The following is a 576716-nucleotide window of genomic DNA, read 5'->3' as shown; positions in this document are numbered from 1 at the left end:
GGAGCGGGATTTCCGATAATTGTTGCAGAGAATCTTTATTTCAGCACTCATAGCAGTTTTCAGTAATAATAACCAATGATATCACATTAATGATTTTACTGTTAGCGGCGAGTTTTTCCGACTTTTAAGATCTTTCTCTAAATTTATTTTGCGATAAAGATTAAACAAATAAACGAAAAAAGAGATGAAACACAAAAACTTTTTTGACTTAACAGAGGGCAATTTAATGTATTTGTGGCGACATTGGTGCGTTGAAAGCATAAGAAGTTTAGATATATTATCAATGATTGCCTACCTCCTTCTGCTTTTTCCTTTTTCTAGAGATATACGTAACTTTAATATAGCTATCACTCTCAAGAACTGGACTGATTTTGCTAATTTTATTCGTCAATTCAGATAATTTATTCTGTTAGCCAATCAGAATTCAGAATTATCCGTTTGTTGTGCAAACAGAATTTAAAATAATACTTAACAGTGAATGTAATAAAATGTAATTAATTGATTAAATTTGTTTGATGTAACTAACTGATACTATTAATATCATGATGAACAGCTGGTGGCCGAAAGCGGTTAGTAAATGTTTTATTTTTTGCCTCTTTGCAGAAAATGACGCCCTTACCCGTGTATTGGATAACAGAAGTTTTTTTAAACAGAATTAATTTTATTTAATGAAAAAAACAGACATTCTAAATAGGATTCCACCTAATTAGGAGGTAAAATGAATTCTTTGATCAGAAGTTTAATTGTCTCATTTGGTAAGTGAGTCATGCATTGTTTTTTCAATCTGAATACTGCTTTAAGATTTTCCTTGTTTAACAGACTGAAACACTTAACGAACTTTTGATACTGATGAGAATTTTCCAATGAAGAAAACAAAGGAATGTTGTTTTCTTGTTTTTGCGATGGCATAAATTGTACTTACTGCCGATGTTAGTATAATAGTTAGGCATATATACAGACAGAATTAAAAAAATGTTTCAAAAAATATTCAGAACGAAATACAAAAGAATGCTTTGTTAAATGCAGCTTTCAAATGCAGACTTATTTTGCACCATAGTGTTGTTTGTTAGTTTTCATCTTATTTCTGTGTTTTGATTGCGGTGAAGTTCTTTTTTTTTTCTATTTAAATAATTCTCTTTCAAAGTATAAGGGGTCACTCATTTTCAAGAGAAATGACTTCTTACTTAAGAGCAGTTTCGAACTGACCTGAAAATCACTGGACCGTGTTCTTACATCAAACTAAATAATATGAAAAGTTTAAGTGGTAGCAAGCTTTAATGCACTATTATTTTTCATTAGCGATTCAAATATATGTGAGTTATAAAATATTAGCGAATTAGGCAGAAATGCACCCAATTTTAAAAAAAGTTGCCTTCTATAAACAGAAGGCTAATTATGTTTGAGATGTATAACTATTAATTTTTAAAAACTGTTAAATTATATATATTTTTAAATTTTCTGGTATGCGAATTATGCAAAGAAAAAGCCACTGACATGGGAGAAAAGGACCTCGAGATTTTCATGCATTTATATTCATTATTATAACATTGTTGCTAATTATATCTGCCTGTTCTTCCCACCTGGAAGCCCCCCAAAAATGGGGGTGAAAAGCTTCCGGAACGGCAGTTGGTTCTCGCTTGCTAGTTAAGTAATAAGGGCTGTATAGGATAGAGTTAAATCCACTTTTATGGCGTAACGAGCTTCTTATGGAAGGGGAAATACTTTATTCAGGTACTCCACATTTTTAGGTAGATTTGAGGTATATCACTTAAATTTATCATAGGTTTGTCTGCCAATCTTTACTTTCTCGTATAAATTCAAATTCGGAATTTTGACGAATCTCCCTGTTTTAGTCCTCCCTGAATTCGAAAAATACATTTTTGAAAATGTCCGTCCATCTGTCTGTCTGTGACAAAGATAACTCAAAAACGCTTTGGTTGAAATTTGGCATAGATTTTTACACCAAATTTGCAGATTTCTATAAAATTTTGAGTAAAATCTGTTCAGAGAAAATCCGTCTATCCGACTGTTTGATATAAGTTCACACGTTTATTATAAAACGAAGAGTCCTAGATAGATGAAATTCGGTAGACAGATTTAACATTTGTAATGTAGATACTTGTTAGATTTTGAGCCAAATCCAACAAGGGATTGTCTATCTGTCGGTCTATACTTTCAGAAACATGTAAACACGATAATTCAAAAACGCAATGACTTAAATATATATCAAATTCGGTATGCGATTTAGTCACTACAAATGCAGTTTTATGTCAAATCTACATTCCAATCGGTTGAGAAAAACGTGTGTCATAAATTCGATTTTTCGGATATTATTAATGGCACGCAAGGGAATAATAGCCAAGTAACTCGCCAAAGATGGCACGATAGATTCAGTAAAAATGTTAAATTCACGCCAAAAGTTAATATTTCGTAACTTTTGTACGCCAAAGCCATGCAAGGCGTTATCTGGCGTGGGAGACCACTCCCTCTGGTTAAATATGGTAGCTTAAAATTCTAACAAACTAGATGGATGAAATTTGGCACTCGAAATTTATGCAAAACACGTACATTTCTATAAACTTTAAAAGAAATTTGTCGAAGAGAAATTTCAACATCCATCTGAATGCAAATAAGCATAAATTGAGTATCAGCAAACAATAAGCTCGATCGATGAAATTTCACATAGGATTTTATCACCAAGATCTTATATTCGTATAAAATTTTAAACTAGTTCCATCCACGGATTGAAGACCTGTCTGTCTGTCTCTTGGTATATTTATAAAAGAGATGACTAAAACATGCAACAAGTTTCATATATTCACATGTTCTATAGATCTGTATCTAATTTTGAAATAAATCTGTCAAAGGATATAATGTCTATTTGCTCTCAAAAACAAAAAGGAAAATATAAAGGAAATTTTTTATATTGTTTTGATGCCAAAAATGTCGCTCAGTTCTGTAGTGCTTTGAGATTTAAACTCGCTATTCGGCCGCTTAATCCACTTTTTTCTCAACACCTAATAAGAAATGTTGTGTTGAAATGTCCCTCATTTGAATAAAGATTAAATATTATCATTTGAATTCTAAAGAATTGCTAAATCAGTAGATTAAATGAGAGGACAACTAACTTTAGATGATTAAAGTTACAGCTATAAGATTTTAAGGCATCCGAAAATATTCATATTAATATAGAAATATATATAAAAGATTTAGTTTAATGAAAACAGTTAAAAAAATTTTGGGGGAAAGGCAACGACCAGAATTAATATGTGAAATATATTTATTAAGATTACAAAGACAAAACATTACTAAACTAACATAAAACACATAAAAAGATACATGAGCGTGAGCGGTACGTCTTACCGTCTCACTGTCAAGCTCTCGCCTGCCACTTATGGCGGGAAAGCATAGTGTGATCAATGACACAACATGGCGCCATACAGGATATGAGATCAGTTGGCAGCTCTCATACTATATTGACGAAGAAATGAAAAAATTTTTGGTTCTCTGTAACCAAAATCTATTCTCCCCCCCCCTTTCAAAACAAAACTTTCTTGTAAATTTAATCGGAACACCAACCGCCAATATTAAAAATGTAATCAATAATGAAATAACTTTTATAATCAGTTTTGAAAAAAATTGAAGTCAAGTAATTTTGTTTTATCATATACTTTAATTATTAAACATGATTAAGTATCAGAAATTTTAAAAAATAATGCATCGTTTTAATCGAACTTAGACAGAATCTATCTCTTTAAAAATGCAAGTGACTTTCCATGCTTTCTGGTAGATTTTTGTTTGAAAATTTGAAATCACCGATGGTAAATTTCGAACATTCACGGCGTTTTATAACTTCTGCAATATTTTTGTGGAACCTCCTTATTATTTAGAGAACTGAATGTACATGAAGTGTTTCATGCATGTTTTAGAACATATTAATTCATAAGGAGATTAATTTAAAAATTAATTGAGCATGAAAGAAATCCGCTAATTTCATAAATATATTACAATGGACGATAACTTTGAAAGATACAATGCTTCATAGTGTATTTTCAGTCCCTTTCAAAATCACGTATCAACTACCAACTAAAACTAGGGCTTGATTTTTCCTCAGATATCTTTTAATCTCGGTGTTAAAGGAAACAATTATATTCGCCAATATTTCCATGAAAAACTGATGATTGCAATTTTTAAACTTTCATTCCTTATCTGTTGTCAAATTAGCAATCTCTTAAATTTCATAATGATTCTAAATTTCGTTCCATTTCTATGGTAATGATCTTAATGAGGTCATAATGCTCAATTTTTACTATTTCGCATACGAAGAAATATAGAGGAAATATACAGAAAGCATTGTAATCAAACAAAAATTCGACTTTTAGATTTTGATGAATTTCCACATTTCGGGCTTTCCTAATTCCAAAAGAACATACTTTTGGAATGATTTCTTTCTATCTGTCCATCTTTGAACTCGGTAACTCAAAAACACTTTGGGCAAGATGAATGAAATTTGATACGCGATCTTAGCAAGGAATTTGTAGATTTCTCTCAAATTTTGAAAGAAATCCATTGTCAGGAAGTCTGTCTGCCTTGAAACAAGTGGACACGATAATAACAAAACGAAAAAAATATCTAGATAGATAAAAGTTGGTGTACATCTTTGGCATCTAAAGTGTAGATCTGTTTTGAACACATTTATCAACAGATTAACCATTTATTGCTCTGTGCATACGTTTGCGTGCAAATGCGAATACCTCAAAACGCAGCAACTTATATAAATATTATAGGTATATGATCATGTTATTAAAATTGTAGCTTTGCATCAGATTTAAATTTCAATCGATTGGTTAAAAGAGTTTCGTAATGCATACTTGGTTTTCTTTCTTATACTACGAAGTACAAAGTGCTCATATGCAGCACTAGGAAAATAGAAATTTGAGCATTCATGGTGTTCGTGGTATTAATTAGGATTCACAATTTTTAGCCGAGGATAACTCGATTATTAGAGAGTATCCGAGAAACCACTCCTGCTGGATGAAAATTGCTTTTCGCATTTTCTGCGACACTTTAACTAATAATTCAAATATTAAAGTTTCTTCGTTAAAATTATGAAATCTAAAGTGTTTGATTTAGTGTAAAATAATTAAATATATAAGGAATGTTTACTAATATTTAAACTTTTTTAAAGTAATTTGGTTTTAAAATAGTTCTACTACTGTTCGTTTTCATTTCCATCTTACTGAGGTAGTGATGACAAAATTATCCTATCTCGATTTTGAATTCAAAAGGTTGGGGAGCGAAACTCAATTCTGCTGTGTACACTGGTCTTTTTCAAGTACAGTTCTTCATATATAAGTGGAATGGTATGATAGTTAGGAGTGAAAAGGCCCACATGTGGTCCTCACCAACTCACCAAACATTTTACAAAAATAATTCTTATTTATTTTTTAGAGTATTATCCATGCGCGTTTTGTTAATAATAAATATTCTTTTTTAAATGCGTTAACACTATTATATGATTAAAAGTAAATTTCAAAAATGATATAAAGATAGACGAATTCAGCCTAAATCCTTATCATGCTACGATGTTTTGCACTATATGTTCAAATCTCCGTTTAATTTCATTTTATAAATATAACTTAGCTTATAAAGATTTTACCACATTTTTATGATATAATAGGAGGTCATAACTACTGAAGCCAGAAAAAAATAGCGTTTGAGCAAAAGAAAAAAAAGTGTCAATTGTTTCAAAAATACAAATAAACAACAAAAAGTAAATAAATAAATTGCCCAACAATCGTCTAGCGTGTTTTATCCTAAATTTAGAAAATGTCTACCTAAGTTACATAATTTTCTATAAGCAATTTTCTCTTCAAAGTGAGTGCCGTAGTGTCCAGTTTCATCACTATTCGAATCGCTGGATTTCACTTGGACTCACAAATGCGGGGGAATTACACGGTAGAATTGTTTTCTAACCGTGGCGAAGCTCCTGTAAAAAACAAAAAAATAAACTCCGCCTCCGAGGACCAAGAGTAGGTCAGTGTATATATAAGACAGAAGTTTGGATTTCTTAAAATTCCATTTCTCCTACAACCATCAAGATGAAGAGATTCTTGTCCCACTTGCTTCTAGTCATCGGAATCTTCGCCACGGGTGAGTGGAAATCTTGTTCTGTGTGGTTTCGAACTTATGTAGGAAACATGTCGTATTTGTTTAATGCCACTAGCATTTAAAGGATTAAAATGTGAAAGTTTTTTTGTAATTTGAAAAAAAAATTCATTTTGTCTGAAAAATAATCAAAGTTCTTCTGGTCCTTTTTTAGATTAAATTATTGTTCATCAATTTTGATTCGGGCAAAATTAAAAAATTGATGAAACGTGTTTTTATCGAAAAATGCTTACGTTTATCAGTCACAACAATCTGCATTAGAATAAAGAAAATATTGCAGATTATAAAGAAAAGACTAGAACAATTCTGTTACGTTTCTAAATTTAGCGAAGTTTTGAAACATAGCAACGGTTCTCAAATACTTTGGTGTATTTATTAAGGAATTCAGAACATTCTTTAATTATATCACAATTTTAATTTCATTGTTGATTAGAGCATTTTTTTTATTCGTAATAAAAGTTTCTTCGTTAGTGTAATGTTCCAGCCTGTTTCAGCAAAAGTATATTCGTTTTTTTATCGTTTTTTTATAAAGATAATTTTTATAAATAATTAGATTTTCAAATTTTGTCTTAAATTTTATTAGAATTTTTATTTTTCTGAGAGTTGCTAAAGCCATTACAAACATTTGGCAATCGAACGTTTAAAAAACTAGAGTAGTGTGAATAGAATACAAGGAGTGTAATTCATAAAAATATATAAATAAAGAAGCAAGTTTCAATAGCGATGTAATTTTTGAATTTTTGAAAAGTATAATTTTTACAAACAAATAATATCAATAATTTTTACTTCTGCTGAAAAATATTCACAACAAATAAATTCAAAGAAGCTTTTACTTATGCGCGTAAGAGTAAATAAAATATATTAATTATAAATAATAATTGCTAACATTTATTTATGAGTATTATTATAAATAATAATGTTTAAAATTTATTTCAGTATTAATTATAAATTATAATATAAAACATTTTTTAATGAGAAAATAAAATATTTTGAACTAAAAATTACATTTAGAATTTCCTAAAAGATTCATAATTCTGGATTCAAATGAAAAAAAGAATTAATGATGAAATGATTTTTGGTTAAAAATTATCATACAGAGACAAAATTTTAGTTTTCGGATATCTAAACCACTATTTATTTCGAAAGAGATCAATAATTCAAATGTTGAGATAATTGTGTGATTCAGCAGCTGTTCAGGAAAAACTAACCTTGCACAAACGAAACAGAAATAAATAATTTTAAAGTCCAAAATTCATTTTCTTTCGAACACTTTAATTAAAAAAAAGGTGATTAAATTTTCAAATTTATATTTTAGTAGCATTTTCATAAGTTATGTATTTAGAGAGGTTTGTTTATCAATTAAAAGAATATGATTCAAAATTACATAGAATCTCATTAGCGTTCTCGATTTATCAGTGAAATGTAAATTTTAAATGCTCAGCTGATAACGTGTATAATGCCCTTATCTTACAATTAAAATGTTTAAAACGACAATATATCAATGCTTAATATAAGTAGTAAAAATATTCATTAATTATATTATTCAATGAGATGTGTCGTATAATTAATATCGAAACGAAACTTACTACTTCCAGGCAAAGCAAATATATTCCATTGATCTATCATAATGTTGTATAATATTCGAGGATAAAAGGTAGCATACACATTAAATTCGTTGAAAATTAAATATTACTTCAACTTTAAATACTGTAAAGATAGAAAATTTAACAAAACAAGATTTACCGTAGTCCAGAGAATAATAGTGCGAAGAAAAGTAGTGTAATTGTAATAACGCCAAACGATTTTTTTCCCCTCTGTCGAATCAGAAAATTTAAACCAAGAAAATTATTCGAATTATCCGTAACAAATTCCCTAAAATGACGGAAAATAATAAAATAAAAAAAAAATGTAATAATGTAACACATATATTTTAAATTTTGGAAAGAAGCGAAACATCAGTGAATCATTTGAATGCAAATTATATGAAGAAAAATTCTCCCACTAGATTAAAATTTTACAATTATTACGAGATTTATATAAAAAAGTACAATTTTGTAATATAAAAAACTATATTATAAAAAGGACCGCAATATTGATGATTTGGAAATTTATACTTTTATTACAAATTAATAGTTTTTCAGATCTTCCATTCTATTTTTTTTTCCGATTTTTTTTAAAGTTCCTTAACAAAAAAATAACTGTTTGTGCATATGATTTTGTTTGATATATAAACCATACTTTGCTATCGGGGATTTTTTTTTATTTTGTTTATTGTTTGACCTGAAAACATATATGTTATTTGTTTTCGCCCCTCAGTTCTTGTTTGTGCGATACGTTAGTATTTTAAAGCACGTTAAATTAAAAACTTTACATTAATAAATTTCGAAAAATATTTTAATTAAGAGAAGAAAAGAGCAGTCGCACTTCTATAAGTCTTCGGTAACTTTCTTAAAATTCAGAAATCAGAAAAATCAAATAAAAAAAAATTATTTTATTCCTCTCTGAAAGCTTCTTTTTTTAACAACATTTTTGAATGAAATTTGTTTGTGAAGATTCCAATAATAATCAGCCATCGTTTGAAAATTCAATCTGCCCTTCTATCAATCCTCCATTTTCTTTAGTTCCTATAGAAACACTTCATCTCATTTTTCAACGATATTGTCAATATTTTTAATGAAACGGTCTAAAATGCTATCTTACTTAAAATGCTTTCACTACACCAGTAATCCTAGCTATGAATGTAGTGCTTCTATTTTGTCCAATTAAAGGTTCACAAATTATAAGTCTTCCTCTAATCACTTTGTTTTATCTTGCAAACCATTCTTTTTTTATCCAATAGTATTTTTTATATCTTTGTTGTTTCATAGGCGCAACAAGTAAGGATAATTCATATTTCCCCTTTGTTACCAGTGGAAAGTTAACTAAGTCCACGAGAATTGTTCATTTTTGTTCTTGAAACTCAATAGCCACTGCAACTACAGCTATGGTATCATTCCTTATTTTAACCATCATATGACTTCCTGTTTAAGAAGATGTGCCAATATTATTTAGTCTTATTCTTTTCGTATAATTAATCTATTCAAAGAATGATTTTTCTACTTTTAAACATTTCATAATTTAGCTTCACTGAATCTCAAAAAGTAAAGTTGATTGAGAACAACTGCTTCCATATTTGAAACCGTCATAACTGAAAACCAAATTTTGTCAAATCAACAGAAAGATATCATTAAATGAACACACATACACAAAAATCTTTGCTGGCCTGTATTATCAGCATTATTCTAAAGAAGCAAAGCATGATTATTTTCATATATTTCTGTCGTAAAGGATATTTCTGAGTATAAATCTCTTATTTTTCTGTGACATTCATCTCATTTGAAGTAAAATCCATACAATTTATGATAGCATAAACGAACTATCACTTACAGTAAAGATCGAAATTTAATAAATTGAATAGCAATACTTTCCTTAACTGCTTATGGATTTTCAAAATAAAAATGTATGTAGAATCGGATTTTTTTTTTTTTAATAATCTTAAAAGTATCGAAATCCGAAAGAATTCAATCTTGCTATTCGCAATTACATCGCTTGTTCGATTTATAAAAAGCACTTTATAAGAGTTTCCTAAAATCACTTTTTAAATTTTATTAAAACTCCTTTTGCCTCGATAAGAAAACACATGTCGTTTTTTTTAACGTTTATTTACTCGTAAACAATTGGGATTTTGTTTCTTTAAAATGATTTGAGAATATTTGTATTTCAGCAATTCACTTTAAATTCATAAAGACTGATTAATCTAAGGAATCTTTTAACTTCTATAACATATAATACAACTCAGACATCTTTGTAATACTTTTATACAGTTTTTTTGTTTATATTTTTAAAGATCGAATGATTTCATTAAAACAAATTGCAAAAGTATATTAACAATATGTCATTCTAGAATCAATTCATTAACGTGTTATAAAATTCGTCCTTTTTATTAAATTAGTTATATTAAAAGGATTATTAAAGCGAAGGTAAAACAGACAGTTTAAGAAAATTGTAACAATTATTAGTTTCACGCAACAAAAAATATTACATTGCATAATTATTTCACACAAAAAATGTTGTGAGAATTAGTGCATAGTACTATTTATCAAAATTAAAACACAATCGAGGTCAACATCGAACATCAGACATTTAATCGTAATTACTTGAAAAGCCAAACGATTTTTTTTTATCTGTCGAATAAGAAAATCTAAATCAAGAAGACGATTTGAACGATTCATTGAGAAATTCGAATAGATAAACGAATTCATGGGAGGGAAAAAAGCAACGAATCAGATCAACATTCTTTCGGTCGCTGAACTGATATTGTTTCTTTTTTATGACTTGTAGCCATAATTTAGGGCTGTTAAAAAATGAGGGCAAATCTCTCGGATGAACGCCCCCTCGCCCTCCAATTTGACTTTTTCGAGAAGACAAAATTCAGGAAACTGACATAATAAATCGAATCGGAGGGAAAATTCTCGCCAAACTTCCCACCAATTTAGAGGCACATACAGCCAAAAAAGAAAATTGTTGAGGAAGTAGAAGAAGCTCTCTCATTTGGTGTTGAAACTGAAGAAATTAGAATGTTGGATATGAGGATGTATTTTCCATTATTACATAAACCATGTTCTCGTGTTAAAACCACTTGTATTCTCAAATTTTACGACCTAATTAGTTATGCCCTCAATGCATAAAATTTGAAACTTCAGTTAATCCCAGATTAACGTATAGAGTCCTACTTTCATAAATGATTGGTAATAGAAAGAATTAAACAATAGTAAAAGTGTAATTTTTATTTAAACTATAAATAAGGAAATTTTAAATAAATAGATAAAAAAATTTTTTATAAAAACCATTCAAATGAAGAATAAGTTTTACATTTTAAAAAAATCTGAAAGAAAAAGAAAATCAAGTTATAATTGTTAATTATTTTATTTCTAAACAATAATCCATTCGCTTATTTCTATCTTCTAAGCAATAATGATTTTCGACTTAGATATTGAAAAATGCAGAAAATATTATACGGAAGAAAAAGAAAATTCCTTTTCTCTTCAAAGCTGTTGATTGAATACAAATGGTTAAAATCAGAAACTGGAGATACGTCTGAAAAAAATGTTTATTCAGATCTTTTAGTCGAAATCTACGAATAGGACTTTAAATAATACGATTTAAAAAGTTGAAAAATTCTGAATGAATGAAATCGGATTACTGAATTCGAGATTTGCTTATAGAATTCAAGAAAAAAGATGCATAAAAAATATTGTAATGCAAACTATTTGGAATAGTTCATTTATACTATTAAAAATGCGATCTATTGCCATTGATAATTTAAACTACAATTGAGCTACATATTAATTTGGAATTCAGATAGTACTCCATTATAATAGATGCAGACAATAATCAATCATAGGCATCCAAATGTAAATTTAATTGATGCATGTAGAACAAATAATTGAGAAATTAAAAATGGTCATTTTTAATATCTTTTTCTTTCATCACTTTTTAAGAATAATTTGTTTCTCCATTTTCTGAAATACGAAATTTCATAATATTGATCACTACAATATTATATTAATATATACAGTGACATATAATATTCTGACAACGAATTCTTTAATTCAAAACACCCTATTTTTTACAAAGATATTTTCTTTTTCTTTCTTTTTTTTTTTTTCCATTAATATTCGTGACATGAAATTTTCAGAACCGGAGCTGTAAAATTTTAGATCACTATCTTTATGCAGGTTTCAAATTTTATTTAACTCATGTTTCATTTGGACATTTGATGTTCTTTTATATCTATAGAATTTTTGATGTGATCTTCTTTTATGCTTGAAAATATTTCTTAGAGAAAAATTAGATCACGAATATTTATGGCGATCAAAAAGCAGTGAGGAGAGAGAAAAAGAAATTAAATCATGAATACATCAAGCAAAAGAGTCTATAAAATGGCTTTATTATTTTTTTTTTCTTATTCCATCTTTAAGCCTATCTAGGAGGCATTTGATGATGATGTCGTGTCCACTTTACAACGGAAAGGGGGTGCAGTAGTTTCTGTGGGTAAAGCCCCCTGAGCACCCGAGGACAGAAGTCTGACTTCTAGCTCATATAAAGATGACACTCACACACTCGCTTACACAACCCCTTCTTACAGCAGGGCTCTTTCACACACTTCGCAGTAGAGCACAGGCACAACCCCCGATATTGGGGGTTGTGGCACAGGGCGAGGAACAACCATACCCGAACCAGGACCCGGTCATCGGAATTTCTATACTAGGAGACATTTTAAGTATAGAAATGAGAAATACAGGGATAAATACCCAAGTTATCAATATCTCGGAGGATATAATAATGATTTGTAGTTGGGTTGACTACATTTTCTATGGCCAGATTTACAGGAAGAGTTCACTACATGAGATTTTGATGACAATTTTGTAACTAACCACAATAGTACCCAAGTTATTATCGCCTCAAATTTTCATTTAAAAGTTTAATCTCCTGGCAAGTTAAAAATAAATTACTAATAGTTTTCCCATCCCTTTCTTATTTTTCAAAGAATATATTTCGAAAAGATTTTTTTCCCATATTTTTCCTATTTAAAATATTAAAAACTTTGATTCAATTTAATGAGTTTATTAAGAGTTTTGAAAAAAATTGGACTGCTTCAGTCATCGAATTCAGTGATTCCAAAAGCAAAAACGAAGGCGCTCTGGGGAACCTCGATTTTCTCACATCATTTTATGTAATTTTTTTTAACTCAGAAAATTATAATTCCATTCGCTGCTACTAATTTGAGCGAAGTTGAATGGTCGACATTTAGCGTAAAAACATTGATGATAATATCACTGGAAAAGAAAGGAAGATAGTAGCTGCTTCCAAATTAATTTTAGGACTTGAGAAACTGCGTATGGACTAACATACTCATCTACCACATAAATTATTTATTAAAATCAATACGATAAATTTTTTATGAGATCTAATATTTATTTAATTTTACCAAAAATATACAAAAAGCATTGTCTCTTTTGCATGAAAAAACTTATTGCAGTTTTACATTAATAGCCATGGAAATATATCTATCTATATTTATTTTCTTGAATCTGCCATTTCGAATAACAAAAGTATAGAAATTATTATTCAATTTAAAAATTTTCATAAAAAGATATACAAAGAGTTGAGTACATTTTTGATCATATAACTATATATTTCCTTGTTTTGTTTTACGATTTCAATAGATAACTAATTTTATTATGTTTACTTATTACAGTGTTCCGTTGTGGGTCCAGTCAATCTTGTCACCTCCGAGAACTGGATTTATGCGCTGCGACTCTTGTGCTTTTCAATCAAAGTCCGACAGGTGTCGCCACTAACGAACCAGATTTGAACAGACAGTGCACGTAAGATACAGCATTTGTTTTTTGTCGCTTTATTAAATACGAAGCTCTTAAAAAAATTGAAAATGGCTAGAAAGCCAATGAAAATTCAAGTAAAAAATATGGAGAAAATATATTGCACTACTTCTGTATTTATATAATATAAAATATGACTTATTGTTTTAAGAAGTGAATGATAAATTTTGTGTGGAATTTTACCCATTAATTAAATATAATTAATGGTTTTTCTGTGAGATTAAATACTATAAGTTAGAAATGAAGAATAAAACAAATCCAGAATTTTGATTTCTTAATGGAGTAACACTAGATTAGAAAGAAATTACAATCTTCAACAATTATGATGGATTCATATAGAATTGCTTAAAATTCCATGATTGAGAAGTGAAAAAGATTTTTTATTTAATTAATGATAAGAGAAGGATTTCCTCGGAAAAAGTGTTTAAATAGCAATTTAATATTTCAAAAAATACAAGAAATTGTTACGAAAAAAAAATATGAGTTGAAAGAATGTGAATGCAATTAACATATGTGGGAAAAGAATTTGAGTCATAATATCTAAAAGGTTTATTGGGTGCAGTTATAAAAGAGGATGATTTAGAGGGAAATGATAAAGTAATTAGGGAATGATGTGCCAATTATGAATTCTCAAAAACTTTCGTGTCGCGTAGTAGGTTTCTTTTTGTCAGTCTTTCTTTCTTTCTTTTCTTTTTTTTTTTTAGAAAGATGAAAAAAATTTTTAACAGTTATTTAAGAATCACTTCAAATTTGAAACAAGGAGTTTAAAAAATCCATTTTAAAGCAATTCAAGAAAACAGTGAATCAATCAATGAATACCTTACATGGCATTCGTAACCATACCCGAGAATCACAATTTTATACAGAGGGAGAGGAAAATAACGCATTTATTAGAGAGTAAGCGAGAAAATTTTGAAGAGACCATTCCAGTTCCATACACATGCATATTGCGTAAACATTGAAAATATTTTTTATGCATGCATGTCATCGTTATGATGTAATAAAGATAAATGGAAAACAAAATAAAATAAAGACAGAACGTAACAAGCCGAAAATATTATCAGGTTATGAAGTTTCGGACTAGAAATTCGAATATTCTCTTACAATTTTTTCACAAAATTTTAGCCTTAATATGTAAATTCAGTGAGCATCAACAGCAAATATTTATGCTTAGAAATGAATTTTATTTCAAAAAATTAATAATAATAAATAAATAAAACAAATGAATACAGAAAAGTTGAGACATATAAAAGGTGAGCACGAAATTTTTAAATCTCAGTCTCGCAAATTAAAACAGTTTAATTATGATGAGGACTAGAGCACGACTGCAGGAACCGAATGGGACTCCATAATCGTTAGAGTTCTTCACCCTCGGCATTAAGGATTCTCATTTTTTCATAAATGATGCGAACTTACATGTAATTGTTTAATATGGTTATAGGTAAGTTTTAATTATCTTGAATTAATGAAATTCCCTGTAATTTAACTATTTTATTTTCTCATTGAAGGGGGGGGGCAATTGTAATGATATTTGCTTTTAACAGTATGAATTTTTTTTTTTTTGGCTTTCCGCATTTAGAAACTTTTTTTCTGTATTATAGGTACATCAATGAAGCTGAGCAGTGCTTCAGGAACTTTACTGTGCGATGCATGACGCCACTGCAAAGAGAACTGCTTGGATTTGTCAGTGAAGGGTCCGAGAAGTTACTGAATGAATACTGCACACCTGGAACCGATCTGAGAGCCAGTAAGTACAAAATCAAACGGAAACGATTTTTTTTTTTCGTATAAATTGTTTTTAGCTATTCGTGTACAAAGTTTAGAAAATCCATTACAATAGTCAAAAATTTCGACCTCGAGATTTTGATCAATGTACAAAGGAATAAGAAACATGTTTTCTTTTATCTCTTAGTTTGTTTCTGAATACGATAGTTCAAAAATACAACTATTGAAAAGGCTAAATTTAGAAAATGATCTTTCCTCAAAAATTGAAGATCTCCATCAAATTTTGAGTGAAATGTCAAACAAAAGTCTATTTGTTTGCCCGTACTCATAAAAACACGATAAGTGAAAATTCAACAAAGGCGGATAAAATTAAGCGTATGAACTTATTTCTAATATATCAGATGCACAGTAAGTTTTGAATTATATTCATTATCGGTTTAACTGATCTATCAGTAGTATATAGGGAAACTTCTTTCTAGTTTTTTCGGGAAATCTTATTTATTTCCCAATCTTCTGTTCTCCTAAACTATTTTTCTCTGCCCAAATCAACAAATATAATATTTACAGCACAGAGTGAAAAAAAAATTTCTAGTACAACACTGTGAATTGCAGTACGTTCAAAGTCATAGAAAATAAAAAGCATCTCTTTTAACATTTGCGTAGAAAAGAAGGAGGAGCAAAGAATTATAGATACTCCGGACATCTTTCTTCTTAGGCAAAACATCTTAGTGTATTAAAGTTACTTTTTAAATCATATTCTAATAATGGAGTAACAAAGTAAATTAAGACATCTCCAGATGTCACTTACTAAGCGAATAAAGACACCTAGGAGTGAAAAAAATCATATCATGCTCCGAATATCATTTACTTTCGTATTTTCATTTCTTTTACTCAGTCTAGGCAGACTGTCCGTGAGCTAAATCCTTTAATCCAGGCAATTACGATTACTCTACGCCATTCCGTTTTTATCTTATTTTGTCGCTCCTCAAGTCCCTCCATGCATCTCCCTGTCCACTCGCATTCATTGACCAGTCAATCCAAATAGTAAAATGAAGTAATAAATATTTTCAAAAGCTAGATATCCAATCTTCTCTTCACACTATGCCATTTCGGCAATTTTGTGCACCACCACTCGATTGGCATGTTTTGGCATAGTCTTGACTGACCAGCTTTGGTGTACATGTGAAAGCGATTATTCAAAAATGCACCAAGAAGGTAAAGACAATGATTTATTTGGCGATTTTTAAATTGCACCATGATTGTTAACTCCTTAATGAATAAAATACCAAGATAGTTGCATTCTCCGATTTACTTGGCGATTTTCATATTATACAAGATCATCAATACCGAATTGCCAGTCGCCAAGTTAATGATGGTGTGCCTTTTTTGGCGATTTATTAGGGAACTTAAAAATAAAAAGAATCCAAATTATTTCATAAACTTTAGTTTGTGATCCTTGTACCAGAGTTGTAAATACATTCAAATTTTTGGCCAAATTGGTCAAAAGATAACAATATTCTTTAAAAATGCATATATTCTTACTCGGTGTGATTCTCTTCTCTGTAAAACGAAGTTAAACACAAAATGAATTATATTGCATTCGTGCATAAGAAAGTCGCGGGGAAGAACATTTTCTCTGGTTATTCTTCAAATTATACAAGTCTACATTGGAACTTGATTCAGTGACATGCCTTTTTCTAGGTGAAACATTGTCAACTTGGACACATTATTATCTATAACTAACTGTAATATTTTGAAGATCGGAAATATTGTGATGAAATTTTTTCACTTCATTATTATTCTCTTTTTTCATCGTTGTTTCATTCTTTATTCTGTGAGATTTTTTTTTTTTTTTTTTTTACATCGCTGATATATCATTATTCATTTTTATTCTTTTCTCATATACGAATTACACAAAGAAAAAAAAGATTGAAATTCCAGTATTCCAATAATTCTGAATGTAAAATTCGATTCCAAGATTTCATTAGCTTCAAGCTTTCCAAATCCGAAAAGAATATATTCGGAATGGAAGAAAAATATTTGTCCATTTGACAACATGGCAAATCAAAAACTCAATGAGCTAGACAGTAAAATTTAATATATAGTCTTTTACAAAAATGACAGATTTCGATCAAAATTTGGGCAAAATCCATCATGAAGAATTTGTCTGTCTATTAGTTCATGAAAATATGACCACAATAACTCAAAAAAGCATAAAGCTAGGAGAATGAAATATAACACATAATAGGAATTGTAAATGAAATAGTTGATAATTGGTTGGATTTTATTCTCGTATGATACTCAAATAACATGTCATTCAAACAAGTTCATTTTTTAGCCATTGGTATAACTTAAAATTTCGGACCGCTCCATCGACTAACTGAATCCAAATTTTGATACAGAACTATAATTTTGAAAGCCAAACTCACATTCATAATTTATTTATCTAGTTCATGGTGTAATTATTATTATTTTCATTTTACACGGATAGACAAACAGACATATAGCTTACCTCTTTGGTGGATTTAGCTCCTATTTTGATGCAAATCTCTAATCTTACTATAACGATCACATATTGAAATTCATCCCTCCCTCTTCTTCTTGCGCACAAACGAATAGACAAAGAGCCACTCATACATGGGTTTAACCCAAAATCTGATACGTCTATTATTTTAGAGATAAAACGATATTCTAGATTACATTCATCTAGCTTAAATATTTCTGTTACCGTATCCATATGCATGCGGACAAACTGACAGAGAACTAGATTTCCTTCGGATGAAATTTTACTGTCTATGCCCTCCATTTTTAATTCTGACAAATAAGCAAAGACAAATGTAAAATGCCCCCCCCCGGCTCAAAATGTTTAAATCATAAAGATTCTACAATATATTTTGACCTTTGCGTCATTAAAATCTTATCAATTTAAAACCTTTCTTAAAATCTGAATGTCAAAATTTTCGGCTATTACAATTTTTTTTTCTTTCTTATGCTTCATATAAACGAAAATATTGTAATTCATAACTATGTCCTTCATATAGCTATTAAATGCTACAAATTCAATCATTACGAAATTAAGTATTGCATTCAAATATATGAGTATCAGCTAACTGTTTAGAGTTCGTCTTAATGTTCATTGATAAGAAATAACTTTTATCAGACATCTGTAAGGTTTTGCAGGTGTGGGTTATCTCTTGAGTAACACATTTTTCTCAAAAATAGCAAGAAAAAATTACATCGTCCACAAATAAATACAAAATAAAATGTGATACAAAGATAAAAATTGACAGAATATTTCCAGTTAATGCAATGCGAATTATTAAAGCTACATATTATATTTTACCAATTTAAATTTAATAAAAAAAATTTTTAATAAAAATCCTTTAAATACGGCTTAATTTTTTCAATGGTAATGACGTGTAAAATTTCTGATTACCACGATGAGATTAAATCCCTTATATCTCTACTTCACAATTTGAAAAATGAAATTAAGTTTTTAACTTTCCAGAAAAAACGAATTTTCTAGATTAACGTGAAGGAATGATTTATGCTTATTAACTATTTTTTTTTAATTCCGAAAGTTAAGGATAAGAAATTTTAAAAAACTATGTTCAAAATAATTAGAGCTTTAATATGAGCCATTATTCTACACATTCTAATAAAGCTATTTAATTTTTAAAGTAAGATTCGTGAATATAAGAAGCATTCAACTTATAATAGTTCTTCAAGGCTGAAAAAAAAAGGATATCTGCTACTATAAATTTCAATTACATATGAGAACATTATTCTGCAATATGAATTTTGATTGCTGAGTTTGATATTTAAATCCTAGTTGGTCGCATTAAATGCATTGATAAATTGCACCATTCGAAATAAATTAAGATTATAAAAATAGATTAAGATTCATTTCATAATTTTGCTGAGGGAATTTCAATAATGAAATTATTTATCTATATAAATTCAAACGTTCTGAATTTGGAATTTTCTATGATATTTAACATATACTACGGCTCCAGTTCCTATAATCAATAGTCCAACAGCACGTGGTATTTATATTTATAACTAGCAAATTTTTTTCTGTATCACGAACAATATTAATTATATTGGGTACAATAAGTAAGCTAAAACAATATTAATTATATTGCGTACGAGCATAAGAAAGTCGCAAGAACAATATTAATCAAATTATTATTATTTATTTAATTATTATTATTTATTTAATTATTAATATTTATTTAATTATTATTATTTATTTAATTATTATTAATTATTTAATTATTATTATTTATTTAATTATTATTAATTATTTAATTATTATTATTTATTTAATTATTAACATTTATTTAATTATTATTTATTTATTTATTAATATTTAGTTAATTATTTAATTATTATTAATTATTTAATTATTATTAATTATTTAATTATTATTAATTATTTAATTATTATTAATTATTTAATTATTATTAATTATTTAATTATTATTATTTAATTATTAATATTTATTTAATTATTATTAATTATTTAATTATTATTAATTATTTAATTATTATTATTGATAAAATTATTTTAATTACTTATTATTATTTATTTTGTTTTTCAAACTCAGAGAGGTCTAAAACGTGGAGATATGCCAAATTCTCGAGTTCGAATTTTTTGAAGATTGTAATGTTTTGTCCATATGGAAAAAAAAAATATTTTTATAATAATTGCCTTTTTTTATGAATATTACATTATTTTCAGCTTAAAATAATGCAGTTTTTTTTTTCAATACTTTGTTTTGAAAATAATAATGAAATAGAACAAAAGTAAAATATTTCATTTCTTTCAGGTTATCTGAAGCATGCGCCTTGCCTCAATGATGCTCACAGTTTGCAGAAAGATTGTTTGACTGATTTACAAGCAGCCATGGAAACGATATCCAGCTCTGATTTTCAAAAGAGAATTCCGATGGCTTGCTGGTAAGTTCCGAGCTGAAAAATTGATTTCATATAATTCTTGTTCATGATTGCTGCTATATATAATACTTATATGTACAAAATAAGCGAAATTTATAGAGCAGACAATTATCATAATGAAATGAAACATTGGAGCAGGTTTTTATAAGGAACTTTACCTGAATATTTCCACTTTTATTATCCGTTAATCTTTCTCATTTCTTAGACTTACGATCATGGAATGATTTTCGTTGCCAGTTTTTAAAATAATTGCAAGATATTCACCATAATTTATAGAAGCGAGAATCTATATAAGTTCCGCTTGAGAAATATTCAGTTTTCTTATTGTAGGACGGCAATTAAAATTTTGTGAATTCCCATATTTGTCAAATTACTACTAGGAAAAAAAAAATTACCGTACCGCAAGACATCACAACTAATAAAAAATTAGTTTCACCTTTAATACGTCAATCGTAACATTAAGCAAATATATCTTACAGATGATATATTTATATAGGCCGTATAGATCAAATACACTTCACATACTTACATATGTAATGAGTCAATTGTTTCCCGTGATTCCGCAAATCCAAACAATATTTTTAAAAAAATATGGCTGTTTAATTTCAGTTATCGAAATGAAAATTATTTTATTACGTGAAATCTTTTTTTATAGCATCGGTGTAAACGTAGTTTTATTTTAATTATAATACTCAAATTTTTTGTATATATTTTATGCTATATTTCTACCATCAAGTGCAAAGATTGTGTTCCCAGGAAAGTTGAAAATAAATTCTTTTCGAAAATGACTTGCTTCTTCTTTAAAGGATATGAGGAGGAAATCTCTCTCTCTTTTTGAAAGACTGCAAAACATAATCATTTCTATCCCATAGATTATGATTTATTTTTTTAAATCAAAATACTTTAAAAAATTCACGCTTTTCTATACATTTTCAAATTACATTGTCTAACTTTCAACCATTAAAGTAAGTTTATGCGCGCAGCACACCTGTCCCAATTGAACAAACGATCATAAACGGGCAAAATGTCTTTCAGTGCAAAAAGATAAAACAGCTTTTAGTTTTCAACGCAAGACATACTATCTTTGCAATATCTTTCACATTTCATAAGCCATCAATTGAACTTTTATTACATGCAAAGTAATTTCATCATTTACAAGAAATGAACAAATATTCAGACTTGCTCGTACCACCAACTGTTTCTTTCAATAATAAAATTCTTCTGGAACAATGTAGCTGCGTCTATGAAAAATAGCTATTTAAAGTACATTATACAAGTTCCAATGTGTTTTCTTTTCAACAGGTGAAAAATTTTATAGATGAATAACTCATCACCAGCTTTTGTTGCCAGTTAATCTGTATACGAAATCCAAACATTAAAGCAACTAATTTGCCGAATGATATTGTTTTAAAATTTTATCTATTCAAATATCATCGAAAATTGTGTATTTTAGGAATATAATTTCTGTTTTATTATTATTATTCCTTAAAGAATCAGAACTATCAGAAACAACATCAAACCATTGTATTTAGTAAAATCCCGTTCAAATGCAAATATTATCCTATATTTCAGTGCGTTGTTAATAAAAATTCTAAAATCGCAAAGCAATTGAAAATGAAATAGGACATCCTGGGAGTTTGAAGGCAATGCCGAAGCTGTCAGTTGTTGCATAGTTATAATGTATTTTCGTCTTTCTTTTAGAGATATTTATTTTATTGAAAACTGCAGCGTTTTTAATTATACTGCTAACAATTTATGGATTAAAGAAAGAAATTACACAATATATAGAATTAAAAGCAAATAATAAAAATAAACAATTACATTTTCTTTGTATAGTAAATACCTTTAAAAATACATTATATTAATTTTACCTTCTCTTGCTTCTAGTGGTTATCAAAGATACATGAATTGTGCTCGCACTACAGTGGAAAAGAAATGTGGAAAAGCAGCTGTTGACTTCATGCAGCTCTTGTTGAGAAATGCTGTATCCAGATTGCCTGACATTGTGTGTACAGGGTACGGATCTGAAAATCACGAATGCCACAGTCTATTACCTCCACCAGGTACACAACCGCAAGGGTCCAAATCAGATTCAACACTTTCTCGTCTTTTTGCAGCGTATTTAGGAAATTAATTTCCTTTTCATAATCTCATTTTTTTTTTTTTGTAAATAACTTTTATATTCACATAATTCTACTTACTTCTATGTACAAAGAGCCTTCAGACATATGCAAAATATGATTTATGTCAGTAAATATAAAGTTCAGATTTTCTTTTTTATACGAGAACAAATCCTTTGAAAGGAAAATAATGACATAAAAGAAGTTTTGTTTTGATCTACTTAAAATCTTTGTTTCAGATTTCATCATCATTTTGATAATTATATCATCTGATAACATTGCACTGATTAAATACATAACTCAAGGCCATTTGACTATCATAATATTTCATCGTACTTACATATGTCATTATTTCGCTAACTGTTTTTCAGAAGCGAAACGTAAACTAAGTTAATGAATAAGAATGACACAAGCTGTTTAAATAAGAATTGGAATTTCCGAATAATTATCTTTTTGATTGCAATAGACATGCAGACTTAGTGTTCTGAATTGGAGACTCAATCTTCAGAAACATATTTTATACAGAATATTCATATTAATATTGTTCTAATAAAATAAATAAACTACAAATTTAACGGAATATCGTCTGCTTTTAAGCAAAAAAAAAAAAAAAAATCTATTAACTGCTTGATAATCTAAATAGAGATTGAAATTAAATGCTAAAAATAAAGTCTTTAATAAATATTTTCTTCTAAGAAAATAAATAAATAAAAAAAACTTCGATAAAAGTTACATAGCACATCTTTTGTATGCACATTTCAGCGAATTGTCATGTTTATTCATACGTTATTTCTATAATGAATTATATATTATTCCTCATTCATACATTCTACTTATTAATATATCTGTAGTTTTGTGTAAAAATGTCATTAAAGATTTTCTTTCTTTTTAAATGCATAGTCCATTTATTTCATTTGTAGAATAGATACCATGAATGGCGAGAAAAATTATATGGAAAAACATTGAAATAATCTTTTTTCATGATTTCTTGTACTAATATTCGAAAATAGACGGCAATATTTTCATTGCAAAATACATCAATTTCTTAAAATAAACTTTCTGAATGCTGTTATTGTAAAGAAATGAATACAAACAGCATTCCTAATCATACCTTCATCTAAAACAGAAGCCATGTCATCAAAGCAAAAAAAAAAAAAAGTATTTTCAATCAAAATAACAATTTTATTGCAATAAATGTCACTACAAATTCTTATTTTCAAACAGATGCGGTGTAGTAATTTTGTTATTATTTTACCGATAATTGTTATATCTAACGATACCTAATACTAATAAATAAATGGGAGGGGGTCTCCTTAAAACTTTCTTGTGCACCACACTCTCTAATAAAAATATTTTCCTTCTCCGGCAGAAAATCATTTATTTTGGAGGATTCCGCGAACGCCATGAGTGCTCAGATTTTTATTTTCTGAGCCCTGTACATGAGTTTTGTTGCATAAGATAGATCTTCTAAAATTACCACATGCGATATTTCGTACAAGAATTTCTGGACACTGAAAGTAATAACTGATTGTATACTTTACAGATCTTTTTTTTTTTTTCAATATTATGAGAGAATACATGAATTTTTCCTGATTTATTTTTCAACATTACGAGGGAAATCTAAATACTCCTATTGAAATTTTCCCAATTAATAAACTCAATTTGATTTTGATATTTATTAATTGGTTAATAGCTCAATGACCTTTTCTGTTTTAAATCTCCTATATACGGAACTCAAGCTAAAGAAAAAAAAAAATTTTTAACACTATGCCATCCGGCGACACCACAGTGGTGTCTTAAGTAAAGTATAAAATTTATATAGTTGACAATTTATAATCTCCCGATAACCTCAAAAACTGCCGGCGACAAGCGAAGAAATTTTTACGAGACATGCGGACGGCAAACTGTTAATTGCCCAAATTGAATTATGAAATATGTACTAGAGTTCTAATGGTTCATGAAAGAATAAAAATTTAAATTCAAAAAAATTTAAATTTTAGCAACAAGTTATTAGAGAAAAAGTAACAAAAGAAAATCCAACAAGATATGCTTTATTTAAAATTTATCATAGTATTTACTATTTATACTATGCCACAAAAAAATTGCCTCATCAAGAGAATAATAATAATAATAATAAAACCTTTTTTGTTCAAATACAATGCCAAGCAGTATTTTCAAACAATTAAACTTCAAGCATAACATACAATTGCATATACTTCAGTTTTATAAAAATCAAAAAGCTCGATTTACACATTTTTGATTCCCTTGAGATTAAATTTTTGAAATGGAAAAAAGAGTTATTAATAAGATGAAAAAATAATTCCAAATAACTGCCTTAATGTATTAATATAATATTAATCCAAATATGAAAATCTATACAACAGATTAAAAAAAAAATGAGTATCTATGTACAAATAAAGAAATTGTGAAAAATTATTCAACACAATTAAGACTGGTTTGAAATAAACAAAACACACAAAAAATCTCTTAATAGATACAAAATTAGAGGTTGTGAATTCTAACATTGTTAATCTACTTAACATAATGGTTACAAACATTCATTCAGGTAAAAATCACTAAGTCCAAAACTGTAGTTTTGAAATAAGGTCAATTTAATCCTTTGAGTCATTATAAAAAAGTAATATACTTTTAAAGATTTCTTTCTTCTATAGTAGATTTAGTTAATTGTCGATTATTTTATTTGATAGTTGGTTTATAACAAGAATAATGAACTTCAGCACTTGTTGTAATAGTCCATCAAATGTTGTTTAATAGTGATTTTTATTTCCAAAATGCCAAGTACTTCCATGATTTTTTTTTGAATCATTAGTTATTATTTAATCACTTTGTTTATATATTCAATTTTGATTTTTTTTTTCCTAATTACAAATTATACATTACTGAAATCAACATAGAAAAATATATTATTAATTATAATTTATATTTAATTATTACATTTATTAGTTGTTTATTATAATTTGCCTTTGATATTCACTACATAATTTATCAAATCATTGTACCAAACAACTGTTGCACAAATAGGTATTTATTTTAGAGACACCTTTATTACATTCCTAAAACAAAATTAGCTAAATAGATGACTATGTTAAAAAGCCAATTTTTTGTAAAAATATCTAATATTTTTATATTCAATATTCTTAATTTCTAAACAGTGCTCATAATGCCATTTGATTTTTATTTCTAAATTTATCCTTTGGGAAGCTACATTGATTTTTATATTTGTATAAGATAGGTTATAATGCTCTCTTGCATCTTGAAATGCAATTTTCTTAAATTCTGAAATTTGATAGTTTTTTCTTATGAAAAACATAGTAAATTACAATGTAAAGTATATTTTTGGTACAAATTTGTTGAAATTTCTAAATATGTTCTCCAGTTTCTGAAGTAGTGAATAAACTGTTCATTTAGAAATATTTCATAGCTGTTTAAATGATTCAAGTTGTGAAAAAGAAAAATTTTTTTTCTAGCTATTTACAAGTCAAATCCCAATATTTAAAGACTGGATAGAAGAGAGCTTTGTTTTTAATTTAGGAACTTGAAGATATATTTATTAAGCTATCTGGAAAGTTTTGGAACAAATCATTTGATAATTTTATAAACAAAAAAGATATTTGCTTTATACTTCTTTTTAGCTAAAAAAAAAAAAAAAAAAAAAAAAAAAAGATTTTTTCCAATTAAAAATTTTTTTTTTTTTATATTTATCTAGCATATTTTGGTTTCATTGATGTTTTTCCAATCTGTTTTATGCAAAAATAAAAAAAAAATATTACAATTTTACAATATTTTTCAAAAAAAAAAAAAAAAAAAAAAAAAAATCTGGAATCACATTCTTTAATATTGGAAATTATTTTCATGGCTTTGCTCCAGATTACACTTCTTAGAACAAGAGAAAATACAGGTGTTCAAAATCATCCTCAACTATAGACATAGATTTTTGAGAAATTCTTAAACAACTACATCAGAAAAATATCAATCCAAGGTATTTATTCTCAAAACAGAAACATTTACTTACAGCCAGTTAACTTCAATACTTTCAGTATCCTTCATTTTATTTTATATAAGTATATAATAAAAGTTAAATGATCAAGAAAATTACTGAATTCGTTCTCTTACTGTATATATAGGAACTTTATTCTTCCACTTTCTAGTGCAACTAACTGCCTTTAAGTTCACTCAGTCTCCAAAGCGTAGGTAGACATGCATTTTTTTTTTTTTTCTTTTGCTATGATTTAATAGTACTGTGCATACTATTATACTCCCTCATTGAATGTATAGATTCCAGAAATTTTTGCAGAATAAATTTAAATTTGACCTGTTGGAACCATACATATCAATAAATCTATCATAGTTTAATTTTGACTCTGATCACCATCATCTTTATACCAATAAAAACACTACTTAGTCTGACATTTGCAACACTAGTTTCTAGTCCAGAATGGATTTGAAAAACTAACTTCCAATCTCTAGTTATAGTCTGGAGAAGTCTTGAACAATATCAAATTTTGTTACAATCCACAGCAGCAAACAATTCTGGTCATTCCTCTCCCAATGTCACTTTCAAGGGCTACCAAGAGAGAATTATCATTCCATTCCTAACAGCATAAGATAAAGTTCTTTTAATAACATATAAATTAACAGTAACTGTAAGAAGCTTCCAAGTGGACTTGGCGACTCTTACCCAATGATATATGTGCCTGTAGGATTTAGTGAAATATGAATATTTCTTTTCCCAGAAATGAAAATTCAGGAAAATTAGCAATTTTTATCAGACTACAAAGTATTAATTAGTGATTGGATGGGGTATTAATTTCAAAATTGGAATTTTTTGAACTTGATGACTTTTACCTGAATGACAGTGATATAGTATTAAAGAATTCCTCAATCGCCAAGGACAAAAAAAAAGGGGGGGGGGGCAGTAAGAATAATATTAATTCAAATAGAGATAGCAAACAAAAGTAATGGAATATAATGGTTAAAAAAATAATGCTAATATATTTAACATGGTAAAAAAAATTCGAAAATAGTGAAATTGAAAAAAAAAAAAAAAAAGGTATAAAAAATGTAAACAGTGCAAAATGAAATAATCATAATTTAAATTGAAAAAGGAACATAAAAACATATCTGGCAGTACAGATAAGAATCAAACTCCTGTTTTTTTTGCAATGCTGCTGAATTATCAGAATTCTTTCTAAATGCAATAATAGCATGCTTTTTTAAGGCAATGCGAAAAATTAGACCATAATGATAATTTATATTCATTATAACAGAAATCAGTTCTTTTAGATTTTATCACTTCAGATAAAATATAATGCAGTTTTCTATATAGAATGCAATATTCTTACTATTTATTTATATATATAATTATTTTTTCTCATTTTTAAAATGATGGCATACATTATATAATATACTTTATATCAAATGAAAGTAATAGAAAATATTAATTAGCAATAAATGCATATTGTTATTTAATAGATAATTCAGAGAATTTTTTAAATTAAACAATAGCAAAACACAGATCAATTGCATTTACCTAAATAACTTTTAATTGCTTGCCCTCCACACAGTACAAAATTTAATAAATATTACAATTTTATAAATAACCACAAAAAAAAAATGAATGCAGAGGGAACTGGAAATTTTATCTCTGTAGTGATAGAAGTCTTATCTATGAAAACAACCAAAGAAATTAATAATAATTTCATCATATTATGCATTTGCAAGTTATAAATATACTCCACCATTTGAATCTTGTATCGTGCTGTTATACTCTTCCTGTTCAATACTTATTAAGTACCACCATCATATTTACTACCCATTGTGATTTAATACCCATAATAATAATAATAAAAAAAAAAAAAACATTGAACTACAGACATGTTTTGAACAAACTTTTTTTGAATAACTGCAACATTTAAGTGGATATTTATATGTATTCTCTAAGATTTACCAATTAATTGATTGTAAAATCTGCTTAATTCATAGAGAGAAAAAAATATCAAAATAGGTAATTAGAAAACCATTAAAATTAAACAATTGGTCTAAATAAATTATTATCATCAAGGATTATTATCTATCAGCTCCTATTTGAAGAATTCGTTAATTTTTTTAAAGAAGCCTTATATTCTTACATATGGGAAAAAAAGGCACAATCAAATGAGAAATAAATTACAAGAAATATTCATACTGTTAAAAAAATATAATAAATAATATGGGAAATGATAACTGTACACTATACATAAAAGCTTTTAATCAATGAAACTATATAATATTTAATCACAAAAATGATAGAATGAAATTCGTGAACATGTTTACAACATAACTGTTCCAATAACTATGAAATAAATTCTATATGAATTATTACAAATGTTTATTTTTGTCTTAAAAATATTTTTTCCCCTTTATAATATAAGAGTTATTTAGAAATTTAAAAATTCCTTTAATCTATACAAAGTGTAACATTTTATGAGTAAAAGTTAAGCTGTAAATTTGGTGGAAGATAAATAGATTAATAAATTTTCTATATACAAACATGTATAAGTAATAATACATCAAAAAAATTTTAGACCACTAAACTTATTTCTTTTCATAACATACATATTAATAGGTAATAAAACATTTTTACAAATTATTATTCAATTCATTCTAATTAAATTTAATAATTTCTAATGAAAAATAAAAATTAAGGAAATATTTAATGATATATGAAAGTTCTTAGAAAAAAACACACAGAGCTACAAGAAAAATATACTTATCATTAAGAAATGTATTAAATAATTTACCAATCACTATATCACAGATAATTAAAAACAAGGAGTATTTCAAAACAACTTCATATAAACAACCATAAATATCTTTAGTTATTAAAAGAGAAATTACTTTAGTTGCAAAAATCATAAGTATAGTTTATACCTGAACTTTAACATATTTTATGATTTCAAGATGTTTACACAAAAATAGACCTTTGTAATAAATGATGCAAAATCAAAATCTTGTAAAATGAGCTTCTCTTCGACTTCGTAAATCATTTATATCAGGATAAAAGCCCGGTGGTGGTGGTGGTGGCATATGAGATGTCTCACCAAATATGAAACCCGGAGGAGGAGGCGGGGGCATACCACTAGAAAAAGATGCTGAATCATAAGGTGGTATGCCATTAGATCTTGATTCTTCTCGCAAGCTTTCTTCCATGGCTCTTCTAACTTGTTCTTCTTCACTCATACCTGGAGGCACATACTCATTATATTGTTCTCTTGCACGTGCATAACCCGATGGTTCCGCTCTTGGTGTAAATCTTGGGGTTGACATAGAGGGAAAAAGTATCCCTTTAGCTATAGAGTACACAAGATCCATTATCCACTTCAATGGCCCTTTTATATATGCCATACCAACTAAAATGCCAGCCAAATGTCCATAGAATGATGCATTAGGTACAAAGAGTTGTATAAGTAATAATTCAACCCATACAGCATATCTTGCTGGTACAATAATGGGAATACCCATTACTTGAGTCAAGTAATTCGAATCATAATAAGTAGTCAGAACTTTCAAAGCAAATATAACACCTGAAAATCCAACAGCACATTGGTCGTAATCGCCCAAATGTTCAATCGCTAAAACATTTAATGCCACTAAGACAGCATTCGTCAATATTGTGAAAATTGCAAGAATGTAGGCAAACTTGACACTGCCGAATCTTCTCTCAAGCGATCGCCCTTTGATTGCAAATGATACCATATTATAATAAAGATGCCAATCGTCAGCATGTTCGAATGCTGCAAATATCAATCGAGAATATTCTCTCCTCGTCCATACATTATAAGCACTGACACATACATGTGAAGGTTTATACCAAAATTTGAGAAGTCTCAAGAAAATAGCTACTTGAAGTCCAATAGTGCCTAATGTCACTGGTGGAATATTTTCATACCCGATCACTCCAAAAATTTGATAGAGCAGAAGCATAATACCAAGTCCAGGTTGTCTTCTCCTCCCTGGATACATGGCGATGGTTAAAAATACTGAAACGCAACTGGAAAAATCGTTTGCAGTAGGAAAAATTACATGAATCTTCCTGCTTTAAGATTCACGAAATGGCATCGAGAATGTTCGCTACTCAACTTCAAAAGTAAATTTCATCATGAAAGTAGATTCGCGCTGCCAAAAATATTCTTATGACGTCATAGTTTGTTGTGATTGTGTTCGATTCTGATTGGACAATAATAATGAGTCTATCGTTCGGATGCTTCTTCCTTCGATTCTTTCGACTTCAAAAAACAGATTTTTATTTGGTTTTGCACAAAGCACAGACTTCAAAATCGATATATCAAAATCACATTGGCATTGAATTTCTTTTATATTATTCTGAATGAAATAAGAAGAATGAAATGAATATTATTAAATCATTCGCATTTTTTAAACTTTAGAGTTGCTCAGATTTCGACTCAATTACATCAATCAGGATTTCGACAAAATGCCTTCAAATTTTTCTTAAAAAAAGGAATCAAATTTTAGATACAAATTACACAAGGATCAATAACTACAAATCATTATTATTATCGATTAATTTACATAGAAATCATTCGATTAACATAAACTGTACCTTAGAAAACTAGTATTACTCGGAGTTTTTTTTCCCTTGAACCTTTTTTTTTTTTTTTTAATTTTATTTTTAAACCAGCCCGTTATAAGAAAGGCAACGAATTAGATTTAAACAAATAAAATATGATACATAACGAATAAAAAAAATAGATGACACATTTATAACTTTAAATCGTTTTTCCACAGTTAAGGATAAATTCTCTTTTTCTGTGATCTTGCAATGGATTACATGAAACGTAGAAAATATATGAAATCTAAGCATTTACAGATTTCTAATTAGTCTCAGTTTTCGGAAATATTGACTATTTTCAAAATTTAGTTAAACAAAACTTCGAATGAATTGGGAAGAGCAAGGAAACTTATCGGTTTATATATACTTATAGAAAGAAAACGACTGATTAAAAAAATGATACATTCTTTTACAATCTTGGTATTCTTTTGGCATAATTTTTATTGCAATAGAGACACTTGATATCTTCAAGATATTGTACAGTATTCAGCATATTGAATAGCATTGTGCAAATACAGTTGTCTTTGTATCTATATAATTATGACTTAACGAGGGGTGAGATACATGTCTTAAGACATGGCTTTATTTTTACGTATCCTCATGAAATATATATATATATATATATATATAAAACTCGGCATTAAAATTCTGTTTTCATAACACCTATAGTGCTTTGAACGCCCTGCTTTTATGATACTGGAACTAAGAGGTTCATTTCTCATGGTTTATTGTAGTAATTATAAAATCTGTTCAAAAGCAAAACACGAAATGCACTATAAACTCCATTAAAAAAGCTTCCTGTTTCTCAAATTTCTGATTCATAATTATAAACCGTAAAAAAGAAGATTAAACTGTATCAGAAGTATTTCTTAAACTAACTTATTAATAATATTAAGGGGAAACGATGCAACAGCTCAGCGATTTTTCATCCTAATTCATTTTTAATCCATCCAGTAAAAATTAATATTCCAAACCATTCTGCAAGAGCCAGACGGACTGTCAGCATGAATTCTACTTCATACTGCACATAGGGATGATGAGTTCAGTATGATGAATGTAAAAATATAAGGTACATAAAATTGTTTTTGGTCAGGAGAATGGGAAAAAAAAAAAAAAAAAAAAAATACTATACTTCACAATGGCGGATGACTGGCTGTAATTAAAAAATAACTAAATAAAAAAAAAAAAACAACTAAAGAACGGCAGATTAAAGGATTAAAAGTCTATTTAGCCATTGGAGAGGGTATTGTAACTTATACTACATTTTATAATGATGATTTCTGCATGATTTAAATCATAGCTTTAATTTAATTTTCGATATAATAATTAGACAAAAAACATTACATTTTTGATATTCAGGATCAAAAGTTTTTAATAAGCAAATTTTAATTAAGGGATTATTAATATTAACTAAGAATTTTAAAAAATTCAAGATATAAAATATACATTTAATTGAAATAAAATTCCAAGCTTACATTGTTTTTGACGGTAGCTCTGCAATATATGCCTGCCTTTTTATTACGCGTTTCATTCTTATTCATAATTGGATGAATATATTTAAGCAATTCCACCAAAAAAAAATATCCCATAATAGGAATCACAAACACAAACTCATCATAAGTTGCAGTCATAAAAGCGAATAACGGAAGCTGCATATTAATAGCTACATTAATGAAGATTTTCATAGATTTTTTTTTGTTTCTTTTAAAACTTAAATTTCGTTTCAAAAAGATTCACAGTAAATTTCTCAAATTTTACGCACATAAACGAAAGCGTATTTTTTATAATTAACTAATAGAATAAATATTCGACTTTCGCTTCGATGTGTGTTCAGTGCAATATAGTGATCAGAACCTCAGCTTGAGGCGCACTTTTTGCTCTATTTTTTTAATTTATGTATTTATATTTAATATTTTTGCTGTTTATCTACATAGGTGTCTTTTTCGTAAATACGCGACCCTCGCGATGGCCTGGTGATAAGGACTCGGCTTCGGAACCGGAGGGTTTCAGGTTCGAGACCCGATTCCACCGAAGAACCGTCGAGTAAGCGGGTCTGGTGCATGTTAAACTTCCTCCCGCTGGTGTGGAGAGGGGGATGCCAGCTCAGGTGTCGTCCTCTTCATCCGACCGCGGTTCAAAATTACGAGGTCCGTCCCAAAATAGCCCCAGTATTGCTTTAAAACGGGACGTTAATATAACTAAACTAAACCGAAAAAAAAAAACGATTTTACACACATGCATAATTTTTTTTATATAACTGTTAAAGAATTTTTCTATCTGCTCTTATGTTGACAATGTCATATAGCGCTATCTCGGACCTGATTTCACCACAGGAAAACTGAGTATAAGTTTCCAAAATATAAGATAAACTGTAAAAGGAATAATGTAATATAGCAGATTGTTTTCAATACTATGTTAAACTAAATGCATTCATGATCTTGTTTTTATTTAAATAACCAGTTCATATTTAGGTAACATTGAAAAATATTCATTTGTAATCAGTATGAGATTCGTATCTAAATATTTTCTCTGAAAAAACACGATTTTACAAAAAAACGTAAGAAGGAAGCTCGGTCTTCAAGACATTTTTACAATAAAGACCTTACTTTTCTCCGCTCGTATAAAATGGGGAACGTTGGGTAAAACCGCGAATACATGACTTCGGTGAACAATAATTACAAAATGTAGATATTTGGAGCGAATACATATTTAGGACGGTTTCTTCCCGACCGATCGGAGCAAAAAATTTGTTAGGAGACTACAATTGTAATCACAAAGTTACATGCCGAATTTCATTTATTCAAGTTGTTGTATTTATGATTTATTGTATATACATATAAATATGTAAAAGTTAGTAGTAACAAATTGCCACTCCCTTGGTTCAAAATTTGATAAGAATCTACATTTTAGGTACTAAATTTTATTTAAATAGATGTTTATGTTTTGTAGTTAATTGTATTCACTTGCACTCATACCACTAGACATGCTCTAAATAAATTTAGTTCGAAAATTTGATAAAAATCTACACATGTAATCCGAAGCTTGTTTATCAGATTTCATCCATATGGCTCAAAGCACATTGGAGGTATTGTGTTTCTAGACAATATACATAATGCCAAAAATGTTTTTTCCAAACTCAGGGATATCTGAAATGTGGAGACTTGTCAAAATCTCGAGTTCAAATTTTTTCACAAATGAATACTTTTTTTGATACTTATATAAGAAAGTAAAAAAAGTGTGTTTTTAAAACTTTAAACAAAAATAGTCAGCAACTCAAGAAATTTTGAAAGAATTAATGATGTAATAAATTTTGAATCTGATAGAGTAAGTTTGCTGTTCTTGACGCATTTATGCATATTTAGTTTAATTTTATTAATATCTATTTCTAAAGCAACACGAGGACTATTTTGGGTTTAGTACTATTTCTCTAAAAGTTTAATTATTTTTGTAAATGTTCAGTTCTTTGAGTTACTAATAAAAGATTAATTTTATAAATCAATGATTGATCTTTTATAAAAGGTACTTTGCACTCTGCAATCTTCATCTGGATCGAGAAAACAAAAATAAGAAATTGAAATTATTTTGTTCCAACCAACTCGATTAATTTATAAATATGTATTTTTTTTTTTTTTTCAGTTTTTGAGCAGCAAAGATTAAACATTGAATTATTTTAAATGCCAGAATAAATCTTGAAAATTAAAATTATATTCATTGTGTAATTTTTAACTCTGTTATACAATTTTTTTTCTTATACCCTAAAAAAAAGACTGAGTTCAATTATAGAATTTAAGAACTAACTCAAGAGTACACAGGAAAATAGGAGTGACTGTTTCATAGGTAAGTGAATGGTGCAATATTTATTTATTTATTACAAATGCTTAGAAGATTAGCTATGATGCCATTGGATCTCTAGCTTTCCAATATTTTTGAACTTTACAGAAGTCAGAGACACAAGGAAGGAGGCAAAGCTGTAGCAGATTTAGTGTTAACCAGGGTGCACCTCATGGAGGCCTACTACATTACACCCCGAATGGTGCAATATAAGTTATATTATTATTTTTAAATATAATTTCACTACACAGCACATATCGGATACAAATTATTTGAAAACTAAAAATGAAGATACAGTGCCCAGGTTTTCCAGTAGTATAACTTTGATATAATTTTTTCTGATTCCCACATCATCCTGGTAGTTATTCAGAATTGCATACAATTATATTCTTTTCATTTTCAGAGGAATTATTCTCTCAAATAAAAGAAGTTTGATTTCCTCAAACTATAATACCAGAATAGAAAAATAACAATAAAAACTATAAAAGTGAATATATACTAGACACATATAAGTTCTATAAGTTAGTAGTTCAGTCAAAAACATTTATTTTGAAACATTTTCAGATTAAAAAAAATTGAAATTACAGGCATACAGTTTTGTTCAAAAATGTTAATTTAAGATTTCATATGTTTAACATATTGATAAGTGCTATATGAAAATATGGACTACACATTGAATCCTTGTAATTGGTACGATAGTAGAAAAAAAAAAAAAATAGTTTCATTTCACATTTTAAAAATTATTAACTCAAATATCTTTTTCAAGATTTTAATATGTAAAACCAATAATTTATATTGTAAAGAGTTCCAATGGTGTTTGATTGTTGGTAATATGGACATTTTGAAGATATGCAAAGTAACTTTGAATAAAACAAGTATGAATAGTATTGCATAAATCTTTAAAAAATATTCTTCTTGTTTATATATTTAAACTTACAGAAATGCATATTTAATTTTAACAAAATTGTAAACTACTATTAAATTGAATAAATACATAAAAAGAAATTGAAAGGTTGTCAGATTCACGATATAGTTTAATTTTGCTTTCAATAAATTTACATTTGTAATGCAATATATTTACAATGATACTGTATCTCTAATCCTTTGTAGATGAAACTAATGATTAGATACAAATGAACAAAATATTAACTACCATTTAGCAATATATAAGTTTATAATTACTTTATCTAAAGTTCCAAAATTGATGATAGCTATTTCTAAAATATAGAATTATCAATTTCATTTAATAAAGACAAAAAAAAAAAAAAAAAAAAAAAAAAAAAAAAAACTTAGCTGATTGATTTTTGAATAAGTTTTGAAGTCTATTAAAATTACGCAGATTAAATTATGAAAAACTGATATTAACACAATAGTGGTTATGGTTGCTATACTTATCCCTATAATGTATTATACACATGCATGCCGAAAAACAATAATTCTAGATATTATATAGAGCAGTCCATTGTACTTAAGAGCTAGCAAGTGGCCTCCCGGATAGAAGATATTTTTTAAGCAAAAAGTTTTCAAAGTTTTAATTAAAAATTTATCAGGATTTAACATTTTCCCTCAATATTATTAGACAAAACTCATTTTTACACAATTTTAAAAACGTTTCAGTGATACTAATACTATTTTAATACAATATCTTTCTTTAATTACATTTTTAAAAAATCAAGCAATTTTACAATTACATTTACTGTCATAATTATTCTAGATTTATATTCTCACATATTTCAATAATATTAAATACTTTCTTTGTGTCCATATTGGTGCTGATATTTAATTAAATTAGAAGTTCAAATCACTTTTAAATTTTTCATTACAGACATGTATTCTAAAATATGAGAGATAATTTTCTAAAATTGTAGAAGAGATGGAAATGAATTGAAAATTAAATGGAGAAATGATACATAAATATTTATTTTTGTTCCTTTCATAAAAACATTTCTACAAAATGAGAAAAAATATATTTGAAATACAAATATTACAAGCACACAATAAAAGATTGATAAAATATCAAATGCTACCAAATAAAAATGATGCATATGTTGAAAGTCCTTATTTCCAATTTGCATTAATACTGGTCAGATAAAGAATCATCAAAACTGTAAAGAGAAAGAATTGTAATGGGAAATTTTATTATAGTTATTTTCATAAATAATTTTGTGCAAAATTGAATAAATTCAAATAAAATTGCTTCTTCAAACACTTTAGCCTCAATAACTAATGCTTGGCTGATTTCAATAATATAATTATCAAAAATTTTATTGTAAGAAAATGGATTCTGAAAGATATATTGCTTATGATTTTTTAAAATAAAAACTGCAATTTATGATTACAAGATATTAAATTATATAAGAACCTATAAGTAATGAAATAGATGAATAGTGCATGGCAATTTTATGTAAATTATATTAAAATAACATTCTCTTGCAATAAAATAATTGATACTTTTAAACACTTCTTTGTGCACTTCAACACAAGAATATTTCTTTTAAAATTAAAATACTTTAAAAATATTCCAAATTGCTCCTTTTTTTTGCTTGAATTTTGACATTTTTTTTTTTTTTTTTTAAATTTTCCAAGTAATAACTTCAGAAACTATTTTCCGATGAATACAATCATTATACCATCAAAAAATTAAATACTAAATGACACAAAATTAAATATTACTGTATGATGACAACAGAATTTAAAAAAAATTTAAGCAAATTTGTAATAGATATACTATTCTTGAGTAAAGACTGCAAATCATTTTTTGTTCACTTAGCTCATTATATTTCTGAGAAATCCTTTTCATACATTTATGGATAAAGGTGATTTAAAAAATATAAGGAATCTTCCTTTTTCAGCTTGCAGAAAAACAAAAGGGACCCCACTCCCACAAATTCACTTTTAAAAAAAATCTATCATGACACTAAATAGTTAATAAATTATGATATATATACTTTAGAAATGAGAAAGGCAATATTATTTAAAATTCATTAGAGGCAGAAGCAAATTAATGATTGCAATTAATTGATGAGTTCATATTAAAATAAGAGCAATGTCAATTGCTATGCCATATAAAATTATCACTCTTCACTATGGAAACTTAACTAAGCAGCAGTGTCTGAAATATTCAGCATCCTTGATTCAATATGAGAACTTCATTAATTCACATATAAATTACAGAAAGTGAATTATAGTACATTAAAGAATAAATTATAGTAAATGAATTTGATAAATTCAAAGACCACCAATTTTTTTTATACGATTCACTGAAATTTAAAAAAAAAAATAATATTTACATTTAAAACATTGCAGAGATTTCAGCACAAATATAACTTTAGATAAACCTTGGTTGACTTAATAAATAAAATTCAAAGGCAAATTAATAAAGTGAACATATGACTTACTTTAAAGGTTTTTTTTCTGATGCCCGCATCACTTTTTGGAGCCATTTTCATACAAAAATTTTCTTTATTATTTCGATTTCTGAGATGAGATGTGTGGAAAGAGTGTGAAAATTGAACCTAAAAAGACAAGAAATTAAAAGCCGTATTATGCAATTTTGAAACAATATAAAAATTTCATGAGATGACAATTCTATTCACACCTTTGAAGATAAGAAAAAATTATATAGTTATGATAGATTAGCTAATTATTAATTTGTTAAAAAACAAGGCATCAGACAGATTATACACATGTATGTTGTTTGATGTAATATTACTTATATTTCTTTTAAAAATTAGATAAATAATAAAAAAAGGCTGAATAGCTTCATTTTAAAAATAATTTAGCAAATCAAACACATTTAACAAAATTTTATTTTTAGAAAATAAAACAAATTTAACACAACTAATATTGCATTAAATTAATCAGCATTAATTTTTAAACAATCCAAATTTTGAAAAAATATAAATAAGTATTAACAGTTCTGAAAATATGGCAGACAGAACAAAGATCTGCTCATCCCTATTTGATAAAATGAATTGAAGCTTCCTTTTAATGAAAATATTTAAATTTAAATCCATTAGAAAAATTTCTACATCTGTAACATGTTAAAATATTAATACTCAAAAATTCTTTGATTTTTAAAACTTTAAATATTTTTACAATATTGTAACATTTTATAATAATGTGCAAACATAATTACTATTAATGTGGAATTAAATGAAAAACTAAAATTTTCCCATGAAGTTCTGATAACTGAAGTGTTTGTACAGTATCCATTATAGCACAATACTTTTCAAAATAAGAAAATTTAAGAATGAAAACTCCTCTCCCTTTAAATGTAGACAAAATGTATTCCTAAAGTATATGTAGGTTTAAATATATTTCAGTATAATTCAGAGAAAGTTGTTAATTCTTTTTATCTATTTGACTTTTTTTTTCTACTTAATTTTGAAGAATTTTCTCAATTAAAAGAGTTATTTCAAAACTTTCTAATAGTTTTTCAGAATTGTTTTCTTAAATTTTTTTTATTTAATGTAAATATATGTATATATATAATAATTTTGCTACACACCTGCAACAACTGTTCTCTAGCTATCACCACAAAATTTAAACAGGAACCTGGTAGTGAACATACTGATCTTTCAATACAATAATCTCAATAGAAATTTCGTGGAAATTTGAAGTTACTTTAAAAATAAATCTAATGAAAAAACTGCTGATGAATTTTGAAGCTTTGATTCAATTCTTACACAACTATTTATATTATATATAAAGAAATGAGTCATAGCTTTCAAATTCATCCATTCTATTTATTTTCCTAAATATTACCCATAATGGAATTTCAAAATAAGTAAAAATATAAATTGATAAAATTTTTAAAAGTAAGCATTAAAGAATTTAAATGAAAAAAAAATATATATTTAAGTGACATGAAATTACTTTGGTCACCTGCACATTTTCTTTGTTTATACTACTTTTTGAAAGAATTTCTAGTCCAGAATCATTTACTCTATCATGGAAATTAAAGGGTTTAAGAGCTGCTTTCTTTGAATTCTTCTTATGAAATAGCAATCCAGAATGACCCGGATCTTTCATGAAGCTAAGCTAAAGTACAAAAGTATGTTAAAAATTTTCAAGTTATGTTAGAAATTATGGAGAAATTACAGAATATAGATTTTAGGCAGTTATAAATAAATGGAATGAATGTTAATATATATAAAAAAATAATTGATTGCAAAAGTTTCCATACATTTGGTATTAATTATTCTAAGATTAGAAAGATCTTTAACATTACATTCTAAGAATTAAAAAATTGACAAAAAAAAAAAAAAAAAAAGATAAAATTATTTTGATTATTATTTCAAGTTAAAAATTAATAATAATTTTTAAAGCTGTTTATCAAGATTCAAACTGAATATAAACATATGAATCAAAGTTCAGATATGCAGCATGAAATAAATTTAAAAATCAACTTACCTCATTCATGATTTTCTTTTCATCAACAGCCATTTGAACTTCATTCAGTAGACCAGAAACAGATGGCTGTAAAGTATGAGTAGAACTAATAAGTTCTACATCAGATATACTTGATACTGCTCCCAGTCTTTCTGCACGTTTTGCAGGATTTGGAACTGCAAATCTATTTTCAATAAAATAAAGATCTTGAATTGCAAAAAAGAAATTAAAAAATCTTTTTATAAATGAAACATTTTCAAACTCATGCATTTATATTATTGCTTATCAAAATATTGCTGATTCTCATTAAAGCTACAGCAAAATGCATTTTTTTTAAATGCTGAGATATATATTTTAAATAAACAAAATTAAACAATCTTTATATTACTGTGAATCACTTTTATTTCTTTTCCAAAGAGTTCATTAGATAAACAACTGAAGTTGTATTTTTGAAAATTCTTTCCAAAATATGAAAAATCTTCAAAACCTATTGTGAGAATTATGAGAACTTACAAAAAGTGAATACCAACTTTTTAGCTTCACAACTTACCTTGCATTTGTATTAGAATTCAATCTCTCTATAACTTCTTCAAGATCTGAAAGCAGTAAAGTAACTATATACATTATTAATATTCTAAAAAATAAAAATAGTGTAGTTCATTTAACTATATGAAAACAAACTTTTATCCTTTTAATATATGCTTCATCATTTAATGTTAGATAAAAAAAAAAGTTGTCAAAGTGCAATAAGCACAGTAATAAACATAAGTAAATTAGGATATAAAGCAGTAATAGTATATAAATAGGTAATATGTAAGTTTTTCTAATTTTTGTCTTCATTAAAATCAGAAAATGGCTCAAAAATCTAATTTCACTACATAAAAATATTCAATACTTCACTTTGAAAAAATGCATCTAATCTATTAGATGATAGAACATTTTTATGTCCACTGCATTATAGATAAATTTGGTTTTACATTTTCATGGCATATACTGATCTTAAGTCAGTGAATGTAAGTACATGGCTGCAATGTTTAAGTCACTAAAATTTCTATGGTATACATAATCTTAAACAAACCAAATAATTAAGTATTTGAAATGTAAAAAACTGACCCTTCTGAAATTTCTTCATTGGTGCAGACTTTTCCTTTTTCTCACCTTTCAAAGCAGCTATTTTTGGAACTGTGGGGGGTTTCTAATATAAAATAAAAAGTTATTAAGCATTCATAAGAAAAGCTTAACTATTTTTTTTCAAAGTTGATGATGATTAAATATATAAGTATTCTTCATCATTAGAAACAAAATCATGAAGCAACTAACTGGTTTTAGTTTCAGCTTCTTCATATTCATTTCATTCAAACGCAAGTGCTTTAAGGTCAAACTCTGAAGTTCCGCAATTTTTTCAAGCTCCAATTCTTCAGTAGTTTTTATCTTTTTAGCTTTGTCTTTCATCATCGTTCTCCTATGAGATATAATTCAATTTCAGATGTCTAAATAATTTTAATCTTTATTAGAATCATATGCTACAAAATAAAATGAAATGCATCATCAACAAAAACACATTGCAAAATATCTCCCAGTCTTTTTTAAATAAAAATTAAGTACTTAGAACTCAAATCATTATAAATAAACATTAATCCATATAATATATAAACTCTAATCCATATAATAAATGCAAATGTTTTATTTTTTTTAAAAGATGTGATAAAAACAACTTTTAGCTTTCTTCAAACATGGCTATTTTTCAGATGCAAAGAAATGTTGAACATGAAAATATTTTTCCTGCCCTAAAACTGAAATATGTAAGAAAATTAAATAAATGAAGTTTAAATAATTGATACTAAAAATTATTTAAGTATAGTTATTAGGTAACATTTAATAAATTGTTTAAACTGAATTTTTCTTCAATAATTATTTTTAATAACATTTAAATTTCCAGAGCATTCTTTTTTAGAGTTTCACAACAAAGACATTTATAAACCTATTGCTTCTGTATTATTGGATAATTAACAAAGCCCTTCAATGGAGGTAATAATTTCAATCTATCCAAAATCTAAAAATAATTATTTCTATTCACTTGAAACAGGCTTTGCTTTAATTTTAAGTTGTGCAGATTCTCTACCCTTTAATCTATTAATCTGATATCAAGGAGCTATACATATTTAACAACAAGGAGCAGGCTATACAAGTTTAACCCTTATGTTCATTTTGTATAGTATACCATACATACAACTTTATAAAAATATACTACCACTATAAAATAATTTTTAACTTAGTTTTTTTAAACACATGACATTTCTAGATGTTTATTTATGCTTCAAAAATAAAAATAGTAGTTTATGTGTCATAATTTTAAATCAGTTGTGAAAAATAACTATCAAGATGCGCCGCTCAGGTTTATCTAAGGTTAAGTTTAATTTTATTTTTATGTTTGTATCCCTAAATATGTATGTTTATTGTAAAATACACTTGCCTAAATGTTTGTTCTTACACATTTTTATATATACATACCTATATACATTTTTTTTTTTTTTTTGCTTTTCTTCGAAAAAGCAATCGTGCCATGATAAGGGTTAAAATGTTTTCTCTTCCTATCCTCTTTTCTATTCTAATCACACCAATACTTAGTCATAGTTCTAACAAAAACTCTTAAAATGCATTTTAAAAGTGGAATTTTTTCTGTAATAATCATGAATGATCAAAATGCTGTTATTTTAAAGAAACTCCCCTCCCCTTTACCAAGAAAAAAGCATTTCATATTCATACATAATTCCAAAATTTTTTCTCATAGGAAGATTGTTTAAAACAAGACAAAGATTCTTACAAAAGATTAATAGTCTTATTTTTGTAAAGAAAGCTGATAGCTAAATAAAACACAGACTTATTTTTAATTAATTTTTTTAAAAAAATCTTTAAAGTTTGTTTCATTCTATTTTTAAATACAAGTAACATTTGAACATAAGTATGAGATGAAATGTTATTTTGTACTATTTTCAAATTTTGAACTGGTTTACAGGATTTTATATTTAAAAAGATATAAAAATCATGCATTTTTGACTTTCCTTAACAAAAAATTAGAAAATAATTCATAACCAAAAAAAAAAAAAAAAAAAAAAAAAAAAAAAAAAAAGTTTTGAGGACTTTTTTTTCTTTCTTTTTTTCCCAAAATTAGTCTGATGATTTGTTAGTCGTGGCTTGAGAAGGCAACTTCAGGCTTATTTCAAAATAAGTCTATTGCAACATCTTGTGCATCAAGCCCTCCATGAAGGGTTTTTGACTCACCATTGTGAATTTTTTTAAACTGTCTTCTGAGCTTTTGTTATGTTATCTAGAAATCAAGTAGAGTTGATTATTTTGATTTCTTATCCTTGTTCTCATGAAAAATAATATACAGAAATATAACAAAAATATTACTGATATGATCTTTTTCTCTCTTCTTATCATTAGATAAATGGAGCTTCACATGGATTTTAAAAATAATGTACCAATACTAAAATACATAATAATGGAGAACAAAAATTATATATTTTTTATCTTAAAAATATTACCATGAATAGAAATGTAAGCTTCTTGTTTTAAGCGTATGCAATCTACATCAGCATTATTTTTAACAATCCAATTGAACAGAAATTATAATGCATGTTTTACAATTAAAGAATTGATATAAACAAATAATTGCTTATCTTACCCAACTGCTGAGTTTTCAAGGATATTTTGAGTATTTGCCTCATATCCCATTAATGAAATAATATCAAGAAATCATGCTTCTTAAAAGACAAAAACTGAGGATTTAAAAAAAAAAAAAATTGAATTCTTCTGCCTTTCAGCACTGAGAAATTAGTTTTTACAGACTAAGAGAAATATATATATTTTCAGTATATCTTATTATTAAATCTTCAAAATATTCTATGTCAGAAACAAAATATCTATGGGGAAATTTTTTTTTTTTGCTCTATTGAATTATATTTTTAAGGTATTAGTTAATACTTTTATAGAATTATTTTAGAATTCTAAAACATTCCTTACTGCTTCGAAAAGAAGAAACAAAAACAAAAATCCTAATATACATACTTCAAGCACATTGGAGTAGCCGGAATTTTTTTTGGAGTCGCAGGAAATTTCTTCTTTGGTCTCAAATTACCATCAGAGAGACTTCTTTTATGAATAATGCTGGGGTAGCATGAGCCATCTTTTTTAAAAACTTTATTGCACACTCCTAAAATATTTACAGATCCTTCACTTTTTGACAAACGTTTTTTTGTTTCATGAAGTTTTTCAGAATCTGTTATATTAGTTTGACGGTGGTTTATATTAACAAATGTAACTGGGGTACTCAGTTTGTTATTCCATGCTGCAGATCTATTTTTCATAATATTTTTTGATCTGAAAATGAAAGTATTAAAATATATATCAATATATATTATAAAGGATATTTAAAGTATTGAAATGTTATACAGCAAAATTGATTCATCAATACTTGATAAACAAAATTTTGGTTTAATTAAGTATTAAAATGTTATGTAGCACAATGATCAATCAAACAAAAATACCAATTTTTAAAGTCAATTGAGTAGAAATTTTTTAATGCATGCATTTCCAACAAATTAGAAGTTTTAAATGCAATTTAATATTTTTTGTTTCTTTCTAAAAGAGGTTTGCTTGATTATGCACAGACTTTAATATTTCTTATATTTATGCCACATAATTTTCTAAAAAGAAACACTCTTTTAAATATAACATCTTTGCAATTTATAAAGTGTTTTCCCTTTAGTTAGCATTTTTTGCTGCAATTCAACGAAATGAGAATCACTTTTAAAGTTTAAAAAATTAAACTTAACAGATTCCTGAAATATATGAAGTACAAATTTTAAATAAGAGCTTTCCTTTTCTTTTTTTTTAAAGAAATGATTGCTTAAACTAAAAATTATTTTCAAAAGGAATATCTTAAAGATTTACTTTAAAACATTCTAAGTCAATTCTTAATCTATGTTCTCACAGGAAATTTTATTAAATAAAAATGTACCGATCAGTTTAATTTTCGACAGTTTTTATAAATATGCAGTTTACAATCTGTGATATTAGTAATTGTCTTCTTTTATTTTACTTATTTGTATTAAAATCTTACATTTATAAAATTGAAAATTCCTTAAAGATATTAATATTTTAAGAAATAAATTTAAAATCATCAATAAAGACTAAATACAGAAATGCAATATTGAGGATAATGGAGATTTTAACTATTATTCCAGATACAAGACTAAACATGGAATCAATTCAGAAATATTTCTGAAAATAAAGAATAAAACAGTATTCTATTAGCATGACTAATCGTTAGTACGCTTATGTTATTCCATAAAATAATAGATATTTTTCTCCGCAGAGGGCCAGTAAATCGAATATTATCAAACAATGCTATAAGAAGCATAACAATGTTTCTCTCATGTTATTTAAAACACATATTAAATTTGAAAAGAAATAGTTTCAATTTTTGTAATAAGCCAGCTGGAGTTCTTCCAAAAATTTTCTTGTACATTTTCAAATTTAGATTTTATTCCCTTCTCCACACATAAAATTATGGATCGTGGATAAGACGGAAAATATCTTGCACAATATTAGTGAACAATAGCTATGAAATATTGATCACTGGTGCACAAATATGTATTTTAAATGTCATTTTGTTGACCAAATCAAACCAAAATTTGGCCAGAACTACAATTATAGTCACAAGTTAACATAAAGTACAGACCTACAGATGGGCAATACTTTGGTAGATTTGGTTCAAAATTAGCTAAGAATCTATATTTAAGATGTTAAGCCTGTGTACCAAATTTTATTTACTAGCTCTTTGCATTTCAAAGTTATCGAGTTCACTTTTAATTGACCAGACAGATTTTCTGTGTAAGGATTTAATTCAATTTGGTAGAAATCTAAAAGTTTGGTCATTAGTCGATATACTAAAAGCTTAAAGCATTTTTGAGACAGACATAATGCCAAAAATATGCTTTCAAATTTAGGGAGGTCTAAAATTTGGGAATTCATCAAAGACTTGAGTTCAAATTTTCTGACAATTACTTCTTTTATTCTTCTGAATACCTTCATTCTTCGAAATGCAGTTCTTTTAAAATCTAAAATGGTCGAAAGTAAAAATGATAGAAGATAAACATTTGCTTTCCCCTTCTTGCAACAAAGTCTTCACTTATGTTGAGGAGGATCTTGTGTAACTATATTTCAAATATCAAAATTACTGTTGACAAATGAGGGATGATGTACAAATTATGATTGAAACTTCTAGAAATTATGAAGTATAATCTTTTTTACCACTATATATGTTTATAACTTGTGATTTGATGAAAAACATATTTGATGTAGAAACATGACTTTAAAATGATACTTGCATGATCATTAAAATTTAAAATCATAGTTGCATCATAAATCTTAATCATGCAAAAGTTCACATTTCAAGAATAATTAATCTACATAACATTAAAAAATTATTAAAAATTAAGAGAATTTTTAGTTTATTTAAACAAATAAATTTATTTCCAAAGCTGTTGTTTAGATTTATTTATTAGTATTTAAAGAGAATAAAGCTGAAAACTTATTGAGATATATGTAAATACATAAAAAAAATAGCTTCATTTCCAAAGTAAATTACCAAAACTTATATTAAAAATTTCAGAATTTAAAATGACAGAATAGCACAAGATGCAACATGGGACAGAAAATATTTATCTGGACAAAATATTCTCTTGCTAGCTAACATTCACAAATATTGTAAGTATGATGACAAACATGGCCTCCCTTCTTTTTCAAATGCTTTTTGCAAACTGGAAATTGTTGCTAAACTTAAGATACAGACATTAGCAAGATATTTTAGAACTTAGCAAGCAAAAAGTGAGAATAAGTATCTGCCTGATCTGTCTTGAAACACTTTCTAGAGACATCAATTAACAGTGACAGTGGGAGAGGAAGCAACAATTGTTAAAAAGATAAGTCACTCCCCACCATTTTATGACTGTTTTAAAAAGGGGAAAGCTGTAAGCATTTGGTATTTCGACCATTCTGTGGATGCCTGAAGGATGAGCTGTCTCAGTTAAATTTGAAGTCAAAAGATTATATTTTGTACATGTGAAACTGAAAATATGAGATGCAAGAAACCATCAGGATTGTATATAAAGTATATCAGCATGTAACAAATTTTCTTTTCATATCAAATGTAAGTAAACATCTGAAAGTAAATTGCAGTAAAATTAAATCTCATAAATTCAAAATAGTTAAATTTACTTTTTGTTAAATATTACTATAAAATGAAGATTATAATTACTGTATATATCTAATACCTCAGAATAAATTTTATATTATATAGATTTTATCATTGTTATTAAGATATTAATGAGGCAATATTTATTGATCACAGGGTTAAAGAATCTTATGATTTGAATAACAAAAGAAATGCCATGAAAGTGGATGAATGATGCTGTCTAGTCCTTTCTACTTCAGAAATAGGCTGAAATCAACTAAGGATTGATGCTTTATGATTTTCACACTTTACTAATAGCGCTAACTCCGAAAGCTGACATCATATTTAAAAATTCTCTGTTTCCTGTAAATTCCTCAATTATGTTTCTAAAACTTTATTTAAAATCCTATAATTTAATTCAATTTTAATTATGCTGAAGATATTGATACATGAAAATAATTTACACCCTATACTAAATAGTACAAATCAGAGATAAGAAAATAAAGTTTAAATTGCGAGATAGAACTTTACAGTTATTTTAAATAAAAACACCTTAATAAACATAACAATATTAATAAACTTAATGCTATAGATGAATTAAATAAAGTATCTTACCTAAAATTAAATTTGTCTTCCAAAGCAGGTGAATCTCCACCTAAAATAAAAAGTTACAAAATATTTTACTTCAAAAACCCTTGACTAGCTGAAAAAAAATATGTATTTCATATATTACAGGATGTTACAAAATCAAAGTTTAATTATCTACATCAATCAGTAAATTGTGACTAAAATGAACAAAAAAAAAAAAGCTGTGCAAAGTTGCTTCTACATTTAGTTACATCACATATAAATAAAGATTCAGTTCATGTTTATCCGATTGAAACTTACTTTGCATGCTGCTTTAAAAGATTCTGCTCTAAAGACTAATATATAGCAGGCTTTACACGTCTCAAAATTTTATAGAATAATTTTTGAAGATGAAATAAATAAACTTCGTATCTTCTTTAATGACAATTTAGCAAATATTACAAGTAAGTGAATGAAGAAATTAGAAAATATTGCAATAGTATGAGAACATACAACTGTCAAGAAACACGATTGTCCCTAGATTTATATACATATAAACAAACAAACAAAAACATTAAACAGAAAATATTAATGCACCACACATGAAAATTATATATATATATATACATATATATATATAATTGAGATGCAGGTTGTAACAGGTTCATTAACAATCTATGAGATTTTTAATGAGCTGCAGATTAAATAATTCAATTTATTACAAAACTTACCTAAACTTTGTATATTTACGGTATTTTCTTCAACTCCATTACAAAAATCAAAGAACTGAGGGCAATCAAACTCCCAATTCTTATTTTCAGCCATTCTTTTTCAGAAAAATGAGTATAGACGAAGATTTTGAATTGTTACAAATCAAATTATTTAGTCAGAAAGCAATACATATTTTCAAATTTCTCCCACCAAACTTATTCTCTGACGTCACTGGTTTAATTACTGAGATGTATATTGCCATTTGGATTAAATATGAACAAAAATTGAGAGGATCTCACTTTTTAGAAACTAAATATCACTTCATAAAACCATCTTAAAACTAAAATGTCGCTATGCAAATTCATAATAAGTATTTTTTTTTCTACTAATGAGCTTTTTAATGGATAATTATTTCTTCAAATAGTTGTAGACAGATAAACCCTCAAACGTATCAAATCAATCAATCAACTATTTAACCTACCAGGAGAATTTTTTTGAATTCTGTCTGTCTGTTGTGATTCAGAAACTAAAATCCTGGAAAAACAATATAACAGCAGATCTCTGTGAATTTTATCATCATCTGCTTATATTTAGTTTACTACTTCTATATGTCTGGGGAATATAATTACTTCAAATCAATTTAAAATCTGTGAACGAAAAACCTGAGAATATAAAATACAAGTTTCACAAATTTTTCTTTGTGTTTTAACATGGCACCAAAACCACGGTTCACGGAAGGTAAATAATTATTTTTTACTTTGATTACCAAGTTTAATGTTTCTGAAAGAAAACTTGCAATGAGTTTTATAGAAAACTTTCTTAAATATGTTACTTTTAAGAATGCTTATGTAAAATATTCGAGATATCATGGATTTTTAATAAACAAAATATGCCATTGATATTGCTAAACAATTGGTGGATCAAATATAATCCATATGATTTTTAATGTAGCAAGCACCACTAATAGAATTTCGTATGTATTGAATTTTGGATAATTATGGATATAAACGGCCGCCATGTTTTATTGTCAATTCGAAATGAAACGAACGTTATATCGAAATCTCGGTCTGAAACTCGCCAAAATTTGGACCGTCAATATACACAAATACATAATTTTGTATATTTGTAGTTGAATATGTGTACATATTTTGTGTGATAGATTTTTTTTTTTTGTATCTGCATGTTGTATTTGGGATTAATTTCGGTATGAAAGGGAAGAAAAAACCCAAACACCTGAAAGAAGAATATAAGCATTCCTTTATAAAATTGTATTTAAACAAGAAATCAATCTTTTTTTCTCAGTATTATTTACAGATAAACAATTAAACAACCAATAAAAAAATTTTTGCATATTTTTTAAAATTATACTTTTACAAGTATAATTGTTGCCATCTAAATTTTTGATTATATAATAGAATCATTGTATATAATTTCTCAGAGATGTCTTTTATGCTCATTTGATATTTAACGGGTTTTTGTTTTGGCATCTAGTGGCTGACTCAGACAATTTATTTATGTGTGTAAATGAGTAATTATTAATTCTAAGACCATAAATTTTGTGTTTTATTTACAATTTTTGTTTATCGGTTTCTTGTTAAGATGAAAAAAATTCTTTTGAAGTCTGTTAAAACTCGCAACTAATATAATGAAATAATTAAAAAAAATGATTAAAACATTTGATGAATTATCTTTAAAAAGTTACTACTTGCTTACCCCATTTTTGTGCTTGTTTTAATTTGAATGTTCTTGAACATTATGTAGTAATGGGATGGCAAACTTTGAATTTTATTTATATATATACTGGATTGTAGAGAAGATCTGCAAATTCGTAATATTCTCCTTCAGTCTGAAGTTATTTTTAACATTTTCTTTTAGCATTATCTTTATTTTATATGTGACATTGCCTATCAGGGATATTGTTTCAGAATTGAATTTTATCATTTTTGAGATTAATTTTTTTATGTAATAATTACATTGTCTTTAATATCTGAAGCACTTTTCGTATAAATTAATACTCTGCTATACATAAATACTAATAGTATTTATGTATAGCAGAATTTACTATTCTATGATTTTTTTTCTTTTTTTCAAGTCTGTGTCATGTTGGTTTTTATTCGGTTAATTGACCACTATTTGTTTCAAACTAATTTTAATAATTATTTTTATTTTATACTGAAACTTTTAATTTGTTGTTCAGTTACAACATTTCTCATATGAAAAAGTTTCATTGTATTGTTAAGATCTCATTATTAATTTTATAGATATTGCACATAAACAGCATAGTACAATTTACATCTATTTTTTATGTCTATTATAGTTTACCTTTTGCATTAAAATAAAGTATTTACATAGCATTTCAAGTGCTAATTAGAAAATTAATCCAAAGATATTTTTTTATTCTACTTCCATAATATTAAGGTCCATAATTCCTTAACCTTAGCTTCATAGTACCTTAATCCAGAAACTTATGGAGCAAAAGTTAATGGGCTGAAATCTGTTGATTCATAATAATTTCTTCAGAATTATTTTTATTTTGTATTTGACATTATATATATATATATATATATATATATATATATATATATATATATATATATATATATATATATATATATATATATATATATATATATATATTATTAGTGGATCACTATTTGTATATATATTTATGTTTCTTAAGCACTCTACAAAAGTGCTAGATATTTTCTTCTTCTTATTCTGTGACAACTGTGTCTGAAATATTCTTGATAAGATTACAACTTGACTAGACCAGCATATCTTCTGGCTAATTATATAAAATATATTTATGCTAAGAATTCTTTTTAAAAAATATATTTAATATCAGCTAAGAAATACCTCAGACAACCAAAGAATGAAATATCAAATTTCTACATGCTAAATGTAATTTTTTTACAAAAATCTGGTTTTGTATGCATACAATAAATTTTTGATTTTTAGAACTCAGTTAAATTGAGAAATATTTATGATTTCTTAGTTGCAATAAATTAAGATGTTTCTTAATCAGAATATTAATTAACTAAGAATATTATCAATAATAATAATTTTCTTATTGTAAAAACTCACAGAAATTAGCAGTGCAATATAAATGACTGTAATGGCTGAAAAATTCTGAGGTATTTGATGTAAGTAATGAAAAATCAGCAGAGTATATATTAGATATATTGAGAGCTATTTAACAAAATGAAGAACAAATACTTAAAAAGATGAAAAATTTTGATTTGAAAATTAACAGAATGTTTAAGCATTTACTGGAACTATTAATTGAGAGCAAATGAGATAGGTATAAAGAATTACAAAAGAAAGATGTTTGCGTGATTGTAACTGAAAGAAATCTTCAGGTTGGAATGCTTTGCGATAAAATACTCTTTTTTTTTGCAGTTTTATATAAATTTTTTGGCCATTTTCTAAAACAGAAAGAAGTGTATAAAAAATTTATAAACTTAATATTTTATTTACTAAGTTATCTACTAGATTATTTGATGTATTTGTTTTAAGATTTATTCTTGCCGTTTGCCAATTCATTCCCGAGTTTTCTTGCATCATCTTACTATGTTAGATAAAAAAGAGTATAATGGAATTTATCTGGCTTTATTTCCATTACTTCAAACTTGTTTATAATGTTTAGCAACTGTGTTTACATTTACATTGATTTTGCAATCTTTTCTAAGAATGTTTATTTTTTAATATATTAATATTTAATATATTAATATTTAACATATTAATATTTTTTATAATATATTAATATTTTAATATATTAATATTTTTTATAATATATTAATATTTTAATATAATATATTTTAATATATTAATATTTAATATTTAATCAGCTAATTAAAAAAATGTATTTTGATAAATTGTGTAAAAATTAGTGTCAATTTTATGCATGTCTTTATTTGTTGTAATTTAATTTTAAAAATGTGATTGTTTATTATCTAGTTTAATGTGGGTATATGTGTATTTTTATGAGAGATTTGATAAAATCCATTTATTAATAATAGGGATATAACACAGAAGAAAAAGAAATTTGTTTATAATGTGCTGTACTTATTATTTAAATATATAGCCCTTATTTTATTAAAATGCTGCATTAATTTGTGAATTTAGAAAATTTTTGAACATTAAGTTTTTTTTTTTTTTTTTTATTTATTCAAATCATTTTTGTATACTTTTTTCAAGAATGATCGATATTATTTTAGGGGAGAAGGTTCTCTGTTTCCATGGGCCTCTTCTTTATGAAGCAAAAGTAAGATCATGTTTGTAATTATTATTTTTGAATTAATCCTACTTAAAATATAATTATTTTTCTTGAATTTATTTAGCACATGGCCTGTTCTTATTACCTGCATGCTTATCTTATATTATTTTAAATACCTTTGAAATATTTTTCTTAGTTTTCATTTATTTTATAGTGCTTGAGAGCCCAGATTCGTGACAAGCATATGAAGTACTTCATTCATTACAGTGGATGGAACAAAAAGTATATTCTTTCATTATTTGTATTTATGTATTATTAAACTGTATCCTTACAGCATGATCTGTATGTCAGAATGAGATAAGAATTAGAATTTCATTTTATTAAATATTTATTGAATAAAGATCATATATTCCTTTATATTTTGGTACAATTTAATTTTCTTAAAAATTCTTTTCTTTTAGTCATATAATTCATATCATTTTGAGTGAGCAAACAGAGAGAAGTATACCAAGTTACAATTAAAACAGTTTTTTTAATTGATATTTATTGACATGGTCAAATGTTAATTGAAATATTAAAAGAAGTTTTGTATGACTTCTTTTTGTGTATGTCTTGACAAAAACTGATTATATCATATGAAAAAAATTACTGGTGAAATCCAGACCTTTAAAATTCAGGAAACTTGGAACATTACCAAGTTTTAAACATTTCTACATAATTAAAGGAGGAGAAACCTTAATGTGAAATCTACTTTAAACAAAATCAGGGCTTCAATTGATTTCATTTCAGAAATGATAGAATTAAAAAACGGTTTATTAAACTTTTGTATTGTACTGCTGTCCTTTTCAGCTGTTTCTTGTAGCAATATTCTTTTCTTTCCAAATGCTTTTTATATCTGTTTTATTCTATAAATTTTATTTCATTTTTTGGCATTGCTTTATTTGTATCATGATATACTTTTTATAAAATTCTAAATAATATTTTCTTGCAATCATAAACATTTTTAAATTTACAGTTGGGATGAATGGGTACCTGAATGTAGAGTACTGAAATATAATGAGGTTAATCTTCAAAAGCAGAAAGAACTTGAAAAGACTCATAAGTAAGTTTAAAAAATCTTAGTTCATCATTTTTTAAATATAATTTTACCTGAAAATAATTTCAGCTGTAGTTTGAATTATAAAGGTTAAAATTATGAGCTTACTCTTCTTAAGCATAAAGTATTATGTAAGGCTTTCACTATAGCATGTTTTAAAATGAAATAAACGATAAACAAAATTCAATGTTTTTTTTAAGGATATAATCGTTTTGTGTTTTGTCTTTGTGACAAATTTTTATTATAAATTTCTCAGATTCATGTAACTTAAGCATTATATTGCATTGTGTCTCTGATTTATTATCCAGGTAAGTTAAACACAGTTTATAAAATTATTTCAGACTATCATCTGTGTTTAATAATAATTTATTTCAAATATTCACCTTTATGCTTCTTTTTAAAAAATATAAAAATCAAGTTAGAATTAAATTTTCTCTATCTATTTTTTTTTTAATGTTTATAATAGTTTCTAAAAGCTGTATTTATGCAGTATATTTTTCTTTCATTTCTAAGTACGTTTTATATGATTTTGGTATTAATATTTTTCTTTTTCATTTTTAAATTCTTATAAAAAATAATGTACAGCTTTGTCATTAAAGATTATCTGAAGAATTTATTTTATCTTTAGAAATTTTTTAGCAGCCTTGAATAAATAGAAACAAATGTAGATTATACTGATTTGATGAGTAATGTTACATGTGAATGAATGAAACTTTTTCTTGCATCCTTTAGTCTTTGAACTGTTATGTGATTTTCTAATAAATTTCTGTATGTAAGAATTCAATTTATATAAATTCTTTCTTGTTTTTGGGGTGTCAGAATATATGTTTTCATTGGTGCACATTCAAGAAAAATTATAAAATTTATTTTTAAAATGCCTGTTTATAAAACAAGTTCTTCCTACTTTTTTCAATTTTTTTAGTCATTTTTTATGTGTTTTTTTCATTCTTTTTATTTTGATTCATTTTTTTAATTTGATAATTTGTTTATAAATAGGATAGGATAAATCTTTTTAGTTCAGGAATTTTATATTTTTATGCATTTTCCATATTATTTTCTTTTGAATATTGGAAGTTCATTCAAAGTGAAAATTATTTGATTGAATTTTAAAGAATTTGGAATATGTTATTCAATAATTTGTTTCTAGTTGATACTAATTGATATTTATTTAATTATTTTTCATTTAGGAAAGTTAAGAAATCCAAACCCATGAAGATAGTTCCAAAAAAAGACGAAAAGGAAAGAGAAATTATTACTTTACCTTCTTTTGATAAAACTCCAAAACCAAAGCCTGAAAAGCGACAAGCATCATGTAAAGTTTTAGTCTTAAATTTTTAAATTGAATTGTTTGAATTTTACACTATCTGAAACGTCTGTTTTAGTATGCTTTCACTAGCTCATTGGCTTTGTTTTTTGTTCCTGTACAGAAAGAAGTGTGTGTAAAAATCGCATGTCATCAATGCTATTAACAGTAACTATTATCATAAAATGATTTTTTCCCTTCTTGATCTAAAAAGAATCCTTATAGATTTAAAAAAAATTAAATTATTAAAATATGTTATGCTGATCATACCATTTTCCTTTTATTTAACTACACATTTTATAATTTCAAGTTTTGAAGTGATGAGGTAAAGATAAGAATAGTGCAAAGGGAATATTAGCGATATTATTATAGTCCAGCAAATTTGGAAATTGAAATGTGTTAAATGAAAATAATTACAGAATATTTTTGAACAACCAGAACAAACAAAAGTTTATAAATGTAGAAATTGTAAGTTATTCTATAGCCTTTTTTTAAAAAATTGTTATTTATCGAACACTAATAGAAAGGGGGGGGGGGGAGGACCGACATTGACACAAAATTATTACTTTGATTTTTGTATTTGCAAAGGATCAAAATTTGATAAATTAAGTTTGTTTATAACCTGCAACAAAATTACTATTAAGAAGACATTGTAAAGAATATTATAGTTGCTATATTTAAAAAAATAAATAAAAAACGAGCATTAGAAATATTAACAAACGATTCTAATGTTGCTTTGACCTGTTGAAAAATTAACGTGCTGCTCAAATTTTTTTTTTTTTTTTGATTATGACTAAATATTGCAAATCTATAAGATAATCAATTTTATTTAGCATTTTTGCTTATCATAAACCTCGGAAATATGAAAAAAAAGTATGACATTTAGTATTATCTCTTTATATGTACATCTGTTCAGTTCAAAATTATATATATTTTAGAAACTTGTTATCAACTTTAAGCTCAAATTTCATTTATAATTTAAAAAATTTTAAATAAGAGAAAATTGCACATAAATTTACATTTTTGTGTTGTTTAATAGAATTTCTTGAGATTGTTATTTTTATTAGTATCTGATTTGGATGAAAATACATTTGAGAGCTAATTATTTGCAAAAGTTCTTTTTTAGAAATGTTTTTTTTTTTTTTTTTTTTTTTTTTGTGATTCATATATTACAGCACCTCCCTCAGATACAGAGCAGCCTGAAGGTAAAAAAACTAAGCCCAGGATTGAGCCAAGTTTTGCAGTAAGTTGTAGTTTTTGTAATTTTAAAATATTTTAATATTATTTTTCAGTAATAAAATCCTCAATGAAAGTATAACATTAAAAGGGATTTAATTTTACACTAGTCATTTTCAACAACACTCATCATCTGTATTTCTAAAATAGTTGGCAAAACCAAAGAACCATTCTGCCAAATACAAACACTATACTGATTTTGCCGATTTATATTTCATGTGAAATTAGTGCCATAGTGGTCATATTAAGCTCATCCGAATTTGATATAAAATCAGTGATACTCTTGTTTAACCATCATCCATTTTTAAAAGAATATTTCAAAAGTAAATTATCACTATGCATTCTTTATGTGGAAAAACCTTGACAAAGTTCAGATATCACAATCAAAGTATCTAATGTATTGGATTTGCAATTTTATTTTATATGAAAGTCTATGACATTTATGCACATCAACAAGGGTCGTCTGCCTTTCCACTACCAAATTACAGTTGATAATTAATTCCACTATCAAATTATAGTTGAAATAATATATAATATTATAGAACAATTAATATTGCAAAATAAGGCTTAGAGACCATTCCCAATTTCAACAATTGAAATAATTTCATCAATTTTCATTCCAGTTGATTTTATTACTTGGCAAGCTAAGATTACCATTAAGAATACTCCATTATTATTTTGCAGTCATAATTTAAAACAAAATTTTTTGTTTTGTTTTGATAAAATATATTTCACCAAAATTTGTGAAAATAATTATATAAACTCTTTAACATCTAAACTATTTTCAAGTTATCCTCCTTTTATTGCCTGAAATTTCAAGAACAACACAGCATGACATGGAGTCTCCCTTTTCAAAGTGTACATATATTGGTTGACGCATATCAATCATCTTTCAATTGCTGTGTGCAAGTTGGGCTATCGCCTTGCTTTTTTTCTTGGCTTTTCACTTTCATTCTGAGAATTTAACTTCATTTTTTTTTTTCACATAAGAAGTTTTAATCAATGATTTTATTTTAAAACAATTTTCTTTTCCTGAAGCAATTTTGTAAGGTATAAGACTGTTTTTGAAGCTTCATATAATTATCGTAACAAGAAAACTCTCTTGAATGAAATTTAAGAAAATAATTAATATTGATTCGTTTCACTTGTAATTGTTATATGTTTAATAATTTTTGTCAAATTTATTAATATTTTTTAAAAATTTCTTGAAGAAATATTGCGTTCAAACATTCAGTTAACAAAATAAAAATATCTCTGAAAAAATATTGCATTTAAACTTCCAGTTAACAAAATAAAAATATCTCTGAAAATTCCTTATAAATAACAGATCTCTATTAATATTTAAATTGTTGTATGATGACTGTCTAGTAAAAACTTATATAGCCTAACATTTATATAATATTTTTCCTTGAGAAATAGATGAAAGTTTCTTTTATTCCATAATATATTTATGATACTTAACAAATTCTCTATTTCTGTTGTAACACTTGAAATGAGGTAAAAATTAAACATTTAGAAAATCAAAGGCAATAATGTAAATCATAGGATATATAATTCATATAGTTCTAGAATAAGAAAGTCAGTATTTATGTCACTAATCTTGTTCATTTGGAAGAAGAAAGTGTTGTTGACTTTGAAATCCTTCAATGCTATTTAAACATGATATTTCCTATACATATTCAAAATTTCAGACAATTTCTATATTAGATAGTGAGAATAAAAAATAACTCTTCAGCAATTATTATCTGTTTATTCTGGAAAATATTATTATGTGAATTATCTATTTGGATGTCTTTAGTTGGTTAGACCCTGCACCAGAGTAGTATTGCATGCAATTTCACAAGGCGCAAAAGTGAATTGAAGAATTGATTCCTTTTAAGAATATAGCATATTTAAAAACACACACATGCACACACCTGCAATCCTACATAAATTAAATTTTGCAGAGTTTTGTAATTCTCCTAGTTTTAAATCTGCCTCAGTAAGTGTCTGTTTTGGGGGAGGTGAGAATGAAATCAGTATAACTTGATAATTCAAATGTGACAGATGAAACTTCATTTCTGGTCCTAGCACCAAAACTGCAGATATTAATCAAATTATTTATTGAAATCTGTTTATAGGGAATCTGCCTGTTTGTCCATTTACAAGTAGGCATGCTAACTGAAAAATTAAAATAGAAATGATTTAATTGAAAGATTTAATTTGGTATATGTTTTTATCATCAAAATTCTTGATATGTATTAATCTTTTTGTTAGTAGGTTATGAAAAAAAATGATTAAAAATATTTTTATATAAAATGTGTCATGTTTTCTTATCAAAATTTCAATTTTTTGTTAATTTTTTTTCTATAATGGAGAAAAAGAATTGCTTATACTATTGTTTTCATTATATTATGAAATATATAAATCATTGTGAGAAAATATGCCAAAAAATTGAAGGGAAGTTAATCCCGCTAGATTTTTTCTTAATATCAAATCGTTAGATTCTTAAAATAAAAAAAATTTAAAAAAATGTTTCCCCCCCCCCTTTTTGGGACTTGTTTCTCCAAAGCCTGCCTTCTAAACCATAGTGTAAATTTAAGAATTTTTATATTATATATTAGTATAGTAAATTTTCAAATTGAAAAGAATATATGAAGTTTGAAATATAAAATGAAGTCTATGTTTGTATTTACCATTTATTGTGCTGTAAAGAGAAATTTTTTTAAAAACTCCTATTTAGCACAAAAAGTTTTCCTATTGCACTACTACGGAAACTTTGAAAATATGAACCAACTTTTTTAACTGATCCCTCCCTCTCTTTATCACCTTAAGGAGCATGGGAAGGAACTGTGAAAGAAAGACCCTCTTCCCGCACACTAAAATGATTTGACCTCACAAAATTATTGCAATTGCGATTTCAGAATTGCCAATCTCTCGTCAAAATAAGAGGAACTCAAAACTGGTCTTCAGTATTAAGTTGAAATTTTCCTAGCACATGGGACCACCGTCTTAATGTTAAAGTGTTAATGGCATTAATATATCTACCAAAAGTATTATTAAAAATAATTTATGTTAGTCAGTTTTGATGAACTACATCTTATTACATTAAAAATGTAATAAAATTGTAGTTCAAATATAGGATTGCTGTGTTGATGACAAAAGTGGTGAAATCTTTCCAATTCTTGAGATTGAAGGCTATGTTGAAGTTTTATTTTACAATATTTCTCAAAATGGAGAGAATAAGAATAGATACTCCTTAATGACTTATGAAGGCTCATGAATATTCTTATGAAACAGAACTTTTTGAAGTTGGTACTTTTGTTTAAACTAGTGAAATTTGTTGCTGGTTTTCTTCATATATAATATATAATGAAGTTTTATCTTTCCAATTTCTCCAATGAATGAAGAGCGGTGAAAGGCAAGCAACTCATGATAATATATCTAGGCACAATGAGCTTTCATATGATGTGAAATGTTTGGAAACTGGTTCAGTAGTCAAAACTGGCAAACTTTGTCAAAAGCTTTCTCCATAGAGAATGCAGAATAAAATTTTACTTTTTTAGTTTCTCGCAAAAGATATAGAGTAGTTAATGATAGGTTCATAACTGCCAAAGGATGCTTTTCTGTTGAATGCAGCAAGTAGCTTGATTTAGAAAATTTTGCTTTCTGATTTAAATATATTGATTTTTATTTTATTGAATTAAAGAAATTTTTATAAAATAATTCTCTGACATGTTACATAATTCATGAGATATATTTTATAGTACATTCATTGCTTCGATATTGAATGATTCTGCTTTCTGTCCTTATTAATTTTTTTTTATGAATGTGTGTCAATTCAGCAAGAATGTTTCTGGATTTGTTGGAATTTAATTAGTTTCCTTTTCGAATCTAAATTTCAAATTTTTGGTGAAATGTTAAAAAAAATTAAATAGACATATAGCAATATAAACATAACTGTATAAGTTTACTGAAGTAGTATGTTACATGACTATTAAAATTTAAATTCAAAAATATTTTGATGAAGAAGCCATGAAGACTAAGTCATTTCAATTGAAATTTTACATAATCAGTAATTCTGATGAACTAACTAGTTTGACAATGACATCTAGCATACAAAATGAAAATCAAACTTCCTTATAAAAGTTTTACATTTTGAGATTTATTTTTGTCATGTTTCCTATATTTTATTCATTTTATTATGAATTGAATTTTGTTAGTAACAAATTGTCCTCTATATTTAATTCTATTCTCTTTGTATCCTTATTTATTCCTTATAATGTCTTTTTCATGTTTAATTTTTAAATGATTAATTTTTTATTTCAGGATGAAATTGAAGTTGAAAGAGAAATTAAATTAGATGTTCCACAACTTTTGGGAGAATGGCTGATAGATGATTGGGATCTTGTTACTCGTCAAAAGAGGGTAAAATTATGTTATTTATAAACATGAAACCTGTATATAGTGACATATTTTTATATTTATTCATATGTTTACGAAAATTATTCTTTTGATTAAACAGTAAAAAACAAACTGCAAAAAAAAAAAAAAAAAAAAAAAAAAACCATGAAACTTTTGGGCAAATGCATTTTTTTTTCTGTTTATGCTTTGAAGCTATAAAACTTGACCACAAACAGTTACACTGTTAAAAAACAACTGCTATTGAAATCCATTGAAGGTAGATTTTTGCCTTTTTGAGTATTAAAATATGCAAAATTCAGGATTTCAGATTGATTAAAAGGGAGAAGAAGTGTTTTCAATCTATTAAATAAACAGAGTTATTCAAAAGGATGGACCCATTTTAATTAATTAACATTTAATGAAGTATAAAATGGTCATGAACAATCTACATACTAATGAAAGGAGCAAAGCTTCAAATTTTTTTAATACAAGTTATATATCTCCCCTTTGCTATGTGGCAAACATCTGATAGTCATACTTGTTCTTCACTCGATAAAGCGTTCTGATATTACTGAATGCACTGCAGCAGTAACATGGTTCTGCAGGTTTGCAGAATTTTTGGTAGAGGTGGGACATAAACAACTTCTTTAAAAGTGCTTCACAAGAAAAAGGAGATCAAGTCGGTGTTCATAAGTTTAGATCTAGGTCTTGATTTCCCATGTGACTTATCGAACATTGTGGAAGGGTTTGATTTAAAAATCCTCGGACATCATGATGCCAATGGGACAGAATTCCATCCAGTTCAAACATGAAATCTTGTGAATCATTGTTACATTGAGGAAAAAACTATTTTTTCTCAACAAGTCGTATTATGTTATTCCACTTACAGTGCTTTTGATAAAAAAAAGAGTGGTCCATAAACTTTTGTCCTTGATAGGACACATAATATATTTTTCACTGAGTCTCTCTCACATTGTTGTAGACTATTTTACATACCCAATATGTAAACTGTGTCTGTTCATTTTTCCTTTAACATGAAACGTAGGTTCATCGCTAAAAATTAAGTGTTGTAGAAACATGCCACCCTTCATTTCTAATATTTAACCCAAAAATTAAATTCACTTCACTTTGAAGTTCTCATTGAGAGAATATACAAGTTATTAGCAGTAGATTTGTACAGTAAATACTGTTCTAAAACTTCCCATACAGTTGTTGGTTTATTTGTAGTTCTATACTATTTTTATTAGTTGACTTTCTTGGACTACGAACAAAACCATCTTCTGTTCGTCTGACCTCATCCTCTAGCACACTTGATCAGTACAGACTTTTTTCTTTTGCAAAAACATCCAGTTTCTTCAAATTATATAACCCAACACCTTATGCTTTCAGTTGGTGGTTTAGTGTCGAATCAGAGATGAAGTACCTGCTGCACTGTAACTGCCAACTTATTTATTCCTAACTCAAGAATGCAGAAAACTTTATGCTACATAGTAACTATTTTACTCATAACTAAAGGTGAAACAAAGTGCTTGTTTATTGATCTGAGTACCGTAGTACGCAGTTCACATCACCCAAGTGGTAGTAAATAAAATTTTGGAACTTCCTCTTTTCTTTGGCATGTAGGTTGATCATATTCAATTTATATTTTGTGACATATAAATGAATTAGATTTAAGTCCATTTTTTGAATAACTCTGTATTATCATTTTTTTATCTCTAAAACTTATTAATTGTATTAACAAATGATGAATGCTTTTTTAAAAAGACATGAATAATCCTCAGATTCGATATTTGAATGACAATTATTTTTTCTTTCCTTTAACATATTTTGAGAAAATGGATCTTGAATTCTTTTTCTTACTCGAAATTCTGTTTAAATTATAAGTGCAGGAAGATTATACTATCTTCTGCACTTATAATTTAAACAGAATTAATTTGGAGAATTAAATTCATATTAAGAAAATTCATATGAATTTCGCATCCTATTGCAACTTCATATTGAATGCATGTACCAGGCTCTAATGTATTAATAACTGTGTGTTTTTATATTTATAGAATTTTGCATCTTTTCATTCTCTTCCCAAATAAAACTAGTTGAAGGCAGTATTTGGCTCTTGTAATTGATTTAATTCATTTGTTTGCCAAATTTAAAATAATATTACAATGTTGTATGCTAATTTGCAGACTAAATACGCACACATTAACTAAATGAACACATTACTCACTTTGAATGAATTACTTTTGAATTCAAAATAAGTCTTATTAGATATCTTTTAAATCTTTTAAAAAGAGAAAAGCAGGAACTGACACATATAGATGAAAGTCTTTTTTTTTTCTCTTCATTTGAAAAGCATAAACAAAATTTTGCATAAAATCATGATGTATATTACAGCAAGTTCTAATGAGTTAAGATATAATAATCTCTTTCAAGGATTTTTCAAAACATTATCAGATTTTGTATTTAAAAAGTAAATAAACTAGTAAATAATAATTGTAACTTTTACAATGTAAAGCTATCACATTGTACATTCTGTACTAAAAAGTTATCAATAAATGCATAAATTTCAGCATTATGGTTAAATGTGCATTTGGATCAAAAATATGTCCTCAAAAATGATTTATTATCAGGAAAATTTTAAAATTATTTTCTTTATTAATCAAATAAATTCGCTTCATGCATTCAAATTTTAGTTAGAAATTGAATTTAAAATTGTTAAAATAATTTTTTAAAAAAAACAGAGCCATGTAGTATTTGTTATATCTGTTCAAGAAAGCTATTGATTCCTATTTAGGATTAATTACTATTTGATTTAAGGTTTGATCTTTTATGTTAAATAGAGGTTGATTCCCTTTTTTATGCTTTGATATTTTTAAGACTCTACTATATATATTCTTCATATATGTGTTTATTTTTTAAGAAAAGAAATGTATTTTTTTTCCTGTTATATATAATGTTATTAAATTATTTTAATATTTTCTAAATATAATGCTTTTTATTATTATTTTCTTTTTAAAAGATTCTGCTGCTGCCAGCACGAGTAACTGTTGATCATATTATTGCAAGTTATGTAAAAGAGAAAGTATCTGTTAAAGGCTTATCTCAAAGCGAGTTAGTAAACTGTTTTCTTTATTTTTAAAGTTTCTATAAATGTTATTAGCTGTATTTAAATCTTGATATTTTTTTCCTTATATTCCTTTTAATATATGATTTTACTTTTAAATCTAGGGAACTTTATATTGTCAGCTTAAGCAACCGGGTTCGTGATTGTTTTAATGGATTACTTGGAAATATGTTGCTTTATAAATTTGAAAGGCCACAATATGCTGAGGTAAATATTTGAGAAAATGTATTTGTCTTGCCATAAGTGTAAATATAAACCTAACTTTTAACTGTAAATTGACCTAACTTTTTGTAATGGATTTTAATTAAAATAATATTGAAGCCCGATCTTTCTTTGCATAGTTAATTTTGTAGCTTAAATTTAATGACAATAAGAATGAACTATACTTTTTCCCCATTATTAATGATTTATTAAGAATTTATCTCATTAAAAATGTTTATCCTTTAAAAAGAATTTTTTTAGGGGGGAAGGAAAAGTACAATATAATTATTTGGTAGTATGTTTATTCATAATTATTTATGTTTTTTTAATATTATTTTTCACTTTTAAGTACAATATAATTATTTCTTAATTTGTTTATTCATGATTATCACGTTTTTTAATCAAGAATTTTTAAAATTTTTTATTTATTGTAGATTATTATATTTTTTTTTCAGATTTATATTAAGATATTAACTTTATTTTAGAATTAATCTACGATTAAATTCTGCATATTATTTCTGCTATCAATATCCTTTTTTGTCAACTAATATAAAGTGAATGTAATTGATACAATTAATTAAGATATCAGTTGATAGGATTTTTTTAAAAATCCCATACTTAATTTGCATTAAAATATATTATTTGTTTACAGTTTATATTAAGATATCATAGACATCATGAATTGCCTGCCCAATTTAGCATTAAAGAAACCTTAAAGATATGAAAATATATCCTTAAGGCTTGCTTTTAGTCGCATGGTTTTATATCTTTCATTTTTAGACGAGTTGAAAGCATCGGTATGGAGTTCATATTGTCCGTGTCTGATATTTTGAAAATGAACTTTAATATTGAAATCTACCAAGTTTTATGAAAGAGTTTCTTTTGCCATTTTAAAAATAGCATATACATCTAGAATATGTAGCTCCCTCAAAATTTTTTTCTATTTTAAAATGGTAGCTTTCATAAATCATGTAATTTACATAATTTTTCAAATGTCACTGGATATGATAATATTCTTGTATTAATTGCAAAAAGTAGCAAACAAAAAATTCAAGTTACTGAAGTCATAATGTTAACACATCAAGTCAAAATGGCAGCAATCTGATATCAAATATTGTTTATAAAGAGGTATTCTAAATTGTAAATGCATTCACATTTATAATCTGTCCTAGTTATTTTCTACTTGCTATTTAATAACAATAAATTAATAAAAAAATTGCATTTCTTGGGGTGAGAAAAGATTAAACGGGTAAAATTTTTGCAAGGTTTTATAATTCGAAATTCTTTTATCAAACTTGACTATTATATTTGTTATGGCCTAAACCCGATTGGCCAGTTTGCGAATTGGCTGGCCAATTCGCATTTTGGCCATAGTCCGAAGTACTTCAATTAATATTTTATATTCTACTTTGGCTGGTCATTTCGCAAAGTGGCTGGGAATCCTTGGCTAAAGCCCGATGTGATAATGGTAGATTAACCGGTAGGCGGCACTTTAAACAGTATTCTTAAAAATAAGTAAAATGTACTCATTCTTCAGTACTTCATGTTATAATAGCTTCGAGTGCAATACACTTAAATTTGAGAAATGCATGTATTAATTTTTTGAATACGTACATGGATTCGAATATGAGTATGTGTTTTTCCAAATCTTCAGAAATTATGTAAACCTAAATTTGCAAAAAGAAATCTCGACTGACATGGTTTGACCCAGAGGGATTCGAATACAGAATTCGATCTTCAGTCCAATGTGCTACTGAATAGGGTAACTGTCACAAAAGTGGTGTATTCCAAGAAATGTTTTAAGGGTGATCGTCAGTCTTTTTCTGTCCCATAGACTTAATGCTAAATTTTCCAGATTACTTTTTCTTCCAAAATATTGATTCATAAAATACAAACTTTTTTACAAGGGGAAAAAAAAACAATATTAAGAGTAAATTAAAATAAATATAAGACATTTATGTATATAATGTAAATGAAGACATGTTTTAGGTGCAATACGACAGATGGCGACAACAAAGAAATGTCTTTAAATAGCATTAACAAAAAACTATTTTTCCTTCACATATGTTTTAATTAGCCCTTGTGTTTGCTATTTGCCTTTGCAAAATTTTTTATATTTTTGAAGCGATATTTCGGGAGACAATGCAATCTGGGATCTTTAACATTAGGTCCAAAGAGCAGAAAAAGACTAAAAATCACCCTTAAATGTAGTTGACAAACTGAGTACTCAATTTGCCTTTGTATTCATACATGATACGCAACGAATTTGCTCAAAATATAATTCGTCATTTTGAAGGGCGTAAATCTAATCTTCTTCACTCTATCACGTTGTTACAGCATATACATTCACTGAATAATTTCTATTATGGCTTTAATATGAGAACAGAATAACACGAGATCATATTTTTATATATTACACGCTTATTTTTAACTCGGATGTGTCACTTCTATTTGAACTCATTTCGAAAACAACTGTACTTAAAAAAAACAAAAAAAACAGCACAAAGAAGTACTCATTTTTAAATACTTCATTTTCAACAGTGTGTAAAAGAATCTGTTCTTGATTTCTTTCTTCCTATTTTGGCCCGTCGGTCCAAGTGACTTCGCGAATTGGCCGGCTAAAGCCCGAAATCAGAAAAGATCTGATATTGGCCTGTAAGTTTACAGCAATGTTGGCCAAAATGCGAATTGGCCGATTTTGGACTTTGACTGTAACAGATTCATTTTTTTCAATTAACAGTATGTATTTTTGTCTTTTTAAATTTGAAATCAAACATAATTAGATCAGGAATATAGAATATAATAGAAAGTACACCTTGATAAAGAGATTCTGTGAATGTTCAGTAGTGGTTTAAATAAAAAATAAAATGTAAATCAGAAAAAAAAAATGACATATATTCAATTAAGAATTTTCTTTATTTTAAATCGAAGAATTATAACATTTGTTGAAGAAATATTAGCCTTTAAGCTACTTTTAAGTTTTAAAATATGGAAGTACATTTCTCCTTTCAGTTATCTTTTTTTAATGAAGCAATATGTTGCTTAATACATATTGCTTTCTTTATTTTTTATAATTTATTTAAAAAAATAATACTTTGAAGACTAGCTCTTGTACCTTTTGTAATTGAATTCATCCATTATGCATTTATTGTTTTTTAGAAGTTGCTTATTAATAACCAGGTATACAAATAATGCAAATATCAAAATATTGAATATTTAATGCAAGAATACTTTGATTTTTACTTATGTTTTGATTTTTTAATACTTTTTATAATTTTATAATTAATTGCTCTGAGGTAGTATTTTATCATGTGTGATAATGAGACTTTATCAAAAAATAATTTTATGAGTTTAAAATATTATAATTCTAATCTAAGCAAGTTATACATGATGTTTTTTTTCTATTAATGTTTAATTATTTTGTTTCCTTTTAATTATTAATGTATGTTAAAAATGGTTCCAATTTTTTTGTCAACTATAACACTTAACTATTTGTATCCACATGAATACAGCATATACTATTCTAATTGACACTTGCATTAGATGTTGTGATTTATATTCCAACCAAATCCCAAACTGCTAGGGTTTTTCCTTCTTTCTAATTTTTTTTGGTAGCATTATTATTATTAGGGGGAAAAAACTTGATGTCACTGAATGTGTTTAAATTATCCTGGCATTTTCAAGGTAACTAAATAGTGAAATGCCATTTTTTTCCCACCATAAGAAATTACTTTTATAGAAATTAATTTATATAGACACACTCTTTAATTTTTCATTATCAATATTTTTATTGTATCCATATTTTTATCTTCATAAATTATGGAAGTATTCTAAACCCCTTTATATTTAGATGCTGTCTGAATACAAGCATTTAAAAATGTGTGAAATCTATGGAGCTATTCATTTACTACGAATGTTCAGTAAGTTTTACTAAATACTTTTGTCACTTATTAAAGAAACATTTTCAAATATTTATGAATTTTAGCTTTTTACTCATATTTTTTTAAAAATGCATTTTCCTTGACAAAGCTGCCTTGAAATAAAACATGCCTTGAAATGTGCCAAATATGCCTTGAAATAAAACATATCTGAAATGCCATTATATCAATAAATCAGTCAATAAATGTGCTATATTTTATTTCCATTTGTCTTTCATTTTTTAAAATTGGTGTATGATTCTGAGTAATATGCATATTTAAATAATCTTGATTTTACATTTTGATTAACCATTTTAACTCGCACATACTACAATTTAAATTGAATGCAATAAGATTGTAAATTGATATATATCCTTTTTAGTTTGATAGTATTAGTAAGTACTCTTGTCTCTCTATGTTAAAAAAATCATTATGACATAGGCTTCTTCCTCCCCCTTTGATGTAGACTTTTATTATTCTTCCTCCATTTGTTACTTAATTTTCAATTGGAATATAATGTTATTGTGTTTTTTAAAGTAAGTTTTTTTTTTAAAGTTTATGTAAAGAGGATTTCTCATAAAATTAGAGATGCAGATTTCAAAGAGAGATTTACATTGTGTATATATTTTAAGTTCAAATTTCTTTTATTGAGGAATAATATGATATTTATAAATAATGCATTAAAGCAAGTTTGATTTATATTTTGCAATATTTCCTTTTTATCGTGTATAGAGAAGATTTTTTGAATTTTGAAAATATAGCTTTAATTCAAACTCTGTTAACACTTTTCAGTGCACTGCTATTTTAAACTTAAAAAAAAAAAAAAAAAAAAAAAAAATGTAGATAACCTGTTTAAGCCTACAGTTTGGTTGGTTCTTTTTTTTTTTTTTTTTGGCACAAGAGCCATATTTGGCTAAACTGCACCATGCGTATGGTTAAAAGTTAAGAGCATTGATATAAAAAGTTGAACCAGTGGTTTCTAAAAGTGTGCTAAAACTTAGTAAACTTGGCAAAATTGTTAAAAAAACATGTTGTCAAGTATAAGGAAATAAACAAATAGCCTTCAAGAAATTAAAAAAGATTTGGATGGTGTATTTTATCCATCAAGTCACTCAAAGTTGTACATGTGCAATTAAAAAAGTTCTGATGATGGGAATTAAAAGAAGAACATTCTTTTAAGCCTACAGGAGTACAGAGGTTAAATTTTGTAAAGATTGTACTGTTTGTTTTGAATTTGGGTGTATTCCATCACCTGGAACTCTATGATGCTAGAATGCAGTCTAAAAAGTGCAACTAAGCAAGCATTGCACTGAAGTGCAAAAATGAGGTAAATCTGTAGAATTTGAATTTAAAAAAAAACATTACATTATGTCTGTGTAGCAGATTTAGCATGATCCAAGGTGCATCACAAGGATTGCTATTGGAGGGCAATTTTCGTAGCATTTTTAGTGTTTTGGAAAAAAATTAGTTGATCTCTCTGTGCCATTTCAATGCATTTAATTTATAATAAAATCTATAGTTAAATTTAAAATAGAAAATAAGCTATAATATATATATACAGGGTGGCCCTAAAATAACTTTCCCTGTTTGGCAGCATCTGCAGCTAAAACAAATGAATGAAATGAAACCACATTTCATATACAGACTGTGAAAGGTATGAGAAAATAAATTCTGCAAAAAAAAAAAAAAAAAAAAAAAAGGACCAAAAGTTGCTAATAGGGAAAATACTGGTACTGTGGGAGTACAGTTATGAATGAATTCATGAAATTCACAAAAGATAATCTTTTATTTATCAACATTATGGTCCCCTGAATGCCATGCAACACTTTCGATATTCAGACTTTCCCTGTGTACAACATCTTGCATTTGATGTATGATGTTCTCCACTATTGTTTGTAAACTGTCAGTTTCGATATTCCTGACAGCCTGTCTTATGTTCTGTTTCAAGAGATGCGTTTGCTTTAGAGCCACACCATTACACTGTCTAATGTAGAACAGTTATAGCAGTAAAGCCTCCTGGGCTAAGGTAGGGCCTACATTAAGCACACATCAACAGTCAAGAAGGAACTGCTAACAGGTCATTTGCTCTTCCCATTATACAAAGAATGCATGGCGCAGCTGTTATGCATACGCTAGCAATTTTACATAATCCATCTCAATATGCAAATTTCCTCATTCATATATGACAGCAGCACCATTATTTCTAGTTTCAACTACTTTTTTTTTTGGAATTTATTTTTTTTCCTGCTTTCCACAGTCTGTATATGAAATGTGATTTCATTTCGTTCATTCATTTAGCTGTAGAAGCTGCCAAACAGGGAAAGTTATTGTATGGCCACCCTGTCTAATTAAAGATTTACACACTATTATATAAAACAAACGTTAACAAAGCTCAAAATAAAGAGCAGGAAACTCCGTGCCGCTCTAACTAAAGATGCCCAGGTATATTAACAAAAAAAAAAAAAAAAAAAAAAAAAATGTAAAACCACAGAACTTCAGATCCAGAGTCTGATCTTCCCAAACACTATTCTTTGATTTGAGTTCATTTTTCAAGAAGGGAGAAGAACAGAAAATGAAGACACAGATGTTCTCTTTCTGCCATAGCGTCCTGCTAAATAACACGTTCCGCACAGTGTTCCAGCCGATGGAACACCTATTTTTATCCTACGATTATACATATGCTTTCTTTATGAAATTTTTAAAAATATATAGAATAAATAGTTTAAGATACAGCTAACAAAATAACGTTGTAATTATTTTTCTAACAATTATATTTTACTGGAAAAAATTAACAAAATTCTTTGAAAAATAAAGGTTTTTACATAGCATACTATAGCTGAAAATCATGGATCAGCTTGATTTAAATTGCCATCTGTTATTAAAAAAGAAGGTTAAAAGAAAATAAACATTTTTTTCCATATATATTTGAATTTAATGATTTTAGAAGTGAGCGAAGTTAGGTGTTCCATGTCCTGGAACACTGATCTGCAAGGGGTTAACCAAGCATTCAGTTTTGGTCAGATTTTGATAATTTCTGAGGAGTTATAGACAAAAGAGTCTTTTTTTCTATTGTAACTTTCTGGTGAAAAAATTCTTTTCAATTTAAAAATTATAAATTCTTTTATCTGTTAAAAATAGTTGCAAATATTGATTATTGGTAGTTAGAGGTAGTAATAAATAAAACTGGTGATGAGATGATTTGAATAAGAAATTATCTGTTCTACTTTATGATTGATAGAGAAATATTTTAATGATTTACCTATTATAAAATAGGTTATGTGACTTTTTATATTCATGAATTAAAATGTAGCTATATTTGAAATAAATAGTTTTAACATTATTTTTATTTATTAGTACTCATAAACAGCAGTTTCGAAAACATACTAAAAAAGATTAAGATAATCATTAAATAAGTTACAATAGAACTTTGCTTAACGAACATTTTCTGAATCTTAGTCATAATGTAAAACACTTTTCAAGTGAAGCAATTTTTTTCATATTCAGTATAAAATAAGACAATGCATCCCATTAAAAAAATATTCAAACATTTTATCATAATGTAATTTATTATTTAAAATAGAAGAGTTTTGTTTACAAGAAGATTGTCTTCATTTGTTTTTGCATACGATTCAAAATTTGACAGAAATGAAACAGCATTACTGTTAAATAAATTTTAACAGGCATATTTACTGCCTTATTAGAATAATTCTTCTCAGCATACTAAAACAGTTGGCCATGCTTTCAATATCTCTCTTTTTTCACTAGAAGGTTAATTCCACTGCTGAAATTATCACCTTCTCAAATCTTAACTTCTTGTTGCAATTCAGAAAACAACTCTATGAGTTCTTTAGTAGTCAGCTCCTATCTATGCTTATATTTGAAATCACACTTTATTGAAGTAAATATTTCTTTTATTCCAATATGAAACCATGATACTTACTAAAGTTTCTTTTTTTTCTATGGTCCAGATAATTTTATATTTTTCTTTTAAAAATCCATCAATAAACATTGACTGATAATCTAAATACAGATATGATTCTGAATCTGATCCCATGATGGATGGCACCTCGTGACTCATTTTTTGCAATATTGTTCCTTAATAGTCATTTTTTTGTTATTTTTAATTTATTTATTTGCTTGTTATGCAAATGACTTGTTATGAGTGATGCTCATTAAGCAAGGTTTGACTGTATTTTATTACTTAAGAGGATAAAAGAATTTTTTTATGTGTGTTTGTTTGAAGTTGTATTTGTTTTTTAAATTGTTAGATTTTTTTTTTGTTGTTAACTACTTTGTGTTTTGTTTATTTCTGTAAGTCACTGTCTCTTGCCTTTTCTTTTTTAACTTCTATAAATACAGTTTGATTTTCTATACTAATGAACCAAAGTTTTGCTTTGATAAAATCTAGTCATAATAGTAGAGACTGGATGTTCCAGCAAATTTTTTAATTAAATTTATAATGAATAATTTTTTATTTAAATATTACAAATATTAGCAGGTATGATATTGGAGATTTTAAGTGATCTCTGTAAATCATTAGCTCATTTGTGATTGAAATATAAAATTATTTATGTTTAATTTTGAAATTGTTTTATATGATTTGTTTTCTTAAGCTGGGTAGCTGGGATGATACTTGAGATTATTGTGATATTGTTGGCATTTGCACAATCCCATGGTATTTTTTTTTTTTTTTTTTTTTGTGTGTGTGTGTGGAAAGTTTATTTTTTCTTGCTATTTTCTTTAAATTAATTTCATTGCCAAACATCACATCTCCTTATGGCTTTACAAAACAATATATTTATAATGTATAAATAATAATTTTATAGTGGCAGTTTATGATTATGTTTCAATTTCCCTTTGAGTTTCATTATCATTAAAAGTTTATGTTTATGAATAGTATTTATATGTATTAAAATGGCTCTTTAATTTACTTTTGATTTTCCCTCTATAGCTAGTGTTGGAGAAATGCTTCAGCAAATTCCTTCCTCTCCAGGAGTTATGTCCCCATTAGTGGATCACATTCAAGATTTTATTAGGTATTATGCTTTTATTTAAAATTAACATATTATTATTAACTTTTTCAGTTCTTAGTACTCTGTTATATCGTTTTATGTATTCTGCTGTGAAATTCCCTCCCCCCTGCCCCACTGAAACAGTATAACCATTATTAAATATAAGTTATTTAAGACAAAAATTTATGCTTCCAGTGATTCAGAAAAGTGATTTACTAAATCTTTGCTGCAGAAAAAAAAAAAAAAAAAGGATTTAAAAGAATTGTAACTTTAAATAATTTAAAACTAAATATGTTAGGCATAATAAGTGACCATGGGAAGAAATAACACATCAGAACATCTCTTTGAAAATGTCATGATAAAATAATAAATTATTAAATGTTATAAATATAATAATTGTCTACATTAGGCATGTTCTAAAAGTGTGTATATTAAAGCAAAAATTCTCAAAATTTTAAAGATAGTGACCAACTTTTTGGAAATTAAATCCACATCATCTTTGGTGCATGGAACTTTTAAAAATCTTTCTGAATCAGTGTAACAGTTTTAAGATAATCAAAATGATGTAGGGAAAAGAGAAAAGAAATCAAAGATTTGAATTCATTGAACCCATGATATTTATATTGATAACCGTAATGTTTGGCTATATGACTTTTAAGATGCAAGAATCATAAAATTTCAGCTATTTTTTTTATATAAATATTGTTTATTTCACATTTTTATTTGATTCTTTGTGACTCATGTAATTAGTTAAAAAATGCTAATAAAATAATTTATTTTGGAGGTTGTTATAAAAATTTCTGTATAATTTTTTAAAAATTTCAATGTATATCTGTATTTTTTGTTTCAGATTCATATCAGAAAATCCATCATTCTTTAGTTTAAAAGACTATGTGGTTGCTTCACCTGAATATCACCGAAGAGCTTTGTGAAAAAAATGAAATAGTCTTCTCTGCTGAAGATTATTTTTGCATGAAATTATAATGATTGGTGTCATTCAAATTGAAATGCAAAACATTTTCAGCATGTATGCATGCTTATCATTTATTTATTATGTTACATTTCTTATCATTACAAAGAAAGAATTTTTTTTTCATAATAAAAATAAAATTCCAACTGCATGTTTATATGGAAAAATGTTTGTGAATTTTTATATAACATTTTTATCTTTATTCCAAACAAATGGTATTCATTGATGCACCCTTTACCAGTGTGCTTTGTGAATACATTTTTTATATAAAATGGTCAATTTAATTCATATTCAGATACAAAACATTTTGTACATATATGCATGCTTCCTTTTTGTTTATTATGTAACATTTCTTGTCATTATCTTGAAAGAAATTTGTTTTTCATATTAAAAATAAAATACCAAATGCATGTTTGTGTGGATAAATATATGTAAATTTATATAATCTTTTGTCACTGTTAGAAACAAATAGTATTCTGAGACAGATTGTGGCATTTTGCAACCTTTAGTAGCATGAGTAACTTTTTTTAATAAATGATCAATATTTCACATTCAGAGACATTTTTTAAATACCAACACATTATTAGTTTTTTTAGGTTATATTTTATTAGAGCAACTTTGTGAAAACCTTTGGCAATCAGTTGGAATAGACAGAATTAATGGTTGCTAAAAATTTGAATTAATTTTTTTTTTTTTTTTGTGGCGTGCTCTAAGTGGCTTCTTCAGTAAAATATTTGTAAACTTCCAATTTTAATATTCATATAACATACTTGGTTCCATTCATTGTGGTGTGCATTTTTCTAATTATCTATTTACTTCTTTATACATCCAATTATGCTACAGGAAAGAACAGCACCATTTAAAAATCGACATACTTTTTAAAAAATTTACCATTACTTACTTATGAAAAAACTTAATTGCAATAGATTTAAAAAAGCATATTAAAAGTGTAGAATGGAAACCTACTCAGTATGGATTAAATAAACTGCAACTTCACACTTTTATTGTAAACAATGAAATTTATTGTTGTGAATATAAAAATCTGTTTTAAAAAAACAGTTTAGCAAAAAAAAAAAAAAAAAAAAAGTATTGATGGAAAGATATATTTTTTAAACTTTAAAACAGAGGTTAAAAAAGTTTTACATTAAGTTTTAAAATAAACCCCAATATATTTGAGTTTTAAACATTTGAATTTAGTTGTTTACAGAAATTTTAAAAAATTATATTGATATTTACTGATGATAAAGATGAAAGTGTGTATGTTGGCACTATACAAGTCGGACCATTTGACCTAGAGCTATTACGCTTGGCACATATATATTTTGGAGAGTGGGAATGTACACTTCACGGCAAGTTTTTTAAAATTTTAATTAAAACGTAAGTAAAAGTTTGGCAGGTTTTTTTTTTTTTTTTTTTTCGGCAAGTTCTAAAAACATTACGGTTGAAAAATGATTTTTATTCAGCTTAAAATTCCAAAAATTGTCTTTTCAATGATTCCAGACTTTATACTGTATAATGAATTTTTGTATTTCTAATTAATTTTTAAAAACTATTTTAAGTGTATTTCATAACACTGTTTTATTGTTAAAGTGAAACTCAAATTATTATAATATTATATACATTTCATATATATGAAACATCTTTGTTTCTACTGATATTTCTTACAATTTTTTCCCACCCATTTTTATTAATCAGATAGGAAGATTTATTTTATTTTTCCATGTTTGGTAGATTTCAGAATAAGACAAGCTTTTTAGCTTGTTAAGTGCCTTGCCGATATTTCCTTCCTTTCTGTTTGATCCGCAGTCTGCCGATGTTTAGATTCTTCTTATACATAAGAAATTTATCATATTTTAATGAAACCTATTAAAATATTTTGTTAAGGAAAATTTAGAGGCTTTTATTATTTAGTAATAGAATGTAATTTTTGTTATTTTATATTGTATTTTATTCTGTCAGTTAGCGGCCACTGTCGCAGTCTCTCAAAATTTAAGTTGCCTGAACAGAGAGTTCAGTGTTAGTCACTAATAATTGATGTGGTGCTTTATGTGTTAATAATTTTTAAAATAATATTTTTTTTATGTTTAAAAATTAAGATTTAAATTCAGAATCAAGCAGTGTCGGAAAAAAGGTTAAAGTGGATTCATTTTAAAATATTACTGCTTTTTCTTATAATACTATTGGATTATAAAGGTGCAGAAAAAAAATTAGTGAAATGCAAATCAAACTGAGAAGAACAGTGCAAGCCTTTTGAATAAAATAGGCTATATGAATATCAAAATTTGAAATTTAAAAATACATTGCTTAGAAAACAATCAAAATTGTAAAAGCTTTTGCCGAGAAGAATCGTTTGCCAAGGAAAAACTGCTAGCAAGTTGATTAAAAAATATCATTTACCAGATAAATAAATTTAAAAAATACAAATTCTATGAATTATAAAGTGTTCAGACTAATATATGTGTTTACATTGAATTACTAATTATCTCTACCTGTACTTATAAGAAACATAAATGTGTGTGTTGATTTGCAAACAGGACAAATCATTTGATCTAGAGATCTCTTTGTGTGTGTGTAAGTGTAAGTGTAAACATATTTTTTAACATAAACATAATAAGAACAGATCGTGTGTAAAATCAATAAAAAAAAGGGGGGGGGGAATTGGATCAGGAAATAAGAGAAAATTTTAGAATGAAGTTAATATGGGCTAAATTAGGATTATAATCAGGAAATAAACTAGGATTTAATTTAGAATTAAGAGATATCATTACATATATATACATACATTATAAGGGATGGAAATGTGCACAAGGGAGCAATTTTTTTGAAAATTAAATTAGAATTTTAATAAATGAAAACTAAGCGAAATTTTGGTTTTTCCCACCATAACGTTGGAAAAGAATGCAACTCAAAAATCAATTTTACGTCATGTTAAGTTATCTTTCCAGTGATACTAATTTAATAGTTTAAAAAATATATACACGACTAATTGAGTAGTGGTATAAATATTAAAAAATATTTTTTTTAAATATTGTTTGTTTAATTTTCAACAATAGATTGCATTGTTGTCCTGAGATTCAAACCGTTTTCATTGTTTCATCAAATATTTATTCCCATTGTTGAAAGCCAAAGATGTACCTGTGTTGTTTACAAAATGAACAAAAAAAGTTGAAATTACAATACCGGAAAAGTTTGAAGATAGATAAACCGGACATTTACGATTTTACTAGAACTGATGCCTTGGGACTAGTCTTAGAATTTTCATGTACTTTATGTACAGAACATTTGTAAGTCTACCAATATAAAACGATTTTAATGTTTGATAATTTGAACGAATCATGGAGATGAAATCATATCTGGTCGATTTACTGGTATTAAATACAAGCAATCTGACCTGCGAATAGCTGGTCGCTAAAGGTTATTAGTTATTAAGTGAAATATTATTAATTATCTATTTATATTATCTCATCGACTTGTTTTGAAAACCAGGTAAATTGAAAATTATATAGGAGAATTTTCAGGAGACACTAACAATCATTTAAAATGCACATTAGGAGCTCTAATTAATATTTGAAAAATGTTCGCTAGGTTCACCAATTCACTGAATTGACTTAGAGGGTTTTAAAATAGTATTTATCGATTTCTTTTTTTGCCATAGTTTCTATTAAAGTCTGAATAAGTTGCATTTTCATGAAAATTTGTCACTACAAGATTTTGAAACCAAGTCGATGTTATAGGAATATTAGTGTTCGATTAATCTGTTATATACAGCTTGGCAGGTCCTGTAAAATAATAATCTTTGGAGTTATATTCGTTTGAAACATTAACTTCCTTCTAACCAGCTTTAATAATTAAATATTTCTATTTGCAATGAGATCATTAACCATTATTAATTAATGATTTATAATATACATAATAACTAATAATTATACAAGATTTAAAAAAAATAAAATAAGTAATTTATGTATTGATTAAATTAAAAATGTCTTCAAATATGAAACCACACTGACCACTTATTGGAGAAGTAGTCTCATAATGTACACTGCCTAGGGCCACAAAATGTTTTAAATCTGCCATTTTGTTTGTGTATCGTAATGTGATGTACGTTTAAATGTATGTGGAAACCTTTTCTTTTTATGCGATAACTTCCATCATACGGATGCTCTTTTACTTTCTGAATGTTGTCTAATCTAATTGAATAGTGTTGCAAAATATGTTTCTAATGTATGTATTGGGTGTTCATTTATCGTGGTCTACAAATCAGAGTTAGACATATAGTTCAAAATGAAAAAAAATGAATGATTTTTTAATTATATTTTATGTTGTTTTAGTCAACAAATATATTTCTCAACAAGTTTCGAAATCTAACTTTTTAGATGTCCCCCGATCTTGTTAACTATATTTAGTAAAATGCAGGCGACATGCTAAAACATACGATAAAAATAAATCTCATAGTTTTATGGCCAAAACTGACCGCGTTATAGCTGTTTAACCTAAATATCTGCAATATACTACTTTATTTTAAGGAACAATTTGAAAGTAATAAAACGTGCTCATTTTCAATTTGAAAACGATCCCTTAAAATTTTTCAAAAGGCCCCGAAATGATCAGTAAAATTCATCTAAAATAGTAATTTTTTTATTTTTCCTAATTTTTCTAGTTTTAATTTTTTTTAAAAATGATTTTTTTTTGTTTGTTTGTTTAAAATGTTACACTGTCAAGAATATTTTGCAAAATATGATTGAAAAGACTGTTAGACGGTATAAAAAATTAGATTTTGTAGCTTTTTGAGAAATACATTTAATGACACAAACAATATAAAATATAATACTTTTCACTATTTAAAGCATTTTTCCAATAATTTAGGAATTAACCATTAGGCCACGATAAGAATGAGCAATTCTTATATATATATTTTAGTATATGTGTATGTGTATTTGATGTTTATTGTCTAAATGTATCACTAATAAATTTTTAATCTTCAAACCTATATATATTTGATGTATTGATTGTATGTATTGGTTATATGTACTTAAATTAATAAATTATGTGTGAAATATTGTAAAGTCTGATTTGCATTGCTTGGTTGTCTTAAGCATTTTTTGGGAGGAAAGTATTTAAAATTGGTTGGTCAACTTTTTTTTTTAATAATCAAAATTGCGCTTATGATTTTTACTTTTTTGTTTTATTTTTGTTTACACATATTTACTGGGCAATATTGATATCACACAATATTAAAAAATGCCGTACAGTATTTACATTTTATATTTGGAAGCTAATCTTGAATTGATTAGAGCTTGAGTTGTTTGATACACTTTTTTTTTAATGATTTCAAACAAATGAAAACAATTTATACTGAAAATGTCATTTCTGCGTCATTTAAATCTGAGGTTTGGAAAAAATGCCCTTTTTCGAGCTGGAAAGCAACGGCAGATTTCTTAATATATGATTCATAATTTTTAAATTTCTTTCAATTCTTAAGCAAAATAATAATAATAATAAAATAAAATATTGCGTATTAAAATGACTATAGATAATGACTTTATTAATATTACATAATTCAATAAATTCGTTATTGAATTATGTAATATCAGTATTTTAAACTGAATATTTAACTTGATCTGTATTGCCACATTTAAATAAATAAATAACTATAATCAAGTACATAGAAAGAATAAAGCGCGTGCAGTTTCTGATGACCAATTTTACAAACTATCTATTTTTATGTAATGGTGGCAATAAATATTTCTTCAAGCTATTCAGTTTTTGTTCACATGCCTTTAAACAATATCAAACTAAGGAAAGAAAGTGTGCCGATTTTTGTTTTGTTTTTGTTTATTTAAACGTGAAAGATCATGTTAAAAATAGTACGTACGGATTGAAAATCACATTCCTGCCTCTAATTTCAACTATAACAGTCATTCCAACTATCGACAAAGTTTTCTCATAAAAGTTGTTCGTCTTAATGAGATGCTAATTCGCCTAATTTGATTTTTTCTTCTACCTTTAATCGTAAAGAAGTTGTAGAAAATTTCAGTCTCCTCTTATTTCAGCTACATGACCCTTCTATGAACACATCCAAGTTAAATTTTTTTTTTTTTTTTTTACTCTTTTTATAACGTACCGAGGAGGTTGAAATCTTTAGAACGAAGGCTGGTTTTGAGCACTAGAGACCATGGTAAAAAGCTATAAAAATTTTCTCACAATCCTGTTCTGTGAATAAATAATTTTGTATAAAGAATTTACCTAATAGAAATTTCAAACTCTTCACAAATTTACATTTTGCGTATTTTAATCATATTCTTTCAATAAATAAATAGCCTACACTCACAACACTTTCAAAACAACATGTAATTATTTGATATCCCTTATTAAAATTCGTACCGAAATTGTTTTAGGTCCGAAAGATAAATTTTCATTCTCTGGCAGCTAACGCCAGATTTGGATATTCTATTAAATGTCTTGTATCGCAATCTAAAAGCATGTATTTTATCGAAATTCTGACTAACTCGGAGATCGAAATTTTTAACGACAAAAAGGACACAAAGCAAATATTTGTCACTTCTCAGTTCTTATTAGATTTTCTCTCAAAAATCCATTTGCAGTTTGCGTTGGTTCATTGAAAGATGTGTTTCTGAAAGTTACTATCTTCTGAAGAGCTTATTCGGTGTTTGTGTAGCAGTGTCCAAATTTTCTGAGTGAACTAGAGTGTTTCTAATGCTTCGCATTCGCAGAAATTCTGCCAAGAATTCTTTTTATTCGATCACATTGACTAGATCTCTTTCGATTGAAATTTTGACAAAAATGAGAATTCTTAATGGAAGATAGTGTATGACAAAGCTCACAGTAATTCTAAAGGATATAGATTATTACCAAAATTAAGCAATGAATGTCTTAATTAAATTGACGAGCTCATTGAAGATTGGCATAATTTTATGAAGAGATACATAATATTAAACCTGTTCCCAGAATAAATGGGTAATTATTTGCATTTGTTTCTTTTTTTTATAGCTTCTAACATCAATTCACTTTCTCGCATACAAAGAGAAAAAATTTTAATTTCCAAAAATTCGACTAAATATTTTTACAATTGTTTAAGACCATTATAATATCATCTCTCTCCCCCCTTTCTTCTTTAAAAAAAGAAAATTATATTTGCTTATTAATATAATGAAAATATGCAAAATGATAACAAGATGAGAGAAATTTGTTTTGCAATATTTATATTTTTGCCAAATTTTTGACTTAGTCATTCTTTACGAAGTGTGTCTACCTACAAATAAACATCTTATAGAAAAAAATTAGACAGACAAAATTTTGCCTTTGATTTCCGTTTTTTAAAAACATCTAATCATTCATCCCTTCATCGTCAATAATCAAGAATCTCCATCTAAACTTCTTTGGATATTTAATGCTTTTTTTGTAGCTAAAAGTTTTAAGCAAAAATAAAATTTAAAAAGCGTTCATATACTTTGTTAAGATACGCACACAATTATTGAGAAATTAGCAAAGAGAATTCAAAGTTTATTAGAAATTAATTTGCGAAGACCAAAAGAAGATGAATTGCATAATATTGCCAGATGTCGATAGTTAGAAAAGAATTGAAACATATATTTTTTTTTTTGCTAATACATTGTGGTGACAAAAATCATAGGATAATAGTATGCAAATATATAAATATTAGTATTCACTGTGAACAAAATGTATAAATGGGTAGTGCATTAGCATGGCTTTCATTTGTATTCCAGTGGTGCACATGAAACGATTTCTGACGTGATTATAGACGCACAATGGGAATTAACGGATTATGAACTCGGAATGATAGTTAGAGCTAGACTCATGGAACATTCCATTTCGGAAATCCCAGATCCACGGTGTGTTAAGAGTGTGCCGAGAATGCCTAATTTCAGGTATAACCTCCCATTATGGACAATGCAGTGGCGAACCACCTGCCAGATCAACACATGTGCGTAGAATTGTCAGTGTTAGACAATTCTATGCACAACGTGCGTATTCCAGCTATGTGTCCATTAGTGTGGCGAAATCTGGTTTAATGGGATGTGGCAGCAGAAAACCGACTGGAATGCCTTTACTAGCACGACATCGTTTGCTCATGACCATATCGGTTGGACCCTAGACGACTGAAAAATAGTGGCTTGGTCAGATGAGTCATGATTTCAGTTGGTAAGAGCTGATGGTAAGGTTCGAGTGTAGAGCAGATCCCACAAAACCACGAACCCAAGTTGTCAGCAAGGCAATATGCAATCTGGCGGTGGCTCCATAATTGTCTAGACTGTTTTTACATGGAATGGACTGAATCCTCGGATCCAACTGAACCAATCATTGACTGGAAATGGTTATGCTCAGACTACTTGCAGCCATTCATGGATTGCACGTACCCAAACAACGATGGGGTTTTTATACATGGCAATGCACCATGTCACCGGATCACAATTGTTTGCGATGGTTTGAATAACATTCTTGACAATTCCAGCGATTGGGCACATCAATAATTTGTCCTAGATCCCCGACATGAACATCATCGAACATTTATAGGGCATAATCGAGAATTTAGTTCGTGCACAAATCCTGCTCTGGCAATAATCTCGCAATTATAGACTATAGAGGCAGCAGGACTCATTATTTCTTGAAGAGATTTCCAATGACTTGAGTTCACGCCACGTCGACTTGCTGTATTTTGCCGGGCGAAAACAGGCCCGAAACTTTATTAGGAGATATCCTATATCTTTTGTCACCTCAGTTGTATTTTAAAAGAGCCAGTCCGATTAATTTTTGATTATACAGGGGGTCTACTCTTATCATGACAGATCAACTAGTTTCTAAGTTGTTAGAGGTAGCATGGAGTTCCAATTGAAAAGATGCCTTAAATATTGCGAAGAATTAAATTTTATGTTGTTTGATTTAATAAATATATTTCACAAAAAATTACGAATTTGATCTTTTTATGCCTATCAATCATATTTAATAGAATATTCTTGACACTGTAACATTTAAATAAGAAATATTTTGTTCTTCTGCGGTTAGAATTGATCGACTTTGAAAATCTCTACTTTAAACAAATTTTGCAAATAAATTCTGGGTTTCGAGAATGATCTTAAAGGCCCATTCGTAAACTGAAATTATGCACCGCTGTGTTTTTTTTTTAATTGTTTCTTGAACTATACATCCCCTATTTATCTTAAACAGGCATAGTTCGATCAATTTTAGTCATAAAAAGGTATTTTTTTAATCGCATGTTTCAGAATATCGACAATTTTTTTTTTTATTAACTGTGATTGAAAGGACAAGGGGACCGTATAAAAAGTCATAATTCGTAACTTTATAACATATTTACTGACTCAAATATTATAAAATAAAATTCTTTCTGCAATTTAAAGTATTTATTTTCACTTCGAAATATGTCTACGTCCAATGATTTAGAAAGTAGCTATTGGGCCATAAGAAGGAACACTCTGTATTGTTCAACGCAATTAGTAACAAATTGTCAGAATTTGATTTAACTCACTCTTATTATAGATTCGCCAAAAAAAAAGTATTGGAATAATATGGGAGGGAATTTTATTATGCTATTATTTTTATATTACATATTGGAAATGTGAGTAAATCGTGTTCCCATGATGCACTTCAAATAGGTCTTTGAAATTTAATTCTCAAGACTATCGCACTTCTTGAGGGATTGGCATCTCCGAACTTTCTGGCATCTTTTCTAATAAGAGTGTTATTCCCCCTGCTTAAAATTTTCGGCCCTGGACAAGATAGTGAACGACGCTAATATTCAGATTTTTTCACTCATCCCAAAGTTCTCACATGAGGATTTTGTACTTCCTAGTATAGGAAAAAAAAACAAAAAAAAAAAAAAAACGGATATACGTTTTGGGTGGTGCCTTTTCCCAACCGACTGAAATCAGAATTTGATACAAAATTGCAATTTTTGTACAAAGATCACGTATATATATATGAAAAATATATATATGAAGATACTTTAATGAGTTTCTAATATTTCAGCAAAGCAGATTTGGAGCTGCTTTATTAAATGAATGCTCAGTTTTGAAACTACTAAGACAGCTATACGAAATGAACTCGTGACTACAATTCGTGATTTGTAGCAACAATACATTTTTCTACCTTTAATTTATATTCGCATGGAAATAATAGATGTTATAAAGTTTAAATTGTAGTAAGCACATGGTCTGAACAAGAATATAAGAACAAATAAGTAGCGATTTGATACTCGAATCCATTGTCTTACCAAATATTTCATGAACCGCAATGCAATTAAACAGGCAATAAACATATTGCTTATTATACAAAGAATGCATTCAGTGATGAAATTATAGTAAAGCGACAAACATTTAAAAAAGTAAACGCTACTTAAATTACTATTTCATGCAATACATGTTTAGAAAATGGATTATATAATGCAACAATCAAACTAATATAGAGTGAAAGCTACCAACAATTTGGGCGCAAACGGAACACATCTTCATGTACAGAAAAATAATACAGAAAGGTTGTTTTTTGTTTGTGTATGAAAACAGATATTTTTAGTTGATTCCAGTTTAAGTGAAAATAGATTTCAAGGATGATTTCTTAAATATTGTTATAATTTGAGTTAAAAATAATTTCAAAGATTATTGAGTGTCTGACTACATACTATTAAATTATTAGTTGATATCAGGAATTGACCGGGATTAAAATACTTCCTACATGTTTCATTATTTTATGTAAAAATTACTTTCGTATAAAATATTATAATGTACAAATGTCAGAAAACAATTTTAAAAAATAAAATGTGAAAATGAATTGAACCAGACGATTTTTAATAACTGCTGATAGCTAATTTTATTCGTAAGTTGTTATTTATTATAAAAATACTTTAATTTTGTTCTCAAATACTGAATTATAAAAAAGTGTTCAATGAACATTTTGTGATAATTAATTAAAGAATTTTTATTTGTAGAAAATATAAAAATGTATCAAATTTTTTTTTCTGGTATAAATTGTTGAATTGTTTTCCTTTAAGTTTTTTTTCTGGTGTTATTTTAGAATTCTGATAATGTGGTCTGACAACATCTTTTTTATATGCATTCTTACACTGCAAAACCATCTTCTTCTATTGAACTATTTATTAATTTTTGAATATTTATACAAGTTGAAAGAAAAATGGCACAGAAATGAAATTGGTTTCACTGAAAAAAAAAGAACTTTAAATTTCAGATGGTATAAAATATTTCTATTGAGATAATTTACTCTGAAGTTACTGCAAAAAAGTGGAAAAATTTCGATGAATTACTAATAAAATGAATATTTAATTGCTGCACTTTTGTAATTTGAAATATTGAAAGTGATGTTCTTTTTCTTTCCTTAAATGTTAAATGTGAAAAGTTTGGTTTAATTCGACTCATTCTTAGAATGAGATTTAGATCATACATTTATACTTAAATAAAGATTATACTTACATATCTCTAATAAGTTAAGGCATTAGTTCTCCAATTAAAAAAAAAAATCTGTTTTTATGGGGACAGAGCTCGTATCTCTTTTGCATTTTAAAAAATATGTAACAAAAATATTCAATAATTAATAAAATATTGGTGTCGGCAAACAGAAATTGATCGTAATCATACGAATAGAGACGAAATGAAAAAAATTAAGTAAATACTTTTTTTTTGAGAAGTCTTATTATAATTATTTATTTTTAACCACTACACACACACACACACGCACACATATGTGAGTGCCTGCGTGTGCGCAAAATACGATTTGAAGAAAAAAAATTGTGGAGTTCTTGATGGAGTTTTATTCCCCGTCATTTTAAAGAAATACGCTGATTTACATGTGTAAAATATTTTTATCTATTATCAAGATTTCTTTGTTAAAAACTAAGTTCGAATTAAACGAACCGAATAGGTAATCTGAACTTATATAGTTTCAGAAAAGAGTTTGATAATACAGTATTTTGTTTCCGTGGGAAAAAGTTTTCCAAAGTCAAGCTTTCTGTTATATATATATATATATATATATATATATATATATATATATATATGATGATGATGATGATAAATTTCTTAAAGAAAAAATGAAAGCAAACAATCAATTGAGACTCTCAGTTTCCTATCTTTTCTGAAAAGACAAAAAATGCTTCAGGCGACAGGATTTTCAACAAGAGTTATCAACTTTTTTTTAACTAAAAAAGGAAGACAATTTTTTTTCTGCTTCATATTCCAAAGAAATCGGATAAAATGTAAATGGAAATGAGTAGCATTGATTTCAAAATATCGGAAATGAATTAGAAAGCCGATTATGATTTTTAAGCGTTGAGATCCGAATTGCTATCCCATTTCTCGTCATTAAAAATTATTTCATATTTAGTTTTATTTCTTAATATCAGCCAAGTTTTCTATTTCAGCGACAAAATCATAGAAGGCATAATAGGAATTTTATTGCATCATTTTACAGGTTACATTGTTTTTTTTTGTAATATTGTCATTAATTATTGTCTTCCAATTCATCTCTGTTTTTGACCAAAAATAATTAAAAACATGATATTGTGAACCCATATCATGTTTTCCAAGGTTGACACACCAAACGATAATTTATCTGGGGACTATTACACCTTATTCTATCATCAAAAGCAATCATTGGATTCGAATTCTAGAGGGCTTTGAGAACGCGATTAAGATGCAGTTCACACTACTCTTGCGTTCTTCGGTTGTAACATTACACTAACAGCTGTGACTCTAGTTCTTCTTTTTTTATTAGTTCGTAACTCTTAACCAGCCTAGTCTTCTTTATTTATATTGGTGACAACATCCCTATTTTTTTTATGTTATTTTTCTATTACAAGTAGAACTTTTCATTAAACTGTCTTATATAGCAGTAAAGCCAGTTAAATGGAATTTGTTTATTAATCAGTGATATTATGAAATGTTCGTTAATTATGTACGTAATTAATCATTTCTTTATCCTGTAACAAATAAAAGAGTATCAGAATAATACCAATACAGTTGCGAGTAAAGAATAACATTAAACCAAATACAGGTTTTCAATTTAAACCACAGAAAAGAGGTTTTTCTGTGGTTTATACTAATGCACGAAAATATAATTTTAACTGCTGCAGATTTTGTTAAATTTAAAATTACCGAATCGTTTGCCAAATGTGAATTAAGAAAAGAAACAAAACAAATTTTGCTCTTATTATTATATGAAACTTGGTAAAAAAATTGACAAAAAACCCCCCCTAATTTTTAGCTAATTATATCTTTAAAGAACATTTCCTTCTTTTTTACCGCTTAAAATTTATACTTTCCCTTCTGTTTTGAAGATCAGCGGTCAGGAAAGCATTTCTTTAAAAAACAAACAATAAATATTTATTCTGTGCCTGTTGGAATGACTCATAAAAATTTATTTTCTACCAAATATATTTTGAATCAAAAAGAAACTTTTATGCACGTGAAATTCTTAATATGTAATAATTTATTAAAATGTTATTGAAATCGAGTAAATATAAAAAAATAAAGTTCAATTAACTAATTTGATCCAAATAAATGATGTATGTGTTCACGAGAAATTTTATATGTTATAGCGCTTCTCCTAAGAGACAAAGGGCCGCGGTGGCCTGGTGGTAAGGTCTTGGCTTTGGAACCGGAGGGTTTCATGTTCGAGACCCGATTCCACCGAAGAACAGTCGTGTAAGGGGGTCTGTTGCACGTTAAATCCGTCATGACCAAACGTCCTCCCGCTGGTGTGGTATGGTGTGGAGAGGGGGGTGCCAGCTCAGGTGTCGTCCTCGTCATCTGACCGCGGTTCAAAATTACGAGGTCCGTCCCAAAATAGCCCTAGTGTTGCTTCAAACGGGACGTTAATATAACCAAACCAAACCAAACCTAAGAGACAAATGAAATGTAGCGGGTAGTTGGAATATGCATTGGCAGTCAAAAATAATCGTACACTTAAATTGTTCACCTCAAAAATGTACAAAAATTGAAATTGCGTGGTATCTAATAGAACTTTTTAAGAGGAGTTAATGTTATTTAAATAGTTGTGAAAATTATTTGTATTTTTGAAAGAAAAAGCTCAAAATAGGATCATAATAAATTGACCATTAAAGGAACAATTTGAAATTCTCCACTAATCTTGCGCTTCAAAAGTATTCGTACATCCATTTTTCACTTTGTAAACCAATAAAATTGAGACAATTTGCACTTCAAATATTTTCTGCGGGACTGTTTTCTTCTTTCTTTTACTACGGGACTAGTTTTATTCTAATGTTTACTATCTCAATCTTCCATTACTCGTTTCTAATCGTACAGGAATAAGTTGAGATGGCTCAACAGGGAAAAGAAACTACCCTTGCTGAAAGAAAACTCACAATGAGATTCTATAGCAGCTGTAACTCTACCGCGGGTTATTGGAAGACTACATTCTACAGTGCAGAGTATGATAGAACCACATTGTCACACCAATACTGACGAAAAAGTTGCGAACGAAATGGACGTCCAAAAATACTCATAGGTAAGTACACACATTTTCCGTAAAAATTATTTAAATATCCGAAACTGAGTGCCCCAGCAGTTAAAGCAGAGCTCCTCAATCGAGGAATTTCAATCTCCAAAAGTACTGTAAGCAGCACTTCTGATGATTCAAGGTTCCATGATCGAATATGTAGAAAAAGATTTTTTTTTGTGTGTGTGTCGGAAGTTAACAGTAAAAAGCGTTTGTTATTCTCTAAACAATATGTTAATAAAAATTCTGAATTTTGGAACAGAGTTATATTCTCGGATTAGAGCAAATTCAACGTGTTCGGATCAGATGGCAGACAAATGGTGTGGCGTAAAAAGAATGCCGAAGTACAACAGATAAATTCGAGTGCAACAGTCAAGTATGGCGTTGGTAACAAGCTAGTTTGGGGATGTATGAACACACATGAGGGTTGGTAAATTACACATCATTTTTGGTATTATGGATCATAAAGGTATTGAAATTCTAAAAAAATATTTAAAATTCTAACGCTGCACAAATGGGTCTACAAAATAACTTCATATATCAGAAGGATAACGTCAGTTACAACAAATACAATTGCTAAACTTATAAAAAAGACTTCAATAACTTTCTTATTAATAAAATGAAATGCGAAGATTTTGATGTTTAACTTTTTCAGATAAGTTTTTTAATTTTTTTTTATAATGATGTAGGAAATACTGCATGCATATTTTCGTGATATGAATTGTATGTATGTGTGTGTAAGGAGGGGGAGATAAGTTAAAAAATTAAAAAGAAATACGAATTGCGTTAATTGCTAGCCGCTATTAATATTGTGATTCGAAACATAAAATAAAATCCATCAAAAGAACTTTAATTTTTCATTATTTGGAAAAAAAAATAACTCATTCTTGAGATACAAGGTGGGTACTTATTTTTGTAGTTGAGTATATATATTAAAATATGTGAAAATGAATAACGCAGTTTCAAAATTGAAAAATTGGAGAAGTCATATTAACAGTCATTTCAAATTCGTATACTCTACTCTACAACAGTTCAATTATTGTCAAAAATGATGTGAATGATGCTTTCAAATGATTATTTATTAACAATTGACATAAGCACCAAAATGCCTATAAGTATCAAAAAATATAAGATAAAGAAAAGTAAATAATCCTACGATATAAAATAGTCATTTTTATCTAATAGCTTTTTTTAATTTACCCTTTTTACATCTTTTAATGTATGTAATGTATGTAATCTTTAATCTATGTAATCCTTACTGATCGATAATGAAATGGGTGCTTGTAATATCAAAGGATGTAAAATGCAATCAATTTTGCAATCAATGGATGTATCTTCCTTGATTGCATAGTAATGCAATCAAGGAGGATATAGATGCTCTTTTTTCTAGTTTGAAGTAATGCCATGGGTCTTAACTTATGTGACTTTTTAAAGCCAAATTTTATGAGGAGCTAAAATATTCTGGATTTTGTCAAATTTTGCAAAACCATGATGACCGGAAGGTGAAGGACCGATGGAAGGAAAGTGATGAAAAACATAATCATATAATCATCACATATATTATGTCCGTGACACCACTTACTTGGTCACTGTTGGATTTTTTATTTTTAAGGAAACAAAAGGTTTTTTTTACAGTGTTCCAATAAGCTGTTTTTACTTTCTCATGCACGAAGTCGTGTCCTTTTTGTCAGCGCCAAAAAACTGGAACTCGCCATTTTGCCAAATCTATACTTCTTAGATTTCCTTGAATCTGAAAATCATATTTTTGAAACTATCTGTCTGTCTGTGAGTTCAAAAACACTCTTGAGCTAGACATATGGAATTTGGCATTTGATTTACATGAAATTTCTAGATTTCCATTAACATTTGAGCGAGATCCATTCAGTCTGTCTCTCCGGCTGCCGAAATACAAAACGAAGAGTACTAGATGGTAAAATTTAATATAGGGATTTAACATCTAAAGTGTAATTGCCTAACGAATTTATAGCCAAACCCTTGAAGGGGTTTACCGACTGTCGGTTTGTACTTTCACAAACATGCAGACGCGATAATTCAAAAATGCATCAACTTAAATCCCTATATAATCCCTATAAATGGCACGTAGTTTTGCTACTACGATTGTCGTTTTATGTCAAATCTTGGTTTTAATCAGCCGAAAAAAATGGGTCAAAAATACACAATCGATTTTCTTGTGCTTTTGCATTAACAATATTCCAGGGGTTAATCAAAAGAGAAAAAAAAAATCACTAATGTTTGAGCACTAATAGGGCTTTTCGTAACTATTGTTTACCAGTGACATGTATTTAATAATACGCAAGTACATTTATTGAAGTAAAAAAAATGTTTAGGGATGATTATTCACATTGATTTAAAATTAAAATGATTTTGTATTTACGAACAGTTAGAAAATTCATTAAACTTTACGTAATGTACAAATCATTGTAAAAAGAAAAAAAAACCCATCTTCTAATGCTTTGTTCTAGAAAGTGTAAAATTATTGATCTCTTCTATTTTCATTAACTACATTAACACCTTGACTGCCGTAATGGTCACCGGTGACTGGTCGGTCCATATAAATTACATTGTAAGAAAATTCAGAAAGTCAGTCAATGTTTTAAACTACTTTCGACAATTGAAAATAGATGCAGCAAAATTTTGTTAGCTTAAAAGAAGTTAAAGACGAGGTAGGTTTTGAGAAATCTACAGTTGGGACTAGGAAGATAATTTGTTTTCTGAGAAAATAACATCTCAAACATTTTTCTTTCTTCTATTTACTTTTCATTCTTAGTTAAGAAAATGTCCGACCTTGACGGTCCAGGTGGCTTTTGGGAAATTTTTGAAGTTTACCGAAGCGTTGCTAATTGTAGGAGGATTACCCCTGCTGCTTCCAGACAGGATTTCTGTTTCATGTGATCCGAAAGCAAATGCGTAATCGGTATCAATCCGGAAATGGAAAGAATATGGAAAGTAAAGATTGAAGTGGGCCTTCGATTTAAACGGACTTCGAATCACCGAAATTCTTTTAGCAGATATTCAATTTGGTGAACAGAATTTGTATAATTGGGGATAAAGTTTATCTTCAGTAAACATGCTAAATCATTGGCATGAATTTAGCATTTTCACCGACTCTAACCTTTCATCTTTGGTGATTTTCTTTTTTTGTCATTAATCCCTATTAATATACAGTTTCCATAAAAATGAATAGGTAATTTGGAAGCTTTTTCACCAACCATTGGAAACTGAAATTTGACTCAGAACCCCATTTGTATTCATCAAGTCATATTTAAGCCATTGTGTTTTTGAGTTATAACTTTACATGTTTCTGAAAATACAGACCAACAGACGACCTAAATCCATCTAGGTCAACCCCTAGATGAAGTTGACTCACGACTTGATGCATGTCTATTGTATAGATGTTAAATTTGTGTACCGAATTTTATCCATCTAGCTTTCTTCGTTTTGTAGCTATATTAACTTCTATTCGGACTGCCGGACGGCGAGACTTTCAAAATCTGATAGAAATCTACAAATCTGATGTAAAAACTATATACTAAATGTCATTCGCTTGGCTTAAATTTTTTTTTTTTTTTTTTTTTTTTTTTTTTTTTTTTTCAGATTTTGTGTTCACAGGTAGGCAAACATAATGCCAAAAATGTTTTTTCGGATTTAAAATGTTGCATTGATATTGTACAGCACAAATACAAATGTTATATTAGTTTCAACCGCTAGCAGTAGTCCCAACAAAACTTCTTGCATGTCTTTACTTCTAATGTACTTGTGTATTATTTCCAACAGGCTATTAGTGTAAAATAGTTATGAAAGAGCCTATTAGTATGCGATCTCCTGGGATATGTTTTGGCAATTAATGCTGGGATGCAGTTAATATGTAAGCACAAGAATACAGAATGTGTATTTTGGGTGCTCTTCGTTCCAACCAATAGAAACCAAAACTGTTGACATAGAATTATTCAAGTCGCGAAACCATATGCCATGTTTCATATATTTAAGTCAATGCCTTTTTCCATGATTACAAAAGCACTGACCGACATACTGTCAAAGATTCTTATTTGGAAACAGATTAGGTATCAAATTTGATAAATATCTACATTGTAAATTTTGGATATATGTACCAAATTCTACTCATCTAGCTCTCTTCGTTTTGTTGCTATTGTGTTAACTTATCTTTGGTAAGCCGAATATATATACTTATTCTGAATGGTTTTCGTTTAATATTTGATAGAATTTCTTGCAAAGTCTACAGATGTGCTATATGACCTATATATCAAGTTATATGACCCATATATTAAGTCTGTATATCGAATCTCATCCGTGAAATTCAAAGCGGGTTTTGAGTTATCGTAATAGACTAACATAACATAATCACAGACTAATATGATTCCAAAACTGTGTTTCGAACTAGGGGTGGTTTGAAATATAGAAATTCGTCGAAATCTCGCTCTCAAAGTTTTTGATGATTACAATACTTTCTATTTTTATTTCTCTTCGTATACAAGAGGTAAAATTGTTCGTGACATAATTTGCAATTTAACGATTACCTTTTTACCTGTTAGCGAGGGCCATTGTAGTCCGTGAAATGGAGGGTTTACTGTAAATCTTAGCGGTATCAATTACATCGTTTTATAATGTATTTTAAACATACACTAATGAACATCTGAATTGTGTAACAATAGGAGATCATACACTGAATTGGAAATGCAAACAAACTTAATAAGAATTCATATCCAGTCAAATTTTATTTTCATATCAGTTCAAATCATTTATATTCATGTATTATGTTTTGTATTCTGTTTATAACTATAATATAATTGAATTAATAATTAAAGTGATTAAATTTTTTTCGCTTCGATCCAAGATGGGATAGTTTGGAGGGAAAGAATAAGAGTCAAAAATTGGATAATTCTTACTAGCCACTTTGAGATAAGTATAAAGATGGATAAATAATATTGTTGCGGAAAATATTCGAAATCGCTCCGGTGATTGCATGATCGAAAGCCCAATGGACTCGGTAAAAGATAAAATCACTTTAAACACGGGTATCAAAACACAAATGAAATGCATACAAAAATAGTATTTTCTCTAAACAGCAACACTCAAGCAGAGCTACCATAATAGCACAAAAAGCTCAGACAGAACTCACTTGCTGGACTTACTAGGAACTACCGCCTGTGTTTAACTTGACTGTTGATTATTCGACTGATTTAATCTCGTCTGTAAGCCTCCTCAATTTGTAGGTCTCTTTGCAGGACATTGAATTTTCTAGAACAAGCCTTGGAATTCGAGTCCTAATGGAGACAATACAAAACTTTCTCCGTGATTTCCAATTTTTCTCTAATTTTGATATTTATTCTAAAGGTCTCAGTCTTATTGATACATTATAATTTTATTTATTGTATTTGCACAAGCACACGTTGCGAAGATATTAAATATATTTTTCATGCTCATGTAATTATTACTATATAATTAAGAGTGAATTTTAAAGATAAAATAAAGATTAACGCCAAAGACATTATCTTCCACTGATATTTCGAATTATAAGTTCAAATGTCCTTTCAGTTTAATCAATGCAATGTTTTGAACATGAAAACTTTAACCCTAACTACTTTTAAAACCTTATAAAAATTTTCCCGCTTCTTTAGGAAGCTTGTTTTTTTTTTTACCCTTTGGTATTTTCCAACTAAAAATTAAAAAAAAAATCGAAAGTTTATTTCTTTCACTTTTTCCACCGATTTCTTAAAAACATGTGTGGACTTTTCAAAACGTTTACTTTCTATTTCGGGTACAATAAAGTATCATTTCATGAAATGCCTTTAATATTTTTTTTTGCCGATATGTTCTGAAAAATTGAATTATGAATGATGATGAATGATTAATGTCTTACATTCCTTTTTTGGTTCTTCTAACTTTCCCAATATATTTTTATTAAATTTGCCCTCTTTTCTATGTCCATCTGATTTTAACATCAAACTTTTCCTAACTGAGTTTATCTCTTAGATAAGGATAACAAGTTCCTGAATTTTTCATGAACTAAACTGCAAAATATTGTAAAACGTACCTACTTTGAAAAAAAAAATCCCACTAAAATATTTCGTTGAAAATATTCAGTATTAAATTTAAAGAACTACTTTTTCTCATCTAAGGATTTTTTACTCGTTATTTTCTTCTGAAGTCGTTAAGATGAACTAGCTGGAGTTGTCTTCCCATAACTTTCTCGCATACTTTCTAATAAAGGTGTTATAATAACCCTTTTCCCACTCATAAAATTGTGGACCTTGGGTTAATCTGCAAATGCCTTGCATGGCACTAACGAAAAATAATTATGAAATATAAATATTTGGAGTGAATTAAATATTTTTACGGAGTGCAGCCTGCGACCATTGGCGATTTTCTTTGGCGTTAATCCCTCGCATTCGATTAATACACAAGTACCATAAAAATGAATATGTAATTTGGAAGTGTTATCTTTGGCCCATTGAAACCGAAATTTGACATACCGTTGCAGCTCTTATCACAAGTTCACATATCAAATTTGATCCTTTTAGGCCATTGCGTTTTAAAATTATCGAGTTTATATACTTGTAAAAGTATAGATCCGCAGAAGGTCAACTCTTTGACGTCCTTGATTCCAAATCTGATGAGTACCAACATTTAAAATATTAAATCTGTGTACCAAATTTTATCCAGCTAGCTTTCTTCATGTTGTAGTTAACTTCTATTGAGATTTCGTGTTTACAGACATAATGCTGAAAATGTGTTTGACTTTTTATGACTTTTGACTTTTTTTATGCCTTTTTTGACTTTTGACTTTTTTTATGCCTTTTTGACTTTTTTTTTTACGCCTTTTTTGACTTTTTTTTTTACGCCTTTTTTGACTTTTTTTTTTACGCCTTTTTTGACTTTTTTTTTACGCCTTTTTTGACTTTTTTTTACGCCTTTTTTGACTTTTTTTTACGCCTTTTTTGACTTTTTTTTTACGCCTTTTTTGACTTTTTTTAACGCCTTTTTTGACTTTTTTTTAAATGCCTTTTTTGACTTTTTTTATAACTTTTTTTTTTTTTGGCGATTACAACATTTTTTTGTTGTATATTTCTGATACAAGAAAATAAAAACGGCATTGCTCAAGATTTCTCAATTCGTGGAAATCAATATTTAATTCGGACAGATCAAATATTCATTCAAATTTAAAGCATGCCGAAATGCAGGAAGGAAGGTGTGCAAAGTATTAAATGAATAAAATTCATAATGGGTTCAAAAATAAAATGATGCTCTCATTTGGCCATTAAAATGACTAGTTTGTTTCTTATTTCTCTATTTCCCAATGGTGTTGCAATTTTTCTATGTTCATATTTAACGACTATCGATAGCTCTAAAAATAAAATGTCATTTTTTCAAACAGGCTTTATTGTATAAAATCATTGACTTTTAATTTTAACATTAAAAAAGTGCTATTAAAATTTTTATAGTTTTTTTAACGAAAGAAAAAATGTTCTTTTTAAGTTTCTTTGATCATTTAGGCATACAAATTAATTTAACACGCAATGAAACGAATTAAGGGTGAAAAAATGAACATTTTTCATTAATAGTTCTAAACTTATCATGTGTGAAAAAATGTTTAATTATTACTTGTTACTCGGAGTAAGAAGGTTAAAAAAATTCCATTGAATGTCGCGTTTCATTAATTTTTAAATCATTAAGATTAAATTATATTCTGAAAGTTCCGAGTTCTTTAAATGTACCCTAGAAAAAGTTCAATTGACTTCATTTCTGATTAGGAAAAAATGTTCCTTTTAGTTCTTTCATTTTATAGTAAAACTGATACTAGGTTTAATTAATCTTAGTTAAAAACTTCGAATGATTATAAAATTCTTAAAACTATTCGAATGAAAAGTGATAGAATGTCTGTTGGATGAGAGATATTCTTATTTTAGATATCATCCTGAAATTTGACCGGGTTTTTTTTCTTTTCTGCATGTATTAAAAAGATAATATACATTCGCAATCTTTTAATAATACACATTCATATTAACAAATCATATTTGAAAGTAAATGATTTATTAACCGTTTAACTGTTTTGCCCGAGTGCCATACGTGCATCGATTTATCGAATTTTGATAATTGTAAGCAAAAAATAAACTATTCATAATGATTATAATTCAATATTAAAATTACTTTGAATACATAGAGAAATCAAGTATTCAATGGATTTCCATTTGAATCAAAATAAGAAAATATTCCCAAAATAGAAGGTGTCATCTTATTACATAGTAAAGAAAATGAAACAGTTAAGTGATTAATGTGAATTTTTTTCATTTTTTTAATTAATGGAAATATTATTTCTATAAATATGATTTAGAGAAAGCATATAATCAAGCATTATATAACAACACTAGCTGACTCGACAAACGTTGTTCTGCCATATAAATTTTTTTAGTCAATATTTTGGTTGTCAATTAAAAAATAATGAATGCATTGTAAGTGTGTGGAGATAGGATCTATGACAGAAAGAGGAATGGAGCGCTGTAGAAGATGATACCGATAAAAACAAACAAAAAAAAAACACACCAGCTATTCATTTTCTCAATACAATGCATTTCATTAACGTAACGAACATATACATTGTTTGATCTCTTAAAAGTTAAATGTAAAGTGAAAAACTAATATATTTTTTATCATAAAGTATAAAAATGAAATAAAGAAAATCAATATTCATTTCGAAGAGCAATTGAGTCTACGATATTTTTTCTCAGTCCGTATTTAGCCAACACAAATAAGCTCGATGGTTTGCCAACTCGAGAACATACCACGTATAATTGTCCGTGTGAAAAAGATAGCGTTCCCAAATCTAAGCCGCAAACAGACATCGTATGGCCTTGCGACTTATTGATTGCCATTACGAATGCCAGTCTAATGGGAAATTGAACGCGTTTGAATTTAATTGGCACGTCTGTGAGAATCATTGGAATTCGTGGCAGCAAAACATTTTCGTCTTTGAATTTGCCATTGAAAATGGTGGCTTCGATAAAGTTTTTCATCCATTTTTTTAAAGATCAATCACGTGCCATTGCACAGCCTTGGTGGGTTCAAATTCCGAAGTAAAATAATCGGAGATCCAACTTTTAGTCGTAGAAGGTGTGGTGACATGCCTGGCAAGTCCAGTGAGTTCAAAAACTCTGTTGGATAATTTACAGCTTCGTTAGCATCGCAAACTGTATCGATCAATTTGTATGATACCAACTCGCCTGGCAACGACTGCTGTATCTTGAAGTTTAAATTGTCCACGTCCACATTTTTTGCTGCCAAAATGGCTTTCTACTAGCCATGCATGATTTATGTATTATGTGCGTACATCGGGAAATATGCGGTCAATGAGAGCATTTTGCGAATCAACGATAGTGCAGAAATGAGTGGGCAATTTTATGCATCCAGTATTTTCATAGACAGCAACTTTTCCATCGGTGATATCTGACAATTGGTCCGAGAATGTGTCAGCAGATGGATCTTGTAGCATTTGGACGTGCATGTTTATTTTTATCCTGACTTTTTCAACATTACTTCACAGTGGCGATGATTTCAAGCAAGCGTTGATCTCCTCATCGTACGGTGAACGTGGATAGGAACACTCTAATTACCTAGCGTTGTGAATTATACCTTACGACCTATTCTCATACCTACCAAATACACATAAAAAAAATTTCATAAAAATCGGTCGAGCCATTTCGGAGGAGTACGAACACAAACACCGTGTCATGAGATTTTTTATATATTAGATAAAAACAATTCTCAAATAAGACAATTACAATCTCATAAAAAAATTGTGTTCACTTTCTCGTATAAGTGATATAAAGAAAGTATAAATAATCGACAAAAAATTCAAACTCGTGATTTTGAAGAATTTCCATGATTTCTCCCCGAGTTCGAAAAACACAATTTTGGAAAATGTCCGTCTATCTGCCTGTAAACACGAAATCCCAAATGCTTTAAGCTAGGTGAATGACATTTAGTACATTATCTTTGCATCAAATTTGCAGATTAATATCAAATTTTGAGAGAAATCCAATCAGTCTGTCTGTCCTGCTGTCTGAATACAAGTTAAGAAGATAACTACGAAACGAAGAAAGCTAGATGGATAAAATTTGGTACAGGATTTACAATCTATAGTGTAGATTATCTAATATATAATATAGTGTAGAAAATCTATCAAATTTTGAGTCAAATCCAATAAGGCAGTGACAATCTATCGTTTTATACTTTCAGAAACATATAAACACGATAACTTAAAAACTCTAGGAGTTAAATATATTAAATTTGGTGCGGGATTTTGTGACTATAATTGCGGTTTTATATCAAATTTTTGGTTTAATCGGTTGCGGAAAACGTATCTAAATCACAAATTCGATTTTTGAACGCTGCTAACCGCATGCCAGGAATTAATCTCCAAAACCTCGCCAAGAATGACACAATAGCTTCAACGAAAATACTAAATTTCCACCGAAGGTTAATGTTTCGCACTATTGTACGCCAATGCCAAGCAAGGCGTTCTCTGGTATAACACCTTTATTAGAGACTATGCGAGAAAGTTTTGGGAAGACCACTGCCACTGCTTTTATTTGAATACTGTTGCGAAATTTTGTGAATAGTTGCAAGTATCTCTCTTTGTGTGCATTTATTCTAATTTTAGCTTTTTCTCGAAAATTTTGCAATGAATTAATTGAAAATTATTTTTTTCTTTTACAATGACTAATGCTATTCTAATTCTGCCCATACTGAGTCATTTCCGCTTTAAATAATAGACAATTAAGAGAATTTGTTAGCAGTCGGAGGCAATATAACTACGTTTGAGGGTAAATAAAAATTAGAAATTTTGTCTTGTATGGCTTTATCTTAATACACAACAAAGTTCGCAATGATAACAGGAGATAGTACAGTTTTAAAATGTGCAATATTAAAAATGAAAGGCAATGGACAGGAAGTTTCAACTCAGTTTAGCTGAAATTTTAATGTAAAAAACAATTTTTAATTTCTTGTTTAATTATTGTAATATTTCAAGTTTGAAAGCAATGTCTGTGCTCATACTTAAAAAATTGATAATTTTATTGTGTGCAAAGAATTTGAACTGATTACCACTATCAGTTTTAAAAACAAACTAGGTTAACAAGTTTTATCTAGAGCGTATGCATTGTAACATTCCCCGTTTCCCAGTACTGATAAGACATTTACAGCCAGCTGTGTCGTCGCTGTTACTTACTAAATGCCTCGAGATAGCCAGATGGTGGATCTTTTCACCTGGGTGGTCTCGCATCTGTTCATTAGCGACTACAGTGAAAGACCGTATGTGGAATTCCTCGTCCAAGAGGTATTGATAGTGCCTTCAAAGAGAAAGGGGTGTCCAAACATCTGGATGCTAGATGTTTCTCTTGTGAAAGGACCTTTAAACCACCCACTAGCACCGCTGAGAGAGCATATGGCTGAACCCCGATTGGCCGAAAGAGAGCTCAAATGACTAATGTAAATTAAGAGGCGGTGATTGTCGCCGAAATAAAGCGCGGAGGTTTTTTTAGGAAGAGAGAAGAAACGAATTGCAGGAGACGGTTGGACTACGCCCACGAGTTCGGAGTCTGAGAAACTACCCCTGGAGTGGTCGTGTTGACGTGATGGAGAACTGAGTTTCAAGAAAAACCTTCGACTTTGACTGTTGTATCTCCTACTACAGGTGTAAATAATTATTTATTTAACCAAGATTAAAACAAGTTGTTCTTTATATATATATATATAATATATGTAGGGGTGTAAAATAAAGAATTGTCTGGGAATTCTGTTTCGTTATTCGATGAGTCTCTAATGTCATACTTTTTCATAAACAAAAATTAAGTTATTTGTAGACTTCTCATTGATAAAAATTAAGTATAAATCATTAGTATATACAGATCCATACCAATTCAGATCTATTACACATTCTTACAACAGTATATGGAAATGGAAAATTTGGACCACCAGAGAGAAATTAGTGCTTCTTTTTTTGGGAAGAGGGATTTTCTTTACTGAAAAGCATTAAAAGCGCGAAATATTTCACATAGCATTATTAAGAAAAATAAAATCAACGGAGTTGTCTCCTTATACTTTTCTCGCGTACTTTATAATAAGTTATTCCTTTCCCCCCTCCGCATAAAAAAAAAAAATCGTGGACCTGAGTAAAGCCATAAATCTTTATATGACATTGGCTAATGAATAGTCACAAAATATAGACCTTTGGCGTGAATCTAGCGGTTTTATTGTATCTACTGTGGTATTTTCGGTGATTAATCGCTGGCATGTGGTTAATATGCATATAGATATGCATACAGATATGCATTTTAGACGCTTTTCTCCAGACCATTTGAAGAGCCGTGTGGCCTGGTGGTAAAGTCTCGACTTCGGAATTGGAGAGTTTCAGGTTCGAGGTCCGATTCCACCGAAAAATCGTCGTGTAAGCAGATCTGGTGTACGCTAATCCGTCGGAGCCAAACGTCCTCCTGCTGGTGTAGTGTGGAGGCTTGGAAGAGGGTGGAGATCTGTCAACTCAAGTATTGTCCTCGTCATATGTCTGCTGTTCAAAACGAGATATGTCTCAAATAACCCTAGTGTTGCTTTAAAACGGGATGTTAATGTAACTAAACCAGACCCTTTGAAATTAAAATTTGATATAGTACTCAGTCACATACCGAATTTTGTTTATTTAAATCATTGCGTTTACGTGCTGAGAAAGCAGAGACCGATAGATGTTCTTCTAAATATCGAATTGCATGAATATGCATGTTAAATTATTATATTTTGGTAAGAGAACAAATTACATATACGAAGAAATTTATTACCCAATAATATAGTTCATATAGAAATTCTTTAGCCTTCGGCGAAACATGGTTATAACATAGTTATTTTAAAGAGGAAAACAAATGAAAAGAAACCGAGAGCCAGATTTCGTAATTTCAAGGACAGGGAACCACAGAACAAAGTTTGCGTTGAATGCAGAATCAGAAGATTAGTTCTGATTCATTTGAAAGCGATACTGAAAATATTGTTATTGAACAATATTCCTGCTCCAGCCAGCAGCATTTAGAGACAAATTTCATCAAATGTTTGATATGCAAATAGTATATCGTCTAAAATCTAAATGCATATTCAAACTAAAACTATTTCAAACAAGCATAAAACGTTTTCAGCATTATTCGAGACTTGTTTCGGCTGGTCTCTCGTTGCCTTGGTAAGGAGGAAAATGTATTTCCTGTTTCCGTCACCCACGAAACAGTTTTGAGCTCAATAATCCAAAAATGATGCTTTTTTTCTGAAACACCTGGTTTTGAAGCTACAGATTTTATAGAAAAATATAAACCTGTTTTTGACAACATATCTTCTTGAAACAACTTCAAACGAGAATTTGACAACCAAATAAAGCTTCGGCGATCTAGTGTTGCAGCAAGGCTTACTACGATTTTGGAACTGAAGCTTGAATATGGAATTCGCTGAGTTTGTAATATTGGAAAGTATTATAACTTTGAAAATAGACTTGTCTGATTTTATTCAATTGAAATGTCACATCCACTAACACCTTAGAGATAGATTATATCAAGAGAATTATCCCATATTCATCATACGGATAAATTAAAACAACTAAAATCATACATTGTAATTGTCTCGAGATTTTTCTGAAAATCTATTAGGCTAAATTTCTAAATTCACGTCAAGCAAATGCTTTCATAATCATGAATGGCTTCAAGATAGCCATTTGCATCTAAATTATCTATATTTCTTATAGAATAGTTTCAGTTATTATATTGCTCGAGTGGAATAAAAAAAAATTCTGAGAATTTATTACAGCTCTCTTAAATTAAAAAAAAATCTATCTTTTTTAGCTGAACAGTGCATATTAATTATGTTTTAATTTATGATAACTAGATAAGAAACCTTGCGTTGTGCAGAATTTAAATGCATCTTTTGTATAATATTTTTAATGCCAAAACTAATTTTGCATAAATTGTTACAATCCTTCTATTATGCCACAACTCATGATTGACAAAACTTGATCTCTTATAGTAATTGGAAAGTGAAGAATATATTATTTCTGACCTTTTCTTTTTCAGCTATTTAAATACTTTTAAGTAACTATTTCAGTCCATTAAAAAATTAAAGAAATGAAACGGAAATGTCAAGCAATAGTGGCAGCAAAAATCAGAATTTTATCTGTTTCTGAACCGTCTGGATTAAATTCCGAAAAAATTACTGACAATTGAAGAAAAATTGCACAGAAATGAATTTATTATTACTGAGATTGGGAAATTTTAATTTATGTTTAGTTGTTACTATATAATTACATTAAGTTGATATTAAATATTTCTTGTAGGATAATTTCTCCAAAGTTCCTTCAGAAAAGTGACAAAATTTCATCTAAATTTTGATTAATTGAATAGTCAAATAATTTTTGTATTTTGAAAAGTTAATGGCATTCTTTCTCTTGTCTAATAAATATGAGCAAAGTGTAGTTGACATCGGTCATTCGTTTAGAAGGAGATTTGGAACATGCATACAAACGTAGCCATAATGATTCTTATTTATATTAAGGTAATTTTAATAATCCAGCATAGGCATATATTGAGATCTGAAAATTTTATGATTCATAGAATTAGATTTTTTACAAATTTATATATATATATGTAACATTATTTTGATTGAAGCAGAATGCAGGTTTGAAGACATAGACGAGACGTTGTATTTTTAATTTCGTTTTATTCTCTCTTTAATATCCATCTCGGGAAAGCAATTTATTTACAAGCAGACGCAGCTCGGCAACAAAAGCAGAAGTAATAAAAAAGGGACGAACAAATGATCACTAGTCTTACATAAGATGGGATTTCCGGCCACGCGCCAATTCAATACACGTGGTCACCTGTTACAGCTTCACGCCGGTAGATGGCGTATCTGTCGAGTACAAAGTTCTGTTAATTCTTTTTTGTTTCAGAACGTAGAGTGTGTAAGAACGATGCTAGCACCTAGACGTGGCACCCGATTGTGAGAGGTGTCCTAATCTGTAATAGTCTACATGAAGTGGCACAAAAAACGTGTCCGAAAATAAAATGGTGTTCACCAGAAAGAATGAGTATTATTTGAAGAGAATTACAGTGACCTTTGACACCTTTTCAAGGGCACCGAAGGGATCAGTTTCTCTTGAAACGTATTACTGATGGCGCATTAGTTTTACAGAGGAATTAATTAAACCGAAAGTGGAATTGGATCAACTAATAAGAGAATTTTTAGAATGAAGTTACTAGGGGTAAATTCAGATCAAGCTTTGGAAATTAATTTGGTTTAAATTACCAGTTTAAAATATCATTACATATATATAATAGCATTATTAGCAATATATACATAGCATTTATTCCAATAAAACCTTTTTAAACAACCTCTCTGCGATCTTTTTCCTTCCAGCTGTCTGGTCGAAAATTCGCTTCTGCTATTAAATACATGAACATTTAAAACTATTTCAGAAACAACTACCAGCCTTTCGTCGAATTATATTTTTATATATGATCTACCATTACGAGAAAAGTCTAATCTCCACTGCAAAACAAATTAATGTAATTGTCTTCTTTATGTCCAAAACAACGATAATCAGCCAATAATTCAAAAAAATTCATGGCGAACTGCAAATTCTGACTATAACATTAATACTTTAAGCGGGATTTATGGTAGGAGCCACCATTTTAGCATTATCGTCCTTATTTGTGCAGAAAACAAATTTCCGCCTACTTTCTAGGCATTAAACGCGTTTAGTGATGGCCATGGAGGCATCTGCCTCCACGCAGGATATTAGCTTAATATCATCATAAAATATATACCAGATAAAAGGAAAGTTTCTTAAGTAGTAGTTGAGGAGGGAGTGTGTTTGGGGAAACGGTTGAATTTATAGGGTGGATAAAATGTAATCTAGCGAGAAAATTTTACTCAGCTGGCAGTTTGTTATATTTATTATGCATTATGACTTTCTATCCTGTCTGATTGATCCCGAAGGTGATAATAAGGACGAGAAAGTTAATCAACTCGAAGTTGATAAACTGAAACTTTACTTTACGTGTTAAGGAAGTTTGCAGAGTTTTGGAAAGTCTTTGACATGAATGTCCATCATTTATATTGTGGTCATTTACTCCATCTGTATGAATCGTGGATGATAAGTGGAAGTTACTTGCAAACTGACTGAAATCTCTTATCTTTCAGTAAGTCAACATATTCCAACAATTGTTTCAACCCAGTTTGTGCAGTTATATGAATTAAATTCCAAAAAAGGTTCTAAGACTTCATTACGAGAGAATAAGAACAAATAGATTTTATTTGGTGGTTTTGATATTATTTGGAGTTTCTTTTGAACCTCGTGAAATTATATATTTTTTAGAATCTTTCATATGAAGATGTTAATATGGAGAGCAACACTCTCATCATGTGCAGTTTTTCGGAACTTGAGAATCATTACCTCTTAAACAAATCTTCATCCGAAGAAATGTTTTACGAGGCAGATAAGGAATACGTTGGTAATGGTTCTGTAAATTCCACAAAGTCGAACAATTCAAATATTTTTTTCCTCATTATTTTTTTTTTCAGATATATCACTACTTTCAAAAAGTTCTGCCACTTATTTTACTATGGGTGAATACAAACAGATATATAAGTTCTTATTAATTAAGGGCGAAAGAGACGAAACTCGTCATGTAGTACCAAAACCAAATTGACATTGCAATCCTATGAGGGCGCTTCTAACTTACGAGAAGAGAACGAGCATCTGTTTATGTTGTTTATACAAAGTTTACAGGGAGAAAATCGCATTTTTATAGAAAATTTCATTCAATCATAGTGTTATAGGATTTACCATCAAGTAAAAGTGATGATATTGTTTTCTTTCAAAGGCATAGAGTGAGATATTATTTGGAATCATATTTAGCGGAATTCATATGGCGAAAAAAAAAGTTGAAACCGAGGTTAAAACACCGTTAGAAGCAATTTTAGAGGGCACTGCCGAGCATTTTCTGCCAGAATCAAAAAAAAAAAAAAAATTAAACATTTAACTGCTTGTTTTTAAACTAACACCTGCGACTTTAATCCCTCGCCGTTAATTTGTAAGTACAATTAATGGTGAAAAAGCCAAAACTCTAACTAAAAAACAAACCAATAAACATTTTGTTTGGTTGTTGATTTTCGCCATTGAATTGCCAATCCTTTATGGTTTATTTGGTGTTTCCTTCATAGCAAGTACCGTATGCAATTACACATTTTTGGCATTGTTCGTATAAAGACGTAAATATGAATACATCTTCTGTTGCTTTCATTGCTGCTTATTGGTTTCTGCGCAGCTTAAGAATAGTTGCTCTTTAAACAAACTCTTTATTCGAAGAAATGTTATGAGGCGAGATCGGGGAAAATTAGCCGGGCATGGCTCCGTAAGTTAACCTATTGCAAGAATTTAAATATTTGCTTCATTTCTAGTTTTCTCAGTTATACTGATACATTCATAATATTCTAGAACATTTAATTACGAAAGAATAAACACAGATAGAAAGCTGTTTATTTATTTTTCTCTCTTAATAAATATCCAGTGCTATCATACTTTTTTTTTTATCGTCATTCGTATAAAAATATAAATGTGAAATTTTTTTGTCACGTATTCCAGAGTCACAATGAGCTTTGATAAATGATAATTTATCATAGCTCATTGCATCTTTTTGGAACTTGAGAATATTTGCTCATTAAGTAAATTATTTATATAAAGGAAAAAATGACATAAAATGAAATCAAGGAAATAAGCTGCTTATGGAAGTTGCGGATTGGGATGTTTTGGCGAGTAATTAACACCAGGACATACCTAGTGTTGATTACTCATGAATAGTGACTGTGTATTGATGGAACATACACGATTTGACCTTCGAAAGCTATGGTTGCTTGCATCTTAGACTCATGTAGACAGCTAAGAATTCAAATGCATTTTTTTAGCTCTTATGATCTTCCTTGTATGCAGTTCTCTTATAGTAGAAGAAACTTGATATCTTTCCATGTGTTGTAAGTATTTGAATTAAATTGCACAGGGTGCTGAATATTTTAGAGTAGGAACTAATTCTGTTTATGTAGAAAAGACACACCCTAGTTGAAAAAATAAGCATAATTTAATATCAACTTATTTCATAAATGTATTATGCTAATTTTTTAAATGGCATTAAAAAAAAATAATACAACATTCCAAGAGTTCCAGATCTAAGAATGTTTAGGAACAGTATAATTCATGTAGAAAATCGACAGATTCTCGGAAGGAAAACAAGTTCTTTTGCAAACTCTAAGAAAAGAGTGGGAAAGAAAGATTTCTTTCGTGTTTATTGTTTGAATAAGTTGCTATTCTCCTTGACAGGTAGATTGGATTGTTTGCTCTACTACTTTATGAAAAGAGCGAATTACTTGCTTTCGGGGCAGCGTGGTAAATTGAAAGTTATTGTATCACACCAGAGCTGTTTGATTGCTACAGTATGTGGGATGTTTAGCTTATCCAGCGGAAGATACATTCTAGACTTTGCGTTTTATTACATATTTTATTACAAATGGCCAGAACAAACGCGTATATTGACATTATATTTAGAAACCGTTACAGCTAAGGGCACAGTCTGATTTCTTTCTTTCTCCACAGTAGTTGTTTAAACCCTCTTGCTGTTTACTTTGTTTCCGCCTCTTTTTAAGAGGGGGTTTTGAATTATATCCCTTGTGGATTTAAGTTTTAACCCTTAAAAATTAAAGTGTATGGGGTTGACGATACTTTCAAACAAAGGTATGTACCATGACTACGCAATCTTTGTTGAATTTCTTCATGGATTGCCCCACCGAATAGCAAACTTATCGAATTGTAGCTGTGGAGAATTACGCTCTGACATTTTACTATGTATAAAATATATTCTTATTTCCAGTAGCAGATTTCCGAACAAGTCAGAAATAATTGTTATTGTTTCAATTTTATTTGTTTCGATTTTTTTTAAAATTTCAAATTTTACTTCTTTTTAATTTCAGCTATACATTTTAATTCTCCATAGCAAGGTAATCAATAAAATATTAACATACCGAATATCTTCACTTTATCATAAACAGTATTATAATAAAGTTAACATCTTTCATCTTTTCTTATCAAAAGGGCCTGTTTTGATGATTTAGAGAATCTCACGCCATTGGCGGCTTGTTCATTAGGGTTGTAGAGATGCAGCCCCCCCCAAATCATTTTAAAGTTTTTTTTTTTTTCCATTTTTAAATCTACTTAGTTATTTTTTCACATTGAGAGTTCGATAAACGAAGAAAGAGTACCAGGCAGACCAAGCTTCGCTCGGTATTTGTGTGTGTGTTTTTTTTTTTTGGATAAAATATTTCGATACGAATCACTTTCAATCTTACTTCATCTCGCATCCGTCAGCGCCATCTCAAGATTTTGAGGTTCCAGTAGAATAGCATCCGACGACATCGATGCAAGTGCCACAAAAATTTACAAGATGGCGCTATTTGACATCGTCAACATGAGAGAAGATGGAAAAAGGCTCTAATAGTTAGTCATAATTTTTTTTTGTGTGTGTGCGTGTAAAATTGCGTTTTTTTAAGGAAAGACATAGATAGATAGATAAACTTAAAAAGTAAAATCTTATTTGAATATAAAATTTGATCCAAATTGTTAGAGCGTTACCGAAATGCAAGAAATAAATTTATATATTAATAATTGTATATTATTATTATATATAAATAATTTCTCGTTTGAAGGTATAAGGTAAAAAATAACATATATGCAGGAGATACGTAAGTTATGAATAACTTTTTTTTGAATTTTTAGAAGATATACTCACATGTGATGAAAATTATTTTTCTTAATAAATATTGTTTTCTGTGGCATTAAAATTACAGATTGTAGAAACTATGTTATTACGAACTATAATGACTGAATGCAGTGATTCTCAAACCACGCGCCTTCATTGGAGAAATAACAAATTGTACGAAGACATGAAAAATTATTTAAACTAATTTATTCGAATTTAATTAAAAATTTATTTAAATTTATTATTTATTTAAATTTATTATCTATTTAATTTAAAATAAGGAAGAATGCAATCCATTGATATAAAACTAGAAAATCTTATTAAAATAAATATTGTATGAATAACACAAAACATATTTCGAAATTATTTATCAATTTCGGCCAATTTATCAATCAAGTTTCCCATAATTCTTGAAGTCAAAATTCAACGGCGCAGTATGGTCAGAACTGGCTCTTGCGCTATTAAAATCCACAAATTCAAAGAAAATATTGGTTATTTGGCGCTATTAACAATGATATGAGCCTTACTTTAAAGATTGGCGCCTAATACCTAGAATTATTTTTCTCTTCTTTTATTTGGCATTATAAAATGAAGTAAATAATATAAATGAACTACAGTAATATTTCTTTAATCCATAGTTCTAGGAATTTCTCCGAAACTATTATATTATTGAGATAAAAGCTTTATCGAGTTTTGGTTCAAAATTTGACAAACATCCTTAGTAGCCTGTATATAATTAGTTCACTGTTGAAAAGGCTTTCATGAGCGTTTTAGAATATTGTTATGTTAGTGTTATGTTAAGAATATTAATAAACGTTTAAATATTTTAAGCTTAAAAATATTCTTTAAGAATGCTCTTAACATTTATTTATTAAAATATTTTTACTGTAATAATTTTTAAGTAATTATTTCTACACATTCCTTTTTTAAAAAAAATCATGTTGAACAGTTTAATCATCACGAAAACCTCATAAATGAATATATTGTTATATTTTGCATAGATTTATTGCAATCGATGACAATTAAAATGACTATTTTATTATTTTTTATTTTTTTTTAAATTCTTTTTAGAGGAGTGCTGAAATTCCAATTTTGTTTCTAAAACATTTTCTATTACCAAGTCCTTATTATATTCGTTTATTGTATTCGTTAATAAGCCACAGAAAGAAAGATTTATGTTTGGAAAATCAGAATAAAAGCACTGAATAAGGAATATCAATAAATGGGACACCAAAACTTTAATTATTTATATGAATTTGAATAAATCTGGACCCAGACAAAATAATGTATAAAAGATATTTCAAAGTATTGTTTTGTTTTTGCTGCATCTCTTTAAAATCAGCGATCAGTGCATAAACACAAACGATGAAGACTATAAAGACATAACAATTCGATTATTTCAATTTTTAAAGCCAGAGCGCATAAAAATATTATTTTTGTGTTGTAGTTTTCAAATTACAAATTTTATGACAAGCTAGAATGGTAATATATTTAATTGCTTTTCAGCTTAAACAGAGCTGCTTTTCCTGTAAAAAAAAAAGTAATTTTTTTAAAAAAAATAGCAATAAAAATTGCAATAATTTTAGCTGAGAGTCAGCCACAATTATCTGGAAGCAAGTTTAAACGATAATTAGTTATAATTTGAATAACTTTGAATATTTGGCTCTCTTCTTCTCTTTGTAAATCAAATGAAAGCTCGGAATTTTACTTTGAAAATGACCCGTCTCCTCAATTATATAATATGCCGAGGAATACAACCCTACCCTCTTGAAGTTGAACTCCGAGGCAATTGACTACTTAATAATTCAGTTCTGACAGAAACAGCCGATTATGAACAATAAGATAACAAAAGGTGACTAAGTGACAACGACAGAAAAAAAATTTCCCTCAAAGTAAAAAAAACACAATAACAAAAAACATAACTCATTATTTAAAACATTCAAGGCTGGTTCAGTTAAAAGTATAACTTCTCGTTATCTACCCCATTAGACTTCGTGGAACATAAAAAAATAACAAATAACGTTTTAATACATCCTCTGGTGCAACCCCCTTCCTACTTGTGGTATTACCGCCAACTTCAATACAGTGCCAAGGCCGGTTTTTGTGTACTTATTACGCCTATTTTGCTTCTTTATCGCCTCCTATAGTACGATGAAGCACTAGCCCAAGGCTAAATTAAATGAATGAACCCAAATACTACTGTGGCGCCATCCAGTGCCCAAAATTTTAAACGTATCATAACCACAATTAAATCAGTAGCGAAAAGAAAATGACGGAACGAGACATATAAATAATGAAGTTCGAGTAGGAGTTCTTTTTTCTTTTTTGATTATGATATCAAAAGATGAGTCAATAAACGCATTGCGTGTGCTTAATTTAATAGTGAGAGATATTAATGTTTGTGTCGAATGGGTAGCTTGTGCTTAGGAATAAGTTTGAGTTATTTTGAAAGTAATTGTCATGGAAAGTTCTTACAAAGAATGATGTTTATTGGCGCGAGAATTAATGCATCGAATGACAGAAGTGGAATTATTACGGCTTTTTATCTGCCGCCGGATTCTTTTATGGAATTAGTTGTGAATAATAGTTCCTTGGAAAGATGATTCAGTGGTGAGTAATTCGATTATTTTTAAGATTATTAAAATGATATTAATAAAATTCAGGCATTCTTTTAAAAGTTTTCCTATTTTTCTAAAAATAGCAATGAATTGAAAAAACTTCATAGTAACAGTTGTGCCTCTATTCGAATGATTTAATAATTTTTTTTTATTTTAGATTGAATTTCACGAAATTTTATTATTTTATTTAATAATTAAGTTTTTAACCTCGCATTTTGACATATGCTACATAATATGTGGATGAATTAGATGAAAACTGTATAAGAGCCTAATAAAATATCAAATTTATGATGAAATTAATGAAGACATGCAGTTTGTATATGAAATAATAATTCAGTTTCAATTTTTTTATATTATTGAATGAATCTATATTATTTACTTAAAGTTATAATATAGTTTTATTTTACATTTTAATCTAACAGTTGTTGAAATAGCTATAAACACTTTATTAAAAACACTTAACGTAATGCCTTTTTAAAATACATAGTTGCAATATAGTAAACTTCATTGAAGACTATGTTTCAATTGTCTTAAAGACTCAAATTTATGTATGCAAGACGGCATATTTCTTTAAGAAAAATGCAGGTCAATATTAAGGTTAAAGATTTATTTAAGGAACTTAAGAGGCTTTTACTTGTTTAAAGAAAAGAAAACTAGTGCCGAGTACGTCTTCTGAAGGTCATACTTTGAAATGTTCTAAAATATTTAAAAACATTTTCCTTAATGTGTGTAAATTTATTATTGTTTAAAAATGATTTTGACATTATCAACTACCTTTCCACCGATACAAAAATTATTTCCATAGTTGGTAATGATAAATATTTTAAGATATACGGTAATTTAGGAATGATTTTACTCATTGATGATTTTAGCACTTGATTTCGAAAAGAATCCATTTCCTGTTCTCGTGCTACAAGTAAAATGTGCAGTGCCGCTTTAGTTTTGGAAGCTATTACGCATTTTTTGGGAGGTTAAAAGACGTTGCGTCATCGAACAGCATTGGAAAAACGTCCGTTAGACATCGAATGACATTCTCGCGATTATGAAGTCACGTCCATTTGAATCCATTGTCAAGGTTACTATATCATTAATATCTGCCATAACTTATTTTTAGAAACTGAACAAAATTTTTGGTCATAATTTTTTTAGTTGATTCTAGTTTGTAATTTATAAATATATAAAGCATAACCTTTATTTGTGATTTCATCCTGTTTTAAACAAGAATGAAATTTGTTCAAATGACGTCACAGTGTTGTATGCGTAACAAGAGGAATGTCATTTGACATCTGGCATTGCATGTTTTCTTACAGTATATTGTGAGGTAGTGCCACAAACATATATGCAGGAAGTGAAATGGATTCCAAAATTAAATTTGCTCGTTTTGTATGAAGGATTAAACCTAAAATTGTTTACCATTAAAAATGTTATTTTGTTCAAAATCTTCTTCTTATTATCATTTTTATAAAATGATCTGTCCTGGAAATTTTACAGTTAGCCTTCTTTGTCAGTATAAACCTGATTGTGGGGTGGAAGGAAAAACAAAAACAAATAAATAAATCCACTGTTCTTTGGAATTTTAAACTTATGCGATTAAAGTATCTGCAAATGTTCGAAATTTATCTTGTTTGAAAATCGCAATAATTTTTTTTTCTTGCCTATTCTGAAAATAGGTACCTGTGAGTTTTCAAAACATGTTCTTATTTTGTTTCTAAGATGCTGACAAGGATATTAGAGACCAACAATTGAAAACTGTTAAAAATGAAACTGTAAATAACAAAATGAAGCCATTTTTAGCTTTTTACTACACATTTCTCAACCTTGAATGTATGTTTTTATTTTAAAGCATTTGGCTGAGTTTTTGTATAGTATTTGGAATGTAAAAATTTTGGAATAATTTCGTCGCAGATTTCTGTTATTCGTGGCGTTGAAGTAGATTTAAATAATATTTTATCGGTGTCATATATTGATTTACTTTCAGAACTATAATTATCTTTACAAATAATGAAGCAAAATGTATGTAAGTGTTTTGGCATTCTACAGGGAAGACTGTTTGACATAGAATGCCAAATTTGATACAGCTGCAATTTGGAGGGTGCGAATGGAGCAATTTCCTTTGAAGTTATAATTAACAATTGAGAAAGTTAATTCCAAAATTCCGATTTTTTTAGATAAATTCTGAAATTATTATTGCACACATTTTTTCTTGTACCATTTAAAAGTTTAAAAATCAATTTTTTTAAATGATGCTAACTTATCTGTCAAATATTTTCCTCCTTGAATTTTTAGCATTTTTTAAAGTGTTTTTTTTTTGCATAATTTTTAATTATACTTTTATTATTACAATGAAATTCAAAAAGTTTTATTGTTTCATCAAATATGTAATCGCATAATTTTTTTCTCCATTTTTAAATAATTCAATTTTTTTTATCTATGCAGTTTACTTGAGGAAAAAGAAAGTAAAGTTACAATATTGCGACGGATATATAACTAGCACATTTGCGATTTTAATAATATTATGAATCAATTTGCGTATAGAAAAAAACTTCAATGCTGATAGAACCAAAAGAACAGAGAAGAAATGGAAAACCCCTTTTTCACAAAATGCAATATTGATAATTTCATTCAATAAATAATTTTTAATTAAGAAAAATTATAAGCTTTTTGAATTTAACAGTTATACAATAAAAGTTCAAGATAAGCAGTACAGTTTGCATGTAACTGTAAAACAAAGTTGAAAAAAATAGATATTTTTATCGCATTTAATTGAATACATTCAAGCAAATTAAGGCACTTTTAACGCTGTCTGGACAGAAGGATTGACGTATTTAATTAGCACAAAGAATTATGATTTTTTTTCTTTTTTAGCAATTTAAATATGTTTTTGGTTTGGAATATTTACTATAGACTGTATGAATCTTTATGCAGAAATCCTTCAAAATGCTGTACAGGACAGAAGGTTGGATGAGAGCTGTGAAATTGAGTTAATGTTTTCTTTTATGGGTAGTAGTATGGAAAGAGTTTTCAAAGGTTTTTTTTTTGATTTATAAGAATTAATCGTAATTTTTAGATTGCCGCCAATAACTGGAAAATATACCATCGCGTAAAAATCATTTTAACATCACTTCATAAAATTATCTTTTCAGTGGTATTAATTTTATTTCTGTGCAATTTTTTCTATAATTTTAATAAATTTTTCAAAATTAATTTCAAATACAATATATTGCAATGTTTTTTATTATTTTAATAAAATTCAGTCTAATTTTCCCGTTTTATCAAATAAAACAGGAAAATTCTTTTCCAATGTCAATTCCCATTCTTTTTCCAATGTCAACTTTATTAATTAATTTTGCAGCCGAATTTTCATTTTAGCTTTAATTAAAATAATACGTTTAGGCTAGCACGCTTTCTGTAAATTTAATATAGTTAAACTTTTTACTTATCCAGTACATTATTTGATACAATTAAAATAGACGAAGGAAAACAACAACAAAAAAAAAAAAAAAAAAAATGGCATTTTTTAATCGACATACTTGCTGGGACCTTCTTCAGCTCAGTGGCCCCAGGCAGTTGCCTAATCGACCCTAATTGGAAATCCACCGTTTTGTGCATCTCGTTAATGAGAATTATCTAAAATTATATCAGATTTTTAATCTCCGACAGTTTGCTGGAATTAGGAAATGGAATCGCATTATCCTCTGAGGTGGAGAACCCCATAATGTAAGAACAAAATCAAACGATCATCCTGAAGAAAGCAAGTAGTTGTGGAATGTGCTAGCTCATCGTTCTAGAAATCGACCTTTTCGTGTAAAATGAAACGCAGCAGCATCTTAGCGCAACTTTTTGGGGAAATCAAACAGAATGTTCCTCTCTGCGCACGTTTCCTCTTTACCTCTTAATGAGATTTCCTGCTTCTGGAGGAAATGATGACCTCTAAAACACGAAGGGCCTTTAAAGGGGCGGCCACCCGATGAACACAGAAATGCTTTTATCTCAAGGAAGAGAATGGATCGGCTTGATCAATTACTCTTCAAACGATAGCGATGTGAAATCTGAATCGGAAATGGGGGGAGTTCTATCTCTTTTTGGTGAGAGGAATTCCGATGTCCCAACGTTAAACATCGTTGTAGGAAGAAAAAGAGGAGGGCGATTTTTATTTTATGAACTCTTTGAAACCAGTAGAAAATTATTCTTGATTAAACGTTAAAAAAGATTTATTAATTATTTGATATTCCTGGCTTTGCTTGGAATTAAAACACTTTCAAATATAATATTTTAATGTAAATACCAATTTTGTGCAAATTATTAAAATACTCAATCCTTCACTACACCATATCACTTCATTGACTTCCTTTATGTCTTGCTTGAAGATGAAGGGTATATTTGGTAGAATAAATCTAATCCTTTCTGTTATTATATTTTAAATTATTTGGGTTACATTTTAAAAGAAAAAATAGCGATTGACGAAAAAAATTGCTCATGAAGGAATTTGGTTTTACTGCAAAGGTAGCATTGCAGTAAAACCAAAAATTATATATTTATTAATTATTAAAGTATTTCTTGTAAGATAATTTACTCTGAAGTTACTGCAGAAAAACGGGAAAATTTCGGTTAATTCTAATTAATTAACTCTTGTACTTTGAAGAGTTGTAAAAGTGAACTGAGTTTATGTTCTAAAATGCTTCCTCCAACAATTTTCAAATGAACTATAAACTAATTACGGGACTATAAAGATCATTTTTAAGCAATAAAATTAATAGAAATGAACCGGGGTCAGAGTTAAAACAACTTATTAATGAGAAATCCATTCAAGAGGTTGGACGAATTCCTTTGAAGGGAAGCTTGTTTGTCCATCTGTATCTGAACACTATAACTTAAAAATATAAAGAACTAAACAAATGGGATTTGGTATGATTTTTTTCATGTTTAAAGCGTAAACTATTTTTCATGTATGAAATGTAAAACGCGTATTACATTTCGAATCAAGACCAATTGCAAGATGACCATTAACCTGCCTATGCACTTAATGCGGTAAATGTAACCTAGTGACATAGATAAATGAAATTTAGTTTCTCGTTTTTGAACAAAGTTGAGATTTATGTTAAAACTTAACTCAACTAATTGAATATAAGATGTCCAAGATTCATATTGTTTTCCCCCCCTTTTAGACTACGAAACTCTGCTATATCGTCGACTTAATTTCAAAAACTTGGAAGTCAAAATTTTTATAAAAATTCGATTCACGTGAATTCTAATTGAACCCCCCCCCCCGAAAGATACTATTTAAAACTCTTTATAAATCAATTCATAGAATTAATGCTGCTAGTATACATTTTAAATAGCTGTTAGTGTCTTTTGAACAATTTCCTTTTCCTGACTTGCATGTTTTTTAAACCAAGCCTGCAATATATTATATCACAGCATGCAGAAATCTGATGGAAGGAGGGGACTCCTTATGCAGATAAGCAATGACCTTGGAAGGTTTGCTTTCTTCTTCTCACTGCTATTCCTCTAATGCATTCCGGGGATGCAGATTTTACGATACTGTATTGTCTTAGAATTCAAGAAAGTCGAGGAAAGAATACTTTCGCAGACTGCACTGCAATTTTTGAAATAAATTTACAATTCTACGACAGTTCGTTTATTATTGTATTTTTCTTGAGAACAAGAACTTTTTATTCTGTTCATAATATCATCAGAGTTTGACATGCCTGTTTTAGAATATTATTACAAGTTATTCGAGATTTCACGTTTCACGGCACGAGCCAAATAGACACGGAAAAAAAGGACGCGAAAGCAAACAAATTTCAAACAAAGATTGGAAAATATCTTTTTCACGTTCTGCTGAAAATATGACCAACTTTTGGAATGCTATGTGGCCAGCTTCCAATCGACAAAATTGTTCTTTTGGTAACTTTGAAATTAAACGCGGATGAGCGCAAACATATGCTGAAACGTGATTTGGCGATTCTGAGAAGCAATATATTACATTTTTTTTTTTTTTTTTAACATTATACGTAGAGCCGTTATCCAATATAAATCAAAATAAAAACACTGAAATTCTGTTGATAACTTTGAAGAAAAGTTTGAGAAAAATTCTTTAGTTCGGTTTGATCAATATTTTTCAAGTATTGATTATCAGTACATTTCGCTTTAGGTTGATGTTTTGTATTTAAACCTTTTTTTTCTTTTATAGAACTACTTTTGTCAGTTGTAAACCTGGTTTTCAGTTTTTTTCCCTATGCTCTTTCGTTATTTCCACTTTTTAAAGAATTACCTTTATTTTTTTAACTGCAAATAAATACATCCGTTTGCTTGGGGGGGGGGGGTTGCCACCATGCTCGTTTATGATTATCAATCTCTGGGAAATTGTTAATTTTCAAGCATGCAGTTCCAACATACAATTTTTTAAAAGACCATATTTTCAGCAGCAGGGAAGTATATTTTCCGATCTTTGTTTGGAATTGATTTTCTTTCATACTTATTTTAAGGTTGCACTTAAATGAAATTGTTTATTGTTAAAAGGGCTGTAGAAAAAAAATGGAATTAAGAACTATGATTTGGGTTCCGTTTCATGATGTGACAAAATTTAGATATTCTAACAGTATTGGATCAAATTTCACTGGCAATACAATTTAAATTCATTCTTTTTCATTTCGTATTGTTGATATTTTCTAGCAACAATTTTTAATCAGACAGAAAAGCTATTTAATGGATCGATAACGGAACGATTGTTTATAAATTTTAAAACTCAAAATATAGAGTTGTGAATTATTAATTTCAGTTTTATTCATCTTCATAAGCTTGCAATGAAAATTAATACTTTCTCCAGGTGGTGTATCAACGCGCATGCGTGTAATGTATTAATAAAAAAATTGTGGTAATTTCGAACTAATTCTTTGCTGAAATTTTAATGCACCGCAAAATTTTGAAATTTTTATATCATAATTTTTGTATCATTTTTATATTCATTTACATATCATTTTATATCATTATTTTTATATAGTTTGATAAATTCTGTAAAGAATTTGTGGTGGTAACATCATAAGCCAGATAACAACTTCCGGAGAAGAGTGTACACTTTTGTCTAGTGGCTTTGTTACTCGGCTACGAACCCTAACGTTGCGAGTTCGAATCTCAAACTTGCACATTGGTGACCCTGGTTCTGAACAATCGCATCTTTCATTCAGCTGTCGTGGCTCCATCTACCGGCAGCAACCACTCACACATGCTCGTCGTCGCCCGCCATAACACTTGGCGCGATAATCACGTTCGTCGCTCGCCATAACTGGCGCGATAAACTCTACCGACTCACTGGTGGGGGACTATTGTGGTGGTAACATCATAAGCCAGATGACAACTTCCGGAGAAGAGTGTACACTTTTGTCTAGTAGCTTTGTTTCTCGGCTACGAACTCTAACGTTGCGAGTTCGAATCTCAAACTTGCACAAATTTAACACAAGAATAATGCAAAGAATTTATTTTGTGTATAGGATATTTGAATAGTGTTAAGAATTTAATGGAATAAAGAACTTAATTCTAATATCATCGCATTTATAGTTTGATAAATTCTGAAAGAATTTGATATAAGAATTATGTATAGAATTTATTTTATGCGTAAAATATGAGAATATTAAGAATTTAATAAAGAACTTAATTCTAATATCATCGCATTATAGTCTGATAAATTCTGTAAAGTATTTAACATAAGAATAATGTAAAGAATTGTGTATGGAATTTATTTTTATGTATAGAATATATGAATAATGTTAAGAATTTCATAGAATAAAGAATTTGATTCTAATATAATCGCATTGTAGTTTAATAAATTCGAATGATAACAAATTCATATGTAAAGGATTTAAATTAAACTCTCTATATGATGTTTAATAAAAACGTAACGAATTTTATTTATTTTTTTATAAGGAGAAGGGATATTCTTTTAAAGCATTATTCTCTGAAATGAATATGCTTTTTGACATTGTTGAAATATAGCTTCTTTGAATCGTATATTTTGCTTGACATTTTCTTTAAGTGCATGATAGCGGTAAAAGAACTTCCCATGATTAAAAGCACCTGAAGCTAAAACGAATGAAAATAACGAAACTTATTTTCATAAATAGACGAAGGCACGAAGAGATGAATCCGCAAAACAAAATTTAGAAATGAAAGTTAAAAAAAGGTAGGTTTCGAACAAAATAAAGTTAAATAAAGAAAAAAGTTATCGAACGAAAACGGGCCATTCATTATTACATTGAACAAACAGAAAATGAATTATGTAAAATTTCATTTAATTCCAGACAAAATGCGAATACTGATATGAAGGATGAGCACCGAAAATGACCATGGGTTGATCCTAGCACAGCCCACCTCTTGGCGTCTTTTTGAATTCTCGCCAAACGAGTGTCGATAACGTCGCCAATGCGGCAACCTAGACGGATTTTTTAAAAATTTATTTTTAATTAATTTATTTTTTATTTTTATTTATTATTTTATTAATAAATAATCAACTTAGACGGATTTTTTTTTTAAAATTTAATTTCATTTTTTATCATTTATTTTATTTTATTATTTATTTTATTTATTTATTAAAATAAATAAATAATAATAAGAATCAACACGAGGATCCCCTGGTACACGTGTAAGATCTTTGGTTGAAACTCCCCTCAGTGTAAAAGGTATTGCACCGGTGACATTATGTACTTTTTTTCTCAGAATTTATTTCCTTCGTATATATTCTCCCCATTCCCTATGCAAATGAAATCGGATTTCATTCCTTTCGATAGTTTTAGCTGAAGACGCTACTGGACAAGGAACGATACTTTATGGCTATCTTGTTTATATTTTATGATATTTTTCTTTATGGTACCGTTTCGTTTTAGTATAAATTTTTGTGACCATTTATTTTTTCAGCATTTATTTATTTTAGCTGCCTTACATATCCTGATTAATGTCAATAAAAATTTTTGATTTTAATACTGTATTGAAATGAATTACGAGATTTGTCTTTATTTCGTTCATTTTGTATTTTAGTGTTTGTACTTAAATTTGTATTGATCTTTGTTTTCTTTACCTTCACATATGTGAAAAAAAAGTACTTTAATCGTCAAAAACATTCGAACTCGAGATTTTGACTACTGTCCATGCTTCAGATCACCCTGAGTTCGGCAGACACATTTTTAGAATTATGTTTACTTGTGAATAAAATATCTGAACTCCGCTTTGCTCTAGATGGATGAAATTTAACATGTGGCTTATTTTACACTAAATATTTGAATTTTTATCACTTTTCGGACGCAATCCATTTAGAGGAAGTTTTGTTGTACAAGTACATATGACAGAAAGTACAGGTAAACATGATAAATCTAAAATCTAAAGAGCAAAATAGATAAAATTTGGTGCACAAGTGTAGCATCTAAAATATAGGACCGTGTCTAATTTTGAACTAAATCTGTCAAGAGGTTGACCATCTGTCGGTTGATATTTTTGTATGTATGTCAATACGATAAACCAAAAACGCAATGACTTAAATAAATGAATTTTGATATGTAATCGTTTTACTATAATTGTAGTTCTATGTCCAACTTTGGTTAAAATCGGCTGGAAAAAAATATGCCCCAAATACATATTTATAATACATTTCAGCGGTTAATTGACAAAAAATAGCTTGCTAGATTTAGTTTAAAACGTTAATTTTGGTACCAGATATGTCTTTCGTAATTATTATTCGCTAGTGGCATGCAATACCGGTTTTTTGTGGTATTCTTCGGGGTACACAACTCTTATGTGTGAAAATAAAAATCTGAGTACTCACGGTCTTGTCCAAATAATTAATATGTTAATGTGTTAACATGTGAAATTAAATTGACCATTTTATTAAAAAATGTACTGGCTAATGTAAAATGCTTAAATCCATCATTGCTACGCGTTTACATGTTTTGTGATATTTCCAAAATCAATAAAATACTAGCCGATTCTGGATTGCATAACTGCCTCCACTTCTGTTTCTAAATTCATATTAATATATTAAGAAATAAGACTGATCATGTGACTTTTCCGCACAGATATTTATTAAATAATTTTATAGCCTGTAGCTTTCCTATGGATGGTCAGCTAAGCGTTTGCTAGGGCTCGCGTTGTTGATAAGACCCTATATACAGTTGCCTTATGTAAAGTTTTGAATATTACTTGAATAAAACTATGAAATTTTGAAATCTAGTTAAATTTGTTTCACTTACTCCTCTTATTACGCAATATCAACTAAGAGGAAAAATATAACAATAAGGGAAGAAAGGTCATTCAACTTTATTGCTTTTTATTGAAAATAAATTTTGTAAAATCTTAAATTAAAATGAAATAATATGTAAATTCATCGACTTTAAAGAAGGTCAATAAAATAAAATTTATTTTCTTTTTAATATTAATATTAAAGGATTAAATGTTAATGTTCATATTACTATTGTTATATTTTTGTTTTAATGTATATGCAAATTATCTTACTAAAACAACTTTTGAAAATTCTTTTACTTCCTTTACTTTTGTTTTCCGCATTCTATTTCCGCATTTTACCAAACTTCCCAATTTTTTGATTGCATTGAATCGATCAAAATCCATGTTTTTGATTACCATATATTTGGAAATGAGGGACACTAAGTCGTATTGTCTCCGATTTCAATTGAAGCAGAGACACATTTCCAGATTCGAGGGGAATTTCTAACAATCTTTGTCTGAGTCGTATCCTGATTTTCATTTTATATATTGAATTAGTCGTTTCTTTCCACGTACTTTCTGATCTGCGAAAATATTTTTGAATGTGCTTTTCCTTTTTAAATTTTGCTGTTTTGTTTGTCTCGATTATTTTCTTCTGCTCTTGATTGAGGGTAATTTTTCAGTCGGTGTTGACTTGACTTAAAATGCTACTAATTGAGTGAAAGTAAATAGAATAAAAATAAAATATCACAATAATAACTAAAATAAAGACGAAATTTATTCCAATTATATTTTTTTTCACTTTTAAAGTTGTTTTAGGTGTTTATACATGATCATGTGATCACTGGGAGTATTTTGCGGTCCTAGGCAAAACATTGCCAATGATCTTTTGAGACTCCTCTTTTAAAAATTGATTTAATTTATAATTGGTTAATTTAGCTAATTACTAATTAAACCAATTTTTTTTAAGAGTTTAATAATTTGTCAGTTTATTTTCGCATTTCAACACATTTTTAACATTTTAATGTAACATATTTTAGGTCAATTCTTTTTTAAAATAAATTTTGTGAAAATATTTGTGTTATCTCTTCAAATAGCTCGGTACCAACTTTTCTGTATAATTTGATTGAAGCAGAGGTTCAATATTTAAAAATATTTTAATAACTATGCGAACGTAATGTGACACATTGGAATCGGAACAATACTTGATAAAATGTTATTATTATTCTAATATTTTATAATTCATAGAATTTGTATTTTTACAAACTTATTTAATTGGTTACATGGAAAATAAGTTTTTTTATCCGACTTTCTTCCATCCCCTTCTGAGTCTAGTTGGCCTTGTCAGAAATCCGCCCCTATCTGTCGTATCCATCTATAATGTGGGGCTGCAGTGGGCTAGTGGTAAGGTCTCGGTTTCGAAAAGGGGCCTTTCAGGATAGACCCGCTCTCTGCAGATGTTTAACAATAATGACGGATCTTTTGAGAATTTTTAAAATTTCATTGTTTCTCCGCTGTTGGGAGTTCCTTTGAGTTTTGTCTTTCGGCGTTGCTGCTACATCGATGAATTTATAAGACAGATAGTTTTTCACATATACCGCTTGAGGGAGTTGCAAGTAAGAGGTGGGGCAATATGTTTACGTAACACTCCCCAAGAAGAATTGTCGTGTAAACTGGTTGAAGCCAGACTTGTTCCCGCTGGTGTGGTGTGGAAGTTTGGAGAGGGGGTGTCGGCTCGGGTGCCGTCCTCGTCATCTGACCGTGGTTCAACATGCCGATTACCGGCCCCAAAATAGCCCAATGTGTATTTTATGCCCCTTAATGAAATGAAAAAAGCCAGTATAGAGTTAATACATCATTTTTCACAAATTCTGTGGAAAAGAAGTTTGGAAGAGATCAATTTTGTTGATAAGACCAAATACCAAATCGAATTGCGTCGTTGTATTTCTGATTCATTGCATTCGTATATATTCGTATATCGTATATGCAGATCCATTAATGGTCTACTCCTTGATAATTTTATTTCAAAATTTGACGCAACCTGCACTATTGATGATAAAATTATATTTTGAATTTTATTCGTATAGAGGATTGATTTTTTAATTTATTGTGAGAATAAATGGATCGACAGACTAAAAAATAGACTTTCCACTGGCGGATTTTATCTTTATTTTACTTTCTCGCATAAAATTTACACAAAGAGAAAGTATGGTAATCACGAAAAAAAATTTGAAATCGAGATTTTGACATATCTCTATGCCATACGTTTTTCAGTCCAATTTTTTTTTTTTTGGTTTGTCTGTCGCTTTCAGAACGCGATAGCTCAAGACACTTTGAGCTAGATGGATAAAATTTTGTATGCGACAAAAATTGTAGTTTCTATCTGATTTTGTATGTTTTGTTTGTTTCTTTGATTAAGTCCATTCAAAAGCAGTCTGTCTGGCTGTCAAATGTAAGTGAACACGACAACTACAAAATGGAAAGAATTAAATTGATAAAATTTGGTACACAAATCAAATTTAATATCTTGGGTGCAGATACTTATCAAATTTAAAATCCGTCAAAAAATTAGATGCTTATAAAATTGCACTTTACAGATTGAATGTCTATATATCTTTTATAAATATGTAAAGCGATAACTCAAAACGCAATGACAAATATATGAATTAATCACTGGGAACCCATTAATCTTAAGAAAAAAAACCTTGCGGAATCTTTTATAATTATTATTCGCTAATGCCATGCTGTTAGTAATACGCAAATGTATACTTTAGAGAGTGTACGAGAAAGTTTCGGAAAGACCACTCCCGCTGGTTTTAACTATGCCACCAACATCAAAGTAACTAATACTGTTCAGACAGTATATCAGATTTCACCTTTTTACATGTTTCTTCCTTTTTACTTTTACAATACGTAATATACTGAAAGTATTGTAATCGTCAAAAAATTCGATCTCAAGACGTTTCAGACCTCTGTGAGTTCGAACAACTCATTTTTTTGGAAAATATCCTCTGTCCATTTGTCTGTTTGTGACAAAGATAACTTAAAAACATTTTGAGCTAGATAAATAAAATTTGGTATATGGTCTTTACACTAAATCTGCAGATCTCTGTCAAATTTTGAGCAAAATATATTCAGAGGAAGTCTGTCTGCCGGCTATTCGAACGTAAGTTAACATGATGTGTAAAATTCGATATGCATAATTAACATCTATAGTGTGCAGATACATATATTTTGAGACAAATCAATCCACCGAGGGGTTAATCGTCTATAGATCTGACCTTTCAGAAACATTCAAATGCGGGAACTCAAAAACGCAGTGATTTAAATATATCAAATATAGTATGTGATTAACCCTTTCTAGGGCCGTGAAAAGTATGCTTCCCACCAAATTTATCAATCTTTGTATGAAATTATGTAGTTTGGCATAAGTTCTGACAAATTATTTTAGTAAGTCAGAAACTTAGATGCTTCAGTTCTTTATCTTACACAAAATGATGCGTCTTGTTACTGAATTATTAATAAACCAATTAATTAATGAATCAAATTAAATTTATTTAATAAGCTAAATGAATCCCTTTTCTTATTCTAATTTCAAGCCTAAAAATATTTTAACATAATGACTAGAAAAAAATGGCCCTTTAAAGGATTAACTAGAATTGCAGTCACAAAAGTGATTTCAATTGTAATTCTGCTTCAAATTGTGATTTCAATCGGTTAGAAAAAACATTATTAAACACGAATTGTCCTTTAACAGAGAGTATACGAAAAACATTTGGGATGACCGCACGCTATTTTTTTCTTACAACGCTACAGTTGTAGTTTTTTATCAATTTTTTTTGTTTCAGTCGGTTGGGATAAGAGTCTAAAACACAAATTCGAATTTCTGACGCTATTAACCGCATATCAGAGTAATTGCTAAAAAATCGCCAAGGAGAGACGATAGTCAGTAAAAATGCTAAATTGATGCCAAAGATGAATGCTTCATAACTATTGTACGCCAATGACACTCAATCCGTTCGTTGGGATAACATCTTTAGTAGAGAATACGCTAGAAAGTTTGGGAGATATCACTCCCGCTGGTTCAGTTATTGTGTTCATAAACAGGTAGACATATCAAAAAAGCGATTTTTCAGACACATTAGATCTAATCTATTTTCTCTTTATATATTTTCTTGTACAAGGAAGTAACGTACACTATCCTAGAATTGTATTGGACATCATGTGATTAAATGTTAGATAGCATGCACATTTACTTTTGCCACGCAACTCTAATATTAAATGAAATGATTCTGAAGTTCATTTTAGCAACTATCAATAAAGAGCTATTTTAGAATATATTTCTTAGGCTTTGGATTGACATATAAAATAGACGACATCTGAGATGCTCTCTGTTTTCTTAACTCCATGGCACGCCTATGTGAAGATGCCAGATTTGGGAGAATAATTTAACTTGGATCTTGACCTTATGCATCACGAGATAGGGTCTCGAACCTGCGATCTTCTGATAATTTAAGCTGTGATTCTTCCACTCAATTGCCAGCTTACATTTATTGCATAGTTAATTGAAGCAAAATAACGAAGAAAATTGCATCTGCAGATATGTGGAAAAAAATCAGACAATAGAAAAAAATGTTTAAAGGTCAAATGTTTTTAATTTCTGAAAGATAATGTTCAGCAATTATTTGGGAAATAGTTTTATGTAATTCGAAATACAACAAAAAAAATCTTTAAATAAAAATCGAAAGGTGAAAAAAAAAATGATTGCTAAGATTAAAATACCACATATCCCGAGGGAAAAAAGACTATTATTAGTATCAAGAAATAAGAAAAACAGACTTCTTTTTAAATAAGTTTGATTAAATGTTGAAAAAATATAATCTCAGTGAACATTTATAATGGAAAAAAAACCCAAGCTGATAAAACTGGGTTATATATTAATTGAGATTTTAATTTTACTAAACAACTTTTTATCCATAGTATCTTTTGCTGAATATAATAGGATTTTACTTTTAAAAAGCATCCCCCAGGGTGCGTAGCGTCATAAAAAGGGCTTAAATTTGAAAACCATTTTTAAGCACCTTAAAAGTGCTTAATTTTCAGAAAATTCTTAAAAAGTGCTTAATTTTCTGGTGAACTAGAATAAAGCTTTTCGTTTTGTATTGTTCCCCGATAAGTTCAATATGATAATTCAAAATCATGGTCGTGAGGGCTTGTTTACCGGATGTATCAAAAAAGAAAACCAACAAAAGGGAAGATTTCGAAGAAGTATTTCAGGAGTTCCAGCACATTTTAAGATAACGTTTAATGATTTTTTTCCCTTCAACATTATGCATTGCCATTCATAAAATTGCTGGAATAGTTATCTGGAAGGAGCAGTAAGAAATGCGTACTATACGAATCGAAAAACATTCCAATTTCAATTTTTAATGTTTTAGATGTTGAAGAATTTATTTATTTAAATTATGCCTGGTAAGTTTATATTTAAATTTTTATATATTCATAAAGGAGAATATGCGATAATGTCCGATAGACGGAAAATATGAAAATAGCAGGATGAATTTGATACGATATATCGAACTTGGGAAAATCTACTTTAAAAACACTGACATATTCGATCATTCTTATTAATATGTCGTTTCTGAGCAATCACTTGAACGACTTACTACAGGTATTAATTGAATGTACTATGTTGAATTGCAATTAATTGTGTTAGTAAATCGTGTAACATCTAGTATGTTGAAATTTTAACTTGAAGTCTTAAATTTTCAATGATCGTGATATCTTTCTCGCCATTTTTTTGTATGTCCCCATCCATTTGAACATTTTTATTTGTTGGACTAATCTTACCAAATTTTTTCTTATTGAGAAAAAAAGAAACTTTTGGATCTGATACTAAAATATTTATAAAGGAATTAAAAAAAATTTTTCACAATTTTTTTCAGGATTTAGATTCTATCATCTTATAATGATTTTTTTTTTCTTTTTATAACTTTTATAGAAATTTTTTTGTCAATGGAATCTCTCTTTATATAATAAGTCTTGTCCTGAGCAACACCCAGCATTGAAGCGATTGAAGTTACGAGCATGAAATTCGGGAAGTTGTTTTTTTGCATTAGAGGCTTACTAAGAACGAATTTCTCAAACTTTTATTTCGAAGTTTAGTTAAAAAAAATAGAATTTCAATGTGTTTTCATCATAATATCAAAGCATATTATCGTCTAAAAATTATTTTAACACTGTTTTAAAAGTTTAAAAAATAGCTTTTAAATATTAATTTTGTTTGGTTGAATGTAATTTTTAATTTAAAAAAAATGATTTCTGAAAAATTAATTTTGGATGCAATTTATAACAAATATTTTTATTATAATGAAATTCAAAATGATATTGCTTTTTAGAATCGTTGAATTATATTATTCTGCAGCTGTTAAAATTGTTGAAAAAAAATGTTTTCTTTGCTTTTATTTAAATTTAAATTTTAAAGCATGTTCATTGAATAAAATTTTTCATGTGATAAGTTTTGTTAAATTTTGAAGTAATGCGATATACTGTTTCACGCTGGCTTCAAGAAAGACTTTTTTAAAAAAATGCTTCAGTTGGCATTTTTACTTACTCGTACACAAAATTTAGTGATTGTAATGTAATTTTGTAATTATGTAACTATAAGTGTAGTTTTGAGTCAAATCGATTTGTTTTAATCGATTGGGAAGAATGCATCTAAAACCCAAATTTGCTTTTTGGATACTTTAGACCGCAAGCCAGAGATGCTTATTTAGAACATGGCAATGTTCTCTCATCAATTTCATGGCAGTTTTACTAGTCGTATGATGATAGCCATAGGAATATTTTAGTTCTTAGCTTTATAAGATTGAAAATAAAATTACTTAATAGAAATTTACTTTTTCCATTCCAGCCATGTTGGATTTTAATTGTTGCTGCTTATATCAAAATCAAATATAAAATTTCTATATCACTGTCGACATTTTCAGAAATGTATCAAACTGAAATTTTATTTTAATTTTAAGAAAAGTTGAAAAAGCTCGCATATCTTTATTGTTAATCTTATAAAAGTTTACTTAATTTCTTTGGTATTAATAGGTTTTAATTTTTTATGATCATTTCTATGCTTTTGTCAAATCCAAAAAGGCATAATTTTAAATTAGAAGATGTGCAAATACAGATATAAATATTAAAATTTAAAAATAAGCAATTAAAATTAATTTTTAAGAATTTTTTTTCAATAAAAACTATGCATTATTATAAAAAATACTATGCTTAGACAGCACACAGTTTACGTATGCATATTTATACAAAAGTGCTTAATTTTGGGGTTAAGGTGCTTAAAAGTACTTAGGTTTTGCAATAGTTTCTCATTACGCACTCTGATTTCCTTATAATTATACCTGCAAAAAAGTAATTTAATAATATTATATTTTTAACAATAAAAATCCAATTATAAAAAGAATTAATTAAAAACTTAGTACTAAAGAAATTATTATATAAAAATGTAATGTGAAGACTTGACATTAAATTTCATTGTAAACTCAGTCTGATCATATCTAACTACGTTTTTAAATGTTTATTATGCATGTTTTGAATTGAAATTATACAATAAAGCATATAAATTTAACTTAATGATTTTTTAAAAGTTAGATATCTAAACAATTATTTCGCATTTCATCTCTTAAAATCGTGCCGTTTAGACTATGTCATTTGAAATTTCCAGGTTCGAGTTTCGAATTGGAACGAAGAGGCAATCACATAAGAAATGGTGCATATTAAATATTAGAGACTCGAATATCCTCGTTTTGGTCTGTTGTTGAAATTAGGAGAAAAATAAATTTCATAATTAATTCATTTTCTTCACTTGATTTTACAAGGAATTTATTTTTAATTTTAAATTAATCTATTATGGGAGGGCTAGTGCTCGGGGCTAAACTGAGAAACATCGCTGGCTCGAGACCAGGCTACATCTGAGATTAGTCATGTATTTCATCACCATCTCCGCTAAAATAGAAGAAAAAAAAACATCAGGTTGGTGGTACTACATATCTAAATTGAATTCTAATCTGAATTGAGATTGATCCTCTCTACCATTTAACCACTTGAAGGATATACAATAAGTAGGCGGGGTTATATGATGTCATAATATGTCTGTTAAATTTCTCATCGCGAGTCAAACGTCTTCATGTCGTAGTTTGGATGTTTGGAGAATCGGCTACCAGCTTAATTTACTTCTTTTTGTGATTATGTTTCAAATTTTATCTACTAGGTTATTAAAAAACTACTTTCGTCAATCAATAACATGAAATCTTACAATATTGATGTTAATTTGGTCTTTGATTACTTAAAAAAGTATGCAAACAAGCAGTTGGACTCCATATAACGTGTATTAACACCCTGTTACTATATTTTGAAACAAAAAGAATCTGTTTTTATTACATTTATTGATTTCTGTTTTCGCTTATTAAAATCAAATGATTTCTTCCTTTCTTTTTTTACTTCATTGAAGAGTTGTTGGAAGAAAAATAACATATATTCATTCTCGGATTCTCCGCGCTTTTGCCTTTTGCGCCAGGAAGAATTTATTTTATCAAAAAAAGGTGTAAAAGGATTCCCAGAAGATTGAAATCCCATGACATCACAGTAACTTTATAAAAATAACTGTCAGTGTAATCTATCTTTAAACTGCTCGCTGTCTTTGGCGAATTGAACAGATTGACAGACAGTTCACATTTTAACGGAACTGGCATTTTAGATGCTAAATATATTTTTATCTATCTAGCTCTTTATTTTTTGAAATATATTCATTTGTTTCAACAGACTTCCTCTGAATGAATGCCTTTCAAAATTTAAAAGGTATCTACAAATTTCGTGTAAAGATCATACACCAAATTTTACTTGGCTAGCTCGAAGGAATTTCGATTGATCTTTTACAGAGAGACATAATTTCAAAAATGAGTTTTTCAAATTCAGGGGTGTGTGAAATGTGGAGATTCGGCGAAATCTCGAATTCAAAATTTTTGATTATAACAATATTTTCTCTTTGTACAATTTCTATTATCTCGTATACGAATACGAGATGATAGAAATTTCGTTTATGAAATGAGAAGTTAGAAATTATGATGACTTAAAAAGGTCTTGAATTTTTTGTTAGAATTTCCAAGATTTATTTAATTTATCATTTTGTTATATTCTTCAAGTGCTATAAAAGACAAACAAAAAGCTTATTGCAAAAAAGATACTTGCGTATTAACGCCACCGCAGCTACAAATTTGGCGGTTTTTAAGTGCCGCCAATCACTTTCAAAATTCAACGCCACCGCAGCTACAGATTAAGCTTTTTATTGGCTCATTAACGCAAAAACCGCCAAATCTGTAGCTGCGGTGGCGTTAATACGTAAGTACCGCAAAGAATTTCTCTTCCTTCCCCCCAAAATTTGAAAGAATAACAGTCCAATGAAACACAAAATCCAATAAAAAGGCGTCATATCTGTGAATTTCTTGTGGAGTACTAAAATTCATAACAAATAATTTATGCAATCCATTAGCTATTTATTTGTTTATATATTTTTGTAGAATACTGCAATAAATGTATAGAGCCAATGAATATATTTAATCTATTCAACAGTTCATCCGATTAATGTTAATTTTTTGCATAAACTTTTTGTGAAATTGTTCGTTTGCCTTTCCTCACTATGAAGTAACGTCATTATATATCCACCGAGACGACTGCGACAATTCAAACAACCTTTTAGACAGAAGGTCACTCTTGTTGATGGAGCCTTATCAGTAGTCCGGCGGAAACGGAAGGTTTATGAAAGCAATTAAGAAGACAGCTGGTCATTTGTTGTCATTGGGGACGGCGGTTGTTTGAATTTATAATTATGTCATCACTCAACAGCAAAAATGCGTTTTCTGAATATGGATTAAAAAACATATTTAACTACATTGTAGATGTGTAAAGTAATTTTGAAATGGGACATTTTTGGGCTGCTGTTATACAATATTGTGAAAGCAGATGTTCGACATTTTTAATAGTACATAATCAGGTTTAAGTTTATTCACTAATATATTATGCCAGAACTGTGCATGTCCAATCAAGCATTGTGGAAGCTCCTAATTTAAGTGGACTTAGAGAATCCAAACCCCAAAGGGACATGGTCTCTCTCGTTGAAAGATAAAATTCGTCGTTATTTTACGTAGTTGTAGAAAATATGCTTATTTTCTACAAGTCAAGATAAATGCTACGTATAAAACGATGTTGAAAACAAAATTTTGGACGTGTTTTTTTTTTTTTAAATTTCAAGTATTACTATTAATATCATATGTAATAGTTTTCAAAATATAATTTTAAAAATCTCTGCAGAAGGTATTTTTAGAACACATTAATAATAATAATAAATATAAATTCAATGATGCAGATTTTGCAAATCTTATTACACTTTTGTTTTCCGTGATATATTTTTCCAAACGTTCAAAATTTATTTTTAAATGTCTCATTTAATAAACTTATTTAATATTTTAACTATGTGTAATAAAATTGAGCGTGCGTGTTGCGTTTGAAGATCGAAAGTCGTTAATATGCATAATACTATGTAATTTGATGATTCATTTGTTTCATTAAAGTGAAGTATCTTCTATTAAATAAGCATTTTCCGCATTGAATGTAGTGTCTACGTTAGCATATTTCAAATTATTTTATGCAAAAGCTTCATATATCCGATATGTTTCCGTCATTATTTTTCAAGATTTGCCAATATATTTTATGTACAATCGGTTGATTGATACACCAAATTAATGATTTAATAATCTTATTTTGTATCAACAATTAGCATTTATTTTCATTTGCAATTGCTAATAATTATACAAAATTAATTTCGAATTCTTTAAATGTTGTTGTTCGCCCCAAGATCCTATTTTCATTCAAGTAGATAACTTATAAATTAGCTAAGGATTTTACAGATTAAACAAATAATGGTAGTAATGAAACAAATTGATGCGTAGAACTCGGCCTAATTAATCTACAGGCTATCCGTTTTCACATTTAAGTTGTAACATATATTTAAACACAATAATTCCAAATGTGTATAACATTTTCCTGAGGTGTGGGTGGCAATATTGCGAAAAATAAATAAGTTATTTAATAATTTTATCCAATGCGAATTGCAACGCGTATCTCTACTGGTAATAAAGGAAATGTCTGAATATTTTTTGGTGCTCTACAGAGTAGACTATTTTATCTAATACCATCAACTTTTACCTAAATATATTCTAGAACTTAGGTATATTGATCTTGAAACGAGCTTTTTCAAATTTAATAAATTAAAAATTAAGCAAGATTTTGAAGATTTTTCTATATACTATAGCATAAAAATTATTTATATAGTATTTTAAAATTCAATTTTTTAATGATATCAATTTAGTTGTACTTTTTTTCCCTGTAAATTATGAAAATTAATTTTTTTTGTATAATTTTCAACTATATTTTTCATCGTTGATATGAAATTCAAACTATATGCAATGTTTCATCAAATTCGCTTGTAGATTGCCGAGTGATAACACACACACACACACACACACACACACACACACACACACACACACACACACACACACACACACACACACACACACACACACACACACACACACACACACACACACACACACACACACACACACAGTTATGATTTTTTTGGTATTTTTATGTCATGGAATTAAATTTCAATAAAAAGATATGTATTCTATAAACCGAACAAATATTGTGAATTCAAGTTATCCATGAAAGATTTAATTGAAATTATGATAGGAAATATAAATGAAATTATGTACAATCAATATTTTTGGCGAACCAGATGGTCGCCAAAAGTGGACAGCATTAAATAATCTCTAGGTAGAATATTTTGTTGATTATAATGCTTGCTGTGCTTTCGGATCTACATAAATACAAGTCCAGGAAGCACACATTTTGCATTAAAGTAAAATAATGAATGTATGAAATGAAAGAAAATATTTTCTGAAGAAAAAGTTATTGCAAAATCTGAAATCGTTAAAGCGTGAAATTGAATTATACATGAATTTTGTATAAGAAACAAAAGTATGCCACACGGAAACAACATTTCAGAGCAGACGTGTGCAATCGCATTTCTTTGAAATTTTTATTCATGGAATTACAGTCATTGGAAATAAAATAAATTCATGGAACCAAAAATTTCAGCGTGTATTTCTTCTAAGATTGTCTGCTCCGAAAAAATAGACCACATATATTTTTTGTCTCGCTCAGCGGTTTTATGATTCACCCAGTATCTTAGGCGGCTGTCAGAGAAATTAGATCACATATGCGTGTAACATATTAGGTTTCTCATTAGTGATAAGCAAACAATGTATGTAACCTCATTAATTTTTCTGATTTTTTTACCTAGTTTTAAGTTGAATCATCCTTTCATTAGTCAGAATTGCGATGAATTTCATCAGTTTTTTGTTTAAGAACTGAAAAAAACACACACGTTAGATTTATTTAAAATATAGAATGCCACGTTTTTCTGAAATATAGTTTTTTTTTAAATAAAAGATTAATGAGCGGCAAATTATTTCATGAATATTCTTTTAGGACAAATATTTAGCATTAAAACTGAATAAGTTTTAACCCTTAACTGGAGACATGAATTTCCTTACGCGGTCAGAGGTATGAAGTCAAAATGGCTCCATTGTTATTTTTCTTTTTAGTCTTTTGTAAACAGCATTTGAATTTCTTTTGGAAACACAATTCATTCTGAAAATTATGTAGTTACCAAAAATATTAAAAGTATTAATATTAAAAATGTTAAATTTTGTAATATTAAATCTTGGAAAGATGTTATAAGAAAAAAAAAACTAAATTTTTTAATGAGTATTTTTAATGAATAATTATTTAATGAGTATTTATATGAGTAATGAATATTATAGAATTACACTAATAACAAGCATTGGAATTTAACAAACAAAAATGAAGAATACAAAATTTTAAAATATTATTTTAAGGATATTTCTTTATTCTTTTTTTCATTATTCAATTTAAAAGCAGTTTCAGAGACATTGAGTCAGTGACTCCATATATAATAACAAACTTTGAAGAAGATAAACTAGGTTATACGCACATGTTCATACTTAGAGTTTTGCCAACATACTGCTGAAAGAACAACTTGAAGGTTTTAAGGAGCTGATTGTATTCAAAAACAAAATACCACGTGATAATCAGAACTAATGAACAATGCGGAGTCAGTTTGATTTCCATCTCCATTTACGGATTAAATCTTATATTTTAGATAGATTTCATATCTTGTATTTTGGATAGAAATCCTATAACCTTTAATCCTATAATCCTTATGGACTAAATTAGAATACAACACAAATTTGAAAAGCATATTACTAGTTTTGAATTGAAATTTCGCTTTTTTGTCATCGCACTCTTTTGAACATAGAAGTATTTGAATTTAAATAAAATTGGGCGTTTTTTTTCTTGAATAACCATTATTGCTCTCTGTATAAAATGCTGGAGTGCGAGGCACATCAATAATTGTTATTACTTATTGCCGAATGGCAACAGTTAAATGTAAGCAAACGCCGTGTGTCAACTTCGACTATTTATTGAACTTTTACAGCAACAGTTAATCAAACGTCTCTCTTAGATAAGTAATGAAACTGAAAAATATTGTAAGAAATGCTGAGGAGAGATATCGGCGCTATTCAGTCAGAGGAAGAAAGCTGTAAATTAAATGAAGATGATAGAAATAGGTATCAAACGAAAATTTTAAACTGCGCGCGAAAATTGGTACATTGATTGCTACGCGATTCACTTGTGCTTTCTAATTATACCGAACAATCTATCTAATGAAATGACGCTGTCCTAGAAAAAGGGTAATCTAATTAAATGAATGATCCAAATATGAGGTGTGAGTTATGGCAGTGAATGTGTTGCCTACGAAAATTGAAGTCCATATATGCACAAAACTATTATCTCGCAAAAATAGTTTATTATCTTAAAACTTAATAAATTACATTTTTGATGATACTAATTTTAATTCTGAGCAATTTATTTTTTTCGTTTTCAATTATTTTTCGAAATTTAATTTAAAACATAGTGTGTAACAATATTTTTAATGTTATGAATGAAATTCAACCTTATTTAACTCAAATTCATTTAGACTAATTGTGCAAAGCAATAATGTGAATTGTGGAGCTATATATAAGCACACTTGAGACTATTTGGCAGTAATTTAAAATTTGGATAAGAGGATCATGTATATAGTCTCAAATCCGAACTTTCCCTGAAAATTCAGTTTATGTACTTACTTTTTAAGTAAATGTAGAACGATAAAGTCCTCTACATTAATAAGGTAGTAGAATAGGGACTGTTTTGTTGAATAGTTTAGGATATGCTTTTTTAAAGGCGCAGTCCAGATTGCGACCAGAGTTTTCTTTTCAAATTCTACATTACAACAGCTTCTTTTCTTTTCTTTTTTTAAATATTTTCTCTTTTGTCCAATTTATTTATCAACACTCAGCACTACATCCATTTTTATATTAATCCCCCCCTCCCCCACCTTTCCAAAAATCGTTTTACGTATCCCTGATGGTAATGCATACCATTAGTTGAAAAACACTATTTTATTTCTAACTTACTGCTGAGTAAAAGTCTTTTACATTTCTTAAATCTTTTGTATCACCAGAAACATGTTAAATAAAAATCCATTTCAGTATATTCTCCTTATGCTTTAAGTCTTCTGATTACTGTACTGAGAAAATTACTTTTAATTCTTCAAGATATCCCTTTTTTTTCAAACTAACCCACAATACGATCAGAGTTTTCTTTTCAGATTCTACATTACAATAGCTTCTTTTTAAAAAATATTTTCTCTTTTGTTCAATTTATTTATCAAGTTATTTTTTCAACGTTATCGTGTACATTTATTTTTACATTTTATTTTACATTTACATTTCACGTATCCCTGAAGATATGCCTGCCAATGGTTGAGAAATGCTATTCTGTTGCTAAATTACTTAGCATTAACAATTCTTTTACATTTCTTAAAGCTTTTGTATCGTAAGAAACACGTTAAATCGAACTCATTGTTCAGTCAAAGTATTAAATCAAAATTCATTTTAATATCTTCTCTTTATGCTTTAAGTATCCCGATTACTGTACTAAGAAAACCACTTTTATTTCTTTAAGATATCCTTTTTTTCAAGTCAATCCAGAATGCGATCAGAATTTTCTTTCAAAATTCTACACTACTACAGCTTCTTTTAAAAAAAAATATTTTCCCTTTTTTTCAAACTATTTATTAACGCGAATCAATACATCTATTTTTACATGCCCCCCCCTTTCTAGAAGTCATTTCACGTATCCCTGAAGGTACGCATATCATTGGTTGAGAAACACGATTCTATTGCTTACTTACTTCGGGGTAACAGCCTTTTACGTTTCTTAAATCTCTTGTCTTATCAGAAGTAGGTTCCATCGAACCTAATGTTCAATCAATGCATTAAATCAAAATCCATTTTAATACCATCTCATTACGCTATAAGTTTTCTGATTACTGTACTGAGAAAACTACTTTTAATAATTTTTTTTTTTTGTGAATTAAACTGTTTTCAAAACCGACAGACTTTATTCGTAATTTCTTTTTTCTATTACTAACATACTACTAACATTCAACACCGATCTCTCTTTTCTATCCTCCCTTCTCATAAAAAAATCACACTCCCAGTATTCACTTCAATAGCTATTTTCTTCAACAAACGATTTCACGCTTAATTTAACGCAACGTTACAACTCTACACCCCTCACCGTCAACACCGAAGAACACTTTTTTACCTTTCTTTTCCAGACATGCCCTGTTATCTCTTGCCCGGAGCGCCACCCCCTTTCTACCTATCAGGCGTCGAGCATTAAAGAGCAGTTAGCAGAAAACTGGAAAAATCCGTGAAGAGATTCTTACGACAGCGTCACAGTCGAGAACACCCCCGAATCGGGAAGGAAAATCCCTTTCCATCCATCAACGTCAGCTTCTTCCTTCTCTTCATCTTCCGCCTCCCTCCTCCAGGGATCAGGAGCGAAGGAACAGAGAATAGCGAGGGCGTTTCAAAGGGGATTGGAGCTTGTCTTGTCTAATGTGTATTTACTCGGGGAATGGGTTGATTTTTAGTGGGGTAGTCGGCCATGAAGTGAGAGGGGTGAAGTTTTCGGGAACGACGTGATCTTCGATGAAGGTTCTTGAAGAAGTGTTCCATCGTTTTATGAATTCATGCATTTTGAATGGGAAATAGGAAAAAAAATATTCGCATAATAAATGAAAGATATTCATGAAAGTTTTAAGACTTTTTTTGGGGGGATTTGAAATAGCTGTATGGTTTGGACAAGTGTTTAAAGTAAATATCAGCTACTGTTTTACTTCTTAGCATAATTATACAAGGCGCGTTTTCTTTGTTTAGTTTAGTATTTTAATCAACATAATTCTATATGCATTTTTAATCTCTCCTCTTTGACTAGAAAGGTTAAAAGTTTGCAATAGATCTAAAATTTTGCTTTCAATACCATCTATCAAATTTCATTCCGTTGATGTAGTGCGGGAATTTGAAAATGGGTTGCCATCTCGGGTATTGTCCTTGTCATCTGTCTGTGGCTCAAAATTATGAGATCCACCCCAAATAGCTCTTGTGTTGTTTTTGTATTTCAATTCTTGCCAAGTATTGTCCAACATTTTGATTGTCATGACACAGTACTTATGATCCTTATTTTGAATGTATCAATATTTTCAAATAGAATTGCTAACACTCTGCACTTTAAGTAACTTTAAATCTGGTATGGAACAATAAAAATCGATTTGAATTCAAGGAAAAAATGCATACATTGAATTTTTCCTCGTTGATACCTTTTTAAATAATTATCAAAAGAAAAATAACTATTTATGCATTAGTCGCGCTATCTGTTGGATTAAAAAAAGTATTAAAAATACGACTATTCTATAGCAACCATGCTATAGAATAGTCTATAGAATATTCTATCAATGCTTCTTTTATAATAATGTTTTGTAATCAGGGTGGGAATTTGACCACTCTGTGCTTTTTCTTACTATAACTTCGTGCACGAGAAGAATTTAGTAAAATAGCACCAGTACTCGTAAAAAATACAGTTTTTAATTGTCTTAAATTGTTTCACAATGATATTGAGTCTAGTTGGTTTGATGACTGTTTACTTTTTGACATAGAAAGATTTAGTTAGATTAACATCCCGCTCTGGAATGTAAGCGATCTATTTCAGGACAGAACCCGGTATTTTTAAATGTTTTGTATGAACAAGAACAATTAACTCCGGCCCATTTAGCCTACTAACTTCGCGAAAGTGATGGAATTTAAACAGAATCTGGTCTTGAACTTCCATATTTCTTGAAAACAAACTCTTCAAGGATTGTGGTTTCGAGATCTTATTCTAGTGAAGATGAATTTTATATGTGGTTTGATGAACAATCCACCGAATATGAAAGTGAAATGAAATTGTATTATGAAAAATGTAATTTAGAAAAGCCTCAAATGAGTGAATATTCGCTAAAAATAAAATTTTCTGCATCGCGTTATACTGCACCAGTACATGTGAAAGTTGGGAGAGGAAGGGGTGCACTTACATTTGCTGCCTTCTGTGATCTTCAAAGATTTACTGCCTCTCTTCCTATCTTACGCCACTCCCACTATAGGTTGTAACAGTGTAGAGCAGGATAGAAAGAGAACAGAAAGGAAGCTGTTAGATTATTGAGGTGAAAACATTTTCGGGTTTTGTGAATTTTTGATATAAATACTAATTGTTAGTTTCACATGTTCAAGGATTACAAAGAGAAAGTATTGTAATTGTAGTAAAGCGAAAACTCGAAACTTCGAGAAATCTGTTCGTTTCAAACCTACCTAAGTCAGAAAATCGCATTTTATGAATGTATGCTAACAGAATAATTCAAAAACACATTGAATTAGGCAGATGGAATATGGTATATGGCCTTTAAACTAAATTTTCAGATGTTTAACTACTAAATAAATAAAGTAAGATTTGAAAGAAATCCATCAAAGGGCTGACCATCTGCTGGTCTGTACTTGCCTTAGTACGTATCGCGGTAACTCAAAAATTCAAAGACTTAAATATATGAAATCTGGCATGCGATTTTGTTATTACAATTGTAATTCAATGCCAGATTTTGGTTTCAATCGGGTTTGGAAGAACGCGTCTGAGACCCAGATTCGAGTTTTGGATGCTTTTGACCACCACATGCCAGGGAGTAATCATCAAATAACTCGCCAAGGATCACATGATAGATTTAGTAAAAATAGTAAATTAATGCCATAGGTTAATATTTCGTAATTATTGTACGCCAATGACCTGCTTGGCGGTCATATTTATTAGAGAGTATACGAGAAACTTTTGGGAAAAATACTCCCGCTATTTTAAAAATGTGTTTTTCAGACATTTCAAAACATTTGTACAATATAAATTCGTATATAGGGTACCTTTTGTATTAACATAATGTCAGTAATTAATCGCCAAAATAACCAGCTGGAGTGGTCGCCAAAATAACCAGCTGGAATAAAGGTGTTATCCCAGAGAATGCTTTGCATAGCATTGGTGTGCAACAATTACGAAACATTACCTTTGATATAATTATAGCACTTTTATTGAATTTTTCGTATAATTTTGTGTAAGTTATTTAGTGATTAATCATGGCATGCCTTTAATAGTACCCAAAAGTCGAATGTGTGATTTAGACGCGTTTTTCCCAACCGATTGAAACAAAAATTTGATACAGAGCTTCAATTGTAATCCCAAAATCACTATCAAATTTGATGTATTTAAGCCATTGAATGTTTCAGTAATCACGTTTACATGTTTCTGAAAGTATGGACCGACAGAAGATCAATCCCTTGTTGGATTTGGCTGAAAATATGAAAGGTGTCTCTAAACTATAGATGTTAATTCTGTGTATCGAATTCTATTTAGTTCTCTTCGTTTTGTAGTTATCGTGTTAAATTTCTAAAAATGAGACAGACAGACTTCCTTTGGGCGAAATGTGCTTAAAATTTGAAAGAAATCTACAAATTTGGTATAAAGACCGTATACTAAATTTCATCTTAGATAAAAGCATTTGGTATTATTTTTGTCACAGATAGAGAGACGGACATTTTCCAAGAATGCGTTTTTCGAACTCATGAAGGTCTAAAACGGGGAGATTCGTCAAAATCTCGAGTTCGAAATTTTTTTACGATTACTATACTTTATCTATACTACTTGTACAAGAAAATAAAAATCACCGACAATTGCACTTTAATATGTTCTTTCGTTTCTATTGTTCACCAGTGTTATGCAATTAATAATATATAAGCACATTTATTAGGGAACATGGGATAAAGTTTCGGTGAAACCCCTTCCGCTGGTTTTTTTTAAAGATACTTATTTAACATTTCTTTCAATATATTCATGTAAGGCTTAACTACTACGCACGATCTTTTGGATTTAAATCTGGAGTTGAACCTTAAATTCTCCTTTACAAATTTAATGTGAGCTGAAGGCAATGAATTTATATTTTTAGAAAAGTTAAAACTTGGGTTAGAAATATATTCCAGTATAAAGCAGTGGAGAAAGTGTAACAAAAAGAATTTTCAAAAGGTTGTGGTGTGAGAGTTGAATTTTTTAAGAATTGATATGATAAGAATTTGAATTTTTTTTGTTAAATTTTTTGGCGAGCACATATTTAATGAGGAAATATCTCGCTACTTTACGAATTTAGGTAATTATATATAGTGAAATCATTGAGAGTATTCTTCCCTTAATTTCTCCTTGAATTCCACATATTTCCACAATATGCAGCTTTGCATTTAGCTCCATCATGTACTCACGATACTTTTTAAAATATATTTTGGACCTCTTCAGTTAGACTTATTGGGTCAGGCATAAAATTTCACTGTTCAAAGAACTTATCAAATTTAATCTATTCAAACTGTTGGATTTATAAATTATTGCATTCAACTATAATATACAAATAGACATTTCGATGAACAGTTAATCAATAGATAAATTTATTTTAATCAGTAAATGAATTTAGTTTGAAATTTGATATTCAATTATCTTAACCCTTTAAAGGGCCATTTTTTTCTAGTTGTATTATGTTAAAATATTTTTAGGCTTGAAATTAGAATAAGAAAATGGATTCATTTAGCTTATTAGATAAATTTGATTAATTAATTTGGTTAATTAATAAAGTAACAAATCCAGACACATTATTTTGTCTGAGATAAAGAATTGAAACATCTAAGTTTTTGACTTACTAAAAAAATTTGTCAGAACTTATGCCAACCTACATAATTTTATACAAAGATTGATAAATTCGGTGGGAGGCATACTTCCCACGGCCCTAGAAAAGGTTAAAATCATATGTTGAATTTCTTGCAATTAACTCTTTACGATATCCGTGTTCATATAATATCATATTCTTATATCAGAATACTCGCTGATTTTAGACTAAAGAATTCCGCCCTGAATTTAATACATTTATGTAATTTATATAGCAATTCCAGATACCAAATTGTACTGATTTAGCTGTCTTCGTATTTTTGATTTTATCTTATTCATACGCAGACAAAAAATTGTTACAAAATGTTTTTTAGATTTAACGGGGTCTAAAAAGAAAGGATTTCTGAATTTTTTTGGGTGAATACATTGGCGATTTCTACCCTTTGCCACTGTATATTTATTATATAAAAATAAGTTGTTGGAATATTTAAGGGACACAATAATATTTAAATATTTTTCTAATGCCTTGTATGAATCATAAATTTTTATATTATTCATCCAATTTACTTCGTTAAACAATATGCAATATTTATCCAGCAAAAAATGAAAAATCGGTTCATTTTTAGATTAAATCCTTTTGCCTTGTCTAAACCCTCCCATGGAACGGAGAGTGAGACAAAGATTGACAACACTTCGGGCCACTTCCGATGAGGAGCTTGTGGTTTACTCTTCCGTATTTAGTCCGTGGGAATCGAATTTAATCGGAAGCGTTTGTTCTGGGAGTTTCCCTAGGGAGGGCCAGGAAAGGAAATACAGCCCAGTTGATACAAGATCTACTCTGTTCCATGAAAGATACAGCAGGCTCGTCACTTGGGAAAGAAATATAAAAGAAAGTGAACGAGTTGCTAAGGAGAGCTTATAAATAATATAGTGGTGAAAGCAGGATGTATTATTTTAGATGGTTACTGATGCATGCTTTACCACATTGCGAAACGTCAGATTAAAATGTTAAAAGAGTAATGCTTTTTTAAACATATATTCATTCTGGACTTCTACAAATTTTTTTTTCAGATAACTTAATCGGGATCTCTCGATGTCGCCTCTTATCTTTTTTTCACTTTTTTTTTTTTTTATCTTTGCTCGCCTGATGGTTCGGTTTTGATTTTATCTAAATTTTTAAAGTAAATCATATTTTAAGCCGCCGTTATATTTTAAATATTAAAAATATAATTTTTTGAAAGTTGTATATTATTTTTTTTATATTGCTTACAAATATCACAATATATGTGTCAAAGAATAAAATCTCGCATTTAGAGGAAATTCGATCATCTGTTTCGTAACGCCCTATGGGGTGATGTGTTGTGTATGGTTTAAATATCCATCTTGATGAGGCGATTTAGAAAAATACTATCTTTATTCACAACGCAATCACGCGTATATGTATAACCATTTACATGAAGACATATTTGGATTCTCAGTTGACCTGCATCAAAAACGAAATTTCGCAGTAAGAAAGCAAACTGACCACGCAAGATACGATTCGTAAGTTTTAAGTCTAATCTTCCATAGCGTTTTGAATGATTTTTTCGTTATATTTATCTTATTATTCATGTGGTAATATCCAAAGAGCATGTCAGCCTATAACCACACATTGGAGTTACCCTAGCCTTACATGAATATGCATGACAATCGAATAACCGTTGCTGCAATAGCATGGAGGCAAGAGTTTGATACTTCCGACAAATCGGCAAGAAATACAAATCTTCGCGAACCACCTTGGCGAGATTTTAATATTTTATGTTTAATGGAACTTGATGATGTTGAAGCTTACGCGGGGTCATAAAAATTAATAAATATCTGGGAAGATTGAGATTCCATCACTGACCACGATGCAAAACATTTCTAGGAAGAATGTCCCGTTATTAGAGTGATAGTAACTGGACTTCGCAATACAAAAAAAAGCGAGTCACCAGTGAATCGAAATTTTCACTTCCCAATACTTGAGTTGCTTTCCGTAGATATATGTTATAAATATTATCATGTTAAAAAATTACCAGGAAGCCGCATTTATATATTCGTATTTCTGAGTTCAGTTCTTTATCGAAATTTTGTCAGCCATTTCATTTATATTTATGTTCTGTTTAAAAATTACTCATTTACAGCTTCTTTTTTAGTTTTGAACCTTGGACTTGATAGCGTGAGTAACAACTAAATAAGTAAGCTCTCTCCCAAAACTAATTAGAGAATGTTCGATCACGTCAAATTTAATGTGTCTCACGTTAAAGTCGTAAACGCATTAAAATACACAGTCGTAAGTTACATAAAATTGCGTGAATGTCGAATATTTGATAGAATTGGGTATGGAAGCCGTAATGCTTTTCTCAAAGCCATGGTTGCAACCAAACTGCCATGAGTTGTCGTCGTTTGATAAATTTATCTTATTATAACTATCCCATCTTTCTATAACCAGCATATTTACTTTAATTCTTTGACTACGGATTTTTAAAAATCTTTTTCTCTGCAATCGCGTAGAAAATGGAGATAATAGCTCTTGTATTAGACAAATTTGTTCGATTTTTTTTCAAATGTTTTTAACAGTAGCTGGGGCATGATGACCAAATACATTCTTTTCTTAACCAAATAAGTTACTTTTAATTAGAAATACTTAAGCTAATTTTAAAAAATGCCTCCTTAGTAGCCAAAGGGTTAAGTTCATGAGTGTGATATTGATCACTTCGAAGTAAGTGCAAAATTTAGCATTAACAATATTTTAATTTCATTTTGGTGTTTTTTCAATGGGCGCGTGCATCACAGATTTTTTGATAAATACCTGAAAATAATATGTTCATTTTTATTTCAAAATAAATTTGTGATAATTTAAACGATGTGGCAAAAAAAAAAATGTTTTTATTTAAACCATATTCTTTTTTAAATTAAAGAATTTATATTCTCACTTTTGATTTTCACTTTAAATTTCAAAATTCACAGAACGACAGTTCATAAAGGTAATATAACCAGTGAAGGCAATTCGGCTATTTTAATATTTTTCTCAATAAATCTATTTCTACCGAATTTATTTCATCTTGGTAAAAAGGGGCAGTGGTGGCCTAGTGGTAAGAGGAGGGTTTCAGATTCAAGACCCGATTCCACCGACGAACCGTCGTGTAAGTGGGTCTGGTACGCGTTAAATCCGTCGGGACCAAATGTCCACCCGTTCGCGTGGTGTGGAAGTTTGTAGAGGGGGAGGGGTACAGATCTGGTGTCGTCCTTTTCAAAATTACAAGAGCCTTAATGTTGCTTTAAAGCAGTACGTTAATCTAACTAAACTAAACTAAACTAAAAAAAAAACTTACTAAAAAGAGTTGATAAAAAGTGTTTATTTTATAAAGACAACTTATTTTTTATATGAAATAATACGAATAAAAAAATCAAACATTCCAAAATGCCGCAAATATTTAAACGGTCAAAATCTTAGAAATCTGTGGAATTCTGAATAATAAAAAAACAAACGAGGTAGATAAATATACAAATTTAAACAAAATTTTGATTGAATTTTAGAAATAATAACCGTCTGATATTACAATTGCTAGCGACTTTGTCTTTATAGTTAAGTTTATGAAATTTCTTGTAATTCATGTAAAAATCATAAATATATTGAGAAAGTTCATCATACATTATTGATAAGTATTACAAAGCTTATCACATTTAACTTTCATTACATTTATTCATTTCAACAGTACAAGAAAAGAGGGAAAAAATACGGGGCAAGCAGATGCAGATTTCCTTATCCGTGAGAAAGGTTATTAGATAATTCAGTTCAGAATGCTGCAGTTCAGAATCTTTTTTAGCTTTCTTTTCAAGATTTTTTTTGAATAAAAGTTTCAACTAATGCTCAAATCCTTTAGTGGTCGTATTAACTTCTGATATATTATATAAATTCGTAGCTAAAAAATGGCAATTTTATGTAATACTTGGAAGAGTACAAGAATTACAAGTACCCTTCATGCTCTTAAATATATGAAATAACAATAAACTCTATAGATAAGATGGAAGTTTAATTTTGATGATAAATCAATTCTCAGATCAAGAGGCTTTTTATTTTAGTTATATTAACGTCTAGTTTTAAAGCAATACTAAAGCTATTTTGGGACAGACCTCGTAATCTTGAACTGCGGCCAGACGAAGAGGACGACACCTAAGCTGGCACTCTCTCTCTCTCTCCCTCTCCAAAGTTTCATCTCACACCAGCAGGAGGACGTTTGGCCCTGATTGATTTAGAGTACACCAGTGCCGCTTACACGACGTTTCTTCGATGGAATGGGTCTCGAACCCGAAACCTTCCGAAGCCGAGACCTTATCACCACACCACCACACCCCGTAGATTAACATGCATGAAACTAACAATTATATGCCAATAAAAAGTAATTAGGAATTTCTAAAGTTCTTTTGAAATTTCGAATCTATTGAATTAATTGAAAACGTTTTTTAAATATTATTAATGCATATTAAATTATTTTAGATGTACACAATTTAGAAATTGTATTGTAGATCCATTTCTTATAGAACTAGACAAAAGTAATACAAATGAAAATTTTTAAAACGAAAAGATACCATCATCTGATAAATTTTTTCATTTCAAAGGTATTTTTAGATTTAAAATGAGCCTTTTAAACTTGTAATGTAATGTATCAAATACTTAATTAAATTAAAAAAAATTTTCTTACAGAAGCTAACAAGACAATTTGTTTAAAAAAAAAATAGAACAATGTTTTTTATTGTTTTAACAATAAACTACTCTGAAAGTAAAATTTTAATAAAAAAAATCTAAAAACAAATCTGATTTTTGTAAAATAAATCGTCGGCTGTATTCTTAAGTACTAAAGTTTCTTTTCAATTTGAAGGAAAAAAAATCAGCCTTCCCTAGAAAACGTTTTATTTTTTTCCTTAAAGAAATTTAAATTTCTATTTTAAAGCACTAAAATAATTTTGAAGATAAAAATAGACATAATTCTGAAGGCATAAAACGGAATGACTATTTCACTTTTATTTCAAATACAGTCAAGCTGCTTAACTTTTTATGGCGTGATATAATTGAATCGTCTCGAATCAAAATCATTTCCATCCACTTTTTGAATCTTTACAAACGATAGAAAAATTATTCTTGGCATATCGTATTAATTTAATCAAATTTTCTGAGTTTTTCGAAACTTTTAATGATTTTTCTCATTAGACTATGGATTTCGCTCTTTTTTAATTAAATCTTCGACTTGATGAAATTTTTCGAAGGAAACTAGTTAACAAGACAAATTTAATACATATTCGCTTATATTAGAAAAGTTTTATCTGTTAATTTATTTCTATTTATAGTTTTAATTTTTAATTAAAAAAAGATTGGTTTAAAAAATAAAAAAATAAAAATAAAATAGTAATTTCGTTTTAATAATAATTTTTATAATTTGTATGAAAAATCTTTAATTTTAAATGTCATATCAGTATGCTTAATTGAAATTGTATTCAAATTTGTTTCTTGATTTTCAACAGCTTTAGGACCTTAAAACCTTTAATTTTGCGAAATCTTTTAATGATTTCGGTTGATAACAGTACTTCTTCTGAACACTTTTTGGTATTGCACAAGTGTGTTCATTAATTAGTTTAAAAGATATAGTCAAAAACGTGAAGGTCACTGTTGACTTCTCACTTAGAAACGTTTTCTTTAAGTCGTTTTTCTAAGTACTACATTTTCAGAGATTTCGTGCAGGATTAAACAAAAATGTGGTTCATCGTATGAATATGAAATTTCCAGGTATGATTATACATACATAATAAAGAAAATCATGCAGAATCAAAGCATTATTATGTATTCTTTTTTCAGTGCTTGCTAAAATGTCAATTTTTTTTTAAAAAAAAGCATTATCATGTTTTAACGGAATAAAAAGTAAAATAATTCCAGTAAATCTATTAAAATATTCGTCTGCATGACTATCAGGTTATGTTCTTTGGGTGTAAACTGATGTAACATTTGTTAATATTTATTGCTTATTTTCTGAAAAACTTTGCACGCAAGCAAATTTTGTCTTCCACAATTCATACGGGACATATTTTTTCACAAATAGTTTAATTAATGAAAATCATTTCACTGACTTGAGAAATTCATAATAATAAGGTTAGATGTTTTAAAAAACTGTGGTAATAATATGCTGTTTCAGAAATTTTAAGCTTAAGAGTTTGAGGTCTATTTTAGTTGTTAAAGGTCCTTTAGCCCTCCCCCCCCTCAAGTATACGAAAATGGCTATTGTAAGAAATGTTCTTACTAAGTTTCTTAATAAGAACATTTATTGCTTACAACTTCAATTATAATCAGATCACAGCCCACATTTTATTTATTTTAGAAATTGCTTTTTTGAATTATTGCGTTCATATGCATGCGAAAGTAAAGTCCGACAGCGGTCAATCATTGAATATATTTAGTTTAAAACTTGATAATGATCTTCCGTTTTAGATGTAAATCTGAGAGGATTTTCATTTTAACTTATTAGGTTTTTGAATTATTCGCTTTAATATGTAATTTGCAAAAAAAAAAAAAAAAAAAAAATGCGAAAGTACAGACAACGGACGGTCACCCATTTGACAGATTAATCTTTGTAGAAAAATTTTATGCATCTACCTTTCTTCGTTTTGTAGCTATCATGTTAACTTATATTCAGACAACAGAAGGGAGAGATTTGCTCTGAATAGATTTTGTTCAAAATTTGACAAAAGTCTACAAGTTTGATGTCAAGATAATCTGTATCAACTGATCTATATCAGATTTCATCTGTGTAACTCAAAATGGTTCAGAGTTATTTTGTTCGTAAAGAGACTGATGGGTATGATTAAAAAAAAGTTTTCCCGATTCTAGAAGGCTTGAAACTTTGAGATCTGAGATCGAATTCTTTTGGCCATTTTGACACTTTCTCTTTGTATATTTGGTATTTGAGAAAACAAAACGAATGACATTTTTAAAATTGATATTACATATAGCATATAATTTGCATAAAATTACGTATGCGGTAACAAAAAGCGCAATTTGTTAGGCTTGCGTTATCGGTTAAGTATCAACACATGCAATACAATATTTTGCGAGGATTTCAAATTTGCGAGGATGCAAAATATTGTGAATCTTTTTGAAAGTGTTTTAACACGGATTCATAATATATTTAAAAATAGCCCATGCCCAATTCCATATATCTCCATCTCTACTACTAATCAAGGATTTTGTTTGTTTGTAAGTGTTGGCACCCTACAGGGCAATCCACTTGATCTAGAGCTACAAAATTTGGTAGAAATATATTTTGGAGGATTAAAATGTGGAACTCGGAGCTATAATTTTAATTAAATAAAAATGAAGCAAGTTTTTTTTCATTTCTACCTTCCCTCGAATAACTTCTGAATACATCTATGCACAAAAATGATATTTATACTTTTTTAAATCGAAAAAAATTTTTTTGATACTACAAATTCATTTGTATTGTTATTTTTTCATTTGAATTTCTTTGTAAAAAATAATTTTTGCACTTCTTTAAAATTGAAAAAAAATTATTTTTTGTTGCTACAAATTTTTTTGTATTGTAAAATTTTTATTTAAACTTAGACAATTTTTTAAAATAGTAGTGCTTTTTTAGCTTGAAAGTTTTTTAAAAGCAGTTCATCTTGTGCTTAATATTCAATCGTACATTTCGTTTTTCAATGAAATTACAACCGTTTTCAGTATTTCATAAAATACCTAATCCAGTAAATAGCTTCTATTGCTGAAAGCTTAAGAAATATTCTGTTTTTTATCTTCGCAGCTTATATAAGTAATAAGAAAATGGAATTACCATACTTCGAAGGAATATGTGCAAGTAGATGCTAAATAACTAGTTTTGCAGTGTTTTTGCTTCTATGATGTCATGGAACTTGACTCTATTTAGAAGGCAAATCTATACACTAAACAGATAGGTTTAAGTCTATTAAAATAATACACCTCTAATGGCAGTCATAATTTAATACTTAAATTATTTTCAGATGATATCACATTGTTACTTTACTTTAGATTGATAGTCCCGTTGTGAAGCTGTGATAAATATTCGGTTTAATACCCAGAGTATGATTGTGTCAAATAGCAACTATATATATGGTCTTTGTATGCGTGTTGACGTCGAGGTATAAACATTATCCCATGAGAGTGGGTCGAAATGACTAATTACCTCAGATATCGTCCTCGCCCTCTGAATTCTATGAAAAATTACCATGTTTTTTCAAAATAACACTCTTTTTGTTTCCAAATGAGACATTAAACTGTACTAAACTATTATTAGTGTATTATTAATATTCTTTTGATTATAATATATTTATAAATTCGTGAATTGTGGTCAGAATCAAGGATAACTTGGATTAAGCCCCGAGACTATTTATTGATACCTTTTGGTTAATGGGACAGAACACAATTGCACATAAAACACTTAAAATATGTAACATCTTGATTTTCTCACACCTTACAGATATCTCCTCCGCGCCATCTCTACTTTACTTCTCTCTTATTTCCATTCTTTCTGCTTGGCGATTAATTTTTATCGTCACACTTTAAGAAGAATGTATCGCACCATAACGGCGCCATACATTTAAATATAATTACTTTATCATACTTTATTCCAACGCGATTTGGGGCCGCGGTGGCCTGGTGGTAAGGTATCTGCTTGTGAGCCGTAGGGTTTCAGGTTCGAGACCCGATTCCACCGAAGAACCGTCGTGTAAGGGGGTCTGTTGCACGTTAAATCCGTCATGCCAAACGTCCTTCCGCTGGTGTGGTGTGGTGTGGCGTGGAGAGGGGGGTGCCAGCTCAGGTGTCGTCCTCGTCATCTGACCGCGGTTCAAAATGACGAGGTCCCTCCCAAAATAGCCGTAGTGTTGCTTTACAACGGGACGTTAATATAACTCAACTCAATTTATCCAACGCGATTTATAATTTAAACTAGCGGGATTACTCTTCCCGAAACTTTTTCATGTATTCTTGAATGAAGACGTTGTGTCCCCTCTTGCCTTATAAAATTGTGAACCAGAGGCAAAGCCAGAGTCCAAAATTTTATGCCAGGAGTGCTCAAATTTTTTTTTCACCCATGAGGATTGCTTTTTAGTAAAAAAAAAGAAAACCGATACATGTGTTAACTGCTTGCCATGCACAAACAGTAGTTACAACTAATAGCTCTTTGTCATGAATCTCAGCGTTTTTAGTGATTTTAACTTGTAGTCTTTAAGGATAAATTTTGGCAATTAATCTGTGGCATGCGGTTAATACAGAAGTGCTAAACAATCAACTATATGCTCTGAACTTCTTTTCTCCGACCGATTGGAAACAAGGTTTGACATAGACCAACAATTGTAGATAATGGATTACTTATCAAATTTCATTTTAAGTTATCGCGTTTGCGTGAATGCGAAAATATAGACATGCAGGCGAATTTGGTTTCGAATTTGTGATCCTGAATTCTAGATGTTAAACCTGTGCACAAAATTTTATCTGTATAACTATTTATGTTTGATAGTTATAAAGTGTACTTACACACGGACAGCCAGTCTTCTTGTAAATTGATTTCGTTCCAAATTTGATAGAAATCTACGAATGTAGAGTGAAGACTACATACCATATTTCAGTCTTATAGCTCAAATAATTATCTTGTTTATAGGCAGACAGACATAACATCAAATATATGTTCTTCGAACTCAGAGCAGTCTAAAAATTGAGAATTCGTCAATACCAGGAGTTCGAATTTTTTTTTTATGATTGCAGTATTTTTTTTTTATATATTTCATATTCGAGAATAAAAAAATGGTCCAGATTCTACGCTGTTAAAAGGTAAATAAGTCCGTTTTTTTATTTTTGGGCACTTATCTTTTTCGTTTAGAAGCTAGATTATCATCCTAAAATCCTGAATCAATTTTGAAACAGTGTGTTTGAAAATGTACATCCGCTTCCCATTTTTAATTATGGAAATTCTCTAGAGAGCAAAATTTTGTCGTTCGTTGTTTGACTTTTCTTCCCAAATTCCATTCTCGGAGGCTATGAATATTTATAGAGCTTTTAAAAATGCACTAAAGAAGATTCCGTTGTTATTCGTCTGTTTGCAGAGATCTCGAAATTTCTTTAAGAAGATAATGGATTTTTTTTTGTTGTTGCAAAAATCCACCTTGCAGTTTTTATTGGTTTATACTCTTTAATTATGATATGTGGCTACTTGAGTTTTCTAGAAGATCGGGTATCTTTTCTTTTGAGGAGGTTATTTACAATCCAAATATAAAATCGGAGCACAATAGTTGCAAAATGTTATGGCAACTTAACAAAAGCTTGATTATATATTAAAGAATGATACGGTACTAAATATATAGATGTTTGTGATAAAACTTTAATTGAGAGTAGTTAATAAAATGTGATTATTTTAAAGTTTCTCTATACTTTATAAAAACAATAATTTTTTTATTGGTGTCGGTTATCAGTATTTATTTTTAGGCTTTAAATCGCCAAAACATATAAACTGTCACCAACTTGGCGATTGATAATTCGACGATTGCGATTTTGGAGTAATCAGAAAATCTCGCAGTCCATTATCTTGGCGATTTTGGTGTAATTTGAAAACTGCCAAATAAACCCGGAAATATAACTAACTTGGCGGAATCTTCACATCGTATTTGTAACAGAGCTTGGCATATTTTGAAAATCGTTATATAAATTTGGAGACAGTAAAAATAAAAAAATATCCAGCTGTGTGCATGTCAGACCAATAGACGACATAGCATTACCAAATTCAGCGATGATAAACTTTGAAAATGAAAATGTGCACTTCTGAATTTGTTTTTTTGGAAATATTAATAAATTAAAAATAAAGCAAACTCTTAACGTTCTTTCTCCATGATTTTGAAAAAAATTATAAACACATATTTAATACTTACACTATTTTAAAATTTCAAAATTTGTTTTTTTAATTACATCAATTTAATTGCTGTGCAATTTCCACATTAAAAAATCAATTAGCATAATTTTTAACAACAGATTTCATTGTTACTATGAAATTAAAATGTTTTTTATTTCATAAAATATTTAATTATGTGATTTTTCTTCTATTCTTGAAATTAAAAAAGAAAAGTTATGCTTATTACTCGTGCAGTTTATTTGATAAATCTAAGAGAAAAATTTTCTTACTTCAAAAGATAATTTGCAATTTGATATACAGTTTTAATAGCACTGTAATGTCACGGGTTTCAACTTCATGAAATAAATTTTTTCCCTTGAGATAATCATGAACATAAAGGTATATTTACGTGATTTAATTTAAATTAAATACATATATATCCTGCATACAAACTGGTCGCCAAAGTCAGTCACTTTTGTATAAAATGGAGATTCTATTGAACTTTCTACGAAAAATCATTGAACAATTGAATTTATTTCCACTCGCAAGAAAAATTTGGCGTGAAAATGAAGATTTTTTCTCAAGTTCCAAACAAATTTCCGTTTTGTCAGAGTTTGTTTAATGATAAATTCCACTTTCTTGAAAAAAATTAAGTGTATCTTTCGGTGATTGCCTGTCTTATTAATGTGATACTTATTTTTTGAAGCTACTTAATGACCCACTAATAATTAATTACAATATTCTCCCAAATAACTGCTATCTAAAAAACAGCCTGTTGAAGACGCCACCACCTGTAACGGAATTAATTAATATGCGCCACAGTCACAAGATAAACATAATTTTCTCGTGCGATCTAACTCCTGCATTATCTACGCTGTGCTATGATTCTATTCATTCATAATATTTTCACTTTTGTAAAATGAAGAATAAATTCTAAATTGGCATCAACAAGGTAAGTATTTCACGAGTGTTGCATGAATTCAAACTGAGTCAGTAAGAGAGATCTCTTGTTGTTATTTTTTATACAAATGGATGGCACCGTTACGAATTTTTAAGTAAAGTCCGTTTTATTGGTTGGAATGAACACTGATATTAAATGTTTCATTTGTGATTTCTCTACATTTTGATATGAAAAGACAAAAGTGTGGTTTCAGGAATTTACTGCTTTGTTCATAACTTGATAAAAATAATAAAAACGGAAAGGAATGTTTTTCTCCTCGACCCCCTCATATAAGGTCCATACGCACGTTTTCTGTTTAGATTCTTCTTTCTTGAAGATAAACAAGTATGATTTAAATGATCAGGTCCAGAATTCGATGCAGATCTATAATTTTAGTGCTAAAACTACATAGCAAGGTATTATATTTTCATGAATGTGAACAGATAAGAATGTAGACAATCTGACTGCCGTTAGAGTTGGGTGATACTGTATCAATCTCATACTTTGTAACAGATGCGCAAAATTATCAATTACACAAAATTGACATAAGCTGTGAGTATACTATCTGTGTCATTACAGTACGCACACAAGTTTACCGAATACCTGTATCTGTACAATTTCACAGTACAGACACAGGTATTCGGTATACGTTTTTGGACTCAATCGATGCTGAATGTTAGTTACTTCAACTTCCTTCATTTATAATCGGGTGATATTATATTGCCGCATTAAAAAGAGGCAGTCGACTCTCCATGGCCGAATGGTCATAGCACTGATCTCATAATCAAGTGATCGTAAGTTCGAATCTCACTAGAGGCAATGCGATTAACAGTTTGTGAAAATATTTAATTCCTTGATTTTATGTTACCCTTTATTTCATGTTTCAGAAGATTCTGGACATTTCTTTAGTTTACCAGACAAGTGTTCTGGACTTTTCTTACTGTCTCCAGAAAAGCATTCTGGAACTTTCCCTGCTTGTATAAAAGCAGAAGATTTTCCAGTCATTGTGTTTTCAGTTCTGAGTTGAGTTAATAAATTGGTTTAGCTCTACTTCTTGTGTGTGTCATTGCGTTCCACACTAAAGTATCTACTTGACAATATCGACATAATATAAAATATTACGTTGATATAGCCTAGTTCATTATCATGTCTACATGCTTTATGAGCATGCGAGATGTTTTTAACGGTATATTTATTTTCCAGCCATCACTGTTTTTTACCCCATGTAACAGTGCCCATACTATTGAGGAATTTCCGCTCTTTTATACAAAACCTTTCCTCTCTTTGAACATCCATCCATCACTGTGAAAGAAGCGAAACACCATTTTAAAATCTTGTTCATATCCATTTCACTTACAATCAGTATAAGTGCGAGAAGCGATATCCATCGAGTACCCTGTTTCATTCCGATTGAAAAAGAATCGGCTGTCGGTTGAGTCAGTTAGAAAAGTATCAGGTGCAGTGAAGTATCAACATCAATTAAACTTGATATTACAAGAGCAAATATCAACCCAACCCTATCAATAGCCAATTATATTAATTACAAAAACATCATGTATAATCAAGTATCAATCTATACCTAATACAGCAGCAATAGGTGCTAACCCAAATCCATCGGTTATTAGCTGTATCAGTTACTAAAGTGTCAGGTAGAATGGAAGGCAGAATTTATTGTACTTGATGCGGTAAAAACCGGTGTCAGCCCAGTCTTACCCAATGATACATTAATTCTAAAAGGTGATACTTATTGTTCTTATAAAATTCGCATAAAGATAGTTATGAATTCGAAAACATTTTCGTATTGAAATAGTTCTGCAATGTTGCGATTCAACAAATCGCTCAAGGGATTTGTTTTAGACGCTTGCAATTTTTTTCCTGTTTACTGTTAAAATTTATTGAACGTAACTCTGTCCTATTATTATTCAATTAAACAAACTGAAAAATAAACATTTCAAAAGAAAAAAAAATCGAATAACTTTGCTTACATATCACAAATAGTTTTTCTTTCTCAGTCTTATTTGATTAAAAGAACGTTTTATTTATTCTTTTGCTGTCCTTAAACAAATACTTTGACAATTTTTATTTTTACTTGGTGCTGTTCGTGCGAAGAATTGCAAATTGTTTAAATAATTAATGTTAACACATTCTTTAATTAATTAAAACATCTTAAAGCAAAGGAAAATAATTATTAATTTTGTTAAGATACTTTTCGGAAGTCGGTGTTAGTTGCTGTTAGAATTTTTTTTATTTCATGGGAAAGTAATTAAATTTAGAAAGTAAAATTTTGAGCTTCTGGCAATGAAAGAATTTTTATTTTAATTGAATAACAATTATCTTTTAATTAAATTGTAAATTGATAATGTTTAACAGATATTGATTTATAAAGAAAGAAAATTGAATTCCATTTTCAATCTTCTTTTTATCCTAGATTAAATTTATCACTAATTTTATTAGATGAAATGAAAAATTATGCAAAAGCGTCGAGGGCAAAAATTTATTTTCTACTTCTACCCATGTGTTAGAAAGCGCTGTATATTTTCAAACATTACTTTACTGAGCATTATTTTAGTGACCTGCTGGATCGTCAGGAAAGCTGGTTATGTTTAATTTGAATTAAAGCGTTTATGTACAACTTGATATTTATGATTTTCTCAATAAAATAGTTTTAAGCAGAAAATTGTGACAGATATTGAAGCGGTATTATTTTGATAACAGAAAGAATCCTGTATTTTGTTTACATGAACTTCTCTAATGAAGTCGAATTACAAGATACCATAATGATCTTAAAAGCATTGTAGGATAGGTAATCTTAAGGTAGGGTAATGTGGTAATCTTTTAATTTTACGTCGTCTTTCGCGGTACTATTACTTTACTTTGTTCTCTCTCAGGCAAAATACTTAGATAATAATATGTAGAATGTTTGTAACGCTTTTTTCAATAATAGAAGAAAATAACGAAGATAACATCGGAATTCGGTAACCAAAATACATATTCGCGTTTTTCTGATATTCTTTTTAATATTAACCACTTGTCAGCTATTAATTGCGAAAGATCGCATGCTAGATTCAATAGAAACACTAGATTGGCGACAAAATTTGGTATTTCATTATTGTTCGCCAATGCCATGCATGACATTTAGACCCTTGTCCAAGATTCACAATTTTATGTGGGGGGGGGATTTCGGGGGATATCACTTCTGCTGGTTGAGTTCTTAGATGGGATGGCAAATATAGTTTCAAAATTTGTTTTCAAGAATAGGGAGACTAAAGGATGAGTGTACTTAATACTAAACTTTTGAAATTGAAAGAAAAAATGATTTGAAATACCTTTTAGTGAATTTTTATTATTTTTTTCGTAGAAACTTGCATATTTAAATTTAAAATTTGATATTCTGAATATTGATCATTAAGAAAAAGTTTTTCTCGTGATTATTTTGCTAAAGATTGCATTTGGATTCATATATGTATTTTTAAATTGATGATTTATGAAAACAATTTCTGTCTTTGAACTTGAAAACTCATTGCATAGCTAAAATGAAACGGACTGTGCCTGCAATCGTCTCACGCTGCGCATGTTAAAATATAACAGAAAAATGATAATAAAAGAAAGTAATTGCAAGACAGATGGAGGCAAGTTTTGTTTTTTCCAATTCTGAAGTGAGTGAATCACGTACTCCTTACAAATCATCATAATTTGATTTTCCAAAATGTATAAACAGCAAACATAACATCATCAAACCCTCCGAAAGTTCCATTTATAAACATTTTCTTGAAACAAACTACTGACTTGGAAGCCTAAGCGACCGCCATCAAAAATGCACGCTAGCCAGAACCTCAGCGCTCTCATAAAAATTGCAAATTTTCTCTCCTACCTGGCCTTTAAAGAAACGCTTTCCTTTCTTGAGATAAAAAAAATTCCTATAGCCATTTGCTGCTTGCGCTTTTTCCTATTCCCAGTAGGGGGCGCTTGAAGTTTTATTTATTTATCCTTATCCCAGAGAGAAGTTGAAGGATGTGAATTGAAGGAAGGAGTGGTTCGCGTGTCAAAACGGCGCTGATATTGCAAACATTTCTGGAAAAACCTTCGGAATCGCGATTCAGGAAATTCGTGACTCACAGAAATAGTGAGGCTTTGTGTGATTATTTTTATCCATTGACGCGCTTACTGTGGTGTATGAAGGCAATTGAGTATTTTTTCGTTAGCAAAGAATGCCATTTTTCTAGTTTTGTAATTTCTTTTTTTTTATACGGAGAAAAGTATAATTTTCCAAATTACGTTTCTGAAACTAGGCATTATTTTTGTATGTGCTTGAAATGGCAAGAGTAATTTTCTTTTTCTTTTTAAATTAGCCGTATTTTTAAGCCATTTGTAAAATTTAAAATATGGGATTTATGTGTAATTAGAGGAATAAAATATCGCAATTTGGATAATGAGAGAGTTCAGAAAAAATATTATGAAAAGGCGTGCTTTTGCACTTATAATTTCTTCATAAATTTTATTTCATGTTTAAGGTGTATGTACACACTTGATTCAAATTATCGAATATTTTTTTTATTGATTAATAATGTTCTCTGATCCTTTAGCTTTCAAACGATACCAATATGTTGTCGATATTCGAAATATTTCTCGAGTTATAATTATTTTTCTTGAGGTGCTTTCATTAAAAACTCTAGTTAGGTGTTTTTAAAACTCATTTTATGAAGAACGATATTTTTCCACTATGTTGCTTCATTCAAACAATCATAACTCAACAAGAAATGAACCAAATACAATTATATACATATCAAAATAATCTGTATGAAATAGCGGATGTTTTGTGCCTCAATCAAAGTTACATTTATAGAAATAAATTTTTAATAGCTGTTTGAAAGTTAAAATTAGAGAAAAAAAATCTCGCTTTTTCTATTCATCGTTGATGAAAAAATTGTTAAAAAAAAAAACCTATATATTTTTATAACTTGTTTGAGGCAGACAACATGAAGACTAATATTAGGCATCATTTCCAACTAGAATTGTGTGTCTGTACAAATTAGAATTTACGATATCATGTTTCAAAAAATAGGCTAATGAGCTCATTAAATATTATTTAATTAATTAATAATTAGTGTAATATGGTTTTTTCTCACTTAAATGAGTTTAAACATATATTTATGATCTACTGTGAAAAAACTAGATTTTTAAAGTTAAAATTTTAAAAAAATCTTCAAGTGTGTACGTACACCTTAAAAATAATCTTTGTTTGCTATATATAATAATATTTCTGCTTTTTAAAGTAATAATATAAATATGCTGACATACTTTTTAAAAATTATGTTATGCGAAATGCATGATGAAAATATAATTCAAAACGTTTAGATCGTTGGATAGAATTATCAAATTTAGTATCAGTGGCATAAAATTGGCACGGAGTAAAGTTAGGTAATAAGTGTTCAAAGAGTTATGTATAAGTATAATAATTTTGTTAATTAAAAGTCAATAAAATTTTTAAATTTTCTTCAATAATTATTATTACTTTAAAAATTTTTAATCGCATTTATTATTGTACAAAACTTATTGTTATCCTACTTTAAAAAATATTTTCTGTAATAACAATTTTAATTCGATGCATTTTTTCTTTAATTTTAATAAATTAAAAATATATTTTTAAATATGTTTTACATTATTACTGTTATCATTGTTTTAATTACTTGTTTTATATTCACCACGTTAAGACGATGTTAAATATATGTGCAGTATTTTTATAAGAACAAATTGAAAACAATATAAAGATAAGCAAATTGAGCCTTGTCATGCTAAGATGTTTCGGACACAAAACTCGAATTATCTTTGAGATTTTTATATTTCCTCATACAATTTTTCATATGAAAGTATCTTCTAATTATAAACTTTTGATAAATTCACTCCTAGTATTGTTAAGTAAATGGTGGGCAGGAGATAAAATGATGTTGGTATCTTTGATTCACAGATTTGTACTTAAACCAATTGAACCGTATAATTTGGAACTTGTATCACAGACTTCCTCGGGTAATCCAGGACAATTTTTGATTTTATCTTTTTGTTTTATCTTACGAAAACATCCTGTCGTGGCTGGTTCGTGAGTGCTTTGAAAAAAATTAGGCAAATAGAAAACTTAACAGATTTATTTCAGATTCGTTCGAGTTACTCTGCTCAGTAACTCCTTCTCCACCAAGAGCCAACACTCGAATGACCTCACTCTTTGAATTACACTCGCGCTAGTTGCCTAGCGCCATCTATGAACGTTTATTTTCTTAACGCTTCAAAATCCAATCACTACACATCCTAAATTTGAATAAATCCTTAATTTTTATTAGATATCGTGGATTATATAGTTTTATTGATAGATAAATAATTCATAGCAAAATTTCTATTTTATTCGAAAAATGAAATTCTTAGAAATTGTCTTTTCAATCTTTTACTATCTATAGAAAGAGATTTTTCTATTTTAATTTAATGATTAGTTATGTACTGTAATTCCTTTGATACTTAAATATCAAAAATAAAATAATCATCTAGATTAGATGAATTTCTTCTGATTTTTGATTCTCTGTTTTAACTAGTATTCCAATATATGGAACATCGTAGCTTGAAATATGAAAAATATGATCAATTATCTATATAATTATGTTTCCGTAAGCTGCGCTTTTTCTAATTAGTATAACTTTTGTTTCATTTTTCTTTCTTGCTATCTCTTTGTCTGCTGGCGTTTGCAAATCAAATGCCCTTCGATGTTACTTTAAACAGTATCTGTTATAATTAATACAGTAAACTCGCAATTATCAATGACTTCGGATAATTCACACAACAACAACAAAAAATCACCACAAATCTATTTGAAAATGCTTTAAAAAAATTTTTAGGAATCTAATACACAAAACTGAACTATTTTTAAGAAAAAATTATTATTTTCTATTTTTTGAATTTTCTTTTTATATATTTTAGTCTCAAAGTTCTGGAATATGCTCATAATTTTTTAAAATATCAGACATAAATTTCTAAAACAATAAAGATTAAGACCATTTAATGAAAAAGTATCACAAAGTGCTGTATCACAAGTAAAAGTATCACAATCTGTGTCAAAATATGTGTGTGCATGCTGACAAATACCTTATAAATACGATATAGTTTTTAATTTTATCTCATCGCAATTAGTAATATATGCGAAAATTATATTTGCACGTGACAATATATCTGAAATTGAGTTGATTTCGTCATGCGCAGAATCCCATTCATTATTTTCCTTTTTCTGATATACTTTCAATCCCCGCAAATAAGCATGTAAAAAAGGAGTTTAAAACAATTTATTTTAAAACAAGTTTAATGATAAAATATAAACTTTTTTTTTGAATTGGGGCCGGTAAATTGAAATTTTAATTCCGGCAGGCTCACTACATAATTATTCAATAGTAATTTTCCAATTTTTTTTTCATTTTCATTGGTATGATTTCATGGTAAGCTATAATATTTAAAACAAATCTCTAATTGACGCGTAGTAATTTTTATCCCCATTTTTTTTAGCTCATGACGGATCAAATTCAGAAACTGTGCAGTATTTCAGCGCTTTTAACTGATTGCATACTGAACTATCCGTTCATCAGTTTTTGACTTCAGTTTGAAATAGACATTTTCTTTTGTGCTTTAAAAAATAACTTCCGCAGTGAGCTTTATTAACTTTTCGCGTGATTATTAATGTTGTTCACAATAAAATTGTTTGATGGTGTATTATAAGGAAGTTGTCACAAAAACGATGTGTATTTTTTTACAATGAAATCGGCAGATCTGCCACAGTTGTTAAAAGATTTCGAATCAATGTACATCACTGTAAAGTCATCCCTGAATTTTTTGATGTCTTATTTATTTTGAAGCTAAATTTTTATATTTGTTTGATCCTGCCATAGAAAGAAAATGTGAAAAATTAACGACTAGTAAATAAATAAGAAGAAATATTATGTGATATGACAGTAAGTTTTGTTTCATTTCATTTTAATATATTCTAATTAATAGCAATTCTTATCTTCGTTAATTGTTTGAAATTTTCTTCTTTTTTGACCCCATTTAATTTGTAAAATATATTTAAAAAATTGTTATAGCTGTCTGAACTAAATTTTTCACACAAATCTTTGAAAACTGTTAAGGATTGTAAATTTCTGAATGTTGGACATCAGATTGAATGATCAAACGCAATTTAATATTTTAATGAACTAATCCAATATTGTTATAATAATTTTTTACTAACAGTCAAATTATCTCCACTTTCTGAAATAGTGCTTTTATTTATTTTTGCAAAAATATTAAATAGCATTTTTTTTTTGTGTGTGTTTTCTGGCCCAGCTTGTAAGAATGTTTGTGATGAGAGTGAGATTAACAAAGAACTGAAAATATTAATTTTAGAAATAATTCATTATTAAAAATATTATACTCTGAGAAGGATGTTTGCATTATTTTGCAATACTAATACGCTATTTTTTTATCACCAAAATTAATTAGAAAATTTATTTTATTGTTTTAAATTAAATTATCTCAAATTTTTACTACTTCCAAAAATACTGCCTCGAGCGATCACAGTTATTTATAGAAAAAGGACCTGACGCCATCTATCGATGTGAAGTAGAAACTACAATTTTTTTTTGTCGCTCTGAAGAACTGTTGGTGTTTTATTAAAATGTTTTTTTCCCCCCTTCTTGGGATTATGAGATGGGAAAAAAGAAATCTATGAAATGGTTTCTACATACTTGCCAGCCGAAATGATTGCATATTTTAGGTTTATTCATACAATTTTAAAATTTCATTTTTTAAACATATTAAATTATATGATTAATTTATTTTAATTAAGAGTGAATTCGATAGCCATTTTTATTTTTAAATTGATTTTAACTTCAATGAATAATTTCAATAATAACTGTAAGTTCAATTATTTCTACTAATAGTAAAGAAAAATGCATGTGTATCTATGTGCGTTAAGGCTCTGCCGAGGTATAAGGTGGTAATTTGCATCTCGGAAGAATTTTTTTTTGAAAATTTATTTCGAGTATAGTATTAAAATTCAAAGCGGATTTTGGAGCTTACCCGTGATAATTTTGGACAATGTCATACTACAAAAATTATTTTTACATTAGCTTTACATTTAGAAAAAAAATTACATCATCGTAAAAATTAAAATAAATTATTTTTAATGATCCAAAATTTTTTTACTGTTTTTAAAAGTTTTTAATTCATTTTTAAAATATTTAAATAATTTTTTACGCAATGTATTTCTTTATTGAAGTAATGCTCAAATTGTTTGTATGGTTGCTATTTGTATATCATATTGGCTTTTTTTCCCAATGTTGATAATCAAGATATGAAGATTTGACTTTTTTTCCCATGTTTACTGGGTGTAAAAGTAAAATATGCTTTTCATAAAAGATACGAGATATGATCTATCTTACAATTAAGTTTTAATTTAAGAACTAAGCAATGGTGAAAGTGTGCTGATTTTTAAAAATTGCTTCTTTTTCCAGTGATATATTTAACATTTTATAGATAAAGATTAAAGATAGACAGAAAATTAAGGGAACGCATCGAATAATGAATAGAATGATGGAAGGCTTCTAAATTTGTTCGAATTGTATATCTTGGAAGTTCTATTCGAATTTATATCTATTAAAATTAAAAAAAAATGTGTTGAACAAACCCTTAAGATATGATTACTTAAAATATTTAATTGAAATGTTTAGCAACCATTTATTCTAGCGAATAAACTAGTCAACAAAGAAAATAATAATTAAAGTAATTACAAGAACTATTCGAAATTAGATGTAGAGAAGCAATGATCTTTTATATCGCGGGGAAGTACATTCTTATAAAAATTCTATTTTAAGGTAAAAAAATAAACATTTGACGAATTAATATGAATATTTTGATTATGAATTTTATATAGAAAGCAAATAAAATTATGTTGCATATCAAAATATAACATTTTATGATTAATACAAAATTTTTAATTAGAAGATTAAAGACCAAGCTTTTCAATTTATTATTATTTTATTTCTCATTGTTTTGACAGCAACGGTTTGTATTATTCTGTTTGTTAGTTCATGAGATAATCATGTTATGTTGCTGCTTCAATACTCTATTATTATTTTTTTTTATTTCTCTGGTAAGATGAGTACTAAAGCGGAGATAAACAAACACACTCCACTAAATAATAAACTGCTGTTTTGCTAATAAATATCCCGAGCATTACGATCTTGGGGAGAACAAATGTTTGATTTCGGAAGTGAATAAACACTAAAAATTTTCTTTTTGAAATAAATAAATATTTAGTTTTGTTGTAAGGTGACAGTTAAGACGATTTTTTGACTAATAAACTATCCTTTTTAGTAAACTTCTAAATATAATACACGAAATTATATTGGGAAAAGCTGTCCGCTTACAGCCTTGATTCATAAATTATGTGGAACAAATTTTAAATACACATCTCATCGACTTTCGACTATCTGTGCTTTCGACTACAAAAAGTAAATAAATTTGATATATCAGAAATGAAACGAGATTCAAATTGTATTTTTTACTTACGGTACCTACAAATAGTATAGTAGTAAATATTATGTATACTAGCCGCCTTTGGCGACCAGCCGGTTCGCCAATCTTAATGTTCGTTAAAATTTTAATAATTAAATATTTTATGCAATTTCTACTTTAATAGCTTCTTCATCAAAATATTTTAAAACTTCAAATTTTGATTATCATATAATTCATTCATAATATTATAAAGGCCTTCAGTCATAACGTAATATGTATCTCTCTCATTTTCTATTAGTACCCGTAGAATTTATGCTTTAAATTAAAGTGGAAAGAATTTATCTTCAATTAATATAATAATATTTTTTACTGAAACAAAGCATTTTTTTATAATCTGATTACTGAAAATAGAGTCACTCAGCGTTTAAACTTTATGGGCACTAAAGAATATCTTTTTTAATTTATGTAATATCTCAAGAGTTGGTCAACAAAATTTTCTCAGATTCATTATGAGCAGATCGATTCATTAACAATGTTTAAATTTAAATGCATCAAACACTAAGAAAATAAAACGAATCGTTTAAAATAAACGGTTGAAAACAGGTTTTAAAAAAACTACTTAAAAAACGATGTACTTAAAACTATAAGCATATACAAAAAATATATAACTAACATAAATACAATTTACTTACAAAAGCATGCAACTAACCCAAAAATAATTTAAATCATCCATTGATAACGTTGTCATGGCAACAATCAGAACAGAATGCGCATGCGTGAATTTTCTTCTCTGGTTACGTAACGCAAATGCGTGATTTTTTCTACGCCAGTTGGGGTAACGCTATGCGGATTAGAAATTTTTAATTTCCTTTATTCTGTTTTATTTTAATTCAAAAGTACTTCAGAATGAATCTGAAAGATTGATTCATTAACAATGTTTAATTTTAAATGCATCAAACATTAAGAAAATAAACAGAACCGATTGAAATAATCCGCCGAAAAATTTTAACCCTAGCCTCATTACTGTTGGGAGAAAAAAAAAAACTGAAGCCTTTCTCGTTTGGCGCTGGGGATAATGGAAGATGTTTTTGGCGGAAAAGTTGGCGGTGGGGAAAATGGAAGATTTTTTTGGCGGGAAAGTTAGTTTTTAATTAATAATTAAAATTCTAATTAAAAATTCGAAAAAAGAAACCCCAGGTGCACATTCCCAACCTCCAAGGTATACATGTACCAAATTTGGTAGCTGTATGTCAAACGGTCTGGCCTGTAGAGCGCCAACACACACACACACACACACACACACACATTGAGCTTTATTATAAGTATAGATTTCACTTTACTTGCTATAATTATATTTACATAGCATCAATTCAGAAAACGAGTTTTCTGCAGTTCTGTGATTCCAATAAATGAACTGCTACATATGCATACATTGAGCTTTTTTACGTACAATTTTTGCAATCCGTTTAAATGAAAATATTGTTGAAAAATAGGAGCTATTTGGCCAAACCTCGAATTGAAACAGCATCTATAAGATATAAATTGGAGGAAGTAGTAAATTCTATGTGACAATAGAAATTCCGGTCAATCTCGGCTTAAAATTCACTAAACAGTGAAGTTAAACTTTATCTCCTGAACTCGTGAAGAATGCCTATTTGTCACAGAACATGATCCGTTTCTATCTTTCCTGCACCATTTAGATCTATCAGATTGTGATTATTGCGATTAAGGAGAAGTTGGAAGTGACGATCCCTTCCATTATGCGATATCTTGCTTTAACTTTATTTTCATATCAGAAAAACTTCATCATCAGTATAAAAGAATCTTTAACAATCCGTCATCAAGAAAAAGGATATTAAACGTATCTGCAATTACTATTCGTGGTAACAAAATATGAGGGCATATGTATTAAACATTTATCCCACATTCCAAAAAGCAGCTTTTATTATTTAATCATATGGAGCAGAAGTTATACCAAAAATAGGTTTAAAGTAATAATATAATCAAGTGGGCGAAATAGAGAATTCTTCTGTAATAAAAATTCGTTGTTTAAAATTTAGATGCTACCAATTTGTATTCTTAATATTGTCTAGAGTGCTTAAAATTGTTTGATTAAGGTGCTCTCGAAGTTTGATTTTTTGCTTAATATTTTTCTTGTTAATTATCGAGTTCAGCTTTCAAGTTAATAACAATGGATAAGTTGAGTTGAGTTATATTAATATCCCGTTTTAAAGTAACGCTAAGACTATTTAAGAACATACCTCGTAATTTTGAACGGCGTTCAGATGACTAGAACAACACATGAACTGGAAGCCCCGTTTCCAAACTTCCGCATCAACCAGCGGGAGGACATTTGGCCGGACTGCTTGTACGGACTCAATGCACACCAGATCCGTTTCACGACTGTTCTTCGGCCGAAACGGATTTAGAATCTGGAACCTTCCACGAAGCCAAGATTTACCATCAGGCCACCACCGATAACAATGGGTGATATTTAATTAGTCTGCTACAAAATGTGAATATTTTTTTTTGTAGTTTCTAAAATTGAAATGTCATTCGATTTTTTTGAAAATAAATCTTGAAGACGTGGAATAAGAAGACGTAAAAAAAAATAAACGAATCATTAATAAAAATATACTTATTGCATTTTTAGAATCTTTAAACTTATCCATATAATAAAATTTACTCCTATTTTACTTGTAAATCATGATGGCCAGATCTGGATGCCTCAAAACAAATTAAAAGTGAAATAGTTTGAATTATAATAAAACTGCCTACCTGCAACAAAGAAAATTCCTTTATATTGTTCATGAAAATGTCAGAAACAGCTTAATGCAGTGTTATCTTTCTATAATTACATCCAATGAAAAATAAACATTTTTTAAAAAGTTATGTCATTCAAGAAACAGCACAGATAAAATTTAACTGTTTGAAAATCATACAAATCTAGTCCATTTCAGTTAAGGTTAAAAGATAAATTTTGGTCTTAATTGTTCTTTACTTCTAAAAATTAACCCAAGAGGGAAAAGTTAAAACCTCTTTGCGACCGAAAAACGTCAAAATTATTAAGACGTTTTAAACAGTTTTTATTTAGGTTCCGAAACGAAAAATTAAACGAGTAATTAAGAAGGCTCTTGCCTAAATGAACTCTTTGTAGGATAATTTACGATTTCTCTCTTAGAAAAGAGGAAAGATTAGCAGTTAAGTTTCAGTAGAGATACTTTATTATAATTAAACGAATTTAAAATGCACATCTAGTGATCACGGTACATATATTATATTCTCTAAGAATCTTTACAGAACATTTCAAGCAATCTTTTCAAAAGAGAAGCCAAGACATTTCACAAAACTCATACGAAGCTACTCTTAAATTAGGACTATGGTTGTTCAAAACTGAAAAGTATTATTTTTGTTGATATACTGTTTTAAAGAAGGAAAACTCATATTTTTAGTGTTTTTTAAAAAAACTTTTTTGCCGATTGGAAAGTTTTTTATAGTTCAGTTTGGCGCCATTCTGCTCTGAAGGAAAGTACTTTTCTTCGAACTGATAATAAATTGCTAAGTGATTTTCTTCGTCCCCTTCGTCTTTTGACATGACAAATGTAAAAGGTACAAAATAAGCAGCAACCTCGATTTTAAGCACCTCGTTTTTAAGCTCTCGATTCTATTGCCACTCCGACCGTATGTCACTGAACGTTCTTGTACTTGCTGAGTGTTTTATTTCGTCAAAGATACTTAGTTTGACTAATTTTAAGTACTATTTTTTTCTTTTGTTACCGCTTAATGGCAAAAACTCAATATTTTAGAAACTGTTGTTTAGTTAAATTTAATATTTTTACTTTCTAGAATACGCAATGTAGAGAAAGTTCAGTAATCGTCAAAAAATTCGAATTCGAGATTTTCCCGAAGCTTCATGTTTTAGACATTTCCAAGTTCGAAAAACACATTTTTCAACATTTATCTATTTATTATCACACTTTTATCTATCTGTCATTCTATCTGTGAAAAAGTTAACTCAAAACACTTTGACGAATGGAATTGTACATAAAAACACATTTTTGAAAAAATGTCCGTCTGTCTGTCTCAAATATAAATCGAAAATGCTTCGATACAGAGGATGAAATTTGATATACCGTCTTTATATTAAATTTTTAGATTTCTGTCAAATTTTGAGTAAAATTTGCTTTGAGGAAGTGAATCCGTCCGGCTATTCGAATATAATTTAACATAATTAGAGAATGAAGAGAGTTAAATAGATAAAATCGATACACAAAATTAACATCTATAGCTTAGACATCAAATTTCTAGCCAAATCCAATTAAAGAGTTGACCATCTGTTGGTCTGTACTTTTAGAAACATACAAACTCGATAGCTTAAAGACGCAATGACTTAAATATATAAAATTTGGTATGCGAATTTGTGACTACAAGTATAATTTTGTGTGAAATTTTTGTTTTAATCGGTTGGTAAAAACATAACTAAAATACAAATTCGATTTTCGGTTACTATTAATTGCGTGCCGGACATCGCCAAATAACTAGCCAAAGATGACGCGATAAATTCAGTAAAAATACTAAATTCACGAAAATTGTTTATAATTCGTAACTGTTGACAATACTTGGTATGCGAATTTGTGACTACAAGTATAGTTTTGTGTGAAATTTTTGTTTCAATCGGTTGGTAAAAACATAACTAAAATACAAATTCGATTTTCGGTTACTATTAATTGCGTGCCGGACATCGCCAAATAACTAGCCAAAGATGACGCGATAAATTCAGTAAAAATAATAAATTCACGAAAATTGTTTATAATTCGTAACTGTTGACAATACTTGGTATGCGAATTTGTGACTACAAGTATAGTTTTGTGTGAAATTTTTGTTTCAATCGGTTGGTAAAAACATAACTAAAATACAAATTCGATTTTCGGTTACTATTAATTGCGTGCCAGACATCGCCAAATAACTAGCCAAAGATGACGCGATAAATTCAGTAAAAATATTAAATTAACGAAAATTGTTTATAATTCGTAACTGTTGTATGCCAATACTATGCAAGGCGTTCTCTAGGATAACAACTTCATTAGAAAGAAAGTTTTGGGATTCCACTCCATTTTTAGTAGGTTGTTCTCAGATGAATCTCGTAATGCTGAATGCCTAGAGAACTCAAGTATCACTTGATCCGGTCAGTCTCATTTCCTTTTAAGGCAATATGTTCAAAACATTATCTCTATCACATCGCCGAATATTAGTTCTCGGTGAACACCTACCTCCGTCTCCTTGCTACACCACTGAAATGTGCATGCTTAATTTTTTAAATTTCAGTTAGACACCAGCAATAGAAAGTTTTGTTCTCTTTGTAGCATGCTAGATTACCAGTGGAAAAGTCTCGAAACCAAAAGAGCCATTTAGAAAACGCACAGCTCATTTGGGTGAGCCGCATGGCCAAGTGATAATTTCGATTTCGGCGATGGAAAATTCCAGGAAACTCCATTCCACCAAAGAATTGGTGTATAAAAAAAGGTTCTAAATCTATCGAAACTATATGCTACCGCTGCATGAAAATTTAAAGAAAAGGCTGTCAGTTTAGGATTCGTCTTCTTCATTGGACCGAGATTCGTAATTCTGAGATTCGTTCTTGAAACGGGATGTTAATGTTTTCGTTTCGTTTCCTTCTTTAACTAAATTTAAATGACCCTCGTAGGAATTAAAAATTTAAATATTAGAGAATATTATGCTGGGCACATGATGATTTTGTTCCTTTTTAGAACAGAGTCAATGAAGTTCGGTTCATGTTCCCCGGCCTATACATCTACGGAGACAAAGGTATTTCTGGCCAGAAGTGGTTTTCTTGAACAAAATCTTTCATAATACCAAATTCAGCTATGAGAATTTGTTGATCTGATGTGAAAATATTGTACAAAATAAAAGATATTCAGCAGGAATAATAATAGCAGTGATGAGTCTGAATGTAAGAATGGCATCGCCATACTAAAAAATTCGCTATTCATACCCTTGGTCGGTTAGAGTAATTATTAAGTGAAGCTTTTGGATTTTGTATATTAATATTTTATGTTTATGTATTCCCTTTCCTGTAATCCTCATTTTCGGCGGGAAGGAATTGTACTTAATGGTGAATCTCATCAGACTATTTTCTTTCTTGTGGCTTAATTGAAATAATAACGGAAAATTAAGAATAACATACAATGTCACGGAATCACACGTCAATGGATTAAAATGTCTAATATTAAAAAATTCTGATTCTTTATAGTAATGCAATGTAAATGATATTTTGTTCTTGATTCTTAAGAAAATAAAATTAGTTTCAGATTTCGGCGAATGGATCTTTGAAAACATCTAATGTTATGTATTTTCATTGTATATTGAAAAGGAAATTATGGGTTTCCTACAATTATTTTACTATTATATTATATGTTATTATTTACTATTCTGTTATTATTTTACTATTATAATTCTGTTATTATTATACTGAATTTTGAATTTTTAACGCATTAATCACCATATTCGAAAATAACGAGATAGATATAGCTTCATAGCATTATTTAAATACAAAGGCGGTTAACGGTTAAGGAAAGCTTTAAAAGGACTTTGGAAATGATGAGAAAGCGGGTACCTGCAAAACAATCTATAATTTGACATAGCTATGACAAATGAAGATATTTTGCTTTCAAACTTGAAATGCCTTAGTTAGCATCATTGTGAATTTTAAATCAATTGAAATTTGTAACTGGTCAAGTTACCACTTTTTTTTACTTTGAATAAAAGCATTGGAAACGTCTTTTAAATTTTTGAGCAGCAGCAATTAGGATTTGCAACTTAAATTAATGTATGCGCAAGTTAAATTTATGTTTATCTTAATGCTTTAATATCGGAATCATGAGATATTATCCGAAAATAATTTTAATGATGCATCTTTAAAATGAGATCTGGAAAATGGGGTTTACAAAAAGTAAACTTAAAAGTTTATTTGCCTTCTGTTAAATAAAAATAAAATAATAAGAAAATTTCCGAATTACAAATTTTAAAGCTTTTTTAAACAAAAAGATGATTATTTACTTAAATAGATGCTTTCCTGTCTAAACAAATGTAAGTTTATTATTAAATACCCTACTGTGCGCATACGAGTTAGATTACAATGTGTATTACTAACATTTGAAATGGCAACGAACATTAGCCTTATTTTTCATCGTGTAAGCGTGTGTGCATATATGCGTGTCTGTAGGAGCTCTGAAAATTTGCGAGGCTCGAGGAGCATCTCACTCACGCTCATTATTCTCCAACGCGTAAAGATTCGAGCATAATTATGCGATTTTGTTTGGCGCGTAGTTAGATACTGATTCTGTTCTATGTTCAAAGAGTTGTTTTCCCTCTTAATAATCTTTAATTTTAAACAATCACCAAAGAGATTCGGTTCATATTATTTATGTTGAAACTTATATTTTCTATGTATTTTATGGTAGATAACTACGTAAAAAAGTCTTTTTTTTTGCAAAATTACTTGTTTATTTAATATTTTTAATATCTGAACAGGCTTCTCTATAAAACCGTTAGAATTTTGTAAAGTATTTTTACAAAAGTATATAAAAGTATTTTGTTGCCTAAGTATTTTTGAGGAAGTGACACCGATTTTTATATTCGCCTTTACAAACGTTTTAATACTATTTGCTATGCTTTAGATGCTAATTTCTCAAATTCTAATCTTTGATAGAATTTTCTGACGGAAAATGTCACAAATTAAATTCTAATGACGATTTTTTTTTTGAAATTTGGTATAATAATTTCTCAATATGTTCTGCAGTTTCAGAACTGAAAAATAAGTAAGATATTTATTTAGAAATATTTTATAATTGTTTTAATGCTTCATAATGTGAAAAAAATTGAAAATTTCGTATTATTTATAGTAGAATTATAGTATAGTAGAATACTTAAAGAATGGATAGAAATACAGCTTATTTTTTACTTCAACAGCTAAATAAAATATTTCTTAATCTATATGCAACATTTTAATTTAATCATTTGAAAAACTTCTAAACTAGAAATTTTTTGCTTTAATAAGAGATGGTTTATCTATTTTCTAACATATATTCTATTTTTTCACAACTAAAGATATACTTCCTAGTTTATTCTCTTTGCCTTTCTAACTCAATAGATGGCGCGGAGATCGTTCAATTTATTTCTTATGAAGACGAGGCACTCTGACGTTATACATAAGTAGGCGTATTCAGCTTTAAACGCGGGAAAGTTGAATTTAGTTTAATGATAGGTTTATAGCACTCATAGGTTTATTTTCTTCATAAAACTTTTTGTTTTTACTTTCAACTGGTATGTTCTTTGCTTTTATATTTTATTGATATATTTTTTTGGAGATTTTAGGATTTAATGGTCTTATGTAGTTTGGTTTGATTCAATTTGCTGTGGTTTTGCTTAGATTTGAATTTTGAAATAATATTTTGCTTATTATTGTGTATTTTACTGTCTTTAATTTTATGATATTAATTCTTATTTTCAAAAAATCTTAATTTCTTATGTATTTCGGGTCGCGAGAGGTCAATACTTGGATGAAAGTCATACCACTGACAGAAAAAATCCTTGGTTTAAATCTCTGCCTGAAAAAGTCATCCCTTTCATTTCTTTTTTTTTTTTGTTCCATTTTTGCATTTAAACTTAATATTTTTCTAATTTGGTTAAATTCATTTGTGTTTTAGATGTAGCAGCATTGGCGCTCTCTGAATACAATGTATCTTGTATTAGTCTTGATTCAGGAACTATTTGCTTTTTAATTTATTTCCATAATGATAGATTTTTTTGGTTGATAGTTTTTTACAAATTGAGAATTTTTAAATCATAAGATTGAAATGAATAAACAGATTTCAATGCTCATTATATTTTCAAAAATAACAATTAAAAAAAAGCACCTGGAAATTTCATACAATGAAATGATTACTAATTGAAATATCTTTTGCGTATATTATTATACTATTTAATATATAAGGCATTTTTTTACTTAATCGAAGTGTACGTCTTGAAATTTGACACTGGGATTTTAACAAAGTCCTAGAGTCAGAGAAAAAAAAAAAAAACCCACAACCAAAAATTACATATTTATTTTTTTGCTTGTCTGGCCATCTATGGGTTAACAGAATAACTAAAAAATGTCGCTAACCTCAAACATATTGGTAAAATTTGATATGTGATCCTTGTTCAAAGATGTGTACCGAATTTTTAGTGAAATGTGTGATCGAGAAGAGTTAGATTTTCTAAACACTCTCGGTTTACTTTTCATTCAGTTTTTAATTCTTACTACTCGCATTGAATGATTATATTGTTCGTACATTTTAAATTGTATATACTTGTTTGCACGTTCCTCACTCTCCTCCATGGAAAATATTATTTCCCTTATTTTTGTTGCCATTCCGTTCGGTAAAAATATTAAATACATTTGAAAGCAAGATATCATAGATATAGTTATGTTTATAAATTTATTAGAAATTGGGGAAAAACGGCATGAAAATAAAACAGACATTAAAAAGTATATAACTTTTAGATTTTTTTTAGGCGGCTTTAAGGCCTGCCTATTCAATGCTATAATCGCGAGTTCGCAAATTGTACAGACTAAGTCTATGGCAAAGGATGCCGACGTGCTCTGATTGGTTTAAGCCTTGGCATCTTTTTGGCAATGTTTTGCACTCATAATAGTGTAGTTTTCGCTTATTTGGCTGAAACCCTGTACCTTTCATTAGTTTTATGGAAGATACGAGTGAATATCAACACGGTCTAATTTTCATTAATATAATTGTTTTCGCTAAATATTACTAATAATACTACTAATACTAATTATTAATAATAATAATAAATATTACTAATAATACTAATAATACAAGTAACTAATGTTGTTTATGCACAGAAGTATAAAAACTAAATGAAAGTAATTACTCAACATATGATGCAGCAATTAAATAATTCTTATTTTTCTATGATTTTCGTGCTTTTATTAGATAATTTATGCAGTCATTGAAACTTGTTGCTGAACGTTTGTTACTTTCCCATCAACTGCATATGGGGAGATGATTACTTAATGCCCAAAACGTATAAATTTGTAAGCTTTAACGAAATATGTGATTTCGTAGCTAATTTTTCTAGTTATATCAAAATAATATTAAGAAGAAACACACACAAAAAATATTTTTAATAAATTGTAATTATTATATTTCCTGAATTTAGGTTTCAGGATTTGATCGTTTCTGCTGTATATATGTTCCAGATTAATATTACATGTAAACTGTAAAAAATAGGGGGGGGGGGGAATTCACAAATTTTATTTATTTTTATAAAAATATATCTCATTATGGCATCTTTTTGGCAAAAACATTGCCAAAAAGATGCCTAGGCTTAAACCAATCAGAGCACGTCGGCATCCTTTGCCATAGACTTAGTCTGTACAATTTGCCAATTCGCGTTATAATCAAGAAATGTTAAAAGTGCATTATCAAAAACAAAATCTACATGTTATCAACAAAAACCAATCGTCTCAAAACTTTCTCACATTCTGTTTATTAAAGATATAATCGCTTTCTCTGCGTCTAAAATATCGGATTTGGGCGAAACCATAGTTGCACGAGTACTCAGATTTTATTTTTCACGCTTGAGAATTGTATGCTTCGTAGCATAATAACGAAAAACGATATGTTGCATGGCATTAGCGAATAATAGTTACGAAATATCTATTTTTGTCGCGAATCTAGTGGGTGATTTATCATTGGCACGCGATTAATACACAAGTACTAAAAAAATGAATATGTATTTTAAACGCCTTTTTCCGACTTAATGAAATTAAAATTTGGCATACAGCTTCAATTGTATCTACAAGATAACACACTAGATTTCATTTTTTTAAAAAAAATCATTGAGTTTACGAGTTGTCGCGTTTTACTGCATGAGAAAATACAGACCTACAGACTATAGCTTCTTACTGGATATAGATTCACATTTTAGATGCTTACTTAAAATTTAAATTTATTTTATGGATCTGTATTCTGGATGCTTAACCTATATACCAATTTTTATCTCTTATAGCTGATATGCTTATAGTTTGTTTTCTCGTCATTGTCTTTATTTGTATTCGGACAGAAAGACTTCCTTTAAATAGATTTTGTTCAAAAATTTACATATCTGGTGTGAAGACTATTTACTAAATATCATTCGTCTAGCTCAAAACGTTTTGAGTTATCGTTTTCACAGACAGAGCTGTAGATATATATAGAACTCCAAAAATGTGTTTTTCGAATTCAGAGCAGTCTGAAACATGGAGATTCGTTAATATCTGGATTTCAAATTTTTTAAAGTTTTCTTTTAGTATTTTTCATATACGAGAAAGTAAAAAATAAACAAATCTTAGATTTTTGAAAATGCCAGTTAAAAATGTTACGTTCCATACTATGCAATTTAATTTATTGTATATCGTAACAGGTATCAACGTTTAATGTGGAAATATACGAGAGAAATTCGAGTTGAACTCTTCAGTCTTTGCTAAAAAAAAGTTGTTGTAAGTAAATGAAGTTAAATAGTATCACCCCAGCATCCAAGTGGTAACATGGGTTAATTAAATATAAATTATATATAAATAACTTCAGGCTCGGGGATTAATTTTTTGGGGGTTTTCGAAAATTTGTTATAAATTTTCAAATGTATTTTAATATTTCATTATATATAAAACATTCAATAATATATAAAACAACTATTGTATTTCTACACAGAACAATTAAAACCCTCTAGAGATTCTTATTTCTATGTTTTTGCAATTCAGCCTATACGTAACGCTTTTATTGAGCCTATAATATGATTTTTTTATCATTAAATATATAAAACTTATGCATGTACAAGAACAGTAAAACTCATCTTCTTTCGTACTCATTGAAAAAGCATTTGCAAAGAGTTTCCTCATCTTCTGTTGAGCATTCTTTTCTCGCACTTTTACCCAAACGGAACTCAAACATCGAACAAATAGCCATACCCAGAACCTCCCCTGCAGTAACTGCACTGTATGATGCCGCATCGTTTCATTGCAGGGAAGGACTATCAACGCAACACACAAGTGTTATTTTCAGGGGTGTGATGGAACGCTCCGCATTCCAACGTTCTGGATGATTAAGCCGATTGTACCCAAGATAGTATCAACACCGGGATCATTCGATAGCATATTCCCGCCCACGCCGTTTCATTTCCTCCAAGAAAATAAGGAATATATACATAGAGCTCATTGCTTGATCGATAGTTGGGGCTAGGGCGACAGATAGTCATCGATATAATCATCATTTTCGTTTGGGGAGGATGGCAGCGGGGTTCATCTTATTGTCAAAATCGTCTGCGTGGAGCCAGGCGGAAATTTATGGTCCTATATTCTGGCATAGAGATTCGCTTGTGGGAGAAAGAGAAATGTAAATGGAAATAACATTGAATCAAGATGGAACAGATTGGACGGAGTGGTTGTTTGACATTGACGATGGCTTTTATTTGAACATGCACAGTCGGAGAAATCGAAGTCGGTCGTTTGGAGGATTAAATGACGGATTCCTTTCAGAAACTTCGGTTGGTACATATGGAATATGGTTAATGGAAGGGATTTTGTTCACTAGATGGATTTTAAAGTTCTCTGAACCAAAATATTATTTTAAAGTATGAAGGAAAAGAAAATTAAAATATTTCTGTAGGAAAACGTATATTATTTATGATCATATGAATTGATGATATGCATTTGTTATCGTTTAAAATGTTTATTTTGAATAAAAAAATAAAACTAGTGTTTTAAACCAGTATGAATGCCGCTATAGTTAAAGCTAACTTTTTTAACTTTATGCAAGAAAAATAATAAAATAAATTATACCAATTGACTTTATTTACATCTGTTGTTATTTATTTATCAATTCTTTGTATAATGAGAGAAATATTCGAAAACTCAAATTTCGATATTAATTTTTGATTTGATTAATTTAATTTTAAATATTTACGATATGTGTAAGCACAAAATGTTTCCTATATACATTCAATTAAATATTGCTTTCTTTCTTGAGTATGAGCATCCTTGACATTTCTTCTAATTTTTCATGTTGACATATGTGGAATTTGTACATTGAGTATTAGCATCAACAATCAAGTTGCAACAACTAAAAAACTAAACTTGAAAACGAGTAAGAAGTTTAAGAGATATTTAATATAAACTAAAAGTAGTGTTCTCCCTGAAATTTTCTCGTATATTCTTTAATAAATGTATTTGTGAATTCTTAACCGCATATCACTGGCGAATATTAGCTTATTTGGTGATCAATCGATGGGATGCAGTTAAGATACAAGTACTAGAAAATCGAATATGCATTTTGGACGTATATTTTAACGGCCGATTGAAACCAAAATTGGCCACAGAACTACAGTTATAGTCACAAATCATTTAATAAATTTCATATATTTAAGTCATTGCGTTTTTGACTTACCGCATTTACATTCTTGTGACAGTACAGAACGAGTGAGGGCCAGTCTCGATTTTTGAATATTAAATACATGTACCGAATGTGATCTATTTATCTTTTTACGTTTTGTTGCTGTTGCCTTCAACTGTACATGGACAGTCAGGCAAATGGATTTGCCCTTGAAAAGATTTCATTCCAAATTTTATGAAAGTTTTCATATTAAGTATAAATACAATATTTCATTCAAGTGTTTTTTGATTTATCATGTTCATAGACAGACAACCATAATTCCAAAAATATGTGCTTTCGATCTCAAGAAGATTTAGAATGTAGATATTCGTGAAAATTTTGAAATATTTTGTGATTATTATAAGTTTTTTTGTATATTTATATAGCAGAAAATAAAAAAAACCTCAAAATTTTATTTTCCCTTCTTTTTGATTCGTTGGGGTTTAATTTGGATATCATTAGATTTGTTAGATCCTTAATAAATGTTAAAAATCCAAAAGCTGTGTTTGATGCATTGAATAAACTGTCAAGGCTATGTGAAATATTAAAGCCATGGGCAGAACTTTCATTTGGCAGTGTTTTAGCGACGTTCTTATCAAGCTTAAGTGATGTTTTCCATTACAAAAGGCCAGTTCTTTGTTCTGGTCATTGTATTTTCCAGGGACATCAAAAGATAGAAATATCAGAATACCATATCGGGGTTATCAAACAGAATGGGAGCTGATATATCAGAAATGTAGTTTATCCCATAGTATTTGCCAGATAAAATAATTATTAGCAAAAATATTTGTAATAATTTTTTCAAAGATTGCATGATCTAGTAATTGCATCAAGTAATAGGGTCATCATATCATTGTAATGCAATTAAAAGTGGAGTTGCACAGGCAGTCAGTATTCTAATATCCAGTTAAAAAATTAAAAAAATGTTGATAAAATATTTCATGCTAATGAAGATTGTTTTTGACTTCATAAGAATGATTCATTTTTACTACTCATTAACAGGATTTTTCTTTTGGAATTTTATACGTTATACATTTTTTATATTTATAATATTACGAATTTGTAATATTTCCCCCTTGCGGAGTTAGTTTCACAGTAAGAAAGAGAGATTTATAGATATTTTAATGGCTATTAATACATACGGAATTAAGGAGAACCTTCCTTGGTGAAAAACTTGGTTACCATTTGGCGAAAAAATGAAGGATCCCGAATATCCAAATGTTTTGGTGATATCTTCATTAGATTATGAAATAAAAGTTTTAAATAGGTAATATAATATGAATAGAAATATAAAAAGTCTTACTGTTACATTGGTATGTTATCCAGGACACTGAGTCATCGCCAAAGCTGATGTTATTGAGGGGAGACGGAGATTTGTCTGCGTGTTGTGACAAGCTCAGAGCTATTGTCAAATCAGCAGCTTTGTCGAGTTCAATTGAGTTAGCGTCTTCCGTCTACTATGTAACTTTTTTGCGAGTTAAAATAGCATAAATTAAATTAGTAAAGACAAGACAAATGTCTAAAATCCTAATTTTGGGAAATTTAGTCATTTGCTTGAAGGTGAACTGCCTACTTACGAATCTGTTATGCAGTGCTACTGTTATATTAAACATAACCTCAAAATTGCTTTATAGAAGGATCCTTCGGTAAGGGAAATATGTGACACTTTAGTTTCCAAAATAGAACAAATATGGTCAAGAGCTTCTGTTCTTGTTGTTTCTAGCAAAATAATTTTACAAATGATAAAAGCTTATCATGCTAAACACAGGAATTAAAGTCAAAAAGCAGAAAAGGGACAGATTAGTTTGATTCCAACCTCACAAAATTCAGAGAAGAAACTAAACGTTTATTTCATATTGCTGCCTCTAAGTGTGAACTTTAATACTTGTGTAAATGAAAAAAGTACCAGTTATGGAGCAAGAATTTCTAAATGATCAACGCTCTAACAGGAAAATGGTTATAGCTAATACTGATAAAGCTATCACAAGCGCTTAGAGGAAGAAATAAGCAAGAAAAATGAATGAACTACAGAGAATAGGTAAGTTTAATCAAGAACGGACAAAAAATATTAGTGTGTCAGAAACGGTTATTAAAATACCACCCCCCCCCCCCTCGAGTCTTGTATACTTTTAGAATAAAAACGATGCATTTTGGAAAAGTATTCCATCCCACGCACCGATTTGATTCAAAATTTGGCAATTCTGCAATATTAATGTTGAAAATTTTGTACTAAAATTATGCTTACGGAGTCTACTGATTATTGCTTTTTCACATGATCTAATATGGATTTCGCCGAACATTTCAGACATTTCTACAATTCTGAAACTATTTGATAAATATCATCTGTCTAACTGGTTGCGATGATGAGTTATTGATTCGGACACAGGGTGTCTCAAAAACCTTGACCTCGACTTTTATTCCTTAAATATTGATCGTAGACATATACTGTAAATTACAAAGTTGCGTAAGAAAAGGTGCAAAATGTTATGAAATCAATTAAAAGTTTCAGGGGATTAAACTTTAAAAAAAAATTATACGGACCCCGTACAAAAAATACCCAAAAATTCAAAATTTCATCTTGAAAATTCTCAAAGATATATTAAAACAAAGTTGGTGAAGGGTCAATCACAAATTAAAATGCAAATGTTTGCAGCTTCATTGCAGATAACGCGACACAGGAATGCATCATAAGAAAATAAAATATACTTTATATCTTTAGTTTTAAATACAAATTTTAAAATCTATGCTTCCTGAAACATACTTTAAAATTTTATATCATGAATTACAGAATATAACTTAAAAATAGCACAGTCAGTGAACTTGTAAAAAATCTTAGGTAATCTTTCATTAAAGTAATCTTTCCTTATGTAATCTTTCCTTTAAGTTATTATTTCTACAAATTTTTAATACTTTTGAACCAATAAATAACAAAATTATTATTTATTTATTCAATCATTACTTTCTTTGTTACTGTGTGTGCGATCCCTAAAACATGAACATCCGACATGATTTTTCCTCTTTGCGAACTCATATCCAGGCATCGAAAAGTGGTTTAAGTCGGCATTTATGTAGTTTCATATCTTTGAGACTTTTTTGTGATAAATTGCTGAAATTTTGTACATGACCTTATTAAAGGATGAGGCAAATTTTACTCATTGAGAATTTTTTGTACGGGGTCCATATAAAAATATAAATTTTGTATTTTTTAATCCCTTGAAAGATATAATAGATTTCACAACATTTTGCACCTTTTTTCATGCAACTTTGTAGTTTATAGTATATAGCTATGATCAATATTTAAAGAATAAAAGCCGCAGTCAAGATTTTTGAGACACCCTGTATATAAGGCGGTTATAAAGATAGGACAAAGCGGATTTCGCTCAACAACTGCAATTCTGATTGCCATTTTTTTACTATTACTTCTTTCCACCTTGTTGTGTTTTTTAGTTTCTTTGTTAAGAAAAGGTTTAATTAAAAAAATGTTTTCCCCCATCGAATTGATTGAGATCTATAATTTACATTATCTAGATTTTGTGATCCGATTTCTTAAGGATTATAATAAATTTTTTATGAGTACGTATCGTAAACGAGAAAGTCAAAAACTAATCATGAAGCACAGTGAATAAAAGTAATTAGATCTTTTTATTTTTAAATAATATTGAAATGCGTGTCATTTTATTTAATGTTACGGTGGTTTTAATGCTAAACAATTATTAATATTCTTATTATAAACAAGTATTAATATTCATAGTTCATGTCTCGAGCGTGATGTGGTATTGTAAAAGATGTACTAACGCATATTTTCAAGAAATCTTTAAACTCTATCCAATCATTTGTCGACTTAGTGGTGGATTTTCGCCTAGGCGGACGAACTAGACGTTTGATGAGAGATACTGGATTAAAGGGGAGGGATGCAGGCATTCCTAATAAAATTTTTTACTAATCCAAATATTAAGTATAAGATAAGGGTGAAATATAATTATTTTTTTAATTATAAAATGTTAGGACTGTAGTATGCTCTCATATTGAATTTTTAAAATCACTTATTAAAGTATAATTACTTTTTGTAAAATATTAATTAACTGGGTATGACATAAACCGCTTGAATAGGACCAATTAAATAATTTTTAATGTTATATCTATCTGAAATCCATAATTATTTATAATCTTTTATAATAATTAAATGCTTTATTTCGTAAGTAAGAAAATGAGTAGCTATTATTTTTCATGAATTTTATTTTTCAATTAAATTTAGCTTATACGCATATAAAGAAATAATGAAAAAAAAAAAACTTTTGTAATTTCATGAAGTTACAAAAATATGAAAAATACTAAAATAAAACATTGGCAAATCAATTATGTTAAAAATACTTTGAATTGTGAAATAAAATTAATCGGTTATTAATTGAAGGACCTTTTAATAATAATAATAATAATGTGCATTGTATAGACTCCAAATCTCTCACTGCGTTATATCGTCGTACAATATATATGGTTGCTAAATGCTTTCGAATTTCCATCTACATTTCATTCGGCTTCACTGCTCTGAAATATAAATCTCAATAAATATTATTATTTATAGGAGTGGTTTTGATAGCTTTACGAATAGATAATTCATTTTAAGAGTATATTGAATGAGATATTTTTCTTCTGGCCAAAATACACTTTTCAAAGTATGGAAATATTGATAAATTAGTATTGTTTTCTTATACGTAAAGTGCCTTTAGTACCGTTATATTTTATGAGTTTAGGGAATATGTTATGGTATTTTTATTTAACAGTTTATTTACCCTGTTTTGCACAAGATTTATATTCTTTCCTGTATGATGTTTTTAACGCAAGAATTATTTTTGTATACGATATTATAGAATACAAAAACCTTTTTATAGTCCAAAATGCTGTATAATTAAAATTAAATATTCACGGATTCTAAGTTTCTCTATAAATTATTAATATCTGTCACATTTGTATTGCAAATATTTTCAGAATGAAGTATTAAAAGTATTGTCTTTGTTTGACTTGCTTTTAAAGCAAAGGTTAAAATCATTAAAGCAAGGTTAATTTCAAGCCAATAAAATGCATTGCCAAAAATATATTAAAATACAGAAAAATTAAAATAAAATAACGGTTGAGTAATCCAAAGTGTAAAAATAATAAAATATTTAATTTTGAAAAGGAGGATGGAGATGTGGAAAGGAAGGAGATATGAGAAAAGCGTACGTACATTGACACAATGATTTTTATTGGTATTAAGAAAAGTTATGATCTTTTATTTCTAATTCATATACGATTTACTATCATTAAATTAAGTACATACCGATGAGGCAATTGATTTTGTGCCCTACTAAAGCGTGCATTTGAAAGATGGATCCCCCAGACAGTTGTTTTTAATGATTTATTATGCCATAGGTTGCCTCCATTAGAAAGGCTCATTTGCACATTAAACCGAACAGATATTCGTTATTAAAATAATAAGCCTTTGATGCTTATAATACTTTTATGCTTAAAACTAATTTGTTTAGAAACGAATGAACATAAAATTATGTATAACATATTTATAGACAACCTTTATTCTCTGCGAACTTAACGGTCGCCGAAAATTACTAATATAATATAATAGAAAAATATTTATCTTTTTTCAATTTGTTTTTTTTTTTTAGAAAATAGTTTAGGTTTACATTTAATTTCGCTGGCATTCTTTTAATTGTTTTTTTTATGTTATTTCCAATTTTATTTGTTATTTTTTTATGTACTTTCCACCATCCAGATTTCCGGATTGTACTTTGGGTTCCCATAGCAATCATTATTGAAATTCAAGGGGAAAAACACCTGATAACTTTACAGTAAACTTTCTTCTTATTCTTCCTTTCTTCTTGAAATTCCGGATTTGTCTCTGAATAATACACATGTTTACAATGAAATATATCTATTCCTGAAAAAAAAAGAGACAAGCTAATCAACGCAATGTCGGGCTTACAGGTATCGTGTGTCAACAAGTTTGCACTCAAGAGTAATCGTGCCTGGAACATGCAATTACATAGATCGGTAAGAAAGTTCTGGAGCCTATTAACGAACGGAAATTGGGCCGTCGATTAATGGAACCCCCAGATTGCCTAATGCAGACGGATGTCTGGAGGAGAACGTGAGAGAATTGCACAAACGCTTCTTCGTCACCAGCTCTCATGAGCAACGGGAAATAGCGGGAAAGGTGGGCCAATCTTCACCCTTTTCTTGATAGAAAACAAATTGGAAAAACTCATGAATGTTCTTCCTCCGAATTACTTTCATATTTCCATATACGAATTTTATTCATAGTATGGGAAGTAAAAATGATAATGGCTGGATGTTATGCAACCAAGCATTTTTGTGCGCGTTCGACCGGCATTTATATATCTTTGCTAATTAGAAAGTATGCCTGTCTAGACAGGACGTTGTTCTGTTAATGATAACTCGGATAAGATTGTCACAGATTAACTAACGAAAGTGTAATTGAAAATATCATGCACTTTGGGAGAGTGCTTAAGTAATAAAATTATTATTTCTCCTGCATTTTAGATGTACATATATAATAAATCAGAAGTTCCGTTTCCTTAGAGAAAGATAATGGTCACGAAAATTATAAAAAAATGTAGACCTCAGCTCATTAACCTTTGCAACAATCTTACATAAAAATGTAAATGGTTTGGGAAGTTTATGATCCTGTAACTAATTTTTATTCATGTTTCACTTCATTCAGTCAATTTAAACATAAAATACTTTATTAGCTGCTGAACGTCAAAACAGAAGTTGGAATGCGGCATTTGATAATGATGTAGTAATGATGCAGCAGAAATATTTTTGATTTGAATTATATGATATATGATTTGAATATACTGATGAATTATATGATATATGATATGATTTGAATATACTGATATATTTATACTGATAATAAAGGAGAATGTGCATGTTTTTGGCGCTGTTCACTATTCAATGATAGCGATTTTTATGATTATGTTTTTCTTTTTGCAATTTTACTTTGTTTCGTTTCTTACTTTCATACACTAAGTATTCAATGATAAATTATTATTAACATCAACAAAATCTGAGCTTGAGATTATGAATGAATTTGTCCGTTTTAACTTTCCGGAATCGATATAAAAACCATTCTTGGAATTATGCCTGTCTGTAAACCAGTAACTAAAAGATGGAATGAACTAAAATCTGAAAATTACTATGGTGTCTATATATTTAAATCAAATTTGAAATCACAAAATTGTTGACGAATTCTGTCAACTGATAATCTGTGAATCCGGGTACAAGGTACATTATTCAAGCAAAAAATATTCCATAAGTTCTATAAACAAAATTATGAATATGGTTCTAAAGTTTAAATCCTGACATTCAGTATTCTAAAATGCATATGCCATTCTCTTTGCTATTCGAGGAAGTCATAAACAATTTATACCATATTATGAAAATATACAAGAAATCCAAAAGAGAACATTCATGCTGGTTTCAATTCAAAATGCTCTTATTTTTTCTTCTTAATATGCAAGATGATGTTTTAATGTATTGAAACAAAAATTTCCCTGAGAACAAACCAACAAATTGCCATTTTCCAGTATGAATCTACCTTTAATATTCGAGGTATAGTAATAGACCTGAATTGTTTGTTTAGAACCTTGGCTGCTGAATTGACTGTAATGTTAAAATATGCATTGATTAGAAATGGATGTTTAACGAAACTTGTATCCACTGGCCTGCATCTAGTTTAAAAGTTGTATATTCTAACTGTGCACTAGTAGCTAATTTAACTTTTCGAGTTAGGCATATACTTCTAGATCAGAATCTGCTATAAATGACGCAAACAATTATATTTATGCTATTTTAGTTCAATAAATGCATTTCTGGAAAAATGACGGTTTATAAATTTTTATACAGTTGTTCAGTCCTGTTGCTCATAGTAAAATTGTCTTTTGGCTCAATAACATTTTTAAAACAATCTTCTCTTCTGCGAATAAAATTGATAGATTTCTGATTTTAAAACAGTCGACTAAAATCTCGATGTACGATTTCAGTTCATAGATGGATCTTCCTGCAGCCGGCCATTGAAACGGTCTGAAATGATCTTAAATAATGATATTCAAAGTTTCATTATTCTGTTTGGTTTAGTCCCAGAACCAATGAGCATTCTTTATTTAGAATGCTAGTGTGTAGCATTATTTAGAGTATTTTACTTAGGAAATATTTTACTTAAAATAATTATTAGAGTCTGAGAACTGTATAAAAATTTATACTTTGTAATTTAATAAGCACTCCATTTATTAAAGCAGATAAAATATATTATTTTACTTCATTTAAAACATCTGTTTGAACTTGATCTATACTCATATTTCTGAAGGTTTAGATATTAACTATTGGGGTGTATTCTGGAATGGACATTCTGTTTACAAGCCATCGATAACTGGCAATTCTTCCAAAGGTGTTCCCAGTACATGTTTATTCTGGTATTATGTCGAAAGTTGCACTTATGAGACTACTTTTATTTGAATGTAACACCTTATATTTTTAATATAACTATTTATGTTCGGCGTTGAGTAATGAAACATTCACTAAGATGGGTGATAATATTTAAACATTTCATTCAATCGGTGAATTAATTTTATAAATGAATTAGCCACCTTTGGCAACCACATTGTTTACCCGTAACATTAAAATGCGAAAAATATGATGACAATGATACTATACAAGCAAAGCTTAGTTTCCCAGGTAATTGAATTATTAATATGATATTGTGGTGAAAGCTTTTAAGCCAGTTAACAGTTACGCTACAGGGGTAATTGATTTTGTATTGTGGTCATTTTACTGGACTGCGAACCACAAGGTCCCAGGTTCTATCCTCGCTCATACCAATCCGCCACAATAGGAATTCATTTGAAAGTTTACCTTTTTGTTTCATAAGACTGAGAAATATGAATCTAATGGAATGAGTCGCATAGAATTCTCTAGGGTGGTAAATTATGATGTGTATATACTACGAAATATTTTATATGAATTTAACTGTATACTACGAAAAATCCATTTTTTCCTTTAATGCCGAAAGTAAATAATTTGGTGTGATAATTTTAACTTTGGTAAAGAAAACTTTCGAATAAGTAATTCAATGGAACAATGAAATTAGACATAATTTCATCATAATAATAAAAACAAATTGTGTAACAAGTAAAATTAAAAAAAAAGTAGATGATGGTTTTTTTAAAAAAATTTAAAGCTAGAGGAAAAAAAAATGTCGGGAGTTGGAGTGAGTATCATTAAAACGATGAATGTTTGAATTTTAAGATGGTGTAAAAATCATGGTTATTGTTATCTGAAAATAAAGCTTAAAAAAACCAAAATATCATTTTTTTTATTAACGCACTTTAATTAACTTTTGGATTTCACAGTGATCTTCCTTTTGTCTTGAAGAGCAGGCTTGCCAAATCACACAAAGATTGGACTAAACTAATAGATTTCTATAAAAGAATGTGGTTTTTTTTTTATATATAGAGATGCATTCACAAATGTGCTTATAAACGCTGCGGTATTCATAAAGTCTAAATAGATTCTTACTATTGTCGCATTTATTCAATTCTTTATACAATGATTAATAAGCTGATTTTTGAATTCTTAAAAAATGATATTTCATCTTTCCAATCCACGATTACCTTAATTACAGTTAGTAAGGAAGCCAGTGATGCACACCTAACTAATTAGGTGAACAGAAAATTCTCCGGGGGCGTCCTCTCCTCGTATCGTTAGATTGCGACTTAATTATTGGCATTTTGAAGCCGCTCTCCTGTCAGAAGTGTTGTTAAAAGTTTGTGTACTTACTGTCTCCGATTCAACTAACCAGAAGATTCATTAGCTGTAATGTGAAGCTTTTAATCCGATTACACCGAGTAATCCGTGGTAATTTGACGCCATTTGATATCAAAGTTAGGTGTTAGTTTACACAGGAGGCAGCCGTACTAGCTTAAGAAAGGGGTATTCTACTGTTTAATACCTGACTTATATGGCATGTCACACTTTGACTGAATTTAAATGGAGTACTTTATCTTAATTATACCTGATTTACTGGTATTTTAATGCAATAAGAATGACCCAGTGAGGATAAGATAGTTTTTTATGGATTGATTTTCTTAACTGTGCAATCTATTCAAATTTAATTCTGAAAATTTTTGGTTATTTCATTAACCAGGATGCTAAGCTGTAATTCATTTGTATGTTGATGCAGCATTTTTCATGAGTTGTTAATTGATTTTGCATTTGCTGATCGAATTCGTTGTTTTAATCAATGCTTAAGAGTGCGGTGTTTTTGAAAAAGCACAGATAATCTTTTTAGGATGTGTTTCGCAAATGGGTTACTATAAAAATGCTACCCATTTTAGACTATAAACAAGCTCTCTGGTAATTTAGCTCACTCGCTTAATTTAATTCAATTTATTTTACTTCTGCTGAACTGGGAAAGCTGAAAGCACTGATTAATAATTAAAAGATAGTGATTGTTTATTTATGCTTATAAAGTGATGAATCAAATCGTTGAAATTGGTACAACTGTTAATATAAAGATCACTATTAAAATTTTAATTTACGTTATCTTTCAAAAATGGAAATTGTTTGGGGGTAAAGGTCTATTGATGACATACATAGTAGTTATAAGTTTTCATATGAAATAAAAATAAGCAAAATTCCAAGTAACGAATTTTATCAAAGGGCGTGGGATTAAATGCCCCTACCCCCTTTCCTTAGGTGAATATAAAATAAGATGATGCTTTTGAAATTTCTGTAAAAATGAAGGGTGAGGGGGATAGCTGATGACGTTTCCAGTTGTCATATGGGAAAAATGGTGAATTCGGCGCAATGGTTAGGGCTGGGGAATTGATTATTTGATTTTTGTCATTTCAATTATATATAGTTGATTATTTTCACGTTCGACTTTTTTTTAAATGAGTTATTTTGTGTTGTTTTTTACTTTATTCAAAACAGAGAAAAAAAAAACAACAACATATAACCAGTGCTCTCATTTAAAGAAAGAAATTATATGGTTTGGTTTTATGAACTTCAGTTAGGAGGTTTACTAAGAATCCTTCTAGTCTGTATTTTAAAGTTTTTAAATGCTTGTAAATAAGTATCATTTACATGTCAACAGTTTAAAATCCTCCAGGCTCATATGTTCAGCCTCAGTCATAAGCTTCCAGTTTCCACATGCTTTGCAATTTTTTCTTCCACTTAGCTCTTTACAGAATTGTTTTACTGCTGGCAACGATTGTCTTTTCGAATCGTGGATTCTCTCGAAATCAATTTGTTACAAACCATTGAATAAATTTTGTATAAAAGGAATATTTAAAGTTTTCAGCAAAGATGAAATACCTTTTAAAACCGTTGTTGAAATTCAAAACGTCAAGATAGGCTGTTAGGAGTCCCGACAAAAGTATAAATCGGTAGGATGGACCATAAAATATTAAAACTTTCTTTGTTACTATGCGTAAAAGTTTTTAGCAGAGATTGTTTTCAACGTTCCATATATGCAACATTTAAAGCATCTGCTGGAAGACCTGAATTTTTGTTTATATAGGTTTTACTTAAAGCTTTATTTTAAACTTCTTAATTATTTGTATTTCACCGTCTTTATATATAATTCTGTTTCTTCCTACATTTTTAAATCAAGTAGAAACAAGACTTTAGTGCAACATCCGGTTTTGGAGTCGGTACTTCCGGTAGATTTCCAAAGCGGCTACATACGTTTTAAAATGCTATAACTTGATTTCTACTTGACATAGAAACTAAATAAAGATATCACTGGGAACGGAAATATACTTTTAAAAAGACTACAAAAACATAAAAATGTGAATTTTCATTCAAATTCATGTTTTCAACTTAGTTAGATACTTTAAGTTCGCCTTTCATCTGTCATAAGATAATTCAAAAATTATTTAAGCTAAAATTAACGATGATAAAACAAGCCTGTTAAAATAAATAAAGGAGGATTAAATTATGTAACGATATGAGTATTTTTTTAAATATTAGTTGTTAGTTTTTCTTCTATGTGATTGGGTCTGGGAATGAGTCTCACTTTTGTCATTTTTCTCATCTCTTTGGCAAGTAATTAAAAAAAAATTTTTTTTTTGTTAAAGTCTCTAAATTGTAGGTATTTTTCTGATTTTGTTATTTTAAAGTTCTTAATTATTTGTATTTCACCGTCTTTATATATAATTCTGTTTCTTCCTAGCTTTTAAAATTTTGATGCTTCTTAATATCTGTAATTGCATTTTTTTTTATGCTTCTTATATCTGTAATTGCATTTTTCTCGTCTTTTCGAAAACTTCTAAACTCAATTTCTTAGAATTTTTGGGGCACTAGGGGATAATTTTTGGACAATAATCTGAAAAACATCCCTTTTTTGAAAAATATTTAGTATCTCTATTTGAAGGTGTCTTTCCATAAATCTTTAAGTTGAATTAATCTTTTCAATTTTATTCCTATTTATTTATAAATTATAATCTTTTCCTGTTTTGAATAATCTGTATGCTCTGCTTGCCAACATATTTAAATATCCTATCATTTTTATATATGTTGGCATTTTATATATGTTGGCCATCTAAGTTTACAGAGAGACAAATTTAGATTCTAGTTTCACCTCGTCATTTGTTCTTTCAAGAATAACTTTGATGACATTTTACGAAAGAAACGTAAAATACTACGATGAAAAGGGACGTTACTCGTTCTAAACTAATGAAAGTTGAAGAATTGTAGCCAAAATTACAGAATGAGTTTTGTTCCAAGATCAACTAAATAAATTGTAGACTCATTTAGTTGATTTTATTGCTAACATCAACTAAAAAAGTAACTCAAATATACAATGTATATCTGATGAATAAGTGGTAATATAATAAATAACATAAAATATAATGATATAAAGTGAATTCTTTATTTTGCTTGTGAAGTTCAGAAAATTGATGTCGGAGGTTTTTGTTGTTAAAGGGTAATATGAAGTTTTATTATTTCATTCATTACTTGACTTAAAATGTTAACATACGACATTCATAGTAAATACAATACAAAAAAAAACATACAATGAAAATAAAATTTTTTTTAGAAAACTGCTTTGATTGATGGTATTAAACAAAAATACGGAAATTAAACGAAATTTTGAGAAAAAAATTTGATTAATATAGTATAGTTAATAATGATAATAATTACAATTAAATACAATAAAGTATAGTTAATAATGATAATAATTACAATTAAATACAATAAAGTATAGTTAATAATGATAATAATTACAATTAAATACAATAAAGTATAGTTAATAATGATAATAATTACAATTAAATACAATAAAGTATAGTTAATAATGATAATAATTACAATTAAATACAATAAAGTATAGTTAATGATTTACATGATAAATTAATATAATTGTAATTTTAATTATACTTATAATAAAATTTTAAATGTAAAAAACGTTAGAAATTTTAACTCTCTTTAATATTAATTTCGGCTTAATTTCTTTATTGTATTTTCAGCAAAAAGCGGCCAGTTTTAACAAAATAATAATAATAATAATTTTCTGCAAAATTTCTTAATAAAAATTTAATTTTTTTGATTTTTCATAATTTTTTTTATTTTTTACTACATTTTATAATTAATTATATTAGCTGCGACGAAATCTTACTTTTGTGTTTTAATCCATTAGTGTCTCTGGTATGAAAGCAAAATTTAATTAAAATTAAGAGCTAAACTCAATAATGAGTTCTAAAAATATTAAAATATTGTGCTGTTATAAAGAATACAGAATGTTACAAAATTTTTTAAACTTCAGTGCGGCAGGAGAATAATCGGTATAGAGATGACATCTTTAGAAAGAGAAAGCACGTAAAAAAGAAATCCCGTTAGTGAGTATATTCACTGAACTTTAAAGTACAACTACAAGAATGAAAATCTTTTTCACTTAAGACTAGAAGAAAGGAGAAAATATCGCCAAAGGTTAGTCACTCTAAATATCTTGGACAAAATAAAACGTTCAGCAAGTGCATCGCTAAGGATTTTCGGTGCTTGCGTAAAATAGGGCAGCTATTCATTTTGTTCTTTTTGCACTTTTCCTGTCAAAGAACGAAGGGAGAGAAAGAGAGAGAGAGAGAGAGAGAGAGCGAGAAAAAAAAAGAATGTCACGGAATTGGCAATTTTTTATCAAAACGTCGCGATTTTCACTGAAACAGTATAAAGAAAAGTACTTCTCTTTGGAATGGAAAAGAAAATGGCGCAAAAACCACTCTAAAAACCTCTCATATTGAATAAAGATAAAGAAATAAATGTTAAAAAATTTGCTTTCTACTTCTTTCCTATTTGAAATAGTTATTTCCTACATAATGATTCTCTGTAGTATTCGGAAAGAAATGGCCCCCAAATTACCAGAGAGATTCATAAAAATTGTTGGAAATGTTTTGTAAGGTTCTTGTGAAATGTTTTATATCCGTGGCTGTCTTTACTACAAGTTCATTTAAATTCCGTTTAACTAGAATAAAACGTCTCCGCGGGAACTTAGCCACTATTCTTTTCTTTGAGAAAAGTCTTGAATAACTACAAAAGAGAGCTAATTTAGGCGAGAGTCTTTTTATTAGTGTGTGTAATTTGCAGTTTCCGTGCATGAATAAGAACCGGTTAAACTTCTTAAGAACTCTGGAACTCCTGCCGTTCATCTTGTTATGTTTATCTCGGTCACTTTGTCTGAGAACTCATAACTTTTCTCTATTCAGTTACTTTTTAGAACTGTGGAACAATTAAGAATGAAGAAGTAGATGTATCAGTGAGTAGTTTTACTGGACTGAAGAAATACCACGCATATTATTTCTTAAATGATATTCATTTCAAAAGAAATCTACTTTTCAAACATTTATTAAGATGTAAATCTCGTATGTGGCAATTTTTAAAAATGTGTTTCTATTTATCTTTTGTTTCCTTCGTCTTTTTTGAAATTGCCTACCACTTTTATAATCTTTTTCAGTTTATAAGAAAGGACATGGGATATTTTGTTTTTTGATATTTTTATTTGTAAAATAAGCAAGAACAGGATATTTTATCATAATGAATGCGTTATCATCTATTCGTAGCAAGAGCATTAATTTTCATTGTGAATATTTAGCATTAATGCATGAATGTTTCCTTTTCCATGTTACGTTATTCATTTTATCACAGTCACACTTATTATAACTCGATTTTTCCGCTACCTGCTATTCATTTCATATTTCTTTCTCTTTGTCTGAAGTCAGGGTCAGCCGTCAAGTTATAATAGAAATCTTGATTCATTTAATGATATTTTTTTATGATTTCAGACTTGTGTTCAAAGAAGAATGTGTGGTGAAAGCTTATAAACCAGTTAACAGCTACGCTACCCGAGCATTTGCTTTTGTATCGTGGTTATGTTACTGGCCTGCGAATCCCAAGGTCCCAGGTTCTATCTCGTACATCCCAATTCGTCACATTAGTGACCTCGACGATGAACCTTCAACCTTCGTGCAGCTGTTGTGGCGCCATCTACCCTCAACCAAAATCGTCAGACTAATTTGACGCAGCAACCCAAAGTCGTCAGATTCACGTGACGCAGCAACCCAAAGTCGTTAGACTCACTTGACGCAGCAACAGCATCAGCAACCACTCACCCACACACGCTCGCCATAACGCTTGGCACTATTCAAATGGATACAGGCGCGTTAGAATCAACATCACCATATCGTTCGTCTCACCTCCGACTCACTGGAGGGAGAGTCTGTGGGGGAAGCTTATAAGCCAGTTAACAGCTACGCTACCCGAGCAATTGCTTTTGTACCGTAGTCATGTTACTGGACTGCGAACAACAAGGTCCCAGGTTCTATCCTCGCTCATCCCAATTCGTCACAAATGAAAAAGTAAATATTCATTTAATCTTTAGCATTTATCTGAAACATTAAATATATTTTGTGCTGTTGTATTACTCATATCGTATGTCTGCATATTCATAGCTTAATTACTTTCATATAAAATATTATCTCAACTAATTTCAATGATGATAAATCTCGGATGTTCCATTGAAATTTTTTTGATAGTTATTTCATAAAATTCGGCGTCTCAAATACACACAAGGATCCCACTCCTTACTTTACAATAAAATGTTATAAACTTTCACTTGGCAAGTTTCGCATCCGAACTATTCGAAACTCCAAAACGTTTCCCAAAGCATAAAAATATTAAAAATTGAAACGCTTCCATCATTGGAATCGGTCGATGGAATTCCATTTCATCCTGGAGCTCGGGAGAAAACTCGCAATTTCCCGAAAACGCTCCCGTTTCAGCGATTCTCCTATCAGCTGCAACATCACGTAACACATTAATATGTGAGAGCGAGCGGCGCATTTGCAGGGCTATCTGAAAGCGATAAGCACGGATTTGTATATTTGATCATTAACTCTTGTGTAAATACATTCAGTAGGAAAGTTTACCATTCCCAGCTAATGGGGCAGTTTGTTTTTCGTAGTATTTTATGGATCAATTCCGGGTCGATCTGAAGCGACGGAATTTGGGGAGCTTATTTTGAATATTTTATTTTGTTCTTCTTGATATGTTTTCCATTTTTTTTAAAAGAAAAGTTTAAAAAAAATTTATTTTTACGCAGTTTGATTCGGTATTTGTTTGTTATTGAAATAGGGGTTTAGAATTCATGGGTATTTAGTATGCCGTTCTAGCAGTTTACTATCGTACCATGGGAATTTAGTTTAGTTATATTAACGTCCCGTTGTAAAGCAACACTAGGGCTATTTTGGGACGGACCTCGTCATTTTGAACCGCGGTCAGATGACGAGGACGACACCTGAGCTGGCATTCCCCTCTCCACACCACACCACACCAGCGGGAGGACGTTTGGCATGACGGATTTAACGTGCAACAGACCCCCTTACACGACGGCTCTTCGGCGGAATCGGGTCTCGTACCTGAAACCCTACGGCTCACAAGCCGAGACCTTCCCACCAGGTCACCGCGGCCTCGTACCATGGGAAAGAAGTTTTAAAAAATAATTTTCAGTGTGCTCAACTAATAGGTTCTTTTCCGCTTATGTTTGATTTCGCTGTATTTGTAATCGGAAATCAAACGAATTATTGTAATTATCCAGCTGAGCAGTCTCTTCAAAACTTTCTCGTATACTGTAACGAATTTCTCATGCCAGAGGCGCTTACAGGGCGCTAGCATACAATAGTTACGAAATATTACCTTTTGGTATGAATTTTACAATTTTATGGAATATATCGTGCACCGAATTTAGTCAACTTAACTCTTCGTTTTTTAATTGTATAATTTAAATGTATAACATATTTTAACTGTTTATGATGATTCTTCGTATTGATGTAATGAAGAGAGTATGAGTATTATTGTTAGAAACTCATGCATTGAAATTATAAATTTTTTAATTAATTAAGAGTAAAACGAGGAATTTACATTAATTCTACAAAACTGTCTGCGATGACTACGAGTTTCACGTAATTTCATATTGGAGAACTTGATTAACATTTTAGTTTTTGTTTGCAAATAATTTATATGTTCCATCTTAATTTTGTACAGACTAATGAGATTTGTGAAATATAACCTTTATAAGCCAAAAAACAACGAGGAAGAGTAGAAATTCTGCAGTTGTTTGTAATGAATGCTAGATTGAAATGAATTTGAAATGAGATGTTTTTTTTTATGTCGTAAATGAATATGAGGTTTTTGCAAGTATGCATCTACATAATAAACGTGAAATTTGAGTTAAGAGAAAAAAAAAATTAGAAATTACTTTGTAGTATTAATTTTTTAGACAGACTGAATTAAGTTCGCCATTTCAAGATTTATCCTAATTTCAATTGTGCCACAGTGATTAAAGTTTTCCGAAATGAATTTTAGAAATATTTTAATATGATAAACTTCTTTTTTCATCTACAAATTAACAAGTGTCACTATTTCATGTCAAATTTGTCAAAAAGCAAGATATATTTGAATTTTGATATTGCGGCAGTTACTTGAAGTAAAATAAAGTTTTGGTTTATTAAGATACTTATGCAGAACGAGATTTATGTAGCATAAAAGATTTAAAAACTGGTATTATTCTTGTACTGAAGCATTATCTAGCACAGTATTCCAGAATTTAATCTACGTAACTGTTGCTATAGTTGCTAAATTTAGAAGTACACCAAGAACAGATATATATATAAATCAGAAAAATAAATAGTGAATTAGATGTTAACCGGCGTCCTGGCTTAGGGGTAGCGCGTCTTCCCCGTAATCGAGGCGTTCCGGGTTCGAGTCCTGGTTCGGGCATGGTTGTTCTCTTCCTTGTGTTCTCTCTGTGAGGTGCGGGAATGAACCCCTCCCCGCCTGTAAAAAGGGGTTGTGCGAGCAAGCGAGTGTGTGTGTGCTATCTTCATTTGAGCTAGAAGTCAGACTTCTGTCCTCGGGTGCTCAGGGGTCTTTGCTATCAGAAGCTACTGCGGAAAAATTTGGCGTAAAATAGTCACACGACAAAAAAATGTTAAAATGATTATTCATTAAGATTTTTTGTGAATATTTTATCATAAAAACGTCATTACCAATATTGATGCGTGTATCATAAATTGAGAACCCTTCATCTAAACGATAAACACAAGATTTAGCCATAGATATGTGTCTTAATCATAACAGACCCAAACGAAAAGGACGAAAGCTTATAATGTCGGAGTCTTGGATGGAATGCATGCTTGTATCTAATTTCCAACAACTTTCTGAAAGAGACTCGGAGTAATTTATAATTCGCTAGCTTATATAAATATTAAACTATTTTTATTTTTAAAATAAATCAAAAATAAATTTGCATTTAATTTAAATATAAAACACCACCACACTCGAATAGTTTCTCAATATATACGCAAGGGCAAATTTTTTTCACAACTTGATATTTTTTTAAATTTTTTTTCTTCTGAATTTAAAATAAACTTCTCTTTTTGTCTTAGACGATTCAAGTAAATGCGCTTCAGCTCATTTTCATTTTAGTTTCGATCATTTCTTTCAAAAAAAAAAAAAAAAAATAGAATTCCCTCGCCGATACTTTCGAAATATTTTCTACTGTGGAATTCAATTCGTAGAGTAAAAAAGTCTACTAAAAGAAGTGAAAAAGAAAAGGGAAAAATTTCCATAGTAATCCCCATCTCTTTTTATATATCTTCTTCTTATATTTCCTTTCTAGAAAAATCAATTTTGGTTTCATAGCGATGATGTGATCGGCGGTGAAAGGCCGGGCACTTTAATGGAAAAAGTAGACTGATATATCTATCGATTGCTCCTCTGTTCTTTCGATTTTTGTCTTATCCTTTCATTGTTTCTGACGGTGGTCATCTTCTGGTAGATGGACGGATTACAGACATGCTCTTTTGTGGTTCAGAATAAAATAATGAGATTAATAGCGGAAAGTAGATTTGAAATGACTTTGAGAAAAAGATTGTTGTGATACTGGTTGTACTTCTAGACATTTTGGATAATTTCAGAGGCAATTTGTTTTTCTGCAATAATTTGGATTTGATTTAAGAATGAATGATTTTATTTTTAAATGTACTGAATACTCTTTTCATTTTTGAGAAGAGCACTACTTGAAACGAATTTTTGAAATAAAATGAATTAACATGAAAAGTTTTTTTGAAAGGGAATTAACTGACACGAAAGGAATTTTTGTTACTAAATGGAAAAAAAATAATAATAATAAAAAAAAAGGAAATAAAATGAAATGAAATTTGAAAAGAAACCGATCAACATAAAACAATTTTGAAAGGAAAGGGATTTAACAAATTTTTGAGAGGAAATGAATTGACATGAAATGAGATTTTAAAAGGAAACGGATTAACATGAAACATAATTTTGAAAGGAAATGAATTGAACGAATTTATGAAAAAGAAAAAAAGATAAAAGATGAATTTTTGACTTGAAAGGAGTCAACAAAAAAAGAATATTTTTTGATTTAAAGAAATTAATATGATGCAATGTTGTGGTACAAAATGGATATAATGGATTTTGGAAATGCAAGGATTTATTATGAAACGAAATGAGTTGACATGAAACAATTTTTTGAAATGAAATGAAATGAACTAACATGAAAGGAATTTTTATAACTAAAAGATAAAAAAAAAAAAAAAATCTGGAAACGGAATTTTTTTAAAGGAAATGAATTGAATGAATTTTTGGGAGGAAATGAACTGATGTGGAATAAAATTTGAAAGGAAACGGATTAAAATCAAACAAAATTTTGAAAGGAAATTAATTGAACGAATTTTTAAGAGGAATTAAAATGATATGAAATGAAATTTTGAAAGGAAATTGATTATTTTTTGAATTGAAAGAAATTAATATGATGCAATATTTTGGAACATAATCAATTGAAGGAATTTTTGAAATGCAAGGAATTATCATGAAACAAAACGAAATAATATGAAATGAATTTTCGAAAAGTAATAGATTAACATGAAATTATTTTTAAAAACTCATCGTTTCTTATTTCGGATGCCAAATATTTTTGTCCTAAGCACCAAGCAAGATGTCTATTATTTACGATTTAAAGTCTATTCTATATTTTATTAAAATATTTGAATTTTAGTGAAAATATATGAATTAAGATGTATGCATATTATCGTAACTTTTAATAACTTTAAGGTCTATAATCGTAACTTTTAATGGAATCTATTCAAATGACCTTCTATCAATGACCTTCAAATCTATTTAAAAATATTCATTTATTAACAGTTTAAATTTGAATCAGCGTTTTTGTTAGCTTAATTCTTTTATTAGTATTATTTGGCTCACCAGTTAGTTATTAGTATTATTTAGCTCGCTTTAATTGGTTACGTCAAGTATCTGTGGATAAAACGCTGCTCGCAGTTGAAGAACAATAACCAAGTTCTCTTAAATGCCCTCCTTAACTTTAGAGATATAAAAAAGATTTTAAAACATAATTCATAGCAATATCTTTCATTGTTCTGTTTAAATAAAAATTAATTCTGTTTCTATAATTTTTTATTTTTTTTTAAATTCGTTATTTAAAATTGTAACAGGAAATAATCTTTATTTTTAAATAGTGTTATTTACAGGTACACTATTTAAGGCTAAAATAAGTGTGTGAATAATATAATTTATGTTGTGTTGTGAATTCTGTTCAATTTAATTTCCTTTTTTATAGGGAAACATAGAAGCTCGTTTAAACAAATATTTATACTTTCTTTTAAATTTAGGAACTTGTAAATATTTAGAAAGAAATAAAGTAAGTATGAATAAAGAATATTTTAAATTTGAAAAATTGAATAAATTTGGAAAGAATAGCGCTATGAATAAAAATATTGATTTTCACAGATATAAAATAAGTTAATAAGAACTTAATTTTTGTATGTATTAAGACCATGCTGTGATGAGAAGGGAGAGAAAAATTCAATCTGCTGGCTAAAACAAAAGATCTAAAAAAAAAAAAAAAAAAGCGACCTTCAAGGCAAAAAGCGGATATTTACACGCCTACACTATTTGGGTTCGATCTGCAAGGTATCTACGAAACTATTTAAAACTATAATTTCCTTCTTTTGACGGTCTTGCTTATTAAAATTTTGAAAAATGATTAATTCTGAATTGTTTCATCGAAAATTACATATTGTCAATTAATTTTTTGTAAGCAGATTTAACTCGCGACGATGCAGGATTTCTTGTAGTCATTCCAGGGCATGCATCGCACTTCGAAAGTCTAGATAATTTAGGTGACTACATTAAAAAGTCGACTTTTTTATGAAATTTTTAAATTTAATATTCGTAATGTTTGAACAGATTTCTTTATGAAACGGGTTAGAATTTTGTTTTTAAGTCTATATTTGGGAAAGTTATACTTTTTTATATTTGTATTTACATACATTTTAATGACATTTTATATCTTTCGATGCTATTTTCTCAAATTCTAATCATTTATGGAATTTTCTTACAAAAAAACCCTCATAAATTAAAATCTAATGCATATTTTTTTGTTCAAATTTGGCATAATAATTTCTCAAACTGCTCTACAGTTTTTAAATTAGATAATAAATAATCTGTTCATTCAGAAATATTTTATAGATGTTTTAGTGCTTCATTAATTTTTTTAAAAAAATGAACATTTCGTGTTATTTAACTGTTGAACTGCAATGTTTAAATAATGGATAGAAATACAGCTTATTTTTTTGATTCTGGAAGTTGAAAATATATTTAAATTTTGGTACAAAAGCATCTTAAATATAAATTGATAACAAATTTTGAATGAAATCCGATGAGTGATTGCATGTCTATCGGTATGTTTTTTTTGTAGGCATGTCAATACGACAATTTAAAAACATTTCAACTTTGGTCAATGAAATATAGTTCACAGTTTTAGCTTCTGAGATTTCAATTCGTAACAAATTTTAAACCCCATATGTTAAGGAATTGACCGTCTGTCGGTCTATGATTTCGCATGCATGTAAAAGCCATAACTCAGAAACGCAGTGTTTTTAAAAATTGAAAATGTGTGATCAATTATGTCTATAATTGTAGATCAATGTAACATTTTGGTTTAACATTTGGTTAATAATCGTCGAAAAGACGACGTCCAAAATATCTTTCGATTTTGTCGTATTTGAGTATTAAAGACATGCCGGCGATTAATTGTCAAAGATTCAGGTTCTAAATGCAGCCCAAATATCAGTATTTCGTAACTATTGTTCTCCAGTGCTATGTAGTTAATATACAAACACCTTTTTTTTTATACGAAACAAACATCTCTCACATGTGGGACTCAAAAAATAAAAATTTGAGCACTCGAGGCCATTACGGCCTAGCCGAGGATCCGCAATTTTATATAGAAGAAAGGGAATTAGAGGGTATTCAAGGAAGTTTGGGAAGACTCGCTAGTTTATTTCGCTACGAGAAAGCCGAGAGGAGAAAAATCCATCTGTTCTATCTTATTTCTCCCTGATCTTTTCTATAGCCAATAAATATGATACAATTTAATTCAATACCCTGTATACTTTTTAACGAAAAATTTTTCTGATTATTTCTTTCTGTACTTTTCTTCAACGATATAAAGCTACAGTTTTCACATTTTCTGACAGCATCCTTTTCAGAGATAACGTAAAAATAGCATATATCAATGGCCGTCTGTTTTTTTCGAATCCATATTTCATATGTCAAATAAATCGTGGATTGTCGAAAGGGATGTCATCGAATCAGCGTCTAAATTTGCATCGACCATTCCGAAAGCAAAGGAAAAAAAGTTCTGGGTGAAAAAAAGAACGCAAAGTGACGGATATCTAAGCCTTTTTTTTTTTTTATCGAAAGTGAAATATAGCGTAAAATTTCATAAGCAGAATATTTTGGGTCTAAAAGTTATTGTGATATATGAAAGGAATGAAATGTCACCGCTAAATGTATCTAAATATTGGAAAGGATTTTTTGAGCTGAGATTTATTTTTTTAATTTTAATATAATCAGATATTAATCGGAAAGTTTATATAAAATATTATAGAAGTTTGTTTATATAAAAGTATAAAAATATTTGTAAATGTAAGAATGGTAAATGTTTTGTATATAAAAGTACAAAAGTTATTTATATAAAAATCAAAACAATGTTCGCATATAAGCAAAAAGGGTTTATATAATTAAATAGGATGATTTATGTTGTTTTGTTATATTGTTACGAATTTGTAATATTGCTTCTCAGTATAGTACTATTCCTGTTAAAGAAGATTATATTACAGATTAGCTCTAATAGATAATGAATGAATGAATGGATGCCGAATCGGTGGACCCCTGCCTTAGTAATGAACTTGGTGACCTTGTCTATTATGAAATATAATTAAAAGATTTTATGGCAATTTATTAAATTTAGGAAAAATGTGTATGACTGAAATGGATCATTGAAAAAAATATTTTAAATTTTAAGATGATATAAAAATAATTATTTTTCAGTTATAGTTTCTGAGGTTATCTTGAAAAAAAAAATTGAAATTTTCCTGAATTTAATAAAAATTTCAAAAACAACAAACACTTCAGTTTCATTTCGAAAAGTAAATATGTGCCAAGTTCAGTAGCTCTAGATTAGTTGGTTTGGTTCTGTGCAACACTAACACACACACGCACACATGCACTCTCTCTTTCTTTCTCACAAAATGGTAGTGATTTGGGATATTTGATATGAACAGGATTTCAATTATTACACAAAACTGTTCTTGGATTTTTTTTTCTGAGAATTAAGACGAATAATAATTTTTGGCTAACATAGGCTTCTACAAACTATTAATCATCAAACTCAGTCTTCAGTATTAAAGAGAAAGTGCGCTTGTATTGGCGCTTTATAGACCGTTTGTCATAGAGCTATGATATAAATGTTCTTAGGAAGGCAAAAAAGGATGCCTTAGAGGAATTTTTGTAAATGAGCTTATAAGCATTTTTAAATTTAAAAAGTATTTTTAATATAACAATATAATTCAAGAGCAATTTTTTCTTGAATTTTAATATTTTTTAAAAAATGCATTGTTTTTGTATTATTTTTAACAATGCGTTTCATTGTTGCAATGAATTTAAACCATTTTCAGCGTTTTATCAAAAATTTACTATATTTATTTCATTGAGAAAAGATTACCTTAATTCCATAAGACAGAATTTACACAACGAATCAGAAAGTTATGCAAGGAATGTACATTCCTGCAAAAGACAACGTGTAGTTTATAATAGATTCCCCAGACATTTAAGCCTTTTGTAGCATTAATATATCTTTGGTCTGGATTTCATTATAATGGTTCAATCGTGTTTATTTTAAATACTCTTTTATTTATTTCACTTTAACTAACTTTGAAGTATTTACTATGCTCATTATTTGCAAGTACTCAAGTTTAATATTTGCAAACTCATGTAGACTTAACTTTTAAAATATCATTTGAAACGTTTGCGGTTGGATAAATTAAGTGCTTCCGCAAATTCCTTCTATTAGAAATAGCGTTGTTCCAATATTATATGAAAAGATATATCAAAGTGGTGTTATCTAAACTTCAAAGTATGTATTAGTAAAATGATAAAACTTCAATTAAGAGTTTCAATTAAATATTGTATCATAAAGGTTTAAGTTAGAAATGACGAATCGTTTACTAATTTTCAGCCATTACTTATTCTTGCTTTTCATTATCCATTTTAATGTTAACAAACAGTTAATAAATATATTTTTAAATGTATACAGAATGTTTAAGGTAACTTTGATGTGAAATAATTCTTTATTAATATTTAACATTGCTTATCTGTTACATTATAATTAATTGTCTGTGAGCGCAAAATAATTTAAACGTTTTGAACTATACGAATGAAATATATGTGATCTTTATACAAAATCTGTAGATATCTATGAAACTTTAAGACAAATTTGTCTATCTGTCATCTGATAATTTGAAATAACAAGCTCTATCTATATTTGAAATAATAATCTATTTCTATCTGAAATAAAATGATCGGTTCGATATGAAATGTGTCTATTCGGAGGCATGTGAACAAGACTAGATTAAATAAAAAGTTTTGCTGTCATTGCAGGTATCTATCCAGTTTTGAAGCAAATCTATGGACGGGTGGAAAGTCAGTCGGTTCGTACATTCCTATACGTGTAAACGCGGTAATTAAAAAATATAACAAATTAAATAAATTGAATTTAATGTGATCTGTAGTTCTGTGAACTGTTTAAGTTAATCGGGAAAAAAAGCGTTCAAAATTCAAATTCTATTTTCAGTATATTGTGTATTAACCACATTTCAGGGATTTATTCATCAAAAGAAATCGCCAAAGATCGCATGAGAAATTTAGTGAAAATGCTAGATTCACGCCAAAAATCAATATTTCTTATTATTTGGTAATACCATTAAAGGCATTCACAGCTTTATACAATATCTCCAATTTTACGGGGGAAGAGGAGTGGAAATATTTATAATAGAGAGTATGGAAGAAAATTTTGGTGAGAACAATTCCGTTAGTTGGAGATATACTCGGCACGTAATTTTTTGAACAATCTATCTGAATTTACTTCTATTTCTCTCGTTTTTTAAAAATCATCATTTTAGGTTTTGTCATGGTTAAAGGGTCTTGGTTAAGAGACCGGATGATTTCCTTTTAAAGCCTGATACCATAGCAAAACTACTGTCTAAGCATATCTGGTGCAGGTCCTTTTACTGATATGAAGTGGTAATTTGGAGTCGTGGGTTCCACCCTTGTACCATCCTTGTTATCCGATCATGATTCATATTGTCCTGCGCCATAAAATAGTGTTGCATAAAAATGGGCATTAATATTACTGAATTAAATTCATGCCCACAAACCATCAATAATATACAAAGACTTTCTATCTATGACTTATTAAGATAAACTTTCAAAATGAGTAAGCGAAAATATTACGAACAAAGGAGGCAAAACTAATTCGATTCAACATAACTCATGGGAAAATTTAGATGGGATGCAATAATGGGCTAATACATTTATTAGAGAACTTTTGGAAAATCATAGAAATTGGTCATAATTGAGATACAAAGAAATATTTCAAGCGAGTAAAATATTATAATCAGAAATAGGGCATTAAAAAAACCACACTTTAAAAAAAGTAATTGAATTGAAAAAGAAACGTGTGAACTTGAGTGATTAAGATAGCTCTGATGTATATGAATTATTTAAAATAAATCAACACATAAAAATTAAATTGAAAAATTAAAACGCTGAACTAAGTATGCTAAGCCACTATTTTTTCTAAGCTTTTATATTCTATTTCTGGTACAAAAGAATCATGGTAGGTGGTCCTCTTTTAACATCAAAATCCCTCATCAAAATGAATTTCTTAAAAAAAAAAAAAAACTCATTTTCTTTCCTTTTTTAAAAAAAAGCCTTTTTCTTTTCACCTTTATGACAACAATGATAATTAATCATGAAAAAGATATCCGTGTTTATTAGTTTGTTTTCAAAATATAATTAATGATGCCATTTTTTTCTTTTTGATGCTTTTTTTATTATCTTAATTATTGTTGATACGATATAAAAAAAGCATTTTTTACGAAATTATTTACGTTTTTATCAGATATAATAAAAGCTTAGTCGTCATTTTTAAATATATATTATCGAAAATATGCTAGAAAGATTAAAAAGTAATAAATATTATATTTTATATTATGAAATTTCATATTTCTGCGTATAAATACTATTTTCAGGTTGTTTGGCATTCATAAATCAAATTCTATCTGCAAATTTTTATTAATTTCTTTGATGACAGAAATTCATGTTTTAGGCCAAAATTTATATAAAAAATAATCTCTTGTTGTTTAAGTAGTAGATTAGTGTTTTTTCCCGTTGTCAAAGCAAATAATGTGCTGTTATTTCGCATGAATATACGAATGATTGCGAAAATTGTAACTTTCTTATCATTTCTGCAGATACTTCCATATCTTTTATTTTGCTGCAGTTGCTTCAATATTAGAAATCATGGCATTCGATTTATGTTCATTGTACTCTATGAAAAAATATTTTTAATTGTTTTTATTTTCATAATCGATTTTTATATAATTTATAATATTTGATTTTATCGTTCCGTTTTTAAAAAAAATAAATAAAGGCATTTTAATTTATTTAGTTCTATTCTGCTGGATGTTTGTATATCATATTAATGATTAGCCAACTTATTAAGACTTAAAGCACTGTACAATAAAATACTTGTGAGTGAAAATATTGTTCTAACTGACCTTCTTCCAGGCAGCTGAAATAAAGAAAACATCATTCAAATAATTTAATTTACTTATCTCACCCCTCACAAGAAAATCCATCTGTGATAATTAATCTGTTAACCTCTTCGTCACGAAATCTCGCAGCATTATTAGATTAAGGGAATTTTCTAAGTATAATGTCGTGACTTTCGTTAGCAATTATAGTTATAATGTAATAATATAAATGTCAAGATAAATTAGGTAGATGCTATTAATGAAGGAGAATTCAGTTATAAAAAAAGAATATTTAAAGATGCGATGAGTTATTTTTACTAAATAAATTACATAATTTTTATTCCCGATCCATTCGTTTATTAATGGTTTAATCATTTGGAACAATATAAATTCATTCGATTTTTTGAAACAGCGTTGTAAATAATGTTACGGGGTAAAACAGAATCCGTTCGGATGGTGTACGATAAAAAGTTTAATAGGCTTCGTAACTGATAACGGTGTTTAATTCTACTCGAAAACATGACAGATGACAAAATAGAAAATAAAGTTTGTACAAAACAGTAATTTCAAAAGTAAAAAATACGCAAGAAGAAAATCGTTATTAAACAATCGCAATTCAACAAAGAGAAAATTCACTCTACTACTCATTCGACCTCAATACAACTTATTAATTATTGACTCCATTCAAAATAATTAATTACGTAATTGGAGTCCTAATGGAACTGTTATCGAGATTCTCGAATATTATGGATCCCTAATTTTTGTAGTCAAATTTGTGAAATGATCGTCAAGTTTATCACCAAGGTCAAGATTCACTTACCAAGCATTCATTCAACATGCATTAAAGTTGTCTGTAAAACTCTCTTCCTTACCAGGAAACATTGGGAAATGTGATTTGGGAAGAATATTGTAAATACGTAACAATATCTATGTATACCCTGGAAAGTTAAAATACTATCACACTCATTCTCAATAAATACAATTGTAATTTGCGGAATCTCTTTTTAATTCGCCAACTGTCCTCCAGACAACGCTATAATTCCTTAGATGATGTAATATCATGCTTTGTACTCTTGGCATCATTATTTTACAATTCAATATAAATAACAATGAAGAAAAAGAATATAGGGGATATCACTGGTACATATGCATGTAGACAATTAAACAAAATTCAATCTTTAATAGTCATTATTAATATTTACCTTCTTTCCGAGCCTTTATACATGCTATAACGATTTCAAAGAAAGATTCTCGAATAAACATGTTTACGTTTTCTTGTTTACCTTTGTCTCACTTACTTATGGCGAATGTGCCTCCTGCTTTTATGAATTCACCTGCGTAGAAACTCTTTCACCTTTCCTCATTTCATGTGTCCCGCGGCCTGTCAGCTTTTAGCGTCGGAACGTTGGCGGCATAATCATATCAAGACCGAAGCAATACCGTAATTAGATCGGGACTTACTTAACTCGTATTCAGAGACTTTCACATCGCGTTGCTAGGACACGGGCAACAGGTGGGGCGAGCAGCCGCTGACAGCTGGTCCCCGGGAGACCGGCGAGCTGACTTTATCTGCCGCGCTCTGAATTAGTTAAAAGGAGGAGGCAATTCTACTTTTCCCGATAATTAATAAGGCTGAGCTCTTGATGCTGGAGCCCGCAAAACGGTGCAGATGCGTTCACAGTTAGGGATAGCTTAAGCCTTTGTTGAGAGAGATGGGTTACGGTTAGGGTGGCGTGGAGCTAGGAAAGGGATGGATAATGCCTATCCACGATTTTCTGTTTATTTTATACAGTTTAAAAGCTTTAGATGTTTATTGTATGTTTTGTGAAGGAAGGTGATACAAAGGTGTAAATTTTTCTTATGCGATGTTTCAACATTTTTCAAAGATTTCTGAGGTTGTGGTGAATCAGTTTTGGATTGGTTTTTGAGGCCATGTTTATAATGAGATCCCAAATTTAGACTCTAGATTTCTGCAATAATATTTGGTATCAATATTATGTTTTCGAGTTCATAATATGTCTTATGCTGACATTTTGATCCCTACTTTGATATGGTTAATTTTTTGTATATTATGTCAAATTAATTTTATGTTATTAATATCAGAATGCCGAATTATGGGTCTGCAAATACTATATTGCTGTAATATCATTATTTTAACTTTGTGCTATATACATAACAACTTGCAGTTAAGAAGTTTCCTGATATCCAAAATGGATCTTTCATCCTGACTACTACAGAACATGATCAATTCTTATAATCCCTTTTGCACATAATAAAACTGTAGATAGCCACTTACGTACTTGCAACTTGCTCCATCCCTTTCAAGAATCTTGATTTATCACATTATTAGCCACAAACAGGAAAGAAACAGGACTTCAAACCTAATTTAAGAACAAGGCAGGTTATCCCTTTTTCAGTATTTTGCATGTTAAAGCATTTAATCTTTTTTTCATTCATTTTGACATTTTTACAAGTAGAATAATGCTATTTCGCACTTTCTTTTGTACTTTATGTATGAATTCTTTTTATATCTTCTCTTATGTATGAATTCTTTTTATATCGTGTTTATATCTTGTCTACGTTTTCATTGCTGTGTTTTTTTCTCATAGTATTTTATTCATTTTGTTTTTGTATGACTTTCATTTAATCTCATAAACAGTGATATTTGGATTTCCATTTCCGTTTCTCTTTCTTCTCCAATTTCAAGTATATGAAGATAAAGTGGCGTTGAAAGGGAAGAGGCATTGCTTGCTATTAGTACATTTTATTAAAATGTGACAAGCGATTGCAGGTTGAGTTTTTGGCTCGCATATTTTAAAAGCCTTTTCGACACATCTTATGTTCGTTGAAAATGAGCAGAAAACAGGCATACAGTACAAACCATACAGTACGAGTATCCTACTGCTATGATGCCATCTCTCTGTTTTTGTAAAGGTATATTAATATTTTTGTTTTAAATACGTAGAGTAGTGTATCCGAAATCGTTCGTTAATTACAAATTGTCAAAATAACCTTTGGAGATTGTAATGGGAAAGTTTTTTTTAAACTAAATAATTTCTTCACTAAATAAATTTGGCCTTGTCATATATTATCATTTTATTATTGTTACATAAATGGTATAACTAATTAAGAAAGTTTATAAATATATAATATAAATTTAAGAAATATATATATTATATATTATAAATTTAATATATAATTATATATATAATATTATAAATTTAAGAAACTAAAGATAAGAACGAGTATTTATTATAAGAAGTGAACTAAAATTTGATTTTTAGCAAAATGAAACCAATGAGGGAAAAAGCACAATGAGGTTTTTAGTGTCTGAAAAGCACATATTTATTTTTAAGGGATATTAAGTTATTAAAATAACTAGCTGGGGCTTTGGACAGAAATATAGGATAATATATTGTATAAGGGATTTGATTTAATAAATTAAAAAAAAACTGGTATGATAAATAAAAGAAAATGTTATGATTTCTGAATAGTACTGTTGCGATTTCAAATTTATATATATGATAGAAAGGTATCACTAAACTCATTTAAATACTGTGGTAAATTTTAATTATTTCTTTCGATTATATTTTCATTTGAAGTGGGAAGTCATAGTTACTGGTTGCTTTGAATTTTTCTTTTTAATTTTTATTTAAAGATTTGTAATTTTGTCGAAAAGATAACAGAAATTTATCAAAATATTGAACCTCTTCTTTATAGAATTTGTGTTTCATATGCGAGAAGTACATGAAAGAAAACCGAATGTTAAATTAAAGAAATTTTCTTGCAGCTTATTGTTTGCTTTCCTAAAAAAGTGTTATTATTTCTCAATCAAATACCTAGATTTTACTCTAACCATTTCCTTTAAAATATTTTTTTTGCTTGGTTTGTTTTAAATACGAATGGAAGATCATTTTCTGTGTGAGTTTCAGAAAGAAAAATCTTTATCATCAATTTTACTTAGTAAGAAAACAAATAATATTTTCTCTTCTCCAAAAGTCAAAGTTTAAGTTGTTACAAAAAGTAAAATTGTCTTTAAAATAAACTTCTCTCCATTACTTTAAAAGCTAAAAAACGAACGATATTAAAGTATGTTTTGTTAAATAAATGTTCAGTATTTTACAAACCAGCGTGTATATTTCCTCTAGTAAAAATAATATTTCTGCGTAGTTCAAGAATTGCCAGTCTGATCAAATATTTGTGATCAAACAGTTTCTAAATGTAAGAAGAAATTTAATTAAAATGTTTTGAGGAATTTATTTTCCTTCTTGAAAATTGAACCTGTAATAAACACAGAATTAATCAAAATCTTTGTAAATTCATAATTTTTCCATGGATTCCTTTTTTTTTGATATTGCTATTTCTAGTTGTTTTTGCATTATTCAGGTATTCTCTACTGCAATAATTTTATACATCTCTACTTAATTTATTTTTAAATTGTATATTTACAATTATTTTTTCTGTACGAAAATCTACATAACAGAGATACCGATTTTAAACTTTTGGTTTTTGTCGCTAAAGGATGCTTTTATATAACTTGATATTTATTTGACACGTTCACTGCCAGGACTCCAGCATCATATTTGGACTATCCATCTAACAAGATGATACTTCACGTGCCATCTGTTAATTATAGTAGAGAAGACATCATCTAATTAGGTGGTTCGGCACAATTCGATAGCTGGTGTGAGTCACTGATGAATCACTTAATACCCAATGTGTTAAAGGGTTTCAAGGAGGAAAAAAATGTAGGAAAAAGACTATTTCTGTAATCCGAATAAAGATATTGCGATTCATTTTTTAAATTCTTTTAATTCGAATCTATTATTTAAAAGTTTCAAGAAGATTAATTGATTTTATTACAGGTAAAAGAAATTTTCTATTTTATAAGAATATTTTGATGTTATATGAACATTGTATGAGCATCAAAATTTTCTATAAACAAATTCTCTTATAGGTAATTTTTATGTTCTTTAGGAATTTTATGTTTGGCGCGGCATTGGATATTAAAGTTGAAAAAAAAACTTTTTGTATCGTAACTATTGTAATGAAATATATGCCCTATAAGAAAGGGTTTTATGCAAAAGAATGGATTAAATTGAGACTTTCCATCGAATTCAACTAGATTATCTTACACAGGGAAAAGGCAGATAAATGACTTTTTGATACGTTTCGAAATTCGGCATCAGAAATAATAAGTGGTAGACACTTTTTCGGAACTTATAAGAAGAATTCAAGTTTAGAGAATATTTTCTGCTATTTGATTATAGAAGGATCAGTTTCAAAGTTCTGAAACTTCATTTTTGTTATGGATTAGAAAATAATAATTTTATGATTCTGTGGAAAATTTTGCAACGTTGTATATCAAGGCGTACAATGTACATTATGTTGTATATACACATATATAATAATAAACAAAATCTCCCGATAAGGAAATGTATTTCTTAATTGATCCATCTTGATTTTCGAAGTAAGAGTCTTTGCTGTAAAGTATTTCTTTTATAATTCTATCTATTATGTTGAACATAATTTATGTGTAATATTATTATGCATATTATAATTTATGCATGAAATAATTACTTCCATTACAGTTTATACTTTAAATCGCTCAACTTAATAATGAAACGAAAATGTTTATTTAGAAGCAGTTGAATGTAACCTATTTCTAAATATGAATTTTTATTTTATTAAGTTAATCCAAAAGTTATCCGCAGTTTTCCGGAGAAATAGTTTTAATGAGATGACTGCTGTTGAACACACATGTGCGGAGATCACAATATTGTGACCACTTGATTGAGGTTTAATAACGGTAACGTCATTTTTTTCAGGATTCTGTTGAAAAATAAGAATGATCGTGCTACGGGAAATATCCACCAATTCGATATAGAAGGCAGTCATTTGTTTCTTCTAGCAGAAAGGTGTTAAAAATCGCATACAATATGCTCTCCTACGGAGTCTTTCTTTTTCAAAGATGCATCAAATGACTTCACTTTATTTTTTAGAGAATAGGACATGTAAGATGGTAGGTTTATGATCCTATTCAACCAAATTCTTAATTCTTAATCAATCAAAATGCTTTTCGAGACGGCTTTTATTACATGCATCGTTGAGTCAAAGAACTATGCATAAAAACGACGTTTTTATATTCAACCTCCTGCCTTACTTAAATTTTATTCAAAAATAAAGCGCTAATAATTTTTAGTTGCTCTCGTGTCATTTTGTAAGACGATTACAATTTAACAAAAAAATTTTGGTATATAGTTATAAGTCATGAAGTCATCTTGAAGGAGAAATTATTTTTCTAGTTTGTCTTTCAGAGCAAAACTTATAGAGCCATGAATGAATGTTATAATTGCACATTGAAATACAGTTCTGTTGTATAATTTATATGATGGCTACTTAACCCTTTAAAGGGCCATTTTTTTCTCGTCATATTATGTTAAAACATTTTTAGGCTTGACATTAGAATAAGAAAAGGGATTCATTTAGCTTATTAGATAAATTTAATTTGATTAATTAATTAATTTGGTTAATTAATAATTAACAAATCAAGACACATCATTTTTTCTGAGATAAAGAACTGAAGCATCTAAGTTTCTGACTTACTAAAAAAAATTTGTCAGAACTTATGCCAACCTACATAATTTCATACAAAGATTGATAAATTTGGTGGGAAGCATACTTCCCACGGCCCTAGAAAGGGTTTACTAGGTTTCTGAAATATTTTTGTCTTTCTAATCTTCAGATCATCTTGCAAGGTCTAGGTTAACCCTTTGTAGTCGGAAAGATAATTCGATGCATAATTACTCACGTGTGTTTTACACGAAAAAATAAATACACGCAACAGCTTTAAGTTGGGTTTCCCTTAGAAATGAATCTACATCATTTTAACATTCTATAGGTATTTTTAACAATTAAAATTTAAAAGATAAACAAAATGTTAAAATGATGCACCGTCTTGAATGGTAGCTGAGAGAAGACATTCGACTGCAAAGGGTTAAATACCTGAAAGAAGATCCAATTGCTTTGTAAACAGAATTGAGAATATTTTTAGTTCTAAGTTACGAATGAAATAACACTTCTATCAAAGCTCTGCTTTAAATCAAGTAAATATTTATCCTAGTAATGATTTCTATATTTAAGAAGAAAGAAAAATATTATGAATTAACTTCAAAGGAAAAAGAAAGAAACAATGAATAGAATTTAAAAGAAAGAATACAGAATTCGTTAATGTCCCTGACATCGATTTTAAATTTCACCAAAGCATGGGCTTTTGTACTTACATTCGCTAGTAATTCGCTGTGAATGAAGAATATGGTAATTCCCATGCTGGCTGAATAATTTCTTTCGTGTTCATAAAAGTTTCTGAATGGGATTCCTCCAAAATGCTGTTAATTTAATGACTCGTAAATTTGGCTTTGACTGTAAGTGATGTTCATTGCTCTTGAATCGAATTCAAAGGCTCTTATTGTCACGGTGTGAATGCTGCAACAGAAATGTGAGACGCAGCATTCATTACGAATTAGTTTAAGGAATTTTAACGAGAAAATAAATGATTAAGTAAATTATATTTGTCAAAGTGTCAGTTTTCGTTTGGGAATTCATTAATTTACAGATTCAAATAGCTCTTTAGTTTGAATTAATTTGAAAGAATGCTCTAATTGAGAGAGTGAAAGAATTTAAAAAAATTATTTTACGATATTGGCTAATCTTTTGAATGGCTAATCTTTTTAAACCAATGAATTACGCGAATGAAACAATAATCAAAGGTAGTAAAGTAATCATTCTAAGGGGAATAATCAATAAGATATGATTATATAGTTAATGGGCAACATGAACTCTGACGTCATTTAATCGGTTGCAACATCGCATTTTAGTGTAAACGTATTATGTTTGGCTTATTTATTTAGTTTCTAATATTAGTTTACGATATAATAATATTATAAGCCGCACATCAGATAATTAAACAAACTACGTATTAATTCAGTTAACTTGTAAATGGTGAAGATAAAAAAAAAAAAAAAATCTAAAATGTTTTTTTTTTTGATGTTCTTGCCATATTTAAATCATAGCTCCTTTTTTTTGATAATTCGAAAAGTAAATTGAGTAACAAATCTTTATCGCCTTTCTATAATGTAATGGCTAACTCTTCAAACTGAGGCGAAAAATGATTTACTAATTATTATGAAAAACAAAATTTAAAAGATATTGGAATATTTAATCCAAAACATAGTCGGTAGAGTAATGTTTATTTTTTTAATCTTATTAATTTTATTGATTAATTAACAGTTTAACAGTAAAAATTATTAAAAATATTTTTAAATTGAATTTGTTGAAATATACTTTATTTTTTAATTTTTAATTATTTTACTAGAAAATTTTATTAATTATACAGCTGCAAGTATTATTATTTATTACGTAAAATAATAATTAATATGATTGAGATCATTGTTGTAACGTGAATGCCAGCGTCCTGGCATAGGGGTAGCGCATCTTCCCCGTGATCTGGGCCTCCCGGGTTCGAATCCCGGTTGTTCTTAATCTGTGTTCTATCTGTGAGGTGTGTGAATGTGCCCCCCTGTAAAAAGGCGTTGTGCAAGCGAATGTGTGAGTTTCATCTTCATATGAGCTAGAAGTCAGACTTCTGCCCTCGGGTGCTCAGGGGTCAGGTCAGGGCCTCAGAAGCTACTGCATCCCGTTTCTGTGGTAACGCGGACACGACATCATCATCATTGTAACGTGAATGAGTATAAATCTAATTACTAAGACAAAAAATAGATTGTGATAAAATATACATTTATATATTTGAAAGAATTCAAGATTAGAGAAAGAAAACTATTGAAATAATATTGACACCGTTGGAAAGCATACTTAAAAAAAAAAAATTTTTTTTTAAAGTACTGTTACTATGGTTTATGTGCAATCATATGCATTAACGTTATTGATTAGAATGTAAAGTTTTTATCATTAAAAATACTATTTTAAAGTTTAGAAAATTATTTTAATTGATCATGTAATATATAAGAATTATATTCGTGCAAAATTTGGCAACTAATTGTTGAACGGTCTGTAGAGGGTTTTCAGCATGCACGTGTTATCCTTCCAAGGATAAGTCAGATATGGGAATGAAAAGCTTCCAGTATAATGGTTTGTTTTTTGCAACCTTGTTGAGTACAGAAATGTCGCGGAGTCGGTTACCCTCTACCGATTATGGGACTTATCTCCTACGGGAGAAATTGTACCGTGGCAGGCTTCAACCATAGCTTTCAACTATATTGTCACGACGTTCCTATAATTCAAAATTCCCATGTGTCCATGGGTCGGTGTACTTACTTAGGTTCATACATTATATTAGATAATATATAGCGAATAATTTTAAAATAATCGAAATGAATATTCTGGGATGCATGATCTATTGAGATATTTAAGAAAATGCTTGGAATCTCTTAAAACTGAGAAAACTGTTAGAGAAATATCATTTATGTTTAAATAATGCTATCTTTTAGATTCTTCTTTTGGAATGAAAATAAAGCCTTGCAATTATTCATTTTTTTCTTATTTTTGAAAGACACTTTTTTTTAAATACTATTATTCTTGTATAGGAATGAGAGATTTATCTGGTCTGTATCATTTTTTCCTCTGTGATATTTATAAAGTTGGAATAAAAGAAACCTATCCTGCTATGCATTTGTTCCTGCAAACAAAAACAACAATGTTGTACTTCTATCATATTCTGTTTTAGCATTCGAGTTTTCAGATATCGTATCGAACTACTACGGGCGTTTCATTTACTGACGTTTTATACAGCCTACAATTTGCTTTCGAAGTATTGGAATATCGACGAAGGCTTATGGAGCAACAGTACATGCATTTATATTTTTTTTCTTCCAGAAATTCTCACCACCAAAAAAAAAAAAAATAGTGAAACAAACGCATTAGTTGCCATGCATGCGTTTCGATTTGAGATGGTTCATGTCATGGATGGATTATGGATTACTATTTTAAAGTGTACAACTTCGTGCAAGAAAGGGAAAATCAGATAATGAATTAAAATATTAGAGAAGGTAAATTTTTTAATCACAGCTTTCATACTGAAGATATGATATTTGAAATTAATTCGATGAAGAGGTGAAATTCATTCTAATTTTATTTTCCATCTCTAAAAATACTTTTATAAATCATTTGAATAAAAAACTTCTTGAAATTAGAAAATAAAATTCCGTGGTAGTTATTAGCATCAATAAATAGTTAATTTTTTGCAACTCAAACCATGTTAATAATAAATAATTTTTTGTATATAACATTAAATAATTTTTTGTTATATAACATTTTCGGATGTTATAAAAAAAACGATGTCAAAATTTTGCTAATTTTTTTAATATATTAAAATTAAAAAAAAAAGGACTCGCCTTGTAATCATTTTTCTACTCTACAAAGCTCGTATGACTGATTTTGAGTCCCAAAATAGCCCTAGTGTTGCTTCAAATGGGACGTTAATATAACCAAACCAAACCAAACCAAACCAAACCGACTTTGAATTAAGGTTTAAATGAAGAAAATTAGAAACCATAATCTAAACAAATTGTGTTAATTAATAATTAATTGTTTGATTTCATATATATAAGTATTACATAATAAAATGAATTAAAATTTCCTGGATTTTACTCGAAAACACATATTTCAGAAAATTCAAAATTATGGTTATAGAAAAAAGTGATTTATTAATGAATTTTTTTTTCAAATTTTTGATGTTATTTCATACTTATTTTTTATTTCAATTATTGAATAGATATGTTAAGGGTTTACACTCGTCGTATGAATGATTAAGTCTAACGGAATAGCTGGAAATTCCACTAAGAAAATCTACTTGAGTTCAGAGTATTTATTACCATATTTTAAATAATTGAGTTTTTTCTAAAAATTTTATAAATTTTATACAATATATTTCTAAAATTTTTTTACTATACAAAATATATTTACAGAGGATGATTACATACATTTACAGAGGATCATCTTCATTACAGATTAATGAGGATGAGAAGCGCCCACTTTAGTGGTTGGTTCTCTCCACTTTGGTGGGTATAAAAATGGTGAGTTTCGGCTAACTCCTATCGATGACGGGACGTACTTCCCTCGGGAAGGGTTGGGTCGTGGCCGGTATTGGCCATTAGGACTCAACCATAGATCCCGCAAGTATTGCTATCGCGACGGTACGGTGATTTTTTTTTTTTGTGCCTTAGTGGCGTGTCGGAGTGGTTTTTTATTACTTATGGTTACCATACAGAATGAATTAACATTTTCTATTTTTCTTTATTAAAAGAAATCATAAATGAATTTTCAGATAGGATAAATAAAAATTTCTAATTATTTCATTAAATAATATTAATGAAATTATTAGATGAAATTTCTTAATTCAATAATATGTTCACGAAAACTCTTTTAGTAATTTAATAAATATTTTATAAAAACACAGATCGCTCTTACATAAAAAATCCTCTTATTTTTCTTTCAAATCTTTCATGTAGAATTCCAAACATAATTTTCCTTTTAGCTTTTATGTTATTATGTCTAAAACGCGAAAATTTTATTTTGCTATTTACCTGTCATTCACCCGCCTTAATCCTATTTAGTTTAACCTCAGAAAGCCGAGTTTTCTTGTGGTTTATGTATCCTAATGATTAAAAGCTTTCGTCGGAGTTAGAGGTAATTCACCAGAGTACGACAAGCTAATTAAATTTAAATAACATCTGCTTATCGATTTTTAAAGGAACCAATTTTTTACTTCTACAGATATGTTAGGGAAAAACCACATGTCGGAATAAACTGAATGTTCTTGAAAGGAAACATTATTCAATAATTGCGCTGTTTTATATTAGTGGTTTGGAATTAGACTCGTGGGATACAAATTATGCAATTATATTGAAATATTCCGATAGTCTCTGCAGATGTTTTGAGAGGAAATGAAGCTTATTTTATGTAATAACATTGTATTATATTCAATATATACGCAACACTTTATATGACACTTGTCTATAATCCTTTCAGAAAGTTTTATTTTTTAGGTTCTCTAAGTCTGAAACATTGTTAACAAATTGCTTAGGTTCCTGTTTGCACTCCTTCAGAAAATATATGGAGAGAATTATATGGAGTTTAATGTAATACACCCCAGCTAACTTCCGACAGCTGCCAAAGACGTACTTCCGACAGTTAGAATAACGCGGGGGAAAGGCCAGTGATAGACCACCTTGTGGCTAGGGGTCAGTTGCCTCGAAGAGGATGTCTGTTAGGTGAATCGGTCAGTGTTATGGACGGACTATGCTAAAGACAGCAGTCGGCCACATCAAATCCTGTAGATCCTGCTACGTTCAGTAGTAGCGGGATGGTCGGCTGTACACACGAAGAAAAAGAAAGAATATACGGGACAAAGATACGCGTATTCTAACATTATCTAGGTAAAAAACCACTACCATTAAATAATTCTGGATATTTCTGGTACCTGGCTTGTTACAAACTGTGCTGCTGCTTATTATATTCAATCATGTTCATTGCTGATAAAGACAATGAACAATGCTCTTCCAATGCAATGCTTCAGACAATGCTCTACAGTGCTTTTCAGCAGTAGAGAGAGTAGCTTTCTGAAATTGTGGTGAGTGATGATGATTCACTTGATAGCTCCATGACATTGGTAAATGATGCATTCCTCATTATTCATTATCATCTTCCTTCAAAAATAAATAGTTTTCGTAGTATTTGAGTTTCAAAACGCGCATGGAAATAGGGAGCTTTTAAAGTTTTCTTTTAATTTATGGAGTAACTAAAAGCTACCAGTGAAATGAGGTCCCATCAATTGCTGATAAACGAGTAATGAATTTGTTTTTTAGAATATCTCTGTTATGCCTCGAGTGGTAATACATTGATTATTTGGTAATAGCACCTGATTAGGTCGTCAGCAATCACCAATGGTGAAAATCTGTTTTAAATGTGAAATCCCCACCCCCACCCCATCCATCTAAATCTGTTTACTTCTTTTCACTTGTATTTTTTTATTGATTCAAAGCTTATCATTTTCGTGATTAAAGAATCATTCCTATTTTTTTCCTCCACATATTATAAAATTTTAAATACCAGAAATGCTCTTTTTTCGCTTGTCTTGTTTACACAAAGCAAACAGCAATATTGATGTATTGATGTATGTAATATAGCAAAGCAAACATACTAATATTGATAGTGAGTAGGGAATTAACAATACAACCATTTTGTATAAAATATCTCATTTTAAAGATTGATAACAGCAAATAAGGAATTCTTTAATGATCAAAATAAACTATGGGAAAGTAGGGAAGATTTTTCAAACGCTCCAAAATATTGTAGATTAACAAGCAATACAACTTATCGCAATGTTTAAAAAAATTGCAAAAAGAAACCTTTCTAAACATATTACAAATACTTATTTTTTTTTCTTTACTTTTGCTAAGAATACGATTCTACATTCCTGATGTGAAAAAATGTAATATACAAAAATAACTTGGTTACAAAACATTGAGCTTTTTTCTTCTTTATATAAAAGTTAGGCCCCCGGAGGGCACCTCGCAGTGAGGATGAGATGCTTCCGGCATGGTGGTTGGATCTCGCCACCCTGGAGGATACACAAATAAGGGGGGGATCTGACTCCTCTCATCGATGACGGGACGTACTTCCTTCGGGGAGGGTTGTACCGTGGCTGGTGACAGCCCTTAGGACTCAACCACAGTTCCCGCCAATGTTGCTGTTGCGGATGTCCGGTCATTCAGTTTTTATGGTTTAAATCTCTGTGCCTTCGTGGCGGGTCGGAGAGTTAGATGGCTGACTTATATAAAAGTTAGAAAATTGAAATAAGTGGTGTTGCTTCTTTGTAATAAGGTCTTTAATTAGAAACTTTTATTATATTTAGTATTGTGACTTCAGTTTCATATTATTCATACACAACTTTTTAAAATGGAATTCCTTAAGTAGTGTTTAAAAATCTTTTTTTTTAATAGAATGAAATTTATAGAGTTAGAATAGAGAAAAATATGCTATTACTCATTATAATCTAACTGTATTATATAATTTACACTATGCTTGCTGAACTATTCTCCTAAAATGTTCTCGTTGGATCTGACTCTTTTCGCGACTTTCTAATTTCTTGTTATCTCACGAATTCCAAGAACTCTTTCTCCAAAAAACAAACAACTTAATGCACGGGAAACAGTATTTAGAATTTATTATATACTCTATGTATTCTGAGATAAGATCCATCAATTTAATAAAATTTTCTAGAAAGTCTACTTTAAATCAAATAAATGTTTCTTATCAACACTGCCTACAGTTATTGGGGAAAAAGGAAGAGTATGAAGAATTTAAAGAAAAGAAAATACAGTTCTACTAATGCTCCTAATGTCGATTTTAACCTTCATTAAGACCTTTCCCAAGGAGAATTCGGTGATAATTCATTAAGAAGGAAGAATATAGTAATTTCCGTGCTGGTTGAATCTTTTGTTTCGTGTACATAAAGGATTTCTCTACAAAATGTTATTAATTTAATGCACTCGTAAATGTACTTTGAAATCTAAGTGATGTTCATTGCTGTTTAATCGAATTTAAAGGTGTCTGTTCTTGTGGAAGGAATGATGGAATAGAAATGATTGCACATTGATGAAAGCGATTTTTGGGAATTTTAATGAGGAAATAGATTAAATGAATTCTTCCCATGAATCAGTCGGCTTGGTTTGTGAATTCATTAATTTAATCGATTTAGATTATTGGATTTAGATTAATTAAATAGATTTCATACCCTTGATGTACACAGTAGGTATTAATGTAGAAGTTCAGTAGCGAATTAATTATAGAAAAAATATATTGTTTTATAAGTCTGAAAAGATTCAAATAAATAAGTTATGCGTATGGCTAAATAAAATGTTATGATTGTAGAATTTCAGGTGGATGTTTTGTAAAAGAAAAAAAATCATAGCAAAAAGTAACTTGCATGTATTTGTTGAGTAAATTATAGTATCTGGAAAACCGCACTTCGTTTGGCATTTTTTTTGTGTAAAATCATGTTCCAATTACTGATTACATATGAATATTTTTCAATCTTACCTACATATGAACTGATTATTTAAATAAATAAACGTAATGAATGCACTTAGTTTAACATGTTAGTCGATACAGTCTGCTTTATTACGGTGTTCATTTTACAGTCTATCTCTCATTACTTATATTTTTGAACTTGCACTCAGTTTTTCCATGGTGAAATAGGGTCCGAGATGTTGGTTGCTATATGACATTGTCGGCATGAGGGCAGATAGAAAATGGTTCTAATAGTTGGCTATAAAAAACGTTTTTTTTTGTGTGTGTGTGTAAAAGCGCATTTTTTTTCTGGAAGAATGTTCATTGCTGTTTAATCGAATTTAAAAGTTTCTGTTCTTGTGAAAGGAATGATGGAATAGAAATGATTGCACATTGATGAAAGGGAATTTGGAGAATTTTAATGAGGAAATGGTAGATTAAATGAATTCTTTCCATGAAATAATCAGGAAGACTTAAAAATCAAAAACATTAAATATAAATACATAAGTAAAAAAAAAAAAAAAAGCAAAAAGCGCAACACGAACTGAGCACCCGCAACACACGCGTCATTCATTTTGTTCCGACCATTATACTGCACTGCCCGCACTTCGAAGCGGAAGTTGAATTTATTTATTCTAATAGTTAGTCATAAATTTTTTGTATGTAAGACACCTTTTGTATAAAGACACCTATATTGATAAACTTAAAAAGCAAAACTTTATCTAAATATAAAATCTGATCCAGATCGTTTCAGCCATTTCCGAGATACAGGAAATAAAAAAAATTATATATATACAAGAATTGCTCGTTTAAAGTTATAAGATTATTGCACTATTTGGAAAATTCTCTAACATTGCCTTTCAATTTAAGCAAATATTTTTTGTCTCTAAAAAAAGAGATGCAAATACAAAAGAAATATCTACCTCTGTTGAAATGCAGTCATCCCTTTTTCGATTTTCTTCTAATAACAGGGTTGAATATAAAGATTTCCCCTTTTATCGTCAGATACTTTTTCCAATATTACATATCTTTTATATGAATTGTTGATTTAACTAGTATATCACTACCTGCTCCGTAATGTTTATAAAACTCGAATGCAAGAAATCAGCCCTACCGTGTTTTAAAATCCAAAGACAAAAATAAATTTTCGATACATTTACTGTCATTATTTTTAGTCCTCGAGTATCTGGATTTCATATCCAACAACAGCGCTTTTATGTATTTCCTAGATCTTATGATGGAAATCTCCAATTTTTCTCCAAGTATTGGAATATTGATAAAAGAAAATTATGCAACACAGTGCATGCAAATATATATTTCACTTCAAGGAAAAAAAATACTCTGTTGAACTAAGAAAGTGTAAGAGCAAATGGATTAGGTATTCTTGCTTATAATAAAGATAAATGTGTGTTTTTGTTTGCGCTTGTATGTGTTTTGATGCCCTACAGACAGGCTGTTTGATCTAGAGCAACCGAATTTGTCACGTACATACTTTGGCGAATGAGAAACTGCGGATCTTGGGGAGAGTGTTTTAAAATTTTAATTCGAATTTCAATTAATTAAAGAATAAGCAAAATTTTAAAGTCTTCTTTCGATAACTTTCCAAAATATTACAGCACAAAAAGGATTTAAAAAAAAATTATGTTTTTGATAGTATCATTATTTTAAAACTTACATTTAATTTCTATTTTTAAAGAAATTTTAAATAAATATTTTAATTATACTTTCTAACAATTTGTTTCCCGCAAAATAAAAATAAAAAATTAAGCTGTAGTAGCTCGTTTCATGTGCATGGGAAAAATTAGCTGTTATCAATGTGTTGCCACCACGTTGACAAAATATCAAATTAAAAGTTAAATTATCTCTCACTGTAAACTAAATTCAGAAAAGTGTAATTTTATAAAATGCAAAAAAAAGTTTCTGTGACGTTTTAATGTGTCTATATTTTTGATTCAATTATTCTATATTATTTAAAGCAAACATCTTTTTTACATACAGGATATCCACTCTTATTAAATCTCAACAGTTAATCTCTAAAACCTCAGTAATAGGCTTATATATCTAATAAAAATGACCTAAATAAAATAAATAATTATATTTTATGTAATTTGAATTAATAAATATTCTGATGAATTCACTTTAAATTTTTTATCAGATCTTATATCTTGTGAGTCTTATCTAATAAAATATACTTGAGAGGCTTTTTAAAGCTTATCCCTTTTTAGAATTTCCTCTAGTTAAGCATTTTGCTATTAAATTTAATTTTTCTCTTCAAATATCCACTTAGTTGAATCCTCATCTGCTGTTTATTCCAGGAAGCTTGCCTTTAATACAGTCTATACGCCTATCTGATTAAATTTACCTATGTTTGAAATCGGACCTCAACGGTTAAATCCACCAATCTAATGAAAACTGAATAACGTCAACCTGCCAATAAGTGGGATGGTAAATTTTGGGAACCACTTTGTGAATCTGATTAGTGAATATGAACACGTGGATAGTAGTGAATTAAAATTCCAGGAAAGAAAGCATAATCCGTTAATTTCCTAATTTGCTTTACAGGATTGGAATAATGGATTTTAGCTTTTACCTGGACATGGGGTCTTATACGTTGAATTCACCGAGTAATTCATTATGCAGGAAGAATATGGTTAACCATGTTCCATATGTCTATAGTTTCTATTCATGAAAGATATATGAATAGAATTTCTGTGAAATATTTTTAATTGAATGCATTTGTTAATTTAATTTGAAACTTTAACGATGTGTAATTCTGCTTTATCGAATTCAAAGGTGTTTAACTCACATGGAATGATAATTAGAACTTAAATGTTGGATAGATCATTGTCTGAAAGAATTCTAATATATAAATAAATTATTTATAATTAATTATCTAGATGTATTGACTTCCATTATTTAATTTAATTTGTCATCACAGTGATGGTCTTAGACATCCTATAAATTTTCATATAAATAATGAATATGCTAAATAAGAGAACAAAATGACTTTCAGATTGTTAATTTAAAGACTTTGTTTAGTCTTTGGAAAATTTTTAATAAATGTTATGAATTCCAAAGCATCACATTATCATAAAGAGCATTAAAAACTAAAACTTTAATATTTTCATATGTATTATTAAAACCATTTGTTATATGTTTTTTAAAGCTAGAAAAAAAACTTTAGTTTAGGCATGTTAAGGTTCTATTTTTAGGGAACGCAAGGGCTGTTTCGGAATGTTCCTTACAATTTTATTCGATGCTCAGATGACAAAGATGCTATTTGAGCCGGCATTGTTCATGAACTTTAGATTTAACGGGGACAAACACTTTTGAAAAAATCTAATCTTTCACAGCACTTTTTATTGAATAAATTAAGAAAGAATGTCAATTAGGAAAATCAACTATATAACATGTTATATATAGGGTTTGATGTAAAATGACTTTCTTTTTTTGTAAGAGTCTGTAGTCAAAAGTAATGAACGGAATAAAACCAAATATCATAAGCGGACTGTGAGATGAGTACGTACAAGTTTTACGAATAAACGAATTTACCAGAATTTGCCAATGCAATAAGTTGTTCATTGGGAAGAACAGTACATTTAAAACGCACGTTCTTCATGGCTATTCTAATGTCAATTAATAACTAAAAGAATGTTTGTTCCTCATGTCTATTTTAATATTAATTAATTATTAAAAGAATGTTAATAAATCCATAATATTGTGATTTTATAAATCCATAATATTATTTTCCTGCACAATCAATCTCATAATATGGATGAGAGATCTACAGATATTTTAAATGACCACACCAAGTTAATAAGCCCCATCTTTGGCGGCAAAAAAATTTTCTACATAATGTACTAATTATGGCGATATTTCCAAGAGCCGAGATCCGAAAATCCTTCTAGAAAAAATCTGTATTCTGTTGAAAAACTATTGGGACGATCACACGGGTAATGGATTCTCTTTCTGGAGTGTTGATCGCGAAATGAGCGTCACTCGGAACGCTATTGCACTTGTTTAGTTAGTGGTTTGTAGTTTGTTTGTGTGCTGTTTGTTTCTGCATATACTGTTCTTTGTGTAAACTGTGGCTGTCTTTTTGCTAATTGTGTTTCTAGTTTTCTATGTGAATAAAGAACCGCTACCTGTTATCGAACTTATTGGACTTCTTTCATCATATGCTCATCATCGAATTTTATTACCTGAAGATTAAGAAAATTTTGTATAATGCATTTTTATGCTTTCATTTTACCTCTATTTTGCTTCCTTATGGTGAGTATATCTTCTGCCGGTGATCTTAGTTAATAAATTGTTTTTAATCAAAATTCATTTTTTTTCTTTTCATGCTCAGTTTGTAAAGGAAATTCAGCTTAATTATCTCTATTAAGCTAAGCTGCAGGTATCTCTAAAGGAGGAAATATTTTTTCCGGCCCCTTGTATATTTCTTCATCTAAGCACAAAGAATATGGAAAAAAACCCAAACTATAGTTACTTACCGTATGCGAAACCTAAGATATGCATCGTTACTAAGAAATCTTATGTTGCAACTGGATATCGAAAAACAGAAGCAGACATGACTAAACCAAATATATCAAACAAAGATACCACACTGTTGTATCAGACTGTGGATTTTTGTAATGTCTACACATACATAAATTTCGTACCCAAAGGGTAATATTTAAATCCGAGGTGGATTTTTGCGTTGGTTCTGTTTGCGGACCAGTATTGGGCTATGCAAATTGGAGGATTTGGCTGTTCTATTTACATGGGTTCGTTTCTTGTTGGAGACTTGTTAAAACCATGCGGGCTTCAAAAAGAAATATATTTATGTAGGATTGTACATCTTGTTTTCTTGATACTCTAGGTTCCATTGTTTGCTTTTGAATCTGGGTGTAACTTGAAGTGTATCGGATATTTCTAGAGTTGTTATGAATATATAATAATTTCTACATTTTATATCTACTATTTTAGTCCAAGTGTATACAAAAATACAAGTTTGTGGAGCCAATTTGATAAAATTTAAATCCTAGAATTAATAGGATTTTTTTCTGGGGAAGAAAAAAACAGAGAAATTTTTTTTGGGTAAAGTTTTCTATTAAAGACATAGTAGCTTTAGAAAGTTTTTGATATATTTGGCTTTTATTTACTTAAATGTTTTTGTCTCAGATCGTATTTTATTTACGAATAGATTTATATTTTTATATATTTAGTATTGTGACATCTAAAAACTAAAGTAGTAAACTAAACCCTGGTTAATTGGTTTTCAATTTAAATCAACTAACTTCTAAACGATAGGTGCTTAAGATTAAGATAATTTATACTAAGATTCCAAGATAATTTTAAAACCAAGAAAATAAGATTAAAAACCAAGAAAATTTATACTAAGATATGGTATGTAAGTTATAGTAATAGAGAATTATTTAGAGAATCCAAAATGATTTTGTGCACAAAAAATTCTGTTCCATGGTGTTTATTTTGTCTAGTTGAAACAATTGAGTCAAGATTGATGTGTTATTATTCTTAGCTAAAATACTGATTAATTATTATCAATTAAATAAGTAATTAATTTTTTAGATAATGTAATTTAATTTAATGTTGTTGAAATTCTCATTATTATATTTTCTGTTTAATTATAGTAGAAATAGAATTTAGAAACTTAGTACATTTATTCATTTATTTTTCACTTTGACAGCAAAATACTGGATTAAATTTTGTGTTTATCTTATCCATAAATTTATGGATTGAAATTGTCGAAAAGAATACTGAAAGTTTATAGGAAATTTTTTTATTATGTTTACAATCATAAATTTTATGAAATTTGATCGTTTTGTGAGGTATGTTTAATTAAAAATCTGAAATTTGTTTATATTATTTGAAGTATTCTTTTTTTTTGTAAAATGGGCAAAGGACCAAACGCAGGTATTTTGCTTCGGAAAACCGATTTTTAGAACCAACATTAGATAAAATTTTAAACTAAAAATAATAAGGAATATCTAATAATTGCCTTTTAAATCGTATGAATATTCTGTTTCAAATTCTTAATTTAATTATTTTGCGTTAACTCTTCTTGAAAAATTAGAATTCTCTTACGATTTTTTTTACCACTGAAACCCAGTTGCGAGAATCCTCTTAAATTTAATAGATCATTTAGTTTTTTTATTTCAATACATGCAAATATTATTTTAAAAATGTAACTGAATTTTGTTTCATTTCCTTATAATTTGCTATAATAAAAATGCTTCCATTTCATAACAGAAAAGCGATTGAATGTTTTATTTTTAAACTTTGTAGTTGAAAATTAAACGTTGTTATAATACTTATTTATTATTTTTCAACAAAATAAAGTGGGGGTATTTTTTTTTTTGTTTTAATTTGTATAAATATATTAAAATCTAGTATAATGTATAAATTTTTTTGAAGGAAATTTATTTTTCATGACAATATTTAATGATATCAAGGACAAAGAATTTAATTTGTATGAATATTTTGTCTTGTGGTATATTATTAAATTTTACAGGCTAAATTTTAATTTAAATTTCAAATTTTTGTAAACAAAATAAATAATTTTATTTTTTGTCTCATTTTTTTTTTCTAATTAGTCTTAAAAATAAAGTAATGAATAGCTTATTAGAACAATTTAACCCTTCCAAATGCAGTAATAACCTTGATTTTGAAATATTGCTTTTAATCTAACCAATGTTTTTTTAAACAAAATAGATACTGCTGGAGAAAATACTTGCTTTTCATTTTTCTTTTAAACATTCCTCCTAATAAAATTCTTCAACTAAAACAACAAACTGGCTGTTACATTAATAACCTATACGTTCAAAATAAATTCAAATTTCCTGTAATGTTTGCTTATCCCAGAAAGCTTCAACGTTCGTGATCTGTATATTTCCTGATTAAAACTTTTACCTGCATTTGAAAACAGAACTGCAGTGACCGAAACCAACGGTAATGATAATTGAATAACATTCATCTATTTCTGTAGGAAGGTTAAATTATATCATGGTGGAAGTCTTATTAGTGAAATACACACCTGAATGATAATGAATTGGATTCCTGGAAAGAAAACATAACCCGATGATGCCTCTAACTTGTTTGAAAGGATGGAAAATCATTGATTTTAGCTTTCACCACAGGGCAAGGTTTTGTACCATGGCAATTAATTATGGAAGAATATAGCAATTCCCGCGTTAGTTTGACATTTTGTTTCGAGTTCGTAAAAGCACGTGAATAGATTTCTACAAAATGAGATTAATTTAATGAACTCGTAAATATAGTTTGAAACATAAATGATGTTCATTGTTGTTTAATTGAATTCAAATGTGTTTACTAGTGTGAAATGGTTTCGAAAGAGTAACACCTGGCAAATGATGGGTTAAAAGTGGGTTTAAGGAATTTCCAGCAGGAAATGGGTAACTAGAATGAATTATTTGAAATAGTAACTTTCTCGTTTGTAATTGCATTAATTCTACAGTTTTAGAATTACAACGTAATTTACATTTTAGAATTTAACGTAAATTAATTTACATTTATTATTAACTTGACAAATTTAATAATTAAAAGGAAACAAAATTAAACAATAAAATTGTAGAAAAGGATATTTTACATAAATTTCTTTGGTTTTGGTTATCATGTTCAGAGTCTTAAGAAAATATACTGTAAAAGTGAACAAATTTATATAAAATTTATAACCCGATGAAATATATTGAATATATAGAAAATATAGTGAAAAATAGAAATGAATTTCCTTATTAATTTGTGCAAAAATTCTACCTTATGTGTTCTATAATAGGAAAAGTCTTAAAGAGAAATTTTACATACAAATTGAAAACATTGATTTGAATTATGTAAATTGTCTACATTGATTTGAATTATGTAAATTTAATATTTCCGAAAATTGTTTTATTTTTAATTTTATAAACAAGTAAAGGGAATTCCTTTACTTGTTTATAACAGCTTTTCAAATGCTTTAGTCGATATATTTCTACATTGCTATGAGAAAAAAATAATTAAACATAATTTAATAAATGGTTGATGATTTACTTATGTTAAACATAGATAATGCTAATGTTGTTCTTGATTGTTATCCAAAAGATTTAAGTTTAACTGATACGAACGAAAGTCAACACAAAGCTACCTATCTGGACTTAAAAATAGCACTTTCTTATGGAAAACTTTAGTAGCTATCTATGATAAAAGGAATGAATTTAACTTCAAAGTAATTAAACTTGGTAATTACCATTCTAATTTAAACTCTAAAGCTTTCAAAAATTTTATTTTCTTATAATTTAACAGGATTAAAAAAATTGTAATAACAAAATTTCTTATATTGAAGCAACAATCTCATTAAAAACTTAACTTCTAATGATTTTCCAAAAAACTTTTGCAATATAGAAGTTTTAATAAGAGAAGGTGTATCTATTTTCTAACATATCCTATTTTTTCACGACGAGAAATATGCTTTCTGGTTTATTCTTTTTGGTTTTTTTTGTTTACATACAAATAACTGAACCAAGAACGTTCAGTTTATTTCTTATGATGACGAGGCACTTTCACGTTATACGTAAGTAGGCGTATTCTGCTTTAAACGCGGGAAAATTGAATTTAGGTTATCGTTGTGTATCTGCACCGATGGGTTTATTTTGTTCTAAATTATTTTTGGAGTATTTACTTTCAATTGGTATGTATTTGTTTATTTATTTTATTAATGCTTTTTGGTTTTTTGATTTAATGGTCTGTTTATAGTTTAGTTTGAAGTCATTTTGCTGTGATATTGCTTAGATTTAAATTTGGAATAATATTTTGTTTATTATTGTGTAATTTGTTGTCTTTGATTTTGTGATGCTAATTATTATCTACAAAACTTTAATTTCTTTGTATTTTCGGGTTATGAGGAGTCAATATTTGGACGAAAGTCTGACCACTCAGCGAAAATATCCCTGGTTTGAATCCCTGCCTGAGATTGACCTTTGAAAAATCCTTCAGGGAGGATTTATCAATTCTTTTTTGTTCTATTTTTGCATTTAAATTTAATATCATTTCTAATTTGGTTAATAAAATAATAAAATTATTTAATGAAATGTAGTTTACGACATAATAGGACAATTAATTAATTCTCCAAAAAGCATTATAAAAATATTTAACAAAATACAATCAATTCAATAAAATTGAGAATGTTAAAAAGAGAAAAAAGAAACCTTACATGTTATTGAAGTTTAGTTTTCTTTCCGATTCTTATTCCTATACGAAATTGGAACAAAAGAAGTACATTTTTTAAAGAATATCTTTTCCCAATATATTGTACTTTTATACAAATCAATATTTCTTGCTGGTATCTTGCTCTTTCCACACTGTGATACTTGGAGAGCCTGAAAAAAACCCTGCCTTACCCAACACTTTTCTATCTAAAAGCAAAAATATCTGCGCAACACCATCGTCATCGAGTACTAGGATTTCATATCCAGATATAGTGTTTTTATGCATTCCCTGAGATTTTATGATGGACCCTCCCATTTCTTTCAAGTATTGGAATATCGATGAAAAAGGGGAAGAACATGTCATTGTAACAGAGCAGAGTCCTACATCCTTTTCTTTCAGAAAATTGTTCCACCACTCTGAAAAGGAAAATGTTGAAACAAATGCATTAGTTATCATACAGGAGACCTGAGTCCTCCATTACTATTTGGAGACCTTAAGTTTTATCGGGATTTTGGAGCACCGACGTAGACAGTTGAAATACATTGAAGCAAGATCAAGAAACAGAGATATCTCACTATTTGGTTGCGATTTTTTTTATGCAGGTTGCACGGCGACGGAGGATAAATTTCGATTTCGGAGAGTAATGTTTATAGCTGTGATACAGTTTTCTGCTCAGATTCTCTGTTGAACAATAGTGATTTATGCAAATAGGCGAATATGGATATGATATTTGAATAGATAAGTTTTTGATGGAGTCTTGCTAAAATCACGGGGGAAATAAGATATGGAAATAGTGAATTCTGCTTCATTTTTACTAGAGGTTCTTGCTTTTAGAGTTAGTTAAAACACTGCTTATAATAGTTTCATTTTTTTTAGTTATTATATATTCTGATATTTAATTGCAATCTTGTATAAAAAAACTTTTTAAATTAGAAAATGGCATTAGTAAATAAGTGAACAATCCGTGGAAGGCTGAATTCTAATTTTTTTAAGAGCAATTTTTCTGTTCTTCTATTCAATATCTAAATAAAAAAACCATATTAGATAATATTGTGAAATTTTGAAAAAAATATTGTAAAAGTATTGTACAGTGTTGTTTTATATTAATGGTAGGGAGTAAGTATAGGAATTTGGCTTTATTGATCAATATTGTTTTCCAATATTATACAATATGGTTTCCAATAATAATACAATATGGTTTCCAATATTGTACAATGCCGTTTGATCTTGTACAAAGTTGTTTCCATAAATATTTCTAACATAAATTATTACTATGTATTAAAATATAATCAAACATGTTAATAATATTTACAGTGTCGCTAAAATGTTTTTCATTTTTTTTTCTTTTTTGCCGATTTTTTTCATTTTTCTTGAAATATTTTGTTAATGAACCACAGTTTATCCTTAGGATTAGCGAGATATTCAAAGGCTGTTGATTGAAGTAATTGCATTTTTGATCCGATAGGAAGTATTCTGCACTTTTACATCTAATTTGCTTTTTTGTCAATGATATTTTTGAAATAAGGAAATTATTCCCTATTTAAAAAAAGAAGGGGGGGGGGTATTTAACTTGTAACAGGGATAAAGTAAATATAGAAGTTAGGTTAAAAAGTAATAACTTTTTTTTTGTATATGAAACATTAAAAGGTGACAAAAACATTCAGTAAAACAGGGCTGACCATCAAAACTTTTATTAGCTTCATTAATTATTTTACATAATTTAATTGATAGTTTATTTTAATAATAAATAGTTTACTTTAGTAATAACTAGTTTTATTTATTACTTTAATTTTGGCATATTTCATCTATAGGAAAAGTTGGAATGGAGAATTTTTGAAAATCAAAATTTTAATATCTGTTTATTATCAATTTTCATTTCGTTTACTCGTTTTAGTTTTATTTTGTTTAATAATCACTTTTCTTTCTTTATTTCAATTTTATTTTCTACTAATTTATTCTACTTTTAAAGAGTGTGTTATGATTATATATGCATATATATTTACTAAAAATCGAATTTTAAAGAATTTAAAGAGAATTATTTAAAAATGAACCGGGATTTTTTAACCATTCCAGGAAAAATTCATAAAATGAATAATAAATTATCTCATATTGTTAAATGAGGTGGAAATAAAACAATAAATAGTAATTTGAATCTTAAAAATGTGAAACTAAATATTTTCCTTCGTCTTTCTGTTTAGATATACGGTCGAATATTAAATTCGATGTGAGGGGAAAAATATATAAGAAGTATTTATCTCAAGAAATGGGGAAAAACGATGGAATATTCGGAAAAAATTATATCAAATGAACCTTTTTCTATCCGGAAAGTGTGCAAAGAAAAGTCTCTTGACTTCAGAATATATGTGCTTTAAAGGAATATAGCACACATATTTGGTTGGAGCAAAAATAATTGCGGTTTTTATAAACGGATAATTTACCTATCTTTCAAAATTATTTTATCTGTCTTATGAGTTATTTGCTATGATTTCAATTGTCTGATATTTTAATCTTATTTCAGTAGCAAATTTATACAATTTGATTTAAAGTGTTTACTTAATTAGATTTTAATTTGAGTGGCATAAAAAATTTCTCACCATTCTGGGTGTCCATAATTAAACAGTGAATAATTAGCGAATTTATTGTTCAAAAAGTTATGAAATTTTGTATAGAATACAGTGACGAGATAGAAGTTTGAGCGAATAAAGAAACGTGAAAAATTTTGCCACCAGACGGCATTTTTAGAATGAATTGCACATGTAATATATATTTAATGTATTTTCCAAATTTTTTAACGCAAAACATGTTTATTATGACGACCATTAATCAACTGGAATCTTAAGATAGCATGTCCCATGTTCTAAAACTGGATCTAATGTATTCTGGAAAAATGCTACGAACGAGTCGTGAAATGGTATCTTTAAAAGTGAAATTCCTGTGTTCCGATTTCCCAAATATTAAAAATGCCCCATACAGCCAAAAGTCATATGAATTGCACAAAATTTAGCATTTTTGTTTCTTATTCTTTATTCGTTTAAATCTTTTGTTCGAGAATTTATTATTAAACAAATTTTCGATCGAGTATAATTGCCGAATGACTCGTCGTTAAGAGACATTGTGATTCATAGTTTGTGTATTCGAACAGAAATTTTGTGAGAGAACTCCAGTGCTTGAATAGAAAGATTTTGCGCCTCTAGAAATTTTTGCTTTTTTCGTGTTAACTGTCAAAATGAGCGGTTTATTTTTGTCAGTTTCAGTTGGCATCATTGAGCTGAATTTGTTTGATAGCAGTTTTAATTAATGTTTATAGTTTACTTAAGAGATTATTTAATTTAATGAGTACGAAGTATTGTGTTAAAGTAAATTATGGATGAATTGAATCTAAATAGCCGTAAAAGTCTAATTCAATAAAAAACTCCTTCTGGCGTTCTTCGTCGGTGATATTTTGAATTAATTTTTTTTATTTGCTAAAACAAATTCTTTTCCCCTCATTATGTCTAACACAAAATTTCATAACCTTCTGAACAACAATTTTCTCCGTCAAAAATTTTTAATTAAAGTTGTGTATTTATACACACTCTTTATATTACTTCTATTATTTTATCACTCTGATGAAAACCGTTGAATATTATAAAGGCAAATATAGAGTTTATGAAATTGTTGATTAACATAATTCACTTGTCAGAACTGGTTTGCTTATTTTCTTTATGCTGATTTTTCCCTAAAAGTTAACTTGATGTTTTGGCAGAAAGTTTTGGCATGTGATTGTGACCAAATGATTCCTAAGATTCCATTCAGACCCAAGGCGTGAGATTCGAGTAACTCCCTAAGTTCATTTTTCAACCTACAAGTGACTCAAAGCTGGAAATTTTGTGGAAGTTCTATATTTGAGTTCTGTACTAATTTAAAGAAATTCTACGAATACGGCAAATCACATGCGCAGTTTACATCCCAAATGTATTGAAAATAATACACTTTTAAAACGATTGCCGAATGGCGATAAAAATGACTTCTACGTCATAAATATTTGTTGGAAAAATTGTCTTTGTTCCTAGATATAAAATTGAAGTTTCTTAAAGAAAGATATAACCTCGATTTTGCAAAAATTGTAAAGATATTATAAACTTATTTTCAGTTTCTCCCTGTGTTATCTATTAAATAATAGTGAAAATAGATTTCATAAACAGAAGAAAATGTTCTGAAATATCAAGTAATTTAGAAATTATATTTTTTAATAATAATAGCTCACATCTTTAGTGATTTTTTTAAAAAAAATTCTTAGTGTCTAATTGAGAACTGATATTTTATCTACTATGGAGTCCGGGCATTGTACCATTAGATTATCAGTTATTAATACATCAATAAGCTCTCTTAGTCTGTAAAATTTCAAATTTTTCAGGAGTATTTTTTGTTGTTGATCAGAACCAAATATCCCTTAAATGTGAATAATAATATTTTAAGAAAAAATGACAAATTATGATAGAATAAAACGTTCATCATTGACAATAATTCTTTCATATCTTCAAAATTACATTTTAGTTCGTTTTTATAAGTTTTGTTCCTTACAAAAAATGTAATTTGTATTCCGCCATCCCAATATTTAGATATTTTTCCGCATATTCATTAGAATTTTTTTGAGATGCAACTTCACATAGATTTCTAAATTATTTTTCTACATCTTATCCTTTAGTTTATCCTTTCATTAATTTTTATTATCTAATCTTATATCACATAGTTAGAACGAAAAAACATAGCTTATTTTTTTCGTTCTTAACTATGTTTAAATGTATGGAGGCAAAATTAATAAATTACTAAAACCCGCTACGAAAGTTTTTATTTAATCTAGTAAATATTCTGCTTCACACAAACTATTTTTCGTGAAGAGTCCTTTTACGCTTTTCATTCATTTTTGGAATTCTTCGTCATATAGCCTCTTAAACTATATTACACTTATAGCTTTTATGCTCTTTACATATACGGCCAGAAAATTCAATTTTTCGCGCCAATCATCCTTTCGTTTTAATCCTATCGAGTTGTTCGTCGCAGAAAGCCAATCTCTCTCATGTGGTTTGTATAATCTTTTGATTAAAATCTTCACTTGGAATTTGAAATAGAGTTTCAACGGAAGAATACGAGCTAATGAAAACTAAATAACATGTATGTAGCAAACTATTCGGTTCAGTAAAGATTATAGCTCGCTTGGAGTTTTATTAGAGAGAATATTCGCTTGGCTGGTAATGAAATAAATTTTTAAGGAAGAAAATGTAACAAATTAATTCCATTGGTTTAATTTGAAGTTTACAGTTACTTTGATATTTTCCAATTATTAACTGACATCTTTATAAAAATAATCATTATTATTTTAAGTTGAATGAATGATGGCTTATATTGTTCAAATTTAAGTCTATTGGGATGAGGGTAGGAAATAAAACTAATAAACAACTGAATTTTCGTGTTATAATAATATTAAATATAATTAATTTTATCACTGTAAAAAAAGATTTATTAATTGTATATTATGCTGGCTGATTAATAAAAAAGGCATTTTACTAGTTTTACATGAAAAAATTTGTTTGTGTTCCATGAAAAAATTGTCACAAAGTAATAATTATTATATAATGAATAACAAAAAAAAAAAAACCCCTCCTCAGTACCAGAATCTCTTACGCCACTGATCCTAGTGTCATTAATACTTTTTTCCAGTTATACAAAAAAGAAACTCAATTATTGTATAACTCCGTATTGGGATATTTCAATTTTCATCTATATTATTGACCGTAAAATAATGACCTCGTTCCTTAATTCTCTATCTTAGTTATCACCACCCCTTCCAAAAAAAGTAAAGAAATTGATCTCCAACAAATTACAAAATGTATTGATAAGACAATATTCAATAGAACAATACCAGCATAAAAGAAATATGGCGATGAAAATATTATATATTAATAATAATTTGAATCTTATTTTAAAAGAATAGAAGACGTCTTTGTTTTCCACAATCTGTGTGGAAAAAAGTTCTCTTTATTATATTTCTAAGACTTATCTTTATGCCATCGGCATTCATTTTTCAGACATTTTAGACTATCATGTCAAAAACAGATCTATATAAAATTCTTTTATGTTTTTTTCCTAAAGATTTTTCGAACCACTGCTAAGCATTATTTACAAGTTTCTTATTTTTCTTCAAAGTCCCGATTCATTCATTATCATTGTTAAGATAATATGTTCCATATATACGACGGGAGATTCGGTTCTGGTCATTATTTACCCCTTTCTAGTTTTCATTTGTTCACTCACTTTTACTATTCTTCGTCGCGTGTCTTTATTCTTTTTCAGTTTAAGACAAGGCAATGACTCTTCAGTTCATTTTCGTAACAATAAAGACATTTTACAAATTTTTAGATTTCATTTCTTGAACTTGAAGGGGTCGCGTTGGCCTGGTGGTAAGGTCTCGACTTCGGAACCGGAGAGTTTCAGGTTCGAGACCCGACTCCACCGAAGAACCGTCATGTAAGCGGGTCTGGTGCATATTAAACGTCCGGACCAAACGTCCTCCCGCTGATTTGGTGTGGTGTGGAGAGGGGGATGCCAGCTCAGGTGTCAACCTCATCATCTGACTGCGGTTCAAAATTACGAGGTTCGTCCGAAAATAGCCCTAGTGTTGCTTTAAAAACGGACGTTAATATAACTAAACTAAATCTTAAATCGAATGAACTTTGCTTGTTATTCCACCACAACAACCAGAAGCTTCCCATACCTATATTTAAGATGTCCACCAATAAGAAATTTATTTGTCAAACCTTTTCTTTTAATCCTTGTTTGTAGGATTTTCTTAATGTTATTTTTCATATCATAATGCAAATTTCCAGTTATGTTTATGCAAACGCATGCAAAATCAAAGCATGTAAGCGTTATGGTTTGTTTTTAGAACTTGTTCAACACTACATGCTTCTGATTTTTAAGAAGTATCATCGCATTATAACATATTTAAAAATATTTCAAGAATATCTAGGTGCTTATCATTGCATGATTTTTCAAACTAGCGTATTTGGGAATTTTTTTTCATAATACATGTATGAGTTGCTTAATTTTATAAGCGAAAGTCAATAAGTATACGAGAATTTATACAGAAATATTTAACTTTGTATGCATATTCATAATGTTTAAAATTATTCATAATGTTTCGCTCAGACAGACTAATCTACAGATGATTTTGATGACAGTTTTATAAGGATCTACGATTTTGGTGTAAAGAACCTACCATTTGTTTTTCCTTTTAATGTTTTTGAATTAAAAAAGCTTACAAATAAAGAGATTGATTGGAAAATGGAAATTGATCTACTAATTTCTACAATTCTATTTCGACAATTTCGCTATATGGAATCCTCGAGTAGCTAAAAGGAAAAAAAGATGTTTTTCTAGTTATGATTCTTGTACAGACAGCTAAAAGTTGTTCCATTCAACAATATGCATCCTTTCACACTGATACAGCCTGAGTAAAAACTTTAAGGCCAGTAAAAAATTTTGAGAAAATGGAAACATATAAACTGAGGAATTAAAATACCATTTGATTGATAATTATTGAGCTTAAATAAAAGTAAAAAAAGTAGAAAAATTAATTTGCAAATATTTTATTATTAGAAAATATTACAGAACACACAGATGAATATTTGGGCCTGAGTAAAAACTTTAAGGCCAACATAGAAAATAACATATAAGAAAAAAAATTACAAATTCTTAGAAGGCTGTGTAGGAGCCATTTCTTCGAATTACTTCAAATATTCTTGTTTTCATGGATGAAACGAGTTTTTGACAAAGGGTGGGGTCGGTTTTATACCATTCATCTTCGATAGTAAATTTCAGCTGTGTTGTTGATGTAAAATGTCTCCCATTTGCATAAACTCTTCTTGCTAAGTCACCCCAAAGGTTCTCGATTGGGTTGAGGTCAGGTCATCTAGCTGGCCATTTTACAGTTTCAACATTGTTGACTTGGAACCAATTTTTTGTGCTGTTACTCGAATGGATCGATTCATTGTCTTGCTGATATTTCCAATTTTCTCCGGCAAGACATTCAGCATTTGGCAAAAGATGATTTGTTAGGACATTTTGGTATCCTTGTGAATTCATTCTACCTGAAACGAATGCAATTGAGCCCACACCATTGTAAGCAAAACAGCCCCAAGACATGACAGACCCTCTACCTAATTGGCGCTTGGATAATATTTCTTTTTCATTTCTTATATCATGCCAGTAGAAATACCAGCCATCTGGTCCATCCAAATTCCAATTTTTTTTCGTCAGAAAAAATAATTTCTATCCATTGGTTGTCCCAGGTCAAGACTTTCTGGCCAAAGTTCAAACGCTCTATTTTGTGTCTCTGCAGTAACTGAGGCTTAGTCAATTTTGCTGTATAAGTGAACCTTCCAGACCTTCTAATTGTGTTATAAATCGTTTTTTGACAAACTTTTAAACCTGTCGTCGGAATCAGTTTCCTGGTTGAGTACTTTCCAGTAGATGCAAGTTGGCAAACTCTTCTTTCATCACGCGAGGACAAAGCTTTAGGTCTTCCCCCAGTATTCTTTTTACCATAATTGCCTTTCAATTTAAAAAAAATTGTTGACTACCGTCTTTGACCTTCCTATCTTTATCGCAATAGCACGACTACTCATTCCTGTTGAAGACAAAGCTTCGATCTGTCCTCTTTCACGATCAGTTAACTTCTGACCCTTCGCCATCTTCACAAAGATCACCAAATACTTCGAAGAAACGTATGACAAATATGAAAATTGCAGCGTTGTCACAAGCTAGTAGTTGCAATGGTAATTACACGATTATATTATATTTATTTTTTAAAAAATGACTGGTGGCCTTAAAGTTTTTACTCAGGCATAAATACTAACTTTTTACATAACCACATGTTTCTCATAATTATGTATTTACAAATTATGTTTATGGCATTTATTTCTTATCAATGAACTTTAATAATTAATATTATTTGAATACCTTTTATTTCATTTTACATTTTCTCAAAATTTTTTACTGGCCTTAAAGTTTTTACTCAGGCTGTAGTATCTGGGTTTCTTTAATTCCATTAAATACTCATCTTTCTCATAAGTGACCAAAACTCTTGCATCAGCATTCAAAGCTTCATTTATAATTAGTTCTTCATGCTGCCTTCATTGCTTACAATGCAGCAGTTAAATGCTGCATTGTAAGCAGTTTCGACTGATAGCTAGCGGCTGCTAGATTGAAGATATGCTAATTCTGAGAGTTATGTATTTATCATTGACTTGCGTTCGACTTGAAGTATTATTGGCTGAAGGCATTATCATTGATCAAGCATGCTACAAATTGATTCGCTGGAGCCAAGGCCAGGGACTTCCTCCGCGCTTTTCCAGTTAAAAGTTCTTTCCTTAGAGAACTGTTGGGAGAGTCATCTTTAAGTCCGATGAAGTTCTTTCTAAATGGGATAAAAACATTAAGATAAAATTTGTGGCAAAAATATCGAAAATGTTTTTTTTTAAAAAACAGTTCTTAATTTCGGATCCGTCTTCTGCATAAAATCGTTCGAAATTTGTTATTCGTGAAGTTACATCGATATTAATATTTGCATAACACATGTTTCAATGCTATTTTCTCAAATTCTAAATTCTTTTACATTTTCTTACGAAAAATCTTATAAATTATAATCTAGGGTATATTTTTTTTTTGTTCAAATTTGGTACAATAATTTCTTAATATGATCTGCAGCTCCTGAACTAGAGAATAAGTAATCTGTTAATTAGAATAAGTAATCTATTCATTCATAAGCAGTCTATTCATTTTATAGTTATTTTAGTGCTTCATAACGTGAAAAGACTAGACAGAAATACAATTTAGTTTTTAATTCAAAAACTTGTCAATAAATTTCTTAAGCTATCTGCAAAAGTTTAAGCCAATAATTTGCTTACGAATTGAACTACCACGAATAGATTCCTCAATCTGTAGTTTAAAGACTACAAAATAAGCAATCTATTCGTTTAAACAGATTTTACAATTGTTTAAATGCTTCATAATGTAAATTTTTTTTAAAAAAATTGTTATCTTTAACCTCTAAATGTAAAGATGTAATAGAAATAGAGCTTAACCTCTAAATGTAAAGATGTGATAGAAATAGAGCTTAACCTCTAAATGTAAAGATGTGATAGAAATAGAGCTTAACCTCTAAATGTAAAGATGTGATAGAAATAGAGCTTAACCTCTAAATGTAAAGATGTGATAGAAATAGAGCTTAACCTCTAAATGTAAAGATGTAATAGAAATAGAGCTTAACCTCTAAATGTAAAGATGTGATAGAAATAGAGCTTAACCTCTAAATGTAAAGATGTGATAGAAATAGAGCTTACTTTTATTTTCCCGTATATTTGGTACACATAGAGAAAATATCGTAATTGTTGAAAAATCGAACTCAAGATTTTGACAAAATCTTCATGTTTTAGTCTCCAGTGAGTGCGAAAAATATATTTTTTGAATTATATCTCTCTGCCTGTGAACACGATAAACAAAAACGACATGAGCTAGACGGGGGAAATTTTGTATATGGTCTTTTTACATCAAAATTGTAGACTTCTATCAAATTTTGAACGAAATCTATCCGGATTTTCGCATTCAAGGTAATAAGAGAACTATCACGCGAAAAGTGCTTGAAGGATCAAATTTGGATTATAAATTTAGTGTATGAAGCGCAGATCAGTTTTACATTTTGGATCAAGTCTGTCTAGAGGCCGAATGTCTGTCGGTTTCTTCTTTGGCATTTATGTATAGGTGAGTAGCTAAAAAACGTAACTACTTAAATAAATGAAATTTGATTGGCGATCTTCTGGTTACAATTGAAGATTAATGTCACATTTTCATTTTAATTGGTCAGAAATAAGATAAACTCTATGTAGGTAAGGTAGACTAAGGTACATCTTTCATAAAATACAGACTCTATGTACTGATACTTGTTTATTAACCGCATTGTAGCTATTAATTGCTAAAGATCGGAAGCTAATAGGCTCTTTCGTAACTATTGTTCACCAACGGTATGTAGTTAATAATACACAATTACATTTGTTAGAGAGTATACAGGAACCACTCATACTGGGTTAGTGAATGAACTAGATAAGTATTGCATATCTTATATTGAAAATTGTGAGCAAATCATTTGATAATTTTCTAAATTTTAAGAGTTTTGATTTATATTTCGTTTTAACCCCTTAATCTCCTCAAAAAAGAAAAATCAATTCCAATTTTTAAAAGATTTGTTACTTTTAACTGATATCTATTTGTTTCATTAATGTTTTTTTTTCAATCTATTTTATGCAAAAATAAATATTTTATTGCATTTAAAATGTCATTCCTAACTTAGGCACACGTCTTAAAATAAAATATTTACTTTTTCAACTGTTGTTTACTGTTAAAATAAAATGTTTACTTTCATGTATACACAAATAAAAGTTTTGAAAAATTACTTTTAAATATATTTACTTAAAATGGCGTTTAACTTCATTTTTTACTGTGATTGTTGACTGTAGTGCTAAATATTTGCTTTTTTTTAATAAGGCAATAAAAGGAAACGAAGCTGTAGCAATAATACTTAAACGCACTCTATATTACACATTTGTTATTCCATTTTGAGAATGAATTACAATACATCTAACACCGTTTTAGAAATTCCATCTGTCTATTCCTTTTTGAAAGGACATCGCAACCCATTTAACACCGTTTTGGAAATTCTGCCGTTTCTCTTGTAAAATAAAACGCAAATATTATTTTATCGTGTTGTTGAAGCGAATTCTAACAAATTGTGTTTCTAGTCGCCTGGAGCAACCTTGAAAAACTAATAAAGGCTACTAAAATGTCAGGGAATTAAATGTGTTGGAAAGAAAAATAATAAAAAAATGACCTCGAAAATATTTTGTCTTCAATTTAATTACGTAAAATGAAAATTCTGTTATTGCGAAAGGCGAGGTTACGTAAGAGATTAAACAAATCTAATAATTTCAATTTAACTTTGCTTCTAAGACTTCTCATTTAAAGCAGTCTTATGAAATAAATTGCATGCAGTTTTATTTAAAGAGAGGCTAACTACGAGGTACACACTTTAAAATATAGTTAATTTTTGCGGATCGTTAAAGAAAAGATTCTGCTGTTGTGTTCATTCCTATATAAATTATTACAGAAAAAAGTAGTTCAAAGGATTAAAGTTGTTTCAATTTTGCATAAATCTTATATAATTAGATAACTTTAAAGGAGAAATTCTTGTATATATATAAATTTATTTTATGTGTCTCCTAAATGGTTCTAACGATTTGGGTAAAATTTTATATTTAGATAAAGTTTCGCTTTTTAAGTTTATCTATATAGGTGTCTTTCCTGAAGAAATGCTATTTTACACACCCCATATTTTTTTATAACTAACTATTAGAACTTTTTCCTATCTGCTTGCATGCTGACAATGCCATATACGGTAATACTCGTATATGGCATATACGATCTCGTAAATTTTTAAGGTACTCGCATTATTGCAATAGGATGATAACTTGCTGTTAACTCAAAATTTTATAAGATAGCGCAATATGACATTATTTGACTTCGAAAAGCAATATGCAATTATTCTGTTAATCAATTCGAATAATGTGTTAAACTAATTACATTCATGATTTTTTTTATTTAAATGACCAGTTTATGTGTAGATACGATCGAAACATATTCGTATGTAATCAGTATGTGATTCGTATCTAAATATTTTCTCACAAAAAACATAATTTTACAAAAGTTTAAAAAAAATAACTGCCGAGCGAAATTTGGTTTCCTAGGTACAGTACACTCCCGATTATCCGCGGAATTGGGTGGCGCGGCCTCCGCGGATAACAAAAATCGCGGATAATCCGAAAAAAGCTAAAAACGGGTATAGCAAAAGAGAAAACAGTCATTCCAACTTTGAAAAAACGTTTTATGTACAATAAAACGTAAAATAAACAGCAGGAAATGTTTAACTAACGCTTAATATTTTAGTATATCACTCAAAACTAACCTAAAATGCATTTTGTTAATGAAAACAGAAATGTGCTTTGTACTTACGAGAGGCGTCAAGGATAAACAGAAAAATTAATACATATGTTTGTTTTAATACTGTATGCATTATGTAATTACAAAAGCATAACTGTAAAACAGCACCTTTTTGAAGAAATCAATCATTTGTGTTTGCTTCTTACTTTGGAAACATTTTCTCTTTGCTTGGAAGTAAAAAAAAAAAAAAAAAAAAAAAAAAAAAAAACTTTGTGCGGCAGGCGCGGATAATCGGGAGTCTACTGTACTAGTTCAAATACGGCAACTAAATTTATAAAAAAAGACCATTATTCCTTGATTGTATTACTACGCAGCCTATATATCTAAATTTTTTAAAAGAATGTTTGAAGGTCGATCAGTAGTATTTTCAGACACTATAAAAATTTTCATTTGTAAATATGTTCAAAAACTTATAAGGGTGGTTCAGACGGCGGTCAGATATCTGTCATTTAGTGGCTTTGAGAGCGTTTTTCATTTTTAGAGATTAATATGAAATCAGTAGGAGTGTTTGTTCTCAGTTTGCAAATATAGCTCCCATTTTTCTATTTTCTTTTTCCTCTGTATTCCATCCCTTGAACTCATAAAGGGAATGCGTAGTATAGAGAGTGGGAAGGCAAACCATTGAAGGCCATGACAGTCCGTGTAAGTACCCCTGTTCTCAATTTTCAGGTGTAACGGCACGGTATGGCACATTTTCATGCTTTGTTATATAAAGTAGAAAACTAAGAATGTACTTTGAATGCATTTCTTTTCAACGATTGGATGCCAAGATTTTTCACTCTTTTAAAATTCTGGTTCCATAACTGCATACCAAATTTTGTCAGTATACGCAATCGTCAACCTATTTTCATAATACTGGGTGGAGTTAAGAATGATTCTGTTCTTTTTGGTCTACGCATTTATTCGATGGAGCGCGGTTGCCTGGTGGTAAGGTCTCGGCTTCGGAACCGGAAAGTTTCAGGTTCGTGACCCGATTCCACCGAAGAACCGTCGTGTATGGGGGGGGGCGGTTGCACGTTAAATCCGTCATGACTAAACGTCCTCCCGCTGGTGTGGAGAGGAGGGTGCCAGCTCAGGTGTCTTCCTCGTCATCTGACTGCGACGTCCGTCCCAAATAGCCCTGGTGTTGCTTTAAAAAATGGGACGTTAATATAATTAAAGTCATTTATTCGATGCAAAATCCCATCTTCTGTTTTTAGTATCCAGCAATTGAGACATTTTTCTTTGTTTAAATTGACTGAATTATGATGTGCAAATAAAGTTAAACATGAATAAAAATTATGCGATAAGAAACTTTACGTTTCATTAAAATTTTTAAAGATAGATTGTTAAGGAGCAGAGGTCTGCAATTTTTATTATTTTATATTCAACATTTTTATTTCGTATTTGGCATTACATTTTTTCTCATTAATGTCATATTTGTTTCAGCCCGATTTTTGTGATTTGCATTAGTGTTATATATTATGACGATATAAATGTTCTAGAACATTATTAATAAATACGATTCTATTAATGATATTATATATTTATATGTAATATTTATATCTTAAAACTTTTAATGATATTAGATATTTATATATAAAGTGTGCTATATTTTTTTATTCCTTGAGCCAGTGTGCATGAGATTTTCTACAACTTTCATTAGTTAATCTGTGACAATCATATTAGAGAAATTGTTGTCTAGGCAGCTACATCTTTTAATTTATACATATTGTTGTTTTTTTGAATTGACATAGAAGCACATATGCATCTAATAAACAGTTCCCTTTTTGAAAGATTTTTACCTGAAATGAATATCCAGTACAGTTCTGATTTTTTATATATATACATATAATATAAGATTTTTGTTGTGTGAAGCAGGATGCAGTTTGAAGACAGTGGAGAGATTCCTTTTATCTTATAAATTCTTTTTAATATCCATTGGGAAAGCATAATTATTTACAAGCAGAGACGCGGACAAGACGTCCGCCACAGAGCAGTACAAAAGCCGGAGTGGGGAAAAAAGGGCCGAAATAAATTATCCCTCATCTTATATAACCTTAGATTTTGATAGGGAAAATATTTCTTCACAGTGCCAATATATTAATAAGAATCTGATAGGGATTTCTGACACATGTCAATCACATGTAAGGGAAACACAGGGATCTTTTAAGAAAGAATGTGCTTACTGGACATTTTTACCCCTTCACGCCGAGCGTGTGAAAGTATCTCGGTGTTTAGCTGACTAAGCAATTTTATGAAGCTTCTCTTGAATTAATTAAGTAGAGAAAGTGGAATTGGATCACGAAATAAGAGAATATTTTAGAATGAAGTTACTATGGGATAAATTAGGATAAAATCTTGGAAATTAATTAAGTTGAAATTAAAGTTCAAAATATCATTACATATATATATAATATAAATTTCAGTTATATAGCTCTTAATAACGTGGATGCGGAATGGCATAAAATAATATTATTTTACAACCTGCTTCGCATAATATAAGATTTGTGAATTCTAACATTTATATTCAGTATAACATCTTTTGATAAGAAAGTCACCAGATTTATTTATTGTATGCAGCGCTTGTAAGAACCAATGCGATTTAAGCATGCCATGAGGATTGCAAACCCAAAGCAACTATTCATGTTTTAGTACTGAATGCTTATGCCACATCACGATACTTTTACTGCTTCCCTTTTATTGACTTCAAAGGAGATTTTGCTGCTTCTTAAACTCTAAAAGATTACACTTGACATTTTTCACTTCTTTTTAAGTCTACCATCATCTGTGTGCGTTTCCGTTCCAACTAAACTTAAGTTGAAAATATATTCTCCCACAAGGGTTGGCATTATGAGCGTAGTTGAATGAAGATGCAGAATTATTCAAATGAAGTAGCGCTGTGCGGTTTGTTAGCATTTTGCAACACACTTTACCATACAAAAGTAACAGTAAAGTAAAAAAGAAATATCAAGAAGTAAAGAGAAAATGGAGGTCTTTGTAAAAGAGGGACATTTCACTGATATGCTTTTACTTTATCTTTACCCAGCTTTGCAAAGGATTAGAATCTTTTTAAGTGTAATATTTTAACTTAAAACATACTTTTATATAAAGCATCTAGCGTTTTACTTTTTTCATTTGTACACGGGCAATCGAAGTTCCGAATAGATTTCGTTCAAATTTCGATAGAAATCTACAAATCCGGTTTAAAGGCATTATACCATATTTCATCCATCAAAAACCTATGTTCTTTCGTGTCAAACAAATAATTCCGAAAATGGGTTTCTGGTACTCATGAAGGTCTGACACATAGAGAATCATCGAAATCGCGAGATAAATTTCTTTTGCACTAATTCCTCTTTCTATCCTTTCTATGCATGAAAATAAAAATCTAAAAATAAATAGAAATAATTTTTATATACTTTTTAATCAATATAAATTTAAAGATTTTATAAATATTATATGTCAAAAATAGCGTTTACTATCGATTTTCTTATATTACTTCGAAAACTAACTGAAAGGAAAAAAATATTTTTTTTCTGGCAAGTTGTAAGGAAGAGACTGATTACTTATCATACAAGTTATTATTTCCAAATTTTTTCAATCAAATCAATTTTAAACTTTTTTCAGGGTCCCGGTAATAAACAGTTTCTTTTTCTTAGTGAAATGAAAAAAACCGAATATGGAATTTGGGAATCTTGCTTTCTATCAATAGAAACTAAAATTTCCCACATAACAATTTTAATCACATACCAAATTTCATTTATCTAAGTCATATTTTATTTTTAAATTATTACATTAATATACATGAAAATATATAGACCGACGGGCATTCAAATGTTTAATAGATCCGGTTTAAAATTTGATGTGAAAATATATGTTAAAACTGAAAAACGAAAACCGTTTCTCATATTTAACGGTTTAGTTTTTTTGTGCTTTAAAGTTTTCGAGTCAATTCATTTGAATAGATAAGACAACTTTCCTCTAAAAGTATTTCGTTCCAAATTTGTTGAAATCTACAAATTTTAGAGAAAGCCCAATGCCAAATTTCATTCATCTAGTTCACCTGTGTAATCTAGTTATCGTTTTCAAAGACAGAAAGACAGCGACAATTCCACGAATCGGTTTCAAGGAGGCCTAAAAAGTGGAAATTTGTTAAAATCCTGAAATTTTTTACGATTACAGTACTTTTTTTTTAATATTTCAAATACGAGAGAATAATTGGCTCCAACGTGAATGAAAATGAGTATACTGGAGGAATAATTCAAATTGTAATGAATAAGACAGCTAATAGAAACAGATTGCTTGTGTATCTATTAGAAATTATGCCGTATGAAGGATTAAAAAATAGCATTACAAAAACTAATTTCATCTAAACTATAAATTATTAAATAAACATTTTTTATGCATTACTGTTGTTAAATCTTTCCTTTCTATATATCCTATAAACATTTCTATATCCTTAAATAGGTATCGCTGAAAGATAAATAGAAGATAGATTAAATAGAAGTACAACGTGTCCACTTTAATCGCGGCTGGATAGCTAATTTCTAAACTATTTGGATTAGATATATATTTTCAATTTGAAAAAAATTCTTTAAATGAAGTAATGAATTATACTTTATCCTGAATAAATAAGTAAACTTCTAAAAAATTGCGGAATCTCAATTTTTATATTGTTTCCTGATCTTATTCATAAAACTTTCTCAAAACACTAAGATTTTAATATCAAAAAGTTCCACACTTTAGCGACTTTTCCACACTTTTTTTGCCTAAGATATGAATCTAAAATATCATTATTTTATAAATTTATAGATAATTTATAAAAATTTTTAGAATTTATAGAAATTTATGGTTAAAAAAAAATTTATAGATGAAAGGAAGAAGGTCCATCAATAAACATACAATATGACCTTGGGATTGTTTTTGATTGGTCTGAGGTTCTGAAACCTGTAATTCGAAAAAATTTAGCCCAAACGAATGTCACTTTTTTATGTGTCAAGAATATTGTATCAAATATGGCTATCAAGACAGTGGCAGGGATCTAAAATTACAAAAACTTACACATTATATTTTTTCAAGTGAAATGTTTCTTGATTTGAACAACATGGCATATAATTCTATCAGTTATTTAAGATATTTTTCCAATTGGAATATCTGCTTTTCTCCAAGAATTTAGAAAATAATTATTGTGTTACAGTTAGAGTGGGCATATTTTATTTATTATAGGTAATATAGGTAATTATTAAATTGAAAAATCAAACAGTAAAACAAATTGTGACAAATTTAACTTTTATTATTTATTTTTTTGTCGAAACTTTTTTTTTTGCTATATTAGACAAATTTACTGTTAATAAGAAATGATAAAATTGTTCTGATGGAAATAATAAAGGATATATGATAGTTGGGCTAGAATGGTTGTGGCATAGTAATATCAAAATATTTAAAAGTGGAAGTTGTCATTGATAGGCACAAAGCAAGTAGTAATAGCTGCACTACAACTGAGAGCATTATTTTGCCTCACAAGCAAATTTGCCTAGTTCTAAATCAATTTTATGGATTAAAAGTATCTGATATTCCAGCATTTTCGTATTAAAGAAGTTTTATTTATAGTATTTTTGTTGATTCTAAATGCTGATGTAACAATATTCTGTGTATTAATTTAATGATTTCATGCGAAAACAAATAAATGTGTGATTTTAAAAATATATGAACTTTTGCTTTCTTTCTACAGAAATTTGTAATTCAAGGAGTATTTCTTGGATTGCTGGCCAATCAGATAAGAAAAAGTACCAATCATAGTGATGAGATTGTTTGTAGAGAAATAACATTAAATATGTGCTTTAAAAGGTAATGCAATTATGTTTTTCTTATTCTTTAAAAGAAGAATTATATTTTTTAGAAATAATTTCTTATGTAATAAATTGTTTTTATTTTGTACTGCATGAAATTTTGATATATACTGATGGGTTAAAAAACAAAAGAAAAACTGTTCTGTTTCCACAAATAACAATTTCCATTAAGAAATGAATGAATCAATATTTCTTAAGCATTAGAGTTAGTAATGATTTTTTTATGTTGACGAAAAAGGTTTTTTTATGTATAAATATATCATTACTTATGTTTTATATAAGTGATTGACTTTGTGGCAAAATTATTGCCTACTAGACTTATTATCTTTTTATTTCTAATGATGGGAAATGTCACAAGAAAAACACAAAAAAGCAACACTTTACACGATCAGTTTACTTTATAAATATTAACCACTTTTATTAACTATAGATTTTTCTTCCAAATGTAAATAAACGCAACAACAAAAACAAAAAGGACTTTAAAAACGGTAGGAGAAAATATTTATGCTTATTGTTTATTTGGTATTTTTTTCCCAATTGAATAAATTCTTCCGTTGTCATTGTGAATACATTTTGAAAATGACTAGAGGAAATGAAAAACAAGCGTTTCGAATCATTATTTTACATGTTATGATTTTTTTCTGTTATTTATTACAGTTTATTTGCTTTTTTTAAAAAAATAACTGGGACACTAAGAACATCTTTTTAAAAAGTAGAAATAATTTATTTTCAAAAATCCAAAAAAATAACCTTATAAATTTTATAGGAGTAAAAAGAATTTTTTCCAGTGTCAGGTTTCAGTAATTAGAAACGCCTGGGGATTATTTTAATGACTTTAAAATGAAAATATTTGAAATATTTGTTTTCGAAGCAACAGTTATTGGAATAAAGGGCCTCTAGAGTATATTTCGAACCATTATTAGTTTTCTTTTTTGATTTCGTTAATATACTTTTCGAAGAATAGATTCGGATTAATGAGATTATGAGTTCAAGATATTTTACATTTTTAAGTTCTTTTCTGGTGTAGAAATAGAAATTCCCTGTTGATTTAATTTAATTATCGGAATACTTAAAGTAGCTGTATATTTATGAAGAATTATATCCGGTTTTTTTTTTACTACGGTATATGTTTTTACATGATAAATATGAAGTTTTAAGATTTTTTTTATTCGTATTAAGTTTGTTACAAAAGTATAATTATTTTTTAAGAAGAAAGTAAATAGAGAATGATTTTCTATTGTTATATCTTGATAATTTTATTAGGAAAAATAACCTACAAATGGTGAATTAGTATTCTAAGACCAATTTTTGTTCAATCTTGTAGTAACACTGATCGATTAATATAATGGAAATTACACTATGATATTCTTTCAGAATTAAGATTAGAATGCCATAAATAGTTATTTAAAGTAATAATTAACAATGAATGAATATATCAAAGAATGATCTCGATATTCGAATATCCGGAAGATTGGATAAATGATGAAATAAAAGGTTATTTATTTAAGAAAAAGACAATTTTATTGCTTATTAAAGACTACGGAACCAATATCGATTGTATTTGCATACTTGTCTATTGGGATTAAATAATGATGCTTAAATACATTTGTCAAAGTCAATTGTTTTTCCTTCCTTAATAATCTTTTCATGTCAAAAACAATGGAATGTTTACGGATTTCATTTTACTTTCTCATTTATGAATTTATATAAAGAGATCATAATTTGCTCATCAAAAATGTTCAACTAGAGAGTTTGACATTTCCATGTTTCAGACCTTCTAAAACGTAATTTCTAAATTATGTCTGTCTCTCTGTTTGAGAATGTGATAGTTCAAAAACGTTTCTAACTGCAAGGATGAAATTCGATACGTGGGTGTTACACAAAATGTCTAAATGTATATAAAATTTTGAGCAAAATCCATCCGATTGAAGTCTGTCTATCTGTCCGAGCACAAGGGAACACGATATCTACAAAACGTAAAATAAATAAAATTTTGTATATGGATTTTGTATATAAATAGTAAATCTATATCAGAGTTTACAATAGATCTGTCAAATGAACGACCATCTATCAGTTTGTTTCTTTTGCATGAATATAAATGCTATAATTTAAAAATCGCATCAATTTAGATAAATGCAAATTGATATGATCTTATGACTATTATTATAGTTCTGTTCTTTGCTTGTTTCCAAATTTTGTTTTGACTAGGTTAAAAATAAGGCTTTCAAAATGCATACTCAGTTACTGACTAAATGCAGTTTACTCACTTAATACTTAATTACTTAGTTTATTCACTTAATACTTAGTTACTTAGTTTACTCACTTAATAGTTACTCAGTTTACTCACTCAATACTTAGTTACTCAGTTTACTCACTCAATACTTAGTTACTCAATTTACTCTCTCAATACTTAGTCACTCAGTTTACTCACTAAACTATTTATCGCAACGAGTTCATGACAGGAATTTTGAAAATAAGAATCTGAGCTAGAGTAACTCTCACAGCCTTATCGAGGATCTACAGTTTTATGAGGAAAAGATAATACTTTTATTATAGTGCGAGTAAATTTTGAGGAGACCATACCTGCTAATTTTTCTCAACTTGCTCCGGTCTATTAGAGATTGAATAATAGGAATTCTACCTTAATAAATTTTGATCATACGAGAGCTGTTAAAATATCGGTGTTGATGGAATAAGTTTTTGCTGTTTCCTTAAATATAGAAACAATTTTTGCGTTAAACTAAACTGAAATCCTTTTATTATTCATCCGCAGAACTATCTCATTACTTCGTTACAGTACTTTGTAAAGAGCTGTAACGAATCTGTAACATTGCTTCTCTGTGTAGTTGGTGTCAAAATAGTGTTTTTTCGGGTATTTTAACGGATGCTGAATGGATGCCGGAGCTTTGATCTCTAAGCTTGGCGGCAATCAGTTGGCGACTTTGGTGACAAAAACTAGAGTTTTATATTATACAAGAATTTGTATTGGGAGATCGACTGAATTCTTTCTTTGGAATTTAATCTCAGAGCGAGTTTTCTAGCTTCATTCTGATCATTTTTGTACTGTGGTGTTATTTAATTACCGATTTCAAGCTTCCGTTTTTGTTGTTTATTTCTGCAGGTGTTGCATTTGGTTACGTTTATCCTGTGTCTTCTTATCAGTTTTATTTATGAAAAGAAGCAATTGCCATGAGGGACACCTCAGAAATGAGGACGAGAAGCTTCCGGTATGGTGGTTGGTTCTCGCGAGATTATTGGATACTTGCTATACTTTCGCCGAATGGACTATTTTTGTGTTAGTATTCATAAATACAGTTCAAATAATGTACCCATAGATTTATCAAAGTAGGGAATGAAGATGTCTGGAGGGTAAGAATTCCCGGGATACTAGCCAAGGGAGAATTCGTCGACTAAAAATAATAATAATAAATTTTTATCTTGTTTCTTGAGTGTTTTATTATTATTCATGACAAACGTACCTGATTTGAGTTGGGCTATATTTTAACATTTAATTGCTATGAACTTAAAACCCACACATTCTCATTATATTTACTGAAAATAAGTAAGTAGCTAGAAATCAGATTATCGCCGCAATATGTAACAAGACCGGGCGACCGGAAGGAAGGTTTCTATCCACTGATTAGAGACCATAGCCATAATTCAAGAGATATTAAATTAGGGACCAAAGTATTCAAGCGTAAGAAGCCCTTTAGCAAGTGGTTCGGCTCTCAGCAGCTTTGCATATCCGTGTCATCATCGAATCGATCCTTGAGAAATATCTATCTGCATCATGAGTACAGGGCTCTTTGAAAATCTGAAAGAACATTCTTGGCTAATTTTTTTTTCTCCTTGCAAGTACATACAAGTTGGATGTACAAAACATGTTTATAAATAAAATGCTCGTTTTCCCCCAAAGAATATAATAACACCGAGTAACAGAAATATAAATGTATACATCATCCAAGAAGTTATTTCTTAGAATGGGATAGAAATTTTTTGTGGATGTAAAATTCATTTCGTCTCTTACTAAAGAATATTTCTCACAATAGAGATGTTCCCTTCTTTTATCTGCTTTCATCAGTTGTGGTACTTGCATAAGTTAGTGGAATAATTTGGATCTTCACGGAACAGTTTTTCTTTTGTTGGAAGAAATCAATATTTTACAATTTACATTTAAAAGTGGAAAAAAGGCTGAAAGAGATGAAACAATTTTATGAATTGCTGTCGGTTTCTTTCTGAAATATTCAAAATAAATATCATCCGCGTATCGAATTTCTGAAATGAGAAATGAAAACATTTTTCAAGTCATGAATATGAAATACATCTGACAAGAAAAGCATTGATTTAATAGATAATAGATTTCAATGCATCGGATTTACTAAAATTTTCTAGAAAAGATATGGATTGCTGCATCTTTGAACCAAATATAAGCTTAACACTGTAACATCATGATAATACGAAGATTTATTTTGAAAACAATTACTTCGACTAAAACTATAACTTTCTGCTAAAGAACGACAGGAATATTAAACTCGTTACGGAAAATCGGATAATATTCCATGAAGATTTTGTACTGACTTAATGGCGTCAGAAGCGGTTAGTCGTGGGTCGAGACTACATTTGTATAGTTTATCGTTCATATAGTATGAAGCATAAAGAGTAGTTTGGTGCTGTTATCATCGTGCTTATCAATAATACGGAGTTACCAGTCTTTCCATAAATAATCTCCATCTTGCTTCAGAGTGAGTCAGCAATATACTAAAACATTGATTACTGATATAAATATTACTTTTTGTTTAAATTAATGTATTTGTATTAATGTAAATAAATTTAATACTGATTTTTAACTAATTTTTTTAAATTCTTGATGAAGCAATAAAATTAACAAGTTAAAAAGTTAAATGTTTCATACATTTTCCCTGCAAGAATTCTTTATTGGAAAGATTAATGAATATAGAGTGTGCGCCTATGCAGATAAAGGAAAAATTAAGGTAAATTGGCAAAGAATTTCTTCTACAATATTATTTCTCTTACATCCTTTATTGGTAAAGAATTTTTTCTTCAATTTGAGAAAAGGAAATATGTATCAATCGATTCCTGAGTTGTATATCAAGATAAATATATTACTGTATCCTGATGTACAACCCACAAATAGATTCCAAATAAACTAACTCTAAAAGGATTAATTTTTCAGCATTCGTACCCAGAATAATTGTTATGAGAGATCCCATAATTTTATAAAGAAGTTATATTGCAAAAGTGAAAAGAAAAAGTCCTTTGCTTAGCCTTAAACGTACCGGCATTTCAATAATATATTGCAACGAAGCTAGCCACATGTCTCCGTGGCTCGTTGATAAAACATCGGACTGCGGGCAAAGAGATTGCTGGTTCGATCCTCGGGAAAAAAATTTGTTATTTATTAATTTATTTTCCTTTCAGTTCTTCCAGAAGTTTCTGGAATATTCAAATTATAATTTCCTTAATCCTTGTACGTCATTTCCTCTTTAGTTAGTTCTAGGAATGTTCTAGAACATTCTACATGTATATATAAGAGCTTCATTTGTAGTAACCGAGGTCTTTGGTTGACTTTAAATAAAGTGATATTGTTCAAAAGTGTTCTCTTCTTAAGCCTATAAACGTGACAAGTTTGGTGGAGGCGCCGGGTAACTTCTCAGTCTGGAAGCGGAAGAAATACGGCGAAGCCGCAGACTCTTAAATCTTCCTCCGGAATTTGGACCTTTCGTTGTTGCCCCACGAAAACTGCCCAATCGCACGGAAATGCCGGAAGGAGAAGAAAAACCTCAACCTATTCTGATTTCTCCTGCCCTAATAAGGGAGCCTAAAAAGCCAACAATTTTTACAGGGGATCCTGGACAAGATCCGACCAAATGGATGAAAGAATACCTTAGAGTATCGAAATTCAATCAATGGGATGACACACTTTGCTTAGCTAATGTATATTTTTTCCTGGATGGGACCGCCCGGACTTGGTTTGATAATAACGAAGATAAACTGAACTCGTGGGCCGAATTTCAAGAAGAACTGACAAAAACCTTTGGTGACACCCAACTGTATATAAGGCGAGCAAAAGATCGTCTGAAAGGCCGAGCGCAAAATACTGGTGAAGCTACACAATCCTATATTCAAGACGTACTGGGACTTTGCAACCAAATAGATCCAAACATGTCCGACGAAGAAAAAGTGTCCCACCTAATGAAAGGAGTCGCAGAAGATGTGTACCAGGCACTGTTACCTAAAGAGGTAAAAACGACAGTCGATTTCATTAAATGTTGCCAGTACATCGAGGAAATGCAACAAAAAAGAATTAGACGTCAGAAGTTTTCTCGTTTACCCAATGTTATTCCCATAGCTTCCGTGGACGAGGAGCAACCGTTAACATCGCTGATACGCAAAATTGTTCGGGAAGAAATACAAAGAATGACTGCACCACAAGTCGAAAGCCAATATTCCGAACTACAATCCATCGAAAGCATCGTACGAGAGGAAATCGAGCAATCGTTGGCTCCTATATCTCGTGAAAACTTGGGAAGAGTCGCTCAAGCACCTAAACGCCGCATGCAACCAATATATAGTAGGCCTGCTCAGACTTCATGGCCTCAACAGAACCAGATGCCGAGGAAAACCGACGTATGGCGTACCACCGACAATCGGCCAGTCTGTTTCCATTGCGGCCGCCCAGGTCACGTAGTACGCTATTGCAGAGATAGAAGATCTTCATTTGTTGACCAATTCAAGAACGACAGACGTGACGCAACTTCTTACCGGACATACAATCGTACCGCTGACATCAATCGAGAAACGGGCAGAAATCCTTCACCAAGTCCGAGTCGAGGACGATCGCCTACCCGCCGTTATAGATCGCCGTCTCCCTACAGAAGATATAGCCAGTCGCCGAACCACCGAAATGAGGAAAACTAAGTTCCGCGACCTGTGTTGGAGGTGAGGCCGCGATTTCTCAGAATCCTCCATTTGCCGCTAAATTGCACGGGAATCGCATCGACGTTCTTCTTGACGACCATCCCGGCAAAGCGCTGGTAGACTCTGGTGCATCTTTTTCTGTCGTCTCCGAAGCATACCGGCGGAAACGGCGGAAAGTCATGTTCAGCGACTCGGAAAACATTATTCTGAAGGTCGCCGACGGCAATTATGCAAAGCCGTTAGGAACTTGTGTCTTTCAACTTACCATAAATGACCGAACACAGCCCTACCAGTTCATTGTTATGCCGAATTGCAGCCATGACATCATTTTGGGTTTTGACTTCTTAAAAGCATCACAAGCTGTCTTGGACTGTGGCCGAGCTGAACTCGCATTTGATGACGTTTTTCAAGAACAGACGGCGCCTCAGACTTTCAACTTGTATGCCGTTTCGGACTTTATCATACCTAGTTGTTCCTTCAAACGTATTATAGTGCAATCACCGGACGTACATGACGCCACTGATTTAGTTGTGGAAGGGAATAAAAGTCTAAGCATCAATCAAGGAATTGCCATTCCCTCCACTATACCTCTTTTTTCCAAAACAAGGGTATGCTCTGGGTGGCCAACGGGCAAACACAAGCACGCTACATCCCAAGAGGCATGTGTGTTGGTTACGCTAATTCTTTCAGCACCGACGGCCTAAATACTCTGACCGAAGTGCCTTCATTTGCCGATGTGGAAGTCTCGACGTACACTGACCCAATCGACTGTTCCCAAATGATGGCCGCGACCCTGAGTGCTGAGCAGCGGAAGCAGATGCAAAATCTGCTGCGAAATTTTCAAGATTCATTCCATGGTGGACCACAGCGCCAAAACCGCAAGATCAACGTAAAACACAGGATAAACACCGGAAACCACCCTGCGATCAGCCAACGACCTTATCGGGTATCGCCAGTGGAGCGACGCATAATCAACGACGAAGTCGATAAGATGCTGATGCGAGATATTATTCAACCATCGGAGAGTCCATGGTCGTCTCCAGTGGTGATAGTTCGTAAGAAAGATGGCAGCTGGCGTTTCTGCGTGGACTATCGTCGTCTGAATAGAGTTACTAAAAAAGACGTCTATCCCTTACCCAGAATCGACGACATTTTGGATTGCTTGAAAGGAGCTCAATACTTCTCATCGATGGACCTGCACTCGGGGTATTGGCAAATCGAAGTGGACGAGGCAGATAGGGAGAAAACGGCCTTCATCACTAGTGAAGGGCTGTATGAATTCAAGGTAATGCCGTTCGGATTGTGTAACGCACCCGCCACGTTTGAAAGAACTATGGACAATTTATTACGTCACTTAAAGTGGAAGATGTGCCTCTGCTACTTGGACGATATAATTGTATTTTCGAAGACCTTTTCTGAACATTTGCATCGGCTGCATTGCGTACTTTCTTGCATACAGGAAGCCGGACTTACCTTAAATCCGAAAAAGTGCCATTTTGGAGCCAAGGAGATCAAAATACTTGGACATCTTGTTTCCGGAAAAGGCGTGAAACCTGATCCCGATAAAGTGTCCGCTGTCACCAACTTTCCTACACCGAAGACTGTGCACGATGTAAGAAGTTTCATGGGACTGTGCTCTTATTACAGACGGTTCATCCAAAACTTCTGTTTTCGGGCTAAGCCTCTCCAAGAGCTCTTAAAAGGGGACGCTAAATTCTGCTGGAATAAAGCTCAAAAAGACTCGTTCAGAGACCTTAAATCAGCATTGACTTCGCAACCTGTGTTGGCACTTTTCGACGAAGACGCTCCCACCGAACTGCATACCGACGCCAGTGGGTACGGTATTGGAGCTGTGTTAGTCCAGCAGCAAGACGGAAAGGAAAGAGTCATTGCATATTCTTCAAGGACCCTATCTAAAGCAGAGCGAAACTATTCGACCACTGAACGCGAATGCCTTGCAGTTATATGGGCGATAGCAAAATTCCGTCCATATCTCTTTGGGGAAGTACTTTAAAATAATTACGGATCATCACTCGCTATGCTGGTTAGCTAATTTACGAGATCCTTCTGGTCGATTAGCAAGATGGGCTTTGAGGCTTCAGGAATATGACGTCTGTATTGTTCACAAAAGTGGAAAGAAGCATGCCGACGCTGATAGTCTGTCCCGAAATCCTGTGCCTGACGACAACGTGCTGAAAACAGAGACCCTGGCGGCAATGATTGATTTGGTGTCGGAACAACGTCGCGATCCATCACTGGCCCAGCATATCAAAGCTTGCGAGGAGTCGCCAGATTTATCAAGTTCGGGGTTCTCTATAGTGAATGACATACTCTGCAAGAAAAATTTTGACCCATCCGGAAAACAGTGGCTTCCAGTCATTCCTAAGAAAATGCGGTTAGAAATCCTTCGTCATTTTCACGACGAGCCTACAGCTGGACATCTTGGATTTTCAAGGACGTACGATCGTCTTCGGAGGAGGTTCTTCTGGCCCCGACTTTTTCGAAGCGTCTGCCATTACGTAAGGCATTGCAGGGAGTGCCAAAGACGAAAGACGGTTCCTCTGAAACCACCCGGATACTTGGTTCCCCTACCTCCAACCGAAATCCCGTTCGAGCGTGTAGGGATGGACCTGCTTGGTCAATTTCCGAAGTCTCAAGAAGGAAATAGGTGGATAATCGTGTGTACGGATTATCTTACACGATACGCCGTCACAAAAGCCATTCCCACTGCAGAAGCACCAGAAGTAGCAAAGTTCTTCGTGGAAGAGATTCTTCTAACTCACGGAGCCCCTAGAACCATTATCACGGACCGAGGTCAAGTTTTCCAGTCAAAGCTCGTAGCCGAAATTAACAATCAATGCAACGTGGTGCATAGGATGACTACCGCCTATCACCCGCAGACGAATGGACTCACGGAACGCTTCAACAAGACGTTAGCGGATATGCTGTCGATGTACGTCGATATCGAACATAAAACATGGGACCTAATTCTGCCGTTCGTCACTTTTGCTTATAATACGGCTAAACAGAGCACCACTGGGTATACTCCATTCTTCCTGACATTTGGGCGGGAAGCCGAAACTACACTCGATACTATGTTCCATCACCCAATCGAGGATACAGGACAAGACTATGTCACGGGGCTAGTAACCCGCGCAGAAGAATCGCGTCAGTTGGCTCGAATCCGCACCTTTGATGCCCAAGAGAAAGACCGACGTCATTATAATTCAAAACATCGCGCAGTGCTGTATCGGCCTGGTGACTTAGTGTGGATCTTTATTCCTATAAGGAAGGTGGGCCGCTCCGAAAAGCTTCTCAAGAATTATTTCGGTCCGTATGAAGTCCTGCGTCAACTTTCGGAGGTCACTTACGAGGTCCAGGACTTTGATCCAAATTCTAGGAGACGTAAGTCAAAGGACATTGTTCATGTGCTGAGGATGAAGCCCTACTACGCTCCAGAAGCCCAAGAGGATATATTTTCAGATTCCACGACCGTGGGACAGGACATACGGAATCCTGATCTAGACGAAGTGGATTTTCAGAAGACGACCCCGTCCTATACCGGACCCATGACAAGATCACGCTCTAAGGACCTTCGTCTATAACATCGAGACGCTGTTCTCTTGAGGAGGAAGCAATGCAACGAAGCTAGCCACATGTCTCCGTGGCTCGTTGATAAAACATCGGACTGCGGGCAAAGAGATTGCTGGTTCGATCCTCGGGAAAAAAATTTGTTATTTATTAATTTATTTTCCTTTCAGTTCTTCCAGAAGTTTCTGGAATATTCAAATTATAATTTCCTTAATCCTTGTACGTCATTTCCTCTTTAGTTAGTTCTAGGAATGTTCTAGAACATTCTACATGTATATATAAGAGCTTCATTTGTAGTAACCGAGGTCTTTGGTTGACTTTAAATAAAGTGATATTGTTCAAAAGTGTTCTCTTCTTAAGCCTATAAACGTGACAATATTCTGCGATTGGACAACGGTCAGTTGCCCGTTTGCGTCAGGTTTAATGTTAAAGAATTTTTTCAGGTTTTATGTAGCTGAAAATAAATGAAAATAAAAAAAATGCTTTATCGAATGGTAATGGTTTGGTGATTGCTTAGTAAGTAAATATCGAATGCTTTATAGAGCTGACTGAAATTTTTTGTATGCTTAGAAAATACACTAAACTCCTGGTCAAAATGATAACTTCTAAACCATTAGATTTTGCCATCTATTTCCAAATGCAAAATAATTTTAATGATGCTATGAATTATATTTTGTGTTATGTCATGTAATACAATGCAGAAAACAATTTGCTAAATTTAAATTTCCATGGTTCTATATCTCTTTAGTAAAATATTTAACATTAATTTAAGGATATTGAATAAAGTATTTTGATACATTAACTTTTTAAACGAAAAAAAAATCCCACTTAACTGCGATCAAAACTGATCGAGTTATGAAGCTTTGAATAACATTATTTCAAGTCGATAAGTAGGCACTGTTTCTTTCTTAAGACTTCCGTTTACAGGCAAGTTGAGGTAATTGTTGAAATAATCTAAAAACATCTAAAATAATAATATTCAAAGATTCTTAATTCGATAAGCTTTAGTGGTAAAAGAAATAATTATTTTGTCGAAGATGTTAGTATCTTAAATATTAGTTTACTAAGTATGATTAATAAAATTGGGAGGACTGTATAAAATTTGGGCTTCATAAATTTTTACCAACAAAAAATATTTGACTGCATTGGATAACATAAAATTAAATAGGTTGAATCATTTTATATCTGGAAATATATCTATCTCTAATGCTTTAGATGTTAATTGTTGGATCATGAAAGGGTGATTGACGTCCTGTATTATTAACTAATTCATTCTTTTAGTAAGAAATTGTTAATAGTTACTTCATCATTAATGTGTTTCAATACAAATGTTTTGACAGTGCAACGTGACAATCAAAAGAAATGGTCCAAGAAAACTTAAAGAATACTTTTATATTTGTTCGATTTCGACTGACTTGATTAATGTTTTGGGACAGTATTCTATAAATCAAGATTAATGGTGGAAACTTTGCCCTTGGAACTTTTTTCTTTTTTTGACGGTTAAAGTGAAGTTAAAGAATCCTTTAAAGCTGTGCACGATTCGTATTGGAGATAAAAACTGCAAAAGGAAAAGTAAGAGTTTTGAAGTTTTTTTTAGTTATAGAAAAAAAATTACTTGAATTTCTTTTGTGAGTTGAGAAATATTTATCATTTGAGAGAAAAAATATCTTGGAGATAAAATAAATGACTTCGATAATTAGAATTCGGTTGAAAAACGGGATAAATGGCTAATAAGATAATGGATAAATTTGATTCATTGAAAATATATATTAAAAAACAGTGAGTGGTCTTCCTAAAACTTTCTCACGTACTCTCTAATGAATGTATCCTGCCAGAAAAAACTTACATGGCATTGGTATATAGTATTTACGAATTATCAAACTTTTGGCGTGAATTTAGCATTTTTCCTGGATTTCTCTTGTCATCCTTGGCGAGTTTCTTGGCGATTAAAACATGGAATGCAGTTAGTAGTATCCTAAAATCAAATTTATGTCTTAGAAACGATTTTCTCAAACGACTGAAACCAAAATTCGACACAAAACTGCACTTATAGTTACAAAATCTCATACGAAATTTGATATATTTAAGTCATTGCGTTTTTGAGATATCGTGTTTACTTGTTTCTTAAATTATAGACCGACAGACACTCAACCAATTGTAGGATTTGGCTCAAAATTTGACAGGTGTTTACACCATAGATGTTAAACCTGCGTTTCGAATTTTACATACCTAGCTCTCTTTAGCTAGTTTTGCAATTATTGTGCTAATTTATATTCGAACAACTTGTTAGACGAGCTTCCACTGAGCAGATTTTCCCCAAAATTTGATAAAAATCTTCAAATTTAGTATAAAGACCATATATTAAATTTTAACCACTTAGCTCACAGCATTTTTGAGTTATCTTTGCCGTAAACAGACGGACATTTTCCAAAAATGTGTTTTTTTAATTCAAGGAGGTCTAGAACTTTGAGATTTGTCTGAGTGTTTGACGACTACTATAAGTTCTCTGTACTACGTATACGAGAAAGTAATAAATATATGAAATATTTTAATAGAAGATTAATAACAATACATGTATTATTCTGAGAAAATCCAAAATTATCTAATAAAAAATATTGAAATATATATGACCGAAAATGTAATATTTTAAAAAACAATAAGAAGCAATTGTATTTAGGGCCACGTCATTCACTTCGCAATTCATTTTCGATTATCTAACTTATCCTACTATAATGTCGGAGAAATGTCAATCTACATTACTTTTTTCTATCCGAAAAATTAAAAAATACAATAGCGAATCCCGATTCCCTTTTAGAATTACATTTCTTTCAAGTCGCCGTTCCATTCGAAAGTGAAAAATGTTTAGTTGAAAGGAATTTCTCAACATATTTCGGCTTTTCTTTCTTTTCAGAAAAGGAATTTACTGAAGTGTACATTCTTCAAACCATTTCCTTACAATTTACAACAAATCTACAGAATTTATTTTCTTCCAAGTGACGAATAATTTAATTTGTGTTGGTTTTACTTTAGGGTAAGAATGCGTTATCTTTTTTCAAAGACATTTAAACACTAATATTTTATTATTTTATTCATTTCGGCTTAGTTTTTTATTTATTTAACCATCGCTGCCTTAAGAGGTGAGGTGACTGGTTGGAAAGATCAATAAAAACATTTATAACGTACATAGGCCGGAACAGCCTGGTTGGTAGAGCGTTGGATTCGCGTCCCTTAGGTTGTGAGTTCGAACCCCGCCGGCCGAAGATTCCCCGCATGCTTGGTGGCTGACGCGCGTATAAATCTGTCGTGGTTGCAAAGTCCTCCATGTCGAGAATAATACCAATGGGAGTACTGGTTCAGGGGTGATCGTTCTCTGATTGAGGTCTAAATTGCGATTTGTGGATGCGTGAATGAAGTCCGCCCCGTAAAAAGGGTTGTGACGTGTGTGTAGCTAAGTCGTTGGCCCTAGATGGCGCTACTATAAAAACAAGAGACGCTCCTCCACCGGCTTAAAATCGCTGTCTTCGTAACAGCGGGCTTGTCCATTGCAAGTGCCATAAGAAACAACAACATAACGTACATAAAGTGTCGTTAAGTACAGAATTTTAAATAAGACTCAGAATTAATGCTTAAGCATTAAAAAATGTAGGAAAAAGGAAGAAGTCGAAATCGAAATTTTGACAAATCTCCACGATTTAGATCTCCCTGAGTTCGAAAAACACAATTTTGGAATATGTCCGTTTCTCTGTGACAAAGATAATTCAAAACGGTTCAATAACTCATAACTCTAGACGGTTGAAATTTGTGAATTCTTTACATTTGACGATTCTTTACAACAAATTTTCAGATTTCTATCAAATTTTGAACAAAATGTATTCAGAAAAATTCCGTCTATCCGGCTGTTCGAATATAAGTTAATACGATAATTACAAAACGAAGAGAGCTAGATAGATAAAATTCGGTACACGGATTTAACATCCACAGTGTAGACACCTGTGGCATTTTAAGCCAAATCCATTCACGAGTTGACTGTCTGCTGACCTGTGCTTTCAGAAACCAATAAATGCAACAATTCAAACCGCAATGACTTGCAACTCTAAAATTTGGCATGTGATTTTGTAACTACAGGTGCAGTTGTGTATCAAATTTTTGTTTCAGTCGGTTGAGAAAAACGGGTCTAAAATATAAATTTGATTTTTGGATACCACAATATCTGAATTAATTGGCGATTTATGCATGCCAGGCATTAATAGCCAATTAACTCGGCAAGGATGGCACAAATGATTCAGTAAAAAGGCTAAATTCACGCCAAAAAATATTTCGTAACTATTGTACACTAGTGTCTGGCATGATATATTTATTAGAATATATGCGAGAAAGTTTTGGGGTGACCTCTTCTCTTGAATGTTGAATATTTGGCGTAATACACTGAAGTACCAGAAAAACTGGTACTCCAATCGAATATCGTGTAGAGCTCCCACGAGCAAGCAGAAGTGCCGCAATACGGCGTGGAATGATTCAACTAATTTGTGAAGATATTCTGTAGACAGTTCACACCATGATTCCTGCAGGGCAGTGCACAAAGCCATGTGAGTGCGAGGTGGTGGAGATCTTGTAAAGATAGCACGTTGCAAAACATCCCAGATATGCTCGATGATGTTCATGTCAACGGAATTAGATGGTTAAGAGAAGGAACGGAATTCAAAAGAGAGCTCCTCAAGCTACTGCAAAGCTGTGGGGTAGCGCATTATCTAGTTGGATTTTTCACGTCCATCGGAATGCACATAGGATATAAATGGGTGCAGGTGGTCAGAAAGGATTTTAACCGCTGATATGTCATGGCCGAGTTTAGACTTTCCATTTCATGCCACCTGTACACGTCCCATACCATCACAGAGGCTCCACCAGTTTGAACCGTTCCTTGTAAGCATGAGGGATCCATGGATTAATACGGTTTTTTCCACGCCCGTACACGGTAATCCGTCAGGTACAATTGGAAACGTGACTCATCAGACCAGACAATGTTTTTCTAATCATTAAAAGTCTAATGACGGTGTTGGCGAATTCAGACGGTGTTGGCGCAGAGCTTTGTGCCACTGAGTCAACAATGGCACACGAGATGGTCTGCGGCTGCGAAAGCCCATATTAATTAGGATATGTTACACAGGGCACACGCTGACATTTGTTGATGGGCCTGCATTCAAATCCGCTGCTATTTGAGGAAGTGTTGAACGTCTATCTCGTGGAACGATTCTTTTCAGCCATCGATGATTCGTTCTGCCAATGTCTTTTCAGGCCGCACCGCTGTCGGAGATTTGAAGTTTTACTGGAAATCGGATATTCGCTGTACACCCGTGAAATATTCGTTCACGAAAACACTACTTTGTAAAAGGTTATGTCACATGTCTCGTGCGCCGGTGATTAGTCCCCATTGCAAGTCACTTAAATCTTGATAATCTGCCACTATAACCACAAGAATCGATGTATAAGCCTCCTCAGACACCTGCTGTCTTATATTCGCACTGTCGATCTCATCGCATTACGCTGATTTGTTGAAACCCTCATTATTTGCATGCGACCTGCTATACAAGTCTTTTTGTGTATATTCATAAACGAAAACATTGAAGTAAGCGTTTTATAATGAAATAGCATCGATGAAGGGAAGAATGCAGTGCAAATTACATGAAATCAAACTGGTCTTTTCTGTTCTACTTGAATCCACGCATTGTTATGGGATGCAGTCCTCTCTGTCAAGCCCATAAATCATTAGCAAGAAAAATTTCAAGGGATGTACAGAGTGGTGATATTTCAAGAAGTGTCAGCTCTAGGATGAATAATTGAAAGGGATAATACAATATTATGAATCCCACGTCCCTTGATTTTATACTTCTTAATTTCTCCTTTTAGATTATATCAAGGAAAGAGTTTTTTTTATCTTACCAGTTCCTAAAGATGCAGCATTGAAAACTAGTTATTATGAGTATTGCACAACTCATGCTTTCTAATAGGTGACAAAAACTATAACCTTGACATTCTTCGAGATTCAAAGAAGTCGCATGGAAAAATGTACTAGAAGAAATGATGTTATTACAAGATGGTTATAGTTATTTACGATTTGCAAAAAGAAACATAAGTATGTCTAAGTAAAATAGTTTTTGTTTTGTAAATTTTTGTTAGCAGAAAAGAAACTTCATGTTAGTGCTAGAGAGCAATAACAGATGGTAAGAAGCAAATGTGCTGCAGGGCAATAACAATGCAGAGAAAATTTAAAGTGAATATTGAACCAAATAAAATAACACAAACACTTATAAAATAAAAGAAAATATCAATACCGCATAATATGGTAGATATTATAGATAAGAATTTCAAAATTAAATTATTTTCTAATTGAATAATCTAATCTAATATTCAATATGGAACAAAACTGCAATTTCAATAACTGATTAATTTTCTCATATTCCATGTCGATGAAAAATTTAATTGTAATACAAATGATATGTCAATGCTTTTTATTTATCAAGATTTCATATGACAAGTTGGTAATAATATTCACTGTAATAATCACCATTTATTGTTAGTGATTCATATCTTTTTAAAGTTGCCTGCTTTTTCCTGATCAACTTGATTTTCCACCATCGTTTACAATTTAAGTAGTATTCAAATTAAAAAAGAAATTGATTTGTAAGTCTCTTTTCTAAATGAAAAATGAATGTTAACAGGAATAGAAATGCATGTGAAATACGTTAATAGTTCGAAATTATCAACCTTTATCTAAGAAGGTACTGTTCATATAATTTGAAACGCGGTTTTACTGAGAACAATATAGTAAAATGAATAACCATAAGTAATCGTTTGCGACTGGCAAATAGAATCAAGCAGATTTAAAAAAAATTATACATTATATTCTAAAATCTTCTACAATCATATTGTTTCAGGGAATTTTCAATAAAAAGTTGAATTCAAATGTAATGTAATTATTCAATCAAAGAATAATTATTTCTTTATATAATGGTGCTTTAATACACTCTATTTAATATCGACTCAAATATGAATTATCTATACTTTTGAGATAAAGATGGAGATTTATCATTAAATAAAAACTGTAAATGGTCTCTAAATGCGATATCGACAATTGTTCATTCGCCGAAATCGTGTCGTTCTATTTCCAAATTTAATTTTGTTTCCGACAGTTAACTGAAACAAAACGAATGATTTTTCTCGGAAAACCGATAATGCGTCTGAAAACATTTTCAATAAAATATGCGCCGTAAACTCGTGTTTGTTTTGGGACCCTTAAATTTAAAATATTCTCTCAAAAGCAATGATGTCTCTTTGGAATTCCAGTGAATTTCTTTTTCTTTCTTGTCGGATAATCGTTGAGAGTCCATCGATTTTGGAGAACGTGATATGTAGATAAATTGAATGGTCGTCTTGTTATCTTTTCGCTTCCTTATTGTAGTTGCCTTGCATGTAAAACAGAATTCGTACTTTGAAACTTTTCCGGATAAAAATGTCGATGTCAAAATAAAAATAAGGACGATTCGAATCTCTAGTCCGAAATATTTTTGTATGATAACGTTTTAGGCTTGAATAATCTAAGTTTGTAGTATTTTAAAAATTTGTTTTTAATTATATATCAGCGATGAAATTAACAAAATAAATGTTTTTATCATAATATTTGTGAGTGTAACTAAATAATAAAAAGTGTCATAGTGAAAGATGCTTAAAAGGTTAATGAAACTAGCTGTAATAGACAAATATATATATATATAATATGTATGCATTATTAAGCGTAATCCAATTACAAATAATAATTGTTAGAGTCCATTAACGTGCAATCTTTAGAAAATATTTGTTGTTTCTAATCCCAGGTGTTATAGCTGTGCTATACCGCCTCCATGAAACCAAAGATCTCTAAAAGGTCCAAAAACAATAGCTGAACCTTAAAATCTCAAAAATCGTAAAATTTAAACATTTAAGAATACGATTGGGGGAGGCTTGATCTGTCCTGCTCCAAGGACAATCAGCAAAGACCCTCCGTCCGTGAAGGTGAGGGATTTGGTGTGTTCACTCAAAAAACGAGAGAGAGCCGTTGGCTGTTTTCTAGAGATATTCAGGCAGTGACACCAACCAGCACTCTTACCAAAGTAGCAAGGGTGAGCAGGTGGGACTCTCCAAAGTGCACTCGACTCCATCTTTTTGTTAGAGGAGATTTCAGAATAAGTTTGTGTTGCATCACCACGAAATATGTCAGCTGAGGCAGTCTTAGCTAAGTTATCCGCTATTTCATTACCATTTAAATCAACATGTGAGGGAACACATTGAAAGTATATAGAGTGTTCAGCGGAGAGCCTGGCAATGATATTCATGCTAATCTTGTCCCCCACTTTCGTCCAATGAGAAAGATGCTGTATAGAGGCACGACTGTCCGTTAAAATCCAAATGTCTCCGAAGACAATTTCAGAGGACGTGTCGATATATTGAAGTACCTTATAGATTGCAGTAAGTTCAGACCTGAATACAGGACAGTTGATAGGATTACTAAACAAAATATCAGTAGTTCCTTCAGTTAGCAAATGTTTTGATTGATTAATCGCTGGAATGCGATCCATACAAATAAAAGAATATGGCATGTGTATTTTGGGTGCCTCCATTTTTCTGGCTAAAATTGATGACAGGATTACATACCAAATATACATACCACATGCTCACTTTTTTCTTTTTTGAAATCAATAAGCTTTTATCACCATATTTAAGTATTCTTCATGTTTTCCAAAGGATTTTACATTGCCTTTTATAGCTGAAATTTTATATTTTAATCCATCCCATAAAAATACAATTTGGCACAGTATAGTGAACACCATCGCTCTTGTGCCAATCAAATCCAACAAATCCTACATACCAAATATATATTTATGTCTGGATTTTTAAGTTATCGCATTTTATATACTTGTAAAAATACAGAATAAAAGACGATCAACCCTTTGGCAGTTTTGGTTCCAAATTTGCAATTTGCTTCTTTAATGTTAAATATGTGTATCGAATCTTATATATCTAGCTCTCTTCTTTTTGTAATTATTATGTCAGCAGTAGCAATATTTAGCAATTTTGTAATTAATTATATAACATTTTAAGCGTTTTACGTAACATAGTAACGATAAACATAATTTTTCTGGATGGGTTTCATTTAAAATTGGGCAGAAATCTACCGAAAATAGTTATTCAATTTAACTATATTTTTGAATTATTGTATTTACATACAAGTATACCTGTAAAAATATGTTGTTTTTTGACTTTGGATTCATGTCGCTCTGAAACTTGAAGATTCATCTAGATCATGAGTTCGAAGTTTTTAATAATTACAATAATTTCTACTTGTATACTACGTGTACGAGAATGTAAATATTATTAAAATAAGAAAAAAAAGTCTTCTGTGTTAATAAAATTAATATCCCCGAAATGGTTCTTTTTTTAATTTTAAAGCGGTAAAAAATACTAAAACTAAAATACTAAAAATACTTAACTTATAGAAAAAGCGCGCACACGAAAAATACTTTTATTATCGCAACAAATATGAATTTAAATCTGATATCATAAAATAAAATGCAAAGTATTGCTGTAAAATATTTAAAAGATATTAAATAGCAGAAATAAAATTGTTAAAATAAAATTGGTATTAATGAAAAGCCTGAATTTTGAATTTTAAAGATGCGTAAAAATGGTCTTTATATCATAATTGAAGAATTATTCCGAAATTATTGAAGAATGATAACATTCTAACTAATTTTTAATTAAAAAAATAATTCAAAATTTTGAAACCTCTTTTTTATTGAATTCCATATTATCCAAGAAGTAAACACATGCGAAGTTTGATAGTTTTAGATCGTTCGGTCTGATCAGAAGAGTGTAATTAATGATTTTTAAATTTGCATTTACGTGCGTTTTAATACTATTTTCTCAAATTCTAATGTTTTGCAGAATCTTTTGACAAAAAAAAAATCATAAATTAACCCTTATGTTCGTTTTGTATAGTATACCATACATACAAATTTTATAAAAAAATATACTACCACTATAAAATAATTTTTAACTTAGTTTTATTAAACACATGACATTTCTAGACTTTTATTTATACTTCAAAAATAAAAATAGTAGTTTATCTGTCATAATTTTAAATCAGTTGTGAAAAATAACCGTCGAGATGCGCCGCTCAGGTTTATCTAAGGTAAGTTTTATTTTATTTTTATGTTTGTACCCCTAAATATGTATGTTTATTATAAAATACACATGCCTAAATGTTTGTTCTTACACATTTTTATATATACATACCTATATACATTTTTTTTGCTTTTCTTCAAAAAAGCAATCTTGCGACGATAAGAGTTAAAATCTAATGTATATTTTTTATTCAAATTTGGTATAATAATTTCACAATATGTTCTGCAGTTCCAGAACTTATTAATTAGTAATCTATTTGTTTAGAAATACTTTACAGTTGTTTCAGAATGTGCTTTTATTTTGGAGAATGTGAAATTTTTTTAAAAATCTCGTATTATTTATCAGTCAAACATTAATAGTTAAAAGATGGATGTAAATACCTTATTTTTAAGTCCAGGAACTAAATAATAAATATCTTAAACTATCTGCAAAATTTTAAGCAAATCGTTTGATAAATCTCAAAGTACAAGATTTTCTCTTTATGCTTCTTTTTGAGCCCCCCAAAGTCCTTTTTTTTACAATTTTTAAAAACCTTTTGACACTTAAGTAGTATTTAGCATTTTCATAAACACTTTTCCAATCTTTTTTATGCAAAAATTAAAAAATGTAACTATTTTATGGTATTTTTCGAAAAATACATCCCGAACGTAGTTACATACCTTAAATAAATTCCAAACTAATCTGGATCAAAATTTTATACAAATAAATGCAAATCAATAGCTTGTAGTGAATAGATTATAAGCCAGTTAACAGCCACGCTGCATGAACAATTGCTTTTGTATCGTGGTCATGTTACTGGCTGCTAACCACAAGGTCCCAGGTTCTATTCTCGTGCATTTCAATCCACCACATTGATGACCTTGGACGATGAACCTTCAACCTTCGTATAGCTGTTGTGGCGCCATCTACCCGCAATCAAAGTCGTCAGACTCACTTGATGCAGCAACCCAAAGTCGTCAGATTCTCTTGACGCAGCAACTCAAAAAGGCCGCAGCAACCAAAAGTCGTCAGACTCACTTGACGCAGCAACAGCATCAGCAACCACTCACCCACACACGCTCGCCATAACGCTTGGCGCTACTCAAATAGGTAAAGGCGCATTAGAATCAACAGCTAAAACATCACCACTCAACAGTCATATCGTTCGTCTCACCTCCGACTCACTGGAGGGAGAGTCTGTAGTGAATAGCTTATAAGCCAGCTAACAGCTACGCTGCACGAGCAATTGCTTTTGTATTGTGGTTATGTTACTGGGCTGTGAACCACAAGGTCCCAGGTTCTATCCTTACTCCTAAAAATTCGCCACAAGCTTATTATTTTTGTAACAAGGTAAAATTGCCGTAAAATCAAAGTTACTTAAACTTAGTATCTGCAAAATTTTGGTGATCAACCATTGGATTTATTACGAGATAATGTTAGCATATGAATTCCCAACTCTTTAAAGACACTTCTTCATAGAGGTATATCATTCCAGTTTTATCCTAAACATTCTAATTTATCTTTTACAAAAACAGAGAAATTTTCCCAGAAAACCAAAATGCTGTTGAAAATATTTTATGTAAAATATCCATCGAAAATTCTTCCTTTTTTCGGGATTTTCGAATGCAAAGTATTTCAATCGAAGCAGTGCCTCTTTAGAGTTCTAATCAATCTTTGTGTTTTCTTATTGGATGATCTTTAAGAATATATCGATTTTGGAGATGAATCGAATGCTTCTTTTATTTTTTATTTTTCTTAATTACAATAAGCTGCACTGCATATAAATTCCAATAAAAATCGGAAGACCCCTGCTTAAAGGGCCGATAAAAACAAAAGTATAATTGATGTAGCAACCTTAAGTCTCTTGTGGTTTAATTAGCGCATCTCTTTCCTTGTTGATTAAACAGAAGATAGAACACATTCCATGATTTCAGGAATGGAATGCTAACCAAGAAAGCCTTCTGAAATCCCCCCCCCCTTTTAAAAGAAAGGAGTGATTTATCTCCATTAATTGATTTTTAAAATCTTAGAACCGGGAAGTTTTCCAGGAACATAAATTACATTTGTTTAATGAGCGCTGTTCATTGCGTGCAATTAGTGGGTAACCGTTGCAGAGATTCGATGAACGCGATTTATTTCTTAATTCGGAATTAATTATTGAAGGTAAAGATGTAAATGCTTCTATTAAATTATTTATCTTATGCTTGGTTTATTTCAGATTTAATTTTCTTTGTTTTGTTTTTATTTTAGTGTTTCTTCTTTTCATAATGCATAGTTTGTGTCAATAAAATTTAGTCGAGATATTTACGCTCATGATGAAATTTTATTAAGAAATTGTGTTTAAACAAGTCTTGATTATTTTTTAAATGAGATATTATCTTATTCTGTTTTCGTGTTTCCTATGTGTGGCATCATACAAAAGAGAAGAAAAGATGCTTTTGTTTTTTACCTTTATAATTTTTTAAATAATTTTTTCTGTTGATAATAAATTTCATTATTGTAAAATCACAAATTAAAAAAAATTGTATAACTTGTTGCAGCTTTTTTAATTAAATTAACTTTTTAACTAAACTGAAACTACAGCAAATATGATTGTTAAAAAAAGGAAACATTAATTTCCATTTTATTAACAAAACAATATTGTATCTTATGGCCTTACAAAAAAAATGTCAATTTTACTATTATCAAGATTTATGGTGAAGATTTTACACAAGTTTTGTTTTATTTATTTCAAAAAAATTCTCCTAAGAATAATAGATATGTAAAATTTTTATGAAGAAAAATCCTTGCTAATTGTGATGTGATGTATCAAAATTATTTGCTGAGTACTTTGAATCTATCACGGTGCATTAAAAGAGTTACTAAAAATTTTAGATCCATTGCCGAAATGAATCTAAAAGTTCAACGAACTACTTCGATATTCAGACCTCTGAAAATAAAAATTTAAGAACTCATGGCGTTCATTATTTTGTCCAATGTCCACAACTTTTATGTTATATCTTTATTAGGAGGCTTTCCATAAAGTTTCAAAGTGAATACCCCTAACACCCTGATTTTTAAATGGTTTGAATTCATTGCTAATGTATACTTAAATCGCATTGCAAAAATCTCGCTCAAGTTAAATGAAAATTAAAGATGTAGCAGTTGCATTACTCTTATCTTCTCTTTTGGATACTAGATGGCGATGCCTGATTAGACCATCCCATATGTCATCCCATAGTGCATTGCGATTGTAATTATAATGAGATGTTATGCTGAACTGTGAAGCGCGCGCGTGAATGTCTTGTCTTTGTGTTTGTGCTTGTTTAGTGTGTGAATGTGATTATTAAAAGAAATGTTCCTAAAAACATTCGTCATGTTGCTTCCTGCATGGATCATAATAATCTACATTCCACCACATTGACGCCCAACGTGGGGCCCCAACGGAAAAGACTTTGTGAGGAAACGAAAGTGACGTCGTCCCGACCATCACAAGAAAAGTTTCCCGCCACTACATTGTCACCCAACGTAAAAGAATTTCTGATGAAACGAAAGTGATGTCGTCCCGACGATCACAAGAAAATTTTCTCGCCACCACAATGATAATTTTCCAAATTGTATTTTTGTTACTTTTGTTTTAATTAAACTATGATAACGTATTATTATTTTATAGGGGTTTCAAACACCTATGACTATTGAAAATGGTCTCCTCAAACGAATAGAATTTTTATTTAAAAACAAAGAAACGATATATCAATTCTTCTACACCATATTAGGCGATATATCTGATAAAAAAAAATTTAGCAGTTTATTTTGGAAAGCCAACTCAACAACCTAACAAACATAAAATTGCTTTTATGTATTTTTTTCATATTTTGATACTTTTAATGACAATTCGATTGCACCATGATCATTTTCAGATGATAACTCTCATATACGTATATTCAATATGGGAGCTTTAAGAGTGTCCAAACTTTTACGATGTTTAACATTTCTTTTAGTGTGTGAAATCTTTTAGATGAAATAGTCAAAAGGATTTAAATCCGGCGAATTAAGTGGTCAATTTCTTTACTTGATGAAATTCGATCATTTAAAACGAAGATGTCTTCCGGTTTGGGAACAACTATACAGAATCTTGCTGAGTTATACAATTCCTTTTGAGATACAGTTCACCAGAATGTAGCAGAGAAATGTATTCATATCCCGCTTGTAATATTCAGCTCTATCTTTGGCCTCTTTAGCCATGAAATTTACGTGAAATATTTCATTTTTTTTTTTACTTTCTTATGTTGAAGTATAATAAGAGAATATAATGTAATCATCAAGAGAATAAATAACCAACCTCAAGATTTTGACAAATCTTCTAGTTTCAGACCTTTCTTATTTTTTGTCTCTTTGTCTGTGAGCATGATCATTTAAAAAGCAGCTTGATGGATGAAATTTGGTGTATGATTTTAATGGCAAATTGATTTCTATAGCAATTTTGAATGAAATATTGATGTAAGAAATCTACCTGTCTGGCCGTTTGCTTAGCTGAGAAACTGAAAGAGATAGGTGGACAAAATATGGTATGCAGTTTTTAGATTTGTCTTGCACTTTCGCATGCACGTAATTCATTTACTTGCATGCGAATATAATATAAGTAATGCGAATCAATAATATAAGTAATTGAAATGTGTTATGGGATTATGTAATCAAAGAGGAATCCAAAATGCATAGCAGATTTTCTTCTTTGTATTATGAAGCACAAGAAACGCACATGTGGGCTAAGCAAATAAAAATATAAGCATTCTTGGCTTTCACATTTTGACCCAGGCCCATAGTTTTTATGCGAGTGGAAGAGGAAATACTACTTTTAGGATAGAACATGCGAGAAATGTTCGGTGAAATCACTTGCGCTGGCTTGATATTGCACCCCAAAACATAATAATTTACTTGTTTTGAAAGCATTTAATATATCGAATTATTTCAAGTATATCTTCGAAGTGTGTTACATATACGGTAGTCTTATTATATTTATTATTGGTTAGTGCATAATAGCATCTATATATTATTTTTTCAATACTTTAGCCATAATCCCTGTTCAGAAATGTTTTATTTAAAAATGTTTTGTGCAGTAGGCAAAACTTTACTTTTCTTGCACTGAATGTTTCTTAACTTTTCTTTTTGATAGCTTCTAAATTATTATTTATTCAAGCAAAGTTCTACGACTTCTGCAACATCTTATTTATAAAGCAGCGCGACTTTCTTAGTATATTTTAACGAATGCATGTTACAGGCTGTTTTGGATGAATTGATCTTGAACAACAAGGTTTATAATAAATGTTCATTTATTGATTTTTCATATTTAGGATCAGTATTTCATTTTTACTTCCTCGCTCACGAAGTATACCATGAGAAAGAATTGTAGGCATCAAAACTATTCGACCTCGACATTTTGATGAATCTCCACATTGCAGACCACCACGAGTCTAAAGAAATAAGATGACATATATTATAGATAAATTATTTAATTTTTTTATATTACATATATTTTAATTGACAAAAGATTTTATCTGCGGAAATTTCACGACCAAAGAATTTTTTTTATCATTACTCTTTTGTTGCCCATATTTAAAATAATTCTGAATTTTACTACATAAAAAATCATCAGTATTAATTCGCAGAAAGGTAGAGATAAATTGATTCACCAAATTTTTAAATTTGATTTGTATTTTCTGGAATTTTGCGCTACTAACCACTTGTAAGATCTTTAAATCGTATCTTTTATTAACATTGTAATTCTGTTACAGTCTTAAGCAAAATATCCGATTTTTTCTAAGGAGATATTGATGGATATGAAAAATATGTTAAGTAAAATATGCGTTTAAACATGTCCATCTCTTGTGGAGCCTATAAATCTGAAGTATTCCATTTAAAACATTGATTGTTCTACAAATATCTCTGTCGTTCACTTTTTCTTTTATTATTGGGCACGCGTTAGAGATCCATCGATTTTGAAACGCATAATGCAGAAATGGATTCAATGTTCATCTTATTGTTTTTCTTGGTGTTCATTTTTAAGCTGTACGTTGCTTGAAAAATCCAATAGGGAATAAGAGCCATCCCGTATTTAGTAAAAAGAAACAATAGAAATCCGCCGGAATGGTTACCATAGTTACGAAATATTAATTTGAAATTACTTTTCAATCCTTGATGTCTGAAAAATTGCAACTATCGAAGAACATTTAGTATTTAAAATTTTTCATTATGGTACAGCGATAATTCGCCTAATTTGAAAATTAATTTGAGCCTTTATAATTAGGAATTTATGACGAAATCGATATTACTTCATCTCATCGCCATTTCCACTCCCTTTGAATTATGTGGACCATCTACGAACTGTGCGAAAGCTTTTAACTACTTTAAGTATATGACTTCGGCACAAATCCAATTGAAATAAACTTACTTATCATATCAAAATTTGGATTTAGTCCATCACGGGAGGCATATTATGTACAAGAAGCGATGGTAAAACTGATGGCCGTTTACATCATATTGCAAAATAGACAAAAATTTTTCCCTCCGATCATTTTACTATGATATCTTCATTGGAATTTTTTTGTCAATTTAGGTGAAGGAATTTGGGTATCTTTAAAATAATGTTGCAAAGATTAAAGATTTTTATCCTTTCACTCGCAGCGTGAGAACTTGCAAAAGTAAGCATTTTTTATAAAGCGCGTGTAGCATTAATTAAATAAAAAAAAGGTGGAATTGGATCAGGAAATAAGAAACCATTTAATGTTAATATGGGTTACATTAAAATAAAAATCAGGAAATTAATTAGGATTTAAATTATATATAATATACTGCCAAGTAAAAAAAGATTTGGTTCTCTTCCAAAACATAGTTTGCAAATAAGGAGTCTATCTAAAAGTTGATTTACTATTTATCATCCTTCCTGGGATTAAATGGCATAACTTTTGCCCTTTAAATTAAATGGGAGATAAAGTTCATTCGATGGAGTCAAATATCGAATATTAAATATCGTTTGCCCTTTCTCAAAGAATCGAGTAATTTATTTCCACTAATTGATTTTCAAAATCTTTTAATCTGAATGCCATTTGTGTAGATTCATTGCTTTCGAGAAATGAATGTCTTGAAGAGGGCATAATAACTTATTCACTGCTGATGTGATTCAATGAAAAAGATGTTCTTCATTTATGTTAAGTTCTTTATGTTTAATAAGTACTTTACGAAACACTGAGTCTAAATAGTAATTTCGCTGAAACAAAACCTCTCATAACTTACTAGATCGTGTATTCTGGAAACTTTCATTTTAATGAAAACTTATTTTTCTGTTTTTGTTTTAATATGAAAGAACTATATTGTTAAATATTTCTCATTGAGGACAATATATTGAGCTGTCAATAAAGTTCTAAACAAAGTAAGAAAGCTATAACTTTCAAAGAAATTAATGGAATATATCAATTTTTCATTGCTTTCTAAAAAGTAATAGATGAAGTATTCTTATATTATCATAAATGATGTTCAACAAAATGACTACACTATTAATAATGCATTCTTTTGTAAGTTTCCGCGTACTCTTAATATTGTTTGGAAGTTAACGAGCTAGAGTGTTTCCCCCAAACTTTCTCGCCTAATCTCTACTGAACTTGTCATGCCAGAGAACGCCATACATGGAAATTGCGTATAATAGTTACAAAATATTAACTTTTGGCATGACGTTAGCTGCATCTACTGCATCTATCATGTCGTTCTTGGCGAGTTATTAGGCTATTAATCCCTGGCATGCGGTTAACAGTATTCAAAAACCGAATTTGGGTTTTAGACACTTTTTTCCCAACCGATAGAAACAAAAATTTGACAAGCAACTGCACTTGTAGTCAGAAAATCCTTTACCAAATTTGATATATTTAATATATTATGTTTTTGAATTAGCGCGTTTGCATGTTTCAGGAAATACAGACAGTCAACCTGTAATTGAAACTGGCACAAAATTTGACAGGTGTCTACAGTATGGACGCTAAATTTATGTGCCGAATTTATTTCGACCTGTTTTTGTTTTGAAGTTAGCGTGTTAACTTACATTCGAACAACAGGATGAAGAGACTTTATTTGTACGGATTATGCTCCAAATTTGATAGATATTCAAAATTCTCTACACATTTTGGGGTAAAGGAAAAGTACCAAATTTCAGCCGTCTAGCTCAAAACGTTTTTGAGTTTTCTTTGCCACAGACAGACAGATTGACAGACGAATATTTTCTAAAATGTGTTTTTCGGACTCAGAGTAGAAATTCATCATGTAAAATATCCATATCCATTTTTTGGCGGTTACTACTCTTTCTCTATATTACATATACGAGAAATGAATGGGTTTCGGAGAAATCATAATATTTATAATTAAAATCAGCAAAGCATTAATTATTCATTTATTTTGTGGACTTATGAATTAGCGTCAATTAAATGTATATATTTACTTGAACATTTATGGTTTCATACAGAATTGCAAATAAAGTATGAGAAAATTTAATTTTATTGTATATTCATTTCCTAATTACTTCTTTATATTATAACGAAACTGTAATCCTAACATCATTAATAATGAACCAAGGAAAGAAAAACATGCAGACTGAACTTTAGATATGATAATGTCTTTAAATGAACACCAAATCCGATATCGACACATCTTCAATAAAAGTATGTCATCCAACTTCGGAACTTAAGTTCTTATTCTCCTCCTTGTATGCAAACAAAACATTTTCCCGAAGAACCGATAATGCGTCTGAAAGTAAACTTTTTCTATAAAATTTGCGTCTGAATTGTGTCTGTCTGAAGCCATTAAATTTGAAACTTTCTGGTGAAAGTTTTGATATCCCTATAAGGCTATGGTACTTTTTTTATTTCTTGTTTGATAATCGTTATGAATGTATTGATTTTGGGGCATATGATATGGACATAAATTAACTTCTCATGTTATTATCTTACTTTTTTAATTTTTTTATTTCAGGCTACTCTGTATATAAAATTCAATGGAAATTGTAAGTCTCTCACAGCTAAAAGAACTGATGGCAAAGCAAAAATATGATGCAGTAGTTTTGTCATATCTAGTTAAGAAGGGACTCTTTTTGCCATGTTTAATTAATGGGAAATAAGACTTATTTGTTTAAGTTGAAGTCTGGAATGTTGAATATTATAGTTTGAACTTTTATTGAGGAAAAGCAATTGAACAATTAATTATTTATTTGAATCTGTTATCTAGGAAGATTTATGTTTGTTTATCTTATCCTGCAGTTTAATGGATATATTAAACTGCAGGATAAGGAAATTTTTCAAAACACTTGATAACATGGTAGCTACAAGGATTAAGGGAAGGAAAATAAAATAATCCAACGAACTAATGAATTGGAAATTTCACTCTTTAGTTCAAAGCATGCTTTTCTGTATTAAAATTTCGTTTTGTAGCTATAGAAGGAGTATATCATGGCGGATGTCATAATTTTAGTTACCGCTGGTCAAGAAGGGCGATGTGTGAGCCTGTGAAGATCTTGAGCGCTCCTCCATTGGTCATGAATAGAGATTGCAATACCGGACCAAAATTTTAATACGGCATTTACACTAGTTACTCTTTCGGCATTTACACTAGTTGATAATACTGTTAGCAATGCGCGATATATTTTGTTCCAAGTATTTACCTCTAAATCCCTCATCTTCAAATAAATCAATTTCTCGTCGGATGGTTTTGGATATAGCTGATTTCTGTATTGTGTTTTAGTTCGTTGAATTTTTTTTTATTTATCACTAATTCTAATTTTTGTTCAAGAGACAATTCCTTTTCACTATCGACATTAGTGTCATCATAATCTTCGATACCTGAACCGAATTCTTCTGAATGTGGATAGGTTTGAGGGTAAAAAATTTTAAGAAAATTTACTATAAACTTAATCAGATTTGAATTGATTATTTTCTTTTCTTCTTTTTCATTTTCATTTTTAAAATCATTATAATTAAGTAAATACCATAAGACATTTTCTATTTCGGTATGCCTTTCTTCTGTGCGATTTTTCTATGTAATATTTAAATCTTCAGATAGTGATGTGTGCTGTTTTTTCATGATTGCAACATGAAATTTATTGTTGCATTAGCTGTTAATAAATTAAAATCTCTCCGACATAATGCCTCTAAAGTCAGTTTTATTGGAAGTAGAGCTGATATAGTTCTGGATATTAAGTCGAATTCACTATCTGAAAAATTAATTTACAGGTTTAAGTCGATTATTGCGTTTTGGATTGGATTTCAAAATTTCACAAATCGTTCCATCATTAGGAGTAAACTGTTCCAACGTGTCTTAGAATCTATTATTAACATATATTCTGTTTTATTATCAGTTAGTATATCTTTTTATAATATGGCATTTTTTATAGGGGAACGTTTAATTATCTTAACAATTTTTCGAACTTTATAAATTATAGGAAGCAATTCTTGATGGCTTAATATTTCATCCTCATTAGCAATATCTTCTTCCACAATTACATTGTCATTATCTTCATTGTCAATATTACTCTCACTCTTACTCTCTTCAATGTCGGAATCTGAAGTTTCTATATCCACAGTATTTGGATTCTTCTGTTCTTGATTTTTTTGGTATAATACATCTATTAATCCTAATTGAATTCCATGAGCATAGCACAATTGCCGATTTGCACCAATCAACTTTTCATAACTGTTGCTCCATAAGTCGTTATGGGTATAATATCTTCTTTCAGGGATAGTCCATGTTTCGCTAATTTAGATTTAAGAAATTAATTACGCCCGTTAGGGAGACAAAATCAAAAACGTATACTATTTTGCTATGTTGGCGATCCCTGAACATATAGTGGAGACAATTTTAAAAATTTCTAGTAAATACCGAAAAACCATTATTTAAACTTGTGAATACAGGTATTACAAAATTGTACAAATGATTCAAAATACCAGTATTCGGTATCCCGGTATTGCAATCCCTAGTCATGAAGACAGGATTTTGCCACGAGGCCATCAATTTCCTTATTTATTGTGAACAGTTTAATATGAAACATATTTCCTTCTAATAAATTTATGGTTTTAGAATAATATAGAATAATTCCAATAATTGGAGAGCACATTTTATTTCATTATTTGAATCATCGTTCTTTATCAAAATGCTATGTTTCAAAAGCCACCTGCAACAAAACGTACGGGATATTATGACAGTTGTTATTAGCAACGTGTGTCCTTTTGTGACAACATATAACGATATTAAAGTAGATATAACCCATGTTGATGTTCTATTTTAATAAAAAAAATTTGGACAAGTATAACAAACATTTTAATACAGTATTAAAGATATATGAGGGAGTATCTTTAGTTGCTCAATAGTATTAGAATGTTCGTAAAATCAACAACATAAAAAAGTAAATCTTGCAAAAATTAAAAATTCCATGATGCAGCGACAGAACAGTTTTGGAACAGACATCGTAAATTCTAGCTATACTCGGATCACATTGAATCTGCATACCAGGATTTCAGTGGCACTCCCACAGGATGTGGATTTAGCGGGATGTATTGGAAGCGAATTTCAAACCTTATGATCTCGATTTCCAAAACGGCGACTTTACGATCAAACGAAAGAATTGGTGGCAAGCTTTACAAGTGTACTGATATTTTTTTAACAACTGTTAATGATTGCTAAAACCAATATGGACATGAATTAATGGAAATTACATCAGAGACCTAACTACAACTCTCATTATACACATAGGGATAAAAAATAATGCGTATGAAATCTCTCGGAAAACTCAATGAGTCTATAAATAGCAAATATTTTCATTGAAATATACGTCTGGTTACTTGGGATCCTTAAGTTTAAAAAATTCCATCCAAAGTATTTTCATCTCTCTGGAGCTCTAGTCAATCCCATTTTTTTTCTCTTACAGGATAATCGTTAAGGGTCTATCGATTTGGGAGTACGTGATATGGAGATAAATCGAATGCCTTCCTTATTATCTTGTCTTTTTTCTTCCTTATTAAAAGCTGCTCCTCATGCAGATGCATCGATATAAACTCTGAGCCCCTTCCATTAAAAAAATCTTCAGAAAAACGAAAACACGAGGCTGCAGCGTCCTTCAATCTCTTTCAGTTTAATTGGCGCACCTTTTGCCCTGTTAATTAAAGAGAAGATAAAACACGTTCCTTGGATTCACGCATGGAATGTTAGCTATATATTTGCTTATCCTTACTGAAAGAAATCAGATTTATTTCCGTTAATTGATTTTTAAAATCTTTTAATCAGAAAGTTGTCTGGCCGCTTTAATTAAGTCTGTTTAATGAATACCGTGAAGTGAAAACAATGAATGGCACGCCTTTTCAGAGATTTAATGCATTCTTAATTCACGTTAATTTCTTTGTGTTTTATGCTCTGTTTAACGATCAGTTAATGGCACTTATTTGTAGGAAGGATTTTTCTGTTTGAATTATTATATTTTCTGCTTTTCTTCTTTAATCGTATATTTCAAATTCACTTAATTTTGTTTTGAAACAGAACTCATGCAAGAAATTTTGCTTTTGTGTACAAATACATTTTTAATACAAAGAGAAAAGATTTTAAAATAGAAAAAGCCATAAGTAATCTCTATTCCTACTAATAAAGATGATATTTGTGTGTCTAAATGTATATTGTCACTCCCCAGACTCGATAATTTGATCTAGAGTTATCAAACCTGGTACATATATAATTTAGAAAGTAGAAATACGTACCTCTGAATGTTTTCTTTGAAATATTAATTTATAAAAAAAAGTCAAAATTTGGAGTTTTTCTGCGACAGCTTCTGAAAATATTATAGTACAAAACTGACTTTTACGTCATCTTAAATTTTAAAAAAAAATTATGTTCTTAGTGATGCTAAAAGTATTTCCGCATTACGTTTTTCAATTTTTAATGAATTAAAAAAATTTAAGCATATTTTACTTCAATTGCAGTGAAAATCATATCGTTTCCATAGCTTCTGCAAATATTTTCATCGTGGCTATTTCTCTCGTCGATGATTCAGATAGGAGTATTCGATTTATTTTTTAATATTGAATTCTTTTCAGTATAAAAGCGTGTTTTAAATGAAATTTTTGAAATTTTGTTGCACTTAAAATTAAAAATTAACTTCAGAATCAACAAATGATAAAAAAAAGACCCATTTTTAAAGACTCATGCTCTTTCCTTTGAAGTAGATGGATGTATTGATATATAGACAGAACAGGAGGAAAATACATAACATGTTGAACACAAAGATGTAAGGCTTTTAAAGTATTTTGAAATATATGCCTATAAAAATGTGAAATATGAAATATTTTGATTTAGCCGTAAAACCATAAAGAAATTCCAACAAAAAATATTTACATTTGTTTTTATTATTTATTAATGCCAATGAACCAACTAATAGCCAAAACCGGCTAGTTACTGATAAATCGAAATTTTTGCTACAGAACTTTAAAACATTCAATGAAAATTTAAAATATTTACTGTGTTCATGAGCATTTTTATATTATTTTGGTAAATTTGATGGCCGTTTCGTAAATTTTAGTCGAAGTTTTCAGGAAATCATATTTTAACCTTGATATGCAATCGATAACACTTTTTCGAAGTTGAGATCACTGGAAGATTGATAATATGTTAAAACAAAGTGGACATCTTTAAGACATAAAGAGAATGAATTTCTCCTATAATATTGTTCCTAAAATGGACATGGGATTTTGGTATAAATTTATAAATATTTAAAATTCATACGAATTTTACCTTCTAGTATAAACTTGTAATCTAAACTATTAAAAATAAACTAGTCGTCTTACTTTACCAAAGTTCTTCAGCCATATTAATTATAATTATCTAGTTATGTTTAATGCTTTGAAGGAAACATATCTTCTAACGACAAAAGAAAATACTATTTAAAATTAAAGTTGAACAATATAGAACATTCTGATTGGAGAGGATTGTTTCAAAATGTTATAACTAATTGATAAAATCGGTTTAGTTGTTAAAGCTGGGGTTCTGCCAAATTTTATTATATGTTGTACTTTCAAATTTTCTGAGCATCATTTTTATTATATGGAGAGCAGTCAACCAATAGGGATCTATGGATTATGATATTTAATATGTCGGGGCTGGAAAATACTATTTTCTAAAAAGAAAGTATACTGCTAAGTAGTGCTTTAGAATTTTCAGTAATAGATGGATGATTTGGTGGATATTAACCCATTAAAGGGCCATTTTTTTCTAGTCATATTATGTTAAAATATTTTTAGATTTGAAATTAGAATAAGAAAAGGGATTGATTTAGCTTATTAAATAAATTTAATTTGATTAATTTATTATTTTGGTTAATTAATAATTAAGCAACAAATCAAGACTCATCATTTTGTGTGAGATAAAGAACTGAAGCATCTAAGTTTCTGACTTACTAAAGAAATGTGTCAGAACTTATGCCAACCTACATAATTTCATACAAAGATTGATAAATTTGGTGGGAAGCATACTTCCCACGGCCGTGGAAAGGGTTAAACAATTGAGGTATTTTTTTTACATTTCAAATAAAAATGATCGAAATGTGAACATTGACTGAGGAGGGGGATTGGTTCTTTTATTTTATAGGATTACTTTGAATGTTTAGATATTGCAGATGCTTCAAGTGGGGAAAATGGATCTTATATTTTGCGCTATTGAAATGAAAGCAGATTAATAAAAATGGAGAATAAAATAAAAATGATTTTCTTTTTACTTCGAGGACAGCACGATGATACCGTGGCTGAGAAGAAAATCACGCATCATGTAGGAATTATATAACGTAGTGTAAATAACATAACGAATTTATGGCAAAGAAGTATTGAAATTATTAATAATATTTAAAAGCATTGATGAAAAGTAACTAATTTATAGGATTTTATGAAACTGCAGTTTAAAAATTCTAGCAATCTCAACGCTGTTAAATGCAGGCATGAATTCGACCGAAAAATGATGAATGTTTCGGTCTGCTATTTTGTGTAAAAAATTTAATAATTTTAATGGATATATCTAGCAAAATATATTCAGCAAAAGAATTATTATATAAGTTTAGTATATAAAAATACTTTTTGAACCATCAATTTCTTTTCCATTAATTTTTCTTTTATTCATTTTTTGAATTTGATTTAAATGAAAATCTATGACGAAGTTTTTATGGTTATGATGAAACTCAAGTTATTTTCACTGTTCTATCACATCCTTTAATCGCTTGGTTTTGCCAATGTTAAAATTATGAAGGAAAAAACGTTTTTCTTGGATATGAACTTAGTAGTAAGAATTTTAGATTCGATTTGATTTCGTAATATATTTTTTAATTCCCGCCCACAATCATTTGTAATAGACTGAATACATTAATTTCCTGCTTTCATCAAATGACAAAATGAAATTTTAAATAAATGCATTGCATATTAATAATTAACATTCTGAAAAGCCATTATTTCGAGTGAATGATCTTGTCGTCATATATTTTAAACATTTCTTACGGCAATTTAAATGTGCATTAAAAACCATGTAAATTAATATTCAAATATTATATTCATATTAAATTATTATATTCATTTATATTAATATTCATATTAAAATAAGATATTCTGCTGTAAAAATAAACTCAAAGCAAATTTAAATTATTTTTTTTTTGTATTAAAACATTTATACCAATTTGGTATAAAAAAAATTTGTATTTTATATTTTGTGTAAAATTATTCCTTGCAATAGAATGTGCGTAAAATATTTGAAAATTGAGAATTATTTGGCTTTATATCTTTAATTTAGGTAAAATTATTATATACAGCAGTGCAAGTTGAGCTTCCAATGATTTATAGAGTAATAAATGTAGTTCTAATATATCTATAACATATATTGTTTTGTTTTTGAATCATTTATTTTGCAACATTATTCGTTAGCTGAAAGAATTCTAACACTTTTCATTTTAACAATGGTATAAGTTAATTTTTAATATCTTGGAGCCTACAAAAAAGAATGGGAGGGAAATTAAAAAGCGGAGGGAAAATGAAAGTAGTTAAAGAACCCTATTGGACAGAACGCGTAAGTGAAAAAATTTCTGTCCTTCGATATTTGGACGGAGAAAACAAAAATTAATTCAGAGGAACTGTAATGAAAAGTAAACATAAAAGCAAAAGTTGCGAGATAAAAATTGATTAAAAGCAAGAAAAAAATTGGTGTAATCAAGGAACAATTACAGGAGGTATCAAATCTCACCACCAAAATCTTAGAAAAAATAACTTTCATGGAAAAAAACCATACTATTAGTTCTAGTTTCTTTTATGTTACTTTTTATCATTAGAAGATACGAAATACTTAATTTTTATTTCACTTTTCTTTTCGAAATGGTGAGAAGTTGTTATATATTTCTGAAAAAAAACCTAACAATTTTGGCTTAGTTTTAAACTTACATTCGGAGAAGGTGTAATTAGATGCATAAAGATAAGAGAAAGGGAATTTTTTTTCTGCTAAATATTTCGTTCTTTATTTTTTTCAATGGCATTTTAGGAGAAAAAAAATTGTTTTAATGTTTTATTCATAACTATTCACTTTTCTTGCAAAAAAGAGGGTTAAAATGTCGGTTTTTCACCAAAGCATTTCTTTTAAATTTCACTCGAAGTTAATTTCAAATGCCTATGACAAATAATTTTTTTTGAAATCATAAAAACGTGATTTTTTTGTACTTAATAACAATATTTTTATTAATATATCGAATTTAAAGCTATTAAAAATGAAAAGGTATAACACTGTAATTAGTATTTTGAAAGATTGAATTGAATAAAATCTTTGAAGAATCTTATTTGAATAAAGTCTTTACTGAGAATTTTTTATTATCATTTTAATGAAATATTCTTTCACAAAAGTCAAATATTTTAGAGAATACTATTATTTTAAGCAACATTTTAGCTATTTAAAATAATTTGATTGGTTGAGGATGAAGGTTATTTAGATTTATTTTCAGTTTGGTAAATAAAAAAAAAGTTAATAGAGTAATACATTTTGTAATTACTTTTTGTTTTGGTTTATGGAACGATCCAGAAAACACAATGCTTAAAAAAATCAGATTTCTTGTTCGTTTTCTTATCGCATTATAAACGGGTGGAATATTGAATGGTAACTTAGCAACAAGTGATAATTATCCATAAATTTATAAAAAATTACCAAAAAAGTCGTAAATTATTACCAAATAAATTGATTGAATATTTTATTTTGTAATTAGTATTATTTTTTTTTGGTCTATGGAACAGTCCAAACTACATAAATGCTTAAGAATCCAGAGATTTATGTTCGTTTTGGCTTCCGTATTACCAACGGTTGGACTATCATAGATAAACTAGCAAATACACTAAAGTAGTCTTCCCGAAACTTTCTCGCAAACATTTTTATAAAGGTTTTATCCTCTCCCTCCCGCATGTGGATCTTGGGTGTGGCTGGTAATGCTTTGCATGGAATTCGTGAGCAAAAGTTATAAAATATAGATTTCTTGCGTGCACCTAGCATTATTACTGAATCTAGCTTGTGATTTTGGTGATTTTTTTTAACGATTAGTGCTTCACATGCAGCTAGTAATTAGGAATCCAAAAATCGTATATACATTTCGGGAATAAATTTTTAAGCCCGACAATCTCATTGACACAGACGCTACATTATAACATATATTTGCGTTTTTGAATGATTAAGTGTATATGTATACGAAAGTACAGACCGACAGATGATTAACATTTCTGTCGAATTTAGTTCCAAATTTCATAAAAAAAACTAGATTTTAAATTCTAAAACTGTGAATGAAATTTAATTTCCTTGTTACAATTTTGAATAATGGCGTTCCCATTTATGCAAATTTATAGAATGACAGATGGTCAAACCCAAGTCAAATCTTGTTAAAAATTTAATAAGGATCTAGATTTTACATGTTAAACCGAAGTTTTTCTTAGAAATTGTTTACGTTTTGTAGTTATAGTGTTCGCTTGTACTTGCAAAACCGTACTGATAGGTGTGCTCTGAATGGACTTGAAATTTGATAGAAATCAGCAAAATAGGTGTAATTTTCGTATACCTAATTTTATCAGTTAAACTGAGTTTATTTTTGAGTTACCATTTTTACAGACAGACAAATATACTTCCAAAAAATTTCCCTCTCAAGGAGGTCTTAAACTTGTAGATTACCCCAAATCTTGATTTCGAATTTTTTAAAACTCTATTTTGTACTTGCATACTTTGCATTCTAGGAAGTAAAAAAGAGATGTAAATTTCCAATGTTATTTACTATTTATGGAAGAAATATGGAATTGCAGGACTCAATGTAAACAATAAAGAGCGCTGAAAAATCATGAAAATAAGTACACGGGAAGACTTTACGATTGCAAGATTTGCTCAGAAATAGAACATTTCGCGGAGGGAGATTGTGGAAGATTGAATGTGTGAATTCTAGCATTTCTCTGTGGAATCAAAAACTCAGGATTGATCAATAGCATATGAGCTGTTTAGAAAAGTAAATAAGATATCTAATATAAAATATGAGAAAGTATTTCGCACCTTTGCATCAAAGCATTTTTTTTTATGGGTGTCACCAGAAAAAGCAAGTATGAGCTCATTGGATCAAAAAGAGTATGGAAGAGTGGGTGGACGATTACGTAAGATAGGAGAGAGAGAGAGGAGGGGGGGGATTAGTTTAGTTTAGTTATATTAACTTCCCGTTTTAAGCAACATTAGGGCTATTTAGGGACGGACCTCGTCATTTTGAACCGTGGTCAGATGACAAGGACGACACCTGAGCTGGCACCCCCTCTCCACACCACACCACACCACGCCACACCAGCGGGAGAACGTTTGGCTCTGACGGATTTAACGTGCAACAGACCCCTTTACATGACGGTTCTTCAGTGGAATCGGGTCTCGAACTTGAAACCCTATGGCTCACGAGCCGAGACTTTACCACCAGGCAACCGCGGCCTCAGAAAGGGGGAGGGGAGACGATTAAGTGTGATCTTTAAACAAATGTTGACCCTACAATTAGTAAAGAACAATGACGAAAATGTTATGATACGAACTTGTTTTTTTCTCTAAACTTTATTGTCGAAATTGTGATGATTAATGTAAAATGACTACAATTGTATATGTTTAAATCCTATTCTGGAATCTGAAGAAATTCTTCATAAATTTGGGTATTGGTTGATAGCATATCCTTCAGCAAGATTATGTTCCTAAATGCATATAATAATTTATTACATAATAATTTATTTTTCAAGCAATAGAATTAAGACACTTGTTTTATCTCCCCCCACCCTCCCACGAAAAAAAGTCCAAGCCTTAATTTCATAAGAAATTTATAATTGATTAGGAATCAGAAATTTGCCTTTGGAAGAAAGAAAAAATAAAAATAAATCATTTTTTTTTCTCATTGCAAAGTATATATAAGCAGAAACTATCAAACAATTCGATTCGATTTTGAAGAATTTTCACAATTCAAATCTCCCCGAATATGAAAAATGATTTTTTTGGAATTATAAATATTTGTCTATGAGCTACATAAAAGAAAAAGGCTTTGTGCTAGGCGTATGAAATGTGGTATAAACATCAAATTTATAAATTTCTATCAAATTTTGAGCGAAATCCATTCAGAGGAAGTCAGTCTGTACTGCTGTGCGAATAAGATGATTACAAAACGAAGAGAGTCTGATGGATACAACGTGGTACACTTATTTAACATGTAATGTGTAAACATATCTTAAATATGGAACAAAATCTGGTTTGTTCATTTACAAGCATATAAACGCAATAAATCAAAAACGCAATGATTTAAGGGAATGAAATTTAATATGTTGTTTTTCGACTATAATTGTAGTTTATATTTCCAATTTTTGTTTCAATCGGTCGAAAAAAAAAACGTCTTAAGTACATATTTCATTTTCGGGTACTTTTTAACTATGCAAAGAATTAATTACGAAAGATCACTCGATTAATTTGCTAAAAATGTTAAATTGACATCAAAATTCTATATTTATTAACTATTCAGACCCAATGCCATACAAGGCATTCATAGCCGTAACTAAGGTTCACAATTTAATGCATGGGGAAGAGAAAACCCTTTTATTAGAAAATATGCGTGAAAGTTTTGAGAAAACCATTAACTCTGTTTTTGAGGATGGTTAAAGATCGATTACTGCGCATCAACCCAAAAAAGAATCTAGGATTGAAAGTTGTGATTAAAGCCAAAGGGGACTAAATATTAAACGATGCTATTTGATTTTTAAACAAATATTATGTTATTTTTTCAATGGAGTTTTTAATCATAATTTTCAATGAACAAAATTTATTGTATGAAAATGTTGCTATTCTGTAATATTCTTTGCAAAGTTCGAATTATTTGAAGCTTTTTTTTAAGGAATAGGTTTTAATTAATGATGAATTACCATGTATATATTAATAAATAAATTTGTTTCGCATAATGGCAAATGTAAATTCAAAATTATAATAACTATAAACAACTTTTTAATTTAATTTGAAACTCGATTTATTTTTTATTTTAACCACTTAACAGTTTTATTTTCTTTACTATCTAATAAAATGACACCTTCTATTTTGGGAATATTTTCTTATTTTGATTCAAATGGAAATCTATGGCTTATCTATGTATTCGAAGTAATTTTAATAGTGAATTTTAATCGTTATGAATGGTTTATTTTTTGTTTACAACTATCAAAATTCGATAAATCGATCACGTATGGCACTCGGGCGGCGAAACAGTTAAGCGGTTAATAGATATAACATTTAAATTTTCGTTTAATATTTAATGCTTTATTGCATGAGCATTTATATTAAAAATATGAATATTAAATACTTCATAATTTTACAAAGGTTCATTTAAAGTATCTAAAGGTTTTTTTAGGTTAGTTTGTTGCAATTAAATCTTACAATTTTGTTTGTGACGCTTAAAAGCGGGTCTGTATCTCTACTAATAATGTTCAGCATCAAATTAAAAGACTCCACAGCACTCCATCAATATTTTTTGGAAGTAAACTCTGAAACATCTCTGGTTCACTAAAAGAGTTTTGAAGCTTCTTTTTCGAACATGGCAGAATCTGGCTTTTAATGCCTGGAAGCCTATAAAAAAGCATGGAAAGGAAATTAAAAAGCCATACGATGGTAGAAGAAATAAGAGTATTAGGAAGAGATGTGTAAAAAAAAAAAAAAAAAAAAAAAAAAGGAACAAGAAAAAAAAAAAAAAAAAACCCTTTTCCCCCCTCGAAATTGGATGGTGGAAGTAAAAAATAATTAAGATTAACGGGTGGGGAAAAGTAAATCTAAAAGCAAAAGTTAGAAGAGCAAAATTGATTAAAAGTAAGAAAAGAAAAGGGAGTAATCAAAGAACAATTACAAAGAAATACCAAAAATCTCACCACCATAATCGTAGATAAAAATACTAAGTTTCTATTTATCAGCTCATGTTGTTTCTATTATACCATGTTTTTATATGTAAGAAAGACAAATCCTTGTATTTTTAATAAATTTTTATTTTATTTGAAGATTTTGATGGTTTGCTGCACGTTGTTGAAAGCTAATTTAGTGCCTTTGGTTTAGTTTTGTATTTAATTTCCTAAAAACCAAATTTTAAAACTGGAAAAAAAATTCCCTCCATAACTAAAAATTTCTTTGTCTTCCATTCCAGCAAATTATAAGAAGAAAAAAATGTATATATATTTTTTTTGCCTTATTCCAAAAAGTTCATTTATCTTGGTGTTAATCTGATAAAAAAAATTGTTTTTAGCGGATGAATTTTTTTTAGGTTTAGTAATGGAAATCACTTATTAAAGTTAATAAATTAAAATGTTACAAAGGAAGATATTTTCTAAAACTAAATATTAAAATTTCTTTCATCTTTGCTTGGATTTGTTTCCTGAAATGGAATAATTAATAAATAAAAACTTTAAATTAAACGCTTTTTTAATTAAATTAAAAAGTATTTAAAAAACATATTTCGAAGTGAAACCAAAGGCCCCGAAATGTGAGGCGCTGACAAAAAATAAATAAATTGGAATAACAATCATATTTATTACGTTCTTTAATTTTTATGTAATAAATCTTAGGGATTTTTTTTTTGTTTCTAATGGTGTTTACTTTGTCATTATAATCTTCTTTTATAACATTGCCCTCGACATGATGAATAATAGCGAAAGCCCGAAAAACTATTTAAAAAAGTTATCAAAACGAAGTAAAAAAAATGATTTTGTGTTTTTTCTTGAAAGGCCATACTTATTTCTTGCTACATACTTATGGCTGCTCCTATGGTTTACTTATTGCCTTTATTTCCGTGCTCCATCTTTCTTTTCAATTTCATCCCGATTTCTAATCTTTGCTACAGAAATTTTTCTTCAAAATACAAAATAATTTTTCCTGGTATATTTTATTTTAAGAAACAGTGAATAAAATATTAGGATATTTTCGGAAAATCTTTGTAAGAAAGTTTTATTTTATGTTAATTAAATTCTCACTTTGTTGTTAAAAAAAATAGAATTATCAATAGAAAGTGATTTTGTCATTCTTAATTTTTCTCTAGTAATATAAACATAATAGCGTATGATTTTTCTTTGCAAATTGAATATTAAAATACTGAATTTTCATTCATATGCGATTGTATTATATTTTTTGCAATAGATAACAATTCGATAAACGACTGTAGAACTAAATCATAATTTTAGTCTTTTTATTACGTATGATACAGAAGTTGTATTAAAAGAATTACTTCATCTATAAATGGAGCTGATACAATTACTGTACCAGTAAACAATAAAAATTTCACTCTTCTTTTGATCATTTGTTTCTCCTGATATTACTTTAATAATAGTTTTCAAGTCCTTATTTGTTCAGTCATCTAATGTAAGATAGACTAAATGGTTATAGACTAAATATACTAAAATGTTACTAAATGCCATTTTCAATGGAAATGAGCTACCACAAAATCTTTATTCGCAGTTTTCATGTTGAGTAGAAAAGTATTTTTCAGTTTCTTGGTTAGAATTTTCTTTAAAGAGGATGTTTGAGATTTCTTCTAAGCCATAAACTAAAGGTCAAAGAAAGTAATTGTTTTGTTTAAAATTCACAATTTCATTAAATCGAAATAAGAACAGCTTTATAAGTTTTATTCAAAAAAAAACGCATGTTTTTATTTAGTTGTTGTAGTCAAGTTAAAACATTAGATCCTTCAGATTATACTTAGGATCTACGAGCAATAATCTCCTTTGTTAGACCATTTTATTCCATCAAATAAAAAATTTGGCTGGGTTTTTTTTTGGACAAAAGGTTTCTTTTTCCTCCTGGAAACATGTAATAAAGAATGGGAAGAACTTATCTTGAAAAGGATATGCCCTTGTAAAATGCTTTCCTCCAGATTAAAAAAAAACCTTGCGATAGTAATAGAAGTAAAAAAAAAAAAAATGTTAGTAAGATTTGGTAAAATAATGTAAGGTAGTCCCACCCCTTTGAATTTTTACAGATAAAACAAGAGGAAAGAATGCTAAAAAAAAATATGAGAAGAAAAATTTGGAAAAACTAACATGGTTAGAAGTTTAAAAAAATGAAGAAATTTACTGACGTTTACAAATAAATACCAAAAGTCTTTTCACTTGAATCTTAGAAATAAAATCTGTAAAGGGAAAATTTTTCTGTTGAGTCTCTTTTTTCGTATTATTTTTTTACTACAAAACAGTTCTTTTTTTTTTTATCTTTGTATGTTTTTAACACTATAATGTTTACAGTTTCTATTCTAAATTAAGACATGTAAGATTAAAACACCATTCATAATTTTCTACATTGTGCATTGCTGGAATTTAGATTTTCCTAATTTGATACGTTCTTGTTCCGTGGGTAGTAAGTTTCTAAGAAAGGATTTTCAAAATTTGTATTAGATTTATATTATCATTAGTAGTAAAAAATATTAATAGTGATACAATTAAAGCCGTAATTCTTTAATGGGCAATTTTCACCTATTCTGAATACTGGATTGTTTTTTTAGTGTTTAATGCCATGACACCATTGTGCCATTAAAATTTATGTATTTTTATAGTTTATCTCAAATTGAATGTTGCCTTTTGTGAAAATGTAATTTCACTTTCAGCTTCCTTATATAAACTACACAAATAATGAGTAGAAATTTTCTATATTTGCTTTCAACAATAGAAAAAAATTAAAGCCATTAAATTACTGGAAATAAGACAAAAAATATGTTTAATAATTGCCAAGAGAATGTTGTACGACAATTACATTGGTATAATTAAAAAAACAAAGAAACTGCAATTTAAAAATTGTGTAAAACCCGTTTTGTACAATGATATATTGCAGAGTTGTTGAAGAAGAATTCGAAAATCCCGCTTAACTTTTAATTTATTGAAAATTAGAAAAAAATTCCCGAGGTGCGCATTCTTAACCTTCAAAATATACTCATGCCAAATTTGGTAACTTTACATGTGTTCTGTTAAGCACCAAAGTAGAACTTCTAAGTTAAAAAAAAAGCTACATAAGTATAAATAATATAATAAAAAATAGTAAGTAAATAATAAAATAATTAATATATATTAAAATATGCCTTGATTTGAAATTAAAAATATAAAAAAGAATAATAAAGTGCCTCTAATTTTGGAAAATTAGAGGCACTTCATTATTCTTTTTATTGATTAAATTTATTGATTTCACTGAGTACTATAAATTTCAGAAATTAAGGCAATTTTTGTTAAGATTTGGGAAAATCTTAACAAAAATTGCCTTAATTTCTGAAATTTATAGTACTCAGTGAAATCAATAAATTTTTTTCAAAACAAAATGAAACTATATTAATTTTTTAAATGCAAAAACTTTAAATAATTAATATTATAAAAGATAAACCTTCATTTACCAAATCATAAATTTCAAAATTTAACTCAGCGAATGAAAACCATTTAAAATTCTGGTGTTAAAAATTATTTTTAAACATCAATTAACACCTGTATTTTTTTAACATTTACTGTTGTGCAGAGTTCAAGGCTTGAGTAAGACATAAGTTGCTTAGTATTTTTTCTTGAATACTTTTTCTTCCTTGAAAGTTAAGCACTGTTTTTTCCTCATAAATATTCATTGTTAATAAAACTTCTTTCTTAAATTTTTATCACTTATCATGCAGATTTCACAAATGATAAACACAACGGGAAAGATGAGAAACTTAGAGTGATCGAAGCGAAACCTTAGAGCCGATTGAATTTAGCTGGATTTAACCAAGAATGGGAAATTTTCACTTTTGATATAGATTAAATTTTTGTTGCACGTTTAAACTGTAGATGAAAGGTTAACTCTGAATGGTAGGAGAAATCTGTTAAAAGAGAGCCTTAATGCGCGGAGGATAAAATTTGAGTGTGCAATATTTTAGAACTAATATCTAAGTAAAAAATGTGGGTCTGTTTGTGTGTATTTTGTCGCTTCAGTGGACAGAGCATTTGAACTAGAGCTACTAAATTTGGCAATAATATACTTTGAAATGTGGGAATTTGCATCCTAGAGCGATGTTTTGAAATTTTAATTAAGAATTATATGGAATTTTGGTGTTTTTATCACGGTATTTCCCAAAAATATTATTGCACCCAAATAATTTTTACACCCTTTCAAAATCTAAAAAAAATTGGTTCTTTTATTGATGCAAATTTTTCCTAAATTTTGATAATTTTTAAAAAATATTTTCTGCTTAATTTTTAAAACCTATTTCAAGACCTAATATTGCTGTCCTGAAATTCAAATGTTATTTTATTGTTTCACAAATATTTAATCGAATGAATTATTGTTTTTTTGAAATTATTTCTATTGTTGAAATAGAAGGATTCTTTCTCTATGGCTTCTGTTTAGTTTACTTGACGGAAAAAAATGACTGAGGCTTGGAAATTAGAAGATAAACGAAACGGAATATTATATTTTTACTAACACTATTATGTTATGAGATTGATTTCTATCAGAAAGGTTCACGTAAACAAAGATTAGAACATGTGCAAGACTATTAAAATAATGCGACTTAAATGTCTAAAAAATTGATGCTTAAAAATAGCTTCCGATGTAATCATGGATATGAAGTTACATCTAAAAGATTGAATTGATATTAAATACTAGTTGGCTATTTCACATTAAGTTATTACGATGTTGTATAGTAGAGTCATCATGAAGAAAATGCAATCGTCATGAAAAGTCATGAATCAGTTTTTTTTTATCTTGGAAATTCATAGAATTAAAGATGAAGTTATTCTTCAGACATAAATTTAAGTAGGTCCAAGCCATAACCATTCGAGATGTATGAGGCTTTTAAATTCTCCATTGGTGATAATTCAAGAGAGGGTGATAATGGAAATAAGCAACTTTCAACATCCCCTCGGAGGAAAAAGTCTTCTTTTTCAAAATGAAGTTGAATCTAAAATTAAAGAATGGCTTTGACTGCATAACAGTTTAAAAGAACTGATTTGATTGCTATTAGATTCCGAGAAGTATAACTTTTTACACAATTCAGAAATTAAAGGTAAAACATATTTTAAGGTTGGATTTAAATATTTAGAAAATGAATTAATTTTGAAAAACATTAATAATTTAAATTTCTTGCATTCATGTATAGAAACTCTATATTAAATACATCGATTATTAGAAATTTGAATTAAATTTCATCCATATGTGGGCTTTAATACATACAGAATCAAAAGATCTATTTTTAAAAATAAAACATTTCCTACCATGCGTCAAGTTATAATTTTATTCCAGAGTGAGGACCCAGCGTTTGAATCCTTAAAAAAACTCCCAAAGCAATCTGGATTTAATTAAAATCTCTGCAAGACCAACATCTAATCTTTTCGCCTTACTTCCGGAATTCACCAAATAAGAACGCTAACGAAGTCGATTTGTTGAAGAAAAATTTAAAGCCTCTCCAACCCAGTATTTTTACACTTCTCCCCAGAGTAAATATTGATGCAGATGGGATACATTAAGAATTTTTCAGCATATGGCAAAGTGCAATCCTCCCTCTTGAGTTAGCTTTAATTTTTGAAATTTCGAGATTGAGTTTAATCATTAATACACCTCTCCAAGTTGACAGCGTTTTTCCTCATCAAGTGTACCGCTCATTTTAAAATCGCTTAAACTAATTAATGCTGCAGATGCTCTTAGGTGAAAACTCTTGGAAATTCTTACGCTGCCAGTATTCAGTTATTTTCAAAGCCAGCGTACCAAACTTGAAGTTTTGTCCATCTTGGTGTAAAACTGCTTAAAATATGGTGAGGGATAGCAATCTTTAGTGAAAAGGATGCGAGAAAGATACGGGCAAATCACTCTTTCTGGTTCTGTAAATCGATTGCGCTTACAAATTCACACTGTTAAGATATTGTCGATATCAATCTCGTCAAGTTCCTTCTTTTTGAGAGCTTCAGTTAAAAGCATTGGAACCATATTGTGTAAACCCAAAGAGGATGGATTGAAGTTTATACGGTTTAATAATAAGATTCTATTTGATTATGAGAACTTTCCAAGGCGATTATGTACAGAAAATACTAATAAGTCTATAAAGTCAGAAAATACTAATCAGTCTGCATTAATAGAATCTGACATTGATGGTCAAAATGTTCTCAAAATACGAGAAAGTTTCGTACAGACTCCTCTTGTTGGTTTAGTAAATCAATGAATGTCCTTACAGATTCGCATTATAAGATAATGTCAAATTACTTTAGGTAAGAACTTTGCTGAAGTTTTGGAGAATGGCACCGTATTGCGCAAAATCGAAGAGGAAGGAATAAGGTTTATATGGTTCAATAGTAAGTTCACATTTAATTATTAATGCTGTCTTCCCAAAGTAGTAATGAACAGAAAATATCAATAAGCTTCAATTCGCAGTTATGAATATTTTTCAATGATGGATCAAATTTCATCACTCGAGCAGTGTTTAATAAGAAAAGTAATACTATATTTGATAAAATACTATTAATTAAAGATGTACATGCCTTTTAACACTTTAAAAATGTATTGGCAAAGGTCTATAGATGCCAAATTAATGTATTTTGTTAGAATACATGATAATGAGAAATATTTTTGAAACTCTTCATAGATGCTTTCACTTTTCACTAGAACATTAGATATAATGAACTTATTTATTTATTCAAAAATAACTATGACTTATATTCATTAAATTCAGTCATTAATGAATATTTTTGAAACTCTTCATAGATGCTTTCACTTTTCATTAGAGAATTAGATCTAACGAACTTACTTATTTATTCAAAACTAACTATGACTTATGTTCATTAAATTCAATCATTAATAATGGATCAAATTTCATCACACGGGCGGTATTTAATAAGAAAAGTAATACTATATTTGATAAAATACTATTAATTATTTAAAGATGTACATACCTTTAAACACTTTAAAAATATATTTGCAAAGGTCTATAGATGCCTACTACATATATTTTGTTAGAATACATGATAGTGAGAAATATTTTTGAAACTCTTCATAGATGCTTTCGCTTTTCATTAGAGCATTAGATCTAACGAACTTATTTATTTATTCAAAAATAACTATGACTTATATTCATTAAATTCAGTCATTAATGTATATTTTTGAAACTCTTCATAGATGCTTTCACTTTTCATTAGAGAATTCGATCTAACGAACTTATTTATTTATTCAAAAATAACTATGATTTACGTTCATTAAATTCAGTCATTAATGATGGATCAAATTTCATCACGACTTATGTTCATTAAATTCAGTCATTAATGAATATTTTTGAAACTCTTCATAGATGCTTTCACTTTTCATTAGAGAATTAGATCTAACGAATTTATTTATTTATTCAAAAATAACTATGACTTATGTTCATTAAATTCAGTCATTAATGATGGATCAAATTTCATCACACGGGCGGTATTTAATAAGAAAAGTAAGACTATATTTGATAAAATACTATTAATTATTTAAAGATGTACATGCCTTTAAACATTTTAAAAATATATTTGCAAAGGTCTATAGATGCCTACTACATGTATTTTGTTAGAATACATGATAATGAAAAATATTTTTGAAACTCTTCATAGATGCATTAGATCTAGCATTTTCACTTTTCATTAAAGCATTAGATCTAATGAACTTATTTATTTATTCAAAAATAACTATGTCTTATGTTCATTAAATTCAGTCATTAATGAAGTTCGTGAATCCTTCTAAGAAACATCTTTTCACAACACCATTTCCGGCTTTTGAAATAAAAATAAATCATCCCGAGTTCTTAACAATTTGTTGATTATGTCAAAACTTTGAACTAAAATTCGTCGCAGTTGACTTACCTAACATCGCCTACTTTTAAAAAGAAACGCTAATGCCCTGTGAGAAGTCACACCTGTTATTCTATTGTGAGAACTCAACACCTGAGTCTCCTTTCAGACAAAAATAAATCCAATTTAATTAAAAGTCCCTCGGGATGTAAAATGAAATCTTAACCGCCTATCTCCCTTAATTCACCTAATAAGAACGGTAACGAAGTCGATTTACAGAGGGTGGAACTTTAAACCTTGTCAACATTGCACTTATCTTAGACCGTAGCCCCTCTCTAAATATTGACGCAGGTACAGCACCAGGTTTCTTTCGGTATGTCAGGTGGGAAAAATCAAAAGCGTCAGCATCTCTTCACCCCCAGGTGGTTGTCTGCTACTGCCCTCCCCCACGAGAGATATGGGGGGCGGCGCTGCAAGTCGACATTTCACCGGCAAAATCGATAGAAAACGCGGGCGGATGTTGGAAGATGGGGATCGCTACTTGCCGGAGAAACGAAACCAGTGCACGCGGTGCTTGAGACGGTGAAGGTACCGCGAGGAGGCGAGTGCTCATGCCGTCGAATCTGAGCCATCTGATGATTTTTGTTGTGACGTACTGTTGATACTGATATACCCCTGGTTACTTTTTGTTCAGCTAGAATTCAGATTCTTGAATTTTTCATATCCAAACGACAGTTTTGATCAATTTCTTTCAGTTTAATATCATGGACTTTATTTAAAGCTGAAAAATAAAATGATTGAATTGTTATTTTATTAAAAAATAATTCTTCAGATGATTTTGAAGATGCACCAAAATTGAAGCAAAGCTTGGTAAATAATATTATACGAATAATTGACTATTAATATAATAGGTACTGTGTAATTGTTGATTAAAGAAAATTTGACTTAACCTACCAATTAAAGTGAATATTTTTGTTGATAGACAATAGTTTTATTGAAAATGACTCTTGTTTCGAAAACCGAAAAGACTTTGATAAACTCTCTGGTCATGGCAAATGAAATGTTTTAAGAAATATTTTAAGGTAAGTTGTAATATTGAAAAATTTACTGTTGTGTTCTGATTTTTTTTTTGGTTGAGTTTCATTTGAAATGAAAAAGTTTTCTCTCTGTTTTCTTATAAAAAAAATCTTTAATTAACATCAGTTGTGGTTTGTCACTTTCCTTAAATCATTGTTTTTCTAAAATATTATATATTATAATTTCGAAAGAATTTCAATATTTTTTTAAAAGGGAGATAGATAGAAAATGTCGCGGGACATTTGTGAAATTTTTAAAAATGAATAATTATTTCTGAAATGGCAAACGTTTGGATCATATTTATTATTTTTTTAAACGAAAATTTTAAAATAAATTGATTTTATCACGCTTTAAATTCACAATAAATTTGATCGTTTTTAAATATATAATATTTCGTAACACATTCGAAAGGAGACAGCCCCCCCCCCCCAATTAACAAACGTTAAATTATACTTTTTAACCAAACCAATTATATTTTATAACCAAGTTTCAACTGAAACGAGGTTTATTGTAAAATTTGCATTAAAAAATTATTGTTCTTAGTCGTTTTACCACATTACAAAAAATACGACTTATGACAATTTTATACAAAGTAAAAAATAATTTTCCGCATCAAGTAATAAATTCGGCAAATTTTAATAACTTCATAACTTCGCTTGTACAGCATGTTCGATCTCATTAGTTGCTGAATTATATGAGTTATGTAAGTAAGAAAATTTGTAACGAAATATCTGCTTTCATTAGTTTGATTTTGTAGATGTAATACCAGAATTTTGCTTCTTGTATGTTTTTGCATTAAAGTTTGTAATTTAGCTTCATGCTCTCTTAATATAATATCATTTTTTCAAATGATTGTTCTGAATAACGGTGTATTTTGAAACTTTCCGAAACTTTTTGCTATCATACTCTGGAAATGTAGGCAAAATGACAAAGGGCGACGTAACACATTCTTTAAGATTACATATTTCACCAAAGTAAATACTACTTATAAATATTATTCAATTTGACCGACACTCAGTGGTCCGGGACCCTACGATTTTATTGCTGAAATCTGGTTCCACGAAATAATCATTTCCGAAGTAAAGATAGGGTATTAAATACACCATCGAAAGTGGTCTCCCTGAAACTTTCTCGCATAATCAATAATAAATATAGTTCTGTATTATAAACTATACGCCATTATGAAATAATAATTAAAAAAAAAGAATCTATTAAAGTTCGATCTTTGACGAGCAGTCGCTGGAATGTGGTTAATACCTACCAACCAAAACACCAAACATATGCTTTGTGCGACTTTTTTTAGACCAATTAAAATTAAAATCGTCACTTAATTAAAAGGATTCACAAATCATATATTAAGTTATTGCATTTTTGAGTTATCGCTTTTGCATATTTGTGAAAGGAAAGACCGACAGATGTTAAACTCCTTGACGGAATTATTTCGAAATTTGATAGGTGTCTATTTTTCAAATATTAAATCGGTGCAACAAATTTGACCCATCTCTCTTTCTTCGTTTTATAGTTATATTCTGACAGCTGGTACAAACAGATTTCCTGTATGCGGATTTTGAAAGTAATTTGCAAACATAGTTTAAAAATACATATACGAAATTTTCATTCGTTTAACTCAAGTTGTGCGTGAGTTATCGTATTCATAAACAAAAGGACATAATTTTAAAAAAAACGCGTCGAGGTATCGAGGAAGTCTGAATCGTAGAGATTCATGAAAAAGGCGAGTTGCGGTAATTTCTTTTTTTATTCTGTGTATACAAGAGAGTAAAAAAATAAAATTATTTGATAGTTTTTCAATGTACTGAGTATCTTGAAAACGTTATTAAATAGCCAATTATTAGTGTACATTAAATCTTTTGTATCTCAATTTCTTTTTACAAATAATAAAAGTAATAAATCACATCGCAAACGCTAAAGGATGTAAATTAATGTTTAAACCCTTTTCTTTTGGTTGGAAATTTTCAATTAATTGCAGCTCGCCTTGAGAGATAAACATTGTTTTATGTATATCATTAAAAAAGAAATCTACTGGAGTGAGATTAATTGAATGTGTGGATAATTCATTGGTAACTATTCCTCTTAATTGTATATTCTTCATAAATTCTTCATAATAAGGGCTAATGCCGTAGTAGTAAAGTGCCATTGTTGTGTCTTGTTTGAAATACCATTTTTTATGTCTTGTATTTTTAACATAAACCTTGCAAAATTAAGTAAACATGAATTTTTACGATACTCTTTTAGTAAAAGATATTAAATTAATGCCAATGATGAGAAACCTATCTGATAACATATAATAAACTTTTATGATAATTAAACTGTTGAAAGAGAGATATCAATTTTAGAGGAATTGGAAATATGGCATTTGTGTAAAAAACAATTTGTAAAAAAAATTATACGTATATAATCTTATAATAGTATAAATAAAAAATTGTGGTATTATTTAATTAAAGTCGTGAATATTCCGATTTTTAATATAATTTTGGATTTGTATGCAATAATTTGAAACTATGATGTATATAATTCTTTCTTTATTCAAATGGTTTTATATGAATTTTGTCTTGGTACACTCTAAATGTCAGAAGTGAAAGTTACCTCGTTTTCTATTGCATTTTTTTCAATTTACAAAATAAAAATGAAATAATGCAAATTAAGTACATTTTGCTTCTGTACAAATGCTGACATTTAAAAGTAATGTTAATGCATCTAAAATCTGGCATAACTTGTCTCTGTTTTAAGAGTAGAAACATGTTTATGATGGTATATATAATTTAAAATAGTAATGAAACATTAACTATTAAATTATGCGATTTCAAATGTTTGTGAAATTTTCATTCGCTTAAAAATTATTTGTGCAAAATGCATTCGAGATTAAAAATGGACTAATATAAATATCTACAAGAAACAATAATATTTCATATAGTTAAATATTCAGCAGAAATAGATACTTTCGCTAATTTCATTTGTATATCGTAAATTGGCTTTGAATGTTTTGTAACGCATTTTTAAATATATATATATATATTGTAAACTTTATTCGAAAATCCAACGTAAAACAAGACGAAAAAAATGCAGCTTACGTAGTTAAGATCAAAACGAGAATAATTTGAAAATGGCTAAATTTGTACAAAAAGATGATGCGCGTGCAAGAAAACATGATAGATATAATTACAGGTGTTAATGTCACGTTACATTTTATTTATTTTAATTTTAATAACTTTTAATGTTATTTTTAATAATAATGAAATTGCATAGCTTATTTGAAAACAATTTCCTCTTTTATTTTAATTAGGTAAATGGAATGAAATACGTTTCGCAACTATTTCAAGAATTGTGTCAATATTCTAGATAATATACTACAAATTATTTTTTTATAAGTTGATATAACTGTTTTTTTAAATTTCATAATCTTTATAAAATTAAAATTAAAATTTTGATGACGTAAAATTTTAAATTGTATTATTATTATTATTTTTTTTTTGCTAATTAATAAATTATTTTAAAACGTATATGAATCGCTTAGGAATTTTCGATTCACTTGATAATAAAAAAGATCTAAGCAATTGTTTATGCGCGTTGGAATTGCAAATACATCAGAAAAATTTAAATAAAATATGATTTATTTTTCCTTTTGAAAAATATTAATTATTCCTTAAAAAATTTGATAAAATAATTACAGAAAACATTTTTAAACTTAAAAAAAATTCAAATTGTTTACATTAAAGAAACAGCTGGAGTAGTTCTCAAAAAATTTCTCGTATATTCTATCATAAATGCTCTTCTGTATTAGCTTCATACCAATGGCGAACAATAATTACAAAAGGTTGTATTAGCTTGAAAACTTTTACAATTAATTGCTGGGATGCGTTTAATATACAAATAACCGAAAAAAATGTGTATTTTGGTAGTTTTTTCCACTGAAATCTAAACTACAATTGTAACAAAATTTTATACTAAATTTCATGCATTTCAGTCATTGCACTTTTGATCTGTCCCATTTTCTTGCTTTTAATGACGTGATTGACCTTCTTACTTGATGGCCAATACATTGACGAACATTGCTTCAAATTTCATACAAATCTAATCTTAGATGTTTAAATCTGTGTGCTAAATTTCATCCAGCTAGTTTTCTTCGATTTGTATTATGTATTGTAGTTATTCTTACCTAACTTCGGACTTTTGTAATTATTATGATACCGGTGACAAATACCGGCAGACTTCCTCTGAATGGATATCGTCAAAATTTAATAGAAATCTACAAATTTGATGTAAAAACTATGTACCAAATTTCATTCTTCGAACTTAAATCCTTTTTGTCTTAACTGAGAGACAGGCATAATTATTAAGCAGCATTTTTCAGATTCATAGATTTGTGAAACGCAAAAATTCGTTGAAATCTCGTGTTAAACTTTTTATCCCGCTTACAATACCTTCTCTTTGTGTATTTCGTATACGAGAAAGCGGAAATGTAATACACATGGACATATCATGAATAAATCGCTAAGAGAAGTATACTTACTCTCTTCTTAGGGAATTCTTTTGTCCCGAATCGTAAGAGAGAAGTATACTTACTCTCTTCTTAGGGAATTCTTTTGTCCCGAATTATAAGAGAGAAGTATATATATACTTCCTCTCTTACAATTCAGGACAATTAGGTTTTAAGTTTGAGTATAAAAAAACAGTACTAGTCCATTCAAATTTGAAACATGCCTTCAACCAATAAAGAGTTTGCTGAATTAGTACTCCTCATACATTCAATGTTTAGCTATATAGTTATCATGCAGATTCATAAAATGTATGGTTGAATTCAGATTCTCAGTGTTTTTAGTCGTATGATTTAATTTAATTAAAATAGCATATTGACGCAAAGTGATTTTTTTTATTTATTATTTTCATAAAAATAAGTATAGAACAATTTTATTTTATGTAACAGGAAATTAGTTTATTATTTAATTATAAATTAGGAACTCTAAACAATTAGAGACTTTAAATTGCCCGCTTTCTTTTTCGAGGGAAAGAAAAAAGACACGAATTGAGATTTTCTGCTTATTTTACACGTGTACTTACAAGTAAGAATGCCATTTTGATGGTCTGATTAAAACTATTTTTTCTTTCTGTGTTGAATGACTAAGTATTCTCGTTTTTTATTGATAATCAAGGGTGGGGGAGTGTCTTCTCAAAATTTTCTCACATTCTATCTAATAAAAATGCTCTTCTCTCCCCACGTAAAATTGTGGACGTTGAATATCTTTTTGAAACCTTTCATGATACTGGCGAACAATTGTTGCGAAATAAAGATGTTAGGTGTTTAATCTCTGGCATGAGGTTAAAACAGAAGTAGCTGAAAATCGTATATATTTTTTGGCAGCCATTCTTCCGACAAATTGAAATCAAAATTTGACATAAGACTACGATTGCAGTCAGAAGATACCAAATTTTATTTAAGTCATTGTATTTTTGAGCTATCATATTTACATGATTATGAAAGTATAGACCATCAAGAAATCAAACTTTTAACAAATTTGATTCAAAATTTGAAAGGAATTCGGAATGATAAAACTGAAAACCAAATTTCATTTAACTACATTTTTGCGATTTTGAAATATCGCATTAACATGTATGCAAAAGTAGACCTTTAGACCCTTTGTGAAATTTGGTTCTAGCTTTGATATGAATCAACATTTTATATGATAAATCTTTACCAAATTTTATCGTCATGTTATTTTTTTAAGTTGTGGACTTCCTCTGATTGGATTTCGTTAACAATTTGATTGTAAATAAAGATCGTAATTATTAAAATAATTGGATGCAAAGACCACTTATTAAATTTCGCTCGCCTAGTTCAAAGCGTTTTTGAAAATTCATGTTCATAGTCAGACGGACATAACTCCAAATATGCGTTTTTTGGGTTTAGGGAAGTCTGAAGAGATTCGTCAAAATCTCGAGTTAGAGAGTTTATTTATTTTTGACAAGTACAAAAATTTATATTTGTATATGAGAAAATAAAAATTCTGTGAAATTTTTCAACTCCATTTCTGACATTTTTTTGTATAGAAATCTGATGTTTTCCGTCCAAGTTGTTATTAGGAGAGAATATTTTAGAATATCTTAATATTCAAAGAGAAAGATTATTTTAGAACATCTTAATATTCAGTTCAATTTGATGAACTTTTTTCTGTAATGATGCCAATTTTTTAAACATATATTATTATTAATTACAGTCCCGATAATTCGCAGAAAATTAAATGTCCATAACATTTTCAATAAATAGCCGTATAATGCGGAGGAAAGCAAAAATTCAAAATAATACCAAATCTGGAAAGAACCTATTGTAAATGTTTTACTTACTTTTATAAATTCTTTTTTTCTGCTCCCTTCATATTATAATTACTACAATTTCCACTATCTAAAGTTAATTGTCCTTTGCGAGTAGCTTCTTGAGCTTTTCTAAAATATCAAATCTTGGTTGGGTGGAACTTTGTAGAGCGTGTACCAACTCAATTTTCTTTTTCCGTTACCTGAAAGGGATTAAAGACGTCCCAAAAGAAATAAGGATTAAGAAAAGAGATTAAGCTCGTCCCAAAATAGTCCTATTTCTATAATACTGCAGTGCTATAATATTACTAAACTCTTTTGCAAAATTATAAGAAATTAGCTGCGAATTTGGCGCAATATTAATTGGCATTCACCGGTAATTTGAGCCATTTCGTTCCAAAATTCCCTAGATGGTCTGACTTGAAATCACCTTAATTTTATGATATAAGGATGTCATTTAATAATTTTTCCTCATTCATCGATTTTAAAATGGAATACAAAATTTTAATTACGCAATAAGAAACTAAATACAAAATGATATTGGAATTATTTAAGTAACAGTTCTTTTCCCTAGATATAACATATTAATGTCTATTTATTTTATTTCAAACTCAAAAAGCAAAACAAAAATATTGAAATGTATTTGAACATATCATGCTTTTTTAATTTGTTTCGACATCGGAAGATAGAAAAAAAATTGATTAAAGGTTATATTAATATAGGTTGAACTAAATTAATGTATTCAAAAATTACTTCATGCCATTGGTGGATCTTTACAAACTTTGATTCAAGTCTTTACCGTATTAAAATCGGGTCCAAATCGTAACTCTTGATGACGATATCTCGATCATTCGTTAAATTAAATTATATTAAAAAGATATGATGACATTTATTCAAGCTAATTTTGATTTAATTTGGTTCATTAATAAGTTAATGAATTTATATGTCCTGATATTGTTTAGTTAATAAGTCTGTTTCGATTAAAATAATTTAATTAAATACTGCATATTACTATTTAGTAGTCCTATTCACCAAATCATAATAACTATGTCACTGTTGGAATAAATTTTAGGAAATGCAAATTATAGCCGAAGACTGTATTTTAATTAGTAATATGTAATATTTAGTTAAAAGTGGCATTTAATTCTCTCTTTTTAATAAAATGATGAACTTCGTTTCGCATTTTACCATGTCAATATTTATATAAAAGAAATTTTTGATGATGAAATAGTGAACATTTACCTCTCTTTCTGTTATACTACTTTACCTTTGTCAAAAAATATATAGTTTCATTTATCTATTATGGCATCAGATTGCCCGGAATCTACGTTTGTACACAATGTTAAAAAGCAGTTGTTCAGTGTTTCTGATTAATCGACTGACTAAACGAGTAAAAAAAATATATAAGTGTCTAACCAAATTATATTTGAATGTGTTCATATTATCCTAATAATTTATAATTCATTTAATTTGTTTTTTTTATTGGGTTATTTATTTGGCAACTCGACAAATAAAGTTTTTAATCTCTCGTAGCACATATATATTATATTATATAATATTATATTATATAATATTGTATTATATTGAACAATATTCGCAATATTGTATAATATTGTTGAATATTAAAAGATATAATATAATATCGCACAATATTGAACAATATTGTTGAATATTAAAGGATATAATAGAATATCGCACAATATTGTATAATATTGTGAAAGAGGATGTGCTACCTGAGATTGACCCCTTTGCGGTCACCTCCTAGTAGCCTTAAGCATCTATTTAGTCGTAAGTCCGTTCCTGATACTGTCAATTAACTCACCTATGAGGCATATCTTCTCTTTATAAGCAATTCTGTCTATCCCATTTTACTAAGTTTTACTAGAGAAAAGAAAATAATTTTTGGGGGCATTTTATAATAATAATTCTGATTTTTTCCCCACTTCGGCTTTTATATATTTATTTAACTCTGATTCTCCTATCAGATGTTAAAAAATTAGAAATAACTATTACTAGTAGGAAAAAATTCTATTTTTGTTTTTCTGTTGAAAAATTGGAAACTTAAAGTAGGTGATATGAAGTGATGATACTCTGTATTGATAAAACCAGTCTCGAATCCATTCAGGGTTTATTCATCCAATTACCACTATTTTAATAACGGATTTATAAGAGAAAAGAACAAGAATATTGGAGAAAACAGCTGCACTTGTCATCATTTTGTTAAAATACCGATATCACTCGGTTAATCCCACCAGACGTACATTTCACTTTCTTTAATAAATGGCATACGCATCGGATAAAAATAAAATAACCAATATAACCCTCCATTATTACCCGAATCACGAAATGTTGTTAGAAGTAATTTTCCACACACACCGCTCCATCCACCCAATGCGTTATCTGTCCCCATTTCTCTAAAAAGATGCTCGAGAGAGAGAAAGAGAGAGAGAGAGAAAGTGAAAGGAAAATTATCTTTACTCCTAATAGAGATTCAGCCACTTTTTCTCTGATACGTTAATGCGTGAAGTAATGTAAGCAGTTGTTTTTTTAGCCCAGGGAGTAATTTGGCTTATTTCTCCTTTCTGAAGTTGAGGAAATGTGTATTTTTGCAGCTATTGAGTAGAAAAGCGAAATTGAATTAACCTAAGGAGTTCTGGTTTGAACGGAAGACTCTAATTTTGCCTTCTTCAGAAATGTATTTTATGTACCTAGAGAATTTTTTTTTTTATCTAGGTTAGAAGTATTTAACTAGAATAAATATTACATATTGTTCAACTTCTAACTATAGAAAGTTGCAAAGTTAAGTTCTGAAAGTGTTTTTGGTTTTGGAGATATAAAATGTTTTTGTTGCAAAAGGGAAATTGTTTATAAAGTTGAGGAAAGTAAATAATTGCAATTTCCGCTATGAAAGACAAGACTAAAATTATGAATGTTTTATAGTTCATCTTAATATAGAATATATTTAATTGATAGACCATAGATCTTGAAACTTTAGACTAATCTATATAGATGAATACCTGTCTATATGACTTTATGTAAATCTACAGTATTTGTACAATGTTGAGAAAATTTGGTAAAAATACACTGCAGTACGAAAGAAAGGTAACAGTCAATGTTTCAAAGTACAAAAGTTAATAACGATATAAGTTGTTCAAAAAAGTGCTGGGCGTTTATCAACTATATTTTTCGAAGATTTTATTTCTCAAAAATAATTATTACTGTATGTTCAAATTCGAATTTTTTTCTTACTGATACCAGTTTCTTTTCTTAATAATTTTTTTTAATCTTCATGTTTTCAAAATTTAACTGGATGTCCAATCTGCAATAAAGTTTTTATTGCTATGTCGATATGAAAAATAATTTTATTGTTTCCTCTAGCTTTTCAGTTATACTGGTCAAAAATTAATATAAAAAATTGCATTTTTTCGAATTAATTCCTAAGCAGCAATTTCACTTCCACTTATGCTTCGATGTATATAACCTTTTATATTTGCATGCAAATTAATTTGTAATAAACTGACTAAATTTACATTTTTCTGTATTCTTGACTAATAAGATGAAATATGAATCAGTGCATTCCACCCATGTTAATAATTTAATTGCCAGAGCAGCCAGTATTCTCGATAAAGAAGCTGATTATGTAAAGCGACTTATAGTGGTATAAACTTTTCGAAAATTCAAACATGTAAGAATACTAAATGCTTTAGTAATAGTACAATTATCTATCTGTTGGTTTGTATTTTCGTATGCATTTAATGTCATGGATTGTATTAATGAAATTCGGTATGTTATATTGTGACAACTGTAGTATCAAATTTTGGTGTAAATCGTCCGGCAAATAGGAGTCCACAACACATATTCTCGACAAATTCAGTAAAAATACTATATTCACGCCAAAAAACAATAGTGAGTAAAGCAAGTTTCCGTACGCAGCTATGGTTGTTATTGGAAGTTTAATTTTTGACATAAAATATATTGCAATGAAAATTAAAATTTGGAAATCGATTTAACACAATTTTATTTATTATTTATGAATATTATAAAGGATAAAATATGGAGAAAATTAAATACGTAAATTGAAAGAAACAAAAAATGCCACTAATGAGGAACAAAAAAGTTTCCGTACGGCACTTACATAGTACATGAAAGATCTTTTTCATGCTGACGAAATTACATTTAATGATCGGGTAGGTCCTCTTTTGGCCTTTATCACTTCTCAAGCCTTGCGGCATATCCCCCACAGGTTTCTTGTTGTTTCTTGAGGAATATTGCTTCAAATGTCCTGAATAGCCCTTTTAAATTCAGCCTTGCTGTTGTGTCATATATTTAAGTTCACGACTGAGTTCTTCCCATAAATACTTTAAAGGGTTGAAATCGGGAGACTGGGTAAGGCTGTGCAGCTGTTGTTTGATAAACTTGGAGGTGTGCTTAGGATCCTTGTCCAGTTGCAAAGTAAAGTCAGTTCCTAGAGACAGTTTTTCTGTATTGGTTCAAGCGTTTTGTTTTAAAATACCAAGATACATGTACCTATCCGTATTTCTTTCTATAAAACATAGATTTCCGACATCCGCATCACACATACACCCCCAGACCATGATCCCATCACCACTGTGATTCAAAGTTCCATATTAAATCTTAATTAACATCTTCTGCTTTGGTTTCTTCCAGATCATAACTCGACCGTTTAACCAATGAATATTAAATTTTGATTTATCACTAAAAAGTATCGATTCCTAAAAAGATAGACTTCCTTACATGCTTCTTTGCAAACTCGAGGCGCTTTTTTCTGTTGCAGAGATTTATAAACGCTTCTTACGGCCCACACGTGTATTATAATCTTCTTTTTAATGACATTTCTCACCATTTGAGGTGTGACTTTAATGTTGTAATCAACCATTAAATCAGTTGTAAGTTGAGGTGCGATTTCATTTTAGTTTCTATCCTCAAATGTTGCAGCTCACGGTATCTTTCAATAATATACTGCACTGTAGACTCTGGTTTGTTAGGGATTTCGCTAATTGTTTTCCTAGATAATTCATCTTTTCGCAACCAAATCACTAACTGTCGAATGGCTTTCGAAACTTTCATTTTAAGACGATCGGATAAGAACTGAAAGGAAATGACTGTTGCTGTGTTGTGTTTCTTTCTCTGACAAACCAACAAACCTCAAATATTTACTGAGGGTCGGTTGTAAAACACGCCAGGAAGAATTTGCATACTGCGTACCGAAACATTTTTTTGCATGAAACTTCGTTATTTATCTTAAAAAGTGAAAAAAAATGCTGCGTTTGCGCTTTGTAAGAAAAAGAAATTTATTTTGAAACTCCCTTTTAAAGATTCATATTAACCATATATAAGTAGTTTACAACGATAAAAAGCAAAGTTTAGAAATTATGCTAATTTATTTTTATTTTGTCTCCCGTACATAAACTTTTTTTACCCACTGTGTATTTTGAAGCTATTGTTCATCAATATCATGCGATATATTTGCAGATCTGATCAAGGTTCTGCAATTTATACAAATGATGTAGGATCAGATGTTTATTGGGTATTATGCCAGAAAGTTTTGGGTTGACTACATCAGTTAGGTTTTAGGTGTTATTGTTAATAAATTAGTATTAAATTGAAAACAAACTGAAGAGTATATATTTCATTTTTTAATTATTATAATTGACATTTCTTGATATTACTGTTTGGTGTCATTCTTATAAAGGTGGGCCAAAATTAGCGCAAGATTTCAATTTGCCACCATTCGTGCAATAAAGTGTTGGAAACCCTATTAAAAAATCTTTTGATAGTTGATAGTTTAGGGTTAGTAAAAATGGAGCATTACACGATAGCAAAACGTGTTAACGTACGATTTGAATTAAATAATTGTTATATTTTTATTGAATCATAAAATGTACAAAATAGGGTTATGTGCGGAATAACACATAGAGAAAATGGGTTCCATGGCTTTGCTGGCACATACGGTTTTTTTGTCGAAATTTTTCATTACTATTTTGCATAAATCAGCTGCATTTCGTTGATGCAGTGTTGAATTTCCTCCTTCAGTGCACGCGTGCTCGTAAGCTTGTTGGAATAGACCTTTGACTTCCAATAACCCCATAAAAAGAAATCCAATGGTGCTAAATCACATGATCTAGGGGACCAATTCTCAATTTTTTGAACTGTTGCCTCCAGACTTTCATTATTATTTTTGAAATAGTATTCGATAATGAAAACACTTTGTTCCATCGTGCAATGCTCCATTTTTACTAATCCTAAACCATCAGCTGTAGAATGGTTTTTTCATAGAGTTGACAACACTTTATTGCACGAATGGAGACAAATTCAAATCTTTCTTAAATTTTGGGACACCCTTTACTTACTAAGCTTCTTATTATTTTGCAAATAAATATAGAAAGCGAAAATTTCATTTCGCAATGCTATTATGATATACTCTAATTGAAAAAAAAATTACTTTTTATACTTAAAGCATGCAGATTTTCTTCTTGCTACATAGAGAACAATAACAAATTTGAATAAACAATACCTTATAACTATTCGATAATTGATTTTTCTGAAAAAAATATAATTATTACCCCCAAAGGGTTCCGGAATGCTTCAATTTCCAATTCTTCCGGAAGGAACCAAGTTCAGGAAGTTCGGCACAGCTTCCTTCCGAAAGAGTTGTTCCTATCGATTTGTTATTCCCCCGATGTCTCTTGAATCGTTATCGAATAATTGCTTTGCGTTTAGAAGTTCATTCCGATCATTGATAACCGATAATGAATGATAGTCTTGTCCTAGTATTTGTGGCTTGCAGGAATTCGGTAACGAAATTCCCAAGTGCTGCGCTTTCTCTGAATGCCTTTTAATGACAACAGTTGCATGTAAATTACAACCGATGTGCAGAATCTTTAATTACTTTATGTACATAGAAATAACCAAAGTTTGTGGTAATTTGTTCAGGGTTTCCTGGTTCGTGGCTTTATTGTTTTCTGAAATATTACAGGTTTCCCATTGTTAACATATGTGGTAATAATTATTTTTATTCTTTGAGCGGAATTATTTGATCTTTAATTTTACTATTTCATATTTTGATCAATTTCCTTCAAAATACTAGTTTGGTATTCCATCCTCATAAATATTAGTGTCATCCTAAGCTGGATAATAAACACCACTTGAATTCAAAATGCATTTAATTTTTATTTGAAGTATCAATTTTATTTGATATAAAGGCGAGTTTACACTCGTCCAGTTATAAGACAGCCAAAAGGCAGCGCATAAGTAGAAAGGCTTAAAAATGCTGTTCGGTCCGTGGCAAGTACTTGTCCCGACGGGACAACATGCCGCTGTATTATACTTTTTTTCTTACTGCACATGCGTTTGTAGAATTTGGTGGCGTTTTTTTGGCGTGAAAAAATTGATCACTTATCATAAATTAACTCTGATATTTTTTGCTTCCTGTTCTTTCTGATGCGAGGATGTTTTTTAAATTTTATTTGGCTTTTTTTCCATAGCTTCCCAAATTTAGGTATGTCGACCTTTTTTTTTATTTTACCTTGGTTCTTTGTGTAAATATCCATCATTTTAATACGATACGCAGTGAAAAAAAATTCATGGACACGAAATCGGCAATTTATAGCCAAGCATGGAATGTTTGAATCTATCTTATGAAATTGTGACAAACATAAATCAGTTCATTTCTACGCATGCGCTGTCTACTGGCCGTCTTATAACTGGCCGAGTGTAAACCTGGCATAAGGTTAATCTCTACTAAGAAAAGTCCGGAGTAAACATTAATACGTTAAGCGCCATATCGGTCATCGGTGATACTGAACTTTTCACTAGGGCTGCGTCAATAATCGATGACTGATGGTGTACATTCAGTTGGTGTCGCGTAAGTTATAGGAGACTGACAGTTTACTTTTTATAGGTATCTCGTCTGAATTTGTACTTTTCGTTTAGGCCACATCACATTATTGTTGAACTGACTATATAATTTTTGTTCAGTCTGCGTTAATCGTTACTGGCTGACGATATATATTAGAAAGGTTATATATATTTTTTGATAAATTTTAAAATGGAAACCACTAAATTATGCATCTAAATTCATTTAATCTTATCATAGTTTTACATAGACCTTTGGTTGTCAGTATGTCAAAGAAATTGGATATCGCGTGCTAGGCAGAAAGTATACAAAGATAGGTTTTACGTTTAATGCGTTATTTTGACCATTTTTTTTTGTCTTTAGATAACTGAGTAATCATAAATATACTTCCTTGCGAATGCATTCGCTAATAATTTCCACTTAAATAATTGAAATATACAACTACTATTATAGAATTTGGTGATATTTCTATCATTTTATACTTGTATCTGTTGTGCAATGAGAAAATCATATGAACATACATGTCTATATATCATAAATTCGAATAAAATTTGTAAAATTCTTTTGAATAATCAATTAATTTTTTTTTCCAACTAACACATTTTTTTTGAGTTATTAATTCTTCTTGGTATAAGTTTTTATTTTGATGTGGTGGGAAAGTTCGGAAAATGGGATGTCAGTTCGGATGTCTCTTTTAAGAGCATGTTTAACAATAACGTCCTGAAATAGCCTACTTGTAGATTGAAAACGCACAGTTAATTTAGTAAATAATGTTTATCAAAAATAAGTTTATAATTATGTCAATGCATGCATTGGGAGATATTCATTCAAGTAGCTAAATGCGTAAGGCCAGCTGCAAATCGATTAAAAAACATGATTATTATTAATTTATTATCAAAAATTATTAAAAATCAATTGATAATAATTAAAAATTGATAATAATAATAAAATTGATAATAATAATTAAAAATTGATAATAATAATAAAATTGATAATAATTACTAAATTGAAATTATTAAATAATAATAAAATTGATAACAATTACTTGAAATTATTAAATAATAATAAAATTGATAACAATTACTTGAAATTATTAAATAATAATAAAATTGATAACAATTACTTGAAATTATTAAATAATAATAAAATTGATAACAATTACTTGAAATTATTAAATAATAATAAAATTGATAACAATTACTTGAAATTATTAAATAATAATAAAATTGATAACAATTACTTGAAATTATTAAATAATAATTAAATTGATAATAATTAATTATTTGATAATAATTAAATATTTATTACCAAAAATTAAATTTATTATTAATTTAGTTATTAAATAAATTTGTAACAAAATATGAATTCTATGAATTTTAAAATATTAGTATAATATTAATACTTTGTAAAGAATAATGGATTATTTCTTTCTTTTCATAAGCCTTATTGTAATTACAGCATTTATAAACACCGAGTTTTAAGAGTTTCATAACAGTTTGCTGCACAATCATGAACCAAAATAAATAAGTAAATAAGTATAAATTTCACGAAGTTATTGAAATAGAAAATTAACTTTAAATTAATCACTAATATCATGATTAAGTAAAAAAATTATGAGTAAATTGTCCAATTTATTAAAAAAGGAGCCTTAAATTACTCCTACGTACGTACATACAATTATATAAACGCGCTTGCAAACTGGCTACTAATGGTTGTTATGAAAAAAATATAAATTTCTGAAGACAAAGATAAGTTTTCATACTTAAAAACCTAAATCGCTGTGTTTCATTCTGTAATTTCTTGCAATTTTAATCACTGTAATTCTTTCACTGAATAAATACAAAAATCTAGAATTTTTCATCTGCACTAGTAATTAATTTGTACAGAAAGTTTAATAAAAATTTAATTCATGGTGTAAGAATTTAATTAATCCTTTAGTCCTAACAAATAATTCCTGAATTATGGAAGAAAATTTTGCCATTATCATGATAGCAAGGATAAATTGTTAAAATCAAATTTTATATCTAATTTAATTTCATCTGCATGGATTTGATTATACATTTTTTGAGTGAAAAACTCGTTCAAAATAGTTCTTCAGATAAATTAGATAAAACAAGAAATATTCAGAAAATTAAATTTGTATTCGTGCATGAATTGTAACAAAATATATATGTATGCTATTCGGTTTTTCTATGAAGTGACGTCAGCTTCGTATGGTGCTATTAGTTTGTTGCGATTTCTTGTTTTAAATTTCGCACCACCAAGATACACAATAATATCGTTTGGTGTTTCCGAACTGGTTTTCAGTTTAGTTATCGCAATCTTTTAATTTGCAACTTATGTTTAATCTTTAACGACTTTTTGTATACTTTATAATTATATATTTTATAATTTTTCAATTTAACCACATTCTTATAATATAAGTATTTCTTTTTAAAAAATCTGTATATATGATGTAAAGATTAGAATATAATTTTAAAATAGACTTGTATTATATTCATTGGATTTTACCACACATAGAATAGCTTCCAGAATATTCCAGTAATAATTTGTAACAGAATTATTTACTACTACTTATTTGTTATTTTCTATTATCACAACGCAACATATGTATTCGAGAAATTATATAAAAAAAATTACGATATGTTGCTTTTTATCTCCTGTTAGCTTAATAAGGCAAAATAAAAAAACATATCGTGCTAGCGTTAGATAGTTTTGATAAAATTATATAGCTTGCATTTTGGAGAAAATTAATGATATCGTAAAATTGTTTCTGATACTACGGCATTTATTTTATTCATCGTAATAAATAAGAACTAACTTCCTTTATTTTGTGAAAAGAACTATCAATTACCGTGCTTTAATTTGACTATTAAAAAGCCAGACTTTTAGCCAGAATAATTTCTGTCCTTATTTTAAAAAACTTAGATTGTTAAGTGAGAAAGAATTTAATTATTACATTTCGCTATCTAATAGAAATGTAGTTTTTAAAATATTTAGTTTTAGTAGCAATAATTTAACATTTTCAAGTTAACACGGCATCTGCGCTGACATAAATTATTCTTATGTTAGCATTTAATTATTCTTGTTATTATTTAATAGTATGGCGAAATTGGAGCCAGTATTTTAAGTTGATGACGACAGATAGTATGCTTACTTGGAATCAGCGCTAAGTACCAGAATCTTGCATTTGTTTTTGGGAACCGTATTTGATTACTATTTCTGCCACATTGACGCCAATTACTTGACAATTTCCGCCAATAAATTAGCTTGGCGAACGACTGTTGTCATGCTGGCGGAAAATGGATTTTAGTAAACATAATATATATTTCGCCTTCTTATGAAATATTAATAATCCGATTTCTTACAATATTTTATATTTTCTCAGTTATTTCATAAGCTATTAAAGCAATACTTCTATTGGTTGCTTCCTGAAACGTTCTCATTTTTAAGAATTGCAAATTGGACAATGATGGAGTTTTCATTTGTAGATAATAATACTCACTATCGAGATTTAAAGAATATCTTAGTTTAAGTTATATGTTTATAGTTAAGTTATATTGTTTATATATGTTTAACAGTTAGAGTTATAGGTTTAAGAGCTAAAGATGAAGTTAAGTTTAAAAATATATTCTCTAAAAGTTGTTTAAAATTTCAAGTACTTCAACTTTAAGGATCAAATTTTTCAACAATAGGGCGATGAATGCAACTTTTAATGTTAATTCATAATTTCGTTTTAATGTATAAAAAGCGTGGATATTAAAAATTAAATCTTTCAAAAACATGGCGTGAAAATCAACTTCATCATGTTATCTTGTAATTTAGTTATATTATGCAGAAAACGTGCATCTTTAGAGTTAAATCTTTCACTAGTATGATAAAGAAAGCTGCTTTCTTTAGGAAAATGTAAATGTAGTTATAATAATGGATGTAATGTAAATTTAATATATTAAGGAACAAAATATATTTGTATTCAATATTCATTTAACTGTTTTGTCTTCAATTGTCTGAAATTTAAAAGCATTTTATGGTTTTTTTTCCATGTCCCATTTAATGAACAGAATCAACATTTTAAAGAGACTCTTATCCAAATGGAAAGTAACTGAATTTTTTTTTTTGGTTCATACCATTACAGACCATCTTAAAAGAATACTCTTAAAAGAGGGCAATTAAACTCAACCCTGAATGGCAATGAAAAAAAAAATGGTATCAAATCCATAAGAGCGGAACCCTCCTTCTGGATTTAATTGCCGTCTGTAACTTTTAATTTGTAAAATTCTTGCCATAAGTAACTCATTGTTCCGAAGTAGCAATATAAAATTCTTTCTAATGCGGAAGGGGTGGGTAAGGAGAAAGCATCCAACCCCTCTTCTTCTGGATGCTCTGTGCTTGAAAATTATATCCCCAATTAAGAAGAGCGCAGGATTCGCATTGTTGGTTGGGACTGTTTGGAATCTTTTCTCTTTTCTTCATTATAGAATTCCTTTGTTCTCCTATTGGACCTTAGGCGGGAAACGGATCGGTTGTGATCTTCGAGTTAACTGGATTCGTTTCTTCTAAATAAAAAAAAAAAGAAGCAAATGGGTAGATTTGTTTGCAAGAAATCGATACTGATTAAGAACTAGAGACTGTTTTATCGAATCGCATTCAGAAGAAGAGTTCTTAATGTGGTCCTTCGGAAAAGTTAGTTTTCCTGGTTGTTTAAGATAAGTGAATGGAATGATATAAATATAATTTATATGATTAACAAATTAATTTTTTATTGGTACAAAGGTAAATTGTTCCATGATGTAAAATGAATGTTGTCTAAATTATTTATTAATATTTAAAGGGATTATGGGAGGGTTATTTAAAGGGATTTATGCTGTTTGTTAGTAATGCTATGTATTGTTACGAATCCTTGATGCGGCTTCCCAGCATAGTGGGTTCCATGGGAGGTCCCAGAGCTTGGCGACTTTGGCGCCAAAATAGATTATACCCGAAGCATCGAGAATTATCCCGATCCATCCAGTAGGAACGGAGATACGCCTCGAACGTTCTTGGTCGGTTGAGAGGCTTCTAGCCTCGCCTCCTGAGACCTATAAAAGGAAGCACCCGCAGCTGCCGGGAATAGTGTGAACTGGTGGTGAATCGAGTCGCGGACAGTGGTGAGTCCAGTCGTGGACCGACGGGAGTCGAGTGGTGAACCAGTGGTGAATTGAGTAGTCGGAAGCGACAGACAAGAGTGGTCGTGGACCAGTGGAGTCGTCGTAGTTGTGAACCGGACGGTGAATTGAGCCGTAGACCAGTGGAGTCGAAGAGTAGTCGGAAGCGACGGTGAAGAACTCGTCTTCCAGGGACTAGCGGAGCAGCGACGGAGTAGAGCTGCTGTGTATGCTGTTGTATGCTGCACGTCTCGGCTGAAGATAATCGTCTTCTGTGCTGTATATAGTTGTCGTCTTTGTGCTGTCCTGTGTGTCTTCGTGTAAATAAATGTTGTTGTTTTATTTTCTACTGCCGCCTGCTGATTGAGTGTTCTCCACACCATATAACTCCCACTATCCAAGCGACCCCCAGGAAATTCCGTAACAGTATTCTTAAGCAGAATTACAGATATGGGTAAAAAACTATTTCATTCAACTTTCTAAATTGACAAATATTTCATGTAAACAAACCCTTAAATTATTCATCCCCAGTGTATTTATGATTGAAATTTTTTTACAAATCTATTTATGTTATTTTCAGAAAACTTCATTTCAATGCATTTTCCAGTAACTATAATTGACAACATTATAATACTACAGCTCATTTTTTATTTAATGAGAAGTAGTTCAAATAAAGAAAGAATTAAATAGCTAGTCTGTAGAAAATCATACTTCTAGTACAAATTTAGGATTTTATTTTCATACGCTTATTTGTTATATTTACAAAAATTATTCAGTATAGCGGTCAATGCGATCAAAAGTTTTAATTCTTCTGAAAGTATTGTTTATTATAGAGGAATAAAGTGTACCGTACTTCATTTTAACTTTCTCATATACATAGTATAGAAAAAGTATAATATAAGTAAAAAATTCGAACTCGAAATTTTAAAGAATCTCCAGGTTTTATACCTACTAGAGTTCGAAAAACATATATTTAGAAAATGTTTGTCTGTCTGTGACAGCGATAACTCAAAAACGCTTTGAGCTAAATGATTGAAATTTGGCATAAGAATTTTAAACCAAACTGTCAGATTTCTATCAAATTTTGAGTAAATTCTATTCAGACGAAGTCCGTCTGTACGAATATAAATTAACACGATAATTGCAAAATAAAGAGAGCAAGATAGATAAAATTCGGTATATAGATTCAACATCTATGGTGTACACATATATCAATTTTTGTACCATATCTAAATACAGGTTGACTGTCTGTCGGTCTGTACTTTGAGAAACATATAAACGCAATATGTTAAATTTGATATAGCAGTTTTGTGTCAAATTTTTGTTATAATCGGTTGAGAAAAACATGTATAAAACACAAACTGGATATTTTAGAAACTATTAACGCATGTCATGGATTAATCGCCAAAATTCTCGCTAAAGATGGCATGATATATTTAGTAAAAATGCTAAATTCACGCCAAATGTTAATATTTTGTTGTTATTGTACTTCAATGCCATACATAGCGTTCTCTTGCATAACCGGTTTATTAATGAGTATGCGAAAAAGTTTTGGGCAGACCACTTCCCTGGTTTTGTTTATAAATGTACTCAATAATTTATTTAATTCTGCTGGCAATATCAAAATCCATTACAAAGAATATTAAATTTCCATTTAAAATTTTTATTTATTAATTTATAAATGAATGCACAACAAATAACTAAATAAATAATATTTTTTTGTTTCTTTAGAATTACAAAATTGCTACACAAATTTGTACTGAAGACTATAAGGCTATGTATATTTATAAACACATTAATTCCTCAGGACAGTTTGTGAAGAGAAGGTGATGTCAAAAAAGTATTAAAAATTCCCGTCTCTGCGCAATTATAGCGCAACTTTATTTTTCAGCCAATTTTATTTATTTATTTTATCAAAATTACTATTGAAATGTGACATAAATTCTCTAACATTGTCTCCATGGTATCTTTGTAAGACTGGTGTTCAGGATTTCTGTATTCCCTTTTTCCCCACCCTTCGTTTACTCCACAGTAACTGCCTTATTTCTTCTAAAAATATGCAAGTATTTATGGCATTTCTTCTATTTCTTCTAAATTAAAAAAAGAAGATGCAACGTTAAAATACTGCACATTAGAATGGCAAATTACCTTTCGTTCGGCCTTATATAATTTTAACTTCGACCATTTTACTCATATTTAATGAAATTGCTAGAAAAAAGGAATTAAATTTAACGCTGAATGAAAAGGGAAAAAAAGGCATTAAATCTTATAAATTTGTATCATTATTTTCTGCTTTCATCGCCGTCTTTAACTTTTAATTTGTAGAATTCCATCCATAAGAAAGTCTTTATTCGGGCTTAGCAACATAAAATGCTTACTCGAGTAAATGGCTAAAAAGAAAGCTCCAGAACTCTCTTTTAGTCGGGATGTTCTTCCATTGAAAATTATATTCCCAATTAAGTAAATGATTCCCATTTTTAGTTGGAACTGTTTTAGTTTTTTTCGCATTGTGTAATTCTTTTTGATCTTCTTTTAAACATCAGGCGGGAAAGTATTTAATTTTGACCTCAGAGTTAATAATGTTCACTTTTTCGGAAAGAAAGTTTTCGACAGATTTTATTGTAACAAATAGATGTTGACTAGGAATGTTGCTATTACGATAATTTTGGAGATTTTCTTATGAGAGAAGGTTTTGTATTAAACCAACATTTATTTTGGCTTAAAAAAACATACACTTCAATTAAAATTAAAATATGCAAGCTTTGTTTTAAAATTTAAAGCATTTCATGAACATACTATTTGATCCAAAACCATTGAACTAAACTTTGATTTCATGGAATTTGAAGCAATTAGAGTTTCGATTTTGATAGGAAATGCATTTCTTAATATATTACAAACAAAAAACGCTTTGCCAAAATTTATAAAAAAGTTCTCAAAGAAAAATTTGCTTTAAGGAATAATGCCTTAAAGAAACTTATGAAATACGAGAGCGTTTTGAGTCGAATGGAAACAATAATTTACTACGACAAAATAAGAACTTTATTGCAAGACACAATACTACTTGTGAAATACGGGAGCGCTTTGATCCGAATGGAAACAATAATTTATTACGGAAAAATAAGAACTTTATTGCAAGACACAATACTACTTGTGAAATACGGGAGCGCTTTGATCCGAATGGAAACAATAATTTATTACGGCAAAATAAGAACTTTATTGCAAGACACAATACTACTTGTGAAATACGGGAGCGCTTTGAGCCGAATGGAAACAATAATTTATTACGACAAAATAAGAACTTTATTACAAGACACAGTACTACTTGTGAAATACGGGAGCGCTTTGATCCGAATGGAAACAATAATTTACTACGACAAAATAAGAACTTTATTACAAGGCACAATACTACTTGTGAATAGCAACAATATTCTTGGAGAATTCTGAAAAGGGAAATTTTAAAATTAAAATTTACAAAATTTCCCAGAAAATGTTCAAAAATCTATCCATTATTTTTTTAACTAAGATCCATTTTTTTCTTAAATTTTAAAAAAAAATTGTTTCAGAAATGTAAATTTTAAAATATTCCTATACGAATGCAGATTATGCTGTATATTTTTCATGAATAATAATGATAATATTGAAATCAAAATTCGCTTTCCTCAATAAAAAAAGCAAAAATCCCCAATTGCTATAATTTACAAATGCAAACGTCACTAATCCTTATTTGTCTGAGAAGTATCCAGCTAATTTTAGACGTGGATTAAAATTGTAATAATATTTTAATTAATTCAGATCAACGTATTTAAGGAAGTTAATAATTTATTTTTTAATTTATAAATTAAATTTTAATTAGCATGGACCAACTTACAGCAAAATTCATTATTTTTGTTTTGACTGTTATAACTCCTCTAAATTAGAAATATTATTTTCCCTTGAGGTAAAAAGCACAGCAACGAAAGTTCTCCATATCAAAATGGGAAATAATTTACGAAGAAGTATTTTCATTTAAGGTTCTGACAATTACAAGCTCAGCTATCATATTAAATAGCATGCTAGAAGAAGGCAATTTACTTCAACTTGCAGTGAGAATAGGGGGAAAAATGCATTCAATCCTATAAAACAGAATCCCATTTCCTTCTTCCCGTTTTAATTGCTGTCTGCAACTTTTAATCTATTAAAACCCAGGCATAAGAGATTCATTGTTCTGAAGTTTCAGTATAAAATTTTTGCTAAGATCTCCTGAGAAAAAGAAAATACGTGCGCTCATTTTTTTAAAGTTGTTCTTTCACTATAAGTTATATTCTCAATTATAAAGAGGTGGAAAATGCATTATTGGTAGGAAATATTTTGGATCTTACCTCGTTTTCTTCATTTTATTATTCATTTTTTTTATTAAACTATTTTAAGCGGGAACTGATGCGTTATAATTCTTCTTAACTGAGTTTGCTAATTTAAAATGAAAAGTAATTAAATAAATAGTTTTGTTTGCAAAAAAAAAAAATCAATTTGGATGAAGAACTATGCTTAAATTTTTTATCAACAGTTTCGAAAAATGTTCATAATTCGAGGTTTTGGAAGAATGAAATTTCTGTTGTGACTGAAAAGAAATAATTGATAAAAATTGATAAATAAATGAATAACTTAACTTATTACAATACGTTTTTTAATATATTTAGTAAAGCTTAAAATACAAATTGTTTGCAAGTAAATGTAAATGCTTCTGTAAGCAATGTTTAAAAAATAGTTATTCATGGTTTAGACTTAATTTATCTCTATTAATTTCATTTTTTAAAATTATTCTTTATGGTGTAGGTGTTATAACGCGCGCATTAAAAATTATGCTTAATATGTACTATGATGTATATGTATGTGAAATGTACTTAAAACATTAAAATTTTTTTAATTAAATTTGGATAAAATACTGGAATTGAAATAAAAATATGCATCAAATTTCTATCATCTAAATGATGTAAAATGATGTAAACATGATTTTTGTATAATGACATACTTTAAAGATATTATTGAAAACATTAATGTTTCAATCTATTTTAAACCACTTGCCTTTGGCGACCAGCTGGTTCGTCAGAAATAACGGTCACTACAATTTTCGATTAAATATTTTAAGTAAATTGGTTTTAATAATTATTTAAGCAAAATATTTTTAAATTGGAATATTTTATAATAAAGTATTTTAAACTAAATATATAATTCATATTATTATAGAAACCGTACACCGCTATAATTTTAATATGCATTATCTTTATTTTTTGTCAACTCCTCTAAAATTCTTTAAAATTGATTATATTTTATCATTTCTAATCTTTTAACACTGTATCTTAATTTCTAACCTAAAACAATGTCACATTGGGCATTTTTATTCATTTGAATAATGTATTTTAAATATCAATTTAAAATGTTTACAGACTCTTCTTAGAATTTAGTAAATATATCGTTTGCTTTCTTGAACGCTTCTTTGCCAAAAGTGGTTTGTGTTAGGGATAGATGTTTAATTTCACTATTTTGAATGTTTTATTATTTTTTGTATTAATATCTGTAGCAATTCGGATTATAATACGAAAAAAAAACTATAAATTTAACAGTGGCTTTTATGAATAATTTTAGTATTCTTCTAGAATTCTTAATTTTTTATATTATCTTTCGTGATATGTTTAATATTCATTCAGAATTCTTGCGTATCTTTGTATTCTTGTTGGAAAGTATGCTTAAAATTTAAAAGAAGTTTTTCAATTTGGAAAAAGATTAACACAACAAAAAACTGATATCATTTTTAACGATAATATGTTGAGTTTTAAGACGGTGTAATAATTTTTTGTACTGTAATAATTTCGGAAATTATCCCAGGGAAACACCAAATTCTAGTTTGATTACAATTCTATTTAAAATTACAAAAAAGTCCCTCCGAGGGGTAAATCCCTCTTCCAAAGTATACTTGTGCAAAATTTTATTAGTATTGAATCAAACAGCCTGCAGAGCGCCAACATACGGGCGCACACACACACGCACATTCATTCATCATATTAAGTAAAGATTAAATAAAATATTAAAATTTTGAAATTCCTTTTCTTTGTGAGCATGTTGTATTCATGTAATAATCACCTGCCAAATCCCTGCTCTAAAAAGTAACTCCAAGCTCTTTATCCAACAATCTTTCTTGAAATTACAAAAATACAATCGATAATTAAAATTTATATAAATAAAATTTTCGGACTGAAATCAAAAATAGAAAGCCATTATTTGCTTTTTCTATTTGAAATTCGTTGCCATTTCTATTTATCGGTGCTTTTTTTTAATGCAATTTAGGCAAATGTTTCGGTTTATAATTTTTTTTAACAATAGGGTCAAATTCTACTAATACACTTTATTCGGAAGCGAGCTTACAAATATCTACATGATTTTACCAATATCAATATTTATAAAGAAACAAATAAATCTTTGGAATCGGAATTTATAGAAAATTGAACAAAGGCGTAATGATCAGTCTTTCAGCTTTTGCCAAATCATCTGCTGAATTTGTTCCGAACAAAGTCATTATCTAGTTGTAATATTTCTGAAAGATTATTGGCATCATTACAAAATTGTTTGAGAAGAGAATACAACATCTCAAAATTTCTGCTCCAGATGTGTTTGGTTCTAATTGCGTTCAGACTAAAGCGGATGAAAACTCGAAAATAGTCCAATTATAATCTGAAATGTTCGAGAATTGGGATGATTTGTTTGAGAAACTTCATGCATGCTGATGAATGTTCTTGAATGTTTTAAATGACTAAGAAGTAGGATGAATAATATGATTACTATCCCGGGCTAAAAGATACAACTCTTCGCTTGATATGACAACTCTTGTTATCAGATACTTTGTAGAAATTTAAGAAGTTAGGAAAATGAGTTCGGATAAACCATTGAAATTTCATAATTGCTCATCTAGTATATTTATATAAAGTTATATTTTGGGTAAATTTTATTCTGAAATTCTTCTCAAAATATTTCCAAGAAATGAACGAATGCTGCAATTTTAGAAATATTTCAGCAAATTCGACGGATGAAAGTTGGAATGCGAATTGATTCTTCCTTTTTAATTACTAAAACGTTTATAAATACAAATAATATCTGTAATATGAAGCTTCTCTCGGCAGTTTTTGTGAAAAGAGTTTTTTTTTCGGGGTAAATATTTAGATACGAGTTATATACTGATTACAAATGAACATTTTTCGATCTTACCTACATATGAACTGATCATTTAAATAAAAAAAAATCATAAATGCACTTAGTTTAATATGTTATTTGAAATAATCTACTAAATTACAGTATTCATTTTATTTTTCACTTATCATTATTTATAGCTTTGAACTTACACTGTTTTACTATGGTGAAATCGGTTCCGAGATAACATTTTCAGCTTGATAGCAGATAGAAAAAGGCTTTAATAGTTTTAAAAAAAATGTTTTTTTTGTGCGTGTGTAAAATTATTTTTTTTGTGGGAAAGACACCTACATAAGTAATCTTAATAAGCAAAAATATGAAATATAAATACATAAGTAAAAAGATAAAGCTAAGTACGAGACTCAAACCGCAGACATGAAACACACGCGTTATTCATGTTGTTCTGCCTACTACACAGCAATGCTCACACATCGAAGCCGAAGTTGAATATATTTATTCGAACAGTTATTATAAAAAAATGATTTTTTTTTGTGTGTAACATCGCGTTGTTTCAGAAAAGACACGGATATAGATAAACTCAAAAAGCAAAACCTTATCTAAATATAAAATTTGACCCAAATCGTTAGAGCCAATTTCGAGACACATGATATATAATATACACACAAGAATTCTTCGTTTAAAATTATAAGGTATATTTTACAATATCCATACATTTTTCTTCGATACAAATAGAAGCATAAAGATAAAAAAAATGTTGTAAATAAAATGTTAATAATTTCTTTATTTATTGAGAACGGTAAAACACAATTTTTTGTTTGCAAATATGTCTCTTAGCTCGTGAGAAATGTTGAGTATATATTTAATAAATATGTTTTTTTAATTGGTGAATCTCTTATAAAATTTTATGTATACTTCATGATTTTATGTATACTGATATTCATTTTATGTATATTCATGAGCAAAGACCATTGGCCAAATTTTATCTATTTAGCTCGTTGTGATTATAAGCCATCGAATTCACTCACTTGCTTATTGATACTTAAAAAGTGAATAAACAGTCCCTTAAGTAATTCTATAAGCGTCTTATTTTATTTATATTTGTATCGTATAGATATTATAGATACGGTAGATAGATGTGGTGCAAATTTCTACGTAGAAATAAAAAGTCATTAAATAAAGTAGTTGCCGACTTTGAAACAAATAATTATTTTAGTGAAGATATTCTGTATCACTAATAATAATAAAAGCTGTTCTGTGTCTGTACTATTAATAAATGATCATATTCTACAGGGCGAACTGTTGAAGTGAGATCTACCAAATGTCGCAAAAATATACATTAAAGGGTAAAAATGTGCATCTCGAGAATTTTTTTAAAATTGTAATTATTAGTAATTAAGCACAATTTCAGTTCTCTTCTTCCATAACTGCTGAGAGTATTAAAGCACATAAAATGAATTTAATATTATCTTAATATTCAAAAGATTATATTTTCAGTTATGCCAATTTAATTGCTGTATTTTTAAGGTCTTTTTTTAAAATATATTTCTTTATATTATAATATATTTCACTGTTCTAAAGAAACTCAAATCGTTTTCTTTATTGCGACAAATATTTTACATTGGATTTATCTTCCAAAGTTGATTGCGAAAGTATGAAGGTATAATTTATTTATTTATGATATGCTTCCCCTTAAAGTATATTTTTAATATTTTTTTATAATTTTTTTTATATTTAATGATTAAAATGTAATTTCAAAAGAAATCAATGGTGAAAGATTTTTAAAGACCGTTCATGTGATTTTACTACTGAATTGATTATGTCTGTTAAATTAATTTTTTATCGGTAAACAAAAACAGCGTCCAAAATGCCTATCTGGCCTTTCTCACTATACTATGAAATCCTTTGTGCGGCTCTTGATATAGAAACCTATGCATTCATGCTGTTTATTTTCTTGATCAATGTCCACAATTTTATCAGAGGAGAAGGGAATTATTTTATTAAAGATTATACGAGAAAATTTCGAAGAGACCAGCCGGACTGATTTTAGTTGTAGTTATGGTGATGTGTCCCATTGGAAATTTTTATAAGATCTCGCGCCGAAATTATTCTGATCGAAATTTATCTTTTTTCCTTAGTATATACTGATCTCTTAGACTGATAATCTAGGCTATTTGTTTTTCTCCAGAAAAGCACTTTCTGGAATTATGGAATTTTAAAATCTCTTCTCACCATTCAAGTGTTAGAACTGTTTTGATAAGAGAGTTAACAAAGTGGACAGTTAATTTCAAGTTCATTCCGTTAAAAAGAAAACCATGTTATTCATCTGGACTAAACATAAGTCTCTATGTCAGGTTTTTTGACGGTTAGCAAAGAGACATAAATAAGATGAACATTTGTGGGAAACGAGCAAAATAAAAATAGCTTCAACTGAAGGAAAATGTAGGATGATAAAGTACTTCTCGTTTTCCTTTTTAATTTATTATTTTAACAAAATAGATGAGCTAGTTTTTCGTGTTTATTACTGAAATGCCTTAAGGAAGCGTTTTTTTTTACAATTTTATTAATATTATGGTTTGCAGAATTTCAGTTACATTTAAAGAAGAAATATGACAAAAAAATAAAAGGAGCAATCCACGATTACTTTAGCGCAAATATCAGAATAAATTTCTTCCACTAAAAATTTTTGTTTAGAAAAAAAAATTGAAAAATGAAGAAACACTTAGCACTTAATCAAATCACGGATAAGCATTTTTTCAATTTTTAATTTTATTACTAGCACTTTGGGTTCGAAATGTTTAATTTAATTTTTTGTTAAAATAATCCATTTAAGGATTGTAACTATAATATCATTAGAAATAATTTTTTTGCTTTAATTTTATGAAGAAGATTAGCTCAGGAGGCGCTTTGTGTATTTATTATTTTTTATAATGTTGAATTATTTTTTTAGTATATTTTTTCCTGTAGAATGATGTACTGAATTGCAAAATAATTAAATAAATAATATTGAGCTTCATCAACATGATTGAATTAGTGAATTTATAATTAGATGGAAAATGATAAATATAGTGGAATGTGTGACACTTCTTATACTGATATTTTCTGAATTTTGATTATTTTAAACAATTTTTGATGTGTAACTTATTAAAAATGAGGAAACATTGCTTTATAGAAACTTTAATATTTAATATTTTAGTGACATATATAAAGTGAAACGTATAGACATAACGTTGTCTTTAAAATAAAGTGTCAAGTTTTGACCAAATAATTAATGTAGAAAACTGAGCATTTTCATTACATATGGACAACATGCAAATCAAAATATATCATTATTTGCAGGTGTAAAAAATTTATATGCTTAATAACTACTTTTAAATTAGTTCAGATGTACAATTTTTTGAAAATTATAAGTCGCTTTTTGCATTTAATATACTGCAAAGTAGTGTCTCATTTGCACATACACAATAAAAGATTTATCGAATTTTTTATGTCGTGTAACACAAATACATGTTTTTATTACATACTGTTTTTAAATTTTGTGTACGAGTGTTTAAATAAAAAAAATTGGAAAATTAATGAAAAAAGAATGCTAATTTATCTAAGAACAAAAACAAAGAAGAAAATAAAAAAAAATGATTAAAAATAAAAACGACAGGCATGATCTTACAGAGTAAGAATGGAAATAGTATGTGGAAGAAGAAGGCTGGGAATAGGTTCAGCCTATATTAAATCTTTATAATATAGAAAAGGGAATCAAATATTTTTCATACATCTCTTTTAAACTTCCTTTTTTAAACGTCAGGGGCTCAAAATTTGATATACATAGATGCGAAAAGCCCGTTTTAAATAACGTCTAACTAATTGTATGTGGTGTTTTTTGTTATCATACTTGCGTTCATTTGAACATTTAGACATACAGGCATAGAGAAAACAGATAAATTGTCTACATTCCAGTAATCTGCAACATTTTGGGAATCAAATAAATTCCACAAGCAAAATTTTTTTCTGTAAAAACGAATAAAGACAGCTCGATAATTGACTTGTAGTGATATTACTACAAGACTGCAATATTGTCTCACGCAGTTAGCCTTGTAATTATGCAGCCAGATACAATTGCAGATATTCTTTACAGACACCAGATTAAGAACAACTGACCTTGATGACAAACTTAGCAATGGAGAGAAAAAAAATGAATATTTTAGAAAATGCAAGAATATGTCTTATGAGCCAAGATACGCTTATTCTTCTGGAAAATTCGATAAACCTTTGCTGGTGATTATATAAACGGAGTCGCACACAAAAGCAAACCTAGTAATACATGATGCAATGATCGATGCAAAGTAATAAATGATCGAATAAACTCATACTTCTTTGTAATCAGATTCAAACTCAGTGCTCTAGTAAGTCCCAAAATTCATGTAAATTCGATGGCGCTCGGTAGATTTTGTAATTGTTTTTTTTAACTGTATTGTAAACCACTTACAAGTTTGTATATAAACGTAATCGTAACTATTTAGAGATGCTGGAAGAATGGCTGTTCTGGGAATTAAAAAAATGATTTTCAGCTATCTCCAGTTGAGATAAGTGCCTATAATATTTTTTTTTTGTTTTGTTTTGCCCTCTCAATGCCAAGACTTCCATTTCTCATAATTTTGTGCCCGAGATTTCCAGCATGAAATATATTAATACATTGTTTCTGTTGCCTTGAATATTATCTATAAAATATGCTATTTTTCGTCACAGATATAATATTTTTTTTAGATCAGTTACCCAATTTTTTGGGTTGGATTTGATCACAATCTTAATAATCCGAGTTCGACTGCACTTCCGCTTTGACGGATTTCGGGTAAAATAATATCATGAAGGAAAGAAAATATTAGAAAAAAGTTTAGTCATTGTTCAAATGTTTAGTTCAAATTATGAAATAAAGAGAAAACAAAAACGCTCTTACTCTTAATTCAGAGATAAAGATAATAATAAACTGCATTCAAGAGAACTAAAGCACACGTTTAAATTTATAAGTCACGCATAAGCTTCTGGAACTTTCTAAAACACATAATATCTGCATAATAACACCATTGAATTTTTAATTACTTTAAATACCTGATTTAAGAATCTAAGAGACCTAACCTAAAGGCAAAATGAACCATAGGGCATTTATTGTAATTTCGCAATTTCAAAACGAAGATGGAAAATGAGTGGAGAAGTTTTATTTAATTCAAATGTGGCAACATGATAATGGTCCAACTTAGAACTAGTGACTCCAACTCCTCCTTTTAGAACTCCAGCTTAGAGACAATGTACCAAATTTCATATTTTTCTTTTTTGAATTGTCGGAAACAGTAACATATATAATTCTATTCTCTTTTAGACGAAGGAGATTTTAACTTTAACTGTTAAAGTTTCAATAATAATAAATAGAATAATAATAAAGTTCTCGAGATTATTATTATTATTATTATTGTACTTTTATTGCACTTGACATAAGAGAAATTGAAACCTTAAGCTCCCAATAAACTGTATCTTTACATATTAAAATTTAATAATTAGAAAGTCATGTCGCGATCTTTCTAACTATAAGTAAAATTGCATCTTAAAATGATCATTATCGAAAAGATATATGAATACAGAATTTATTTAATTCAGTTATGTAAAACGGATGGAGAAATGGACAAAATGCAAATTGAAATTCTTTAGATCAAGCGTAGAAAAGTAATGATAAATTTCCATCTTTTTATACAGGATAGAAATTAAATAAAACCATGCAAAAATATACGGAAGCAAAAATAATTAAACTTTACTTTTTAAAAATGAAAAAATAAAAAAAACTTACAAGCAATGCTCTATTATGTAAAGAATTACTGGTTATAATGACGTTCTCAAAGTACACTATCGTTTTTACTTCAATACATAAACTACGATAAACTTTAAAACATAAATAAATGCTTTTCAATTCAAGGAAAATAGTTTAACATTCGCCTAACTTCTTGGAAACACGATAGTAAAAGTCAACAAAAGCAAACCACATATTGCGGAATTCGGATAAATCCCGACAGCGGCAGTTACCGTAAAATTCGAAATACAGGAGATAAAAGCCGACAAAAATACTCCTCCTTTTACTGGAAAAAAAATGGCATAGAAAAGTAATCGTCTGCGGGAAAAAAAGAGAACTTCGATTTCGGATCTCAGGCAAGGGGGAAAAATCCCAAAATCAGTTCAAAAGGCAATCAATCAGTTCGAGTTTTATGTACCGTAACGTAAAAAAGTTGATTGTTTTGCTCTATCTATAACAGACAGTAAAAGCCGCGCGCAAAACAATCAATAACCTTTTTCTGGGCCGCCCCCGCTCTGTAGCCCTGGCGCATTAACACTTCAAATGTTACTCGAGGGCTTTCTGGCTTTGCTTGCGCCCCGGCCCTTTTCGTCAAGGTTTTTTTCTTGGTAGGAGGGGAATATCTCGCCCTTTTTATTACCTGCATTGTTGGGAAAGATATATTCGCACTTAAATGTCGAAAAACGATAAGGGTTTCAGCACTATATTTGGTGTTAAGTGTGGTTTTGTAGCGTTTAGAAATTAGTCTAATAAATAAAACGAATTTTGAAAACTTTCACAAAGCTAACTTGAATTGAAAATATTTTTGATTTTAGCCTTTATTTTGGTATTTTTTTGGTTTGGCCTTTAAAAATTTTAATAAAATGTTTGCCCTGACTACAAAATTCAATCACTGAAATTTTTTTAAACATAGAAATATTTATTTCTATAGAAAAAAAGTATTATAATCACCAAAAAATCCGATATGGAAATTTCGATACATCTTTATATTTCATATTTCCCTGAGCCCGGGAAATATATTTTTGAAATTATGTTTGTTGCAGTGTGTCTATGAACACAATGACGGAGAAACACGCTCAACTAAAAGAATAAAATTTGTTTTGTAGTCTTAACTAACAATTTTAGATTTATATTAAAATTTAGAAGTAGGAAATCAAAAAGAAGTTTGTTGTTCCGTCCGTATACATGTGAATACTATAATTCAATAATAAGGCAGAACTAAATCGACGAAATTTGCTAGGAAGATTTATTATTAGAACTGACGATCGGTATAAAATTTTTCGTCAAATGGTGTAATTTATCGATACGTATTTCAGTATACGTATATAATGAAATCAATAACTCAAAAAATTCAACAAGTTGAGTCTTATAAAACTTGGCATGCATTCTTGTAGTTAACATTGCAAATATTTGCAACATTTTGAATCCAATCAATTTTTCAAATTTCAGGAAAAAAAAAGTACACAACTAAATTAATATTATTAAAGCAAAATATCCTAAAATTTTAAAATGATATGGAAATTAATCTATTATTGTAGTCATTTTAAATATCATGATATAAAAATATCAAAATGACACAAATATTTTGCAGTGCACATTTCTAATTTTTAAAGTATGTTTTGCTGAATTTGATGCGCGTGCACACACACACACACACACACACACACACACACACACACACACACACACACACACACACACACACACACACACACACACACACACAATCACACACACACACACACACACACACACACACACACACACACCACCACCACCACCACCATAAAATTAAATTACATATCCAACTTTTGTTACAACCGCTGTTACGAAGACAGCGATTTAAGCCGGTGGGGGAACGTCTCTTATTTTTTCTTTAGTAACGCCAACTAGGGCCAAGAGTACGACTTTGCTATTCACGCATCACTCATTCGCTTGCACAACCCTTTTTTACAGGAGGGCACATTCACACATCTCACAGATAGAACAACGGAGGAACAGCCATGCCCAAACCGGGACTCTAACCCAGAACGCCCAGATCACGGGGAAGACGTGCTACCCCTATGCTAGGACGCCGGCTTCTCCATAGTTTTCAAGCATGGAATTAAAACAAAATCTAATGATCTGTCTTGTAGAGCTCCAGTAAACGCACACGTACTTATTCACTCACTTCCTTATATAAGCTCAGATGTAAGTTTGTGAAATAAGAAAATAATTTAATGCTTTTAAGATAACATATTTTTTTTTTATTTTCTGCTATTAAGATAATATATTTTTATTTCTTAGGATCAAAATTTATATTTTCTGAATTTTTATCATTTAAATAATTATAAAATATTAAATTACAAAAGCAATGTAAAACACTTTGAAATACAATGGAAAAAAATTATGCTATCATTAATTATCTTTCATTTGCTTTCTAAAATGTGCAATTCATACTCTTAAATGTTGCTCATTTATTTAAAATACAATTTTTTAAAGACATTTGTGGAATTTTTTTTGATTTATCACCATTCTTAATATCCGGAGATGAAGATCATAGTTGTCTTTAGAAATATGTAGTATTTTCATGGCTGGCTGATTTACACCATCTTTACACAGAAGTTGCACAATGAACTGTTGGCGACCTTCCAGTCAATTTGTAAAGAAAAGGATAAAGAAAAAAAAAATGTTGAATAAACATCGTATATTATGCTAGGGCATCATTTAAGGAAGTCTTTTGAAAGTAGTATAAAAGGACTCTCAGGATTTAGAAAGGTTTTCTAGAAGTTTATTTTTTTGGACCCTCCGGGGCAGTTTGAATTCAAATTATTTAAAGTTTCAGTTCCTGTGAAGTTGTTTACTACCAGTCGTATTTAATTATTTCATTTTAATTGCATACTCAATAAAAAGGATCGTTCAGTTTTAGTAAATGTTTTGAAGCGTTTCATTTACTAAATAAGGTGGATAGTGTTTAAGTTAGATAAGTTAGACCATAATAAGACTCTGGTAAATTAGTTAGACAATATTTTACGTGAAATCAGCTTTATCTTACTTCTTCATTATTATGAAAAAGCTGCATCTTTTTTCAATAACTTTTTAAAGTACTTGGTAAAATCCGAATCCAAGATTCTCCTTATATCAATTCTCTTTCTGGTGTAGAATCTAAAAATCCATAACAAATTAAATTTCATTAAACACATGTTTATTTATGATCTATCCTTTAAACCATACATCATTACCAAAATAATAACTAAACCACATGTTTATATATGATCTGCCCTTTAAATCAAACATCATAACGAAAATAATAATTAAGCCACATATTTCTTTATGATCTGCCCTTTGAATCAAACATCATAACCAAAATCATAACTAAACCACATGTTTATGATCTGCCCTTTAAATCAAACATCATAACCAAAATAATAACTGAACCACATGTTTATTTATGATCTGCCTTTTAAATCAAATATCATAAGCAAAATAATAACTGAACCACATGTTTATTTATGATCTGCCCATTAAATCAAACGTCATTACCAAAATAATAACTAAACCACATATTTATTTATGATTTTATTATCCTTTTTCAACGATTATTATGAAATTAAATTCATATAAAACTGACCCGCTTTCGCATCGGCCGTATTCGTTTTACTCGCAAGCATATTTTGTCTGGTAAAATAACACCCATGTGCAGAACATGCATTACAGACTTTATGGTAGCACATAATAAGTATTTCACTTTTAATTCTCGTCACATGACCTATTTTAACTCATCACACATTAACATGCAGAAATTGTCAGGAGAATTTCCCTATCCACATCTTTTTTTTCTTTTTTGAAATTTTTAAAGGTCTTTGATTTCTATCATTTTATATAGGTTTATATTTTATTTTATATAGGTTCGATTTCTTTCCAATATTACCCCCCGGGGGCACCTCGAAATGAAGATGAGATGCTTCCGGTATGGTGGTTGGATCTCGCCACCCTGGAGGGTACACAAATAGGTGGTTGATCTGACTCCTCCCATCGATGACGGGACGTACTTCCTTTGGGGAGGGTTGTACCGTGGCCGGTGGTGGCCCTTAGGACTCAACCATGGTTCCCGCCAGTGTTGCCGTTGCGGCGGTCCGTGTGCCTTCGTCCGTGTTCCTTCGTGGCAGGTCGGAGAGTCAGATGGCTGACTTCTTTCCAATATTTGCTTTTATAACTTCCATCCCGTGTGTTTGTTTACATTTGTTACGATGAAACATTTTTTCATTAACTTAGCTAAAATTGCCCTTTCTCTGACGCAGTTTCCTTTTAAATTCTGTGATTTCTGCAATATAACCATTTTTGTTTCCATTAAACGAAAGCAAACAATTTTACCAACTAAGATCTCAAATATGCGCTAATAGAGGAAAACGTAAACTAGAAAATGAGAAGATTGAACTAATTCCAGTTTTATATAATTTCAAAGGCGGGATTTTGCTAAACAAACTTTTAATTTAAGCCATGGTCTTCACTTGTTATTACAATTTTACTTTGAATGATTAAAATCACAAAAAATTAAATCCCGAGAAAAGTGGGGAAAACAGAACTCCGATCAGCTCAGAAATGAATTTGAATTCAATTAATTAGGAGGGAATTAATTTTAAGGGTACGAATAAATTGAATTTACTACATGTATCCATATGTGAAATTGAATAGCCGGCATTTCAATAATATACTGCCTGAGCTTTAAACTGATACATTTAGAGAGATAATATGTATTTAGAGGATATCTGTGGTTGGCTCTGGGTAGTTATTTTGAATACTTAGTACAAGACGATGTATAAGTCATGTTTAAATTATGTAACTTTACGAATAGTCCGAGTTGCGCTTTAATTCAGAAGTATATCAATTTCATTGTATATTAAACTGCTATGCTCGCATGAATATATTCTAAGATTGATTTCATGAATTTTTCTAACTAACAACATGTAGAAAATCGTAGCAAAGTTTAATTAAATTGAATGATTGCATAAAGATATATTTAGTAACAAAAAATTACTCCCATATGTGTGGCAATGGCGCTAATAAATTAATATCAAAACTTATGCAGTGCAATTATTCCTTTGTTGTTTCTAAGAATTATAAATAATATGTCTAAATTTTATAATTTTTAATAGAAAAGGTTTTGATTAAAACACAATGGAAATCAAATGTCCAATTTATGAAATATAGCTTTGTTTAACTATAACTTTTTCATATAATTTTGTATTAATGATGTATACATTTTTCTGCTATATTTTCCGAAATGGCCATGATTTGTTAACCTTTTCTTTGTTTTACCTGCGCTTTACAATTGGTTTTAAATTGAAGACCAGTATTTCTGTTTGGCGTTCTTATCTAATTTGGTTTAGAAAAAGGTCTGGAATATTACTAGTTCTTCATCAAATGTTTAGTTGTTATGAAAATATATTCCAATTACTGAGATAAACTGAATAATTTAAACTTAACAATACAGTTTTTTTTTTAGAATGTCCGTTTCAAAAATACGTTCCGGAATTAAAAAACAATTTGTGGTTTTTCATATAGAATCATGATGTTGTGACGGATTTGCGATGAGCGAGGATAGAACCTGGGACCTTGTGGTTCGCAGCCCAGTAACATGACCACAATACAAAAGCAATTGCTCGTGTAGCGTAGCTGTTAACTGGCTTATAAGCTTTCACCACAGACTCTCCCTCTAGTGAGTCGGAGGTGAGACGAACGATATGTTTTTGAAGAGTGATGCATTAAATTTTATTCTAGGTTTTCAGTGGTATAGCTCATATTTCTACCAAATTATAGGTCAATATTTTCTAAATAAATGTGGAGAAATTATAAATGGATTTCATTGGGATTTTCATATTTCTTTTATAGTGATTCATTGTCAACATTTTATTAATTACTTGATATTTTTAATGCCATTATTTATGACGCTATCAAAAACGTCAATGAAGATGTATTATTTAATTATAAAAAGTACCTAATGGCATTTTGAATTTTGCCGATATTTTCTGTTATATGTGAAAAGTGTACTTGGAATAACCTTCTTCAGTATTTTACACTTAAAGTGTAAAGAGTGAGAAGCCAATTCTTTATCCAATTCGAAATAGTCATTTAAAAATGATTTGGTCAGTTAATTATATAAGACTACTCAAAGGATCTCTACATTTTTTCCTCTATTTGCCTCCAAAAAACCATTTAATGCCATAAATAAAACATTTCGAATAGAGATAGGCTACTGAAAGCCTGAGTGAAACAGCACATTTTTCTCTACATTACCGAAGTTCTTTGAGAATGCTCGCCTTCTCGATTTCTTTGGAGTAAGACGTTTGCTATCACGGCTCTACCAGCATCCTGGCGTTTATCCAAATAGCTGACCATGCCATTTTTTCAAGTTGTGGGATCACCTGGGTATTTTTTAGTTTATATGGAAGTATTCTTTCTAGCATATTTTAGTGAGTTATCAACATGGAATAAGCAATCCAGTGTATGCTTGACCTCTAAACACTTGCTGAAAGATAGCAATATGACGAATTTACTTGTCATGCCCTAGGTGACGGTAGCACTGAATCCAAAGGAGGAAAAAAAACATAGTTTTGTCGAATGAAACAAGATTTGCAGTTGCGCAGTGCTCTATAGGACGATGTTATAATCTGTTATGAAGTGTTAAAATTTTTTTGAATAGTTCTTGTTATCAATTTGATGTTCAATCATCGATACACAATACACGAAAATATATTTTCATTTATTTTGATTTATCTTACAGCCAAAATGGGATTTTGTTTTGTTCTTGAAATTAGCAAAAATAAAAAAATACTGATTTCAATCGAAAGAATATTTTTACTGTAAACTCTCGCTGTTACTGCAGTATGTGGTATAAATATTTTTAGAGCTTATTTTTATTAAATATATTTGATGGTCATGCTGTACCCAAATTATCTTAATGTCAATATTATATATGTTTTATAGTTCAAAACCTCCACCCAAATACAAGATAAGTGACTATCTCGATTTTTAAGTTCATTTCTGATTACAGTAACTTTAATTTGAAAGGCTTTTAAAGAGCAAGATGATTAGCAAAACGGAGAGTTTGGATGTGAATTTTCATTATATGAATTTGAATCTCTTGGACACATCTTAGATATTTTATTTCAGAGAATGCTGTTTTAAAAATATCAATTGTAGATGCTTAAAACGTGGACGAAAACAATAAATATTTTTATGAATGATCAGTGAAAATAGCAGTTAAAACGGTTTTACTAGGTACAACGATGCATTATCGAATTTTCCCTTACTGCAAGCTTAAGCTGCCACTAACTGAAATTATATATATATTTTTTATTTTACATGTTTTTATCACTTTAACATGATATTAATTTTATACTGACAAAATATATCGTAAATTGTGTGGTGTTTGATTAAAAAACCATTGAAAAATCTTTACATGCCATTTTTTATTTTGAATTGTAGATTGACCCAAAATAGACTTGTAGTTACTCTTTAAATAATAAGTATATACTGAAAAAGAATTTTAAAAAAATGATTAGATTTAATCATTTTAAATTTACAGATATTTTAATTTTTATTTCCGCAACTTTGCTTATAAACCATTTTTGCGTCAGATAAAAACTTTTCATAAATACCAATTTTCTGTGCATTTTTTTCTTTAATATTAACAGAATTTCTAAAATTGCTTTTGAACATAAATTTGCAATAGTTCTTTTTTAGTAATATAAATGCTAACAAGAAAAGAGAAAGATCGTGAATTATTAGTTAAATACTTGAATGTTTTTCATGCAAAAAAGAAATTAAAAATTAAAAGCAAAAATTAAATATTAGGTTTTTATACCAATGTTTCAACATATTTTAAAATGTGGGATGCCTTTTATAATACGGTGATTTTTTAAGCTAATATTCTTTCTATAAATTTCATATTGTAAAAATAATTACACAAATTTTGACTAATGATTCATTTGAGTTGAAAAAAATATACCAATGTAGCTAATAAAGGTATTATTACAAAAAAAAAAAAAAAAAAAAAATGTTTAAATCCATTCTTTCTTTAACTTTATTATACACTTTCGTTTCAAGAAATTTTAACAATTTTGAAATCTCACTTTACTATAAACAAGCTTATATATGCGCATTAAATGACCTAAATATATATTTCCATTTTGTCAAAATAGTAATAAAATACATTTATTTCTGAAACACACATTTTTCTGAACTTTATCACCCTCATTATTAAGGGCTGATCTGTTACAATCATGTTTAAAAAAAGCCCAGTTTTACTTCCTTTTATATAATAGATAATACGAACAAAGAAGAAATACCATGAGTTAAAAAAAGTTAAGCAATCATTAATTAAAGAGTCCGTTGCAGTTAGTAAATAAAGACAGAATAGAAAAATTCTACCTTTTTTTTACTTCATATTGATTTTCGTTAAATGAAACGCCAGTGGAGCGGTGTTAAATTCATTATAGCAATAGAGAAATCAGATATGGTTAATTGCATACTTCGCTTGGCTATTTTATTCCTACACCAACCATCTATTAGTTAAAAAAATATCATTGGAGACTGGATGATTGTGCTCTTGGTCGCCAGGTAGCTGCAGATGTGTGCCAAAGTGTTACTTTTTCAGCTAATGTGGTTTCTGGTTTCTGCATTTGGCAGGAGATATTTATCATTGAAATTATATGTCTTTTGAAAAGTGTTTTTTTTAAATTCTAGTCTAATAAAATTTTTGAAAAGTATTCAATGTTTGTTTTACAAACTATTTTTTGAAGACGCCTGTTTGCAGCTAGTTCTACGGCGGGTTTCAGACTAGTCAGTTGTCTAGGGGTAATGGATTGAATGGAGTTTCAGGAAAAATTTATTGAAGAATATTTGAAGCCAAAGAATAACATGATATGAAATGCTTATGCCTAATTGTAAAATAAATAAATATGCAAAATATAGATTTTAGGAAATATAAAATATTATAAAAGTATAAAATATAAAGAAATATGAATATTGGGATATTATAAACATTGCATTAAATATAATTGTTTAGTTTTTTTAAATCAATTTCGTTACTTTCACTTATTTAATACAGCGTTAATAGACCCCAAGCATTTAAATAGAATAATGCACTAATTTAGGTGTTGTGTAGTCATGAGACAAATAAATACAAATATATTTTCACAAAAGAATTATTCTGAAATAAAGTCGTTAGTGTTGCTACGATACAATTTCCAAAATCGGTGTGTGTGTGTGTACGTATGGGTGGGTGGGTGGGTGTGCGTGTGGGTGGATGTGCGTGCGTGCGCGCAAGTCCAACAAATTCGCCAAAGCCGTCAGATATTTTGTCAAGCTCGGGAGTTACTGATACAACATCCGTTTAACATTTTTTAGAACTATCTGTAAAACTATTTTCTTTCTCAGGAGATTTATTAAGCAGTGAAGCAGCATTACCAATTCGTAACATTATATTGATTAAATGACAATTTTTATAATACGAAACTAAATGAAACTGTTTAATTGAAAGAAGGGTATATATGTATATTATTTCACTGGGCCACAAAATATCTAAATACTCCACTGAATTAATTTTTGTATTAATTAATTCAATGGAGTATTAATTTTAATTAATGAAGTTTTAAACCTGTTGAGCATTAATTTTAATTAATGATGTCTTATAAAATTAAACCTGTTGAGCATTAATTTTAATTAATGATGTCTTATAAAATTAAACCTGTTGAGCATTAATTTTAATTAATGATGTCTTATAAAATTAAACCTGTTGAGCATTAATTTTAATTAATGATGTCTTATAAAATTAAACCTGTTGAGCATTAGAAACCTATTTATAGGAAGTGGTTAATTTATGTTCAGAAAAATATAGGGATTTTATGTAATTTTTTTCTAATTTATAAATACTTTATTTAATTTATAAATAAAGTATGCTTATAAGAATTCGGCCACTATCAAGGATTTCTATATGTTGTCATAAAAAACAACCTTATTTAATTAATTAAAAAAGAATGCAGAAGCGTTTGTTTTGCAATTATTCACTGAATATAATTTTTCAGTTTTAAATGTTTAGAGAATCGCTTTTAACATTTTATTATAAGTACAGAGTACGTTACGCCCAGATAGAATCAGGAATAACATTTCATGAGGAGATTTTTGAAGACAAAACAGGATATCACGTCACAAAGACGAAAGTTTTTATATTTTTGCAGTGTATATATTTTCATGCCCAGTATATTAACATTCATATTATTATGAATTTATAACATTGTTTTCTTGTAGAATTAATGGAAAAAAGAGATTTTTGCTATTAATTCTAATAAATACTGAATAGGTACCTGTTGAATGGCCACTGGCTTTGTCGCCAAATTTGTCGAACATTTGGCAACTTGGAGATTCATCGACTTTGGTAACAAAGGTAAAGGACTAAAAATATTTGAGAATTTGGGGGATAACTTCATAAGGAGCTATTGTTCTAGCTCAGGGGTGGCGAACCTTTATGGATCAACGTGCCATTTTTTTTCTAAAGAAATGTTTAATTAGGTATAGACGTGCCATCAAATAATTTTGGCTTGTGATTAATGGCAAAATAATTAAACTAAATGCAAACAACTCTTTGTTTACTACGAAAAAATACATTTTACAATGTGTAGTAGTAAAGGTTTTAGTTATGCGTGTAATTCAAATTTAAGTACTATTAGTGTGCCTTCTTTCGTTGCAGATTAAATGACAACTTATAACTTATATTAGGATTGCAAGATGTTACTTTTCGCAACATGCAGAATTTCAGTCATCTGCCAAACGGTTTCTAAGCGAGTCTTTCATGTTATTCATCTCCGAAAATAATGACTCACAGGCATAGGTAGATGAAAATATGGTTAAAATAGCATGAACCAGCTTCTCCAAACCGTTAAATGTGCCTGGAATCGAATTCCATGTTTCCAAAATTTCATTACTGGCATTTTTGCTTATATTGCTTGTTAATCTTTTTATTTCAATCAATTCCAGCTTTTTCTTTGTCTCAATAAAGTTTTGAATTCATATTGAACTAGACTGGAAATCAATCTGTTGCATTTCAAATTCTTCATTTTCCAACTAATCTAATTGGGACAAGTTCAGTTTATTAAATGAAGTCACATCAGACAGGGTACATAATAAACTTGAGTGTTTCCAATAAATCTTTGCACTGAGAAAATCTGGCGGAAAATTTCTTGATTGACGAATCAGTTGCGGAAATGAATTCTTCAATTACTTTTTCTTGTTCTGGTTTCTTATGTACACCTAAATCTTTGATATATTTTTTTTTCAAATCTAGGAAATACTTATAGTTTTTTAAAATAATACTGTCCCTAAAACATGCAATCCAGCTTCAAAAGCGTGAATAAGATCCATCATAACGATAATCGTTTCATTTGTACCTTGAGGCTTTAGTTTCAATTCAATGAAATGTTGGCATATGTCTGTAAAAAACATCACTTTTGAGAACCACATAACATCCAACAACTGTGTATATTGTTAAATGTCCCCCCTCCTTTTGCAGAAACAGGTATAATTTCTTCCAAGCAGTTAACAAATCTTTGAAGTACGTTCCCGCAGCTCAACCAGCGAACATTATTATACTTTAGTTAGCCATTATACACTGAGTTGACTTCATCCAACAAAGCCTCAAACTTTCGCTTATTTAAAGCCTGCTACGAAATGAGGTTGACTATTTTTGTGACTAACGCCATTACATTATCAAGAGATGTTAAACCACTCTTCGAACTCAAGACTTGTTGGTGAATAATGCAGTGGAGTTCAAGAATCGAATGCCCTACATCTGTTTGAAATAAACTAATGAAACCATTCTTTTTTCCCACCATATTTGGAGTACCATCAGTTACCGAAGCAATTCTTTTCAAATCAATTTCTTTCTCGGAACTTTTTTTTTAACAGCCGTACAAATATCCGTGCCATTTTTTAAATGGAATGGGAACACTCGCGTTTGTTCATAATACTTCATAGTGAACTTTCTTATTTTGAACTAAAATACAAACCGTTTTGATCGGTGGCGTGCCCAAAATAATGTGTCAAGTGCCATCAATGGCACGCGTGCCACTGGTTCGCCATCCCTGTTCTAGCCATTGTTCTAGAACTTTTCATACCCTGTTATGGAGGTTATAAAAACTCGATAGCCAGAGTTAGTCATAAAGTAGTCGAATCAAGAGAGGCGAGTTGTTGCTTTGCGCCTTTTGCTATTGCGGAGTTTTGATAACGATTTATATTTTCATTTCTGCAAATGTTGTTTTGTGTACGCTTCGTCTGTGTCTTGTTTCCTGTTTTTAGTGTAGAAACAAAGCAGTGTTATTCATTACAGAACTTGTTGGACTTTTCATCAATCACCTATCAGACAAATTTTCCGCAACAGTATATTCTTGTACAATGATTAATTCTAATCAATCTACTTGGAATAATATAGTACACCTCCCCATAATTTTTTGGACATGACATAGAATAATAAAATAGGAAAGTAAAATGATCTTTGGCAAGCAAAATAATTTTGAAATAATTATAAAATAATTCAAAATAAAAGAATAATCAGCACATCCGCGTTCGAATAGATAAAAGAACTTTTGGAAAAAGGCAGCCACAGATTCACACATAGCATAATGTTAGAGAATTTTTGAAAATAATATATTTTTGAGTAATTATTGAGTTTTATAATTCACACATGCCTTATCAACAATCTGATAAAACATTTTATAAATTAATTGTATCAGATATTAAATATGTAATCATTTAATCACTAGGATCAAATTTTTTTCATTGTCCCATATAAATTCAAATTAGGTCTTTACGCGGTTAATACTTGATAATTCCACTAACTTATACATAAAAAAAGAATGTGTATCTTTATTGCCTGTGAAAAAAATCTAATTAGGTGTTATGCAACAATAATTATTTCTTATCTGAAGCGGATTGCTGACATTTAATAGCAAATGCATCTTTCAGAGATCAAACATTTTTCAGATGTCGAAACCTTTCATTAGTAACAAAATTCTCCTAGCAGCAAATCAGATGACTTTTCGTCCATTCTCCCTTTCCCAATTTAAATGGACTAGTCGCTTGCCCTGTCCCTATATTAAGCATCACTAGTGACACGATGTCGGAGCTCTCTCGGCAAATATGTGTGTCATAAATATTCTGTTTACCTCTGGGCGCGCTATTAATTGACATCGTTCATGAGGAATGGGAAGAACGATCCGCCTGGATCGGAATCGACATTCCCGAGCTTTTATGATATATGGTATCAGGAGGCATGTCCTATATTTGATATGTCTGACTTGTTGCTGGAGGAGTTGTTTGTTATCGGAATGATATAAGCTCTGCATATATATTTTGTAATTCATGTTTTTATTTCTTCGCATATGTTGTATGCAAGGATGGGTTGTTGTAACCGCTAGAGATTTTGATAAATCTATGAATCTTAGATGTTTCTGAGTTGTGGAAAACATTTTTTGATGTATTTCTGTCTGAGAATATAATATTTAAAGGAGCGCAAATGGTCTCCCCGAAACTTTCCCACACATAAAGGTGTCATCTCTCTCCTTAGCCACTTAAAATTGTCACTTTGCGCAACATCGTGAAGGCTACGAGGTCTTAGATTTTTATTTTCAGTGTCCCATATATATGAGTTGCATACATTTTAGTTTAATAAAGAAAATCGAAATTGTGTATTATCCACTTGTTATTGGCGAATAACGTCCTATTAACGAGCCATCTTTGGCGACTTCTTTCTTTTTTGTGATAATTCGCTGGCATGGGGTTAATACATAAATGCCAGAATGTTCTATATATATTTTGTATACCGTTCTTTTGAAAGATTAAAACTAAAATATCTCGCAGAACAATAATTAGGATCACATTTTAAAATTCATTTATTTATGGCATTGCGTTTTGCAGTTATCGTGTTTATGAAACTCACGAAAGAGAAAATGCAGACTGACACACTGTCAACACTTTAACGGGTTTCATTCGAAAAATAAATCTACATATTTGGTGTACAGACAGTAATCGAATTTCACTCGGCTAGTCAAAGCATTTTTTCATATTATCCTGTTTACAGAAAGGCAGGCAGAATTCTAAAAAATTATTTTTTGATCTCGGAAATTTCTGTTACATGGATATTCTTTAAAGTCTCGAATTTGAATTTTTTTTTTTCATTACAGTACTTTTTATTTGTATATTTCATATTCGAGAAAATAAAAATACACGGACCTAAAAGGATGAAATATGGTGCATGGTCTGTACAGCAAAAATCTGAATATCTTTTGCATTTCCAAAAGAATTCCCCAGCAAAATAGCTTGATTCCGGCGCAATAATTCATAAACTTTTTGAATTAGACGGATAAATTTTAACACTTTATTACCTTACAAAATTGATCATATCAAGATTGCAGATATTTGTAATTTTTATTATCATGTAGCTGTAGTGAAAGCTTATAAGCCAGTTGACAGCTACGCTACACGAGCAATTGCTTTTGTATTGTGGTCATGTTTCTCGGCTGTGAACCACAACAGGTTCTATCCTCGCTCATATCAATTCGTCCCATAGCTCTGTCCACTCGCTGTGATGCCCTAAGCATTTCATGGTTTTCCATCATTTCCTCAAAACTCTCATGTACATAGCAATGCCTATATATGATCCTATTTTTCCTACCATAAGAAAGGGTGAAAACCACATATACGTAAAGTCGCATTAATTAGGTATCTTTAAAATTAAACATTTTCAAATTAGAACAGTAAAAATGAACATAAGTAGATGCCATGCTTTATGCAGCTTACAAGAGATTTTCCATTACATTTCATGCTATTATTCAAATTTAAATCTTACTTTCAAACTTTTGTATATTGTTAAACTGTTATTCATGAGATGATATATACTAGCGGTTCTTGCTATTATATCAACACTTATACTGTTCGTTTCAGTATTTTATATCATTTAGGGGAGAGACGCTGAAATTGAGCACATTTCCGGAATTCTTCGTCATTCTTTGACCTTGACTTTCAGCCTATTTGATACTTTTTTTGTTCTTTTTTTTCACGTGTATGTGAGAATCGTGTCGTTTCTGATAGTGTTATTTTATTCTTAAGTGTAAACATCTCCTTTTTTCATCTTTTCTCTCACCGTTATTTTCAGGAATTAAACCCACCCTAACGCATGCGCAAAAGTGCGAAAAGTTTTAGAATCCATTGTCAAATAATATGTATTGCTGATTTATTTATTGATACATGATATTTTGATATAGAAACGTTGAAGTGATTTAAGAATTATCTGGAATATAATTATTTCAGTAGTTACATACCAAATCACACAATTATTGAGCAACAAAAGTGTTCCTTTTATGGCAGTGTCATTTTCAGAAGTTTTAATATTTTAGTATTTCATAACGTGTAATTATTAAATGACCCGACTGGAAGAGGGATTTTCTAAATGACTGATTCAAATTCAAACTGGATGATAAATTCTTTTTACCTTCCAAAGAATATTCTTTGAAGTTTAGAAATTATATTGATGAGTACAAACTAAAACAGTTGGTTTAACCATAAATTTTATGCAACTGAAGGTTCTATATTGTGTTACATGATGTTTAGAATGACGATCGCTATTCTAAGTGATAAACATCTGAATATGATATTCATAATTGAATTCTGCTGAAGGCTAATTGAATTCGACGGGAAATCATTTCCCTTGATTGGTTGAGTCGGAAAACTGTGACTGATAGAAACTGTGATTGCGAAAAGCGTATTCAGAATATATTGGTATTTACAAATATTTCTAATACACTACATGGTATATTAACAAATATATTTTATTCGATAATTTTTTTATTAACTTTGTCTTGGTTTACAAGAGGCTCATATATAGGAACTCAAGATTCAATAAAAAGTTGATAGAAATGTCAATGCTGACGGTTCAAATAGAAAGATCTATCGAATAATGTGGAAAAGTTCAGTAGGAACCAGTGACAATTTTTTTTTCACTGGATTTATTATGATTATGATTTTTGTTGCAATAATTATGATATGGACTCAAAGAAGAAAAAATTCATGGCAATCGCCACCGAGATATTCGAGCTCTTTTTAAAGCGAAAGATAGCATCATTTGACCTGTGGACGGAATTGTTACCATTTTAGGTATTCTATGATTTCAGCACCGCTAGCGACTACATTAACGTACTATAAGCGTTTCAAGCTAGCACCTATCTTGTATTGGCTGTAATTTTACAATTAATGATTGCCACTATTAAATAGCCAGTCGTTATTTATACCCTGCCCTTACTCTCTTTATATTAAACACAAATCAAAAGTTCGTCAAAGCATAGTTTTGACGAATTAGCTACTGATTTTTAAATTCTCCCAAACGAATGCATTTGTTGAGAAGATGATAGGTGTGAAATGGAGAAAAGGTCTAGTAAAATTAATGGGATTGTAATACATATGATTTTGCTGAAGTTGGCGAATATTCCTATTTATCATTTCTTGAATCGAATATGTTGCTATTGGCGATAAGTGATGATCGAACTCGCATCGTTTGGATTCGTAGCCGATTAACATGACCACAAGACAAAAGTAATTACTCATGTCTCGTAGCTGTTATCTGGCATTTAAAGCGTCACCATAAATATTATCAAAAAGGAAACATAGACAGATTTTCTAAACTTTGGTTCTTGTTCCTTTCCTAACTTATCAAAATAGAATCCTATGATTTTGAATAATTTTTACGTGATAACCATTGACTCGTGAAAGCTGGACTATATAACTGTTAGTCAACACACAAGTTCTTTGATATGTTTATATGAAATGCCGCCATTTTACTCTTTAAAATATTAAGCTGTTAACATTTAAAGTTAACCATAAGAATTTCACACATGAATTATTTGATTTATTGACAAAATATTTCATTTGCTCTTTTTATTTTCACTTTTTGCAACCTTAAAAACAGTTCTAAAAACCAAAAATTGTAAAAAAAAAAAAAAAAAAAAAAAAAAAAAAAAATCTCAGCCCCAAGTCATTTTCTCTTTCAAAATGTCTTTTTATTCTCTTATTTCCTTTTTGCGGGATGGTTGCAATCAATCATGTTTGTAAGAAAGTTTTGAAAAGTAGAAACCGAAAAATGGTTTTGCCAAGTTTTTTTTACCACTTTACCGTCTCGTATTCATCTAACTCGGCCATATCTTTCTTTTACAGGAATTCGAAACTTCATATCTGTTTTATGACATTTGACTATGATTGAAAAGTTTATGGTTTGTTGTTTGACATAGAAAGGCCAGATAAATCTTTCAAAGTATTGAATAAAGTTTTCAAGCACAAATATTTAATTGAAAATCATTTATATTTGTTTACGCTATATTTAGTTTTGTTGTCTGTCAGATTTTTTTTCTTGTAGTTAAAGAACTGTCAGAATTTATTTTATTTCAGCCATTTTTTTTTTAGTTTCCCTAGAAAAAGGATTAAATAAAATAATATCTTAAAATTTTTCATCATTTTATCAAAGAAATGTTTTTTGTTTCGACAAATAATTTTATTTAATTTCGTTTTTTTAAATAAAAAAATTAAGAATATAAATAATAAAAAATATTTTTAAGAATATATATTTTATATATAAATACTGTAAAATTATTCAGGGAATAATTAAAATAAAAAATATCCTCTTATTAATGTACAAACAAGTATTAAAATATGTTTTTTTTTAAATATTTTAACTTGGATACAAGAGTCACAATAGTGTCAGGTGCTGATATAAATATTTCAAATTGAATTTAAAATCGCATAAATGATATATTTTGTTCATTGATAAATGTTTTATAACTTTATATTTAACGGTATTTCTTGTGACTTAATTTTTGCTTCATTTGCTTTTCAATGCGTCAGTACTTATTATTGATATTTCAAAAGTGTACATGTCTTCGTTTCACCTGTGAAACATTTTGTTTAAGGTTGTTAATTAAAGAAAGGTTTTTGGATTAGTATCTTTCTAGGTAGGAATCAAATTTTCAACTAACAATAATTAATACTTATATCAATTTCATTTCATCTTTAGATTTTAGAACTGAGTTCTCGCTTCTTTTTGTTCAATAATATCACGTTTTTTAAAATTATTTTTTAGTTTTTTTGTAACTGATTTCATAATTCAATAGTAATATTCATAATTTCATAATTCAATAGTAATTCAGTAGTGTAATTTTTATTTAATCCTGATATTAATATTTCTGATCTCTACTCCTGATGGCGCTTTTCATATGCAATCTAAATTAAACCAAGCATAGAAGCAAGATTCATAGTTAACTTCTTCAAATAGCAATGCATTGTATTATCGTCAGGGACACATAACATGTTAAATTTAAAAGCAGGTAATCAAAAGTGATTTATAAATTACTAACCGCCTTTGGCTACCAGCCGGTTCGCCAATCTTAATGTTCGTTAAAATTTTAATAATTAAATATTTTATGCAATTCCTACTTTAATAACTAACTAATCAAAAAAATTTAAAACTTCAAATTTTGATAGTCATATAATTTACTCATAATATTATAAAGGCCTTCAGTCATAACGTAATATGTATCTCTCTAAGTTTCTGTTAGCTCCCGTAGAATTTATGCTTTAAATTAAAATGGAAAGGATGAATCTGCAATTAATATAATAATATTTTTTACTGAAACAAAGCATTTTTTTATAATATGATTACTGAAAACAGAGTCACTGAGCGTTCTAACTTTATGGGCACTAAAGAATATATATCTTAATTTATGTAATATCTCAAGAATTTGTCAACAAATTTTCTCAGATTCATCATGAGCAGATCGATTCATTAACAATGTTTAATTTTAAATGCATCAAACACTAAGAAAATAAAACGAATCGTTTAAATAATCGGTTGAAAACATGTTAAAAAAACTAAAAAAACGATGTACTTAAAACTATAAGCGTATACAAAAAATATATAGCTAACATAAATACAATTTAATAACAAAAATATGCAACTAACCTAAAAATAATTTAAATCATCCGTTGATTAGGGTTGTCATGTCAACAATCAGAACACAATGCGCATGCGTAAATTTTCAACGCCAGTTACAGTAACGCATATGCGTGAGTTTTTCTACGCCAGTTGGGGTAACGCTATGCAGATTAGACATTTTTAATTTCCTTTATTCTGTTTTATTTTAATTCAAAAGTACTTAAGAATGAATCTGAAAGATCGATTAATGAACAATGTTTAATTTTAAATGCATCAAACATTAAGAAAATAAATAGAATCGTTTGAAATAATCAGCTGAAAAATCTTAAGCCTAGCCTCATGACTGTTGGGAAAAAAAAATTAAGCCGTACTCATTTGGCGGTGGGGAAAATGAAAAGATTTTTTTGGCGGGAAAGTTAATTTTTAATTAATAATTAAAATTCTAATTAAAAATTCAAAAAAAGGGCTATCCTATCTTTTAAGTTAGATCAAACTGCACACGGTGTGCAAATTTGATTAAAATCGGTTAAGTAGTTTAGGAGTCCATCGCGGACAAACAACGTGACACGTTATTTATATGTATTAAGATTTGTAGGTGGAATTAATTTTATTTTATCTGTAAATGGGATTATTTTTTTTATTTTATTTGTGGGTGGGATTTCAAAATTATACGCTTTAATTTAACACGATGCATAATTCTTTTAATGCAATAAATTCTTAAGTTGATTATACTAAATGTTTCTTGTAAAGCCTAATTTACTTGCAATAAGTTCAACTGTGCGATTTCAAAAATTCTACATCGTACCATATTTTCTACGGCGAAAGCCTTCATATATTCTCCCTGCCATAGCTATTGTCTCCAATTTTTATTTCCAGTGAAATTTTTGGATAGCCGACTGTCTCATCAATGAACATCTGCCCATCCCTCCCACGTACATATCATTGTTGATAAAAATCTCTAAAACATCATTGTACATTCTCTATGGGAGTTCTCCAGTTACGACCACAGTTCCAATTTCGCCAATTTTTGTTTCAAATGAAAGTTTATGGCGTCGAAATATCTCATTAGTAGTTCTAAATCATTAACCGGATCCCAGTTTCGAAAAAACAAAAACATTTCAATACTCATACTAAATGAGAAAAAATAAATAAATTTGATATTCCCTCAGCCTCACTAAATGTATCCATTATTCCACATTTTATTTTATTTGAAAGCTTGATTCTATATACATCATTAATAGTCAAATGTCTCTCTACATTCTGTATTTCTTAGGGATATTCCAAAATAAATTTTATCTCAGCCACCAGAAGTGAATCAGTTGGACTGATTTCGCCAATTAATTTCACAATTTTTCAAACTTAGCTAATTAACAAGATTGTTCTTTGTTTAATGTGCAAATATAATCTAAAATAATCCATTCATTTTTTGTGAAAATATAAAGTACTTGAAAATCGATTGTGGTTACTAAATTAATGCTATCAATATTTTGAGTGGTCAGCCATTCATCTTAAATATCTTCATATAAATAATACACGTTTTGCAGCTTCAACTTACAAGAAGACTTGCTTCCCTAGGAAATGGAAATCTCGGTTGTAAAACAAAACTCTTAATCTCCATTTCAAACAAAAAGTGACTGCTTTGAAAGCCGTCCAAGAAACATTGAAAGCTCATTTTCTAAAATATGAGATCCATAATCCCCAAAATTCTCTTTCCAAGTGCAAACAACGGACTATTCGACATCGAAGCGGCGGCATCTTTCAACCAACGTCAGGAGCAGGATCATAAATACAGCAGTCGAACGAGGGAGGGATGTTGGATGTCAACACAACCGGGCAATTCGGGACTAACGAGGCATAAATCCCACAGCTCTAATGGCCGCTATTCAACTTTTAAGGGAGACGCGCAACTTATTGTATAGGGCAGAATGTATTATTCAAACATCCCCCTTATTCAAATATTCATTTAAAATACGTAAGAGAATCGACGGCATTATTAACGGTGGCTTGGTTTTTATCCCTTATTGTTTGAATGCAAGAGTGCCACTATGTTACTATGGGGATATTTCTCTTATATATGCTTTTAAAATTGAATTTCCAATAAGAAATTTTGTAGAGTTTTGAAACTAAGTTATGATTTATTTTAATAAATGTCAGGAGAAAGTGTTTGGGGAGCATTTTAGAAGATAGCGAAAGGCGTTAAATTTAGTTACGGTTTAAAATATTTATTCTTACAGTAGTTTTTTTTTTAAAAAATAGATGATTATTGAAAAATAATGAAACATGAACAAATAAAAACAGGTTTTAAAATATCTCTTGGAAAATAATGATTTGTTTTGTTGTTATTTTGTTATAATTTTTTTTCTGTTTAATAAATGGGCAATTATGTTTTTTTTATACATAATTGAAAAATACAAAGGAAGAATGGTTAAATTATTCTTGAAAATATTTGAACTAAAATAATGAGGCAAATTTGCAATTTGAAAACTAACTTTTTTCTGCAAATGTTATCCTATTTGAATTACCTTATTATTGTGCAAAATTCAATGGAAATATTTTTAGAATTATTCTTGAAAAAATATTTCTTAGACCACCACAGTTCACGTGAGTAACTGAATTTATTCTAAGCATGTAATTAAATATTGCGCTATTAATAGGAAGCACATAATATTTTCTTGGTACTGTCTTTTTATTTAAAATATTTCGACACTTCGTTTACATTTTAAATTTTTATTAAGGTATGAAAAAAAATTAATTTTCAGCTGTTGAATATGAAAAGGCAAATGACGAAAGCAATTATTACAAGAAAACTTTCTCGTAAAAATTATAGTATGTTAATAAAAGCATGCACAAAAATAAATATCCCTTCAAAAAGTTTTACAACACATTACAACATGTGCTACTATAGAGTGGTGCTCTAGTTTTACAACAGGTGCTATTATAGAGTGGTGCTCTAGTTGTACAACAGGTGCTATTATAGAGTGGTAATAAGGGAGAAAATTTAGAAACCCAGCAAGTGTCTCAGATGGTTGGACTAATTTAAATTGCACTGAACAAGGATAATTTTTTTTTGCCTACTTCTCTTCGCTGATATTGCAAGATTTTTCTGGCGAATTTACTGTTATGAGAAAGCAGAACGCGAACAAATCTGCTTTCATTCCCACTTTCATTCTCACATTTTTCATTGTCTCGTATATGTAATAAAGAGACGTAATAAATCTCGTATACGTAGTAAAGAGACGTAATAAATCTCGCATATGTAATAAAGAGACGTAATAAATCTCGTATATGTAATAAAGAGACGTAATAAATCTCGCATATGTAATAAAGAGACGTAATAAATCTCGTATACGTGGTAAAGAGACGTAATAAATCTCGGATGCGTAATAAATACACAATAAAAATAATCTCGTATACGTAATAAAGAGAAAGTATAGTAATCGTCAAAAAATTCAAACTGTAGAATTTGACGAATCTCCACGTTTTAGGCCTCCCTGAGTTAAATATATTTTAAAGAAATGTCCATCCGTCTGTCTGTCTATCTTCAAGAAAGGTAACGCAAATCGTTTTAAACTGGACGGTTCAAATTCGGTATACGACCGTTACACCAAATTTGCATATTTCTGTCAAATTTTGGGAAAATTCTCAGAGGAAATCAGTATCTGACTTTTCGAATAATAAAATTTAGGATGATAACTACAAAACGAAGATAGCTAGATATCGGTACATGGATTTAACATCTGTAGTGTAGGCATCGGCGAAATTTTGAGCCGAATCCAACAAAGTGTTGATTGTCTGTCGGTATGTAGTTTCAGAACCATGTAAACGCAAAAACTTAAATATATATCAAATTTGGTACAGGATTTTGTGACTACATGTGCTATTTCGTGTCAAATTTTTGTTTCAGTCAGTTGAGATAAACGTATCTAAAACACAAATTCGATTGTGCCGGCGTCCTGGCATAGGGGTAGCGCGTCTTCCCCGTGATCTGGGCGTCCCGGGTTCGAGTCCCAGTTTGGGCATGGTTGTTCTTCTGTTGTTCTATCTGTGAGATGTGTGAATGTGCCATCCTGTAAAAAGGGGTTGTGCAAGCGAATGAGTGATGCGTGAGTGGCAAAGTCGTACTCTTGGCCCTAGTTGGCGCTGCTATAAAAAATAAGAGACGTCCCCCCTCAGGCTTAAATCGCTGTCTTCGTAACAGCGGGCTTGTCAGTGGCAAGTGCCATAAGAAACAAACAACAAACAAACAAATTCGATTGTTCGACGCATACCAGGGATTAACTCGCCAAATAACCCGCCAAGGATGACATGATAGATTCAGTAAAAATGCTAAATTCACGCCAAAAATATTTCATACCTAATATACTCCAATGCTATGTAAGTTACCTCTGGTATGACAAGTTTATTACAAAGTATACCAGAAAATTTTGGGGAGATAACTTCCGCTGGTTCAATATAGACTCGTCCAATGGAACGTACTTTTTGCGTAACGCCGGGCAGCTAGTCAGCACAGGGTACACATATTTGTAAATTAAACAACAAATATAAAAATGTAATCTGATACCAGACAAGAATAAAACAAATCATTTATCATGTTTTTGTAAAAGATAAACCAAAATAAGCTGATTGACTTTTTTAGGTAAACATTTAATTAAAAACTGGGAACAAATAAATTGAGCAATTCGAAAATTAAATCTGTGACAGACAATGAAATATTGTCATTATGTACCATCCTTTATAAAAGTACTTTTCATTAAAATTTCGCAAGAAAGTATTCAAAAGTGTGTTTGTCTTTTGTAAGAATATTCATTAATGCACGTCTCACAATGGCATGCATCGAACTAAAATTAAAGCCAATCTCCTTGGACACTTCCCGCAGTTAAAAATAAAGTAAAATTAATTATTGCAGAAATATTCCAAGAATTTCTCCAAGGAGAAAAAAGTTTTCTGCGTAGAAGCAACTTTGTTGAAGACTTAAAATTTCCAGACAGTTTTAAAAGAGCTTATAATTATTCGTTGCAGTCATTAAACATTATCAATTAAGGGACAGTCGCTTCATCTTTAACAAGCTGGAAATATGGAACGCACAATTAAGCAGGAAGTCAATAGAAATTACACGCTGCGTTAATATATCTGGACTGTAAACAGTGATTATCTAGCAAGAACTCATCAATCATGTATTATCAACGAATAATTACGGACAAAGTCAGGCTAAAGAGCAACAACATCGCATTTGTAATGGATGGGTTTACTCCAGTAAAGGACAACATCAACTGACAATTGGGCTCAATAAAGCATTTACTGTATTTTTAGGATCTTTTGTAGAAGTTTCCCATCCTAATTTAGTTGTATTCTATTCTTTTGTAATAATTACTTATCCTACCTAAATTTTATAAATAAAGGGCAATAATAACACCGCTGTATGATGGGAAATGCTTCCTATTAAAGAATATATGTAAATAAAAATAATTTCTAACTCAGAATTAGTGATAAAATCTAAAAATTCCGAAAATATGTTGTTGTTTCTAATGGCTCTTGTCTAAACAAGCCCATTGACTTTAAGAAGTCATTTGTGGTTTAAGCCAAGGGTGCGTCTCTTGTATTTTCAGTAGCGCCATCTAGGGCCAAGAGAACGACTTAGCTACACACACGTCACAACCCTTTTTACGGGACGGACTTCATTCATGCATTTCATTCACTCATCCGCAGATCGTAATTGAGATCTGAATCAGAGAACGATCATCCCTGATCCAGTGCCCCCAGTGGTATTACTCTCCACATGGAGGATTTTGTGACAACGATAGATTTATACGCGCGTCAGCCACCACACACGTGGAAAGTCTTCGGCCGGCGGGGTTCGAACTCGCAACCCAAGGGACGCGAATCCAACGTCCTACCAATCAGGCTATCCCGACCCCGAAAATATGTAAACGCCAAAACCAAAGGGAGTAGTCTCTCCAAATCTTTCTTGTATACTAACTAATAAATATTTTATCCCTCCCTCCCTTCCCACTTAAAATTATGGAGAATATCTATCATCTTCCAATAGAATCTTGCATTCAATTTGAATTTATTTTGATTTATAATTTTGTTATAATGTTTGTGAAAAATGTTATTATGGTTTAACGTATGTTATATTAGTCCAATTATATGAGACTTTGCACTTTGTTAAAAATTTTACTAGTAATACAGGAGTATTTGTATGTATTCTATTGGTATTCGGCATGCCAAACCATTGGAGCTATGAAATGTGGCAGAATGACTTATATTTTAAAGAGTGGGAATATAAACCAGGTAGAGGTTTTCTACAATTACTTAAAAATTAAGCCGAGTTCGGTATTTCTCCTCGATATGTTCCGGAAAAAAAATACCGAAATAAATTATTTTTCCATCACTTTAAAATTCAAAAAAGTTGTAATTTTGATGGAACTAATTTAACAATCATGCAATATTTTTTATAGGAATTCGACAGATTTTTGAAAGAAATGTTTTGCATAATTTTCAGTGATACTATTTTTATCGAGACGATAAACCAATGGTATTATTTCATTATTTTTATGAATACAATGTATTTTAATTTTTTCTGTTATCTCTAAAATAAAAATGATTTCAAAAGAGGAAAACTCTCCCAAGAAATAAAAAAAAAATTCAAACGATCAATAATGTTTCAACCATTATTAAAAGACAAATGGAATTAGGTTGAAAAGAGTTCTAAAAGTGTTTATATGTATTTTTATATAAAAAGACTTAAATGATGTCCTCGTCCTTTTTTCAAAGTTTATTCTATATGTTTCAATTTTATTAAATCAGTCTACAGGTAAGAAAAGTTAGGAAAAAGTAATAACCTTATCAAAATGCTTATGATGAAAACTCTTTTCGTCAAGCTCAACTCAATATTCTTTTCAGAATAGCTCCATTCCTGCTATCTGTTCCATACAACAGTTAAAAATCACTGAGGCCAGTATGCGATTATCAAAACATTTCAAGTCACGCCATCACTTACTCTGAAAGGCAATATCTACCGAAACGAAAACACTTAAGCCACTCACTTTTGGCGGATATTTTCTCAACTCATCGTAAACATTTTCGACGGTTATATCCTCTATATTCTTATCTTCTACCCTGAAAAGGGACAACGGAATCAAGACAAAGGATATATATTTATATCAAAAAGAGAAGATTAGGCTCTCATCGAGGGAGTGTCGTGGTTACGGAGGAAATAGGATGAGATGTTTCCACTCATTTGATGAACCTTAGAATTAGAGTTTAGTTCAACATCCCTCTAGCCTCCTTATTTTATGTCCCTGTAATCCTTGATTAGTCTTTTTTCCTTTTGGAAACTCCCTACTATCATATTTCCATCCAATCATCTCTCTGGCCAAAGAAATTTCTATTAATAAATCTAAGGACTTGGTTTAGCTGAAACAAGGCTTGAACAAATCAAATTAAATTAATATCATTTGTAGGATATATTTTTGATTATATATTTTTATAATACTATTAGTTCAATATCAAAATAAGCATAGAAATGAATGAAAGGGAAAAATTAATGAAACAACTCTGAAACCTCATCTAGTTTGGTAATTTAAAAGTAAAGAAAATAAAATTTACACGTTTTATTTTTCAATTCCTACTATTAGTTCACACTCTCACTATATATATATATATATATATATATATATATAATATAAAATTTTCAATCGTTAATAAAATACTTTTTATTCATCCACTCAAGTTCAAATACATTTTTTTAAACTTGTAGTGGATGACATTTGATGTTGATACAGTTTTTTTTTCAAATATTAATTAGTTAATTAAATTTGTCCAATCATTTCTATTTGGTCGCCAAAGGTACCAAATCCGTCGCCATTTCGCCAATTTTGACGCCAAACTCTGATATTACTGATGCGACACCGTATCATAAATAATATAAGATACATATATAAATAATATAAGAAAATAAGTAGGAATTCGATTAAACATTTTTTTATATATTACTTGACGTAATTCTTCATTCATTATGAAATTTCAAATATTAATTCACTAATTAAATCTAATTAATTTTTAATACTTTAAATGGAGTCGTCAAACGGTCGCCAAGCTAAAAATTTTAATAAATAATATAAAAGTAATATATAAAACTTGTAGTGGATGACACTTGATGTTAATACAGTTTTTTTCCATTCAATTTCTATTTTGCAACTTAATATTGTAATTATGCCGTATTTATATGCATATTTATATTAATTGTAATATTAATTGTAATATTTATATTAATTATTTAATAAAAAGTAACTAAAATAAAAATAATTGTTGACCTAAGTAGGAATTGACTTAAATTTTTTAAAAATATATTACTTAATTAGAAATATATTTTGTATATATCTTCTAAACGCAGATATACCTCTTTTTACGTAAGGTAAATTTATTTAAGTATATAAGAAGTGTGATTTAAGATGGTTCAGGAAAAGTTGGTATTACAATATTATAAGAATTTGTTGAAAAATTAGTAAATAAAGTGTATGGTATTATCTGATTCGCGTTATAACTATTTTCCGATACAATATGCTACTAATTATATCTTCATTTTGCAATTATTTCCCATTATGGAAAATCCATATTTTAATAAATTCTCAGAAAGATTTGTCTTATTTGGAGTCTCAACAATGTTTTAAACTTCTTTTAAAAAATTCAACATTATTTAATGAGTAAATGTTTAGGCTTACACAATTTTCACTTTCCACAAAAAAATGTGAAAATAAAAGTCTGCCCCTTATGATTTGCAATTTCCTACATTTAAAGATTTAGAATGTAATATAATTTTTTTGAAAGTTTACCTTACTCAATACATATTACTTTTCTTCATTTCTGTTAAAAATTGCTTTTAAAACCAAATAAAAAATTCCACATCGCTTTCTCTTTAAAATATCCTTTTTACGAGATGAATCTTCCTTTATTTCTACTATATATTCTTTGAAAAGAATGAAAGATACAAGGCAAAATGCATCACATTGATCGTTCCAAATTACTGATAATTGACTCAATGAAATTGTTCTTTCCAAATAAAAATTTTACAGCCATTTCTATTCACTTTTAACGTTTCATCTGCCCGTTTGACTAAATAATTGGAAATTATGTAATTGCCAAAGCCAATATCCACCAGAGCAATATTTATCGAAAGCAAAACATTACACAAACTCTCACTTTCGATAGATATTTTCACAGCATTTTCTTTCCGGTAATTCTATTATCATCCTATCGAATTTGCCTCTGAAAAAATGAAAGGTTTGAAACAAAATATATAAAGAACGATTAGGCAGTAAAGCATACCGTTGAAAAACTAATATACCAAACCATTTGATGACACCAGATATTAAAATAAATATCATGTTGTGTATAGATTTATGAGAAGAAATATCACATAATAATTGATTCAAGCTGAGTTTTTTAGGAATTAACTACTTCTATAAGCTGTCTATTCTTCTACTGTCCTTATAATGTATACGAATTAAATTCAGAAACGATGTCTAGCTGATATTTCCATCAAGCTGTCAATTTCAACTTAAAAATGTATTTCAGCCCATTTTTATTGCAACTTATGTCTCTAGACTTTTTATTTACAGCATTCAGATACATGGTTTAAGCTTAATTCAGAAGTGATACCAAGCTAATATTTGTTGGGTGGTGCATAATTATCAGGTGTTTTTAAACGATATTATCAGAAACGGACCCCACTCGTTTCGTTGAAGCAAATCGGTGAAAATTCGGATACGTTCGGTTTTATTGTTGTCACTTAGTTGGTGAGGGACCATCCAGCCAATTTTCATACTTTCCAAGATTTTTGAGATGACGAACGATGGTTGAATGGTCCACATTGAAGTTGTCGGCCAGAATTCGAGTTGTCAAGCTTTCGTCTCCTACGGATGCCAAAAGTGCCTGGTTGTCGAAATCCAATGGTCGATCTCATCTTGTCTTATCTGCCAAACTAGGGTCGCCTTATTTGAAACGGATAGACCATTCCCTGCATCGACTTTCGCTGATTGTGCCCTCACCGAAAAGTTCGTTGAAATCGCGAAATGACTGCGCTGCTTTTCATCCTCTCTCAAAATGGCACAGCATAATATCACGAATATGGGTTTGATTATCAACGCGCACTTTTATAACCTAAAAGTAGAAGAATATTTTCATTCATAAATTTATAAAATATTGTAAATTTTTATTAAAATATAGCATGTCAAAGAAACGCCTTTATAATCATGCACCAATCCAATACACCAGGCTGCTAATTCCAACTTATAAATATATCATTATTTCCTCTTTTTTATTGAAGTTTATGTCTTCCGACTAATTAATTTACATCTTTCTAATTTTAAAAATCTTTTCAATGTAAAAATAAAAAGATTTTTATTCAGTGTAATTGTGATGAGTATGCGCATACTCTCAAAATTTATGCAGTACTCCGAAAATATTGCTTGTTTAGCTGTGAATTAAATATATGATTATTAGATCTTTCACCAAATCTGAAATGCAATATCTGCCTATAACGAAACACATCACATATTCTATAGACATTTTTCTAACATGCTGTAATTATTCATTCTATGATTGTTTCACAGTTTTCCGATATAGATTTTCCTTGAAGTGGAAAAAAGATACAAGAACCGATTTACATATAAAATTATTTCTCTTCTTAACATTTGAATTAATAGCTATGTAGATCGATGTTTAAATCATCATCTCTTTTTATGTAGGAACTTTTGGATAGTGTTTTTATTTTAATTTTACCAAAACTATTTTATCGTTTCCGAACGCAACTGGAATCTTTGACAATTTATTTCTTTATCTGTGATTTTTCATTGCTGGCGCGCTATCTGAGAGCAATTTCATTTCGACAGATGTTACACATTATAGTTATTTATATGAAAAGTAATAAAAACAAAAAGAAAAAATTGTTTTCGGATAGAAACAAGGAGGAGTAATGAATATTGTTTACAATTTTACATATACTGATAAATTTATGCAAGAAAAGTAGTTTTTTTTGTGATGTAAAAATACGTCAATATGCAAAATCGGTTCTACATAAGTTCATTAAACATAGCGGAGTCGTCTCATCCTTTGCCGTCTATGGATGTACGAAAAGACGGCATCATATTCCTATATTTTCAGACTGAGGTTTGAAATTCCACTATGTAAGGGTACAAAATACAGTGGTCATGTTGCAAATGCATTGCTTCTTGAAGGCTAAAGATAATTGTTTCATGAATTCTCATGTTTTATAATGTAATGAGAGGTATTATGTATATCTGAAATATTTATTATTGTACGTAATAGATTTGTAGAATTCATGGAGTGATTGTTCATAATGATGTTGAAATACATCGATGCTTTTTGAAAACTTAAAAAAAAAATCTTATGTGGTTTTTTTTTGTATTTTTTCCACTAACTACACCCATTTCACGATTTATTTTAAATTTTATTTATTAAATTAAATTCATGCATTTGAAAGTTAAAGTTAACAAATCATTTTTCACCTGCTTTGAAATGCAACATCTGTTGAAAACAAACAACTTCAGAACATCTAACATTATGGGAATGTTTCTCCATCATGTTATAATCATTCACTCAATAATTTATTCTTATCCAGATTTTCCCTAAAAGGAATGAAAAATGAAAGTGCAGAGGACTTAAGAAACTATTGGACTTTCATGATAATTTTTCTGCATAGATCTTCCCTGGTGTGGATAATGCAAGAACGTATTTAAAAATGAAATGATTGGACTTCTTAATGTTAACAAGTCATTGTTCACTTACGTTGAAATTCAACATCTATCAAAAACAAAGAATTGCTGAACATCTCACATTCGGTGAATATTTCCCCAAGAAGTTGCAATCATTCATTCGATGACCGTTTCTTATTTAGATTTTCTCTAAAAGGAATTAAAGACGAAATAAGAAAGAGAGTAAGAAACGATTGGACTTTTATCACCAACAAATCATCATTCACTTTCTTTCAAAATCCAATATATGCCCAAAACAAAACACTCCATAACCTCTCGCATTTGGTGGATATTTCCCCAACATTTCGTAATCATTCACTTAACGATTGTTCCTCTGTTTTCCCATCCAGATCTTCCCTGGGAAAGAATGAAAGATACAGGAACAAAGAACGCAAGAAACCATTGGACTTCTCATCTTGATAACACCCAAATAAAAAAAGAAATGAAAGAGGGGAACAAAAAGAAAGAGGCAACTCGAGCTATTTGATGAGACCGAGTATTAGGGTCCAGATGATGTATTACATCGATTTATATGAAGAGGGACTTAATGGCAAAGCGCGCTCTCTCTCATTTGGTGCTGTCTTCTTTCATAGCTGCACTTCCTTTTCTAGGGCAAACGTCTTCATTAGCAGCGTTTCTGAAGAAGGAATTGCTTCGCACCGAAGAAAGAATGTTGACAAATGAATGGGGAGTGAAAGAATCTGAATCCCAATTAAAGCTGACATATCCGGTTTTCCCTTTGGAATCTTAGCGGGGGCGATTAGTTGGAGAGGGGAGAGGGTGGGGGAGTATTGTTTGGGGGGGGGACTTTGGCTGTAACGTTAAGCTTTGATTTGATTCGCTTATTGCATCTTCTTTTTCTTCTCTGGTATATTTATAGTGAGAGATGGAATAAATATGACATATAAGATGTTGAGAAATGTGAATTGTAATAAGATTAGTGGTGTAGTTACGGCTGCAGTTGAATGAGGTTTAAAGAATAAGAACATTGCAGATCTAATTGGCAATTTGGATTTAAAATTGATTGGAAATAATTGAATTTGTCAGTTGAGAACATAAATAATAAGAATATAAAAATTTTAAAATTATGTTTATTTGGAATAATTTTTAATTTTTCCAGAAATTTCGAGTTTTAAAAGTCATTTGATGGAACCAATTTCTCATTTATGCTTATAGCAGTTGCATTACTCCATCTTCTCTTTTGGGTAATAGATGAACTGATTAGATACGCATCCCAAGGCTCGTTGCGATTGCCATAAAAAGGAAATGAGATGCTGTTTTGTTGAGGTGCTCGCGTTGATGTCTTGTCTTTTCGCGTTTGTTTGTTTTGTGTGAAATGTATTCATTAATCCTTTCGTGGGCCATTAATTTTTCTTTTAAATTCCACCTACATTTTTCTTTTAAATTAAATTTTGTTTCTTATTGTCAGTTAAACAATAGCACTTAAGGAAATATATTTTATTTATCCAAATTTTATATTTACATTTATAGTCCAGGGATTGGGAGCTTACTACCCCGGAATCAATTTATAGTCATGATAAGAATTCATTTAACGGTGATTATTTGCCATGAAAAGATGAGAAGCATGTTGCAATGCACATGGGTGCCTCACCTTAAGAAGACATGTAAGGGGTCCTGTTCCCATGGGCATTTGTGCTACATTTCCTGTACCGTCTATTTTAAACCAACTCTGGCATATGATTTCCTACGCTAGACAATTCCTCCACTATACAATACACATCATCCGGAACCACACACTTTTTTGCTTGCAGGACAGCCTTTCCATTTACTTGAGGTATATCCACCTATTAGCTGATGATCTATTAGCTAATGCTGCACAGAATGTTAGCTGGTCTAAACTTCTATTTCTTTTCTTAATTTGCTACAGTATAAAACTTTTTGCGATGCAAAGGTAAGTAAGAAAATAAAAGATACAGTGTCATTATTCTTCGGATCTTCTTCCTATTTGGAATCTCCCTTTTCTTTGATCTAAGCGATCAATCCTCCTACGATATCGTTGCGACAAATTTTGGGAAAGCTACTTCTCTTTTAGTACCATCTTTTTTAGTCCGCATTACAGATGTCATAATCGCTGGGTTATGAGAAGATGCCATTAACCCGATATCGTCTCGAATAAAAAGTAACATCCTTATTGTCCATCCATTTTATTGTAGTAACACCTTCACATTTTCTTTAGTTAGGAGCTTTGATTAACTTCTTTGTAGTGTGTGAGAATTACTGTTCCCAACGATACAATAGTTAGGTCAATATATGATAGCTAGATCTGCGCTTCCCGTAGGTGTATTTTGTAAGATCATGTAGGTGGGAAGTAATCTTCCCAATGCCCATTAAAGGGTTAAAGAAATGTTCTTGAAAACATACGCCCTGTTTCTTCCACTAAACGGATCATGATGATCACCACATGCTGATATTTCCAAGTATTTACTTTCGTTAAATTTTTATATATATATATATATATGTATAATTCGTTTCTTAATGGGTGTATTGGTTTTTCTCGAGTATTAACAATATAAGTTTGTAATTAGTTTCTTTCATATGACATTTACATCAGGTAACTGCCGAAAATCGAAGTAATGATGTTGCCATTTATTTAGGAATTCAGTTATTTATTTATAAAAGGTATGAAAATATTTTCATGTCGAGTATATTAACTGACACTTTGATCTTAGACGAAGCGATTCTTAGACTTTTGGCATTTGATTATATATGAATTTTAAAATAAATAAAAAACACATAATTTGAATGAAGATTGGGAAATTATTTTTAGTATAAATGCCTTTAAATCAAATAGAGTTTGTAGTAATAGAATTCCTATTCTCATTTCTGTAGCTGGGCTCGTAGTTGTTCGAATTAACACAGGATATTGTCTGATATTTCTTCGAATTGATTCCATTTTCTGATTATTACTCAATACTATAAGAAATTTGTAGCAATACTATAATTTTTTTCTGATAAATTATTTTGCATATTCTTTTAAAAATTTATAATTCCTTTTGATGCAGATGAAAAAAAGTTAAAAATGAAATCGATATTATATTTTTTCTTAACATGTATCTCATAATGTTATGAATGTAAAGCATATAAAAATCATAAATATTTTGTTTTAATAATGATTACGTGTTTACGATTTAACTTATAAATATATTTCGCAAACAAAATTTGATATTTTGATTCTTATTTAACGGAGAATAATATCTCCTAAAATTTATCCCTCATTATTACTGATTTATATGTGATATGACAAATATAATTCTTGCTTTTCAAACGCTGAGACACATTTTCCCATTGTAAAATTCCTTATCTCGTAAAATTCATTCTCTAATAAATGCTTCAAGATTTGTAGGAGTTTTATTAGAAAATTGATTTAAAAAATCGTCTGTCCTAATAAAGGAAATGTTATAAATTCAAAGCAGAGGTTTTTTTATCTTTATCTTTTATTTTTATGGAAAGAGGCTATTTTTGATAATTGTCTAAAAACATTTTTTTATTTCTTAAATCTTATATTTTTATTTATTTGAAGAAAAATTTTATCCATTATAAAATTTTCTTATATTAACCTTTATTTTACATTCCAATAAAACTACTTTAATGTTCGAAACGTTTCTGCTCCAATAGCAACCAGAATCAAAAGCTAATTATTATTTTCGAAATTAGCACGTAAGGAATTTTAGCTATTATCGACAGTTTAAATTAAGTATTTTGAAATTTTTGAGTATTCAATTAAATTTAAATTCAAACGACTTTTTAGACCAAACATATGAGGATTATTTTCATTTTTCAATGACATATTTAATGATTTATGTTATAAACTCAACTTCCAATTCTTGGTTTCTATTTAATGTCGTGAAAGTATTTCTACAGCTGTTTTGAGATAATATTCTGACAATTCATTTATAACATAAAATGAATTAAATAATTTCATTATTTAGTATGATTTCTTCTGTCACTTTTTATTATGATTCTATTTTGCCTTTTAATATAATGCAAATATTCTAGCAGCCTTTTTACAACACATTGTTCTGACAACAATATTGTAGCATAGAATAGCTTAAATAATCTAGAATTTCTTCCTATGATAGAATTTATGTTTGAAATTTTAGGTTATATAAATGGTTCTATTTTCACTTGCATGTTTTCGATACAGTATAAATTACTAAGCACGAATTAATTGTCTATAATGATGTTTAAATATATGAATTTTGTTGAATCGATTTCAAAATCGATCGAATATTGATGGATACATCTCTCTATATCAAATATCGATTGATCGATCGATTTGATCTCCATGTCGAATCTCTATCGAGATCAAATCATATTAAGATACTTATTTATTTTGTATAAATTTATTTGTATAGTTAAATTAATTAAGTTTCATAATTTGTTTTTGCTTTTTTGTCATTTACAGAAGGCCTGTTTTGAAAATGCGGATTAAAACATCGATATACTAATTTCTTGAGTTTCTTTACAATCTATGGCATGACGGGTGGTAGCTAATAGATAGGTATCCTAGCCGTGCCATCAAGTGATGTATGGAATTGCTACATGAGGATTGCATGCTAATTGCTTGGGTTTTCAATCAATTTGTAGCATGACAGGAAATAATTGATTGATTGATATTCGGGTTATACCATCAATTGACGCATGGATTCTCTACATGGGATTCGTATTATTGCAATAATTTCACAAGACTACAGAGAGTGCTTTAATGAATTATAATGATTGTATATTTAAGAAATAATCATATACTTGGGCTCATATCTTTCTTTGTATTATTTAATTTTAATTATGTATTCTGCTACTGATTAATTATTTATTTGTAACTGTGCCTAACGTCCTTTACTTGATCAATATGACATCAAATGAATATAAGCATTTAAAGATGCTCTTGGGCGAAAACCATAGCAAAATGGAGAAAATGCTGAGTTTCATAGATTTAATTCTGATGTAACAAAGCAAATGAACTATTTTAATTCTAACAAATTTTTTAACTGGGTTCTTTTCTAGAGAAACCAATTTGTTTATATCAGCGTTGTTTTGAGCAATTGAACTAAGTACTCAATTCGAAAATCAACATTTCTTGGTATTAATTACTTTAAATGAATTAATTACAATAAATTGGAACAGCTAAGGTCTAAATTTCCCAATTTTGGTTTTGACTTATTAGATTACCTGCTTGTTCAGAAATCGATTTATTTTCAGTTATTTATAGAATTACAATACTACATTTTAGGACCGAATGGCGTCATTTGTTGATTCTTTACAAAAGCAATCTTACATTTTTTGCGATAATTAAGTTAGTATTAAGATAATTAAGATTACTTTGCTGGTTATTTAACACGCGATTTAAATTAAACAGATGCTATGTTTAGAGATTTTTATTTATTTCATTATTTTTTTGTTTACCCTATACAAGAAAAGACTTTCAATCGTCAAAAAATACTAGCTTGAGATTTTTATTAATCTCTTCTTTATAAATCTATTAGGATCTTAATTTTAAAATTATATCTAATTACGACTAATTACGAAACTATGTCTGAAATACGTAACTAGCTAAATGGATGAAAACAGATGATCTTTACAAAAGAACTCTAGATTAGTTTGAAATTATGGTGAAATCTTCGTAATGGTAGATTGTTCGTGTATTTGTATATTTGCGAATATAATAAATCAGAAACTAAATGGAACTCGGAGAGGATTCTTCGAAACTTACTCGCACGCTTTCTAATAAATGTATTTGTGTTTTATTAACTGCTTGCGAGCATTAGTTACGAAGAGCATTAGCTAACAGCTGGGATGTAGTTAATGCTCAGGTACTGGTAAAAGACCAAACTTGTATTTTAGATGCCTTTTTTTCCGACCGATTGAAACTGATTGTATTCACCAAATGACGTTCGGAATTTCATCTGTTTAAGTCATTGCGTTTTCGGGTATCTCATTCTCACGCCTGTAAAAGTACAGGCTAATGGACTGTCTCTAACTTGAAGGATGTGGTTCAAAATTTAATACATATCTATATTTCAGATTTTAAACCTCTGTATCAAATTTTATATATCTAGCTCTCTTTTTGTATTGTAATCATATTAACTTATATTCGATTACCCGGAGAGACAAATTTTCTTTTAATGGATTTCGTTTAAAATTGCTGCTGCTAAATATTTGAATAAATTAAATCTGCAAATTGGATTTAAAGACCATATACCAAACTTCATCCATTGTAACTCAAAGCGTTTTTGAGTCACCATGTTCACTTACAAACAGGTGGACAGACAGACAGAGATGATACCAAATTTGTGTTTTTCGGATTTGGGAGTTGAGGCCGGAAAGACGGGTTCCTGTCAATTCCGATTATGAATTTTTTGATAATTACTAAATTTTTCCTAAGTATAACTTCGTATACGAGAATGTAAAAAAAAAAAGAATTTAGTGTTCTGTCTTGATAAAGAAAAACTGTATAGAATTTGGAATTAATCTGATAAAGGAATAAAGTGACTTCCGAAAATTCATTTCAATATATATTACAACTTACTCTTTGCACTGGGAAAAGTAATTCGATTCAAAATTATTCACTTAATACAAGTGCTTGTTTATTGCTCCAAAAATAATTACATTACATAATTATAAAAATAATTATTAACATAAAATTTGTTTTCGTCTTTTTTCCATTCTGTAGGTATTTTTAACAATCAAAATTGAAAAATAAATAAAGCGTCAAAATGATGCACCGTCTTGAATGGTGCCTGACAGGCACCATTCGAGTGCAAAGAGCTAAACATAAAATGCGCCTTATTAAGTTAACTACAAATTGTCGAAAGGCGAACATTCCTAATGCTAAATTTATTTTCCTACCTTTCCAAATAAATAGTGTTACTTTTACCTCCATTCCACTCTGAATTACCCAATATCACCTTTTTCAGGGCATTATCCCAAATTATCAAGTATTAAACGAATTACCTAAACTATCTATATTATAATGAAAACACATCGGCTCTCACTAATACTTCTTAATAGTCTTGTTGTCTTGAAACCTAAACAAGGCTTGTTCATCGCAACATCCTTTTTTTCGTGTTGCTATTAACTAGTTTTTGCTGTTTAATCGTTGTAAAAGCTCCGATAACTACTTTAGCTTTCTTGTCTCTTGGAAGCAATTACAAATACCTCAACATATAAGAGTTCACCCTCGCTGAGTTTAAATGAACGGCTTAATGCAAGATGGCAGTTAAATTATCCGAGAAGGCGATGGGCTTTTACAGAAAAGGCCCCATTTCCATTTCCGCGCGTTGGAAAATGCCCCCGCTTTGTAACTTAAAGAATACTTTAAAGGGGATAAATGATCACTTATCTGCTGTTTTAACTGGTTGTTCTTCCGCGAAGTATTCTTTTCTCAAAGTCTACCACTTACCTGGTTCTTGGAAGATTCACTTTGATGTGCGAGCTGGATAAACATTTTTAATGTGAATTAAAAACGTTTATCTCATAAACTAGAGTTGAATAGCTATTATTTTTGTGTTACTTATATTATATTCATAAAAGATGAGTCTTAAAAGTTTGCAAATTTTTGATAATGACCTTGATGTGTGAAGCACATTATCTCAGATGTTGCGAATCACATCACTTTTGTAAGCTTATTATCAATTGATTCTTTACCATAATGCTTTTGCAGAAACAGTAAATGGTTAATTATAGTGCTTATAGTTTGTGATATATATTTGTTGTTACTGAAGTAAGCATATAAGGCTATTACATTTAAAACGTGTTACCAGATATTACTTAAATATTTCTGATTATTTTAAGCCTATTATTAGTAATAATCTATAAAGTCTACTATTTTATATTGTTGCTATTGGCGATAAGCGAGGATCGAACTCGCAACCTTTGGGTTCGTAGCCGAGTAACAAGACCACTAGACAAAAGAAATTTCTCTTGTCTCGTAGCTGTTATCTGGCTTATAAAGCGTCACCACATTACTCCCCCTTCAGTGCGTCGGAGGTGAGACAAACGATTTTTTGTCCTGTTTTTGCTGTTATTAGTGGTGATATATTGGCTGTTGCGCCTTATCCATCATTTTGTTGTTGTTGTTGTTGTTGGCTGATTATTTATCAGCTTCATTTTTTGCTGGTAGAGGGCGCCACAACAGTTGTATGAAGGTTTGCGTAATTTGCGTCATCGGGTCACCAATGTTGCTATTTGCGATAAGCGAGGATCGAACTCGCAACCTTTGGGTTCGTAGCCGAGTAACAAGACCACTAGACAAAAGAAATTTCTCTTGTCTCGTAGCTGTTATCTGGCTTATAAAGCGTCACCACAATATATAGTGTTGGAAATGTTGTCCCATTAATATCTTAATTTAATGTTGCTTCGAGTAGAATTGTAAGCTTTGGTAATTTCTTTTTACCAGATACGAAAATGTTGGGATCATTCTTCATATTATATCTTCTCATTTTTCATACATAAGGGCAGTTTTTTTTTTTTTCAATCTCCGATGGACCATAAAAAAAACAAAAGGAATTTATTACCAAGAATTATGAACAAACTTTGTTACTTTTCGCCGTAATAGTAGTGAATATTCTGGTATTTGTCATATCAGCGGATTAAATTTCCGATCCAATCTGTAAGGTGAGCCTTATTCTTTCTTTGAAACTTTTCATTAATTTAGAAATTCTTTTAATTTTCTTTTAATGAAAGAATATGAACCAAAAATGTCTAATATTTCCTCACCAATATTGCTATTTTGGCACGTTCAACCAGCTCGTTGTCTGGCATTCCAGCATCTTCCATCTTTTTCTAACTATTTGTTCAATTTGTTGATTAAGATCTTCTGTTACGACAGTCTTGTCGTTTCAAGGAGAAGTAGCTTAAAGCCGAGTGAATAGAATCAGCTAGGAAGACGAGCAAACAAATCAAGATCTTCAAATAATAAAAGGAATGTTAAGACTCGTCTCACATCTATGATGGCGAAATTCTCTGAACGACAGGGGTATAAACACGATTCACCGATAAGACAAATGCCTAAATCTTGTGTTAAATTATGTCTAAATTTTTACTATATATACTTAACTTATTACTTCTGTTGTGACGTCGTTTCAAGGAGAATGTAGCTTAAAGCCGAGTGAATAGAATCAGCTAGGAAGACGACCAAACAAATCAAGATCTTCAAATAATAAAATGAATGTTAAGACTCGTCTCGCATCTATGATGGCGAAATTCTCTGAACGACAGGAGTATAAACATGTTTCAACGATAAGACAAATGCCTAAATCTTGTGTTAAATTGTGTCTAAATGTTTTATTATGTCTAAATTTTTAATATATATTCTTAACTTATTACTTCTGTTGTGACGTCGTTTCAAGGAGAATGTAGCTTAAAGCCGAGTGAATAGAATTAGCTTGGAATACTACCAAACAAATCAAGATCTTCAAATAATAAAAGGAATGTTAAGACTCGTCTCACATCTATGATGGCGAAATTCTCTGAACGACAGGAGTATAAACATGTTTCAATGATAAGACAAATGCCTAAATCTTGTGTTAAATTTTGTCTAAATTTTTATTATATATATACTTAACTTATTACTTCTGTTGCGACAGTCTTGTCGTTTCAAGGAGAATGTAGCTTAAAGCCGAGTGAATAGAATCAGCTAGAAAGACTACCAAACAAATCAACATCTTCAAATATATACACAATAATTTTAGATAAGAAAGCCCTTGCTGACTGAAGTTCAGAAAATTTAGTCATTTCAAAACTTACTATCTATCTATATTTGTGAAAATCGATGTTTGATATTGGAGATAATACCATTTGACAAAAATATTTAAATTTCCTGCTTTACACAAAATTTTCAAATTAAGAAATGGTAAAATCATTTAAAATATGATGATTTTAAATTTTCTTTTACTTGTATGAAGATCTAGAAGGACAATTTTAATCTTTTGGGTATTCCTCAATTGAGGGCTTTCGGAAATAACTCCTTAGAAATTTGGAACCTTTTATACTTAGATTTTAATGAATGTGAGTGCTAAGAAAATCTTGCAAAATACTGTCGTATGATGGATAGCGGGTAAATAGAAATATGACTAAAAGAATGACTACAGCTAAAAGAAAAGCACCGGAAAAGAAATATGCAGGGAAATGAAATGAACGGTCTGTCATTTTCTCCTATTTTAGTCAACCCCCGCAAGCAAACTAATGAGATGGCTGAAGATGAATGCGTTCCTTCAGAAAGCTTGAAGCCAGCGAAAGCTGACATTTCATCTAGTTCATTTGTTACTTTTTCTGCGTGAATGAACACAGTCATGCAATTAAGAACCATCATATTTCGATATATAGTTATGTTCTAGTAGGGTTACACGAAAAGAATTTTTTTAATTTTGATTTTATAAATTTTATTATTGTATTTTACATAATGCAGCTTAAATAATCGCACACGATTGCATAAAAACTTTACACTCTCAGATACACTGTGCATTGTGCAATAGTAGGCATGAAATTTATAAAAAAAACGTATGATTCCCAATGGTAAATTTAGATATTTGGTGACCTTAGACTGTACTCATACATAGGCTTCTCTTTTAATGAGATGTTTAGTTAATTTAATATTTCGGCAGATTTTTAACTTGTTAATGATTTATTGTTTTTAATTTGTTAACTTTGTGAATATGCATTTGTTTTTCTTTATTTATTATTTTTTTAGACTGTCCGAGTATCCATGTAAATGTTCACTTTCATCCCTTCTAATAACTAAATTAAATTAATAAAACATATAAGTACCTGATCATTTATACATGATAGAGTATCAATATTATTCTAACATTTTATTATTGATAGAATTTTTTTTTCAAACTTATTCATTTAGCAATTGGAAGAATAAATTTTTTAATCCACTTTCTTGAGATCTCATCTTAGGCTATCGGACCTGTGCAGCTGCCTAATCTACCTATTTGGAAATCATTCATTTGTTGTTTGGAATTACATAATTGTTCATATATCATAGATTATCGATAATTCGGATAACAGGAGAAATCTGAAGTTCCGAAATTGCTTTTTCATGCTTCGATGTTGAAGATGTTAGGGATAATTTGTTGAGATTAAAGCTGGACTCTTTGTATCCCAATAAAGTTTTATGGATGACAGATTCCAGTCTCAAGGATCTTTGTTACGATATTCGATTAAATTAAATCCATTCATTACTATTCTATTGTGATACGTCATAAATACTTTAAGAATCAAACGTCGGTTGTAAGCAGATGTCTGTTGATGCCGTCTTTTTTTAAAAATCTGATTATGGTTTCAAGTTGCGATGTTCTTTCCCAAATAGACATATTGTAGCTTGAAATTGAATAATTAATCTAATCACATTAAAATTATCGGAACATTCTTTTCATTTTTTTAAATCTTTTATTTCGTCCAAGAAGCAGAGAGGTTCTTGCCATTCTGTTTCAAAAATGTTGAAATAACTAGGAACAATAATTCATCTTTGTTTAAAATAATAAAAAAAAAGTATATCAGTGAGTTGCATTTTATATATATATATATATATATATATATATATATATATATATATATATATATATATATATATATATATATATATATATATAAAATTAAATAAAAATGCATTTATGCATTTACCACATAATTATGGAATAGAAGCCACACAGACTGATGTATTGAATATTTAAAATATATATTTTTCTTGCATCTTTATAGAAATCTTTAATTTTTGGTATACGAAGAGAAAATATTTTGAAAATATAATTTTCAAAAGGCTCGATCTTGAGATTTTGACAAATCTCCATATTTCAGAACTGCCTGAATCAGAAAAAGCCATTTTTGGAATCAAATCTGTCTGTCTGCCACTGTCTTTGTCTGCGAACGAGATAACCCATAAAACTTTCATTTAGATTGGTAAATTTTATATATAGTCACTAGATTTTATTTACATATTTCATTCATGTACGGAGTACGTTCAGAGAAAGTTTGTCTGTCCGGCTATCTGATTGGAAATTAACATAATAATATCAAAAACTAAAAATGGTTGATAAAATTTGATATATAGTTCCGGAAACATTGTCCACTTTTGCAAATTTTTATTCCATATGAAAACTCTTGATGAAGTTCTCCAATTCCATTCACTGTATTCATTTCGTCAATTTTTAATTTATATGAAAGCTTCTAACAGAGTTCTTGAACTCTATTCACTGCATAATTTCGTCATTTTTTTTAAAAAAATATTTAGAATCTAATGTCGTTTAATTACTTTATCCAATTTTCGCTACCTCCGCCCCCCACCTGCTCCCCATTTTCAAGGGACATTAAAAAATCGAATCTTAGCTTAACACCAAACTTCAATAACAGGATTGATTTTGCCAATTTATCCCTTTTCATATGTAGGCAATCAGTAAGAATGTTCGATGTTTATTAAGCAAATAGTATTTAAAAGGGTATTTGTTTAATAGTATTAAATTTAATATTAATTATTTAATTATACTAATCAATATATTAATATAACATTTAATTAATATAGTAATATTTTCAAAAATAATATTAAAATTTCGTTTAGATGAAAGATGTAGTTCGTCAAAATGGGTTGGTGTTACTAATTTAATATTATTATTGTGGTGAGCGAATAGATGATTGCAGAAATTAAATCAAAATAAAAAAAATCAAAAAAAATAGATAAATAAATGCAAAAGTATTTTAATTGCAGCATTTGTATACAATTTATTTCAATAAGATTCTTTTGAATGCACTGCAACCATAAATAATTAGCTTGCTGTGATAAATAATAGTTAATTTGGATGCATTTAGCATTTGCTAAACACTTTGAGATGCATTAATTACATTTCTTTCCTTTATTTTGAAATAATGCATGACACCATCTCGTGACCCATTACTCATGGAAGTTACTGCGGAAGTAAATCTGTTTACTCGCATAGCGTATCATTTACCGAACGTTCATCGAATTGAAATTCGTGAAGAAGGCTGACTATCAAATGAATCGTTTCATTCACGCTTTATTGCTCACACTAAGTCATTTATCTTAACGCAATTATTGTCTTAATTTAATAAACCTCTCGAGATTTATTTAGTTCTCTTGGAAAGAGGTTAATAAAAATCCATGCAATAATTAGACAATTGTTGAATGATAATCTTGTTCTAGCTGAATCTATTTTTTTTCACAACTCAATATATTATTTTTTGTTTTAATTCGGTGTAATTAGTATTTTGAACTTCTCTCTAAGGATTTTATGTCTTAATGTATTTTTTTTTAATTTAAAAGTAAAATTTACAATTAATGGGATGATGGATTCTATTTGGCATTTTTGAGAATCATTCACTTAGAATTATGTAATTTTTTGCATATGTATTAAAATATAAATACGTCAATATCTTTAATATCCTCTTTAAAACGAACTGTATTTTTTAAAAATTAAACAATACATATATTTTTTTTTTAAATTTCAAAATATTTCAAGCGACTCAATTTTTAATTTTTTTTGCTGTATTTTCCATATTGCCCAATGTAAATATATTTGAAAAAAAACTGTGTATGAATTTGTAATTCCAATTAAATGCTAATTTTTGGAAATATTTTGATACATACTTACTGAATTTTCAGAAGAATTTTGTGACCTTTAACTTATCTAAAAAATCTCGAAATATAAAATCCATGCGCTATTTGCTTTTAACGTTTGACCGAAATCTTTATTATCAATTCCATTTAATTTCTTCAAAAATTAAGACACTTGGAACATTTAAAAGATATTTAAACCTAATTACAATATCGAAAAAAAATATGCTGTTTTTTCTCTAGGCCTTTGAAATATTCATTTTATTGAACAATATATCTTAAAACACTATTTTAGTTGAATATAAATATATATTGTGGGAATGAAACGATAAAAATAAAATTTCATGTTTCTGTTTCTTTTTGCCTATTTCGAAGTCCACTTTCTAGAAGATATTTAATATATTTTTTTTTATTTAAACCAATTCTTTAAGCAGGAGTATTTTTATCCATTTTTAATTTTAACATTACTTTTTTTTCCTTTTTGTGGGGTTCTTTTTATTTGCGATTGAATGCCTTAGAGAGAAAAATAAATTTGAGCAAGAAAATTTCTGTTTTTAAATTTTCAATTGAAACAAAATTTATCTTGAATTCAATAAGTTTCTAGTTAATTTAGATCCCATGAGATCAAAATCTTCCCCGTCTGATAACTATTTTAATGCGCCTAAGCGTCGGTTTTAATGTCTGGCGTCAAAACAAATTTTACCGAAAAAGTTAAACAAAAAATGTGTACTCCCGGTTTTTTTGAAAAAAAAAAAAAATCTGCATAATGTTCAGAATTTTATTTTGAATTGAACAAAGAACAGCTTACGATTTTTTTATTTTATTTCTGAGATGAAAGCGATAAACTATAAATTTTGCTGCAGAATAATTAAAAAAAGTTTGTTTTTTTTTTTACTGAAAAAAGCGCGCTTATATTAATATGCTAACATTTAGAAGGCACTTTTTAAAAATATGAATTCTGCAAAACAAAAATAGTAAAAGTGTAAAAGTTTATCAAAGTGCTTTAAGAAAATAGGAATTTTAATCATATTCATAAAATATTTTTATCACAATTTTTTTTGTCTTATGGTGTAATTTGCTTCTAAAATTTCTTTCATTATCTCAAGTTTTCACGCATTTTGATTTCACTTTCAGATTTTTAATTAAAGAAAAATTAATTTCCTTTTTTAAAAACACCTTTTTATTTTTACTATTTTACGGTTTTTATATTTGAATACGGTGCATAATTTTTTATTCTAATTTTTATAGAATTTATCATACATTTTTTTAAAAATTTGCAGTTAAATTATGCTTTTTAGGTTAAATTAAATCGAAATAAAATTAAGTGACTATTTAATTTTTTAAAAATTTTATTATTTTTTATTATCAGGAAACTTTATTTTATTAAATTTAGCAACTATTGTATATCAGTAAGATGTGAATGAAATTTTGTTACACAATTCGCTCTTTCAGTTATGAAACATGCCAAAAATTGATTAAATGCGAATAAAAATAATTTATATGGAAAGTTTTTTTAGAAAAACTAAAAGATTATCAACTATTAGACTTTAATATTTTTGGTTACTTTTGATTTATTGTGCATTAAAAAGCTGAAATATAAAATCCGAATCAATTTTAAGCAACGTATTGCAAATAATTCCAGAAGTTTTATCATATATTACGACATTAGAAAATAGATTTTCATCTGTCAATTTTCCGATGGTTTTTCATGTATTCTTTTCAAAATAGTATTTACGAATGCTTTTCGCAATGCTTTATTTAAATTCATATATGTATTCTATGGAGAAAAAAAAATACAACAGCTTTACTGATACTGTTAGTCTGTAGAGAAATAAAGTTAATTTAAAATATTTCAAATGGAGAATTTCGTATAATAAAAATCATAATGGTACAGAATTACATAAATGAGCATAACAACATCGCTGTACATTTGCATTTCATTTCGCACTTCACATATTATATATCCATGATTCATTTATTTTATTTACAATCCATTACTGCCTTTGTGCTCTTATATCTCATTTGTTTTATTTCTACGATAATTATCAGTGTTTCTTTTTTTTTTATAATTTCATGTTTTACTCTACTTATTAATTGTTATCCGCCTTTGGCAACCAACTGACTCTCAGGGATTATTGTTTGTATTATTTCCAATTAAACCAATTATTCATAATTTAGTGCTCATGATCTCTCCCCCCCCCCCACTCCCCAAATATTTCTAAGCCTTAAATTGTAACATATATTAAAATTGCGATATTTTAATAGCCTTATAATGTTCTTTACATAGTGTATATGAATAACCCTAAAAAAAGTCCCCCATCGTTGGGGTATTAAAGAAGAAATTTCTGGATAGTCTGTATTCTAACTACATGGTATTGTTACTTTCTTATTTCTAATATAATGTACACAGATAATAACCATAACCATAACTGGCTACACAGACCTGCCCGAAGGCACACTGAAAAATCTGAATTACCGTATTGCCGCGACAGCAACCCTTCTTGTATACAGACGACCACCCCACCGCTGAACGAAACTGTATGGACAGGTCCGCGACAGCAACACTGGTGGTAACTGTAGTCTTAAGGGCCATCACCGGCCACGGTACATCCTTCCCGTGAGAAGCACATGCCGGAATCGATAGTAGGTAGGAGACCCCATCATTTCTGTACACACCAAGGTGGTGAGAATCAACCACAATACAGGAAGCTTCTCATTCTCGTTTCTGAGGTGTCCACCGGTGGGATGTACTCAAATATTAAGCATAATTCTTATTCATTATTTACAACAGTGGGTGAAATTTATAAGATTCATTATTCAAGTAGTAGTAATAATTTCTGTTCCGCAAATTTATTGTATAAAATTTTTTAAAAAATTCCAAGCTTTAGGGAAAATTAGGACAGCAATTAAATTAATATCATGAGAAAGATATATATATTTTTAATTTTAAATATTGTCAAAAAACAATTTTGTACAACAATAATTTTGGCAGTTATCTAAAAAACTCGCCTTGTTTATAGTTAATTAAAACTTGAATTAAATTTCCAACAAAAAAAAAGGTTGTTAGGTAGCTCTGAGTCAACAGTTTCTCCTGTAGAGCGCCAAGACACATATACATTCTGTTTTGTTATTAGTAGAGAAGTTACATCAAATATAAGTTCTTTGTTACTCGATAGTCTAGCTACATTGCTTTCGGAAAATGAATTTTCTGCGTCAGGAAATTATTTCACTACATTTTCAGCATCAAATATTAGCAACACTTATGATATGAAAACATCATTTCTTCTGCCACAAATGGCAAAAAAATAAATTCAAGCAATATTTAAAAAATGAATATAGTGAGGAAGCCAGATATCTTAAGCCAAAACAGAAAAACAGATCTTATTGGTATTTTTTTTTCTTTTTTTCCCCTAAAGCTAACTTCAGTATCGAATATAGCCTCTGGGTTAAAAATCTTTTCCACGGATTTCCGCCATAACACATTATATGTGGGAAAAAAAGTTTGTTCCCAAACAGCAGACAATTACTCTGACGCATCAAAATAGCACTGGCAACTGCCTTCTTCCCAAAGAAGCTTTCTTTTTTACAACTGATGAGGTGGAAAATTTTTTTACAGGATCCTGTTTATCTCCCCAACTTATTTTTGAACCGGTGACGGTTTCAGCTAATATCTTCGATGCTGTATGTTTACTCAAGTGCCAGAAAAAGAGTGAAGTACACGAAATAAAGCAGATTTAGTATTCTCGCGAGCTCCAGAAAAAAAAATTCTGTGAAATAACTTCTTTAGAAACTGATGCTTTTACTTTCGTTTCGTGGGAAAAAAGTTCAAATTTAGAAGAAAAATGAACTAAGTCATCAAGGTAGGATTATTTTGTCACTGTCTGTCTTCCTAAGGTGTGGACAGAACAAAACATTCTTTAAAATAAATGGAAAAGTTTTGTCAGACCAATGGAGTTTGTTATGTTGAACTACTGTTGATGGTGCAAGATGGTTTTGCGACAGAAGTCATAATGCTGTTTGCATTTTCAAAGAATTAGTGTAGAGTTTTCATAGAATATCTTTTTGTTCATAATTTACATAATTACATTTATAATTAACTTTTACAAATTTCATGACAATGATTACTATTTTAGACTATTAGCCTTTGAATATCACTTAGCTCATCGAAGGGGTTGTTTATCTTTAATTTCAGATGAATCGTTTAGATTTAATTTCATGTCCATGATTCCCTCTAAGTGTCAAACATTAAGTCATATCACTGATTCTCCGACCGCCCGAAGCCACTCGGTTAATAAATACTGAGTGACAGGACCATTGCAACAGCAAAATTGGCGGGAACTATGGTTGAGTCCTAAGGACAATCGCCGACCTAAGGAAGTACGTCCCTTCATCGTTGGTAGGAGCCTGACCCCTAACTATTTATGTACCCTCCAAGGTGGCTAGATACAACCACCATGCTGGAAGCATCTCATCCTCATTTCATGTGCCCCCGCCCCCGGGAGGGACAGCGTCAAATATTAAATCCGCTTTATTTGAATTATCTTTTAAGTGTTCTGTTCTTCCAGAACATTTTCAACGGATACCCCAAATTTTTTAGCTCCCAATATTCTAAATTTTGAGAGATTTTTACTCCACTTCTTTATTCATCTTTAAAGAGCACAGATTTAAATAGTCTTCCTTTAGCTTTCAAAAGTGGAAAAAAATTGCGCTATTAAATATTGATTAACGGTTTGAGTTTCAGGGATATAATGTTATCTACTGTTAGTTTTAAGACAAAGAAGGATTTTTTTAAATGATTAACATTTAAGAAAATTTCGGGGAAATTATTAATTTAATAAAAAAATTCATTCTTAAAATTTTTAAACGTATTAATATGCATTTTTGTGGAATATATTTGCGGAAGTCCGTGCAAAAAAAAGCCAAAGGTTTTAACTAAATATAATTCTGATTAAAATTTTAAAAAAAACGCTCCGAGATGCATATTTCGACCTTCCAAGATATATGTGTCAAAATTAGTAGCTGTAGATCAAACGTGCTGGCCTGTTTTGCTCTAACACAACTCAATTCTCGCATACATGCATACTCACGCACGCATGCACACGCACACCAACTCATCTTTATTTTTAGTAGAGATTATGTATCTACTTTTTGGGCCGCCGTGGGTAAACAAATTTGTTGATGGATTCAAGGTCGTTGGTTCGAATTCCGAAATATTACTTTTTACGAAATATTTTTTTTTTTTTTTTGTGTGTGTGTGTGTGTGTGTGTGTGTGTGTGTGTGTGTTATTGATGTGTGCTGCATCTGCCAAGATTTCAAGCTTATATTCTCGTAAAATAAATACATTTTTTACTTAATTTTTTGAGATTTTCTGTATCATTTTTTCCCATTGAGAGAAATGATTAAATATATTTTCTGACAACATCTATTTTTTATTTAAATAATGTTTTATGATTGTCCATAGAAAATAAAATGTCGGCTGTCTGGAACAGACTGAATTGAATTTTGTTATTAGATAGTTTAAATACTATATTAATGAAACTTTCAGTATTTTAAATGTAAACTAGTCTCTTTTCATGTTTTGGTAAAAGAAAGATGTTTTTGTACGTTTAAAAATGTCTCCATGTTTTTAAGTTTTCGTAACTCATTAGAATATTAATGCTCTTAAAATTAAACAGGAATTCATGGTATTCAAAAATGAAATTGTTTTCCAGAAAGGAAATGAATCGCAAACAAGAATTTTTGAAGTAAAGAAGTATTTTAAAACTAAACTAATGTTAATGGAATTTTAAAATAAAAACGACGTATAAAAGGGAAAAGCAAAAAAAAAAAAAAAAATCTTTTCATTAAATGAAGAATAAAAAAAAGACGGTCAAGTTATTTTGAAAAAGTTATCAATTTTTTATGCATGTTTTTTTCTATTAAAACCATTTAAAATAATAATAATAATAATGTTTAAAAAATTGAATCCTGTGAAACAGAATATCTAAAGAAGGTTAAAAATGATGTTTTTGAATGGAACATTTATTTAAATACCCGGGTATGTACCCGTCTAGACGGTTTTTTGTATCCTTTAGATTAACGAACGAAAGTTGTAGTAGAAAATATCATGCATATTTGAAGAATGTTTTCTACGAAAAAATATATCATTTCTAATATAATTTAGTTGTAATATTGAAAGTTAATAATAAGAATTTTATGAATTAAAAAAACTGTATTATTAACAATATTCTTTGTGAAATATGTTTTGTTTTTAGACAATATCTCTCGTTGTTTGTATTTTATGATTTGAACTATAACATGGTTAAAATTACAGCATTTTGATAAAGCAGCATAAAGTTGCCCATGGGAAAAAACAGACTCATCTAGATGAATTCCTATTCGTTTAAAATCTGTTCCTGTGATGTTTTTAATGGTCATCGGAAATACTGGAACAAATAGAAATTGGCAATGCTTGAGTACGTGCGGAAGATGGACACCAGTGAGTCTAAATTAATTCTGGACTGTAAAGCTTGTATTCTTGTTGAATTCTGAAGAATCTGCTAAGCAATCATATCCTTGTTGAGTCCCAGAATGGTAAAACGAATACCATTGCCTTTCTTGGGATTTGAATTTCTGAGTAACATGACGATAATTTCTTCTTTTAGTTCCAACGCTTAAAGCAACATTTCTGATACTGTTTGTCCATACACAAATCTGGTTGGTAGTTTAACACATCATTTAATTCTTTAGAAATAATTGAATTTTAAATGAAAATGTGCATCGCTTCCCACCGAATTTATCGATGATTTGTTGTTTCATTTCAAAATTCTTCTTGTTAGTTGGATCTAAAATAACTCACTTTGCCGATTGTTCCATATCAGCTAAATTGTTCTAATTTGTTTGCTAATTATTGTACTTATATTATTAATTATCGTTATTATTCTAATTATTGTTATTATTCCTCACTTATCTAATTGTTCCCTCAGTCAAATTGTTACTAGAATCGCAATCAGTCAAATTATCTTCTTCAGTAAATCTGTTAGGGGTTTCAATATTTTTACGGAACTCGGGGTTCTTTTTGATTTATTAGTCGGTGAAGAAACGCACTCAACAAGTTTCAATAGCAAACAACGACTTTCATTAAAGACCAAGACAAGAATACGGAGACAACAAATATACAGCCGATACGAACACAGACAGCACACAGCAGCTCACTACAACAAACCATACCCCACAAAAAATAATTGGTGGTAATAACAGCCGCAGCGCACAAAGACATGATTCAGCAGGAGGAGGGAATCTTCGTAGCTACTGTACACGGTCTCTCCAAACGTCTACAATTCTCCACTTTCTCCTCACTTTAATTGTACCCAACTGCCTGACTCACTACTACACTACTGGCTACTCCTCACGCGACTCGATGCCGCTTCCACAATAAACACCAGAACTCGGCGCACAGCTCAATTCAGCAATCCTTTAAGCTCCATACAACGCTTGCTCTTCGCTGGACTGACCCAACTATTCGCCGTTGACTCTTTCCACGAATTGATTTCGCTTGAGATTGTCGGTATTTTATAGTTCCCGGAGCCGCGAAGAGAAGGTTCTGGAACAATCAAACATATATGTGTTCTTATTGGTTCTAACATCAGAATTCTGGAAGATTCCAGTATTATCTATTTTGCTGCTAAAGTCGCCAATTCGTCGCCAAGTTTGTAACCAACCCCAATATCCATTCGGCATCCGATCAACACCCAGCAGAGCTAATCGTAAAATAGTCTTTCCGGTGATTGAATTAATCGTGCTGGGAAGCAACAATACAAATTTGTAATAATATAATTATCAGCTACAGTTTTAGTCTCTGAAGCACTTCCATTTCCCACATTCAATACCTATTCGTTATGCTAGTATTGGCCTCATTTACGCATATTCTCTGTTAGATTGGGGCAAATAAAAAAATGTGCCACAAAGAGCTTCATTTTATGCAGATTTCAACAATGTCACCGAGACTTCCTCTTTAGATTACTTGAAGAGTCATTCGGAAATTTACTCCAGTTATTATAACCTTTTCACTGAAATGCATATCCTTATTTTTAATTTATTGAAAGAAAAGTACTGATGCAGGGAAATTCATCCTTTGTTAACACAGCGATTACATCAATGATGATAAGTTTATTTTCGCGTAACTGTTAGGGATTTGCTGATTTTGGTCTTATCGATAATACCAAAGTTTCCAAGACAGAAGTCGGCAGTTTAAAACCACTGTGAATAGTTTTTCGGTTCTTCAGAAGGATGGCTGCAAAGTCAGTACATGGAAAGCTTGACAAATATTTCCGTTTCTGTTAACGAAAGAGAATAATGTAGAATACAGGTATGTTTTTACACAGCCACCAGGAATATCCAGGTAGAAATATCTAATTCTATCATTCCCGTTGTAAATAACACTAGTGATTTCATTAAGGGTATTAAGTGGGTTAAAAGATACCATCTTTGCATTTTCCTGGTCTTCAAAATTACTACTAAAGGGAGATGGGTTCATGTGCATCTCGTGCTCCCACCGGGATGCATCTCAAATCTGAGGATGAGAGGTTTCCTTGAGGGTGGTTAGTTCTTCGCTATCCGAGTTGGTACGGAAATGGTGTGAGGTCGGCTACCACCTACCAATGACGAGATATGCCTCACAAGAGAGGAATTATATCGTGGCCGGTCAATTAAGAGTCAATTTCAATTCCTGCCATTGCTGTCGTGGCGGTACTGTCATTTAGATTTTCCGTGTGCCTCAGGGTGGATAGAAGTATCAACTTAATATACTTGCCTGTTGGAATATGCGGGTAAGAACAAGATCTGGAATTCGATTGCAAATGGCGATATTTTAGTCAGACATATGATCGGTTATCAGCAATGACCGCAATAACTAGGCAAAACTATAATTTCTACGACCTTCTGGGAAATGGGAACCATCCCATACGTGATAATTGTTCATCCCTCTCCATCGGAAGAATTTCAATATATGATTAGATTTTTTGGGGGTGTACACATCAAAGCGATTACAAATAAATATTGTACATAAAAATGAATAATTTATTTTTATTTAAATTGAATAACAAAGTTTTTCTCAAAACGTCTTTATAAATATGACGGCTTTATTCCCAACTCATTTATTAGCACAGTTAAGAAAATTGAATACTTTTAGAAAAAGTACCTCTTCCCAGAGTTATTGTGTTTATACCCACATATTAATACCCCATCCGAATTCCAAAAAATATTTTGGGGGAGGGGGCCCCCTGAAATTATGGAATGTTGTTCATAAATTCATAATTGTTAATAATTAGAATACTTTCTCTACATATAGCTTAGCATACCAAAATTTTAATTAATTTTCAGCTAATCTTATGATGAGTACGACATACGCCTAAACTATGCATCTCTATGAATAAAGCATTCCCATGAGAGTACTTAAAAATTCTCATCAATATCATATTTTTAACCACCTCATTTTTTCCTCCTTTTATCAGCGGAATAAAAACCCCAAACGCGTTCGTTCCTCGTAAAGGCCCATTCTCTTCCATTTTATTAGAGGCAATTCGTTTCCCGGTCGAATTAAGCGTGGGTGGTACTCTACAAAATTAAATGGGATAGTGAAGGGCATGTATAATAGTGCTGGGTGAGTTAAGTAGTGTATGCCCTTCTGAAATGTTCCGAAAAGTATCCATCCCCCTGACCTTATAATCTCACCATCAAATAAAGAAATCGATAGTTAATGTAAAAAAAGAATCAAATTAATATACCTATTTTCTCTTCCTTAAATAATAATGATTTCTGAAGCTTTTTCAATACGCATTTATATATGTTGAGGAGATTCAGTGCCACCAGTATGAGGAATGACACATCACTTTTTTTGTTGTTCTCTATAAGCTTATATTTTAATAGCACATTAACTGTCGATTATCTTTTTCATTATGACGTAAAGATCAGATGCTTTTTCAAATCTGTCTTTTTGTTTGGGTCGACGACAAGGTGTAAATGTTTCTCTAACGTCTGTTTTCAAATTGTAACATTATTTTTTTTAAAAAAGGTTAAGTCCTGTATTCTTCGATTTGAAATAATACACTCCAACTCACATATATAAAAACTAGTCGAATACAGAACGAACTTTTAAATTTCAAAAATTGATGAAAATGGGTTTTATATCTATATTCAAGTGTTATTGTAATTTAAAAGAACGAAAGATTTAAAATTAAATTGTAATTTTGTGTTCTTTTATACTGCTTCTTCAAATCAAATCATTATTCTAAGTTATTTGCTGACCATACTGCTGCTTTAGAATTTAACGTCAGTCCTTTTATGATCACTAGAATGAAATATGCGCTAGTTTGAGGTTCGAACTCGCGACGTTAGGGTTTATAGCTGATTAACATAACAACTAGACAAAAGTGATCACTCCAGTCCGGAGGTTGTTATTTGGCTTATGAAGTTACCACCACAAATATTTGTTTGCAAAAACATCATAATTTTATGCAATCGTATAATAGTATTAACTTATGTGCTTGATTATTACAGTATATTATAGCGTATGCATATTGTATATCACGATTGTGCTCGATATTATGGAAGCTGCGCAATATTTTGAGAATGCTGTAACACTATTGTGAAACATTTTCTCGTTATAGGATTAAGCAGTTTAAATTGGGAATAACATGATTATTTCATCCTCAGTTGCCATTAGAAGCAAAAAACAAACAAACATTGCACCTACGCACTAAATCAGGTGCGCATTAACTACATATAATGCAAACGCGTTTCTTGGATGAGTTCTAGCAACTGCTTCCATTCTTGTTAAGTATACAATAGCAGTTCAAGTATGATGGTCTGAAATATTTGATTGATATCAGTTTCCGCATGATCAAATTTTTACCTTATTTTTAATAATTATACAAAAAAAAAAAAAAAAAAAAAAAAAAACTTTAAATATTTTATTTTGAGATTTTTATCTCACTTTTTGGAACTTCATAAGTCTGAAAAAGTCAGTTTTAATCATCTATGCTTGTCTATAAGAGCAAATGAATAATATTAAAAAAATCGAAAGTAGTCTTTCCGAAATTTTTCCTCATATTCTTTAACAAATATGTCATCCCTCTCTATCTCTCTCTGTAGATTTTAAGCAAGGCCATGAAATCCACGCAGCTCATAATTTAATTTCCATGTATTAGAAGTGTATGTTTCATTGTTTACTATAGAATCGTTTTTGTTAATATAGTATTCTTACTGAACCTAATGAGTATTGATGACGGATATCGCTGATATAAGTACCAAAAGCTCGAATATATGTTTTTACGACGTATTTTCCCCGACTGATTCAAATCGAAATTTGATATAGAATTGCAATTATGGCAACAAAGTCACATATCAAATGTTATTTGTTTAGGTCAATGTGTTTTTTGTGTTATCTTGTTTATAATCATGAAAGGACAAATAGATAGACATTCAATTCTTTGTCGGATTTGTTTCCAAACTTGGTAAATATCTATGAATTAGATATTAAAACTATGATCCAAATTTCATACATTTAGCTGTTTTCGTTTTGCAATTATCTTTGTCATGCGTATTCGGATACTTCGATGCAAGCTTCTTCTGATATATTCCATTCAATATTTATAAAAATCTACAAATTGTATAAATTATTCCCCGACAAACAGACATAATACCAAGGAGGTATGAAAACGTGCAGATATATGAAAATATCGATTACAATGCTGTTCTAGTGTACAGCCCATATATATATATATATATATATATATATATATATATATATATATATATAATATAACATATTTTGGTTGAAGCAGAATGCAGGTTTGATGACATAGACGAGACGTTGTATTTTTAACTTTATTTTATTCTCTCTTTAATATCCATCTCGGGAAAGCAATTTATTTACAAACAGACGCAGCGCGGCACAATAATAGAAGTAAGAAAGAAGTGCGACACAAATGATCACTAGTCTTATATAACATAGGATTTCCGGCCACGCGCCGATGGAATACTCATGTTGACCTTTGACACCTTTTTAAGGGCACCGAATGGATCACTTTCTCTTGTGACGTAGAATTGATTGCGCAGCAATTTTTACACAGCTTCATTCGTGGAATGAGATCACGAAATAAGAGAATATTTTTAGAATGAAGTTACTATGGGCTAAATATAGATAAAGACTTGGAAATTAATTAAATGGAAATTAGAATTAAAATATCATTTCATATATATATAATATAGTTTCCGTTTTCCTATTATCTGAAACATATTTTCATTAAAAATATATTAATCGCTACAAAAACATTTTGCTTATTTATTTATCTGTTCCATTATTTCTTACTTTAAAATATTTTTTATCTTAAAAGTATATTTGCATAATGAAAAGATTTTTACAAATAAATATTTAAATAATTTCTTTTCATTTCCCAGGTGACATTTGTTTGGCATTCTTCAGCGCTTAATACCATCTTTTAATTAAGTAAGTATACCGAAAAATATTTTACGTTTAGTATTTCCTTTATATGAAGAATTACTAGCTTCATTTAAAAGAAGCAAATTAATTTTCATTCTGAATTTCTGTGCTACGAGATTTTGAAATTTTTGAGCGGCAACTTTCTACTAATAGCTGATATAACATTGATTGTCATTTTTCCGCTAAAACAGCATCAGTCACTACCAAGCGTAAACTCTTACCCCAATTTGTCGTACATACATATTCGATCAAGTGTTATGATGTCGCCAAATATGAACGCCAATATAGGAATGTAATATTAATAGTAGTCAAATAACCAGAAACTATTGCCGGATCTTGGGGTATTAGCGCTAATTCTGACCAAGCATAGTAGCAATCATCGCCAAGTTAAAATATTGGTGCAAGTTATCACCAAGCACATTTATCGATAAATATTGGTGACAAGATAGCATTCGAGTCAAATATTCACATCATGGCAAGTTAGCGTTATTACCATGTTAATGGAAAGGGCATATTGATATTAGATTGGAGGGCTTGTATTTGTATGATATATTCACCAGTATTATTAATTGCTTATTCGAGGTATTATACTAGCCGTAGAGTATCTAAAACAGTTCCTGTTCTGTAGATGACTCAGATGGTGCTGTCTTTTGATCTATGAATCTCCATTACATTTCGATATCAGCCGTGATCATTTGTTTTTTATTTTCTTCCTGATTGGGAGACATTTTGATTGAATTCAAGATTCTGTGATGATGACTTGATTCCATACTATTCAATGAATTCTTAACTAAGGGTCTATCGTATCCAAATTATCAACAGAACTTCTACTGCTTCAAGTATTTTACGATTCCTACTTAACTAGAAGCAAACTGCAGCAATGTCGGTGAATATATTTGAGGACTATAAACGTTTCAAGCGAGTTTCGGTATTATATTGGCTGTGATTTCATGGTTGCCAATATTAATTTTTTAAAATTAATTAGCAAGTTATAATTTATATTAATTCTTTATATTCTTTATTTTATTCTGTGAAAATGTTTTAAACTAATTTTAAATAATGTAAAGTTAAATAAAAATGGGTAACGGTTAACTACATGATCCTTAATTTTAAAATATTATGAAACATTGACGAATTTTGTCTACTATCTTGCTTATTCTTATTAAAATTCAACCTTTTCTACTTAACCGTTTTTCTTATAATTCTACCTATTTTTGTTAACCTATATCTTATGCAATCAGCGTTTGGTTATTCGCTTGACCTAAATTTAAAATTCCCTAAAAATCGGAAATAACCTGTTTCTCTGGCTAATTTTTCTTATTCTTTTCGATTCGACCATAGCAATAACTTCTGAATATTTTTATACAGAAAAGAAAAAAAAATCATAAAAGATCATAAAATCCCAAATGATTATTTATTTAGTGATATTACTTGAATTATCTTGTTATTTTTTTTTCCAATTTTTTTTTCTACGAGTTAAAACTTTATGTGTAATCATGGTTCCTTTGACTTTATAAGAAATTATACGGTAAACAGAAGATACAAAAGATAATTATTGATGTATGGGCTGATCAGCGTGACAGCATGCATGTAAATGAATTATTTAAATTGAAGCGTGACAGCATGCAGCAGTGAATTATTTAAATTTCTTTAATAGCACTGAATTTCTATCTCTTAACCCCAGTTATCTGTAAATTATGTTTACAGATAGTTGGTTACTATCTTAAACGTAATCTTAAACTTACAGATCTTATCTTAAACTTACAGATCTTATCTTAAACTTACAGATTATCTATCTTACAGATAGTTGGTTACTTAGTAATTTAAGAGATAGTTACACGTTTTTTCATTATAATAAATATTTTTTTATAGTTTTTAATGTCTCAAAAAATAATTAATCTGTAAGTGTGAAATATTTTTTATTCATAATTTTCATTAAATTGTGTTTTTAGTTCATTTTTAAATTTCCTAGATTTCAATTATTGAAGCTTATGCATTTGAAAATTTATTAGAGTGTTAGTTTAAAGAACGGAAATTTCCACTTTAGAATTATTATTAAATAAAAATAATATTAAAACTTTCAAAATGAGCTTTTTATACAAATGCAAACAGCACTTAATTTTCATCAGAATTAATATCCAACAAAATTTTAAACTTGAATAGATTTTAGAATTAACACACCGTTTGAATTATTTAGGAACAAACATCTGCAGTTAAAGACAATGCCAAAATATTTTACTAATTATTGAGTTTTCTAAAAGATAATTGATTAGAATTAAAGTTTTCTTTATTCGTTTCAATTAAAAAAAACATTTTTTATAGTTTTTCATTCAGAAAACTATTCGTTCAATTTAATCACGATCGTCTGCTTTTGTGTTTACTCATTTGAATGTACTTATTCTATTATTTAGCTATTCTATTTAAAGTATTTTTCATGAAAGGAGTTCCATTTAATATTTTTAATTTTAATGAAAATGCAAATTTAAAATTAAAGAAATCTTAATAAATAGCTTACAAAATAAGAGGTTTCTCAAGTAGAATCCCGAAAGTTTTTTTAAGTATAAAATCTTTAATGAACAATTAGCATTCAAACCTTAGGGACTTTCATTTAATGAAATTTTATGTTTGTGTAAAAAGGAAGGTGATTAGAAAATAAATAAATCTATAATTTTGATAAATGAAAATTGCTTTTTATTTTTCAAAAAAAAAGGAAAATTAATTTAATTGAAGTATTATATTTTTTATAAATTAATTAATTTTCTTTTCGATTGGTTTTATTTTCGCTTTTGTGTGGATGATTATAAAATTAAGAGTTGTCTTTAATAACCTGATCAAAAAAATTAATTCAATATTCTAATGCATTTTAGATGCATAAAATTATTAATAGATTGAGTTTTTAAGAAAATTTTGTAAGAGAATATCCAGTGAAAACTATTTTAAGCCAAATTGTTTTTCTATGAATAGGAATTTATAATAAATATGCTAAATTGTTATGTTCTATTATTTTATCTGAAATATTTTTGAATAAAAATATTTTAAATCATTAAAATTTGACTGGAGAGAAAGAGTGCATAGATATTAACATGGGTATTTTTGTACGTTGTACATAAAGATATTATCTTCTGTAATATGTTATACAATTCTAAGTCAAATGTTTATTAATTATTTTTACAATGAAAATGAACATAATACAAAGTATCATATTCAAATAAATTAGCTTAAATTTTTAATAAAATATTGTATTTAGGAAGTCGGTATCTTGGCCTAGGGGTAGGCGCATCTTCTCCTTGGTCTGGGCTTCGACCAGGGTAAAGTCGCGTTACCCGGGTTCAAGTCTTGGTTCAGACATGGTTGTTCTTCACTCTATGCTCTATCTGTGAGATGTTTGAAAGAGTCCCCTCTGTGAAAAGGGGTTGTGTAAGCGAGCGTATGAATGTCATTTTCATATGAGCTAAGTCAGGTTCAGGGATCTTTACTTTCAGGAGCTACTGCTCACCCTACCCTTTCTAGGGTAACGCGAACATGATATCATCATCATCAACATAATTTCAAGACATATTTGTCTGTTAATTAATTCACATTATATTTTTTAAAAATTCCTTTTGAATGGGATTTAAAATGAAAATACATCATATTTATTAGTGCCTAATAAAATTGCACTATTTTAAAAATGAATACGAAGTACGCCACTTTTTCATGAAATGAAAGTTATTCTAAAATTGTTTGTTTCCTTACAATTATGAGACATGGTACTACCTAGGAAAATTTACTTCGGAGTCAACTTTTTTTTTAATAAATATGTGTTTGTTGCTTTGTTTTTGAAAAATAGTATTCCGAAACACTAGTGAATAAAATAATATGATAATAAAATTTCTAGCTCTCAATCATATAATTGGAACTGAACTAACCAGGTTCTATGTGTTTAAATCTGATACGAGAAAGGGATGCTTGTTTTGCGTCTGCTAGAATGAAATAAGTCATATAACTGACTCTCCGACCATCCCGAAGGCACACGGATGAAGAAAACTGAATAAACGGACCACCGCAACAGCAACATTGGCGGGAACTGTGGTTGAGTCCTAAGGGCCTCAACGGCCACGGTACAACCCTTCCCGAAGGAAGTACGTCCCATCATCGATGGGAGGAGCCAGATCCCTCACCTATTTATGTACCCACCAGGGTGGCGAGATCCAACCACCATACCGGAAGCATCTCGTCCTCTTTACGAGGTGCCCCCCGAGGAGGACTAGAATGAAATAAAAGAAGTAAATTAACAAGATGATTAAGTATAAATACAGAACCTAGTGACGTTGTTGGAATTAAATGAATCATATTTTCTGTGCGCATTACGAAGGAAACAAGGGATGCTAACTTTTGTTGCAAAGGGAATTTGCATCACAGTAGAAGCGAAATCACAATTATATGAATGTAACTAAACAATCCAGCCCTTCTGTATTTCAGTCTAAAAGGAACAAAAATAGTAACTCTGTGGCAGGATTATCGGACGAAATCAAGAAAAAAATAAAACAAGTGGAAAAATTAAAAATCTCGATCTCAATGGAGCGAAACTGACCAGAAATTCTAATTAAGGAAATGATAACTTCAAGCGAAACAAGAATAATTGAAGAGATGCTTTCGTGATGCAGGGAATAGACGAAACCAAAACGAAAATAAACTTGTAAATTAATTTAAAAAAACATAAACAAGTAAGTATATAATTATGAAAGAATTAAAAAAGATATTTAGAAGACATAAAGAAATACAAGTAATCCATTTTACTATTACTTTTACTAATTCTTCTTCTAAACTTTTTCCACATTTGTGTTATTACATTGACCTTATTCAACGTATATGAAAAACTGGGAAGATGGATTCTTTAAAAGCTAACTTTTTGATTCAATAAATATAACTCACCTCTTTTGAATGTCAATTATTAATTTGTGAGTAAGAACTGAGATGGAAGATGGAAATGACTTTCCATTAGGATAAAACATGAGAATGTGGGATATTTAGTAACTGTATATGAATGAATTATGTATTTATTACAATTATTAGAAAATAATTTTTAGGATTTTTTTGTGGTATTAAAATAAAACAAAGTGTAATCACAGAGCCAGAAGAGGTATTAAAATGTATGATTACATTTTTAACATACTATCGCAAAGTTCATTTGTTATTTATATTTATTTATACATGCATTACTTGCATGTAACGTAACATGCATGCCCTCTCATCATATTCTTATAAATCATTTTACTGATATATGCTGTTTTCTGAGTTTATCACACTTTGCTTATCTCCGGAATGCTTTTTTCTTCCTGTTATCCTTGTTAAAAAAGTTCACAAAATATATTTAATATTTTCACCTTCCCTAAACTCCAAACAAAGCTTATCCATCAGTGTTACCAGAGTTTATAGCGCACGGCTGCAAAGTAAATATATTTCCAGCTCCTTGTACTTTACGATCATCAATAAAGGCCTTATCATCAGCAGGAGGCTGCTTCAAGGAATACTTTCAACCTCCTTACAAGGTGCCTAACTCAAAAACAGCAGTCTTTCCGAATTAATTCTGTGTAGCTTGGGCTGTAAAGGATAAAGTCGTGTTTATGCTCAGAAACGATATAAACAATAGAAAACTAGCTTATTTATCATTATGTGTTTAGAATGGCATAATTATATATCTTAAAAAACTGTATATATATATAAAAAAGGGGTAACCTATGAACATGTATCTTAGAAACTTCGCTTTGAAATTGTTTTTGTTGTTATTTATGGCACTTTACAAGCCCACTGAGGGATCTGTCAGCGATTTAAGCAGAGTGAGCGTCTCTAGTTTTTTCAGTAGCACGAACTAGGGTCAAATTACGACTTAGCTACTTCATGTGCCACGTTTGCTTGCACAATCCCTTTTTACAGGGGAGGTGGGAGGTACATTCACACACCTCACAGGCAGAAGAAGAAAAACCATGCCCGAACCGGGACTCGAACCTGGGACGCCTAGATCACGGGAAAGACGCGCTACCCCATATGCCAGGACGCCGGCTCGTTTTCAAACTAATAAACTAATACTGGTAATGATAGAAAATGCTAGATATAAAATACTGAAATTAAAAATGAAATTTTATCCTCTCTAGTTGGTTAGAAAAATAGAAATTAGTTGAACCCGAATGATCTAAAGCGATAAAATGTTTAGAATTTTCCATGAATACAGAACAAGTGGAAAGATCGTTCTCATTTTTTTTTATTCAGATGAATTTTTCCCTTTTATATCAGGGGCAACTATTCCAACTTACTTAATGCTCCTTTAGACGTTAGATTTTGACACCAACTTTATCCAATTTTGTAAGATTTTGTTCCATGAAATAATTTTGAGAATCGCTTTGAAATTATTTCCTCTTTAAAGTTAATTATCACTAACAATAATTTTGTAGATTGCATAATAAATTATTGTAAATTTATTTTAATGCCATTTTTATTTGTTTTGACGTTGAATTAATGCTTTTGTACTAATGCTTTTGTGTATTTTCAACTAGCAAACTGACCACTGCCTAGGGCATTCGCTGACAAGTCAATTGATATTATGTTGCTAGCCTATTTACAAAATTAATAAATTAGTAAAAAAATGCATTTTCAATGCATTATACAATAAAGGATAATATTTTGTTAAATTAACCTGTCAGCATTCCTTGCTTTATTACGTTTACTTCGTTTACTTTTTTTCTAAACATCAAGTGACTGCTTAAATATAACTGAGTACAAATAGTCATGAATCATATGTACATTTCCAGAAACTTACTAAAATAGAAAAAAAATTATTAATAATTTGATTAAGTTGAAAATACATTAGAATATGAAATTAAATCTGCCAGTTTATAAAACAGAGGGATAATACAATGAGATTTGCCTACAGCCTTAAATGCCAAAATCTGTCTCTGTTTTGGATAAAAATGTGAATTCAAAAATGAATTTCACAACTGCTTTATAGTCAGTTCGTATCATTAGGCTTTTAACGCTAAGTAAGCCCGTAATATTATTATTAAAAAGCATTTTCTATATGTAGGGATATGATTAAAATGCCGGCGTCCTAGCATAGGGGTAGAGCGTCTTCCTCGTGATCTGGGCATCCCGGGTTTGAGTCCCGGTTTGGGCACAGTTGTTCTCCTACTTCTGTGTTCTATCTGTGAGGTGTGTGAATGTGCCCTCCTGTAAAAAGGGGTTGTGCAAGCGAATGAGTGATGCGTGAGTTGTCAAGTCGTACTCTTGGCCCTAGTTGGCTCTACGATAAAAACAAGAGGCGCTCCTTCTTAGGCTTAAATCGGCTGTCTTTGAATAGCGGGCTTGTCCGTGGCAAGTGCCATAAGAAACAACAACATGATCAAAATGAATATGATTTTCTGATACTTTTAAAGAAGCATCAAAAAATGCAAACACAATTCCAGGTGTACGGATAATGAAAAATGTCTGTAAATGCTTAATGTTATGTAATGAAGGGACAAACTAATTTTTTATTAACATTTTTGAAGAGCTATTTAAACTTATGAATTTTGCGCAAGCATTTAATAACGATTACCAATGAAATAGAACAGAATTTTTAAGTTTAATAGTCTTTATTGAAAATAAGTGGGATGCATATAAAGGGCGTCCCAAAATTAATGCAAGGTTTAAAATTGTCTCCATTTGTTCAGTAGAGTGTTGACAACTCTATTTAAAAAAACAACCATTTGTCAGCTGATAGTTTAGGATTGATAAAAATGGAGCGTTACACGATGGAACAACGTGTTTTCTTTGTCGAACAATATTTCAAAAATATTGAATGTCAGGCTGCCACAGTTCAATAACTTGAGAATTGGTTCCCTAGATCATATGATTTAATACTATTGGGTTTCTTTTTATGGGGTTATTGAAGTCAAAGGTCTGTGCCAACAAGCCCACAAGCACGTTGCATTGAAGGAGGGATTTCAATGCTGCATCAACGAAAATGGACCATGACCATTTTAAAAAATGGCCATGGAAAAATTTCGATAAAAGAGTGCGTATGTGCCAGCAAAGCTGTGGAGGCCATTTTCTCATTGTGCTATTTGATGCATAAATTTATCCTGTGTACTTTACAATTCAATAAAAATATAACAATTTAAAGAAATTTGTTTGTTTGTTTGTTTATTTAATTTAAATTGTTCTATAATGTAACGCTCCGTTTTTTACTAACTTTAAACTATCAACTGTCAAATGATTTCTTTAATGTTGTTGCCAATACTTTACTGAAAGGAATGGTGGCAAATTCAAACCTTGCGTTAATTTTTGGACACTCTTTATATTTCTTAGAAAATATCGAAGATATATGTCAAAATATTATTCGGAGAACCGGATGAATTTAAGAGAATAAAAAGGATTAAACATTTTTTAATTGAATGTTGATTATTATGAACGTATTTTTAAATTCTATTTTTGAAAAAAAGTTAACTTATAATTCAGATATCCAGATCACTAATTTGTTTATAACTTAACAAACTTGTGTTTAGTAAGATTCTTACTGAAAAGTCATATAAAATATGCATAATTTAACTAGATGAAAAAGTTTGCAAGCTGTACTTAAAATCATATCTGTAACTGGGGGCATGGGATTTTATCTAATGAACAATTCTTGATTGCCTTTTGCTTATTTATCGTTGCAACTCGACTTTACACTTATTCAAAAAACATGGACGAAAAGCACATAACATTTAAAATAATACATATCATTTCACATTTAACATTGCTGCTAACAACGAGCGAGCTGTCTCTAGTTGCACTAGTTGACAAAACATAAGTACTCACTACTCACTTTCAAACATTACAACGCCATCTATTAACGATATTAATTAGCTAATTTAGTATATGAATAATGACATAAAAATAATAGTTACAAATAATAAAATTGCATGAACAATATCAACGCTCATAAGCAAATAAACTTGAGAACATATCTGAATGTTAAAAATAAATGACTGAGTATGGAGAATTCAAAATATTAATCACTTTCAGTTTGCTTCCATTTAATTAATTAATTAAATTCCAGTAATGAATAAATTACTGATCAATCAGCTTGCATGGATGGTTCTTACTAATTAAATTCTAACTAATGAGAAACTCAATAACTTTTTTTTCATTGCATATTTATAAGCCTGGTTTGACTTATATCAATGCCCAATAGAGATTTCTTTTTTATCACTGTGTAATGAATAAATAATAATGTGAATTCTTACTTTTTATTTCCTTATCAATATCTATTTTATTTCTTTTTATTGAATGTACTCAGCTTTTTCACTTATATTAACAATTATTACCACTCGTAAACTGTTTTATTGTAGCAATCTTGTTAACCTCAATACTTGACATAACCAAATTAGATCGTTACATGCATGCCATGAAAGAAGAGCTTAATAGCAAAGAACACGAAGCCTACTTTTCCTAAACACATTAACACAATCACTCTGGCATTATATCTACTATTTAGAGAAGGTCGATAAAAAACAAAATAGCAAACTGAATGTTATTTCTCTTTTCCAGACCAAACACATATTGCGGGAATTATCTATTAGCGAATAAATATATCAGCTTTCCCAATGAATATAAAAAAAAAGAGATAGGCCACATGGAGGATTCCAATCTATGGCGGAGTATAAAAAACAAAATAGCAAAAATGAGTTAAGGATGCCGCCATTCATTAATCTTACATAACTACTCGATAGCACAGAAAAGAGATCCGTTCCTATCGGACTCCTCCATTTTTTGAAGGATCATTTTTCGCCCTCATATTTTGTGGGATTGGAAATGACTGCGGAGTTATTAATTCCGTAATGTTCCAGATTCGACTGGACGCAAAGAATTTTGTGCAACGTGTAATTAATTTTTATGTAATACGGTATTATTCATGCAAGAGAAATATTTTTTTATTTGTTCTGAGAGGAAAGAAAATAACATAGGAGAAAAATGATCTCGGTGAATGGTAATTGTTTTCGAAGGAAAATATATATGGGATACTTTATCAAATAACCGATGAGTTATTTTTTCAATTTTGCAAAGTCTCTAGTAACGTTTTTCCATATTTCTGTAAGTTGTGGGTTAAAGGTACTGTTAAAAAGAAAAGAGTATCATTTTGTTACTTTTAAAATATTACTTCTAAAAAGTTTAAAAAATACATATAAACGTGTTTTATGCGTTTCTTTTTATTATCTTTTTGAATAAAATTATAGAGGTTAACGAATTTATTTTAAATAAAGAGATATATTCATAAAATTGAAATTCAAAAATGTTTGATCATAAATTATTTAAGTAATAGAATCATTCGAATAATCTAAACGTTAAGAATTCCTAATAAAACTTAAAATCCTATATTTGTTTCCTATTTAAATGTTTTTTTTTATTAAATTCGTATATATTTGTTTCCAAATGTATTTTTTATTAAAATCCTATAATTTATTATTTGTTATTCTAATACTATGTATTTGTTATTAAAATCCTATTAATAGTTGCTATTACGGCGTGTTCATGCGTCCGAACCTCACACAGAAGTACTACACGTCATCGGTGTAGAGTTTACACCCACACGCCGTTATAGTACACACAATGGAAGCGAAATTAACTACCATACGTAGTGACGAATTTAGAAATTTTGTGGTCTTAGGCAAAACCTATTATAAGTCCCTTTTTTAATAATCAGTCAACTTAGTTCCAGATTTCAAATGTTTTTAAATTAATCATTGTTCTAATGATTTATTTTAGTTTATTGCTAACATATTTTTTAATATGCATATTATAAAGAAAATGACTTAATTCTTGAAAATTAAACCCTAACTATTAGTTAATGATTTTTTAAAATTAAAGTAAAGGTATTTAATTTTTGTGACAAATTATAAAGAAGTAATCAATTGCAAACGAACAAAACCACAAAAATTATTTTTCATGGAACCTGTTAAGTGAAATCTTATATAATCATTTAAATGAATAATTTAATGATCCAATATATTATAAATAAATAATTAAATAGATTTATCTAATTATGATTTTTAAAATTTAATGTGAACGCATATTGTTGTCCCAGTTGATAGTATATGTATGTAATGATATCTCTTAATCTAATTTAAATTCTAATTCATTTCCTAATTTCTGTTTTAATTTAGCCCATCTTAACTTCATTCTAAAATGTTCTCTTATTTCTTGATCCGATTCCTACTTTTTTTATTTAATGAATACTACACGCGCTTTATAAAGCTGCAAGTCTCAACATTTTTTCACACTCTGAGTGGAGGGATGTAAATCCTTAGTGTTTACCGCATTTTTTTAAAGATACCAAAATTTCCCTATCATAAGACTACACGTATCAAAGAAATCCCTATCAAAAATCTCATAATATAAACTATTGGAGGGAAAAATTTTGGTATCTTTTTGCGCTGCTGCTTTTGTATTGCAATGTAAATGAATGTCAGTTTCATCATCGCTTCTTATACATAATATGCCTCCCGAATGAAATAAATCGAAATTTTTAATTTTCAAAAGTTTCTTCTATTCGGCCTCTCTACTGCTTAAATATGTTTTACATGTATTTATGTTCTTATAAATTTATTTATTTGGTAATAAGACTACCAATAATTTTTTATGAGGATGCTTGCGGTACCCCTTCAGCCTAGAGGTTTAGGCCGCGTACTTGTCTGCCTTGTTGGAAACATGCCACTGACCGTAACAATAGCTCCCCAGCTCCATATCTGAGGTTCTACCTGGTAGGATAATGTTTTAAAGTTCGTAGAATAGCTCTCAACAATGGAAAAAAAAGAGAGAGAGTTTGCCCGTTTGTATAACTGATGCAGACACATGATAAACCTAGTATCCATGAATAAGCTGCTATATGCAAAGTTTCCACACGTGAGGACAGTAGTTTAGAACGAAATGGATATATTTTTCGAAGATAAACAGAACCCAACTAAAATATTCTAGAGCTATGGATTGATTTTTTTTTTTTTTCGCTACAGCTAACAAGGTGGAGCACAGTTTTTATGTGTCGGAATGAGATTCAAAAAAGTGAATAAGGGCCCTTAGAGAAAAACTCAGCGATTTCCCTGAGTGAGCATTGGGACTGTTTTTTTACATCTGCTATAGCAATTTCGCGAAAGCGATTTTCAAGGAATCTTTTTTTAACATTCTGAATAAAATATATTTTGTTTTCACTTTTCTTAAAATATTTCTGAAGTTAGAAAGGCACACCTCGTGTTCATTTTTGACGCACGCACACAAATTTAAAGGAGATCGTAGCATGTTAATGGTTTGATTAATCTAAAATTTGCCATTAATGTAAATACAGTAGCAATGCATATTCACAACCAGCAGAAGGGGTCTCTCGGAACTCCTCTCGCAAATTGTCTAATAAAGATATACCTCTTTCTCCACATAAAATTAGGGAATTGTGGAGGCCCCAAATGACTTGCCTGGTATTGGCGAATAATAGTTACGAACTATTAATCTTTTACATGGATCTAATGTTTTTATGAATTTATCGTACTATCTTTGATAAATTCTAAATAATAATATTCTTGATATTTATCTTTGATAAATTCTTTTGGCTTGTGGTTCTTTGGCTTCTTTACTCAAAAACCGAATTTGTATTGTAGCGGATTGGGATGCGCGAGGGTAGAACCTGGGACCTTGTGGTTCTCAGTCCAGTAACATGACCATGATACCAAAACAATTGCTCGGGTAGCAGAGCTGTTAACTTGCTTATATGCTATTCACCACAGACTCTCCCTCCAGTTAGTCGAAGGTGAGACGAACGATATGGCTTTTGAGTGGTGATGTGTGTGTGTGTTTTTAGCTGTTATCGAATGGGCCTGTACCCAGTTGAGTAGCGCCAAGCGTTATGGCAAGCGTTTGTGGTTGCTGATGCGCCAAGTCAGTCTGTGGGTTGCTGCGACCTTTTTGTGGTGCTGCATCAAGTGAGTCTGACAACTTTTTAGGTTTGCTGCGTCAAGTGAGTCTGACAACTTTGGTTGCGGGTAGATGGCGCCACAACAGCTGTACGAAGGTTGAATGTTCATCGTCCGAGGTCACCAATGTAGCGGTATGTGATGCGCGGGAATAGAACCTGGGACTTTGTGGTTCGCAGTTCAGTAACATAACCATTATGCAAAAGCAATTGCTCGTGCAGCGTAGTTGTTAACTGGCTTATATGCTATTCGCCACAGTATTTTGGACGTCTGTTTTCTGTCTGATTGAAAACCGAATTTGTCATACAATTAGTCACAATATCCCAAGTCAAATTTCATTTATTTAAGTTGCTGTGTTTTTGTTTGATTGTGTTTAAATGCATGCAAAATTATTGACCCATACCCTATGTCAGATTTAGTTCAAAATTTCATGAAATTTTACATATTAAATGCTATATTTATATACCAAATTTTATTTATCACATTTCTTATATTCTGCAGGTATCGAAAAGCCAGACAGTCAAAATTCTCCGGAATGGATTTCATTCAAAATTTGTTAGAAATCAGCAAATAGATCATGCACAAAATTTCATCTCTCAAGCTCAAAACGTTTTTGAGTTATATTCAAAGATAAACAACGAGACATAATTCCAATAACGTATTTTTCCGAATGTCTGAAACGTGGAGATCCGTCAAAATCCCAAGATCGAGTCATTTCACGATTACAATATTTTTTCGCTCTATTTAATACTGTTAGTAAATAGACACTGTGTTTAATATTATCGCAACGCTCGTGAGTAAGAATCCAGTTGTTAAAACTAACCAAATTTACTAATACTGATAAGTTTATTTAAAGTTTATTATACTTGGAGGAAATAACTTTCGACGAATATAAAATTTAGATTAATGAAATCTTATTTTTAAATTTTGTGTATAGTTAGTTTATTAAATAGTATGAAAGTATTTAATAATCATATTATTATTTATATTTATATTATTTAAAAATTGATTTTCTTTACAATTTAATTAAGAAGCTGATCACAATCCAAGATGTAACCATTTGTCAAACTAGTCTAGAACGATTTCAGTGATAGTTTATTACAAAATTTGATTTTTACAAATATGAAATAAATATAGTTAAATAAAAAAACATATAATAAGTAAATTAAATTAGCTTTCGAAAATTTAAGACAGTTATGAATATTGTTGTGGCATATATAAATTCACTTTATCTAAAAAATTTTAGTTCATAATGGATGGAAACAGCTGGAAGTATAATTGTAGTTCAAATTCTTTTTCTGTTTTTTCTTATGAATGATTTCAATAAACGTTATTATAAGCATTTAGTGCAAGAATGGCACTATAACAATATCGTCTGATTAATTTCAGGCGATATGTTTTAACTTGAATGTCTTAGAAAAATATTATTTTCTCAAATTAAAACTTGACTATATCGAATTAAGAGTTTCGAAATAGCATTGTTTTTTTCTTTACCATTCAATTAAAACCAACAAAATTTTTTGTAATCAGAAAATCGATACAAGTTCCTTCATTTTATTTTTTGTTCTTACGTTAAAGGCGGAATTCCGCCCCCTCCCTTTCAGAATGTATTTGAGAAATGCGGCTCTGAATATTCAATATAAAAATAGTTCTAAGATAATATCTCTTTTTGATTACAGGCATATTTTAAATCGAATAAATATATAATAAAGAAATTTGAATAGGTATAGAAAGTAGAATAAATATAGAAATTTGAATAAGTATAGAAAATAGAATAAATATAGAAATTTGAATAAATATAAAAAAAAATGGAATAAATATAGAAATTTGAATAAATACAAAAAATAGATTAAATATAGAAATTTGAATAAATATAAAAAATAGATTAAATATAGAAATTTGAATAAATATAAAAAATAGATTAAATATAGAAATTTGAATAAATATAAAAAATAGATTAAATATAGAAATTTGAATAAATATAGAAATTTCAATGAATATAGAAAATAGAATAAATATAGAGATTTTACTATTTATAGTTAACAGAATAAATATAGAGATTTTACTATTTATAGTTAACAGAATAAATATAGAGATTTTACTATATATAGAATATAGAATAAATATTGAAATTTTTATAAATATAGAAAACTTATATATTTTTATAATATATTCTCATTGCTTCAATTAAAATCAATACAATTTTTTACTAAACTTAATAATTCTTTCGAAAAATGTTCACAAATTTCCTTTAATTCATAAAATCCTTCAGAAACAAACCAGTTATCAAGTGTTCTCTGAAAATCTCAGGGAGAAAAAGAGGATGAGAAACTACATTTTTAACAGCAGAATTCCCGAAACTTTCATTATTATATTACTCGGGATTTAACGCTTCTCATTTCGACCGTGTCACATCTTTTGTCTTTTGTTTTGTTTTCTGCGTCTTCTGTTTTCCTTCAACATTTCTATAGATCATCACGTTTCTTGGAAATCCTTTCTGCACTTTCCTCCTCCTCTGGAGTGACATATAGATATATACTTATGTATCTTGTTTCTTGTTTTGCGGCGAAGGCAGAAAATTGCTTTTCAGAAGAAATGGAAAGGCAAAAGGGGGCGGAGGGAGGGTCAGCACATAGAGAGGGCGTCACGGATTGTTTCATTAAGTCTTGTGGCTAGTGGCAAGTTTTGCTTGCTTCTTTTTGTTTAGCTATGGGCATTTTTTGCTTTTCGTCCTTTTTGCTGCCAATTCCTTTTATAGTCTGCTACTTTTGATCGATACCTGTGGAATACAAATGTTAAAGCTCTGCAATTTTAGCTGTTTTGGCACTTGTTTTATCTGTCGAGAAATGATTTTAAAAATTTGACATTGTGTTCGACGAAAGTGACTTCCCAGATCGATAGAATTAAAGAAATAGCTTTGAAACAACATAAACTTGAAATGTTTGCAAATAGTATTGTGAAGTCTTTGCGAAAAATCAATTCGAAAAACTTATTTCTTTGCAGCTGAAAAAATTTGTCTTTGAATAATACTAAATATCAGAAAATTACTTCTAATTTAATTTAGAATAAAAGATGTATAATTCAAATTCGAATTGTGACATCTTCAGTTGGTTAAAACTATCTTGAAACATATTGGTAACTTTGCTACTGATTAATTAGTTTGGATAGCAGCAATGTATGTGGATATCTTGTTTTCCTGGATAATGTTTAGGAGAAACTGGCTAATACTTATATTTGGTGCCGAATCTCTTAGTACATTCTCTACAGGAAGCAGAAAATCTTTTTCAATAGAACGTATCGGTCCTCCAGGTAATATTCGATTCCGGATTTGTGTTCTTTAGGTTTGCTGGATATTACCGCAGCAGAATATTTTGGGAATTTTTCATAACTGAATTTAGTTTAAATATAACTGGAATTTTGGATGTTGGATTAACTAAAATAAAAAAAAAAAATTCGGAATTTTTTGATTTTATTAAGGAAATTATGTGTATTGTTATTTATGGCACTTTACAACCCCCTGACAGTTATCTGTCAGCGATTTAAGCCAAATGAGCGTCTCTTGTTTTTTTCAGTAGCGCCAACTAAGGCCAAGAGTACGACTCTTTGAAACTCACTATACTCACGCATCACAACTCTTTTTACGGGGCGGACTTCATTCATGTATTTCATTCACTCATCTGCAGATCGTAATTTAGACCTGAATCAGAGAACGATCCCCTCTGAACGAGTAACCCCAGTGGTATGACTCTCGACAGGAAGGACTTCGTGACCACAACAGATTTATACGTGCGCCAGCCACCACTCACACGGAGAGTCTTCTGTCGGCGGGGTCCGAACTCACAACCTAAGGGATGCGAGTCCAATGTCTTAGCCCTACCAACTAGGCTATCCCGGCCCTACGGAAATTATACTAATGCCTTGTATAACGAAAACTCAAATTCTGCACAGATTATAAAATATTGTATATATGTCGTGAAAAGAGTTTTGTGTCACGGGATTGGTAGCAAGGAGACTGAGAAAAAATTATTTGGCTTGAGCCAGTCATTGAACTACAGCATAATTAGAGGAATACTGGATGTGCCTTTTCTTCCTTTAAACACTTAAGAATGACTCCAAATATACAATGTTAAATTTGTTCTTAGTATGATCTGACATAAATTTCATTAATATCTCCATTCCAGTATTCACTTCCATATTAATAGAAGATATTGTGAGACCTCTCCAAAATAACGTGATATATTCTCAATGTTTGACAATATTGTTAAGATATCGTAGCAGTATTGTTGTGCATTTTGGACTTATAGATTTTTACCCATCCACTGTAATGAAATGAACTTCTTTTGTACAATTCATTTCTCTAGTAATGAATTGTACTTCATTGTTGATAGTGAATTTTATGCTTCTTTTGGGCAGTAAGTTTCCTTTCGGAACTTTCAAGATTATTAAGATAATTCAGTTTTATATCCCACGATTTTCTCGACAAAACAAATATTCCAAATTCTCCGAATCTTTTCATAAATTTTAAGGCATGAAGTACATAGTACAAAGATTTATTTTTAAGAGTATAAATATTTGTTGTAGGCTCATATTTACGACTGATATTAAAACTACACCCGCCTTCTTTTAAAAGATGAATCACTTTGAAAGATGTGGCTCAAAATCTTTCGCGGCTTCTTCTTTGAAATAGGAATGGCTTTATCGCACTGAATATTAAATTTGGTGAATGTTTTAATGCCATAAGCAGGAATACTAGGAAATTGCCAACATTTATTTCTTTACATCGTAAGAACTAGTTAACTTTGTCTACATTCTGTTTGAACTATTTAGAGGAATGAAAGTCGTCTTTCACGTTTACTATTATACAAAATTGACACTTGCCACTTTAATATGAAGAATAGTGTTTTAAATTTTTTAACATTTAATTTTTTTTCCACTTAAATTTTCAATTTTTAAGAAGTTTGTCACACATATTATAAACTTTGTCACAAAAAATGTGCTAAGATTTTCTTTTTGTAGTACCAAACTTGATTAATTTTTAAATAACTATGTAAAACCTTACATTTGACATACATCATTATCCTATTGTCTTATTTTGTCAACTTAAGCTTACCACATATAATGTATGTCAATTCTTCTTTTAAATTTTTTTAAAATATAAAGTAATTGATTGTCAGTCTCTCATTGTGTCCTTACAATATCATAGGTTAAAACGTCATTTTAGAAGACATGTGCAATTAATTTCCGATCATAACGCATGGGCGCTTTAATTTGAAGAAATCGATCACATCATGGTATTTATCACCTTTTGCCCTCATTACTTTCACGTTAGATAATCACCACTAACTTAAAATTGATTAATTAGCCGAACTGATTATCTTCGATCCAAGGCATTTCCTAAAGCGCATTAGATCGAGATTTCCGATGAAATGCTTTCTGCATTAAGGTTATCGATATTGGAGATAAGTTGCTTTTAATAATCTGGCCGAGCATCGATTCATTAGTTTGGAGTGTAATCGATTGAAGCGAAAACGATTATGGTGTAAACAAAGCAAAAGATGCTGACGGTGTTTATAGTCAGGATTACGAGATAAAAAAGCATAATGGAAAAAATAAGAAGAACGAAAAATGAATAGAAATCGTTCAAATTAAAACGGGCGGTTTATAAAAATGTGTGGATCTATTAAAGCAGTGAATTGTTACGTAACAATAAATCTTCTTTTGAAAAAGTTAGCTAATTCATCCAAATTAATGTATTTGAACTATAAGTTGTGTTAAAAATTAATGGTGCATTCTAATTGAAGAAGTATAATTATTCTTAACTGCTAATATATCACATGCTATGTAACATGGTTTGAAATAAAAAAAAATTCCTAGAGTACGCATATTACACTTATTTTGATTGCATGGAATCGATGTGTGTGGTGCTATTTAGTGTTAATGCATGTACCTTTTAAAAGAATAATTTTATTTTTAGGGGAAATAGCTACATATAAGTAGGGCCTACTTTTACTTCGATTGCAATTGATAACATTGATTTAATCACTTTGTGCGTGTACTTTTTTAATTAAGAGAAACACCAAGTAATTAATATGTGATTCCTCCCTTATTGAGTATTATTTTATTATATTTGCATTTAGTTACAAATTGCTTCCCAAAAATTTAAAACTAATGATTATCTATTATTTGCTTTTATTATACTTTAAACCATTAAATATGCAGCGCATATTTAATTGTTTAACATATGTTAGCTATATTTTTATTTTATGTTTATTTTGTGACTACAATTGTGATTCTATGTAAAATGTTGGTTTCAGTCAGCCTGAAAAATGGTATTTCAAATATATATTAAATTCTGTTGGTATATAAACTTAGACTTATTATATTTTATAGTCTAAGTTATTTTTAGTTTCTCGTATACGAAACATAAAAAAAAATTTTTTTTTATATATCGTCAAAAAATTCAGGATTGAGATTTTGAGACATTTCCACTTTTCAAACCTCCCTGAAGTTGTAAAACGCATTTTTCGAACTAAATCCAATCATCTGTCTATCTATGTTTTATGATAACTCAAAAATACTTCAAGCTAGCCCGGTAAGATATGGTTCATAGAGTTTATACAGTATATATAGATTTCTAATTTGTAGAATTCAAATTTTATAAGCAACCCATTCAAAGGAATCTATCGGTTCGGCTAATCAACTACAAAGTATACATGATAATTACAAAACGTAAACAGACAGATAAAAAAAAGTTTGTGCACAGATTTAGCATCTGAAACGTAAATTCTTATCAAATTATGAACGAGATATGTCAGATTGATTGATCATCTATCGATTGACACTTTCGCATGCATGTTGTTGTTGTTACTTATGGCACTTTAAAAACCCGCTGACAGATCAGTCAGCGATTTAAATAGAGTGAGCGTTTCTTGTTTTTTTAAGCTGCGCCAGCTACTGAAAAACTACTAGAGTGAAGAGTACGACTTTGCTAATTCATGCGTCACATTCGCTTCCACAAACCTTTTTTACAAAGGGCACATTCACACACTTCATAGATAGAACACGAAAGAAAAACAACCATGCTCGAGCCGGGACTCGAACCTGAGACGTCCAGATCGTGGGGAAGACGCGCTACACTTATACCAGGACGTTCGGCTAGTATGCATGTGAACACAATAATTACAAAAATAAATTAAACATATTTTAATAAATGTAAATGCAATAATAAAATATAATATAATAATATAAATAAATAATTTAATAATATAAATACCATATTTTAAATATGTTTTAAATAAATAAAATTCCTTATGTTATCTTTTGGATACATTTGTTATTCAACGTTGAATTTTGTTATCAAGACGGAAAAAGTTATTTAAATTACAAAATCAATTTTCGGGCACTTGTGTTTTAACCGCAAACCAAGGATTAATCGCTGAACAATTGCTAAATATCCCTGGATAGATTCATAAAGGGCACGGGGACCATATTCACGCTAAAAATCAATATTCTATATCTGTTATTTCTCAATGCCATACAAGAAATTCGCATCCTTATCCAAGGTCTGCAAGTTATTGCCGGGGGGGAGGGGGGGATACACCTTTTTCAGAGAGTATGTGAGAAAGATTTAGTGATACTACCTCTATTGGTTCGTACCGGCAAATAAAAGTACATATAATGAATAATTTTTTGTGTAATTCTTATTACAGGAAATAAATCGTGATAGATTTCATATTATAACAGTTTCTTATTTACGCAATATAGCTCTGAGTGTAGAGCTCCATAGGTTTTGTGCATACGTCCGGTTAATTGACCGTATGGATGGTTGTAGATTTAGCGTGTGATTTCTTTTATTCTTAAGGCAATTTTCACGTCTTGCAATCTGGGCTTTCCTTAATTTTTCAAAAAAAAAAAAAAAATAGTTTAATTTCTCCTTGTCGAAAATGCCAGATGTTTCGTTTACACACCTCCTCATTACGTATTCAGTTTCTAATGTTTATAAGCCAACTGCGGTTAAAAGAAAACTGAAATAAGATTGAGTGCCAAAATTTTAAATGCAAAATAAAAGTGGTGACATAATATTCCAATTATGCTATTGGATTCCCGCTTTTTGAGAGCTTGCAAGTAATATTACGCTCAGTGCCAATTTAACTTAGTAATGTTTTTAATTATATTTTCGAAATGGCTAGATTTCAGATAATTTATTCATCCATTCAAAGTAATATATATATATATATATATATATATATATATATATATATATATATATATATATATATATATATATATATATATATATATATATATATATATATATATATATATATATGAATTGGTTTCTATTTTCTATTTTTGCTGCTTTATTAGAAAATACTGAAATGAATTTACGCTGTTAAAAATGATATTTTTTTTTTTTTGAAAATTGTGAATATAGCAATTTTTAGAATAGTTTAGTTCTCTCATTATATATTAATTAACTGAGTGATTTATTTTTATGTATAACGATAATTTTTGAATGATAAAATGTAATTAATTTTTCACCATTTTTCTTGCATTTTATTAAGTCATTTGTGTCGTATAGATTTATAACAATGTCCGTTAATGGAAGATTGCTAATGAAAAATGAGTCAAATTTAGCTTATTAATGTTTGTTTTTCTGAGAGTAAAAATTTTGCTTCATGCAGGTACAACCGTATATACAAGGGGTGTTCAAATGAAAAGGTACGAAACAACACTGTGTGTATAAATGAAGACTTTATTCAAAGTATATACAATAGGCCTGTGCACAACGATCCCATTGATTAACGTAGCTTAAGGATTCCTTGTTCCCAGAATTCCTGTAGACGGGACCCAGTTCGTCACAGCGTTCTTGAGTTCACCATCCAAGATCCGCTACTTTTGAATTTCTCGAGCACAGAGGAACCATTAACTCCGATTTACTGTTAGACACTCTGAAGACTACGCAGGTCCATCAAAAACAAAAGACTGGGGCTACTCACGGAGGGTGTGGTTCTGCTTCATGATAACGCGCGTCCATACGTCTCCAGGGTCACACACGCGGAGCTGACCAAGTTCAAATGGGAGAAGTTCGACCATCTGCCCTACAGCCTGGAGATGTCACCCTGCGATTTTAATGTGTCTGGTCCCCTGAAAAAACATCTGAAAGGGAAGCGCTTCAACTCGGACGGTGAATTGAAGGACGATGTGAAGGACCGAATCTCGTCATAGCCACAGGAATTCTGGGAACAAGGAATCCTTCGGCCTCGTTAATCAATGGATCTTTGTGCTCATGCCTATGGTGTATACTTTGAATATCTTCATTTATACTCACAATGTCATTCCGTACCTTTTCATTTGAGCATCTCTTGTAGTCAAAATTTTAATGCAAGTATAAACAAGTCATTAACATATTGGCTAATATTTACCTATAAAAGCTAATAAGTAGCAATTTTTTATTACATTTCGCCCAAAATGAAGATTTATAAATATAAGTTAATTGATTTTTGCCTGCCTGCATTATTCCATTCTACATTGTCATAGATTCAATAATATCACTGAACTGGACTCCCTGAAATATCTGAAATTTTAACAAATAGAAATGAATTCCCTGCCGCTGTATTGTGGAAGCTGAATTAATTTTGTGATCTGGGAATTGTAATATTGGAACGGTAGCAACTTAAGGATAGTTTATATCCAGAGCATATGCACATTCTGAAGTAATTATAATTTAATTTCATTTTTTGATGCGCATATTCTTCTCTTTATTTTAATTCTGTATGTAGGTCGTAAAGATTTTTTAAAATTGTAACTAGAATTTTAACTAATTCATATTTGGTTGAATGTTGTGCATTTTCCGAGATAACTTTCGAAAGTATTATTGCATAAAAATGCATTTTACATATTTTCAAAATTTTAAAAAAAATTGTCTATTTACCGATATTAATTTAATTATAGAGCGAGTATTTCGTGAAACCTGATAGCTTTAGAAAAAAATTGGCTCACTTCCAACAATAGATTACATTTTTTGCTCTGAAATTCAAGCGTTTTTCCTTATAAATACTACTGCAATCGATGCTATAATCATTAAATTTAATGAACAATATCTGCAGAAAAAAATGAATCATCTCTTTCATCCATTTGTCATTACATTTTTGAGTTTTCAAAATTATTTGTATCGTGTAATTTTGTTAGAAACGTTCTTTACAGGAAGATTACCTCCGGAATTTCTTCTAATGCTACCGATTAGTAAAATTGCTTATCTAAGTAACAATTATTTCTTCTGTCCCACTAACCACACTACTAAATAATTCCGAATTTCAATATGGACACTTGTGCACCAATATTTATCCACAGTTGCCTAGAGGAGCGAATTCTCATTAAATTTCACCGCCAAAATCCAGCGACAGATCATGCAATAATTGCTTTTCTTCAGTTCCCACTTGGATATACATAACAGCAATTACCTCGGTTTCAAGAATATTAGCAAAGTTCTGCAAATTCTTGAAAATTTAGGCGACAGCAATAAATTCCCCACCGCTAGATCATGAAGACGTTATTAATATTTATGAGTTTCATGACATTTGCCTAAAGGTGGCGGGAAAAATTGCTGCTTAGAAAAATGAAATGGACTTTATTTAAAGGATTATGTCTGCGTTCGAGAAAAGCTGTTGGGACATTTGTTTTTTAAGTCCTTTTTTCTCAATTATGCTGTTTGTCATTATTGTTTTAAGTCTTCAGTTGAGTCTACTAACATGACTCTCTGAGGAATGAGAGATTTATTTGTGTTGTTCGAATTTTTGATGAGCCGAGGGGCATCGAATAAAATATTAATGATGAATTATATTTTATTTTTAAAAGAACGTTAAAAATGTTTATTTTCCAACAGTTAGATGTTTAAATAATTTTTAATATTAAAGTGTTTATGCTGTTTATTATAAAGTTCCTTCATGTGTGTTTACCATATGCTTTATGCCCATTGTAACATATTTTACTTTTATTATTGTTAACATTTTACTTTTTTGTTAACATTTTTTATTGTAATGTTAATTTTTTTATTGTTAATTTTTTACTTTTTTGCTAACATTTTTATTGTAATGTTAACTTTTTTATTGTTAACTTTATTATATTTAAAATTAATTTTAAATTATAACTTATCTATTTTAAATAATTACGAGAATTCATATTTCTGCATGAAAACTAAGTGAAAGTATTTAATGGACCAATTTCAAAATATCTGTATTCTGTTAATAATACGTTCCCGTTTTTCAGAGAATTTTATTTAAATTCCATTGTGATTCTTCCTATTATTAAAGATTTACGTAAAATACCTTCATTCAGCTTGTATATCATAAGAAAAAAGTGACTCAAAATTCTTCAGAAAATTTCAAATTCCATAATTCGTGAGCGAATGAAAATTGAAAGATGATTTTTTCCTCAAATAGGATGAAAATCAAAACATTTTTTTTTCTTTTTTGTCACGAAACTGGAATTAATTTTCATCAAAATCTACAATGTCAGTTACCAGATGGGTTTGTAGGTGGTGAAGAAATAATGATAAGAGTAACGATTTATGTGTATCAAGTGTTCTGTGTTCTATTTATAGCGTTAGTATATATTCGCATCATCGCAAATGATTGTTAAAAATAATTTTTCCATGATCCTCAATTCCATTCATCATGGGTAGACTGTGTCAGTGTGAGAAAATCAATGAAAAAAAAAAGTCTTTTATCTTTAATTATATATCATAATAATAAAATCAAAAATGCCGTTGAGAAATCTGAAAAAGTGAAATGACTCATTTTGCAGCCGAGCTTTCGATGTTTTTTATTGCAAATATTCAATGTGAGAGATATCCGACAGAGAAGCACATTTTCCCACAACCTCCAACGAAACCGGTTTGAGAAATATTACATTTTAAATTCCCTGTTACTTGTAACTATAAAATATAAAATATATTCGATATTTAAAGAAAAAAAAAAGAATGAAAATAAGAATAAAATAAATAAAAAGATTTAAACACTGTTTTTTATTAGGGTAAAGAGTTAAAAATAATATTTTTGGTAGAATGAAATTATTTGGCATTTCATTGAATGTTCAGAGATATTATAAATCTGATTCAAATTTCAGTTTACGTAGGGAGTGTTTATCAGAAACATCCGTTTTTATGGCTTCGTTTTGACACCATATTTTAAAATAAAAAATGGCGAAATTAAGAAATTAAGTATTAGAAAGTAATTTTCTTCACGATGAAGTTTCATGTAGCATAAAGATGTAAGCTTTGTCTTGCGATTTGGTGCAGTGGCTATAGCCCTAGTGTTGCTTTATAAACGGGACATTAATAAAACTAAATTAAAACTTGGTATAATGACTACAGCAGGCCGTTACAGCAACTACAGCAGGCCGACGTTACTTCTCGAGTAGGACTTATGTGTTCTAGGTGATTTTTTTATACCATATTAAAATTAAGTCGGAAAAAATAAGGACTAAAATTTAGAACATGATAAACATAAAAACTTTTTATAATGTATTAAAAAGTAACATTTTTAAAATCAAAACTACAGTACATAAAAAGAAATTATAAAACTTGAAATTGCAGAAAACAGCAAGAGAAGACCATTTTTATTACATAAAATTTAAATATATTGTGTGTGTTGTGACTTATGGCCCTTTACAAGCCCGCTGACAGTTATCTATCAGCGACTTAAGCTGAGTGAGCGTCTCTTGTTTTTTCAGTAGCACCAACCAGGGCGAAGAGTACACTTAGCTACTTCATGCATCACATTCGCTTGCACAATCCTTTTTTACAGGGGGGCACATTCACACACCTCACAGATAAAACACAGAAGAACAATCATGCCGGAACCGGTGCTCGATTCCGGGACGCCCAGATCACGTGAAAGACGCGTTATCCTATGCCAGATCGCCGCAAAATATATTATAAATGTGATTACGATTTCTATTTATTTAAAGCTTCTCCAATCTTGCCACACGCCTTTGTGATTCTTGTTTTGACTTCCAGGTTTATGAAAATAAATTGTTTTGACTACATGGAAGTGTGCAATATTCTTTGACGAAACAAGTTTCATTTGACAGTTTTTCTCCTTTTAGACCTTTTATTGTATTTCGAAAAGTCATTTGACTAGATCAAGCTTCAATAACAGTTATTTTCAAAAACATATTTTGCTTCGATATTTCTAGTTCTTCAAATGTTTTCATATAAATAGTTAATTTTTGATCAGACCATTTCTGCAGAATTTTATTATTTCTCAGTTTTATAGTTATGTAAACCTATATTAATATATTGCCATTTTTCTTGATTTTTATTGAACCTGAGTTTATTTCAAGCATAATCGACTTTGAAAATTTTTTTATTCAGTCTTTGGAGGGTTTTTTTTTAAAAACGAATAATAATTTGTAATTTTTGTCTTTAGTAAAGATTAACCAATAAAATACTATAAATAACGATTAATTCATATAAATGATAAGATGCGATGCCTTTCTTTAACTTTATATTTTTATAAAAAGCCTAAAGGCTGTCCAGCTGTATCAAGAACATGAAATCAATGCTTGAAACTTAGCCAATTGAATCTTTAATTTCACGTAACGAAACTAATGATATTTTGTAACTACAGCACTTAGGCACGTTCTGATATCGAATTTAAATTCATCCTCATAACTTGCTTAGAAATCAATAAATGTATTTCACCGAAAGGCTTTGGGCTGTATTTTTGTCTCGATTGTCATGTATTTTCATTTTTTGCTGGAAATTTCGTAGCACTTAAACATACAACTATAAAGGAAAGATTTATTAAGTATTTACACTACTTTCTATGTAAAAATTTCTTCGATTTTATCAAGAGATATAGAAACCTGTGAATTTAACTTATATTTTAATAAATCACTAACAATACATTTAAAAGAGAACATACTTAAATAAAAAAAGGGCTCAACTGAATAAGTTAAAGCGATGCTCATTATTGAGTTATACGGTTTTATTCATGTTTTTTTTTCCAAATGCGAGTTATTTAAACATGCGTCTGCGTTTATTGATATTCACAGAATTAAAATCAAAGGTAACCTGGAACCTTTATTAATAAAAATACAAAAATACATAAATGAGTATTTTTTTTTTTTTTTTGAAAATCAGATCAATTTCCTTCGATACAGCAGAAATTGTAGTTTTCTTACAATAAAATGTTAAGCAGCAAATGTGAATAGTAAATAAAAACGTGAAAAAATAGAAATAATATTTAATTCTTGTATTTAAACAATTAAAATATGTATAGAATTCACATTATTTTTTATTTTTATTTATTTTATTATAAAAAGAAAGTTTAATTCTGGTATTTAAACAATAAATGATGTATCGAATGCACATTATGTTATCTTTTCACTTAATTTGTAATAAAAAGCATGTTTAATAATAGTATTTAAACAATCAAAATATATAAAGAATGCTCATTATTTTTTCTTCTTATTTAATTTATAATAAAAAGAATGTTTAATTCTTGTATTTAAACAATTAAAATATGTATAGAATTCACATTATTTTTTTATTTTTATTTAATCTATCTATACTTATAATAAAGCTCAATGTGTGTGTGTGTGTTGGCGCTCTACAGGCCAGACCGTTTGACATACAGCTACCAAATTTGGTACATGTATACCTTGGAGGTTGGGTATGTGCACCTGGGGTTTCTTTTTCCGAATTTTTAATTAGAATTTTAATAATTAATTAAAAACTAACTTTCCCGCCAAAAAAATCTTCCATTATCCCCAGCGCCAAACGAGAAAGGCTTCTGTTTTTTTTTTCTCCCAACAGTAATGAGGCTAGGGTTAAAATTTTTCGGCGGATTATTTCAATCGGTTCTGTTTATTTTCTTAATGTTTGATGCATTTAAAATTAAACATTGTTAATGAATCAATCTTTCAGATTCATTCTGAAGTACTTTTGAATTAAAATAAAACAGAATAAAGGAAATTAAAAATTTCTAATCCGCATAGCGTTACCCCAACTGGCGTAGAAAAAATCACGTATTTGCGTTACGTAACCGGCGAAGAAAATTTACGCATGCTCATTCTGTTCTGATTGTTGCCATGACAACGTTATCAATGGATGATTTAAATTATTTTTGGGTTAGTTGCATGCTTTTGTAAGTAAATTGTATTTATGTTAGTTATATATTTTTTGTATATGCTTATAGTTTTAAGTACATCGTTTTTTAAGTAGTTTTTTTAAAACCTGTTTTCAACCGTTTGTTTTAAACGATTCGTTTTATTTTCTTAGTGTTTGATGCATTTAAATTTAAACATTGTTAATGAATCGATATGCTCATAATGAATCTAAGAAAGTTTTGTTGACCAACTCTTGAGATATTACATAAATTAAAAAAGATATTCTTTAGTGCCCATAAAGTTTAAACGCTGAGTGACTCTATTTTCAGTAATCAGATTATAAAAAAATGCTTTGTTTCAGTAAAAAATATTATTATATTAATTGAAGATAAATTCTTTCCACTTTAATTTAAAGCATAAATTCTACGGGTGCTAACAGAAAATCAGAGAGATACATATTACGTTATGACTGAAGGCCTTTATAATATTATGAATGAATTATATGATAATCAAAATTTGAAGTTTTAAAATATTTTGATGAAGAAGCTATTAAAGTAGAAATTGCATAAAATAAAGATTGGCGAAAGAAAATTAAGATTGGCGAACCGGCTGGTCGCTAAAGGCGGCTAGTACTTATAATAAAGCTCAATTTGTGTGTGTGTGTGTGTGTGTGTGTGTGTGTGTGTGTGTGTGTGTGTGTGTGTGTGTGTGTGTGTGTGTTGGCGCTCTACAGGCCAGGTCATTTGACATACAGCTATCAAATTTGGTACATGTATACCTTAGAGGTCGGGAATGTGCCCCTGGGGTCCCTTTTTTTGAAATTTTAATTAGAATTTTAATTATTAATTAAAAACTAACTTTCCCGCCCAAAAAATCTTCCATTTTCCCATGAGTAAGGCTTCAATTATTTTTTTCTCCCAACAGAATTGAGGCTAGGGTTAACATTTTTCGGCGGATTATTTCAAACGATTCTGTTTATTTTCTTAATGTTTTATGCATTTAAAATTAAACACTGTTAATTAATCCATGTTTCAGATTCATTCTGAAGTACTTTTGAATTAAAATAACACAGAATAAAGGAAATTAAAAATGTATAATCTGCATAGCGTTACTCCAACTGGCGTAGAAAAATTCACGCATTTGCGTTAACGTAACTGGCGAAGAAAATTCACGCATGCGCGTTGTTTTCTGACTGTTGACATGACAACCAACGGATGATTCAAATTATTTTTAGGTTAGTTGCATGCTTTTGTAAGTAAATTGTATTTATGTTAGTTATATATTTTTTGTATATGCTTATAGTTTTAAGTACATCGTTTTTTAAGTAGTTTTTTTAAACCTGTTTTCAATGATTTAAATTATTTTTAGGTTAATTGCATGCTTTTGTAATTAAATTGTATTTATGTTAGTTATATACTTTTTTGCATATGCTTATAGTTTTAAGTACATCGTTTTTTAAGTAGTTTTTTTTAAACCTGTTTTCGACCGATTATTTTAAACGATTCATTTTATTTTCTTAGTGTTTGATGCATTTAAAATTAAACATTGTTAATGAATCGATCTGTTCATGATGAATCTGAGAAATTTTTGTTGACAAATTCGTGAATATTACATAAATTAAGAAAGATATTCTTTAGTGCCCATAAAGTTTAAACGCTCAGTGACTCTATTATCAGTAATCATATTATTAAATAAAAATGTTTTGTTTCAGTAAAAAATATTATTATATTAATTGCAGATGAATCATTTACACTTTAATTTAAAGCATAATTTCTACGAGGGGTAACAGAAAATTAGAGAGATACATATCACGTTATGACTGAAGGCCTTTATAAATATTATGAGTGAATTATATGACTATCAAAATTTGAAGTTTAAAAATATTTTGCTGAAGAATCTATTAAAGTTGGAATTGCGTAAATTTTTAAAATTTAAATGAACATTAAGATTGGCGGACCGGCTGGTCGCTAAAGGCGGCTAGTTTATAATAAAAAGAAAGTTTAATTCTGGTATTTAAACAATAAATTATGTATAAAATGCACATTATGTTTTCTTTTCCCTTAATTTGTAATAAAAATAATGCTTAATAATAATATTTAAACAATCAAAATATGTAAAGAATGCTCATTATTTTTTCTTCTTATTCAATTTATAATAAAAAGAATGTTTAATTCTTGTATTTAAACAATTAAAATATGTATAGAATTCACATTATTTTTTATTTTTATTTAATTTATAATAAAAAGAAAGTTTAATTCTGGTATTTAAACAATAAATTATGTATAAAATGCACATTATATTTTCTTTTCACTTAATTTGTAATAAAAAGAATGTTTAATAATAATATTTAAACAATCAAAATATGTAAAGAATGCTCATTATTTTTTCTTCTTATTTAATTTATAATAAAAAGAATGTATGATTCTGGTATTTAAACAATTAAAATATGTATATAAAGCACATGATATTTCCTTCTTATTTAATTTATAATTAAAAGAATGTCTAATTCTGGTATTTAAACAGTTAATATATGTAGACTGCACACTAAGTTTTCTTCTCATTTAATTTATAATAAAAAGTATGTTTGATTACGGAATATTTTTGGAACAATTAAAATATTTAAAATATAACAGATTTGTTTAATTAGATGTCACATAGCTCATTCCTTTTCTAAAAGGATAAAACAACTTATTTCTGTATATTTTTTAAGTGTATTATCATTTGTAAGTTTTTTTTTTGATAACGCAAGTGATTATTAAAAATTTAAACAAGATTATAAGATGTTTCATTTCGCCAAATTTTAACTTTTATGATTACCAAAGCAGCTAAACATTCTAGAACAAAATTAATTAATAATCTGAAACGTTTTCATTAAATGAGATGCCTTTTCCAAATTTTAACCAAAATCACAAAAGTTGGATTGTGATGTTGTGTTTTTAAGTTAAAAAAGTATAAAAATTATCAATGCATTTGTTTGCTTCCATGTTGAATTAGAGTATACAAAATAATTTAATTTTAACTAACTGAATGATGAAATAGAATCGGAAACTATTTCAGTCGACCGATCTAGTATATTATTTTATTACAAAATATTTCATTCCATCATTGTTTAGTTTTTATCTTACCAAAACAGTTAAACTATCTAGAGCAAAATCAATTAATAGCCTTCAACTTTTTCAATAAACTCTTCACCATTTACACTTCACCATTAACATTCACCAAACTTAAAGAAAATGCTCATGCTGATGATATCTTTTAAAGTCAAACTGTATGCAAGGATATATGAAAAATATCAATTCCTTGTTATTTGAAAGAAATCGAATTCAATTATTTTATTTTCAGTAAGTGAATGTCAAATTGGAATGGCTAGTTTCTAGATTTTAAAGAAAAGTATAAAATTGGAGAACCGGCATTTTCCATCGCTAACAAAAGGAAAACCTTTAGTTTACATTGTTAGTTCCGAACACGCGCGACGTTTGCACAAATATTCGATTAGCTACTTCTCCGGAATACTCTACAGAATAAAAGTTTCGACAAAAGATTTGGAACTTTTTTCCCTTCCCATTCTATTTGCTTTGTTTCAAGAGAATGGTGTCTGGGGGCGCCGTAAGGGAATTACGTTCGAAAAGGAAGAAAATTAAAAGTTCCGGAGAAATTCAAAATGTATTGGAGAGGAAGTCAACGTGCTGAAATAAAATTTTAGTGAAACAGAATGAATAATCTGTGAATGCGGATTTTCAACGACGAATTCTCTTATAGAAATTTAGTGCTAAGTTATTTTCTTCTATTAAAAGTGTGCTGTTTATTAGACATTTTAAAATGTAGAATTGTGAATATTTGTATTAAATTTAATGACAAGAAAGTAGATGGAAATATTCAAAAGATGAATTAATTCGAATTTTAAAAGATGAATAAAAGAATGTATAAAAAGTAAGAATTATTGAATATAAATAAAAGAATAGCAGTATACAGTATGCACAATCTGTGAATGTGGATTTTCAGCAACAAGAGATTATTAGAGATTTTAAAATGTAGAATTGTTAAAATTTGTATTAATTTTAATAACAAGAAAGTATATGGAAATTTTCGAACGATGAATTAATTCGAATTTTAAAAGATGAATAAAAGCATGTATAAAAAGTAAGAATTATTGAATGTAAATAAAAGAATAGAAGTATACATAATGCGCAATCTGTGAATGTGGATTTTCAGCAACAAGAGATTATTAGAGATTTTAAAATGTAGAATTGTTAAAATTTGTATTGAATTTAATAACAAAAAAGTATATGGAAATTTTCGAACGATGAATTAATTCGAATTTTAAAAGATGAATAAAAGTATGTACAAAAAATAAGAATTGTTGAATGTAAATAAAAGAATAGAAGTATACATTGTTACATTTCGTCGCAGACGCCCTTGACAGGTGCTTATCTAACTTCTGTTAATTAAAATCTGTGAATGTGGATTTTCAGCAACAAGAGATTATTAGAGATTTTAAAATGTAGAATTGTTAAAATTTGTATTGAATTTAATAACAAGAAAGTATATGGAAATTTTCGAACGATGAATTAATTCGAATGTTAAAAGATGAATAAAAGTATGTACAAAAAATAAGAATTGTTGAATGTAAATAAAAGAATAGAAGTATACATTGTTACATTTCGTCGCAGACGCCCTTGACAGGTGCTTATCTAACTTCTGTTAATTAAAATCCGTGAATGTGGATTTTCAGCAACAAGAGATTATTAGAGATTTTAAAATGTAGAATTGTTAAAATTTGTATTAATTTTAATAACAAGAAAGTATATGGAAATTTTCGAACGATGAATTAATTCGAATTTTAAAAGATGAATAAAAGCATGTATAAAAAGTAAGAATTATTGAATGTAAATAAAAGAATAGAAGTATACATAATGCGCAATCTGTGAATGTGGATTTTCAGCAACAAGAGATTATTAGAGATTTTAAAATGTAGAATTGTTAAAATTTGTATTGAATTTAATAACAAAAAAGTATATGGAAATTTTCGAACGATGAATTAATTCGAATTTTAAAAGATGAATAAAAGTATGTACAAAAAATAAGAATTGTTGAATGTAAATAAAAGAATAGAAGTATACATTGTTACATTTCGTCGCAGACGCCCTTGACAGGTGCTTATCTAACTTCTGTTAATTAAAATCTGTGAATGTGGATTTTCAGCAACAAGAGATTATTAGAGATTTTAAAATGTAGAATTGTTAAAATTTGTATTAATTTTAATAACAAGAAAGTATATGGAAATTTTCGAACGATGAATTAATTCGAATTTTAAAAGATGAATAAAAGCATGTATAAAAAGTAAGAATTATTGAATGTAAATAAAAGAATAGAAGTATACATAATGCGCAATCTGTGAATGTGGATTTTCAGCAACAAGAGATTATTAGAGATTTTAAAATGTAGAATTATTAAAATTTGTATTGAATTTAATAACAAAAAAGTATATGGAAATTTTCGAACGATGAATTAATTCGAATTTTAAAAGATGAATAAAAGTATGTACAAAAAATAAGAATTGTTGAATGTAAATAAAAGAATAGAAGTATACATTGTTACATTTCGTCGCAGACGCCCTTGACAGGTGCTTATCTAACTTCTGTTAATTAAAATCTGTGAATGTGGATTTTCAGCAACAAGAGATTATTAGAGATTTTAAAATGTAGAATTGTTAAAATTTGTATTGAATTTAATAACAAGAAAGTATATGGAAATTTTCGAACGATGAATTAATTCGAATGTTAAAAGATGAATAAAAGTATGTACAAAAAATAAGAATTGTTGAATGTAAATAAAAGAATAGAAGTATACAGTACGCATAATCTGTGAATGTGGATTTTCAGCAGCAAGAGATTATTAGAGATTTTAAAATGTAGAATTGTTAAAATTTGTTTAAATTTAATGACAATAAAGTGGATGGAAATATTCTAACGATGAATTAATTCGAATTTTAAAAGATGAATTAAAGTATGTATAAAAAGTAAGAATTATTGAATGTAAATAAATATTAAAATAAAAGCATACAGTATGCATAATCTGTGAATGTAGATCTTCAGAGACGAGTTTTCATATAGGAATTTAGGATGAAGTTTTTCCTTTCTATCAAACGCTGTTGTTATTAGACATTTTAAAATATAGAAATGTGAGTATTTGTATTAAATTTAATGAGATTAAAGTAAATGGACATATTCAAACACTTAATTATCTCGAATTTTTAAAAGTGAATAAAATTTAAAAAGTTTGAATTTTTAAATAAGATATTTTAAATGAAAAATATTAATAAAGGGATAGCGGCATCTAAAGTAATAACGATTACTCTCTTACTTTAATTTTTGCTTTGATTTGGGAAAAATATATCAGAATGTTGAAAAATTTCCAAGTAACACAAATATATACAAAAATATGGTTTAAGATGACATTTAAAATAATTCTTTAATGAAATGTTTAGGCTATATCAAAAATAGCTTTATAGACTTCGTTTTCGTATTAAAAAATTTTCCGAGTCGAAAATTATTTAATTTTTTTATAACTTATTTTTAATAAGTGGCTATTAAAGTTAATTTAAGAAATGAAATTTATTAGAATAACATTTAAAGCTTAGTAAAGAATTTCTAAAATTAAGACTTGTAGAGAAGCCTATGCATTATTTTGGTTAAAATTTAGCTTGAAGTATTTTTCTGTTAAAAATTACTGTAAAATGGAGATTTTTAAAAAATTTCTTTAAATTAAAAGCAGTTTGTTTAGCATTTCATCAGAAAGCCTTAAAATTATACAAGAATCTGTATTAAAGCAAATATTGCTTTCTATAGATATTTTGCAATAAAGAAATATAATGAAGTCTAATCATCTGACATTACAGTGTCTTAAAAAGTTTCAGATGTCATTTATCATAAATGGCATGTTCCCTTAGTCTGTGTCGCATCTCTTTTTTTATAATTTCACAAAATTCATTATGATTTCGAAACGTAAATTGGCAACGAGCAATCCCTATATCACGTGATCGTAATCTATTTCTATATGATCAAAAACAATAAAAATTTTGCGCGTAAAATTTAATCAGACATAACATTTGTTGTGTAAAAATAGTAAAATATTCTAATGCATTAAAGAACTTAAAGAGTTATGGTCATCGTTGAATTTTTATACTTTAATTAACAATGAGTTGCTTAGCAACAGGCAATATATTACTTGCGTTTTCGAAGCAAAAAATGTTGGTAATGGAATTCGAGGAAATAACTCTTTTTTCAGTTATAGTTAAAAATTGTAAAAGAAGAAAGAAATTTTCTAGTTGAGCAAAGACTCGCACGAAAGGAAAATTACGTCATGACTTACGTCAGCATTACGTCATGAGAAAATGTCCTGCGGTATTCTGTACTTTTTTTTTTTTTGGAAACTCTTGTCTTTTTTCTAGGAAATAACAATTAAGAGAAATTATATAAAATTTTATTAATTTTTATTTATTTTTTTTTTAAAAATTTTATTAATTTTTTAATTATATTTTTATTAATTTTTCTATGGATAATGTATAATAATTTGATATTCTGTAGTTGTTTCTTCTTGGTTTTTATATGCTTTCATTAATAAATTAAGTTTATTTCAAATTGCAAGAATTACGAGGTTAATTTTTTATCAATTACTAAAGACTAAATGATCAATATCTAAAAATTTTCTGATAATAGAGAGATATCTAAGTAAATGTTAGAAAACAAAAATATAAAAATTTAAGATGTTAAAAATCGAAGCTGAATTTAGCTTAGCTTTTTGCCTGTTTTGAATTACTTGTTTGATGTATTTCATAAAAATTAATCGACATAATGTTAATAATATTTGATAAATGCAAATATTAATAAGCATAATTTAGTCATGTCAATCAACATTGATGAAATGCTTTTTATCAGTAGTAAGCTACTAACTTAGAAAGCTAGAAAGTTACTTTAATGGAACCATATTATTTTTATTATATTATTTGAATTTATGCTTGGGAAATAATGATACTTCTTTCTAAATAGTTGGCTGGCTATATTTCAAAATGGCGATTCAATTGGCTACAAAAATCGACTATGTTCCTGTGGTTCGGAAATTTCGCATCGTACGCTTTATACTTCTTTTTTATTTATTTTGATTAGATCTTCTTATGAAGGATTCTTAAGCACTTATATTTTCCGTGATTTCTTGTTTCCAACGATTTCGATTTAAAATTGAAACTGCTCGACTGAACTTATTTTTTTTTTCGTATTATCCAACTACAAAAATATTTTGTCCAACGTCGCAAAAATATAAACAATCCATACGTGCGTATATATATATATATATATATATATATATACACTTTTTATGCTTAAAATAACGTAAACACGTTCCTCTTTCTTTTTCTTTAACCATTTCACTACTAACAGGGCTATATATTCCATTTACATTCTAAATTTATTACTAAAATAAAGATAATATTGAAATTCATTGTAATATGACATAATGTAATAATGACATATACTCATTATATATATTGTAATAATCAGAAATGCGCATTATTTATACCAGCCACGTTTGGTTATCAGTTGGTTTACTAATGTTAAGTGTTGTCGAAAATTTCATTAAATATTTTGATCAACCATATCTTAAATCCTTATTTAAATAATTATTTTACCATCAATTTTTAAAATTTCTTTTGATTCATTAGCTACGTTTTGGTACAGAATAAACTCGGGAAAAAGAAAAAGTTTTTTAATTAATTAAAATAATTTAATTAATTAAATCAATAATAATTTTTAATGTTATTTTTAGTTTATATCTACTGCTTTCTATTAGAAATTTGTTCTTCGTGTTCTTTCAAATACTTTAGGAAAAAATAATCATAGTGTGAATATATCAGCCGGATTTAAACGGTATTTTAATGAATCTTTGGTAAATAAAAGCTTATGGATTCCTCAACAAAATATTTTTTAATTTAAATTTTCATAGATATGAACTCACATTACAGTGGAAGCCTAACGCCGTTCTAATATCTTATGGTATACACTTCACTAATTTTCTATTAATATCTTTATACATCCATTTATATTAAAAAAAAGAGCACTTGAGTTTAAAGTTGCATACGTCAAAACGTCTTCTTGATTCAGAAGATAAATCGTAATTGCAAGTATAACAAAATTACAAAAATTTTTAGTTGGGAAAATAAATCAAAACTTTATGTGTATATCATCAACAACAGAGTAAAAATACAGAGTGAATTATTAAAAACAACAATGAAAAAAAACTTGTTTCATTTCAACAACAAAAAAATGTTATAAAATACATTTAATATATTTTTAAATTGATTTCAAACAAGAAAAAAAAATATGTAGCAGATAAAAAATTATATTATTGAAAAAATTTGAAATTTTAAGCCAATTTAAAAATAATTTATGTGTTATAATATTTTCGGACGTTATTGCAGAAAACGTAGGAATTTTGCTTAATTGACTAAAGTTTGAGAACATACATATGAGTTATTAAAAATATGTTGAAAAAGATAATTTAAACCCTTTCTAGGGCCGTGGGAAGTATGCTTCCCGCCAAATTTATCAATCTTTGTATGAAATTATGTAGGTTGGTTGGTAAGTTCTGAAACATTTTTTTAGGAAGGCAGAAACTTAGATGCTTCATTTCTTTATCTCAGACAAAATGATGTGTCTTGATTTGTTACTTAATTATTAATAAATCAAATTCATTAATGAATCAAATTAAATTTATCTAATAAGCTAAATGAATCCCTTTTCTTATTCTAATTTCAAGCCTAAAAATATTTTAACATAATATGACTAGAAAAAAATGGCCCTTTAAAGGGTTAAGACACTCTCTAGCTAGCAATCTACAGGTTAAACTTTTTATAATTTAAGTATATGCTAGTTTTCAATTTTAGGACTGTAGATCCTCTTGCGCAGATCATAAAATTTTATTTTGCAACTTTTTTTTTACACCTGAAGTAAGAATCTTTACTGAGACTACGACAGCATAAATTTAGAGAGCACACATTTTGCATGCCAGCGATGTGCGATAAAAGTAAAGGTCGAAATATCGAAAAATTTTCACTTCTTGACTTTTGATGCACCTCTCCCCCCCCCTTTTTTTTTAACACCTGATCCTTGCAAGAGCAAAAATGGTACAACATGCAGAGAACTCGCTTTTGTCTCTTGGGAGCAGAAAATGAAGTTGTTGAGGACCTGAAAACCAGAGGCGTTATCGACCGGAATTCAGGCTGGCGAAGGAAAACAAAAGAGACCTGCACTTACGCATTCGCAAGCATGCCACGAAAGCAAAGTATCGGAAAAAAAGTTACACTATCACTACTAAAAGCTGAAATGCTTGTCTTGCTTTGTGTTGGTCGATACTTTAGTTGTGCTTTTTTATTGAGGCCATGTTACTCATGTAAATTATTCAATGATCTGTCTTTTAAATCGGATGATAATGTTTTTTGACCTTTTTTGAAGATAATCATCGTGAATATAAAAGCAGGAAACAGCGAAGGTAAATTTTTAGTAGTTAATGGTAAATATTTTATATTTCCGATTTTCGTCAGTTTATCGGTGTATTTCGCGACAAAAGAGGAAGGGGATTTCGGACAAAACGAATAAAGTAGGAAATCAATGAATATTGTGATGGAATTTTTTCTTTTATTTTTTTTAAAGATTTATAAAGGTTGAGGGTATTTTTTTGTTAGAAATGAGTTAGATTAAAAATATAATTCTTACTTTATTATATTTAAGAACCATACGCTGGCGTCCCGGCATAGGGGTAGCGCATCTTCCCCGTGATCTGGACTTCTTGGGTTCGAGCCCAGGTTTGGGCATGGTTGTTCTCCTACTTCTGTGTTCTGTCTGTGAGGTGTGTGAATGTGCCCTCCTGTAAAAAGGGGTTGTGCAAGCGAATGAGTGATGCGTGAGTAGTCAAGTCGTACTCTTGGCCCAAGTTGGCTCTACGATAAAAACGAAAGCCCCCCCCCCTTAGGCTTAAATCGGCTGTCTTTGAACAGCGGGCTTGTCCGTGGCAAGTGCCATAATAAACAACAAGAACAATACAAAAAGAATTGTCGAATACTTCATTATTGAAGATTTGCAGATCTCCTTTTGCTCCAAAAACGTATTTTTTGAATCATGTGATGGGCTAAATAATGCTCAAATTTGTTCTAAAATCAGTGATTGTCAATATTAAAAAATATTAGAAAATATTTAGAATACTGTTTAATGCCACAAAACAATGTACATGTGTGACTATTGGGGTTTGTATATTTCTGAAAATGACAACACACACACACACTAAATTACGTATGTGTTCTTTATACCTCTATTGCAAATTTTTCCAATTTCTAAATGAAAACTGACAGCAGGAATTATTTTTAGCTGTTCATGTATGAATAATTGTTCAAATACACAAATACTTAGATCTATGAAATTAAACATAGTGATGTCTTATACGAACTGCAGACTTATATGGAATTCTAGTTCCAATATATCAAAGGGTTAACTATCTGTTGTTATTTATGTTTGCAAGTTTGTAAGCGCAATAGCTTGGTCTATACAATCTGCATCACCTATATATAAAAGAAAATTCAGCGAAATCTGTAATGCTGGCGGAATTAAAAATTAATCCCTTGTTCTGCATCATTATTGGATCCACGAATCCCATTACTGTTTTAAAGACGGACAACTCAGACAGATTTTTTTAATGTCTGAATTGGCTGTTTAATCGGAATGTGAATAAACATAAGAATGAATAAAAATAATTATGGAATCATTAACTTCCTGTTTCATTTGTATTATTTTATGCTGGATATATCTGAGGTCAATGAGTTGAGGTCTACATTTTTATAACTTTAGAGGTTATTGATAATATTTTCTTTCCAGTTTTACTGAAAACGACGATTTTTTTTCAAGGTTCAAGTTTTGGCGTAAAATTAATACAGAAGTATTCAAAACGTATTTGAGGCACCTTTTTTTCAATCAATTGGAGCCAAAATTTTACTTAGAACTGTAATTTTAGTTACAAAATCACATACCAAATTTCATTTATTTAGGTTCTTTTCTTATTAAGTTATCGTATGTTTGAAAATATGCACGGACAGTCTTTAGAAAGGTTTGGTTATAAATTGTATAAGAATCTACATTCTAAAATCTAAGCATGTTTAACAAATTATTTCTATCCAGCTCTTTACGTTTTGCGACATCGAGTTTATTTGTATTTGGACCGCTGGATAGACAGACTTCCCCCGATTGGATTTTGTTTAAAAATTTTCATAATTCATTTTCGTAAAAATCTGCAAATTTTGTGTTACATCAATATGCCAAATTTCGTACTTTTCTCCCAAAGCGTTTCACGATTTATTATGTTCTCATAATAAGTTTTCGTGTTCTTTTTCAGTCTTAAGGACGGATTAAACTTGAAGATTTGTCAAAATTTCGAAGTCGTATATTTTATAGATTACAATATTCTTTATTTGTCTATTTCGAGAAAGAATTAAAGGAACAATATTGATAAATTTGTTCCTGGATCTTAAAAGCGTAGTCCAGTAGAGTGAATATCGATAGAATATATTATCTGAAATTATGACATTGAACAGGTATTTGTAGAAAATACTGCAAATGAATGGAGGCTAATTTGCTTCATAATCGGCAGATATTTACCAGCACTTCCAGTTTGACAGGATCAGGCAAAAAATTGCATCAAACCCTTTACGTTCGAAACCTTCGCTTATGCCAATGGCATATAAAGTCTACTGTCACTAAAGTTATTATCACCATTTTATAAAATTTTTGAATCACTCACTTTAAAGCATATATGGGAAAAATTGATGCTACTGAGGAATTGAAGTTTTCTAATCAGAGAAAACTCAGAACTCAAAACCAAACATGAGGTATAAATGGGATACAATAAATATTTGGTGCCAATTCTTTTACAATAGGAACAAAAACAAACGCAGAATTCAAAGATAATTCAATTTTTTAATGTCCCATGTTATAAATTCTTTTTTTTACTCAAAAGATTATAAGGAGTTAGAATATGATGTAAGCTTTCAAAAATAAGTTACGATGAAATGGTTAGTATCCATCGCTCTTATTTTTAAGTGATTGAAAAATAAAAGTTGTAGTCCATCATTAGCAAGAAATCCAGTATCCACACTTGCAGTGATAAAATAATAATAATAATATATCCCTAGGATGATTATGGGAAAAACATATTAATTCTGCAGGAAATATAAAACTCTAATCACGTTATTGTATTTTATCTGGAGCAGTAAAAATTCTGCTTTAGCATTATTCATAACAGCCATTATGAAAAAACAATGAAGAATATGAATTTAATTGAGAGAAACAAATATAAATAATCTAGTAAACTTACTCATGTTATACTCATTGCTCACATCATAGCAAATAGGAATATTTATCTAAACATATTTGTATCATATACGCGAATATAAATAATTCCCAAGTCATGCACTTGCATTGTTTTAATGTCTACCCTGAATAAAACGTGGGTTCGTTCATTTTTATAACGTTAAATGTCTACAAAATTCAAGCATTCTGTGTTTGAATCTGCTCAATGATTTTTCATAGACAGATAATTGACAGAAATAATAAACTCTGAGAATAAACGTATCATTTTACTATGGTATCCTAAAGAACTGAAAAGGAGATGATGAACAATCTTTTATACTGGGATTTATTAGTCCACACTTTTTCTATCCGATCTGAAGATTTAAAATTGTCACTTAATTTATGGTACCAAGCTCTTCTATATGCTAAACCCCATTTCCAAGCTTGAAAGAAATAAAAATAGGACTGTTCGGTCATTTTCATATTTTAGTATGAAACAGGTTTTGCATGAATTATCGTGAGACATTTCATCCTTTTGTTACCAAACTGGGGATCATATCAGAATAATGCTTCGCGAATCGCGAAAGGGCTGAATCTGCTGTGCATCCATCAGGAAACACCGAAAGGCCTCCCTATAAAAATGATGGGGTAACTGCAAGGCCCGATAAAATGTACGCTTTGGAAACTTTTACAACTGACATAAATCAGATAAGGCCGTATCACTGCCGGACAGCGTCTACAATGAGGAGTTGGAAAACTGCTTTCTTGGGCGGACTTTTAAATAAGCCGGTGCAGAACATATTGCTGAGTTGTTTTATGTGTTCCTTTAAGTAAGAAGTTCATAGAATATAAGGCAAGTGATTACTTATGAAATAAAATATTGTTTTGTATAGCATACAATAAATTGATGGAGCTGGTAGCGCGCAGATTATTCATTGGATGCAAATGGTGTCGAGTGATGATGCTTTCTGTTTCACTGAATGTGCGTGCTAGATTTCCTTTCCACATATCAGAGACTTTGCAGCCGATCACCGTTATTGTAACTTTTATTGTTTATGCATACCTCTGAATATTTCTTCTGAATATCTCTCATGAACTTAGAAACATTGTAATTATATCTCTTCTGGGCAGTGCTGGATTGGAAATTCAGAAACGAACAATGTTGTATGAATATTTTTAAAGTATTTTTTCCCTTCAAAATCAGATTTCTTACTTTCATTGCAATTTTTACTTTAAACATATCAAATTAGTCATTTTTAATTAGTTCAGGAGTCTAAAAATACAGGGTAATCGGTAAAGTCGTTTTAAGCTCTTTAAATCTAAAATGGCAATTGTTATTATTATTTAAAAATTATTAATTATTTTAAATTAATATTATAATATAATAATAATAATTATTATATTATAAAATATTATACATATATATATACCGCTGAATATGTGCTTATGTTTATTGCATGCACAGTTTTAACACATGAATGATGATAAATAAATGCAAATAAATTGAACCTTAGGCTTTAAAAAATGTTATATTTTTTGTAAATAACTATATTAATATTTTATATTCTTATCAAAATAGATTTAAAAATTCTTTAACCTTTTAAACGTTATCTAGTACTATGACTGAACAATTGAATTACAAAATACGAGAAGCCATATACAAGATTATGAACAGCTTATTAATGAAATGAAGTAAACACTCTTAAAATTACTGGAAACATTCCTTCGGTAAAATGCGATATGAGCTAATCCAGTCGTCGAACGAAAAGGCATTAACGCGATTTTCTTTTACCTTAAGGTAAGAATTAGTAAAGAGATAGATCTAGTCTTCGAAAACGTTGAAGAGATTACGGCTGCGTTTTCTTGCTTTCTTATTTGACACCCGCAGGTACCTTACTTCCTAACTTGGGAGAATTGTTTAATCTCTTTAGTATTTGGAATAGCACTTCTGGTATTAAATTGTTTCAAGGAGAGGAATTGTCAAGAATTCTTTAAAACTGTGTCTTGTTATATTGAGAGAGAAAGATTTTGTTTGAGAGAAGGGAGTTTGTTTTGTTAATTATATTTTTGTGAATTCCGAGACATTTGTATATAAACAAACAAACAAAAAAAACAACCTTTTCTCATTTTGAATTATTGTATAAATCTATATGCGAATACAATTTATTGAACGATAGTTTAAAATAGAACAATTTATTCAGTTAAATAGATTAAAACTTTTCAGTAGATTTTGCTATCATTACATGAATTCTTAAGAAATTCCACTGTTAAATATCTATCACAATATTGTTATGAATGTAATTGCCATATTGAAGATAATCTACTGAACTACAAATAATCTACGAAAAAGCATTGCTCATTTAAATAATGCATTATTTTTCACTTTTTAGTGAGTGATTTTGTTTTTGTAAAATATTCGATGAATTTATTATTTATTAATAATATTGGTAGGAATTTAGAATTCGAGATATATTTCCTGAAAACCCCAATGAGTTTGTAGAATACATAAATCGCAAATTACTATTTTCTTCTGCTAAAAGATAAGATTTTGTTATTTTCGCTGGGGTTTTTATATTTTATCTTTTACAATTCATTTTCCCCCAAAGTTCATTCATTCAGGTACCAGTTACATATACTTGAACTCTAATTCTACTCATGAAGATTTTCCCATTTATCGATTGACTCTTATGCAGTTTTATGTAATGTAGCTCTCATGTAATTTTAACAGCTCTTATTTCATTTCACTTTAGTAACTCTCTTGTAGCTCTTATGTAATGATTCTTATGTAATTTAGCAGCATCGGCACTCTCTAAATACAATGTATCTTCTTTTTAATAGTTTTGACTCTGGAAATATTTACTTTATAGTTAGTTTCGTAAATATTTATTTAACTTTATGGCTTTGATAACTTGTAGTTTCTTATGTAATTTACTAATTTTTCTTTCGTATATTAAAATTTAATAACTTAAAATGTTATATGGCAGAATTTTGAGTTTGATAATAAAAGTAAAATTATTCTCTATGAGTCTCTGTTGTATGAAAACTAAATTCTTTCAACTCCATATTTTATTTTAGTTTTATTTCTAGAGTTTTCCACATAATTATTTCTATAGTCCTCACTTTCCCCGCTTTTTTATTAAAATCACGTGTATGTATACGCTTTTTTATTAAAATCACGTGTATGTATACGTTTTATTAAAATCACGTGTATGTATACGCTTTTTTATTAAAATCACGTGTATGTATACGCTTTTTTATTAAAATAACGTGTATGTATACGCTTTTTTATTATGTCACGTGTTTAGTATGTATATTTCATATCATACTAAAAAAATAAATATGCATTTTAGATTTTTTTCCCCGATTGCTAATTATAAAATGTAACAGAAGAATCCAATTTTATTAATAATCTTACGTATAAAATTTAATCTCTTTAAGACTTTGCATTTTAAGATCATGTATAAGATCATCCGAAAATACTGTAGATAATCAGCTCGTTGAGGAATTCGGTTGGGAATTTCATCAAATTATCTACAACTTTAACAGAAATAATTTTTTTTACATTTGCGTACATTGTTCGAAATTTGATTTCGAAATTTTCTTCTATTTTTTATCATTATAAAACTAAGCATGTGTATTTCAATGCAAGAAGGTTTGATCATCGGTCACCGCGAAGGATAACCTGGAATCAAGCTTTTTGCATTTCAGGGTGTACTTCAATCACGAGAATGATGCTGAGCATGATATTCTACTTAAACGATCATGCAAATTTTTAAGGAAAAAAAAAGTTTTTACATTTTAGTTCATTAATAACTAATTACCTTTCAATTTTTTGTTTCCTATTTTTTATTATTATAATACTAAGTATAAATATTTTCATGACAAATAGAGCTGATCAATGATCGCTGTAAATGATTACCTACAAGTATATATTTCTCATTTGTAAATGTGTTTCAGCTAAGAAAAAGGCGCTCAACACATTACCTTATAAAAGCGATTATCCATATTTTTAACAAAAATAATAATAATGTTTGAGTACATTAATAAAAGATTGCTGCCCAAAATCTTTTTTCCCTGTTTTTTTTTATTATTATTGTACTATTACGCTTGAGTATTTTTATGGCCAGAAGATTTGATCAAAGATCACCGCGAAGGATTACCTGCACTCAGCTCTCACGCATTTCTAAGTGTGCTTCAACTGCGAGACAGACGCTCAACATAATATCCTATTAGAGCGATCATCGTCTGTAATTCTACCAGCTCTTGAGCGTCTAATCGGTTATCAGCGAGAGTGGGGCGCAGCATGCTTGGTTAGATTAAGGCTGCACTGTGACGGCCGCCCTATCGTTAATTAAAATGGAGGGGCGAATGCAAGGCTGTCTTGAGAACTATTTGGCAAGATATAGCTCCAGCGCATCCTGATAATAATTCCAGATATTCACTGACTTAATCAGAGAACCCGGATGTACTTGGAAAGTGCTCTTGAAAGGACAGGGGGATTAGATGCTAGATAGTGTTTAGAGTGATTGTAATTGAATTATGCTTATTACATAAAAAGGAAATAGAATTTTATTACCATTTCTCGATTTTTAAATCTGAGCGTATTTTTAATAAAAGATTATATTTTGGAGAGACTAATTTTTATACTACAGCTTATGAAAGTTTCAACAAAAATCAGATGCCACAAGTTTAAATTGCTAAGTTCTTAAGTTATGCAAGTAACACATAAGACATTTTGATATGAATCTTTACTTTCTCTTATACAAAGGATAGAGGAAATATAGTAATCGTCAAAAAATTCGAACTGGGGATTTTGACGAATCTCTACGTTTTAGACCGTCCTGAATTCGAAAGGACTCTACAGTGTTTGTTTATATGCTTGTTCACAATGTAATTTGTCAATTTTTTCCTTTTTTTTTCTTCAAATTGTAATCTCATTTCTCGGTAATTTCAACCCATTCTCACCATTTGTCTTTAGGTATTATTTTTCCTTTCATTTAGTTATTACTTCGCCAAAACATTAAATATTGCCGTGTAGGATTTGACACCGATTGCTTAGTGTTATAGTCACCGTAGGCACATGATGGCGTTATGTTATGTCTATCTCTCTTTGACAAAGATAACTCAAAAACGCTTTGAGCTAGACGAATAAAATTTAGTATCCAGTCTTTACACCAAATTTATGGATTAATAACAAAATTGAAGCAAAATACGTTTAGAGGTGGTCTGTCACGTGTCTGTCTAACAATTCGAATATAATTTAAGACAATAACTATAAAGCGAAAAGAGCTTAATAGATAAAAATCAGTACATAAATTTAACATCTATAATATAGATACTTGTCAAAGTTTAAGCCAAATCTGACCAGAGGTTGACCATGTGTTGGTCTGTAATTTCAAAAAATGCAAGTGCTATAACTCAAAAACGCAAACTCTTAAATATATCTTAATTAAATTGGTTTGGCATTTTGTGACTACAAGTATAGTTTTACCGGCGCCCTGGCATAGGGGTAGCGCATCTTCCCAGTGATATGAGCGTCCCGGGTTCAAATCCCGGTTCGGGCATGGTTGTTCTTCTTCTGTGTTCTATCTGTGAGGTGTGTGAATGTGCCCTCCCCCCCACGTAAAAAGGGGTTGTGCAATCGAGTGTGTGAATTTCATCTTCATATGAGCTAGAAGTCAGACCTCTGCTCTCGGGTGCTCAGGGGTCTTTACCCTTAGAAGCTACTGCACCCCTTTCCGTGGTAACGCGGACACGGCATCATCAAATATAAGTTTTGTGTTAAATTTTTATTTCAGAACATTGAGAAAAAAGCATCTAAACGACAAATTCTATTTTTGGATACTATTAACCACTAATTAGTGAATAATTGCCAAGAATCAAATGATATATTCAGTAAAAATACTAAATTCACGTAGAAAGTATTTCATAATTATTGTACGCCAGTATCACGCAAGGCATTCTCTGAGGTAACAACTTTATGCGAGAAAGTTTTGGTGAGACCACTGCCGCTAGTTTATAATAGAGTCAGTTGATATGGTATATTCCTTAGTATAAGATATCCCGTGTCGTGTGATATTTAACTACATGTTGGCTTGCTCTAATTGTAATGTAAAGTTCTGTTTCCACTTAATGATATAGTATATTCCACATGGGATGTTTACTAAATTTCAAAATGAAATATATTGAATTAATCGCCGTCGATTGATAAGTGATTGACTTTCTTTGAAATATGTATATTTATAATGGAGCCAATTGTTGTGACGAGACATTCATGATAAGATTCATGTGTGTGTCATGCACCACTTGACTATATTTCGCTGTGAATTTCAAAATGAGATATACTGAATTAAACGACATAGATTTTTTAAATGGTTGATATCCTTTGAATTATGTATATGTATAATAAAATCAATTAAGGCAATGGAAGTTTGATGTATTAGTATGTGTGTTACAGTTTGACTACATGTTAGTTTGAACTACCTATGATGTGTTCGTTATTCCTTCAAGATATGTGATAAATTCAAAGATAAAATATATTGAATTAAATGCCGAAATCTTTGAATGGATATTATTTATATTATATAACTTATAACGAATTAAACCAATGTGATGCACGTTTCAGTATGAGTACCATGCGCAATTTCACTACATGCTGGTTAGTGCCATTTGTGATGTAAAGTTCTTTTACTACCTGTAAACGGAGCAATAAATTCAAAAAGGAAAAATACGGAATTAGACGCCATGGATCTTTTCAAGGAAGATATCCTTTCAAATATGTATTAAAAACGAGGGGCGAAAATTAAGTCAAATATATAATAATTTTAACAAAAAAATATTACAGAGAAAAAAATAACATAAATAAAGAAAAAAAAAATCCGTAAAAATTGCTGCTGAATGTTCTTGAAATATTATTTATGAAAAGCTCGTTTCGAATTACTGACAAAAGTTGATTTCTTTGACGGTGGTAGCTATCAATCTCCATTTTAGCGAAATATACAAAGAGAAAAATAGATAGAAACATTTCCGTTTTTTTCTGTATAACTGACATCGAAAGGAACTAAATATTTTTTAAACTTACTTATACATTTTCATTTCTTTCGTGATGTATATTTGTTAATGTTCATAAGTTTTCCCTTTATTGCTCTAAATGGTGTATTATAATCCATCTATATTGAAGTGGTTTATGTTTTCTTACTGTAGCATTATATAAAAATTATTTGATTAAGATTCAGATTATTTTTGATTTTAAATGATATTTTAATTACAATAGTTTAAAGTTTTTCTAGATAAATGTATATAAAAAAACTATTTATTTATTGCTTTATTTTGGAAAACTTAGAAATATTCTCTAACTTTACGCATTTTGACTTAATCTGAAAAATATTCTTTACCGTTGCTTATTTTTACTTCCTCTATATAATTTCATTATATTCTTCAATATTATTGTTTCTCAAAATTTTTAATTTTTAATTATTTGATTTTATTATGCTTTTTGAAAGTTCATGAAAGCTTTATGAAAGTTCATTGTTTCATTTTCAAGAAGATATGATTGAAATTTGTTGCAATAATAATAAAAGAACACCCTATAGTATTTTTTAAAAAAATAATACTTTAAGAAATTAAAACAATAAAATAACATCATTTTTTTAAAAAAAAATAAGTAACTTTTAAAGAATCTTTTAGTATTAACTAACTCTTTTTTAAATCACACTTGAGAACAGCTTAAACGAAGAAATATAAATTTACAAACATATCCAAGTTACGTAATTTCAATAAACATATCACAATGTACACAATTGGATATGGATAGGATATGCATGTTGTAATTGTCTTTATATTTCTTTACAAATTTATTAAGGTATCCCCAAAGTTTCTTTTTTATTTCTAATATGAAATGAATACACAATATTTACTGTTTAAGATATTATTTATTTAATTATATAAGAACCCATTAGAACCCCCACTGCTCCATTACCTTTTTCCATTTCTCAGGAAGCCTCATTATGACTTCTTTCCAAAATCGTCGTGTTTTGGACAAGAAATAATCCTCGAGACGTTCTTTTATTTCGCTTATAGATTTAAAGCGCTTATCGCAAAAAGAATTTTTCAGGGACAGAAAGAAATAATAATCAAATGGAGCGATAACTGGAGAGTATGCAGATTGCGGTAAAACACCCCAATCAAACTGCAAGAGCTTCTCTCTTATGACTAATGCAATATGTGGTCTCGCGTTGTCATGTTGAAAAATAACCCCTCGTCGGTTCATTAATTCTGTTTTTTTTTTTTTTTTTTTGCTATGGCAGTTTTCAGTTGATCCAGTTGATGATAGTATTTCTTTGAACTTATTGATTCACCTTGAGGAAGGAGCTCGTAGAAAATTGTGCCTTTCCATTCCCACCAAATGGACAAAAGAACTTTTTTTTGGTAGTAGAGCTCTGGTGCGACTGAAACCGATGGCATAGACGACTTATAGACAAGCCTGCATGTTTGCACAAGTAGAGCCAGATCCGGCCATTCATAGCGCGATGAGAATAAACTTTTGGGACACCCTAATATATAAAATAATATCTTGAAGAATAAAAACTATTTTTTATGAAATGCTTTATTATAATCATGCAATGCATGCCTTAATGTCTTTTATAAATAGAAATTACACTTTTTAATTTAATAAAATAATGAATTATATTTTTCTGTTTTTCAGATACATTAATTCACTAAAGAAAGAAAATGTCTATAAATCCTGGACAAGAAACCGGCATTTTCCCTTTAAACCCTACTTTGGTCATCATAATTCTTTTCAAATTATTTTCATTCGCTTTCCTGCTGTTTCAATACTTTTTCTTGGACAAGTTGTTGGGAATCGACGAAGACGATTGTAGCGAGTATGACGGATCATCGAAAACACTTCAAGATGGGTTACACAAATGTAGCTACTCTTAAAATGGGGAATTTATCTTAAGAAGACAATGCCCCAAAGGGAAGGTCCGCTTTGGACGCGCCTCCTGCTAACAGTGGTGGCGATAGCTGCCACTGTGCAGGTATGCTATGGACAAAGGCGGACAAAGCGGACAGCTATTATTCCAGGAGACATCATGATTGGAGCATTGTTTTCAGTTCATCACCAACCAGGACAAAAACAGGCCCAGTCGAGAACTTGTGGTGATATTCGTGAACAATACGGCCTACAGAGGGTGGAGGCTTCATTTCAGACCATTGATGAAATTAATAGAAATGAAACTTTACTGCCAAATGTCACTCTGGGCATAGAAATAAGAGATTCCTGTTGGTACTCGCCGATCGCTTTGGACCAAAGCATAGAATTTATTCGAGATGCCATTAAACTGGATGATATTCAGGATGGTAATTTAACTTCTACGCAGGCAGATGTCTTGCCGGATTGTGCAGTTAAGCCGGTGAAGACAAAGAAGAACCTAGTCGGTGTCGTTGGACCGGGATCGAGTACCGTAACCATCCAAGTCCAGAATCTTCTCCAATTATTCAACATTCCCCAGATTGGATATTCCGCTACGAGTCGAGATTTGAGTGATAAGAGTTTCTATAAGTATTTTCTGCGGGTCGTTCCTTCTGACTTTTATCAGGCGCAAGTGATGGTAGATTTAGTCCGAGCCTACAACTGGACATATGTGTCAACTGTTCATACGGACGGTAAGTGACAAATACCTTCGTTAATTTTATGAAATTTCCTGTGATGTTATATACTATTGATATATTTCAATGTTTTGTTCAACTATAAAATTTAGAAAACGTACTTGAGTGAATATTCAACTTGTAAAAGAACGATCCAGATGAAGTTTCAGACTAGAATTAAAATGCCGACATATATTAATAAGTTTATATTTTCTTTGTTTGAAATCGTATTTCAATAACAGTTTCTATGTTTAAAATGCGAACATTTCTTTTCTTGATGTCTGTGACCATGGGATAGTAGAGGGGTGGTGGGGTGGTTTTTAATGCAATCCCACATATCCGCTTGTATCCATTTTGGTGCACCCCACCCTCTATGCAGCCACAATGTAAGTGTAAAAGGTACACATTTATAAACAAGACTAATGATATGCTGCTAATGATATGCTAATGATATGCTACGTCTTTTTGATAAAAAGAAATATCAAATTTTTTGAAATAGTCTGTACATTTTAATATGCGCACCACTGGTTCAATATTATTGAAACTTTGACAAGGCTGGCTAAATTTGACAAAACGCTGTTTGTTGATATATTTTGTCTCGGCATTCATTAATTGTAGATTTTGAAAAAAATTATACGATTGGACAGACCGGGATTGGTTGTAACACGCACTTTAAGCCGACACTTTAAACAGTTTTAATTACAAGTTTTACAAAATATTATTATCATGATAGCAGTTTTCAATCAACTGAATTAGAACCGTTCGAAATGATGTCTTGTACTTAAAAATGGGCAACCCCGACCTAGAATTATCATGTTGGAAAATAAGTTCTATGCTTATTTTGCAAAAATTTTAGTTCAAAATGTAAGCGACTGGAATTAATAAATCATCTGCTTGCATTAACTGTAATTCTAATGCAGAAATTCTTTTAAATTTATTAGTTTAATAATTGTATCCTTATTTTAGTATAAATTACTTGATAACATTTATTATCACTATGCCAGTTGATAACAATTACCAAGTATCCTATGCGTTTGAATTAATAAAATAATGATAAAGCTGTTTTTTTAACTATATTAACTTGTTCCATATTCGGACCAAGTTGTAACAACCGACAAGTTTTGAAATAATATTTTTTAAATCAAACAACAAATTTTATCAATGTTTTTGATGTATATTATAAACGAATAGTTAAACTATTAAAAAGTAATTATAATTGAAGTATCACTAAAACATTAAAAATATAAGCATTTTTTTTTCAAAACTTGTTACAACTGATCCTTATCTCCACTATTTAGCAAAAATGTATTAAGAAATCATATTGACATGGTGTAATGATATTAACAAATTATTTGACTTCTATTCACGATTTGGTAAATGATTTCTATTATACGTACCGTATGTAATTCGAAATTTATTCTGTGTCAGCATTGTGTATTTGAATTTGATACATCACACAACAACTTTGCAATTTCGTGCAAAGATGCAATATTGAAAAGAAAATGACATCATTGATCCACTGCCATTCAGTATTCGTTTAATTCTTTTTAAATAGTTAAGAGCTGGATTCCTGGCATAGGGGTAGCGCGTCTTCCCCGTGACCTGGGCGTCCTGGGTTCGAGTCCCGGTTCGGGCATGGTTGTTCTTCCTGTTCTATCTGTGAGAGGTGTGAATGTGCCTCCCTGTGAAAAGGGTTTGTGCAAGCGAATGTGATGCGTGAATAGCTAAGACGTACTCTTGGCCCTAGTTGGTGCTACTAAAACAAGAGACGCTCCCTTGGCTTAAAATCACTGACTTCGTCAGCGAGCTTGTCCATGGCAAGTGGAATTATAAACAACAACAAATAATTAAGATCTTCTATATTAATTATTTTATAAACATTAGGTAAATATTTACTTGTTTTTTTTCAATGATTTTTTGAATGTGTAAAGATACTTCTCGGTCACCCAACACATGATATTAAATTGATGGAGCATTTATAACCGACATTCAGAAAATGGCATTGTTCCCTTTAACGATCATTGTCCATTAACTGATTGCTAGACACTTGTGCCAATATAGTGGTGTTTGCTTTTTTCTCAATTGCTTCTTTAAGGCAACTTTTTTAATTTAAAAAGCACAACATAAACAGGTTGAAAGAATGCTCTCATTTACGTTTAAGAATAAAATCCTAGTAATGGTAATAATAGAGAGCAAATAGCAGATTGCGAATGTAAAAATAAAGTGAATATAGCCCGATTAAAAAGAAAGCTGCTCTGTACTTAGGTAATGCGCTGCCATAAGACTTTTCCAGCTTCTATTTTTGTGTCTTAAATTCTTACCGATAGTTACCTTTATGGTTTATAATTACTAATTCCCAGGCACAAACAGACATCTTTTGTGACTTGAAAGCGAATTGAACAATTGTTTATTCAATTAAAATTATTTAATTTTAATAAGATTAAATTGGAGAATATTTGATATATGTTAAATTCAGTTGTACTTCAGAGAATTTAAACGGGGAATTAAATTAATTTGACGCAACAAATTTGGTTTCCCCGTGTTCCCTAATAAATCTTGAGTGTATGTTTATGATTTAAGATATATTTAATTTTGTTTGTAATTAATTTATTGTCTTTATGTAAAAGAATGATTCTTCATAGGACCATAACTATATAAAGAAATTATTTTGGAGTATTTTCTTGGCCGAAATATTAAAGCAAAATGACCAAAAGTGTAAAAATTAAAAACAAGAGCAGATTACTCGATGTAGTAAAATAAGAATACACGTCAAAATTTTTATATGTGAATATTTTACTGCAGGTTTAGTAGATTAGCAGAAATTGATTAAACATTTAACTTACTTACTTTCTATAAATACTTTTATCCTATATAAAGAAACCTGATCAATCCATTGTGGATATACATATAAATAAAATTTGTATACAAATAGGCATGTAATATAAATAATTGCATTCAAAGTTCTCTACATAGCTGTTTTTTCAGTTAACAAACAATGAAGTCTTTAATATTCATATATAAATCACGTCTTAAACAAATGCATAGTATCTACGTCTTTTATAGATTAACTCGTAGTTCAGAAAATCTTAAACATTGAAGCGTTGAAACACTTTTCTTTCTCTATATCGCCTTATGATCACAAAGCCTTATCTAAACATTTTTTATTTTTATCAGAGTTTTTCTGGTGGAAGATTCTTTTCCTTTCATTGGTCAGATATCTTTCATTTTCTTTTTGCGCCATCGATAGCGGGCATTTCTTTTTTTAAAAAAGAGGAAAATATATACCTTAATATAGACTTGAAGGATGTTTCCTCTAAAATTTAATTTATAAAGTCCTCAATTTTCTTGACCAGCGGAGAAGCAACATGGATTCGGGGATGAGGTTGATTATCAGATAAGTAAGCAGGTTCTCAAAAGTGTAAAAATTGCTGGGGTTGAGTTACCACTATCTTAATGGCAGAATGTACCAACTTCTATCTATGATCCTTCTATTCTGATGATGACGATGAACCAGATCTCTAGCCAGGACTGGATATCTAATTACTTATTATTCATGAAATCGGGGATGAAGATAATTTTCAGATAAACAAGCTGGTTCTGGAAGGTGTAAAAATTCTTGGGGTCGAGCTACTTTGATCTTAATGGCGGGATGTACTTTCTTCTTTCTATGATCTATTTATTTTGACGATGATGATGAGCCAGATATCTAGCCAGGACGAGGATACCTAATTACTTATTTCTTAGTCCTCATATTTTCTTATAATCGATGTATTGGTAGAAAAAGAAATTGCCTGAAAATTTTCCAAGCTTATAACTTTAAAATGCTTCCTCATCAAAATGTCCATCTAGTTTCGGTACATGTTGCATTCAGTGTAAGAAAATAACAGTCTGCATAATTTTAATGTTGAAATAAAATCTGTGTTCGAGGGATTTGAAAATAATTATTTTTAATACGGTAAATTGAAATTATGTATATTTTATTGTTTATAATTTTAAGAGAGCTTTTAGAAAGAAGGAGTTTTCAAGCTAAGGCTAACCGTAGTGTCTTATCGCAGAATTGCCAGCAGCAATTCTGTACAGTAGATCACAGTACAATCACAGACAGCACAGTAGTATCTAATAATTGCTCTGTGAGGGATGCGTGCATATGTCACAAACAAATGGTGTCCAGAAATGAACGCAAAATTTAAATTTGCTACCATTGATGCAGTAAAGTGTAAGATGACGCAGTAAGGCAATCCTTTTAAAGAAAACATTTGAAAGCTGATAGTTTAGGTTTAGAAAAAATGGAGCGTTACAACGTATTAACGCAAGATTTGAATTAAATAAAAAAAAACACAGTTTTCTCTTTAAATTATTATATTTTTATTGAATCGTAGCATGCACAGAATAGGGTTATGTATGGAAAAACAGATAGCCAAATAGCCTTCAAGGCTTTCATTACATATATGCACTCTTTTGTCGAAATTTTCTATGATCATTTTGCCTAAATATGGCTGAATTTTGCTGATGTAGTGTTGAATTTCTTCCTGCCATGTACGCGTGCTTATGGACTTGTTGGCATTGACTTTTAATCTCGAATAATCCCATAAATAGAAATCCACTGGTGTTAAATCACACAATCTAGGCGGCCAATTCTTAAATTTTCGAACTGTTGCAATTAGACTTTTTTTTAAAAAAAAAAATATTGTTCAAGATTGAAAACACGTTGTTCTATCGTGTGACGCTTCACTTATGCTAAGCCTAAACTATCAACTGTCAAATGGTTTTTTAACAGGGTTGGCAACACTCTTCTGCACGAATGGTGGAAAATTCAAATCTTCCGTTAATTTCGGGTCATCCTTTATTTATAGATAAAAGGAAAAGTTTGTTAAAAACAAGACTTTCAGCATGCATACTTTTATACAGAAAAATATAAACTCTGTTTTTTTCGTCTAAAATTTCCATTATTGTTTAATCATTTCTCTATATTCATACTACTCAAAAATATTACTTTTCGTGCACCATGATTCCATTTCAAGGTTTAAAATGAAATCGCAAAGAATTCTTCCTTTAAGAACTCAGAAAAGCCTTAAAGTCTTTAGCGGATGCGAAAATGTCCTTTCATATTGATAAATGGTAGAAAAAAAAAGCGGAAAACTGGTTTTGCTGAAAAGAATATCATTTGAAATGCCTTTGAATGGTTTCTTAAAGGATGTTTACTTTAATAACATTGTGAAAACGATGAAAAGTACTGAATGAAATATTTGGAGCGATTTCATTTCAGCATTATTGACAAAAGGCTTTTTCTTTACGCAGATTTGGTCTTGCTTTTCACAATGCACTTACGCAGAAAAAATAGTTTTCAAAGTTCAATATGCGACCGCATAAACCAGACTCTCACTGGATATAGCCATACGTTTGTGTTTTTGAAGTATGACGAAATATCTAATTAATTTTAAATGGATAAAAATGATAAATAATAGATAATATGGATTCAGATTATGTATCATTAAATGATTTATAAAACTATTTTATATATCAATAACCATATTTTTCTTCTGAAATGACATTGTGAAATTATCTAATTCGAGATTTATAATAATTTGTTAATTAATGTTGAAATTCAGTGCCTTTCTTAATGTTTCAAGGAATTCAATCTTTCCTTCCTACTGTAACTTCTTAAATCAGTTACACACATTTAATCTATGAAACTATTATTAGTGTTTTCTATAATTTATTTGAACAAATAAATTAAAATAAATGCTAATTTAATTTTCACTAGGTTCAGCTATGTTTAAATCTTTGATATCAATATTTCACAAAATGCACATAATTCTAATATTTTCAGAATCGTATATTTAGAGTGCGTTTTTTCCCTGTTGCTACAAATGCCACTCTTGAACGGAAATTTTACTATCAGACGGAAGAAATTATAACGATAGGGGATGTTACCTATGTGCCTTTCGTTGAGAATAAAAGCTTTAGGTGTGAAGGCTTTCGGTGCATATCCATAAATATATTTTAGCACTAGCGCAAGAGGTGGTACTTTTGCCTTTGTAAGAGGCGAAAAATATTTCATATGCAACAAGGATTTCATTGCATTTCCATTTTCGATCTACTATGCAAAGGAAGATTACCTTTTACTTTTATTCACGAGTCTGGAATATTTGAAAATCTTGGTTGAGAAATTTGCATCATTGGATAGTCTCGAAACAGAGACGCGACACAAGGATTCTAACAATCTATCAGCTTTATATATCAGATTTTGGGCTGCTTAACAATTATGCATGTTCAGCTTTCCAGCTTATTTAAATAATTAGGGAGGAAGATTCAGCAACAACCATTGGTTCGACTTCGAAAAGTTATTATTTCATATGAAAATTCAATATATCATCAGTTGCCCCTGTCGCCCCATTTCCGAGAGCTATTTTAAAAATATTGCTTCACTCTACAATTTAGAGGAGGAAAAATTTTAGAATCTTACAACACAAGCAAATATACCGATTTTGACAGTTTTTATTCCATATGAAACTTCATGACCCCCCTGGATCAGGAGTGGGCATTAAATCGATTGCTATCGGCCCGTGGACCATCAAAGCATTTTGAGGTGACCGCCTTTACTAAGATGAGCATACTAAAAAAAAGGTATTTATGGAACATCAACGGCTATTATTATTTTGTCAGTATCTTACTATTATTATTATTTTGTCAGTATCTTACTATTGTTATTATTTTTGTAGTTATATACGTAAATTCATATTCGTACGTAAATGTATTACGTACTTAAATTATTATTAAGTTATAATAAATATTGAAGACCTAGTGTGCGGTTCACCTAGGCTACTAGTTGAACCGCAACACCTTGAAAAAATTAAAAGTTGCCCCTACGCTGAGAAATTCTGCTCACTCCTGTACTAGATAAATTATCAATGGTTGATCGTTTCTTACAGAATCTCATCATTTTTTACAGAAATCTCAAGAAAAAAATATTACTTTACTATATATTTTTATGACAATAAAACCACGGCAGTTCCCAAGTCCCAATTATTGTACCCATTTTGGCGATTTTTATCTCATATGAAAGTGCGCGGATATTAGATACGACATCAATTGCTATTTGCCTTCCACAACTCTTCATTTTTGAGAGAAGTACCAAAAAGACTACTTCTCTGTATATTCTGCATTGGGAAAAAAAAACCTTCACAGAATTCTCCAGCGATAACCATTGTACCGATTTCGTCAAACTATAATTTATATTGAAACTCATAATCACTATATACGACATTATTAGTTACCTGATTCGCATCTGTGCTTTAGTTTGAAGAGATAACGAAAAATAACGCTTCTACCTAATCCGGAGCCCAGAGCGATTTCACGATCTATTGCCAACTAGTCAGAATGCTGAAAAATATAATTTAAAATAAACTTAACTTTTTTGTGATGGCATGCAATTATATGGTCAAAAATTTATTGGCCAATGAAGGCGGTTAATATAATTTTTTGTTCGTCCTTTTTTTTCTATTAATGATTTATTATACTTTTTACTTTTTTGCAGGTTCATCAAACAGTTTTTAAACTTTAACTAATATCTAACAGTTTAACTTTAACAATTCATCTAACAGTTTTTTAACTTTATTTTTTAATTCTTACAATGAAGGTTAAAAAACAAGATAAAGAAAGGACTTTTCATCTGATTAATACTTTCCTCTTTGAAATTAAAACTAAATGTGATATAAGATGAGTGCTTCTCAACGATGATCTTACAACGTTGGCTCATAAAATATACGAAAAAAAAAGAGAAACTTCCAATAACTTTTGAAAAATTTAAGCAAATGGTTTAAGCAACTTTATTCTCTAATCTCAGCGATTACTGTCTGTTATTGTGTATCCCTGAACACAAAATACCCAGGTTTGTCGACAATACTGATTACTAAAATTACAGGGTCGTTACAAAGTCTTTGTCTAATTACAAAAAAGCTACTGCAAAAATATATTATCATTAGTGTATGGTTTCAATATATTGTAAAATAAACTTATAAATTCTTTAAAAAAAGTATTTGGGTGTCCCATAAGTTTCTTCCCCATTTCTAATAGGAAATGAATACACAAGATTTACTGTTTAAGATATTATTTATTTTGTTATATAAGAATTCTTTTGCTCTATTGCACTTATCGCACGCTTCAGGAAGCCTCATTATGTCTTTTTTCCAAATTCTTTGTGTTTTTGGTCAAGAAATAATCCTCGAGGTGCGCTTTTATTTCGCTGGTGGATTTAAAGCGCTTATCGCGAATATAATTTTTTACGGACAGAAAAAAGTAATAATCAGATGGAGCGAGATCTGGAGAGTATGCAAGATGTGATAAAACATCCCTATCAAACTGTAAGAGCTTCTCTCTTACGAATAATGCAGTATGTGGTCTCGCGTTGTCATGATAAAGAACAACGCCTCGTCGGTTTATTAATTCTGGTCGTTGTTTTGCTGTGGCAGCTTTCAGTTGATCCAGTTGAAGGCAGTATTTCGCAGAATTTATTGTTTCACCTTGAGCAAGGAGCTCGTAGAAAATTACGAATTTCCAATCCCTCCAAATGGACAAAAGAACTTTTTTGGAGGTAGTAGAGCTCTGGTACGACTGAAACCGATGGCATAGAGGGCTTATAGATAAGCCTGCATGCTTGTACTAGCAGAGCCAGATCCGGCCATTCATAGCGCGATGAGAAACTTTTGGGACACATTTTCATCAGCGAATTTCAGTGTGAGTATAATTGGGAGCTTGAAGTATGCCAAGGTGGTATCCCAAATGTTGTCAACACATTTGCTGTCACACTAGACACAATAACTCCGATCTTAATATTGAGTGTATAAATATTGTTAAATGGTGTTGAACACAAGTTTTCCTGTAAGTAATTTCAAATTGACACTGAATAGTAATGTTTTTGGATGTGAATTATTCAGGGAGCAAAGAATACATTGCATTTCTTCATTCGTTGACCTTGATAAGATTCGAATACAAAATCACTATTTATGCATTATTTGCACTATCTGCTGGACTAAAAAAGTACAGAACAGGACTGTAGACATGCCATACAAGATATTTAACATTCCATAGTAAAAATTTGATGTTATTATGTTCGGTATTACATTTTTATTTTAGTTCTCGTTGTATAAACTCCCTGTATGCCAACAAGTATACCACAAGGCTTACAGATGTAATTCAGTACACAATTGATAGTAGAATAAATTTCAAATATAAGGCCATAGGCACAAATATAAAAAAAGTGGGGGAAACAAGTAGATACACAAACAAAAACAAAAAGTAAACAAAATTGCTCACATACTAACAGAAACATACAGTAGATGATATAAAACAATTGAAGAAGCATGAACAAATAAAAATTAAATATTCAAAATATAAATAGAAAAGTATATATGCAAACACACTGAAGTAAAGTTTAAATAATACGGGGTAAAATACTATTAATATATGTACAAAAGAAAATGAAAGGTGATTTACTCTGTACAAAGGCCGATAAATTAAGAGGCCAAGCTATATTGTTCTTTAGAAGGCAGTTCCTGAGTTTACGTCTTTCCGGAATAAACTTGGTGCGTTCAAATATCAAATGATTGGCATCCTGGACTGCACCACTGTAGCACGAACTCCTATCAGTCGGCGACAAATTGAAACGTTTTAAATAAAGTTTCCATGCCCAGTCAGAAACTGGATAAGCTTAAAATTTGACTCAAAGTAGTTAGCATTTAGGCGTCTCTGTATGGATGGAATAAATTCCTTAATGAGCTGCACATTGGTCGATGCATGATATAAAGTATTCTATTCAGATATAACCTTATTTGTAAAGATATTCTTTAAATAAGATTTCGAAATTCTCATAGGAATGGAATTAACTAGTTTCGTCGCTTCTTTGGCAAGCCAGTCGGCGTGTTCATTGCCATAGATTCCTGTATGACCTATAACAAAGAAAAAGAAACTTGCACACCTCTGCCACGAAGAAAACTCAAATTGGATTGTGTTTTAACAATTATTTGGTTTAGGGAATCGGTGTTATTTAAGGCATATAAAGATGAAAGGGAGTGGCTGCAAATTAAGAAATTTTATTAAAGGTTTTCATTGTCACAAATTCAATAAACTGTTTGGGCTATGCAAAGCAATTCAACCTGAAAAACACTGCATTCGTCTCTTATTCTGAATTGACGAGTTTCAGTTTCAATATAATCTTGGAAAACAACAAATGCAAGCCCAACCTTATTGCAAATTTTACTACCATCTGTAAAACAGACAACATGAAAGTTGTCTTCATTATTATTATGATAACTAATTAGATTAAGAGGAAATCTTTCAGAAGGATGGGGAAGTTCAGAAATTTGAAGGGAATCTTCGTATGGGTCAGGTTGTTTGTTCGCTACGTTCTTGAATTCATTATTATGGATTATAAAAATGCCAATAGGTGGAAAACCGGAGATAGAAAACACAGCTTCATAGGATATCGTTCAATGTCCAGAAACAACTCGTAGGAGTATTCTCCTTTGAATTTTTCTCAAGAGCCGAAAGTTTATTTTTTTCTTCAGAGCAGGACCTCAGACTCGAGAACTGTAACAAATAAATGGCGCAATACCTTGTTTGTAGATGAGAGATGAGACATCAGATTTGAGACCAAAACTATTTCTGGCAACCCTACTAAGACCAAGCAGGATTTTTTCACATTTATTTGAAAGATGTAAAATATGTTGTTTCCAAGAGAATTTACTGTCAAGGACAATTCCAAGATATTTTGATTCCTTCACATAACAAAGAGGAATTCCATTAAAGGTGAGGTTACTATTACGAACGTGGTTCTCTCTCCTCTCCAAGACCATAACTTTTGACTTAATGGCGTTGAAATCTAATTTATGGTTCTTTGCCCGGTTTGATACAAAATCAAGATTAATCTGTGCTTGTCTGCTTGTATCGTGAAATGATTTTCCCTGAAAATAACGAAGCAAGTCATCAGCAAAAGCAATCATTTCACAAGAAGAGAAAGCTGTGATTTTTTCCAATAAATCATTTATAATAATATTCCAGAGAAAAGGTCCAGAAACAGATCCTTGAGGACACCCTCTTTGTAAAATCCTTTCCTTTGAGGAATGACCTAAGGAGAAGCTTGCAGTTCTATCCTTCAAGAAGCTAGATATGACGGCAAATAAATTGCCAGGGATGTTTCCTGGTTTTAATAGATCCATAATAGCAGGCCACCAAGCATTATCAAAAGTACCTTTCATATCCAAGAAAACCAGGGTTGTATGAAGATTTCTCTTTTTTCCTTTTAAAACAAATTTATTAAGGTTTAACAAAGCATCCTCAGTGCACTTTTGAGGCATATAACCGAACTGATTTTTATTGAAATAATTATCTTTGTGCAAACGCCAAGCCAATCTGTTAACAATTATACTCAAAATATTTACCAAAGTTGACAGTAAACTGATACACCTTAGGTTGTCTAAATGCAGGATACAGACATCGTCATTTTTGGGAATCAGAATAACTAGCTTTCTTCCAACAGCGGGGGGAGGGGGGATCTTGAGACGAAGATATGAATTAAAAACTTTTAAGAAAGGTTGGTTTGCATTTCGTGTTATTTCTTGACAACTTCGTAGGTATATAGTCCGAACCAGGAGACTTTTTTAATTTCAATTTACTTATAACTGAATCAATTTCGTGTATGGTAAAAGGTGGATCATTCGTTACGTTAGCATTTAAAAGAGCGTCGTGCCGTATTTTATTATGACAATCATCATCATCAACCCTTTTTTGTAATCAGAGAAATATTTTATGAGCATTATGTATTATTTCCTACCCTGATTTATTATCTTGACAGAATTAAATATATAAGAAAAATGAAAGTGTCTATGTTTAATGTGAAATATTTGAATACATTTTAAAAATTATTAATAATCATTAATAATAATAAAAAATTATTAATAAGTATGACAGCGGGGCAATTTATTGTGACAGATAAAATTTCTTAAGTAATCAATTTACTTTATAGCAAAATCAATAAATAATCAATATCATCATTAACGGGTTTAATCTTAGAAGTTGTTTTACTATTTTTGTGGATTTCAAATGTCATCATAAAACCAAAGTTGTTTCAAAAAGCATTAAAAGCGCATAAAAAAAGGCATCAAAAGCAACCATTAAAAAAAACCCTACAATTTCGGAGGTGTCATAAAAATGATTGCTACGTTTTTCAATTTTCTTAAAAAAAAAAAAAAAAACACGAATAAAAGTAATGAAAAAAACAAGAAAACGATAATTTTTTTTCGTATATTTTACGATAACGATTAACTTTTTTATTTTCTGTATCGAATCGCACGAGTTTTCTTCTAGTTTTCCATCATCATAAAATGATATTCGCAAAGCCATGTCTGATTGCAGAGGAGGTTTTTATCACCGACGAAATAGGACCTGGATTATTTTTATTTTTTATTTTTCCAGTGAGAATGTAGTGAGGGAAAAATAAAAGAATCTTTTCGACAGATCCAAAGGTTCTAAATGACTATTTTTATTTCGTCGCTGTTTTATTAATGAAGTTCCCCAAAGTTTTCGCGATGACTCATAGGAGACAAGAATGCGAAAGACATTTTTATATGAAGCGAGGGATTTCTGTCTGTCATATTTCGTCCTAGTGGTAGCTATAATAATGCGTAGGCGAATTCTTTCGCGATTTTCACAATCGATATGCGCTTAGTATATCCTTGATATTATTTTTCTTCTTTGACCTGGATTCCTCGAAGAAATTGAATGTGATGACAAATTTTCGCCAAACGAAGAATATATGCAGGATTTCTCATATAATAATGGGAATGACATTTTAATTCTGCATTACATATTCATTTAAATAGTTTCAGTTATTAATTTCGAAATAAGTTATATGGCGTGTCTTCGAATGTCATATATGTAGTTTTTGTTCTAATTGAAATTACATATAAAAATAAATTAAACCCATCTGACATTTTCTTTTCTAAGAAAAGCCATTTTATACCACCAAATAATTTCAAATATTACATGTCAGAAAGCAGAACAAAGAATATCTGAAAAGTGAAATTTATTATTTCTGCCTTCTTATTAATTTGTCTAAACTGATTCCATCGAAGCTCCAACTTTGAACTCCAAATCTGTTTATGACAATTTTTTATCAAAGTGTTATATTATTTCAATAATATAACACTTTGATAAATAAATACACTATATAAATAAATAAGCATTTGAATAAAATAAGCATAATTTTATAAGTCTTGTGAAATTATTTCAAGCATAAACATAAATTTATAAGTCTTATAAAATTATTTCAAGCATAAACATAATTTTATGAGTCTTATAAAATTATTTCAAGCATAAACATAATTTTATAAGTCTTATAAAATTATTCCTTCAAGTACGAATATTCAAAGGATTTTACTACAATTAAGATAAATTGATTTCGTTCCCGTTTTCAGATTTAATCATGGAATTTAAAAATCTTTCTGAGAATAGAATTAATCAGGCAGATTCTTAAAACACAAGCAATTTAATCTAATTACTCCTTGCCAACGTAGCGCTATTTTTTTAAGGTGGGTTCTCAAGTGTTGTGTATAATAAGCGCTAATTATTTGCTGATGCATCGGCGGTTGATTGGCACGTTTTGTGTAAAACATGTTTTTCTTCGAACATTTTTACTTCTTTTAGTTTCACTTTGTCTTAATTTTATAGTGAACCTGATGAATAGTGCGTGAGTAACTTTTTAAATAAATTTCTCCTGCCAAAGGAACTGAACGATTTATTTATCTACTCTAATTAACTTTGCAATCAGGAAAGCTTATTAAAGCGATTTAATCTGATACTAGTAATAAAGTTATGGAAATAGAAGATGTAATGAATCGCTTTAGTTTGAAAGATTCGCTTTTGTTGCTTGATTTCCTTGATGAATTATATTTTATTTTTTAAAAAAAAAATAGGGATTTATTAAAATACTTATAAATATGGAATATGAAAATGGGAATAATAACATATGTTAAATAGTGAATGTTTTATCAATTATAAAGAATGCAGTTTTAAAGAGTTTATGATAAAAATTTCATTAGCTATAACATTAAAAAAATAGACAATTTCCAATTATTTATGTATTATATTAAAGAAGCAAATGACGTGTTGAATTTTGCTCTCATAACAGCTCTATATATCCTTCTCAAGAATCTCAAAATCGAAGTATATCGCGGTGAATTTAAGGAAAATGAAAATCATGGGTTGAAAATTCACGAAATATTCTTTATAAAATTTAATTTCTTCTCTAAATCAATTTTTTTATCATAATGATATGGAATTCATTCTTCTATCTAGTTTATTTTTTTAAATTTACAAAAGAAATAATAATTCGTACACAAAATATATATTTAAAATCGTCGAAACAGGTATCAGCATAAATGTAGTAGTTAAAACCATGTAAAGAATTATTGTAGAATATATTTAAAATGTTTTAATATATTTAAATTATATGGAAAAGTATTTGGTGGTAAAATTTTTATCACTAATAAGCCTTTTGTTTTTATTTTAAAATAATGTAAAATCGATAATTTATTTGCGATAATATGGTCTGAATTTATTGAAAAAAAGCTGAAAATTTGATTATAATCAATTAATTTGAATTTAAATTAAAAATCGAACTAAAATTTTGAAAAATTCCTTCTTAATGAACACATGATATCAAAGGCATTTTAATTATGTGCCAAATTTCGTAGTTCTGGGTTTTAGTGATCTGCTCCGCAGGATTTTATTAATACTATTTTCATTATGCATGTCGCCTCAAGAAAGTCACAGATAAAATGCCAGACTATAAATATTACAATTGTTAAAAGTGTAAATAGATTTGAATTTTTTTAAAAAAATCCAGCTGCTTCTCTCAAATTTGATAAATAAATTGCAAGAGAACCGCGGTGGCCTGATGGCAAGGTGTTGGTTTTGGAACCGACCATGAATTTCAGGCTGGAGACTCGATTCCGTTGAAGAACCGTTGCGTAAGTGTTAGGTTAAATTTGCACGGCCAAATGTCCTCCCCCTGGTGTGTTGTGAAAGTTTGAAAAGGAGGGTGCCATCCCAGGTGTTATTCTCATCATCTGACCGCGGTACAAAATTACGAGGTTCGTTCCAAAGCAGCCCTAGTGTTGCTTTAAAATGGGACGTCAATATAATTGAACTGAATTAATAATTTACAATATTTTCTTGCCTTTTGGTTCAAAATAGGGCGACGATAGGACTGAGGCACAAAATTTCAGCTTCTTCTATTAAATAGAGAAAATGTATTTTTTAAAACGAATTGGAACTTCATAAATATCTAATATAAGTACTTTTGAAACCTAAATTTCAAATAATTATGATTACTCTGATAAGAACATTAAAACTCATAACAGAATCCAACTTGTATGAGTCAGCATATATTCATTTCTATCTTCTGATCAACCTTATATTTAATCCATTTTAGTAAGATTTAATAATCAAAAATCGTGCGCGAAATAACCATTTAATTTTTATTTAAGAAAACTCAATTTATTTTATAGTCTTATACTTGTTAATTAAAATTACATTATTGATATGGATATAATTGTAATTCGTAAGTTAATATTCAACACTTCTTCAAAAATGTCTAATGACTTCGAATTGGCACTTAGTTTTCTTACGCCAAGCACTCCCGTAAATTATTTTTATTTCAGGCACATTATCAAGTCCATTCGGATGACGTGCCTACGACTCCAGAACATTCACTGAAATCACTCGGCCTCGGTGGCTTGGTGGTACGGTCTCAGCTAGTGAGCCGTAGAGTTTCAGGTTCGAGACCGGATTCCACCGAAGAACCGTCGTGTAAGGGGGTCTGAGACTGTGGTGCCAGCTGAGGTGTCGTCCTCGTCATCTGACCGCGGTTCAATATTACGAGGTCCGTCCCAAAATAGCCCTAGTGTTGCTTTACAACGGGACGTTAATATAACTAAACTAACTAAAATCACTTATTAGTCGCTAAGCGCATTTTCGTCTTCATGGTAATATTTCACAATCATTAGTTCCATTATCAGTATCAGGTAAATGTATACTTATTTCTTCTGATTTTACTGAATCCCTCCAATCACCTTGATATTCATATATTGCACTATTCTTATTCATTATGGGCTTTATTTCACTGCATGCTTTTCCTTTAGTAAAACCGATGTTCACATAAAATATTTATAAGAATACAATCCACTGACTAACAAAAACTTTTCCGTAATTTGTATCGAGACAATCCAACGGTAAATAATATGTAATAGTGATCTATGATATCAACATAAATTATAAAGGTGCTGACAGATTCAGTACATTAGAAATTTAAAACCGAATTCATTATCATATTCAATTCGAATTCATTATCATGATGAGTACAACTTGTCATTGTGCTATGTGTTTGGTACAAGTTACGAGCTGTACTCGTCATTTTACCGTAAGGGGTTAATGTCATGTCTACCTATCTTTTATTTAGTATTAATTTTATTAATTGCAACCTAATAACTGTTGTTAACTGTAACTAATAACTGTTGAAATGTGTTTTGAATTGAGTTTCGGTTTGTGTTCAGAAAAATAAACACAAAGAATGCTAGAAAACGCCTGCTTATTTCTTCTTGAACTTTCCGTTTATTTTAGAGTCTTCGGTTTTTTTAGAGCTATTCTCTGCTCAGTAAGCACAGTCATAGATGCGCTGGTAGCGCATGAGAGTATTTACCTTAAGATAATACAACAGTTAACATTCATGTAAAAACCGAGCTTCATAAATCCTTTATCGATTCCGTTTCAGGATTGAAAACCGAATTTTGTAAAGGTTTTACCTCTTTCGTTATTGTGTTGAAATTTTAAAATTAAAAAACGTGTTTCAGTCAATAGCAATGCGATGATTTAATACGTTCAAATATTAAAATTCAATTAGTCAATGCATTTTAACTAAAAGTAATTTCTTAGTCATAATAGAGAAGAGATCTGGCTATGGACTCGGAGACATTAATGATGATGTTGTCTATTAATTATAATAATTATGTATGAAATATTTATTTTTATGTCCATTATTCGTTTTTCATCTTTTACTAAACTCCTTATGAACCTTAAATATTAAAAATTGCCCTTAATCACAAATATGATAAAAATTCAATTATTTAGATCACTTCTAGCTTTTTATGATTTGGAATTCCGAAATATTGATGAATCATTTCTAATTTTTATGAAATAATAATAACATGTTTGGAAGTGTATATTTTATAATTTGTTCTATGCATTTCGTGTTAAACTATTTCGGAATCTTTAGAGCTGAAAATTTAGAAGCACATATCTCTCATGTTCCTTATTTGTTTGGATAGCATTGTTTTAAAGTTTTTCATTAATTAAACGTTTTACTTCTCTGAATGTTTGAGAATAAATAAAATCAAGTTCTACCTCTTTAACCTTAAACATGTAATCTGCTTTTTTTAATAAATTTTCAGGAAGTTGACATTTCCTAATTAAGTGCTGAAGTTACGACATTCTATTTTCTTTTATCTTGCCTTAACTTAAACGAGCGCTCTGTTTCCTCTCGATTCTAAATCTTCGAGGCATTAAAAAGTATAAAGTGAAAACAACTTAGGATTTAATAAGATTTAAATTTTGTTTTAGAGTGTTCTTCGGGCACAAGTGCGAAGTAATTGTCATTAAAATCTTCGCTCCTCTGTAACCATTGTTATCAAAACACTGCAGAAGTTAAATCCCTGTTCTTTGAGAAAGTCGCTCTACTTATTCTTGACAATGCATTCCTTTTCGAGAAGTTGAATTCTTAAACCTTCGTTAACTTAATGATTAAATATGCGATGCAGTGCAATTAAACTTTTGAAAATACTTTTTTCGTTTTTGATTGTTTGTATGCACTTGATTCCTATCATAGTGAAAGGAATAATTGATTGCATGTCTTTATATCTATCTTAATTCAGTTTTATGTTTTGTTTAGTTATGTATTAAGCTACTACTTGTAAATCATCTCTAGCTCTTTTTTAAGACAGACTTCATTTGCGGTGGCTGCTGAGTTGGTATAAACTTGTGACTTGCTAAAAATAAGTTTTTAATTCTACAATTACACACAGTTAATAAACCTGGAATAAATAAATTAATATATAATGCCTATAAAAATTTTATTATAATATTAATCTTCCTATGGATGTATGATGAAAGAAATCCTAGATATATAATGCAAAATAAAGCGTTATTCCACTAAAGATATAATGCACTAGTAGATAAATAGCAAGAGCACAGGTGAGACATTTTAAAAAATAAATATTAATTGTTATTATACGTAGACATTAAATCGCCGATTTGAAACTCGGGAGTGCACAACAAGGGAATTCGCTTCACAATCACCACTCTAAAGAGAGAACTGGTACTCATGTGAGTGCCTCCTTTTATATAATCTCCATGACGGGATTTTGCATTTTCTAGAAGGATATTTTGATTTATGATTGAAATATCTCTATAATTCTTGCATTTTACGAAAATTGCATTTTTCTCGCCAAATCGCCATCAAATGGTTGCTTAGATTGTAACCATGTTCGGGGGTCATTGTTATGGCATCCATTTGTTTTCTATTCTTTAAATTTCTTTTCTTTAATGTGAAATAAATTGCGCAGGGAAGCAAAATTCCAGATTAGCAACAGTACATAATTCTCATCCTCACTTCACTCTCTATATAGATTAAACATAAAAGCTATGAAAGTTAGAGACTCATATGGCTAGGTAACTGTAAGCGTTGCTCTAATGCAATCATTTTGGAAAGTGAATGTCTGGAATCTAAAGGTCTGTATGGATTTATCCTTTAAATTTCAAGGCTCTAGTTCGTTAAGCGGCGTTTAATTCAATTCCAGTTCAACACTTGTTGTACTGAATTAGATGCGTATGACTCACGCATCACAACTACTCTATTCTTTCAAAGAAGGCCGCTTAATAGTTGCCATAAAAAATATGAAAAGTTCCTAATTTTACATGCAAAATAGATGCTCTATATTTCGGAAAGTTTGTTCTTTGACCGTGGCTGACCATTCTTGAGACACCTGTCTCATTTATAGTCAACCGATCATTTTCCCATAGCGATTAAAGGTGCGGTTTTGAAGGTGTGATACATCTGCATCCGATATTTTTTATAGGACTAAAGCGCATGTTGTACCGTGCGACTACTAACTGATTTCAACACACTTCTAACACTAACGACACTTCATATTTTTCACTCCACAGTAGCCGAGGATGTTGGATTTGCTGCGTATTATTTAACGTGCATCATATCCACATGCGTGACAAACCTTCGCTGCATAAATTTTAAAAAAAATATTCTTGAGATTAAAGTTATAGTTATACTTTTGATTGATTTTTATGACTAATTTTATACTTACATGAGTTGTCATTATATTGCATATATATTTTTGTGTGCACGTTATTGTTGTATTGTAAGATTAAATTAAAGAAAACAATATCCTGGTAAGGATTGTGTTTGTTTAATTTTTTTTTATTTCTTTTTTAAATGACCGCCTTTGGAGAGAAGGTGCCTTATTAATTATCTTTTAGCCTGCTAACAGATAATTTGTTATGCGCATGAAAAGAAATTTAGTGTGTATGTCGAAATAGTTGAGAAGAAATAAGAACATTAGTTTAAGAGTAAAATATTAATCAGTGATAAAGTGACACAAGCTATTATTGATAATATTTAAAAAGAAACAGACTGACTCGAAGAAATCCCCAGAATGAATAATAAAGTCAAAGAATGCAAATATCACCATAATACATATGATTCAGACATCGTCGTTTAAGAATTTAATTAGAACTATAATGCATACTAATCATGAATTACGGTTGATACGGTATTGCAATTGAATCTAGCAATTACCGTTGATACTCAGATGTCAGTTTTATAAAAGCATATAAAATAAAATAAATTGATGAATTCTACGATTTAAAAATGTTTTTCTAGATATTTCTTTTCTTATTAATTTATCTTCATTTTATTACATTTCAACGTGTTTCGAATTTATTACTATTAATACAAGATGCTAATACGAAGCTGGTTTAATATTAACAGTTCTTCTAAACAATCATACTTTGATCATAACCGAGGTGGTTACTCATTTACTGCTTGAAATAACAGGTAAACATCAACAATTACCATTTTTATACTATTCTTTTGAATTTCCTGAGACGACCACTTTTTGAAGATTCTGTCCCACTAAGGGGTGAGACGCCGAAGGATGAGCGCATCCCAGAATTCTTCCTCATTCTTTTACTTTGATTTCTGCCCTATTAAATACTTTTTCGTTCAATTTTTACACGTGTATGTCATTATCGTTTCGTTCCAGATTGTATTATTTTATTTCAATTCAGTTCACGAGTTATTCGAATTTACTTTATTTTTAAATCTAAACATCCCCACCTTTCATCTTTACTCTAACCCTTATTTTGACGAATTGAACTCATCCCAATGCATGCCCAAAAGTGCGGAAGGTTTTAGAATCCGTTGGCAAACAATAAGTTTCACTGTTTCGGATTAACACGCATCTCTATTGTATTTTTCTGGGATAGCTAAAAATTATTTTTCTAAGCACAAGTTGTTGTGTTTTTATGGATTAACTGAACTTGAAAACTGCTTTCAACTTCCCCTAATTCATTTCAGTCAAATATAATTACTGTCATCATCTATCTTCTGCTTCAGATAACTTCAGGGGTAGAAATACTCAAGTACTCACCTGAACCTTTTGCTCTTTTCCGTTATTCCTTAGAATTTATACCGGTGTAACATCTGTTACTTAATCGAATTGTTTTCCTCGCCTCACCTATTTCTCAGGGGCCGACGAAAATAAGAACTCTGACAGCTGTTGCACACAGAAAAATAAAGAAAATCGGATGGTTTATAGACATTTTCTAGCTGTTGCAAGGACTAAAAACTAACTTCAAGAGTTTTTGAAAGTTGTAGTAAAAATAGGATTCTGAAAGTTATAAGTCTGGTAACTATTACGTATTTTGTTGAAAAAAAGTACTATTAACCTAAAATTCTGCTAGAAAATTTATATTTCTTTTAGGCTTTGACAAGTAGTTACTAAAGGGATTCTATATATAATTGCATTTACTGCAATTGGGAAGCACTAGTGTCTTATGAATACTTATTGCGGTTTTTAAATATTTTGGTGGATTGATTAATATTCCTATTCACGATCCGCATTTAGGGGTGATTCTCTTAATAAAATTCTTAAGGTCAACATTTGTTTCTATATTATTTTTTTGTGTCTGTTAATTTTGGAATGCATTAGGAATGATTATCTTTTACATTTGTATAAATTTCTATGTTTAATTTAAATGTACTAAGGTACTTAATGTAATAGTTTGTGGTATTAGTTATGATGATGATATATGTTGATTTTCTATGTGCCTTAAATAAAAATAAAAGACCGAATTATTAAAAATCATTAACTCTCAAAATTTGTTAATACCTGAATTCCGAATCATCGTCTCAAACTTAATCTGAGCCATATTATAATATCGATATTCATCTGATTCAAGTTTTGAACTTTTGATATTCTTCTGAATAATCAAGTCTCGAATGAATGATGCCCAAATTAGATAATCTTAATTAAAACAAATATGCTTCGATTTTCATCACTGCAGCCTAATTTTTTCTCGTAGAATTCAAAGACTTTCTATTTGTATTAAGCTGTGTTTGACAGCCAGTTGTTCAATTGGAATATCAACTTTCTAAGCCATTATACAATTAATATGAAATATATTTATTTACAATTTCAAATTTGTCCTTTGTAAAGTCTGAAATTCATGAATCTAACTGCAATGCAAATGAATTGCCATTAGATTAATGGAATGCAATGAATTGCCATTTATGACAATGTAGTTTATGCAAAAAATAATTGCTACTTTTTAGACTGCTTTTGACTTTATCAGTACTGAAAAGTCTCAAGCGTCCTTTCTACGAAGCTACTGAGCCCATCCGAACCGCCTTGATATCACGACCAAATTCTTGTCCCTTTCGTTAAATGTGATTGATTGAATACCCTTGCCGCGTCGTTTTTTTGTTAGAGATGCTTGCCAGATGGATTTGGGGGAGGGTACAAGGAGATGTTCTAAGAATGCTCAAAGGATGTCTTAACAAACTATAGCTTTGAAGCTATCAGGTAAAAAGAAAAGCTTTTGTATAATAGATCTTTAAGTACACGAACTGTCATTGTTGTCTTTGAGTTTGTCGCGGACTTCTAACCTTCTCAGGTGCATGAACTAAATTGATCTTAGGAATGGGAAAGCTAAATTGAAATTTAATATTTACTGAAGTCTAATGTTCAGTTTATAGTCAAATTTAACAGCAAAATTTAAACATACAATTTTTTAAATATATCCAAACTTTATTTATTCGGACAGTGTAAAGATGGAAATTACAAGTTTCTGGACCTCATAGTTCGAAGATAGCGTGATTAGTTCGTCTGCGAATTTAATTTAATTTTTATATTTACAACAGGCGTCAATACTAACGCACTATGTTACTGTGGTGGAGCAGTGTACATTTTATCGAATATATCATCTAAATTTACATCTTAATGCCTTGATTACATCTTTCTTTATTCTTTTTTATATTTCATGACAATGAACATTCCATATTGATTGTGCTTTTCGACAATCACTGAGAAAAAAAAATGGAATTCATGATTTTGTGATCTGAGGTCATATCGATATTCTTATATGAGATTTGTAGTTATTCTCTTTCTAGTATTCATTATATTTCGTTTTTTGATCTAAAAATTTGAATTTGAATTTAAAAGCAGGAAAAAGATTAAATTCAATTGCACATTCACTGAATTGTAACGTCCTCAGGGAAATATCAAAATAGTATTTGTACTAGAAACGTTTCCTAATTTAGTTATCATAAGTCTTTTTTTATACACATAGTAAAGGTGGATCAACTACACTTCTATACTTATAATAAAGCTCAATGTGTGTGTGTGTTGGCGCTCTACAGGCCAGGTCATTTGACATACAGCTATCAAATTTGGTACATGTATACCTTAAAGGTCGGGAATGTGCACCTGGGGTCCCTTTTTTTGAAACTTTAATTAGAATTTTAATTATTAATTAAAAACTAACTTTCCCGCCAAAAAAATCTTCCACTTTCCCCACCGCCAACTTTTCCGCCAAAAAAATCTTCCATTTTCCCCACCGCCAAATGAATAAGGCTTCCGTTTTTTTTTCTCCCAACAGTAATGAGGCTAGGGTTAGTAATTTACGGCGGATTATTTCAAACGATTCTGTTTATTTTCTTAATGTTTGATGCATTTAAAATTAAACATTGTTAATTAATCGATCCTTCAGATTCATTCTGAAGTACTTTTGAATTAAAATAAAACAGAATAAAGGAAATTAAAAATTCCTAATCCGCATAGCGTTACCCCAACTGGCGTAGAAAAAAAATCACGTATTTGCGTTACGTAACTGGCGTTGAAAATTCACGCATGCGCACTGTGTTCTGATTGTTGGCATGGCAACCATTATCAACGGACGATTTAAATTACTTTTAGGTTAGTTGTATGCTTTTGTAAGTAAATTGTATTTATGTTAGTTATATATTTTTGTATATGCTTATAGTTTTAAGTACATCGTTTTTTAAGTAGTTTTTTTAACCTGTTTTCAATGATTTAAATTATTTTTAGGTTAGTTGCATGCTTTTGTAATTAAATTGTATTTATGTTAGTTATATATATTTTTTGTATATGCTTATAGTTTTAAGTACATCGTTTTTTAAGTAATTTTTTTAAACCTGTTTTCGACCGATTATTTTAAACGATTCATTTTATTTTCTTAGTGTTTGATGCATTTAAAATGAAACATTGTTAATAAATCGATCCGTTCATAATGAATCTGAGAAAATTTTGTTGACAAATTCTTGAGATATTACATAAATTAAGAAAGATATTCTTTAGTGCCCATAAAGTTTAAACGCTCAGTGACTCTATTATCAGTAATCATATTATTAAAAAAATCCTTTGTTTCAGTAAAAAAATATTATTTTATTAATTGCAGATTAATCCTTTACACTTTAATTTAAAGCATAAATTCTACGAGGGGTAACAGAAAATGAGAGAGATACATATCACGTTATGACTGAAGGCCTTTATAATATTATGAGTGAATTATATGACTATCAAAATTTGAAGTTTTAAAATATTTTGCTGAAGAATCTATTAAAGTTGGAATTGCGTAAAATATTTAATGTTACAACCGAAGTTTAACCCCCTGCTTGGTACAATTTTTTAAAATCGCCAACAACGGCTTAGCGAAATGTTCAAAAGCAAAGGAGCAGATGTTCAATTATAGTGCATAATAAAGATTGCCAGCTTTGGGTCGTTATCGCAACTTGGCGAAGAAGGGGGTTAAACTCCGGTTCAACCTATTTAATTATTAAAATTTAAACGAACATTAAGATTGGCGAACCGGCTGGCTAGGCAAAGGCGGCTAGTAGAAAATAAAGCGTAAAGCTGACACTACAGTGAAAATTTGGTGCATATACATTAAATTACATAATGGAAATATAACACAAACAGAAAAATATGCAAGCTAATAAACATGGTCTAATCATTTTTTACTCTTAGTTTAAATCGTAAAGTTTTCAGGCAGTTTTAAAAGTAGCATAAAAGTATATGTTTAAATACCTGAAAAAAAATTAGAATGATATCATAATATCTGATTATAATTATCAATTGTCGAAGTGCTTGAATTAATAGAGACTACGAAGTTAGAAAGAGCTTTTCTTAGAAAGAGGTGTGAATATAAAGCTGTTAAGAAATGTCCATTTTAAAAAGTAAGAGTTTAAAATGAGAAGAAAATATGTCATATGATATATTAACTGGGATAAATTCCTTCCATTAAAAACTAAAAATACTAAAATTAGGAATTCACAATTATTATTAAATGCATTTAAATTGTTTTGAAAAGCAATGCTCAAAAGATAAATTACTTTGTTTAAGAAATATAATAGAGCTTATGCTATAAAATAAAAGTGGAATTGGAAATCCTACTTTAGAGTTCATTCTCAAGAAAATAATTTTTAATCACAACTTTAACATTGAAAAAAGAATGGGATTGAATGATTCGATGAAACACAAAATTAATGACTTGAATTTCTTCCAAATTCGATACGATTAATTCCGATTCACTACAAAGTTAAGATAAACATTTTAAAATAGAAGATAAGATAATTTATATGCTCTTATTATTTATTATATTATGATATATAATAATTATTTTACTCATACTATTATACTGACACTATTAATATTCTTTAATAAAAATAGTAATATACGTACAGAATATTATATACTAGTATGTATAGCACAGAGTATCTATAGTCGGTGTTAAAATAATACTCTGAACAGCTGGGAAAAAAACGTCTCGAGTAGTCTTGACATCCTAACAAAAGTGGCGATCAGAATGCCAGACATTTTCCCTCTCCAAGCAATAGAGTGCTTGACATGCGAGAAGAAACTACTATCTCCCGGGCAGTAAATGAAACTAATAAAAAGTGCAAGAAGTACTCTACTGAGCACTAAGCTACTTTACGAAGATTGGAGGAGAAAGCAGACAATATCAACGTTTCTGAGCAACGTTTACTTTAATTTGTTTTGCATATTTCCCGGATCAGATTTTTGTTTTGACGGTAGAATCCCTTTTGCTTGACGTTAGATTTCAGTAAAAAATATACTGCATGTGTCCATATCTATGTATGAAAAAGAAAATACATGTGTCTGTCTGTCATGGGAATTCATGGTAAACCGGAGTGGCATGATATTTGCGCATGCCATTCTGCGATTCCTTCCTAGGACAAATGCCCTATTTTCAACATTTTAATTTAACTATTATTAATATATTTATTTAATTTCAAAATTTAAACTACATTTCAATGTTTACCTCCTAGCTTATAACATAGCCCAGAGTATATAATTGGGTGCCGAATTATTTTTAATTGATTTTTATGAATATTTCAGGGACTGAAAGCAATTGTGATATTAGTATCTGCCCATTATCTATAGAATTTAGTTGTTTGATTTGTTTTGAGACTTTGTAAGATATGATAGTAGTATTAATTACATTAATACATTAAATAGGGTTTAAGATATAGGTTTAAATTTCAGAAAAAAATATTTTTCATAATTTTTAAAACACTTTATTTAATTGTATATAACATAGCAACTCTCTTTTCACAATATCTTATTTAAAAAGTAGTGTGGTGGAATGTAGAACATTATAATCCGTGCAATGGAAGCAACATGACGTATGTTTTAGGGAATATTTCTTTAATAATCACATTTCACACTAAACAAACACAAAGAGAAGACAAGACAAGACGCGCAGCTTAACAGAACAGCATAATCTCATTTTCATTACAATCGCAATGCACTATGGGATGCGTACTTAATCAGGCATCGCCATCTATTATCCAAAAGAGAAGATAGAGTAATGCAACTGCTACAGTAGGGAAAAAAAATCATTATAATCAGAAAAACGATCGTAATGATGCTATTAGTGTTGAATCTTTATTCTAATATATCTAAATGCCTTAATATCTAAATCTTTTAATACATTAACCGCTACAGACGAATTAGATGCAAACTCCATGAAAAGACACAAATATCATTTCTCGCTGTTGACATTTTTTACTCAATAAATAAATGAAAAAAGTGAAGGTATTCTTCAGGCTTGTATTAGAAAGTTCAACTTATCTAAACAGGCATAAGAGACTAGTTTTAGCACACAGAAACCAATAATTGGAATACTTGAAAAACGAGATATCTGGTCTGTAGCGTTGAATGTGTTAAGCTCACTTTTAAATAAATCTACATTGTTTTCAACCTGTTGGTTACCTGAACATTTCTTGAAACAAGAGCGAATAAGCTTCGTACATTTCACTCTGCATTTTTTGTGTTATTCATTAAATAAGATGTTTTGGGGACCACAGAATAAAACTCTTCTTTGAATTATGTTTGAATTAGTCGTTCAGTTTATTTTGTTTTAAGAAACCAAATCAAAACTAACTGCTTCACTCATTTTTTTTCAATTCATGCATTTTTTTTTCTTTTAAATATGTTTTTGTTCCTTTACTTTCTCAGTGTCAAATCGTTAATATAGTTTCTTCGGAGATTTTTCTCTCTCATGTTTTATAGAATGCTCCTCACCAGGTTCATCCGATGCCTAAATAAAATAATTTTCATATTAAGTTTCTTTTCCCCGTATATAGATTGATCATAAATGGGATTATGGGATTAGTTCAATGTATAACCTAATCACATGATCTAAACTTGCCATTTTCCATTTTTACCGCCACCTATGTTTTAAATATTACATTAAATTAAATATATATTTTTTTAATTTTCATAAAATAATTTCTATGTAACGTTTACAGTTACGCTAAAGTAATTAATTTCAAAATTCACCAAGAAAAAAAAATCTTTGATAATCTGTTGCTCCATAATGATTCAAGGTAAACGAAATAAAAATAAGCATTCTTGTAATTCTAGTGAGTTTTATTAACTTCATTAGTCTGAGTCTCTTTTATTATCTTCATTATTGATTCATTATGAAGTAATTAAATCCATAAAATTGTAAATATGAATATAAATGTAATTTATTTTATGTTTATGTTATGCTGGTGAGGATTATGGGATTAGTTCAATGTATAACCTAATCACATGATCTAAACTTGCCATTTTCCATTTTTACCGCCACCTATGTTTTAAATATTACATTAAATTAAATATATATTTTTTTAATTTTCATAAAATAATCTCTATGTAACGTTTACAGTTACGCTAAAGTAATTAATTTCAAAATTCACCAAGAAAAAAAAATCTTTGATAGTCTGTTGCTCCATAATGATTCAAGGTACAATGAAATAAAATTAAGCTTGCTTGTAATTCTAGTGAGTTTTTGATGAAATAATTTGTTTAAAAATGCTGAGTGATATGATTTTTATTCTAAATCAGCTCTTTTATTATCTTCATTATTGATTCATTATGAAGTAATTAAATCCATAAAGTAGTAAATATGAATATAAATGTAATTTATTTTATGTTTATGTGGGCGTGATGGGTTTCAATAGATCAGTACACTTGGATTGACTTAATCGTTTTATTTCTTGATTAACAAAGGATGATTATGATGATTTTTACAAGTGAGAATCGGATGATGAAGAAGAAAATTATATTACATGAAGGTGGACAGTTGATGTTGTTCAAAGGATCTTTCCCACCTACGCGTGGTACACTGGGCATTTGCATATGAATTCTTCTAAGCAAGAAATTCAGTTTCGGCCTTTTTCAGAGAGAGAATCATGTCTTTTCGATTTCCGGTTGCACCCTTCCCGGCTGACGTCCGTCTCTCCTCAGGTCAACTCTCGCTCTTGGCTATCATCGGAAGAATGCAGAGCGTTTTCTAGTGGAGTTAATTTACCACATTTATATTTATGGCCAGATGGTGAATAAGAACGTAACAATAATGGCACAACTGTTGATATATCAATAATTGAGAAGTCTTGTAAATTGCAGATAGTCAAGTCCAAAAACTTCATCACAACCGTCGGTCACAGTTAAAGTAGAAACAACTTGTCCAAATTGTCACTAAATGTAAAAATGAAAGGAAAAGGAATTTTAGGCGTTTCAGAAATTGAAAATTAGATTTAATTCTGTTTACCGTCATTTAAAAAATATAATACTTCCCTACTGCTTTTTTTGCTTTGAAATTTTGAAATTATATTTAAGTGGAGCAAGGTTTTTTAAATTCTTTATTTAATTAACTTTCTTTAAGCTATTAAAGATTTAATAGCAATATTGTGTAAAATTATTGCTTTGGAAAATTTCAGGAGCTTTAGAGTGTTCCCGAATTCAAGCATATACTTTAATTACTGTAAATAAATTATAACTTACTTTAATTCTGTTAAATAAATTATGATCTTTAATTTGAGAGGGTGAGCTATTTTTTCCCTACTGTTTACATATCGAAAGAAAAAAATTATTTCGAAAATCGATTTTATTTTATGACAATATAAGAAATTCTTATTCACAAAGAAAAAACAATTAGAGTATTTTTTAAATAATTATTTACAAATCATAGTATATCTGGTGTTTCAAATTCTAGTATTATTTGCGTATGGTTGCTTTGTTTTAAAACTTTTTTTCTGAAAGCTATTCTTTTAACAAAGCATTATTTGTTCCAACTATTTTAATTACTGATCATATGACTAAAAAAAGAGAACTTTGAACGTTATACTACTGTATAATTCTTTGCTGAAGCTGTTGCAAAGATAAACCGGCAAGTAATAGGATTAAATATAATGATAATTCAAAATTATTTTTTTTTTAAATTTAATGTAAATAACCTTATAGCAAATAATTTATGCTGTCTAGCTTAATACTATCTTGTTACTATCGCCTTTTTGTCCAGTAGTAGGACATCAATCATAATCACATTTTTTTAAATCCCTACTTACGCAACAAGCCAATAGTCTTTCAAAGTACCTACTGGGAGCTATTCTTTGATAACCTGTTTGTTTTATAGGGACTACAGAGAATCCCCTATAATTACTTTCACGTCAGAAAAAATCCTTCTCATTTTCCCTGCTGGATATCTATTTGGTTCTCATACTTACATTAGGTGCTTCAATCTACAGTATAAAAGGGAAAAAGGTGAAAAAAAACCTCCCTCAGGTATTACTAGCACATTAATTTTCATTTAGAACCCTTCCGATTAAACTGTGATAAATTGTTTCGATAACAAGCCTCTAGGATATTTGGTTCTTTTATTTAGAATCGTTTTTATTTTTTTAAATATAAATCTCAACGGTAAATTTATCTTCAGCTTTTGAAATTACCTTGTTCTATGATTATTTGACACTATTTTTAATTGTTATTTAAAATATAAAAATTATACAATTCACGAGTTTTATATCCTGCCATCAAAACTTTTTTAATTCATATAGACAAAAAAAAACGATTTAAATAATTAAAAATAGCATTACAAGTGAGAAAAGACATCGCTTCTCAGTACAACTATTATAGTAATCTTTCATGTTAACTATGGTAATCTGTTTTGCCAAGTGTTGGAATTGGTTCAGTTTGTACTTCTAACTCCATATGCACAGATAATTTTTCCCATTAAGAATCCAAAATCTATAAAATTGTAGGTAATCTAGTTGTGTCAAACTAGTTAATCAAGGGAATTATTTATATATGTTTAAAAAAATTCGTCATAGATTTATAAAAGTTCTCTGAATCATCTTTATGTTTTTTTTTTTTGATGGCAAAACATTTTTTGTGCAAACGATTATTCAATTTTAAGGTTTTTGTCATATATTACTATAATTTCTATATAGAAATGACAGTAATATGGTATTTTGATTTTTATATTCAGTTAGAACCATAGAATAATCTGTATTCTTATCAGATTTTCATGCAATTTGATAGCATTCCTTTGTAAGAAATGTGAAGTTCATTTTTTGTTCGCTAGTGAAATCCATTTTTTAATTATTCTAAAATATTTCACTTTTTTCATGTCATAATATTAAATACAATATTGCTTAAACAAAGTGAATAGGTTTTTTTTCTGTTGTAAATAATTATTTGAGGTAGATGAATTTAGTAAAGGGAATAAAATGTTGCACAATATAGGAAAACAATATTGTACATTATTGTATTAAATATTTTACATTTTTCATTATGCTTGGAATGTTTTAGCGGAATATGGTTCTACTGACTTTTACAATGGTGTTTACTATTTTAAATTGTTTGCGCCCTTGATTAGAACTTCAATAAAATCATAAATCTATTTTTAAAAATTGTAATGTAAAAACAAATGAGAATCCTTTTGTATATATGTCGATGTACATATAATGTGAATAATTATAAGAAATAAAAAATATTATATATTAGCTACTAAAACGTTTGTGGCTACTAAATTGATATTGCTATTGATTGATTTGCAAACATATTGTGATCATTCTTTAATATTTCCTTTTTAAAAATTAATATATCCTTATGAATTTTAGTATCTACTATTTTGGATTTCCATTTTAAGCACAGTTTTAATCAACATTTTGTTTCTGCCATCAATTTTTTTTTCTACCGCTGTATAATATGTAGTAATACAAAGCATTGTATCAAATAAAATAATTATTTTTATTTAAATCCGCATATCCAATATTCTCTTTCACTTTTCTGTGATCAATCAGTCTATAAATGGCATTATAAATTGGCCGGTTCATCTTATTTGTTACTAAACTGTGGGGACTGCAGACGGCAATAAAGGTAAACACTTCTTTTTTCTTTCTGCAGAAACGAAAGCAATATGTCTTTGGTAAGGCAGGGAAAAAATAGAAGTAGCTGACAAAGGAAATTGACCGAGTACCTCAGCTCATTAGTCGGGAGGTAAACAAGTGGGCTTCTTTAATTCCTCGGTTAATTGGAATGGCCTGCCTCTGGCTAATGAGCTGCGTCCGTCATTATTAGAAAGACAATGAGACGTATTCCCTGGGCAAGGCGTCTTCTTCATTGAATCAGTAAGCCGGTCGAATTTTGTATAGAAATGTGAAGAAGAAAGTATCCTTCTCGGTGAGCTTTGGGCACTCTTCTACGCTGCTTAAATTATTCATTAATTTGGATGTAATGCTGACAGAATAAAAATTATAAATGCGTATTAAGCGTCATTTGGTTTGCGATGTTTGCATTACTTTTTGAGGTGATATTTCGAATGGCACGACTTTATACAAGACCAGGACAAGATACAACTAGTATTTTAAATTTAAACCTTACTTTTTGAAATATTTTAAATCTTTATTAATTGGTCTCATTGTTTGATAAAAATATTCTTGACCAGACTTTTGTTCTAAATATTTAGTTGCAGTATCAAAATTAAAACATATATAAAAAAAATTGGATAATTAATTGGTTATGAACTATAGAAATTTAATTAAAATTTACCAAAATATAATGAAATATTAAAAATGTATGAGATTTTAAAAATAATTTTACTTGAAAATGCTGTAGAATCAGATTTAAAATGACACTATATGAAAGTTTCTGCTGCGTTGTTTGTATTTTAAGCTCCTACACTTGTGGATTGTGACACACATTTTAAAAAAATTTATTCGGCATCAAATGTTTTATGAAAATTGCAGTATCAATCAAATATATGTGAAAAATTATGGTGTTAAATTGCATAGTGAAAAATCATGGAGTATGATTTTTTATAACTTTTGAAGTTAAACATACTTAAATAAAACAAATGAAAGACTAATGAAATATTTACAAGTTTTTAGTTACATTACTAAATGAATATTGTAATAAGGTAGCGGAAATTTTGGTACATATGGTTCACAGAAAGATACCAATAGACAGGATTCAAATATACTGTACATGGTTAACTTTTTTAACACAATCGTTGTTCTTATTTTCTTATAAACTTTATTAAAACCAAAACTGAGTAAATTTTTAGCACTGTTTTCTTATTGACTGTAATCTTATAATTTCTTATTGTCAGTATTGTATTCTTAATTATTTGAACCTATATGTAGAATACCTTGGTATGAACCATGACCTCATATAATCAGTTAAAAAGAACTATCTTTTTGTGAATAGAATCTATAGTTAATATACTTGTTTTAAAAATATCCTTGATTCATTGTTTTAAACTAATATCTACTTTGGAGTGATTTACACATGAAATTATTTCATTTATTTTGAAACAAATGGAGAATGAACGAAGATATAAAGATTATGACATTGCATTTTTAATTACTCAAATTTTGAGGTACGTATTACGCATGTATAGTAAAAATTTAGTAAGATTTCTTCAGAAGTCTGATTTTAAAATTAAATTTAAAATTAATTTTTACCCCGAAATTTTGATATACGTTTTAAATTGTTGAAGAAATATATATTTTGCAATTTGAAACCAAAGATTTAAAATTAAGGTCAGAGTGGATAGAGACAATTGGATGTTCAAGAAACTGCAAATAAATCATTATGGAACCTATCTTTTAATAATCAGGAGATTTTAGTTTTATATTTCAATATAGTTTCAATTTAACCAACATATTGATGGTTTATTTTATACTATTTTTAATGTGCATGGTTTTTCATTGAATTTTTTTTGCAAATTTTTCTATTTCTGAACAATTTTTAACGTTTCTAATTGCTTTGTCTGCCTTGTAGGAATTGAGCCACGCTCTATGTTCTAGATAATCCAGGTTCTATCGTCATTTTGGTATAATAAACATTAAGATTTCGTTTCATGAGTGTGTTCTATAAAAAAAATCTTTATTAAGCTCTGAGGTAAACTAAGATATGAGATTTGTGAATAAAATATTTTCCCTGGACTAATAAAAGAACTTACTGAATTAATAAAGTAAATTAAATAAAGGATTTCCATTACAATGTAATTAGTTGTTTCTATACATTTGTTTATTAATAAAACTATTTCATATATACAAGAATCGAATTAAATTAGAATTATAAAAAGAATAATTTAAAATGATATATTTATAAAAGAAGTGAATGGTAAAGTTTCTGTTAATTAATTAACTAATTAATTTATTAATTTTGTTAATTTATCTGCTCAGATACGTAAACATTTCTGCATTACAATCCTTTTCTTAGAAAGATTCTACTTCATGGGCGCATATAGGAGCAACAACCCTTTCATAGAAACATTAGTTATGCAAGTTTCGAAAATACATCTTTGAAAGAAATACTAAAATTCTATCACACTTATGAATACAAATATGTTTTTCAACTGCACGCTATTTGTATGTGATAGATAAAAGGAATCAGTATGCAGTTTTGAATTTACATTCAGCTATTTTTCAATGCATCCATGATACAAACTATTTGTTTTTTCATTGAATTATTCGCATTCAATATATATGTATCTTAATATATTCGAAGAAAGTAACTTCTGCATTACCAATCTAAATGTTATTCATTCGGAATTATTATTCAATGAATTTGCTTATCAAACAAACATTCCCTCACATTAAATTTTTCCGTGTGTCTCATGAATTTATAAACTTTTCAAAACTTCTTGAAAAGATAAATCACTCTTTCGAGTAAATAATTCCTTAAATCCATTAAGAATTCAATTGCAATCACAAAACCCGTCGAAGCTTGCATTTAATTCCTCAAATTGTCACAATACAACTGCCAGACATATTTGTTCCAAGAGCTTCAAAACATTTCACATGCGACATAAAATACTCCTCCAAGAGAATACGAATGCAAATATTGCGAGGGGAACAAACTAAAATTCGTTCCATCAATGAGAATACCACATGTGGGGGACAGACAGTAATGTGTTTTCGACCATAAATCTTGCTAATATCGGTGTTTAGTCCTGCCCCAGCAAACTTTCATTAAGCAGCAGTCGGAAAATTCTTTTCCAGCATGGGTAAATGGATCTGTGTTCTTGGGAACGTCTCATCTGATCCATGGACTCGCTTCTTCCCTGCTGATTCGAAATAAATTGCGAGCATATTCGAGTGTAGGCATAAATGAATTATATGCAAATGAAGCAAACTAAATCAATTAACGAACCCTGGAGGTATCTAAGAAAGAGAGCATCTCGATGTAAGCGCATTTTGATGCATTCTTGGCTGGCACATTGTTATAATGGCACGTCGACCTATTATGGTGGAAAAAGGAAGATAACAAATTGTTTGGGTTTGGATCGTTGGGTCTTTTGTGACAACTCAGCGTGAAGCTTGTTGTAAAAAAATTTAATGGAAAGGAATGAATGCTATAAAGGAAAATTATCTTTACTAGTTAAAGTAATGAAATATGCCAAAGTTTTTTATTCTTTTATGACAGAAAAGATAAGGAAATTATTAAATTATGATCTTTATTGCACAATAGATTTTTTTTCATCCATATAATAAATATATCAAGCTAATACAAATAAGAAAATAATAATTACGTCTTCAATTGTAGATTTGGTATGGTTTATAATTATAAACTTTTATATCGGGAGAATTATTTGTTATAAATATCATAAAAATAGGAAGAATATGGACCAAAAAAATTTCATCAATGAAAAGATTAAAAAGAATGAAGCTATATATCACGAAAATAATTTAGTTCAAGGTATCTGTAGAAAGGAAGGCTTATTCACACTAGAATGGAAAAAAATCAATTTATTTTAAGAGATTAAATAGCAAAATAGGAATAAAGACTAATAATGATTGCTTTTAAAGAAAGTTTTTTTTTAACAACGAATTGAAAATATTAAAATGATTTTTGAATTATCGGTCTTTAATTGAAATAATTTTAAGTGAATTTTCTGTTGTGGTTTGAAGCAAATTTTATAATAATAATTTTTTTGGGTTGAAAGAAGAAGTTTGTAAAGCGTAACTTATTATGAAAATATTGTAATAGAGTCTTGTAGTGCAAATTTAGTAGAGTGAAAAGTAATATTTGGTAGCTCAGAGTGTGGACTGTAAATGTATTGCATATGATGTAAATGAATGTTTATGATTAAATTAGTGCTCTGTAAAAAAGGAATTAATATATTGTAAAATAATAAAGAGCACAATAAAGGGAATACATATTTTGAGGCACGTTTTCATTTGAAATGTTATTGAAATTGCACGGCATAGAAATACTGAAAGAAAGGAAAAAAACTTTTTTTTTTAAATTTTTGAATCGTTGATTTGATTTATTGATTTATTGCAGTGTTGCGTTATGAAATAAATAATTTCAGGAAACCTGGAAAAAATTAACAATACAAAATCTTCATATAAAAACTGATTGAACAGAATAATTTTAGGAACCAAATTTAGAAATATTTCTTGTTCAAGGGAAAGATTGTGTAACATAAGAAGAAAAATAAAATTATAATGTTGTATTCTTTATAAATTTTACATCTCACATATTTTACTTTTAATCTGCATTGTTTATCAATCAATGGAAACATTATGATTTAATTAATGTAATCATTTTTAATTTAAAATTATTTTAAAATATTGATAATATTTATGTTGCGATAGTATTTTAAATAACTCTTAGGTTGAAAGTTGAACAATTACCATGCAGAATTAAAAGAGTAATAAAATTGTTTTCAAATGAGAATATTAAAATATAAGAGAAATAACAGGGATGTTGGAGACTTTAAAGAGATTAAATTTAATACTTTTCATTACAAATTCAATTTTTTTTAATTTTTGGTTTCAGTTTTTGAAATGAGAGAGTTTAATCGCGCATTGGCTATAGTGGTACATGAATATCTGCGCCTTTTTTTACAATTGCACCTACAATCTCAGTACCCTTCTTTTATTGTCTCAACATTAGTCATTCAAGTCATTCTTGATGTTTAAAGAAAAAACAGGAATGTCTCAGTTTTTTTTTATTTTTATTTTGAAATATATTTCTTTACATAATGAGGAAAATTAAATTGTTAATTGAAAGGAACCTGAAGAATAGACTCTATAGAGGAACTCATTGATTGTTTCAGTCAGAAAAAAGAAATCGTTAAAAAAGAATATTCAAAACACTGCCAAATTTTTAATCATTCAAAGAAGAAGACTTCCCCAATTTCTTTTTAAAGTTCAAGAGATTAAAAGGGCTAACAGATAAAGCGGTTTTAACTTCGGACAAGCAAGTGACGGTCATTGAAATTTGAGAGACTTGGTAACAGTTATATGTTCGCGCGACTCATTAGTTAAAGAAAAAATATTATTTGAAGTTAAAGTGAAATTCTCTTTAAAAATTAGACAATCATTAGCAGAGTTTTTCTTAATAGTGCAGATAAATTGAATTTATCCCACACATACATGTTGAGGGACAAGATACATGAACGGATGTTGTCATCGTCTACAGAAAGAAGTTAAGAGTATATGGAGAGAGTTAATCATTCTATTCAAGCACATAAAAATTACTAAAATATTCATGAAATAAGGGATAGTATGTATGAATGTATCAATTAAAAATAAAACAAATCCTACTTGTCAAAATCTAAAAGAAATAAAATAAATTTATCAATATTTCTACAAAATTCCATTAATATTACTTCAATATACGAAATAGTTATGAATTTTATAACTTTAAGGGACATATTTTTATCGCAACTTTCAAGAAAGTAGTTGTTAGTTTTCTTTGTAACAGCTGTCGGAGTTCTTAGTCTCGTCGACCCCTAAGAAATAGGTGAGGCGAAGAAATCTATTCGTTTAAGGAACAGATGTCACACCGGTATAAATTCTAAGAAATGACGGAAAAGAGTAAAAGGTTTTGGTGAGTATTTCCACTCCTAAAATTGTCAGAGGCAGAGATAAATAGTGACAGTGATTAAATCTTGACTGAAATGAATTAGGAGAAATTACAGCAGTTTCTAAATTCAGTAAAGTTATAAAAATAACTTCGATTTCGAAAAATCATTTTACCTACTCCTAAAGGAAACAATATAAGGTTTTTTTAATCCGAAAAACTTTTAAAAGCGACTGTTTCTCATTCCAAGAGACCTTTTCTTTGTGACGTAAATTAATAAAGTGGGTGAACAACAAACTCGCTGTTATAAGACTGTTATTTGTGTCACGCAATTGAGAACGCGATGTACTGAATGCTAATAAAAAGAGATAAAGTAGTAGGAAATTTTCTTTAGAAGAAAATGGTTTATTATATTATTTATTATTTTATATTGTATTATTAAATATTTGTATAACAACGACTTTTCATTTCACGAAAGTCCTAGTTACAAATAATACTAATATTAATATTCTTTTAATCAGTGAATATGCTATCCAATGGAAAAGAAGGAAAGTTTCGAATTTTATCTCATTTTCTTATAACATATTTTTTTTAAAAAAAAGAATCTGCATTAAAATACTTATCTAAGAGGAAATTTTGGTGCTGTTTTCAAGAAAAAAGAGCAGATTTTCATCGTCGTGTTGCATGGTGATCAATGAAAACAAAAGAAGAAGCAAAAAGAATTTTGATCGTCTTGGATGAACTACTGTTTTATGCCGCCTACTTTACGTGCGAAGCTTTAATAATGGGTTCTTTTTAAAGCTTTGGAAATTTTGGTGAGTGAGTTTTTAAGACAATGTATAAAATATACGCCCCTATATCATAAGTGGAACTTAGAACTAAAGAACATCATCTATCTACATTTAAAAAAGTATTATATATATACCATATATAACGAGAGTGAAAGTGAGAAAATTGCCAAGGGTGAAATATATTTTAGGTTCATAGTAGCGTTTTTAACTTAAATGCTTAATAATATGAGAAAGCAATATAAATTCTTTGTTTCTGATTTTTAATAGGCAATATTTAGGTAATATTTTGTTTATTTTTATAGGTAATATTTAGACAAATATTTATCCTCTAATGTCAAAAAAAATTAATATGGTATGTCAAAAATCTTCAATGATCGAAGAAAGTTTGCAAATGTCACCTATTGAAATTTATATTTTAGAAAATACTTTTGACAGAGATATTAATTTTTGATTAAAGGATCATGATCATATCATGAGTTTATTCTATGAATTGAACATTACAAACAGTGCAAAGACAATGTAGTCAATATCCTATTCTTGATTGCAAAAGTATCAATGAGGATTGCCATCTGTTCCGAATTTATTGAGTAGAACATGATCTATAATCGAGTAATTATACTTGTTATTACTGCGTCCTCTCTCTCCCTCTCTCTATTTTTTTTTTACTTTTGATGTCTAGTGTCAGGAACAAAATGGAAAGAACATTTCCTACAATTTCGTGATACTTGCTATTTTGATGAATTTGGGATACATTTTGAAGTGAAAGTTTTTGGTAATATGTGATAATGATTTTAACTGCAATTTTTTCAATGTAGGGTTTGACTCCTTGACCACTTCGCAGCCTTTTCTTTCTAAGAAATATTCATTGTCCTAGAGTCCAAAACCACCAAACCATACCATCTTTTGATTTAGTTGATAGATTTTTAGCTATTCTATTGTAACTATTTTTTATGATTTGAAGTATAAGCTTTTCAATCCTTGAAGGACAAAGACACTGCCTAACAGCAATAATAATTTTTTTTTCTGTAACTGAAAGGCTATCAAAACCTTAATGGTTCGCTAAAGATTCCGCCGTAAAGATAGGGTTAGTGGTAAAAATTCGAGAACAAAAGAATTAAAAACTAATAAGAAAAGATTTATGGTATGCTTATACGGCACGTTAAAATTTTAAAAATACTAAGATACGATACAAAAGTCAAATAGTTGAGGAAATGATAACAATTTTTAAAGACAGATTGTATAACATGTATCAAAAAGTATTATGTAACAAGTTCAATACATACTGACTAAAAACAAACTGTGTAACAATAGCAAAAGTAAAAACGTTCGTAGAAAATGTCTTTGATAAATGTGCAGGAATCATAAGTGTAACTAAATAGTAAACAAGTAATAGAAAAAAAAAATTAAGTCAATTCCTACTTAGGTCAACAATTTTATTATTTCAGTTAATTTTATTAAATAATTACAAATAATATAAATATGTATATACATATGACAGAATTACAATATTAAGTCGCAAAATAGAAATTGAATTTCCTTGCAATCTCACAGCTTAGTGACACACTTGGCGACCATTTGGCAACATGGTAACGGATTTGGTGCCTTTGGCGACCAAGTAAAAATTACTGGACAAATTTAACTAATTAATTAAAAATGTATTTGAACTTGAGTGGATGAATAAAAACTATTTTATTAACGATTGAAAATTTAAACAAGATATATATATATATATATATATATATATATATATATATATATATATATATATATATATATTAGGGGGGAGTGTAAACTAATAGTAGGAATTGAAAAAGCTTCAATATTTCAACGTAAGGACATTGTTTTAAAGATTCATTTTGAAAAATTGATTTGAATTAGAGCAATAGCTGTACTGGAATGTAGTTTATGTTATTGAATACTATTTTTAAAATTTTATGATTAAAAAATATTTTTGAGCAATGTTTAGTCTATAAATGATGTTGGAAACTTTTAAAATATTTCAACCTTCATTGTACACTCTGTACAGAGAATGGTAGAAAAATTTTAATTGTGCAGTCATTTTTTAGGTATTAGTGAATATGTGTACAAAATTTCTTTCAAATCTGTTTAATGGTGTGAAATAATATAAGATTCAGATATACAAATAAACTGATTTTCAATTTTATAAATAAAGTGTTGGAAAACACATTTTTGCAAGTCTGTTAAAGGCGAAGAAATCAAAGTATAGCCTTGTTATTCATTGGAAATCAAAAAAAAAAAAATCAATTCAAAACAATTATAAGTGTTCTTGGTAAGTCCTTCCAGATATACAGAACAGTATGATAAATTATCCCATAATTTTCCTACGTGCCTGGTATGAAGTTTTTCAAACATTCATATGCGCATATATGTCGATACGTGATTTTTCTAGGGTTTCTTCAAATAGCAGGTATTTGTTTCATCATTACCAATTGAAGCCGATGAACTTACGAAATGCATGTGTGCAGATTTTCAAAGCGTCACGTCAGGAATGCTGAAAAGATATATGATGAGTTATCATATCGCCATGTTATTGTTCGCATTTTTGCAAAATTTATAACTGTGTTGAATTTAAACTTTCCAATGCTATTTTTAATTTCTGATGAACAACAAGACTATTTTTTTAGTTTCTTTTACAGCCTTGAACGCTTGGAACTTCATTTATAAACACACTATATTTAGATTTATAGCCAATGACAAAATTTACCATTTATTATTTTTAATCATCCATTGAAACGGTCATTAATTTTAGAGGAGCTACGAATTATTAAAAATCTTTCGTACCCCAAATATTTATATAATTTAATTAATAATTAATTTGATTTGCTGCGATAGAAATATTTTGATTTTAGTAATATTTCATAAAAATAACTTTTTTACATTTAAAATATTTGATTTCTCCTTCAGAACTTTTTCTGTAAATATTTCAAATTCACAAGCACTGACGCATATTAATGTTTTAACCTCTTCGTCGTCCTTAACGCGTCTAGCACATTCAAGTGAAACTTCTGTAGGATGGCCGTAACGCACTTCAAGCTTTTAAACGTTTAAAACGCTTTGTAAATATTTATTTGTTTGAGTTTTTATTTGTGTTTGTACTAATGCGACGAAAAACAATGTACCGCTTAGGAGTAATTTTCGCGGATAAGAGAAATCGGCGAAAGGGTTAATAAAGGTGTTGCATCAATTAACTAGTTAATTTTGAATTTCTAAAAGAAGATATAAGTAATTTCCTCCCAAGTAGCACTGTGTATACTAGCTAAAGATAATGATGCAGATATGTTAGCGAGAATGAACGAAGTGAAGCAATGGAAATTCGGTGGTATATTTAGCTACCTGTGAAAACTGAATGCATAACTTATGTCACGGTATGATAATATGTGCGTTATTCCCCTATAAATATGTATATGTGCATAAGTTTCTTGTTCAACATCTCTGAAGCAATTGGAACATATTTACATTTCTTCGAGAGATTCTAGTAGATTGAAAGAGGATTATTCAGACGCTTTGAAGACGATTTCGACATGAATAGCTTCGTGTTATTCAATTTAAGACTAGATTTACGGACTCTACTCATGTTTTAACAATTCAGAGATCATTGTGTGTTCATATAATAATTTATTTAAAAGTCAAATATTTAGGAAGTACATTTTTATATTATGAGTACAAACGAAAGCTGGTAAAAGTAAAATTCAGAAATTGCATCCTCGTCAATTTTCTGGACAATGAAGAAGCTGGATTAGTCTTTGTAACTATCACGATTCTTGATTTATTTATAAACTATAACATTGAATTTTAAATATAGAAAAGCTCTCTCCTCCTACTGAATTTAATCAATATTTGATTCAGATTTTCAGTTTTGATGTAATGTCATCATTAATGTGACGTCGCTAAGATATAATACTTCCTGCCATCACATATAAACACTCACATACATAAACAAATTAATAAATTTCCACTTGACGGATTTCCCTCATTTGATATAGATTAAAACATTCATCTTAAAATAAAATAATAAATTTCATCGATTTTTCTATTAAAGTTGGTGGTATTTATAATGTTCGTATAGTGCTCTTTTTTAGATGTGATTTCAAATATATATAATACAATGATGTAAATATATATAATACAAATATGTATACAAATACAATGTATGATCAAATATATATAATACAAAGATGCAATTTTTGAGGATTACAATAGTTTATCTTAATTAAAAAGAAGAGGAACATTGGTCTCTAAGATTAGGAATTGAACTGTTTATATGTTGTGAATTCAACATCGACAAAATATCGATATTTCATCATTAAATAGGAAATTTTATCTCCAAAATCCAAAAGGCATTCTTTTAGCTGGAAAGAATATTGCCACAATTTTTTGCGATGTCCATGGTATAATGTTTCTACAATTTTTAAAAATTAATTAAACCATTGCTGGACAATACTGGTTTCTTCACAACTTCACATAATGAGAAAGAGCGTTTTTTATCACTAAGATAAGATACATTATGGAACGCAAAAGTAAGCAATTTTCGCCGCCAAAATCATTCGAATTCTTCGATATTCCAAAGTTTGCTCTTTCGAATTAATGCCTATCCCAAAACATGAAAAATTAATTGAACGATTGGTTACTTTGAAGAGTTTGGAAAAATTATTCTACATGGACAATATAAAAGCATTCAAATTACATTGAAATTAGTTTATAAATCTTTCTGACAACTAATAATTTGTATAGATGATTCTAAATATTTGTAATTAAATTCTTCGTATTTGATTAAAATATTTAATTCGCGCCAAAGCATTATTTCTTCACAGTTCAATTTGTGTTGAAAATAATCCACAGGACACTGACGGCAAACAACAAGATTTAAAATTTATTTCTTCACTGTAACCTTATTACGCTGAAAATAATGACGGAGAAAGAAAATAGAGTAGAATAAGTTTAGAAGCTGAAAAGTAAATATAGCTTTTTTCGCATGAAAGCTATTTTATCAATGCTATTTTAATCATAGCTTTAAATTTATAACCATTAAAGACCAATATGTCGAAAAATAAAGAATTGTTTATCCTAAAAAAATCAAATTTCCTTATTTTTTGTATAGAGAATCATGTAATATATATTCCTTTTTAATTTAAGGTGTACTTCATGCAATTAGATAAGGAATTGGTAATTTCACATTTTTGTTCATTAATTATATCCTCTTTGGGAAAAAGAATATATTTTAATTGCGACATCACGAATGCACGAATATATTATCATTGATATTAGGGAAATTGCTTGGCGGTCTGACGCAGATATTTTCGTATCATTCTTCATTAGTGTTAATAAGATACTAATGACTTGCTTATCAGTAAAAAAGGTCAACGCAGTTTTTTAACCAAAAATCAGAAAAACCGAGTTAGCCCTAATTGAGTCATTTCGTGGTAACTTTTGACAATTACTCTTCGCTGAAGAAAGTTATGGCAAAATATCTGCCATGCATGCTATTTATCATTAGCTATTATCTCATTAACATTATTCTAATAAAAATCATTCGTTAAAAGATTAAATTTTTCTATTTTATGCTCTGTAACTGTTGTACCCATGATATTTTAATATAGTTTAATTGATAATTGCATTGATTTGAAAAATTTATATTATTTTTAAGTTTTATAAAACTTTGATGTAGCATTTAATTATTCCATTTTGATTTATATGATGAAAATGTGATTTATTGAATGTTATTATTTCGATATTTTAAAGAAAATTTAATTACATTTATATTTTATGTCATTGTCAACAACTTTTATTTTTTTTAGTCTTAAAAGATATATGGGTCAGTATACGAATCATTGCGGGTTTAATGATAGCTATACAAATGACTGAACTTGTGAGATTTTTTTCGGATTAATAAAGGATTTTAAAATGTAATCATATTTATAACTAGCAAAATTGATTTTACTTCAAATCGAACTTTCTATTACGTGCTATTTTAACATCGAATCATTATACAATGTAGTTAAAGTTTTATAAAATGATAGAATCTTTAATATTGCATTTCAGGAATCCATTTTGGCATTTAAAATAAAGTATAAATTTGCACGTACGATTTTGATATTTTGGAGATTTCTTAACTAGCCTCTTCTGGCAATCAAATGGTTTGGCGGAAATTCTGTTGTGCATAGTTTAATTCTGTTATGTATTCCTAGATGGTTATGATTTCCTTAAAAATGCATCTTTATCAAAGACATTGTTTTATCGTCTTATACAGGTTTTGTTTATTATGCAGTTAAATCTTCTTTAAGATATTAATATATATAATATGAGCCATTCAAAGCGCAATCTTCCTGAAGTTTCTTTATTATAAGTTGTCTTTCGCTATGCTTATCTTCACTTTTTTAATTTTTATGTAAATTTTGAACTCAGATAATAAAGAAAATCTTTCTAATATAACTCTCAACAATATTTTTAAAAAATGTCACAATTAAATTTTTGATGAAAGAATGAAATGGTCTGTATTTCATTGCAGCGATTGAAATTATACAATTGATTGCAATTATTGAAAATTAATCAGGAACTATTTTTAAAACTCTTTCAAAATTTAGGAAAAAATTGTATGACATGTAAATTATTATCATTAGAATAATAATTTCTTGAATTTTAAACGATTTATAAATTATGCTTCTGTAATAATACTTTTGGAAGTCATCACGTGTCAAATCGAAAATTTTACTTAATTTTGAATTCATTAATATTAAAATACAAATTTTAAAAAAACTGTTTCTAGCTTTACATTCCTTCACATCTCTCAGCAAACCCTTTTTTTCACCAAATTGGTTGCTCTAAATCCAACGATCCTTCTGCAGAGTACTCACACTCATACATTTTTCTTTATTATTAGTAAAAATCATGTCACTGAAAAAATATATATTTTTGTATAACAATAAATATCTTTGACACAGGAATCTAAGCATTTTTACTAACTTTATCGTACGAATATGAATTTTGGACACTTTTTTTTCGACAAAATGAAACCCAAAATTTGACACCGAATTTCTTTAATTTAAATCATTGCAGTGTCGAACTATTGTGTTTACGCGAATGTTGGAATACGAACAAGCAGACGATCCACTCTTTGACATAATTGGTTCATAATTGTTCACTTGTACGCGAACAGCCGGAAGCAGATAGACTTTCTGTGAATGAAGTTCAATCAAAATTTGATAAAAATCTACAAATTTTGTCATGAACTTATATAGCAAGTTTCGTCAATGTAACTCGAAGAGTTTTTAAGTCATTATGTTCACAGTCAAACAGACGCAATGCCAAAAACGTGTTTTTGGAACTTAAGAAAGGCTGAAACAAAGAAATTCATCAAAATCTCATGTTTAAAATTTTTGACTATAACAGATATAGTCACTATATTAATATAAAATATTGTTGTAAAAATACTTCAAAATAATTTTTATAAAATTTAATGTCAGACTACAAATATATGTAGTATTGAAACTGGTAAAAGATTAAAGCTATGTTGTTGTTTTTTATTTTATTTTAAAGAGGTGTAATAAGTGTTTCTTAAGTATAATAGGCTCAACAATTATTGAAATGAAACAAAATAATTCTAACTAATTTTAATCATTGAGGACCAATCAGATATAATTCGTATTAATTAATTCGTATAAAGTGAATTCGAATTCATAATGTCTAAGCGGGAACGTTTTTAATCACATGCTGAAAAGGCGTCCATATTAAAAGCATTTAGAGAATAAAATCTACATTTGAAAGAAATTAAATCAGTTTAAATGACTCTATGTTCAAGAACAGAATCCCAATTTTTTTTTCTTTTAATTTTAATAGTTTATTTATATATTTTGGCGGAGAAAGTTTGATATTCCCTATTTATAGTTAGAAACACTTATGCAAATTTCACGTTTATATGGCATGCAATTTAAGTTTATTAATGTTAGAGATTTTTCTTCAGTTTCGCCGAAATGTATCTAATAAATTGCTTTTTTCTTGGAAACCCGCCAGGCTGTGTGATAAATAACTATTTCCGTGTCATGATTTACATATCTACTGGTGGCAAGCCCTTTTTTTGCGAAGGTCATTTTTTTTCCAGTAGTATTTGGTTCTCTAAATTCTGAAATGGAAGCATTTTTAAATTTGCTTTAGTGGAATTGTTCGAATAGAGAATTAGTAATTTTCCTTCGTTTTTGTGTTATTGTGTTAATAATAAAGAAACTCTGGTTTTCTAATAACGAAATTCAAGGAAATGTGGAAATAGCTTTTGTATTGAAAGTCGTATAATTTTGGATACATGCATTCCGTACAAATTTCAAAAAATAAATATATTTTAATAAGTTTTCGTTTCGTCTATGATTTAGAAATACCCTTTTTTTAATAACAACAGTAAAAGAATTTTAGTAATCCATTTGAAATTAGAAATGAGATAAATTCAGTCTGCTGCACTTCAAAATAAAAATATTTCTATTATTCACTTTTTTTTGCATAAATAATTTATTATGGAATGAAAATTAAATATTAATTCTAATACTTAATGCCCTTGCTTTCTCAGTGCAAAAACATGTGGATTTATTTATTTAAATCTATTTTCCATATAAAGTGTATAGAGTATCTATGTAGAGTATGTGAGTACAAATACTTTTGAGCTATTTTTTTATATTTTTGCTTATGTTAAAAAATATGATCAAGTGTGTTTTTTTGTGGTCTTTATTTAATTTAAAAATTTATGTTAATTTGAGATTTATCTTATTAGTTAAGATTTATATCAAAATTCCATTTTATCATAATTTTAAAGAGATTATCTTAAAATCCGTCTATCATACCAGAGGAAAAGGAAATTAATTAATGGTGGGGTTTCTTATAACTCAAAAAACTGAAATGCAGTCAATGAGTAAAGTAATATATGAGGAATTATTTATTCAGCATTCTAATGAGATCGTAAGTCTCATTGAAAACTGCTGATTAACTTTGAGAAAGTTAATGGCAATTTTATTTCATAGGTTGGGGAGGATCTGAGTATGTATAGATATGCAAATGATTTTATTAAAAAAACTACTATCAATAGAAAAATAAAAACACCAAAAATGAAGCTATAGCAAAACTTTCAAATGTATAAAAAGTAGAGAAATATAAATTTTTACTATTTTCCTATATATATATATATATATATATATATATATTGATAATAGTATTCTTTAATAAAATCATTTGCATATTTATACATACTCAGATCCTCCCCAACCTATGAAATAAAATTGCCATTAACTTTCTCAAAGTTAATCAGCAGTTTTCAATGAGACTTATGATCTCATTAGAATGCTGAATCAGTAATTCCTCATATATTACATTACTAATTGGCTGCATTCCAGTTCTTTGAGTTATAAAATGTCCCATATATATATATATATATATATATATATAGGGAATTGAAGGAACAGACCGATAAACAATTATTGTGTTTATTGAGAATTCTGAATAAATTTTCATAATTTTGGAATTTACTTTTTACGGCTATTATAAAATAAAATTAAAAAAACTTAACTATTAAAATTGTTTTCATTTGTTTTATGAAAAATTCACATTTTTAACAAGTTTAGATTTTACTGAAGTGAGAGTTTTGTGTAGAAAATGAATTTTTCCTAGTACATTCAATCAAATAAATATTAACAAAATGAATTTTTTTTTTCTGAATTTTTGTGCAAACGATTTTATTAGGAATTCTGAATTTTAACGAAATTTCCATTTGGATGTAACGTAATTTTTGGAATCAACTACTTGTCCATATTCTACAAGACAGATAGTAAAAACTTCCAATCGCACCAAATAATAATACTTATAGAAATTCACAACACAAGCGGATATAACTTCGTAAACAAAAGAGAGATTTAAGAGGACTTAGAGTGCACTGTGAAGAGCTCATTTAATTTAGTTATATTGACGTTCCATTTTAAAGCAACACTAGGGCCATTTTGGGATGGATTTCGTAATTTTGAACCGTGGTCAGATGCCGAGGACGACACCTGAGCTGATCCTCCCTCTTCAAACTTCCACAACACACCAGCAGGAGACGTTTAGACCCAATGGATTTTATGTGCACCTGAGCCGCTTACATGACAGTTCTTCGGTGGAATCGGTAAAGAGCTCACACCGAGATCAAAACAGTGTAGTGAGAATTCATTAGACCGCGCTGTTTTAATTCCTCCTGATTTATATAAATTTCCTGACAGAGCATGATATCTTTTTAAACCTTTAAATCTCAAATCATAATTCAGATATCGCCAGGATTCTAGAACCTCCATTTTTATTCCAAATTTACCAAATTCGCCAAATTGTCGCCAAGTTTCAAAATTTGCCATTAAGATCGGTAATCATTGGCATCTATTTAGGATTCATTAATAGCATCTATAAATTCCTTTTTTATCAGCGATGAGATTCTTTTAGGAAAAAAAATAGTTTGCAATTATAACATAATGCATATTTTTTATTTATTCGATATGAATTATGCGCTTATTATTATTATAATGCAATACGAATGAGATATTTCGGAATCTCTAGTTTGCTTTTGAGTTGTTCATGAACTCTGAGAATTTATAATGAATGATGGCAATCAATCATTGGCTTAAATATTTGAAGCGAAACACATCAATCGTAGTACTCTTGAATGAATTTGCTCGTATGATGTATTCAAACTGTCTCTGAATTTAACCTACCATCAGTGGAAGATTTATACGTCTTGAATTAATACGAAGTACTTGAATTTAAATGACCCACTTTCAATAACGGAATTTTGTCTGACAAAATTTCCTATTTTGCTAATATTATTTCATATTACTTCTTCTTGAGTATACTTGTAAAAAAATGAATTCAATCTGTGCAAAAACATGTTATTGTCAATTGCATTTAATTTTAAAGTTGGTGGAAACATTCATGGAAAACGATCCCATTTTGGTTGGATCTCAGGTATAACGGCATCGTTAGATTGCTAAATATATCAAAGCTATGAATGATTTTTCTCAAACTTTTGAATGATTCATTTAGGATTTTACGATAATAAATTTAAAATTATGTTATCTAATTTATATTGACATTATTATGATAAAATGACAAATGCTAAGTATTTTAAGAAAGTTGCCTTGTTTTAATTTCTCATTTACAACTTGAATTTAAAACATCTCTATTTTACAAATTGTTGCAAGTATAGTATCTCTGTTCAAGTCTTCAAAAAATATTTTCTTATTTCAGCAAATTCTGCACCAAAACATCAATTTAATATAGACATATATTTCCGGCTAACGAATGGTAACTTGATTTGATAACAAGCGTTCAAATATATGACTATCTAAGTTTTGTTGTAATCGAAACCGACCTTACATGCAGCTTATGTAGTTTTAACGGAATACATAATATTATTTTTTTTCTAAAATTACGACTTTTGATATTCTTCTAAGATGCTTATTTTTAATAATATTTTAGCTAAACAAATTTCTTTTTCTTTAGGTAATTACGGGGGCAGCGGCATGGATGCTTTCGTGAAGCTGGCCCATGAGGCAGGTATCTGCGTGGCAGCCAGTGACTCTGTCCTGAGTCACGCTGAGGACTACGTCTTCGACCAGATCATCCGCAACCTTCAGAAGTACCCCAACGCGAAGGTGGTGGTGTGTTTCTGCGAGGGGATGACGGTAAGAGGACTGCTCAAGGCCATCAGAAGACTGAACGCCACCGGAGAGTTCCTGCTCATCGGAAGGTAAGACTACCATCAAAAGATTTAAAATGATATTTATTTTTTATTTATATCTTTTTTTGCAATATGGAGATAAGCCCTCATGGGCCTGAGTGCTCCCTTAATTCAAAAGATTCAAGTTTACTTGTTTCGCTTTCGGTGTTAGCTGAGAACTTCACCATTCAGAATAAGCTAATTAATTTTAAATGTTTATTTCATCTTAGCAATTTTTGTAGCTTTATTATTATTTGTCATTTTTAGAATAAAAATAATTTTATTTTTGCTGTTAAAAAATAAGTTTGTAAATAATATTTTTAATCAGTTTGTAATCAATAATTAAAATGGAAGAAAAAGAAATCGCAATGCTATTAATATGGATCAGTGTTTAATGAATTCTGCTGATAATAACCGATGCCAAATAAATAACATAATATGTATTGATAGATTTGAATTAGTTTGCAGAAATGTATGGAAAATTTAAAACACTTTTTACGAAGCTTTCTGTATTTTTTTATTATATTAGAAAATATTAATCCTACACCTTGATTGTATGTTGTATTCTTTTGCTTACAAAATACAAATTAATGAAACTCTTGCTTAATAGCTTTAAAAGAAGTTTGTGTATGATCATCCCATTATTTCCTTGCTGATGTTTGAACTCAATTATGGAATTAGGTACCGCCTGTAAGTACAAGTTCGGTCATCATATGTATCCAAACAGGTAGTAGATACTTAACGTATCTAATTTGAAATATAAACATTTCAAGGTACATTATTTGTTTATCGCGAAAAGTAACAAAATCCAAATCAGAAAAAAATGTAAATTAATCTCTTAATTATCTTGAACCGTACTAATATCAAAATATTGCGTCTTAAACTTATAAATAAAATCTTTCAAAAACCCTATAAGTCGATACAAAGATTGCACATTTTCCGAAACTCCGCAAGTGTTTTTTGGATGCTGAGTTGTATCAGCAGATTTCCATAACTAAAGTCATCATCATAAGTGTTTTGCATGTTTTAGAATTTCAATTCTGTATAAAAGAAAAAATCAGGTTTATCAATTTACTGTCAGTATTTAATACGTATTTGCATAGGTATTGTTGCGCATATATTTTCCTATTATATAAACAACAATGTAATGAACAACAAAATAGGAACTTTTTTTATATCAGCTTGGTTACTTATAATAATATACTGACAGTGTTTAAACTTTCAACACAAGGAATATCGATAATCTTAATTACATGGCATGGATCAAGTCTATAATTGAATGCCGGCGTCCTGACATAGGGGAAGCGCGTCTTCCCCATGATCTAGGCGCCCCGGGTTCGAGTCCTGGTTTGGGCGTGGTTGTTCTTCCTGTTCTATCTGTGAGATGTGTGAATGTGCTCTCCTGTAAAATGGGGTTGTGCAACGAATGAGTGATGCGTGAGTAGTCAAGTCCTACTCTTGGCCCAAGATGGCTCTACGATAAAAACAAGAGGCGCTCCACCTTAGGCTTAAATCGGCTGTCTTCGAACAGCGGGCTTGTCCGTGGCAAGTACCATAAGAAACAACAACAACAAACAGCTATAATGGAATTCAATCTAAATTATCTATCTGAAATCTGTCTTTGCTAATGTTGGAAATAACAGCGAGTTTCAAGCCGTGGTGATTATTGAATTTGGGAACTCTATCTCCATGACATATTACTATATTAATGTATTTGTCCATGACATATTACTATATGGATGTATTTGTCCATGACATATTACTATATTGATGTATTACTTTATTAACATTCTTTCAACGATAAAACTAGAGAATTACTTCATTCAGATTCTGGTGAGTTGGCAAGCATGACTTCAGAATTTTGTGATAACATACTAGTCTATTTTGATATGTTATGAAAGTGACGTGGTTCAAAGTTTGTCAAATTTGGATGTGTGCTTGTTTCTTTTCTTTATAATACAGAATTCATCTACAAATTACCACAGTATGTCGGTAAGAAAAACAACTGGTTAATTATAACCCAATATGTGTTTGCTAGTCACTCTAAGTAAAATACATACTTCTCTTTCAGAAAGTGTAATCATCTGTCTCAGGTCAAAGATCAGTCACTGACTCAGAGATTGCTTTAAAGCTTATAACAATAAACGTGAATTAAAAGTTACTTCCTGAAATCTACCTTTACCTATTTTTCATTAAAACTCTCTATTCTAGATGCATACGCGGGATAGAGCGTAAGCGAGGGGAATCATCCCACAGGACGGGGGTTTTGTGTCGCTAAATCTTATTTTTATTTTTAAAAAAATTTCGAAAAAGTCCTAATGCCGTCATTTTTGATAACTTTTTAGAATATTAGTTCATTCATAATACGAGAACATTTTACCTCTGACAAATGGCATTTTCTTTTCATAATAACTCGAAACCAAGGCTTTTCGTAATAAAAAGAGAAGAGCGCGAAATGTATCCGAAGGTATGCAAAATGCAACAGAACTAACGATAAAACTCAAAAAGACTAATTACGGGTGCATTATAATAACTAAAAAAAGAAAAAGAAAAAAATTCATAGGGAGACCAGAAACGCGAATGATTCGATCAAGTGCAAAGTTACACAACCCAGCTCTGTTTATTTACATGAAGAGCAAAATACAAAAATCAGGCTGATTATGAGCAAATTGAAGATCAGAATACTAAAACTATATTCATTTCAAAAGTAATATACAGAGGGAGCCATGTTGCAGCGTTTAAAAATTGTTCCAGTTTAAAATGCACATTTGCATCACCGTTCCATGAGTTTAATTTCTAAAAATGTCCGGGTGGTACGCCGAGCTGTGAAAGCGTTTGTAGGTTATGCATCTATGACACGCCCATCGCGAAAGGGTTAGTTATTATAATGAAGATATTATATTGTTGAAATAGATCCATTGCCATATAGATTCACATTCCTCACAGGTAAAGTGCGTTGAAAAAAGTGTAGATAAGATATGATTGCAAATCTATACATCAGATATGATTACTACATATATACATCAGATATGATTGCTATATCTGGTATTTATATACCTGCATACATCAGATATGATTGCTATATCTGGTATTTTTATACCTGCATACATCAGATATGATTGCTACATCTGGTATTTATATACCTGCATACATCAGATATGATTGCTACATCTGATACAGGGACTTGCATACATCGTAAATGACTGCAAAATAAACATCAGCATATATTATACTTAAAACTACATTTTATGCTTATTCTTTAAATTTCTCATTAAAAACTATCTTAGTTTCTCTTTGCATAACTTTACCAGCAAAATAATGATGACATGGGAGAAAAATAATTGCTTTCCTTGTTTACATTGGAAAAGCTGCGTACTATGCGTAGCTGGGATATACGAGACCTTCTTAAAGTAAAAATATCTTAGGTAAAGGGAAGGTGAAAAATGAACCCAACAAGTGCCAGAAACCATCGTAAAATTTATCTGAGAGCAAATGCATCAAATATGACGTTGCGCTGCTGCTTCTTTACTTACTTGCGATGCCATTCTTCAGTAGAAAAGATTTATTTCCCGCCAGTCTACCGTAATGATTATAAATTAATTATGATTACCAAGTAAAGCAATTATGTACTCTTTGTGGAACATTTTTTTTATATAATCTGTCACTCAAAGTCGATTTGTTTGGTAGAGCAAAGACGTTCTAAAACAAATGTTTGTTATCAAAAGTAGATGGGCGCAACACATATTACTTTGCAAAATGTTTACCATATTATAATAATGTATTGTACAAGCACTTTTAAGTGCTTGTACAATACATGTTGAAAAAAGGACTGAAATACATAATCGTTCAAAAATAGTGAACTTATCTTAATAAATTGTTTGACTGAAATGTGCAAGTCTGAAATATTTAGCAACTATAGACTATCATCCTCAAATTCTATGAAGTCACAATTAACTGGTGTTAAAAACTTCAGTGGATTAAAAAACTTTAGCTTTTGGCATTTATTGAAAATACTCGTTTTGGAGAAAAATTTCAAACGAAAAATAAATTGATATTTAAATTATTCCAGAAATTTTCTCTATGAATTTGGCATTTTAAACATTTCAAGAGAATATATGCAGTATTATTTTCTTGACTTCAAAGGATCTCTACGAAGAACAATCATGTTTTTGAAAATTAAAGGTAAGCTGTTACCCCTTAAGGAGAAGTTCTTGCAAAGTGTACAATAAAAAAAGAAACAGAGAATTAAGTAATTCATTGAATAATATATAGATATAAGCAGCTGGAATTTCATGATCTCTTGGTGTTTTAGAAGATGGATATAAAGAAACGTGATATTTGTTCATTTTACGTTTTTGTTTCCCACTAAATTTTCCTTGATGTAGAATTGTCCTTTCGAAGTACTGAGCCAGAACTTGAATATAAATTTATGCCCCTATTAAATAAAAAAATTACAAAATAACAAAATCTTTAATTTCTTGATGCAAATAATAACATATATAATATATATTCTTACCTAATTTGGCATATTTAACTTATAACAAATTAATATGAATATGAAAGAAAAATAACTACTATAATTTTATTTCAATTGTTGTTTTTACTATTTTATTCATTATTTAAATAAATTTAAATCGTCCTGTATATAATTTTCCATGATAAGCAACAGTAATTGAATAGCTTTCTTATCTTTCTGAATCACAGAAAATTATTTATTTAATTATCACTAAGTTAAATAAAAACCTTTTACAAAGATAAAAATAAATTGCCTCCATATTTTTGATTTTAAAAATATTAAGTTTTATTTGAATAATTGGTATTATGTGTGTGTGTGCATGTAAAACAAACTTTTACCAGATGCGTGGCCGAATAGAAGAATGGATTGGAATCTCCCGGGAGGGAATCTTTGCTTTATTCCATCCCGGGATGCATAATTTTTATGTACCAGGAAAAAGCGACGAGATACGTCAGTCTATATCACGATACAAGAAAAGAAGAACATTGTAAAGAACATTCAAAATTTTCTTTTGAATGGTCTTTACAATGGGATTTTGATAGGAATTGTGACAACGAGTCGATTTAGGATAGGGAAATTTAGGTATCTTTAAAAGAATGTGATAAGCATTACGAACTTTTATCTCTTCACTCGGAGCTTGAGAAAATTCAGAAGTAAGCATTTTTATAGAGCGTGTGCAGCATTAATTTAAAAGAGTAGGAATTGGATCAGGAAATAAGAGAACATTTTAGAATGAAGTTAATATGGGTTAAATGAAGATAAAAATTAGATTAAGAGATATCATTACACACACAAGCAAACACATACACACACACACACAAAAATAAACACAGACAGACACAAACACACACACACACATATATATTTCTTGTATAAAGGTTTTTATGTACTTGGGGATACAAAAAATATATATTATTAGATTTCCTTATCTTATAACATTTTCTGATCTATTAGTTGGTAGCATTGTGGAGGGCCTCCAGCACACGCCCTGTACAGACCTTATAGACGCTACTGCTGCTCAGATGCTTCTAAATAATGCTTCTAAGAAATAGAAACATCAATCCTTAGACTGTTTTCCTTTCTCACTGTCAACAAAGCTGATCTTTCCAAGAAGACATCCTGACAAGCTGTCAGGCGGGAGCTTAATAAAATGAATTATTAATAAAGTGCACAGCTCCTGATCGAGACTTCTAGATTCCGCCTTTTCTCACCTACATTCTGTGGAAAAACAAAGAAATTTAGCCGTTTGTATCACACCCATCGTGAAATGATGAATGTATTCATTTCCTGACTACTTGTGTACTTGATGTCATTTGGAAGATCAGTTTCCAAGCGTTTCGATAGCATTCAAGTATTTTCTCTTATTGGCGGCCGCCAGCATTTTCTTTCATGCCAAATGTTGATATTAATTAGAGTATGTCAGTTTAGAATATGTACTGAGTCTATTTCGTCATTGTTATAGACGCTTTAGATAAAATGTTTGTTTAAAAATAGATGAATATAATACAAATTCCATCGCAAAATGTTTATCAAACAATACTCAAACATTGTACAAACCGTTTAAATATTAAACAAACGGGTCTTCCAAAATTTTTCTCGTGTACTTTCTTACAAACTTGTCATGTTAGAGAACGCCTTACATGGCATTGGCATATCATATTACGAAATATTAACTTTTGACGTGAATTTTCCATTTTTACTGATTATATCGTGTGATCCTTGGCGAGTTATTTGGCCTCCATTAACACTATCCTTGGCAGGCATTAATGGTATCCAAAAATGGCATTTGTGTTTTAGACACGTTTTTCTCAACCGATTGAAAGTAAAATTTGACATAAAATGCTCCTGTAGTCAAATTAGATATATTTAAATCATTGCGTTTTTTAATTATCTCATTTAGATGTTTCTGAAAGTAAATACGGACAGACAATCAACCCATAGTTCGACTTAGCTCAAAATTTGACACTTAGATGTTAAATGTGTTTAACGAATTTTACCTACTTGGCTCTCTTCGTTTATAATTATTGTGTTAATTTTCATCCAAACAACCAGATAGATGAACTTCTTCTGAACAGATTTTACTCAAAATTTGACAGAAATGCTGAAATCTGTTGTAAAGACAGTATACCGAATTTCAACATTCTAGCTCAAAGCGTTTTTGAACTATCTTTGTAACAGACAGACAAACGGACATTTTCCCAAAATGTGTTTTCGAACTCGTGGAAATCTAAAGCACGGAGATTCGTCGAAATCTGGAATTCGAATTTTTTTGACGCTTGCTGTACTTTCTCTATGCTACCTTTATAAAGTTTATATTTACAAATTGTTTGATTGCAATGCACAAATTGATATCTTATACAATAAATTCTACCATCCCTTCATTCCATGAAATTGAAATTAATAGATCTCAGAAAATTTTAGTAAATGAAGAAACATTTACAACTCAGTTTCATTAAGAACTATTTTTTGGAACGAGGCTTTGAAAAATTGAATAAACTGGTGTCTAAAATAAAGTTCATTCTAAATGTTTGCTCTATGAGGGTAGAATTTAAAAGGAAAGGCGAAAAGTTCCATTTACTCATTCACAACTATAATTATTTAATTCTTGACGGAGTAGAAATTACTGATTTATGAAACGGAAAGTAAACATGTTGTGTGAAAAAAAAATTAAAGTTTTAAATATACTTTAGAAATTTTTCAAATCAAGTGATATTTTCATTATTTTCGTAAAACTTAAAACTAGTCGTTTGTTGCAAGTAAATAACTGCTTTAAAAAACTTTGTAGATAACGAGTTGAAATCTTAGATAATTTGTTGTATTTTCGAAAACGCTTATCGTTCTTTGAAAATAATTGCTACATGGAAGACATTGTTATTTTCCAAACTGTTTTATATATTTGCAATGCTGTCTATTTTGTCGACATTTAGTATTGTTATTATGTTTCAGAAAGTTCTCTAATGTCCTCGGAATAATAGGAGCATGAACTAAATGGAAAAACCTCCTGCTTTTTTTTGCGGTTTATTCAACAGGCATGTAATCCAAGATTTAAAAAGAAATACTTGAACTAATAAAAACCCCGGAAAGTTTAGAAAACATTTCCTGAACTAACGATAAATGCTACAAGATTCAGAAGAAATGTCTCGAACTGATAAAAATATCTTATGAAAGCAGAAAAACGAGATATGGTAAATTATATCTAATATGAATATAAGAATTGTATAAAAGCCATGATTACTTAGAATATGAAATCCAATGTTAACTATTAACTAAATAGATACAAATGAAAAATTAAAAAGAAATAGCTATATGCATTTTTTTCTGATTTCTCTGGTATGAATCAGTTTTTTTAGTAAAAAATATTATAAGGAAACTGTTTGTTTCTCTGAGCAAGTGACCAATTTTATCAATGATTCGAACAAAATGTAATGAAATGTATCCATTTAAAATATTAAATAATTGCAAAATTAAAATAAAAAATTGCCTTAAATTATTAAAAAACAAGTTATTGTTCTCAGAATTATAAAGTGCCTGTTTTCAATAAAAGAATGTCTTAAAATAAACAGTCCATCTTTGGGGAAGATAATAGTTATCTCAGATAAAAAGAATATAAGACTAAACTACCCAAAAAAGAAATATGGTTTTAAAAAAATCTATCAGTTTATATAAATTTTTAATAAATAACGTTAGTAAAAAAAAAGTTTCAATTATTTTAATATTTTTTTTCAGATATTGCATATTATTAAATTGATATGGACATCCATAAATCTCAATGTCCTCCAAATAAATTATCAGTTTTTTTAATAATGCATCTGCAAAAGCATCATTAAAATCTTGAAAAATGGATTCCTATCTTTCTTTTTTTCTATTTCCCTTTTTGCCCCTGAAATCTATTTGTCCCTAAGATCAACATGTTGTAATTATTTTTACATAGAATAGATTGTATTTATTTTAATAGTATTAATATTTTAGATTAATGATTTTATATTAATATTTTAGAATCTTCTTTTGTCAATTTAAGCTATATTGTTTCGATGCTCAAAAGCGTATATACGATGCTAAGACAGGCTGATTTGATGAAAACATTGAGATGAATTGTTTTCTTATTTATAGTCAAAAAACAACGTGGCAGGTAATACATTTCTCTTAGCAATAGCTTCTTATTGATGACGAAAATTACTTTTACTCTTTTAAATCCTATTAAAAAACAACAAATTCTTCAGTGACAAATTTCCTGCAAGTAAAAATATTCAACACCATTCTTACAAATAGCGGTAAAGTAATGTTTCCATTATTCATTCTCAAAAGAATTCTTTGTTGAATTTTTGAAGCCTGGAGCTATGATTAGACCTCAGTGGTGTCATGAAATGTTAACAAAGTTCAAGAAAAATTGAAAAAAAAAATCCTTAAACTTTCTAGTGATCCATACTATCGCATAACAACTCTAAACTACTAAGAGTCAAAGCAAGAGAAAAAAAAGATATTTGTCAAACTTCAAGGGGGGAAGTCTGTATCTATAGTCCCAGTCTGATAAGAACAAGATCCCTTGCGAGGACAGCATTTCAAAAAAGAACAAATAAAAAAATAAAAAAAAATTAAGAAGAGAATCCAGGATTTCTTACTTGGCAGATGTCTATGGCCTATGGATTTAGAGGGAACCACACAAATTAGTATTATAAATGTCTTTAGTTTATCTTGTTTATAAATAAAAAAGTGCATATTCTTTGAATTGTAAAATCAGATAATATTAAGATTTTGTTATGTATAAATGATCAGGTTAGCCTTTGTTTCATTAAGTTCACTTTGTTAAAACAGTTTATAAATACCGAGCGTCTTCTTACTGTTCATTCTCAGATATGAAAATACATCAAGCTTCTACACATGCGCTAGGTGGCGATTATTTCACCAAAAATAGGAATGAAAGGATAGAAAATGCGTGTAATGGGACAGAAAACATATTCAAGGCCTAACAAATAATTCCAGAAGTGAACAAAAAATTCCCATCTAATTGTGTATCACTCATTTGAAGAGTTAAGTCATCCGAAAGTGTTGGCAAAGGATTTCTAAAACGAATAGATGATAGTATTGGGACTGCTGTTCATAACGAATGAAAGTATATCCATAAGGTTACTAAAAAAATCTAAAGTAAATCAGTAACGTGAAATAAATAACGTTCAATTTAATAAAAGAGGGACCTCATTTTGTGCACAGCCTAGGATTACAAACAATCTAAATCTGCCCTAGAGAGCATGCGCAATTCACACAAATAGTAGCCAAAAGATTTTTTATATGAACATACAGTACCGCTACAAGTGCCATATGGGGATAAATACCTAAACAATTCCGGATAGTAACTTCTTTAAATAATTACTTTAAAATATACTCTGCCACATTATTTTTTGGCAGAAGCTCACATTATAATAAGCATAAAATATTCAAGTACGTGAGAAATATAAAACACGCAATATCTGATAGAAAATTTGTTAAGGTATAAGTGCACAATTTAACTGCTTTGTAAAATAAATTTTGAGTAGAAACAGTAGAACATTTAGAAAATTATGATACTTTCATTATTTTCCATGCGCTTAATTAAAGGAACTCCTTTAAAATAATATACTTTCTCTTTAATTTGTGTATTAAACTGGATTATTTTTTTATAAAATTAATCATTTGTGCTAATTAATACAATATAATGTAGTTTATTACTTTTTCCAATAAAATTAAAGGCATTTTAGTTACATATGAAGAAAATGAACCTGTATCTAGGGATGGAAAAAACCATTTAAATGTTAAAAATAACACAATTGCCAGAAAAATAATGAGCCAATTATTGATTGCACTTGATATGATTATTTTATTTAAAATCATAAATCGACTTTTTACCGTATTACTCTGTTATGGGAATGATTAAGAAAATTGTTAACGGCGGCTGTTTTCTGTTTTAAAAATATTTATAATAGATGTATGTTTATGAAAAAAAAAAGCTTTCAATTTTCATTTCATTTCATTGATGTTGCATGTAGTTTGAATTAGACTGACATCATTTTTTTGTGAGTACAACAAAAATGCTATTTTTTTCATCATTTTTATTTCTGACAGTAGTTATGATACGAATTAAAAAGCAACCTGAAAATACCAGGATCGTTTCAACTACTTTATCTGCATTTCATTTGTTTATATTTTTTATTTATATTCATTTTCAATGAATTATTCCATTTTATTCTGACTAAATAATTGAAATTGCGACTTCTAGCTATATCTATTTGCATTTCATAATTTTAAATATTCAGGCCGTTTACCTTATGGTAGTGCAGAATTTTAAACACAACACAGAATTTACCTGCTTGAAATGCATTATCAAACTGTCTCATCATAATAATTTATCATCAAGCTACATTCATTGTCCATTAAACATTTCCTGCAGTACATTTTAAGACAAGATAAAACTCTAGAATATATTTTGTTTAACATCGGAAAATAATGCCAGAGCTCATTTATTTCTACGTCCCAGTACCCTTGAAGAATGCAGCCTCTTTTTGATGCATAAATAATACATAGAGAACTTTTCTGAATATTTTATCTAATATTATTTTTTTCGTGTTATGGGGCATAAATAATGATGTATTATGTGAAATGTTGAAAGTATGTGTCTATGAAATTGTGATAAATTTGATTCTGATTCGAGTACATGCCGTCACTCTTATTTTGTTTCAGATAGGGGATTAACTTGTATTTCGCTCTATCTGTGGAAAAGTTATTTTGTTGCGTTTTCTTTAGAAGTGTTTCTGGATATTTTTAGATACATTTGCTTTCAAAAGACTTTTGAAATATATACTTATAACGTTAAAGCAGAAGAATGAGAACATTTTAAAATCACAAAAATTTGGAAATGTGAAGGTTATCCATTTTAACGTAATATATAAAAGTTAACATACTATTCAGTGACGAATTTCAATCTAAGCAGACTTATGTAGCTTGTCTGGGTTCGTTAGCTGAGAGGAGGTAGCAATCAGGTCGATAACACTGTTGAATGTTCTTTCTGTTCACTGAATGTAATATATAAAAGTTAACATGCTATTCAGTGACGAATTTCAAGCTAAGCAGACTTATGTAGCTTGTCTGGGTTCGTTAGCTGAGAGGAGGTAGCAATCAGGTCGATAACACTGTTGAATGTTCTTTCTGTTCACTGAATGTAATATATAAAAGTTAACATACTATTCAGTGACGAATTTCAATCTAAGCAGACTTATGTAGCTTGTCTGGGTTCGTTAGCTGAGAGGAGGTAGCAATCAGGTCGATAACACTGTTGAATGTTCTTTCTGTTCACTGAATGTAATATATAAAAGTTAACATACTATTCAGTGACGAATTTCAAGCTAAGCAGACTTAGCTTGTCTAGGTTCGTTAGCTGAGAGGAGGTAGCAAGCAGGTCGATAACGCAGTTGAATGATCTTTCATGTACTTTCTACAAAATTCCACAATATGATGCATTTTGCGTTAAACTTCGTAGCATAATGAAGAGATATGAAAATGCATTTTGATATAGTTCTTGTCGATCTATTTGTTATAAATCCATAATTCTGGTGTCAAGACTGTATATCAATTTCTACAGAGCATCTGCACTGTAGAATTAGAAAATTAAATAAGAAATGAATATATTATAAGGAAATATGCAATGTTAACAATAGTAAAACATAGATATGGATTCTAACATCATATATATTTAAAATTTCTATAGGTTATTCCTGAAAATTACACACACACACACACAAATATATATATATATATATATATATATATATATATATATATATATATATATATATATATATCGACATTTGACACGCCAAAATCTGAAAATATCAACATTTCCTAGTTATTGGTTCTTCACCATAATATGTCCATGCAGTAAAAAATATAGATTAATTATCATTTAAGAAAATTTAATTCCAGTTTTTCATTAAAAGTATCTAAAACTCCTCCTGTTTGTTCAATTGTAAATTTCAGATACTGAAGACACAATGGTAACAAATTCGAAAGACTTCTCATTTTTTATCCTTCTCAGAATATTCTCTAACTTTTCTAATTGTTACATTTATAATTCATGTCTTTTGATTCTTTTCTTTCATATGCGATTTTCTTCTGCATATATTGCAAGAAAGGTTATGAACTATATATGGTTAAAAAATATTTTTCTTACAAAGTACGACATATTGACAAAAAACGTTGTGTGATAATAGAATGAAAACCTAAGGAGATTATGTTGAAATATAAATATGAGGAGAAGTCTTTGCATTTCAAATAAACTGCATAAATAAACTGATCGATTGCATATAAACTTTGCATAAATAAACTGATCGATTGCATATAAACTTTGCATAAAGAAACTGATCGATTGCATATAAACTTTGCATAAATAAACTGATCGATTGCATATAAACTTTGCATAAATAAACTGATCGATTGCATATAAACTTTGCATAAATAAACTGATCGATTGCATATAAACTTTGCATAAATAAACTGATCGATTGCATATAAACTTTGCATAAATAAACTGATCGACTGCATATAAACTTTGCATAAATAAACTGATCGACTGCATATAAACTTTGCATAAATAAACTGATCGACTGCATATAAACTTTGCATAAAGAAACTGATCGACTGCATATAAACTTTGCATAAATAAACTGATCGACTGCATATAAACTTTGCATAAAGAAACTGATCGACTGCATATAAACTTTGCATAAATAAACTGATCGACTGCATATAAACTTTGCATAAATAAACTGATCGATTGCATATAAACTTTGCATAAATAAACTGATCGATTGCATATAAACTTTGCATAAATAAACTGATCGATTGCATATAAACTTTGCATAAATAAACTGATCGATTGCATATAAACTTTGCATAAATAAACTGATCGATTGCATATAAACTTTGCATAAATAAACTGATCGATTGCATATAAACTTTGCATAAATAAACTGATCGATTGCATATAAACTTTGCATAAATAAACTGATCGATTGCATATAAACTTTGCATAAATAAACTGATCGACTGCATATAAACTTTGCATAAATAAACTGATCGACTGCATATAAACTTTGCATAAAGAAACTGATCGATTGCATATAAACTTTGCATAAATAAACTGATCGATTGCATATAAACTTTGCATAAATAAACTGATCGATTGCATATAAACTTTGCATAAATAAACTGATCGATTGCATATAAACTTTGCATAAATAAACTGATCGATTGCATATAAACTTTGCATAAATAAACTGATCGATTGCATATAAACTTTGCATAAAGAAACTGATCGATTGCATATAAACTTTGCATAAATAAACTGATCGATAAAAGTGAAATCAACTTCTTTTTTGCCACAACTTGTATTAGTATTTTATATAATTATGGATTACCTGTTATATTTTTAATTATATATCAGCATTCATTTGCACACAGGCAGATAAAAAAAATTGAAATCTAATCTTTGCTTAATTATCTTCAAAATTTATACAAATATATACTTTTAGTCTGAATATGTATTAAATTTTATCTATGTAGTTAATGTTTAAATGTTCAAAAATAGATATATCTACACACATCTTTTCAAAAGATTTAATACAGATCTAAAGTTATAGTAACAAATCTTTGTGCAGAAATTCATTTATCTAACCCATTTGAGTTTTTAGTTAATTTTATTAACAAATACAGAGAAAAAAAAATATTTCAGAAAATTTCATTGAAATCTGCAATTTTACCGTAAAGATCATATTCCAGATTTTATTTCGTGTGGATTTCATCATTGATTTATTTATTGCATTCAAAGACAAGTAGAAGAAATTGAAATTAATATTTAAGTAATTCGGATGGTCTTTAGAGTCAGTAAGGTCTAAAGCGAGAGATTCATCAATATCGAACTCAGTATTAATATATCTCTTTTTATTCTTCGCAAACGAGAAACTAAAAGAAAAGGCTCCAATACTTTTTGAGGTTCTGCAAAGGAATGTACATTCATGTATTTATTTCTATCTGTAATCTGAATCTCTTTCTGCAATCAAGTTTGTACTTTTTGTACTTTCTGCAATCAAGTTTCTAAAGCGAGAGATTCATCAATATCGAACTCAGTATTAATATATCTCTTTTTATTCTTCGCAAACGAGAAACTAAAAGAAAAGGCTCCAATACTTTTTGATGTTCTGCAAAAGAATGTACATTCATGTATTTATTTCTATCTGTAATCTGAATCTCTTTCTGCAATCAAGTTTGTACTTTTTGTACTTTCTGCAATCAAGTTTCTAAAGCGAGAGATTCATCAATATCGAACTCAGTATTAAAATATCTCTTTTTATTCTTCGCAAACGAGAAACTAAAAGAAAAGGCTCCAATACTTTTTGAGGTTCTGCAAAGGAATGTACATTCATGTATATATTTCTATCTGTAATCTGAATCTCTTTCTGCAATCAAGTTTGTACCTTTTTGCTTCATGAGACACCAAACAAAAATATTGGTACTTGATAAACAAGCTTATCGATTCCTTTTTAAACATAAACACAGTATATCCTTTGATCGCACTCCGATATCGCATCAGTTTTCAGGGCTGTTTGATAGAAATTTTCTTTTAAGCTGTGACGAGGAATAAGCTGTGAGACAGGAACGTTCTCGCTAACAATCTGGCTCTGATCAGGATTTATTTGACACGTGGTCTTTCTGTTCAGCCAATTATTCCCAAGCCACTAATCCTCTGAGATACCCTCATCTTTTCTTTTGTGCGGGATTCAGATCTATGGGTCTCAGATGTTTGTCAGGTTGACGATGGATAGATTTCTTCTTTGTTTGGGCTTCGTTCTAAAGGAAAACATTCTGAAGATTTACTTTGTCTAGCTAATGCTTGTGTTCTTAAACATGGTAGGAATCTAATTCCTCCAATCATATGCTTCAGGTTTATTTTAAAATGTGTTGAAATTTTATTTATTTGTACAAAATGGCTCAGAAGGGATAAGGAAATCCTAATTAGAAAAATAAGCTTTATCTTTCTAATACATTGATAATTATTGATGATCATCCGTAATAAAATTATTAGTATAGTCGCCGCCTAATTTTGTCTTCCCCTTTTTATTATTTTTATTTATTTCAAATTAGTTCGCTATTTTTTAAAAAAATCAAGGGATCAATTATTAATTTATTTCGAAATGCATGAAGCACTTAAAATGAAATTTAATAGTATCATATTGTATATTAAGCCTAATATAATAAATAAAGAGTAATTCTAATTTCATTTGTAATATGTTTTAACTTTCAATGAATGCTTAAGATTTTTTTTTCTTATGCATTACTTTATATCAATCTCTTATAATATTGCATCAATTTCAATAAAAAAAAAGGTGTAATCTATTTTAATACTAGCATTTATATTGTATTATTTTTCTCTTTTTACTCGTTAAGGTATTTAATAATTCGTGATTACAAATATTAGTCAAGTTTAACAAATTTTATTTCCCATATTTACTTCTAGATGTCGCTACTTATGTGAAATCAATCTTAAGCAATATTTATTTGCCAGTTGATTATTAAGAATTCTAAAATTATGAACACATTCTGGTATCCTCGAAATTGTACAAAATTCGGAACTCTAGAAGATGCGAATGCGAAATTGAAAAATCAATTTGAGATTGTTGAAGACTCCATTCACATATAAAGCATGCTTCATCCACACATATGTTCCACATGATATGTTCAATGAAAGCATTTTTGTTTTTCGGTAACTGTCATGACCATTCACAAATTTAATGCGTTGCTGAAAGTCATCTACGCGTTGAGTATGCATGATTGCATTGTGAAATAATATAACCCCTTGGTCCGTAACAGCCTGTACACAGTTTTGCTATTCGCATTCAGTTCCCTGATTAGTGTGCATGTGCTCAAATCAGGAGTTTCATCCACCTGCTAAACTATTGTACCTTTCTATGCTGCTGTGAGACTGTAGCGCATTCTTCCACCAACATCATGGATTTTGTGTGTCGGGACGACCCCTTTATTTAATGCGTTGCTGAAAGTCATCTACGCGTTGAGTATGCATGATTTTATTGTGAAATAATATAACCCCTTGGTCCGTAACAGCCTGTACACAGTTTTGCTATTCGCATTCAGTTCCCTGATTAGTGTGCATGTGCTCAAATCAGGAGTTTCATCCACCTGCTAAACTATTGTACCTTTCTATGCTGCTGTGAGACTGTAGCGCATTCTTCCACCAACATCATGGATTTTGTGTGTCGGGACGACCCCTTTATTTAATGCGTTGCTGAAAGTCATCTACGCGTTGAGTATGCATGATTGCATTGTGAAATAATATAACCCCTTGGTCCGTAACAGCCTGTACACAGTTTTGCTATTCGCATTCTGTTCCCTGATTAGTGTGCGTGTGCTCAAATCAGGAGTTTCATTCACTTGCCAAACTATTGTACCTTATTATGCTGGCGTGAGATGGTAGCGCATTCTTCCACCAACATCATGGATTTTGTGTGTCGGGACGACCCCTTTATTTAATGCGTTGCTGAAAGTCATCTACTTGTAGAGTATGCATGATTGTAGTGTGAAATAATATAACCCTTGTACCGTAACAGCCTGTACACAGTTTTGCTATTCGCATTCAGTTTCTTATTAGTGTGCGTGTGCTCAAATTAGGAGTTTTATCCACTTGTCAAACAATTGTACCTTTCTATGCTGGCGTGAGACTGTAGCGCATTCTTCCACCGCCATCATGGATTTTATGTGCCGGGTAGACCCCTTTCAGTATTTCTCAATGTGTCGTGCAACCTGCTGATGATTTTGGTATGGGAAGGACAGCGCAATGTATAGCAATAAACTTTTCCCTTAATAGTTCATAAAGCATTATCTTGCATATGTCGATGATTTTTGTATAGGAAAGATGGCACGATGTATAGTAATGATCTTTCTTCTTGGCATTTCTTAAGGCATTATCATGAACAGGCGCATGATTTTGGTGTAGGAATGATGGCACAATGTATAATGATGAGCTTTTCCCTTAACAGTTCATAAAGCATTATCATGCACATTTGGATGATTTTAGTATAGGAAAGACGGCACTATGTATAGTAATGAGCTTTCTCCTTTTCCTTTCTTATGGCATTATCATAAACATGCGTATGATTTTGGTATAGGAATGATGGCACGATGTATAGAGATGAGCTTTTCCCTTAACAGTTCATAAAGCATTATCATGCACATTTGGATGATTTTAGTCTAGGAAAGACGGAACTATGTATAGTAATGAGCTTTCTCCTTTTCCTTTCTTATGGCATTATCATAAACATGCGTATGATTTTGGTATAGGAATGATGGCACGATGTATAGAGATGAGCTTTTCCCTTAACAGTTCATAAAGCATTATCATGCACATGTGGATGATTTTGGTATAGGAAAGACGGCACTATGTATAGTAATGAGATTTCTCCTTGGCCTTTCTTAAGGCATTATCATAAACATGCGTATGATTTTGGTATAGGAATGATGGCACGATGTATAGAGATGAGCTTTCTTCTTAACAGTTCATCAGATATTGTCATTACATTGAAGATAAAATTTATATCGCAATATTGACGAGTTTAGTTTAGTTAGTTATATTAACGTCACGTTTGAAGCAACACTAGGGCTATTTTGGGACGTAATTTTGAACCGCGGTCAGATGACGAGGGCGACACCTGAGCTGGCACACCCCTATCCACACCACACCACACCAGCGGGAGGACGTTTAGTCAGGACGTATTTAACGTGCAACAGACCTTTTTACACGAAGGTTCTTCGGTGGAATCGGGTCTCGAACCTGAGACCGCAATATTGACAAATAAAACTCATTATAATTATGCAAAGAATACCTTTATCTACAAAATGCAGTCTTTAATATGTAGCTAAACGGCCTTGACGTCATTCCACGATACTTTCATGCTTGGACAATTGCAGCATACTCTAGTCAAACACCAACGAGGTGGAGTAGACGGAAGTTGGTATATACTCCTCTTCTTCATTGGTGTAGTGAGAAATAATCGTGAATGATTGATTTCTTTGGAATTTTTAAGGAAAAATAATGTATAAATAATCACTATATGAAACTAAATAATTGATTTTAATTTATATTTTTTATCGTTCTTAAAAATAAGACAGAAAGAAATTGTCATCGGAAAGGGATATCAACAATTTCAAATCATTAAATTTTTCGTTGTTCACCAGATAGACGTGTGTTTGAGAAATAATCAAGAACTGAAAATCATTTTTTAATGTTCGGTTGAAGTATTTCTTCATTAAAAAAAGACTAATTACTTTCACTTAATTAGTAAAACAAATAAAGCGTTATTTTTATAAAAAGAAAATGTTTTAAAATGGAAAAGTTGATTTTTTTATTTTTTACAATGAAACAATACCTTTTATTTTCAAAAGCATAGCTAAAATATTTTTTTTCCTTTCTTAATTCTTTTTTACTAATTTCATGGATGTTAATTCTGTAATGAGATTAATTAAGGCAACGCGGATTAAATAAAAATTGCGATTGAGAGAGAAAGTGGAAGAAATTAAAATGGAAAATAAATAAACGAGATAAAGTGTTTCTTTCTTTTGATTGGTGAAAGTGTATTTGTTTAGAAACAGCAGAATCATTTTGAATGAAATTCATTTCCAAAGTGAATGCAAGAGAATAAATTATCTTAGTTTTGCATATTTATGCGATGCGATAAGATGAGTTTTAGGCTAGCGAAGTTTTAATTTTTGTTTTAGAATAGATTATTTCTCTTTCCAGAAAATATTTAGTCTTGTGTAAATTTGTAGTCTTGTATTATGATTCGATATTTTTTTTTAAATTTATGACTATTTTTTCACTCGTTTCTGAATGCTTCTTAAATTCCGTACTAATGCTTTACCGATAATGATACGATATTTTAATAATTTTGCAACTTAATTGTCAGTAAAACGCTAGATTGTATTTAGTTTCGATTTTATATGAGAATTCACACTCTGATTTCTATATGATAGTGAATTAAATTATAATTTTAATATATATCCATTTAGCAAAAAACAAAACAAAAAACAATATGCTTTCGAATATGTTATAATTAATATTATAAAAATAAATTCTTAAATCCTTTATCATTATTACATTGAAATATATCACTGCCATTGAAATATATGGCGTATAACAATCACAGTAAAGATTAAGAAATCGTGCTATAGCATTTGAAAACATTAGTTATGTATAATATTACTCGCCAGTTTAGAAAAATTACAAATCATATACAAAATTTAATAGCAGATGTTGTTTAATTTTATAAGAATTTTGTATTATTAAAATTTTTTGGAAAATTTGATATGATTAGGATTAAAACATATTGCGAATGTGAAGCGTTTTTATAGACTTTCAGTTGAATAAATCAATTTTTCTAAAACAGAACGTGTCATTTAAATAGATATCAAAGACAATTAAACTTTGTATAAGTTTACATAAAAACAATACAGGTTTGTATAGAAATAGATATTGTTGCAAATTTAATATAAATCAATGACATATGCCATTCTTTCTTAAGCTTTCATTTACACTTGTACTTTTTCGCGTTACTTGCTTTTGCAATTTTTTTCGTTGTAGGTTTAAAAAAAGACTCTTAATTATTTTTGTAGAATTTTTTTTTATCATGGCTTCCATTAATGCTGACGGCAGGTGATAGTGAACACAATTGTATATTTGTGTGTATATCTGGATTATGAATTTCGGTCCTATTTTTTTATACCCCAAACGCTAAGGAAATGAACAAAAATTAATTTATTTTTTCTTACATTCTTTTTCTGCAATAACTTTACTGAGATATCTGTTGCTACATAATTTGTACGAATGAGAAGGATATTTATAATTATTTTCAGTTGCTTTTCTCTATTTTTAAATTTGGTTTCATTTTTGTTCCGTACAATTCGTCCGCGATTTTGAAGCATACCGCTGAAACGATGCATCAATATATCAATAATATTTTTCTCTGCAAATTGCAGGATAGACTTTATTTGAGTGATTCATTGTACATTACGCAATTGATATCCTAAAGAAGCATTTCAAACGTTTATATATTTATATATATATATAATATGACATTAGACAGATTATTTGTTCAATGCCAGATGATGTTTTTTCTTTCTAAAATGCTTTGTTTCAAGACCTGAACCAATTTATATAATCTAATCAAAGATCTAAAGTAATTTTTTAGATGTGAACATTTTTCTTTATTAATAATTTATCCCTCACATAATTGTTACATTCGAATTTTTCTTTGACAAGTTGGCATCTAATATTCCTTTTTTATCTTTATAATAGTTTGATTGGAAATGTCTTAAATTTAACTCAACATTATAATTTACCTAAATAAGGACTTGATTTTTTATTTTATTTTTTACATATTTATTTCATTTATCATTTTAGACATAGACGATTAACCCTTTGAAACATTTTTTCATTAACTATCCAACCCCGTATTAATGAGTTTAAATGTTCAGTTTACAATGCTTCATATGTCTACAAACAATCGAATCTTCAATGGATCCCTTGAGAGAGCTACCACTTTTAAGTGAAATATAATTTTACCAAGTTTTCTTTGAGCTTAACGTCTCCCTGTAGGCTTTTAAGAGTGATGACAATAGATAGAAGATTTTGTTCTGTGTTTCAGCGATGGATGGTCCGACCGGAACGACGTTACGGAAGAATATGAAAAAGAAGCGCTTGGCGGAATTTCCATCAGGATTCACTCCACGTACGACCACAGCTTCGATCCCTATTACTTCTCCCTCAAGCCTCATAACAACTCCAGGAATCCATGGTTCAGGGAGTTCTGGGAATACAGATTCAACTGCTCTCTGCCGAATGGATCCGGGAAATACAATAAGACCTGTTCTGGTAAGTACCGCAGAGAATTCGCTAAGAATTCTTTGGTTCTTTTTTATTTCATTTTTTAGGGGGGGGGAGTCTTTCGTTTTTCATTCTAAGTGAAGTGAGAATTTGTAATCCCTCCTTCCCTGTTGGAGAGACAATAAAATCATGATGTATGGTACATTCGGCAAGAAAATGGGGAAAATAAAATGTTATATTATTTTATGTCACGGTGATACAAAAGTTTCTCGTTACATAGCTTTAATGGAAGGTTTTAGTGTGTTCTGTGGTATAGGAATGCAAGATTCGGTAATATGCATCTCGAGTTAGATGATCTAAATATATCTTTTAGCCGTAAATTTAACTTATATGAACGCCTGATGTAAATTCTGAAATATATCTGGAGTAAATTTAGATGGATGGTGCATTTGAGAAATCTAAAAGAAAACTTGAAAAATAAAATAAATCTTTTTTTTTTTTTTTTTTTTTTTTTTTTACTTTTGATATGAATATGAAAAAGATTTAGAGAAGTGTGCTTCATTCCATTGTCAAATTTTTCAATTGTTTACTAACTTTGTTTATGGTAAAATTTAATAACTTTTATACACATTATAGAAATCTGATAATTATTTTAATTATTAAAATTATGTTACGTTTTAATACTTTCACTTTTAATATGCTCGAGCTATATTGGTATTTAATTTTATAAAATATCATGGACTTATGACAAAGATTTGTACTCTTTTTGAATCTGCTTTCATGAAATAAACTGACATTTCTTATTCAGCTTTATCTCCCAGTGGGATGCCCCCATATAAGGCGATGAGAATTTTTCATTTGGTGGGTGGTTCACTCTTCCTTGGCGGGCAAATTAATGCTGTGGGATCGAGTTACCTCAATTCTGTTGACTGGAGATATATCTAATTGAAGGAGGTGAGCCGTGGCTCGCTATGACCATTACTCAGCTATAATTTCTCAAATTTTACAAATTTTTCAGCTCAGTGCTGAAAAGATTGTAATTGTGTTTATCCTGAATGCTTCTGCAGGGTGAGACTAGATCTTTTGAGATTATTTGTCATTTTATTATCCACATATTGTTAAATCCAATAATCCTTGCTATTCTTTGGTAGCCCGAAATATAAGAGAGATATTAATTTTTAAAGGTTTTCACCTTATTCTTTGTTTAGATCTGTGGTTGATAGTAAGACCTCAGTCTCGGCTCCTTTGGTCCCGAATTTCACCAAAGAAGGATAATGTAAACTTATCTGGTGCACGTTAAATCCGTCTGGGCCAAAGGTCCTCTCGCTGGTATCGTATAGAAATTTCTTCAGGGAGTGCCAGCTCAAGCGTCGTCCTGATCGTCTGACCGCGGTTCAAATGTTGGAGGTCCGTCCCAAAATATGCCTAGCAATTTGTTAAAATGGAACGTGAATACAACAAAACTAAACAAATCTTGCACCCAAGAAACTACTTTTTAAGCCGTTAGGAATAGGCATATTCTTCCAATTATTATTTTTTAAAATGAAGCGAAGAATTTTTAAAATGTTGATTGAGTTAATAAATCTGCGTGAAAAAAACGAAATCAAAAATTTTGTACAGTTATCCGATTCTATTAGTCATACTTAATGAACCAGTTTTTCACTTTAGTATTTTAAACTAAAAACAATGCTTACTTTATTATTGACTATATTATTACAATATTATTTTATATTAACATAAACAATTTCAATGGCATTATTTACATATATTTTTCACTAAACGGCCTTTTCTTTTTGGATGTGACTAGCAATTGAATTAAGAAAAAATCTTTGAAACTTTTTGACTTTCTTCCGGCTCATAAAATAGGAAAAATGATAGATCATTTTTCCTATTTTATGTTTTCTTAATAAATGTATAGTCATTCCGTCTTAATATATTAAAAATAGTTAGATATTTACTGAAATATTTTTTAGAAAGTTTATGTTTTTATGACTAAAGTCGCGAACTAGCAACAAAATATTGAAAGCCGGTGAACAGTTATTCAGGTTTAAATTATGCCAAAAGTGAACAATTATGACTTACAGTTTAATATTGTCATGTACATGCTATTACGCATTTCTTATGATTTATTTTCCAAAAACGATATCATTTTTTTAAACAAATTTACAACGCTTTTGAAACTATTTTTTTTGTTTCAAGATGAATTTAATATTTTCTACTAACGTCTTTGATTTCTATAGAATGAATAGCCTCTGCTGATAGCAAATATTGATTAAATTGCTTTATTCCTTGGTCTCAGGCTCTTTTGAAGATATCTTTTTCAAAATTTTAACGCCTTTGTTCTTAGCAATTCACTTTACACCGAGTTACATTTTGCACAGAAATTGCTTTTAATATTAAAATTTTCTCTTTTCTTTTTACGTCGCATACTTTAGCGCTCTTATTACATCGTCTTAATGCTTCAATCTTAAAGCATCAAAAAGTTATTTTAGATATATTTTTTTCTGAATATTGCTCCGTTCTCCTTTTTTAACGTAATTACTTAAGTTTTTTTGTTTTGTTTTAGAAGCTTTAAGATAATCGCTTGTTGATAAAGATCTTATTAAAAAAATCTCTTTACTTTTATGAAATTGTACACAGAAGTTTCCAATCCCATTGCTTTTAAGTTTGCATTTAGTAGCAATAGAATTTATAATTCTCATTTGTTAGTTATTTGTTTATAGGCATCTAAGTATTTATATAAAAGGATTTGCGAAAGTAACATCTTTTTTCACTGCAAACTAAAAGGAGAGTTATTTAGTGGGATATTATTTAAAGCGAAAAATAATAATAATAAAGCTTTCAATAGTATTATGAATAAACGCATTTTTTATAAAAGAATCTTCAATTGCAGAATCTTTTATTTCTTTGCATATATAAAATGAATTCATGTTTTTGTATTTTAGTGTTCAAATCACAAATCAAAGCAATAAAATTCAGATGTTTGTTATTAATCATTCGGAAGTTTTGAATTCAAGCATGCACAAATAGAAATTAAGTGTGATAAAGTAAATTACATTGGATATAAAATGCCATAAGGTAAATTACATTGGATAAAAAATGCCATAAGATAAATTACATTAGATATAAAGTGCCATAAGATAAATTACGTTAGATATAAAGTGCCATAAGGTAAATTACATTAGATATAAAGTGCCATAAGGTTAATTACATTGGATATAAAGTGTCATAAGGTAAATTACATTGGATATAAAGTGCCATAAGGTAAATTACATTAGATATAAAGTGCCATAAGACAAATTACATTGGATATAAAATGCCATAAGATAAATTACATTGGATAAAAATGCCATAAGATAAATTACATTAGATATAAAGTGCCATAAGATAAATTACATCATATATAAAGTGTCATAAGGTTAATTACATTGGATATAAAGTGTCATAAGGTAAATTACATTGGATATAAAGTGCCATAAGGTAAATTACATTAGATATAAAGTGCCATAAGACAAATTACATTGGATATAAAATGCCATAAGATAAATTACATTGGATATAAAATGTCATAAATAACGATTAACATATCGAAGGTTGCAGGACATCCAATTCTTACAAATCTGTAGATATGATTCATATGCACTCTGTTGAGATCGAACGACATCCAGCTGATCTATTGAAGTCTGAAGATCATATACTGACTTCAGTATCGTATTGGTCATCTGACTATGATTCAATATGGGGAGATTCTTTGAAATGAAGTCTTAATGAATTTTCAAAAGTGAATGATTTAATTCAAGAGGGAATAATGGTCTAAATGAAGTACTTGAAAATTCCGGTAGAAACTGCAAAGAAAAATTGTATACTATGTTATGAGGTATGTACAGCATCTAATAATTGTTATTCCAATCATTTTGGCTTGCTTCTTCATAAGCTGGCCACCGAAAAAAATTGCAGTATCTATCAAATTTGGATCATTAGTTCATGTCATCAAATGCGTTTTTAATCATAGCATTCATACTAGTTACTACTCTTCTTTCTTACTTTCATAGTCATACTCTTTACTAGTAATAGGATTCATAATTTAATGACGTAATTCATACACTAGTAATTAAATATATAATATATTAAGTTGCCATTTGAACTATAAGAATCACTTTAAATAAAGCGCCAGTCTTAGCTAATGAAAGTCTGCTAACTTTATATTATAAACATCAAGAAAGCACCTAAGCAGGAAGCGTAATTAGTTATATTTTACAATCCAACATTAGCTTAAATCAAAATGGTAACTAAAAAAAATCAGAGGTATTTTTTAGATAATTTATATTTACTTTCAGGAAGATAAAATAACTTTTTTTTTACCATTTTTTAAGTGACAAATTACAACATTTATTTTATATTTACTCCTAATTCGTCCATGAATTAAATCAAAGCATATTGAAATTCCTTTTAAAACACTTTTTTCTTAATTGCCTTTCATATATCATACTGCTGTGTGCATTTTTTTTACGTTAAATTCAAAACTTTTACTTTATTTTAGCTCTTACTTTTTTCTAATTCGTTTCATACATTCTAGACTTTGTATAAATGATATCTTGACATTAGATTGATAAGATTCCTATGTTATGCTTTGTGAAATAAAAGATTCTTGTAAATTTACAGATAATAATAATACGGTAGTTTGAGTGACTATTATATCCACCGATACAACGATCATAAGGTGAATCCGTGGAAATACTTCACAATATGCCCATATTCTGTTATGAGCTGATGAATTTTGAACCCATATTATTGTTAACTAATGAATTTTTTTCCGTAGGCTATGAAGATCTTCGAGAACGGTACAAGCAAGACACCAAGATGTCTTTTGTGAAGAAGGCCATCTACACGATGGCATACGGTTTGCACGACATGCAGAAAGCAAAGTGCAACAACTCCGGCCTGTGTCCTGAGATGTTACCACTCAACGGTTCATTGTTTCTTCAGTACTTGCTGAACGTCAGTTTTGTTTGGGAAAATGAAACGGTGAAGTTTGATGAAAATGGCGATCCTCCTGGAAGGTAAATGATTTGCATTTATTCTTCTGACGCTATGCAAACTTTTTTACTACTGTAAATATTACTTGAAATTAGAAAGATTTTTTAAATTATTCTTAAATCTATTTCCATATAAATGAATATCATGTTTTGCTTATTTATTATGTTGAATTTCGAATTTTATTTGTAAACTACAACAAAAAATACGAAATTAAAAAAAAATGGTGTGTTGCATTTTTACTCTACGAAAATTATGCAAATACTTGTATAAGAGGATAGAGGGACATGAATTCATCTTTTAAATGCATTCATGGGCAACCACTTGAGCAATACACATCCATCTAGGTAGATTGTAGGAATCAAGTTCTTGAGTTGGATTCAATGGGTACCTGATCATAACTAGATGCTTGGGATTTTCAGTTATTACGTTTTCATGTATGGGGAATATGTATCTAGTTATTTCCGTTTTTGAGTTACCATATTGATATGTTCCCGGATGGAGAGTCAGATGGATATTTCTTTGAATTAATTTTTCCCAGATCCCTCAGCCATTGGTTGGGGTATAAATATCGTATCAAATTTCAGCCATTTGGCATATAATATAAAATATATATATATATATATATATATATATATATATATATATATATATATATATATATATATATATGTGTGTGTGTGTGTGTGTGTGTGTGTGTAAAATTATTTCGAATCCTGTCGACTAAATAATCTGTAACATTATTTTGGTTGAAGCAGAGTGCAGGTTTGAAAACATAGACGAGATGCTGTATTTTTAATTCTCTTTAATATCCATCTCGGGAAAGCAATTTATTTACAAGCAGACGCAGATCGGCACAAAAGCAGAAATAAGAAAAAAGCGAAAAGGGCCGAAACAAATGATCACTAGTCTTATATAATATAGGATTTCTGGCCATGCGCCAATTCAATACATGTGGTGACCTTTGACACCTTTTCAAGGGCACCTAAGGGATCACTTTCATTTGAGACGTAGATTGATTGCGCAGTAATTTTTTACAGAGGAATTAATTAAACCGAAATTGAAATTGGATCACGAAATAGGAGAATATTTTTGGAATGATGTTACTATCGGCTAAATTAAGATAAAATCTTGGAAATTAATTAAATTGAAATTAGAATTAAAATATCATTACATATATATAATGAATAATATAATTATAACATGAAATGAATAATATATAATGAAATATATTATTTTTCGTTTTTGATTTTTAATTTCATCGGCAAATAAACGTAACGCCAATAAATAATCTTTCCGAATTCAGGAAGGCTCTCAGTCTTGCAGATTTTATGCGTTGAAATTTAATGATTTATAATACTATCTATACTTATTACGCGGAGGGAAAAAAGGAGGCGTCGGAAAACTATGAATCTTTCCTTATCTATTTCTTTTAAAACTATATTTAGAATTAAAAAAAGCAATATCGATATGGTGTTGAAACTATACCATTATTTTTATATCAGTATAGTTTATTTATTTCAAATATTCCTTAAATATGAGACGCGATTTTTATAGGCTCCTAGGAGGGAAAAAACCCTCTTTTCTCAAGTCTCATGTCATTCACTTCACCGTATGGCGCCAATTTTATGACGCTATAAAATCCAGCTGCATAAAAATGAGTTCAAAAGCTGGCGAAGAATTTTCGGAGGGAAAAAATAATGATTAATATGAAATATTAACAACTTCTTCTTTAGCTATTTGATCTTATCGTGTTTTTTTAAGTTAATGATAAAAATGCGTTTAAATGACTCGGCTTAAAATATTTTAGTTAAAAAATGTGCCGAAGATTCTGCTTAAAAGAATTGCTAAGAAATTATTTTAGATATATATCATAATAATGGACAAAAATGTTTGATCTTTGAAAGAATTAGTGTTTTGCAATCAATTTTTTTCTTTGAAGAGATCGGTTATTCATTTAAAAGTTATTAATTCTAATTCTGGTTCCATATTAATTTCGAAACTTTTAGAGAGTGAACAATTCCCAGATGGTAAAAGCGCTCAACAATCCGGACCATTTGATTTAAAGCTACCAAGAGCAATTTTATGTTTTGGATAATCAAAATATGTACGGCGGAGCGGTATTTTTGAAATTTTGATTAGAATTTTAATTATTTGAAAATTAAGCCATATACTGACGTTTCTTTACCATTATTTCTATAAATATTACTGCACAAAAATAATTTTAACTTCATCTTAAAATTTAAAAAAAAACCATGCTTTCAATGGTATTAATTTAATATTTGTGCGAATTTTTCTGAATTTTGAGAATCTTTAAATTTCGTTTATTTTTTTAATTTAATTTTTTTTCGTAAGTTTCAAAAATATATTGTATTTTTACCATGAATTTCAAAGAGTTTACGTTGTTCCTTTAAATATTTAATCGTAATTTTCTTACTTTCTTAAAAGCTGTAGAAGAATATAAGACAAATAAAAGATATAAGACATATAAATAGTGATTAATATCAGACAAATAAAAAAGTGAAATTATAATAAAAATTATATTTACCCAAATTTACATTTTCAAAATCACTATGATGTTATGGGATTCTCTTCATTACAAAGGTTTTATATATATTAAAGAGAACTTAATTGAGATAACTAAACCCAAATGGCATTAATACCTGACAGTTTGACAAAATCATTGATATGATGTTATGTTTGTATGATTTATATGAAAACCAATATTCCCTGTGAGCCAGCTTATTGATTGAGGCGACTACTGTTTCATATGAATAAAAACATCTTACAATTTTAGAAAAACAAATGGTCCCCACAACCTCTCCCTGGTATGGTGTGGAGAGGGAAGTGCCTGCTCAGGCGTCGTCCTCGTCCACCGCTGTTCAAAATGACGAGTTCCGTCTCAAAATATCCCTAATGTTGCTTTAATATAATTTAATATAATATAACTAAACTAAACTGTAGAAAAGATATTTATTTTCTTTAACACGTTGCCGCAAATGACGGGGATAGCGGACAGATTTTGGGCGATATATGATGGAAGTAGCCATCATTTGCTCTCGGAAGAGAAAAAAAAATGTCGTGATGAGCAAATGACGGATAAAGCCGTCGAGATTTTCGTAGAAAAATTGTGAAAAAATGCGATTTTTTTTTCAGTTACAAACATACAACTCATGCTGAATGCCATTTGGTAATCGTAGAGAACTGGAAAAAAAATTTGTTTCTGAGTAGGATCGTCAAAGTAAAAATATGCGATAACATGTTAAGGGTACCAATATGTTCCCATCGATTGACGATTTACCCATGCATGAAGTAAATGATAACTAATCACTGAATTCACTGCTATAACAATTCGATGTTGAGTAGATCTGGGCCGCTGTAGTCTGGTGGTGAGATTTAAGCTTCGGAACCGGAGAATTTCAGATTCGATATCCGATTCTACTTAAAAAACCATCATGTAAGTGGGTCTGGTGCACTTAATTCCTCGTTCGCCCTATGGTGTGGCGTGGAAGTTTGGATAGGGAGGCATCAGCTCAGGTCTCATCCTCGTCATCTGACCACGGTTCAAAATTACAAGGTCCGTCCCGAAATAGCCCCAGTCTTGCTATGAAATGGGTCTTTAATATAAATAAACTAAACTAAATTGAGGAGAGCTGACATAAATTTTAAGCGTATGCCATTAGTTGGTTGCGAAATTACTCTCTGTTTCCTCTGCATGTGAATATCCTATGGCTATATTCGAAATCAGTTCGAATATATTTAGCATTTTCATCTGGAAGAAAAAAAAAACACTCAGTATATTTTACTTTGCATATATATATATAATAATGTTTTGCAAATTTCTGATGCAAACAATAAACCTGTTTATGATGAAGCAGCTTTTCGTTGAATTTATACCGAAATGCACGCTGCACTATAATAAGTGACTCATTTTAAAATTCATTGGTGTGATTTGGAAATTTCGAGAGAGTGGGGTCATTTCTGGTGACGTTCTTTTCCCCGAGCACGATTAAAATTACGTAGTCCATCCCAAAATAGGTTAATGTTGCTTTAAAATCAGACATTAATACAGCCAAATTAAACTTTACAAATTGCAACACAATCTTTAAACTTTACATAACTTTACAAATTGCAATATAATCTTTAAACTTTACATAACTTTACATATTGAAACATGAACTTCACATATTACATTTCTAAGTCTTTGCGATTTAAAATCATAGCGTTTCTATGCATGCTAGTATAAAGACCAAAGACCGACAGATGATCAACTCTTTGTGATGTGCCTCTCAAATGCTAAATATGTGCGTCGAGTATTATCTAACTAGTTTTTTTTTTTACATTTTGCAATTATTGTGTTCACTTTTACAAGTGATCTACATGTCATGCCTTATCTCAGGGCAACAACAACAACCAGATTCTCTGCAACTGGATGATGTACTTGACAGACATCTAGAAAATTGGTATCAAGATTACATTTCAAATTTCATTCTTCTTCCTAAAAGTGTTTATGAATAATCTTATTAATGGACTGACAGACGGATAAATGTTTTCCTATTCATTGAAAACATAATTCCAAAAATATGTTTTTCCAACCTAGGTGGGGCTGAAATGTGAAAATTCGTGAAAATCTCAATATCGTATTTTTTGACGATTAAAATACTTTTTCTTATGGATTTCATAAACGCGAGAGTACAATAAACCTGTGTCTCCCCAAATCTTTTTCTTTAACTCTCCAAAAAAGGGCTTATCCCATTTTTCCATACAGAATTGTGGAACATGGGTGAGGTCGCGATTCCCTTGCTTTGCATTAGTGAAATACAGATATTTTTCATGAATCTAGTATTTTTACTGAATATATTCAGAAAATATGTATTTTGAAGGCTTTTATCGTCGGATTGACACCAAATTTGGAAAAGAAACCAAAGTTATAGTCACAAAACAACATACCGATTTCCTTGATTTAAGTCATTGGGTTTACACGCATGCGAAATTACAGACCATTTCCAACCGTTAGAAGGATATGATTCAGTATTTGATAAGTACCTATATTTTAAATGCTTAAACCTGTATCTAAATTTTATCCACCGAGATTTGAGCGTTTTATAGTCATGGGGTTCGCTTCTAATCAAACATTCAGACATACAGACTTTCTGTGATGGTTTTCATTTAAAATTTGATAGGAATCTACAAATCTGGTCGTAATTCGACATACCAAATTTCAACCATCTAGCTCAAAACATTTTTCAGCTACCGCTTATCCATACAAACAGACATAATGCCTCAGGGAGAGCTGAAATGTGGAGATTCGAAAAAATCGAAGATTGGCTGAAATCGAGATTCGAAAGGTTCAAATTTATTTGTCGATTATAATACTCCCTCTATACTTTCTATTCAAAAGTGAAAAAGAAAATGCATTATATAGAGAAAAAGGGCATTACATATGAGAAAAGGTGCATTCTATATGATTTTGGTGGATAATGGATAAACTGTTCTGATATCACTAATAATGTTTAATTCAACTTCATTCGAAATCAAGAAATATCTATCTAGTTCTACCACATGATTGAATAATTAATTCTGCCTGCATTCCAACTAGATTAATCAATATGCCGACGATCTTTCTAAAAATAGATTCACCTATCGTATATCATTCAGGCGATATAATTAAAGCCGACGTGCCTCCAGTTCAAATACCTAATTGAAGCCTCCTAGAGTGTTGGTTACTGGCCGTCACATGGGATACTTAGGTTACGCGGAGCTTTTGGGAATTCGTCTTTTCGCCTGGTCTCGAACATTTCATATATTTATATATGGAGGATAAATGATATATTCGTCACTTTCATTATGAATACGTGTGACTTTGTTTTCTCAATGTAATGAAGGAGCGACTGAATGAATATATCTTGATAAGATATCAAGTTGCTTTATTAAAAATAAATTTTGATGAACATTTCGTGATTAACATAGGATATGATGACAGCAAATCATATTTTTCGGTAGTAGCAAAAGTGATTGGGTTTGTATTTGATCGAAGACATTTTTGATATCATAATATTGAATATTCTTTGTGAAAATTTGGGAATATCTTGACAAGATATCAAGTTGGTTTATTAAAAATGAATTTTGATGAACTTTTCGTGATAGCGTAGGATGTGATGACAGCAAGTCATATTTTTCTGTAGTAGAAAAGGCGATTGTGTTTGTATTTAATCGAAGACATTTTTGATATTATAAGATTGAGTATTCTTTGTAAGAATTTGGAGAATACCTTTGTCACTCCGAACCATATATGTAAGAAAATTAAACAAAAATATATGTTAAAGAAAATTTGAAATGTCTATTGAAAATTTTTCCAAATTATCTACTATATATTTTGAACCTAATGAATAAGTGAATCGCTTGTAAAATGATTGATTTTTCAAGTGGCAAATGATATTACCTCAGCGAATTCCGACTCATTAATATTTAACCTAAATAAAATAAAAGCAAAGGATAATCGCTTTAACAGAATTTGGAGAAAATAATTAAAAGACATACGTTTATTAATATTTAGGGATTATCCGTTCTTCAACGTAATATGAAGATGCTGTTGATTCAATCAATTAATGATGTCTTAAAATGAATTGATCGAATCAGTAATTTGTATACTTGCCATTTTAACTTTAAATTCATTACGAATATAGTCGAATAGTTGTAAAATTGGCGTTATATCTTAGTGTAGTGTAGGGCAGCTTAATACACATTAATGGCACTGATGAAATAGTTTATCATGTGATTGTGACAGCTTATAAATTGATGTCATCACGTGTGGGCGACAATTATTGATGAGGCTTAAAAATTTATAGAATATCTTTATATAGTATCTTCAAATACTGTATAATAATATAATGAAATAAATGATTTTCCCGAGGAAGAAAAAAGTGGTTAGCTGGAAATCACATTTTTTTATTTATTTATTTATTATTATTATTTTTTTTTAATTTTTTGCTTTTTCGTGTATGAAGTATAGAGAAAATATTATAATAGTCAAAGAATTAGAATTCAAGATTTTGACGAATCTGCATATTTCAGATCTCCCTGGATTAAACAAACAAACAAACAAAAAACGCTTAATATTTGACATTATGTTTGTCTATTTAAGGACACCATAAGTCAAAAACGTTTTGAATTATGCAGATGAAATTTGGTACATGGACTAACAACCAAATTTATAAATTTTATCAAATTTTAAAGGAAATCGTTCACCTGAAGTGTGTCTGCCTGGGTGTTCGATTACAAATTAATTCTATAACATCAAAACGCATGGAGCTTGTAGATAAAATTTGGTGCGTAGATTTAACATCTAAAATAAGGATCCGTAACAAATTTAGAACTCAGTCTGTCAAAGAATCGACTGTTAATACGTCTGAACATTCGCATGCTTTAAAAATCATAAACGGAGTACCCTAAATAAATGAAATTCAAATTGTTATTTTGTGACTGCAAATGTAGTTCTGTTTCAAATTTTGACTGCATTCGGTCAACAGTTAACGGCGTTCAGAATACACATTCGCATGATACATTCTGTGAAAAAGTTAGATTCATGTCAAAGATCTATATTTCTTAACTACTGTTCATCAATGCCATGTAAAGCATTTGCAGTCTTCCCAAGGTCCATAATTTTATGCTGCCGAGGGTGGCAGAGAGTATAATAGAATCATAATTAGACTATATACAAGAAAGTTTCGGACAGAACATTCCCTCTTCACTTTTCTTCATGATTAAGGATAAATAACTGTTTTTAAGATTCGTTTGAAAAGTTCTTTAATAGAGCATTTATCAAATATCGGTATATCCACAATAGGAAAGTAGAAAGTATTCTGAATTTATATACTTTTAGAAGAGAATTTTCAAAATAGGCGTTTCGATTTAATTGATTGTTAGACTTAGCATGAGAAAATAAGTGTCCATTCAATTCAAAGGACAAATGTAAAGCTTCAATTCGAATGATTAGAAAATATTTAATTGTAGAATATGGTGTAATTCATAATTATACAATCGCAAAGCCACTCCTGTGCGTGTTTCTGTGCATGTGTGTAATATAAGAATAGCGAAGCAGGAATGCTTTAACTTCACGTGCAAAGTAGTTCGGAGCTAACATCCGGCATGGATGTGAGGACAAATAATGAGTGCTTTTTCTGCATTGCCAGCACAATATAGTCATGCAATAACTTAGCATATTGTACTGCAATGATTGTACAGCTTTTTTCACCTGGATACAGTATAACACTTTACTAAAAGGGAAGGAGCCAAAATAAAAAATGCAATGAGAATTAAACAAATAGACGTATGAGAAGAATGACATCAGATAGGTGTATTTTACATACTGACGTCACCATGCAGTGGAAAATGGACTTCATTTATCCACATGATGCTTGGCAACCATTGTGGGTTACGTTCCAATTGTCTCAATGCCCAAGTAGTAGTGTTTAGACTTTCCTTAGTATTGGCCCATAATAGATGATGAAGTGCTTCTACCTTGTGTGGATCCAGATCCAAGATTCTGTGCAATGCCCATTTTTTACAATATCTGCAAATAAACACTTCTGGAATTCTGTTATTTTCCCAATTTCATGAGCACTACTGCTGCTCATTAATGCCACGATTGCAAATTCTTCCATGACACTTTTTACAATACAAAAGAGAACGCGTTCAAGGATGGTTCTCTTAACATCACGCTTCCTCAAAAAATCGTGCTAAATTCAGTATCCCATTCAATGACACTGGTTGATTTTTTGAGCCTTTAATCCTTTCTTTGTGCAAAATGTTTGCAATGCAATAGTTGTGAATAATTCTTAAAGAAATGTTTAACCACCATCGCTCGATCTTGTAATAAGTGTGACGTTGCCATTCCGTTACTTTTAGTATCATTTTTGATACATGTAAAAAAACCCAATCCTTCATGCAAAACAAAATTTTTCAAACCATTACTTCTTTAATCATGAATTTTTGATATTTGCACGAATTTATATTACGCTTTGTGTGTATATATATATATATATATATATATATATATATATATATATATATATATATATATATATATATATATATATATATATATATATATATATATATATATATATATATATATATAATATGAACAAAAATATTTATTTTTACTAAGAAATAGGTTTTTGCAAATTTAAATATGAAGTATATAGTTTGAATATGTATATTTACATTTCTCAATATATTTCTACTCAGAAATATAAATTTAAATTCAAAATATTCTTTTCCATTTGCATTATGTTTCTATAAATAGTAGTTGTAGGAAAAGTTTCCATTTATATTTAAAAAGTGCAAGTAAAGGAAAAAAATATATGAAAGAACTCCAATATATTTTTCTTTTTTACTTGGAAAGTTATCTTCGCAATGTTAGATGTGGAACGAAAGGTTTACAAAGAAGTGAAATTTAAAGTTTTTTTCTTCTTTTTTAAGTAATATCGACAAACCATTTATAAAATGAGCTCCAAACTTTTGAGTTTTTTTCAAATAATCTTTTTAGTCAGAAAATACTCAGTGTACTTGTATTATGCATTTGTATCCTCGAAATAGTCAGCTGAAAAGCACTATATATTTTTTAAAAGAATAATATTAAATTTTCTTTTCTTTTTTTTTTCATTTTACTGTTTTTAAAATGCAGAAAAATATGCTTTCTTGGGAGCAAGTATATTCGAAGAAAAATTCATTTGAAATACTATTTGTCATGGAAGAAATGAGTATTCATACTTTTAAAAAAGATTTTACTCCTAATCATGAGTAAAAGCTATAAAATGTAATATTTTAGAGAGAAAAATGTGAAAAATAGCTGTTAATTTATTCAAATACATTGAATGTATGCATATTAAATAAATGTTTAAATATCCATAGTATTTACGAAGTATACAAATACACATCAAAAGTATATGTAGAAGGAATATATCCCTCTCAGGCTTATTTTGACTAAATAAGCATACCTTGCGCATGCGCAAAAACGCGGAAATGTTTTAGAAACCGAGGATGAACATGAGAGCATGAGGGATGATGTGTTATGAAAAGGAAAAGGATATACTTGACTCGCTTTACAATTGAATATATTTTTCATTGTTATGTGGATCTCTTCCTATATGAGCATCTAAGGGATTGAACCTCAACCAATCGAATAACTAAGAGTCTTGTTGCCAGCATCCTTGCATAGGGGTTGCGCATCTTCCCCGTGATCTAGGCGTCCCGGGTTCGAATCCTGGTTCGGGCATAGTTGTTCTTCGTCTGTGTTCTATCTGTGAGGTGTGTGAATGTGCCCCCCCCCTTGTAAAAAAGGGTGGTGCAAGCGAATGTGTGAGTTTCGTCTTCATATGAGCTATAAGTCAGACTTCTGCCCTTGGGTGTTCAGGGGTCTTTACCCTCAGAAGCTACTACACTCCCTTTCCGTGGTAACGCGGACATGGCATCATCAAGAGACTTGTTTGCATGTTGCTCTCTTTTTTCCAGGCGCTAAATTATTGGACAGTCTGCAGTCAACTGTATGCTCACATGAGCGGTGGTCATTTCGATCGCCTACTTTCATAAATGTTATTTTATGTGTTTATATCATGTTTATCTCCTTATATTACATTACATAGTTATAGTGCTACTCCTATAATAATGGTTATTCTTCTTACAGCAGATGTGGTGTCGTATTATTTCTTTTTCTTATTGACTCTAAAACTATGTTTCGTAGAAATATGATTCCTTGGGCAACGTTTTATGCCAAAAGAGCGAGGGTTCTTGTTCTGTACAGTTTGATCGGATTCCTCTTATTTTACAACTAATTTAAACACAGAACGAAATATATTGTTTCGAGATCAAATTTTGAAAGATAAAATTTCGAGAACTAATACTTCTGCTCGTTGTAATCACTTTCTGTTATGTGTAATTCTATTCCTTCTAGTTTTTTTAAAGTCCTATGGTATTTTTTCCCTTTAGATATGACATCATGAACTTTCAATTCATACCTGAAAATAACTCGTATGATTACAAACACGTCGGTTCTTGGGATAGCGGCGAGCTGGACATATTCCAATCCTTTCGCTGGAACCCGAAGCACATTCCAAACGGATTATCAATACCTGAATCCGTATGCAGCAAGCCGTGTGAGAAAGGAAAAGCGAAGGTAAATAACCCCTATTTTTCTGGATTATTTTTACAAAAAAATGTTCTTACACGTTGTAACATTGTTGCTTTTGCTTCTTAAAAAATGTGATAGGGCTGCTTTGGTCACAAAGTACCCAGTTTCTATGTTAAGAGAAGCAAAAGAAATGTTTCTCTCTGTAGGAATTTGAATTTATTATGTATCATATATTTCTTAGCTTCAACTGTGGTGTAATCCATTGGTAATCTTAAGGATCGATATGTGCACTGTCATTCTTATAACAGAGAATGATATCCAACTTTCTTTATTCGATATTTTACTGGAGTAACATGGGAAAAAAGTTATCACCCAGAACATTCAACAACAATAGCTCATTAAAACCGTTATTACACAAGGTAATGTAATGTAATCGTACTGTAGCAGTAATGTACAGTACAATAGTTGCATTTATGATCAATAAAAGGGTCAATATATGCAGTGCCATTCTCATCATAAAGAATAAAACCTGCTCATAAACACTGATAATAAAGAATAAAACCAACTTTTATACAATGTTTTGCTGAACATTGTCGGAGTAATATAAGTAAAAAACTTGTTGCCTAGTATCATTCAACTTGGGAATTCATAATGACTATCATGGTACAGGTCAAATACAGTACCATTGTCCATTTAGGGTCCCAAGAAGCGATTTATGCAGTATCATTTTTATGACAAAAGATAATACCGGCCAACTTTATGTTGCATTTTGCGCAACATTGCTGAATAAAAGTGAGCAAGTGTGAACGTGAATAAAGCATGTAAAAAAGTATGTCGCGTAACATTTCTTAAAAGTTGGCAATTCTTAAAAGTTCTTATGCCACAGGAAAGCTACAATATCATAAGAATACATTTACTTACTTTAGCATTGCTCCGCAAATACAGCATTAAATCATAGAGATATTTTGCTTTTGATTTAATGTATTCTGTATATCATTTATGGGCTATATCATAGATGAAGCTCAGGAATACTTTATAAATCCAACCACCTGCAGTCAAATGCTGCTCATTTTGATTACGTCTGTTAGGTGTAACATAACTTTATGGCCGCCCAATAGAAATGTAAATGTATCGTATTCCGCAAAAAATTAAACATCCAGAATGTTACAATATTTCAATATTAGCTAAGTTGGATTATTATTGTTAAGGAGTTTTATTTTCCATTGTCATGAAATGATTTAAAAGAGAGCCGTTGTTATATCTTTCAAGAAGCAAATGTAATTCTAGTCGTCCTTTCTATATTATGTGTAAAAACATATTGTTTAGTTTTGATTTCAGAGTTTTATTTAAAGGAAACCTGGGAATTTAAACTAAAAAATAAGCTCTGAAGTTTTATAACAATCACTTAAGTATTTTCAAAGTTTTCGTCTTCAAACATTCTGTTTTTATTCAATCATTTCTTTAACAACGTCATTTTACTGTTTCAGTTCTACAGTTTTTATCTTTTGCAATGATGGCTTCTATTTCTTTTTTTCTAAAACAAATTCAATAGAATAAGCGAAATCTGATGCAGTGGAAAATTTCAAGAACACATTCAAACAGCCCTTAGTAGTACAGAAACAAGCTTTAGAAGAACCCATTTCAGGAATTTTTTTCGTAAACTTTATTTTCTAAGCAAACAGAATGTTACCTCCATTTTTTTTTCGCTTTTTTTTATCTTAAGATGTGTGGAAAAATGATGATGTAGCCTTCGGAACAAATTTTTTCGGACACTATTTTATCCTTAATATTAGTCTTTTGTCTTGTTTAGTTTTTAACTTTCTTTGTTTTTCGGTGGAGAGATGTCTTAAAGATTTAGTGAAGAACCTTTTCTTGTCTTGGCAACTCTTATCTATCTTTATTTTTCCTGTTACCTTGGAAACGCACGTTTTCTGAGAGAAACCTCAGGAAATTTATGGTAAATAACTTGCCACATACTTTGTAGGTTCCTGGAAAAAAAAAGAATAAAACTTTTAATTTAATAATTTTGTAAGAGTGAAAAAGGTTTTACCCGGATGCAAAAATTCATAAAATTAACGAAAATATTACAGAAAGATTTTTTTTTGTATTATTATTTAGAAGTATCAGTAAATTTAAAGAAAAAAGCAGGGATCTTTTGAATAAAGTAAATTAAATTACGAAAAGTTAATTTCGAACATTATAAAAGTTTTTTATGATGCTATTAAAAGTGCATCCTTCGCTAATTAATAAATTCAAAAGAATTGAAATGTATTTGAAACATCTGTTAAATTATAGTTTTGTGCGTACGTTGATTAAAAAAACACTTGTTTCTATGCAGAAAATATGCTTTATAATATATATATATATATATTTCAAAGAAATTACATGTAAATACTTGTAATTATTCATTTAAAAATGATGGCATGCAATATAGCTCCGTATTCAATTAAATGCAGATATTAATTACTCAAGCCAAAAACAATGCATATTTCTTTTTTTTTCAATTAAATTTTATAAACAGATTTTAATCTATGCATTACAATAAAATTTCATACTTTATTTGCTGCTTCTATCTATATACATTTGAAGAACTATATAAAAGGCATAATAAACATAATGGAATGTAACTTGAAGTAATTAATGGGTAGCATTATCTCTCTTTTACGTTTCCTTTTTAACGTTTCTCTGTTGTTTATAACATCCTCCTCCGTTAATTTAAATATAACTAATTATAATATATGTAGTTTCCATTGAATTATATTTACCTTCTGTTTATAGAATTATAACTCTTGTCTTATAAAAGCGACGAAATACTGTGTATAATTTTTATCTCAATTGCCAATCAATTATTACTGCTAAATTTTACCAGATATGTTTTTCTACATAAAAGATTGAAAAAATTTAATTAACATTCAGAATTTAAAAAATAAATATAATGAAAGAAAGGAAAGGGCGAAAAAACCCCGAATTAAGCTACTTGTCATTTTTTATTCTTAGAAATTATTAAAACTTGAAAATTACTTTGCTGATATCAATCTATAAATTCAATGTTTTCCATCACTATTGAATATATTATTTCGATAAACTGTTAAGCAACCGGACAAAAAAAAGCACATTTTGATTGAATATGTGTTAAAAAAAACCTTGCAAAGGCTGAACTTTATCTACGTAAGATTTTGTTATAAATAATTTTGGAGTTGAGATTTGTTTTCCAATTTATGCTCGTGACATTGCTTAGATGACTTTAAGAGCATTTTTGCAGGGCGATGAAGTGGTGCTATGCTATGTAAATAATTTTACAGTACCATAGATTTTGTCATAAAAAAGTTATTTTTAAGTATAGAGAGAGTCTGAGCATGAACTTATATAACTTATATTTACACTTGCAAAAATAACGAACACATAACGAATAAGAGCGAATAGAATACAAGACTTAAGGCAACTAGAACTAAAATGATACTATTACGATACATATTTTTATAGAAAAAATAATAGAATTAAAAATAATACTTCAGTCTTTAACTGAAATTTTATTCGTCTATTTTTTGTAAAAATAAAGCCGTTTATTCTATTATCAATATCTGTAGCATCACAAACTTTATTTCCTAAAATTTTAATAATTTTTTTGTGACTTATGATTGAAATTTTGCTACTAATTTTAGATTTTACTAGAAATTTACAAAGTACAGGATCTTTTCGATTAAATGCGTTGGTCCTAAAAAGTTGCCTCTTTAGCATTGAGATTGTTTTCTCTGCGACCACGTTAAGTAAAATTTTATTCACAACTAATCTGATAATATCAAACACTCAGAATGCCTTGCAAAACGATCGCAAAAACGATCAAGATTCACTTGAAGAAAGGGAACTTAAAGAAAAGGAATTCCCCTGTTCCATCACATATTAAATAATAATAAAAAAAATCTGTGACCATTGTAATTAGTCCGAATTGTTGGAATGTGGAAAAACTCGTACAAATGTTTAACTCAAATTATAAGATTATTATTATTTATCGTGGCCGCCCCTCCAAAGTGCCACCCGCTCCAATGCCCCCACTAAGAAATGAGATTACAGAGGAATTTTGGTGAATACTTAATTGACATATTAATGCCCCATTTTGAAATTAAACGAGGATTATTTTGGTAAAGCTATTTGTTAAAGATTTTGAGATAACGAGACGGTACTTACTGGTGTAATTATTTTTCCTGTACTTAATATTATTATGCTTTATAATTTTTTTACGTCAATTGAAAGGCTAACTTTTGAAAGTTATTTTTCTTCATTGGGAAATATTGACAGATTCAACAAGTCCAGCACCACTCCAAGGAATTAAAATTGCTATATTCGAATCATTCAAAAAAAATGAAGAAAGTTGTGAAATTTTTCCATCTGTAAACAAGCATCAATAATTCCACCAGTAAATAAACTTTAAACATAAACATAAAGTCTCTGAATTTGTTTCCCTCAATAAAATTTTATCCGCTTCTCGGATATTGTTCCTCGAATCCCTGCAGTGGGCAATGATCGTACCGTGAGACACTTTTTTTTGTATCCGAAATAGCGAGGAAAACACGTTTGTGTCGTTTCCTTCCACAAGAATCTTACCGAGCGAATGTTTTGAGTGCTTCGTGGAATCCTCATTGGTATGCAGAAACACGTTAGAGTATTAGAATCATTTCAAATATGTGGCAAACGCGGTGGAATTTCAAAATGTTTTTATTTTTCATGCGATCGTTTCCAGTCGGAATAAGTACATACATTTCAAAAGTTTTCGGCTGGTGGCAGTAAGCTCCTCGGTCATTAATATTAAGGATTGGAAATTCAAACTGTCTTTGAATGTAAATTCTGCTCGATAAAGTTTTCAAAGTAACGACAATTTTATATTCTAGCCCTAGCATAGATTTCCTTATTATTTCTTACTTATAATTGTGTAAATAATATTTATTTTTTTAATAATTAGTATTTAATGATTTCTTGGTCTTTAATAACTTGAATTAAAAGCTAAACCTCTCTTTTTATATGAAATTTGCTCTCTATAGCTGCCAAATTAATGACTATTTTGTATTCATGCTTTATCTTTGAGTTCTTTATTTATTTGGAACTACAGTACACTCCCGATTATCCGCGGAATTGGGTGGCGCGGCCGCCGCGGATAACAAAAATCGCGGATAATCCGAAAAAAGCTAAAAACGGGTATAGCAAAAGAGAAAACAGTCATTCCAACTTTGAAAAATCGTTTTATGCACAATAAAACGTAAAATAAACAGCAGGAAATGTTTAACTAACGCTTAATATTTTAGTATATCACTCAAAACTAACCTAAAATGCATTTTGTTAATGAAAACAGAAAAGTGCTTTGTACTTACGAGAGGCGTCAAGGATACACAGAAAAATTAATACATATGTACTGTTTTAATACTGTAATGTATTATGTAATTACAAAAGCATAACTGTAAAACTGCACCTTTTTGAAGAAATCAGTCATTTGTGTTTGCTTCTTGCTTTGAAAGCATTTTCTCTTTGCTTGGAAGCAAACAAAAAAACTTAGTGCGGCAGGCGCGGATAATCTGCTCCGCGGATAACCCTATGTATGTATAATACATATGTACTGTTTCAATACTGTAATGTATTATGTAATTACAAAAGCATAACTGTAAAACTACACCTTTTTGAAGAAATCAGTCATTTGTGTTTGCTTCTTGCTTTGGAAGCATTTTCTCTTTGCTTGGAAGCAAACAAAAAAACTTAGTGCGGCAGGCGCGGATAATCTGCTCCGCGGATAATCGGGAGTCTACTATAGTTGCATTTTAGGGAGATTTAAGGTGTACGTACACACTAGAAGATTTTTTTTAAAATTTTAACTTTAAAAATCCAGTTTCTTCACAGTAGGTCATTAATATATGTTTAAACTCATTTCAGTGAGATAAAAACCATATTACCCTCATTATTAATTAATTAAATAATATTTAATGAGCTAATTAGCCTATTTTTTGAAACATGATATGTTAAATTCTAATTTGTGCAGACACACAATTCTAGTTGCAAATTATACCTAATATTAGCCATGATGTCTGCCTCAATCAAGTTATAAAAATATATCGTTTTTTTAAAACAATTTTTTCATCAACGATGAATAGAAAAAGCGAGATTTTTTCTGTCATTTTAACTTTTAAATAGCTATTAAAAATTTATTTCTGTAAATATAGCTTTGATTGAGGCACAAAACATCCGCTATTTCATACATATTATTTTGATATATAAATAACTGTATTTGGTTCATTTCTTGTTGAGTTATGATTGTTTGAATGAAGCAACATAATGGGAAAATATCATTCTTCATAAAATGAAATTTAAAAACATCGTAACTAGAGTTTTTAATGAAAGCACCTCAAGAAAAATAATTATAACTCGAGAAATATTTCGAATAGTGACAACATCTTGGTATCGTTTGAAAGCTAAAGGATCAGAGAACATTGTTAAGCAATAAAAAAAATGATATTTCGAACGATTTTCGAAGTTTTAAGTGTGTACATACACCTTAATCCTAGGAGATTTTTTTAAATTATAAGTCAATTGGTAACTTATTAAGTCCATCCTCATTTTGCCTTTGGTTATATATTTCTATTGCAATTCAAAAAATTGTTATTATGATATACAGAAGAATGATATTTTAGAAATTCTTATTTAAATATTTCTTTATTCATTCTTTGGCAAATATGCATTTTTATTTTAAAGGCATGATAAATTATACTATTTTTAAGTGTTTAGAGTGCATCTATATATGACAGTTATGTGTGTATGTAAAATATATATTTTTGAAGCTCAGTCGTGGCCAGAAGGAGAGAAGACACTTTGAATTTTTTTAAAACTTGGCTTTATTCCATCCTGAGAGGCATAATTTATGTATAAGAAGCGCAGACAGAACTGATGTCCGTTCGCAGCGCGACACAAGAGCGAAAGAGCTAGAGAAAAAATTATTCCGGTGATTATATACCATGAGATTCTGATAGAATTTATTTACACGTGTCGATTTAGGTAAGGGGAAATAGGTATCTTTTAAAAGGATTGGTTTAGATTGACAGATTTTTATTCCTTCACTCGGAGTGTGGGAATTTCCGATTTTAGCAATTTTACAAAGTTTATGTTGAATTAATTAAAAAAAAAGTGGAATTGGATCAGGAAATAAGAGGACATTTTTAGAATGAAGTTAATATGGTTTAAATTCAGATAAAAATGAGGTAATTGATTAGGATTTAATTTAGATTTAGAGATATAATTACATATATATATGTGTGTGTGTGTGTGTGTGTATACACACATTATTTAAAAGATTTGGCTTGTGTGTTTGTACGTTTTTTAAGATTTATCTGTTAGGACCAAAGTAGGTTGAATTAGTACAAATCGCAGATAGCAAGATAATTATTTTAAAATTCGAATTTGTTTCATTTATTTAATGTAACTGGATAAATTTAGATATTTTTTGCTTATTTTTGTGAATTTTTCACATATATTTACATTGGAGAACAATGCATTTTGTATGGTATAAAGTCTGGAAAATTCTCTTTTTAATAAGTGTGTTTTTAGGTTGTTATGTAATATTCCTGTTTTTTAAAGTTTTTCGAAATGCTTATCGTCTGCCGAAATCTGCGAGAGGTTTTTTTCTCCATAATTAATAATGTAGCTTAAGATGAAGTTTTACTTTCAAAATGAATATTGTTGCACGAAACAAATGATAATGATTTTATTAATTATTCCTGCGTTAATTATTTTTGATTTAGCTTTATTTTACATGACTTATTACTTATTTAGCTTTAGTTTTATTTTACAAAATTTTATGTTATTATAGGATAACCGGTAAAGTTTTTTTAAGCCATGAAAATTCAAAATGGGATTTCTTGCAGCCAGGAAAGTCTCATATTTCCTCCTCCTCTCTTTTGCTTTATTTCAGATTACTTTTTGTTTATTTTCTTTATTGCTTAAATTACATTAAGCAATACTTCTTAATTAAAGCAACTGCTTTTCCATTACTTAACTTAGAATAAATGTATGATAATACAAAGAATACATTTTTCAGTTTTAGGTGAAATCTTTTTTCATGTCACGGAAATTTCATAATTGTAATCGCAAATATATCCGCTAATTTTACAGATGACTCCATGAAACTTCTTCCTGTGTGTTATGATATTGCTTTCACTGTTCTGCTTGGACTTTTTGATCCATCTCTTTATTTTTTGATTTATTTATGCAACTTCAGTCACTTTACTGTAGCTGTATGTTACTTCCTTGGTTAGATGAGGCGGCGTTTTGAACTGAAGTGCTCAAAAGCATTTTACTCTTTAATTAAAGTGCTTTCATTGCATCTATAACATTTTCTGCACCACAACACGGTTTTATTGTCTCAAGAGCAGTATTTGACTTTTGACTTTGCTGCACCAACATAAAGAAAGAAAAAATGGAATTTTCTTTCATAGTTCCACAGAAATGCGTTTCTATTTATAACCTTCAGCTGCGAAAAAAATACAAATAAAACGAAATGGAAAAGAAAGCAGAAGAAATTGGATGATTACTGAAAAAAAGACATACTGGAAAAAGCTAGAAACTGCCTAAGGAAGTGAATTTTGAAATTACGGCAAAACAAAAGGCAGCTAAAAACTAAAGAATAAAGAGAACACATATTTAAGACGAATACTGAAATAGAAAACTGTCGAAACTATGAGAAATTGTTAAAGAAACGAAATGAAGACTTGAAGCAAATACTGGTAGGAAACCATATCGAAGACTGCAGGAAACTGAACTACAACATAATATATGAACACAGGTAACAAAGAAAGAAACAGAGGAAAAAAATATCAAGCCTTGATTGTACATAATCCGAGGGCTTATATCATCAAATCTCCAATTGTACTTACAAATTTGAAAGTATGTTGATTATTTTTTCAATTTTAGATTCTGAAAAGTGATGTAGTGAACGTGAAACGTAGAGAAAAGAGAGTCGTCTATCATGTGTGACAGCGATTGAAAAATTCACGTTTAGTTTCAGCACGAATTGGGTAAATTTATGTATCCAAGTGTACTCACAAATAACTTCTTAAAATGTTGAAAATTCCAGATGGTAATTGTCATTCACATATTAACGAAATGTCATCGCTTGTTTTTAATGCTCTTAAATGGATCGGGATGTTATAAAAGCGAGTTAGATTACTATTAGATAAAAATCATACCAAAAACCATTATTAGGAGCTAAGGAAGAAAACTCTGACTGACCATATCGATTTGGCATAAGGAATAATGTTTCTGTATATCTTAGACCTATGGAGAAAGTTCATTGACATGAAATTATATTCGTTTTCATTATTTTTAACTACATATTTAATCAAATATTAGCCGGGATAGTCTGGTTGGTAGTGCATTGGATTTGCGTCCCTTGAATTGCAAGTTTGAATCTCACCGTCGAAGACTCTCCGTGTGTGTAGTGGCTGGCGCACGTGTAAATATGTCGTGGTCATAAAGTCCTCCATGTCAGGAATAATACCACTGGGGGTACTGGATCAGTGATTCTCTGATTCAGGTCTAAATTACGATTTGTTGAGGAGTGAATGAAATGAATGAATGAAGTCCGCCCAATAAAAAGGGTTGTGACGTGTGTGTAGCTAAATCGTACTCTTGGCCCTAGATAGTGCTACTGAAAAAAATAAGAGATGTACCCTTGGCTTAAAGTCAGTGGGCTTGTCTATGACAAGTGCCATTAGGAACAACAACAACAGTCAAATATTAGTGGTAAAGATTAAACTGTTTTTAAAGAACTTTTAATTCTTTAGAAACACGTTGAAGGTTATTTTATGATGTGTAACATAACGTCTTATTATATAATTGCTGTTTATAGTCATATATAGAGAAATAAAATGACAGTAAAAAAATCGCTGGAGAGGAATTATCTCAGAAAAGGATCGGATGTCCTGTTTGTTGCTCTATCTGACATTAAACATAATGGAGGTTTAATAATATTAAAAATAAAAATATCTTAATACTATCGCTTTACTGCCTAAAGATTTTATTATTTCAGTTTTTCATAGAATCTTATAGAGATTAGATGGTTCGATATAAAAGCGCGATGCTTTTCTACAATATTATTACCTTCAGAAATATTAACGAATTGCTAATATCATGCAAAAACTATCAGCTTAATATTAATAAAATGTTCACGCACGAATGATAAAGTAGTAAAGATTTTTTTGCGCACAATTCACAAAGAAATTATGAAAAGCGTCACAGAAAAGAAGAAAGAAGCAAACATAGGGAGAATGGGCGAGTCCACTTCAGTTTTTGCCTCTCCAGAGAAAAAGCTTATCTTCATTCTCGTTGGTACAGTTAATGATATATACTCAAAAGTATTTCCTTGCTCGACATTACCTGGAATGATCCTTTTAGTTCGAAGTATTCATCTTCTCGAGTGGAATCGCAAACAACGCCAGATGGATCGAAAATAAGAGGACTAGATGGTGGAAATAGTAATATATCTTAGAATATCTCAAAATGCTTTCCTTCAGATTGCTTCTAACGCCTTAACAAGTCACAAACTATTGTCATTCTAAAGGAATCACTTCATCTCAAAATGAATGCCGGGTATTTGACAATAAATCTGGAATGGCTTTGTTGAATCTAACAGAAATATCATTTCAACAATCACCTTTTTAATGGCGTCGTTTTCAGATCAAAACGAGCTTATTCGTTTGTACATTTTAAAAAAAATAGGTATTCAATTTACTATGTCTGAAGAGTTATTATTTTTATTTTCGCAATCACTATTTTTCAGAAATACTGAGAATGATTTAAAAAACCTTCAAACAAATATAAAAAATGTTCCAGACAGAGAGATAAGTCAATTTCTTCAACAAGGCCTGAAATACGGGAAAAACTGCTGTTAAGACGTTAAATTCTCAAGTGAATTCATATTAATTTATCAGTAAAATTTTGAATATAACCCAAGTCTTGATAATAAAATTTTAATTTTTTTAAAAAGACGATAGTAATTTTATTTCAAAAAATAGACGAATGCAACAGATATTAACAAAAATTGTAGTTGTAAACACCGAATGTTATAAAAACTTTTGAGCTACCATAACTAATACATTTTAAAGTCTGTTTTTTTTTTTCAAGCAAATTTGCGAAATCCAACATGAAACGAGGTGCTTTTCTCTTGATCTAAGTTTTCTTGATATCGCTCAGCATGCATGCATGTTTTGTTCGACTATAGAATCGAGCTTTTATTTAATGAATCTGTTTTCTGCTTCTTATTGTGAATTTGTGTTCAATCAAATGTGTTAGCAAACTCTATCGGATATATGATTTTTTTTTTATTTAATTGACTTGCAAAGAGTCCCCAATAGGGGTTGTCCATTGCTTTTCTGATCCCATTTTCTATTGTAAAATTGAAATATTTCTATTGGCCCTGACTAACTTCTAAAATTCATCGAAAGTTTCTGGAATTATTTGTTCAAGGCAGAATAATTGGATAATTTTCAATTTATAATCAATATTTACTTCATACAAGATTCTTGCCTTGCATTAAAATTTATTTTCTATTTCACCACGCTGAAAATATTGCTAAAATGTTAATTATATGTAAAAACATGGCTATAATTAATTTTATTTCCTATAAAGTGTTGAAGTTATAAAAATTCATGTTGAACATCATTATTAAGAATTAAAACTTTGAATTTACATTAAATACAAATAAGAATCAATTTAACATGCAAGCAGAAGTATTGTTGATTTTCTGTAAATGAATTAATATTAAATCCAATTTTAAAAATTGAAATTTTATTACAGTTCTCAATAGCTGTAAATAATTCCATACATTTCGGCACAAGTTTAAAAGGTTTTTTCAACTGTGAATAAATAATTTCAATCGATATACATCTTTAATACTTAAAATCATCTTACATCATTTCTTCATTATTTTAAAAATTTAACATTATTTTCAGAATTTAAAACTATATTTTTATCCTACTTTCCAACTAAATTTTATCTGTCATTTTCTGATACACAACAACAAAAACTTGGTTTTGTAGTTTTGATTTCTATATATAATGATAGGGAGTTGAAAGTTATTCTATAAGAATTCCCCCTGTGCGAGACATAATACATACTATCTTGTTAAATTTTGTCATAAGTGAAAGTTCCTTATTTGAGTTTTTTTTAGAATATTTTAGAAAGAATATTTTTTTTTTGGATATTCATGTGCTTTCAGCTAAATAAGTTCTTTTCACTTATTGATTTATTCTTTTAAAAGCCATTTTTTGCCTTATTAATGACATATTAATAACTTTGAGATTGCGAATAACTTACAAAAGAAAATTCATTGAGATAATTAGATAAAATTGATTTATTGAATTAATAATTAACTAAAGAGTGATACTTAACATTATGGTTAGAAATAAAAAATATCAATGGTTGTTTTATTGAAAGGTTTAGTGAGATCTAATTCCAAATCATTTTTTACAGCATTAGGTGTTAATATCGTGCGTTATATATTACTAGGCGCATTACTATCTGGAATATTAAACTGATAAGTTATTTGATTATTAAAACTACATCATGTTGTAAGATGTTTTTTTATATTTTATGTGGCTACTGAAACTATTAAGATTTATCAGTTCTACTAAAAAATTATGAAGTAACTTAAAATGGATATTTAAAAATTAAACGAATTTAGTAATTAGTATATACTTTTATGTGAACGTAGAAGACTCTGAACATTTTACATCCATAATTTTTATCAGAACTAAAAAAAAAAGCATTGAAAATAATCTCATTATAACTATCTATTTTTATTTTTTAAATAATAAAATAAGAAAGATAAGGATTAACCTTGCAGTGACTTCTAATTCAAAATTCTTAGAATAAGTCCAAATAAATTCCTTTAAAGAACATCTTGTAAACTCACAGTTTCTACTCTAAAAGCACTTTCATCGTTACAATGCTTCCAAGAACAGTTTTCTACTTCCTAAGAAAGCTGCTTTTAATGGCTTTTAGAGAGAAAATTCAAGTTCCAGAAATATTTAACTCACTTATAGATATTGACATATAGAAGCTTTTTTCTTATGATGAACAAAAGGCATATTTTTTTAGAAAGTTGGCGATTTCCGATTATTTGTGACATTCTAAGCTATAACGTTATTATGTTGTAGCCATAATTTGGAATTCCAAGTTCCAACACATCTTCAATCATGTCCTAAAGATGCATCTTCAAAAGAACATAGAATTTAACAATTTTTTTCTTCTAAATTCTAAGTTAAATCATCATATGTAAGTATATTAAACCTGACGACGCAAAACTTACAATATATGCAAGGCTTCTAAATATGTAAACAAATATTTATATTTGTGATTGCTTTGAATCTGATTAGAGTAATTAACAAGTAAACAATTGATACTGGTGTTCACCTAAGAAATATTTATACAGATTTACATTATTTATTCGAATGAGCTATGGACGATAAAACCATTCTTTGAGCAATTATCTACAGAAGTTACTAGTTGTTTACAGAAGTTTCATAATTTCTGTATTAATTGTAGAAGTGCAAGGTGTTGCCAAAAGTTAGACGAAGAAATGGATTGTAGATTCACTAGCAGAGAAAATTATTTGGAGAATGATTCAAAGCAATTAAATCAAGCAACTATTTGCCCTTAATAGACTTAGGGTGGATTGCATTTTAAGTATCTTAATGGGGAAATATGTTGTGATTGGGAATGTGATTTGTGATCTGATTTCGGAGTAGAGGGCACCGCTGGACAATAGCTAAAATATATTTTATAATTAATAGTTACAGTTATTACTAATTTAATTACAATTCAAATTTAAAAAACAATAAGTGAATCCTAATGCCATCGGTAGGGAACGAGAAGTCGTAGTTCCACTTCGATCTTCAAAACATGTATCCCTCGCTGGAGCTGACGGCATTGCCAACATAAGATAAAGCCATCCTGTACCCCGGTGCTTATAACACTAAATTATCTAACCAGTTGGATGAGCACAAGATGGAAGAAAGCAAAAAAAGAAAAAAAAGTGTTAAAAGATAGAAAGAGACGATAAACCATCCAGGGATCTCCATTGAGAATTTCATTGGTGTCAAATCGTATACAACTTTATTCAATTTTTGGTGAAGTAATAACTAAATGGAGGGGACAAGAATATTTAAACCAATGGTGACTATGAGCTGAATTTACAGGGAAATGAGATTACTAACTGGAAAAAAATGATAAATTATATTGTGAATATCTGTATGACATGGATAAGCATATAAACAAACATTATAGAGTCAGAAATCTGTAGCATCCGTCTATGTACACAATAACTGAGACCAAAATGCTACTTGTCAAAATCAATTAAATTATTCATTCAAAAGTGCAGTTCTGACGAAGGAAATCAAAACACAGGATCCAGACGGCATTGTCAACAAAGGATCAAAAATTAACCTGGCAAAATGACTGGTGATACAGGCTGGCAGAATAATTGGCGACACAGGCTGACACAATAGTTGGTGATATATATGTAGATCCAAGAACTGCTTCAGTCAACAAATAGATTTTGAAAACACTGGAGCCACTTTACACGTCTTTCCCAGTATGGTGTCCTAACTAGATTTTGTTTACTCACCTACATTTGTTATCATCAGTTAAAATAGTTTGCTTATAATATTACAGTAACGTTTAGTGAAGGATTTGAGATATAATACTATAAGATTTTTTTATGGTCTATAAGGTCTTTAAGGTGTTCTATAAGGTGGTCTATAAGGTCTTTAAGGTGTTCTATAAGATGGTCTATAAGGTCTTTAAGGTGTTCTATAAGATGGTCTATAAGGTCTTTAAGGTGTTCTATAAGATGGTCTATAAGATCTTTATAATAGAATATATATATATATATATATATATATATATATATATATATATATATATATATATATATATATATATATATATATATATATATATATATATATATATATATATATATATATTTGATGCATCTTTTCTTTAGTATTTTGGACGATCATAGTGTCAGTTATACTAATAAGATGAAAAAATATATTAACGTCAATGAATGAATTCGGTATACACATTTAACAGAATTTAGGTGTCGCATATAGAGCAAGAATGAACAATGACGAATTTAATGGCATCAACAACGACACAGTTCAGTACAAGAAAGCTCAACTAATACATAGGAAGTTATTAATTGACTGCACCAAAATGAAAGAGTGATAGAAATAACTAAGTCATGATTTTTTTTTTTTTTTTTTTTGCTTTTATGACTAAATTAATCGTTGTAGATAGAGACATTTCATTAATTGATAGTGCATTCCATTTAATTGAAAATTTAACATCTATTTATAACAAATTTCATGAAAAGCTTCAAATATTTAAGTAAGTTTCTTGAAAAAGTATTAAATATTCAAGTCAACCGGGAATAGAATGTTATTAATAGTCTAATGATTGTTTACTTCCGTATACAATTAATACCGAATTTTATTCTTATTTTCCATCGTAAAGAAATAAGTGTTAATGAGTATTGTTAGTATACTTGAATTATACAACCTATTCATTATTTTATTTAATGCTCTATCAATTTTAGAAACACTAAGAAATGTCTTTTCTTTGCTTTCAGAGCATTCAATCCGAGAGTGTAAAATGTTGTTGGGTCTGCGTGGCTTGTAAAGAGAATCAATTTCTGGAAGATGAATTCACTTGCAAGGATTGCGAGCTAGGATGGTGGCCGAATGAAAATCTTACAGGTTTGTGTTGTTCATAAAATCTGTTTAACCAATTATTCTGCTTCTAAATAGGTAAAACTTTTTCTCTGAGAAAAATATAGGTACTTGTTTATTTTTTTAAAGTAAAATTCGATAAATCGCCAAAACTTTCGAACCGTCGCTAAATAATGGAAAAGTAATCACTTCTCTGGGCGACCTTTCTATAATCTGAAATCACCAAATAATGCTATTATCTTGGCATAATCAGATATTTGCCCAGAATAAAGCTACCTTAATAAGATCTTGGCATCCAATATATTAGGAATCTTGGCGATCTTGACATAATCTGAAAATTGCCAAGTAATCCAGGGGTCTGTAAGAACAAAAAATCATCATTTTTAAAATATAATACCCTTAATATAATTTGAAAAAGGTTGTGAGATCATCATTGATATTGAAAAAAAATTCGATACAGTTATTTTTTGTCACACAAATTATTGCAGAAAAATTGACATTGGTTACATTCTTCCTGTGAAGTACAACTTTACGAGACATTAATATAACTAAACAAGAATAATCAATGCAGTGAGGAGTGTCGGAATGACTGCAAATTAGGTTTTTGCAGCTGTAAGTCTCTTATGAGACGGATAATTCGTACATCTTCGGCGATAGTTTCCGGACTCGAGAGATATCTTTCTGAGAAGGTCAAGGTCGTCCTAGTTCAATCACTGGCGTCTGGCATTTGGAATGACACTCTCATAAGCCTTTTTTTTCTGTCTATGAAGTTAAAAAACCCCACGAAAATGCATTCGTTATTAAATATACTTTGAGTATAAAAAAACCTGTTCACATATGGAAGATTCAAATATCTGCGGCTTTTTAAAATTTGGATTCAGGATGTGGCAATCTCATGATAAATGCAATCACTAAAAAATACAACCTTGTAAATAAAGTAATCTAGTAAATAATGTAATTTAGTAAGTAATGTAATCTAATTAGTAATACTAAAATGATTTCAGATGTTTACAAAATAAACCAATTTAAATTTTTATATAGGGCGTACATTTTTCAGAAAGTTGTAGAATGTGTTTCTTTGCATGAACTTAGAGAAAGTTCAACATATTAACAAAATATCGCTTCTTTTTAACGAAATTTTTTGATTATTTATAATCAATTTTTTTTTATTATTATTCTTTTATTCATTTTCAATAATTATGAATAGGTTTACTCAGCTTTTTCTAAAGAGTTATTAGTTAATAATATATTAATTATCAGTTGATTCTACTTCTAGAAATATGTTTGTATTTAATATAAATTCTTAAACTATAAGATTTTTAGGTTTGTTTTATTTCATGAGTACGAAAAAACAAATTTTCCAATAGTTATTTTCTTAAATTTGTTTTTTTAAATATATAAATGCATTTTAAAATATTTTTAATTTTTATAAAAAAATCGTCCAGCAGACTGAAAATTCTCCCAATGAAATATCTGCTACTTCGAAATCAAATACATTCCATTAAAAAAAAAAACAGACGATTCACCGACAGGTCGAAATGATGAATTGAATCACATTTATTATCATCACTTATCTGATGGATGACGACTTTCCATTTCTATTAGTTCGGATGAAAGCAAATAATTGGACGTCCGCTTCTGATCGCATTCAGTGTACGTTCGATCGAAGGAGATGATTGAGGATGAATCATTCATCATCATCTAAAAGCGCTTTATCGCTTCCAACTTTCCGATTCCGGCAAAAGTTGAGCGGGCGAGATCAACCACACTGAATTGCGCAATTTGTCTCTTGCTTATGATGTTTTCCTTAGTTTTCTCTACAGTTCTTTTTACTGTATTATGAATAAAAAATTGCAGTAGCAGATAAATTTTGTTTGGTGTTTGAGTAATTTTGGAAAGTAATTCAACTTTCTTTAAAAGTAAATCCGAAATCAGTAGAGATAATCAGTTTCTTTAAACATAATCAATAGATGAACAAAACAAATAGATATATGTTGTAGAATTGAGCCTTATCTTTTTCTTGGATTTTTTTTCTCCCTATTTGCATATTTTAAAGTATTTCTATTTATAATCTTACTTTTTTGAGCTGGTGCCGGATTATTTGTCTGCAATATGGATATACTACATCGGGACCAAATTAAAAGAGATTCTGCGGAAGTGTTTACAATTTTATTTTTCCCATATAAAATGAGTATATTAATTGAAAACATCTTTAAATTGTTAATTTAATTTAAGTAATTCTGGATATTTAAAAAATGAATTTATATTTATAATTATTTTTCTTCTAAAAATTAAATTGTAATCCATGTATTAGTGGAATAAATATTTATTTTTGAGTAAAAAAAAAAGAAAAACATATTAATTAAAACTGTTTGTAAGTTGTTAAAATAATTTCAAATAAAAAAATAATAATAAAAAATAAAGGCAAAAAATACTAGTTCAGGATTGAACTCGGGTCTCCTGTTTACTACGCCAGTATCTTAACCACTATATTATTCGCGTCTCGGCAACGGCGAGACATTGTTAGTAAATAAGCTATGCAGAATATTTGAGGGCCATTTTCTCGAAACTGACTGGCCATTGCACTTTAATATTTTTGTGAGAGAACATTCTAATTGTATACTGCCTTTATACTAAATCTCATCTCGAACTGAATTTTCAACCTCGTGCCTTCCCCTTGTAATATGAAAAATAAAAACACTGTAAATTTTGAACTTGGTCATGGAATTTTTACAATTTCTTTCATTCAACAAACTTTATGAGAAAGTGCTTCCCATTTCAAATTATCTCTTATCTAAATGCTTTCTCCTCGCCTACTTATCGAATGATCGTCGTGGAATAAATGTCAACTCCAATTCCATTATTTACAGAATTAAAAGTTTGCTAGATTCTATCAGATTTCATAAAAAGGAATGCTTATTCCGTGTTGCTTTTAGTAATTAAATATTAAATCTTTATTATCCATAGTTTGTAGTGATAAAATGCAGGTCTTAGAATGGATCGAAAAATTAAAAACTGTTCTATCAAGTAAAACTAGGTGTCTAAAGTTGCTTATTAACATTTATATGAATACTGACTTTTTTTTCAGAATGTTTGCACTTCATTCTCCTCAAGAATCTCAAAATTTTGCTTCTTATAAAGAATTATATGCTTAATAATTAGTGTTGTCGGTATTTGTATCTAATTAAATTAGTTTTAATAAATTCTTTTAAATGTGATATATTTTAAAAATATGTATTAAATGTTTTCTCTTCCGAATGGATTTTTCTGTTAAAAAAATGGAGGAGTGGTATGAAACTCTTGACATTGCAGTGCAATACGTCTAAAATGTCCCGGTTCGGAATTAAAAAAAAATTCTTGATCAATTTTATAATTTTTTTAAATAAGTTAAAAAAATCGTGGAATAGCTTTTTGCCTTTCTTGATTAAACTCTCAGAAAAAGAAAAAAAAAACTATTTTTATAAAAAGCAGAAGAAATATTTCAATAGGCACGACTTCTTCTTTTGAGAAAAATATTTCGAGCCAGACAATTGGAATGATATCTATTTTTCCCCCACAAACCATTTTTGAAATCAAATATGAATCAAGAAAAATCACTCATTGACAAGTCAAAATGACGAATTAGACTCCATTTATTATCATCAGCATCTATCTGATGGATGTCGACTTTGCGTCCGTATTAATTCGGAAAGAGTGCATCTAATTGGGCAGACGATTCCTGCTTCAACTGATAGCTTAGTTTGAAAGAGTGCAATCGTTTAATCGAAGAAGATGATTAAAGATGAAACATTCATCATCATCTAAAAGCGTGTTATCGGTCGCAACTTTACGATTCTTATGAACGTAGAAGCGGAAAATCAACTGTGGTGCATTATCCTATTCTTCATATTCTTCTTCAGATTATTCTTCCGTTTATGAAAAAATGTTTTGTCTCAGTTATTGAGAAAACCGTCAGAGTAGCGAATGCTGAGTAATTATCATTTATTTATCAATATGAATATGTCATTAACTATTGAGTTACTTATTGTTTCTAAAAGTAATCTAAGGCACCTACAGTATTTTCTAGAAAAGAGAATTAGACGACGTTTCGTAACTATTTCTTATCTAAACTAGGTGTCCTAAACTAGGTAAATATTTTTTAAATTAAATAAAGTTCTTTCCTTTCAGGAACTATTTCAAGATTTGGGGGATATTAGCTTAAACACAGAATGTTAGTGATACTATGCAGTTATTCATTTTCAAAAAATAAAAATAGTTCTGAATTGAAAATTAGTTTTTTTGTTTTTGAGACCTGTAGTAAAATACGTATAATATCTTTACAATTGCATGCTTTTAACTTCTCTTATAATACTAATCTGATAGTCCCATGTAGATAGTTTTGCTGTTCTTTTTTACGTTATCATTAAATGTAAGGCTTCGATGCTCTGTTACGTATTCTAAGCTTTGGTATGGTAGATTCCAGATTCAAATTTGATTCCATTAACACTCTTTATATATGGGGACCAAGTATTTAGAATATCTAATGCCCTTTTTGCTATTGCGGTCTTATATTTCAGCTGAAAATGCCGAGTCAGACATCGTCTCGTCATCTCAAAACCTTTAACAAATAGATTTATCAAATATAATCCTCGTTTAATTTCAAAATGGGGCATTAATATGTCAATTAAGTATTCACCAACATTCCTCTAATCTCATTTCTTAGTGGGGGCATTGGGGCTGGTGGCACTTTGGAGTGGCATCCACGATAAATAATAATAATCTTATAATTTGAATTAAACATTTGTACAAGTTTTTCCACATTCCAACAATTCGGACTAATTACAATGGTCCCAGATTTTTTTTTTATTATTATTTAATTTGTGATGGAACAGGGGAATTCCTTTTCTTTAAGTTCCCTTTCTTCAAGTGAATCTTGATCGCTTTTGCGACTAGCAAGGCTGTGTGAGTGTTTGATATTATCAGATTAGTTGTGAATAAAATTTTACTTAACGTGATCGCAGAGAAAACAATCCCAACGCTAAAGAGGCAACTTTTTAGGACCAACGCATTTAATCGAAAAGTTCCTGTACTTTGTAAACTTCTCGTAAAATCTAAAAATTAGTAGCAAAATTTCAATCATAAGTCACAAAAAAATATTAAAATTTTAGGAAATAAAGTTTGTGATGCTACAGATATTGATAATAGAATAAACGGCTTTATTTTTACAAAAAAATAGACGAATAAAATTTCAGTTAAAGACTGAAGTATTATTTTTAATTCTATTGTTTTTTTTTCTATAAAAATATCTATCGTAATAATGTCATTTTAATTCTAGTTGATTTAAGTCTTGTATTTTATTCGCTCTTATTCGTTATGTGTTCTTTATTTTATGATATAATAACTCAGTCTAAACGCATATCATAAATGTTTTGTTGCACACATGCATGGGCTTTTAAAATAAGCGCATTTATTATATTATGAAATATACATACACTATTTCTTTATTTGTACTCTGCATAATACACAATAACAAATTTATTCTTGTCGAAACCCTCTTCAGTTTTTTTTTCTAAATTATGGAACCTTTTGTATTTAATACCGAAATAAGGCGGCGGCACATTTGGCCTGCGTCTTAGGCGACTGAAACACGCACTACCATACTGTACCTCTGTAAATATAGGCCTATTATTATAAAGATAAAATATTGTTTTACTTTTGTGGCTTCAAAATTTAAGGAAGGAATGCCAAATTAGCCGTTAAATTCGTCGTTTGACAAAAGTTTAAAATTAGTGGGCTGTCGCACGATAGTCCTCACACTCGTTCAAAACGTGATGTTGATATAACTCAACTAGATACCTTACTGAATTATAAATTGATGCTTGACTTATAAATCTATTTCCTAGTAAAAGACAAACATTATCTTTTCTGGAGGTGTTAGTTTATCTAATGGCTTGAAAGAGAGACTTTTTCTTTTTCTTTTCTTTAGAAACTATTTGAAATCTCACTTGCAAGTAATCTGAAAAAAAAAATGCCGAAATTTGAGCACCGGGACATATTTTAAAATGTCAACGTTTCTCATTTAGATTGGCATATTAATATATTTGCCTCCTTTTGCAACCAGTATATGTTCTGAAATATTAGCTAAGTTAAATCTGAATTAAATTTCTTATGCGTAGACTGAGGCTTAACATTCTTTTAACAACATAATTGTTTTCAACCGCCAAATGTGATACGCATTAAAGCACTATTATTTACACCTGTTCTGTTTATTATGTACATAAGCATTCCTAAATGAATTGAATTTCATGATAAAACCTTTGAAAGCTTAACACTTTGAGTAATACGTTTTCTAATTATACATTTTTTTTCATCCATGGATTCATTTTTTTCCTTACGTAAACTGTACAAATAAGAAACAGAGTAATTTTTCTTTAATTTTCATAAATGCAAGGAAATCGATCGATTAAGTATTTTATTAAGTATTAAAAATGGTATAAGTTTCTTTCCAATGATGAAAATCTATGATTGAAATTTACGGAAAAAAATATTTTTTTAAGTTGCCAAAATTCAGGAAAATAGTGCAAGACATTTAAATTTCTGTCAATAATATATATTTAAAAAATTGTAAAGATAACAATTTTGCAATTTTTTTAGAAGTTACGAGGGAAAACGCCGAAATCTTGCTCAGTTTTAATTAATTAAAACTCAAATAAAAAATGTTAAAAAAATCACTCCTAGGTGCACATTTTCTTAAAACATAAATCGTGCCAAATTTGATATATTAGATTATCCAGCCAGTAGACATCAATATACAAACACGCATCTTCCTTTATTTTTAGCAGATATAAACATCTATAGTATTCAGTCTCTTATCAAACATTATCTATTATATAAGGATTGCTTGTGATGCCCCAAATACCTTTCTTTATCGCTTAGCTTTTTTTTTTTTTTTTCGCTCTTCAAACATGATACCAGTTGACTACAGCTTAAGTTATTATGTTTTTTCCGGGTTTCTCTTTTCTTTACATTAATCTTCTTATATACCGAAACTTTTATTCACTTTAATCCTTCTTCCGTAATCCTTTCAACATACTGCAGAGTATTTTATTTCCGAGCAGATGCCATCGTCTAGTTTCATTTTTTTTTCTTTTCTTTATTTGAGGTAAAGAAACATGCTCTGAAATCACCAATAATTTTGTCTTCTTTTATTTAATGTCTGGGAATTTTGTAACATTGTTGTTGTAAAGCGCAGTGCTTGTAACTTCTTTGAATGGCAAAAATTAATTAATAAGCATATGTAAAATGCCTTAGAGTTCTGGACAGTGAGTAATTTCTATAATCTTTTCTCCGAGAAGAAACTTCATTTTTTCCCCCTGTAAAATGTATAAATGAATACTAAAATTATAAAATTACTGTAAAATCTAAAGTTTGTGACATGAAATATTCTAGACTTTCTAAAGAAATCTTTTAATTTCTTATTAAAAACTGTAGAAATTATCAAATGCGTCGTAGAATTTCTATTTTTTATTTATTCTATTATTTTTTTTTATTTTTTTTAAATTTTATTATTAATTTTTATTTGAAGTATTTTTTTATTTGATTAAATTTTAAATGTAATTTTATTAATTTTAAATATTTTTTTAAATTGATTATTTTATTAAAGGTTGATGTGAAAACTGTTTGCTGAATTAATGAAAATTATTCACTCGAAAAAAATTTTGCAGGTGAAACAGAAACAATCAGGATTATTAGTATCAGGAATTATCAGGATATTTATATCAGGATTTAAAATGATCAGTATGATGCAATCAATCGACAAAAATTGATTTACAAAAAAATTGATGAAACAACAAAAAGAAATTCATTTAGCAGAAATTGTCACAGAGCTTTTTTTTTCTTTCAATTGTTTGTTGCGATGTAAAAATAGAGCCGTAAGTACAATTTTCAGAATATTCTTCGTTGTCAAATATAATTTTAATAATCACTAATTAATGCTTCTTTTCCTTACTTGTTTCCCAACATTGTGATCGCGGTAAAATTTTTCGAACGCAAAAGTTGGCAGGAAATTTTATTTCTTTAAAAGTCATGTTACGAGTGGCAAGATTTAAACAGAGCTTCTTTATCATATGATTCTTCCATGATAGTGCTTAAGATAAAGAGATGAGGAATCATGATATAAAAAAAGAGGCAATTCGATTTCTGGGAGGGTATAATAATGCTTGTGCGCGCCACATTTTTGAATGATGGGATATCATACTATGGTGGGAACTGTTTCCTGGTAATTGTGATTATCATTTTGTAATTGTAATTTTGAATGACGATGGGTGCAGGTGTATTATTTATGAATTTCTATAATGCGAAGAATAACTATGTTTATGGGGATAAAATTTGCATTTATTAAAAGTAAATTTTTAAATGACATGTAGAATTATTTCATTCGAAATATATGGGAAATGAAGCAAAAGCAAACAATTAAAATCAATCACAAAAAGTGATATTGCTTTCAAATAATAATTCAAAACTGAAATAATAATTTGCAGATAAATGAATTATTTGTCAGTGAGGGAAATGTTTTTATTTTAAATAAAACATTCACTAGCTAAAACATAACTGTTATAGCTATGTCGGTTTAGAGGTACAATATAAATTATTTTAAAATTCTAAAATTATAGAAATTCACTAAATAGTGTCATTTTCATGAAATGGTCTCAATTTTAATATCATAAGAGATTGAAACCATTTCTTTTATATCATTTTCAATTTTTCACGCATTTTTTTTTTTTTTTTGCATTTCCGTATATTGTTTTATATAAAAATATATCAAAAGTGAAGTTTTATCATTTATATGTCAGATTAGTTATTTCAGCCATCAAAAATTAAAAGTGATGTGATTTAAAGTTTCGAAGATTCAAGGCTGATAAAATGTAAGGTTTCAAAATATTTATGCATACAAAATTAGTATTTTGAATAAAGATACTCTATGGCAGTGTTTTTGAATGTTTATTTACTTAGATACCTCTTGACATGACATCATTGTTGCGCATATCACAAATCAATCCTTTTTCACTTATTTATATATGTCCATCATTCTGTCTTTTTTACTGCTAACCCCCTTAGATTATTTCACGTATTTCTCGGGGGAAGTTGTGAATTTATGTTCCACAAATTGAGAAGAGTTCGATTGTGATGATGCTTACATATTCTCTATTTACTTCACTCAACTCTTGGATGCAAAAATGCACTGTTCTATAGGGCAGGATTGGAATTAAGCATCAAATCAAGGATTAGAACTAAGTATCAAATCAAGGATTGAAACTAAGTATCAAATCAAGGATTGAAACTAAGTATCAAATTAAGGATTGGAACTAAGAATCAAATTAAGGATTGAAACTAAGTATCAAATCAAGGATTGAAACTAAGTATCAAATCAAGGATTGAAATTAAGTATCAAATCAAGGATTGAAACTAAGTATCAAATTAAGGATTGGAACTAAGTATCAAATCAAGGATTGAAACTAAGTATCAAATTAAGGATTGGAACTAAGAATCAAATCAAAGATTAGAGCTAACAAATCAAGGATGATATTTGATGAAATTGTAATTATCCTTTGATTATTCAATCATGAAACTGAAAATGTAACACTCTGGCCTCTATCTAGTCTGAATAAAAACTGAAAATTCAACAAGTAATGAAAAATAGATACTTTTTCCCAACATTAATATGAATTTATTACTATTTCATCTTGATCTTCTCAATACTTTTTTTCCATTATTATATATTACTCACGTTGTAATAAAAGGAACTATTTATTTACAGTTTCAAACTTATTTCCCTTAATGCATGTATATGTTTTTGTGCATGTGTAATGACCAATTAGATGTAAATTGTAATCAAATAGCTTTCTTTATTCTTCTATCAGGCAAGATATGTTGAACCAAAGCAACATAAGTTGTTAAAAAAAACGATGATTCATTGTAAAATATAATTAGAATATTTATTTTCTCTTTATTGTCTTCTTCTTACATGAAGATATCTTAAAATAGAGAAAAAAAGAAAAAAAAAAAACGAACAAAGTCTTGAAAACCATTAAACACCAAAAATCAATCAGACCAAATCTTGAACGACTTTACAATCGACAGTTGGTTTCTCGGCATCATTAGAAAGAACAAGAGACGAGTCTAGTCGTCCTCATTACGAGTTTCGAGAAAGCCAGCACATAAAAGCCTAATTTTATACCCAATTATCAGACACTAAATCATAATAAACTGTCACATGGCTGCACCAACCAATGTGCAATAAATCACTTTCTGGAATAGCGGAAAGTTTAAATTATCGACTCATCAACTCACGTTAGCGTAAATGAAATCACACGGAAGCGCGAAGTATCGCAGGACCTTTCGCCTGAAGGAGAAATAAAGCGCTAAGAGCAATTAGTGTAATTGAGCTCTTCGATGGAGACGTCGCAACAGCTGCAAAACTTCAAGGGAGAAGGAGATGTCTTCATAATTTAATGGTTATTGCCCTAGCACCTGTGAAGAAAGATACAAGTATTATTGATATTGAATTCTGTTTTATGGTTGTGGAACAGTTATGGGTGGATGGCGGTAATTTTTTTTATCGCCGTGCCGCTATGGAGTGAGAGAATGGTAATTATTGAAATGTTAAGTGGCAACTGTTTCTTGTTGTATGGTAGTTTGATATTTTCCAGAAAGTTAAGAGGACGAAGAGGAAAATAGACTTGAAATCAAACTATAAATTAATGCCATTCGGTTTTTCGGAATTTATTAGTTTGTAAACATTTTGATATTCTGTTTCATCAACACATGCATAAACTCACATTTGCAAACATCGGCGCGATGGTCAGTGTAAAGTTGATTTAAAGGCTAATTTAATTTCCAAATATATGCCTTTGGAATACTCTCTGCTTTTAATTAGCCGTCAAACTCTTGTTTGTTGTAATATGCATATTTGCTTGCATACGAAGTATACAAAGAGAATGTATCTAAAAATATATATATATCTAGATTTGACCTATTTTCATATTTTGTTCTTCTCGAGTTCGAATTGTGTTTGTCTGCAAACTCTACTGATAGAAAACGGAAGAGACTAGAATTATTAAAGTTTGGGACGTAGCCTTCGTATTAAAACTGTAGATATGTTCAATATTTTTTTATTATATCATGTCCAAGTATCTGCTTGCCATCCGTGCACATCTGAATATTATGTTCTCTCCAAAAGACGTTTAGCTGTTCGGTATCCGTATGCATGTGTAAATTACATTCTGTCCGTAAGATTTCTAACTGCCTGACAACCGTATAAATCTGCATATTACACTCTATCCAAAATATTTCTAACTGTCTGACAACCGTATAAATCTGCATATTACAATCTGTCAAAAATATTTCTATCTGTCTGACAACCGAATAAATCTGCATATTACAATCTGTCAAAAATATTTCTCTCTGTCTGACATCCGTATAAATATGCATATAACACTCTATCCAAAATATTTCTATCTGTCTGACAACCGAATAAATCTGCATATTACATTCTGTCCAAATATTTCTATCTGTCTGACAACCGTATGAATCAGCATATTACAATCTGTCAAAAATATTTCTATCTGTCTGACATCCGTATAAATCTGCATATAACACTCTATCCAAAATATTTCTATCTGTCTGACAACCGTATAAATCAGCATATTACAATCTGTCAAAAATATTTCTATCTGTCTGACATCCGTATAAATCTGCATATTGCACTCTATCCAAAATATTTCTAACTGTCTGACAACCGTATAAATCTGCATATTACAATCTGTCAAAAATATTTCTATCTGTCTGACAACCGTATAAATCTGCATATTACACTCTATCCAAAATATTTCTATCTGTCTGACAACGGTATAAATCAGCATATTACAATCTGTCAAAAATATTTCTATCTGTCTGACATCCGTATAAATCTGCATATAACACTCTATCCAAAATATTTCTATCTGTCTGACAACCGAATAAATCTGCATATCACATTCTAACCAAAATATTTCTAACTGTCTGACAACCGTATAAATCTGCATATTACATTCTGTCCAAATATTTCTATCTGTCTGACAACCATATAAATCTGTATATTACAATCTGTCCAAAATATTCTATCTGTCTGACAACCGAATAAATCTGCATATTACATTCTATCCAAAAGAAGTTTATCTGTTTCCAATTCACATATATGTGAACATGATAAAAATTCAAAGAGCCAGCTAAATTAAATTTGGCATATTATCTTATTATTAAAGTTGATGATCTGTGTTTGATTGGGCGCTTATTTGTCTGTCTGTCTTTTCGCGTGTATTCAGAAACGAAAAGTGAAAATTGTTACTAGTTAGAGTGATAAGTTAACTAATGTAATCTTTATGCCAGGATTGTTGATCTGTGACAAATTTTGAACTAAATGCAAAGAGAATGCTGTTCATCGGTTCAATTTCCATCTAATATGAGCACGACAAATTTAAAAAAAACCGAGCAGTCTTCGCATCATAAGTGATCATCTTCAATATCTTGGCATCCAAAAAGTAGAACTTTATCGAATTGTAGGTCCAATGAGTTAAAAGAAGCTGATCTGAAAAGCATATATTTTCCTCATTATCTGGAGAAGCATTGTACAAAATACGTCATTCTACGAATATATTAACAAAAAAAACTTTATATGAAATATATAAGTGAGATGCATTTTGAGTTTCAATTAACTTGGTGGTCTCCCAACTTGCGTAGATTGAAATTCGTATACATATAGGAAGTGGTTTATTCTCTAAATAAAAGTATAAATTAGGCAGTACTTCGATTCCAAAATCAACATATCTCACCTTAGCGAAGGCGGATGCTATTTACGAACCCCCCCCCCTCGCCAGTATAAGCAGAGAATTAACGTTAATAGACCATTAAGTTCAACAGGATGACGGAAAGAGGGCTGAATTACCAAATCAATGTATGCTTCAATCCACATTCTCATTCTAATATCATGTGACTCGTTTCAGAGAAGACGTTGGATCCTTCATCGGGACTACTTTACACTAAATCCTTATACACGCTATGGTTTCTTCTAGATTAGCAACCGCGATTTTCCAGTAACAGAATAAGCATCACCAGCAGAGTAAAAATCGTTCTTTCTTTAGTCAGTTTAAGCAGAGAATTATCATTAATTACTCAAAATCGGCGAGTTATAAGTTGTAATCTTTTGATAGATATAATGCAAAATTTTCCTTCACTAAGCAAACGAGCAGGCAGTGTCTAATATGAAAATTGACTCCAATAAGAAGAATTTTGTTTCTTTTAAATAACATTAATCGAATTCTCATATTGTCAAGGCATAAAACGTGCTCTCATATATCATGTCAACCAATATGTGAGAACATGTCACAATCCGAAAAATATAATTACAATTCGAAGAGGTTAAGAAATATTTAATTAATTGCTTATAAATATCCATGGAAAAGTTCATTTCATGTTAACGTTGCTCTGCAGTATTTTATAAGTAAATAAATCGTTTTCATATATTTAGCAAAAAAATTGTAAATCCTTACTGTTGCCTAAAAACTAGAAAAAATTGTTACATACTATCCGCATATTTTTAAATGCATAAGATAGAATAGTACGTGGTGATTTTTCAATCACAATCGTATTAGGCCAATTACTGAAATCTATGGATTTTCTACCACCTAAGTAGTGAGGGGGAGGGTTTAAAGGGCTAGTCCATTTCACTCTTCCATAAGTAAACAATTCTCGTATTGAATTGAACTTGGATTTAAAGAGCCGATAATCACTGCACGCGCACGTCTAAAAATTTTAGATCTGTAGTGATTATTTGTCATAAACGTGCCTGATTAGAATTCAAAAATAAAAAGAAAAAAAAATTAATTCTTTTTAACTCATTATATAATTATTATTTGTTATTATTTTGAACAAATTGTTTGCCAATGGATTCTAAAACCCTCCGCGCTTTTGTGCATGTGTTAGAATGGGTTAATTCGTCAAAATAGGAGTCAAAGAAAGATGATAAATTCCTCAATTCTAAATTCTAAAAAGCATAGCATGACACAAATATGGCTGTTTAACCTCAAACCGTCGATGATCCGATTCTGTATTTATCTCTTACATTCATTTGTGAATAATAATAATAAAAAAAAGTTGGATGAGTAGTTAATTTTCACACATTTAATTATGGTCTTTATCATTTGAAGAAAAATTGTAGATGAGTTTGAATATTCTAATGGTTTCTTAATTAACTTTTTATTTATATCCTATTTTAAATTATTAAAATCATCATTTTTTTTCAAATTCTTTCAAAATTCTTTAGATGAATGGTTTTAAAAAGCATTCCAATTTCGACTTTTAAAAAATATTTATTAAAAAAGTGGATTGTTAATTAATTATTCAGTTTTTTCCTCGGAAATATCCATTAATTAAGTCTTTTTAAACAAAAAAAAGTTGCTGAATAAAGTGAGAACCTCAAAGCATTTTTCCGGTTAAAGTTTCATTTTTAAATTTCATATTCGATTTCATGTGCAGCATAAAATAAAAATAGAAAATATTGAAGTATATCGATTTAGAAAAAATAAAAATAATCACAATAAGATTATTTGATGACATTTTTCTCTTTCAAAACCGTTTAAAATTTAAGAATTTGACAAAAATGAGGGAAATTTTTTTCTAAAGTGCGTTGATGTTACATAATAATCACAAGTAATAATGTTAGAAATAAATTTGGACTATATGATTTTAAAGTTTTACTATAATATAGAGAAGAAAATTTATGTCCGTAACCCTATCGATTTCAACTGTTTTGCGATATCTAGATTTTTATTTATAAAAGGTTTGATAAGCACAAATGTAAAACGTTTTTTCCTCATACCTGGTCTTCTTTTGTTTTGGACGCCAAAAACACTGAAAAACAGAAAAAATTTCATAATTTTATCCTATTCCAGTGTTTAAACAATTTTTTGAAATCTATATATTTTTCTTTTAAGAATTCTTTTAAGAAAAGTTCACCTCGGAGAGTTGTTTTTAAAATTTAATTAAATTGGAATTAAGAAATTTTGTCTTTTTCCTTTCTAAGAATTTCAGAAAATTTTACAGCATAAAATGACTTTCATGTCATCTTAAAATATTTTTATAAATATAATAATTTTTTCGTATTTTTTCTATTTCTAATGAATTAAAAATATTTCAAGAATTTTTTACAGCAATATATATCATTGTTGAAATGAGACTCAAGTCTTTTTATTGTAATATTTCATTACAATAAAAATACTGGCTTTTCTCTATAGTAATTATATGAAGATTCAACTTATTTTTCTATGCTCAAAGGTTTCAATATAAGCTATTCATTTAGTAAAATTTCTGTTTTTTTTTTTTTTTTTTTTTTTTTTTGTTCTTACAATTTAAATTTAACTTCGGAATTATGCAGTGGAAAAACATTTTAATATATACCAATTTTTAAATATTACTGATATTTTCTACGATATAATTTCGTGTATATGAGAAAGGTAACTGTAATGCATAACATTATCAAAAAATTGTATTTTAAAGTCGAAATATCTATCAAAATTTGAAATCCTAAAATATTTTTTTCGAGGGAGTCATAAATTATAATTGCCAAAAATTCTTAATTAAAATTTTGCAACCATAAATCCTGGTAAACCACTAGTCATCAAATATTGCTATTCCAAAAAAGTCGAAGCAAAATGAAATATTGCAAAACGTACAGCAAATTACCCTCGATAGTTTTGAAGATTGTATGAAACTAAAAATACTCTGTTACAGTGAATACACTTTTGACATTAATGATTATTAATGATGAAATGGAAATGCAGATTAAGAGTTATTAAAAATGCTAAAGTGAGTCAACTAAAGACACAAGATAGATAATAAATATTAATACATAATAATAAATTATATATTTGATGGAAATTCCTCCTACTTACAAAAATATATATCGTTTCATTTTTTAAACAATGTTATCTGGCTTTTTCTATATTGTTTGTTCTTTGTTCCATACGAATCATTAAAAGATGTTCTTTCATGCGGGGCGAGTAATTTTTTTTATGTGGATATTTTTTGAGTCTTTCAGATGTTTTAGTTTCTGAGAACAAAAGTTTTCCATCCTCCTTAGAATACCCTCTGAGTGACTTTGGATGAGAAGAGTATTCAGTAATTTTAGAAAAACTCAATAATGAAAATTAATTTTTTTTATTATTAATCATCCGCATTGATGATGATGATGATGTCCGTGTTACCACGGAAAGGGGATGCAGTAGCTTCTGAGGGTAGAGACCTCTGAGCACCCGAGGACAGAAGTCTGACTTCTAGTTCATATGAAGATGAAACTCACACATTCGCTTGCACAATCCCTTTTTACAAAGGGGCTCATTCATCACCTCACAGATAGAACACAGATGAAGAACAGCCATGCCCGAACCGGGATTCGAACCCGGGACGCCCAGATCACGGGGAAGATCCGCTACCCCTATGCCAGGACGCCGGCAATTATCCGCATTAAAAGCAATAATTCAAAAATGAAAGATTGTATTGTTTCTTGACACTAATTCTAAGAAACATTTTAACAACTCAATTTAAAGTATTTGTTTTACATGTACCAAAGAGCCAATTCTGATTTTTTTCAATTATGAATTTTTTATGTTATGCTGAAGCCTTTTTAATTTCTGTTTCTTTATTACAGACTGCGACAGAATCCCTGTTGATTACATCCAGTGGAGCGACAGCACTGCTATAGTGTCTTTAACGATTGCCATCCTGGGAATGATTGCAACGTTCTTCACCATGGTTGTTTTCATTATGCATAACAACACTCCCGTGGTCAAGGCGTCCACCAGAGAACTCTCTTATGTCATCCTTGTTGGCATGTATTTCTGCCACAGCTGCACATTTCCCCTGCTGGCCAAACCAACTCATACCTCATGTTTCTTGACCAGGATAATGCCAGGTCTTAGCTTTGCCATGATGTACGCATCCCTAGTCACGAAGACAAACAGGATAGCCAGGATTTTGGCTGGAAGCAAAAAGAAAATAATCACCAAGAAACCTCGTTTCATGAGCGGCACAGCTCAAGTTGTTATAACCTGGCTACTTATATCTGTCGAGTCCAGTATAATTGGTGCAATGTTAGTTCTTGAGCCGGCAGATTCCATGTACTCTTACCCATCTTTGGACAAGGTTGAGCTTGTATGCAATACAACGCCTTTGGGAATCATAGCTCCCCTAGGTTTCGATTTCTTCCTCATTGCTATGTGTACGGTCTATGCTGTCAAAACGAGAAATGTCCCCGAAAATTTCAATGAAGCTAAATTTATAGGTTTCACGATGTACACAACCCTCGTTATTTGGGTTGCATTTGTTCCCATTTATTTTGGCAGCAATTCAAAAGTGATTACGTTATGCCTGTGCATCAGTTTCAGCGCCATTGTGGCACTCGTGCTGCTGTTTTTTCCCAAACTGTACATCATTTTATTGCGACCCGAAAAGAACAACAGGAGCGCTTTCACGACGACAAAAGATGTCAGGTGCCACATAGGTAGAGGTCTGAATATTTCTACTTCTAGACGTTCTTGCTTTCATTATACTTCTGAATTGGAGATCTCTGTATTATTTTTCTAAGTTTTCGAGGTTTCTTCTGCCTCTAATGATATTATTGTTTTTCACAATTTATTTATTGGTACTTGTTTACTTCTACGAGCACCGCGATTTACTTGGCGATTTTCAGATTACGTCTAGATTGCCAGGTCACTAAATTTAGTTGGCAATTTTCAGAGAATTTCTAGATCGCTAAGGCTCATTATATAAAAATGCCAAGACTTCGCCAAAATGGCTTGCATTCTCGGTTTTCTCGAACTGATATTTAGATCACACCAAGATCGCTAAAACAATAGGTTTATTTGCCAATTTTCAGATTACGCTTAGATTTTCAAGCTCTATTATACATAAAATACCAATATTTTTCCAAAGTTCACATTCCTGGGTCTGCTTAATGATTTTCAAGATCAGTTTTTTGATTGGTGACCATTTAGATTTTTGGCAATTTATTGAAATAAACAAGTACCAAATTATTATATATTAATGTTATAAATGTTTTTGATTGAAAAAGAATTGTTTGAAATGAAGCTTAAATAACAATGATCAGAAAATAAGAAATCAACGTACGAATATGATAGTTTCGGTGGCAAGTGATTCGCTGCAATATTTTGTTCAGAAATTAAAAGTCATATTTTTTCTCAAAAAATAATTGATATAATTTCCTATTATTATTACTGCAAAATACATTTCATTTTGCAATCGATATTGATAAATTTTCATTGATGATTGGAGCAGATTAAAAGAAATTTTAAACGATCGCTGTATCGTTAAGATAAAGATTTTGGACAGATAAACGTTCTTGACTTCATAATATTGAATATTTATGAATGAAAAATCCCTTTATGCGAATCTTGCCTATTTCCATTTTCCTGCTAATCAAAATTTTTCTGAACATTGCGTCGATGATTTCGCAAAATCGCTATTCTAATACTTTTCTAATTTTCTTGAAAACGTATCTTTCATGGATCATTATGCAGTGTTTCTTTTCATTTGCGTGTATCTCGAACGAAGATTAACCCAACGTAAGTTTATGTTATGTTAAGGGGCAGAATCTATTTGATGGATTTTAAATTTGTATCGAAAGTCATGTTGAAACGAAGTTATCAACCAACTATTATGAACGAAGTTGCTCTGTTCTTGCGTTTACAATTGCTTTCGCCACATGAGATGATAAGAATTTGGTCATTAAAACAGAAATTTTCCGCTCACACGTGCCCTTTTCTTCAACTGGACATGCTTTGTTCCAAAAATGTGCGGAACAGCGCATTTGTCTCTACCTGTTCCAGTAGACCATGCACCGAAATAGAACAACTATGAGATTAAAACAATTTCACGGTTACAATAACGCTTATTGTGAATTGATTTCGTTCAAATTATCTTACTTTTGGAGTAGCGTTGTAATTCATTTTGTTCGTTTTGTTTATTGTTTGCTATAGATACTGATATTTCTAATGCAGGTTTTTAAATGTAGTAAACAAAATAAATTCATTCGCGCTTTCCATGCAACGTTTGTGCCTCCGTTATCTTCACAAGTAGATGAAATATAATATAAAGTCCTCCAAAAATAGGTCACTGATGATATAAGGAAAGACAAAGAAATTTTTCTTTTCTCCGAACGTGACAAAACATTATCGCATTATAATCGTTTTGTATAATTGATAACATTGAACACTAAAGTACAACATTAATGAATATATTATTTGATGCCGTATTATTAAATTTATTTATAGAATGTTCTGCTGGGTTTTTACAAAGGGTGTTCAAATGAAAAGGTACGAAACGACACTGTGGGTGTAAGTGAAGACTATGCACAGTATACACCATAGGCCTGAGCGCAACGATCCCATCGATTAACGAGCCGAAGGATTCCTTGTTCCCAGAATTCCTGTAGCCATGACGAGACCCAGTCCTTCACAGCGTCCTTGAGTTCGCCGTCCGAGTTGAAGCGCTTTCCTTTCAGATGTGTTTTCAATGGACCAGACACATGAAAATCGCAGGGCGACATATGCGGGCTGTAGGGCGGATGGTCGAGCTGTTCTCACTTGAACTTGGCCAGTTCCACTTGTGTGACCCTGGAGATGTGTGAATGCGCATTATCATGGAGCATAATCACACCTTGATGGACCTGTGTAGTCTTTAGAATGTCTCACAGTGCACATCGGAGTTAATAGTTCTTCTGTGTTCATGGAATTCAACATTATTAGTCAATTGGACGGCACTCTTTATAAGAGCCTCTGAACTCTCCTGCGCATGCGTCGATCTACGCCGGTGACTCCATTCACATTCCTAGTCTCGCTACGTTCTCCCATAGCGGCATAAGCAAATATGTTAACGGTTACGTTGTTACGAAGTTTCGTACCTTTTTATTTGAATACCCCTTGTATCATACTGCAGGAATCAAAACATCTGTTCGTTTACAATGTATTGCACATGAAGTGCTTCTATACAATACGGGGATTAAATTGAAGGCGTTGCTACTATTTTGGCTAAGTTATTCTCAGGAATTCGTATTTCCAGCAATAAATAATATATATTTGTAATGCTTTTTTTCCAAAATTTTTAGGTAGATAGTTGTTCTATATGATTTTATTAATAATATATAATCGTGTTTAGTTTTATTCCAAAATTTTTATTGCTTATATACCTTAAATTTTAAAGATCTTTTACTTCAGGTATACACAACAAATATATTTAATATTTTTAATGCGTAATAATTTTAGATAAATACAAAAATTTGCTCAGAAATTGTAAATCAGACTTTTAATCTTTTAATCGAAAATTGAATTTAAAAAATATTTTTGACTGTTATTTTTTTTATTTTTTCAACACAAAAATATTTTGAGTTTATATTAAACTTTTTATCATAATATCAATCTTAAAAATATATAATAATTATGCTTATTAAAAGAAATAAGCTTTCTTTCTCTATAAGTAAAGAATTATTAGTAAGCAGTTGCTGACAAAATGTCAAACTGATTGTATAAAGATTTAAAATCAGATGAAAGATCAATGAAGAAAAGAAAATGACTAATATTTGTTTTCTTCTTGATTTAGGTTATCCTTCTGCTGCTACGGTTTCAAGAAATTCATCTCATTCCACTTCAGAATTCAGCTTAGAATCACCAAGGTAGGCAGGCACAGGTCGTCATTTTTATTTGCAGACAATGATTTAATTACCAGTTTTGATAACATTTTGGTTTTCGTTATTCATTCATTCTAATAAGTTACCCTAAATTTATTTAAATATTACAATTGACAATAAGCATTAATTGAGAAGGTAGATTATTATTATTATTATTATTTTATCTTTATTGTCATTATTTAATTTTTCAGTATGAAGGAAGCATACTTATTTTATGACACCTAGCAGTAAATATAATTTTTTTAAAAATGATCGCTTTTATCAGTTTATTCAAAAAAAATTAATCAAATATCCGGAGATCAAAACACAGATCTCGAAAGCATTAAACGTAGATAGAAACAAATATAAATTGGAATCATAATCACATTTATAACAAACATCATGGGAAAAATGCGGATAAAACAGTTTATTTTAGAATCCATAACTATGAATATGAAAAAAAAATTAAGGACCATTTTATCAATATATTTAAAAGCAAAAAGCAAATTTATCAAGTATCTGAAGGTGAATGTTCAAATATCAAAAGTTGAGACACAATTGCAAAAAAATATATAAAATGGAATCGAAACCATGTTATTAATATATTTTAATTTTTAAATAATAGTTAGGGGTTTTTTTTTGGTAGTTTCAAACATTTTCTAAATAGTTATATAAAACAATTTTTTTTTAATAAAATCACTCTTAATATTCTTGATTTCAAAGTCAAATTTTCAAATCCTATGTACTCGCAGATTTAATGTTCTAATGAAATATTAAACATTCTATTCCGAATTATTATTCTTCTTACTGTCAATTTTTTAAAAACTTTTTATTATTTTTTAACAAAAATGTTAATACCAAAGCCTAAAGGTAAAATATTGAGATTCTAATACAGATGTTCTTATTAAATTGGAATATTAGTATAAATTTATCTTTCACCCCCTAGTTTCCAGAATTTCACCCGTATGTTTTTATTGTTTTTTTAAGTTCTATGTTACTAGATTTGTGATTTAAAAAAAAAGAATTCTTAGTTTTTGCTACATTAATGAAAGCGAGTTTAATTTTTTTTTAATTAAAATGATTCCTGATTTTTTTTTTCCTTTAATCTTTTGCATAATTCATAATTACAAATATTATTGAATCCAAATTTAATTTTTCTTGAATGAAATTCTAAGCCACCTTCGTTAAATCAGTTAACACAATTATTATATAATTAATGAAACTTAAATGATTAAAATATTCTGTTTTCATAAGGAACCAATTACTGTATAAAGATTCAAAAGATTAGTACGTAAGAAAGTAAGCAAACCATCAATCCAAAAATTCTATCTTACAGATATGAATCATATAATAATTAAAAGCATTGAAAACAATAGTTACAAGACTTCTAAATTGTCTTCCGTTTTTTACAAGAAGGTGTTATTCTAATTAATTGGTAATATAAATCTATATGAATATCAATCAGTAGATGATATCAATATATTATCTATATATCCTAAACAATTATTTTCGTCGCTAGTTTTTAATTTAAGAATGTGCAAATAAATGGAAAAAACCATTCATTAACTATGTAAAAATAAAGGGATAACTTCAATAAAAATGTCCTCTTTTAATTTAATAATAATCTTTGTTTATAGACTTTTTCTATGAGTTCTCTATTGTTTTTTGAGTCTTAGAAAGCAAAAGCAACAAGAAAAATTAAAAATATAGATGTTTTAGGAAAAACACTGTACAGTTCATAAGTTTAATTTTTAAAATAAAAGTATTAATAAATTTATTTATTTTATTTATAGCTTTTCTACTTTCATTTTACATCGTTTTCACATTATTGAATAATTTATTTTTTTAATTCTCTGCTTGGCATCATTTATCAATTATTCTTTAATGCCTAGGATCATTCCTGTTTAATATGATGAAACAGAAGACAGAAATATTCTAGTCTCAAAATTCATGCATGTTTGGTATGATTTTCCTTTATGATTTTTTTTATGATTTATTTCTTTATTTACTTTCTCCTTATTTTATCATTCTTTTCCTCATTATTATTGCCATTTTTTTGTACTTGCTTATACTCGGTATAAAAGTCTTTAGGACTTGCAGAAGTATTTTGCTAACCCTAAACAATAAAATTGTTGTCTAAAAAATAACGTTGGAAACACATTAAATATATATATATATAATTGGACACAAATTGAAATGATTAAACTCATTAAATTTAGTTATAATAATTTTATAAATCTTTTATTTATTGTTTATATGGAAGTTGGAGTTTGTTTATTATTGAAACCATAAAAAGAATGGAATCATCCAGTGTCTTATCCCTTATCAATAGAAATGTTCCTCCATTTATTAACAATGAAAATGTGGTTTTACATCAATTATTAATAATGATATGAAAAACATATTAAAATAAGTATTAATCCAATGTCTTGTGGAATTGAATTATGCAAACTAAAATTTTACATGCTCTTACTCTGTATTCTTTTAGTGTATGTAAACTTACACATACAAATTTTTTTGTTGAAAAATTGCAAATTAGATTTATATTTCAAAAAGTTAGGAAATTATTATTATTATTTTTACTCATTAAAGGAGTAGATCATTTTGGTGTATGGATAATCTAAGAGAACTTATTGTAGGGCAGAAATTTCATGTTCGATCATCTTTTTTGAGGCATGAAAAAAGTGATTACTTTGCACATTTTAACTACCATTTTAACTTTCCTTTTATAACTTCCGCCATATATCTGTAATAAACTTTGCATAATATCAATTCAATACGCAGATGTTACACTCCTGTTCTAACAGTTTATTCCTGGATTCGTCCAAGTAACATGCACTTTCTCTATCACAGAAACCTTTCTTTGGACCTCGTGCACAAGAACCCGAAACCTGAACCTACTACTCGACGTCCCAGCATGAACCTCTTCGTTCGCCTCCGAATCAGCAAACAAGATAAGATTGCTGCCAATGTAGCTCAGCATATCCGAGCAGTCCGCGCAGCAGAAGCCCTGGATCGTAGAACTCGTCTCAGACGTACCGATTCCTTCAACTTCCCGGGAATTCCTTCCACAATTCTCCCAGTACAGAGAAGCACATCCAGTGGCGACGATTCCCCGGGAGGCCATGACAAAAAGAGACTAGTTGGCATGATAAAGCATGCGTACACCGAAGACGTCATTGAAGAAATGAGATCTCAAGTAGAAGACGTCGCGTGCCAAACTTCTTATGATTTGCTGGAGGCTTTGCTGCCATCCCTGAGAAGGCGTGTTATGCGATCAGAAACATCCATGACGACTGATGATGAAGACCTAAGGTATTCTGGCACGCCTTGTAAGATGGGCGCGTGCCATCACAAGCGTCCACCCTACAGCGATGGAGGGAGGCATTATTCGATGTGTGATTCAACCCATGGGGCGATGAATCCAGCTTATGACACGACCAGTTTTACATCAAGAAGTTCTTGCAGACCAAGGTCCAGGAATAGACACAGAAGCGACGGACGGGAGGACAGAGTTGAGGTCGAGTATAAAATCCCAAGTGATAGTGATTTGCTTGATTATGAAGTGGAAGAGGTGATATCCTTGAAAGAGATGAAGAAATCAAAGGCCATGCAGCTATTGGGCAAAAAGGGACAATACAACAAACTCCAAGCCATGACTGGAGATGTAGCATCCTTGTGCCTGCCACATGAGGGTGTCTCCGAAGCCAGTTTTTCGCCAACGGTTAGCCAAGATAGCTTAATCGACGCCACCTCGTCTATTGTGGAAGAGAGTGCTAGCACCGGCAGTGACGAGACATCAGGAAGTGCTGTCTACAAGAATATCATCATCAATTTAGGAGGAAATCAAGACAAGAGGCCTTTCAGTGCGTCTCAAAGCTCAACCACTTCTGCTGCAAATTTAAGTATGTTGCCAACTATAGTAGACTCAAGGATATCCCACTCACAAGAAAATGTAAACGATGGCGGTAAGCATTCCCCCGATGTTTCAAAGTGGAATTCTCCGAATGGGAATCCAAAGGGACTGGCAATGTGAAGATACAATTAGTCTAGTGTAATATGAATGTTCTCTTTGGTGTGTATGACGTTTAAGATTGAATTCAAATCGTTTTGTGTATGTGCATTTTGTAAGACGTTTTATGTGAAATGAACAAGTGTATTTTCGTAGAAGAGGATACTAATGGTTTAATTATTGAAATGCCACTATGTTGGCTTATAAGTGAGTTTATGGGGCCAGTTCCATAGTTCAGCATTTACAAACAAATATTACTGTTTCGTTGAAAACATATATCAGTTTACGTTTCAGTATTACATACACATTTTAACGTTGATTTTCTAAGGTTATGCTGGAACAACATATCATATATTTATAAACATAATGTAACAATAATAGAGTTTTCATTTTTAATGTTTAATTTACGTTTCTTATCATTATATTGTATCTTGTGTTTTTTTTAATGTCTTGTAGTTTTTAAATACATTCGCGATTTGTTTTTTCCCTCAAATAGAATACACATTTATAGAAAACAAGCACAATAATCTATTGATGATAACATTTTGCACCATTTTTCTTACACTAAGCTTTTGAAATTTTCGTAGAGTTTAATAATCCATAACGTAAAAAGCTAACCAAGACGCTCAAAATTTGTACTTGCCTGAAGTTAGAGTTTTGACTCAAAACAGTTTTATTGAAAAAAAATATCATATTTTTTACATAACATGCTTGTTCATAAAGGTAAAGTAATCTGAAACACCTTTGTTTTTGAGATCTCGATTTCATAACGCATTATATAGAAAAAAGAAAATGAACTGAAATTCCTTTACATACATAACATTTTACGATCACAAAATATGATTAGTCTACATTATTGAATTCCAACTATTACTCTTCTCATTCTATTTCCAACGAATTAAATTTTTAAAAAGTGGCAAACATTTTATTAAAAGTAGAATTGAAATTATTAAATTTGTCCAGAGATTTTACCGGAGCTCATCCAGGTAGCACAGCCTGTTACACAATATTATACAATATTGTGCGATTTTATATGATATTAAGTCATAAACCTGACTCTCCGACCCTCCAGAAGGCACACGGATAAATAATATTGAATGACCGAACCACCGCAACAGCAACACTGGCAAGAACTGTGGTTGAGTCCTGAAGGCCATCACCGGTCACGGTGCAACCCTTCTCTAAGGAAGTACATCCCGTCATCGATGGGAGGAGTCAGACCCCCACCTTTTCATGCACCCTCCAAGGCGACGAGATCCAACCACTATGCCAGACGCATCTCATCCTCCTTTCGAGGTGACCCTCCCGGAAGGATATTATATGAATATTGATGAATGTACAATATTTGTGTGCTACTAGAGAAATGCAAAAAACACGATTTTATAATTTTGGAATGTCACAATAAAGAATCCTATAGTTTTTGAATCACATAAAAATATTTATTTATTTTGAATGAAGATTTTTTAAAATATAAAAATTCTTTAACGAATTATATTTTTTCAGCAATAATTAAACTAACATCTGTTTTAATTAATCAATTTAAATTTTTCGTTATTATATTTAAGTGCCCAACTACAACAAATAAGAATTCGTTCATATATTCAATTTTGTCAATTTAATTTAAAACAAACTGGCCTTTGTAAGATACATTTATTAAATACTAATCCATTCTGTAGACTAACGACAAATAGGTGATTCTTGTAAAAAAAAAATGTTTTTTTTTTTTTATGTATTTCACTTTTAATGAGATATTTTAAATAACTTTAATACAGACACTGCCAAATTTTGGCGATGAACAACCAGATTATATTGTTAAAGTTTTCTAATGGTTAAAATGATATTTAATTTTAATACTATTCTAATAGCATAAAATTAAAAAAAAACTTTTGATGACATAATTTCGGTTGAATCATTTAATCAAATACAAATTTTGTTTAAAATAAGTGTTTACTTTGCTAACGAAATTACATTGGTAATTTCGTTACTACATTTCTGTTCCAACAGAATCGAATTATAATTATTGCATTCACTTCTATAGAGAATACTTTAGTCATATCACATCCAATTATTTCGTGTTTCACGTTTAGTTCTGCTTCAGTGTTGTGAAGGCTTGTATGTTGATGTTTAGATTAGTATGCATTTAGCGCTGTTTTTTATGTATACATTCTAGTCACGACAAGCTGCATCTGTGTTTCATCTGACTGAAAATCCTGTACCGACTGTGTTGCTCATTCATCCGCATATACTAACGCTCAATGGCTGATTTATTATGCTGTTATATGTTTATATATGTATATGTAACCGATACACCATTAGGAATAGGAACCGAAAGAAGAATGTGTTCTTCTAAACTAGAGAGAAATTGTCGTTTTAAATCAATTCTTCTTAAATAAAAAGGAATTATTTATTCTTTTCAATCCATTCTTCTAAATGAACTAAAATGGAGTGTTCTTTGGCCCCTGCTTATATTAAAATAAAATCACTCATTTTTGTCATTTCTTTAATTTTGAAGAATAATCTGTTTTTTATTTTATTTCTTTTCGTTTTTGTTATGTCACAGCACAAGAATAAAGGTTAATAAATTATTATTATTTGTTGTTTTGAGTAACAAAATTTTTATTCTTTTACAAAATTACAGGACATTTTCATGATTATTATAATTTAATAAAGTATTTATCCAATTTTAAGGTGCTCATTTTCAAATTCAAGTAATTTATTGAAGATAATTAATATTCACTATTACTTAATCTGAAATTAAATAAAGATCGAAGTTTTTTTTATGATCTCAACTTTTAATAAAATATTCGAAATTCAGTCGGATTGTATATTGAGTAAATTATCTTGCTTCCAAGTTGCTTACTTTTGATTTACAACCGTTTGTGTTAATTTATTACAACCGTTTGTTTTTGTCTAATTATTATTTAATTTGTATAATTAATGAAGTATTTATCCAATTTTAAGGTGCTAATTTTCAAATTCACGTAATTTATTGATGATAATTAATATTTACTATTACTTAATCTGAAATTAAATAAAGATAGAAGTTTTTTTTTATGATCTAAACTTTTAATAAAATATTCGAAATTCAGTCGGATTGTATATTGAGTAAATTATCTTGCTTCTAAGTTGCTTACTTTTGATTTACAACCGTTTTTTTTTAAATTTATCATACTAAACTATGGTATGATGATTAGAAATATATTTTCAATTCTTCATATTCATTTTCTTTAAAAAATCTGATATTGAAAATATTTTTTTTCAGTGTGCATTTACTACTCATATAGTATTTTAATGTACTGGTCCTTTTAAAAATAAAAATATTTTTCCTCACAAAATAACTCACAAACCTTAAAAGTGAAAAGCATTTTAAGTCATCAAAATTTTATAAAATATTAAAATATTCGAAATCCAGTCGAATTGTATGTTGAATAAACTATCTTGTTTTTAAATTGCTTACTTTTGATTTAAAGCTGCATGTTTTAATTTATCATACTAAAATATGATATAATGATTAGAAATATATTTTCAATTCTTCATATTCATTTTCTTTAAAAATATTGAAACTGAAAATATTTTTTCAATATGCATATACTACTCATGTTGTGCTTTAATGTACTGATCAAAAAATAAAAATATTTTTCATCACAAAATCGCGCTCACAAACCCTAAAAGTGGAAAGCATTTTAAATCATCAAAATTTTATACACTATCTTTAATAGCTTTTAAAGGTAAAAATATTTTCCTTTTAAAATATATGTGCTCATATATCTTGTTTGGCAATCCCGTGTATTTACATAAATAAATAAATAAAGTTCAATTAGAAGAATGGGTTTTTCAATCCCTTAATTTCCTATGGTGAAAAATTTTATTCGCTGTTGTGTAAACTTCATGTGCTATTGTATAAAAAGGCTTTGTTCACGAAGCACTCTACGATCAAATGTGTGAAACTTTTGTACAATTACTCGAATAGCTTTCAGTGTTATGTTTCAGTGTTTGAAATAAAAGAACCGTTTGGAAGAATATTAGAATTTTTTTTTATTGAGTTCAGAAACATCGAGAATGATTTACTCATTACTTTCTCACATATAGTGTAAAAACGATTTCCTCTCTTCTGGTTTAAAACTGTAGAATTGAACAAGTCCGTAATACCAGGAATGCTCAGATATTTATTTTCAATGACCTACTAGTGAGAGTGTTTCGTAGTACAGTAAAAAAATCCAGACGTGTATTTTGAATGGGGGTCTGCGACCGATTAAAATCAAAATTTGATATAGAATTACAATAGTAATAACAAGCTGCCATACAAATTTCACTTTTTTAAATCATTGCATTTTTTAGTTATCACGTTGACAAGCATACAAAAGCCCAGACTGACAGACGGTAAGCCCTTAGATAAATCTGGTTTAGAATTCCATAGATATCTACATTTGAAATTTGACATTATTTAATAAAATTCATTTATCTAAATTATTCCATTTTTGAGTTATCGCGTTTACAAACATCTGAAGGTACTGGCAGACAGTCAGCCAACTTTAGATGAATTTTATTCCAAATTTCATACGGATCTATACTTAGGATGTTAAACCAGTATACTAATTTTTATTTATCTATAGTTTTTTTTTTTTTTTTAAGTTTTGTATTTATCGTGTTCGTTCGCATTTGAACAGACACACTGCTTCTTAATGGATTTCCTTCAGCAATTGATAGAAATCTATGTATTTGGTGTAATGATTACATACCACATTTCATCCGTGTAGCTCTAAATATTTCTGAGCTATCGTGTTCATGTACATATATAGAGCTACAAACAGATGTGATTCCAGAAACATACTTTTCTGACTCGGGATAGCATGAAATCTGAAAATTCGTTAAAATCCGAAGTTCAAATTTTTTATGTTTACAATGCCTTTCTTTATATATTTCTTACAGGAGAAAGTAAAAACATTCTGAAATTTTGAACAAATACTGAATATCAAAATTTGTCTTAAAATTAAGAACATGAAAAAATATTTTTTTTTTCCTTTTATATAAATTTTTTTATCATATACGAAATATTCATAAAAAGAATAATTGAATAATTATATAATTCTATATAGAAATTTATTTACTTATATCATTTTAAACATTTTTTAATCCTCCACCTCACTAAATAAATAAATCGGAAAGGGACGTATATCCTTTCGCATATGAATACAGCAATAAAATAACATGGCCAAATGAATGAAATGAAATACATTGATTCTTACTTACAAAGGTATAGATCAGAGTTTATTATTCTTAGAATATTTTGTAACAAACACACTTGATTTTTTTTTTCATTTTCTATGAAACTAACAACTACAATGCATCCCTTTTTTCAAAGCTACCTTTAGCATATGTTACCATTCAAGCCTAAGAAAAATACTACATAATTGCTCAGTTGTTGCTTTTATTTGTTAGTTTATTACCAGATTATCTGAGGTATGAACAAAGTAAGAGTTGTAGAAAATTCTAATTTGAGTTTTAATCTAACTTTAACATTTTACCCCAATTATTTGGGATTAAATTATTACCCAAACCATATATTTACATTTCAAAATATTATATACTTCATTTCTTGATAATTTTTTCTTAAATTTTAAAAAATATTTTAAAGTATATTTTCTCAGTTAAAGTTTTATACTGTTGCTCGTTACGACAATATTAAATACATTTTTTTCTGCGCATGTTATTGCTGTTCCTTAATTTACGCGCAAGTTTTAAAACTAAAACAGAGATAACTAAAATAACAAAAACAGAGATATATTCATTATTATATTAGGGTGTTTCTAATTATAGATTTTAAATGTTTTCTTATCTTTAACCATAAATTTATAAATTATTATTTAAAATATTATAGGATCTTGAAATCATTTTTTCAAAGTTACTAGCATATGGCGCTGTTTTGTACCAAATCAGCGACTAATTAAACCAATCTATTAACTTATTGTTCAGAGAATTATATAAAATGATGCCGTAATTGTTTTTTCATCAAGATGCTACAATTGTATAAAATTTTGAAATTATAGCGCATCAAGTAATAATTGAAAAATGCATTCAAAATGTCGTCTAATAAGTCATGAAGTAAGTCAAATAAAAGTTTATGAAAACGGTAAGGTGAAATATTATATATATAAGGCAAATTATATACATTTAAACTATAAATAGAGTAAAATCTCAATATATCGAACTTGTAGATTCCTGAGAAAATTCGAATTATCTATAGAAATTTCAATATACGAAAATAAATATTACAAATTTGTAAAAACAACTATGTATACTTATTTTTGGAATATTATAGAATACAACCCGTTTAGAGTTTACCCAAGCTGATCACGGGTATACAAATATTAAAGATATTTTTTCCGATTGTGACCGCTCTGATAATAGAACATTTACATTGTTTCTTAATTTATTTTATTGACTTTATTAACCACTAGATGGTAGCACATAATAATTTTTTTAATTACGGGTTCAAATTGCAAGGCTTGAAAGTTTTATTTATTTTTTGTAAAAGTTCGTAGATAATACTTTTTTTAATCTGATTATTTATTATAAACATTATGTTTCTGATTATAAAGAATTCGAATTAGATGATTTTGAAGATGACTTGATTAAATAATTCAGAATCAAATTATTTTGAATTGCAGCTTTCTTCCGATACTGAAAGTGATTTGGATCCGGAAAAACCTGTAGGATATTCATATCTGTTGTGGCCTTTGAACATAGTTGAGGGAATCCAGTCCATCTATCTTTCATATTTCTTGGAATTCTTGCGCTGCCGAAAGTGCCGGAATTCTTGCACATTTTTCTACCGAGAGCGACGGAAGTATTTCAAATATTTTTTTGGCGATGGAACTCTTGAATTGATTTTCATTGAGGATATCACTAGCTGCGCAATGTTTGACAAGAAGTGAAATAAAGAAATAATAAGAATATCACAGGAGGTAAATTACCCCCGGAAGTGGAGTAACATTAAGTATTTTCATGTCTTAAAGCATCGTTAGAAAAAGACGTCCTAAAAGGTGGTTATTTCTTTTATTACATTTTAATTAACTTGAGTTATTAAAAAAAGTCTAATTCATTTAACCAGTTTGAAAGCCATTTTGCAGGTAAAATGTTCTTTTTTATATATAAAAAAAAATCTATAAAAACTTGTATAGAATTTTACTATCTTGTTCAGGAAATACTTACTTTGTGAACACAAACATTAAAAACGTAAATGACACATTTTAATCAAGAATTCGAAGCAAATTAAGAATACAAGTCGCTAAAAAAATTAAACTATCCGTGTTTTTTAAACGTATTTAATTTACAAATTTATTTGCAATGGATATACTAATATATATATAAAGATTCGAATACATAATTGGAACTAAATTGTTAATATATATTTGAACAAAGGCATTTTTTAATTTGTTTTCAACATAATCGTTTGCCGAAATTGCTTGAAAATAATGTTTATTTTAATTCAGAGAAGTAAGAATGTCCACAACTTGGAAATATATTACAAATCATATCTGTACTATATGGAATGTATTCATTACTGGTTTTTTAATTAATTAATTGAATTGGCATAATCCTTGAATTTATCTTAATCCATGCAATTGTCTAATATGTCTTGACCGGTGGTGTAATCAACTACTAAAAAATTCTTGTCCATATATAAAAGCTGCACGAATATCCTAATAAAACAAGTTGCTACCGTGAGTTTCTTTTGTATTTTCGTTATTTGAATCCTTTTCCCCACTGTTTTATTTCATTTTCTGCAAGAATTTCATCTACGAAACCTATTTTAGCAAAAATTATTTTCCCCTGTCGTAATGTGTAAGATATTATTTTCGAAGAATTTTGACCAATACATAAACCAAGAATTACTAATTTTCTGCAGAATTATTTTTATTTGGAAATTTTCATTGCAGTAAGTATTCAACTAACGAAATTAATATTCATTTTTAGTGCAATAATTCAACCTTTTTATTTATAATTAATCCCGTTTTAGTGCAATATTACAGATCATGATTGAGATGTATGTATATCTGCGTAGGTATCCATAATTTTTATGCCAGAATTTTTGTTCGTTGTATAGAAATTTTTTTGTCGATATACAAAAACTATTTTTCTATAAAAAAAATCCAAGATTCCTTATTATATGGTGATTTTCATTTTATAAAAGTTCGATATATCACATATATATTATGTCTACAGTAAGTTCCATAGTGGAATCGTGAAAAAAAATTAACAAGGCAAATATTTGTGACCATGTTACAAAATTACGAAGTGTGTCCCAAAATAGCCCTTGTGAATGTCAAAACTGATCTTTAATTTCATTAAACAAAGCTTTTTTGTTGAAACCTCATTGTGATATTCAACATTATTAATGTTGGCATTTAGAATAAACATTACCTCAAATTCCTAGAGAAAAAAAGGGAATAATTTCAAGGTAATAATAATAATTCTCCGTAATACATAATGTATACTTTTTTTGCTATATTTTAATTATCAAGATTATTCTACAGATAATCTGTAATGTTATTTTTAATCTTATTTTCTTTGAAATGTATGTATTTTGGAAGCATACTACCACTATATTTGTCCCCAGTGAGTGCATTGTAAACATCTAAAACAAGTTTCGTTCGTTCAAAAATATTCAACTTTGATATCTGTCAATGGTTTCTATACTTCTTATTCGAACATTAATACCCCT

General features: G+C 29.4%; 5 protein-coding genes across 7 annotated transcripts; 3 read left to right on the top strand and 2 right to left on the bottom strand.

Moving 5' to 3' along the window:
• The first annotated feature begins 6043 nt into the window (after window positions 1-6043).
• On the top strand, window positions 6044-23196 carry LOC129969169 (uncharacterized). Its single transcript, XM_056083606.1, has 5 exons — window positions 6044-6153; window positions 13469-13598; window positions 15212-15357; window positions 20167-20296; window positions 22181-23196. The coding sequence occupies exons 1-5, from the start codon at window positions 6102-6104 to the stop codon at window positions 22425-22427; spliced, it is 705 nt and encodes a 234-aa protein (XP_055939581.1). The 5' UTR covers window positions 6044-6101; the 3' UTR covers window positions 22428-23196.
• Window positions 23197-29194: 5998 nt separating this feature from the next.
• On the bottom strand, window positions 29195-30601 carry LOC129969093 (rhomboid-related protein 4-like). The gene has a single exon (XM_056083501.1). It carries the CDS (start codon window positions 30433-30435, stop codon window positions 29416-29418), a length of 1020 nt encoding a protein of 339 aa, XP_055939476.1. The 5' UTR covers window positions 30436-30601; the 3' UTR covers window positions 29195-29415.
• Window positions 30602-36802: 6201 nt separating this feature from the next.
• On the bottom strand, window positions 36803-49011 carry LOC129969142 (uncharacterized). 3 transcript variants are annotated; one of them, XM_056083566.1, is made up of 10 exons: window positions 48806-49011; window positions 48123-48162; window positions 44339-44650; window positions 41588-41729; window positions 41381-41462; window positions 40818-40863; window positions 40289-40451; window positions 39752-39916; window positions 38272-38388; window positions 36803-36978 (listed from the first exon to the last, which is right to left on the bottom strand). In XM_056083566.1, the coding sequence occupies exons 1-10, from the start codon at window positions 48897-48899 to the stop codon at window positions 36973-36975; spliced, it is 1167 nt and encodes a 388-aa protein (XP_055939541.1). In that variant the 5' UTR covers window positions 48900-49011; the 3' UTR covers window positions 36803-36972. The 3 variants fall into 3 exon arrangements, with proteins under 3 accessions (XP_055939541.1, XP_055939542.1, XP_055939543.1); XM_056083567.1 differs by having other exon boundaries at window positions 39761-39916; XM_056083568.1 differs by lacking the exon at window positions 39752-39916.
• A 266-nt stretch (window positions 49012-49277) lies between these two features.
• LOC129969673 (mortality factor 4-like protein 1) lies at window positions 49278-74912 on the top strand. Its single transcript, XM_056084330.1, has 12 exons — window positions 49278-49523; window positions 53003-53049; window positions 53216-53283; window positions 54017-54103; window positions 55285-55409; window positions 56576-56643; window positions 60945-61043; window positions 64036-64127; window positions 64245-64347; window positions 68192-68261; window positions 73210-73294; window positions 74121-74912. The coding sequence occupies exons 1-12, from the start codon at window positions 49496-49498 to the stop codon at window positions 74200-74202; spliced, it is 954 nt and encodes a 317-aa protein (XP_055940305.1). The 5' UTR covers window positions 49278-49495; the 3' UTR covers window positions 74203-74912.
• A 36005-nt stretch (window positions 74913-110917) lies between these two features.
• On the top strand, window positions 110918-570645 carry LOC129968730 (metabotropic glutamate receptor 1-like). The gene is made up of 12 exons (XM_056082915.1): window positions 110918-111235; window positions 248490-248605; window positions 388881-388929; window positions 439080-440044; window positions 489651-489897; window positions 511120-511346; window positions 516118-516358; window positions 527322-527508; window positions 543128-543254; window positions 559948-560805; window positions 563913-563985; window positions 566833-570645. Exons 4-12 carry the CDS (start codon window positions 439345-439347, stop codon window positions 568013-568015), a joined length of 3843 nt encoding a protein of 1280 aa, XP_055938890.1. The 5' UTR covers window positions 110918-111235; window positions 248490-248605; window positions 388881-388929; window positions 439080-439344; the 3' UTR covers window positions 568016-570645.
• Window positions 570646-576716: the final 6071 nt, after the last annotated feature.

Source organism: Argiope bruennichi, chromosome 5 (genome assembly GCF_947563725.1).
Source record: "Argiope bruennichi chromosome 5, qqArgBrue1.1, whole genome shotgun sequence".
NCBI lineage: Eukaryota > Metazoa > Arthropoda > Arachnida > Araneae > Araneidae > Argiope > Argiope bruennichi.
The sequence above is the reverse complement of the archived record's forward strand: the minus strand, read 5'-3'. Positions and strand labels throughout refer to the sequence as shown.

Excerpts from the sequence above, each read along its gene's own strand:
- LOC129969169 (XM_056083606.1), top strand. The coding sequence starts at position 6,102 with ATGAAGAGATTCTTGTCCCACTTGCTTCTAGTCATCGGAATCTTCGCC. Across the intron at positions 6,154-13,468 it reads CATCGGAATCTTCGCCACGG|TGTTCCGTTGTGGGTCCAGT; the intron begins GTGAGTGGAAAT and ends TACTTATTACAG. Across the intron at positions 13,599-15,211 it reads GATTTGAACAGACAGTGCAC|GTACATCAATGAAGCTGAGC; the intron begins GTAAGATACAGC and ends TCTGTATTATAG.
- LOC129969093 (XM_056083501.1), bottom strand. The coding sequence starts at position 30,435 with ATGTATCCAGGGAGGAGAAGACAACCTGGACTTGGTATTATGCTTCTG.
- LOC129969142 (XM_056083566.1), bottom strand. The coding sequence starts at position 48,899 with ATGGCTGAAAATAAGAATTGGGAGTTTGATTGCCCTCAGTTCTTTGAT. Across the intron at positions 48,163-48,805 it reads CGTAAATATACAAAGTTTAG|GTGGAGATTCACCTGCTTTG; the intron begins GTAAGTTTTGTA and ends TTTTTATTTTAG. Across the intron at positions 41,463-41,587 it reads AGAAGCTGAAACTAAAACCA|AAACCCCCCACAGTTCCAAA; the intron begins GTTAGTTGCTTC and ends ATTTTATATTAG.
- LOC129969673 (XM_056084330.1), top strand. The coding sequence starts at position 49,496 with ATGGCACCAAAACCACGGTTCACGGAAG. Across the intron at positions 68,262-73,209 it reads TCATTTACTACGAATGTTCA|CTAGTGTTGGAGAAATGCTT; the intron begins GTAAGTTTTACT and ends TTCCCTCTATAG. Across the intron at positions 73,295-74,120 it reads CACATTCAAGATTTTATTAG|ATTCATATCAGAAAATCCAT; the intron begins GTATTATGCTTT and ends TTTTTGTTTCAG.
- LOC129968730 (XM_056082915.1), top strand. The coding sequence starts at position 439,345 with ATGCCCCAAAGGGAAGGTCCGCTTTGGACGCGCCTCCTGCTAACAGTG. Across the intron at positions 440,045-489,650 it reads GTCAACTGTTCATACGGACG|GTAATTACGGGGGCAGCGGC; the intron begins GTAAGTGACAAA and ends CTTTTTCTTTAG. Across the intron at positions 511,347-516,117 it reads ATACAATAAGACCTGTTCTG|GCTATGAAGATCTTCGAGAA; the intron begins GTAAGTACCGCA and ends TTTTTTCCGTAG.